General features: G+C 42.0%; 2 protein-coding genes across 2 annotated transcripts; both read left to right on the forward strand.

Moving 5' to 3' along the window:
• The first annotated feature begins 146,719 nt into the window (after positions 1-146,719).
• LOC124776681 (sodium-dependent nutrient amino acid transporter 1-like) lies at positions 146,720-324,764 on the forward strand. The gene is made up of 13 exons (XM_047251784.1): positions 146,720-146,818; positions 232,848-232,940; positions 288,955-289,056; positions 293,308-293,584; positions 297,969-298,191; positions 300,182-300,452; positions 303,177-303,280; positions 307,056-307,245; positions 307,335-307,511; positions 308,822-308,921; positions 312,835-313,011; positions 315,542-315,639; positions 323,814-324,764. The coding sequence occupies exons 2-13, from the start codon at positions 232,890-232,892 to the stop codon at positions 323,979-323,981; spliced, it is 1,938 nt and encodes a 645-aa protein (XP_047107740.1). The 5' UTR covers positions 146,720-146,818; positions 232,848-232,889; the 3' UTR covers positions 323,982-324,764.
• An 11,743-nt stretch (positions 324,765-336,507) lies between these two features.
• LOC124775434 (tubulin gamma-1 chain-like) lies at positions 336,508-422,841 on the forward strand. Its single transcript, XM_047250267.1, has 10 exons — positions 336,508-336,556; positions 344,940-345,052; positions 345,153-345,242; positions 349,703-349,849; positions 355,469-355,605; positions 360,044-360,238; positions 384,311-384,422; positions 392,193-392,324; positions 406,322-406,504; positions 422,563-422,841. Exons 1-10 carry the CDS (start codon positions 336,508-336,510, stop codon positions 422,839-422,841), a joined length of 1,437 nt encoding a protein of 478 aa, XP_047106223.1.
• The last annotated feature ends 73,243 nt before the right edge of the window (positions 422,842-496,084 follow it).

Genomic DNA, 496,084 nt, shown 5'->3' on the forward strand with positions numbered 1-496,084 from the left:
AAAAAGAACGTGATTATGTTCGTATGCCAAAATTGTTGGTTAGGAAGGAGGAGTGAGGATTGTGAGAGGTGGTTCCAAACTTTTCTGTCAAAGTATTTTCAAGTGGAGCATATTCGCCTGGTTTTTACTTCGACAGGGGCGTTTTCCAGCTGGTTTTGTTCTTGTTGACTGTGCCTGTCGAAAGTCGCATTTGTGATTTTCTTAATAGTCATTAAGTTTGGGCGCTAGAAAACGAACAGTGGGTCACGGTTCTCAATTGTCAAAAAAATCCCTCAAGTGCTTCACTACATGCTCGCGCTTTTGAGACTGGGTGGACTTCGGTGGACAATGATCAGAAATCTGGAGTAGTTGAAAATAAATGACATTAGAATTTAACATCTCTTTGATACCGAAGTCATTGAAGCTGTGACCCCAGATGGATAGGAAAGATCAAAGAAAAAAATCAACCTCACATGCAACTACTAAGGTCTGGAGAAACCTTGAAAAACTTCCAAATCTTTATTGTACAAAAAATTTATTCACATATTTCATCCCACTGAGAACACGAACAACAGTTGCAGCGCCGAACTATGGGTAGCATTCCCAGATGACGCCTTTGTGCGGACCGTGGTTTATTAAAAACGGAATCTTGATATAACTGTAGGGTTAAAACCGGTAGCAGTTGGATAAATGAAACACGATTGTGATTTAAGGTTATTAATTTAGCTGTTCCTGAATTTGGCTTCCACTTGTTTAGCATTCGGAACGGTAAGTGTCTTCCCATTGTCAGACAGCTTGCCCCTAAGAGTTGTGAATGATACTGCGTGCAGACACAGCTGAAGCTGTGCTCGGGTCATGAAGCTGGGTCATACTTGGTCATGCATTTGTCGCTATCAGCTCTGAGTTTTGATGTTTGTTGATTCTCTCATCATCAAAGACGTCACTGAAGACGAGGAATTATCAATTTTTTGTAAACTCGAAGACAAGAGCTATTATGATCTACAATGGTTGTTCGAGGAATTTTAGTGACTATCACGTAAGATTTAGTAAGGCAATGGGAACAAAATTATATTGCATCGTCTGACCACAGACGAGATCAGGCTTCACTCAGTTATGACTATATGACCGTACCTGTTAACGAGTAGAACCACCTCGGCTGGTTCAATGTCATCGACGGCAACGATATTTCCGTCTGTATTTGCCATCCACAGATCTAAGAAATAATGTGCGGTCTCTGAGAAGGATGTAAGATACACGAGCCAAGGTCGAGACAAACAGTACACTCATGGTTATTTCTGGAAATGTCTGTGGTTAGACCGTGAGCACCATGTTGCACTACAGCGTTCACATGAGTGATGTGCTCGTAAAAAGGTAGAGGCGCGCAGCACTAATGAACAGTGCATCGCTTGTCGGTCCAAACAGTGGCGTCATACTGCTGCTTTTGTTTGTGAATAGCGCTTCTGTGTGCGCGTACAACAATTAATGATCATTTTCACGTTTCAATAGATATAGTGAGGCAGTTTAGCGTATGTAATGTCACTGTGTACAAGTACAGAATTAAGACATAATAGCGATGATTTTCCGTGTACACAGTGTGCCCAATTCCGTAAGGACTGTTGCTATGGAAAACAAAAGTCATGAATTATGTTCACAGATTCGCTGTATGTATTCAAAATAGTCTCACCCTGATTCAAAACACAGCTGAAATCGTTTTAAAAGTGTTTTGAAACAGTCACTGTAGTTCTTTACTGGAGTTGCATTTAGTACTGCAGTACAGTTTTATTGGATGCACTTAATTGCTCCACAGTGGTGTTATTCAATGGTAGCTTCAAATACTGGGAACGGCCAGAAGTCGACTAGCGCCAAATTCGGTCAATACGGTAGGTGGTCCAGGATTTTGATCCATCTGTCACCAAAAACTCATACGCAATCTTCCCTTTATGGGCTGGGGTGTCTTGATATACGAACAACCGTGAATCTGCTGCTCTGTGTTGAAAATCTGAACGTTGGAGGACTCAAAAAACTTGATGTTGCCCCGTTGCTCCACTGTCATTTTCCTCTGAGTGTCAGACACGTACTGTTACATTCGCGGCCAGGATGCCTGCTCATCAATGCTAGTGCTTTGATTTTCTACACAGCTGTTTCTGAAACTTCAAGGATTGGGACGCTGCAATAGGTCACGAGACAGCATTGCAGTATGGAATTTCCAAGCAGTCTTAAATAGCAGCACACTAACTTTTATCACCAAAAGTACGATTAAATTTGTTATCCAACCAAATTTATGACTAAATTGAGGACGCAGCATGTTACCTTCGATGAAGAGACAGAATACTGGAGAGAAGTAGCTTTTCGTGTGCGGCACAGCAGTGTGTTAGGACCCTTGCTGTTCATATCATGTATTAAAGACCTGTCAGACAACATTAATAGTAACTTATTTATAACGAAGTACGACTGAAAAAAGCTGTACCAGTATCCAGGTAGATACTGATAAGATTTAAAAGTGGTTCAAAGGTTAGCAACTTGTTGGATATTTTCATAAATATAAAACTGTGTACACCACTAAACGCAGAAAGGCAGTATCCTATGACAACAAAATCGATGAGTCACAATTGATTTCAACGCAGTAAGGATACTGCTCAAGTGTGCGACTTCTGAACCAAACAGGACTAACAGCGGATACTGAACATTCAAAAAGACCGACGTCATGAATGGTCAGAGTTTTTCCGAAATGTTTAAATCCTTATTTGGCAGACTCTTGAAGACAGGCGCAAATTTTCCTTCGAAATCATGTGTAGAAGATTTCAAAATCCGGTATCAAACGAAGAATCTAGAAGTATTATTCAGACCCCTAGGGCCGTCAAGACAAGCTTATACTGTTCGTTAAAAAACGTCTTCTATACATGCTGAGCTGCATGTAAAATATTTAATTGCCAGATCGTTATATTCTGGTATGGAACCCATCATCAGTAGCCTGTGATACGGAGGACGAACAAACATTGTATTCGTATCGATATTTACAACATAATAACATTTACTTATATATACATAACAACAAATACATAAATTCACTTACACAGTATGTGCCTCTATATCAAATGACGTGCATGTCAGTTATAAAATCTCTATGATGCTGAAAACGATGATCATCTATAAAATGTAGAACTACATGGATGTTTAAGACCTAGTTTTAACGATGTGTGTGATAGGTTTTAATCTGTCCTACGTCACAGTACACAGGCAGTCGTGTGTGTATTCTGCAGACGCCAAATGTTAAACGGCGATATTTCCTGATCACATTGGCCATTACTATACAGAATGTAAACGTAGAACTGATGGTTAGGCCAAAGTGAATGTATTACAGATGTCTTTCTGTTTCAATTTTGTTGGCTCTTAGAAGAAACCAATACAGCCATTACAACTGCTTCACTTAGTGTCAACAACTAAAATTTAAGTACATAGCTAATTTGTCCTTGTATTAAATTACAAATTCGTTATTTGATACGTCGGAGCTTTGTATTAACTTCTTGCAGATAACATTCCATTAAACTGTTAATTTTGAGGTTAATCTCACTCATTAGTGTTTTAATATTTGTTGGCAAGGGAATCTGCATTTTTTCGAGGTTTTCCCAAGTTAATTTGATGTGGAGCATATTTAGAACATCCAAAATGGTATGGTTAAGATCTACGTCGTCTTCTGGATGTTCGCTGCAAGTGGGAGAGTCTATCACTGTAATGCTGTGGAAGTGTCCAGGGAAATATGCGTACTCCAATCTTATTCCTATAACTGATATGACATACATCCACAGAAGATTTTTCTGGCGGTATCACGGTCCTGTGGGTATAGTGCGCTGGACTGAAGCGAACGAAAAGTCATTTTCCGCTGCGATATTTACCACTGCTGTTCCCACTAACGGAATGTCTCTTTTTCTTGAAACATCGAGAAAGATATAATGTGGAAACGGTGTAAACAGAGGGTCCCCGTCTATGGTGCTGTCTTTTTCAGTACCGCCAACTACTTCATTATGCCGAATACCTGAATGCCTCTTTACCCACATTAAATTAACCCGTTTACTGCGTTTGTTGGCTTTTATTATTAATTCCACCTCATCGTATACATATAGCTGTTATCAGACTTTCACCTTCGATGCTCTAATTGCTTCTAAACACTTCTAGAGTCGATTAGAAATGATGTTTTGTTTCCTTTTCCAGTTTCGAACATAATTGCTTCCTTAACTGCAATTACGTCTGTAGTGTAAATGCCACTTTACAGTGGTAACTGTTATGCCTGAGATAAAATAAAGATAAATCTGTGACATACTCACATAAGTACTAAATACCGTGCTTAAACAATTAGTATACAGGGGTAGAATATATAAAATATGTAAATGTAGCATGCATATAAAGAGATAAAAACAGATGTTGAGTGTTACAAACAATAAAGTGAGTAAGATGAAAATAATGCAAAATTATTACCGCGAGAGCATGCATTCATACATAATGCAAAATCTGTTTCTATCATAAAACGAGGTTTCCAGCTCGGTAATGGAGCACATGGTAAACCAGAATATCACGTCACATTCGTCAATATTCATACATGAAACGGAGGGAGATCTGATCTAAACCTATTCGGTTAAAACATTGTTAGCTTTCTGCATACACATCTTATTTCGCTCGTTAAGGATATTGTGAAGTTTAGATCTTAATTTCTTCTAGGATATTGAATAATCCAACTTTTTCTGCCCTGTGAAGAATTCATACCATGAAATATTGTGTCCTAAAAGTACATCGTCAAATTAAGGCCCGTGTTTAATACCAGTATACTTCTCTTGGCCGGGAGTACCCTCTTTGCCTCTCCTAGTCTGCTTTTTATGTCCTCCGTGCTTCGTCCGTCATGGGTTATTTTGCTTCCAAAGTAGTAGAACTACCTAACTTCATCTACTTTGCGATCATCAATCTTGGTGTTAAGCTTCTTGCTATTCTCGTTTTTACTCCTCCTTGTTACCTTCATCTTCCTTCGGTATGCTCTCATTTCATATTTTGTCTCATTAGACCATTCGATTTAACACGTCGTGTAATTCCTCTTCACTTTCAGTGAGGATAGCAATATCATCAGCGAATCTTGTCACTAATATCCTTTGATTCTGTATTTTAACCCCATTCTTGAACCTTTTTTTTATTTCCTTCATTGCTTTTTCGACGTGTAGATTGAACAATAGGAGCGAGAGACAATATCCCTGTTTTACACTTTTCTCCTGTTTCCAGTCTTATTGTTTCCTCTTGGTTCTTGCACACACTGTAATTATCCACCTTTCTATACAGCTTACCCCTGCTTTTCTAGGAATTTCCAACATATTGCAGCATTTTACATTGTGGGACGCTTTTTCTAGGTTGGCAAAGACTACGAAATTTGTCTTGATTTTTCTGCAGTCTTGTTCCCATTATCAACCATACTTTAAGAACTGCCTATCTGGTGTCTTTTCCTTTCCTAAAGCCAAACTAATCGTCATCCAACAGATGCTTCTTGCTATTCTCGTTTTTACTCCTCCTTGTTACCTTCATCTTCCTTCGGTATGCTCTCATTTCATATTTTGTCTCATTAGACCATTCGATTTAACACGTCGTGTAATTCCTCTTCACTTTCAGTGAGGATAGCAATATCATCAGCGAATCTTGTCACTAATATCCTTTGATTCTGTATTTTAACCCCATTCTTGAACCTTTTTTTTATTTCCTTCATTGCTTTTTCGACGTGTAGATTGAACAATAGGAGCGAGAGACAATATCCCTGTTTTACACTTTTCTCCTGTTTCCAGTCTTGTTTCCTCTTGGTTCTTGCACACACTGTAATTATCCACCTTTCTATACAGCTTACCCCTGCTTTTCTAGGAATTTCCAACATATTGCAGCATTTTACATTGTGGGACGCTTTTTCTAGGTTGGCAAAGACTACGAAATTTGTCTTGATTTTTCTGCAGTCTTGTTCCCATTATCAACCATACTGTAAGAACTGCCTATCTGGTGTCTTTTCCTTTCCTAAAGCCAAACTAATCGTCATCCAACAGATCCATAATTTTCTTTTTAATTCTTCTGTATATTATTCTCGTCAGAAACTTGGATACATGAGTTGTTAAGCTGATTGTGCGATAATTTTCGCACTTGTTGGATCTTGCAATATTGCGGATTGTGTGAATGATGTTTTCCCGGAAGTCTGATGGTACATCGCCAGTCTCATCGATTGTGCTCATCAATTTGAATACTCATTTGGACGCCACTTTCCCCAATGATTTTAGAAATTCCGATGGAATGTTGTCTACTCCCTCTGACCAATTAGATTGTAAGTCTTCTAAAGTTCTTTTATACTTCTAATAAAGGATCCCCTATCTCTTCTCTATCGACTCCTGTTTCTTCTCCTGTCATCTCATCAGACGTCTTCCCGCCCATAGAGGCCTTCAATGTACTCTTTCCACCTATCCGCTCTGTCCTCTGCATTTAACAGTGGAGTTCTCATTGCCCCCTTTATGTTCCCACCCTCGCTTTTAATTTCACCGAAGGTTGTTTTGACTGTTATGTATGCTGAGACTGTCCTCCGGACTAACATCTTCGTTTAGATTTCCTCACATCTCCCTGATGCAATTCCTACCTACACGGTCCAGTCGCATTAATGTGACCCCCTGTCAAGAGCCTCATTAATCTTCTTTTGCAGTGCTGAGGTGCAGGAAGATTGTCAGTCGTAGTCTGGAAGGTACCGACAAGGATGTGGAGCCATGCAGATTCCAGTGCCATCGACAGCTGCGCTAGCCGCGCGGGATTAGCCGAGCGGTCTATTGCGCTGCAGTCATGGACTGTGCGGCTGGTCCCCGCGGAGGTTCGAGTCCTCCCTCGGGCATGGGTGCGTGTGTTTGTCCTTAGGATGATTTAGGTTAAGTAGTGTGTAAGCTTAGGGACTGATGACCTTAGCAGTTAAGTCCGATAAGATTTCACACACATTTGAACATTTTGGCAGCTGCGCTAGGCTTCTGTGCTGAGGATCCATGGCACGAACAGCCCGATCGAGGTAGTCCAACAGATACTTGTCCAGGTTGAAACCCATGGCGTTTGGTGACCAGGGGAATACTGTAAATTCATCATGATTTACCTCAAAGCACTCACGTACACTGCGAGCTGTGTTACATTGCATTGTTCTGCTGGTAGACGCTATCTTGGCCGATAAAAAAACATGATCTAGGGGTGGACGTAGTCTCCTAGGATGCGGCACCTACAGTTTTATTGGATGCACTTAATTGCGCCATAGCGGTGTTATTCAATGCCAGCTTCAATTTTGGGAACAGTCAGAAGTCGACTGGGGCCAAATTCGGTGAATACGGTGGGTGGTCCATGACTGTGAGCCATCTGTCAGCAAAAACTCGTACGCAATCTTCCTTTTATGGGCTGGGGTGTCGTCATATACGAACAACCATGAACCTGCTGCTCGGTATTCGAAATCGGAACGTTGGTGGACTCGAAAAACTCGTTGTTGCCCCACTGCTCCACTGCCATTTTCCGAGGATGTGGCTGTAGTTACATTCTTGTGTTGATCCATTGTGCCTTCCAGGAAATGCCACGAGAAAACATTCACCAGACCGTAACGATCTCTCCTCCAGCCCGTACCCTTCCGACGATCCGACGATCCGACGATTGTGGGGCGGGGGGGGGGGGGGGGGGAGGGGGGGGGAGGCAGTACACTAAAACGGCCAAAAACGGCCAAAAACGGCCATTTATCCGATGGAGCATAAAACGTGATTCTTCTGATTCGACCACCTGCCGCCACTCAGTGGAATTACAGTTTCCGGACTGGCGTGCAAATTCCACCTTTCATCGCCTGTAAACAGCTGTCAACGTAGCAACTTTCGCTGAACGGTCGTTGAGAAGATACAGTTGATAGCCCCTTGGTTCATCTGGGCGGTCAGTTGCTCAACGGCTGCGCGTCTGTTCGCCCGTGCACATCCCCGCAGCCGTCATTCACCTCTGTGAGCTATGGCTCGTGGTGCAGTACATTTGCCTCGGTGTCGGTTTTGGATAGCATCATTTTGCCATGCGCGTTATACTTTAACCACTGCTACACGCGAACAGTTTGCAAACTTAGCGTTTGTGAAACGCTTCCATTCTTCGTCCGAAAGCTATGGATCATGCCCTATTCGACATCAGATAAATCGCTCTGTTTCCGCGTTACGACAATGACTGCACTGTTTTCCGCATCCCCCAACACGCTTTAGATACATCCACTGCTAGTGCTGAGACCTGCCGTCTATGAAAACAGGTGTTGGTCACATTAACGTGACTGGACCGTGCATGCCCTATTCGACATCAGATAAATCGCTCTGTTTCCGCGTTACGACAAGGATTGCACTGTTTTCCGCGTCCCCCAACACGCTTTAGATACATCCACTGCTAGTGCTGAGACCTGCCGTCTATGAAAACAGGTGTTGGTCACATTAATGTGACTGGACCGTGCATAATGGAGTGAAATAAGAAGAGATTAGTTTGATAAGGAAGCATTTCCTTTTAATTCACTAAAGGGTGATGACATCATCCGCAGAATACCGTGTCGTAACGCCCTGTGTCATCACTTCTGCCGGAAATGAAATTGGCATTTTTCGTGGAAACAGATATGGATATTTTTACCTACGAAATTCGCCTTTGTGGCTATTGTCTCAAGGAACAAGTGTTTCCTCAGCCTCGAACGTTTGAAGATTATATTCTTAGACGTTGCATTCAGCATTCTTAGGCAGATTAATCATAAATTCCTTTCTCTCTTGATTCCCTAAGCGGGGGGCTTAAACTCACTATCGGGTTTTCAGTAACGTCTTTGACTCGAAAGTGACAAACTAGGTGCCGATCACGAGCCGATCCAAGACAATTCTGTTCGTTAAATTAGAATCCGTAAAGTTTATTTGGACAGCTTGTTAACTGCAGCACAAAATGAATGTAAGTAGACGGCACTGTCGTTCATAGTTTCAAATCAAAGTGTGACCAAAAATGGTTAATATAGCAACTCAGTCTCGCAGCCAATGCACACAGTGCTTCCCTAATGTCTCCCTATTACTTATTTTGTCGCACCTACTTTAAACTTGGAGTTCGCAATATACTGTGAAATGCTTAGCGAAAACATCTAAATTTCACACTCACTCAGAATGTATGAGTTTCTACTATGCGGCTGTACGTTGCCCAGAAATCATGAAGACAAACTCGTCTGTTCTGTGTCTTCACAAGTAATCCTCACACCACCATCTCCTGGCATCAAAGTCCACTTTTCCAGGATCGAACAATACTGCTGCCGTTGTTACTGCCTTTCTTTCGCCATGTCGTCAGTAATGACGTGTCTTTACACACCATAAAATTCACAGTTTTCTAGCCTATTCGCCGGTTTATATAAATGACTTCATCCGAAGGACGCTAAAAAGCACATTAATTCGATGTTGTACAGTGAATAAATAATCAATTACATCTTATATATGTTAAAGTAATAGTTTAGAACACCACTGAGGTAGTCTACTCGTAAATAGTAATTAAATCACAAGAAATAAGAGACGTATTTTATTACTAATACGAATCGTGTGGTGCCAAACTGTTTTATTTTCCCTTTTTATACTCGAATTTATGTAGCCTAACGACCCTGGAACGCTGCTCTCGTGCGCTTGAATACCTCTAAAGAGAGACAAGTATTTGCAATGCTACCATCAAACCTATTACTATTTCGCTAAAGTAATTCAGCGTTAAACAAATGCTTCTACCTGAGTTATGAGTGGCTAGCTTCTCGTCTTCCCTTGCCTGAGACAGATGACTTAGTTTCACTGGATATATACACACATCAAAACATTTTTGCATCACCCCAGTTCCCAGAACTGTTAACGATAGACGTTGACTGTGGACAGTGTATCACAGACACAGTCCCTTTGACTGTTAAGAGATGTCACTAAACCCGCCCAAATACGTAAACAACCATGCATGAGCAGCGCCTATTAGACGGAGAAGGTCCGACAGCTGATCAGTTCCAGTCATTCCACCAGGAAGGTGGTACACGGTTCGTGTTGACTGTAGTCCAACCATGCCTAGACGGTCAATATCGCGGTTCGATCGCGTCCGCATAATTACTTTGTGCCAGGAAGGACTCTCAACTAGGGAAGTGTCCAGGCGTCACGGAGTGAACCAAAGGTATTTTTTCGGACATGGGCGAGATACAGAGCGACAGGAACAGTCGATGGCATGCCTTGTTGAGGTCGCCCAAGGGCTGCTACTGCAGTAGATGACCGCTACCTAAGGATTATGGCTCGGAGAACCATGACAGAAACTCCACCATGTTGAATAATGCTTTTCTTGCAGCCACAGGACGTCGTGTTACGACCCAAACTGGGCGCGGTAGGCTGCAAAATGAGCAACTTCACTCCCGACGTCCATGGCGAGGTCCAGCTTTGCAACCACGACACAATGCAGCGTGGTGCAGATGGGCCCAACAACATGCCGAATCGACAGCTCAGGATTGGCATCACGTTCTCTTCACCGATGAGTGTCGCATATGCCTTCAACCAGACAATCGCCGGAGACGTGTTTGGAGGCAATCTGGTCAGGCTGAACGCCTTAGACACACTGTCCAGCGTGTGCAGCAAGGTGGAGGTTCCCTGTTGTTTTGGGCTGGCATTATGTGAGGTCGACGAACGCCGCTGGTGGTCATGGAAGGCGCCGTAACGGCTGTACGATACGCGAATGCCATGTTCCGACCGATAGTGCAACCATATCGGCAGCATACTGGCGAGGCATTCGTCTTCATGGACGACAATTCGCGCCCCCATCGTGCAAATATTGTGAATGACTTCCTTCATGATAACGACATCGCTCGACTAGGGTGCCAGCATGTTCCACAGTCATGAATCATATCGAACATGCCTGAGATAGATTGAAAAGGGCTGTTTATAGACGACGCGACCCACGAACCACTCTGAGGGATCTACGCCGAATCGCCTTTGAGGAGTGGGACAATCTGGACCAAAAGTGCCTTGATGAACTCCACGACGAATACAGGCGTGCACCAATGCAAGAGGACCTGCACTATACAGGGTGTCCCACCTATCTGGTCCACCCAAAATATCTCTGGAACAATATCAGCTATTGGAAAAAGACTTTCACCGGTATCAATGTAGGGCTGGGGCCCATGAATGTACATATTTGGAAACATTCTAAAACGAAAGCATATGTGTTCTTTAACACAAACTTATGTTTTTTTTAAATGGACCTCCTCTAATTTTTCTTCAGCAATCCATAGCATGACAAAGCGCATACACAATGGCGTTGATTGCATCGCAATATTCCCATTACATCCCGAGATATTGAGACGCGAAGTTGACGCTTGAAACACCCGACATGCGCTGCTAGCGCACGTCTTGAGGCTCAGGCGTGAACCCCATGCTGCCCGTAATCGCTATGTGATTGACATGTGTAATCACACTTCCATACTTATCAAGAGGTCCGAAACGAATAATACGGTCTGCTGCCATCAACTCTCATAAGCACATAATGGTTTCCCTCTTGCACGTTTTACGTATCTACGTACACAATATGAACCAGTACCGATCGGTGTACACCCGTCAGATTGTCTTATTTATCCTGCACACCCAAAATAAGGTTTATCTAATGCGTTATATGACCCATTGCGCCTGTCGCGCAGGGCTTGGCTCTACCTAGTCAAGTGTTCAACGTAGTTCCCACTACTGCCACAGTTACCACTTCGCCTTGTTTATGATTTGCGACCCATGCAAACTCCTGTACTCCACCACCCTCCGAGCATCCCATTTGTTGTTGCTTTGGCGTGCAGTACACCGCTTGCCAGTGTAGTCGTGCATCAGAATAATTTAGTGACGGCACGGAGGTAGTACACATTGTGAATAAACGTTGTGTTGTGGAACTTATACTGTACAGTATAATGTAAACACATGAAGATATGGTAGAAATGCTGCTGATCTATGGAGAATGTACGTTGACGGGAAATACGTTATGAGATTGCTTGTTTGTTGATAGTACTGTTAGCGAACATTATGATTATTAAGTTAATATGTCTGTTTTCTACCCTATTCTACATACCTGTACTGTACCCTGTTGTAGGTGGACGAAATGCTGTTCAGGCAGAACGACTGTACAGAAGATGATTCCCTGACAAGCCATCGCCTTCGCACCGGATGTTTGGTCGTCTCACATCTCGTCTACGTGAAACGGGAAGCTTAAATCCAAGACCTCGACATCGTCCTAGAACACGCACAGACGAACGTGCTGCAGTTGCTGTGCTCGCTACCATAGCTGTGAATCCTCAAATCAGCACACGTCAAATTGAACGTGAAGTTGGTGTGTCGAAATCAAGTGCACAGCGTATTCTTAAACGTCATAAATTTCATGCTTATAATGTTCATTTACACCAGGATCTTCATGGAAATGACTTCCGCAATAGGGTAACATTTTGTCGGTGGGCTCAGCAAAAACTTCTGACTAATCCAAATTTTTTTGCAGATGTTCTCTTTACCGACGAGGCATCATTCTCCAACAAAGGAATATGCATTATTGGTCCGCAAACAATTCAAAATGGCTCCGTCAGTTAGAGCATCAACGTCCGTGGAAAGTTAATGTTTGGCGTGGGATTATTGGAGATACCATTATCGGACCTTTCTTTATAAATGGCATCCAAAATGGCAGACAATACTCCAGATTTATAGGACACAATCTTCCTGTTCTCTTGGACACCGTACCTCTGAACCGGAGAATGGTCATGTGGTATCAGCATGACGGATGCCCTGCACATAACGCCTTACGAGCACGACGACTTCTGAACCGTAATTTCCCTGGTAAGTGGATTGGACGAGGTGGCCCAGTTAGGTGGCCTGCCCGATCTCCGGACCTTACACCGCTGGATTATTTTCTTTGGGGAGCAGTGAAGGATGCTGTTTACCAACATGAACCAACAACACCAGAGGACATGAAGCAACGCATTATTGATGCTTGTACAGCCATCAAAGAGGAAACAGTAGCACGAAGTAGGGCATCCTTCATCCGCAGAGTGACCCTATGTATGCAAGCCAATGGGCATCACTTTGAGCATGAGATGTGAACGCTATGTTTAGTATGTAGTGCTGGCATCACAGTGGAAGTTTCTACAAAGGGTCATTTTACCCAGTGATGTTAAGAAACATTTGTTTGCAACAATTTGTCATTTAACGCACTAGGTAAACGTAACATTGATAATTATGTGATAATAAAACTAGTTGGTTAAACATGTTTACATTCATCTTCTTTGTCCTACCTGAACCTCTCAAATAAAAACATTTTTACCTAAACAACGGTAAAACTTTTAGTCCACTTGCTCGTTTCACTAAAACCATCAACATGAGTTTTACTATTACGAGTGAATGATTAACTGTCACTTGCGCTAGATCTACAGTAAAATTTTAACGTTGAACGGCATTACCTTTTTAGTAACGGATTAACGATAAGCGAAGTTAACTTTGTGACTAACGTTGCGGTACACAGATATGTTACAGAACCGCATCACCCCTAGCCTATGAGATAAATACCTGCTGGAATGTACGACGTTAATGCAGGATGGTAGCAGACCGTATTATTCGTTTCGGACCTCTTGATAACTATGGAAGTGTGATTACGCATGCCAATCACATAGCGATTACGGGCAGCATGGGGTTCACGCCTGAGCCTCAGGACGTGCGCTAGCAGCGCATGTCGGATGTTTCAAGCGTAAACTTCGCGTCTTAATATCTCGGGATGTAATGGGAATATTGCGATGCAATCAACGCCATTGTGTATGTGCTTTGTTATGCTATGGATTGCTGAAGAAAAAATATAGGAGGTCCATTTAAAAAAACATAAGTTTGTGTTAAAGAACACATATGCTTTCGTTTTAGAATGTTTCCAAATATGTACATTCATGGGCCCCAGCCCTACATTGATACCGGTGAAAGTCGTTTTCCAATAGCTGTTATTGTTCCAGAGATATTTTGGGTGGACAAGACAGCTGGGACACCCTGTATATTAGAGGTGCAGTGTGTACAGAAATCTGGACACCAGCTCTGAAGGTGTCGCTGTTTGGTGGTAAAGTATGCAATGTGTGGTTTTTCATGAGCAATAAAAAGGGCGGAAATGATGTTTATGCTGACCTCTATTCCAATTTTCTGTACAGCTCCTGGAACTCTCTGAACCGAGGTCATGCATAACTTTTTTTGATGTGTGTATATAATTAAAATGGAAAAATTAAAGGATAGTACAGTTGCCTTATTATTAAATGTTCCGCGTGTACGAAATTGTGCTATTGTTCATTCACTTTACCTTGCGTCGTTTCTCTTTTTTCTTTGTGTCCATCACTATATACACTCCTGGAAATGGAAAAAAGAACACATTGACACCGGTGTGTCAGACCCACCATACTTGCTCCGGACACTGCGAGAGGGCTGTACAAGCAATGATCACACGCACGGCACAGCGGACACACCAGGAACCGCGGTGTTGGCCGTCGAATGGCGCTAGCTGCGCAGCATTTGTGCACCGCCGCCGTCAGTGTCAGCCAGTTTGCCGTGGCATACGGAGCTCCATCGCAGTCTTTAACACTGGTAGCATGCCGCGACAGCGTGGACGTGAACCGTATGTGCAGTTGACGGACTTTGAGCGAGGGCGTATAGTGGGCGTGCGGGAGGCCGGGTGGACGTACCGCCGAATTGCTCAACACGTGGGGCGTGAGGTCTCCACAGTACATCGATGTTGTCGCCAGTGGTCGGCGGAAGGTGCACGTGCCCGTCGACCTGGGACCGGACCGCAGCGACGCACGGATGCACGCCAAGACCGTAGGATCCTACGCAGTGCCGTAGGGGACCGCACCGCCACTTCCCAGCAAATTAGGGACACTGTTGCTCCTTGGGTATCGGCGAGGACCATTCGCAACCGTCTCCATGAAGCTGGGCTACGGTCCCGCACACCGTTAGGCCGTCTTCCGCTCACGCCCCAACATCGTGCAGCCCGCCTCCAGTGGTGTCGCGACAGGCGTGAATGGAGGGACGAATGGAGACGTGTCGTCTTCAGCGATGAGAGTCGCTTCTGCCTTGGTGCCAATGATGGTCGTATGCGTGTTTGGCGCCGTGCAGGTGAGCGCCACAATCAGGACTGCATACGACCGAGGCACACAGGGCCAACACCCGGCATCATGGTGTGGGGAGCGATCTCCTACACTGGCCGTACACCACTGGTGATCGTCGAGGGGACACTGAATAGTGCACGGTACATCCAAACCGTCATCGAACCCATCGTTCTACCATTCCTAGACCGGCAAGGGAACTTGCTGTTCCAACAGGACAATGCACGTCCGCATGTATCCCGTGCCACCCAACGTGCTCTAGAAGGTGTAAGTCAACTACCCTGGCCAGCAAGATCTCCGGATCTGTCCCCCACTGAGCATGTTTGGGACTGGATGAAGCGTCGTCTCACGCGGTCTGCACGTCCAGCACGAACGCTGGTCCAACTGAGACGCCAGGTGGAAATGGCATGGCAAGCCGTTCCACAGGACTACATCCAGCATCTCTACGATCGTCTCCATGGGAGAATAGCAGCCTGCATTGCTGCGAAAGGTGGATATACACTGTACTAGTGCCGACATTGTGCATGCTCTGTTGCCTGTGTCTATGTGCCTGTGGTTCTGTCAGTGTGATCATGTGATGTATCTGACCCCAGGAATGTGTCAATAAAGTTTCCCCTTCCTGGGACAATGAATTCACGGTGTTCTTATTTCAATTTCCAGGAGTGTACATTTTAATTACATTTGTCGCCTTCTGAAAGCTTCGCCTTCTTGTTAATCTTGCGAAAGTATGACCGTGGACTTCCTTTCCTACATTTCAATTGCAGATGCAGGCAGTCGACTCCAGGGAACACCAGGGCCTCTCAAGATGATATAAAACATGAAGGAAATTCCTGCCAAATTGTCTCCACTTCCATCAAAATACTTGATACTGTTATTAAGTCTTCAATTATTCAGAACCACATGTAACAGAAAACACTCGTAGCACGTCATACTCCGAGCAATACATCTTAACCATCCTTCTACACGCGGGAGACTGAAACAGAATCATGTAGAAAAGAGTGAAGGATTTTTTTGTTCATTTGTCTTCATTTGATTCTGTCATTATCGCTGTTTCATTTTTTAAATAAATTTTAACTTTACCATACCTACACATTGTCCACCTTTCCTGTGTAAAATTATGGATGCATATGTTGTTATGAATTATTAAGTTCAGGGAGCAATCTGTATCGAAAAGGAATGAAGCATTGTGCTATGATGTTTGACGAGTATTTATACTGATATCGTGGAAAGATAGAATGAGTAAATTCTTCTTTTAACGTTCTTGTTATTAGCATGTCGGAGTGAAGTCTGTTCTGTCGTTTATTGCTGACAAGCTCGGTGAGTCGACTCTGTTGTGGTACTTTGTTTGCAGAGTTATAAATGTCATGATTCGTAGTATTATAGATTGATCTGGGGGAAGTTTGCAGGATTATCCTTTCCGTACTTAAAACTCTTTCTCTCTGATATTTATTTCAGATCCATACCGGTGCACTATATTCAAGGACTGGTGCTATAAACGTTTCATAAGTGAGGATTGGTGTGTTGTTGGGCGCTACTCTTATGCATCCTCTAATTAGCTTTAGAAGGCCTAGATTTCTCCTTACCTTTGTTGCGATATTGTCTAGAAGAGGCTTATCTGTGGTAGAATTTCTTCTCCCCAGGATTTTAATTTTACTTTGTCTGGTGTTTGTGATTTGTTGGTCATGAAATTTCTATTTCTAAACATGAACAGTTGACTTTTCTGAGCATTGGTTTTAATAGGCCAGGCGCTAAGCCATTCTTCCAATTTTGAAATAAATTGGGTATTAGTATGATTCATGTCTTCTCTCGTGACACCAATAAACTGTATCGTCTGCATAAAGGGCCAAGGCCTGGTTCCAGTGGGTATGATTGAAATATCGGGTGTATGTAAGCTATGTAGTAGAGGTGAAAGAATAGCACCCTATGGCACACCAGCTTCTGGAATGAAAGGGCTAGAAAATTTGTCATTGACCGATACATACGTGAGTCTATTGTCAGTGATAGAGCTGAGAAGTGAAACGAATTGAACTCGAACACCAAAAGTAATAAGCTTGTAATATAATACTTGTCTCCACACCCTATCGAACGCTCTTTCCACGTCCAGATAAAAGCTGACGCACAATTTTTAAGATTTTATGCTTTGGTGATGATACTATATATTCTTATGATAGGGTCTATACTTGAATGTTACTTTCTAAAGCCCGCTTTTATATCTGGTATTGGATTTTGTTCTTCTGCAAATTGATGCAGCCGTCTGTTTAATATGTACTTAAAGCACATTCCATTAGTTGATATTAATGTTATGGGTCGATAAGATATCGGATTATTTAATGGTTTTAGTATCACGTTTAGTATCTCTGTCTTCCGTTGTTGCGGTATTTGTTTTAATTTTAGAGTGTTGTTGTAGAGGCAATATGATGTTCGAACTATTTCTTTCCTTGGAGCTCCTCTGAGATGTAATCTACTAATTCTATAAATTCCAAGTGCAGTGTTTTTATCAGTGTTGATTGCTGTTTCTATTTCGTCTTCTGAAATTCCTTGAGTAAGCATTAACTGTCTTCCACTTAGTAAGTTTGAGACTGTTAGAGTCATTCACATCTCGTCTTCTGTATTTTGTTTATGTATGCTATTGTACAGGGGTTCTTTATATATTTTGTGGGTATCTTCTTATACATCCCTGAAGATTTGCGTTTTTGTTTGACTTTCTGTTATTACATTCCCGTTATATTTCACTAGAGTATCTGCGGCCTTACACATTATTTCACTGTCAACTTTAAACTCTGAGAGAATAGATCTGACTACAAGAGAATTATTCAGTTGAATGTGAAGTTCAGTATTTTAGGATTTACCGCTATTATTATTGCTTATAGCTGCCTATATTTATTACTGTTGTCCTTCTCTATTTAATGTTTATATGTCGTATTCTGTTTCGATGTAGAAAGGTACTGATACGACGAGAATAACGGCTCCCCTGAGAAGTACCTTCTGCTGCGGCTGTCAATCACTAGAGCTGCAGAGGATCAGATGTTCGGCGTCCAGGGGAAGCGAGCTATCTTGTAATCGACAAATTAATTTACAAGATTTTATTAATTCCCACTGCTGCTCTGGTCTATTGCCTTGCTAATTTCACTATCGTAACTTCTAATTTTTTCAGCGACCACCCTTTGCTATTATATTCAGTTAAATTCTTGATATAGTCGAAAGGAACATAGTAATTATCTACACCATCACTAAAAGGCTCGTAAATTGGTTCGATATCAATAATTTCCACGGTAGGTATTTGTACCAGTTCTTCATTCTCCAGGATTTCAATGATAAAGGCATCTTCAAATTTCTTGAACAAACCGAAGATAGTGCGTGCAGTGTTTCTTTCCTATTGATGTACTTCACGTGATAAAGATGATAAATCAGTCTGGTGTAAAACCTGTAACACCTTGTTTTCGTCAATTTTCATTGAGCACGGTACAAACACAAATACAAAATGTCCACTTATAGTTCACTCTGTCACTCACACTCAGATACTATAGAATAAGAATGTTCTTTCCTTGCACTGCCAAGGCACTATGCTGTTGCGCACAGGACGTCCAGTAGATCGGTTATACCTACGCACGGAACATAAATTTAACATCGCGAAAGACTTCGCGAAAGTAAGTTGTAAGTAGGTTCCACATGTGAACGTAAACATCATTGGTTGCTCGTAACACACGGGGGCTGAACAAGGAAGTACGCGTGTCGTAGCAAGCAGAGGATTAGCAAATGCTGTTCCAGGGCTTGCAAGGAGGTAAGTGCGGCCAGAGGGAGCTGTTGATATGTACTGATCATAGTAGAAATCACTAAACGATTAACGAACTCTAGTCGTATAAGTAATCTGGGTGTCTGGATAACATAAAAAAAACTCATTTTTAAGTAAAAATTGTTTACGTAAGTATCAAGCAGTGGCCTAAGTACATCGGAAGTGTTAGTAACGGCCGGCCGGTGTGGCCTAGCGGTTCTAGGCGCCTCAGTCTGGAACCGCGCGACCGCTATGGTCGCAGGCTCGAATCCTGCCGCGGGCATGGATGTGTATGATGTCCTTAGGATAGTTAGGTTTAAGTAGTTCTAAGTTCTAGGGGACTGATGACGTCAGATGTTGAGTCCCATAGTGCTCAGAGCCATTTGAACCATTTTGTTAGTAACGTATAAACTATGTACGTCATTGTTTGACAAACTTGAAATGTCCCCTTTTAACAATTATACATGACTGTGTTTAAATTGACATACAATATTTTTTGCGCAACGCAATCTGACTTTCAAAAATCCCTACAAAAGAATGGCCCTGACTAACATTAACCTATATGTTTCACAAGTCACCTACCTCACAAAAATCTTGGTTACTCGAACTACTGCAATACAGCGAGCACCACTACTGCCAGCTAAAGAAAAGATTCAAACTACGGAAGGCACTAACTACTGACAGGGATAGTTAGCAAATGAAAGATATTAATAGAGACAAACAATGTATTTACCTTAATATCATCAAAAGTCGTAATATATATAGGAGTTCATAACATCCATTCTTACAAATATCAAAACTCCGCCATTTCTCTCTCCACATCCATCACTGCTGGCGGCTCACCTCCAACTGCCCAACGCTACGCGCTGTTCACATCCAGCAGCCGCTGCCCAACGCTACAATGGCAGACAACAATGCAAACTAGACACAGACTGCACACAGCACAGCCAGTGATTTTTATACAGAGGTGGCGTTACCAATAAAAAAACCTAAACAGCCAAACAGCCTACTTACAAACTATAATAATAAACAAAATTTTTTGAATAAATGGATTATGTTAAAAGGTATGTTCAATTAAAATCAGTTACATTACATAAATGCCTCACTGGCGTATGAGAACATTAGAAGCGGCGTAACGTATTTATTCGATGTTATCGTTTGTCAAAATATAAATCACATCACCACAATTGTAGAAAATTACAGAAACATGTGAGTGTAAAAATTATCATTGTACCTACAGTAATTTGTCATATAGTAAGAAAATTCTAGAGGCCGTTCGGAAACATTCTGTGGTTTTTACATCAGCGATCAAAGGAACAGCTAGCAGAATAATCTGTACTAAGAAAAACTTTTGTAATCACGAGAAAGTTACTCTTATTTAACAAGAAATAGAGACTGTAGGTAATGCGAGCCACACAGCAATCAGCTAGATACATATGTCTGCACGATAGGATAAAAACGTACTTACGATGAAAAATATTTTTGTACATGATACATCTTAGAATATGAAGAAGTTAGAAGGTATTATATCACAGAGCCATTGCTCAAATAAGTAATAACTAGCCTCATGTTTCTTACATATAGTCTGTGTTAGGGAAAACACCGTATGCAAATCTATAATTAGCAGGGAATAACGCCATTACTGCACAAAGCGGTATGTAACACATCATGTGGCATGTAATATTACTTTATCATATCACTTTGTTAACAGAAGATAGAACTTATGATCTCATCCAAGTGGCCAAGGCAAGGCAGGCAGGCAAGGCAAGCCAAGGCAGAGACGTGCCCACCGGGTTGCCGGTTGGTGGCTGCTATTACTGGGGTATGACGCGCTGCATCCTGGTAGGAGTACGACTGCTGCCGCAGCTGACAGTCAGGCCAGATGACCTGTGGCACCACCCATTCCGGGAGGGGCGTGGTCGAGGACTTAGTGCATTAAGCAGATACCCCGCTGAGGACACGAACCTGTGGCTGCGGCTGGCAGCTCTGTGTCGTCTCCTCGTCTGGCGTAGCCACTGAGTCTTCGTGGTACTGCTGGACTGCGAATGAATCTGCTAGAAAGTCAATGGATGTTTATTCCAGATAGCAGCGTGCTTATTTTGCCAATGCGCTACACCTGTTCACATACTCACCAACACAATCAAAATTCCGATGATGCAGACGTTGCCCTACCTGTGCTGTGTATAACTGTTGCACTGGCGAGTTACGCTGAGCGAGGTTGGTCCATCTCACCATATTTTCATATGTTTTTTGCGTTAACCCAAACGTCGACCTGCCGCACTCACCGGTTACTTGTGATTAATGCAACGTTCCACCTCATCTTCTTACAAATTTCGCTTTTAACCTTGTAGCGGCACTACACTTTATATACCGACTTAGGCATTCAGTATTCTCATAAGATTTTGTATCCATTCATCGTTTGGTTGCGACTATCGTTGTCAACATCGGTCTGCTGTCGAATCTGATCAGAATGACCTTATCACTGTTGACAGTAGTTTACTCTCTGCCCTACTTCCTTATTCATAACGAGTCTTACTACAGTTATACCATTTTCTGCTGTTGTTAATATTACCCTGTATACGTCTAGCCGGCCGGAGTGGCCGAGCAGTTCTAGGCGCTTCAGTCTGGAACCGCGCGACCGCTACGGTGGCAGGTTCGAATCCGCCACGGGCATGGATGTGTGTGCTGTCCTTAGGTTAGTAGGTTTAAGTAGTTCTAAGTTCTAGGGGACTGATGACCTCAGAAGTTAAGTCCCATAGTGCTCAGAGCCATTTGAACCATTTTTTTGTATACGTCTGATCAGGCACCCTTATCTTCCTTCAATTTCACTTCAACGACCCCCACTATATTTAGAGCGAGTCTTTGCATTTCCATTTTCAGATTTTCAAGCACTCGTACTACGTTCAAACTTCTGACACTCCTTGCTCAGACACGTGGAATCCGTTAGTTGGTTATTCCGTCTTTTCCATGTAGTCACCTCCCCCTTGACAGTCTCCTCCCAGAGTGTCGAACGGGTCAATAATCCTACGTCGTTTGCCAGTACTGAGATCACCGTGAAACATACACATTATGCGTCTTTTATGGAGTGGTTTCCATTGCCTTTTGCCTCCTCATGCCGTTGATCACTGCTGATTCTGCAACCTCTTAGAGGCAGTTGTTCACACCAATGGTAAGAGAGTCTCCTCTACATTTGTCCGTCGTCCGCCTTCTTTGACAAGACAGTTGGTAGAACGAGGGTCACGTATTGTGATGGAAATCGTCGGCCACCATTGCTGATAATTTTTACTCAAAATTTAAACACTGGCCGGGTTCGAACGTGCGAACCAGAATGTTCTACATCTACTTCTATATACATACTCCGCAATCCACCATACGGTGCGTGGCGGAGGGTACCTCGTACCACAACTAGCATCTTCTCTCCCTGTTCCACTTCCAAATAGAACGAGGGAAAAATGACTGCCTATATGCCTCCGTACGAGCCCTAATCTCTCTTATCTTATCTTTGTGGTCTTTCCGCGAAATGTCAGTTGGCGGCAGTAAAATTGTACTGCAATCAGCCTCAAATGCTGGTTCTCTAAATTTCCTCAGTAGCGATTCACGAAAAGAACGCCTCCTTTCCTCTAGAGACTCCCACCCGAGTTCCTGAAGCATTTCCGTAACACTCGGGTGATGATCAAACCTACCAGTAACAAATCTAGCAGCCCGCCTCTGAATTGCTTCTAGGTCCTCCTTCAATCCGACCTGATAGGGCTCCCAAACGCTCGAGCAGTACTCAAGAATAGGTCGTATTAGTGTTTTATAAGCGGTCTCCTTTACAGATGAACCACATCTTCCCAAAATTCTACCACTGAACCGAAGACGACTATCCGCCTTCACCACAACTGCCATTACATGCTTGTCCCACCTCATATCGCTCTGCAAAGTTACGCCCAAATATTTAATTGACGTGAATGTGTCAAGCGCTACACTACTAATGGATTATTCAAACATTACAGGATTCTTTTTCCTACTCATCTGCATTAATTTACATTTATCTATATTTAGAGTTTGCTGCCATTCTTTACACCAATCAAGTCATCTTGTATCCTCCTACAGTCACTAAACGACGACACCTTCCCGTACACCACAGCATCATCAGCAAACAGCCGCACATTGCTATCCACTCTATCCAAAAGGTCATTTATGTTGATAGAAAACAACAGCGGACCTACCACACTTCCCTGGGGCACTCCAGATGATACCATCACCTCCGATGAACACTCACCATCGAGGACAACGTACTGGGTTCTATTACTTAGGAAGTCTTCGAGCCACTCACATACTTGGGAACCAATCCCATATGCTCGTACCTTAGTTAGGAGTCTGCAGTGGGGCACCGAGTCAAACGCTTTCCGGAAGTCAAGGAATATGGCATCCGTCTGATACCCTTCATCCATGATTCGCAAGACATCATGTGAAAAAAGGGCGAGTTGCGTTTCGCAAGAGCGATGCTTTCTAAAGCCGTGCTGATGCATAGACAGCAACTTTTCTGTCTCAAGGAAAATCATTATATTCGAACTGAGAATATGTTCGAGAATCCTGCAACAAACCGATGTTAAGGATATTGGTCTGTAATTTTGAGGATCCGTCCTTCTACCCTTCTTACATACAGGCGTCACCTGTGCTTTTTTCCAGTCGCTCGGGACTTTACGTTGGGCAAGAGATTCGCGATGTCTTTTTCCAAAGTTGTTTCACAGAGGAAGATTGCACTGTAGTTCCTTCTCTAGATTGTCGCACAGATGACAAAATGGTAGATATCGAAATAGACGACAGAGGGATAGAGAAACAATTAAAATCGCTCAAAAGAGGAAAGGCCTCTGGACCTGATGGGATACCAGTTCAATTTTACACAGAGTACGCGAAGGAACTTGCCCCCCTTCTTGCAGCGGTGTACCGTAGGTCTCTAGAAGAGCGTAGCGTTCCAAAGGATTGGAAAAGGGCACAGGTCATCCCCGTTTTCAAGAAGGGACGTCGAACAGATGTGCAGAACTATAGACCTATATCTCTAACGTCGATCAGTTGCAGAATTTTGGAACACGTATTGTGTTCGAGTATAATGACTTTTCTGGAGACTAGAAATCTACTCTGTAGGAATCAGCATGGGTTTCGAAAAAGACGGTCATGTGAAACCCAGCTCGCGCTATTCGTCCACGAGACTCAGAGGGCCATAGACACGGGTTCACAGGTAGATGCCGTGTTTCTTGACTTCCGCAAGGCGTTCGATACAGTTCCCCACAGTCGTTTAATGAACAAAGTAAGAGCATATGGACTATCAGACCAATTGTGTGATTGGATTGAGGAGTTCCTAGATAACAGGACGCAGCATGTTATTCTCAATGGAGAGAAGTCTTCCGAAGTAAGAGTGATTTCAGGTGTGCCGCAGGGGAGTGTCATAGGACCGTTGCTATTCACAATATACATAAATGACCTGGTGGATGACATCGGAAGTTCACTGAGGCTTTTTGCAGATGATGCTGTGGTGTACCGAGAGGTTGTAACAATGGAAAATTGTATTGAAATGCAGGAGGATCTGCAGCGAATTGACGCATGGTGCAGGGAATGGCAATTGAATCTCAATGTAGACAAGTGTAATGTGCTGCGAATATACAGAAAGATAGATCCTTTATCATTTAGCTACAAAATAGCAGGTCAGCAACTGGAAGCAGTTAATACCATAAATTATCTGGGAGTACGCATTAGGAGTGATTTAAAATGGAATGATCATATAATGTTGATCGTCGGTAAAGCAGATGCCAGACTGAGATTCATTGGAAGAATCCTAAGGAAATGCAATCCGAAAACAAAGGAAGTAGGTTACAGTACGCTTGTTCGCCCACTGCTTGAATACTGCTCAGCAGTGTGGGATCCGTACCAGATAGGGTTGATAGAAGAGATAGAGAAGATCCAACGGAGAGCAGCGCGTTTCGTTACAGGATCATTTAGTAATCGCGAAAGCGTTACGGAGATGATAGATAAACTCCAGTGGAAGACTCTGCAGGAGAGACGCTCAGTAGCTCGGTACGGGCTTTTATTGAAGTTTCGAGAACATACCTTCACCGAAGAGTCAAGCAGTATATTGCTCCCTCCTACGTATATCTCGCGAAGAGACCATGAGGATAAAACCAGAGAGATTAGAGCCCACACAGAGGCATACCGACAGTCCTTCTTTCCACGAACAATACGAGACTGGAATAGAAGGGAGAACCGATAGAGGTACTGAAGGTACCCTCCGCCACACACCGTCAGGTGGCTTGCGGAGTATGGACGTAGATGTAGATGTAGAAGTGCAAGCTAAGTAAGGAACCAATGCAGTAGAGTACTCTCTGTAAAATCGAATTGGAATCCCATCAGGACCTGGCGATTTATTTATTTTCAACCCATTCAGCTGCTTCACAACCCCAGGGATGTCTATCACTATGTCCTCCATACGGGAATCTGTACGAGACTCAAACGGCGGAACCGCGGGACTGCTACGGTCGCAGGTTCGAATCCTGCCTCGGGCATGGGTGTGTGTGATGTCCTTAGGTTAGTTAGGTTTAAGTAGTTCTAAGTTCTAGGGGACTTATGACCTAAGACGTTGAGTCCCATAGTGCTCAGAGCCATTTGAACCATTTGAATCAAACGGCGGTATGTTTGTACGATCCTCTTGCGTGAAAGATTTCTCAAGTGCTAAATTTAAAATTTCAGCTTTCGTTTTGCTGTCTTCCATTGTCAGGCCAGACTGATCAGTGAGTGACTGGATGGAAGCCTTCGACCCGCTTACCGATTTTACGTAAGACCAGAATTTCCTTGGGTTTTCAGCAAGATCTTTTGCTAAGGTATGACGGTGGTAGTGGTTGAACGCTTCGCGCATCGCTCTTTTTACAGCAGCACGAATCTCTACTAACTTTTGCCTGTCCTCATTCTCCTGATCTTTCTTGTACCGCGAGTGCAACTACCTTTGCTTCCTGAGCATTCTCCGAATTGCGCAGTTAAACCACGGTGGGTCTTTTCTGTCGGTAACCCACTTTTTCGGCACATACTTGTCCAATGCGTGATTTACAATGTGTTTAAAATTTGCCCATAATTCTTCCACGTCCATCGTACCGGAAGTAAATGAAGTCGATTCATTTACTAAGTGGGATGCTAACAACTGCTTATCTGCTCTTTCTAATAAGAACACTCTCCTAGCCTTCTTGACCGACTTTTTAACTTTCGTAACCATAGTCGTAATGACAACATCATGATCACTAATCCCTGTCTCAAGACTGACACCGTCGATGAGGTCTGGTCTGTTCGTGGCTACCAGATCTAAAATATTTCCATTACGCGTTGGCTGTCAATTTAGCTGCTCAAGGCAGTTTTCGGATAATGTGTTCAAAAGTAATTCATACGACGGCTTGTATGTACCACTTGTAATGAATCCATAGATATCTCAGTCTATACTAGTTAGGTTGAAGTCGCCTCCGAGTAATATAGCACGATCCAGGTACTTCTGCGATACAGAATGTAGACTCCCTTTGAATGATTCTAGAACTGTCACGGTGGAACCTGGTGGCAGGTAATAACACCCCACAATTAACTTTATTTCCCCTAGCTCTGTTAAACGTGTCCAGATAACTTCACAATCACACTCTACTTCGACCTCAGTAGACACAATATTTTTGTCAACTGCAATGAAGACACCACCTCCTACGGTGTCTAATCTATCTTTCCGATACACATTCCAACCCTCACTAAATATTTCAGAACTTCCTATCTCAGGGTTCAGACAGGTCTCAGTCCCGAGAGAATAATTTGCGCGCAATACGCTTCCTGGAGGGCAGTAAATTCAGGAACTTTATTCCGAACACTCTGAAAATTTACTGCTGATATCTTGATAGCTGAAGTGTCTTTACACTGAGCGCGTCCTGATTTCCCTGCCTGCACGTCGACTGGTGAGTGTTCATCAGGACACCTCGCACTACTGCCTAGCCTAAAAGACCCCCATGTGCACGCCACAAGCACTCTGCTACCCGAGTAGCTGCTTCCTTTGTGTAGTGCACCCCTGACCTATCTAGGGGCGTCCTACAATTCCCCACCCAATAGCGCAAGTCTAGAAATCTGCAGTTGACGAAGCCTCTGGTTGAGAGCCTCCACTCGGCTCCAAACCAAAGGATTCCGATCCACTCTGGGAACGATGCTGCAAATAGAGAGCCCTGCTTGCACACCGCGTGCGAGGCCAGCGGTATTCACCAAATCCGCCAGCCGCCTGTACGAACTGAGGATCGCCTCAGAACCCAAGCGACAGACATCACTGGTGCCGACGTGAGCAACTACTTGCAGACGACTGCATCCCGTACGCTCGATAGCCGCAGGCAAGGCCGCCTCCACATCTCGGATGAGGTCCCCCGGCAGACAAACCAAGTGCACGTTGGATTTCTTTCCAGCTCTGTACGCTATTTCCTTAAGGGGCTCCATCACCCGGCTAAAGTTGGAGCTCCCAATAACCAGCAAGTCTTTGCCCCCGTGTGCCTACTCAGACCCTGCTGAGGGAGCGGACACCTGCCCACTGACAGGATGAACGGACGGGGCCAGCCGGCCAGCCTCCACATTGGCCCTCCGCCTCGAGCGACGTGAACGCGTTGCAGTCCGCCACTCACCCTGAGGTGAGGACGGCCCCAACGCGCCGGGTACACTAGAAGGTGCCTCGGCGGCTGAGTCAGCGGACGCAGCAAGCGACACCTGGGGTGTCTCAAGCTACGCGCCAGACCCTCCGCCGTCGCTGCACCTCGAAGCAGCAGCCTGAAAGCGGCTGACCGTGGCCAACAGCACGCTCATCTGCTCGCGAACCGCGGCCAGTTCCTCCTGCGCCCGCACACAGCACGCACACACCCTATCCATCCTACAGCTAATATCTAACGACTCCGTGAATTTATACTCTACGGCTATCAATAAGCAATATTACTCCACTCAAATACGAGAATACGCAAGGATTTTATGTAATTAAATATGCAAGCGCACAAACACTCGGAAAGAAATTAAGAAACAAACTACAAAACAAATATGAAAGCTAAATATGCGACTCGCTACTGCACTGCTGCTGCACTGATACTTCACCAGCGGCTGCTCAAGGCTCACTGTTTTGAATATTGGTCGAAGGCCCTACGCCTAGGCGAAGCAGTTCAAATCGGCCTTACTAACCTTGCAGCCAGCATGGGACACGTTGAAGAGCATATACGAGTAATACCGTCTGTGGTGATCGCACACCTTGTTAAGAACCATATCGCACCTTTTATAATGTCCAGGGGATCATGACAAATAGCGGTGACTTCTGTGTAATTGTAATCTTTGAATAAAAATCTCATTTGTGTTCGTCTCATTGCGTTTTTCTTTTACTTATCTTCTGTACTGTACTGTGTTATAGTAGTTATTATAGAAATAACTACGGTCCAGGTTTCATCGACCTATGCTGCTTGTAGGTAACATATCATGTGCTGATTATTTCCGACTCTAAATTATCCCATCAATGTACGCAGAAAAAAATTTATAAGGTACAAGTTACCATGAGTTAAGATTACATATAATTCGTGTTCCTGAAGTATGTGACGTTTGTTGCCAATGCACAATTTCTTCGTTATAATCCCACTGACCATTTATTTCGTCTGTACCTTTTCCTTAACCAAGAATTATGGTTAAACATTTCTGTAATAATTTTGTCCACATCTTATTTTTACTAATCGTAATGAGGTTTCTCATTTTACATCGCATGGCGTGTTTTTCTGTGTTAACCGGAGTATCTTGGCGGAATTTCCATCTCGTTGTTGGTAACTCGGAGTCACAACTTTAGCTCATTATGTAAATCCTCAATAGATGATTGCGTCGGTTCTTCCTCCTCATTTTGGTCGCGCCAGCATACCTGAGGAGCCCTACGCTAAGTATTTTCTGCCTAAGCTCATAACAATAGGCACTTGCTGATAAGTCTCCTGGGATGTATGGCCGTGACCACGGTCATACTGCCCGCAAGACTCATCAGTAGTCATGGCATCCGCTCGTGAAAGCCTTCATTGTACATTAGGCAGTGTTTTGCTGCCCACTGCTGGCTGTTCCTGTTTTCATTCAGACTCCAGTAACTTTTCCTAAGCATTTACTGCATAGAAAGCGTTTTATTCAACATCATAAGCTCCTTCTAGCTGGCTAAGCGTTCACAATTGAGATAAAAATCTGTTTACAACTTCCCCAGCTGAAATTTTACAGGATGCTCAAACGACAACTCAGGTTTTCACTTTGGTAAATTCGCTCACAGGCCAAACTTTCTGAAGGCTACAACATTGTGAAGCACTAAAATTTCAAACTTTGAGAAATTTCCTCTTGTTGTTGTTGTTGTTGTCTTCAGTCCTGAGACTGGTTTGATGCAGCTCTCCATGCTACTCTATCCTGTGCAAGCATCTTCATCTCCCAGTACTTACTGCAACCTACATCCTTCTGAATCTGCTTAGTGTATTCATCTCTTGGTCTCCTTCTACGATTTTTACCCTCCACGCTGCCCTCCAATGCTAAATTTGTGATCCCTTGATGCCTCAGAACATGTCCTACCAACCGGTCCCTTCTTTTTGTCAAGTTGTGCCACGAACTCCTCTTCTCCCCGAGTCTATTCAATACCTTCTCATTAGTTATGTGATCTACCCATCTAATCTTCAGCATTCTTCGGTAGCACCACATTCCGAAAGCTTCTATTCTATTCTTGACCAAACTATTTATCGTCCACGTTTCACTTCCATACATGGCTACACTCCATAAAATACTTTCAGAAACGACTTCCTGACACTTAAATCTATACTCGATGTTACCAAATTTCTCTTCTTCAGAAACGCTTTCCTTGCCATTGCCAGTCTACATTTTATGTCCTCTCTACTTCGACAATCATCAGCTATTTTGCTCCCCAAATAGCAAAACTCCTTTACTACTTTAAGTGTCCCCCAATGAACGATGGACCTTGCCGTTGGTGGGGAGGCTTGCGTGCCTCAGCGATACAGATGGCCGTACCGTAAGTGCAACCACAACTGAGGGGTATCAGTTGAGAGGCCAGACAAACGTGTGGTTCCTGAAGAGAGGCAGCAGCCTTTTCAGTAGTTGTAGGGGTAACAGTCTGGATGATTGACTGATCTGGCCTCGCAACACTAGCCAAAACGGCCTTGCTGTGCTGGTACTGCGAACGGCTGAAAGCAAGGGGAAACTACAGCCGTAATTTTTCCCGAGGGCATGCAGCTTTACTGTATGGTTAATAATGATGGCGTCCTCTTGGGTAAAATATTCCGGAGGTAAAATAGTCCTCCATTCGGATCTCCGGGCGGGGACTACTCAGGAGGACGTCGTTATCAGGAGAATGAAAACTGGCGTTCTGCAGATCTGAGCGTGGAATGTCAGATCCCTTAAGCGCGCAGGTAGGTTAGAAAACTTAAAAAGGGAAATGGATAGGTTAAAGTTAGATATAGTGGGAATTAGTGAAGTTCGGTGGCAGCAGGAACAAGACTTTTGGCCAGGTGAATACAGGGTTATAAATGCAAAATAAAATAGGGGGAATGCAGGAGTAGGTTTAATAATGAATAAAAAAGTAGGAGTGCGGGTCAGCTACTGCAAACAGCATAGTGAACGCATTATTGTGGCCAAGATAGACACGAAGCCCACATCTACTACAATAGTACAAGTTTGTATGCCAACTAGCTCTGCAGATGATGAAGAAATTGATGACATGTATGACGAGATAAAAGAAATTATTCAGGTAGTGAAGGGAGACGAAAATTTAATAGTCATGTGTGACTGGAATTCGAGAGTAGGAAAAGGGAGAGAAGGAAACATTGTAGGTGAATATGGATTGGGGGAAAGAAATGAAAGAGGAAGCCGTGAGGTAGAATTTTGCACAGAGATTACTTAATCATAGCTAGCACTTGGTTCAAGAAACATAAAAGAAGGTTCTACACATGGAAGAATCCTGGCAATACTGGAAGGTATCAGATAGATTATATAATAGTACGGCGGAGATTTAGGAACCAGGTATTAAATTGTAAGACATTTCCAGGGGCAGATGTTGACTCTGACCACAATATATTGGTTACGAGCTGTAGATTAAAACTGAAGAAACTGCAAAAAGGTGGGAATTTCAGGTGACGGGATCTGGACAAACTGATTAAACCAGAGGTTGTAGAGTTTCAGGGAGAGCAGAAGGGAACAATTGACAGGAATGGGGGAAAGAAGTACAGTAGAAGAAGAATGGGTAGCTTTGAGGGATGAAGTAGTGAAGGCAGCAGAGGATCAAGTAGGTAAAAAGACGAGGGCTAGTAGAAATCCTTGGGTAACAGAAGAAATATTGAATTTAATTGACGAAATGGGAAAATATAAAAATGCAGTAAATGAAGCAGGCAAAAAGGAATACAAACGTCTCAAAAATGAGATCGACAGGAAGTGCAAAATGGCTAAGCAGGGATGGCTATAGGACCAATTTAAGGATGTAGAGGCTTATCTCACTAGGGGTAAGATAGATACTGCCTACAGGAAAATTAAAGAGACCTTTGGAGAAAAGAGAGCGACTTTATGAATTTCATGAGCGTTGATGGAAACCCAGTTCTAAGCAAAGAAGGGAAAGCAGAAAGGGGGAAGGAGTACACAGAGGGTTTATACAAGGGCGATGTACTTGAGGACAATATTATGGAAATGGAAGAGGATGTAGATGAAGATGAATTGGGAGATAAGATACTGCGTGAAGAGTTTGACAGAGCACTGAAAGACCTGAGTCGAATCAAGGCCCCGGGAGTAGACAACATTCCATTAGAACTTCTGACAGCCTTGAGAGAGCCAGTCCTGACAAAACTCTACCATCGGGTGAGCGAGATGTATGAGACAGGCGAAATACCCTCAGACTTGAAGAAGAATAAAATAATTCCAATCCCAAAGAAAGCAGGTGTTGACAGATGTGAAAATTACCGAACTATCATTTTAATAAGCCACAGATGCAAAATACTAACGCGAATTCCTTACAGACGAATGGAAAAACTAGTAGAAGCCAACCTTGGGGAAGATTAGTTTGGATTCCGCAGAAATATTGGAACACGCAATACTGACCCTACGACTTATCTTAGAAACTAGATTAAGGAAAGGCAAACCTACATTTCTAGCATTTGTAGACTTAGAGAAAGCTTTTGACAATGTTGACTGGAATACTCTCTTTGAAATTCTAAGGTGGGGGGGGGGGGGGGGGTAAAATACAGGGAGTGAAAGGCTATTTACAATTTGTAAATAGCCTTTCACTCCCTGTATTTTTACAATTTGTAAATAGCCTTTCACTCCCTGTATTTTACCCCCCCCCCCCCACCTTAGAATTTCAAAGAGAGTATTCCAGTCAACATCGTCAAAAGCTTTCTCTAAGTCTACAAATGCTAGAAATGTAGGTTTGCCTTTCCATAATCTATTTTCTAAGATACGTCGTAGGGTCAGTATTGCGTGTTCCAATATTTCTGTGGAATCCAAACTGATCTTCGCCGAGGTCGGTTTCTACCAGTTTTCTCATTCGTCTGTAGAGGATTCGCGTCAGTATTTTGCAGCTGTGACTTATTAAACTGATAGTTCGGTAATTTTCACATCCGTCAACACCTGCTTTCTTTGGGATTGGAATTATTTTATTCTTCTTCAAGTCTGAGGGTATTTCGCCTGTCTCATACATCTAACACACCAGGTGGTAGAGTTTTGTCAGGACTGGCTCTCCCAAGGCCATCAGTAGTTCTAATGGAATGTTGTCTACTCCCGGGGCCTTGTTTCGACTCAGGTCTTTCAGTGCTCTGTCAAACTCTTCACGCAGTATCGTATCTCCCATTTGATCTTCATCTACATCCTCTTTCATTTCCATAATATTGTCTTCAAGTACATCGCCCTTGTATAGACCCTCTATATACTCCTTCCACCTTTCTGATTTCCATTCTTTGCTTAGAACTGGGTTTCCATCTGAGCTCTTGATATTCATACAAGTTACTCTCTTTTCTCCAAAGGAGAGCTACCCATTCCTCTTCTACTGTATTTCTTTCCCCCATTTGTCACAATTGTTCCCTTATGCTCTCCCTGAAACTCTGTACAACCTCTGGTTTAATCAGTTTGTCCAGATCCCATCTCCTTAAATTCCCACCTTTTTGGAATTTCTTCAGTTTTAATCTACAGTTCATAACCAATATATTGTGGTCAGAGTCGACATCTGCCCCTGGAAATGTTTTACAATTTAAAATCTGGTTCCTAAATCTCTGTCTTACCATTATATCATCCGTCTGATACCTTCTAGTATCTCCAGGATTCTTCCAGGTGTACAACCTTCTTTTATGATTCTTGAACCAAGTGTTAGCTATGATTAAGTTATGCTCTGTGCAAAATTCTACCACAAGGCTTCCTCTTTCATTTCTTTCCCCCAATCCATATTCACCCATTATGTTTCCTTCTCTCCCTTTTCCTACTCTCGAATTCCAGTCACACATGACTATTAAATTTTCGTCTCCCTTCACTACCTGAATAATTTCTTTTATCTCGTCATACATGTCATCAATTTCTTCATCATCTGCAGAGCTAGTTGGCATATAAACTTGTACTATTGTAGTAGATGTGGGCTTCGTGTCTATCTTGGCCACAATAATGCGTTCACTATGGTGTTTGTAGTAGCTTACCCGCATTCCTATTTTTTTATTCATTATTAAACCTACTCCTACATTCCCCCTATTTTATTTTGTATTTATAACCCTGTATTCACCTGACCAAAAGTCTTGTTCCTGCTGCCACCGAACTTCACTAATTCCCACTATATCTAACTTCAACCATCCATTTCCCTTTTTAAATTTTCTAACCTACCTGCCCGATTAAGGGATCTGACATTCCACGCTCCGATCCGTAGAACGCCAGTTTCATTCTCCTGATAACGACGTCCTCTTGAGTAGTCCCCGCCCGGAGTTCCGAATGGGGGACTATTTTACCTCCGGAATATTTTACCCAAGAGGACGCCATCATCATTAACCATACAGTAAAGCTGCATGCCCTCGGGAAAAATTACGGCTGTAGTTTCCCCTTGCTTTCAGCCGTTCGCAGTACCAGCACAGCAAGGCCGTTTTGGTTAGTGTTGCGAGGCCAGATCAGTCAATCATCCAGACTGTTACCCCTGCAACCACTGAAAAGGCTGCTGCCTCTCTTCAGGAACCACACGTTTGTCTGGCCTCTCAACAGATACCCCTCCGTTGTGGTTGCACCTACGGTACGGCCATCTGTATCGCTGAGGCACGCAAGCCTCCCCACCAACGGCAAGCTCCATGGTTCATGGGGGCAGGAATTTCCTCTTACTTTGCACAATAGCAGGCACAATACTGTAATGTCATCGTTATTGTTCCAATGAAACGACAGTAGCATTATCAAAGTCTCCACCAGCTCGAAGCAGTCGCAAATGTAGATTACAGCAGATGGTGACTCATGAAATCAAGTCGTCGTTTTGTTTGTAACATGTAGTATAACTCATTTCGAAATGTTTGCTGCGTGCAGTAAAAAGTATCATCCTGTGTATGAACTGAGAGGCTCAAAGCATGTGATGTTTTAGTATGATGGATGGAAATTTTACCTATTTCTTTGTCGTTAACAGTAAGAACTTACTGATATTCATTTTTTTCTTTCTACTCTCTGCCGATATAAGGAATGGTTTGTCAGACCAAATAGTTTAAAGTATTTTGTCGAGATCTACAACCATTAACTACGGGCTAGTGTGACTCCTGTACAGAACAAAGAAAACAAGTGGAAGTATGGTTAAGCCGCCGTGAGGTTCATCCAGATTGTTAATGGAAGGTAACAGAAAAAAACGATAGAGTGAAAGCATTGCGCAACCGAATGTCGACAGCACACGCACTTAAAAATAGAGTATAATAATGAACCGATATTGCTCATTTGATTGTGATACCAGGAGAGCGCCGTTACAATTGGCAGCATTAATGCATCTGAAAGCAACACTTATTTCAAAATTTGCTAGCACCGATTCTCTGAATTTCAAGCTGACAGTCTCCTTACAGACTGTAAATGATAACTTCACATTAGTTCTCATTAGTGTAGTTTGAAAGTAGAAAGTATTCTTCATTAAAGAATAACGTGCTGGTTTCACACATCACTGATATAAATCAGAATTCTCTTGCTCTGTCTCATACAGTCTGTGCCCTCTGCCTCTCAGTGCACCATTGTTTTGACAAGTATGTTCTTCTTTACTCGCTTCTATTTCAAATGGTTCAAATGGCTCTGAGCACTATGGGACTTAACAGCTATGGTCATCAGTCCCCTAGAACTTAGAACTACTTAAACCTAACTAACCTAAGGACAGCACACAACACCCAGCCATCACGAGGCAGAGAAAATCCCTGACCCCGCCGGGAATCGAACCCGGGAACCCGGGCGTGGGAAGCGAGATCGCTACCGCACGACCACGAGATGCGGGCCGCTTCTATTTCCTCGCGTCCTCTTGTTGCGAATCTTTCACTATGGATTACTGCAAGAAAGACCTAAAAGGACTTAATGTATTAGCGTATTATTGACCCAAAGTTTCTGCTTGTACGCTGTGCGCCACGCTAGAAACCATTGCCCCAATTATTCACAACATCCAGATCCGTATTCTTATTTCTGTACAACAAGCTAACACTTGGCAGCGACAGTAGTCAGCCGTCGGCTACCGATACTACCTGCTCGCGTTTAGCTCTCTGTATCCAACAAAGTGCCCCAAGTGGGAGACGGCTTCTCCTTTGGTTCCACGTGATAAATTTTAAACAGAGGGAACAGAACAAGTCCTGGGGTAGGAGACGCGGAATTGCTCGTCTGCATTGTTTTTCAGTTACACAAGTTTCTGCGTCACGGTATGCAGTGACACGTGACTTCCCACTTCCTCAAACGCTTGTTAATAACCACAGTAAGACTTTTCCTTGTATCGGTCGTTTGATAGGTAAGACCGTGGTGTTCCGTTGGTTGCGACATTGATGATCCATACACTTGACATCGGTTGACGTTGCTGTAGATGAGCAGCAGAACCGTGACCTTACAGCATTTTAAGTTCTATGAATTAAATCCAATAGTCTTTTTGATTTATCAGTTTTTCGTCTGACGCTGTTTGCAACGTGCATATACACTGAAACGCCAGAGGAACTGGTATAGGCATGCGCATTCAAATACAGAGATATGTAAACAAGCAGAATACGGCTCTGCTGTCGGCAACGCCTATATAATACAGTGTCTGGCGCAATTGTTAGATCGGTTACTGCTGCTACAATGGTAGGCTACCAAGATTTAAGTGAGCTTGAACGTGGTGTTACAGTCGGCGCACGAGCGATGGGACACAGCGTTTACGAGGTAAAGATGAAGTGGGAATTTTCCCGTACGACTATTTCACTTGTATACTGCGAATATCAGGAAGTCGCTGCGGCCGGAAAAGATCCTGCATGAACGGGACCAACGACGATTGAAGAGAATCGTTCAACGTGACGCAAGCGCAACCATTCCGCAAGTTACTGCAGACTTCAATGCTGTGCCAACAGCAAGCGTCAACGTGGCAACCATTCAAACAGACATCATCCATATGGGCTTTCGGAGCCGAAGGCCGGCTCGGTACCCTTGATGACTGCACGACACAAAACTTTATGCCTCACCCGGGCCCGTCAACGCCGACATTGGTCTGTTGACGACTGGACACGTGTTGCCCGATCGGATAAGCCTCGTTTCAAACTGTGTCGAGCGGATGGACGCGTGCGGGTACGGAGACTACCTCACGAATCCATGGACCCTCAATGGCAGCAGGAGACTGTTCAAGCTGGTGGAGGCCCTGTAATGGTGTGGAGCGTGTGCAGTTGGAGTGATATGGCACCCCTGATACGTCTAGATACGACTCTGACAGGTGATAGGTACGTAAGCACCTGATCACCTGCATCCATTCATGTCCATTGCGCATTCCGACGGACTTGGGCAATTCCAACAGGACAATGCGACACCCCACACGTCCAGAATCGCTACAGAGTCGCTCCAGAAACACTCTTCTGAGTTTAAACACTTCCTCTGGCCGCGAAACTGCCCAGAGATGAACATCACTGAGCATATCTGGGATCACTGGCAACGTGCTGATCAGAGGAGATCTCCACCCCCTCCTACTCTTACTCATATATGGACAGCCCTGCAGGATTCATGGTGTCAGTTTCCTCCAGTGCTACTTCAGTGGAGTCCACGCCACGTCGTGTTGCAGCACTTCTGCGTTCTCACGAGGGCCCTAGACGATATTAGGTGGGTGTACCTAGCTTCTTTGCATTTTAAGTGTATTTATCCTGATTTTAGACAGGGACGCGTATTGACTTTATGTTGCTTATCCATCTTGCAGTTTTCACACCAATTAATAAGTGATGGTGCTGATCCCCCATGGTACACAAAACGGGTCAGATCGCTGTTGCAGAAGCAGTGAGAAAAAGCATGCCAAATTTAAAAGAATGCAAAATCCCCAAGGATGACAAAGTTTTGCAGAAGTTCGAAATATAGCGCGTATTTCAATGCGAGATGCTTTCAACAATTTCCACAACGAAACTCTGTCTCGAAATCTAGCAGAAATCCCAAAGACATTCTGGTCATACACAAAGCACACAAGTGCCAAGAGGCAATCAATACCTTCACTGCGCGATAACAACGGTGAAGTCATTGACGACAAAATCACTAAAGCAGAGTTATTAAACACCATTTTCCTAAACTCCTTCACCAAAGAAGACGAAGTAAATATTCATGGATTCCAATCAAGAACAACTGCCAAAATGCGAAACATAGAAATAGATATCCTAGGTGTCCAAAGTAGCTTAAACCACTTAATAAAGGCAAGGTCTCTGGTCCAGACTGTATACCAGTCAGGTTCCTTTCAGGGCATGCTGATACAATAGCTCCTTATTTAGCAATTATATACAACCGCTCGCTCACAGGAAGATCCGTCCCTACAGACTGGACAATTGCTCAAGTCACACCAATACCCAAAAAGGGTAATGGGAGTAACCCGCTGAATTACAGGCCCACATCACTAACGTCGATTTGCACTAGGGTTTTGGAACATATGCTTATTCGAACATTATGAAGTACCTCAAAGAAAACGATTTATTGACACGTAGTCAGCACGGGTTCAGAAAATATCGTTCTTGCGAAACATAACTAGTTCTTTATACTGATGAAATAATGAGTGCTACCGACAGGGGATGTCAAATTGATTCCATATTCTTAGATTTCCAGAAAGCTTTAGACACCGTTCCTCACAAGCGTCTTCTAACCAAACTGCGTGCCTATGGAAATCACCTCAGTTGTGCACTGGATTCGTGATTTCCTGTCAGAAAGGCTACAGTTCGTAGTAATAGACGGAAAGCCATCGAGTAAAACAGAAATAATAGACGACGTTCCCCAAAGGAAGTGTTATAGTCACTCTATTGTTCCTGATCTATATTAACGACACAGGAGACAATCTCAGAAGCCGTCTTAGATTGTTTACAGAAGATGCTTTTATTTATCGTCTTGTAAAGTCATCAGATGACCAAAACGAATTGCAAAATGATTTAGATAAGATATCTGTATGATGCGAAAAGTGGCAATTGACCCTGAATAAAGAAAAGTTTGAGGTTATTCGTATGAGTACTAAAAGAAATCCGCTAAATTTCGATTACGCGATAAGTCACACAAATCTGAAGGCTGTAAATTCAACTAAATACCTAGGGATTACAATTACAAATATCCTAAACTGGAACGATCGCATAGATAATGTTGTGGGTAGAGACAACCTAAGACTGCGATTCATTGGCAGAACACTTAGAAGGTGCAACAGGTCTACTAAAGAGACTGCTTACACCACGCTTTTCCGCCCTATTCTGGAGTTGCTCTGCGTTGTGGGATCTGCATCAGATGGGACTGATGGATGACATCGAAAAAGTAGAAAGAAGGGCCGCTCGTTTTGTACTATCGCGAAGTAGTGGAGATAGTGCCACAGACATAATACTCGAACTGGAGTGGCAATAATTAAAATAATGGCGTTTTTCCGTTGCGACGGAATCTTCTCATGAAATTTCAATCACCAGTTTTCTCCTCCGATTGCGAAAACATTCTGTCGGCACTCACCTACATAGGGAGAAGTGATCACCAGGATAAAATAAGAGAAATCAGGCCTCGCACAGAAAAATTTAAGTGCTCGTTTTCCCGCACGCCGTTCGAGAGTGCAACGGGAGAGAGACAGCTTGAAGGTGGTCCACTGAACCCCCTGCCAGGCACTTTATTGTGAACAGCAGACTAATCACGTAGATGTAGATGTAGACTATTATCAGGGCAGAGAGTTTCCTATTAGCCTAGTTGGTAGTGTATATGGAGCGAATAAGGAAAACATACGTGTGACATTTGAAAGTATTTTCGACGATTAGACTAATACCGTTACTGGTGTCACGGCACACAATACAGAGGGAGCAGAAATTATAAAAAAAATCATTAAAACTCGTATTCCCTCAGGTAAATTCAAGTCATGTCAGAGAGATAGGTGGAAGCAGGAAGCGAGTCAGTGTGTCGCGAGTCAGGTCGACGACACTGTCTGCCGAGTAAGGAATAAATATTCAGCAGAAAAGAGGGCGGAAAACCAAAGGAAGCGAGACAAGCGTATTCGTTAGCTCGTATGGCAAGTCGCAAGAATCTGTATTTGTGTCATAAGAACACACTGTGAGGATCATAGTATGAAGGCTTTCACGACCGGATGACATATTTTCTGGTAAACCTTCCGGGATGTAAGGTCGTGGTCCATGAAACTCTTCAGCTCCTAACGTTTCGTCCAGAGCTACGCTGGACATCTTCAGAGGGGTGTTTCTCCTCCGGTGAGTCTTGCCGACTCACCGGAGGAGAAACACCCCTCTGAAGATGTCCAGCGTAGCTCTGGACGAAACGTTAGGAGCTGAAGAGTTTCATGGACCACGACCTTTCATCCCGGAAGGTTTACCAGAAAACACTGTGAGGAACCGCCACAGCCTATTAAGTGAATGTAGCGAGATGGGAGGGACGCAATGAATCATTACGAACCGAGCTTTGCATCATAGCCTCACGCTCGCTCCCTTTAAATACTCCAGCTCTCCAGCTCTTGTCATGAGTTGATCATTGGGATCGATGGCATTCACAATAACAGCATTCGATACATGGTTACGATTCTAAGCTCCAGCACAGTCTCTGAATTACTCGAGGATGTACTCAAGGCGATGGCCTTCACCAGATGAACTTCATGCTGCTTGCCGCCTATCATCTACTTACGGAGGAACTGATTGTCTTCCGACGATACCACACAGCAAAGGACTGCCAATGCTGGGCTTCAACGTGGAAGCCAGCAACAGGAATCTCTTGGGGCCCACTTTCTTCTTCAACACTCAGTCGCCTTCAGGTGCTGAAACCTATCAGGGGTAAGGAGGAGATCAACCGACCACACGACTACCGACACCAGGTACATCTCGGATGGGTCATCAAGGGTCATCGTAGAATTCGGAGTGGGACCGGGTACATGTCGCAGCCGGCCCGGGAACCACTTAGCGCTGGGCAGCCGCTGTCCCGCTCGCAGGCGGCAGCCGCCGCGCCTCCAAGGTCGCTGACCACCTACTGGGCGTGCAGACGCTCAGCTGACTCGACGGACGTCAGCTACAATTAGCAACAGTCGAGCCTGCTACAGAAGAACGACGACTTGTAAACGTTGTGAATAAGTAACTGAACTCTAGTAATGATTCTGTCGTTGACACTTCACAGGTTCCCAACAGCTATCCAGACTAAAGACTGAGGTTGCAAGGGCTCCACAAATGTCTCAGTTTAGCCGGTGAGTCCGTAGATGATGGTACAAGGGCTTACAGTATAACTGGCTCGTTTTCCCATCCGAACTTTGCGGTAGTTAAGCCAGTCAGTCCTTGAACAGACTTAGTGATCCGCCGCGTAATGATTCTTTGTTATGTGGAGAAGCTCTAGTAGTTTTGTGTGTCCTTGCAGACCCATTGCAGCGCCGTCTGATTCTGAAAGTGGAACGATATAGTCTATGTTTTACGTAATGAAGTGTGAAGAAGTTTTTTATGCAAATAATTTTACGTGCGATGCCATTATGGTGCGTTTATTTAAGAAACACTACAAAATTAACTTGTTCACACTGATAATAAGCTAATTGTTAACTGAAAGAGAGCATGTTCTACCGCATGACTAGATCGGAAGCCGTCCTATCGGCGACTGCACGCTATTAGTACAAAGGAAGTAAATATTCAAATTATCCATTAGTTATAGGTGGAAACTTTATTCTGGCGTCCATTGACTGGGAAAATTACACGTTTATCACAGGGGGCAGAAGCAAAGGTTCGTGTGATGTTTTTCTAGGAGCGCTCTCAATATACAACCTTGAGTAATTGGTTAGAAAACCAACTCGAGATGGGAACATATTAGATATCTAGGCGACAAACAGACCTCATCTTTTTGAGGAAGATAATCTAGAAGAAGGTGTTAGCGACCATAATGTCGTTGTGGCTTTTATGTCAGTGGAAGTTGCAAAAAAACCAAAGAAACTGCGTAGAGTTTTCTTGTTTGGGAAAGCAAATAAAAGTCTCATTAATGAATATCTTCATAGTCAGCTCCAAGTATTCACCGCGGGACGCGAAGACATTGATTATTTTTGGTCGAAATTTAAAGGTATTGTCCACCACGTGCTTGAGAAGTGTGTGCCTAGTAAAAATATAGGGGGGGGGGGGGGGGGGGGGGAAGGATCCACCTTGATACAACAAAGATATTAGGAAGCTGCTGAGAAAGCAGAGAATTTTGCACAGTCTTTTTAAACGTGATCACTGCCCAGCTGACAAACAGAAATTATGCGAAATGAATGCAGCTGTCAGAAGGACAATGAGAGATTCTTTTAACGAATTTAAAAGCAATATTTTATCTGCAGTTTCTAAAAATATCCCTAAAAAATTTTGGTCGTACGTAAAATCTATGAACGCTACAAATAATTCAATACCTTCTCTTGTTGACAGTACTGGTAATGTAACTGATAGTGATAAACAGAAGTCCGAAATTCTAAACCTAGCATTCAAAAACTAGTTTACGGTAGAGGACTGCAGCACCATTCCCCCTTTCCATTATCGAACAAACGCAAGGATAGCTGACATAGTGTTTAGTGTATCTGGTATTGTAAAATAGTTAAGATCCTTAGACACCAGGAAGGCATCTGGCCCAGACGGTATCCTCGCAAGATTATATGTTGACTATGCTACAAATATAGCACCATTCTTATCCATCATCTAACAGAGATAACTGGAACAGCAGTAAGTTCCACGGGACTAGAAAAACGCCCAGGTCCTAGCAATATATGAAAAGGGTAGAAAATCGGATGCACACAATTACTGGTCAATTTCGCTGACATCGATTTGTTGTAGAATCATGGAACATACACTACTGGCCATTAAAATTGCTGCACCAAGAAGAAATGTAGATGATAAACGGGTATTCATTGGACGAATATAGTAGAACTGACATGTGATTACGTTTTCACGCAGTTTGGGTGCATAGATCCTGAGAAATCAGTACCCAGAACAACCACCTCTGGCCGTAATAACGGCCTTGATACGCCTGGGCATTGAGTCAAACAGAGCTTGGATGGCGTGTACAGGTATAGCTGCCCATGCAGCTTCAACACGATACCACAGTTCATCAAGAGTAGTGACTGGCGTATAGTGACGAGCCAATAGCTCGGCCACCATTGACCAGACGTTTTCAGTTGGTGAGAGATCTGGAGAATGTGCTGACAAGGGCAACAGTCGAACATTTTCTGTATCCAGAAAGGCCCGTACAGGACCTGGAACATGCGGTTCTTCATTATCCTACTGAAATGAAGGGTTTCGCAGGGATCAAATGAAAGGTAGAGCCACGGGTCGTAACACATCCACTGTTGAAAGTGCCGTCAATGCGAACAAGAGGTGACCGAGAAGTGTAACCAATGGCACTCCATACCATCACGCCGGGTGATACGCCAGTATGGCGATGACGAATACACGCTTCCAATGTGCGTTCACCGCAATGTCGCCAAACAAGGATGCGACCATCATGATGCTGTAAACAGAACCGGGATTCATCCGAAAAAATGACATTTTTCCATTCGTCCACTCAAGTTCGTCGTTGAGTATACCATCGCAGGCGATCCTGTCTGTGATGAGCGTCAAGCGTAACCGCAGCTATGATCTCCGAGCTGATAGTCCCTGCTGCTGCAAACGTCGTCGAACTGTTCGTGCAGGTGGTTGTTGTCTTGCAAACGTCCCCATCTGTTGACTCAGGGATCGAAACGTGGCTGCACGATCCGTTACAGCCATGTGGATAAGATGCCTGTCATCTCGACTGCTAGTGATACGAGGCCGTTGGGATCCAGCACGGCGTTCCGTATTACCCTCCTGAACCCACCGATTCCATATTCTGCTAACAGTCATTGGATCTCGACCAACGCGAGCAGCAGTGTCGCGATACGATAAACCGCAATCGCGATAGGCTACAATCCGACCCTTATCAAAGTAGGAAACGTGATGGTACGCATTTCTCCTCCTTACACGAGGCATCACAACAACGTTTCACTAGGCAATGTCGGTGAACTGCTGTTTGTGTATGAGAAATCGGTTGGAAACTTTCCTCATGTGAGCACGTTGTAGGTGTCGCCACTGGCGCCTACCTTGTGTGAATGCTCTGAAAAGCTAATCATTTGCATATCACAGCATCTTCTTCCTTTCGGTTAAATTTCGCGTCTGTAGCACGTCATCTTCGTGGTGTGGAAATTTTAAAGGCCAGTAGTGTATTTAGTGTTCAGACATAATGACCTTTCTAGACTCTGAGAATCTCATCTGCAGAATGCAGCACGGTTTTAAGAAACAGCGGTCATGCGAGAACAGCGGTCATGCGAGACACAGCTGACCCTTTTTGTGCATGATAAGCAACAGGCTCTAGATACCGGCTCCCAGGTTGATGCCATATTTCTCGACTTTCGAAAGGCGTTCGACTCAGTTCCGCACTGTCGCTTTCTGCAAAAAGTGCGAGCTTACGGTCTGTCCGATGACATATGCGGCTGAATAGAAAGTTTTCTAACAGACAGGGAGCAGTATGTCTTCCTGAACGAGGTGATTCAACAGAAACAAGCGTAACTTCAGGTGTGCCCAGGGCAGCGTAATAGGTCCTCTGCTTTTTACAATTTACATAAACGATCTGGTTGATGGTATTGACAGCGGCATTTGACTGTTTGCCGATGATGCTGTAGTCTACAGAAAAGTAGTATCACACGAAAGTTGTGAACAAATCAATGAGGATTTGCAGAAAATAAATGCGTGGTGTAATGACTGGCAGTTATCTCTCAATATTAGCAAGTGTAACATACTGCGTATAACAGGGCGAAAATTCCCATTAATGTAAGAGTACAAAATAAATGCCCAGTCTTTGGAAGTGGTAACATCCGTCAAGTATCTGGGTGTGAGTATTCGAAATGATCTCAAATGGAATGATCAGATTACACAAGTAGCGGGTAAGGTGAACTCTAGATTGCGGTTTATTCGTAGAATCCTGAAGCGATGCAGTCCTTCAACAAAGGAAATAGCTTACAATATGTTAGCTCATCCAGTCTTAGAGTACTGTTCGTCTGTATGGGACCCTCACCAGTTGGGTCTGATTCAAGAGATTGAGAAGGTCCAAAGAAGAGAGGCAAGATTGGTGACTGGTACATTTAGCCATTGCGAGAGCGTTATAAATCTCATAGAAAGTTTGAAGTGGGACACACTTGCAGATATGTTGTTGTTGTGGTCTTCAGTCCTGAGACTGGTTTGATGCAGCTCTCCATGCTAATCTATCCAGTGCAAGCTGCTTCATCTCCCAGTACCTACTGCAACCTACATCCTTCTGAATCTGCTTAGTGTATTCATCTCTTGGTCTCTCTCTACGATTGTTACCCTCCACGCTGCCCTCCGATACTAAATTGGTGATCCCTTGATGCCTCAGGACATGTCCTACCAACCGATCCCTTCTTCTAGTCAAGTTGTGCCACAAACTTCTCTTCTCCCCAATCCTATTCAATACCTCCTCATTAGTTACGTGATCTACCCACCTAACCTTCAACATTCTTCTGTAGCACCACATTTCGAAAGCTTCTATTCTCTTCTTGTCCAAACTATTTATTGTCCATGTTTCACTTCCATACATGGCTACACTCCATACAAATAGTTTCAAAAACGACTTCCTGACATTTAAATCTATACTTGATGTTAACAAATTTCTCTTCTTCAGAAACGCTTTCCTTGCCTTTGCCAGTCTACATTTTATATCCTCTCTACTTCGACCATCATCAGTTATTTTGCTCCCCAAATAGCAAAACTCCTTTACTGCTTTAAGTGTCTCATTTCCTAATCTAATTCCCTCAGCATCACCCGACTTAATTCGACTACATTCCATTATCCTCGTTTTTCCTTTGTTGATGTTCATCTTATACCCTCCTTTCAAGACACTATCCATTCCGTTCAACTGTTCTTCCAAGTCCTTTGCTGTCTCTGACAGAATTACAATGTCATCGGCGAACTTCAAAGTTTTTATTTCTTCTCCATGGATTTTAATACCTACTCCGAATTTTTCTTTTGTTTCTTTTACTGCTGGCTCAATATACAGATTGAATAACATCGGGGACAGGCTACAACCCTGTCTCACCCCCTTCCCAACCACTGCTTCCCTTTCATGCCCCTCGACTCTTATAGCTGCCATCTGGTTTCTGTACAAATTGTAAATAGCCTTTCGCTCCCTGTAGAGTACCCCTGCCACCTTTAGAATTTGAAAGAGAGTATTCCAGTCAACATTGTCAAAAGCTTTCTCTAAGTCTACAAATGCTAGAAACGTAGGTTTGCCTTTCCTTAATCTTTCTTCTAGATAAGTCGTAAGGTCAGTATTGCCTCACGTGTTCCAACATTTCTACGGAATCCAAACTGATCTTCCCCGAGGTCGGCTTCTACCAGTTTTCCTTTCGTCTGTAAATAAGTCGCGTTAGTACTTTGCAGCTGTGACTTATTAAACTGATAGTTCGGTAATTTTCACGTCTGTCACTTGCAGATAGACGGTGCGCAAAACGGAAGGGGCTGCTCACTAACTTCCGAAATCCAATCTTCACCTACGACGTAGAGCATATACACTCCTGGAAATTGAAATAAGTACACCGTGAATTCATTGTCCCAGGAAGGGGAAACTTTATTGACACATTCCTGGGGTCAGATACATCACATGATCACACTGACAGAACCACAGGCACATAGACACAGGCAACAGAGCATGCACAATGTCGGCACTAATACAGTGTATATCCACCTTTCGCACCAATGCAGGCTGCTATTCTCCCATGGAGACGATCGTAGAGATGCTGGATGTAGTCCTGTGGAACGGCTTGCCATGCCATTTCCACCTGGCGCCTCAGTTGGACCAGCGTTCGTGCTGGACGCGCAGACCGCGTGAGACGACGCTTCATCCAGTCCCAAACATGCTCAATGGGGGACAGATCCGGAGATCTTGCTGGCCAGGGTAGTTGACTTACACCTTCTAGAGCACGTTGGGTGGCACGGGATACATGCGGACGTGCATTGTTCTGTTGGAACAGCAAGTTCCCTTGCCGGTCTAGGAATGGTAGAACGATGGGTTCTATGACGGTTTGGATGTACCGTGCACTATTCAGTGTCCCCTCGACGATCACCAGTGGTGTACGGCCAGTGTAGGAGATCGCTCCCCACACCATGATGCCGGGTGTTGGCCCTGTGTGCCTCGGTCGTATGCAATCCTGATTGTGGCGCTCACCTGCACGGCGCCAAAAACGCATACGACCATCATTGGCACCAAGGCAGAAGCGACTCTCATCGCTGAAGACGACACGTCTCCATTCGTCCCTCCATTCACGCCTGTCGCGACACCACTGGAGGCGGGCTGCACGATGTTGGGGCGTGAGCGGAAGACGGCCTAACGGTGTGCGGGACCGTAGCCCAGCTTCATGGAGACGGTTGCGAATGGTCCTCGCCGATACCCCAGGAGCAACAGTGTTCCTAATTTGCTGGGAAGTGGCGGTGCGGTCCCTTACGGCACTGCGTAGGATCCTACGGTCTTGGCGTGCATCCGTGCGTCGCTGCGGTCCGGTCCCAGGTCGACGACCACTGGCGACAACATCGATGTACTGTGGAGCAATTCGGCGGTATGTCCACCCGGCCTCCCGCATGCCCACTATACGCCCTCGCTCAAAGTCCGTCAACTGCACATACGGTTCACGTCAACGTTGTCGCGGCATGCTACCAGTGTTAAAGACTGCGATGGAGTTCCATATGCCACGGCAAACTGGCTGACACTGACGGCGGCGGTGCACAAATGCTGCGCAGCTAGCGCCATTCGACGGCCAACACCGCGGTTCCTGGTGTGTCCGCTGTGCCGTGCGTGTGATCATTGCTTGTACAGCCCTCTCGCAGTGTCCGGAGCAAGTATGGTGGGTCTGACACACCGGTGTCAATGTGTTCTTTTTTCCATTTCCAGGAGTGTATTATTACCACCAACTTTCAAATGCCGCAATGATCACCATTCAAAGATAAGGGAAATTAGAGCTCGTACTCAGGCCTTCAGACAGTCGTTTTTCCCTCACGCGATCCGCGAGTGGAACAGAGGGGGAAAATATGACTTTGGTGCGAATTGTGCCCTCCGCCACACGCCGGTTGGCGGCTAGCGAAGTATACATGTAGATGTAGATGTATGTGCCGCACAGTCTGTAACTTGAGCGTACAATCGGTACAGTTCGTTTAAGATCGTAATTCTTTGGTTATGCTAAAGTTATTTATTTATCTATTAGTATCAACGTTTCCTGGAATTGTAAAATTACTGAAAGGTAGCATTTATGAGCCATAGGCTCCCCCTAACATCTGAATGACAAAAGACAACTTCTACTGGCAAATATTTATTAGTAACAATTACTTGATTCTCTCCTGAATAAATGTACTTTCCCTACGTATCTCTCTGCTGACGTCACGAGTGATTTCTGCATAAGCACCTCATTCCACTGGCTCCGAAAGCACCAGATGGCAATCAGCCTCTGCTAGCCAGCGAGAGAACCTACTACTCGCTCCTTACGCCGTATGAACTGCAGCGCTGATACATTCACTTCGCGTATGCGAAATAGCAAAACTGGAAATGAAGTAAAATTCGCTCTTATCTGCAAATGAAGGATACCTTATAAGGCGTCTGCACCTGGCCCTCAGCACTGGGAAATGCTGAGACACAAAATGACGGAAAATGTAGATTATTTATTTTTTCAGCTCTCCTATTTCGCACCATGCTGTAGCCTGGTCACAGATTGGTATGACGTTGGCACAAGCATGAATAAAACTACAAAGAGTGTGTGTGTGTGTGTGTGTGTGTGTGTGTGTGTGTGTGTGTGTGTGTGTGTGTGTGTTTAGGTACTCGATGTATGACTTTGTCCAACTATGAAGGGCGACGTTGCCACAGAAGTATACAACAGCTTAGAAAGGTGATACCTAAAAAACCCTCTGCCTATATGGATGGGATTTGGACTATAGTGGTACAAATATTCCGCTTTGTAATGTACAACTATCGACACAATAGCATTAATACAATAGATTTGAAACTCTCAGCATCTGAGATTAGCCCTTCAGGATTACTTTGTCTCCCTGTTGGGTGTTCCATCTTTCCGAGAGGTGCCACTACCTTCATCAACTTATTTGCTTTTTAAGAGAAAAATTCTCATCGTGAGAGATACCGCATCATACAGTTATAGAAATACTGATTTTCAGTTGAGTGCCAGTTGCATGTACACTTAATAATTGGCATGAAAGCATCATCGTAGCCTGCACGCAGGTGCCAAGGACTCTCGTCATATGTTCTGTCCGCACAGGTAGGTTTTTAAGATGATTAACAAAGGTGGGCGGTTGGCATCAAGAGTGTTCCCGACTTGAGGGTTATTAAAACAATCCTTTGGCGTTTTATCACGCCCCTCTGTCAATATCACACCCCTCTGAGATCACGCCGTAGGAGGGAGCGAAAAAGGAAATCTGAGAAAACATAAACACGCTTTGCTGCTTCGGATTACGTTCTAATTCCATAGAACGGTCACTAATAGTTCGACGCTGTACAAAAGAGCAAAAACAGCGGCTTCACAGTGCTCCAAAGGGGTGCGATCAATTTCAGTAGGAGTGTTGGACCACAGTGTCCTTTGGCTACATCTCTGTCTTACACCCTTTTCAATCCGAGTACTTCTTTCTTGGTCTGCCATTCTTATTGTCTTCCATTCTTATTCCCTCTTGTCTCTTGTGCGTGATGTATAGTACTCGTCTCTCCCTGTAGCTTACCCCTGTTTTCCTCAGAATTTCGAACATTTTGCACCATTTGACACTGTCAAATCCAATGAACGTGTCTTGATTTTTCTTTAGTCTTGCTTTCATTATCAACGCAACGTCAGAACTGCCTCTCTGGTGCCTTTACCTTTCCTAAAGCCAAACTGATCGTCATCTAACACACCCTACATTTTCTTTTCCTTTCCTCTACATATTATTCTTGTCAACAACTTCGAGGCATGAGCTGTTACGCTGACTGTGCGTTAATTCTCGCAGTTGTCAGCTCCTACAGTCTTCCGAATTGCGTCGATGATATTTTTCCGAAAGTCAGGTGGTATATCGTCAGACTCTTACATTCTACACACGAACGTGAATAGTCGTCTTGTTGCCATTTCCCCAAATACTTTAGAGTTCGCAGCTCGTGGTCGTGCGGTAGCGTTCTCGCTTCCGGCGCCCGGGTTCCCGGGTTCGATTCCCGACGGGGTCAGGGATTTTCTCTGCCACCTGATGACTGGGTGTTATGTGATGTCCTTAGGTTAGTTAGGTTTAAGTAGTTCTAAGTTCTAGGGGACTGATGACAATAGATGTTAAGTCCCATAGTGCTCAGAGCCATTTGAACCATTTTTGAAATATTTTAGAATTTCTGATGGACTGTTGTATGTCCTATCTGCCTTATTTGATCTTACGTCTTCCAAAGCTCTTTTCAATTCTAATTCTTATACTGAATCCCCTATTTCTTCTAAATCTACTCCTGTCTCTTCTTCTATCGCATCAGACAAATCTTCCCCTCAGAGTGGCCTTCAATGTACTGTTTCCACCTATCCGCTCTCTCCTCTGCATTTAACAATGGAATTCACGTTGCACTCTTAATGTTACGCTTGCTTTTAGTTTCACCGAAGGATGTTTTGACTTTAGTATATGTTGATTCAATCTGTCCGACCATCATTTCTTTTCGATTTCTCCACATTTTTCATACAACCACTTCGTCTTAACTTCCTTTTACTTTCTCTCCATTTCATTCCTCTGCGACCTGTATTTCCGTATTCCTGAATTTCCCAGAACATTTTTATGCTTCCTTCTTTCATCTATCAGCTGAAGTATTTCTTCTGATACCCATGGTTTCTTCACAGTTACCTTCTTTGAACCTAGGTTTTTTCTTCTCATGTCTGTGACTGCCCTTTTTAGAGATGTCCATTCGACTTCAGCTATACTGCCTAATGAGCTATTTCTTATTGCTGCATATATAGCCTTACAGAATTTCAAGCGTATCTCTTGATTCCTTAGTATTTCCGTATCCCACTTCTTTCGGAATCGATTCTTCCTGACTAAACTATTAAACTTCAGCCCACTCTTTATCACCATTACATTGTGATCTGAGTCTATATCTGTTCCGGGTACGCCTTACAATCCCGTATCCGATTTCGGAATCTCTGCCTGACCATGATGTAATCTGACTGCCTTTTCCAAATATACTTCCTCTTGTTGTGATTCTTGAACGGAGTATTCGCTGTTACTAGGGGAAATTTATTGCAGAACTCAATTAATCTTACTCCTTTCTCGTTTCTAATACGAAGCCCATGTTCTCCCGTAACCCTTTCTTCTAGTCCTTTCGCGACAATGTCATTCCACTCTCCCATGAGTATTAGCTGTTCATCTCCCTTTATGCACTGAATTACCTGTTCAATACCCTCATACGATTTTTCTAGCTCTTCATCTTCAGCTTGGGATGTCGATATCCATACCTGACCTATCGTTGTCGTGTTGGTTTACTACTGATTCCGATGAAAACAACCCTAAACTGTTCACAGTAACTCACTTTCTGGCCTGCATTGCCGTTAATAACGAATCTGTTTTCTGTCGCTGTTGATATTGCCCTATACTCGTCTGACTAGAAATCATTGTCTTTTTTTCCATTTAACTTCACTGTCCAGCACTATATTTACACTCATGCTCATAAATTAAGGATAATGCTGATGCATGGTGAAACAACGCTCTGGTGGGCGGTTCGCGGGATTTAAATCACCTCGGGGTATGGCCATGCCGTGCATTTGACCTGCGGTCGTCGCACGGTGGCGCTGGCAGCAGTCCACATACGCAGAGGTCTGTTGGTGCATGTCAGAGTATGGTGCAGCGAGTAAGTGTCAGCCTTTTTCAGAAGTTCTAAAGGTCACTGTGTGTTGAAAATGCCTCAAAGAACACATATTGATGATGAAGTTATGAGGGGTAGAATACTAGAGCGACTGGAGGCTGGTCAAACGCAGCAGGTCGTAGCAGGGACCCTCCGCGTGCCACAAAATGTGATCTCAAGATTATGGCAACGATTCCAGCAGACAGGAAACGTATCCAGGCGCTACAGTACGGGACGTCCACACAGTACAACACCACAAGAACACCGATATCTCACCATCAGTGCCCGCAGATGGCCACGGAGTACTGTAGGTAGCCTTGCTCGGGATCTTACCGCAGCCACTGAACAGTTGTCTCCGAACACACGGTCTACAGACCACTGAACAGACATGGTTTATTCACCTGGAGACCTGCAAGGTGCGTTCCATTGACCCCTGGTCACAGGAGAGCCCGTAAAGCCTAGTGTCAAGAACACAGTACATGGTCATGGGAACAGTGGTCCCAGGTTATGTTCACAGACGAGTTCAGGTATAGTCTGAACAGTGATTCTCACCGGGTTTTCATCTGGCGTGACCCAGGAACCAGATACCAACTCCTTGATGTCCTTGAAAGGGACCTGTATAGAGGTCGTGGTGTGATGGTGTGGGGTGGGATTATGATTGGTGCTCGTACACCTCTGCATCTCTTTGACAGAGGAACTGTAACAGGTCAGATGTATCGGGACGTCACTTTGCCTTTTCAGGGGTGCAGTGGGTCCCACCTTCCTGCTGATGGATGATAACGCACTGCCCCACCGAACTGCCATCGTGCATGAGTGCCTTGAAAAAGAGTATATCAGGCGAATGGAGTGGCCTGCCTGTTCTCCAGACCTAAACCCCATCGAGCACGTCTGGGATGCTCTCGGTCGACGTATCGCTGTACGTTCTTCAAACCCCTAGGACACTTCAGGAGCTCCGACAAGCACTGGTGCAAGAATGGGAGGCTATGCCCCAGCAGCTGCTCGACCACCTGATACAGAGTATGCCAAACCGTTCTGCGGCCTGTGTACGTGTACACGGTGGCCATATCCCATACTGATGTTGGAGTACAAGCGCAGGAAACAGTGGCGTTTTGTAGCGCATGTGTTTCGGAACGGTTTTCTCAACTTATCACCAATATGTGGACTTACAGATCTGTGTCGTGTGTGTTCCATATGTACCTATGCTATTAGCACCAGATTTGTGTTGTGCCACGTTGTGTGGCACCACATTCTGCAATTATCCTTAATTTATGAGCACGAGTGTAGACAGAGCTTTTGCATTTCCCTTTTCAGATTTTCTAGCTGTCCTACCACAATCAAACTTCTGACATTCCACGCCCCGACTCGTAGGACGTTATCCTTTCATTCGTTATTCAATCTTTTTCTCATGGTCACTTCCCTTGGCAGTCCCTTCCCGAAGATCCGAATGGTGGACTATTCCAGAATATTTTGCTAATGGAGAGATCATCATGACACGGATGCACATTATATGTCTTTAATTCTGTAGTTTCCGTTGCCTTCTGCATCCTCATGGCGTTGGTCATTGCTGATTCTTCCGCCTTTACGGGTAGTTTCTCATTCCATGGACAAGAGTATGCCCCAAACGTCTGTCCGCTTCTCCGCCCTCTTTGATAAGGGCGCTGGCAGAACGCGTGTGACTTCCTGTGCCGGAAGTCTTCGGCCGCCAATGCTGATTTTTATTCTATATTTAGGTGGTATCAGGGTTTTAATGCGGGACTGAGGGCGTTTTGATTAGCAATAAAAGGCGCTACCACGATCTTGATTGTTTAAACTACGTCCCAGCTTTAACAGTTTCTTGCGGCAGTTCTATATCCCTTCCATCTCCTTCCACTACTAATAACGGAAAATAATAAAGAATAATTAGTACCATACTGCAAAGAAATTCCCATACCTTTGCATCACTGATTCCACCTCTCCAGTATATACGACATATATATTTTAAACGGGGTCGACGACTTACCGCAACCCTACCTAAGTCCTTTCGATGTTTGGAATAGCTCACTAGACTTGCTCACTGCGTACGGTTGGTGGTATATTCTCCAAATTAGGGATGACTGTTGTGCTTCGACGCCTGTATACTCCATTGCTTCCCATGTTGCATTGATGAGAGCCGAATCGTACGCTCTTCCAAAATCCCTAAATATCAGGTGTACGCTCTGACCCTTAGAGTATGCCTTGTCACTTATTCGTCTAAGGCCTAAAGTATGATCGATACAGGATCATCCAACCGTAAAACCTGCATGTTCCTCTCGTGTCTTTCCTACAATCTCATTCTCCAACCTGTTTTTCAGCATACCGCTAAAAAGTCTGCTGATTGATGCCCTAACACTAATTCCCCTATAATTATTTGGTTGCTTTTTGTTTTCTTTTTATAGATAGTAAATACGTATGACACACACCACTCTCTTGATATTTTCTCTCCTTCCACAATCCGGGCGAACAATTTACATATAAGTCCCACCATTTAAGGAGATATATATTTCCACAGTAGAATTCTTTCACGTGGTCTCTCATTTTTTTTGCACCACAAGTTCTTCAAAGAGCTTTTCCCACTGTCAGATCGATATAGGTCGTACTGTGGGTGTGGGATTACATGCCAGTTTCATCCTCCACCTCTCTTCCGATCTCCTATATCAAAGCGATTGCTCTGTTTCCCTGCATGCTTTTTCCCATGCCTGTTCCTAACAGTTTCTTGTTAATTTATGAGCCCTCTTTTTATATTCCTTGTGTCTATCCCAATATTCTTCACTCCCCGATCTTAAACATTGTATTGTATTGTATGTTAACTGGGGACCTAGAAACGACGGAGAGGCTCCGTCCCCGTTTCAGCCGCAGTGGTCCACAACCCTACGACGACTACCGCAGTCCACTCCACCCCTCCGCCGCCCCACACCGAACCCAGGGTTATTGTGCAGTTCAGCCCCCGGTGGACACCAGACGAGTGTAACCCCTATGTCTGTGTGGTAGAGTAATGGTGGTGTACGCGTACGTGGAGAACTTGTTTGCGCAGCAATCGCCAACATGGTGTAACTGAGGCGGAATAAGGGGAACCAGCGCGCATTCGCTGAGGCAGATGGAAAATCGCCTAAAAACCACGCACAGACTGGCCGGTTCTCCAGACCTCGACACAAAACCGCCGGACGTATTCGTGCCGGGGACCAGGCGCTCCTTCCGTCCCGTAAAGCTGTGCGTTAGACCGCATGGCCAACCGGGCAGGCTATCTTAACCACACGTAATATAGTTTCTTGTTTAGTTCGACCGCCTCCAATAACTCCATGGACATCCATTCAGTTCTAACTCTTCTGTCTCCTTCCCATCCTAAAGCCTCCTCCACTGCTTCCTTAATTGCTTGTTTCAAAACCGTACAGCTCACTGGCACTCTAGTCCTCCTCCACTGCACCCAATCTTAGGTTTAATCTTCGGTGATATAAAATTTTTACCTTTCCTTCCTGTAGCAGATGTATTCTATATTTTCAATCATCTAAATTCTATTTTCAGCATAGTCCTCTTTCTCCTCTGGTTTTACTTTGATCTTAACCGGAAAATCAGTTTTTGAAGTAACTAGAAAATGACTGGAGTCACACTATTCCTCTATTTATCCTTACGTAATACATCTTAATTACCCGCTACCTGCGCACTACTACACAGTCTATAATTGATTTTAGGTTCCTTCACGGATTGGTCCAGGTGTACTTATGTATTTCCTTGGGGTGGGATTGGCCATTCACGACGGTACACTTCTGAACCCTAAGTTAATCAAACGCCTTCCATTATCGTCTTATGCATCCATTCCCCACGCTCCTACAACGTCACCATTTAATCTTTTTCAAGTTCGTCAAATTAAATCCCCCATTATTAACAATCCACGTCCATTTGGACATTCATTAGCCACTTCTTGTAAGTCATCGAAGAAGCCCCTCATCTTCTCGTCAGGTGCATCTTCGTTAGGGCGATACACCCCAATCAATTCTAATTTTATTCCATGAATTTTTTAATGTTACACTGATTATCATTTCATTCTCTTCCTTCCAATTAATTAATCCTTGTTTCCATTTTCTTCTTCTAAGGACTGATACTCCTGGTTTTGCCCTTTCAGTATCTTCCACTCCATTCCAAAATAGAATATATTCTCCAATTACTTCTTGCTGACATCCTTTCTTTTTCGTTCTGTCATTATCAGGATATCCATTTTCAGTACTACCATTTCTTTAATTATATTCTCAATTTTTATTGCTAAACCGTTTACATTCCATGTTCCACAAATTAGAGTCCTTGTTCTTAACCGGACTCGCTGTCTTTTGATCCGTTCGGTTTTTTTATTTTGTTTGTAAAAGGGCAGCAAAATCTATTTTTACTGGGGTGGGACGCTAAACTCCCACTGAACACACAGCCTGATGGGCCGGAATTTAACCTCCGTGCTTAATTCCCTAGGGAGGTTGTCTTCACTATGGCTAAGATTCTCACCAGCCTATGTGGTCCCATGTCAAGGAAGGAAAGCCCAGGATCGGATAAAGTAAAAGATGGGACGTTGTGAGACACAGTACGTCTGGCTCCTCTGCAAGAGGCATGTTGAGAGATCCTGCCAGTAGCTTCACTACTGCCGGTGTAGCCCTCTGCTTCATCGAAACACGCAAATCCTCTCGCCCGCACGGACAGCGCTACTTTTAGGGCGATGTCACTAGGAGCTCTTCGTGATGTTAGTTCCTTTGTCCTCTGTTGGACGTAGAACCTGTGTCAATCTGTCAGATGTTTCTAGTTGAGCTATGTAACGGAATTTCTTGCTCTGTTGCTGCTATGGCGTTCGGACTAGTGATCAGCGATAGCGGTATAAAATTCGCCTGAAGTTTTAACAATTGTGTGTCTACATGTTTTCGCGTCACAATCAATAATCCATTAGAGCACTATGGGACTTAACATCTTAGGTCATCAGCCCCCTAGAACTTAGAACTACTTAAACCTAACCAAACTAAGGACATCACACACATCCATGCCCGAGGCAGGATTTGAACCTGAGACCGTAGCAGTCCCGCGGTTCCGGACTGAAGCGCCTAGAACCGAACGGCCAACGCGGCCGGCGTGCAATCTCAGAAACCTTGTTTTTTCCCCTGATGTTTCGGCGGGTACCTTTGTCATCTTCCGAGTGAGCTGACGGATTAAAGCTGCAGCATTCGCACTGAAATCTAATACATGTTTCAGAGATTGTTGACATTTCTGAATTACAGTAGTCTCTAAATCACTACTAGTGGTGAAAAAATTTACAGACTCCAATATACAATCTCCATGCGCTGTAGAATGTCTCTGCTCTTACTGTACCTCACCTGGTGTATAAGGCTGCTGGTAGTTCACAGCGTCATTTCTTAGACACTTACAGATTCTTTACGAGCGGCTAATACACTATCAATATTATCATAGAAAAATAAACAGGCAACAAATCTGCCTTTTGTATTTGCGACATAGAATCAATTTTTAACTGTTGTAATGAAGCTTTGCACAAAGAGAGTAGTTACTGTACGACGAGTAAAAGTGTGATTTACGCTGTTGGTCAGTGTTCCTCTAGGCACAGGGAAAACGATAGTAACTAGGCTGGCTCCGACACTGAAAGGGCGGTGTAAGTCTAGGTTCAAATGGTTCAAATGGCTCTGAGTACTATGGGACTCAACTGCTGAGGTCATAAGTCCCCTAGAACTTAGAACTACTTAAACCTAACTAACCTAAGGACAACACACACATCCATGCCCGAGGCAGGATTTGAACCTGCGACCGTAGCGCTCGCGCGGTTCCAGACTGTAGCGCCTAGAAACGCTCGGCCACCAGCGGCCGGCTGTAAGTCTAGGAGGAAACATCCTCACATCCTGCAGAGTCGCACCGGGAGCCTGCTTGAATAAAGAGGCAGCAGCATTATTTCTCTCACAGTGCGTTCGTTTTGCTTTCGGTATCATTATTTGTGGCGGTGCGAAACAAGGTAAAACTATACAAACTAAAATATAAGCCGATACGTTCATGATTTTAATAATAGTGCTGGCATTTACCTTATTTGCTTTGTGTTCTCGAAGGTTATTGTATCCTTTCTACAGACTTCAGGAGAATTTCAGGAAAAAAAAGATTTACTAAAAAGAATGGGTATGACAGTGGAGCTCAAAATTAATTACAAAATGACTTGCAATAAGTGTGTTGAAGGAAGGCAGTGGAAATTAATACTGATACTATTGCAGTAATGAATGAAGTCATTCAGCTATGATGAAAAGTACGAAATTGTTGGCACTGAAAGGAGTAAACAGTAGAATAAATATAGCTTCGAGTTTATTTGAGAAACTAAATACGTTTTATAAAATGCATTTTTAAATGGATGAACTTAAATCTGAAATATGAACTAAAAACTGTCCTAATCACATATATTTCCACCTGATTAATCAAGTAATCACGAGACCTTAGTTTTCAGTATACGTTGTATTTGCTCCAAGTAGCATATCGCTGCAACTGTCGAAACTGATATGCGATTTGTATTTTTCTTTAACGAAATATTGTTTTAGCATCAAATACTGTATGTTCCACAAATGTCTATGTCTAAAATCATAGCAGTGCGGTCTAAGGCGTCTTGTCACGGTCCGCGCGGCTCCCCCCGTCGGAGGTTCGAGTCTCCTTTGGGCATGGGTGTCTGTGCCGTCCTTTGCGTAAGTTAGTTTAAGTTGGATTGTCCTTTGCGTAAGTTAGTTTAAGTTACATTAAGTAGTGTGTAAGCTTAAGGACCGATGACATTAGCAGTTTGGTCCCATAGGACCTTGCCATAAGTTTCCAGAAATTTTCTAAAATCATTTATTTGTTGATGGTGTTTATTGCTAGTTCTAACCTACGGATTAGAGTCACCTACGTTAAATGTACAGATCATACTAAAACTAATACTTCACATGCAATAGAATGAAGCAGTTTAGGAATGACGATAAGGGAAATGATGGAGAGTAAACTGGACCATTTGTAGAGGCAGTAAATAAATTCATTATTGGAATCACAACGATGTAAGAAGCTTGGAAAATAATGTATTGGACATCTTGGCCATGACAGTAATTAACGTATATATACAGATACGTAAAGAGCAAAATACTGATATGTGGTGAAGTCTATTACAGGCATTGATCTAAGAGAAGAAAAAGAAATGAAATCTAAAAAGAGAAAGAAAGTAATGAAAGTGACGATGACGAGTAGCAACACTTAGCATTCCTGTAAGCGTCATTGTTATCTTAATCACCACCACGGCATAAAGGCTTAACCCTTTAGCACGTTTCAAAGGTAATTCTTCGCCTGTAGAACGTCCCAAAAGGGGAATAATCGTCGAGAAAGGTTCATTAAACTAATTGCTAAAACAACAGAATCCCGTTATATTACTTGTTTGCTAAAGAGCAGTGCTCGTTTCTCAGCGGACCTTGGCAAGCTGCTAGCGGTCGGCCTCGAATGTGAGACCAGACGTGATCAGCGAGGTGCTACCAAAGTCGCAAAAGAACAACTAAGTGCTTCCGTACTGCCAAGGGCTCCAAGACTGCGTCTCGGCGCTGTCAGTATGCTGCGACAGCACGCTGCAAAGCGCAATTACAGAACTAATAACAACTGTAGGAAGGTATATATATATATGTATTGGCATATTATCAGTACTCTGCCATTCACGAATACTTTATTGTGTTAGTGCGTTCTTCATGTGCACTGTGTGTCTAACCAAATTGTCGTATAAGTGAACAATTGTGTCTGAATAATAGTTCAATAAACACAGTCTACTGTCGATCAATCCAGTATCGTCCTTGATTCAATAAAGTTTACATATTTTGGAGCCATATTAGAACTGGGTTCCTCATCATCTATATAAAAGAACGTGACACATCACTAATAACGAGAACAGCATCAGACCAGGTGTTTGAGAAAGTATTGGCTCAACACAATGCATGTTACTTTCTACTGGTATAACATTTCCTATCAAATTCATCTTATACTCGAAGTTCGTACACAGTGTGTGATTTTTGACAGCTAAAACTATAGCTATAGGTGCTATCAATCAAAGATCTATAGTTCCAGCGATAACGTTTTACCTCAATTCTGTGATCATTCTTCTGGTAGAAGATTTTTCTAAAACTGTTAATATCTTAAAAATAGACCAAATTGCTATTTGTTTTAATTTTTGAACAGGTCTCAGCTATGTATCCTCAGACCAGTATCTATGATGAGATGGCAGTGCAGTCAGACCTTATAGTATGCATAATTCACTTGTGAAGAGCAACTAGTCTGCTGCATCACAACACTTGAACAGTTTACAGAAGAGAGACATAAAATTTGAGTGAAATATGGGATTTCAAAATGACCGAAAAATGATCAGAAGACTGGTCTTTCTGTGGTAAACTTTCACACTAGTAAGCAGCAGACAAAGGAACACAAGAACATAGGACACAAAGAGGACACATTTCCCTCTCCGACACGTCGTTTTATCTCGTTTGGCCGAAGGAATGTTATCTATGTTTTCCTGCTTATTTGACCGCAAGTCTTTCAGAACTCTCTTAAACCCTGACTGCTATTGCATCCCCTCCGTCTTCCGTATCAACTCTCAAGTATTCTTCTATCACATGAGACAGTTTCTCTCGATCATAGATGCCTTCAGTGTACTCTTCCACCTATCTCCTGTATTCTCTGCATTTAATAGTAAAATTCCTGTTGCTCTCTTAATTCTGAGGATTTGCTTTTAAATTCACAGAAAAATGTTTTGATTTTTGATATGTTGAATCTCTACTTTCGAAGACCAATCTTTTGTAATTTCTTCTCATTTTTCCTGCAGCCATTCCGCCTTAGCTCTCCTGTACTTTATGCTTATTTTATTCCTTAGTGACGTATTGCTGTGTTCCTGTCTTTTCAGCGAACATTTTTATACTGCTTTCTTTCGACCATCAATATATTCCTTATATTACAACTTTAAACATAGCTGTGTGCAGCAACCGTGATTTTTTTTTTTTTTTTTTTTTTTTTTTTTTTTTTTTTTTTTTTGTAGTAAAGACAGCCCACTGGTTGCATTGGATTTTATAGTCGAATTGACCATGTTTTCGACTTCTAAACTAAGGGAGTCTTCATCAGAATTTATATTACATAAATAAGGGGGATACAAAGTTAGTCAGTAATAAGAAAAATAGAGGACAGTAATAACTAATATTTGTATATAAAGATGTACTTACATACGTAAAACGTTGAGCATTGCAGCTCCCGTCATGCAATTTTAACACCAAAAAGGCCACGTCACATAATAAACATCCTAAGTAAAAGTTTTACTGTCATTTCTAGTTAAAAATTAAAGATTGCCGCTAACGGCTGCTTGTGTATACTGAAACAGGTGGCCTCAGACTGGGTGGCGCGTGCGCCGGCTATACTACGATGTGGACATGAGGTGTCACGCCATCTAGTGAAGAATATTGGTAACATCTGCTTTACGTGATAGAAAGGTTACAGCAATTTAAACATTTTATCGTATGAAGATATATTATAATTTAAAAGCAGTAAGAAATTAAGAAAAATTTTTTTCCAGTAATTTGTTACAGTAAAATACAGTAAGTGATTAAACTGCAGTAAGAGTATGGGGAGGAAAACAACATTTCAGAAAAAAACACGAGGAAAAATTGACGTAGATGAAAAATATCTTTTAAGGATCCTTCAGTAAGGGTTTGAAGCCATTGAAAAAATTCTTGTTACTTAACTGTAACTGTTCGTTAAGAATAAGGTTATCATTGAGAGAGAAGTATTTGAATATTTCCATTTCCTCAAGAACATCAAGTCTACGACCTTATTTCTCTGTGTGCAGAATAATGATTTCATTAATTTCCTTATATTTGTGACCTGTGATCAGCAAATGCTCAGCGAAAGAAGTATTATGAATGTTAGTGCCTTTTTTTCTCCAATAGATGCTCTTTATATGTGACTGAAAAAGCTCGCCCTGTTTGTCGTGTATAATATGAAGGACATGTGTCGCAAATGATTTTATAGACTCCTGAATGTAACAAAGGGGAAACGTACTGATTTTAAATTATGAAGGAGTATGATTTTCAGGTTATTGTTAGTGGAGAATGTAACATTGCAGTTATATCTGTTTTTAAGGAGGCGTTGGATTCTGTAAGAGATGGGCCCTAAAAACAGAATGGAGAAATATTTCTTTTCTTGCTGTTCGGTATTGGAGGAACTGAGAGTAGTTGTTAGTTTTCTGCTTGAAGATATCATCTATTATAGTGGGTTCGTATCCATTATTAACTGCGATAGTTTTAATCAAATATATCTCAGCATTGAGGTTTTCAACAGATAAGGACGTAGAAACAGCTCTGTGTATGGAGGAATGAAAATTGTGAGATTGTGGGTGTGTAGAACTAGCTGGTACGATTTGATCTGTGCAAGTTTCTTTTCGGTAAATGTTGAAAGAAATTTTACTGTCGATTATAGTTAAAGTTAAATCCAAATAATTTAACTGACGGTCTTCATTTTATGGTTCAACTGTAAAACTGATTTTCTCGTGAAGTTCGTTGAAGATCTTAACTATATATTCTTTACCGTTAATAGGCCCTTTGTAAAGAATCAAAATGTCATCGACGTATCGGGAACATGAAAGGATGCCTAAGGTTGCAGCTGAGAAATTTTTAAAAAAACATCTTCAATAACTCCATAGAAGAATCCAAATTGATCTTCCCCGAGGTCGGTTTCTACGAGTTTTTCCATTCTTCTGTAAAGGATTCGTATTAGTATTTTGCAGCCATGACTTATTAAACAGATAGTTCGGTAATTTTCACGTCTTTCACCACCTGCTTTCTTAGCAATTGGGATTTTTATCTTCCTCTTGAAGTCTGAGGGTATTTCGGCTGTCTCATACATCTTGCTCACCAGATGGAAGAGTTTTGTCATGGCTGGCTCTCCTAACGGTATCAGCAGCTCTAACGGAATGTTGTCTACTCCCAGGGCATTGTTTCGACTTACGTCTTTCAGTGCTTTCTCCAATTCTTCACGCAGAATCATATCTCCCTTCTCATCTTCCCCTACACCCTCTTCCATTTCCATAATATTGCCCTCAAGTGCATCTCCATTCTATAGACCCTCTATATGCTTCTTCCACCTTTCTGCTTTCCCTTTTTTGCTTAGGACTGGTTTTCCAGCTGTCCCCTTGATATTCATACACATGGTTCTCTTTTGTCCAAAGGTCTCTTTAATTTTCCTGTAGGCATTATCTATCTTACCGCTAGTGATATACGCTTCTGCGTCCTTACATTTGTCCTCTAGCTATTCCTGCTTAGCCATTTTGCACTTATGGCGAATCTAATTTTTTAGACGTTTGTATTCCCTTTCGCCTGATTTATAAAAATGCTATAGATAAATCAGGCGAAAGGGAATACAAACGTCTAAAAAATTAGATTCGCCATATTTTCCCCTTTCATCGATTGGATTCAATATCTCTTATGTTACCAAGGATTCCTATTAGCCCTCCTCTTTTTACCAACTTGATCCTCTGGTGTCTTCACTATTTCATCTCTCAAAGCTACTCATTCATTTTCTGTTGTATTCCTTTCCCCCGTTCTTGTTAACCGTTCCCAAATGCTCCCTCTGAAACCCTCTTCATCCTCAGTTTATCCCTCTCCCATCTCCCTCTGCCATTTTGCAGTTCCTTTAGTTTTACTCTGTAGTTCATAACCAATAAATAATGGTCAGAGTCCATATCTGCCTCTGGAAACGTCTTACAATTTAACGTTTGGTTCCTAAACCATTATACAGTCAATCTGAAATCTTCCGATGTCTATATGGCCTCTTCCACGTATACAACCTTCTCTTATGATTCTTAAACCGACTTTTAGCTATGATTAAATTATGCTCTGTGCAATATTCTACTAGACAGCTTCCTGTTTCATTCCTTTCCCTCAGTCCATATTCATTTTCCGTGTCTTACTTTTCCTACTGTCGAATTCCAGTCCCCTATGACTATTAAATTTTCGGCTTCCTTAATTATCTGAACAATTTCCTTTATCTATCGTACATTTCCTCAATCTCCTCCTTATCTGCAGAGCTAGTTGGCACATAAACTTGTACTACTGTGGTAGGTGTGCCCTTAGTGTCTATCTTGGTTACAATAATGCGTTCACTATGCTGTTCGTAGTAGCTCACCCGCATTCCACTTTTTTACTCATAATTAAACATACTCCTTTATTGCCCCTATTCGATTTTATGTTTATAACCCTGTATTCACCTGACCAGATGTCCTGTTTCTTCTGCCACCGAACGTCACTTATTCCTACTATACCTAACTATAAGGTTTCCATTTACCTTTTTAAATTTTCTAACCTACCTGACCGATTAAGAGATCTGACCCACGATTCGGTTCGTAGAACGCGTTTTGTTTCTCCTGATTACGACGTCCTCCTGAGTAGTCCCCGCACGGAGATCCGAATGGGTGACTATTTTACCTCAGGAATATTTTGTCAAAGCGGATACCATCATCACTTAACCACACAGTGGAGCTGCATGCCCTCGGGAAAAATTAAGGCTGTAATTTCCCCTTGCTTTCAGCGGTTCACAGTACCAGCACAGCAAGGCTGTTTTGTTTGATATTAGAAGACCAGATCAGTCAATCATCCAGACTGCTGCCCCTGTAACTTCTGAAATGGCTGCTGCCACTCTTCAGGAACCCCAAGTTTGTCTGGTCTCTCAACAGATACCCGTCCGTTGTGGTTGCACCTATGGTACGGCTATCTGTATCGCTGAGGCACGCAAGCCTCCCCACCAACGGCAAGGTCCTTGGTTAACGTAGGGGTTCATTTTTTTCTGTCTCACCATATTCTGCTTGTGAAGTCGGCAATTTTGACACGAATTATTGGTGTTCGCGTTGGCTTGCTGTCGTTTTCCATGAGAACAACTCTATTACGGTCCACAGCAATTCATTCTCTGTCCTACTTTCCAGTTCATGTCGAATCCTGCTTCCGTTGAACCATTTTCATCTGCTGATGATGTTCCCCTGTATTCGTCTGAGCACACATCTTTACCTTCTCTCATTTCACTTTACTGAGCCCCACTATATCTAGACTGAGCCTTTGCATTTACTTTTTCAGATTTTCAAGTTTACCTAGCACATTCAGACTTCTGACATTCCACGCTCCGGCTCATACATTATTACTCTTCGTTTGTTATTCTTTTCGTAACGACCTCCCCCTTGGCAGTCCCCTACCTGGGATCCGAATGGAGACTGCCCTGAAATCTTTTGCCAATGAAGGGATGACCATGACACTTTTTCACTTACAGTCCACATGTTCCGTGGATAAATGGTACGTGTCTGTAATGGAGAGGTTTACACTGGCTTGTGCATCCTCATGCCGTTGATGATTGTGGATTCTTCTGACTTTTAGTGGCAGTTTCCCACCTCAAGGATAAGGAGGTGCCCAGAATATATGCCAGCACTTCGCGCTCCCTGGCCTTTAGAAGAATGTAGATAACTCCTTATACCGGAGGCGTTCGACCCTCATCGGGATGACTTATTTTTTAATTTATGCAGTGGCTGAGATCGAACCCGGGACCTACGCCGTTTTGGTTACTAGTTAAAGACGGTCTCCTTCCTCCCTTTACAGCCCCTCATTATTCTCACCATTTGAGCTTTCATCGCTGCAGGCTAATACTGATTGTGTTAAGGTTTCCTCATGGAGTTAGTCCTACAACCACATCGGATAAATAGGAGAACTATAATACAATCAGCAAGGGCTCATTAATGATGACCAGAATGATGTACCAGTACGTAGAGAGCCTCCAAATGAATAGATGGAACCTGACTGTTGCGCTTAGACAAAGATTAACGGGACTGCTACACTTTACTATTGACAATGGAATGTATTTATCTCTTGACGCATGCCGTAGGATGGTTTTTACGTCACATAACACTACAGTTTTAATAATGCTATTATGAATAATATTAAGATACCTGAAGATTTATTTACCAGCAGCTCTTAGCAGCTGAAACTTGGCGTTTTTCAAAGGAAAGAAATTAAGGAGATGTAAGATGAGGAGTTGGCCGAAGGAAAGCTAAAGGCACCAGAAAGGCATTTATGAAATTTTTATCTTCTGCAAAGGTGACCTCTGAACTGGGCAGAACAGTCTACCACCACGAAAAATGGACTGAGAGGAAACAAAAGGAAGGTGAAATTATAAGCCACATTAATATCAAACATAACATTACATAGTAGACGTGTAGGAATTCCTCTACCTAGGGAGCAAGATAAAGCTTGACAGTAGAAGCGTATAAGAAGCAGGAAGACGTAACCAGAAAGATCATTCCTAGCCCAAATAAGTCTGTTGATATCAAACATGATTTTAGAAAGAGAGTTCTGAGAATGGTCGTCTGCGTTGTGTGGAACAAAATCATGGTGTGTGAGGAAACTGGAAAAAAGAGGGTCCAAGGATGTGGGATGTAGTGCTACAGAAGGATGTTGAAGATTTAAGAGACTGATGAGATAACAAATGAGGTTCTCCACATAACTGAAGAGGAGTTCAGTACGTGTAAAATCGTAAATAAAAGAATGGACAAGATGACGGGACATGTCTTATGACATCAGAGAATAGCTTCTGCGATACTGCAGTGAATTTAGTGGGCAAAAATTGTTGGGAAAGACAGAGGTTAGGTTATGTACAACAAATCACTGACGACGTTTGTGTACGTACAGTTGAAGTTGACACAGCGTACGAAACCGTGGCGTGCTGTGTCAACTCAATCAAAAGACTGGTGAGTACATGTCTGGACGTAAAATCACATTCCTCTACTTACTGCTAAACAATAAAATACAAATCATTTTAGTACATGCGGTCTTTTCTTTTTAGAATCTTACTTTAAATAGCACCGGGGAAGACGTCGCATTTCTGATCATCTCTAGTTATCAGCTGCTAGAGACTCTGGATGCTCATAAACACGAAGACTTATTGAGTGACACTGTAGAGTCTGAAATCTACATTCACTTCTACTTTCATTATGCCAGTGCTAAATTTCAACCACATAACACCTGAAAACATTTCAAAATCAACAAGATTTCCTCGATTCTCAGTTGTTAACGCCTGTTCCTGACACGCTCCTCACTTGACACACAAGTAATTAAGATGTGTGGGAGAGTCATTTGGTAGTTAGGCTCTCAGTTTCACTCTGTTACTAGTATCAGAGAAATGTGGACTTGGTCTAAACGGTTATACTACCCCAAGGACCACTCCAGCCTCTTTGATTCAATATCGAAGACACGACATGGAGTTCATCCTAGTTACGCAGAAATATATTTTTTAGCGGTATGTGTTGATTGTGTTGAACAGCTTCGATTCTCTTTTCAACACTAATAAATACCACATAAATATCACCTTCTTCCTGAGAAATCTTTCCATGTCACCAATATATTGACAATATCATTAGTTTCTCCAGGTACGTAGGTGATACTATTCCGCATATGTATTCAATTAATGAAAAGCCACTTGCGTCGTTAAAAGGCAGTTTATTAAATCCAGGGCCGCTTTCAGCCTCCAGAGTCGTGCCATTTGCAAGTGGATCTGAAATTACCATTGTTAATACTTAGTATGATGGTTATTTAAATGTTTTACGTAACAGGAGTTGAAAAACGAAGTTCAAAGGTGTACAGCATAGGTACATAAAGAGTGTATAACTTAAACTGTGCTTCTGACAAGCAAAGTCGAATGATGAAAATTTAAAACTCAGGCGGCTTTAGAAAGGCATGTGCGAATAATATGAGAAAAAGGGGCGTGTCATACAAAAACTGCACCATTCCATACAGGAAAAGTATTAGCATACATTGGCGTTAAAGGGAGTTATATTCTCACATGGTTGAACTTCCAGATTGTATGTTTGAGCAATAAAAAAGCTAAAAATAAACTTTTAGATACAATAAAAATCTAAAATATCTGTAGTGTGAGTCGAGTGCATAGTTACGTCTTCTAGGCTGTGTGGGCCAAAGGTAAAGCACTTGGAACTCTACAGGGAGGTAGTATGTTCATCATGTAACTTCGATTGCTTACAAGGACATGTTTACGAACGCTAGGTACAGCTACGATCTTGCTGAGTATCCTTCGATAAAAATGACGAACAAACTGATGTGTAGTAGTGTGAAGTGTTCGTTGAGCGTGTCGTCCTTGCGTTCTTTCAGGTGAGTATAAATTTTTATTCCTTCATTTATGTCCATAAAGCATCTCTTCCTCATTGTATGAGGTCTTAAGAACTTGTTGTCGATACTGTGCACCGTTTGACATCTCGTATAAGGTAGCCTGCGAAGCTTACTTTGCTTGCTACGTTATTTTTCTTTTTAATTAGGTGTATTCCTTGTATCGCATTATTAAATTCCATCCAGTTTGACCGATGTAGCTAGTCTTGAAAGCAGAGCAGTAAATTTAGTATATGCCATCATTCTGGTGTAAAGCTTGTATTGTTTTAATATCGTGTAGCATGTAACGGAACTGTTAAGGTTGGGATTTACCAGCGACGTGTAAATTACGTTTTCAAAAAGATTACTGAGTTGCCATGGAAAGGAATCGATACAAACTTCTTTTTGTGTAGTTCCTCGTTTTGTGTCAGTTGATTCAGCAGGGTGACAGCTGAGCTGTTTACCTTACTGCTAGGATGCTACAAGTCTGGTGACATACAGAGAAGGGAAGCTACTCATAACATCAAGCAAATATTACGGAAATGATAATGTAGCATCAACCGGAAACATCTTGTTGAATGATGAGCTACCCACTAAAGCATGAGAATGTGGGTACTACACCATACATGGATATACACTGAAGAGCCAAATAATGTGGTACATCTACCTAATATCGTACAAGGCTCCCGCGAGTACGCAGAAGTGCCGCAACACGAAGTGGCATGGACTCTACTAATCTCTGAAATAATGCTGGAGCGAACTGATATCACGAATTCTGCAGGGCTGTCCTTCTATCCTTAAGAGTACGAGGCTGTGGAGCTCTCTTATGAACAGCACGTTGCAAGGCATCCGAGGTAGGCTCAATAACGTTCATGTCTGGGGAATTTGGTGGCCAGCGGAAGTGTTTAAACTCAGAAAAGTGTCCCTGCAGCCACTATGCAACAATTCTGGACGTGTGGGGTGTCGCATTGTGCTTCTGAAATTGTCCAAGTCCGTCGGAATGCACAATGGACATGAACGGATGCAGGTGATCAAACAGGATGTTTATGTACGTGTCAGAGTGGTATCTAGACGTATCAGGGGTCCCGTATCACTCCAACTGCACACCCCCACACCATTACAGTGCCTCCACCAACTTGAACACCTCCCTGCTGACATGTAGGGTCCAATTTTAAACGAGACTCGTCCGACCAGGCAACACGTTTCCAGTCATCAACAGTCCAATGTCGGCGTTGACGGGTCCAGGCGAGTCGTAAAGCTTTGTGTCGTGCAGTCATCAAGGATACACGAGTCGGCCTTCGGCTCCCCGAAAGCCATGTCGGTCATGTTTCGTTGAATGGTTCGCACGCTGACACTTGCTGATGACCCAGCATTGAAATCTGCAGCAATTTGCGGTAGGGTTACACTTCTATCACGTTCAACGATTCTTTTCAGTCTTCGTTGTTCCCGTTCTTGCAAGATCTTTATCCAGTCGTAGCGATGTCGGAGTTCTGATGTTTTACCGGATCCCTGATACTCGCGGTACTCTCGTGAAATAGTCGTACGGGAAAATCCCCACTTCATCGCTACCTCGGAGATGCTCTGCCCCATCTCTCGTGCACCGACTATAACACCAGGTTCAAACACACATAAATCTTGATAACCTGCCACTGTAGCAGCAGTAACCTTTATATACCTTTGTATTTGAAAACGCTTGACTATACGAGTTTCTTCGGCGCTTCAGCAAATTAATGTGAGGTGGCATCATCTATGGTTAACAGAAACAAGAGGTCACAATAAGAATCGGGTTTATCGCTCTAAAGCGTGAGTAGTTACTCACTGAGATAAGCAAATGAACATTTATTAAATCGAAAAAGGGACTACAATTGTGAAACCTAATCTTGGCACATGTGGGTGAGCACAATAAAAGCATAATTATGGGAATAATTCGCAGACACTGCCAATGACAGTAAGAGCGGTTACTGGACAAAAGAAGGAACACGGAAAAATAAGTATGAACACTAGTAAGACGACCAAAATGCGCGATGGAAGGAACTATCTGAGTGAAAAACGTTAAAGCGACGCAATGAGCTCCTCCTGGGAGATAACTAACATCGCACTCCTACCGAACTGGTGGTTGCAATGCCGGGCATTGTTACCACGCGCCGGCCGGAGTGGCCGTGCGGTTCTAGGCGCTGCAGTCTGGAGCCGGGCGACCGCTGCGGTCGCAGGTTCGAATCCTGCCTCGGGCATGGATGTGTGTGCTGTCCTTAGGTTAGTTAGGTTTAATTAGTTCTAAGTTCTAGGCAACTGATGACCTCAGAAGTTAAGTCGCATAGTGCTCAGAGCCATTTGAACCATTTTTTGTTACCACGCTCATACAGTGAGAAGGTCGTAGTCAGCAGCAATAACAGCTGGAGATTCTGAGTCCAGCTCGACCTCTGTATTCAGTACTTAAATGGACATCGTTCTATAAGGCCCCAAAATCTGTCTCATCCATCTCCCAGCATTAAGTTTTCACTATCTTAGTGCTCTGAAACTTGATTGTTTCTGCGAGAGTAGGAATCACACTCACCAGCCAGTAGCAGCAGACATTGCGAGTTCCGTTCAGTAGTAATTCCGTAACGAGGTTAAACCTCAAATTTTGCTGTTATTAATCCGTGGTGCAGCGGTGTGAGGAGAAAGCCAAGAAACTTCTCCCACTCAATGATAAGATTCTGAAGCTGACAAATAGCACGGCTTGCACATAGATATGCATGGCAAAGCATGCATTCTGAAGTAACAAACACTATAAACCAATCGGAAAGCCTATTACAAACACTTGAAATGAACATCGTTCAGTCACGTGCCAGCAGAGGAAACGGCGGTACTCAGGCTTTTGTCTCTGATAGGCTGCATTGGGTTTGGATACTCTTCCCCATCTCTTGAACAATACTGCTTCTTGGCGGATGGTAGGCCCTCTGTATGCCTGGAGTGCGGGGGACGGCAAAGAAAATTCCAGTTTCGACTACCTGTACTGAAGTCAGCCCTTCGTCCTTCAGTGGCCCTTTTAAGCAATTTTCTATATTGACCCAGCCAGCATGGAAGTTTCCAACTCCGTGGAAAAATAGTAACGCCCTCATAATAATGAAAGAAGGGAAGAGAAAAGCAGTTATCTGGTCAGTCGCTGATAGTACTGAATACTGTCTTCAGTTATGATACAGCATAAGAAATCACCAACATTAACCAAAGGGTTAGCATACAATACCACAAAATGTGCTCTATGTCATAAAGTCATCTCCCAATTGCGAATAAACTGGATAATGATACAGTTGTGTTAAGATTTATCTGTAGCACAAGTTCACAAAGGACATTCTAACTTGGTACAGATACTATTTTTGTTTTTTGTTTTTCGTGCAATGAGTCTTACCGATGGGTGAGATCGTTCAACCTGGAGCCAAGTTATACAAAATGAAAATACCCAAGCACTCTTATTTACGAGCTACCTCATATGCACTGGTGTAACAAGAGATTTATTTAAGGAAACACATAATACAGAAGGAAGAGAAACAGCAGATGTTACAATATTACTCATACTAATTACTCCTACAAAGTTCACGAATGAAAGTAGTGCCTTGATAGACTCACACACACAAATATGGATTTTTGTCAAGATCCACACACACTCATATCAGTGTACAATTAATTAGTTCCTCCATTCACATTTCTTATATTACAACACTAAATCATTCACTCTGTTATAACCATTGTATTGTATGTTAACCGGGGACCTAGAAACGACGGAGAGGCTCCGTCCCCGACGCACCCGCAATGGTCCACAACCCCAAGACGACTACAGCAGTCCACTTCACCCATCCGCCGCCCCACACCGAACCCAGGGTTATTATGCGGTTCGGCCCCCCACGGACCCCCCAGAGAACGTCTCACACCTGATCAGTATAACCCCTATGTTTGCGTGGTAGAGTAATGGTGGTGCACACGTACGTGGAGAACTTGTTTGCGCAGCAATCGCCGACATAGTGTAACTGAAGCGAAATAAGGGGAACCCGCCCGCATTCACCGAGGCGGATGGAAAACCGCCTAAAAACCATCCACAGACTGGCCGGTTCACCGGACCTCGACACAAATCCGCTGGGCGGATTCGTGCCGGGGACCAGGCGCTCCTTCCCGCCCGGAAAGCCGTGCGTTAGACCGCACGGCCAACCGGGCGGGCTTGTTATAACCATAGTGTACTACATAGAATATTAGATCATAAAATAAGAATCACATAGAAGCACCTGTACAGCAAATCATATCAGACACCAATACATAGAATATTGCAATGAACAGTGATAATGATATTTACAAAAAAACATGTACAGTGAATTATACTGAATAGCAAATGAATGGAAATTATAGAACAGCTTGTTCAAGTCAAACAATTCATAAGCAAAACAAAGCATATTTCACTCATGCAACTGTGTGGTTGTGCAGCAGCACAGAACTATAAATTCTCACAGGCATGGATACAGTCTGTTGAAAATACAAAAAACGAAGACAAAATCTATCGACGGCTTCTCATATGCAAACACTTGTACTGTTGTGTAAATAAGGTGATATCCCTATCGTTATATGAGCATTGTAATTTCAACTTCAGTTCAGACAGTAATAAACACTAAATGACAAATATCATAAGTTTTCATCATAAATACTATGCATTCAAAGTGCTTGAAAACTGCGGCACAGTGATGCTATGAAATAGAATTACTAGGTGAGTAGCAAATTGCAGACATCACGCAAAATTGCAAACAAATTAGGAGTACAGCTAATGGTATCCGTAAAAGTTAATGAATAAATGTTAGTCATGCCTACTGACCAGTCTTTATAATATGTCTCCTGAAAGTAGAAAGAATATACTAAACGGAAAACAATAATCACTTTACTGTTCTTGGACTTTTTTTTACAAACGGTTGGACACTCGCGAACACAGGGAAATAAAAGACTTAGTGGTTGTATTTTCACCACTTATAGAATCATGACATGACACACAAGTCCAAATTAGTAGCCTGTCCACGTGATGCACCTTGATCATTATTAATGTGCTGACTTGCACAGAACCATTTTTGTAGCCTGCTCCTTACAACTGTTAGTCCTTTCCCACATTCCAGCATAACAACGTTCGTCAGTTCCTTGCTTAAGGTTTGACCAGTCTTCAGTTAGTTCGTGAGCAACAGTAAAAGTTTTCATGACTAATAAATAATCTTATGATTTGGTGAGTGTCATTTCTCCCACACAGGTAAAGAGGAACTGCTGTACTCTGCATGTATATGAATTCCATGATCATGATTGACGTGGTTAATCAAGGCAAGGATTCATGTCCATTTACAGAGCATTGTATTTACAAGTTCACCATGACCCGGTGGGTGTCTCAATTTTCATGCGAAGCTCCTTACATAGATCTCCCACACAGGTTTATCATTGGTTCATGTTGACTAGTAGCCTGCCTGATAGTTTATGTTGTCAATGTGGGTTACATGATGTCAGCAGCGTCGCCTCATGATCTGGAGGACAGATGGTGTGTCATCTGCAGCAGTGACCCCATGGTACCTCTATTTCTTACATTATGATTTACCCCAGCAAATCAAAGCAGCCATTGGTGGTATTTCTACTGCTGTAAGATCCCTTCAACAAAACAGAATTGACTTCCACTGAACAACAATCGCATCTCCTGCAAGTAGTACACACAAAATTCACAAATACATCCTGCATCATCGGCTGCTTCAACTCACATGCCTTTAAATGACGTGGTATGTTACTAAATTAACCTTCCCTGCCTAAACCAGTGCCTCTCTTCATCCCATTCCTAGTTTTTCTTCAGCTATTACCACCACTCAAAATGTCTCGTTTTGTAGTAATGTACTTCCTTCACTAGTCAAAATAATGCCTAGCATTTCAAAATTCTTTGTAACGAATCGTCCCGATTGCCCTTGAAATTTAATTTGAATTCTTTCCCATGTGAATCCTCTGGAGCATACCCCTGCTTTAAATACAACACCTTGTAAACCTTAAAAAAAGTCGAGGCCAAGAATTAGCATTACAGTCAGATTCCATACAATCATAAAGTTTGCGCTAAGTGTGTGTGACTGACACAAAAAGTCGGTTCTGCCTTGCTCCATAACTTCCGTGCATTTCTCGTGTATTGCGCCGCAACCCTCATCCCTTGCATCAATCATAGGTCACCTGTTTTTCTTATTGCTCCTATCATATACATTCTTTTCCAGTATAGAGACCTCACTGCCTGAATCTGAAATGCATGATAGTTACGTCTCCCTTTTTGCATGCAATACCGGGTATGCGATGTCTTCTGTCCCGCTGCATGACTGGGTGACACCTTCTGTAGTTTTTTTACATCCTCATAATGGACAAGCAAGACTCTTAGTAGTTGAATTATGTCTAGTGGGGAAATTGGTGCCTCAGCCGCTAGTCAATCTCTCCTCATGCCCATTTCTTCTTCATTTCTTCACTGATTCCTCCGTAAATCTGGGCTGTGTACTTCAACAATTTCTGCTCGGTCTCGTCTTTGATCGCCACGGCCTCTATGATCTCGCCAACAGTCTGCTCGATATGGCTGCACTCACGAACCACGATGATTCCCACTGTTCCACTGTTACCGTTTTTATGGGGTGGATGCCTCCGTCATCAATTCCCATTCAGTGGCCCATGCTGTGGCGATCTGTAGTGCGTTTATACAAAGCGCACTGGTTCCCTTAATTTGGTTTCATGACTGTAACCAAGATCGTCCAGCAAGTGCAAGAATGAGCTTCCTTTATACATACCACGAAATTCTAACGTAAAGCCCTTTTGAATTCGGTTAGGCAGTTTAGTTTGGCAAACTCATATGAGTTCCTTTGCTTCAAAGGGTACGCCCACGAACTGGTTTCTCTTGACCATTTCTTTTAAGTATTGTCTCGGACTTCAAAACTGTGAAACCCCTTAAGGCTCCATCATTAAAATGCCTAGACTTACACGTTCCTGTTGTCCCTTCACCCAAAATTCGTGCAGAAACATCTCCTTAAACTCTTTCTCCTTTGGCACTTTGACCCGATCACGCGCATAGTTGCGGCTGTCACTTCTCGTAGATGTGCGCAATTAAAGTTGATTGTGTAACCGGCGCACCAAGATCTCGGAACACTGTTCTGGAAATGTGCAGTCCAAATTTTAGGATGTAAACTGTTTGATCTGTCCGGAAACAGTGCGTAACTTTGAATGGAAAGAAAATTCTTTTTATTTCATTCTCGATACGTCCTGGTAGTTTATTGCTACTGACGCAGCTGACTGCACGTTCAGAGGCGGGGATACGGGGCCATTACGTACACGACAGAGTATACCTGTTAATTCATGTAACAGTCCCTTTTAGACTTCACGATATAATAGTGAAATTATCGATTTCATCTACTGCAATACTGTGAGAGCTTTTTCTACTTCATCAGCATGTAGTGGCATTTTAAGAGGCTGTTTGCTGCAGAAAAAAATGACATTTTATGTACCAAAAAACTAATTTGAAAGCGATATCAGGTAAGCTATAGAAAGTAGCTGCTTTCTCTTCAGCGATTAAAAAGAAAAATGTAGCTATAAAATAGTGAATCCTAGAACACCATCTCTATGTCCACAGATTAAAATCACTAGAACAATACACCTACACCAATAATTACCGTTGCAGATAAATCTAGCTATTTACTTTAGAAGAAAAATGAGGATAACTTCTAAGAAGTCGTTATACCTTTCAAACCAATTACCCCGTCAAAAAACAGATATGAACTTGCGAATGCTATTATACATATCCGGATCCCAGCTAATGAGAAGGTTACTTCTCTAGACACATAAACTAAACGAAAACACTGATTAAAAACAGTTTGCTAACCACAAGACATTTACCCCCCCCCCCCCCCCGCCCACCCCCCTAATGCAGTTATTGAAATTAAAATCAAATGTATGTGAATTCCTAAGGGCCCAAAGTACTCAGGTCATCGGTCCCTAGACATACATACTACTTAAACTAACTTATGCTAAGAACAACACACACGCTCATGCCCGAGGGAGGACTCGAACCTCCGGCGGGAGGGGCCGCGCTTACTGAAATTATCGAGGTACTGGAAACAGTATTAAAGTACAATTGTTTTACTTTTAAAACATACTGTACCTTCAGGAAGATGGATTACCTATGGAATCTCCGTTGGTATGTACACTGGTAGATTTTTCGGTTCATTATTTGGAAAATAAACTCTTCAAAGACCACACTGAAATTAACATATGTGTAGTGTGAAACAAACGTTATATTGACGATGTTCTCGTTGTATTCAGTAGTTCACAACAGGATATGGACCAATTTCGAAATGTCTTAGTAAAATGCATCAGCGAGATAACAGTATTAATTTTTAGATGTTTCCATTGCCACTAATTAAAATAGAATATTCCGACCTCATTATTCCTGCCACATCATAGCATCCTGCCTTCTTTCGTTCTGCAAAAAATAGACTCTTAACCTGCCACTACATGCTGATGGAGTAGAAAAGGCTATCACGCATGGTAGTTAGTGAAATATATAATTTCACGCCCGCATCTCGTGGTCGTGCGGTAGCGTTCTCGCTTCCCACGCCCGGGTTCCCGGGTTCGATTCCCGGCGGGGTCAGGGATTTTCTCTGCCTCGTGATGGCTGGGTGTTGTGTGCTGTCCTTAGGTTAGTTAGGTTTAAGTAGTTCTAAGTTCTAGGGGACTGATGACCATAGATGTTAAGTCCCATAGTGCCCAGAGCCATTTGAACCATTTTTTATAATTTCACTAAGTTTAAAACGGATCAATGGGCACCAAACGTGTAACTACGTAGAAAACAGTATGTATCGATTGCTTTCTTTGGACGGGTCTCATATATATTGAGCAATCTTTAAAAAAAGATCACAATGTACACGTCGCATATACGGGGTGATTCAAAAGTCAATGTACACACTTCATGGGTGCAATGTATGGGTCAAAATAAGAGTAAATTGTTCGGTAAAGTTTTATCTAAAACTACTTTGTTTGCGAGTTATGATGAGTAGTGCCATTTGTGGCAGGCATTACATCAGTGGCCAGTACAGGCTTTGGCGTGACGTGTTCGCCTGTATATCGACTGATGTTGCTTTGTCGGGCGCGGCGGCCGAGCGGTTCTAGGCGCTTCAGTCCGGAACAGCGCGACTCCTACAGTCGCAGGTTCGAATCCTGCCTCGGGTATGGATGTGAGTGATGTCCTTAGGTTAGTTAGGTTTAAGTAGTTCTAAGTTCTAGGGGACTGATGACCTCACATGTTAAGTCCCATAGTGCTCAGAGCCATTCGAACCAATTTGATTTTGCTTTGTCGATGGTGCCCCTGCGCATTTCACCCGGGAGGCAAGAGTGTGTCTCAGTGTTGCTTATCCCGATAAGTGGACAGGCAGCGCAGAACCAGCCGCTTGGTCCTCCAGATCCCCGTCTCTTAACCCCTGCACTTCTATCTTTGGGGCTGTCTCAAGGAACTCGTGTATATTGTTGCAACTGAGAACGTAGCACAACTACAGTAGCGAACTGAAAATGGTTGTGCAGCTGTACAGAATGAAATGAACGGTGCCTGTTACATTTGGAGAGCTGCAATAAATCGAATACGTCACTGTCTTCGCCCACATGGGCATCTTTTTGAACATTTCCTGGGGCAAAAGTACAATACGTAGCTGAGTTGAATTTTAGATCTCTTCGTGTCTATGGTCTCTGAGAAGAATTAATTTTGTGTCGTTTGTGTTGTATTTGTGACCCCTACCCTACTGCATAAGTCTGAAACATAGCAATGGCAGACAAAATTTTATTTAACGTTTTATACTTATTTCGATACATACATTACACCCACGAAGTGTGTACAGTTACTTTTGAATCACCGCGTATAAGTTATCTAAAACTTCAGTGTTACATCCTTTGACATGCGAAATGAACACAAGACTTATACCAAATTGTGGCATATACTAAATTTGGTGCTCTGATTATAAGGGTAGATACAGCGCACAATCGGAACAGAATTATAAAACAAAAACGTGGGAAGTAAAGCAACCTTCCCAGCGTACCTCGTACAAGGCAGTTACGCGGTACACAGTAACGAAAAAAGCTCATAATTATTCATACAATGAAGAAGGGACACTTTATGGATGTATGTCGAGAAACAGAAATTTACGCCCACCGGAATGAATCATAGAAGAGACGCACACTAAGAAACATGACACTAAGAAACTCCAGTTTCTTGTACATCTGACGCCCCGTTCTTGACTACTTCCGTTGAAGATACTCACCAAGTTCTTTTTAATCGACTACAATATTATTGCACTTGGGAATGAGGGCGTTCCGGTCGGCTTATCGTGAGATGTTTCACGAGGACACACTGAACCACTTGGTGGTATATACACAAGTGTCTTAACATCATTCACTGTGCCATGCGTTTTCCTTAGTCACCACTTTGACCGTACTGTAAAATCACCGCGTGGTTCCGACAACGACCGAGTGAGGCCAAGTGCAGTATTATCATGGTGGGGTAGTAGTTGTACGTTGTGTTAGTAAACATATTGTTGTAAGCAGTCCACGTTGCTTCCAAGACACGCTAGCGCTCCCTACAGTTCCCTGTGCTCTAACCTTTATCCGCCCTCGCCAATGGACGTAACTTTACACTCCACTCGGGACAGACGAACCGTCCATTATTTTGGATTTTAAGAACTAAAGCATGTTAATGCTTTTAACGTATTGGATTGCATAGTTTTTATAATTATGACACTCTCATTTTCTCACGATATCGCTGGGCACAGTACTTTTCAAATCCCCTGATTTTTGAGTTCTTTTTGTCATTTTACGTTGCTTCTCAACAGTACAACGCACTTATCCTGTACGTATGTAAGCTCCGTTTTTCATCTCCTGATGTATAAAATATTTATATAACCATTATGTTGTGCATTAACAATGGTAGTTTCGGATCCACTTGAACGTGACATGGATGTGATGCCTGAAACAGATCGTGCTAAAGTGCTTATCAGCAACTGAAGTGACGTTTCAGTAATTTAGGGTAGTTGCACTTACCAGTTACATCGGAAGTATAATGTTCCACTTCTGTCGGCAAACCCGACATCTCGAGCGAGCCACAGTTTAAATGGTGTGAGAGATAGTGGTCAAAGGATTATACGAACAGGAACTCCAAGAATTATTTCTTGTCCGCAGCTAGTGGTCGTGCGGTAGCGTTCTCGCTTCCCGCGCCCGGGTTCCCGGGTTCGATTCCCGGCGGGGTCAGGGATTGTCTCTGCCTCGTGATGACTGGGTGTTGTGTGATGTCCTTAGGTTAGTTAGGTTTAAGTAGTTCTCAGTTCTAGGGGACTGATGACCATAGATGTTAAGTCCCATAGTGCTCAGAGCCATTTTTTTGAATTATTTCTTAGTATATCCAATTATTAAGACACTCCTATTACAGGCGGCTACCAAATAATGGAGATTTCTTTTAAATTCTTCTCGGTGCTGTAGAACATATAGTGAGAGAGACAGTAAACAGCTGACGTGCTTAGAGAGAATTTAGTAAGTACCTAAAGATTGTGGTTAATACCATTACCTCATAGTTGACAAGGGGCACTTACATTTTATTATTGTGCTACATAGTTTTCGTAAACAACGACGCCGTTTCTCACTTCACATATGTGATTCAAAATTCTATTGAAACAAGACCTTATCTGAAATTGACATTGAGTCTAATGTCCTATCAAGTAAAGGACCGTTAATCTACTGGAGTACACAAAAGATTAGAATGTCGTTCGAAATGGCGGATGTTCCACAACAATCTTTCATTACAAAATTAAAAGAAAAGACTTTATTAATCATTCACATACGAGGCAATAATTTGTAGGGAACTCTCATTGTTCATTGTCCCTCGTAACTGGCTACCCACTGAGTTAATGGCTCTCATGCCCGGCTTGCCACAAACAATGAAATGCTTCCACGTAAGTTTCCGCAATTCTCAGTGAACTAAGCAAATCTCCTACGTGTGACCATAATTAGCATAGCTACAACGTTCTCATGCAAACTTTTGTCTTGTACACTTCAGCTTGAGATTTAGCAACTATCGTCAAGGTGACGTCCTTCCTGGGATAAAAGGAAATATAATGATTTAATTTCCCAACGATCCAGTTGCATTATTGCTCCAATAGCAAAATGCTTTCGTTCGTAATCAGTGAGAACAGAAATATGTCTTTTCTGCGGTGTGAAACAGAGTTCAAATGCCGATCCGGGAATTGATTTACTACTCTTCTATTGCCTCAGTCACTTCAAGCTGACTGCTGGATGATTCTTTTAACGACGTTAATTTTGAAGCATTGCGAAAAAAACGCTACAGCTACTTAAGATAAAACGTGTCTTTGTAGAACCAAGTGCTGTTGAGGACACAACTATTACAAAACATTAAAACAGGGTTTCGGGAAAAGTCTCCGCCACTAAAACTAGCGTTGAGAGAAGAAAGTGCTGAAGACTGAAAATAATTTACAAGAAGCGTCTGAACAAAAATTTAAATGAAGACTCAGAGGAAACAAAGAGAAGACAAATTCTAGAACGGTATTACTGTAACAACCATAAGGGAAAACGAAGGGAAAATAGTGAAGCGCCTTGCCACGGTCAGCGAGGCTGCCTCCGTCGGAGGTTCGAGTGTGTGTTGTCCTTAGCGTAAGTTAGTTTAAGTTAGATTAAGTAGTGCGTAAGCGTAGGGACTGATGACCTCAGCAGTTTGGTCCCGTAAGACCTTACCACAAAAAAAGAAAGAAAGATAGTGAATTACAGTCTCATTTTCAAAAGAAAAGAACGTTATTAGAGAGAATCACAAAACACTAATAGCGCTTAGTTTGTTGTGTGAACGACGAATTCGTAATTTTTCAACCGGAAATTCCTATTTTGACGGTAATAGTCTCAGCTCAGTGGGGTGTCGAAGTTTGAGAACGTCGTTGTGTCTGTGTTCGATAGCCTAACTACTTAGAGATTAGCGCGTTTTTTGTGCTTGTAGCATTACATTGAACGCACAGTATACTGCATAGACCGGTTATTCGGTTTTCTAACTTTGTATTCCGTAAAGTTTGTGTAGAGGAACTGTATTTTATCCTTAGTCGTTTGCTTGGACAGAGTCCTATCCCAAGTGCTACGATAATTCCGAGTATCCAATTTTACTGAACTGAAAAGCAGATACCTTCTTTAAGAGAAGTTAATACACTTTGTGGAGTTGTAAAGTACATATTTATTTAGTGAGCGTAAGTTCTGAAATACTCCACGTAATTTTCATAAAAGGATAGTTAAAGATCCGTCAGAGTACAATTACTAAGAGAAGATTTAAAGCACGCTGTTTAAAGATTCTTCTTACTGAAATAACAGTGTTTGTAATTTCATGTCTTATGTAGTTAAAAGTGTTTCTCAAATTATGTTGTGACTAAAGTGTTCAGCCTTGATCTCAGTCTACTGACAGATTAGCTTCTGGGTCACGATGCCAATAGTTGAGCCAGATTTAAATTTCACGTAACAATAACAGTAACTAAGAAGAATAATTTTCACTCTGTAACATCTGCGTGCTATAATAAGCTGCTGAGTACAACTATTCAGACTATAACAGATTCAAGAACCACCTGCCCCATATGAGGCAGTGTATGTTCCTTGAGAATACAAATAATAATCGGTTCACAACATACAATTACTTGATAACTATTTCAAAAAAATAGTTCAAATGGCTCTGAGCACTATGCTTAACTGCTGTGGTCATCAGTCCCCTAGAACTTAGAACTACTTAAACCTAACTAACCTAAGGACATCACACACATCCATGCCCGAGGCAGGATTCGAACCTGCGGTTCCAGACTGTAGCGCCTAGAACCGCTCTGCCACTCCGGCCGGCGATAACTATATCAGTGGTAGCGATTACCAATAATTAAATGACTAAAATACTCCTTGTCAAAGTTAGTGCTGCTCCACCATTAGTAATCATTCACCTATAATGATCATTAGCTTCCGTCCGCTCCGATAACTAGTGGTCAGCGTGACGGATTGCCGTCCTACGGGCCCGTGTTCGATTCCCGAATGGGTCGGGGATTTTCTCCGCTCATGGACTGGGTGTTGTGCTGTCTTCATCATCATTTCATCCCCATCCGGCGCGCAGGTCACCCAGTGTGGCGTCGAATGTAATAAGACCTGCACCATGACGGCCGAACTTACTCCGTAAAGGGCCTCCCGTCCAAAGACGCCAAACGCTCCTTTCCATTTCCATCATTAGCTTCCTACTATAATGTACATATATGTTATCGAGAGCCAGTTGTTGCCTAAACGTATCAATGCTCCTCCTGTGTAGTTCATGTCAAATCAATGGTACATTACTTTCTACATTGCGCTACTGTCTTGCATCTTACCGGAAAAAACAGAGTTTCAGTATCAAGTAAATTCAATCCCAATAGTTCCCCACACTAGTACTTGTTACAAATTTGCCTAATTAAGCAAATTTCCTTTCATGTAATTGCAGTTTACTTGATTACTAACAGAACCTTGGTTCGATTCAAGTTTGTTCTGCTGCTGCTTCATTTCTATAGCACTCGTTAAACAAACAAAAATAGTCCGATACCTTTCCTTTATTCACGATCACCGTCGAGTAAGTATCCTTTCACAGGAGTAACATTAGCGGTATATTGCTAACTTGATCGTAGCTGGTAGTGTTATAAGTAGACTAAATTTCACGAGAACTGTGCGGAAGAATAACTGTGGAATGAAGTCGAAGAGTGAAGTACAGAGGAATGACGCGATGCGTTTGAAGTTTTCTAAGGTTACAGATACTGCGATAATGTGCAGCAGGCAGTTCAGTTGAAGTGGGACGAACGTCTGTTAATAGGGCAACTATAGGAGGTGACAGACAAATGTAGGTTCAGCGAAGGTAACTGTGAATAGAAATTGGGTAACAGAAGAAGTACTTCAATTGATTGACAGAAGAAGTAAGTATAGAATCTTCAGGAAAAGACAAAAATACCGTATTATACCCGTAAGTTACTTGGCAAATAAATAAAGGATAAATGTAAGAAATACAAGGCTACTTGCCCGCAAGAAAAAGGCGAAGAAATCGAAAAAGAAATGGTAATCAAAAGGGTTGAGTCAGCGTACAGAAAAGTCAAAACACCTTCCACGAAATTAAAAGCAAAGACGTGTGCGAGTGCGAGAGAAATTCGATTGTTACATGCAGGGGGGAGAGTTAATACGACCGATATATATTTTTTTCATGATCCGATCTGTCTTGAAATGAAAGGGACAGAGAAAATAAAATATGTTTTATAAGGGGTGCTCAAAAAGAAACGAGTCGGAGACATAATTACAGAAAGAAGTATTGACCCTGGCTGTTGAAACACTTGTCCGACCGTGTCACAAGGCGGTGAATCGCTGTCTCATACAATTCCTGGGGCTGCGATGTGAACCAGTTCCGCATGCACATACAACTAAAAACAACAAGTGCACATATAACATATTGGCCTAGACTTAATCTATATTTTAATGATCAGTTTTAAGACTTACTACGAATTTTAATGAACTTCACGTATTATATCTAATAATTTTAGGCACGACTCATTTTGATAGCTCTCTGCCGTCTTCAGGTGTCGTTATATTATTGTTTCATTATTTTTCTGTAGGGTGTGACAGTTAAGTGGTTAAATAACAAATATAAAAAATAACTGTATCCCATGAGATAGATTATTTAATTTATGCACTATAAAATACTTTATGAATGTGCAAACATATAACCCACTAACAACACACCAGTAAAGAACTAAAAAGGTCCTCTTAACAATGGCTTTTGGAAAAATGTTTGCACGGAATGGAGCATATAAAACAGTTAGATATTCTTTGTCATATTTTTCTTTGTAATGTACGGAGATAATATTATCGTGAAATACGACGTGTGTGAGGAAAGTAATAACGCTGACAACACTGTGAACGATCCGGCAATGCTGTGTTGTTTTACTCGCGCAGACCGGAATGTTCATCCCTTCCATATACTCAGTCCAAGTTTCAGCTCCGTGCAGGCATGACGTGATTTCTGAGAGCGCCACTGGGTTGCGAAAACGGAACAGTAGAATTTAGAGCAATGTTATGCCATCAGGTTTTCTGTTACACTTGGGGAATCCGCGAGTATGACCTTTGAAAAGTTGAAACAGGCCTATGGGGAACATTCCTTGTCAAGAGCATAAGTTTACAGCTGGCACGTATAATTTTTGAAAGGCTGAGAACACGTTGAAAATGAATCTCGCTTAGGGAGATCTTCAACTTCAAAAACCGACGGAAATGTTGAACGCGTGCTTATTCTTGCGAGATCAGGCCGGTGTTTAACAACAAGGATGAATTTAACTTAAACGCTTCCACTGTGCATCAAATTTTGGCGAATTTTGCACGTGCGAAAGGTTTGTCACAAAATGGTGCCGAAAAAACGCACAGCAGAGCAGAAGGACAGTCGAAGAAACGTGTGCGTTGATTTTCTTGAGAGACTTGCCAGTGACCAAGAATGGTTTAGCCGTGTGAGCAAAGGTGATGAACGCTGGATTTCTGAGTACGATCTTGAGACAAAGCGGTAGAGTGGCACACTGAGACATCTCCTCGACCGAAAAAAAGCTCGAATGAGCAAATCAAAGATTGAAGCAATGGTAGCTTTTTTCTGACAGTATAAGTACTATGCATAAAAAATTAGTTCCTCCAGGACAAGCTGTCAACGAAATGTTTCACAAAGATTTCCTTGAGACGCTCAGGAAAAGAATGAATCGAGTGAAACCGGACATTACAGACAAGTAGATACTGCACGGTGGCAAAGCCCTGTACCACACAGTCACATCCATCACGGAATTTTTGACCTCAAAAGATATTTCTGTTGTTCCATAGCCCCCCTTTTCAGCTAATCTGAGTCCCTGTGAAAAATATCTTAAAATGACATCGTTTTGAGACTCTGGAGAACATTCAAAACAATGTGTCCGAAATTTTAAAGGCAGCACCAGATGACACCTTTCAGACTTACTACCAAGATTTAGAACAACGAGTCCGCCGGTGCACAGTTGCCGAAGAGAACCTCTTTGAAGGGAACATTAACGTTTTCTGAAAAAATAAAAACTTTGGTAGATAATAAAAATCAGTCTCATTACTTTTTCATACACCTCGTAGGAGATCAATTTGTCCCTGAATATAGTTCTGAATGTCTGTCACTAATATTATTTGGAACACTGTCTTCTGATTCATCAAACGCACATTGCAGCATAATTTAAAGCTCAGACTGAGTGGTGCCTAGGTTTTCTGCTATCTTTCGCAACCAACCCAAGTCGCCTGAGTGTGGCGTCAGTGCTGCTGCAGTATGATCCTTCGACAGCGTTTTCCTGCCCTTCTCCGTCTCCTGAGACATATACAGGGGTCCGAACATCGGAAGAGTTGCAAATGGTCTTCGAAATCTTGAATAATGGCAAAACAACTCGGGGTGTCGGTTTATTGCTCTTGCACACGCCAAAACTAAAATACAGACATAAAAAAATTTGCATCACTTTGGTTCCCAAAACTCCTGAAGATAGATGTTGACTGTGGATATTGTTTCACAGACACAGTCCCTTTGAGTGTTCAGAGATGTCACTAAACCCGCCCAAAGATGTAAACAACCATGTATGAGCAGAGCCGATTAGACGGAGGGAGTCCGACAGCCGATCAGTTTCAGTCATTCATCCAGGAAGGAGGCACACGGCTCGTGTTGTCTGTAGTTCAACCATGCCTAGAAGTCAGTACCGCGGTTCGATCGCGTCCGCATTGTCACTTCGTGCCAGGTAGGGCTCTCAACAAGGGAAGTGTCCAGGCGTCTCGGAGTGAACCAAAGCGATGTTGTTCGGACATGCAGGAGATATAGAGAGACAGGAACAGTCGATGGCATGCCTCGCTCAGGCCGCCCAAGGGCTACTATTGCAGTTGATGACCACTACCTACGATTTACGGCTCGGAGGAACCCTGACAGTAACGCCACCATGTTGAATAATGCATTTCGTGCAGCCATAGGACGTTGTGCTACGACTCAAACTGTGCGCAACAGGCTGCATGATGCACAACTTCACTCCCGACGTCCATGCCGAGGTCATTCGTTGCAACCACGCGATACAGATAGCCCAAACATCATTCCCAATGGACCGCTCAGGATTGGCTTCACATTCTCTTCATCCGATGAGTGTCGCATATGCCTTCAACCATACAATAAAAAAAAAAAATGGTTCAAATGGCTGTAAGCACTATGGGACTTAAGATCTGAGGTCATCAGTCCCCTGACTTAGAACTACTTAAACCTAACTAACCTAAGGACATCACGCACATCCATGCCCGGGACAGGATTCGAATTTGCGACCGTAGCAGCAACGCGGTTCCGGACTAGAGCGCCTAGAACCTCTCTGCCACAGCGGCTGGCCAACCAGACAATCGTCGGAAGCGTGTTTGGAGGCAACCTGGTCAGGCTGAACGCCTTAGACACACTGTCCAGCGAGTGCACCAAGGTGGGGTTCTCTGCTATTTTGGGGTGGAATTATGTCAGGCCGATGTACGCCGCTGGTGGTCATGGAAGGCGCCGTAACGGCTGTACGATACGTGAATACCATCCTCCGAGCGATAGTGCAACCTTATCCGCAGCATACTGGCGAGGAATTCGTCTTTATGGAAGACAAATCGCGCCCCCATCGTGCACATTTTATCTTCAGGATAACGACATTGCTCGACTAGAGTGGCCAGCATGTTCTCCAGGCATGAACCCTGTCGAACATGCCTAGAGTAGATGGCTGTTTATGGACGACGTGACCCACCAACCACTGTGAGGGATCCACGCAGAATCGCCATTGAGGAGTGGGACAATCTGGACTAACAGTGCCTTGATGAACTTGTGGATGGTATGCCACGACGAATACAGGCAAGCATCAATGGAAGAGGACGTGCTACTGGTTATCAGAGGTAACAGTGTGTAATGTAGTCTGGACCACCACCTCTGAAGGTCTCGCTGTATGCTGGTACAACATGCAATGTATTGTTTCAAAGAGCAATAAAAAAGAGCGGAAATGATGTTTATGTTTATCTTAATTCCAATTTTCTGTACAGGTTCCGGAATTCTCGGAACTGAGGTGATGCAAAAATTTTTTTGATGTGTGTAAATTAACTAGTTAATTACAGTAATGTATCTGTAACTATGCACATAATCAAAAGACCTTCAAGTTTCGGAAAACTAACCTGTACTGCAGCTATACGCAATCCGAATGTCATAAATATAAGGTTGCATTTTACATTACGAAATTTGAAAACTGCTCCCAGAATGTTTCTTTTAAGAGCATCACCTTTGAACGCTGTAGTATCGTGTCCATTAAGTTCTGATAAAAAATCAAAATTAAGAAAACATACACAAAATTTCTGTTCCAAGTGCTGCGGAATTCCTATGCGGAGTTATACTTCATTTACAGAGCAAAATGACGAAGTTGGGGCGTACTTTCTCTTCGTGTGATTTTGCCTTTGCTAGGAAGATATTCGAAGAATAAACATAACACTCGTTATACAATGATATTTCCCTTGACTTTCAATAGTTTCAGTATTACAGAAGGTAATACACCTTGGAATAGCACTCTTCTCTTACTCGGTAACTGCGCACAACCGGGAAAGAGCGTTCGTGCCGCAGTTCCTGCACTTCACGGTTTTGCTGCCCACACGGTCACACTGTGCCACGCAATTACACCGCTGTCAGCGAAAGAATTGTTAATCTTCGGACCCGAATAAACTCTCTGTACCGCTAAATTAGTGAAATAGTTTTTGATTGGAATCGTCAGTCTTTATTATCCCACATGATAAGCTAAATAAATGGCTGACTCAGCTTAGCACAGCCCTTTTGCAGTTGGATTGCACTCAAGATAAATACAGAAGTCCAGTTACTGGACTGGAAACATGCAATGCTAACTATCTCGGTGAAACCTCAGTATCGCTCTTTGGGCTATCGGCCCTGCGGCCACAAAACAACGGACATTCTCGGCGATTCAGCGACATCCATAGCCACCTCAGTGGGATTAAATATCTATATACCATCTGAAAGATGTAAAGTAAAAACAAAACTCTAGATTGAGTTCCACTTAACAAACCTTGACAAGTTTCTTTCTTCTACCAGCATTTCATTAATCTATTACCTGCTTTATCTAACAAAAAACTGCCGCTGAATAACAACAACAGATTCACCTAAATCACAGCACAGGGCACACTGTAAATCATCACAAGTATAATCCTGTAGAAAAGTTTCTGATTTAAAATCACACTGCCCTACAATGGTTAATTCAGGCTAAGTAACTCTTAACTACCGCTAACATTCTGCCTCCTGGCCTCACCCACACCTGTCTGCATCCCTCCATCGTTGTTCACGACCGACTCCCAGATTTCATGATGTCCGAACAACTTCCCACATTTACTAAACATTTACACCTCTTACTTAATAAGGCCTGAGGCTTCAGAATGAAAAGATTGTTTCCCGACACGGGTATTCTCACTGATTCATCTTCCTCTACTGCTAAAAAAAAGTCGTTGCCGAATGTAGCAGAAACACATACGTAATGGAATTTCGTATACGAACGACTGAAAAGTTTTACGTGTCGTCATTTGATTACTCTGTGTAGCGAAAACCATGAAACCTGTGCAGTGACGATACTGTTGAGTACAACATCGTGTTTGGATTTTTGGTCTCTTTCTTTCCCCTTTCAAAATAGTAGTCGTAATAGCAGTATTACTATTAATAATAATAAATCCTACGATTGCCAACGAAGATAGTGATATTCTAGCTCATGCCCAGTCAAGAAGAGCTTTCCTAAATCCAGTCGACTCTCGCCTCATCTCGATTAAGCCAGCCAGCCCCGTCGCTATTAAAACATGTTGTAAGCGGGCTGCTTCTGTGTTGGCAGCGCTGTGTAGCGCTTTGCATTGGATCTCTGACTGCGCTTTCTTTGTAAGAGACTCTGGGGCTGGTTGGACTCATTGTTGGAAGTTAATCGCCAGTAGTGTTGGGCAGTTGGAAGTTAGTCGCCAGCAGTGATGGGAGTACTGTTTGGCAGTTGAAGGTGAACGGCCAGCAGTGATGGATGTTAGATGTGAGAAGTTAGCATTGTTGGAGGGTAAAGGTCTGAAGTGTTAGCGTAGGCTAACGATCTGGAGATTGAAAATTATTCATGATTATATATATTTGTACTGGATGTCAATGACGATTTATATTCGTGTCTGAACTGGATGTCACATTATGAAGGTAAAAAATACATTATTTGGTTTGCAACAAAATCTTTCCTTTGCGAACCACATGCCTATTAGTAGTTAGTGGCTTTAGTAGTTACAATCTTTTATTTAGCTGCCAGTATTGACGCTCGCTGTATTGCAGTAGTTCGCGTAATGAAGGTTTTTGTGAGTTACGTACTTAATGAAATGTATAGGTTATTGTCAAGATTGCTTCTTATTCAGCGCCATTTTTTTGTATTAATCATCTGAAGTCAGGTTGTAATTTTTTTTGAGCAGTCAGTTTACGTTGCGCTAGAATATTGTGGGTCAGTGTTGACATGATAAGAAAAAGTAAAGAGAAAGTAGGCTCAGTATGTTCAGTTTTACTCAGCTGTTTCAGAATCAAATAACGTAGAAGTTTCATCTTCTCAGTCATTCAGCAATTTAAGTACAGACATACACATTTAAATAAAGAAGTTTCATCTGTCGACCCTTAGCCTAGGATGTTTCATCTGTCGACCCTTAGCTGGGGATACCTCACTGGAATCTTCTGATTTTTCTGGTATTTTGAATAATTAGTGCATGATTAGAAGTTATTGTTTCTGCTAGCGCATAATTGTATAGAGAATTTCCTTTGTAGTTGTACTTTTTCATTGTTGTGCAATGTTGTAATGAGCAAAGCAGTTGTGGCATGCATGTGGATTTGTACTAAGTATATAGCAGTCGCATTTGCAATTAATTAGATGTTTACTATTTTTAATGCTATTTGTGCTCTTCAAATTGTGTTTTTCTGTGTTATCGTGTGAAATTCTGTGATAATCATAGCGTGTGAAAAGCGCAACACTAGGCTACAAAGCAAACTGAGAAATGATAGTGACGATGAGCTTAGCGTGTCAACACTACCTTCTAAGGAAATAACAAATGTTCAAAATAATTTGGCAATTGTGCATAGGGAAATGGACCACATAGTAAATGATGGTGTAGACAGTGAAGCAATTAGTGAACTGGGAAGTATTGACGATCGATCTGTCAGCAATAGCTCGCCTCAGGAATGCGAAATGACAGAACAAAATCTTGCAAATACGATAGATTCAGGTTTTGCGTCCTTACCCTTTTCTCAATTAAATCAAGATTCACTCTCTGCATTTCAAAATGCAAATGTTGTCGGTGCAAATGCACTGCCGCAAAGCACAAGGGAACATGTTCCAGTCACTAATATATTGTTATTACAATTAATGCAACAAACAGAACAAAATCAGAAACAATCACAGCAACAAATGAAACAAAATCAGAAACAAATTAAAGAAAAACTTGAACAAACACGTGAAGGTTTAACCTCTGGGTTACTTAAAATCGAATCGAAATGTCCAAAAATTTCTGAACATGTAAAAACACAAATTTGTGAGCATTTTCTTTCCCGACATGAAAACGCGTTACAGAGTCATGAAGCAGCCATAAATGAACTGCAGACTACTGTTCACAAAAATCACGACACCTTGCAGGCTAAAATTGACTCAGATGCGTCTACCGATACGGTCACGCAACTTGTACAAAATCAGGAAAACCTAAAGGACACAGTAGATACGATTCCGACACAAATGGACATTGTGAAACTTGGTTCAGAAAAACACACGGAGGAAATCAGTACGTTATGGGAAAAAATAGTCGAACTTTCAGATCAGCTAACTAATTTATCTAAGAAGGTAGATGATGATCTGAATGACACAAGACCGGTAGCCTTTAATGACACAGAAGAGTACGAGCAAATTAGGGAATTCAAACAAAATATGAAACAAATCAATTCACAGTACAAAAGAGAAATGCGGGAAGAACAAGATCAGTTGGCTCACGTAATACAAGAATTACATATTTCAGAGGGCACTCGCGCTCCGACACAGGAAGAGGGATTCAGAAATAAGGAAAAGTCACAAAGTAACAACACAGGGTATTTTGGAGTTTTTGAAATGAGTTGGCAACGTGCACCGAATCTTGAGACGGAACAGCCGACACGACGTAACAATGACCGATTTGCACCTGCCGACACAATGATTTTCACTATAAGCTCTGCATCACTACATGTAAATTCAGAACATTCAAGAACTCTAGTAATGATATACATCCACAGTCTTGGCTTTGTCAATTTTCTTACTGCTTTCCTCATAACTGGCCATTAAAGTACAGACAAAAAAAAGAGAGATTACTCCACATTTCTAGCGTAAAACCCATTATTCATAAACAATTTACTTTCTGACTTAGTCTTTGCCATTACACTTTTTCAATTTAGGTTACTATTACGCTATGTCACTATTCACATGCAGCGATGTTTTGAAGTTATCTATCTAATTAAGAACCTATGAAACATATTAATACAGTAATTTTACGAGTACACTTGTTGATTGCACGATTACGTAACGACTATAAGGCTTACATACTTGGAGCATACACTGCTATTGAGATTTTACTGCAGTGTATTGGTTTACTTGAAAAGGCATATTTTATTTAAAGTACTTTCTGAGAGATTACAGATGACAGAATACTCGGTTTGTTTGACAGCTACACGATTATACTACGACGCTACTGGTGAGTGACAAAGTTTTTATTATTAGTTTTTCGCTGCATTTGTTTCATGTCTGCACAGTTTTCTGCGTTCTTCTGGAAAGTAAAGCCGGCCGTTGTGGCCGAGCGGTTCTAGGCGCTTCAGTATGGAATCGCGCGACCGCTACGGTCGCAGGTTCGAATCCTGCCTCGGGCATGGATGTGTGTGATGTCCTTAGGTTAGTTAGGTTTAAGTAGCTCTAAGTTCTAGGGGACTGATGACCTCAGATGTTAAGTCCCATACTGCTCAGAGCCATTTGAACCACTTTTTGGAAAGTAAAACATATTTTGGTAATGAGCTTTGTGACATAGCTACAATGAGATAGGTATTTTTCGTAACACAACAATACGTTACAGTACAGTACTTTCTTGGTCACATTGATGTACGTAATAACTACGACATCTATACGCATAGCATTTTTAATTTTGTATATGACATGAGCCATGAACCATGGACCTTGCCGTTGGTGGGGACGCTTGCGTGCCTCAGCGATACAGATAGCCGTACCGTAGGTGCAACCAAAACGGAGGGGTATCTGTTGAGAGGCCAGACAAACGCGTGGTTCCTGAGGAGGGGCAGCAGCCTTTTCAGTAGTTGCAGGGACAACAGTCTGGATGATTGACTGATCTGGCCCTGTAACAATAACCAAAACGGCCGTGCTGTGCTTGTACTGCGAACGGTTGAAAGCAAGGGCAACCTACAGCCGTAATTTTTCCCGAGGGCATTCAGCTTTACTGTATGGTTAATGATGATGACGTCCTCTTGGGGAAAATATTCCGGAGGTAAAATAGTCCCCCATTCGGATCTCCGGGAGGGGACTACTCAAGAGGACATCGTTATCAGGAGAAAGAAAACTGGCGTTCTACGGATCGGAGCGTAGAATGTCAGATCCCTTAATCGGGCAGGTAGGTTAGAAAATTTAAAAAGGGAAATGAATAGGTTAAAGTTAGATATAGTGAGAGTTCGGTGGCAGGAGGAACAAGACTTTTGGTCAGACAAATACAGGGTTATAAATACAAAGTCAAATAGGGGTAATGCAGGACTCGGTTTAATAATGAATAAAATAATAGGAATGCGAGTAAGCTACTACAAACAGCATAGTGAACGCATTATTGTGGCCAAGGTAGATACGAAGCCCACGCCTACTACAGTAGTACAAGTTTATATGCCAGTGACGAAGAAATTGAAGAAATGTATGATGAAATAAAAGAAATTATTCAGATAGTGAAGGGAGACGAAAATTTAATAGTCATGGGTGACTGGAATTCGGTAGTAGGAAAAGGGAGAGAAGGAAACGTAATAGGTGAATATGGATTGGGGCTAAGAAATGAAAGAGGAAGCCGCCTGGTAGAATTTTGCACAGAGCATAACTTAATCATAGATAACACTTGGTTCAAGAATCATAAAAGAAGGTTGTATACATGGAAGAAGCCTGGAGATACTGACAGGTTTCAGATAGATTATATAATGGTAAGACAGAGATTTAGGAACCAGGTTTTAAACTGTAAGACATTTCCAGGGACAGATGTGGACCTTGACCACAATCTATTGCTTATGAACTGTAGATTAAAATTGAAGAAACTGCAAAAAGGTGGGAATTTAAGGAGATGGGACCTGGATAAACTGAAAGAACCAGAGTTTGTACAGAGTTTCAGGGAGAGTATAAGGGAACAATTGACAGCAGTGGAGGAAAGAAGTACAGTAGAAGAAGAATGGGTAGCTCTGAGGGATGAAGTAGTGAAGGCAGCAGAGGATCAAGTAGGTAAAAAGACGAGGGCTAGTAGAAATCCTTGGGTAACAGAAGAAATATTGAATTTAATTGATGAAAGGAGAAAATATAAAAATGCAGTAAATGAAGCAGGCAAAAAGGAATACAAACGTCTCAAAAATGAGATCGAGAGGAAGTGCAAAATGGCTAAGCAGGGATGGCTAGAGGCTTATCTCACTGGGGGTAAGATAGATACTGCCTACAGGAAAATGAAAGAGATCTTTGGAGAAAAGAGAACCACTTGTATGAATATCAAGAGCTCAGATGGAAACCCAGTTCTAAGCAAAGAAGGGAAAGCAGAAAGATGGAAGGAGTATATAGAGGGTCTATACAAGGGCGATGTACTTGAGGACAATATTATGGAAATGGAAGAGGATGTAGATGAAGATGAAATGGGAGATACGATACTGCGTGAAGAATTTGACAGAGCACTGAAAGACCTGAGTCGAAACAAGGCCCCGGGAGTAGACAACATTCTGTTAGAACTACTGACGGCCTTGGGAGAGCCAGTCCTGACAAAACTCTACCATCTGGTGAGCAAGATGTATGAGACAGGCGAAATACCCTCAGACTTCAAGAAGAATATAATAATTCCAATCCCAATGAAAGCAGGTGTTGACAGATGAGAAAATTACCGAACTATCAGTTTAATAAGTCACGGCTGTAAAATACTAACGCGAATTCTTTACAGACGAATGGAAAAACGAGTAGAAGCCGACCATGGCGAAGATCAGTTTGGATTCCGCAGAAATATTGGAACACGTGAAGCAATACTGACTCTACGACTTATCTTAGAAAATAGATTAAGGAAAGGCAAACCTACATTTCTAGCATTTGTAGACTTAGAGAAAGCTTTTGACAATGTTGACTGGAATACTCTATTTCAAATTCTGAAGGTGGCAGCGGTAAAATATAGGGACCGAAAGGCTATTTACAATTTGTATGGAAACCAAATGGCAGTTATAAGAGTTGAGGGGCATGAAAAGGAAACAGTGGTTGAGAAGGGAGTGAGACAGGGTTGTAACCTCTCCCCAATGTTATTCAATCTGTATACGAGCAAGCAGTAAAGGAAACAAAAGAAAGATTCTGAGTAGATGTTAAAATCCATGGAGAAGAAATAAAAACTTTGTGGTTTGCCGATGAGATTGTAATTCTGTCAGAGACAGCAAAGGACTTGGAAGAGCAGTTGAACGGAATGGATAGTGTCTTGAAGGGAGGATATAAGATGAACATCAACAAAAGCAAAACGAGGATAATGGAATGTAGTCGAATTAAGTCTGGTGATGTTGAGGGTATTAGATTAGGAAATGAGACACTTAAAGTAGTAAAGGAGTTTTGAATTTTGGGGAGCAAAATAACTGATGATGGTCGAAGTAGAGAGGATATAAAATGTAGACTGGCAATGGCGAGGAAAGCGTTTCTGAGGAAGAGAAATTTGTTAACATCGAGTATAGATTTAAGTGTCAGGAAGTCGTTTCTGAAAGGATTTGTATGGAGTGTAGCCATGTATGGAAGTGAAACATGGACGACAAATAGTTTAGACAAGAAGAGAATAGAAGCTTTCGAAATGTGGTGCTACAGACGAATGCTGAAGATTAGATGGGTAGATCACATAACTAATGAGGAGGTGTTGAATAGGATCGGGGAGAAGAGAAGTTTGTGGAACAACTTGACTAGAAGAAGGGATCGATTGGTAGGACATGTTCTGAGGCATCAAGGCATCTCCAATTTAGTATTGGAGGTCAGCGTGGAGGGTAAAAATCGTAGAGGGAGACCAAGAGATGAATACACTAAGCAGATTCAGATGGATGTAGGTTGCAGTAGGTACTGGGAGATGAAAAAGCTTGCACAGGATAGAGTAGCATGGAGAGCTGCATCAAACCAGTCTCAGGACTGAAGACCACAACAACAACTATGACAAGGTAAGTACATTGGCTTATGGAGAACTTCGCTTATGAACGACGTTAACTACGACACTTGGCACATTTTTACCGTTAGCCGATGACAAAAGTTATCTTACAGCAAGGCGCACAGTTTAGCGCTACATGACACGCATTTTAGTGATTACCTTTCGCACTTGGAATATTTTTAGAATTATTTTAGAACTGCTATGATACAGAGAAGATTTTCGTCGATACATCTCATTCAGTTGTTGTTATCTGTAACATCTGAGGGTATAATTACATTAAACCTCAGGAGGGGTACATGCTTACTTTATGTACCATGCGTGTGGCAAGTGCAATGAGCCCTAGCTAATAAGGTATTTGCTTTTTTACACATCAGTACCATATTTCTCTAATACATAATTACACAGCTATCTGATCATTTAACTAAGAGAGAGACAATTATTTATTTTACTACGTCAGTGACATATTTATGTAATTACACAGTTAGATTACTTCACACTTATAAAACTATACTTTGTCTGCATTTTGAGAACTTTTCAGATTTACTTTAGGAACCACTGTGACACTACAAGCGATTTGAGTGACGTATCGTGTATGGGATCATAATTTTTGAAGTACCTTCCGATTTCGTTTCTATACACTTCCAACGTAAATTTTCAATCTGTGAATTTTTTTATTTTTATCAAACTCTCTTTGTAGCTCAAACTGCTGTCGTAAATATTTCGGTAAAGTATGTATGCAACTTGAGATAATACTTTGCTGTGCGCAGGTGCGCGCCACCTGCTTTGAAATCGCGGGATTAGCCGAGCGGTCTAGGGCGCTGCAGTCATGAACTGTGCGGCTGGTCCCGGAGGAGGTTCGAGTCCTCCCTCGGGCATGAGTGTGTGTGTTTGTCCTTAGGATAATTTAGGTTAAGTAGTGTGTAAGCTTAGGGACTGATGACATTAGCAGTTAAGTCCCATAAGATTTCACACATATTTGAACATTTTTTTTGCTTTGAAATATACTTACTGTTGTGTGGACTTATAACTTTCCTTGTGCTGCTTTAGCCGCTTTGAAGCTACTCGCACTTTCTCAAGCGCTCGCATGGTTGTAGAAAAGAGAGGCTGTTGACCACGTTATTGACATTTCCTTGCAGAACACATCAGAAACACGACACGCTATTGCTTGGAAACATGTGATTACACTGTGGAGCTCGTGCTTTGTGCTATTTACTGAAATTATGAAGTGATGAGAAATATTTTTACGTCTACACACCTGATTATGACAAGTGTCTTTCTACGAGAAGTGAGAGAACTTTTACTGACTTATGAAACGCTATATGGCTATTGAATGACATTTTCATGTTTTGCCTTGTACATATTTGTTTATTTTATTTGATATCTAGTTTCTAGTTGCGCTGTAGCATTGGTCTTATAAAATAAAATTGAATACATATACTAATGTACACACTTTCTGTCTACAGATCTATTAAATAATAATTTTACGATCTAATTCTTAAAAAAAAGGAGCGGTAGGAAACGAAAGAAGCATAAGAAGGAGGAATGATTGATAGTAGGAACTGTATACATGATTTCCTTTTCAAGGACTTGGTAACTTTTTGGTAGAATAGGTTGTTGTGGTGCATGACTTTAGTGTTAAGATGTGACACAGGCATTAAGACGTAAATAGACAGTCCCTTACCTGCATTCCTATCTTTACTGTAATATTTTTTCTGCTTGTGCTTTGCCATGTTTATGTATAAGTTATTGCATTTGCTGCTGCTCTTTGCCAGGCATTGTCCTACTGAATTCTACTTTGTACTACTCTTATAAGTCAGATTTAAAACTGATTTATTTTTCTTGTTTGCTGCATATTGCCTTATATTAGTTATAATGTTGCATTTGATTTGCAAATTTAGACTTACTGCTCCTTGCTTTGCCAATTTGCATTTTTTTGTCATTGCTGTTTGTGTTAATTGTTTTGTGCTGCTGCGTTGCCGCGTTCTCCAGTTTATGTATCTGAGCTCAGAAGATTTAAGTTAGTTTAAGAGGGGGTATGCTATAAAAGAAAATGAATTGCGATGAATTGCGAAAAAATGTATTGAGAAGCTATAAGAATAAAAAAGTTGGCCAAAAGAGTATTGTACATTGAGGGATAGTTATTTTGAAAGAGGAAATGAAATGATAAGTAGGGTTTAGGGACAACAGGTTTAGATAGGATTTTCTTGGGAACAAATGGTGAGGTAAGATAATGGAAAAAAATGATAAGGTAAGAAATATGTGAAACTAAATACAGAAAGCATGCTTAGATAGGATTTTCCTTTCTAGGAACAAATGTTGAAATAAGAAGGAAAGATCTGTGGGAAAACGAAGTTTTGATTGGAAATGAAGTATCACAAGTACTGTAGTACCAAATGTTACACTGAAAACAAACCCTGTCCTTTCCTTTTGTGTTATTCTGCTAGGTGTTTATGTGTACCCTTGTGTATCTGTGTTCTTCCTGTCTCTGTGTGTTTACCTGATAAGATTAATAGAATTTTTCTCTTCTAGTGTTAGGCTGCATTTACTATGGTGAGGAATACAGTTATCCTCAAATCTAAAATATTCTTTACTTTGGAAAGATGTTTAGACATCTTTTAATGCTCATGTGTCTAGTTAATATTTCAGTGGATATTCTCATTTTTCATTTATTTACTTATGTCCCAATTCCTGGAATGCTCATGTATATGCTTTGTAAAGCCTGTATTACTACAAATGTTATCTATATTATCATGTTCTTTAATGATGTTTTCTGTACCTTTGTACTTGTATTCTTATGCGGTAAAAGTGTAAATTTTATAGACACCAGTTCTTCAAATTAAATAAATAGTAGGGATTCATTTTACTGCACACATTTCTGTTGGTCATACTGTATGTGTAAAGTCTCAGAGGCTAAATGACTGTGTTAGTGTTTGGAAGTGTGTTGATAATTCAGCAAGGGACTGGTTAACAGCGTTGCTGGCTCTAAGGACATTGCAAAGAAAAAAATTGTGAGTGCACAAGTGGTGGTTTATGGACTTGCTTTATTATCCGCAAGACTCTTCATTTGTGACTGTGCACCCACACAGTCGCAATAGATGGCTGCTGGCCATCTGTACAAGGACTACAGTGGGTCTGCACCCTTGGTGGCCCACTACTACCATAATCTCTACGATAAATACTGTGGATCTGCTCTGTGGTGACCTACTAATTCTCCCAATATTCAAGACGTCAAATTACTCTGCTGTGGGTTTGCTCTGTTGCGGCCCATTACCAATATTCATGTCAAGAGTCAGCACTGTGTTTCCCTTGGGAGGGCAAAACTTCTTCAAGACTGCACGGTGATCCACTACTTGCGTGTGCATTTTCTTTTACTGCCCATACTGTAACCACCCCGCAAGAAATTAGAAAGTCAATGATTATAGAAATGTGTGCCAAATGTTGTCTTCCCACAAAAGTGAATAGTAAAAATGAGCCGAGCGTAACCTCCTTGCAAAATTAAAGAATAATAATGGCCCAAATGTAAACTCCCCACAAAATTTACGTTAAGATGATTGATCATCAAACCCACAATAATATTAATTAAATAATGATCTATGAACTGAATTTAACATCTCAACAGCAATAATTAAACATGATAAATTTTATAAGGGCAGCAGCGCTGACCTTCGGCCCTGTGAAATAATTAAACCTGAACACAAAAACCAAAATTCTTACCTCAGTAAACTGCATCTATATCTGCTCTTATTTTTCGGCACAGCTCAGTGCAATGCTGGCGTATATTTAATTTAGATTCTTGGAGGAAATGCATAGGAAATATTCTTTAACTTAAAATGAATCCTTTTCTTTAAAAAGTTTCTTTATAGAAAAATTATAATTGGGGAATTTTTCTGAACAAATTAATCACAATTAACATACGATATTAGCTGAGCGCAATGCTGCTTCATTTACCTTCTACTATAATAATACACATCGTCCACCACAATCCCGACCAGACTCGTGGGCAGAGCACACCGCGGACGCATGCCGACTCGCTGTACACTAGCACTGACTGAATGCAACTATCCAACTGTTCCTGCCGACTCGCTACGCGCAACTGCCGACAGACTATTACTGCAGACAGAGTGCAACTCGCAACTGAACTCTCGCGCGGTCAACCGCAGACTGGCAACAATAAATAACTCTCTGGTCAGAGATTCTGTCATGCCTCGCCATCGCTGGTAGTGAATACATACGAAACGTACGCGTTTCAATACTTTGTGCATAAAACTGTCATAGACTACCACTCTGATAAATGATTAGGACTGTCTTTAGGGACTGTGAGGACAATATTTGCTTTTGACCAACAGTGCATTAATAATTGTGTGCATTTGATCTATCTGATATTTATAATATAAAAAATTTTAACAAATTGATCCTGGCCACTGCCCAAAATAACTAGCAAAATTTTTTTGTGGGGAGTAGGGGGGCTATGTAAGTGGGCTGCTTCTGTTTTGGCAGCGCTGTGTAGCGCTTTGCATTGGATCTCTGACTGCGCTTTCTTTGTAAGAGACTCTGCGGCTGGTTGGACTCGTTGTTGGAAGTTAATTGTCAGTAGTATTGGGCAGTTGGAAGTTAGTCGCCAGCAGTGATGGGAGTACTGTTTGGCAGTTGGAGGTGAACAGCCAGCAGTGATGGATATTAAACGTGAGAAGTTAGCATTGATGGAGGGTAGAGGTCTGAAGTGTTAGCGTAGGCTAACGATCTGGAAGTATCCGTCTTAGAGATTGAAAATTATTCCTGATTATATATCTTTGTACTGGATGTCAATGACGATTTATATTCGTGTTTGAACTAGATGTCACATTATTAAGATAAAAAATACACTATTTGGTTTGCAACAAAATCTTTCCTTTCCTAACCACATCAACAGCAACAGACTACATGTCTCAGGTTATTGTTAATGGCATTTTGAGAGAGGATCGACGAAAAACATGTCAGGAAGTTGTATATGGATTCAGAATGTCGGCCACTTCAATTTGCAGATCCATAACTGGAAAGTTAAATATGAAAAAAGTTGCTGCGAAATGGGTTTCGCAGGATGAGAGTGAAGAGCAGAAATCGGGCCGAAAAAGAAACGCCGAAGAACTGCTTCAACTTTTTCGAACAGAAGGCGAACAGTTTCTGAAAAGGATTGTTGCACTCGACGAAACTTGGATACGAGATTTCGAGCCAGAACTGAAGCCTCAGCCGTCACAGTTTTAAGTTCTGACTCTCCACGCCCGAAAAAATTCCGCCGCCGAGAATCATAGGTGAAACTGATGATCTTTTTTCGTATGACGTAATGGATTCGTAGCTACAAATAGTGCTCTGGATACGTCTATAACAGGCGTGTACTACAAAATGCTTTCGAAAAATGTTTTGCATCCGAGAATTCGTCAAACAAGGCCTGACATCCTCTTAGCTGGTGTTCTCATTTTGCAAGATGACACAAGACCGCATATTGCCATAACAGTGAGAGACGCGCTCGGAAAATATGGATGGAAAATACTTTCCCACCCTCCATACAGTCCTGAATGAGCCCAGCAAAGTTCAGTTTCATTTCCACATTCAAGGAACAACTTCGTGAGAAACGTGTTGATACAACTGATGAAGCTTCCATTGAGATGAGCCGAGTAACCAGGCAGCTCAACAATGAAGGTTCCCTATCCGAAATACAGACACAGTATGCAGAACTTTTGAAATGATCCCCGTATTTGTATTTCTATAGAAACTCTGTATACAGATATTCTCTTCTATGTAAGTTGTTCACCGGCAATATCTCTGAGAAGATCGTTCCAGTCCTCTCAGTGCTGCGCGTCAATGAATTGCACCATCACTTCAAATCTCTTCTCCAAGATCATAGCCCTCGCTTTCCCCTTGCCACCAGCAGAGCCGAGAACACCTGAATACTTCGGAACATTTTGATAAAAAGAAGAAAAGCATTTACCTATAGCTCTGTAACTACTAACAGGCGCTTATGCGCGAAGAAATTTTCATTATCTGAGTTTTTCCGGATTGGTTGCGAACGGGATGAAGTTATAAAGTAATTGGATTAAATATTTGTTTGTATACAGGTACCTTCTAATCCAGGTACATACTGAAATCATCGCGCCACAGTAACGTAGCAAGTCGCCAATAAGTACCCAAAGCAAAATACCACGCTTTTTACCAATCAGATTTGGGCTCTGCAGTTTTGTATATTTATTACCTAATTTTTTTTACCTAAGCTTTTTTTATTAGTTAAAACTTTATGACTACCTCACGTAAAGTTTCCTTGCTAGTGTCATGGATTAAATCCGAAATCTCTCCTCAGTGCCTCGTAAAGTGAAGCCATGTGCCACTGTTTAAGATGATACTCCTCTCAGGTGTGGAGAAGCCAACTGAATGCCATTGGGACAGACTTTCTGTCTCCAGATCCATCTTCAAAACACTCACTATAGTCTACATGCAGCTCCTACGTTAAGAGGTATCAGAGGTGTACTGACACACAACGCCGACTACCTGAAATGGAATGGTGCAGTCGATGTCGTGGAATACACCCTTTCTAGTTAGCCACCTGAATAACCTCTTAGAGTCTCACAGCCAACAAAAACGTACCACGTTCTTTTTCCCATCAGGAACCGCAGCGACGATAAGCACAGTGTATGGTGACTGTGCATCACTACCATTGCAGACAGCGTGAATGTGAAAGATTAACGTATCGCCTTCGGGATTCATAACCTGAGCGACGTGGTTGTCAAACAGCTCTCACGAGGCCCCTTTCATTGCATTAAACAGTGGATAAATTTTTATGACGGGCTTTTTAAGGATTTAGTGGACGATAAGTAACGTAAGATACTTCACGTGTTGCAGGGAATTCTTGCGCGTTCTGGAGGAAAGACGTCGAAGTAATGGATAATCCTGACGCCTCGTGCATTGTCACGCATGCCTGGCTTTCCTTGCGCTAATCTAATCTGAAGGTGTTTTCTTGGAAGTCTTTTGAAGACAAAAGCATGCGTCAGCGTCGAGTTATCATTGCGCAGTTTAATTACAACATACGTCTACAGTCTTCACATGGAAGTTGTAAGAGGCTGAGATTGAATGTTTCGACGCTAGAGACGGTGTTCAAACTACTGTCTAATGTTTTAAATAAGTTTCCGGTTTTCTATGGACTTCTTTGTGTGTGTGTATGTATGTGTGTGAGTGTGTGTGTGTGTGTGTGTGTGTGTGTGTGTGTGTGTGTGTGTGTGTGTGTTGGCGGGAAGGGGAGGGGGGGCGGTGCTGAAGCGTTTGATATTCGAGACGCCGATACACATACACTTCCGAAGAGATGGTCGTCCGTTTGGCTGAAGCTGTAGCCATTATTCGTGAAACATCTGGTTGTGTTGAGTGTGTTAGCCTAGCATTAGCACGCAGGTTCCAATTGTGCTTTAATATAACGAGACGACATTTCCAGGAACAGCTTTAAAATAATATTCATCACACGGACTGGAGACGAGTATCACAACTTCTAAATGACTTTCGATTTAGAGCTCGACAAGAAGTTGTAGCGCGTCTCAACCACTTTCAGAGCGAATATTGTGAGGGGACTGACCACAATTTTTGGGTTTCTGTCTCAGAAAAGGCCACTGATCACAGCATCACGTAGGTCTGCACTTTTAACTTTCACACAACACGGAAACTGGACGGTCTCTGTCTGAAAGAGCGTAGTGTGGCCCGATGAACAGCGATTCCAGCCTTTCAAATGATGCAGAACGCCGATTGTACCGACGGACCAATGACGTGTTTAATGCGCAGTGTGTGGTCGACGCAGAGCTCAGTACGGAAAGGGTTTTGCAATTTTGGGGGAGATTGCGCTACCATGACTTGGGCCCATTCATTCAGTTTTATCATAAACGTGAACCAGGATCCATTCGCACATCAAGTGGCTCCATAAATCACTATCTCAGGCTCCTAGAAAATATCGAGGGCTATTTGAACAGCGTGCGAAACGCAGCAATTAGCATGCGCACAATTTGCTACTCTAAGTATCAATGAGGGGCTTCAGCTGGGTGTGCCATACGCGAACAAACTTGTAGCTCCTCTCCCTCACCTAAGTAAGATCATTATCAAGGATAGATGCTATTTTGTATGGACATTGTCTGTCTGAGCGGCTAAATTTTTGCGCAGTGTGCCATCACAATGAGGATATTTATGTGAAAATTTATAATCTTCGAGAGAAATATACTAACGACATAGAACTAAGTTCTCATTCGCTTCTTTGCGTTGAGTTTTCAAATTCATTTTGACATCTGAAGCGTTGACAAATAAGTCTGCCTGGCGTAGTACTAACATAATACATTTTACGCAGCCGATGACGCACAACATTGAATTAGGTTCATTGTTAGAGGATACAAGATTATCAGAAGTGACGATAAAATTTTCTAGAATGTTAGGACGCGTCATGTTCATTTCCTTCTGCAGTATCGGCGTTTCGACTCCTTTGCTGGGATGGTCTTCGGTATCCTCTGGTGTTCACGTTAGCTCACACTGTTTTAGTCACCTATAAAAGGGAGTTTTCCAGTGCTTATGTTGAAGTGGGGTTATTGCATGAAATTATTCTTGCTACTATTAGTGGGCCATCTTCATTAGATTCAAAACTAAATAGATAGAGCACCATAGGGAACAGGGAGGATGTTTATCAGAATACTATTTTCATGCCTAGAGTTGGCTTCCTGGTTGTTGTTTGTATTCCTCACGCACGGTCTCTGGGTATTTATTTGCTTGGTAGCGGGAAGTCTATACCCATCTTCTCTAATGAGGTTACATTCGTTCTTGGAAATCACAATCGCTTCTCGAGCCGTCTTTCTATAAATGTTGGTTTTCTTGGTGAGCACAGGTACGTTGCCGAAATAAATGACTTGGACGTAGCTCTTATAATGTTCCGCTACTACATGTTTCCAAGTTATTGTTGACACAATACGGAAGGCACGTGAAAGCAGAATGTTGAGTACTGCTTGCTTCTGTGTTGGATGGTTCGAAGTGGCATGTAAATACCTTTTTGCGCTTATATGTTGTTCTAAATACACTACACAGATTCAGAAGGATGTAGGTTGCAGTAGGTACTGGGAGATGAAGAAGCTTGCACAGGATAGAGTAGCATGGAGAGCTGCATCAAACCAGTCTCTGGACTGAAGACCACAACAACAACATGTTGTTCTATACTTCTGCGTCCCGTAGTGTTGTGCAGTCTACTATACACCATACAACCAGGAACAGTAGACCGACCTGACGCTCTTTCTACACAGTGAACTTAATTTCGGGTTGTCTTGTGAATGTTGTAACTGAAAGCTACAACTAATTCAGCCCAAACATTCATGGTAGCAGGAAAGGGTTTCCGTACTATATTTCCTTGAAGGTGGCTGATTTGCACTCTTGCAGTTGAACACTTGTTCGACCGGGTTGGCACTGTAACAGAGATGTGGCAGCACAGTAAGAAATAAGAAGTAATGCTTATTAAGAATATGTTACAAAATGGTAATTAACTTTGGACTATACGTGGCACTTTATGTCCTAAACCTAAGAGAATGACATCTGAATGATTTTTGCTTCTTCTTGGCTGTGAATGATACTGTCATAATAACTGAATATGATGTTGCAGTGGTCCAAGTTCTTCGTAAAGCAGCTGATAATTGGGAAGGTAGTGTGCAGAATATTGTACTCAGCTGGCTACAGGCACTGAAATGAAATGGCTAACTTTTGGTGCGGAACTGAGTGCTCATGGAGCATCGTGTTTTGTTCGTCGGTGGAAGGTATTCCAGGTCTGCCAGAAAACAGAAGCAGTGTATCTGCGGTTGACAACATTCCTTATTTGCTGCTGTCCACTCTATCGGCGGACGTTTACGAAGATTTGGAGGAGATGGCCTGGAAGCAGCAAGAAGTCTGGAGATGTGAATGTCAGCTGGACACGAACTGAGGGGTGCCAGGAGAGTGGTTGTGACCATGTGTTGGTGACCCACACGGTATTTCTTGTGTACTTCTTGCTTGGTACACAACAGGATTAATCTCATTTAAGAAACTGTGAAATCTATGAAGTTCTTCTTTACTGTGGTAACCATTTGAGCCCCTGGAAGCACAAGAAGAGTAACTCACATTATTTTAGTTTTGAGATATTTAATGTTTCATTGGAATTGTTATAGAGAAAACATTTGTGTACTTTTTGTGTTTTTTACCTTATACGCCCTCCATAAACTTAAATGTAACTTAAAATAACATTTTTTTTGAAAATTTCCCAACTTCTTGTCTTTGTACAAGTGTCTAAATGTAGTTACACCACTTCTGTTGTAGCCAGGAAGACATTATTCATAACGAAAACATCCATGGCGGTACGACACACTGTATTGATAACATTACTTTCTACTCATAATCACTGCCTTCATTTGAGGTAGGTAGTAGGCCAAAGTCAACGGAATTCTCACTAGAAACAAGGTTCTCGTTTGTAGTGGCGATGAACTGGTTCAGATGTACAGCATAATGTCTGTCATGTCATTTTCCTTGTCCTTTGTGACGGGTCGCGGACCTGTGTAGAGTTTCTCTTGATCGATGTTACGAACGTTGACAGGTCGCCCTTTTCTAGATCCTGGCATTAAGTTTAACACACAAAAGGGAATTTCTTCTGTAAGAGTGTCCTTGAAAAGGACTGTGAATGGTTCACTCTTCTGATACCGAATCCATTGTATCTTTAACCAGGACACAGGATATTCCTCACTGTCTTTGTTCCTCTTGGTGACTATTTAGGAGCTTTTCAGCAGACAAAAACTCATTGTTGGACATAACAGTGACATGAAAGGATTTTTTTCCTTGAGCTAGAAATGACCTTGTACCAGTCATTAGGAGTGAAAATGTGTTGCATTTTTTATTGAGGCAAAGTCACAGTCATGTGGAAGGGAGGAATGGTCACTTAGCATGAATATTTGGTCAATGACTTCAGTGTTGTTGTCTTCACTTTGAACAAGTCTCATTAATGTCATGGCAGCTTTACAGTTCTCTTTCTGACTGATACACTATGCATCACCACATAGTTTACCGCTGAAGCTCTTGTTTCCATGCGTTTCATCAAATTGGCAGCAATTTCTTGTGAACCTCTAGATCCAGTCTCTTCGTCTCAACAACACATTGACCCTGTCTTTGGTGATAGCTCATGGCAAGCTAAACTGTATACGTAGAAATTACGTTTGTAGTAAGCTAGCTGACATATCAGTTTTGGAAGAGGTCCTCTTTAAGCATCCTTTTTTCTTCTTCATCTGTTGTGTATTTGAGTGCATTGGCAAAAACATTACAATTTACACATCTTTGTGCACAGCAAGGAAGTGCAAGTGCAATTGGTGTTGAAAGCTCTACGACAAATTTGCTCTTGCGTGGGTCGATTTCCATGTTTTACAACATGGTCTTTATAAGACTGTATAGCAGTCGTATCTTTAAATCTTCCGATAAGTACTTTCTGTTTGGATTATGGATTTTGTGCAGTGTGATTGCTAAGAGGGGAACAATGATCAGCGTTCCCTTACTGATACCATTGCCCTTCACGGGTTTTACTTGCAGGAATTTCCTTGCATCGTATGTAGTCAGCTGGGACTTTCTTAGGGGCTCGACTCATTCTAATGTCACATATTTTGTAAGTTTCTCAGAAGTACTTTCTACACACCACTTTTTCCACCAACAGTAAAATAAAATGTATTAGTAATACTTTTTTCCTTTTTGGGCATTAGTTGTTGGTGGACGACATTGTGATGCATCTTGTTTTACCAGGTCATATATCAGTGCCTTTTGAGCAGAATAAGTCCCAGTTTTAAAAAAAAAAAAACTCAAGAACACTTCATTGTGCTTGCTCTGAAATTGTTAAACATATGTTTTTCTCCAGCAACAATCGAGATTACTGAATTCTTTTACCAGCAATAACTTCTTTTCTTGTAAACCAGACTGGACTTAAAATAAACAATTAAACAAATGAAATTCGTTGGTTTCACAAAAAAACGTAACAAATCTACTCAGTGAATCAACGCAACTGGTGCAGTTCCCAATTGCTCCACCTCTACTGCCTGCTAAAAAATGGAGCTGTGACCATAAAGACTTGTGCTGCTACCTGTGCGGGTGGTAGATGAACGACAACTTACAACGTTTACGCAGTTAACAGAACGACTTTTTTCTTTACGTGTTACGTAACGCCTTTTGTTCAGAATGTTGCAGAAAACATCAGATGCTGCTGGTGACGAATGATAGCCCATTGCTACAACTTCAGATTATTCGTTCCCATCAGGGGGCAGACTGGAGGTTCTGTGATTGTTTCGTCCTGCTGTTGGGATCGCCTTCTTCTTGAGACAGGGTCTGAAAGGAATCTGATGGAGCTACTGGCGTTTCTTCCTATGCGTTGGACATCTTTGTTAGTGTATATGGGTCTCAGTGTCTGAAGACACCTGAGGGTCCTGACTGTTTGGAACGTAATCTTTGGCTGGCACAAGAATGGAGGCGACTTCCATCCCTATCCCCTTCGTCACCCCACTGCCTTGGGATGAAGGAGTAGCTGGGGTGGGGGAGCTCACTCGACTCTTCATTCCTTCTGCTTCTGTGTCGTCATGCTGCTGCTCAAGAGGCGATGATGATCCTGGTAAAGATGATGGTATGGTCGGTGGGTATTGGCCGACTTGAGGAACTGGGCATACATCAATGGGAAAGTTGTTGGAGTAGACATCGCCAGTAGTAGGCAAACCGATCCTACGTCACTTTTGAAATCAAACTGATGTGCAAAATAGTTAAATTGTGAAAGCTGATTGATTTATGTCCTTAATATATTGTAATGTTAAGTGGTTTATGAGCTCTGAGGGTTGATTTATGACTCCCTGGTGATAATCAGTCCTTCTGAGAATCCCCCCTGCCCTTCCTTCTATCCCCCTGAGAAAAGGAATGCCGATCCCAGCTCACTTTTGATATCAAATTAATTGAATAATTAATTCGGTTTATCAATTAATTAACCCATATCCCTCAGGGAAATACCTAGCTCATCAGAGAGTCCCACTCTCCTCTCTACACCCCACCCCATTCTGGTGGGAAATTCACAAATCGGCGGGAAATTCAAAATATTGAGGTAAATTTGAATTTTGGTGGTAAATTCAAGTGCTGATTACATTGTATTGAAGAGGTCATAATAACAATTAATAATAATGTCTTCTTTATTTATAGAAATTCCATTTTCATATCAGTGGTGCGGAAAGATGTAGAGTATTCCTTATTTTACCATCTTTGGAATAGTGACATCACAATCTAACATGCCCCACCAAAATACTGGTGTAGTTTATCTCCACTCCTCCTACTGGTGAGGAATTCAAAAATTGATGGGAAAGTACAACTATTTTCTCCTCTGGATTTGAAGCATGGGAGTTGTGGAGGTCTAGTTGCTGTTGACAGTAGCTCTATCCTGTTTCATGAGTAGCTGCTGGATGTGGAGGGAATATTTTCCCTATTAGTCTAGCAATAGAGAGTTGCGCCATTCAGTCTAGCCAGTAGCTCTATTTGGGAAGGATGGTTAATGCAGGGGAGTAGCCTCCTGCCGATTTACAAGTGAACAGCTGCTGGGAAGGACATAAGGACGGGTAACAATACTAGAACAGCTAACCACTGTTCCAGTGTGGCTTTTTTGGTAGGTTTCTATACAGCATTACCAGTGTAGAGCGGTCTAACTGTCTTGATGTCGTAGTAATGTTTTTCAGTCTTACAGTGCCGGCATTGCAATAAGATCATTGTACCACACACTGAAGGTGTGGCAGTGGGATTTGAAGTCCCATACAATTCCCCAACAGTGTAAGTTTAAGGCTGCTGATAAGATGTGATACAACTAGAGAGTTAGTTACACTGGTGGTCGCACCAAGGATAGCACAGAATGAGTGGCTGTATTGAAACATGTATTATTAGTGTCTGTACTATGTCTATCATTAGCCATAGTCTGAATCAGAGTGCTCAAGGATGGTAAGAGGAACAAGGTGGTGGTGCCAGAGCCGAGGAGCTGTGGAGCCACTGTGTTGCAATCTATTAATCGTGTCGCTCAGGGTGTCCACTTTGTTATAGAGACACCTTGCCTTCTCTCGAATGGACGTCTCCAGGGGGATCATAATTATCTCTTTGTGTAGGGTAACAATCCTCATGACGGGAGGGGCGTAAAGGCCTCACCAAAGCACCTTATTCTGCAGGTGCTGGGAGGTCTGCATCTGGGAGGCACTTATTGTGGCCCATGCAGAGGAACCACAGTTGTGGGAAGGACAACCATCTGGTACAGTCAGAGCTCGGTGTCTAAATTCAGTTCCCTGCTGTTGCAGAGTGGATACAATGCTTTTATCAGTTTCTGCCCCTTTTGAGTGATGTATTCTACTTGTCGATGTCAGAGCAGTTCTTTATCCATCCAGACACCTATGTAATTGGTATAAGGGGACCATGGGATATAGACACCTGCAATAGTGATGTTGTGGTGGAGGATAAGGCACCGCTTAGTGAAACAGACTGCTGTAGTTTTGGCAGCTTTGTTGATAACCTTGTTTGAGCGACATCAGGTGACTGCTGCGTCCACCTAACTCTGGAGACAAGCAGTGAGCTGGCCAGTGTTGTGGCCAGCCATATAGAGAGCCGTATCGTCGGTGTATTGCACCATGTGGCAGTGTAGAACGACTGGTATATTGTTAACATAAATGTTAAGAAGGATGGAACACAATACAGAGCCCTGAGGGATACCAATCAACATTTGACGTATGCTCAAGTGTTTTCCTTGCCAACCAAGAAGGTTGTATCATGGGGGAAATCATCCATAATCCTATTATAAATTTCTGGGATGGTCGTCTGCATCAGCTCACGAGATTGTCCTGTCAGTTCCTGTTGTAAAACGTTTTGCAGGTCCAGCATAACCACAGGGATCGACATGATGGGGTTAAAGCACTTGCTGACATGTTCTGTGATCCTAAGAACTTGTAGTTCAGCTGAAAAGTGGGAAGCGAAATCGAACTGTTCTGGACAGATTGTCCCAGTCACTGCTAGAGCTGGGAAATGCTCTGCAGGGTTAAAGATTCTAGGACCTTCACTACGGCATTCAGAAGGCTATTGGGCCTGTTGTTGGTAGGGCACATGGTATCCTTTGAGGTCTTGGGGCTGGCAATCAGTTTGGCCTGATTCCACTGTGTGTGCGTGTGTGTGTGGGGGGGGGGGGGGGGGGGGAAAGCTCTGAACATTGGAAGAATGCTGGTGAATAAGACCAGTAACTTGCATGGGAACCCACTAAGGTGTTAACTTAAGATGGCATTCAAATTGGGAGCTGACTGCTAATGGGTCCACTGGACAATCTGTTGAACTTCTGTCAGGAACATACGCTGAGAGACAATAAGACATGACCTGTTACAGAAAGCAGCAACAGCTGCCAGAACACATCACCCCAGTTCCAAGAACTCCTGAAGATAGAAGTCAGTTATGGATATTGTATCATGGACACAGTCCCTTTGACTGTTCAGAGACGTCACCAAACCCGTCCAAAGATGTAAACAACCATGCATGAACAGCGCCTATTAGACGGAGGGGGTCCGACAGAGGATCAGTTCCAGACATTCCACCAGAAGGAGGTACACGTCTCGTGTTGTCCGTACTCCAGCCATGCCTAGACGGTCAATACCGCGGTTCGATCGTGTCTGCATTGTTACTTTGTGCCAGGAAGTACTCTCAACAAAGGAAATGTCCAGGCGTCTTGGAGTGAACCAAAGCGATGTTGTTCGGACATCAACGAGATACAGAGAGGCAGGAACTGTCGATGACATGCCTCGTTCAGGACCTCCAAGGGCTACTAAAGCGGTGGATGACCGCTACCTACGGACTATGGCTCGGAGAAACCCTGCCAGCAACGCCACCATATTGAATAACGCTCATCGTGCAGCCATAGGACGTCGTGTTGTGACTCAAACTGTGAGCAATAGGCTGCATGATGCGCTACTTCACTCCCTACGTCCGTGGCGAGGTTCATCTTTACAACCACGACACCATGCAGTGCGATACAGATAGGCCCAACAAAAAGCCGAATGGACTTCTGAGGATTGGCTTCACGTTCTCTTACTGATGAGTGTCGCATATGCCTTCAACCTGACAAGTGTTGGAGACGTGTTTGGAGGCAACCCGGTCAGGCCGAACGCCTTAGACAGACTGTCCAGCGAGTGCAGCAAGTAGAGGTTCCGTGCTGTTTTGGGGTGGCATTATGTGGGGACGACATACGCTGCTGGTTGTCATGGAAGGCGCCGTAACGGCTGTATGATGCGTGAATGCCATCCTCCGACCGATAGTGCAACCACATCGGCAGCATATTGGCGAAGTATTCGTCTTCATGGACGACGATTCGCGCCCCCATCGTGCACATCTTATGACTGAATTCCTTCAGCATAACGACATCTCTCGACAAGAGTGGCCAGCATATTCTACAGACCCCTATCGAACATGCCTAGGGTAGATGGCTGATTGTGGACGACGTGATCCACCAACCATTCTGAGGGATCTACGCGGAATCGCCGTTGAGGAGTGGGACAATCGGGACCACAGTGCCTTGATGAACTTGTGGATAGTATGCCATGACGAATACAGGCATGCATCAGTGCGAGAGGATGTGATACTAGGTATTAGAGATACCGGTGTTTACAGCAGTCTGGATCAGCACCTCTGAAGGTCTCGCTATATGGTGGTACAACACGAAATGTGTGGTTTTCATGAGCAATGAATAGGGCAGAAATGATGTTTATGTTGATCTCTATTCCAGTTTTTTGTATAGGTTCCGGAACTCTCGGAGGTGATGCAAACTTTTTATGTGTGTATTAAGAGGTGCGATAATAAAGTAATGAGACTGATTTTCTTTGCAAGATGTGGCAACCCTCCAGGCTTGCGTAGGCACAATATCTTTGACCATGGTCTATAAGCTGCTTCTAGTCCAAGCGGCACATCGTTGCAACTGCTCAGTCGTGAGTTGTGCTGTAATAAGTCAACACATGTTTGTGTCTATTGTCACGGAAATGGATCTGCATGATATTGCGCAACGGTATGCTATTTCTTTTTGCGTTCAATTGGGTCAAAACGCGACAACAACTTACGGTAAGCTTCAGAATGCTTTTGGAGAGGAGCTTATGTCAATGATGCTCAAAGGGCTCACCCAGACCAAAAAAAAGCTCGCATGTCAGTGTCAAAAGTGAATGGATGCTTGCGTGCTTCTTTGATTCCAAGGGAATTGTTCATACAGAGAGGGTGCCTCCTGGACAAACAGTTAATTAATATTACTACAAAGAAATTTCAGGAAGACTTCATAAAAGAGTTCTTCTTGTCCGTGCCAACATTGCTGATGATTGGATTCTGTATCAAGATAATGCGCCATCCCATACAGATCTGTCAGTACAACAATTTTTAACCTCAAAACAAATTTCAGTACTACCGCAGCCACCTTATTTACCAGATATCGCACCGTGCGACTTTTTTCTATTTCCAAGAGTCAAAACGACGGTCAAGGGACACCATTTTAAAACAACACAAGATGTCAAAAAATCTGTGACGAGGGTCTTGGTGGATATTACAGAAAATTAGTTCCAGAAATGTTACCATCAATGGCAGAAGCGCAGTAGAAAGTGTGTGCAACCAGAAGCGACTACTTTGAAGGAGACAACACTAAACTTGACTGAAAGGGTAAGCAACATTTTTTTTCACATCAGTCTCATTACTTTACTGTCGCACCTTCTATGTAAGTTTAGCGCACGAAGACGGCTAAGGTACACAACAGCACCGCTCGTAAACAAGACGTCCGTGCCACTTCCCTGCTGAAGGCAGACTGGCAATTAGGCTAACCGAGCATGACTCACGGGTGGACCCGAACCTCCATATGTCGTCCACCATACGTCTTCAATGTGCACTCGTACATTTATTATGTATATTTCCGTAAATGGGAGACATTTTAATTGAAAATCACTTGCCTAATGTTGCCGGATAAATACGATATTCCAGTGGCTGTATTGTTCATTCGCATATGCACGAGTGTTCGAAGAAACATTGCATCGTATAATATGCTGTCCAGCGTTTTCTGCTACAAACTGAAATCGAGATAAAGCATGTTCGACAAAAGATCAGAGTGTCTCCGGGATCATTTTCAGAATGCGTTGGGCAACGCGTGCCTTCAGTTCAGCAATGTTCGTAATTGGAGCATTGAACACGACATCTTTCAGAGAGCCCTGCAACCAGAAATCACTCGGCTTAAGGTCAGGTGATCTTGCCGGCCAGGCTGTAGGGAAATTACGGCTAATAATTCTAACATTTCCGAAATGCCTCTCCAGCAGCCGCTGCACTGGCCGTGTTATGTGCGGAGAAGTGCCATCTTGCATGAAAGTGATCCTACGCACACATCAAAGCTGTTGAACGGTTGGAATGACGTTGGTGCGCAAAAAACAGTTACACAGGGTGTCCGAAAAGTCTTTCCCTGATTACATAAATTGACAACTCAGGCTAGAAGTAAGATACAAATACGAAACTGGTGTCTAATTGTTTACAAACTATCAAAGTTTCTTCACACATCAGAAAACTTCCACATGAGAACCCTTGGTAGCACGTAGCACATCTAGGCGATATTCAGTTTCCGTCCACACATTAGCCAACATCACTGGAGGGATCGATTCAACGACTGTGGTTATCCGTTGGTGCAGGGTTTCAAGATCTGGTACACGTGTTCGGTAGACCTCGTCCTTGACATAACCCCATAAAAAGAAGTGTAATGGGGTTATGTCAGGAGAGCGTGGAGGCCAAACCGTTGGCCCATCACGACTAATCCATCGTCCAGGAAAGGTCATATCGAGATAGGCACGGACGTCCAAACCCCAATAAGGCGGTGCACCGTCTTGCTGAAACAAGACATCGGGGTGATACTGAAGCAGCTGAAGAACAGCATACAGTTGCAACATGTCCAGATACACTGCAGATGTGATGGCAGCCTCAGCGAAGAAGAATGGCCCGATAATTCGATCGTGCATTAGCGCGCACCAAACATTCACCTTTGGGCTGCCTCTGGTGCACTCCATGACCTCGCCAGGGGGTTGTGAACCCCCAAATGAGCACATTATGGCGATTCACTACTCCACTGACAAAAAAGATCGCTTCGTCGGAAAAGGCAATTCGTCTGAGATAACCATCATCGTCCTCAATACGTGATAGCATTTCGACCGCAAAGTCATATCGACGTGTACCGTCATTGGGCAACAAGGCCTGAACGATTAGCACTTTGTATGCACGAAACAATAAACGTTTGCGTAAAATGTCATGGAGAGAGCTTTTAGGCATCTGTAATTCACGTGAGGCCCTGCGCACCGATTTCGTCGGACTTCGCAGAAAAGACTGCCTTACAGCTTCCACCCTGTCTGCTGAGGTTCTTGGTCGACCAGACCTCGGAAGGTCAGCAAGCGATCCTGTGTTCTTGAACTTCTCATACCAGACTTTAATGCTCTTGACATCAGGTGGATTCCTTCAAAATGTTGTCTGGAAGTGTCTCTGCACTGTGGTTGGTGATCGTGTCTCGTGGTACCACAGGACACACTGTGCCTTCTCCTTATTGGTTAACATGGCTTCTTGGGCACTGCACCTCATCCACTACTTACGTACTGCGAACCTGAAACAGAAAAAACTTTGATAGTTGTAAACAATTTGACACAAGTTTCATATTTGTATCTTTCTTCTAGCCTGAGTTATCAATTTATGTAATCATGGAAAGACTTTTCGGACACCCTGTAGTACTTACCAGTGGGGTGCAGGTAACGCGACCGGCAGGGCTCATCTCCTCGAGAAAATACAGCTCAACGATGAACGATACTGCCAACGCACGCCGTACACCCATCTTTGCAGAATGAAATGGTACCGATTGATGTGAGTGTGGATTTTCCGTTACTCATATTCCGGATTTCTGCTAACTGACATGTAATTGGAGACTAAAATGGGCTTCATCTATCCACAGAACTTTCCATGGCCATTCATTGTCCAGTTCCATGAGAGCAAGAAATTCTAGAGCTAACCTTTTTGTTGGTAGGTCAGTAGGAGGCACTCCTGAACATGAGTGATTTGGTAAGGACAGCAACGCAGGATGTTGCGCAGAATTTCATGCACTGTGCTCTCAGGCATGTCCAACGTTCGGATAGTTTCCCATGCACTTCGTGTTTGCACAATAACGCTCTACCCCTCCTACAGTGCTGTGGCCACATCTTCGAGAGACGTCGGATCAACTGGTTTCCTCCTTTTGCCACACTGCACTTCAAAATAACCTCTCTTTCCAAATTTCGTAATCATTCACTCTATACCCATAGGAGACAAATGCCTTTTTTCATGCCCTTCAGTGATCAGATGATACGCAGAGCTACTGGCACACAGTCACCGTACTTGTAAAAGATCTTTTTCTTCGCGCAGACAGCTATGTAGGACGTCAGTGATGTAAACTGAGGAACAGTCGTGCGTTGCACGTCTGTTGGTGTGCATATTTGGTTTGGTTGTTTTGGGGGAGGAGACCAGACAGCGAGGTCATCGGTCTCATCGGGTTCGGAAAGGACGGGGAATCAAGTCGGCCGTGCCCTTTCGAAGGAACCATCCCGGCATTTGCCTGGAGCGATTTAGGGAAATCACGGAAAACCTAAATCAGGATGGCCGGACACGGAATTGAACCGTCGCTCTCCCGAATGCGCCACCTCGCTCGGTGATGTGCATATTTTGATGCTTACAGCATTATCTAATGGTCAAATTTTCGTTAATTTTTTTTTGTTACACGACGTTTCACCTTGCGTCAATAACATGCTGTTCAGATTTGACGTCAGTGTAAGCAGTGGTTATGTTTGTATTGCGTTTTGAAACTGTAACTTTATACAGACAATGTTTTTCGGCCAGAAAAAAAATAGATCTTCTCCGAAGCAAACGGACGCTCCTGATTGTCTGATTGTTTCAGCCCATCGGGAATCTATGAAATAACTTGTGGCTGTAGCAGAGTGTATACAGGCGGAATGGGAAGGATCGTAAAATGAGGTGTTACAGAATACAGCGCTACACAGGATTGAAACAATCCGTAAAATCTGCGGTAGCAGAAAATCAGGAAAAGTGCAGCCAAGTCAGTGATTACAGCAATGCACTTGTGCCGGCCAAGGCAACCAACACCTCTTGAGGGAAAATACGAGAAGCGGTTGAATGTAACTTCAGTAAAAAAAGACGGGCATAAGCTTCCCGTTGTCAAGGATGTACGAATAAATATGCAGCGACGATGCTTGAGAAATACAGTCAACGGCCAGGTAGCCACCGCTCCTACACGACAATAATATTTTGGTAAACACTCCCCTTCTTGTACTCTGCCCGTTTAACTTTCTATCCAAGGACGATCGCCAACTGAAAGCGACCCTGACCCTTGTAGTGTTGAGGTAACAGTGAAGCTCAGAAGATACTTAACAAGATCCTAGCAGAGGGGCGAAATATCGATCGTGTAGAAGAATTTTAAGAGGAACATGACGAGTCCTAACAGCCTAGAAGACTCTAGCTTAACTTCCACGAAAACCAGCAATCACTTAAGATCAGACGTGGCTGTCATTGTTTTCAAGTAGTGTACTTCATTATATAATCGAAGTCAATAATGAATTGTCGAACATTCCAGTCACATTCAGAAGAATATAAAAGAATGGAGTGAGATAAAAATACTTTTTTTCATATATGCCACTCGCTTTAGTTAGACAATATAGACAACTTGCTACATAACAAGAGCATGCGGTATCTAGTGTGTACCTCTTGTTTCGAGGTATCTGAAACCAACCACACCTGCTTTAAACCGACTACAGCTTTTTATAGCAGAATTTTACTTCGATGTTTCGTCTTTCCGTGAATACGTCACGATTTTAAAAAATATTAGCTACTTCAGCACGCACCAGTGAAGCTGAATACCAAGACGCGCCTTCCATTCAGCCAAGGTTCACTGAATGAGAAAGTTTTAACTGACAACCTAGCAGCAAGTCCATCGTCAAGGCAGATGTTCGCAGATGGGTCTAAACAAAACGACGAAGCAGGAAGTGCATCCATAGATGGCGAGGCTAATCGAGGAGACAAATCCAAGCTCCCGGAAGTTGCGATCACACTCACTGCAAAACTCATAGCGACTGTAGAAGGTCTTAAATAAGCAAGAAGAAACAATCATAATTTTATCAGACACACGCTCACACTGATGCTGTTAATAAGCCACAACGTCGAAAGTACCAAAACGTATCTGGTATACCGCGTTATAGGAGTTGTTCGAGAGCTTTCCCACTTAAATAAGACGACCATCACGTTACAGGTGAAAGCAGACAGCTGAAAAAAGGAACTGAAAAGCTAGATACTCTGCCAAGGAAACTGGTTTACCGAAATACGATAAAGTGCCACGCGACGGTCCATACCGTAAGGAGTATAGAATGGAAACCTACGGAGGTCTTCACCATGCTGCAGTGGTGCCTAATTCCCATTACGCCTTTGTACCAGAATTGCAGATACAGCAAGAACTTTATTGTGACAATGGCACAACTTCGCTTCAGTCACGGTTGATTCCGGCAACGTCTCTAGCGCCCCAACATGGTCACACCCTCTTCATGTGAATGCGGCAGTGAGGAAGACGTTAATAACACATTTCCTTCGGCTGCCACAGAAAATTTCAACAAACTGCGAAATTATTACTGCGCCTAGAATTCTTTGCCTACAAACATTAAAACCATTTTAGCAACAGAAGACACAAAGGTGTATAAGCTCCTATATAAGAATATAGGAGAGAGAACTTTCTTTTTATATTATAATATTCTGTTTTAATAAGTTAATTTACTTAGATCGTTCACTTAAGTTCAGTTTAAGTGAATGTAAGAGATAATTGTTGGCTTTTACGATCTGAGACTGGCTGTTGGGCCGGCCGGGGTGGCCGAGCGGTTCTAGGCGCTACAGTCTGGAACCGCGTGACCGCTACGGTCGCAGGTTCGAATCCTGCCTCGGGCAAGGATGTGTGTGATGTCTTTAGGTTAGTTAAGTTTAAGTAGTTCTAAGTTCTAGGGGACTGATGACCTTAGAAGTTAAGTCCCATAGTGCTCAGAGCCATTTTTGAACTGGCTGTTTGAATGATACCCAAAATCCATTAAAAAACTGCTTTGGTGCTGCCAACTACCTTTTGTTATTCTGTATTAACACGTAATATGCTCTGTAATCTGTTTTACACATTGCAATTTTTAATTGTGCGTACAACTTTTCCACTCTACTTTGCTTTCCAATTTTTCTTGCTGTCTTAATGTGTCCCACTATCGCTTCCTTCCTTTCATGAACAATTTTGCGTTGAAATATTTTCCAGTTTATTCCTTCTAGATTGCTATAATTTACAACATTTCCTGACAGTTTATTTATTTCTTTTTAAGTACTGTATTTTAATTCCTAAAATTTCTTCTTTTTTTGACAATAATCTAAATTCTATTTCCATAGTATACTATACGATCCACATTCGTAGTTTCAAATTATTTGTCACTAGTATAGCTCTCTATTATGTCTTTCTCCGCCTGCCCCAAGCTGCTTCTAAATGCCTCTCTTCATTTAGCTACCTCGTGCAGTCATGCTTCAAAAATAACCGAACACGTTCTGAGGATAATTTATTGTCGGCTTTCTAATCAATAAATCAACTATGTAACGGACTCTATTTGGAAAAGGTACACTACCTTAATCCTTGTAATAATGAATGATGTCAGTAACAAAATTTACACACTTCGATTAAATTAACATTATTTGTAAAAGCACAAAAATATCTTACCTAGACCTTCGGGAATGCGATACACTTTCTAATGTCTGTTAAACGATTCTTACAATATGTTAATGATGATTCAGCTGTGTTGAACAAAAAACTACACTGATAAACTGGGATCCTATAATGTTGATCATTGTTCGTATGGGTTTTAAGAATCTTCAGATTTGTATGTCGTAATAGCAGCTGGCTCGTTGGTGACCATGGAGCGTCACTTTTTCCACAACGAAGAGAGCGTGACATAGCAAACCGTGCATGGCGATTTGTTCGTGTTCTAAAGCGTGTCTGAAGAATACGTACTGAGTGTGCCATACATTGTGTAGCTCTGAAATGTATAAGTGACATCAACATATTAATACACTGTACAGAAAATATTTGCATGTTACTTTACAAAAATGCATCAAAAATGTTAATTGCTCTTAGAGAATATATAGAAACTTTTGATAAGATATCTACATCTGCGTCGAGATGCTACCAACTGTGGAAATAGTAAAGGGTTCGACAATGAATAGGACAAGTTCTCAGAAATTCTGAGACAAATGGTGGTAAAGTGCATAGGTAGACGAGTAATTGAAAAAAAGCAGGTGTTTCAATAAAGTTAAAAGGTAAAAGATGAAGAAAGGCATAATAAGAAGCATGCAAGATAGGTGATAACCTTCGCCACTCTTGTTTAGCTACGATGTCACAGAGGCAAAGAAGAAAAAGAAAATTTCATGAGAGTTATGGAACTAGGGGAAAATGGGGATTAGAGACGAGATGCTAGCGCTGAAATTAGAGCGACGCTATACTTGTCAAAGGAATACCAACTTAGAAAACATATTCAACTCAATATATGTAACACTTATCACATTGTACGACTACAAACAAAGCGAAAAAGGTAGTGAAGCAGAACACACAGTTGGTCTTTAAGATTGTAACAATTAAGAAGGATAGTAGTTAAAGAAATGTCGCTTATTGTGCGTACAGTTTACTGATGAAATCGCACAAAATTTGAAATTTTATGGCACTGTAGACTATAGTAGGAGGAATACATAATTAAATTTGTACGTGATTGGAGGTGCACAGGATGCAAAATTAAAAACACACAGCTACCACCGTTGAAACTTGGAAACAACTGGAGGCATTGAGTCAGAAACACTGACGGTGGGGAGACAGATGTAGATTTCCTACTGCAGCCACGAGTGCTTTAACACTGTTTGCTTTATAATGAGGCACTTTCCTAGTTGTGACAGATACTTATGAATGGAGACAAGGAGCTGTTCGTGGAAGGTTCTAAGCAGCCATCATACTGAGTATATTTTCGCTCTGAAAGAATTAAGTCTTACACTAATTTTACTTGCAGAGTGTTATTTATGCGTGGCTTCATTCATGGAAGGATAGCTTACTTCAAGAGGTACATCGGAGTTTCTAATACGTTCAACTAAGATATGTCCACGCATTCATCGTTCGCTCAAGTAGATCTGTGAACTTTTTATGATCCCATCCACTTCTTTGGGGGTAACATTTGTTTGGAAAATGTGTCGGGAAGATCAAGCACCGTTGTATCACCACAAATAGTCCTACGTGAATGATTTTCGTGGCAGTGGAGACTTTCTAAAGTAGGGTGAAGGGATCTGTTTCGGAAGTAGATTACGTAGTCGGTGTAGGTGAAGAGATGCGAAATGTGCAAATGCAGTACTGTGATAAAGATGCAAATAACTCCCCGAAAGAATACTAGTGGCTACAGAACCTATTTCTAAAAAAGCTGTGGAACAGATGTATGAATAATTCATGCTTTTACACAATTTCTTAGAGTAACTAGTAAGGCCCTCCCAACAAATCGTCTTTACGCACGAGACCGACATAACCGCTGTGCTCGTGCGGACACTGAAAGTCTGTCGTTAGTTGCAGAGGAAATGACGTCACGATTTACAGAATATTAACGCCATTTTATACTGCGCACTTTATTTATTTATTTATTTTGAACGCAACGAAAGCGGTATTTTACTACTATGTTCTACTTTTGTTAATGACATAACGGAACAACAAAGTACGTTTCTCTATGGATTTAGTAATGAATCTATACAACTGTCACGATCTACAATAAACTCTTCCATCGCTCATTGATAGAATATTTGTTATTTCAAAAGGAAGCACACATCTGTGACTCTTCTAATTTTATTCCAGTACCATGAATTACTTCACCAGTTAGAAAGTCACTGGCACATAATGTCGAACGTCATCCAAGGTGTAAAGTAGACATTAATGTAAAATTTCGTAATCAGGTGTGTCTTGTTTCAGAGTGCTTCCAAAAGAATCACCCAATTTTGCAAAACTATATCTTTTACATTAATGAATACAGAATTTCCGTAGAGCACAAAAAATATTTTTGTTTTCAAGGAACCATTCCCTTTTACAAGGATATATCTTTTACCTGCATGTATTTAAAAACCTCTCATACTTTCACAATTACATTAAGGATGAAATTTTCATTTGTCTTTCACATATGTTCACCGTTCCCTCTATCTGATGGCATGTTCGACAGACATCCAGACGATAGTCATAACTTGCCCCATACTTTTTCTAGCATGTTTGCCCATCATACATGTAGGTGCAAGCGCGGTGATGCTAAATCCTGCTAAAATAAAATAGTTGCATGTTACGAAAATAGATTTCAAACATATTCAGCTACAATGATTCCTTTCTGTAACCGAACGAGGGATATAGCTGCGTCACAGAGAACTCTGACGGAAAGGAGATGAACTAGCAAATAGTAGCTGCCACCAATCTACGTTTGATGCGTAAAACTTAAAATTCGTAATAAGTTTCCATCTCGATTCATGTAAAAGATATAGCATTTCACATTTTTATAAATCATTTCCAAACATATTTATTGATTGGTCTTAGAATAATCGTAATTGTTGTCGATGCAATACTTATCTGCACTAAAAAAATTATAGTTTATGAGATACATGTCCTAGACTTGTCTTAGGTAATATTTTCGGCCCTTGTGACTGTACTCTGTCCCAAGAGACTTAAGAAAAGAGTTAGTTGGATCACACTCTAGAACATGAGGAACGAGATTCTAATATGCCAATGGAAGCGCGTAAATGCAAATAATATAATTTAATTAAGTGTCCATAAAGGAATTCTAGAGATTATAGCTTTTTGCCATTGATAGGCATAACTAATTAGACAGTCGTTCATAAACAAATGACACTGTTAACATATTTCTAAGCTCCTTAATTTTTAGCTTGTTCCTCGTTCGTGTTATTTCAAGCATATATTTCAAAACGAGAACAGGTTTATTCCAAAAAAAAATGCCATAATCTAACGCTCTGCTTCAAGTAAATAGGTAGTCGAAGAAACGTTCAGTTGTTATGTTCTCTCTGCATGTCTATAGAAATATGAGTGGCACTAGCTCTGAAACACAAAGGAAATAAGAAAAAATTTTTTGTAGTGTAGTGAGCTTACAGAGCTTTGCTCGAATCTGAAACGCTAACTGAAATCAACAGGTCATATAAATATCCCATAGCACTTACACTACTTACAGAGATATTCACTGAATACAAAGCTGAACCACACAAAGGGTATGAGGTAAATGATCTGTTACAACTGAAGAAATGTGAGCGCACAAGAGATACGAGGTAAATACTCTACTATAACAGAAGAAATGTTAAATGATGTGTAAATGATTGTACAGGATCGTGACAACATACTTGAGAATAGAAATATAAACCCAAAGTAATCTGATGGCGCAAAATGAACAGGTGATTGTTTTCTCTATTATTTTCAAAATTGGTCCCCTTAGGAATCATTCGCCAAATGAAATTTCCATTTTTATAGTAATCTATAAACTTTTATATGTGTATCTAATACAAATAAAAGTCTGTATTAGTTATAAATATAAGGATAAAAGATTACCCTGATAATATTTTGGTTAATTTTCTGTGCCAGCTGTCATATGTAAATATTAAACAATCAAATTTGAATAAGCGGCTTTTGCATTAGTTAAATAACCAAATTCATTGCTTATAAACTTGGTCAAAATGGTTATTACTACCATTTCCATATTTGTTGCACGAAAATGATAAACATCACGAACAACATGTGAACTTTATTGAGAAACAAGATGTTTGTCCACACTGGTACACGAGACTTGTACCACAGAGCCGTATGGTCGGGATGCTACTTAATGTTGTTGAGCTTGACGTGATTTGATCAGCTTATCACAAACAGCTTGCACTCTACCATGTCATTTAGGCATCTACTTGTTTGCAAAACAGCCCGCTGCAGAGATAACAACAGCGGCCTCTTAAGCATAGAGTTGAAAGAACATCTTAGGATACGTAAAATTATGAACAGCTTGGACTCCAGTGTGACGATAATCGCCAGCTGGAAATCTCTGTACACATCTGGGTGACGGCTGTGAGTAAGCTGAAAACCATTGCTAGCAGCTTCGCCTGCTCAGTGATTGCAGAATTAGTGACTGATGGCACGATATCGAAAGTCATACTTTCATCAGCAGGCAAATCAGCTCAGGCAAACACTTCATCAGCTAACAACTGCTATGCGATATACAGGATGATTCCGTCATGATGTTACAAACTTTCAGAGGTAATAGAGAAGGGTAAACGTATCAGTTTGAGGTAAGAGACCTTGATTCGGAAACGAGCGAGTCCATCTCTGACAGCGGAATACTTGTACCGGTACTGTTGTTGCTATGACTGTAGGACAGGCACCTTTTAGCGGTGGTAGTACGGTCCAATACAAGAAAAGCCTCTATAAAATATACTTTAACAGCTACGAGCATTTCTATATCTTCGCTCTTCGCTACTGTGAAACACATCTCTTCTGGACACTGAACAAGTGCTCATCTCTAAAGGTATGGATTTTAGAGCCCATGTTCAATGGAAATTTTTTCCTTATTTTTGTCCATATTATCTCCTCCAAATATACGGAGACCAAAGAGCTTACAGTAGAGGAAATTTGTTTCACAGTATCGAAGATGAAGAAGTGCACATACCTCTCAAGGTATGCATTTTGGAGCCCATATTTACTTGAAATTTTTTTTTCTTGTGTTAGTCCACACTACCATACCGAACTTGCCTATACTAGAACCCTAGCATCAACAGTACCAATACATGTATTCTACTGTCAGGGGTATCAGAGCGTTTTTCGCTTATACGAGGGTTGGAACTTTAATAGTGGCAACTATTAATTTACAGCTCGTACAAAATAGATATGTGCATCAAGTTTTACTGACCTTCAAAGTAGTCACCAGCATTGTGTATAACCCGTGGCCAGCGATGTGGAAGTTGTAGGATTCTCTTAGCAGTGCCAGTTGTGTTGACAGTTCGAGCGGCGCGGTCTATTGCCCGACGAATTTGTAGCTGTTCTGAAGCAAATGTCGTGAAGTGTTTCCCTTAGTTTAGAAACTTTGAACTTACGAAGGATTAAGTCAGGGGAGTGTAGTAGGTGGTATAGCACTTAGCAGCCCCATTAGTCAAACATATCAGTAACAGCTTGCACTGTACTTGATTGAGCATTGTCCTGCAAAATGATGGTCAGGTCCTGCAGAAAGTGTCATCACTTCTGTCTCTATGCTGTTCATTTTTGAAATTCAACCTACTACCAGCTTAGAAGTGATGACACTTTCTGCAGGACCTGACCATCATTTTGCAGGACAATGCTCAATCAAGTACAGTGCAAGCTGTTATTGATTTGTTTGGCTAATGGGGCTGCTAAGTGCTATACCAGCTGCTACACTCCCCTGACTTAAGCCGTCGTTAAGTTCAACTCTGTTTCTAAACTAAACACTTCACGACATTCGCTTCAGAACTGCTACAAAATCGTCGGGTAATAGACCGCGCCGCTCGAACTGTCAACACAGCTGGCACTGCTAAGAGAATCCTTCAAGTTCCACATCGCTGGCCACAGGTTATACACAACGCTGGTGACTACTTTGAAGGTCAGTAAAGATTTGAAACACGTGTCTATTTTGTACGAGCTGTAAACAAATAGTTGCCACTATTAAAGTTCCAACACTCGTAACTTTAGATTTCATCGTTTCCAGCTCATGGTTCCTTGCCTTAAATTGATACATTTACCTACCTTTTGTTCATCACCCCCGAAAGTTAGTAACATTATCACAGAATGGCACTGAATAACCGAAGACAAAAGTAAGCAAGTCAATAAGGCCATTTCTGACGTGTAAATTCCTTTAAAACCTTATATTCCTTTCCTCCAATGCTTGCCTCACACTTTTTTTGCCAGAGTTTACCGGATGCGTGGGTCTCTGGTGTGTTTTCCTCCAATTTCGGAGACGATATTTTTAAGAAGAAAGAACACTAAAGATTATGTATATTGAGAAGCCAATTTCAGAATACCCAGTCTAATGAATAGGGGTCGACCAGAGGTTCGCGGACTTACACCACTTATTGCCAGAACCGCCCATTTCTGAGCCAAAAATACCCCTTGAGAATGGGTAGAGTTGCCGCAAAACATAATATCATACATCAAAAGCAATGAAAACAAACAAATTAGACTACTTTTCGTGTCGAACTAGCATTTGCTTCAGATACTGCCCTACCAGTAAAATGGCAGCATTAAGTCTCTGAACAAGATCCTGGGCATGGGCTTTCCACGACAGTTTATTATCTGTTTGAACACATAGAAATGTGAACGGTTCAGTCTCACTAATCATATGCCCATTCTGTACAATTAAAATGTCAGCTTTTGTTGAAATGTGTGTTAGTAAACGTAAAAACTGAGTCTTACTGGGATTTAGCGTTAGTTTATTTCATAAAGGCCGTGAACTTATGTCTTGAACTGCACTATTAGGAACAGTGCTAGTGTTGCACAGAACATCGTTTACTACCAAGCCAGTGTCATCAGCAGGCAGAAATATTTTAGAGTTGCTCGTAATACTAGAGGGCCTATCAATTACTTGCACATAAATAAGGGACACGAGTGGCCACAGCACTGATCCCTGGGGCACCCCCATTTAACCGTGCCTCACTTGAACCGCACGTTGTAGCCATCGTCAGTACTGTCTGTTCTTAAGGAGGGAGATGAACCAGTTATGAGCTACTCTCCGTAGTCCATAACGGTCCAACTTTTGGAGATATATTTTGTGATCAACAAAATCAAACCACCTTAGTTAAAGCAAAAACGATGTCTATCGTTCGAAACCTTTTGCTTACTCCATCCAGTACATCACATAGAAACGAGAATACATTGTCCACATTATCCCTTTCGCCCTTTTTGTAGTCTTGACTGCTGAGTATTTTAATCATTCAGAAAATGACCATTCCTAAAGGAAAAATTACAAATGTGGCTATGTACAAGACTTTAGTATGCTGCTAGATACTTCAGTGATTTAATTAGTGACTCAATCTGCCCCTTGTCAGAATCGCGGAGAAGTGTTTCAGATATCAGTCCCGGAAAGACATTTTCCAAAGCGTTAAATGATTCCCTGTAGAAATTAGGTTTTTATTTAATTCACCAGCTACGTTCAGAAGGTGGTTGTTAAATACTTAACATATATATTAGGTACTACTGACAGAAACATTACTACTATGTACTGACGCTATGTTCTTGACCTTGTATTGCTGACCAGACACTTCCTTCACGACTGACCATAGGGTTTTAATTTTGTGCTGTGAATTAGCTATTCTGTTTGCGTACCACATACTCGTTGCCTTCCTAATAATATTTCTAAGCATCTTACAGTACTGTTTGTATTTGGCTACTGTAGCTGCACTGTGACTACTACTAACATTTTGATATAATTCCCACTTTACTGTACATAATTTCCGTATCCCACTAATCAGCCACCGAGCTTGCCTTTTGCTATTAGTACCCTGTTTAGAACGTTCTAACGGAAAGCAACTTTCAAAGAGCATGAAAAATATGTTAAGGAAAGCATTTTATTTGCCATCTGTGTTATCGGCGCTATTAACACCCTGCCTCTATTGTTCCTTAATGAGGTTTAAAAAGTGATTCTATTGCTGTTGGATTAGCTTTTCTAACATCTGCTTGAGTACAAATATCTTTTAGTGTCAAAATTTGTGTATCACGGTCTGAGGGGCCATTCACCATTTTACTAACAGAATGCGCATCTAGTAATGAAGAATGAATAACAATACTAGCTGTGGTTGTGCTTCTGTTCCCCTGCACCCTGATCGGGAAAAATAGTCTGCATCAGGTCTTATGAATTTAGGAGTTCTTCAACTGTCTCTGCACAGAATTCAAATACCTGTTCAGTGCAGTACTTTGTCACTTCTACGGACTCAAATTTAGTTTCATTTACTACTTCGATTTTATGTAAGTGAGGGAGTAAAAATTTGTCAGTCTTCTACGTTTCTAAAGGAAATAATAGGAATAAGAAACAGAAAATCGGTTATTTCGAAAACAGGTTAATTTGAGTGGTTTTAATACTCAGTTCAAACTGGCGCTGAAAGCAAACGGTGTAATCGCAAACTGGTTGTTTCACCGATTACCGGCACCCCTAGTGACATTGTGGTTTAGCCACGGGATTCTGTGTTGTGAATACGTCGATTCTGTGACTTTCTACATTTCTCGTAGTAGCCTGCCGAACTGTCAGATAAGGTATTCCAGCTACCTGATAGAGACTTCTGCTATTGCGAAATTCCGGGGTAAGTGGATAGCGAATTTAAGATCTAGATTTGGCTCCCTTTTGTAGGACAGGTGTGTTGTTCACTTTTTCAAATACTGTTGCCGCATACTGCAGGCCTGCACATAGCAACATCTTGTACAGAAAGATTCCAAGATCCGGTGCAGTTGATGTTGTTGGGTGTACCAGCGGGACGAGCTGTCACGGCCTGCTCGTTGTACTGGTCCTCAGTTCATCAACCGTTAGCAAGAAGTTGGGCTCCTGTCATGAGTGACGCTTCGGTACTCGTGCGTCCTTGACGATTTCACTGTTTGCAACATGTTCCATACTCTAAGCCAGCATCCAGTACTCTATTGTCAAATGCCGTTCATTGATACTGTAAACACAAGTGAATAAGTTTCGAATACACATAAATCGTTACAAGTGCTTTCTCTGATCATTCTTGATTAATAAAATTACGAATCATTGCAGATCCTATCAGAAAGATGTGAACAATTTCAGTCACTGAATTAACAGAAATCTTACTGAAACTTCCTGGCAGATTAAAAGTGTGTGCCCGACCGAGACTCGAACTCGGGACCTTTGCCTTTCGCGGGCAAGTGCTACTCGGTCGGGCACGCAGTTTTAATCTGCCAGGAAGTTTCATATCAGCGCACACTCCGCTGCAGAGTGAAAATCTCATTCTAGAAATCTTACTGTTTCACATGTATTTTGAGCGATTTTCCAGCAGATTTATCATGTTGTACTCAGAGTTACGCTACATTTACTGGTTTCAATTAGTTACTCCTTATTGGTTGTACTTAAGTTTTTGTAAAACTCAAACATAGGTGGTTCTTGAATCAAATTAGTCTTTCATTTTAAAGCTTCAAAATTATGACACTTAACTGTCGACCCTGCTGGGTTATAGAATGTTTTAACTTCGCGATAACGGTGCTGATTTCGTAGTATCAATAGTAAATTTATTAATTATGTGCGTGTTTTAAATATGGAGATTCAGTTAATATCACGATGGCCATGTTGATTTCTTAGTATCACTCCTAAGGTTATTAATAATTGGCATTAAAATGAACTGTAATTAATTCTATAGTCATCCGCAGGAGGATGTCCTCCATAGCATAAAGTGGTAGATCACAGTATGTGATAATGTGAAAATGACACAAGATTAACTCTCTTTGAATAAACGTATTATAAAAAATAGATAACCAGTTCCCTGAATACAGTTTCTGTTTCTATTGGCGTGTTCGTAGCGTACACACTATCGAAGCAAGGCTCTAACAAATACAAAATCTAAAGTGGAGGATCAGTGCAGTGCACCAAACCTCAAAGCATGTGGGAATCATTGTTGACACTAAGTCTGTAACAGCAAATGTAGTAGAGGGTGAATGTTACGACAGCAAATACCAAAGAACAAAGCGAAAATCTCCGAAAACATATGAATCCCAATTCCAATGAAGCGTCCAAGTTCAGAAGGTGCCTGTAGTATATGAGGATTAGCATACAGGTGTTCAAGGTTCAAACATCAATCCAACAGCCTGGCCAAATACTTAATGTGTTACCTATAGCGAGGAAATGGCCATCCCCATACGATGTGATTGCCATGAGCCCTTGACTCACAGCCACCCAAAGCAGAAATATGTCTACACCTCTCCATCAGCTACCTCTCCAGGTGTCAGTCTCTATATCGCTAGAGTTACGGTGTTTTAGAACAACATGTTTTCATTTTCCTTTGCAGCTATGTTACTGCTCGTAGTGTTGCATAAAAATATGCGTTTCTAGTGTACCTTATGCTTGGATAGATGTTTCTCACAATACTACACAACATTAGAAACGATAAACTTCTTTGCCAAGCTCGCTAACAACAACTTTTATTCTCGATAACCGGTTTCTGTAATCAGTTATCATATTCAGTTCAGGGAAGTATTTATACTCTGTAACTATATACAAAGCAATTGTAATATACAGTCTCAGGTACAGCATAAAAGAAAAACCAGAAATACAACACAGCTCGACCGGCAGGTTGTTCCACACTCCTTAAAATAGCAGTAGGAGTGCTCTTTATCATGAATTGCCAGGTATGTAACGGACTAGAAGACTGATGAATCGGAATGTCAGAATTAAAACAATTAATACATACAGTTATTAAACACATACATCTGTCTTATGTCACTCACAACAGAGCACATTATTGCAGCCAGGGCGCCGCTAGACTGGCAGTAAAATATAGAAGTTTGCAGCTGGACCGACAGGTATCGCTATTGTAAGGACATTCGTGTGCAGATCTGCATTCGTGTAAGGTCAATGTTAGATGAAGATCAGGAGTTTGTTTCAAATTTAATCACTACTGAAGAAACGTTGCTACACCATTTTCACCAGGAGAGCAAACAGCAAATCTCAGTGTGGAAATCTTCATCACCAACCCCCAAAACAGCGAAGTGGTAGCTTCTTCTGGGATTCCTTTCTTGACGTCCTTGGATTGATTCATTAGCCTATTCTATCTGAATACGTATCAAATATCGCACAAAACTACTGGGACATACTGAAAACTCTGCTATTCCATATCAGCTGCAAAAGAGTGGACATCTCTGCATAGCAATGTGTCACACTGGGAATAGGAGGCCGTCCTTGGTTCAGTTCTAAACCGGTAACAGTTGATTTGAGAATGATTTCGAAAGTTTATGACGTTTATCTAGTCGAATGCTGGTCCTAGGTCACAATTTTTCCCTGGAAACCTCAAAAAAATGTTGATTTTAGAACAAATTTTGTTCAGATTTCGTAATGCCAGTAAACATTAAACAATATAAGGCATGAAATAAAGCCCCTAACAAGTTCCGATATGAAGCCTTATAAGCAAACACAGTGTAATAGATGACCTAATGTTGAGTGATGGTGTATAAAAGAATCTTCACAATTTTTCTGATTTTTCTCTGAGTCAGATATTTCTTTTTTAGTATCAATGTATCTCTTATTGGTATACGAATAAAAATATTTTATTGTGAGTAACCTGTTGGGTTCTCTGGATTTAATGAAAGGAAGGACGTAATTTCAGAACACTGAATGAAAAAGGTGCCTTTCATACTCGTATTAATGGTACAGAATGAAGTACTTTGTACAGACGAATGAAACTAATTGCAGTTTAAGTTTCGACGTAATCTAGATTAAACACATTGAGTAGATATCTGACCAGGTTTTTGAGATACAAGGTGTTTTGTGTAATTCCTAACAAGTTTAGTTCTTAGGACACGATACATTCTCGAACATAACCAATTAGTTACCTCAAAAATGGCAGTTTTAGAATCTTCCCCCTTCTGGCTAAATTTACTGGGACGCCTATGTCCCTTACCCTCTTTTCACGCCGGATTTAGTTCCGTTTCACTTTTGCTATTCCTTAAACTCATGAAACACCTTTGTGGGAGGTGTTTTTTATTATCAGAAGCAACAAAGAAGGTTCTGAAGGTCTCTTTAAAAACTTATTTAAACCGTGCCTTGACAGACTGGCAGAAACGCTGGGAGAAGTGCATCGCACCCAAAAGAGCCTATTTTGAGAAGGACCATCGAAATTATGAGGATGAGTAAAAGTATGATGTCAAAAGAAGTTACGATTATTCATTATTGAACAGACCTCATGGAGTAAGAATATTGACTTTGGGGTTATATGAAAAATAATTTGATGGTATTAGCTATGCCTAAAACTTAGCTCAATTTCAGTGGTGATGACAAGCACGAATTATTTCTTGACTTACGGAGAAGATCAAAATTGAATTGTCATGCACTGCTCTCACCGTGTGCGATTCTTAAAATTATTGGCTTCTGTCTAATAACAGAAAACATAACTTACGAATTTTCACTTGAAATAATTATAAAGTTTCTAGAGTTACGTGATTCTTCAGATTCTCCCGGCGTATATGTTGATCGAACAGTCTGCGGGTTTATTGCCGGCTCGTAGTTTCCAACGGGCGCGTTATTTCGGTTATCAAACATGTCGCCTCGTCAGGTGCGCACCGGCGTCGGCTATCACGGAGACGCTAGCTTCGGCGTCTGTGATGGCGTTAACGTAAGTTCTCGGTCCGCCCTGGTCTCCAGATCCTTTTGTTTGCTGAGAGTCTTCTTAATTAAACTCAGTGCTGGTTCCCAAGCCTTGCTAAGATTATAGCCGCAATCTCGGGTGATGAGATCGTCCCTGGTGAGAATTTCTATGGCCTCTCTAGCGATGTTGTTCCAGTGTTTGGAAGTCTGTGCAAGATCCTGGTACGTTGTCACTCCATAGCGTGATTCTCGGACAAACAGTGCTCTGCGACCGCTGGCTTGATGGGATGCATCAGTGGAGTGTGGCTCTGGTGTTCTCGGAGGCGATCTTCAACGGTGCGCACTTCAGAGCTTTTAAAGCGAGTCAACAGCTGAGATCCAGCTCTGCAGTAAAGAAAGGAACGAACCGTGGGATGGTTACACCGAATAGAACGTGGAATATTTCCATTTCTACCCTAACCCTGTCCGAGCTTCTGCTCCGTCTTTTATGACTTAATCGTCGACAAGACGTGAAAACGTAATTATTAGAGACTTATAAACATAAAGTCAGCGTATCGGTAAGGTACTAAATCCTCATTTTACAGAACGCAGAGTATGTTGTGTTGCTCTCTAAGCAAATAGAGGTGTGTCATTTTGTTAGATCGTCGCATTTCGCCGTATTTTAATATGGTGGGGAGACACGAGTTATTACGCCAAGGATCTGTGAACTGATGTTGTCTGTCGGCTTGAAGAATACCAGAAGCTCATGATATTCATAACTCATAGCTTGCTACAACATACAAACGCATATGGGTTGTGAACAGCGACTGTGTTTTACGGTCCACCCATATATCGACAGACTTCGCCTATAACAGAAACGACTCTCATCACTGAATGCACTATCTTCCGACAGGTAAACTAGTTTTAAACTAGTTTCAAGGGTAAAGTTATATCAGTAGTGCCAGAATCTAGTCCCACTTACTGCAAATAATTGTTTAGTATTATTGTGGACACATAGGGCAAGTGGTTTCTATTTTCTCTGCGTCTTGTTTGTGAAGCCGTAAACGGGAACTTTGTTTACGCGTTGGTAAATATGTTTCGCATTATGACATGTCTATTGTTGGTGGACGAACGGTTTACAGGGTATGGTATGCCTGAAGATTTTTAATTTGTGAAAAAATGGAACAATGAAATTTTAGCAAAAAGACCACAATGGAAGTGTTTAATTTCAGTTTTAGCAACTATATCATGAATGAAACAGCCGCTTACAATTGGCACAGGTTTTGCCTAGAGGACAATGAAAACGGTGAACATAATGAGCGCCCAAGATGCTGGAACACATCGACAACCGATGGCAGTGCGGAAAAGTGAACTACATAAACACTGACAATCTTGGATTTTTTTCGACTTACGTTGCTGGTAATACCAGCGTAGCGCAAGGATCGTGGAAAGCGCATTTTCGGATGTTTTGTGAACGAAACGTGTGGGCCGGCCGGAGTGGCTGAGCGGTTCTACGCGCTACAGTCTCGAACCGCGAGACCGCTACGGTCGCAGGTTCGAATTCTGCCTCGGGCATGGATGTGTTTGATGTCCTTAGGTTGGTTAGGTTTAAGTAGTTATAATTTCTAGGGGACTGATGACCTCAGAAGTTGAGTCCCATAACGCACAGAGCCATTTGAGCCATTTGAAGCGTGTGGCACAGTTGCTACCTTTCGATCAAAAGCACTAACTTTCGATCAAAAGCACTGCGTTTTGAAAGTTGATCAGCAGTTTCGTAACGAAGATCGCGGTGAACCGCTACTGCAATGGTTCGTAACTGTTGGTGAAACACGGGTGCGTTCTTAGACATACCAGAGCCTTCTGAAGATGCAGGAATGATAAAAGATCGTCATGTTACGCGGAACGCCTTATTCAACAGCGTAATGCACCGAGAGTGCTTTTCAGCAGACCCTACGGTCGATTCCAGGAAATTCTACGCTGTTTGCGTGAAGCACGGAACACACTGACCATACGGGGACGCCTCGTGATGACTGGGGGTTGTGTGTGTGATGTCCTTAGGTTAGTTAGGTTTAAGTAGTTCTACGTTATATGGGACTGATGACCATAGAAGTTAAGTCCCATGGTGCTCAGAGCCATTTGAACCATACGGGGACGCCCAGTCGCTCCAGACAATGAGAGAGACGGACTGGCAGGCGCACCTGCCGCCCAGACGCACGTTACATGGGACGGCCGAATCTCAATCCTGAGTCGTGAACGAGACCATAAAAGCCGCTACATTTAGACCACCTAGTGTCACTGTCGGACCATAGCGGAAGGAGACGTGCTCCGTCCGTGTTTAGACTGGCTACAGCCATGCAGACATCAGCACAATAACAAAAGTCTCCCGAAGACAAAGCTGACTAAAGGACGCATCCGCAAGAAGTTCGCAGGTATTGGAGATAACGTATCCTCCATAACTAAGCAATTCCTACAGAGGAAATCTTTCTCATTAAGTGTGTGTGGTTTTCAACATGGAGAACGGGTAGCTTTACGCAGTGTAAAATGAGGTTAAGGGAGTGCAGTAGATGTGAGATAGGTAATGCAATGAGAATTAGAGCAGGAAATGAGACACTGAAAGTTGGAGAAGAGTTTAACTATTTGGTCAGCAACGTCACTTGGCTAAATTGTAATTTCTTATGTAGATTGACAATGGCAAGAAAAGGGTTTCCACAAAAGAGGTATTCGTAACATCAAATATTTTTAGGCAATATTTTCCGAAAGTATTTGTTTGGAATGTACCCCTGTACAAAAGTGAAATGTGGATGATAAACAACATAGACAAGAAGAGATTAAAAACTTGTAATGGTCAGTTTGGCATTTACTAATAATGTTTTAATTTGCAGTTGAGTGCAGTATTTGAATGCCAAGTAAAAATATTTTCAGAGTCATTACCACGTTTTTAATCGTGTTCGCTAAGAGACAAACGGCGCTGGCGGGTGGACTTTGATCGGAGTGAATCATTTACCCAGTGATATTGGGACAGCTTGAGGCGCGACAGAATGGGCTCTGGAGTCGGGTGGCAGCATCCCTCGGTGGCGGCATGGAGGCGGCCGGCGATGTGTGTCCTTCGGTTGTGGCCAGTGATATGGCAGTCAGAAGCCAAGTCTCATGAAGGGCATCATCTATATCTGGAGTTTCCAGTTGGGGTCTCTAACACCGAGTCTCACCGGCATGTCAAGCGCCTCTTCGCGGTCTCGATGTCCGTCCGTGAGCGCGCAACGATCTCCCTCCTCGCGTTTTGCACATTTCTCTCCCTGCGAGGAGCCGTGCACCCGAGTGACCAGCTCGCGTTCTTCTGACGAATAAGATTATTTTCTGGTATCTTCGTTAACTAATTTGCGCTACGCATGCACTGACGGCTCGAGGGGGGGGGGGGCATGAAAAGCTGACTAACGTTGGCAAAAAGGTCACTGATACCGAAGATAAAGCTACTAGTATCAAACACATACTTTAATTTGAACCAGGGTAGCGCAGCGATTAGCACAATGGACACGAATTCGGGAGGACGACGGTTCAAACCCCCGTCCGACCATCCCGATTCAAGTTTTCCGTGATTTCCCTAAATCGTTTAAGACAAATGCTGGAGTGGTTCCTTAGAAAGGGCACGGCCAAATTCCGTCTCCATCCTCCCACAATCAGAGCTTTCGCTCCAATGACTTCATTGATGACGGGGACGTTAAACACTAATCTCCTCCTCCTATAGGCTTTAATTTGAGGAAGAAATTTCTGAGAATGTATGTTTGGCAGGACGGGTGGGAAAATCGGAACGGAAGGTAGTTCAAGCGTTTATGTCGTGGTGCTACCGAATAGTTTCAAAAATTATGTGGACTACAAAGTAGGGAATAAGGAGGTTCTACGCAGACTCGGCGAGGAAAGAAGTATATGGAAAAAACTAACAAGAAGAAGGGATGGAATGAAACTTCCTGACAGATTAAAACTGTGCGCCAGAGATTAGAACTCGGAACATTTAACTTTCGTGGACAAGCGCCCTATTAACTTAGCTACGCTGCATAGTAGTAATTTCCTCCTGGAACGACGCCCAGGCTTTGGCTATGCCATGTCTCCGCAGTAAAATGGTTCAAACGGCTCTAAGCACTATGGGACTTAACATCTGAGGTCATCAGTCCCCTAGACTTAGAACTACTTAAACCTAACTAAGGACATCACACACATCCATGCCCGAGCAGGATTCGAACCTGTGACCGTAGCAGCCGCGTGTTTCCGGATTAAAGCGCCTAGAACCACTCAGCCACAGCAGCCGGCGCTCCGTAGTACCCTTCCTTACAGGAGTGCTAGTCTCACTTTTTTCGCGGGAGAGCTTCTGCGAAGTTTAGGAGGCTGGAGATGAGGTACTGGTGGAAGGAAGACTGTGAGGACGGGTCGTGAGTGGTGCTTCGGTAGCACAATTGGTAGAGCATTTGCCCGTGAAAGGCAAAGTTCCCGAGTTAGAACCTCGGTCCGGCACACACTTCTAATATGCCAAGAAGTTTCATATTAGCGTACACTTCACTGGGGAGTCAAAATTTCACTAAGGAGCGTCTGTTAAGACATCAATGAATAATACATTCCACATCCAACCACCCCCAAAGCCAGAAACTTGCAGCACTAAGACACATGGTACATAGATTAAACAGAATCCCACTCAGCAAGAGAAACTATGAACAAGAAATGAACACGATCATACAAATAGCTAGGAACAACGGGTATGACACACATGTGGTACACAGGCTCAATCAAAAAATAAAAACACAAATAAAAAACAAACACAACATTTCCACAATACAAAAGAACTCACAAGCTGAAAACTTACAAACACACTCAACAAACACACACAATGACAACACCACACAGAAAAGAACCAGATGGTACACCATGACCTACACACACAAACTAACACACAGAGTTGCAAATATCCTAAAGAGACAGGGCTTCAAAATAGCATATAAGCCTGGGCAAACCCTTCAATCACACCTAAGCCAGCAAGCTACCAAGAGGGACAAATTCCAACAATCAGGAATATATAAAATTGAATGTCAAAGTTGTGATGCAGTATACATAGGCATGACATGCAGGAATTTTGAAACAAGATACAAAGAACATATCAGATGTTGGAAGTATGAAACAAACCATTCCACATTTGCAGAGCATTTAAAACACTACAACCATCATCCTACAAACATGGAACAAGAAATGAAAATAATGAGAATAAGCAACCATGACAAACATCTTATACAAATGCAAGAAAACTTCCACATCCAGAAAGCCATAGCAGAAAACAAACATGTGATAAATGAACAAACACACATCAGCACAGGCTCCCTACTACACTTAATAAAGGAAATGATAACATAAAAAAATATATATATAACACCAAAATACAGACAGACAGACACACACAAACACACACATACACAGACCCCTCCCAAAAAAAAAAAAAAAAAAAAAAAAAAATATATATATATATATATATATATATATATATATATATATATATATAACACCAAAATACGGACAGACAGACACACACACAGCACAAAAAATATATATATCACACCAAAACACACACACATACACAGGACAAAAACAAAAATAAATAAATAAATACAATAAAATTAAATTAAATTAATACGACACCAAAACACACACACACACACACACACACACACACACACACACACAAATGCATACACGAACAGACCACAGATACTTCAACAGTTACACTCATAAGTTTGCCAGTAATATTCGATCTTTTTTGCAAAAACATGTGACAGTCGGCAACAGAAACCAAAACATTGCATTAAAACAAGCGTTCAGTGCATAGTGCTGTGGAATGCGGAAAAAACAGCAAATTGGCGCTCATAGGAAGAAGAACAACACCAAAAATGCAACAGGAGCGTAATATGTAAGAAACTGTCTACGCAACCTGTAAGTACAGTTCAAAACATTACTACTTAATAGGAAATACCAACCACCAGAACTGTTTGTAACCTATAGGCACAGTGACAAAAATGTAAATGAAATAGCTAACATATGTACATATTCCAGGCCACTGATGATGCCTTGCTGAAAATAAAGGCGAAACGCGTATGGCACTAAAATTGTGTTTTATTCAGTTGCTATCAGACGGTCCATAAGTGAAAATTATCAATATACCTTAGTATCAATGAATAATTTCCATGGTACTAGGGGGGAGTTGTAGGTGATAGAAACTGTAGAGGGAGACAGTGATTGGAATGCACCCAGCAAATAATTGAGGTCGTGCTACTCTCAGATGAGAAGACAACGGTTTTCGGCCCAGCTTGACAATATCCGTCTGACTCGGTGAACACTCCGATAACTGAAACTCGTGAAGAAGTCCTGAATCGAATCGGTGATCGAAGAACGTCAGGGCATAACTTGACTGAAGGAAGAAATTCACTGATAGGACACATTGCGAGGCATCTGTGGTGGAGAAAGGGTAAAATTCATTCGTGTTGTGTCCAACTTCTTGGACACTGAGGTGGCTAGTAATACTACAGTTAATTAGAACATTCTGAATAAGTAATACTTTATCGATTACAAAGAAATTTATCTTTGCTCACCAAGCTCGGCTGTAGCTGTCAAACTGCACACGAGGACTTGTGGTTCAGAACACACGAAATGAATCACGATTACTGAGTGGCGACTTGATACAAGTTCAAAATGGCCGTAATGTGGCTTTACGAAAGTCAGTAGCAAAAACGACACAGTTCTGATAGCGCTGGCGAGTAGGCACAATTCACAGGAGACGGAAGTCTCTTGACTCCCCGACGGCTGCCACGGGCTGTGTCATGGCGATTAGGCAGCAAAACGACGTTACTCCGGCAGGAACTTGCAGGAAGTGGGCAGGATCCGGCCCCGACCAGAACTACCCTCCTGGCCTCTAGCGACGCTCTTTCAGGGCAGAGGCGCGGCGACAGGCGCCTCGAACCTACAGGACGCACTACTTCTTCCTACGATCTCACTGGCGCCTCGTGACGCCGCTTTGCTGGGCAGTATCTCTGCAGTTGTCGATGTTTATTGCACCGCTCTCGAAACTCGACGACACAGCAAACCGGATGTAGGTTGCAGATACAAAGAGCCTTGTATAGCTGCTACTATAAACCAGTCTTCTACATCTACATCTACATCTACATCTACATTTATACTCCGCAAGCCACCCAACGGTGTGTGGCGGAGGGCACTTTACAAGCCACTGTCATTACCTCCCTTTCCTGTTCCAGTCGCGTATGGTTCGCGGGAAGAACGACTGTCTGAAAGCCTCCGTGCGGGCTCTAATCTCTGTAATTTTACATTCGTGATCTCCTCGGGAGGTATAAGTAGGGGGAAGCAATATGGCTGGCTCTGAGCACTATAGGACTCAACTGCTGAGGTCATTAGTCCCCTAGAACTTAGAACTAGTTAAACCTAACTAACCTAAGGACATCACAAACATCCATGCCCGAGGCAGGATTCGAACCTGCGACCGTAGCGGTCTTGCGGTTCCAGACTGCAGCGCCTTTAACCGCACGGCCACTTCGGCCGGCGGAAGCAATATATTCGATACCTCATCCAGAAACGCACCCTCTCGAAACCTGGCGAGCAAGCTACACCGCGATGCAGAGCGCCTCTCTTGCAGAGTCTGCCACTTGAGTTTATTAAACATCACCGTAACGCTATCACGGTTACCAAATAACCCTGTGACGAAACGCGCCGCTCTTCTGAACAACAACAGTATTACTACTCAGGGCACATATTGGTTGAAAACACTGATGATGGGTGTTAATCAGTTGAAATCGATTTGCAAAAGTGAATAAATGAAACATGATTTTGCGACTGGTTGCTGCTTATTTGGTAATTTGAAGTTAATAGTCACCTTTTACATGCATCTTGAAAACAAAGGATTGTAACACAGTACATAGTATATTCAAATGCCTGTAGCTGGCGGATATAATTGCTTTATTTATTATTAATTTGCAAATGTTACACTTATATACAATTATTTTATGATTACTAAATGTAAGGTTAGCAAAAATTTCCAACTCTACAAGAAATTCAATGAAAACACGCGGATATTTGGTGAATAAAAACGTGGCAATTGTACCTGCCATACTTCACAATTTGTTCATATATTCAGCCCCAAAACCAAACCGAGCGAGGTGGCGCATTGGTTAGCACACTGGACTCGCATTCGGGAGGACGACGGAACCCCGCGTCCGGCCATCCTGATTTGGGTTTTCCGTGGTTTCCCTAAATCGCTACAGGCAAATGCCGGTATTGTGCCTTTCAAAGAGCACGGCCGATTTCCTTCCGCTTCCTTCCCTAATTCGATGAGACCGATGACCTTGCTGTTTGGTCTCTTCCCCCAAACAATCCAATCCATCCCAAAACCACCTCTCTCGTCTCCGAATTTTCCGGTTACGGCCCCCCCCCCCCCTCCCTGACTTCTTTCTACTTCCAGTGTGTAATACTGCCGTGAAACGACAAAAACGTGCGAGTACTGAAGAGGTAAGGACATAACCGCTGTCAAACCTATATGGAATACCAAAAATTACCTCGGCCGATGTGGCCGAATGGTTCTAGGCGCTTCAGTCTGGAACAGCGCGACTGCTACGGTCGCAGGTTCGAATCCTGCCTCGGGCATGGATGTGTGTGATGTCGTTAGGTTAGTTTAAGTAGTTCTACGTTGTAGGGGACTGACGACCTCAGATGTTAAGTCCCATAGTGCTTAGAGCCATTGGAGCCATTTTTACCTCGTTAAGTGCGTATTACATGACGAACGAGCAAGTGAGCCATCACATACGTCACATATGGAGCAGTAAACCTCGTGTTTCATTCATCCGTACCTAAGTAACGATACCAACGCTTACCTGCATTTAGGAAAGCTCTGTAGCTTACTGGGCAAATGACCGATAGTGAATGCACAATTCCGAGCAACTTGCTAACGAGCGGCTAATGAGCTGCCAGGGGAAAAGACTGCCAGGGGAAAAGAGCAATATTTCTCGTCAACGCGTACACATAAGCACGCAACAGTGCTGCCTCTACTTAGCTTGAGCGTCTCAGTATGAGTGCCGGAAAAACCCCCGGCATATGGCTCGCGCCGAGCGGCTCACGAGGATATCGCAAGCAACGCACACACAAATTCTCATGAGCTGTTCGTATCGCCAATGTATACGCATCTTAAAATCCTACTAAAACTCGGTTATTCACTTGCAATGTTGGCGCAAGGTGAGGAGCAGCACCTCCAACAACACGACGCCTATAGTCGAGGCGGTGTGAGAAGATCGCTCATAGCTCGTGCCGCTGTTGTCAGCTTTCAACTGCGAAGCGTTATCGGCTGCAGGAGAAAACAGTGGCCGTCCACAGAGCAGTGACTACACTGAAGCGTTGGCCATAGAGACGCTTACAAAATCGGGGTACGTTGTTGGTTGAGGTGGTCCGCTGAAGCTGCCGCGTGCAGCCCACTGCAACTGTCAGGGATTAACTTTATGCCGAGTCAATTACAGTGACGTTCGAACCAACCTTCCGACTGAGAAGAGTTCTACCTTAGGGAAGTAATGATGATCCATCATGAGTTGTCTATCTGTAAGAAAAAGCAGAAGTACTCACACAGTTTTAATTACCGCCTCGCAATGTGTACATTTAATTTTTTGTTTGTTTGCAGGTACATATGCAAACATATATGCTGGTATACAAAGAAATCTCTGCGTCTCTGTATCGTAACATGCTACTACAGGAGCCAAAAGAAAATGGCTCAGTACACTGACAATTCTGAGTATCGTTCTGTAATTCGTTTTCTGCATTTAACACTGAACAACACTGCAACAGTCCATTCTTGAGTTGATGGAAGTATGCGGCAACGATGCATCATCATACGACACAGTGATTATTTGGCACAGACGCTTCCATTGCTGTTAAACAAGTCTGAATGGTGAAAGAACGAAGTGCCAGACCATCTGTAAATAACGGGAAATCGTAATAGAAAATAAATAGATAAATAAGAGAACTGGAGACCCTGGCGCCTGATGATTCAAATAGTTCAAATGGCTCTAAGCACTATGGGACTTAACATCTGAGGCCATCAGTCCTCTAGACTTAGAACTATTTAAACTTAACTAACCTAAGGACATCACACACATCCATGCCTGAGGCAGGATTCGAACCTGCGACCGTAGCAGCCGCGTGGTTCCGGACTGAAGCGTCTAGAACCGCTCGACCACAGCGGCCGACCGGCGCCTGAAGATAGGCGTATCGTTATTGTGACAGTAATGGAAACAGTGAAAAATCAGTCATGGATCAGTGTGGCAGCATCTTCCACGACATTTTGATTATCACAAAGGTCGCTGTCCCCTAGGTTCCGCAATTACACGCATCCACCAAAAAAAAAAAAAAAGAAAGAAAAGTTCAAATGTGTGTGAAATCTTATGGGACTTAACTGATGAGGTCATCAGTCCCTAAGCTTACACACTACTGAACCTAAATTATTCTAAGGACAAACACACACACCCATGCCCGAGGGAGGAAGTGTGGACTCGAACCTCCGCCGGGACCATCTGCGCAGTCCATGGCTGCAGTGCCCTAGACCACTCGGCTAATCCCGCGCGGCCCACGAAGTTAGCAGCAGAAATTTTTCAGCTGTACAAGCTCAAATGCTCTTTTAGTCGCATTACCACCCTTGGTGCATCCTTGAGATCCCGGGATAAAAGAACAAAGCGATCAATTGGACCACGCGGCTTCACCACCGATGAGGAAAGTGAAGACCCATTTATCACCATGCAGGCGTTTTTTGGGACTGGCTTGATGTACTAACAGATTACGCTTTGTACGGAGCAAACCGTCAAAGGAACATCCTAATGTAAACTTCTGGGGAATTATGGGAAGTATCGAGGGGAAGCTATCCAAGAGGGTGTTCTTGCTCCGCGAGAACGTCTCAGCCCATCCTCCATAGGACACATACAAACTGTTTCTTTTGGCTATCAAATTTTACCTCACCCCTGACATAGTACCCAGTGACTTCTTCTTCTTTCCTCAGATGCAGAAACCATTTTGTGGCTGGCGTTTTGAGAATGACGATATCCTGAGTTTCTTGGTGGAAAGTTTCTTGAACCTGTCGCTTTTCGATACTTTTCATGCGATACTTTTCATGCTATTAGGTTGGTATATAAGTTCATAGCGTTTTTCCATAATTTTAATCAATATAACAGATGCACATAAAAGAGACTTTAGTCATCGATAATATGTTCTCCGCCACTATTTAGATGGCGCAGTGGCTAGGACACTGGTCTCGCATTCAGGAGGACGACGGTTCAATCCCGCGTCCGTGATTTCCCTAAATGGCTCCAGGCAAATGCCGGGATGGTTCCTTTGAAAGGGCACGGCCGACTTCCTTCCCCATCTTTCCCTAATCCGATGAGACCTATGACCTTGCTGTCTGGTCTCCTCCCCCAACTAACCCAGTCCTCACTATTTAGAACAGCCTGCTAACGTTGTGGTAACTTTTCGATTCCGCAACTGTGGAAATCAAGTGGTTTCGAGGCGAAGAATCCGTCGAGCCGTGTTCGGAGTGCATTTTCATCCGGAAAAAGAAGGTCCTTGAAGGTTCTTCGATAAGGAGCGAACAAGTTGAAAATCTGAGCACTGAAGATTGGGTGAATAAGAGGGGTGCGAAGTTACTTCCCAATCCAACTCCTATACTGTATAGCGTTTTTTGTCAGTGTACCAGAAAGCAGCCGTGCGTCATTGTGCAGTAGCATCACTTCAGGCAGCTTTTCTGGTCGTTGTTCTTGGTTTACGTCTGCAAGGCGTCTCAGTTGTTGGTAATAAATGTCAGCGGTGATGGTTACACCTCGGGGAAGCAATTCGCAGTAGACTACACCGTCACTGTTCCACCAGATGCATAAGATTATCTTTTAAGGATTCATTCAAGTCTTTGTACGGGGAGTTACTGCTATGTTTGAGAACTGCTGTATTTGGGATCCACCATTCCTTTCTTTTCCTTAAGTTGTCATAAAGACATCATTTATCGTCACCAGTAACGACAGAGAATAGCAATGGTCGATCTTGTTCACCAGCCAACTGATGAAGGGGAAGATGTTACGAACGTATGGCCACCAGCTGACTTGTGTGATTTTGGGTTAGAGTATGCAGTACCCATAATCATGATTTTTGAACATTCCCCATTACATACAAATGTCGCAAGATGGTGGAATGATTACAGTTCATCACATTTGCCAGTTCTCGAGTACACTGACGTGGATGACTGTGGGTTGATGCGTTTAAAAGATCGTCATAATACCCTGAAGGTCTTCCTGAACGTGGAGAGTCACAAATGTTAAAGCGATCCTCCTTAAAATGAGAAAATTATTTTCTTGCCGAGCGCTGTCTAATAGCTTTATCCGTATACACGACGCAAATGTTTCTGGCTGCTCCTGCTGCTGTGAACCTCTCTATTGAACTTCGACAGAAGAATATGTCGGAAATATTCCAATTTCTCCACTTGGCACTCCATTTACTAGTTTTCACAGCTCCACTCACTATCTCCAAATGACAAAATGACATATCTAAACTCAAACAGTAACAGTGAACCTCAAATAAAACGTGAGAATCGGTAGATAAACCCATAGTAACCGCAACTGCAACATACAATAAAAAATGTTAGTAACACACCAACCTAATATTTTATTTTCCGAAAGTTAGCTGCGAAATTCAGACCTTGGTACACGTAAAAGTATAAACACTTACGCCAAAATGTCTTTTTCGGGAGGGTTGAGGGGGGGGGGGGGGGTGAGGGAGGAGGAGGATTTACGATTCGTACACCTACATCTACGTAGATACTCAGCAAGCACCTGTACGGTGCGTGGCGGAGGTACCCTGTACTAGCAGTTTCCTTTCCTGCTCCACTCGCAAATAGAGCGAGGGAAAAACGGAAAAACGATTGTCCATGTGCCTCCGGCAGAGCCCTACTTTCTCATACCTTATCTTCGTGGTCCTTGAGCGCAATGTATGTTGGCAGCAGTAGAATCGTTCTCCAGTCAGCTTCAACTGCCGGTTCTCTAAATTTGCTCAATAGTGTTTCTCGAAAAGAACTTCGCCTTCCCTCCAAGGATTCCCTCTTGAGTTCCCGAAGCGTCTCCCGAACCGCAAATTGCTTCCCGCTCTGTCCGCCACATCATTAACGTATATGGCGAATAATAGCGGCCCTGTCACACTTCCCTGGAACACTCCTGAGGATACTCTTGCCTCCCTCGCCCTCGAGGACAACATACTGGATTCTGCCACTTAATAAGTCTTCCAGGCACACACTATGAAATTATTCGATATGCTCGTACCTCCGTTAACAGTCGGCAGTGCGGCATAGCGTCAAATACTTTCTGGAAATCTGCATTACTGGCCATTAAAATTGCTACACCAAGAAGAAATGCAGATGATAAACGGGTATTCTTTGGACAAATATATTATACTAGAACTGACATGTAATTACATTTTCACGCAATTTGGGTGCATAGATCCTGAGAAATCCGTACCCACAACAACATCCTCTGGCCGTAATAACGGCCTTGATACGCATGGGCATTGAGTCAAACAGAGCTTCGATGGTGTGTACAGGTACAGCTGCCCATGCAGCTTCAACACGATACCACAGTTCATCAGGAGTAGTGACTGGCGTATTGTGACGAGCCAGTTGCTCAGCCACTATTGACCAGACGTTTTCAGTTGGTGAGAGATCTGGAGAATGTGCTGGCCTGGGCAGCAGTCGAACATTTTCTGTATCCAGAAAGGCCGGTACAGGACCTGCAACATGTGGTCGTGCATTATCCTGCTGAAATTAGGGTTTCTCAGGGATCGAATGAAGGGTAGAGCCACGGGTCGTAACACATCTGAAATGCAACGTCCACTGTTCGAAGTGCCGTCAATGCGAACAAGAGGTGACCGAGACGTGTAAGCAATGGCACCCCATACCATCACGCCGGGCGATACGCTAGTATGCCGATGACGAATACACGCTTCCAATGTGCGTTCACTTCGATGTGGCCAAACACGGACGCGACCATCATGATGCTGTAAACAGAACCAGGATTCATCCGAAAAAATGACGTTTTGCCATTCGTACACCCAGGTTCGTCGTTGAGTACACCATCGCAGGCGCTCCTGTCTGTGATGCAGCGTCAAGGGTTACCGCAGCCATGGTCTCCGAGGTGATAGTCCCTGCTGCTGTAAACGTCGTCGAACTGTTGCTGCAGATGGTTGTTGTCTTGCAAACGTCCCCATCTGTTGACTCAGGGATCGAGACGTGGCTGCATGATCCGTTACACCCACGCGGTTAAGATGCCTGTCATCTCGGCTGCTTGTGATACGAGGCCTTTGGGATCCAGCACGGCGTTCCGTATTACCCTCCTGAACCCACCGATTCCATATTCTGCTAACAGTTATTGGTTGTCGACCAACACGAGCAGCAGTGTCGCGATACGATAAACCGCAATCGCGATGGGCTACAATCCGACCTTTATCAAAGTCTGAAACGTGATGGTACGCATTTCTCCTCCTTACAAGAGGCATCACAACAACGTTTCACCAGGCAATCGGTTGGAAACTTGCCCCATGTCAGCTCGTTGTAGGTGTCGCCACCGGCGCCAACCTTGTGTGAATTCTCTGGAAAGCTAATCATTTGCATATCACAGAATCTTCTTTCTGTCTGTTAAATTTCGCGTCTGTAGCCAGTAGTGTAGGAGTATGGAAGTCGCATCAGCCCTATGCCCCCCAACCAACAACCCCAACGTACGCCACTGGATCCACTCCTGCACAGCTACCCCTCATAGCGTTACTGTTTCTGAATCAAGTGCAGGAGCCAAACGAAGTGGAACGGCCGTCTGTTGCGCCAGGGCCTCGGCGTGCTTGCGGCGAGTGCGCGTGCTTGCAGTTCCGGTGCGCGGCTCGCCCCACCCCGGCGCAGCGCAGACTTTCGCGCCGCCCTTGGTGGCCGGCGGCGTCCGGCGCCGCACTGCGCCGCTCGGGTGGACTCAGTGGAGTGCCGCAGTCGCCCGCCGCCAGCCGCCCGGCCCACCGCTCTGACCAACGCAGCCGCACCGCCGCGGCACAGTACCCACGCAGGGACTGGCGCGCGACGCCGCGCCGCTACCCGGCCACGGTGAGTGCTCGTCCCTCGCGGGGCTCCTCACAGTCGCTGCTGGAGGCGGTAACGACAAAGCGCACTGGCACCCTAAAACACGTAGCGGTACAACATTCTTAGCGAATGTACACCACCTTAAAATGGGAGAAACTGCTTTTAAATAGCCGGCCAGAGTGGCCTAGCGGTTCTAGGCGCTACAGTCTGGATCCGCGCGACTGCTACGGTCGCAGGTTCGAATCCTGCCTCGGGCATGGATGTGTGTGATGTCCTTAGGTTAGTTGGGTTTAAGTAGTTCTCAGTTCTAGGGCACTGATGACCTCAGAAATTAAGTCCCATAGTGCTCAGAGCCATTTTGCTTTTAAATAAACTTCACATACTAGAGAACGCTTCTTTTAAAAAACGTTTGAAATCATCACTCCTGCGAGTATTTGTAAAATCTGGCATCCTCAGTATTTTCGTTTCGTTCATCTCTTTTTACCCATTCCTAATCTCTACACATCAACTGCAGGTAATGCCTTCGATAATCTATTTTGCATATTGTAATCTTTGTCCACTCTTGAATTATTTTATCTCCTCCTTCACGTCCTTTCATAGACTGCTTTAATTCACTATTACTTCCAGTACCTGGTTTCCTCAGGTTCTGAAACTTCCTGGCAGATTAAAACTGTGTGCCGGACTGAGACTGGAACTCGGGACATTTGCCTTTCGACAGCAAGTGCTCTACCAACTGAGCTACCCAAGCGCGACTCACGCCCAATCCTCACAGCCGTACTTCTGCCAGTATCTCGCCTCATACCTTCCAGACTTCACAGAAGCTCTCCTGCGAACCTTGCAGAACTAGCACTTCTGAAAGAAAAGATACTGCGGAGGCATGGCTTAGCCACAGCCTGGGGGATGTTTCCAGAATGAGATTTCCACTCTGCAGCGGAGTGTGCGCTGATATGAAACTCAGGTTCTGGTTCTGCTTTTCGTCGTTTCGAATAGTTAACGCGAAGTAAGTGAAACTTCAGGTTGTTCTAGTGGTAAATCAGCTGATACGGAGATACTCTCTTTTGTGAGAGTTCCCTTAACGTTCCTTTAATTTATGACTGGCTGGCAGAATCAGTGCCATAGTACTTTCACTGTGTAAACAGCACCGTCAGGTTCTGTAGACCTTCGCAGTAACGTTACCGACTTTCCATCAGAGTCTGTAACGAATTTACTGCTAACTTGTGTTAACAGCCATATGTTAAACGTACCTATGCGTTGTAAATGGATATTCTTCTTCTTGTTTTACTTATCTTTAGTACCGTTTTAGTACCGCAGTCTGGCTTACCTGTCTCTCTCTCTCCCTCTCTCTCTCGTAAGCTACTGTGCTATGCGTTACGTTATACGAGCAATTCAATTCGTTGTAGATCGACATGTCATCAACATAACTCATCAATTCATTTGCATAAAGAATTGTTCGTAGGAAAGTGTATGGTGGAATGACGAGAAGGTCGGTACAAGGACTCACTGCAGTAGCATAAACAAATATAAAATGATAGGGGTAGAAAACAACTTTTTGTGCAAACACAATGGTTTATTAGTGATGTTTGGTTTAATGTATGATACGTTGCATTGTACTGTATGGAACTGGGGACCGAGAAGCGACGGAGAGGCTTCGTCCCCGCCGTAGTCCTCACTGGTACACAACCCCACAACAGGCTACAGCACTCCACTCACCGCATCCCCGCCCCACATCGAACCCAAGGTTATTTTTCGGTTCGGTCTCCAGTGGACGTATCACACCAGACCAGTGTATCGCCAACGTTCGCGAGGTAGAGTAATTATGGTGTACGCGTAGAAAGTGTTCGCGCAGCAATCGCCGACACCGTGTAACTGAGGAGGAGTAAGGGGAACCAGCCCGCATTCGCCGAGGCAGATGGAAAAGCGCCTTACACCATCCACAGACGGACCGACACACTGGACCTCGACAGTAATCCGCCGGGCGAATACGTGTTGGGGACCGGCGCGCCTTCCCGCCCGAAAACTGTGTTAGACCGCACGGCTAACCGGGCGGGCTGTTTATACGTTACTTTATGACCAAGGACAAAGCGATAAGGGGAATACGACGGCAGAATTATGGGTTGTTTCCTTCCTGAAACAGTTGAATGTTTGACAGTACTGCAGTAGAAGCTGGCTTCTTAAGAACGTTTGTGAACGATTGCATTGTGATAGTTCTAGCAGTATTGTATTCGAACATGTTGCTCTTCAGTAGTCTGTGACAAAAAATCGTTTATCGTTATTGGAGATACTGTATGTATCGGTATGCCAAAAAAGTTCGATGGATAGGCCTACAACTAAATCATTTTTGACCACATTTCTCGAGGAGAACAGCGTTTTGGCTAAAAATACTTTAAAAATGAACACACACAAAGTCTCGACTGCAGAAACATTTATTTTGATGTTAACCAGTTTTGGTCAGTTTTTGACCATCCTCAGGCCCTCATACCACGATGGTAGACGGTGGCGATGAATGGAGCGGGTGTTGTAACTCCACGAATGTCAGCTGCTAAAGGTTCGTGGAGTTAAAATACCCGCTCCATTCATCGCCACCGTCTACCATCGTGGTATGAGGGTCTGAGGATGGTCAAAAACTGACCAAAACTCATGATATGAGTGTCTGAAAATGCCCAAAAAACGACCGAAACCGGTTACCATCAAAATAAATGTTTTTGCGGTCGAGGCTGTTTGTGTGTCCATTTTTAAAGTACTTTTATTCAAACCGCTGTTCTCCTCGAGAAATGTTGTCAAAAATTATTGTGAACTGCCTTATGTATGGTTTTCCATCTCTTCTAGTTGTACCCGTCGAACGTTTTTGGCGTACCGATACATACAGTATCTCCATTTTTAAAGCAGTTCACAATATTACCTACTTCCGACTGTTGAATGCACGAGGAAAACCTGTTTTGTATGCTTCAGGGTTCTGAAAATGGTCTTCGGCGCGGGAAAACCTAGTGCCTACCGGAAAATTGCTCGAGGACATGCTCAATGTGAACGCGTTAAACTTTCATAACAGAACCACCAACAACCGCCGAAAGGAACGAAGGAAGGCAGTATGGTGTTAATTGTTCCATCTCGATGAGGTCATAAAGTCGGAAAACAGGATAGAAAAGGCAATCGGGGATGGACTCTCGAGGAGACACGATCTGCCATTGTTCTTAGAAGAGTTAGGGTGATTTGAACTTAATTCCATCCGAATTCGAGATCATTTCGCTAACTAGTACGTCGCTCGGACATAAAAGAACCAAATGCGTTGGCTTATGGGAGGCAATGTAAGCGACTCTGTGAGAATTGTTCCTTTTTGTAAGGTGTCGTGGTAGTAAATGACTGACATATCACGTTTCTGCTACCGTACGATGATCTGGACGTAGGATGTGCTTTAGCGCCACTGATGACTTGTTCCCTTGAGTTTTTACAGAAGCTAGGCATTGTGACGATCCTGACCCGGGGTTGTTGGACCACCTGGTGCAGCTCAGTGCGTTTCGCGCCAGAGCGGTGACCTGCGAGTCTGTGATGAAGATGAGATGAAATGAGTTGGCCAACACGAATACCGAAGCCCCAAGGGAAGAAATTCTCCGACGCGCCCGCGAATCGAATTCAGGACCGCGCCATACAAGGGCAGCAACGCTAGCCAACAGAACGTAACCTGTGGACATTAGACGTTGTAAAGCTTGCATGTTGAAGCGTACTCATATTACGTAGTCAGAATTGCCCAAGTGGCGATTATCTAGTCGATATTACAGGCGTCTCTACGTCTGCATCTACTTCACAAGCCATTGTGCATTGGGTGATGGAGTTTTGTCGCACGAATATTACCGATCTTCTGCCCTGTTTCATTCGCATTTGGAACAATGGATAACTGACTATATCTCGACGCACGCCATAATCTCTGTTTTACGATGGAAGCAATGTCGCACAGTACTCTTCGAATACCAATTACCTAAAATTATGCAGTAGGGTTTCATCAAAAAAACGCCGCCTCTTTTTAACGAAAATCCGAATTTTGTTCTGTCACTTTTCTGTTGGCTACATCGAACTATAAATGTACTGTGAGTGTATGAATTCACTTGATGTTTGCTTTCGTGCATCCTTGATGTTGTTGTTGTTGTTGTGGTCTTCAGTCCTGAGACTGGTTTGATGCAGCCCTCCATGCTACTCTATCCTGTGCAAGCTTTTTCATCTCCCAGTACCTACTGCAACCTACATCCTTCTGAATCTGCTTAGTGTATTCATCTCTTGGTCTCCCTCTACGATTTTTACCCTCCACGCTGCACTCCAATACTAAATTGGTGATCCCTTGATGCCTCAGAACATGTCCTACCAACCGATCCCTTCTTCTGGTCAAATTGTGCCACAAACTTCTCTTCTCCCCAATCCTATTCAATACTTCCTCATTAGTTATGTGATCTACCCATCTAATCTTCAGCATTCTTCTGTAGCACCACATTTCAAAAGCTTCTATTCTCTTCTTGTCCAAACTATTTATCGTCCATGTTTCACTTCCATACATGGCTACACTCCATACAAATACTTTCAGAAACGACTTCCTGACGCTTAAATCAATACTGGATGTTAACAAATTTCTCTTCTTCAGAAACGCTTTCCTTGCCATTGCCAGCCTACATTTTATATCCTTTCTACTTCGACCATCATCAGTTATTTTGCTCCCCAAATAGCAAAACTCCTTTACTACTTTAAGTGCCTCATTTCCTAATCTAATTCCCTCAGCATCACCCGACTTAATTAGACTACATTTCATTATCCTTGTTTTGCTTTTGTTGATGTTCATCTTATATCCTCCTTTCAAGACACTGTCCATTCCATTCAACTGCTCTTCCAAGTCCTTTGCTGTCTCTGACAGAATTACAATGTCATCGGCGAACCTCAAAGTTTTTATTTCTTCTCCATGTGGATAAGATCTCTAAACGCTTGAACAATCGTCTAGAATTGGCCACAGTAGCTCCTTGTATACAGTTTTCTGTACAGATGCACTGTGACTAAGTGTTCCATTACTACTACGTACGACTGATTTGGCATGTTTGCGTCATTTGTGTCAGTGTACGTATTTACCACTAATCATATTTATAGACTATTCCTTCGGTACCTGGAGGAACATAGACATATTAAGTACTGAAATACACAGTATTCAAGTTCCACACGCTGGCCACTGTGGCCGAGAGGTTCTAGGCGCTTCAGTGCGGAACCGCGCCTCTGATGCGGTCGCAGGTTTGAATCCTGCTTCGGGCAGGGATGTGTGTGATGTCCTTAGGTTGGCTAGGTTTAAGTGGTTCTAAGTCTAGGGGACTGTATATGGCCTCAGCTGTTAAGTCTCATAGTGCTTAGACCCATCTGAACCATGTTCTACAAAAATATTTATTTTATAGTTCGGCTTTTTAAGGCACCCTCAGACAACTTAATAGTAAACAGATAGTTCACACAAAATAAGCGACATTTTATCCAGTAGTGGAAATCAGTATAAAGGCATGGACCCTGCGAAAGTAATATACAATGTCTGAAGCATACATGTATCGTATTTGTTATGAAAGTAGTAGATACGTATAAGACATCAACAATCACGACGGAATTATATAGCTTCCTTCATAACACGAGTAATAAAATAAGGCGTTTGCATTTCCTGTGTGGAAATTAGTATAAAGGCACTCACTGTCCTGTTGTGTTAGTTCTTTGTCCAACCTCAGTTCTTCCCAATTATGTCAGAAATTCTCTACGGCACTGATTTTCTTATCGTTTGTACTTCTCACAGTAAAATTGTCGCCCATTCTTTCCCTATCATTCTTTTTCAGTTCACATAGGCCTCAAATTGCCTTGCATTGCGGTGCCTTGGAAGTATTCCCCAAAGGTTTTCCGCGGGTTTCAAATCCAGGCTAAGTTCAGACCAGCGCAAGACATTGATATCTTTCGAAAGCACTTTTTTGTTGTTGTGCAGAAACTTGCACGAATGTATTATCTTGTTGGAAAATTATATTGTCGTGCCCTAGGTCTTCATACATTGTAACCCATTCTGTCTCTAGCATCTCAGCGTATATTAAAGTTCGTTCTAGTATTCATCCAAGCAATGCGTGATTTACATTTGGTGCAGAATGTAGCCCAAATCGTAACACTTCCACCACCAAAACATCTGCTCATTCTTGACTGCCGCTCTGTTCTCAAATCATGCCAATCATACTGAAAATCATCCAGACCATCCAAATTAAACTTCTTCTTGTCACTGAGTCTCAATCTAGCCTATTATGTTTGGATGCTAGAGCAGGTTCCTGTAGTCGTTTCTTGAATGCAAAATGCTTTCATTTGACAAAATTTCTCGTACACGTCTGGCAGTTACTGGCGACTGCAAATCAGCAACAGGTTGAGAAGGATAACGTTTTGTAGCCTTTGCTTTGCGCAGAAACGATTTCGATGCCTCAGTTAATTTTCAGCTTTATCCACACTTTCCGTCTGTCTATATCGTGCGCCGAATTTTACGAAATAATAAATCAATGTACATGCAGGTTTCAACTTCTTGGCGTTTTGACGATTTTTGCTTTTTCAACATATGGTAAAAGTTTACCTCGTAGCTGCGTCACAATTGCGGCTTATGTACGCAATACGCACTATCCTACTTGCGGGAAGACTCGTACTCACACACCGCACAGAGCATTTACACCGAGTTCCAAAAAAATGGTTCAAATGGCTCTGAGCACTATGGGACTTAACATCTGAGGTCATCAGTCCCCTAGAACTTAGAACTACTTAAACCTAACTAACCTAAGGACATCACACATCCATGCCCGAGGCAGGATTCGAACGTGCTACCGTAGCGGTCGCGCAGCTCCAGACTGTAGCGCCTAGAACAGCTCGGCCACTCCGTCCGGCATACCGAGTTCCACCCTCTACCACCCGAACAGTTGTGTCTTGTCATATACTGTGCAACTGACTCAAATGCGATACCATTTGATTGCGTTTGTCAATATAGTGGATCTTACATTATTTGATATACACTGTGCGCAATATTCCAACTGGCAATGCTAATTTTCGTTCAAATATCCATGCTTTTATACTAATTTGTACTACTGTAGCTGTTTATAGCTATAGCTGTAGCTGATTAATTCTGCATACTTCATTTTTCAATACATAAAGTTAATCTTGTAATAGGGCATTGTTGATTCTTTCTCTTTGACATTGCATTTACCCACAGTAAAAAAAACCAGCCATTCATTACACCAAGTGAAAATATTTTCTAAGTCGCTCTGCATTTCTTTAGGATCATATTGCTCCGACAGCGTTCTGTGAACAGTGTAATAAAGCTGTTGACCCTGTCTGATAATTCGTTTACATATACTGAGAACATCAGTTACCTTGGGTATTTTCGTTTCTGTTGAATTTTGCTGTCTAGTATAACGTACTTGATGCAATTGTTCACATTTTCTTCGACCTAATATCAAATTGGGAAGTTAGGCGCTCGTTGAACACGACAATGCGGCTTGAATCTGGCCGAACTGATCACATTATTCTGTGCGTTGTTCACACTATAATATTTGAAAACTGACATTCCGCCTTTGCAGCCTTCCTATGCAGGCAATAGCCACGGACTTGTAGTCCTTCATTCAACACGCGATGATAGAAAAAGATCACGCTCGTATTCATAGGTTTTCAGGTACTTCGATTCAAGAAACAGCCATTGGCAATAACTTGTTGATAACAGTGGTTGGCAACGACTGTCCCGGATTGTAATAGCAGATGTCAAATTTCAGTTCAGTAATGAAGATTGATAGCTACCAACACAAAACATCACTTCAACACAAACTGGGCTACCTCCTCTCGCCGCATGTAACGTGGCACAGAGGTTAGCTTGGGTGTATAAACACCTACGTCAGACACACACTTAAGCATGTAAAAAAGGTCACGTCACCTCGTAGTTACGGTAAAATTTCGAACACTCTGAGGCAAGGCACGAGAATGTCGAGAAACACTTGAGCCAATAATCCTCGCTTTATATCACGGCATCGTTCATGCTGATTGTGAAGGTATTCTCTATTTAGGGCAAGGTCACATGCAGTGAAATAGGACCCCTGATATAATAACCACTACATTTCATTCGTGAACGGTACATGTATGTATTATCCAATCATATGACACCTAAACATTTCGCAGGCGACCTGTCCATTCATTTATACAATGAACCAACCTATCAGCACCGAAATGTATCAGAATCGGGAAACATATCACGAATATAAGGGCCCTTGTATTGGGACCTCTGACCCCAGTTCTATTGCGGCCGCCCGGGACACCACTATTGAAATTAGGGCAGCTTATGGCTCTGAGCACCATGGGACATAACAGCTCAGGTCATCAGTCCCCTAGAACTTAGAACTACTTAAACCTAACTAACCTAAGGACATCACATACATCCATGCCTGAGGCATCACACACATCCATGCTCGGTCACTGTGGCCGGATAGGGCAGCTTAGTCCTAGCTTCAAAAAACATCCGTCAGTAGTTGGCAGTTGAGTGGTCAAAGATCAGGATGTTCTCTCCAGCACGCACATGTTTCACGCGGCCCGTATCTTAGTTACGGTGCATAAATACAACGCTCTAATTAAATTTCTCACGAGCGTAGGCTTCATCGTCTAGAGAAGCCTGCAAAGATAAGAAGCAGAACATTATAGCATTCATTTATACGGCTTATTCACAGTAACTGCACTCCCCATTTCGCAGGAATTACTGAATGTTTGCGGATTTCACTGAACGCTCTATCGTTGTAGCGTGACTGTAGCAGTTACGGTGGTTATTCTTAGCGGCATTCCGGCACTTTCCCTCCAGTGCATGGTTCCAGTAGAAATGTGGTACTCCCACGTACACTCTGAAATACACTTTTACTAGTAGCCCATACTCTTGGCGCAACTGTTCCGCTTACTAAGTAAAAACATCGATTTCGCCAATGACTACTTTTCGTCCATCTTGGACATGCGAAAAGTTCATTTTGCCATGAGATCAACATTGGATCTACATGGCACATTCTCGTCTTTATTATTGGTGTGCAGATCTGTATAAAGAGTGCCAGGGTAATGATATATTTCTGGCATCACCGTGTATCACAAACTAAAACATAAAACCTCTAAGACTAATTACAGTTTGCTATTAATTTTAAGAGCTGTCTTTAATTAATTTGTGTGTTCTATAAGTTATAATACTTATTGGTTGATTTTACTAACTCGTAAACGATTTAAATAACGAGAGGAAAAAGTCCTCCCAGTAGATATTTACAGTGTACAAGACGTGGTTGTGTAGTGTCCTCGACAGTTTCGTACGAGATTCGTATTGGGCATTCGAAAGCTTGCCGTAGCTTATGGGGAGTTTCACATGCGGAAGAAGATGGTAGATCAGCGGTAAAAAGCTTAAAAAGGGAAGAAATCTGCTGAATTTAGACGGTGCACCAGATACCCGCTCCACTCAGGTGCAAAAAAAGAGAAATCGAAAGCACGGCAGTGCCGTTTTTCTCAGTCCGGAGGCCGTCCGTAGTGGCATTGTCCTGTAATTACGCAAGTTTCTCTCCACCTCTCCGTACGAAAGCGTCTTGGAAAACCGCAGTGTGTTCGGTGGAAGTTACCATCGAATAAGCAAAAGCCAAATGTTTACTTTAATCGCACTGTTGTCAAAGTAGGCTGCGGAAATCCTGTGGTACTGAATGGTAGAAACCTGACACCTCCTGGTGAAACAGACAGTCGAGTGCTGACTTACATTTCAGTTTAAGTTACAGAAATTTTATTATGCTACGTTGCTTACCCATGTGTAAGGCAATAGGGAATGAGATAATTTCTATTCTTTCGACGTTACTCGCGGTGGACAAATGACGGGGGATTCCTACAAGGAAGATGACAGCCATTTCCTTCGTGTTTCTCCCAGATCATTTGCTGCTTTCGGAAGCACTGCTGAACAAGGAAACGCGAATAGCACATGTTAAAGTGTGTAAACGGTGTAAGCGCCTCGACACAGTTCTCAAGGACTTAGATGCGTTAGCAACTAGACAACGATGCCGTATATATTCTGCTGCAAAGCAGTAGGTGACGAGCCGGGAAAGACATGTGATGTGAGACCAAATGGGACTGTGACCACGTCGAGGTGTCAGAATCGGCAGCGAGTAAACGAATTACGAAAGACCAAACGCACGTGACTAGAATCGCCAACAGCCTCGAAGGAGGCTCAAATCCACACAAGACGAAATGGGTACATATGACGTAGTTTTATTAATACTTCATGAATAATTATACTCTTAGTTTAGTGAGTGTATCGTTTTTTTCTATTTTTTAATGTAGTTGGGTTGGTTTGTTTGGGAGAGGAGATCAGACAGCGAGGTCATCGGTCTCATCGGGTTAGAAAAGGATGGGGAAGAATGTCGGCCGTGCCCTTTCAAAGGAACCATCCTGGCATTTGCCTGCAGCGATTTACGGAAATCACGGAAAACCTAAACCAGGATGGCCGGACGCGGGACTGAACCGTCGTCCTCCCGAATGTTTTAATGTAGTAGCAATATTGTTATTAGAGAGTTATATAAATGCTCGCAACTAGTCATCAAAACTGATGGTCGTTAATGTAAGTATAAACTATAGGTGAGTGTGTGATGACAAAAACCAAGAGCCAATTGAAAAAAAGGAAATCAAACAATTATTTCACTTTAGAAGTATTGCTCATGATTTCTAATGGCAACTTCAGTTATTAAATCTAAATAACTGTATCGGTTCAGTTCTCTCAGACCTCTGTATAAATTTCTGACAGCGTAATAATTTTTAAATACATGAAACGTGCACAATATAATGCAGTCAGTCAGTACTACGTATGACACGAATAGTATACATGAATATTAATTTTTGCGGAATGAAACAATGTTTAATCGTGAGAATGTTATCTTTATTTGTATAAGCACTAACTGAATGTGGATTAGCCGAGCGGTCTAGGGCGCTGCAATCATGGGCTGTGCGGCTGGTCCCGGCGGAGGTTCGAGTTCTCCCTCCGGCATGGGTGTGTGTTTGTCTTTAGGATAATTTAGATTAAGTAATGTGAAGCTTGGGGACTGATGACCTTTGTAGTTAAGTTCCATAAGATTTCACACACATTTGATTTTTTAACTGAATGTTTTTCTTTTTGTCTTCTTAGCTCGATTTTAATTTATTTTATTTCTTAGTCGAAGGTCGTCACTGAGAACATTTCGGCTCGCATTCTTTACCATATGATGACAGTATCCGTTCTTGGCGTCACAGGCATATCACGCGCAACGGTGTGATGCACATAGATCTCTGCACCAGATGCCAGCGATGTTCAGGGTGCGTTCATTTTGCTTGGCTTGAATATATGAATCTTTACTCGACGAATGGAAAATGTTTGAGGGATTTTTCACATCCCATATGGTACACCATTGTAGGAAGTTTCTTCCCAATCCCAGCGAACATGGGGTGGGTCTGTCGAACTTTCATATGTTCTTATTTACGAAGGGGGGTTGGTTGGGTTGTTTGGGGAAAGATACCGAACAGCTAGGTCATCGGTCTCATTGGATTGGGGGAAGGACGGGGTAGGAAGTCGGCCGAGCCCTTTCAAAGGAACCATCCCAGCATTTACCTGGAGCGATTTAGGGAAATCAGGGAAAACCTAAATCAGGATGGCCGGACGCGGGATTGAACCGTCGTCCTCCCGATGGCTGATGGCTCTGAGCACTATGGGACGTAACTTCTTAGGTCATCAGTCCCCTAGAACTTAGAACTACTTGAACCTAACTAACCTAAGGACATCACACACATCCATGCCCGAGGCAGGATTCGAACCTGCGACCGTAGCAGCCCCGCGGTTCCGGACTGCAGCGCCTAGAACCGCACGGCCACCGCGGCCGGCCGTCCTCCCAAATCCGAGTCCAGCGTGCTAACCACTGCGCCACCTCGCTCGTTACATTTACGAAGGAATTACCGTTTTAGGTACTTATATTACAACTAAGGCAGTCTCCTGAAGAACTGGGTCTGCATAGGCGAAGTGGACCGATTTTGAATTTTTGTAACAATAGTGCCTACAGAGAAAAATAATCGAGGCTGGTTTGATAACCAGTCAGCTTTTAGTCCCCGATTCAATCCAGAATTTCCTTAACTTTTGACAATGATTTACAATGTGAAAAAACGTCAAATTTCACCGTGGCACGGAGTCATTGTCAACTGTACGCTGTACAACTCTTTTTGCGAGACAGTTCACAATTTCTAAGATGCTAAAGGTTGCCACCTAATGAGTGCATGGCTCATGTCGCTGGTGCAGTATCAGGATGCTAAGGAGCGAAATTTTCCCATCTAGGGTGCGATTGTAATAATATGATTTTAGATTTAAATTTTCGAGTAATCATAAATAAACATCACAAAATACAACTTCTTTGGTGTTAAGAGTACATTTACGTCAGTTAATAGAGTAAATTCGTTCCATGACCTCTAGCGAAGATTAATGACAATTCTTCGTTTAATATAACAGAACAGCGACTTACAACACGTACGACTAGCTCTTACTGCTTTTGAAAAGCAGTGATTCAAGGCAGTGGATACGACTTGTTTTTTTCGTCTACAGTTTCACAGCAAGTGTTAAACGACGTCGATAATTTCTGGAGGTATTTATAGCCGTGAATGTCGTTTTCCTACACGTGTTCCTTCCCTTTAGAATTCCAGTACATCATTAGTCAAATGCTGCTTGGCAAGGCAGAGTGCTGTTTTCTTGAGTATGAGCTGTTGGGCAGTCCCCTTTTCCTGTTAGAGCCACGATCAGAATTCTTATCCAAAAGTTTGCAAAGTTTTCGTGAAACAGCGTAAATCAAAATGCTGATGGACACCTTCCGAACACTTTTATTTTGATGGAATAAAAAGTTCACTGCAGTTGCCAGTAATTTCTTAATTTATTGCACGACCGGTTTCGAAGCATGCAGGTGCCGCCAAATAATTATAGGAATGTAAACGTGCGACGGTCGGACTAGTCAGTCATGGGAGGTCACACTCATGGGGGTCACACCCACGTCAAACGCCGGCCGCTGTGGTCGAGCGGTTCTAGGCGCTTCAGTCTGGGACCGCACGACCGCTACGGTCGCAGGTTCGAATTCTGCCTAGGACATGGATGTGTGTGATGTCCTTAGGTTAGTTAGGTTTAAGTAATTCTAAGTTCTAGGGGACTGATGACCACAGCTGTCAAGTCCCATAGTGCTCAGAGCGACGTCAAACACAGTCGTGCTCTCCAAGCCGGCGCTGTGGCTGTCAGTCCTTTGTTTGATGTGGATATCACCCCCACTGACTGATTTGCCCGACAGCCAGACATTTCTGTTCTGATAATTACTTGATGCCACCTGAAGATGAAGCTTTATGCTTCGAAACCGGTCGTGCAATAAATTAAAAAATTACTAGCAACTGGCGCGGACTTTTTAGTCTATAAATATGTTTCTCAGTTGCGGATGTTCAAGTGATGAAATACTGTTAATTTTGCATGGAGTTCGATGCTGAGAACATAGCGAAATATTTTGGAATTTTTCATGTTTGCAAAAAAAAAAAAAAAAAAAAGATTGGCCATTGCAGTAAGTACACTGACTTCTGCAACTGCATCTACTACATCTCCGTAAGTCACCTTACGGTGTGTGGCGGAGGGCATTTCTGATACCACCGCCTTTTCCCCCTTCCCTATTCCTTTTACGGATGACGCGATGGAAGAACAGGTTTTTCACTTCAGTTACTGTCTGCAGTGATTTGTGCCTAGTAGTGTAGTCGAGCAATAGTGGATCTCTTCGCCTGCTTTCTGCAATAGTTTACATGTGTTTACGTTCAGGGTCATCTGTTAGTCAATCCAACAATCATCGATCCTCTGCAGCTCCTGCTGCAATTCGCTTAGGTCTCCTGACGTTGCGACATTCCTATAGAGAACAGCATCGTCTGCGAGCAGCGTCACGGTGTTTCCAACGTAATCCACTGGGTCAGTGGTCGTCAATCTGCGGCTCGTAGTTCTTAGCCGTGTTTTATAAACATGTGCATCTGGGCACTAACAGCCGAGTCCAAAAACGTCAACTAACTGTAAGAGATTCATAAGAGTGAAGTTTTCCTGATCAGAAACAAACAAAAGTACTCACAGAGAAATCAGTATTTTAAGATGTGCCTAATATTAATTTACTTTGCTCCATCCCGACATGAGCTAAGCGAAGATGGACGCTTACCACATGGGCAGAAGTTTAAGTAGCGTCGCTAGTGCAGGGTCAGAGGGTGTGAAAGGGGAATGTTTTTTTGTTTGTGTTCCGAGGCTGACAACTGATTGGCATATGTGTCTCGTACCAATCGGCTGCTTCAGACGGAAGTAACATGGATTCCTGCATGCGCATTGTAGAGACGACCGTCTTTAAATACGGCACATAATTGTAGCAAGGAATATGAAATGAAATTAAGACTGTTTTAACACTACGCAAGAAAAATGACATTCAAAATATTTAATAAACATTTTTGAAGTGTCTTACATAATGCACTTAAATATAAGTGCAATTACTGTAATGCACATACTGCCCGCAATTACCATCACTTGCAAGGCCGTGAAAATTTCGGTAGACTGCCGATTCCGACACATGTACATTTTCTCCAGTGTCTGGATACGAAACCACGTATTTGCACGGGGTCAATCGGGTTTCGTTACGTTACGAGGGACATGCAGTGTAACGGTAACACCGACCACTTTAAACGGCAATCGATGCTAACGTTATACCTCTGCGAGCAATTTTTGAGAAGTTGTGACCGTGGTATAACCTAATGGAAACAGAGCAATCAAACTGGAATTCTTTTCCGAAACACTCCAACAGAGTATAACTAACAGTAAACAAGTGGATCAGGGAACAGATGTTCTCCAAGCACAAAAGCAAGTTGTAACATCACATATTAGTATCGGTCGTCAGCCTGATTAAGGCATTGTCAAGCATTATAATAAATCAGAAGGCAGTGCTGGGGCTACCCTAACCTTCCTCGACACACACCCTAAACTCTTTCTTTATATCTGTTCACACTACGACACAGTGACCTAACCTTGCAGATAAATGTACTGCTAACTTGGAAGTCAGACAAACAAATAGCCAATGAGGTAGCAAACAGTAACATATGCCTCTCAACAACACATACCTCAAATTAACTAGATGCAGCAGTTTACAGAACCAACACACTTGAAACTAGAAGCAATACTAAACAGGAAAGAGCATGAAATGATTCTGATTTAAATCAGGCAGTCTGTTAATGATCATCCTCTATAACTCCTTTGCTTACTGCAGGGTCTCCCAGCCTGTGCCTTAACCAACTTGCATTAGAATAGCTAACACGATATATTTCTTTCTTATCTCGGTTTAAAGCAATTAAACAGAATGAAAATCTAACTACACTGGCTCTGAAAGAGCTTTTGCATTGCTTCATTAACTAACTTGCCTAGTGTATGAGGACCCTTAAAATTTCATGGTTTGAAGAACCATGCTCATCAACAATACTACAACAGTATGTATGAGAAATCGTAAGTATTCTTATCATTAATACTTAATTAAGTAAAGCTCAACAAACTATAACTCTTTAAATAACAAATGTGCTTTGATTAGCAATCTTTTAACCTAGGAAAAGTATATTTGGCTGTGCAAATGCCAACACAACATTAAATTCAAGTTCAACCACTTTCTTATGAAATGAACACTGATACAACTTCGTAATTCTGATCAAAATGCATAAATGAAACAATTAATAATCTTTTTCATTTCAGATTAACTTTAGCATTTTGAGGCAGTTTTTCAAATACGGCACATTATTTACGGAAATGACTGCAGGTTGGTCTATGCGCTGGATGTGGAGTATTTCTTAAACTATAGAACTAAACTTTAAACACTATACTCCACACATTAGAAAGCAATCATAACTATTTTCACAGCTGCCGAATAAGTCTTTCCATAATAAATTAGAACACTCGGGATTAAATTCACTAGGATAGGACTCCTGTCCAGGTTAGTGATATGGGGCAACGGCCTTGGCGTAGTGGATACGTCAGATCCCGTGAGATCACCAAAGTTAAGCGCTGTCGGGCGTGGTCGGCACTTGGATGAGTGACCATCCCGGCCGCCGTGCGCTGTTGCCATTTTTGGGAGTGCACTCAGCCTCGTGATGCCAATTGAGGAGCTACTCAACCGAATAGTAGCGGCTTCAGTCAATAATGCCACCGTATCGGCCGGGAGAGCGGTGTGGTGACCCCACGCCCCTCCTCTTCGCATCCTCCTCTGAGGATGTCACGGCGGTCGGATGGTCCCGGTATGCCACTCCTGGCCTGAAGACGGAGTGCTTTTTGTGATATGGAATAGTGACAGGTGTAAGACAGAGTTTTATTATTAAAATCAACCAAATTTCACAAATACCTGGTCCATTTACAGAGCACCAAATATAAACAATTTAGTGGAAGTCTGCTGTCACTGGGTGCGTAATTTGCAGCTTGGCGGCGATTCAGTCATGTCAATACTGTTGGCCTCGCCCTATTTCTGATCTTCTTGGCGTCGGAATTATATTTTTATAGGGCCAAAAATCATGCAATGATAATATTATCACCTAATACAACATCCGAGGTCCATGAAAACTGCTCTCAAGCTCTTCTAGTCTCAAAATACCAAGAATATGAGCCACAATGATCCGCTACTGCTAGCATGATGTTAACCATGGCGCTGATCAACCCAGACTCCTGGTCACTTGCACGCCAACCACATCTTTTCCACTCCGCCAGCCTACTTCCGTAGATGGTTTCTTCAACTTTTCTTTTATTTATTATAGACAAAAAGGAATGGCTATAAGAGAAGACACTACACACCCCGGTAGCCAGTGCAAAGTAGCAATGTCCGAAAAGCTTTCTTTCAAACGGTATCACACAAAAAATTACGCTGTGTGAAAACAAATGTAACAATACATAAATGTAATCCAGAAGACGAAATGTGAGGTCTTCATAAAATGTGCATGGGGGCTTATTTTAATATATATAATTGAAAATGATTTTAGTAGCTGTCTGTCCGATTACGTAAGTCTCGTAATCGGTTGGCCCTGACTAGTATTATTACGCTATCTGACTGCAACAAACAATGTAAGAAAATTTTCGTAAACACAGTTAATTAATTAAGTCCCCAGCAACTAAAAAACCTACAAAATCCAAGCACAAATGTAACTGTTCTGTATGTGGGAGTGTGACTCAACGTATGCATCTGGCACGGTTCTTTTCCAACAAGACAAGAATTTTTAAATACCAACTATACAGACGTGACAAAAGAAAATTAGAAAACTATAATTACGCAAGAAAACCAGAATTCCACTCTAATCCAAGAACACAAGCCAGATGCTTTGTTGACTGAACCTGTAGTGACACATTATTTCAGATAGACAATTAATAAAAAAAAAAACATTATAAATTTTACCTTCATATATATTGACGAAATGCACTCATTACAATAACATCTGCTATCTCTCCCATCAAATAACTGCATAAAACAAGGAACAACACTCTTTACTACAACATCTTACTCCGACTTCACGACAATCACGAGCTCTTAACACACACTGTGCTCTCTACTAGCACTGACTGCCACGAACTCTCAACAACCACTGACACTATGAACTCTAACACGCACTGTGGAGGCGGCTTAATAGTACTCTTTGGCGCACTCTCTGGCGCAGTGGCACAGTGTAGCCACCTTTCATATGCCCCTCCTCCACAGGCCAGAATTTGATGGTATTTTTGCCAGCATTGGTGGTGAAAATACCACCAAATTCGTCCAGAAAAATACAGACAAAATAAAAGATAATATTAATACCTAAATATAACATAATTAGTTAAAATTTTTTGGCTTTGCACTGACCTTTTACTAACCTAATATATGAAATACAGTAAGCAATACAACTTCTTTTCATGCATGTGACTTTACATAATAGTTTACACAATATACAAAAAATCAGTTTATACAAAAGTTCACATAAAATGTTTTCAATGATTAGTTTGTACAAAAAAAAGACACTAACAGGTGACATCTTTTCAGTAGAAGCAGTCCATCAGTTGCACCCAGTAAAGTTTAGCAGGTACACCCAGCAACAAGTAACATTAGTTCAGTAGAAGCAGTTCATCAGAAGCACCCAGCAATGTTGAGTAGGTGCAGACAGCAACAAGTGACTTCATTTCAGTAGAAACAGTTCATCAGTTGCACCCAGCAATGTTGAGTTGGTGCAGACAGCAAGAAGTGACATCATTTCAGTAGAAACAGTTCATCAATTGCACCCAGCAATGTTGAGAGCAGGTGCAGACACCAACAAGTGACGTCATTCAGTAGAAGCAGTTCCATCTGTGGCACCCAGTAATATTGAGTAGGTGCAGACAGCAACAAGTGACTTCATTTCAGTAAAAACAGTTCATCAGTTGCACCCAGCAATGTTGAGCAGGTGCAGACAGCAACAAGTGACTTCATTTCAGTAAAAACAGTTCATCAGTTGCACCCAGCAATGTTGAGTAGGCGCAGACAGCAACGAGTGACTTCATTTCAGTAAAAACAGTTCATCAGTTGCACCCAGCAATGTTGAGTAGGTGCAGACAGCAAGAAGTGACATCATTTCAGTAGAAACGGTTCATCAATTGCACCCAGCAATGTTGAGAGCAGGTGCAGACACCAACAAGTGACGTCATTCAGTAGAAGCAGTTCCATCTGTGGCACCCAGTAATATTGAGTAGGTGCAGACAGCAACAAGTGACTTCATTTCAGTAAAAACAGTTCATCAGTTGCACCCAGCAATGTTGAGCAGGTGCAGACAGCAACAAGTGACTTCATTTCAGTAAAAACAGTTCATCAGTTGCACCCAGCAATGTTGAGTAGGCGCAGACAGCAACGAGTGACTTCATTTCAGTAAAAACAGTTCATCAGTTGCACCCAGCAATGTTGAGTAGGTGCAGACAGCAACGAGTGACATTATTTCAGTAGAAGCAGTCCATTAGTGGCATCAGCAATGTTGATCAGATGCAGACAGCAACCAGTGACACCATTTCAGTAGGAGTAGTCCATCATTTGCACCCAGCAATGTTGAGCAGGTGCCGACAGCAACAAGTGACATTATTTCAGTAGAAGCAGTCCATCATTAGCACCCAGCAATGTTGAGCAGGTGCAGATAGCAAAAAGTCACATCTCTCAGCAGAAGCAATTCCATCAAATTCACTAGCACTGATCACTCTGTTCATCAGCAGAAATTAAACACGACCAAATGTCACACATCATGTTGAAAAGTGCAGGTAACAGTTCAGAATATTTATCTTCACTAATCAGACAGTTCAGGCATGAACAATAGTTTGAATGCACATACAAATGCTTTTACAGTAAGATACAAATCATAACAAACACACAAATGATGTCAGATAATTGTCCTATTAACTATTACAATACACAAATACCAGTAAACCTATAATATTCATGGGTGTCAGTGCAAGCCACTACCAACAAATAAAATAATATTTAGGAGATAGGTGGGTAGGATTAGGAAAGGAAAACACACAAAACACACTCACTCATCTCTCATCCACATTAGTGCTACTGTGTAACTGAATAGTGTTAATTGTGTAAATGTAATTCTGTCAAAATCTGATGTTCATCATGTGTATCAACTAGTACTGGCAGCAATGTATAACAGTCAATAATAGTTAGTCAACGTCATAGTCATCATGTCAAGACCAATGTTTGCCAAGCCAGATCAAATGTACTGTTGCTGAACAACTGTCAGTGAGCCACGATATGCAATTACTTCCTCTCTCCAAAAAAAAGTATATACTGCTTATTGATTTAACAAAGTGTGTATAGACAATCTTCCTTCTATTTTAGTGTTCTAGTCTGCTATCTTCATCCTCCTTGTTCCATAAGACCAACAAAAAAAAAATATGCTCCTCACTTACTTTACCTCTTATACACCAAAACTCCAATAATCATACCTCAATAATACCTCTTCAATACGTCTTATCATTAATATCATTTACCTTACCTCTTGTCCACAAAAACTCCAATAATCATACCTCAATAATACGTCGATAAATATAAACCTCAGCACCAATATCATTTCACTTCCATAACAACTCAACTTCATATAATCTCTATACCTCAATAATACGTCGATAAATATAAACCTCAGCACCAATATCATCTCACTTCCATCACAACTCTTTCCTCTAGTCAGTCTCCTCGAACAAGTACAGATAAAATCCTAATGCAACTTCAAGTCAGCATCCCATACAATCCGAAGACACATTGTCAACACACAACCGCTGTGTAATCCATCTGACCCAAATTTTCTACTCATTATAAATTATAAGATACATTTTGGTTCCTTGTCCATCATTAAATAAAAGAAATGCATACCTGACCTCTAACAGACTTAGTTCGAATAACTCTCAGTAATTAAGTACGATTACGGAGTGTGAATGATCATAATATTTCACAGTGTGTACACCACTTCAAGAATCATGGCAAACAGAAGCAAACATGTGGAGTATTTTTTGTGTCAAGTGTCACTTCCTATTTCAATTGCTCACGAAAATGCAGTGTAATAACTGTTAATGGTCTAAACCTAGTTTTGGTCTGTCATGTCGTTAGCCTCCTTCCTATTAGCATAAATTTATACAGCTTCCATAAAACCTCCAGCTCATGTGACTTCTATGACTTTCTTGTACTAATGTCGTTCGTCGAATTATAGCAGTTAATTTTCTTATCTTAAAAATATATGGCACTGAGCGTAAGCAAAACTTGCAATAGCGAGTAAATATACCAGTAGAGAACAAAATGTCAACAAGTGGATGCAGCACAATTCCTACAACGAGGCTCTGCCAACCGAACAATCTATAATTAATACCACAGTGTAACCTAAACTCTATGTTTATACACAGTATATCAGCATTTCTATATACCAAATTAAAGAGCAGTTATGGCAACAAAACAGAAATGTGTGAATATGTAATCCATGCAAAAAGCAGCAAACATATATCTTACGTAATAAACAAGTCATTAGCATCATATCAGCATAAGCAACAAGTGGATGCAGCACAATTCCTACAACGAGGCTCTGCCAAGCGAACAATCTATAATTAATACAGTAGTGTGACCTAAACTCTATGTTTATACACAGTATATCAGCATTTCTATACACCAAATTAAAGAGCAGTTATGGCAACAAAACAGAAATGTGTAAATATGTAATCCATACGCATAGCAGTAAACATATATCTTACGTAATAAACAAGTCATTAGCATCATATCAGCATAAGCAAATAAATGTTCATATGTCATCCTAATAAATAAACATGAAGGCGCAAGCAGATAAATCACAAAGTATAACTTACATACCTAAACACATCAGCACAATAAATCAGGTTACAATTATAATTCAAATAAATAAGCACAGCAGGCACATAATTAAAAAAAAAATGACATCAGTGAAAAAGCAGTGTAGCCAAGCGATGTATAATATATACAAGTCACAACCCAGTTCATTAATAATCATTGTCAAAATCAGTTAACGTACGCAAGCACGTCGCTTCACAAGTAAATCCATAGAACATGAAATTAGCACAAAGTATGAATCACGTAATCGCGAGCAGCAAATTACGTCTAAAGTACGTACCAGCAACTAAAAAACCTACAAAATCCAAGCACAAATGTAACTGTTCTGTATGTGGGAGTGTGACTCAACGTATGCATCTGGCACGGTTCTTTTCCAACAAGACAAGAATTTTTAAATACCAACTATACAGACGTGACAAAAGAAAATTAGAAAACTATAATTACGCAAGAAAACCAGAATTCCACTCTAATCCAAGAACACAAGCCAGATGCTTTGTTGACTGAACCTGTAGTGACACATTATTTCAGATAGACAATTAATAAAAAAAAAAACATTATAAATTTTACCTTCATATATATTGACGAAATGCACTCATTACAATAACATCTGCTATCTCTCCCATCAAATAACTGCATAAAACAAGGAACAACACTCTTTACTACAACATCTTACTCCGACTTCACGACAATCACGAGCTCTTAACACACACTGTGCTCTCTACTAGCACTGACTGCCACGAACTCTCAACAACCACTGACACTATGAACTCTAACACGCACTGTGGAGGCGGCTTAATAGTACTCTTTGGCGCACTCTCTGGCGCAGTGGCACAGTGTAGCCACCTTTCAAATGATAGTATTGCAGTTGAGTGTTGGCCAGTGTTGTTAATAAAAAGAAATAGTCAAAAACCATAAAAACGGAACGGAAAGGTTTATGTGGCTATCATCCGGTCACAAAGACAATGCAAACAACACATCACCGAGGGTAGCAGCAATCTGAAACTGAGATCGACACGAAGTGTTCCGAATGGAGCCAGCTTTTAACGATCAGTACGTGGGGACTGGCGGCCCATTTAATATTAGCTAGTCTGCTGGGGACTTATAACATACTAATGTATGTAGGTTACCAATCAACAGTAAAATCAATACATATGCAGCCCAAGGTACCATTCCAAGATGTCAGCATTGACGTTTGCGCAAAAACGTTTGACGTCCACTGCATTAGATCATTAATATAAATTATAAATACTAGCGTCACTGTAATACTCCCTTGGAATACTCCCGAAATTACCTTTACATCTGTCGATTTTGATCAGCTAAAACGGATGTATTGAGTTCCATCTGCAAGGAAGTCCCATAACCAATGACAAATCTTGTCACACACTCGGTGAGCGCGGGACGGTATGAAGAGGCTTCCTAAAGTCAAGGAACACGGCATCAGCCTGAGCGTCTGTGTTACGGCGTTCTAGATCTTACGGACCAACACAGCCAGCTGAGTTTTGCTACATATCTCTTTTTCTGACTCCATGTTGACTTTTATAAGATAAGATTTTAGTTTTCCAAAATGTGTGAGTACAAGATATGTCCTATGATTCTATAAAACATTCTACAGCGATGCTGTGACCATGCGCGTCTGCGCGATGACACTTCTAAAAACAAGAATGACCTACTTTATTTCCTAATCGTTAAGTACCCTTCGTTGATCCAGTGGCTTACGATAAACGACTTGGGAAGAGAATGTCCGTGTTTAACGATCGTTCCGAACCTGTTTGGAATTTGAAAAAAGCGTCATATTACCTACCTGAGCTGTTGGTAAATTTCTTTATTTACAACCTAGTTTCAGTCGTCTGACAATCATCAGGTTCATAAAAGTGTTCACAGCATCATTCAGGTGAAGTATAAAATCATTAACGCCAGGTGATAAAACCACGAATTACACACATCATTTCGTAATATAAATCACATTCTCAATCTATAAAAACTGTGTTAGGTAGTGTACTTATTCATGTTAAAATCATCATCGGCGTTAAACACTGTGAACAGATTCATATAAAACATAGGCGACTGAGTGCATATATTACCTAGCACAGTTTTTGTAGATTGGCGATGTAATTTAAATTAAGAGATGATAACAGTCGATAACGAATTGTTTCTTCACTTGGCGTTAATTGTTTTATACTTCACTTAACCTGAAGCTGTGAATACTTTTATGAACCTGATGATGGTCAGACGACTGAAACTTGTTATGTAAACAAAGGAATTTACCAGCAGCTCAAGGCGGTAATATGAGGTTTTTTAAATATATAAGAACTGTGAAGCGCCACCTCCTGAAAATGTTTGGAATCATTTGGGGGAAACCCAGATAAATGTAAATCAGAACGACCAGGTCGGCATCAAACCTTACTCTCCGGGACACGACTCTATTATCGAACCACCGCGCCACCCCACAAGGAAACATTTTCGTCAAGAGTCTGACACTAAGATGTTGCACAAAATCAGAACAGTGTGGCCACTGTCACACAAAACAGTTTCAGTCAGAGGTACAATAATGTCGTGTAGGCAGTGTTAACTAGGAAGTGTCAGAATTATTAATGGTGGTTCAATTTCGACTGATAAAACTACATTAATGCAGACGCAGATGCATTGGAAATAAACATGCAAGGATCTAAGCACATATCCCTGAACAGAAGAGGATGTACAGTGCACCGAAGAGCGTTGTTCAAATCTCTGACCGGCCATCGTATTCAAGAGTTTCCGTAGTTTCCCTACAGAACAAAATTGTCATTATGATAGCTTAAACAACACCACGGTCGATTTTTTGTCGCATCCTTGTCCAGTCCGATTTTGACGGTCATATCATATGACCTCTCCGTTGTGGGAACTCTATACGTGCTTTCTTAGCAACCTTAGTGAAGTCAGAGACACACCTTCTTGCTTTATTTGCGACACGGAGCTGCTGTTTCCGCATTGCGGCCTTGTATTGCAGCCGGTGCAGACCGCTCGTGCCACGATGTCCTTGTCCTGAGAGAGAAGGTGTTACGCTAATGATACCTTTGTCAAAGGAGAACATTTTAACAACACTGTGCTCACTCTCTTTCCTCCTTGGATCGATGCTTCGATGGATCTGGAACTAATCGGAAAATAAAATGACCTCGGTATCTGCCTTACCATCCTTTCCCTTCCACTAGCTAGGCAGTTATTTATACTGCATTTTTTTCTGACGCTATAAATTTTTCTGTTTCTCTGTGGTCACTAATGCCTAAATTACGAGTTAAATTCTAGATTTTAAAAATGCTTTGTTGACAGTATATGTACGTTATCCTTGGTACTTCTAGATACAATTGGCCATTAAAGTACTTCCTCCCTTCATGTTTTTCGGTGATCGTTCTTGTGACTGGTTTGATGCGAACCAGTACGGCGGCTTATCCTCTGCCAACCTTCTTTTCTAGTGTTCCTATAGTCCATGATTCACTTTCTACAATGCTGTGCTGTAAACACACATTCTCAATTGGAAATTTGTGGTAAGTTCCATGGGACCAAACTGCTAAGGTCATCGGTCCCTAGGCTGACACACTACTTAATCTAACTTAAACTAACTTACACTAAGGACAACACTCACACCCATGCCCAAGCGAGGACTCGAACCTCCGACGGGGGCAGCTGACACATTTTCAGAAATTTCTCCCTTAAGCTAAGGCCTTTATAATACTTGTAGACTTATTTTGCCGAAGAACGCTGTCATTCTACGTGCTAGTAATTTTGCTCCAGAGGGATAAGAATTCCTTCACTATGCCAATGTCCTGGTCCCCAGTTTTAATGTTAAGGTTATCGCTAATCTCGTTTCTGCTACTCCTTGTTACTGCCATGTTCGGTTTACTCGGAAACCATATTCTGTGCTCATTAGACTATTCATTCCAGTCATGGTTCCTGTAATCCTTTCTCACTTCCACTTGGGATGATAATGTCATTCATAAATCTTTTCACTGATATCCTCTTACTCTGAATTATGATCCCACGCTTGAACCTTTCTCTTATTTCCGTCACTGCTTCTCCGCTGTACTGCTTCAACACAGGCAGAGAAAGACTGCCTCGCTGTGTCACACCTTTTTTAATCCGAGAGTTTTACGTTTGGTCTTCCTTTCTCATTGTTTCCTCTTGGTCCAGTGGTATATTGCATATTACCCATTTTTCTCTATAATTTATTCTTTTTTCTCCAAGCACTTTAAACACTTTCTAATATTTTTACGTTGTCAAACGCTTTTCCTACTGTGATAAATACTATTAAGGTGTTGACTTTTTGAAGTCTTGTTCTCACTGTGAAGCGTTCCTTGCATATTATATAAAAATACTCTAAAAAGCACTTTGAATTATTAAGATAAAATCTGTTATTTAACAGACTGTGTATGAAATTAATCTTATCTTTTGGTTCATTAATGTCTCGGTTATTTTAAAAAAAATTTACCATTGGCCTGCTTTAACCCTGTTCATCTTATCGAGAATATGCAATAATCCGTTATCAAGGACGCAACGCGCATCTGGAAATTTCATGGGTCTCTTTATTGTAAACTTTACGTCTTTGTTTCAGGATTCAGATTTTATCAGTTACTTTGAAAAGTCCGGGTTGTTTGTCCGGTGCTCCTTGTTTCTGCCAGTTGTCATATCTAGAAACTGTATAAAAAAGAACTATCGACTGCTTACGTATTCCATTAATTAAATCACCTTTATTTGCATCGCAGTCCCAAAAAAATTTTTAAATGAAAGTATAACTATGTTGTTGTTGTTGTTGTTGTGGTCTTCAGTCCTGAGACTGGTTCGATGCAGCTCTCCATACTAATCTATCCTGTGCAAGCTCCTTTATCTCCCGGTACCTACTGCAACCTACATCCTTCTGAATCTGCTTAGTGTATTCATCTCTTGGTCTCCCTCTACGATTTTTACCCTCCACGCTGCCCTCCAATGCTAAATTTGTGATCCCTTGATGCCTCACGACATGTCCTACCAACCGATCCCTTCTTCTAGTCAAGTTGTGCCACGAACTTCTCTTCTCCCCAATCCTATTCAATACCTCCTCATTAGTTACATGATCTACCCACCTAATCTTCAACATTCTTCTGTAGCACCACATTTCGAAAGCTTCTATTCTCTTCTTGTCCAAACTATTTATTGTCCATGTTTCACTTCCATACATGGCTACACTCCATACAAATATTTTTAGAAACGACTTCCTGACACTTAAATCTATACTCTATGTTAACAAATTTCTCTTCTTCAGAAACGCTTTCCTTGCCATTGCCAGTCTACATTTTATATCTTCTCTACTTCGACCATCATCATTTATTTTGCTCCCCAAATAGCAAAACTCCTTTACTGCTTTAAGTGTCTCATTTCCTTTTCTAATTCCCTCAACATCACCCGACTTAATTCGACTACATTCCATTATCCTCGTATTGCTTTTGTTGATGTTCATCTTATACCCTCCTTTCAAGACACTGTACATTCCGTTTAACTGCTCTTCCAAGTCCTTTGCTGTCTCTGACAGAATTACAATGTCATCGGCGAACCTCAAAGTTTTTATTTCTTCTCCCTGGATTTTAATACCTATTCCAAATTTTTCTTTTGTTTCCTTTACTGCTTGCTCAATATACAGATTGAATAACATCGGCCGGCCGAAGTGGCCGTGCGGTTCTAGGCGCTACAGTCTGGAACCGGGCGACCGCTACGGTCGCAGGTTCGAATCCTGCGTCGGGCATGGATGTGTGTGATGTCCTTAGGTTAGTTCGGTTTAATTAGTTCTAGGCGACTGATGACCTCAGAAGTTAAGTCGCATAGTGCTCAGAGCCATTTTAATAACATCGGGGAGAGGCAACAACCCTGTCTCACTTCCTTCCAAACCACTGCTTCCCTTTCATGCCTCTCGACTCTGCCATCTGGTTTCTGTACAAATTGTAAATAGCCTTTCGCTCCCTGTATTTTACCCATGCCACCTTCAGAATTTGAAAGAGAGTATTCCAGTCAACATTGTCAAAAGCTTTCTCTAAGTCTACAAATGCTAGAAACGTAGGTTTGCCTTTCCTTAATCTTTGTTCTAAGATAAGTCGTAAGGTCAGTATTGCCTCACGTGTTCCAACATTTCTACGGAATCTACACTGATCTTCCCCGAGGTCGGCTTCTACCAGTTTTCCATTCGTCTGTAAATAATTCGCGTTAGTACTTTGCAGCTGTGACTTATTAAACTGATAGTTCGGTAATTTTCACATCTGTTAACACCTGCTTTCTTTGGGGTTGGAAATATTATATTCTTCTTGAAGTCTGAGGGTATTTCGCCTGTCTCATACATCTTGCTCACCGGATGGTAGAGTTTTGTCAGGACTGGCTCTCCGAAGGCCGTCAGTAGTTCTAATGGAATGTTGTCTACTCCCGGGGCCTTGTTTCGACTCAGGTCTTTCAGTGCTCTGTCAAACTCTTCACGCAGTATCGTATCTCCCATTTCATCTTCATCTACATCCTCTTCTATTTCCATAATATTGTCCTCAAGTACATCGCCCTTGTATAGACCCTCTATATACTCCTTCCACCTTTCTGATTTCCCCTCTTTGCTTAGAACTGGGTTTCCATCTGAGCTCTTGATATTCATACAAGTGGCTCTCTAATCTCCAAAGATCTCTTTAATTTTCCTGTAGGCTGTATCTATCTTACCCCTAGTGAGATAAGCCTCTATATCCTTACACTTGTCCTCTAGCCATGCCTGCTTAGTCATTTTGCACATCCTGTCGATCTCATTTTTGAGACGTTTGTGTTCCTTTTTCCCCTGCTTCGTTTACTGCATTTTTATCTTTTCTCCTTTCATCAATTAAATTCAATATTTCTTCTGTTACCCAAGGATTTCTACTAGCCCTCGTCTTTTTACCTACTTGATCCTCTGCTGCCTTCACTACTTCATCCCTCAGAGCTACCCATTCTTCTTATACTGTATTTCTTTCCCCCATTCCGGTCAATTGTTCCTTTATGCTGTCCCTGAAACTCTGTACAACCTCTGGTTCTTTCAGTTTATCCAGGTCCCATCTCCTTAAATTCCCACCTTTTTGCAATTTCTTCAGTTTTAATCTACAGTATAACTATAACAGAAGGAAAAAAGCAAATTGTGTTCGCTTTTGGTAGGCTCTCTGTCGGAATCAGGAAACTTATTTATGGCCTTTCCTCGTGTGTGCTCCCAGACGTACTGTGTGGCGATAAACATTTCCCGTTCCAGGGTATTGATAATGTTTTTAATGTATAAAAATTAGTCTTTTTCTAGCAAAATTTTACGTTGTGGAAATTCTGAGCTGGCTTAATGTCTTCCCTCAGACGACAGTCGGCATTTCTCAACAGTACTTTCTAATGAATTACTTAGTTTTTTACCATGAAATAAAAAAATTATTTGTCTCCAGTTTTTAATGTTCTTGAATTTATGAGAATGTTTCAGCAGATTCACCTTGGGACCTCGTTCTATCCAGAAATCGAATGATTGTCGTAACCATGTTTTGCATGTTTTGACCTTCATTTAGAATGATCGGACATTTAGGTTATTACTATTTTTCATTTGAATTTAATACATCTCATCGTCTTTCTTGCATTAATGCACGGTTCCATTTTATTTTTCACTTTGCAATAAGGTGAATGTTCGGACAGTGGTAGTTTTGTGTGTTGCCTTGGTTTTGCTTTCTGTTCATTCGCAAGAAGTGGCGTTCCATCTGAAGCAGGAATTCATGAATGCAGCGCATCACTAATAAAGTATTGACGAAAACAAACAGTATGACGATAGGGGAACCATGATTTTGACGATGTTTGTTAGAGATGTGTGTGTGTGTGTGTGTGTTTCGATTGTTAGCTAATGTGACGCTTTCCTAATCGTAGTCTGTGCAGTGTCTGCTAGCTCACCAAGAAGTTTTTCGAAGACAGAGATATGCGAAGAAGTTAGGCGCCTTAACGGCAGAAATTATTGAATACATAGAGCATAAAAGACGTTACTTACGACTGAAAAGAGGAATCTCTGCTCGGACAAAACCCTAGCGATAGAAGTACGTCAATATTAACCCGTCCGGCTAGCCGCGCGGTCCAACGCGCTGCTTCCCTAGCGGGAAGGAGTGCCCCAGCGGATTAGTGTCGAGGTGCGGTGTGTCGGCCAGCCTGTAGATGATTTTTAAGGCGGTTTTCCATCTACCTCGGCGAATGCGGGCTGGTTGCCCTTATTCCGCCTCAGTCACACTATGTCGGCGATTGCTGCGTAAACACTGTCTCCACGTACGCGTACACCATAATTACTCTACCACGCCAACATTTGGGGTTACTCTCGCCTGGTATGAGACGTTCCTGGGAGGAGGGGGGGGGGGGGGGGGAGAGGTCTAGTGGGGGCCCGAACGGCACATTAACCCTGGGTTCGGTGTGGGGCGGCGGTGGGATGGGTGGACTGCTGTGGCCTGTTGTGAACCACTGAGGGCTATGGCGCGACGAAGTCTCTCCGTCGTTTCTAGGCCCCCAGTTTAATACACGATACACACACATCAATACGTAACTAATTTTCTAAACTGCTATGGCAACCATTGTGCTTGAACAGCACGACTTTGTTCCCTGGCTATGCTTTCAGATGAAAAAAGTAGGGAAACAACTGAATACATTTGAATAGGAAGTGAACTAAATGAAAAATAAGAATGAAGTTAAAAATTAATAATAATAATTGGGATAACCGTCAGCTGTCCCTATCAACACACTCTTGAACCGAGCTGTGGTGTGTAGCATTACGCAAAATGTTTCCCATTCTGACGACTGGTTACAGCAAAACAAAGACCATGACGGAAAAAGTAAATGTAGGCGGAAACTGCTTAACAGGAAGTTATGGTCGTTGTGTGACAACCGACCATTAAGCCTTTACCTGACGGACAAATTATGTGTTTCTGATGCCCTTCAGGATAAACAGACGCACGTGATTTTCTGACTCAGATAGTTTCTGTATACAATGTCACGGTGACGGCCAGCACACGGGAGAGAAACTAAATCTTTAGTAAACGCTGTTGAATCCAGTCACTTCACTCCTCCAAATAATTTTAATGTGGAAGATATTGATTCTGATTCCTGGAAATGAAACAAGGACGGCTGCTGCTATGTCTGTTACAAATGCTCGAGTCTTTTCAGCCCGTGGTATAATTGCTTAGGTACAGTCTCGTTAGAACAATAGTAAGAGGAGCCGTGTGCTATTGAATAGTAACGTGTCTTTGCTATACACTGTATTTACACAGAATTCTTTTCCCATGTCGCGCGATTTTATCTGTTTACTAATAACAACAGAAGTTCTGCAAGTAGACGGACAAAATATTTGAATGCCATAATCACTGGGGTAGAGTGAAGCGAATATCACAACTGAATAACGCTAGTATAGATAAACCAGTACTTCAGTTACAATTTTGTTCTTTTCCATTCGTGATAGGAATGACGGATCAAAACAGTACGGAAATCAGTCAATACATTTTGATGCTTCTGTTACATATTAAAGTAACAGATAAGATTTCAAATTACGACTAGAACGTTGCTGTACTTAATAATGGACGTATCCTGAAACTAGCAGTGTAATACTGAAATGACTGTCACTGACTGACACTGAACGATCATGATAAAATGATTATCTAGATACAGTCACGAATAAGGACACTCCAATGTGGATGTTAATAAACTGGTCTCCCACACGGGTGAGCACGTAGTACGCTAGCTCAAGAGATAGAGCGCTGAGCCAAATCACGATCCTATCCAAGCGCGACGTTATCTCACTAGGTAAATTATATTACTAGGCAAATACCGGGCTGGTTCCCCGTACTCTTCTAAGAAATGCAACACACAGTCAATTAAGACATGGAAAAAGAGTTTACAGCATTCACAAATGTATGACTCACATGGCTTTCCTCAGGTTAACTGACATTTGTAGGGTCACGACATTAATTCTCTCACAGAACTGAGTAAAAAATGGTTGTCAGATCATAGACTGACGACTTTCCGTCATTAGCGGAACCTATCACAGAAAGAGCTAACGCTGGAAAGGAAGAAGCTCACTCATATTATAATTTTTTCTTCGCGAAGTATTTGTATTGGATTTAAAATGTAATGTTGCATGTAAATGCGTACGGCGGTGAGTGCGTATAAAATGTAAAGTCCAGTTCGCGTTGTTAGTGACGATGAGATGGCAGAAGGTGAACCCATCTGCTGGCGCGTAGTTTACTACTCTCTCAAAGGCCAAAGATATCATTTGGTTAACACCACCATCCGAGATTTGGAATTATCCCAGATCATTTGCGTACAATACGATAATCATTTCTGCTTTCCTTGCTGTCCAAACTCTGTAATGACACAATACCAGAATATCAATCAAGTACCCCTGAATCGGACGAGACCGCATCATCAGGAGGCTGTAAGCATGACATCTTGCCTGGTTCTTAACACGGTTATTAATTGAAAATGTAGCTGTTCCCACACATTATAAAACTGACATAGAAGCACGGAGTTCACTTCTGCATCTCAGAACATCCTCCTACGTAGCACATGTATGTCTTTCGGAATGTGACTGCGTCTTGCGGAGTTTACCTACTGCAGTCACCGGTTGGAAAGTTCTGAGTGCAAGTTCAAGGTCAACCGGCGGGCGACTGTTGCGTCACTGTGGCTAGTAGACTGAGTAACACCGTGTGGATGTATATCCACATTTGCCGGTTTATATGTGCCGACGATCATACCAGTGCCTTTTCTTTTCTGACTAAGGTATCACAATTTCATTCATCCATTCCGCAGATGCTTCTGAGCTCTTCAGGGAAACAAGAACGGAATTTACTGTACGATATCGGCCTGCTGAAGAATAACAGCCATATAGGAAGTAATCAGTATTTGTTTATTTACTTCCCAGTGAGTGACCGAAAAATTCAGTACTTTATTGATTTCCATCTAGTATTCCGTAGAAGCATAGAGTAAGAACATGGCACCGCCGTTTGACAGACTGTGTTGCGACAAACTATACAGCAGTAGATGATTTGTTCTCAACACTTTTTGTCAAATGATGCAACCACGCTCCTTATTTATGTTTTATGGTTAGTGGACTTGAAAACAACAAGCATGATTCTGTCACAGGATAGTACCTGTCCGCCCCCCCCCCCCCCCCTCCCACCGATGTTCCCAAGGTTGTTTCAATGTAGCTGCAGACGTTTCGCTGGGAAGCCCTTATACATCTTCCATTCAGTTCCGATATTTCCCCATGTTACTTACATATTTTTGGAGCCTGAAAAAAGACGTTCTTGGCCATCGATTCCCTTCGGAAGAAAAGATGCCCACCTGGGTACAATCATGGTTCCGAGGCAATCGCTAACAATTTTCCATGAAGGCATTGGCCACCTTCTCTCGGAGTGGGATAAATGTATTACGAGCTATGGCGATTACTTTTGAAATAATTAACAATTTACTGTACTTTTTTCCGATCTATTTCGTTTTCATTTTACTTCCCTTTATAGTAGTTTCACATCCGGTAAGAAAAAAGAAATGTAATAGTTCTACTTGTAAACAGCCATGTATTCGAATAAATAACTAACAAAGAACATATCGTGTAAGTACTGTGCATCACTCTCAGTTAAAGACAGATCAAAACAGGCAAAGGTATAAGAGTAAAGCCGCATGGAAGAACAGTCCAGACTCACATCTCCCACGAGTACCGCCGTTTCAGGCTGTATAAATGCCGAGCTCTAGAATGCCTCCATTCACCGTCTGCCACTGTGTGAATACCCGTGAAGGTCGGCCTTGTTCTGTGGCCTCTGCAGATTTTACTGCGGTGCCACCTAGCTCATACTTTCATCTCAAGTAGTGCTACGCGGCAGTCCCACTGTGGCCCGTCCAGTGTTTGTGGTAAAATGCTACTTAAGTCAGTATTCCATTCACTGAAATCTCGCTATGTCAAATGGTTCAAATGGCTCTGAGCACTATGGGACTTAACTTCTGAGGTCATCAGTCCCCTAGAACTTAGAACTACTTAAAACTAACTAACCTAAGGACATCACACACAGCCATGCCCGAGGCAGGATTCGAACCTGCGACGGTAGCGGTCACGCGGTTCCAGACTGTATCGCCTAGAACCGCTCGGCCATACCGGCCGGTCTCGCTATGTCATACTTAGTTAGTCGGTCCAGTAAAGATCGTTTCATTTGACATCGTGACAAATCTTCAGGATCTGATGTTATAAAAGTTAGTTTACGGAGTACAAGATGATGTGATATTGAAAATGCTTAACTTACATTGATGTCATGTTCATAACTACATGGCACATGGGAGCGAGGCTCTGCATCATTTGGTCACATTACTAGTACGGCACATGATGCCAAGTTCACAACTGAGCTGGAGAAGAAAGAAAAACTACCCTGTTATCTTTTTGGATGATTGCAAATGGAATGCGAGCTTCAATCATTAATTTACAGGATATTTACTCATCTCAATGTACAGACGTTTTACCAGGCGCTTTTCGATACTGGAATAATAGAGAATTAGTGTGAATATGGTTCGATGAGCCTTCCACCAAGCACTTAAGTGTGACTTGCACAGTAGCAATATTGATGTAAATGAACTGATGTGGGTTGGGCTTATTAACCACATTGCCAAAAGCCTTGTACAAACATAAAATCGCACATATAAGGAAATCATAGTAGAAACAATTTTAACAAAAATTTAAAATTATTTGACGGTCTCAACATGGGTGCAATATTATAGATAAGCAAATTTGTCGTGTCATCTGGTAAGCCTACCTCTTCTTTAAAAACTATACCTTTTGTTTTCATTTAAGAATATGAACCGGTTTGCGCCTTGAAATACACTATTGGCCATTAAAAATGCTACACCACGAAGATGACGTGCTACAGATGCGAAATTTAACCGACAGGAAGAAGATGCTGGGATATGCAATGATTAGCTTTTCAGAGCATTCACATAAGGTTGGTAGCCGCAACATTGCTGCTCGCGTTGGTCGAGATCCAATGACTGTTAGCAGAATATGGAATCGGTGGGTTCAGGAGGGTAATACGGAACGCCGTGCTGGATCCCAACGGCCTCGTATCACAAGCAGCCGAGATGACAGGCATGTTAACCGCATGGGTGTAACGGATCGTGCAGCCATGTCTCGATCCCTGAGTCAACAGATGGGCAACAACCATCTGCACGAACAGTTGGACGACGTTTACAGCAGGATGGACTACCGGCTCGGAGGCCATGACTGCTGTTACCCTTGACGCTGCATCGCAGACAGCAGCGACTGCGATGGTGTACTCAACGACTAACTTGGGTGCTCCAATGGCAAAACGTCATTTTTTTCGGATAAATCCAAGTTCTGTTTACAGCATGATGATGGTCGCATACGTGTTTGGTGACATCGCGGTGAACGCACATTGGAAGCGTGTATTCGTCATCGCCATACTGGCGTATCACCCGGCGTGATGGTATGGGGTGCCATTGCTTACACGTCTCGGTCACCTCTTGCTAGCATTGACGGCACTTTGAACAGTGGACATTACATTTCAGATGTGTTACGACCCGTGGCTCTACCATTCATTCAATCCCTGAGAAACCTTACATTTCAGCAGGATAATGCACGACGCATGTTGCAGGTCCTGTACGGGCCTTTCTGGATACAGAAAATGTTCGACTGCTGCCCTTGCCAGCTCATTCTCCAGATCTCTCACCAATTGAAAACGTCTGGTCAATGGTGGCCGAGCAACTGGCTCGTCACAATACGCCAGTCACTACACTTGATGAACTGTGGTATCGTGTTGAAGCTGCATGGGCAGCTGTACCTGTACACGCCATCGAAGCTCTGTTTGACTCAATGCCCATGCGTATCAAGGCCGTTATTATGGCCAGAGGATGTTGTTCTGGGTATTGATTTCTCAGGATCAAGGCACTCAAATTGCGTGAAAATGTAATCACATGTCAGTTCTAGTATAATATATTTGTCTAATTAATACCCATTTATCATCTGCATTTCTTCTTGATGTAGCAATTTTAAGGCCAGTAGTGTAAATCTCCTGAGACTGAATACATCCCACTAACAATGCTATCTGACTTCGAAAATTTACCTCGAAGATGGCAAAGCTAACGCAAAGCGCAACGAAAGACTGAGTATTGAACTACAATATTAACAGCAAACTTCATTCTATGCAGCCTCAAAGAGTAGTAAATCATGTTTTGCATGCTCGATCTGTGTATGAACAAATGTTTTGTTGTCTGTTGTCTACACTATCTAATAACCAGAAAACAATGAGCTTGTGGTGGAAGCAATAATTTATTATTACGCCGTCTCTGTCGCCTTACGACTGAAGGAACTGCAGTTCCGATGTCCTACCTGTGTTGCTGAAAGGTTGTTCCCCTGTGTCTGTATTAGGATATAGAGAAATCGAAAACCCCATGTGGCGATGCATCTCGCTTTCAAAATCTTCGTGGTACAAGGAATCGTATTTTAGTGTAAGGAATGTTTACATGGAATGTAATGGGCTCCTGATACGACTGTTACCAGCTCTCACAGGTAGCGACTCAAGAGACTACTGTTCGGACATGTGAACATGTTTGTTATCCTACAGAATCCCGTAGACGATATTTACGTTCAGCAAGACAAAGCTCTATCTCGAACGGCGTTAGAATGGCTTCAGGAAGATCCCCCCACCCTCTCCGCAACCCCCAGCCTATCTGATCTCAATGCTGCTGATGATAATTAAGGAGCCATCAAGAAAGATTAGCGGAACTTGGACGCAGATACCGCTAATCCCCGGAAGCCGTGGGTAGTGGTTGAGAAATCTTGAAACACATTCACAATACGATGTTTGCCGTCATCGCAATGGCGCAAGAAGTCGCCATACGCCGCTAGATACGCGTGTCATTTGCTAATGAGTCTACCTAATTACTTAAGCTTAATCTATTCATATCAACAATCACCTTCAAAACAGTATTAGACAGCAGTAAATGGCGGTTTCAGAAACGGTAATAGTAAACGAGACATAAACAGCATTCACCGTAAGCGCAAAGGTATTTCTCTACAGAAATAATTCCTGAACATTTAACACTAGTGACCAGAACAGCTCTGCACGAGTGAGCACTAAGTATGTACGACGAGACGACTTGTCCGGATATGGAGGAAAACTGTATCAAAATCTCAAGAGCAATTCCTGAAATTAGCCTTCAGCTTCAGAGAGAAAACGCTGTGGGAGACTTCATTTCGTCATCAGTAAACCTGTGTGAAATATTTATACGTTATTTACAAAAATATTCATCCTGATCAGTCTGTCTATTAGTGAAAATCGATGCAAAATTCCAAGGTTAGTTCCTTGGATTAGGCTTCATATACAGTCAGAAAAACGCTGCAGAGGACTTTAATTTATAAAATGTATAGATTATAGTCAAAGTCTTCAGTAGATGAGGGTTATCATGTTTTCCAACCATCCAAGAGGATTAGGATTTAGGCAGGTACACAACCGTCCAAGAAGATTAAGATTTAGGCTGATATAGCTGCAGATGGTCTCATGTTATAATTATGCTGTTATTGGATTTTAATTGTTTCACATGTTGTGTGTGTGATTTTTATCATCCCACAATTTCATGACATTGGTTTCAATAGCTAAATATAATGAGTGGTACGAGAAACTAGCACTCTAGCAACGTACATAATGAAATGAAAAATCTTCAGTATTATTTCTCCACTTGGGGTGGTTGTTCACCTTATATAAGTACATTCGTATCTGTCTACAAGCTCAAAGTCTTTTTATAACTACTTCAAGATTTTAAACGTGTCTGAAACAGCAGCTGTTGAAATTCTTCATGGTAAGTGATAACAGCCAAACAGTTGCAGGATAAAGATTTATTAAAGTCCTTGACCACGGTTTCGGTATATCTAAATATACTTTCATCAGAAGTAAAATACACTAAAATCACATCCTGCAGTGGAGATACATAAAACAATCGTTCCAAAGGCGTCGTCAGTAGTTAAAACATAATCTCCATTTATACAACATAATTATGGACGGAGGGTCGATGCAAACACAACATAGCATCAGTCCTTCGGAATTTGTTTTATGTATCTCCACTGCAGGATGTGATTTTAGTGTATTTTACTTCTGATGAAGGTATATTTAGATATACCAAAATCGTGGTCAAGGATTTTAATAAATCTTTATCCTGCAACTGTTTGGCTGTTATCAATTACCGTGAAAAATTTTTATAACTACATAGTATTTGTACGAGTTAATTATGGTATTTAAATGCATTCACCCCTATGTGTTTTAAATGTACTTATACAGTTGTTATAATAACTCAATTGGATAATTGTCACTATCTAGCAAAATAATAATTGCAGTGTGTCTCCTGAGATGCTTTATGCAAATGATAGAGCAATGTGACGTCCTGTACTTGTTGTTACTCAGAATGTATCGATGGCAAAACCCTTTGAAATATCAAGAGCCTGTAACATAAGGTCTTTGAGCAGTTATAGCATTATCCAAGGCACTAGGGTTGTTCGATTGTGTTGATAGCTTATGTTGGGACAAAAAAACATTACTGTAATACCATGAGATATACTAAACCAGAGCACTTGAAGAATTCGATCAGTTGTTGGAATTGTGATACACACAGTTAAATAAACGTTCTGTAGGTATATCCTTTGTATAATCAAGTGACACATAATGCAAGCATGCTCGATGTAACATGTGTTATCATTCGATGATGGTCAGAGAGTGAACAAAATCGATTGTCATAATAAAAGCAAGTACAGCTATATAATGCATGATGAAGTTCCTAACCTTTATAAAAGCTGTTGAAGACCACCTATACAAAATAATTGGAATTATACAACTTCATATCGTCTCTGAAGAATCATGAAAGAAGGTTGTATACATGGAAGAACCCTGGAGATACTAAAAGGTATCAGATAGATTATATAATGGTAAGACAGAGATTTAGGAACCAGGTTTTAAATTGTAAGACATTTCCAGGGGCAGATGTGGACTCTGACCACAATCTATTGGTTATGACCTGTAGATTAAAACTGAAGAAACTGCAAAAAGGTGGGAATTTAAGGAGATGGGACGTGGATAAACTAAAAGAACCAGAGGTTGTACAGAGATTCAGGGAGAGCATAAGGGAGCAATTGACAGGAATGGGGGAAATAAATACAGTAGAAGAAGAATGGGTAGCTTTGAGGGATGAAGTAGTGAAGGCAGCAGAGGATCAAGTAGGTAAAAAGACGAGGGCTAGTAGAAATCCTTGGGTAACAGAAGAAATATTGAATTTAATTGATGAAAGGAGAAATTATAAAAATGCAGTAAGTGAAACAGGCAAAAAGGAATACAAACGTCTCAAAAATGAGATCGACAGGAAGTGCAAAATGGCTAAGCAGGGATGGCTAGAGGACAAATGTAAGGATGTAGAGGCCTATCTCACTAGGGGTAAGATAGATACCGCCTACAGGAAAATTAAAGAGACCTTTGGAGATAAGAGAACGACTTGTATGAATATCAAGAGCTCAGATGGAAACCCAGTTCTAAGCAAAGAAGGGAAAGCAGAAAGGTGGAAGGAGTATATAGAGGGTCTATACAAGGGCGATGTACTTGAGGACAATATTATGGAAATGGAAGAGGAGGTAGATGAAGATGAAAGGGGAGATATGATACTGCGTGAAGAGTTTGACAGAGCACTGAAAGACCTGAGTCGAAACAAGGCCCCCAGAGTAGACAATATTCCATTGGAACTACTGACGGCCGTGGGAGAGCCAGTCCTGACAAAACTCTACCATCTGGTGAGCAAGATGTATGAAACAGGCGAAATACCCTCAGACTTCAAGAAGAATATAATAATTCCAATCCCAAAGAAAGCAGGTGTTGACAGATGTGAAAATTACCGAACTATCAGCTTAATAAGTCACAGCTGCAAAATACTAACACGAATTCTTCACAGACGAATGGAAAAACTAGTAGAAGCCAACCTCGGGGAAAATCAGTTTGGATTCCGTAGAAACACTGGAACACGTGAGGCAATACTGACCTTACGACTTATCTTAGAAGAAAGATTAAGGAAAGGCAAACCTACGTTTCTAGCATTTGTAGACTTAGAGAAAGCTTTTGACAATGTTGACTGGAATACTCTCTTTCAAATTCTAAAGGTGGCATGGGTAAAATACAGGGAGCGAAAGGCTATTTACAATTTGTACAGAAACCAGATGGCAGTTATAAGAGTCGAGGGACATGAAAGGGAAGCAGTGGTTGGGAAGGGAGTAAGACAGGGTTGTAGCCTCTCCCCGATGTTGTTCAATCTGTATATTGAGCAAGCAGTAAAGGAAACAAAAGAAAAGTTCGGAGTAGGTATTAAAATCCATGGAGAAGAAATAAAAACTTTGAGGTTCGCCGATGACATTGTAATTCTGTCAGAGACAGCAAAGGACTTTGAAGAGCAGTTGAATGGATTGGACAGTGTCTTGACAGGAGGATATAAGATGAACATCAACAAAAGCAAAACAAGGATAATGGAATGTAGTCGAATTAAGTCGGGTGATGCTGAGGGAATTAGATTAGGAAATGAGGCACTTAAAGTAGTAAAGGAGTTTTGCTATTTGGGGAGCAAAATAACTGATGATGGTCGAAGTAGAGAGGATATAAAATGTAGGCTGGCAATGGCAAGGAAAGCGTTTCTGAAGAAGAGAAATTTGTTAACATCCAGTATTGATTTAAGTGTCAGGAAGTCATTTCTGAAAGTATTCGTATGGAGTGTAGCCATGTATGGAAGTGAAACATGGACAATAAATAGTTTGGACAAGAAGAGAATAGAAGCTTTCGAAATGTGGTGCTACAGAAGAATGCTGAAGATTAGATGGGTAGATCACATAACTAATGAGGAAGTATTGAATAGGATTGGGGAGAAGAGAAGTTTGTGGCACAACTTGACCAGAAGAAGGGATCGGTTGGTAGGACATGTTCTGAGGCATCAAGGGATCACCAGTTTAGTATTGGAGGGCAGCGTGGAGGGTAAAAATCGTAGAGGGAGACCAAGAGATGAATACACTAAGCAGATTCAGAAGGAGGTAGGTTGCAGTAGGTACTGGGAGATGAAAAAGCTTGCACAGGATAGAGTAGCATGGAGAGTTGCATCAAACCAGTCTCAGGACTGAAGACCACAACAACAACATCGTCTCTGAAGTCAGCCTCCGTAGCTGAGCAGTAGGAGTACCTGACTTAAATGAAGGGCACCCCGGTCAGTTCTGGCTACTGTCAGGGATTTTTCCTTGGGAGGAGTGCTGGAACTGAGTGCACCCAGCCTTGTGATGCCAGCTGAGGAGCAACTTGAGAGAGAGGTAGAGGCCGCAAGGTGTCTGAAGTTGAAAACGTCCGGGAGAGCCTCGTGCTGAACCGACACCATTCGAATGACGCTATTAGCAGAGGACGACACGGCGGTCACTCGGAATGCGAAGCTGGTACAAGATCCATGAGTATGAGAATTCTGTATGATAAGAAGTAACCACGTACTACAAACAGCCTATAAACGTCATATCCTATCAGAGCCGTTTCATATCTGTGTATGGTATCCATAGATGGTTCACACTAGCAGCTGTCACTTTTGGACCATATTATAATATATTTATTTTATTGTTGATGTTTTTCTCCAAGAACATTTGAATATAAAAAATGTACATAACTTTATGCAAAGCGTACATGAGTACGTTGTAGGTGTATTCTGAAGGTTTTCTGGCCTGCAAATGTTTCTTAGCCAACTGTTACTGACATTACACTTAGATCGTCTGCATGACAAAGCGTCGGTATATTCATTTGAATGAACTACATATATTTGCATTATCACCATTAACAAGATAATTTTTCTGCATTTATAAACAAACTAGAAATGTAGCACTGTACGATCTAAGTGTTTTGGTGATTCAGGTTTGAACCGACAGTTTTTGCCCTATGCTGGGACATCATTTAAATGCTTGCGGCTGTTTTCGAACAGACCGTTAGATGAGTTTTCTATGTATAATAACCATTCCTATGACACTGCATATAGCGATTAAAACCTTGTATTTGAAAGAACATTTAATAATCGATGTAATGGCTCATTTACGCTACCTGTTGATCAAGCGCGTAGCCGCCCATCGACACTTCCGCTGCGCGCCCGCTCAGTCTTCCCGTTGCTATAACGGTTCCACTGACGAACTCTCCTCCACTCGGGGGGGGGGGGGGGCACACTGTTGACGCTATAGATTTTTTATTTACTTTGTTTTATGTGTTTGCAAGCCATTGTGGCTCTCGTTATGTTTGTGCGATTCATGCACAGTAACATTATTTCCAGCATCTGTATGAAAGATATTATGATATCTAGTTTTTTTTTTAATTTCCTACGTGTATACTGGTTGTACGGTTTGTACGGTTGTGTGGATCGTCATAGTAACGTTTTTCCTGGATCCGAAGATTCTAGCTAGACTCTGTCGAAACCGGACGTTGTGGAAATAACAGCAAGCTATCTTGGCTGCCAAATATCATTAATTAGGTACCATTGGGCCTTCAAGGCCTCTTCGGGCGGAGTTTAGTTTGATCAAGAATGATAGTTGGGAACATGACATACATGTTGCTGACAAGCCGTATTCCAGCCATGTGTGTTGGGCGACGTGGAAAGCTAATTTCCAGTTCTAGTGATTCCCCTCTGCCCTGATCCCATCTACCAGTCTTGTATTTTTCTCATCATATACAGGGTGTTACAAAAAGGTACGGCCAAACTTTCAGGAAACATTCCTCACACACAAATAAAGAAAATATGTTATGTGGACATGTGTCCGGAAACGCTTAATTTCCATGTTAGAGCTCATTTTAGTTTCGTCAGTATGTACTGTACTTCCTCGATTCACCGCCAGTTGGCCCAATTGAAGGAAAGGTAATGTCGACTTCGATGCTTGTGTTGACATGCGACTCATTGCTCTACAGTACTAGCATCAAGCACACCAGTACGTATTATCAACAGGTTAGTGTTCATCACGGACGTGGTTTTGCAGTTAGCGCAATGTTTACAAATGCGGAGTTGGCAGATGCCCATTTGATGTATGGATTAGCACAGGGCAATAGCCGTGGCGCGGTACGTTTGTATCGAGACAGATTTCCAGAACGAAGGTGTCCCGACAGGAAGACGTTCGAAGCAATTGATCGGCGTCTTAGGGAGCACGGAACATTCCAGCGAATGACTCGCGACTGGGGACGACCTAGAACGACGAGGACACCTGCAATGGACGAGGCAATTCTTCGTGCAGTTGACGATAACCCTAATGTCAGCGTCAGAGAAGTTGCTGCTGTACAAGGTAACGTTGACCACGTCACTGTATGGAGAGTGCTACGAGAGAACCAGTTGTTTCCGTACCATGTACAGCGTGTGCAGGCATCATCAGCAGCTGATTGGCCTCCACGGGTACACTTCTGCGAATGGTTCATCCAACAATGTGTCAATCCTCATTTCACTGCAAATGTTCTCTTTACGGATGAAGCTTCATTCCAAAGTGATCAAATTGTAAATTTTCACAATCAACATGTGTGGGCTGACGAGAATCCGCACGCAATTGTGCAATCACGTCATCAACACAGATTTTCTGTGAACGTTTGGGCAGGAATTGTTGGTGATGTCTTGATTGGGCCCCATGTTCTTCCACCTACGCTCAATGGAGCTGCAACAGCGCATCAGGGATTCCATGCGACGCAGGGTGGATGCATGTATCCTCGCTAACATTTCCGATAACAAAGCTAGTACGTTCTGTTGCTGTGTTTTTCCATTCCATGATTAATGTGATTTGAAAGGAAGTAATAAAATGAGCTCTAACATGGAAAGTAAGCGTTTCCGGACACATGTCCACATAACATATTTTCTTTCTTTGTGTGTGAGGAATGTTTCCTGAAAGTTTGGCAGTACCTTTTTGCAACACCCTCTATAGACAGGCATTGTCCTACGTAAATATAGCTTGCTTAGTCTCCTGAAAGGAGAACAGCATCTTCGGTTTGAAAGCATTCGTATTGTAGCGTTTTCTGTTCAGAGCGTTCTCAGTAGGAGCTCAAATCGCTGGTTGTTTCCACTGGCACCTCAAATCAAGCCTGTCCTTTGTCCAGTATGCTCCTCTTCGAAGAAAGCTGTCTGATTGCAGCCCTTACGGTAGCGTGCAACAAGTATCAGACTATCATTGACCCTCTGGTTTCAGCTCTCCCATACAAGCGACGGCATTCTTGTGCCCATACCTATTTACACCATTTGGGACTTCTATACAGTTTAATCCGACGCAGTGGTGTGCACATTATCGGAGAAACTAGCAGGTGTCGACGTAAAAATATTGGCGCTTAGAGGGTCACACCAGTTGTCGCACTCCATCATCGAGGCGACGCGTTGGACGAAGCTGTACGATCCGTTACGGCCATTTGGGTAAGAGGGCTGCGAAATCGCGTTCTGGTTGCATTACGTAGCTCACTACTACTACCGAGCCACGATATTATTGCACGTACCTTGCCGTGGCCGTAATCGGAAACACGCCGTGACATTACAATAAACAACTACAGCGGTAACTAAGGGAAACGTATAGCACTGCGAATGATTTCAAGACACATGTACAAATAATATCAAGTGGTTCAGCGTAACTTTACGAAATATCACGATGAAAATTCACGATAAGCTGACTCGAAGCGCCCACAGTCCCAGGTGCAACAATACTACGGTCGACTAATGCCCTCTCGGCGCTGTATACGTCCCTTTGCAGCACACTGGGTCCGCAAGTGCACCAATGGCGAGCAGCATGTTACATAAGAGTCATAATGCCACGGTATCGCGAACACATTTCCCGCAAACTAATAATTATATCGTATTCGAACCTAACACATACCAATATTACATCGTTGAATGGCGACTAATTATGCTGTCAATTGCTTTCATGTTCCAGTGATCATGGCTCTTCATTAGGTGATCTTGATGCAATACTGCAATCTTCTGTCACACAAGAGAAAAAAGAAGCATCTTGTTGATCACTTAGAAAAGCCAAAGACTGGACAATTAAGGCGCAAGATGGTCGTTCTGTAAGAACACATCGTTTAAGCGATTATCGAACCCACGTAAAGCCGAAATCTGCATGACCGGAAAAAGGGTTTCTGAGAAATGGTAAAAGCAAATGACAGGTACAGCGTTCCACACTTCCTCCGAGTTATCCCATTTGCACCAGGCTATATAAGTGTTGTAACAGCCACATAATTTATTGTTTTGTACTGCAGACATGAGCAAACTACCGGCACCAGATTATACGTTTCCATTTCTTTCCTTCCATACCTTTTCATTACAGGCAAGCTCTCACCAGAGTCATTTACATTAGTCAGATGTACCTGTGACGGGATAGAAACGATAGTTGACCTGCATAGTAATCTTGCAAGAAAGGTGTGCCATTTTCTTATACTGTCTTGAAGCTTAAGAACGAGAATAGAACTATTATATTATTACACATCTCTGTCGCTATATTCAGCGGAAAACACTCACGGATTTGAGGAGCAAATGTGCAAACTTAAGCGCTTAAATAGTACGGACCTTCCTAAAGAGAGCATGTACAAACATATACTGTATTCTCAACCGTTTTCGAGATACACGCAATGAAAGTGTAACCCATTCTTGAGTACTACTCGAATGTTTGTGATCCTCAGAGGGTCGGATTAAAGGAAGACATAGAAGCAATGTAGAAGCGTGCTTCTACGCTCGTTACCGACAGGTTCGATTAATACGCTAGTAATACGGAGAAGCTTTGTCAATCCACACGCGATTCCTTGAAGGGAAGACGACGTTCTTTTCGTGAAACACTACTGAAAAAATTTAGAGAACCGGCATTTGAATTTGAGTGTAGAACGTTTCTGCTGTGTAAATTTTACAGAAAGACCACGAAGGTAGAATAAGAGAAATTAGGGTCTATACGAAAGCAAATAAACAAGCTTTTTTTCTTTTTCCGGAAAGGAAGTGACTAGTAGTGGTAGAAGGTACCCTCCGCCGTGCTCCATACGGTGGCTTGCGGGAGATGTATGTAGATGTATATTTAAAGTAGGCGTAGTTGTAGGTATTCATCAATGACTTCAAGTATTCCTATCTTTCACAGCCAAGTTTGGGATACGAAAACTACATGTGGTTTGCATCAGCTTCTGACACACAACCACACAGACACACACGAGGACCGTAAATGTTAATTCTGCATAGACTTTTAGGAAAAGAGGTATAGCTGAAGTGAAATCGAATGATAGTGGAAATGGTTGATCGGTCCAAATGACTCCTCGTAAACGACAGAGCTGTATTGTAGGTTGAAATGCCGCGTGGTATCCATCTTTCATTTGCTGGGACACGTTCCATATCTCTTCCACCAATGTTTTCTTGGGTCTTGACATCAAGTAAGTAATCTGTATACGGAAATTTAAAACCCAGGATGATTCCTATAGATGCAGCTTGTTTCGCTAATACGCCTGCTTCCTCGTCATAGCGGATGCTAACTTTGTAATGCATCCACAGAAGATGGATTGTCTGCCATTCGGAATTTACTTGTGGCAAAATCAACTACAGTGACAATATTTTCTGAAGGTTTGGGGGAAATTTCACCATCATTGTGAGCAGTAATTTCGCTTTAAATTTCTCAGTTAAAATGTGGAGCAATATTAGCGATAACCGACTCACTGATCCAGTCATTGATGAAAATATTTTTAATGGAACACAGTACCAGTTACCGTTGTTAGAAAACCTGCGGGATGTTTCTTTGGCCACAAGGGCCCTTCATATGTACGTGCAATAGGACGCAATCGCTCTACTTTCTGGGCCATTGGTGTTGAAGTACAGGAACGAGACTGTCCTAAGCGATGGATCGATCACCGTATGTTCCTTCGTGGACACCAGGATTACCAGATCTATACTGACTATACTACCGTAAGATTGGTTAATAATAGATCTGAGCAGGAAAACATTTGAAAGCTACGGTTATTTACACTCGTTCAGAGGAATACGAGCCATGATTTTTCCTCCCTCACACCATTCATGAATGGTATGGAACTGGTAGTGCGTATAAAATCGCAATCACATGTACAGTGGTTTTCTAGTACATATATTACACAAAGATTTCGGTTCCTATCTTCAGAAAGGAGAAGAGAAACATAACGATCAAAGCAACATAGTGTTAATTGCTAAATTATTGTCTCTTCAAATGTTAAGCGCTGAGACGGTATGTTTGGGTTCTGGTTTGTGCCCATAATGTGTCACTATGAAGCATAAATGTAAATTTTATGACTAAATTTACCCACAATATTGACGCCTTTTCCTTTCGTCTTTAATTACTCAGAGTTTTGGTGACAAACTTCCACGAGTCAAGCCAAGCTGTGAGTTTGCGGCGTGTCCTTCGTTATGTGCGTCTAATCTGTTGCAGTACATACCGAACGCATCTCAAATAAATCAAGAGTACCACGCAGAATGGATTTCGTAGAAGAAATGGTGTTTCTCAGTACTTTAGGACGTTAGTTAGGTGAGCCATTTATTTGTACCGCGACTGATCATATGTAACGGTTGTAGTTAATGTCCCTCAAAGTCTACGACAATTCACAGGCTGTAACGTGCACAACCGTAAATTTTATTCATAGCTTTCTCATCAGAAACTTGACACTGTAGAAAGCTGTCACTGCATGTACGTGCCTGACTACTTAACACGCTTTTCCAGAGGTGCGGAGCTGTGAATATGCTATTTAAACAAGCTTAAGCTTCAGGCAGTCTGCGTGTAGGTGTTTCTCGTTAGAAGAGAAAGGCTTAGGTCAGTCCTTTTTTTTTTTTTTTTTTTTTCGGTCATCAGTCTACTGACTGGTTTGATGCGGCCCGCCACGAATTCCTTTCCTGTGCTAACCTCTTCATCTCAGAGTAGCACTTGCAACCTACGTCCTCAATTATTTGCTTGACGTATTCCAATCTCTGTCTTCCTTTACAGTTTTTGCCCTCTACAGCTCCCTCTAGTACCATGGAAGCCATTCCCTCATGTCTTAGCAGATGTCCTATCATCCTGTCCCTTCTCCTTATCAGTGTTTTCCATATATTCCTTTCCGATTATGCGTAGAACCTCATCATTCCTTACCTTATCAGTCCACCTAATTTTCAACATTTGTCTATGGCACGACATCTCAAATGCTTCGATTCTCTTCTGTTCCGGTTTTCCCACACTCCATGTTTCACTACCATACAATGCTGTACTCCAGACGTACATCCTCAGAAATTTCTTCCTCAAATTAAGGCCGGTATTTGATATTAGTAGACTTCTCTTGGCCAGAAATGCCTTTTTTGCCATAGCGAGTCTGCTTTTGATGTCCTCCTTGCTCCGTCCGTCATTGGTTATTTTACTGCCTAGGTAGCAAAATTCCTTAACTTCATTGACTTCGTGACCATCAATCCCGATATTAAGTTTCTCGCTGTTCTCATTTCTACTACTTGATATCCTTTCACCTTGTATTTTAATTCCACTCCTGAACCTTTCTTTTATTTCCATCATTGCTTCCTCGATGTACAGATTGAAGAGTAGGGGCGAAAGGCTACAGCCTTGTTTTACAACCTTCTTAATACGAGAACTTCGTTCCTGATCTTCCACTCTTATTATTCCCTCTAGGTTGTTGTACATATTGTATATGACCCGTCTCTCCCTATAACTTACCCCCACTTTTTTCAGAATCTCGAACAGCTTGCACAATTTTATATTGTCGAACGCTTTTTCCAGGTCGACAAATCCTATGAAAGTGTCTTGATTTTTCTTTAGCCTTGCTTCCATTATTAGCCGTAACATCAGAATTGCCTCTTTCGTCCCTTTACTTTTCCTAAAGCCAAACTGATCGTCACCTAGCACATTCTCAAAATTCTTTTCCATTCTTCTGTATATTATTCTTGTAAGCGGCTTCGATGCATGAGCTGTTAAGCTGATTGTGCGATAATTCTCGCACTTGTCAGCTCTTGCCGTCTTCGGAATTGTGTGGATGATTATTTTCCGAAAGTCAGATGGTATGTCGCCAGACTCATATATTCTACACACCAACGTGAATAGTCGTTTTGTTGCCACTTCCCCCAATGATTTTAGAAATTCTGATGGAATGTTATATATCCATTCTGCCTTATTTGACCGTAAGTCCTCCAAAGCTCTTTTAAATTCCGATTCTAATACTGGATCCCCTATCTCTTCTAAATCGACTCCTGTTTCTTCTTCTATCACATCAGACAAATCTTCACCCTCATAGAGGCTTTCAATGTATTCTTTCCACCTATCTGCTCTCTCCTCTGCATTTAACAGTGGAATTCCCGTTGCACTCTTAATGTTATCACCGTTGCTTTTAATGTCACCAAAGGTTGTTTTGACTTTCCTGTATGCTGAGTCTGTCCTTCCGACATTCATATATTTTTCGATGTCTTCACATTTTTCTTGCAGCCATGTTGTCTTAGCTTCCCTGCACTTCCTATTTATTTCATTCCGCAGCGACTTGTATTTCTGTATTCCTGATTTTCCCGGAACATGTTTGTACCTCCTCCTTTCATCAATCAACTGAAGTATTTCTTCTGTTACCCATGGTTTCTTCGCAGCTACCTTCTTTGTACCTATGTTTTCCTTCCCAACTTCTGTGATGGCCCTTTTTAGAGATGTCCATTCCTCTTCAACTGTACTGCCTACTGCGCTATTCCTTATTGCTGTATCTATAGCTTTAGAGAACTTCAAACGTATCTCGTCATTCCTTAGTACTTCCGTATCCCACTTCTTTGCGTATTGATTCTTCCTGACCAATGTCTTGAACTTCAGCCTACTCTTCATCACTACTATATTGTGATCTGAGTCTATATCTGCTCCTGGGTACGCCTTACAATCCAGTATCTGATTTCGGAATCTCTGTCTGACCATGATGTAATCTAATTGAAATCTTCCCGTATCTCCCGGCCTTTTCCAAGTATACCTCCTCCTCTTGTGATTCTTGAACAGGGTATTCGCTATTACTAGCTGAAACTTGTTACAGAACTCAATTAGTCTTTCTCCTCTTTCATTCCTGGTCCCAAGCCCGTAGTCTCCTGTAACCTTTTCTTCTACTCCTTTCCCTACAACTGCATTCCAGTCGCCCATGACTATTAGATTTTCGTCCCCCTTTACATACTGCATTACCCTTTCAATATCCTCATACACTTTCTCTATCTGTTCATCTTCAGCTTGCGATGTCGGCATGTATACCTGAACTATCGTTGTCGGTGTTGGTCTGCTGTCGGTTCTGATTAGAACAACCCGGTCACTGAACTGTTCACAGTAATACATCCTCTGCCCTACCTTCCTATTCATAACTAATCCTACACTTGTTATACCATTTTCTGCTGCTGTTGATATTACCCGATACCCATCTGACCAGAAATCCTTGTCTTCCTTCCACTTCACTTCACTGACCCCTACTATATCTAGATTGAGCCTTTGCATTTTTCCCTTTTCAGATTTTCTAGTTTCCCTGCCACGTTCAAGCTTCTGACATTCCACGCCCCGACTCGTAGAACGTTATCCTTTCGTTGATTATTCAACCTTTTTCTCATGGTAACCTCCCCCTTGGCAGTCCCCTCCCGGAGATCCGAATGGGGGACTATTCCGGAATCTTTTGCCAATGGAGAGATCATCATGACACTTCTTCAAATACAGGCCATATGTCCTGCGGATACACGTTACGTGTCTTTAATGCAGTGGTTTCCATTGCCTTCTGCATTTTCATGTCGTTGATCATTGCTGATTCTTCCGCCTTTAGGGGCAATTTCCCACCCCTAAGACAAGAGAGTGCCCTGAACCTCTATCCGCTCCTCCGCCCTCTTTGACATGGCCGTTGGCAGAATGAGGCCGACTTCTTATGCCGGAAGTCTTCGGCCGCCAATGCTGATTATTTATCAAAATTTAGGCAGTGGAAGGGATTGAACCCGGGACCGAAGACGTTTTGATTATAAATCGAAGACACTACCCCTAGACCACGGGTACCAATAGGTCAGTCCTCATAAGTAGAAAAAAACAGTGATTTGGATTTCTTTTATACCAATGTTAAGTCGGGATAAATTTCATACTCCATTTTCTTCACTGGTTTCATGTCCAAACACCATATCTGTGCTAGATCTTCAGAAGTGCCTTCAAAATTTTCATCCGTAATTTCCAAATAACTGTAAACTTCTTATGTTACCGTGTATTATGCTTTCTTTCTACTTCACTCACGGGTAATACCCGTGTGTAAGCTTTTATCAGCCTCATTATAACTGCGATGACCTACGTTTGCGTTAAACAGGTAGCTGACAAGGATGCTTTTTATTTTTATTTCTTGGTTTCAGGCATGGCCCATTGGCCCATCTCACCGGAAGCAATTACGTCACATCGTGAAAGAAACTGAACACATGTCTGACTTCATTACAAAAATAAAACAGAAATGTATTAGATAACCAAATTGTATAAATGTAAGCGAAGAACTGTGCAAGATCACTAGTGCTCAATCCGACGTCATATTTAGAATAAAAATTTTTAATTTAAACTTTAATTTTATATGCACATAGAATGTCCCAGGAGGAATGAACACTATTCAGGAATGTGACAGCAACGATTGTTCGAAGCAGAAAACTGTAATAAGCTTGCGGCTCTGCGATATATAGCTTAAGAGCTATAAGCATTTTTCCATCTTCGCCACTGTCAAACACTTCTTCTAATGAACAAGTGCTCATTGCTCTTAAGGAGGAATGTAACGGAAAATGTAAACATTTATTTGAAAAAATCATTACAGCCATATTTATTAATGTACAAATCTAAAATTTTGTATGTGTGAAGCAAAAGAGTTGTGTGTCAACGGAAAAATATAACAATATATGCAGGATTAATATTTTGCCAGAAATTTGAATTTTTAATTTTTTGTACCGGTCGCGCGGTTCCAGACTGTAGCGCCTAGAACCGCTCGGCCACCTCGGCCGGCGACACTTGTGAACCTTTGGTTGAATTGTCTGGCTGATGGCAAGTTTTAGAAATTGTGTGAACCATAAAAAGTTAATACAACATATAATAACAGTAATAATAATATCGGGAGCTAAATTAAAGACCCATAAATGACTTAGGCCACACACTTGCGATTTGTTTAGAATAATGTTTATTCTAATGGCCAGATAAAGAAGGTTTCTAATTTCAAATATTTAGGGGAAATCATCCAGCCCAATGCTTCAGATAAAGAAGGAAATAAAACAAGTACAAGAAAAATGGAAATGGCATTCCAGCTAACAAAGAATGTGTACAACAAGAAGTCAGTATCAATTAACGCAAAAATAAGTCACTACAACACTGTGATTAAGCCAGAGTGTCTGTATGCATCTGAATGTTTAGCAATGAACACTAACAAGGAAATGGAAGCTATAGCAAAAAAGGAGCGAAAAATCATTAGAAGAGTACTTGGGCCGAGGTTTGAGAATGGGACTTGGAAGCTTAGAAGTAATAGAGAAGTGTATGACAAGATCGAGAAAGTGGGAGATACTATGAGGAGGAGAAGAGTAAGCTTTTACGCCCATTTGAAAAGAATGAATGATGAAAGGCTGACAAAGAAAATATTCATGTTTTTTGACAAGAACCCCAGAACCCAAATTACCTGGTTCAAAGAAGTCAAAGCAGACTTAGAGGAGATGGGTATAGGAGAAGATGATATAACCAACAGAGACTTAATGAGAGACAAAATTCAACATTTTGAAGAATTTGAAGTGAAGAAGAGAAGAACTGGAGGAACAGTGTGGACAGAAGACCGAAGGGAGCAGCACAGAGAGAGGATGAAGACATATTGCCAGAAGAGAAAAGAGGAGGAGCGCAATAGGAGAAATGTACATTGAAAAATAGTTGTTTAACGCGGTCCCTAGACGGCCAAAATCGGAATAAAAAAATAAAAAAAAATGTTTATTCACAAAGCAAAATAATAGCGAAAGTGGTCGTATTTAGAGTTACTGTTACACTCGAGCGCATATCCATTTGACGCAGTTCGATCACTCACAATCTCATTGCGAAATACAAGTCCAATACTCCACCTCGCTGTCTACGTGAAAAGTTAGATTTCACACCAGGCGCGAGGCTGCTCACCGCTCAGAGACTAAGTCCCGCGATACCACACAACGCGAAATTTTCTAAGTCGTTTCACTTCCTAGCTACCTAAAGACCGACTGTCCACATTCGTGTCTCAATTCGAACTGTCCCTTTGGTGTCTAGGCCAGAACCGTCTCTCTGCCCGTCTTCGGTCGCGTCTCCCGCGTGCCGAAGATCGTCGCTTGACTAACTAGTGCAGTTCCCTTCCCTAAAGCCGTCCATCTGATGGGCTACAACTTATTCTACATTATTTTACATTTTAACATATTAAAATATCAAAGCATGACCACGTACACGTTCTAAAGAAAGTAACGAAAATATCCATTACATAATAAACATTAAATTCTTTTACATAAAACCAATACAGTTTCCTTATTAACTGTGAATGTGTTTTCTGATAAATAAATAAAGAACAAAAATAACTATTATCCACTAAACTTCACAACAAATATTCTATTACTTAACGAATCAATAAGGTGTCATGCTGTCATTATATAATGCGTTTTGTGTGGAGGAAATGATGATCTGTTGCTTAACTGAAAATGCTGATAATTTAAATTTACTATATCTTTTAAACAAATAAAGTTACAGAGTTGACATTTGCCACATTTGTCATTTTAATGATGCGCTTTTATATGAAATGTCGATCGTTAAGATCGACTAAAGCGTTCAGATTTTAGCATTCAGGTCTTTGTTACAAAACTTGTTAATTTCACTTTAACAGTAAGTCCTAAACTGTTATAGGTATGATCAGTATTCAAGTTTTATTGAGATCACCATGAAAATTTAAGAAAGATGGTAGATCAAAATTACTGTGGCTTTTTTCCCTGAATTACTACGGAATTAAATAGTTTTCATAAATGTTTCCCTTTATGGCCGATCTTCGGTCCGCCATATTTAACACTGCTACTCCTCCCTAGGCACAAACAGTTCCTAAGGGGGTTTCCCTATGACGTAGGTTCTCGTCTGTCTGATTTGCACCCTGCAGCTATTAGGCCTGATCAGCCCGGCCTCATTCAGCACAATAGAAGCCTCTGAATTTCCCCATCTCGTGGCGAATCTGCGCTCTTTGTGGCACACGGTCCTGGACGACAAGATATTTCCTGGAAGGCTGTCTCTTTCGGCTATATACTTAAATGTGAGCGAAATGCTCGTTAACTCACAATTCAATCTTTTGATTTGTCGAGAAGCTTCTAATACGTGCACTATTCGCTGCAAATTGAAAGTTGCGTCGTCTGTTACTTCCTCACACATGACGAGCCAGTATTAGCAGGTTGGTTTTCTACAGCTACTTTAGTATAAGTAATTCTTAACATTGCTCTTATGTGCTTTAAAGATTTATGTCCGTGTTTGTTTCAAGCAGTCAGGTTTACTAAATGATCCATATTATTGAAGTTCATGAGGTGTATATTTTTACTTGCCTTTGCATCGTATTTAATATCATTTGGGCTTATAACCTTAATTAGAATCAAATTTGTCAAATAACATGTAGCAACGGAAATGGGAAATAAAAAATCAGTAACACAGAAGACACAGACACCGCAGTGCTACATGCCATCTTGTAGAAGGCACACTCGAAGATATGAGGGACACTGAAGAGTTACACAGGCTGCAGGAATGTATTCCCACACGTGGCTTTTACATACTAAACCCCCTTATTGGGGCATGAACTCTTGCATTTGCAGTCTCTCACCACCAGTGACACCCACATTGAGTGAATCGCGTACTGTGAAGGGAAGGATCGCCTTTGTGGCTCTAGCGCGTCCGATTCCCGTCCTTTCATAGCTGTTCGCTGGTTGCCTCTGTCTACTGTTCCGGGGACTGTTCACGTGTAAACTGCGGAATGTGCGCTTTTATCTTTTGTTGACGTCATGCAGTTTTCGTTATCACTCAAACGTCAGACAACTGGAGCGCGAAGGACGGCTACAAATGTGTGAAACACAAAGGTAACAAAATGACTTACATTGTTAGTTACGTCTGTCAGAGCCCAGTAATGTGGTACTTATCTGGCAGCGGGAATGGCGCTCCATTACACTTTCGTACCACCATTTCACGCATTCCCATACAAATTTTGCTAATAATTACATAGTAAGTGTAATTAAGCTTTGCCGCATTTCACAACTGTTTTTTGGAACTTTCAAATTCTGTTGGAAAAAATACATTGATCCGCAAAGAAACTATGATGTTTTAGTATCACATTCAACAGAAACGTAATGATTATTATCTATGCAAAAAATTACTTTGGCATGTTGCTATGGTTCGTTTACTATAATGAAAGAGTTTATGCGAAAATACTTAAATCTTCAGTTCCCGAACGTATCGTAAAAATTAAAAGCTTATCCTAGGTGAACTAGCAGTACTAATGAGCTGATATAAATATTCCCTGAAAAATAGTAGTATTCGAGTATTCTTCACTGGAGCCCTAAAATATGGATTTGACTTAATAATGGAAGGTTCAACTCACTGCGACAATCAAGTTCAGCCACTCCGGGCTTCTCTCATAAACGAGTATCGCAGCTTCACTCGCTGGAATTAAAAAACTGTGTGGGGTAAACTGATTCGAATTAGGACAAGCAAATTTGCGATACAATAAAAGAAAGAAATATCTGAAAAAAAGTCAAGGTGCTTAAAAAAGTTATTAGGAAGGCAAAAAGTATGTGGTATGCAGATAGAATAGCTAAGTCTCAGGATAAAATTAAAACCATATGGTCAGTCGTAAAGGAAGTGGCTGGTCTGCAGAGACAGGTCGAGAATATAGAATCAGTGCGTAGTGGGGATGTCCGTGTTACTGATAAGTCGCATATATGTACAGTACTTAATAATCACTTTCTGAATATAGCAGGTGAACTAAATAGAAACCTAGTCCCAACAGGGAATCATATAGCGCTCTTAGAAAAAAGTGTTCCGAGACTGTTACCTGAAATGCTCCTCCATGATACTGACAAGAGGGAGATTGAGTTAATAATTAAATCTCTAAAGACCAAGAATTCTCATGGATATGACGGGGTATCTAGCAGAATACTGAAGTATTGTTCCACGTATGTTAGCTCAGTACTTAGCCATATCTGTAACTTTTCCTTTAGGAGTGGTCGGTTTCCTGACCGATTATAGTACTCGGTAGTGAAGCCACTTCATAAAAAGGGAGACAGGGATAATGTTGACAATTATAGACCTATTTCTATGCCATCGGTGTTTGCTAAAGTTATCGAGAGGGTTGTATATACAAGGTTACTGCAGCATTTAAATTCACATAATTTGCTGTCAAATGTACAGTTTGGTTTTAGAAATGGCTTAACAACTGAAAATGCTATAGTCTCTTTTCTCTGTGAGGTTTTGGACGGATTAAATAAAAGGTTGCGAACGTTAGGTGTTTTCTTTGATTTAACGAAGGCTTTTGACTGTGTTGACCACAAAATATTACTGCAGAAGTTGGAACATTATGGAGTAAGGGGAGTAGCTTACAATTGGTTCGCCTCCTACTTTAAGAACTGAAAGCAGAAGGTAATCCTCCGCAATATTGAGAGTGGTAATGATGTTCAGTCCCAATGGGGCACTGTTAAATGGGGCGTTCCCCAAGGGTCGGTGCTGGGGCCACTGCTGTTTCTTATTTATGTAAATGATATGCCTTCTAGTATTACAGGTGATTCAAAAATATTTCTGTTTGCTGATGACACCAGCTTGGTAGTGAAGGATCTTGTGTGTAATATTGAAACATTATCAAATAATGTAGTTCATGATATAAGTTCGTGGCTTGTGGAAAATAATTTGATGCTAAATCACAGTAAGACTCAGTTTTTACAGTTTCTAACCCACAATTCAACAAGAACTGACATTTTAATCAGACAGAATGGGCATGTTATAAGCGAGACGGAACAGTTCAAGTTCCTAGGCGTACGGATAGATAGTAAGCTGTTGTGGAAAGCCCATGTTCAGGATCTTGTTCAGAAACTAAATGCCGCTTTATTTACCATTAGAACAGTATCTGAAATAAGTGACATTTCAACACGAAAAGTAGTATACTTCGCATATTTTCATACGCTTATGTCATATGGTATTATTTTTTGGGGTAATTCTTCTGATTCAAAAAGGGTATTTTTGGCTCAAAAACGGGCTGTTCGAGCTATGTATGGTGTAAGTTCGAAAACCTCTTGTCGACCCCTATTCAATAGTCTGGGAATTTTGACATTGCCCTCACAGTATGTATTTTCTTTAATGTCGTTTGTTGTTAGCAATATTAGCTTATTCCCAAGAGTTAGCAGCTTTCACTCAGTTAATACTAGGCAGAAATAAAATCTGCATGTGGAATGCACTTCCTTGACTCTTGTGCAGAAAGGAGTGCAGTATTCTGCTGCATCCATTTTCAATAAGCTACCACAAGAACTCAAAAATCTTAGCAGTAGCCCAAACACTTTTAAGTCTAAACTGCAGAATTTCCTCATGGCTCACTCCTTCTATTCTGTCGAGGAGCTCCTGGAAGAGCTAAAAAATTAAGCAAATTCCAGTGTTACATTCTTGATTTTCTTTATTTAAACTAACGACTTGTCGCCTGAATATGTTTCTTATATTTCATTTTATCTGTTTCTACAATCGTGTTATAATTTCATGTATTGACTCGCTCCATGACCACGGAGACTTCTCCTAAATGTGGTCCCACGTGAACAATAAATAAATAAATAAATAAAAAAAAGTCAACTACATTCTTGCTAAAACTTATGGGCAGCAGACCTTGTATGAGTAAATTCCTGACTGACTATTGGTAGAATAGACCAACAGACGAAATCTGGTGCAGTGATAATCCGATCACTCCAGAAACACAAAAAAACAGCCACTGCCAGAAGAATTTTTTTACCAGTCTTCATGTTTTGATCTCATAACAGCGAGTTGTAGACTTCGTGCTGTTGGGCCCAATGTTTCACGTCTCCACCGCTTTCGCTACTTCATCCGGGAACTTCTTTCCCCTGAGCTCGAAGCTGGATGGCGGCTTGGAGACTGTTAATAGATGAGAATATAAAAAGATTTTCATAAAATCCGTAAAAATTTGATGTATACATATGTGTATACGTGTGTATGAATATTTCATATATTTTCCTAAGCCAACGAACCGATTTCAATCAAATCTGGTACACATGTAGAACAGTACAGCAAAAGGATCATGTGTGTGTGAATATTTCACATCTTCTTCTAAATCAGTGGACCGATTTCAATCAAACTTGGTACACACATAGAACAGAACAGCAAAAGGATCAGTTGTGTATAAATATTTCACATCTGCTCTTAAACCAATGGACCGAAAAACAGGCAAACTTGGTACACGTATAGAACAGAACAGTATAAGGATCACATGAAGCACGACGTTGTAATTTATTACTTCTTTACTACTAACAGTATTCGCAACCAATTTTGCAGACAGTTGCACATATAGCACGGAACGTAACTGCAAAATAATGTCATTGTACGACACATAGTTCAGAAGATAAGGCGTCATAAACAATGAGATGTGTCTAAAACTGCCGCATTATGCATGATATTTAAATTTGTTAGTTCGCTGCTGCTAACTATGTTTGCAACAACTTTTGCAGACCGTATCCACATATTTCGCTGAATGTACCTACAAATTACAACGTCATTGTACGACACGCAGTTCAGTAGACATGTCTGTCTAAACAGCGAGAGGCATGAAACAACTGCCGCATCGTGCATAACTTTTAAGTTATTACTTCGTTGCTATAGCTAGATTCGCAGCACTTTTTTCAGACGCTATACACGTTACCGAATGTACCTACAAAACTATATCACCGGTTCATAAACATTAAGCACAAGGCCAGACGGTGCGTGGTACTGTAGTGGACAAACAGCCGTAAATAAATACCTGGGCAACGCCGGTTTTCTCTGCTAGAGATTAATAAAGATTTTCTTCCCACTTGCCGCTCTTTTCCCATCACTTAGCAAACATTTGTAACTCGTTATCCCGCCATACATTTAGAATTAATACGTAATTGGGGAATAAAGTAAACGGATGTAGCTGAACCGTCAGTAGCATCTCTTGTCAAATATCACGTTCCTGACCTGTTAAACTGTGTACCACATTTTACTTTCATTCACTATTATTAATTTTTCAGTGGAATGAATTCATCTGAGATTTCCTGTATTTTGTCTTTTTCCATAATCTTGCATTTCGAACGCTGCATACTCCTACGTCTTCAATTTTGTTATCTACATATATTTGCTTTCCCTCTCTACATGTTCCTCCTCTCATGCCAGATAAATTATTCCTGGACGTCCTCGCACTAACCCTTGCACTAATATAATCCTTTCTTCTAGTTACGAGATTTCCTTCTTTCATGGGCAATGAGGAGTTCAAACGTTGTTCATATGCTGACTAAAAGTGGAAACTTTGTCTCTTCTTGGATAGCTTGTGATGTATACATATAAACAGTTCTTGAGAGGGATATGTTTACTGATGGCACATTCGAGCAATTACAGGAGCGACGTTGCGCAGGTATTAAATTGTGAAATACCCTACCTTTCCCATCACACTCTGCTACATAGCTCTCCAGGTATGTAGACGTATTGCTGGAGTTTTATTTCCCGAAATTTGTCAACAAATGTTCTGTGTAAAACATTTCATATTGACAGCTCCAGTGATCAGCTAACATCTAAAAAAATGGTTTAAATGGCTCTGAGCACTATGGGACTTAACTGCTGAGGTCATCAGCTCCCTAGAACTTAGAGCTACTTAAACCTAACTAACCTAAGGACATCACACACATTCATGCCCAAGGCAGGAGCTAACATCTAACTTCGTGCAACGGAGTAGTTGGTACCCGAAGCAACAAAGGTATCTTTCGCGTATCAGCTGCTGAATCGTTAAGGCACATCCCTGCCGACAATGTCACATGACATTTAATTATAACATTTATTACTGTTTCAGCTAGACTGGTCTACGCTGAAACAGAATGCATCCAGCAAATAAATGAGGACGTTGAATGTAAGTGCTACACTGTGATGAAGAGGTTGACGCAGAAGAATAATTCGTGGCGGGATGCAGCAATTAATAGTAAATACACTGTGAAGTTTGGAAGGTAGGAGACGAGATACTGGCAGAATTGAAGCTGTGATTCATTGGGAGAGTCCTTAGAAAATGTAGTTCATCAGCAAAGGAGGTGGCTTACAAAACACTCGTTCGACCTATACTTGGCCGGCCGAAGTGGCCGTGCGGTTAAAGGCGCTGCAGTCTGGAACCGCAAGACCGCTACGGTCGCAGGTTCGAATCCTGCCTCGGGCATGGATGTTTGTGATGTCCTTAGGTTAGTTAGGTTTAACTAGTTCTAAGTTCTAGGGGACTAATGACCTCAGCAGTTGAGTCCCATAGTGCTCAGAGCCATTCGACCTATACTTGAGTATTGCTCATCAGTGTGGGATCCGTACCAGATCGGGTTGACGGAGGAGATAGAGAAGATCCAAAGAAGAGCGGCGCGTTTCGTCACAGGGTTATTTGGTAACCGTGATAGCGTTACGGGGATGTTTAACAAACTCAAGTGGCAGACTCTGCAAGAGAGGCGCTCTGCATCGCGGTGTAGCTTGCTCGCCAGGTTTCGTGAGGGTGCGTTTCTGGATGAGGTATCGAATATATTGCTTCCCCCTACTTATACCTCCTGAGGAGATCACGAATGTAAAATTAGAGAGATTAGAGCGCGCACGGAGGCTTTCAGACAGTCGTTCTTCCCGCGAACCATACGCGACTGGAACAGGAAAGGGAGGTAATGACAGCGGCACGTAAAGTGCCCTCCGCCACACACCGTTGGGTGGCTTGCGGAGTATAAATGTAGATGTAGATGTAGATGTGAGGACAGGTCGTGAGTCGTGCTTGGGTAGCTCAGATGGTAGAGCACTTGCCCGCGAAAGGCGAAGGCCCCGGGTTAGAGTCTCGGTCCGACACACAGTTTTAACCTGACAGGTAGTTTCAGCAAATACACTGTTCAAACACCACAAGAGGAGGGGCTATTCTTGTAATGGCCCAGAATACACAGGAGACCTGCTGGATTACATAATGATGAGACAGAGACACAGAAATCAAATTTGATATTGAAGCATTTACTAGTGCGGATTAGATGTAAATCATAATTTAATAATGAGTAGGTTGAAATTTAAGAGAATATCCACTAAGAAGCAAAAAACAGGGAAGTGGAATAGCAAAGTATTGGTGAATGATATAGGTTTTACGGTGTCTCGCCATAAGATACACAATAATAAGTAGCACAATAGAGGAAACGGATATTTTTAAAAATGGTGACCACGGACATTGAACAAATCAAAGTATAAAAAAAGTAACTGTGATTAAATCGTCTAACAAAAAATACCGCAGTTGATCGACGAAAGAAGCAAATGAAAAAAAAGTTTAGGACAGGAAAAGTGTACAACAATATATCACTTGAGAAGGAAATGCAAGTAAACTAATGTGAAATGACTGCAGTAAGAGTGTGAAGAACACGCAAAGCAAAGGTATTTGGATAGATTTAGAGTGCAGATAAGCCACAATAAATTACGGAGAATTTAAAATTAAATATGTCAACATTAAAATTTCGAAAGAAATTCAGGTGTTGAAGGCAGAAGAGGTGCCAGATGAGGGGTAGAGAACAATGACAGCCTCTAGCCCCTACAAGGCAAAGGAAGTGTCTGCTGAAATGGTAGGATAATAAATGATGAAGTTGTGGAGGACATAGGGGATGCAGATTTAACATCAAAGTTTTTTGAAGTTGCGACAATACGAGGCTCAGTAGAACACGCGTGAGTTACAGTAGAAAAGATGAACAAGTGCCCATATCTCTTAGGGGATGCACTTTCGAGCCCATGGTTAGTGGACGTTCTTTTCTTCTTATGGTTCATACTACCTCCTCTCAAAATATAGAAAGCAAAATGCCTGCCATAGAAGAAATTTCGTTTCACACTATCGAAGATGAAGAAATGCTAGTAGCTATCAAGACGTGGATTTTAGAGATAAATTTTTTTGCTTCGAATGATTGTTACTGTCATATCCCTCAATACTGACCATTCCTCCTGGGACGCCGTGCAAGAATGGAGATGAAAGCTGAGGATTTGTTAGACGATGTTTGGCGGGGCAGGCTTTAGGAACAGCCTCGCATCAGAGAGGCAGTTTTGAAATTCTGCATTGTAACCGAAGGAAGACTCGAGAGAAATCAAGACACTTTCACAGTATTTCCCTAAATCGCTTAACAAATATCAGGGAGGTTCCTCCGATAGGGCACGGCGGCTTTCCTTCTCCATCCTTCCTTAATCTGAGCTTGTGCTCGGCATCTAATGACCTCGTTGTCGACGGTACGTTAACACTAATCCCACCACTTTCGCAATAATAATAAAAGAAATAAGCTACATTCCAATCAGCTGTCTTCATTACGATGTTCATATTTTATTACGTTATCGATTTAGGAGTTACCTATACAGGGTGGTCCATTGATCATGACCGGACCAAATATCTCACGAAATAAGCGTCAAACGAAAAAACTTCGAAGAACGGAACTGGTATAGCTTGAAGGGGGAAACCAGATGGCGCCATGGTTGGCCCGCTAGATGGCGCTGCCATACGTCTAACTCATATCAACTGCGTTTTTTTAAATAGGAACACCCATTTTTTATTACATATTCGTGTACTACGTAAAAAATGTGAATGTTTTAGTTGGACGACTTTTTTCGCTTTTGTGATAGATGGCGCTGTAATAGTTACAAACATATGACTCACAATTTTAGGTGAACAGTAGGTAACAGTTAGGTTTTTTAAATTAAAATACAGAACGTAGGTACGTTTTAACATTATATTTCGGTTGTTCCAATGTGATACATGTACCTTTGTGAACTTATCATTTCTGAGAACGCATGCTGTTACAGCGTGATTACCTGTAAATACCACATTAATGCAATAAATGCTCAAAATGATGTCCGTCAACCTCAATGCATTTGGCAATACGTGTAACGACATTCCTCCCAACAGTGAGTAGTTCGCCTTCCGTAGTGTTCGCACATGCATTGACAATGCGCTGACGCACGTTGTCAGGCGTTGTCGGTGGATCACGATAGCAAATATCCTTCAACATTCCCCACAGAAAGAAATCCGGAGACGTCAGATCCGGTGAACGTGCGGGCCATGGTATGGTGCTTCGACGACCAATCCACCTGTCATGAAATATGCTATTCAATACCGCTTCAACGTTACGCGAGCTATGTGCCGAACATCCATCATGTTGGAAGTACATCGCCATTCTGTTATGAAGTGAAACATCTTGTAGTAACATCGGTAGAACATTACGTAGGAAATCAGCATACATTGCACCATTTAGATTGCCATTTATAAAATGGGGACCAATTATCCTTCCTCCCATAATGCCGCACCCTACGTTAACCCGCCAAGGTCGCTGATTTCTCTTGTGCTCAGTGGCAGAACTGTATACGACGTTCAACGTCGTCGCCATGCAATTCCTGCTGCACAGAAATATGGTACGGGTGCAACCGAAGTTGATGTAGCTTACTCAACACCGACGTTTTTGAGATTCCCGATTCTCGCGCAGTTTGTCTGCTACTGATGTGCGGATTAGCCGCGACAGCAACTGAAACACCTACTTGGGCATCATCATTTGTTGCAGGTCGTAGTTGACGTTTCACATGTGGCTGAACACTTCCTGTTTCCTTAAATAACTTAACTATCCGGCGAACGGTCCGGAGTCTTGGACGATGTCGTCGAGGGTGCCGAGCAGCATACATAGCACACGCCCGTTGGGCATTTTGATCACAATAGCCATACATCAAAACGATATCAACCTTTTCTGTAATTGGTAAACGGTCCATTTTAACATGGGTAATGTATCACAAAGCAAATACCGTCCGCACTGGCGGAATGTTACGTGATACCGCGTAATTATACGTTTGTGACTATTACAGCGCCATCTATCACAAAGCGAAAAAATTGGTCCAACTAAAACATTCATTTTTCTTTATGTACTACACGAATATGTAATCAAAATGAGGGTTCCTATTTTAAAAAACGCAGTTGATATTCGTTTGACCTATGGCAGCGCCATCTAGCAGGCCAACCATGCCGCCATCTAGTTTCCCCTTTCAAGCTAGACAAGTTTCGGCTTTGTAGTTTTTTCGTTTGACCCTTTTTTCTTGATATATTTGGCCCGGTCACTATCAATGGACCACCCTGTATAATTCCATCCTGGTACGTCTATATATCTGTCCGTATTAAATGACTGCGGTTTTCATTTGTGTAGTGGCCTATTTACGAACAGCGAAAGCAGCTTGTCTGAAGCGGCAATCCGTCTTCAGTTTGCTTGTCTCTTTAGTTCTTAACCAGGACGACGAGCAACTTACTTGAACCGATGCAGACACTTCGTGTCCAGTTTGCTGGGCAGTTCTTCGGAAGGGCATCTTCCTGCCGGTCCATAGTGCAAAATCTGTGAAACTGAATTAACTGTACGAACGTTGCGTGTAAGCCGTGTTTACAGATTGGGACTACGCTCAAAAGACTGCACTACTCTTCGAACAAAGAAAGCGAAGCAATCAGCTACTAATGTACCTGTCGTTATGCGAGTTTTGGCCTAGAATGATATACGCAGGTCTATTGATTACATTCTATGCGACTCGAATTATCGGTAGAACAACACCAGCTCTCCGCAGATATCAAATATGCACTTCAGGCTTGAAAAGGAATCACTTACCTGTTTCCATTTGGTGAAAAGCAGGACCTCTTTATCGCCTACCAGACAGACAGGAAACGAATTTCTCTGGAAGTGCGTTGGGATGCCTTAGATGACGTCAATGGTTTCCGTGGGTATGTGACGGCGTAGGTCTGTAGAGATTAAAAACTTTATGCTCATTACGTCATTACGGCAAGTGCAATAAGGATTCCATAGTACGCTCGACATCAAAAGGTTCGAGCTGTGGACTAATATCTTCAACAGTATCCAGTTCAACGCTTGAAATAAGTCCTCTACTCCAGAGGGTATTTTTAATGATTTCCGAAAGCGTTTTACAGTCGTCGTGTCTTGTTCATTGCCACGCTGAGGTGAACAATCCAAGAAAAATATTCATTGTTGTGGAGGGCATCATGTTGTATTTCTTTAAGTAGTGTACCAAAGGATCACACTTGTTGCTAAAATATAATCGGATATAACTTCTTCATCTGAAAAAAATGTTTTCCTGTGTTGTCAGTGACGTGTCATGTTTCTTCACAGCTAAATTTAAAGACATTAGCCATACATTGTATGCATTTGAGAATTTTTCTTGCATTAATTTTTTTTATCAGAGTAAGGAATATGGGCTAATTTGATGAATGCCCTCGTTTATTTAACATTGTGAATACACAGGCCTCCAGTCATATATTTCTATCAGACTACTGGACTGCTCAATCAGGTTCGAGTCCCGGTTGGCTAGATAGTTTTAATCTGTCACGGCGTTTCGTGTTTGTCTTTCCAGTAATATGTAACAGATGGCTGTGTGATACGTTCGTGAAGTATGTAACCTAAGAAGCCATTTGTATTGTAACAAGTGCATAGTAAATTAGACTGGAAATTTTCCACAATCTGACATTTTATACGTTGAAAATGGTCTGAATCGCTTACTAGCATCTTGGTCAACTAGACAAAATATTGTATGAGGAAACGGTAAGGCACAATGCGATCACTGGTAGTAAAAAAAAGGGAGCGGAACCTGGACACATCATTTGAGGGTAATGTGACGATTAATACTGGATCTATACCACGCCTGAAATAAATAACTTTTCTATTCTCGAGTCTGGCACAATTTTTTTTTTTTTGAGTCACCAGTACTCTGCCTGGTTTGAAACGGCCCGCCACGAATTCGTTCGTGTACCAAACATAGTAGGATTTGCAACCTACATCCACAATTATATGCTGGACATATTTCGTTCTCTGTTTTTTCCTGCAGTTTTTACCCTGTACGGCTCTTTCTAGTACCTCTGAAGTTATTCCGTGATGTCCTAAAAGATGTCCTACTATCGTGTCCATTTTTCTGTCAATGTTTTCCGCACACTGCTTTCTTCGCCGATTTTGTGGTGAACCTCCTCTCTCCTTACCATGTCAGGCACCTAATTTTCAACTTTCTTTTGTAGCACCACATCTCAAGTGCTTTGATTCTCTTCTGTTCCGGTTTTAAAACAGTCTATGTTTCACTACCATACAATTCTGTGCTCCAAAAAGTGTTTTATCGTTTGTTATCAGTGAGCTTATGAAAGCGAGCAGACCTTCAGATTGCTGTCAGCCCTCATGCCGAAGATTACTGTTAAAAAATGAAGACGTAAAGCCAAATTACTTACGATTTATATCGTCACGTATGTATCTTATCTACATTCTTACCATCAAGTCACAACTTGAAAGCAGTCACGATAACATAAATATGCTTCTCTCGTTATAGAGTATTTATAGACAACAATCAAATATTGTAGCCGTTTAGCTTCTGCCTATGTCCTGCTGCTCAAGTTCGTTAATAAAGAACAGTAGTCTGTCCATTACTTGACAATAGTTCTATTTCACATCTACCGGACGCCCTTTCTGTGGCTTCATGAGAGTCGAGAACGTAACATGTTTCGTGATTCGTGTTAACTTTGCATTTTAGCTTTAAAAGACGTTTCTTCTTTTTTTTCTCTCAGACTGAGAAATGTGTTCAGGTTTTTCTCTTCGTTTCTTACCACCAGGTTTCCTCATACAATGTTATGTTTTGTATATTACGCTTACATCGTGATATACACTACAGGGAATAGGATATTTGATGAAACAGTGCAATAGTTAGTGGTTAATGTTCTTTGAGTCATTGTGTCCTCGTTCTACAGAAATAAGGTTCTTTGTGTCATTATGCTACCCTCGTTCTAAAAAGATGATAGCTTAATGGTAGCATTGCATTCATTTATGTACACATGTATACTGTATGTAGACTACTCCTTCTTAGCTGTGGGTGGTACTTCCGGAAATTTAGGTGTGCTATACAGCTGTATGCCTGCGACCATGATTTTATAGATATCATGTGTGAAAAGCGCAAGTTGCGATTCATATAAGTAGGATTCTTGAGTATGTGGTGATTTTGATTAGGAGCTATGCTTCCTTAAGGTAAGTCAGTAGTATATCGAGTGAAATTACTGACACATATCACTAAGCGATATTAGTTCAATTTGTCGCCATTTCGTGTTTAATTTTTTTAGAGCGTACTGATCACATTTACTGGGAGGAAACTTTTGCGCTTTACACTCTGAGAAATGGTTCTTCCTGTGTCTTCGGTGGGCCCTCTTTGTAGGCAGGAGGCAGTCAGTAAATCTCATTAGGTAGGGTGAAGGTCCCCTGGGAGCTGGATGGTTTTCGAAGAAGTAAGTACTGTTATAGGCAGAGCCGGTACCTCTCCTAGCCCTGAGCATAAGGCATCATGCTGTCACTGCCATCCCCAGAGACTAAAATTTGGCAGGACGTGTCGTCTGTCGTGCTTGGGTAGCTCAGTTGGACAGTTTGGCTTCGGCGGTCTCCCGGAGAGGACGTGACGTACTTCCGGCTGTGGAGCGTGCAAGCTTGAGTTTGTTTACATTGCGACTTAGCTTGCACGCGGACTTTGCGAAATGCGATAATGGCAAATAAGTTCGGAAAATCAACATTACGTTCCAACATTCGTCCAGAATATGCACTACCGAAAGTCTTCGCTGTGGATTTTCTCCGCGAGGAGTCTGAGATTCCGCCATCGGAACTTCAAGGTATACCTCTCTTGATTCTCAGTAACATCCTTACGTTAGAATTATCAGACACTGGGTGCGAGCGCGTAAAAAACGTGATCAGGGACTCCGTTTGCACCACGCTGGCGGTAACATAGGCGTGGTCAAAGCCGAACATTTGGGACTGAACTTCTGATCGAGTACCTGCAGAGGACATCACAGGGGCCTTTCGGCCATACGGTCCTTCACATGATCGTAAGACAAAACGGAGGGTGCAGTTTCGCACATACCCTGTTTTAAAGGGATGAGTCAGATTCCAACTGATCTGCGCAGCCATGTTTCGTCTTATCTGACCATCAGCTGATGTTGGGGCGTAATCATGTACGACGGACAGAAGCGTACTTGTTCTGGATGTACAAAACAGAGCCTCACCAGGTATGAATGACTGCAGCGACTCGTAACGCTGTTATCGAATGGAGGAGTGATAATTCACCCGTCGTTTACAATGCTTGCGATCACACATGCGACGTCACTGAAGTCGCCACCCGCCGGAATCACATGAGCAGCTGATAGAATGTGGGATCCGGTTGTGGACAAGCTGCCTGACGATGTGACTTCAGCCATGTCCTCAGTTCCGGTGGTTGCTCCGGCTGCTCTCGTGGCCAATGTTGATGTCGAACGTGACTCCTCGGTCGACCCTCTCGTTTCCTGACGGCGGTCTTTCTGCCTGACTGGAGCGACTTCCTCCCGCTTTCCGACACGGAAGGACGATTGTACAAACAACGCCCACCTAAAAGACGCAAAAAGATGTTCCATACGACGTCAGGACTTTTCTACCTGTCTGACGATCACCACCTGTTGGGCAAACCAACGTTTCAGCGACTGAGTCAGTGGACGACAGCGTCGTCAGTTGGTCTGTGGAACGGCGGCCCTCAGTGATTCTCGCATCGACGGAACGGAATGTTCGTGCCTCTGAAGTCCCTACCGAAGAAGGAACGATGCCAGCCACTCTGTCGGTGTTGACAGGCGTTGAACATATGGATACCACCGCGACGGAGTCACCTTTGGCTTGGAGCGAGGATTCTGAAGGAACAACAAATCACGACACAATGTCACGCCCCCCCCCCCCCCCCCCGGTCAAGATCCATCTCCTGAAATAACTGATATCGACTTTCAAACTAGACATTGCACTGTTACAGGAGCGTTAACACAGATAGCAGGATACAAATTCTATGCCTCTCATGGCGATCACCTTAGCCGAAAGTGGCGGCATATGTGCGCGAAGGCATCCTGATTGACGAATCACTTATTTTCCGTCTGCCAGGAGTATGGCGCTTACGTTTCACTCTATGTCTGTCCTTAATGTCTATGCGCATTCTGATATCGGGTGTCGGAGCCGCGCGGGATTAGCCGAGCGGTCTCAGGCGCTGCAGTCATGGACTGTGCGGCTGGCCCCGGTGGAGGTTCGAGTCCTCCCTCGGGCATGGGTGTGTGTGTGTTTCTCCTTAGGATAATTTAGGTTAAGTAGTGTGTAAGCTGATGACCTTAGCAGTTAAGTCCCATAAGATTTCATACACACACACACACACACACACACACACACACACACACATACACACACACACACACCGGACGCTGGAGTGAAAGGGCGCGATTTTATGTGGATGAGATTGCCCATTGATCTTACGTCAACATGAATATCATCTCTTTGGAGGGGAGTCTGTGTACTCGGCCAGAAAGATCAATACCCGACTTCTACAACGTGACAGAAACTGTATCTCATTGTTCGCGATCCGGCCCAACGAAATAACTGGGAGGTACGGACCGCAAAAGATCCACCATTTACGTTTCACACGAGCCATTTGGCGAGTCTGTCGGACCTCATTTACATCTCCCGTGGGTTCGTTGATGCGATGCTCGATATAGAGCGCTGGTCTTTGGTGTTCTCTGATCACTGCGCGCACATGCGTACACTTCTCCTTCACCTGCAGAAAGAGCCGGGCACCATGGAAGTCAGCACTGAACACTTAGCATCTGCAGGTTCCTGATTGTTGCTAAAGTATCACTGAGACGTGGACATGTTGCGAAAGGCGTGTCTGATCCTATGCATCAGTGGTGGACTTGTGGTTAGAACGTGCCAAACCGATACTCCGTCTCCTGTTCCTCATTTAAGTTGGGAGGTGACCGCTTGATATAACTACACTAGAGACTTCATCTTCAACGCAGTCCGCAGCCTTCATGGCCAGCCGCCTTCCCCGGAAGTGCAAACTGAATATACTGTGGTTCATGACAAGCTGCTAGCGATTACTAGCTGGGAACTAAAGGGGGCTGTGGTGAGTGCCCGCATAAATGGTGGGAGAATCCCTCCATGCATCATACTGTGCACGATCGCAGACACCACAAGCAAATCTTAGTCACTGAACTCGTCTATCATCGTACGCACCTGTCACCTGCCGAGCAGACATAGTCGATAGCTTCGTCGAACATTGCCGGCCGCGGTGGTCTAGGGGTTCTGGCTCTGCAGTCCGGAACCGCGGGACTGCTACGGTCGCAGGTTCGAATCCTGCCTCGGGCATGGGTGTGTGTGATGTCCTTAGGTTAGTTTAAATAGTTCTAAGTTCTAGGGGACTTATGACCTAAGATGTTGAGTCCCATAGTGCTCAGAGCCATTTGAACCATTCGTCGAACATTATCGCTGAGTCTACCGTGCCGATGATGAGACCATCCGGAACGTACCACGCGCCCTCGCGGTTGAGGAGTTGATTAATGGAACCTTTCACGTCCGAGAAGGTTACTGCTGCTATCTTCATGTGTGTGCTGTGCAAGTCGCCAGTCATCGATGGAATTTTATCGTCCGTTTTGTGGTCTCATGTCTACACGATGGAAGGAGATGTATAATGAACTGATCAAATTTGCAGCTACGATTTCGCAAGCTTTTATCGCGGGCATTATTGCTCCCGTCCATAAACCGACACCTGCAAATAGACGGCCCATTACCGCATTATCACCATATTAACTACTGACTATAAGATTTTTGATCGGATAGTGGTGGATCGCTGCAGATTCCAACGGTCGATCTGCCAAGGCTGCTCCCTTTCAATGCACCTTCATGAGGTGGCGCTGGAGCCGCTCATATGCCTGCTGACGGCACACTTGTCTGGAGTCTCCTTACGTGGTTACAGATTTCGATGTAGCGCATGCGCAGAAGACCTCCTGCTGCTGGTTCGTTCTCGGGAGTGGGTCGCACAGATTCTCGATACCATTGCGGCTCATGGCAGAGCGCCTGGAAGTGCGATGAATGTGCGCAAATTCTCGGCGCCGTCTATTGGTCGCGAACTACCCCCTGGAAGATCTGGCGCACCAGCCCTGCATCCTGCGTCTCAGCTATCCTGGGATCACCTTTATGTCGTCAACGCGCCGTACAGCGGCGGTCAACTTCCGTCAGGTTTTGAGAATCACCCGTATGATGATCAGTCACATCTTCTTCAGCCGGATAGATCCTTTGCAACATGTCATCAACCTGAATGCCTATGTCGCATCCAGAATGGCTCATATTGCGCAGTTTCTACCGCTGCCGATTACTGTAGGAAGTTGTTTTCAGGCGACATTCGGATATTTTCTGACCACCGGGTCCATCTGCAAAATCCCCTGTGACACAATCGTCCCCCGCTTGCTGGAGGACTTTGTCTTACGCGCGTACGCTGCCTTTCGGCGGCACTTTACATGTTGACGATGTATAAGCAATGGCGCGGTGAGAAGGTCTCCACTGCGCGCCATTTACGTGCCGTTCCTGTGCCGCTAGCCGCTGGTCGGTAGCATCGTGCCGGTGTTATCACACGTCGCGTCGGTCATTGTGGAAGTCTGTTACACTCGCATCGAACTCCCACGAATGCGCCGGCCGCTGGCAAAGGACTAATACGTTCTTTACCTCCGTAGCGTCGCCTGTAAAATAGTAGAATGGTGATTTGTACCATGATTTGGCGGCACATCCATCACAGTTTCCTTCTGACTCATGTCAGATCGACTTGTTACTATGCGTCCTGTGGATAGTATCCAACTTATCAGCGGTTCCCTCCCGTAAGGACTGGTGGACTCTTCTCTCTTCGCTGTCTGACGTAGTGTCAACGATGATCACCACGGCTGCAACTGTGTCTGGTTGATGTCTGGTTGTCTGGTTGTCTGTTGTCTGATGTCTGGTTGTTAGGGCGGCAACTGGTCGCTTGTTTTCCGCGAGTGCCGCCGCATTTTATTGACCCAGAGTCCTTTCTTTATCCAGCAGTGCATTATTTTCCTGCCACAAAGTCTCGGGAGGTCCTCTGGATAAAGGGTAGGACCGTAGCATATCTTAAGGAGATGCTCATCAGTCGCGCTTCGATTTTTGATAGCACTTGCAGACTGCACGTGCGAAGATTGCGCGCTGTTCCTATTATCGCACTATGTTGCCAATTATCTTAATACTGTTTTTACGACGCGCCAACTAAGTTTGTATGTTCAACGCGTGGTAGGCGCCTCCCCTTATTCGGAACGAAACATTACGCTCCTACCTCTTGGACTCTCTCCACCTGCCATTATTTATCGCTTTGCGAGGTTTTCAGGGTTCCGGGTGTTTCCCCAATGTATATATGTGAAAAAAAAGGAAAGGAGCCGTGTGAGGATGCAGCTCAGTAACGGGAAGGGAGAGCCATCATGGCCAGGTCCCGGGTTTTGACCGATCAAAAAGTTAAAAAGGCAGATGCTTTACTTGTTTCAAAGCAGTGAGAAATTTTAAATAGTTTCTCACTTGAAGAACTCTATCAGACAAATAAAAAAAAGTAACACACATTCGCCTAGGCAACAAATTAAGATCACTGTACTTTAAAAGTTATAGTGACTCCATATGAAGATATTAATTTTATCTTGCAGTACAAAAGCTTTATCATCTCCCTATCGTAATGATAAATCTTGCTGCAACACACCGTGGAAACTGCTGGCAGGACTAAATATTTTCCGGAATTTTATCCATCACAGTTTTTCTGAGAACTTTGTACAATTTACTAGCACTTGCTGTGGGGTGTCAGCTACTAGTTGTGTCAGCTACTTGGGGGAGAGGTCACTACTGAGGCCGGCCGATGTAGCCTTGCGGTTCTTTTTTTTTTGGTCATCAGTCTACTGACTGGTTTGATGCGGCCCGCCACGAATTCCTATCCTGTGCTAACCTCTTCATCTCAGAGTAGTACTTGCAACCTACGTCCTCAATTATTTGCTTGACGTATTCCAATCTCTGTCTTCCTTTACAATTTTTGCCCTCTACAGCTCCCTCTAGTACCATGGAAGTCATACCCTCATGTCTTAGCAGATGTCCCTCCTCCTTATCAGTGTTTTCCACATATTCCTTTCTGATTCTGCGTAGAACCTCCTCATTCCTTACCTTATCAGTCCACCTAATTTTCAACATTCGTCTATAGCACCACATCTCAAATGCTTCGATTCTCTTCTGTTCCGGTTTTCCCACAGTCCATGTTTCACCACCATACAATGCTGTACTCCAGACGTACATCCTCAGACATTTCTTCCTCAAATTAAGGCCGGTATTTGATATTAGTAGACTTCTCTTGGCCAAAAATGCCTTTTTTGCCATAGCGAGTCTGCTTTTGATGTCCTCCTCTGCTCCGTCCGTCATTGGTTATTTTACTGCCTAGGTAGCAAAATTCCTTAACTTCATTGACTTCGTGACCATCAATCCTGATGTTAAGTTTCTCGCTGTTCGCATTTCTACTACTTCTCATTACCTTTGTCTTTCTCCGGTTTACTCTCAAACCATACTGTGTACTCATTAGACTGTTCATTCCGTTCAGCAGATCATTTAATTCTTCTTCACTTTCACTCAGGATAACAATGTCATCAGCGAATCGTATCATTGATATCCTTTCACCTTGCATTTTAATTCCACTCCTGAACCTTTCTTTTATTTCCATCATTGCTTCCTCGATGTACAGATTGAAGAGTAGGGGCGAAAGGCTACAGCCTTGTCTTACAACCTTCTTAACACGAGCACTTCGTTCTTGATCGTCCACTCTTATTATTCCCTCTTGGTTGTTGTACATATTGTATATGACCCGTCTCTCCCTATAACTTACCCCTACTTTTTTCAGAATCTCGAACAGCTTGCACCATTTTATATTGTCGAACGCTTTTTCCAGGTCGACAAATCCTATGAAAGTGTTTTGATTTTTCTTTAGCCTTGCTTCCATTATTAGCCGTAACATCAGAATTGCCTCTCTTGTCCCTTTACTTTTCCTAAAGCCAAACTGTTCGTCACCTAGCGTATTCTCAATTTTCTTTTCCATTCTTCTGTATACTATTCTTGTAAGCAGCTTCGATGCATGAGCTGTTAAGCTGATTGTGCGATAATTGTCGCACTTGTCAGCTCTTGCCGTCTTCGGAATTGTGTGGATGATGCTTTTCCGAAAGTCAGATGGTATATCGCCAGTCTCATATATTCTACACACGAACGTGAATAGTCGTTTTGTTGCCACTTCCCCCAATGATTTTAGAAATTCTGATGGAATGTTATCTATCCCTTCTGCCTTATTTGACCGTAAGTCCCCCAAAGCTCTTTTAAATTCCGATTCTAATACTGGACTCCCTATCTCTTCTAAATCGACTCCTGTTTCTTCTTCTATCACATCAGACAAATCATCACCCTCATAGAGGCTTTCAATGTATTCATTCCGCCTATCTGCTCTCTCCTCTGCATTTAACAATGGAATTCCCGTTGCATCCTTAATGCTACCACCGTTGCTTTTAATGTCACCAAAGGTTGTTTTGACTTCCCTGTATGCTGAGTCTGTTCTTCCGACATTCATATCTTTTTCGATGTCTTCACATTTTTCCTGCAGCCATTTCGTCTTAGCTTCCCTGCACTTCCTATTTATTTCATTCCTCAGCGACTTGTATTTCTGTATTCCTGATTTTCCCGGAATATGTTTGTACCTCCTCCTTTCATCAATCAACTGAAGTATTTCTTCTGTTACCCATGGTTTCTTCGCAGCTACCTTCTTTGTACCTATGTTTTCCTTCCCAACTTCTGTGATGGCCCTTTTTAGAGATGTTCATTCCTCTTCAACTGTACTGCCTACTGCGCTATTCCTTATTGCTGTATCTATAGCGTTAGAGAACTTCAAACGTATCTCGTCATTCCTTAGTACTTCCGTATCCCACTTCTTTGCGTATTGATTCTTCCTGACTAATGTCTTGAACTTCAGCCTACTCTTCATCACTACTATATTGTGATCTGAGTCTATATCTGCTCCTGGGTACACCTTACAATCCAGTATCTGATTTCGGAATCTCTGTCTGACCATGATGTAATCTAATTGAAATCTTCCCGTATCTCCCGGCCTTTTCCAAGTATACCTCCTCCTCTTGTGATTCTTGAACAGGGTATTCGCTATTACTAGCTGAAACTTGTTACAGAACTCAATTAGTCTTTCTCCTCTTTCATTCCTTGTCCCAAGCCCGTATTCTCCTGTAACCTTTTCTTCTACTCCTTTCCCTACAACTGCATTCCAGTCGCCCATGACTATTAGATTTTCGTCCCCCTTTACATACTGCATTACCCTTTCAATATCCTCATACACTTTCTCTATCTGTTCATCTTCAGCTTGCGACGTCGGCATGTATACCTGAGCTATCGTCATCATCGCTGATCATTGCTGATTCTTCCGCCTTTAGGGGCAATTTCCCACCCCTAAGACAAGAGAGTGCCCTGAACCTCTATCCGCTCCTCCGCCCTCTTTGACAAGGCCGTTAGCAGAATGAGGCTGACTTCTTATGCCGGAAGTCTTCGGCCGCCAATGCTGATTATTTATCAAAATTTAGGCAGTGGCAGGGATCGAACCCGGGACCGAAGACGTTTTGATTATGAATCAAAGACGCTACCCCTAGACCACGGGTCTAGGCGCTTCAATCTGGAACCGCGTGACCGCTACGGTCGCGGGTTCGAATCCTGCCTCGAGCATGGATGTGTGTCATGTCCTTAGGATAGTTAGGTTTAAGTAGTTTTAAGTTCTAGGGGACTGATGACCTCAGATGTTAAATCCTATAGTGTTCAGAGCCATTTGAACCATTTTGAACCAATAGACAGAACACTCCAAGCACGTGACCGAGCGGTTCTAGGCGCTACAGTCCGGAACCGCGCGACCACTACGGTCGCAGGTTATAATCCTGCCTCGGGCATGGCTGTGTGTGATGTTTTTAGGTTAGTTTAGGTTTAGGTAGTTCTAAGTTCTAGGGGCCTGATGACCTCAGAAGTTAAGTCCCATAGTGCTCAGAACCATTTGTACCAACTCCAAGCACGTGCTTGATTGTGTGGTGTTCTCGAGGCTACGGCGTGAGACAGAGAGAGAGAGAGAGAGAGAGAGAGAGCATGAATACGCTTTGCATGGTTTGGTGGAAGTTGCCGAAGGTTACCGAAGCTGCTTCGTCTAATGACAGCCGAGTGAGCACTCGTAAACAGTCACGAGGGTGGCGCAGCCACGTGAGCTCTTGGTCACGGCCGCTCGGAGCTCACATGCTTGCGTTCACTTGCTCATAGGCTGTGAATTTGCAGGGTGCGCATGCGTGATGCAAAGTCAAGTGTGTTTTCACAATCGTTTACTATTCGCGTGGGCCCATGAACTAACTGCTCGAAATAATTGCGTTTAGCACCATTTCGGATGATATTTTATGCGTACCTCCGGAATTAAACATATATTTTTGTCAGCACATCGAGGATAAAGTAAAGTCACCACCAGCTATTATCGTATGAGTCGGGTACGTGTTTGAAATCAAGCTCAAGTTTTCTTTGAACCTTTCAGAAACTGTATCATCTGAATTGGGAGGTCGGTAAAAGGATCCAATTATCATTTTATTCCGGTTGCCAACAATAACCTCTGCCCATACTAACTTACAGGAAGTATCTACTTCAATTTCGCGACATGTTAAACTGCTTCTGACAGCAACAAACTTGCCACCCCCAACCATGTTTAGCCTAACCTTTCGGAACACCATTACGTTCTTCGCAAAAATTTCGACTGAGCTTATTTCCTGCTTTAGCGAGCTTTCAGTGCCTACAACGATTTGAGCATCAGTGCTTTGTATTAGGGCTTGGAGCTTTGGTAGTTTCCCAACACAACTGCGACAATTTATAACTGTTATACCAATGGTTCCTGTATCTACGTTTTTCCTGTGTTCAGCCTGCATCCTTTGTGACTGAAGCCCTTCTTATGTTTTACCGAGACCGTCTACCTTAAAAAACCGCCCAGTCCACGCCACACGGCCCCTGATACCCGTGGAGCCACCTCCTGCATATAGTGGACACCTGACCTATTCAGCAAAGCCCGAAACCCAACCACCCTTTGGTTCAAGTCTATGAATCTGCAGCCTACTCGGTCGCAGAACCGTTTGAGCCTCTGATTCAGACCCTCCACTCGGCTCTGTACCAGAGGTCCGCAATCAGTCCTGTCGACTGTGCTGCAAATGGTCAGCTCTGCTTTCATCTTGCAAGACTGGCAACCTTTACGACTTAGCCGCTCGAAACCAGAGAGAATCTCTTCTGATCCAAAGTGACACACATCATTGGTACCGACGTGAGCCACCACCTGCAGTTAGCTGCACCCTGTGCTCTTCATGGCATCCGGGAGGACCCTTTCCACTTCTGGAATGACTCTACCCAGTATTCACACGGAGTGCACACTGGATTTCTTACCCTTCTTGTCAGCCAAGTCCCTAAGGGGCACCATAACGCGCCTAACGTTGGAGCTCCCAACTACCAATAATCCCAGCTTCTGCGATTGCCCAGATCTTGCAAGCTGAGTGGTTTCCTCTGAAACAGGACAGGAGACAGCATCTGGCTCAGCGACAGTGTCAGCCACAGACAACACGCGGAACCTATTTGTCAGACAAACCGGGGAGGCCTTACGTGCGGCCGCCTGGGAAGTCTTTCGACGCCTGCTTCACCCTGGGGCGACCTCCAACTCGACCACAGGTTTGGAGTCAGCCTCAGTGCGAGCAGTAACTGGGTTGGCGACCGGTGAGGACCGATCGGGGGACTCTGACGTGCTGGACGTCCGTTGGATCCCCACGTCCGGCCCACAACAGTGGTGCCCTTCCACTGCAGCCTCAAGCTGTGTAACCGAAGCCACCACAACTTGAAGCTGAGAGTGAAGTGTCAGCCACTTGGCTCACATCTGCACACGACAATCGCAGTCCGTGTCCATACTAAAGACCGTGGAAAACTAAACTGTGCAGATAAACGGAGTATCGGCACGTGTTGCGTATCTCTACTGTAGAACCTGTCGAAAAACCACAAACTCTGTCTATTAATACGCTGATATTCAAAAACCTAACTACCTTCAAAAGTGAAATAATGTCTCTAATGACATTTTTGTATGATTTCTTGAAGCCATCAGCTGCCATTGGCAAGAAGAATTGTTCTGAAGACCAATTTAACAGCAAAAAAGAAAAAAAAACCATGCATACGTTTAAAAAATGACAAAAAATTGAAACAATAAGTGTCATTCTATTCCCCATATATTTATTATTCGTAACATTTTTTGTTCAGTGATGAAAAAATGTTTTATTCATGTATGTGAATACTGTTTCGGATAATATACATTATTCACAAATAACGAATTATAATTTTTATCTGTATTTATCTTTCACCCAGTTCTGGTAGCAAACGAAGTGCATCGCGCATGCACACATTGCAATTCGCAGCCTATGTGCAAGTGAAAGCAAGCGTGTGACATACGTGGCCGTGAACAGGCGCTCATGTGGCTGCGCCATCCTCGTGGCAGTGTACAAGTGCTCGCTCGCCTGTCATTAAGGGAATCAGCATCGGTAATCTTCGGCAACTTCCGCCTAGGTATGCAAACTGTCCCGCACACCGCAGCCGCGTGAACGCCACATGGATCAGGCGTATGTTTGCAAACCGTCGAACGTGTGCGTTTTTGTGGGATCGAATTGACGTTTAACAATAAGGATGAGGAGTGATCTGTTAAGCTCTTTCGCCATACATCAAATTTTGACCAAGGATTTGCACCTGCTAAAAGGTTGTTCCAAAATGGTGCTGAAACACTACTCAACTGAGCAGAAGGACAACCGAGGAAACGTATGCGTTGATCTTATTGAGAGAATTGCCAATGGCCACGATTTGGTCAGTCGTGTGATCACAGGTAGCGAATTCTGGATTTTTGAATACCATTCTGAGACAAAGCGGGGAAATGAGGAGTGGCACTCTGCGACATCCCTTTGACCGGAGGAAGTTCGAATGAGCAAACCATAGATGAAAACAATGCTGATTGCTTTTTTGACAGTAGAAAGGTCGTGTGCAGAGAATTGGTTTCTCCAGGACAAACTGTCAACCAATAGTTTTACAAATATATCCTTGAAAGACTCAGGAAGGCTGAATCGAGTGGGACATGATATTGCAGACAAATGGATGCTACATCATTACAGGGCCACCATATCACACGGCCACTTCCGTCACGGAATTTTGGCTCTCAAAAGGCGTTCCTGCTGTTCCACAGCCCATCTGTTCACCTAATCTGAGTCCTTGCGACTTTTCTCATTTCCTGAAGTTGAAAAATTTCTTAACAGGGCGTCGTTTTGGGACTCTGAAGAACATTCAAAAGAATGTGACTTACATGTTAAAGGCTCTACCAGTTGAAGCCATTCAGCACTGCTACCAAGACTAGGAATAACGACTCCGCTGGTGTACGCCTCAATATTTTTATCAACACTTCGGAAATATTGTCTACCAAAATTACAAGAACGAAATGTGTGAATAATGTTGTAAACGACTGGGAGGCAAGAAGTATTGTAAACTGAGCAAATCACTGCTAGGTGACGTTCGAGGAAACTTATACTTGCTGGAGTAGAGTAGGAGACATTTACAGAGATCATGAACCTGTAGGTATTAATACTGGACTGAAACAGCCAAGAATTAAGATAAAGGTATATTCTTTCAGCTAGGATATGCAGTGTTAGTAGTAAGGACAAAATTAGACTATAATAATACACAAAGCAAAAAAAGTATGTTGTCCACTACAGCAACAATTATTGATAGAAGACTGGGAAAGCACTAATGCCTTTTAGCTCCATTCGAACAGCCCTCGGAAAGCCAGGCGGCACCGGCCGACCGCCGTGTCATCCTCATCGACTAACGTGATAAGATGCGGATACGGAGGGATATAGGGTCATCTCACTCCTCGCCCGGATGTTGTCAGTTTTTTAACTTGGAGCCGCTGTTACTCAGTCAAGTAGCTGCTCACTTGTCATCATGAGGATGAGTTCACCGCGGCAGGTAACAATCCATGGTGGCCCGGAAGGTAACCTATCGAAGGGCTAACCACGCCTGACGTTGTTTAACTTCGCTGATTTGATAGGAGCCGGTGTACCTACCGCGGCAAGGCCGTTGATGCTTATTATCTCTGACGGCAAAAATGCGTGAATGCTATAAAAAATAAAACAGTCTCGATTACCGCAGACTAATGCACGTGGGTCCACGAAGACATACATCACCAGTCACCACCACTTCACACACAACAGTACCTCACACCACCCATGCCCCAGCCAATACCTATTGCTCCACTATCCATTACTCCACTACACTCACGTTCCACGTTCTCTCTACATCTACTCACTGTGGGTGAACAAAAATATAGAAACACGAGAAACACGACAACTTACTGTACCTAATACGGTGCAGGAAAACAGTGAAATTCAAAACAGCTTCTAGTCGTCCCAGAGTTTACAAATATGGATTCTGTATGGTTTGCAAGGAAATATTATACCCCTCATCCTGTGAAACTGTCCAATCACGTAACGCTAAGGAAGGCGGACTATTATCACGCACCCTTCTCTCCAAAGCAGACCACAACGGCTCAATAATTATGAGATCTGGTGACTGGGGTCCAGGGGAGATGCTACAACTCATCTTCATGATCACAAAACCAGTCCTGGATGATGTAAGCTATTCAGCAGGGTTCTGTCGTCTTGGAACATAGCATCGCCATTGGGGAACAAATGTTGTATCATGGGATGGGCCTAATCAGCCAAAATGGTTACATATTTCTTGGCAGTAATACGACCTCGCAGAGTAACCATGGGGGTAATGGAATACCACGGTATGGCTGTCCAAGTGATCACCGAAATCCCTTCACATTTTTCTCTTGGGACTTAAACTCGTCCAGAAGTTGGAAACAGTGTGAAGCAACACATTCTTTCATTGCTGCGTAGTCCAGGCTTTATGGCTTCGGCATCATTGATGAGTGGCTTTGCAATTCCATTACCCTGCAACTCCCTGCTTATGGAGCTGCCTTACTGTTGTTTTAGTGCTGATAGTGTTCGTGAGTGCAACATCCAGTTCTGCAGCGTGCTCTGAAGGTGTCGTCCTCTTCAGTCCTCTTCAGTGACAGTCTGTCACGATGCATCAGTGCACAACATCGTCCATGATCTGGCTTAGTGGATGTTTTCTCAGTATGCGATATAAATCAGCGAACAGTCTGACACTGCTGTTGATGCTGTTAAACTTTTTATGTAAATTGAGAACATCATAGCGTCCTTTACGCTTTCTAGGACCACGTCCTATAAGGTGTCTCTTGAAACTTTAAATGCTTCGGCTGCATTCGTTGCGGAAGCATGTACCGTATGAGAACCAAGAATTATACTACGTTCCGCTTCACTTAGCTTCAACGTAATGCACTCACAACGTCGCAGGACACTGTTACAACCACGACTGATACTTGCTATTTATTGAGGACATCGTACACGTGTCGTTCGTGGTGAAATACAACAGCGCTTCTGCTTTTATGGACAAGTGCACATTTCTCGCAGTGTTTCCGTATTTTTGTTCAACCCCTGTATACGAGACGCAAGCCGCTGTACATTTCAAGGTACCATATTAGCTATTTTCTGTTCTGTTCGCTCTGTTCCATGCACATAACGAGAGATGAAAACATGACTGCCTGTCTCCCTCTGTACGTACCCTTATCTCTCTTATCTTATTCTATTGATCCGTATGCGAGATAAGCGATGCTAGTAGGAGAATGGTCGCACATTCTTCATCGAATAACAGTTCCCTAAAATACTCAAAGGGGTTTCACAAGAACTTTTCGATATTATTCTGGATGTATAACCACCTAAGGATATGGACTACAAAATCTTCAGCGAACAGTCTGACAGTGCTGTTGATGCTGTTAAACCTTTTATGTAAATTGAGAACGTACGAGGCTCCTTTACGCTTTCTAGGACCACGTCCTATATTGCTTTCGTTTCTCTTGAACACTAGCCTTCGACTGTGCAGTTTGCATTAGATAAAGATTAATCGGGTATCTGCAGTTGTATTCTTTGTGATCATGTCTAGCTTTCTAGTGGATTATGTGGACCGGCCTTGAGGGCCTATCGGAAATGCAATAAAGTGGAATCTCCCTTTGGAAGATGTCGTGTATAGATAAAGCGACCTGTATTTTGTACCAGTGGGGTTTCTTGAATCGGTGCTGGAATTTGGAAACAAATTTACTTTCTTCAGGAACGTTATAATTTTTGAGTGTAGCATATGTTCTAGGATCCAGCAACAGCGTTATTGCGCTGTGATTCTGTGCATCCGTTCTTTTACCGTTTTTGTAAACAGAGGTGATTCGCATGCTTTTCCAGACAGGTGGTACTATTCGCTGTTGGCCGGCCGTTGTGGCCGAGCGGTTCTAGGCGCTGCACACTGGAACCACGCGACCGCTACGGTCGCAGGTTCGAATCCTGCCTCGGGCATGGATGTGTGTGATGTCCTTAGGTTAGTTAGGTTTAAGTAGTTCTAAGTTCTAGGGGACTGATGACCTAAGATGTTGAGTCCCATAGCGCTCAGAGCCATTTGAACTATATTCGCTGGTCAAGAGATTCTCGGTAAATATGACCTAGGAAGTAGGATAATTCGGCAGCGTATTTAATGTAAAACATAATTGGAACTCCGTCAACATTTATTACTTTATTCGCTTTTATTTTTTCTGGTTGTTCATAATAACAGGCGTGCTAATATTGATATCTCCCATTTGGCAGGTTTTGCGACCGAATTAAATGTTTCTTTTTTCTAGTTCTTGTCTTCAGTTTTACCATCAGAGTGTTCCACAAGATCAGCTGATTTCTCATTCGATCGAATCGTGTTCATCCAAAGGCATTATTCCCACAAGGTGATAAGCAAGCCCTCATACATCTTTACAGGATGATTCCGTGATGATGTTACAAAATTTCAGGGGTGGTGGAGAAGGGTAAATGTATGTCTGAACTAAGGAACTCTACTCCGAATAGAAAGGTATAAGCGAAAATCTATCAAGTTCCACCTTAGCCTCTCGCATTGATCCAATTAAAGGCCCCGCCTTCGGAACCCTGATCATGCTGTACAGGATTCCCGCTGAATATTACCCAATACACTCAGATCATTTACCCTATCGACCGACGAGTAACGGCACACGCAGCTTAATGTCAGCGAGTGAAAAATTTCAAGTCTACGGTATATTAATAATGAAGTTCATTCACATGTACAAGCTTAACAAGCTGCTACATTTACTACAATTCTTCAAAAAGGTATCGCCCAGCGTCACTATAGGCATGGTACCGTCTTGCCCGTTCTGATATCCCAAGTGTCATTTAAACAGTGTGGCAGACAGCGAGAATTCTTCCCAGGAGATTCTTTTCAGTCTCGACTGGCGTCTCGTACACAAGAGTTTTCACATGGCTCCACATGAAGAAGTCAAGAGGAGTGAGATTAGGTGAACGTGCTGACCACGAAATAGAACCTTCTCTGCCTAACCACTTTTCAGGAAATGTCGCAGCCAGTTGTTCTCGAATCCATAGTTCAAAGTGAGGTGGGTCTCCATCATGTTGGAACCGCATCCGCTGACGAATAACAAGTGAGGTACGTTCCAGGAACCTGGGTAGTACGTCTCAGATAAACGATTTCTACACTGGCAGATTTAAGCTTGGAGGAAGTGCAAACGGGACTAGTAGATAATGACTGACTATACCTGTCCACACGTAGACTGACAGCACTTGTGATGGCTTTTGACAACAGTAGCGTGGGGTTCTCATCGGCCCAAACATGACAGCTGCCACTGCTTAGCATTCAGTCTCCTTTGAAACAGGCTTCATCCATCATATGTACGCACGAAACTGAGGATCGACTGTAAGACAGTGAAAGAACCAGTTTACGAAAACGGCATGAGCTCCAAAGTCAACAGGAGTCAAAACACTCCCTTTCTGAGGACGAGAGGAGTGTAGCTGCGTTTCCAGTAACCTTCCATACAGTAGTCTCCTAAACATTCATTTTACGTACAACTGATCGAATGCTGATTGCAGGCGCCTCATTCGCACGGTCATGCACTGCATATGCTAAGTAGGGAGTCACTGTAGTTCGTCGTCTTCCTCTGTCGTTGTACTGTGGTACCAATTGCCCCGTTCCGCTTAATTGTTGGAACAATCTTCGGAACGTGGTGTAAGACGGACGCCTTCCACGCGGATATCTGCGTCTGTAAAAACTTTCCGCTTCCCCGATGCTTCCATCTGCCTGTCCACACACGAAAATCATGTCTGCAAGTTCCATCGCCGGGCACTATTCCATTTATTTAGGACTGATCGACGTTAACAGTTCAAGTTGTAAAGACAGTCTACTACAGTTCAGATATTGAACGCGAGGATTAATCACGTCAGTACACAGTAAGTCACCAGCAATGGATTGCTAGAGCTATTACTGCAACCTCTACACATAGGTCCTTGTCGGTATTGCCTATACTACAATCTTTGCAGTAACAGTACCGATACATTCATTTCATTGTCAGAGGTATCAGAACGATTTTCATGTATAACTTTCGACAAGGGTCCCTTATTTCAAATTAATACATTTACTCTTCACCATCATCCCTGAAAGTTTTTAGTATCATCACGGAATCATACTGTGTATGTACAGTGGCCCAATGGTTCTCTTCTTCGACCCAATAAAGACATTGTGAGGATAGCTCAAAACAGTTGAGTTGCGAATCTAACAGTCCTGGAGCAGACCAATGATGATGGCCAGATGTTCAGGACTGATGGAATGCGAAATCTGGAACATTCTGTCATCGTGATTTGACTTGCGGAGGCAGCTACAGAGTAGTGCACGTGACACTGACGATGGTCATAATGGATGACAGTGAAAAATAAGCCCTTGAAGGACTGGTCATCACCGACAATGACAGCCATCTACGCCGGATGGCCGGCGCGCACACCGTGACAAATGTCAGCCTGCCAGTGCAGCGGCCCTGCGTGTTTTGCGCATAAACATATTCGCCAGTGGGCTCACCAGTAGTCTGCTGAAAACGGGTTGCGAGACCTCTGAGCTTTTATCCAACGAAACTTTCAACTCCTGTGTCCGCCGTGAGGGAGGCAGCTTTTAAAATATGTCTTATGAACTTGGATGTTCCCAGATACCATTTGAAGCCCTGTCTTCTATAAAGAGTTCTTCCACCACTCAGCCATATGCCACCAACGTTCGAAATACGAGGATCGTTCACTAACTAAGACAACACATTTTTTCTCTCGGCCAATTTCAGTTGGAAACGTATGAGATTTGTTGTGGGACGTCTTAGAGTATTCCCGCATCAGACCCTATAGATCACAAAGTTACGATAGATGGTTGCGTTATTAAGTAGTTTTCAAAGAAACGTCTGTAACTGGGGTTTGTTCCAAGCGAAGAGCTGGCACTGAGTTTCTTTTGGCGGAAAACCAGAGCATCGCAGATACTCACAGGCGCTTGCAGAATGTCTATAGAGACCCAACCGGAGCATCTTACGACTTCCATCTGTTTGGCCCAATGAAGAATGCACTCCGTGAGAGCAGTACGTGAATGATGGGGAGGTTACTTATGCAGCAAGACGGTGGCTCCGACGTCGGCCATTAGAGTGATACCATATGGGCGTAAAGGCCCTCCCAGTAAGGTTGTTGAAGGCTGAGACATTGAATGGAGATTATGTAGAAAAATATGGTTTTTAGCCAGAAGACTGTGGAATAATATGGTGTATCGTAATCCTGAAGAAAACCAACCCGCTTTCAGAAAAAAAGTGTTGTTTTACTTATCGAACGCCCCTCGCAGATCTCTTACCCTGAAATGAAAGATGAAATACCTCAGTAATTTTGTAACTTAATACACGAAACTATGTTACGTAAACATGGACCCTTATTCTTTTCTTTCTAAGAGCCACGTTAAACTGAGATATTTTTGTAAATGTGTGAAACCAAGGTGCCCTGCTTGTGAGTTGCGCTGTCAGCATGCTCCTGCACTGGACTACAGGAGGGCAACATCGGTTTCTGTCCTTCGTAAGACATCCAGCAGTGTTCCACGATCGTCCTTTTCGGTTCTTCTGCCTTGAGAATATTTGGCAGCAGAAGCTGACAAATGCAGAGCACATTAATTGGGTAATGGAATGGGAAATGCTACAGCAACCCGTTAGGAAACGATAGCAGATCGAGATGCTCATCAGTAAATATAGTGGTTCAGGAATGCGTAAAAAGATAGGAAATTGCATTACGTAGGAATTTAAGGACTGCATCAGAGCCTGAAAAATACGGTTTACATAAATGCAATAGAGTGACCGTTTTATAATCGCGCTGTCTTTAGAGGAAATAGCTGTTTAATGTAACACCTAATTCTCGTAAATTATTTAGCACCATGACATGCCGCTGACAGATTCACTATTCCAGGTTGGTGAAGCACACACATCTCGAAAGAAGACTAAGACGAGAATGAGGGTCCCCACGAAGGGCTCAGATCTTGGACACCGTTCCGCTGACTTGGTGAGTCGAGATGTTCTTCGTCTTTCAGCTCCAAACAAACTGCTGTTTATGCTCACACGAAACACTATATATATCAACCTACTCTTTCTGATTCTAATAATATTAAATCTTCCCCTTTTTGTAAATGACACAGGGTAATAATATGATAACTCTATTTATTTTTAAAGTTGTGAGAAAATTCATTTTCACTACAACAGACATATTTAAATTAATCACAAATCTCTTACTATTTTCATTTCTCCAAATTCCACAAAATATTCACTGGGGTGTGATTCGTGGCAAGAATAAGTTTATTATTCAGCACACGCAAACGTTCCACACATTCCTAAGCGAAAATCAAAAACGAACGCCGTTATTTGCACTCACATCCAGACTGAAAAACTAAAATAAAAGTAGTTTCATTAATCAACTGAACTGAGATTGTCTAGATACTCATCACAACCAATCAGAAGACTTAACAGAAATCGTGTACTAAGGATTGTCACATCAGTGTCGCCAAATGGACAGGAATCTAGGTTGGCCTTATTAACAACGCACTAACTCTAAAACTACGAACTACATGGAAGGAAGGTCAGTGGGGCAGTGTTTAGCATTTCTTTGACAAGGAGGTAATTAGGTAGAGTGAGAGCACTAGCTCAAACTGGATAAGAATTTAGAGAGGAGTAGTATAAATGATCCATACCTGCATTCGCATGAGATGTAAATATGGACATATAAATGCGTTTCCTCCCAAACATGAATGCAGTGTCCACAATTGTGCCACTTCACCTGGTAATGAATAACTGTAATACGTATCAAATAATCCAAATGACAAATGAAAGTTCTTCACCTCTGTGTGACTGCCATTATCAATAGTGAAGACAAATTCTATTTTAAATCAGCTAGCAGCGTCGAATCATTTGGAGCAAGCTACAGCATTCTGTGGAGATAACAAATGTCAGCAGAGGAGATTACGAAGTATGACTCAGCACATTGCATTAAAATTATGAAGGATCGCAAAACAGATTTCGATACCAAACTCTCAACTTTCAATGATTCAAGTTAGTTTCTTAAGGAGGCCGACTATAAACTCATATCGTAGTTTACTAGCAATGACAGTTATTTTGTATCTCTAACAGGAAACGGCCAGAAAAAATTAATAGAGCTGTGAAACAAACACAATTAAATGAAGAGTTTGTTTATCACAGCATTCGATTTAATGGTGAGTAAAATTAATAAACGATTATTGAGAATTAGCAGTTTAATAACTATCTGCCACACATCAAAACCGGTAAGGATCAAGTGTTAGACCGAGGCAATTGATAACATAATTATGATTATAACACTGCATAGTAACTAATTTTTTCACAGAATATTTCGTTAGACTTGACAGAACATAGGCATATTACAAACCTAAACACACAGTATTTGTTTTATAGTTCGTTGTAAACCGGCTTTCTGCTTACTAGGCCATCCTCAGACAACTTAATACTAAACAGATAGTCCACACACCGCCAGCAAGAATTTATTGCTCTACAAAGATTGTTTTCCAAAGATATGTGACCTTTGAAGACTATATTTCTAAGAAGGGAGCAAAGGAAGACTGTGGGAGTGTGGAACAGCTGTACTATTTGCACGAAGCACATTATCTTATGGTGAGAAATATTTTAACTGACTGATGCTACTTTAACAAGAGTGCATAATGGACCTGTATTTGATCATTAAGGATTAGGTCAGGATTCCGTGAACAGTGTTTATTGATAGCCAGAATTTCAAGTACCATTAGTTTCTGCCTTTATTTGCTCTATGGGAGACATCACACGTAATATTATAAGAATGGCATTCATCGAAGCTTGTTCAGTAAAGACGGAACATTTCGTTTCGATTCGCTAACTCCTTTCATGTTCAATTTGTGTATGTAGTTACAGCCCTGTCTGACTAAATTACATTCACAGTCGCCACGCAAATTGCAAGGAGTTCTATAAATTCCATTCTATTCTTCTTTTCGTTCTCCTTCTTCTTTACTTCATGGATTAGGCATTCTTGCCTATTCGGCTTTGCAGTTGTCTCCAGCTTGTCTTCGATCATGTTCTTTCCCCTGGTATGTAATCAATCCAACGCTGCTTTCACAAGTCAGGTATTTTCCATTCTTTGTTTAGATTTTATTATGTGTGGATTCTGTATTTAATTCTTTCCTGATATATTCACTTGCTATCCTGTTCATCCTAGTGCATCCTTTAACATCCCTTAAAAAATCTCATATCTGCCAATTTTATTTTACTCAGCTACTTTTGAGGAGTCAACTCATGCTTTGCTGCCATAATGCAATGAGAGGTAATGCCATTACTTTATAAAGTTTCATTTTCCTTTCTTTACTAACTTAATTTTGAGTTCTTTGAATGGATCCACATAAAGCTTCACATTTTGTAACTTCTTGCTCAATTTCGTTATAAAAAGACTTACGTCACAATCAAGATATTCAAAATTCTATACTTGCTCTAAAAAGTTGTAACCTAGTACGATTTTCGATATGGCTGTATCATGTCCTCTTGCAGAAATAATTTTCATGTTCTTAAATAAAACTAAATTTAGGGTAGATTAGAATGTCAGTGGTGTTTATTGCAGGATTCAAGTGTGAATCGTATACGAGATACAGTATTTTGAAAAGTTTCCACAGACTCTCATCTGTGCCATTCACTCTGGGTAGTAGCTTGTGTGTTCCTTGAGTGCATTGCAACTTGCTAGTCAGTTAGTGTGTGACAGTCCAAGCAGTAGGTCGTAAGTGGACGATGCGAGTTATCAATTTAGGAAAAGCCGACAACCTCGTGGAGTGTGGAGGATGTAGGAAGAATGTATTTCGTTCTTGTGCAATGCCTGTGGTAGCACAAAATAATGAAGAACACAAGTGCATACACTAGTTACGTGAATTCTGACCAGTAACGAGACAGATGATCATCACAGGATCACAGGTTGTGTTCAAAATGACCACAGGCGCCGCGCGGAGTCGCCGCGCGGTTAGAGGCCCCATGTCACGGATTGCGCGGCCCCTCCCGCCGAAGGCTCGAGTCCTCCCTCGGGCATGGGTGTGTGTGTGTGTTCTTCTTAGCATAAGTTAGCTTAAGTCTAGGGACCAATGCAGTTTGGTCCCTTTATTTATTTTATTTTATTTATTTATTTATTTTTTACCAACGTCAGTGGTAATACAGGCTTCCAGTCTGCTAATAGAAAGACTGCCGCACACGTGCTAGCATTTCAGCGGAGATTTCCGAGCAGGTTGCGGTAATACGTCATTGGATATAATCGGGTGTAGTTGGTGTGTCCGTGTAGACAGCGCCTTTCAACTTCCCCCACAGAAAAAAATCTACAGGCGTCAAATCCGGGCAACGGGCCATCCAGTGTACAGGTGCTCTGCATACAATCCACTTCTTGCACTATTGGCTGGACAGCCACCACGCTGATTCGTTGGCTTGCAGCGGATATGAACGGGTTCAATTGCAAGACATAGAGGAAAATTTTGCTAAATGGGGACAAATTGCAGGAAAATAGCTTCAGAGCGCAAAGAGAAAAAAGCCGAGTGGACATGTGGTCAGAAATGCATTCCAGGGGAGGCACACCCACTTGTTGGTGCGGATAAAAGATCTTTCACAACGAGCTCCGTACCAGCACCACACAGATGGCCCGCCAATATGGGATAAGCCAGACAACTGTGTGAACAAAAACTGAAAATTCTCCAAACCAATTGCCACTATCTGTGTGCACGCCTTATTACCTACGGACTGGCCTCTGTGCTAGCAGTTTTTACTCTGGTTTGTCGCACAGGCCACCACGGTGTTGAAATGTCTGTCATCCATTGTATTCATAGACGAGGCAAGCTTTATGAGGAGCGGTATCAACAACTTTCACAGCACTCAGCTGTGGGCTGTGGCGAATCTCCATCGTATGATGGCAGCAAACAATCAGCATCAGTTTAAATTCACTGTGTGGGTGCCGATAATTGGAGATCACCCTGTGGGACCAGTCATTTCACACATGAGGCGTATCTGCATTTCCTGAGGGTGACTCTGTGTTGGAAGGTAATTGGCATTCTGACCATTCCTCGGACTGCCTCAGGAGGAATCTAGAAACACCATACCTACCTACCTGTGACTCAGAAGCCTTGTCCATCAGTTACCTACTACGTATGAAGCCACACGCACCTTGTCTATAACATCATAAAGCAAGGTGGTGCTAAAACATGCCCTCTCTCCTCCAATCACAATGTTGTATTTCACCTTGAAACAGCCACTCACAGTGCAGTAATTTTCCAGTTATTGAAATGAAACAGGTCAAGCAGTATGTAGTCACCATGTTCAGATTTATATGGTAATTCCACATAAAAAGACACAATCTTTACCTAAGTTGTGAATAATGTGAAAAAGCTACAAAAGTTTCACATGAATTCCGTAATGAATTAAGCAAAAAGTAAAGGTAGCAGTTTTCCACAACTACAGTACATCAGTAATTCATGTGTCTGCAAACACACATACACATACACACACACACACACACACACACACACACACACACACACACACACACACAGGCAGACAGATTGTTTACTGTAATACACAAGTACAGCAATGGATCTCTCAACATGAACAATAACTCGAATTTTGCACCAAATAGAAATTATCTTCTAAATGAATATATGTTAGATATCAAGTACAAAACGCATACAGCACTGCCATAATAACTGTGTTCTAAAATTAAAAAAATAAAAATAAAAATTGATAAGCCTTGTATATTGGCAAAACTAATAAAACTACTAGAACGATCGGTGATTATGAACGTCTACAGTTTGATTGTTGTACAATATTTGGCTGGTACAACGGACCTTTATATTAAATATTTCCACATTTAAATAGTTGGTATTACTAATAAAAAGACTTGTGTTTTGCTTATTAGCACTACTGGAATAAATTGGAGACTAGATGACAATCATAATCTGCTCTTCGTACCATGCATGAAATTCATTAAAACATATAAAAATTTATTCTATAAATTGCGAAATATAGTGGTGATGTACTGATGATCTAACTTAAATCATAAAGTGCAGTTGTCGACCAGGCGTACGAAAGTAAACAATGTTATTTCCATGATGTTGGCACTCACAACAGCTAGTTCACCACTCACGTGCGCATCCTCCCATCCTTGGAATGCATTTAGCGTAGCAATATGGTGAGCTTGCTTAAACCAGCAAATGCATTTTGTTGATCCACACCAGTGACAAAGCCTCTGTAAGGGTGGAGCTATTGAAACTTTTTCCCCAAATAGTATAGGATACCAAACAACAGTAATATACATTCGATTAGATAAAAATCGAGGACTGCTGTACTCATCAGGACAGTTACCTCATGCTAGGGTATTAACTTCGTATTACAATATAAAACGTTTGTCATCTTCTGCTGATAATACTAAATTATGCTGTTATACAGCGGTAACTACATGACATTTTGACAAAAAAGCATACTGAACACATGTGTGTCTACCATTACCCCAATCATGTTGACTACCATTATCCCTAATGCACGTAGCATACTGCTGGGTTTAATAAGGGTCAGCTGACATGGTGACTGCCATTACCTCAGTCATGTCGACTAACATTTCCCTAACCACATGATGGCAGTGTATGTGCCATCACCTCACAGAAGGTGTCAGCTCTTGGATCTCCACTAGTCTTCCAACACCAGAAACTGACAGTGCATGCAGTATAGCCTGACAGCAAGTTCTGAATAGTTCTAACTAGTTACAACAAGTCACATCGTTAAGTTACACCAAAAGTGTATCAAACTGACCTACATTACAGCTAAACTGTACGAAATTGCCCTCCTATGTAAATATTTTCTAGTGTAACCGTTTTCCAAAGTAACAGTTTTACAGTGTAGCTGACTTCTGGTGTAGCCGTTCTCCAGTGCATTACTGTTTCAGTGTGATCACGGATACTACTGGGTGGGGCAATAATGGTCAGTTGACATGTGGACCGTCATCACGTAGCATGTGCATTTATCTTGACTTGTCGAAATATGATATGTCTGCAGGTTTGTCAATGTTCATACGCAGAGGTCAATTGAGCTAGTTGAGATTTGTTCCGGAAAGCTGCTACCGTTTCCAAGAAGAAAAAATGAATAGTCTGCAAATTTAGAATACCTGACGCCAACAAGTGAAAAGATTGTCCCAACAACTAAAATACTTACAGTCATGAGATCAAGCGCATAGGGTAGGAGCCTATGATGTCGTACCCACACTTCCTCAGTATGACATCTTCATTATATCACATACAGGTTATTGACATTAACCGCATAACGTCACAACCCAAGATGGTAGAATCCATGGTACTGTGGTGGTGTTTCTCTTAAAGGTCATTAAGATACTAAACTGTGGTTGAATGTTTAGTCTTCATGACCAGTAGAACACGAAGTCTCACTTGCTGACTATTTATTTTTGTTTGTTGGGCCAAGTTTTAGCTTGCTGGCACAAGTATCAGCTTGCTTACTGAACGTCATGATTAGCCTTTCTGACTCTGATAAATGCAGAAGTGCTGCTAGGTATACTCTTTACATGATTTACTGCAAAATTCAAGTGAAACATACATAATTTTTATAACATTGCCCCATTTTACGCAATTCAAGTGAAGATTACATATTTTTTCAATAAGGGAATGATGCATATCTTTGAAGTTGGTGGCTATATTCTTCTTGACCCGTTTTATTTTAGTTGGTAGTAAATTACTGCAATGGAACCGGTTGTTTTGTTAAATTACTACTATATATCTGGAGTGGAGGATCGTGGGTTACTGCCATCTTGGTTTAAGACGTCATTCGTAAGGGGGGTGTAGCTTGTCACATGATCGATAAGGGGGGGGGGGCGTTGCATTTGACATCATGAGGACTATTGCTAAGAGGATTCTGGCCTCCTCCTGTCACAATCCAAGGAACGACCAGCGTGCATATTTGCTCCTGGATGCATATTGCCTTCCGAACACCCTTCCTACTCTGCTGGAAGACCTGCCTTTGATGATAAGATATGGAAATGACCATGTGGTATTATTGTCTGGGTGAAGCTGTCTGGTGTTGACTCGCTGTATCCTTGTATTTGATGCCACTTTGGGAACTTGTGGGTTTTTGAGATGAAGATGGGATGAAAATGATTAGGACTACACAAACGTCCAGTCACTGCACGAAGAAAATGGAATCGAACCCTGGACCCTTTGATTTGAGGTAGTGACGCTAATCCCTAGACTATGAGCTGTGGACCAAAGTGGTGGAATGGAGGGTGATGTGGCTACTACCTAATGGTGCTCCAGCTCACCGCCCTCTTGCGTGTGTAGCTGAAACGGTAGTAGACACAGATCATTATCACTTGCCTGGTGTGTCCTTACCTGTGCTTTCAATCGCTGAAATCTTAACTGTCATCTTTTGTCTCTACCATCAAGTGCGTGTATGTACCTTAGATAACATTTCTGGCCATATGTCCATATGATCTTTTCTACTCCTTATCTTCTAATTGTTCGTTCCTCTCAGTCGGTGGGTCTCCTTTAGCAAAATCATCGTTCATACAAGATAAGTATGAATGTATTATATCTGTACTTAGTTTACAGAACGCCCTTTCACACTGATAAAAACTACAAGCTTACGCATTAGTACACACAAGTTACGTCAAAACAGAGGCCTCAAATAGGGTGTAGCATTGTGATCTTTTATTGCCAGTAACAATTAACACCAAAAATTTCCGAGTCGGACTGTATGTTTATCCCGCTAACCTTGGGAATAAGAGTCTGACACATGAAGAGATAATGTTCGGCTCATTGAATCTTAAGCTCTCCACTCACGTTTCTGACAAATTACACAAAGTCCACATGTGTCGGTCTTTGTTTTTGACGTTCTAGTCAACTGCTGAAATCTTGCCACAAGGTCACGTACAACTTATATCTTGCAGGTATTCGTTTCAGGTGGATAGCATAAGATATGGTACCAGTGTTCTTTCCTTTGTAAATAATTGATGCTACTCTTTGTAATCACCAGAAAGTATTGTTAAAGACAATAGACAGTTTAAATTCTTTATGACCTGAACAATCACAACAGTTGGAAATATTTGCATAGAACACAACAAGAAAATTACCATTTAAATATTAGGTTTTAAAACCGTATATTTACTAGGAAATGTAATGTGTTTTTCAGTGCTGTAACAATTTGTAATCAAATACCTGCTGAAACTGAAATGAAATTACTAAACAGATAAAAAAATATGAAATCTCATTTTCTCAACAAATTTATCTATTGTAAGATTGTGAACACTGATATTAGTATGAGATTTTCTAAAAATTACGTGAAATCATTGACAGCAGAAAGTCCACGAGCTCAGAAACATGTCTGTCAAGGTGTGTAATTTCTTTACCTTAATTTGGCGCCATGGTAAGCTTAATTTATAGCACGTCTCCAAATTATTTCCAGTGATGCACCACTAGAAAGCCACAATATATCAGAGGCATGTATGTGTATCCAGTGATGCACCACTAGAAAGCCACAATATATCAGAGGCATATGTGTGTATCATGTTTCTAAAACGTACTGGAAGTTCTCTTACGTTGTCCTACCTTGAACGAAATAGTCTTCTTGCTGACAGCGATCAAGAATACATTTTAGCCGTACACAATATTCTAAAAGCCAAGGCTGCATCCATCAAGAAGAACTTGCGTATTTTGAATGTCGAGGCAGTCGTCATCAATATTTACTAATTTAAATAGCTTTCATTCAGATGAAATGTGTAACTCTTCTTGTGACTAGAATTATGTGCAAACATGAGCACACAAAGATACACCTTCAGCTACCATGGTGATATGTTAATGACTTGTATAATATTACATATTTTAGTTTACAGTATCTGTGTTTTACAACGCCTGTTTGTTATTATACAATGTCCTCCTGATATGCACGTTCATAGGATGATCATTGTAGACCACAGGCATAATAAACTAAAATGTGTATTACATGCTTCGACGGCTGAAAACGACGATAACAACATCGACTCTTCCTATTGCGGGAATCACATACCGTGTGAGCATTAGGGGATTTGGTGAGTGTGGCAGTGTCGATCAGTCCAGGGATCGTGCCAGTTAGCCCAAGTGTCTAAGGCGACAAGTGGGAAACCGGTTTCGAGTTCCGGTCCGATACGAATTTTCATGTGTCGCTAATAAACTGATTTCTCAGTTCGCGAATCAATCATGTGGCATGGTATAATATTAGTTGTTATCTAGTCCTTACAGCAAAAGATGCTGTTTTCGATAGAGAGTCACTCGAAGATAACGTCCACTTGAGTTTGTTACCTAGCTCTAAATGTCCAGGAAGGCTGTACTCAGTTGGTAAATATGGCCAGTGAATCAATAATACCAAATACTGTTTGACAGGTCTACTCCTCTCGTAAAGGTGGGCGTTTACAGCCGCCGCTGAACGTTACATGATTTAACGGCTAAGGCTACGTTTGGCTACTGGATGTTTTACCATATTGTGACGTTAAATGTCAAACCGTCTTTTCAGTGTAGGGGGCTTGGATATCAGTCTCTACTTTTGTTTCTTCGCACAGCCGCTAAAAGCCGCAAACGGCACAGTTCAGTGCCGACAAGAGTCTATTTTAGACTGTCCGCAACACAGCCGCTCGACTAGAAGAATTCTAAAAAGTCATTTTTTTTGTCTTCGGTGTAAGGTGTGGTGGGAGACGCTTAAAACTCTGTGTATTTCTACGGGGTGTTCAAAAACTCTCTTCGCAGTGCCGTATGATTGTTAGGCGCGCGTGCCGTATGCCGCAGAGAATACACAGAAATGAAACTCAGTGAAATACAAGTTATTAATTTATTGAATATTCATTTTTACTTATAAATTTTCACATTAAATGATAAAAGTGTCCCCTCTGTCGTTGAATACACAATTCAATTGGTCTAATCATGTTTCCAAACACAAGCTGTAGTATTTCTTCTGTAACAGAAGCAGTGAAAGTGGATACTGCAGTTTTCAATTCGTCGATGGGTTTTGCACGGTTTTTATAGACAGTTGCTTTCGCTGCACCCCATAAGAAAAAAGTCAGGTGGTGTTAGGTCAGGCGATTGTGGATGCCAAAGTCCCTGTGAAATTGTGCGATCACCAAAAACATTGAAACGCGAGCTGTATGCGCGATTGCACCATCTTGTTGAAAATAACCGTTCAGTATTTCACTTAACACAAGTTCTCCTATGAATGGGTACAGAATATCACTGGAGTGTCGTTGTGCGTTTATTGTTTCGTTGAAAAATCCAGGCAGGCGAACAATCGTACGGCACGTGCGGCTGACAGTCATACGGCACTGCGAAGAGACTTTTTGAACACTCCGTATAAGATTTTGAGGCGCAGTTTCTGGAAAATAGATTTAAACGTAGATAAATGAGAAAGGTGTTGTGTATCTTCTAAGCACACTAACGTATGTGACCAGCTAATACGTTAACGACGACGCAAGGAGTCAGTTACATTACACAAATCCAATTAAGGATGATAAAAGGTATATAAACTGTATTTCCTACACAAATACAATCGCTGATAAAACAGGTATAATATGGTCAGACATCGAAAGACTGCTCTTTATCGGCTGAATGATTTGTTCGTAATAGTACTTAACAGGTCTGGTTTACTTCTCCTCAGATTGTGAGAAGAACGCTAAGTGCAGAAATGGGAAGAACGCTGTTGTCACTGCAGCAAACACACACACACACATATCCACACTCACACAAACACAGACACACACACACACACACACACACACACACACACACACACACACACACATACAGACACACACACACACACACACACACACACACACACACACACACTTAGCGCTGAAAGCGCGTCAGAAATTAATCGGTGTACGTATGAATACAGGAACTACGGTTAAACTATGCATACACACAACATTACATATCGAGAATTTTATAATCAGTTTAATAATATGGCAGCAACCTGTCTTTAATGCTATTGAGCAAAATATCAACCTGAAGCTACAGCTGTGGACCGTCTTTTTTCCCGACATTGGTACTCCTTCATAATATTACGTCACCTACATCGCCAGCTATATCTGAAATAAGTCACTACTCGTTTGCTTCAGGTAAGTGCAAGAAGATCTACAGTGAAGAGCCAAAAAAATTGGTACACCTGCGTAATATCGTGTGGGACCACTACGAGCACGCAGAAGTTACCGCAACATGACGTGACACAGACTCGACTAAAGGTTGAAGTAGTGCTAGAGGGAATTGACACCAAGAAATCCTGCAGGGCTGTCCATAAATCCGTAAGAGCACAACGAGACGAAGATCTCTTCTCAACAGCACGTTGCCGGTCATCCAAGATATGCTCAATAATGTTCGTGTCTGGGGAGTTTGGTGGCCAGCGGAAGTGTTTAAACAGAAAAGAGTGTTCTTGGAGTCACTCTGTAGCAATTCTGGACGTGTGGGGTGTTGCATTGTCCTGCTGGAATTGCACAAGTCCGTCGAAATGCACAATGGACATGAATGGTGCAGGTGGTCAGACAGGATGCTTACGTACGTGTCACCTGTCACAGTCGTATCTAAACATATCAGGGGTCTCATATTACTCCAACTGCACACGCCCCTCATCATTACAGAACCTCCACGAGTTTGAACAGTCCCCTGCGGACATGCAGGGTCCATGGATTCATGAGGTTGTCCCCATACCGGTACAAGTCCATCCGCTCGATACAATTTGAAACGCGACTCGTCCGACCAGGCAACATGTTTCCATTCATCAACAGTCCAACGTCGGTGTTGACGGGCCAAGGCGAGGCGTAAAGCTTTGTGTCGTGCAGTCATCAAGGGGACACAAGTGGGCCTACGGCTCCGAAATCCCATATCAGTGAGGTTGCGTTGAATGCTCCACAAGCTGATACTTGTTGATGGCCTAGCACTGATATCTGCAGCAATTTGCGGAAGGGTTGCACTTCTGTTACGTTCAACGATTCTCTTCAGTCGTCGTTGGTCCCGTTCTTGCAGGAACTTTTTCCGGCCGTAGTGACGTCAGAGAGATTTAATGTCTTACCGGATTCCCGAGATTCACTGTGCACTCGTGAAGTGGTCACACGGTGAAATTCCCACTTCATTGATACCTCGGAGATGCTGCGTCCCATCGCTCCTATGCCGACTATAACACCACGTTCAAACTCACTTAACCTGCCATTGTAGCAATAGTAACCGATCTAACAACTGCGCCAGACACTTGTTGCCTTACGTAAGCGTTGCCGACCGCAGTGCCGTCTTCTGCCTGTTTATATCTCTCTGTATTTGAATACACATGTCTTTACTAGTTTCTTTGGCGCTTCAGTGTATAACGAGGCGTCTCAAAGTTCATCTAGAACTCATTGTTTCCTCTGATATTTTAATTATCCCAAATAGCCGGACGGGAATTTCAGCAGCTGCATTCCCGAAGACCAGTCTAGTTTCTTTTTTTAATTATTGTTCCAACTTATGTAGGAAATTAAATAATATAAATCTATCTTACAAGTTTCTGTTGAGTTACAAATGTTTCCTCTTGCGAATAGTAATCGCGTTCTGATGAATACAAATTTTACTGTTTCAGACTATGATCCTTGATGGCACAAAACATGTAAACGACGGTAATAATCCCATGGCAAGACTGACACTCTTCAGTAATCCCGTGCCGTGGATGAGTATGAAGCATGTGTTGCGGTCTCGGATTGCTTCCCGAAAGGACTCCACGTTGCGTGCGGTTGCTTCTCACTAACACAATTTCGTTTTGTTCTAGGCTGTCCTTTATCACTTGTCCCACCAGTAGCTTCGAGCATGATGGGGTCTTAACGTCTAAAATTTACACTATTGAGAGTAACCGCTGGCGATGTACTTCCGAACAGGCGTTTGACTTCCTCGCCCGCTACGGTCGCAGGTTCGAATCCTGCCTCGGGCATGGATGTTTGCGAAGTCCTTAGGTTAGTTAGGTTTAACTAGTTCTAAGTTCTAGGGGACTAATGACCTCAGAAGTTGAGTTCCATAGTGCTCAGAGCCATTTGACTTCCTCGCTATGCAGCATGTTCTGTATATTCTGCAAAAGTAGAGTTCGATTGTATGGATTCCTCGTCGCCTAGGCCTTCCAGTTATCTTTGTCTCACAGTCACAGGTCTCTGCTCGAATAATCATAATTCATTCGAAGTTGACTATGTATCAGCTTTTGATTAGGCTGTCAGTAAGAGTCAAAGCCTTTCTTCTGAGAGGCGAATACCTGTTTCCTTAAGCAGACGACTCAATGATCATTGACTCCAGAAGGATTAATTCATTTGTCACTTCCACTTCTTTCCCAGCTGTTGATTGCAACCTGACGCGGCATCTAGAAAGTACTGACCCTCCAAGAATTCGGTTTGAGATAGATTCTGCACTATCATGCACCTCATCTTCATGTAAGTAATAAGCGAAAATCATGTAACTCACCCATCTGCAAGCAACTGAATGAGATACCTAGTAGCACGTAGAGCCTTCTTCTGTCCTGGTCTACGTAGCATAAACTCCACGAGATACTGAAGGAGCTGGAGAGTCAATCTGATCCTTGAATTATCAGCAGTTGTTCATAACTCCAGAACTCGTTTGGAGCTGCATTCGAGCTAAACTTACAGCGATTAATGGAATTCCAAATATGTTCAGCTGGGATGAATTTATGTGACCTGAGTAGCCTCATGAACACCCAGATAAGCTCGTAGTCAACAGCTGGGAAAGAAGTGGAAGCGATAACTGAGTTAATTCTTCTGGACTTAGTGATCACTGCGGCATCAATAGCAGTTGCATCATGTACCAAAATGTTATGTACAGTGGGAGATAAAGGATTCCACTGATATAAATCACGATCCTGTGACGAAATGCGCCGCTCTTCGTTAGATCTTCCCTATCTCTTCTGTCAGTCCTACCTGGTAAGAATCCCAGACAGATGTACAATACTCAAGAAACGGTCGAACAAACGCCTTATAAGCCACTTCCTTCGTGGATGAGTTATATTCTTCTTATGAGTCTGAGTCTGGAATCTGCTTTTCCTACTATTTGTTTTATGTGGTTCACTAAAGGTCTCTCTGGATAGTTTCTCTTCTGTGTCCTACGGTAGATACTGTGTCCACCGGCAGCTATACAGTAGTGAATCTCTTTTCTTATGTATGCCCAATGTGTTACATTTACTTACGTTCAGGGTCAACTGCCAGAGCCTACACCATTCATCAATTCTCTGGAGGTCCAGTCGCAAATCTGCTCCGAAGTCGATAAGCTCGTATTTTTTTTCATTAACCATCAATGCTGGGCGGTGTCATATGCCTTCCAAAAGTCAAGGAACACGGCATCAAGCTGAGCGCCATTGTCTATGGGACATTGGATCTCATGGCGGAAAAGAGCGAGCTGAGTTCAGCAGGATCTCTGTTTGCGAAATCCATGTTGATTTTTATAGAGGAGATTTTCCTTCTCCAAGAACGTCGTAATTCTTGAGCACGAAACATGTTCCATAATTATACAACAGATTGACGTCAACGATATAGGTCTATAACTGTGTGCATCTGTCCTACAGCCTTTCTTGAAAGCGGGAATGACCTGTGCTTTCTTCCAGTCACTATATACGCTTCGTTACTCATGCGATCTACGATAAATTAGTGCTATAAGGGGAGCAAGTTATTTCGCATAATATTTGTAGAATTTTGTAAGTACACTCCTGGAAATTGAAATAAGAACACCGTGAATTCATTGTCCCAGGAAGGGGAAACTTTATTGACACATTCCTGGGGTCAGATACATCACATGATCACACTGACAGAACCACAGGCACATAGACACAGGCAACAGAGCATGCACAATGTCGGCACTAGTACAGTGTATATCCACCTTTCGCAGCAATGCTGGCTGCCATTCTCCCATGGAGACGATCGTAGAGATGCTGGATGTAGTCCTGTGGAACGGCTTGCCATGCCATTTCCACCTGGCGCCTCAGTTGGACCAGCGTTCGTGCTGGACGTGCAGACCGCGTGAGACGACGCTTCATCCAGTCCCAAACATGCTCAATGGGGGACAGATCCGGAGATCTTGCTGGCCAGGGTAGTTGACTTACACCTTCTAGAGCACATTGGGTGGCACGGGATACATGCGGACGTGCATTGTCCTGTTGGAACAGCAAGTTCCCTTGCCGGTCTAGGAATGGTAGAACGATGGGTTCGATGACGGTTTGGATGTACCGTGCACTATTCAGTGTCCCCTCGACGATCACCAGTGGTGTACGGCCAGTGTAGGAGATCGCTCCCCACACCATGATGCCGGGTGTTGGCCCTGTGTACCTCGGTCGTATGCAGTCCTGATTGTGGCGCTCACCTGCACGGCGCCAAACACGCATACGACCATCATTGGCACCAAGGCAGAAGCGACTCTCATCGCTGAAGACGACACGTCTCCATTCGTCCCTCCATTCACGCCTGTCGCGACACCACTGGAGGCGGGCTGCACGATATTGGGGCGTGAGCGGAAGACGGCCTAACGGTGTGCGGGACCGTAGCCCAGCTTCATGGAGACGGTTGCGAATGGTCCTCGCCGATACCCCAGGAGCAACAGTGTCCCTAATTTGCTGGGAAGTGGCGGTGCGGTCCCCTACGGCACTGCGTAGGATCCTAGGGTCTTGGCGTGCATCCGTGCGTCGCTGCGGTCCGGTCCCAGGTCGACGGGCACGTGCACCTTCCGCCGAACACTGGCGACAACATCGATGTACTGTCGAGACCTCACGCCCCACGTGTTGAGCAATTCGGCGGTACGTCCACCCGGCCTCCCGCATGCCCACTATACGCCCTCGCTCAAAGTCCGTCAACTGCACATACGGTTCACGTCCACGCTGTCGCGGCATGCTACCAGTGTTAAAGACTGCGTTGGAGCTCCGTATGCCACGGCAAGCTGGCTGACACTGACGGCGGCGGTGCACAAATGCTGCGCAACTAGCGCCATTCGACGGCCAACACCGCGGTTCCTGGTGTGTCCGCTGTGCCGTGCGTGTGATCATTGCTTGTACAGCCCTCTCGCAGTGTCCGGAGCAAGTATGGTGGGTCTGACACACCGTTGTCAATGTGTTCTTTTTTCCATTTCCAGGAGTGTATATCCTGACGACTTTCCACCACTAAGCGATTGTAGTTTTTCTATTTCGCAATCGGTTATCTTAACGTTTGCCATTTCGACGTTCGTACGACGATTGAAAGGAAGGACCATCTTACAATCTTCCGCGGTGAAACAATTTCGGAAGGCCATATTCAGTATTTCGGCTTCTCTCTGTTATCTTCTGTTTCGGTGCCAGTATGGTCACTGTGTGAATGAATAGACCCAAAGAAAAAATAATCAGGGACCTGAAAGATCAGGCGGTCTCGACGGCGATGGCATATCACCGAACCGTGAGAGTAATCTACGTGGAAAGTGGCGTCTCGCTGTACTAATTGAATTACGGACAGTACTGTCTGTAGCCTCTCTCTCCCCCCCCCCCCCCCCCCCATACTAAGTGCATATTGTGTTTAGACAGTGATGTTCCTGCAGCAGTGGGAATAAGAAAATCTTTATTTTATGGTCGCATACCCTTAAGAACTGATACTACCGCCTGACCGTTGTCTTGGAAAGAATAAATAAATACGGACCAAGTATTCCAATGGGCTGCCCAGTAGCAAACGACGAACTTTGGCAACCGTGAGACTTTTCAGGAGTGAGCTGTGAGATTGCGTCCGAATAACATCTAACGTTTTGTTTGTTGTCAAAACCATTCAGATAAAAGTTTGCGTCATCAGACATCACAAGACTGTCAGAAGTATGTCATCCAGGTCAATTCTGTCCAGTAATGTGCAGATATCGTGCCTACTCATTTTCTCTCCCGGATGTAACTGCTGCGTGATTTGCAATTTGTGAGCAAACTTTAAATCCCTCTGCAAAGAAGTGTAAGGGATTTGTAATGTTGTGAAATAGCGACAGACACATCACTGTTGGTTGCCTTGAATAGCTGCATCAGCTCGTCGAATATTTTCTGCTGTTCAGATTTCATTTCAGTTCCCTTATATTTCACACTGGTTACGGAACATGTCTCACTCATTGTTTCGCCCACCTGGATATTGCCTTTCTGCCTAGAAACGGAAATGGCGGCCACGGAGTATTGTGGACAGCCGCAACGCTGTACACACGAGAAAACTCCTCCGCTGCCTCACTACGCAGCTGCGTTGTACAACGTTCCATACTGAACTAAATGACTTACTACGTGCGTTCGATTACAAGCGATAGATGGCGTATTAGTTTACTGCGTGCGACCGGACATACGTCGTTTTCCACTTGGTGTTGTGGTGCATTTTCTGCTCCCGGTAGTATACACGAAGATCAATGAGTGTTTCTCGGGTTGAACTGTACAATAGTCATATGTGGAATGTTGGCTTGTGTTGCTACTCACTAATATTTAAAGGAATTCAACACAGTAACTTTCAGCACATACATTTATTCACAGCGTCCATCGCAGTCTCCGTTACAATTACATACACGCTCTACGGAGGGTAGCAGAGTCTGCAATTTTCTATACAGTACTAACCTCTATTCCCCAAAACCTTGCTCTGATACAAAAATTTCAGTGCACGCGTTCCCAGTGACTCGATAATACATAGCTTGGAAAAGGTATTTCACAAGACTGGGACAAAAAGAAGTTTAGAAAGTCAAGTGTTTCAACCGAGAATAAGCTGGACAAATTATGCGCGGTCTTAGAAAGAACTCCGAGAAAATAGTTGAGCAATTTAGCACTTCAAGCGGATTTGTCAGTAAAATCTAACAGAGCACACAAAGAAAAACTGAAACTTTTGAAAATACTGGTCAGTTGAGATGTAGTTGGTCGACATTAGTACTGCAACTCGCTATTGTAGTCCATGCTTGATGGAGAGTCTGATCTTAAAATGCTTCTTTTTCCTCATGACTGCATGACAGCTTCCTGGCCCCGCGAGGCGTGCACATGTGGGTTTTTCAGGATAGAGAAATCCCTCCACAGGCCTGATAAGATCCCTTCTGAGTCCAGACAGAGTGATGTTCGTCACAGAAGATCGGAGAAAGAAAATATTAATACAGTATTAGTTAACTGCAAGCGAATCTATGGAAAGGTCCCGGAACTAATCTTCCTTATAAACGGTTCCAATAACAACAGAGTTATAGACAGAAAACAGATCCTAAATTTCGAATAAAATGTGTATCAAAAAGAAAGGGTGAACGCTGAAGCTAGAGGCGTCTTTTCAGCCATAACAAATACGATTTCGTCTAATGAGATAAGTAAAGATTCTGAATACGAAATAATTTGGGTGAGCACGAGAGTTAAAAGTGCATCAAACGTGCTCATCAGATGCTTTGATAGATCCTCTGCCTCAGCAGCAGCAGCAGCAGCAGCAGCAGTGGCGCATCAGTTGAGGGCAAACTTGAAGAGTATTACGCGTAAATTTCCTGGGCATCTTATAACTATAAGCAGAGATTTTAACTTACCAGCTATAGGCTGGAAGACTAATGTGTTTAAGACGGGTGGTAGGGATAACTAATCATGTGAAACTGTTGAGCAGTTAATCAGAGAACCGAATGTTGAAGATAACATCTTATACCTGCTAGTGACAAACAGACCCTAACTTTTCGACTCAGTTCGTGTAGAACATGAAATCAGTGCTCACAAGGCCGTTACAGCATCAATGAATACGGCTTTGAAGATTAATGCAAAGAAAGGTAGGAAGGTCTTTCTGCTAAGTAAGAGTGACAAAAAACAAATGTCAGATTACCTGAGAGGTCAACACGAAAATTTCATCTCCAGCACTAACAACATTGCATATGAATGGAGAAAGTTCAAGTGCACTGGACGATATGATTTAGATAGGTACATGCCTAGCCAAAATTAGCGTAAGGACAGCCATGCTCAAGCGTTCAGCGAATTCGAAAGTAAAACACTGTCAACCGACTTGACAGAAAATCGTAAGAAGTTTTGGTTTATGTTAAATCAGTAAATGGATCGAAGCCAACTATGCACACCCTCGGGGACCATAACGACAGTGAATCGAAGAATGACCCAGAAAAGGCCGAAATACTAAACGTCTTTTTTCGAACTGTTTCACAGAGAAAGAGGGCACTGTAGTGCTTCTTTTAAATCGTCGCACAAACAACAAAATGGCTGATATCGAAATAAGTGACCACGGAATAGAAAAGCAATTGAAACCGCACAACAAAGGGAAGGCCACTGGACCCGACGGGATACCAATACGATTCTACATAGAGTATGCGAAAGAACTTGCCCCTTTTCTAGTACCAACGTACTGTAGGTCTTGGGTGGAGCGTAATGATCTTGATGATCGGAAAGAAAGCAAAGGTCGATCCCGTTTTCAAGACAGGTCTCCGGACAGACGCAGAAGACCCTTAACTCTGACGTCGGTCAGTTGTTGAATTTTGGAACGTATTTTATGCTCCCGTATTATGATATTTCTGGAGGCCGAAAATATCCTCTGTAGGAACCAACAAGCGTTCCGAAAACAACGATCTTGTGAAACCCAGCTCGCCCTGTTCTCTCACGAGACCCACAAAGCAGTGGATATACACGCTCAAGTAGACGCGTGTTCTTTGACATTCGGAAGGCATTCGATATAGTTCCGCAGTCTCTCTTAACGAACAAAATACAACTGTGTGATTGGATTGAAGACTTTCTAACAAACAGAACACAACACGTCATTCTTCTGCAGACGTAAAAATAACTTCGGGTGTTCCATAGGCGAGTGTCATAGGACTATTACTTTTCAGGATATATATTAACGACATTCCATAAAATACGTATGATTATGCGTGAGAAGCGATTTGAAATGGAACGACCACATAAAATTAATCACGAGTAAGGCAGATGCCAGACAGAGATTCACGGGAAGAATCCTGAGGAAATGTTGTCCATCAACAAAGAAAGTGGCTTACAAAACACCAAAACACTTGTGCCACCAATGCTTGAATATTCCTCGTCAGTCTGGGATCCGTACCAGATATCACTGACAGAGGAATGAGAGAAGATCCAAAGAAGAGCGGCGCGTTTCGTTACTGGTTCACATTTAGTAGGCACGACAACGTCACAGAGATGATCTATCAACTCCAGTGGTAGACGCTGCAGTAGTGGCGTTGTGCATCATGATGTAGATTATTGTTAAAGTTCCGAGAGCGTACGATCCTACATGTATCTCGCGAAGGGGCCACGAAAATAAAATTACAGAGATTAGAGCTCATGCGGAAGCTTTCCAACGAACTATTCGCAACTGGAACAGGAAACGGGGTTCGGCAGTGGTACACAAAGTACTCTCCGCTACACACCATAAGTTGGCTTGCGAGGTATAGATGTAGATGTAGATTTATCGGGTTACATCAGCCTGCACAACAGTCCACGTTAAAATTTTCAAAGTCCTTATCATTTACATCAAGAAGGTTTGCATGATGTGGAAAACTAAGGAGTGCGGTGTTCAATTGGCGCAACTCTACTTATTCGACCGATCTTCGAAACTATCATTTCTCGTATTTATATGAACCATATATTGCAACCTTTTACCAACAGCGAGGGGACCCACGGTTGTTTTATGCAGGACACTAAGCGCATACACCACCTACGTACAGCCGCGCTGGGTAGCCGCGCGGTCTGCGGCGTCTTGTCAGGGTCCGCGCGGCTGCCCCCGTCGGAGGTTCGAGTCCTCCCTCGGGCATGGGTGTGTGTGTTGTCCATAGCGTAAGTTAGTTTAAGTTAGATTAAGTAGTGTGTAACCTCAGGGACCGATGACCTCAGCAATTCGGCCCCACAACATCTTACCACAAATTTACAATTTACCACCACCTACGTACGTACGACAGTATTCCGTGGAGCTGTTGATGATACGACAATGGACTGGCCCCTTCCTTCCACAAATCTAAATCCATATGATTCCTATAATAAAGCAATGTAAAACAACTTTAGCAGTTAGGAGGTAGGATTCGGCTTGTGACTCCAAGCATTTCGGCAGCTGAAATTCGACGATGGTTTGACAGTGTGCCTGGACGCTTTGCGATAGTGAGGCATCATTTAGAGAACACGTGCTGTATATGAAGATAAAATTAACTGAGTCACAATGCGTTTTGTTTACATAGCATTGTGTATTGCGGCAGCTGCCGAAAAACCAGCCGGTGCACATCCAGTACCACCTGCGGGCATGTGCTAGTGTCGTACCTACTTGAAAACACCCTGTATTTGTCCATTGTTACGAGGAGGGGTCAAGACATAAAGTTTCTAATAACTAGATTTGCGCTAATGTCCTGCATCAAGTTTCAAACCTCTCCACATGGTGTAAGACCCAAGACTGTTGATGGTCACATTTCATCCTTATACAACAAATTAACTGACACCATGTCATACCCTTATCCATTCTTGTCATCCTCACACAACAGGCACACTTGAGACGCAATTCCACACTCTGCGATGAAGGAAACTTCCGAATTAGACAGCTGCACCTACTGCTCGGTGTGTCCTAGCCAACAACGCCATACAATTTCTTCTGTTTTGTTCACTGTATCGCCGTGTAATATCATGACATATGCCTCTTGCCTCAGCCAGCTGCAATTTTCTCCCAAGGCACTCTTCTCTTGCACTGCACGCTTCCTTTTAGTCTCGTTTAAAAACAATCCGCACTGCTGCTCTCATCCACCATTCTTTCTTTTAATTTCGTTTTCTTCCGCCAAAAAGTTAATACAAATAAAAGAAACTGTCGTAACAGATGAATATATCTTTATACAGACATATGCAAACTTATGGTATTTCTATGTCCTACGTTAACCTGTATTTGCTCCTGTTATATCATTCGTTGAACCATTCCCAGATAGGAAGGAGGCTGCACAACAACGCCTCCAACAAACTTACACCAGAATACAGAAATGTAGCGTTTGAACGGGGGCAGTTTATCGTGATTCTTTTTACTTTAAAGGCGTCGCTAAAGTCCCGTTTGAAATCTAGTGACAATGAAAATTCTTGTATGTCTTTAACATCAATAATAAATCTAATGAATTCTGGGGCTGTTTGTTTAAGAACTACAAATACTAACACATTTACAATTGAAAATGTAGGTGAGTCTTTAATCCAAAGAAACTGCACGCTGTCACCGGCACGAACAGTATAAGGTCTGCAAAGTATCGCTTTCCTACGCCACAGTTCACAGCAGCACTGTTCCCGTTTAATCTCTCACTTCATCAGAGCACGCAGCACTGCGGCAGCAGAGGTTGAGAAGGTCATTGACCTCGGTTTCGTGTTTCTCTATCGAGTCAGCGGCCCTAAGAGATCTGTAATGTTTTCTTCTGTCCCCATGCGCCATGTGCCGTACTGTATACTCCTTCTCATAACACTGTGCAGCATACATCAAAATTTCCAAACCGTTGTCTGATCCTACGAATACCCTAAAAATCTGGCCTCTGTTGCTTCTGAAGTGTTGCTCTGCACTAGGAAGGCTGAAACAAACGTCAATTTTTTGCTCACATTGAATCTAGGATATCAATTTACACAGTATTAACAGGCTTGTAAATTCGCAATCCTGGCTTGGCTGTTACTTTTCAATTAGCATTAGCTAATTGTTTCTTCTTTCATTTTATTCGGTCATCCAGAAACCACTTTTCTTTCAGAGTCAACCATCTGATCTTAATTTAGAGTCGCATTAAAGATCACCATTCGCCTATAGACGACTACATCTGTTTTTTCATTATGTTTGATAAAAAATGACAAACTTCCCTGCTACCTACTACTAGTCACCAATCTTAAAAAGTACAAGAGGAAATTCAGCGTATTTCTGCATGTTTCTTTTATGTTTTCATCCGATATCAAGTTTTTGTCTTATGACAAACGATGACATGGCTGGAACAGTACACTGATCAAGAATATTCCGGTGTTTTATTGCTGCTTTAGTCCTCACATAAAATTTATGGGCTATAATATTGCATTATTAGTCACTGTAGCGTGAGATAACGTTTATCACAGAACGCTTCGTGCGGATCCATCGTAACTGCGGGGCCAGCTTCAGGGAAATGCACGAAAGGGAAAGTTGTTTACTGATACCATGGCATGCATCCACAGAAAAATCCAAAACATAAAAGTCTTGCTCGGTAGTAACGCACCCTGCCTACGTCTAAAGACGGCAATTTATCTTGTCTGAATAACATACTGCGAGCACTCATATTATGAAATTAGTGACCAGCTTTAGCATTCAAAGCAGGCTGTATTCTTTTGAAGACGTGTATAAATCCTATAAATCCATAATGACGTCCGATCGAAGTTCATAGGATTCTTCGGAAAGAAACTCTTTCAACGTTGTGAGAGAAGATGTAGGACGCCCAGTTCATTTTTTTGTCGCTTCTGTATAAGGTACAAAGGCTCGCTTATTTTTGATTGTATTAATATCTGGTGCACGTTAATTAAAGGTCTTGTACGTTTCCTATCCTGTGATGTGGTTCAGTACCATCATTTTCTGATGTGTAGTTTTCTGGTGGGAACACGACTACGTGACGGAATAAATATTTTCTCTTTGTAGCTGTACTACAGTCTGGACATGGCTAATTAGCTCTCTGGCAGTTGTACATCAACTGCAGTACCTGACATTTTTGGGAAAGTCAGATTAATCTCGTAATTCTGCTGATACGCACTAATGCACAAAAAAAAAAAATGGGATATACTCATTTGACGACACTGAACGCTTGGCAGTTGCTTCATCCTCACACTGCGTACTAGGGAAATGACAATGATAAGGAAATTAATAATATTAAACTCATAACAATTATTATTTAATAATTGTTATTTACTTTACAATAACTCACATTTACAAATGTGTTAACCTCAAAACTTCCCAAAACCTAATTTTACTTAAGGCCTAATATGATATTTGGGAAAGCATGCCATACAGAGCGTGGAGTTACACTTCCCACGATATTTCTACGCTTTCCCAAACTGGCACCTCCTTACTTTTCACATATCTGAATGACGTGCGGTTTCTGGTCATATCATATGTCTGGTACATTAGTCATGGGAGATAGTTTTGGTTGCCTTTCGTTAGTTGACCTGATTTCAAGACCTTTCTTCACGTATGTTCTGGCAATCCGTCTTGTGAATTCTTCCACTGAAACAGAAATGTCTGCATGGCACCTCTTGAAAACCAGATATGCATTTGCAACAGCCGTGTCTACCATCCTTGTAAAAAGGCACCAGTACCACTTTTTACCACCTACAGCAATTGAACGTTTCTCTATTAGACAATCGTGAAGATCGCCGCCTCCCATGAAATTCTTGAATGTCTCCAGTAAGTGTGGTTCCGGAGTTTCCTTTCTGGCATGAATTCCAACTTTGGGTTTTGGTGGTAGGCAGCACTGTATCAAAATTAGTTGCTAGTGCAAGAAGCTTGTTATCTTACCATACTGTAACAAAAATTTTTTTGTCTTTATCAAATGTGAACTCAGACTATCAACTTCTTTTCTTTTTCATTACATTATCTCCTGATGCGGGGCACTTTCTTGTTCTCTTTTCTCCTATGGTTCCACTTGCACGGAATCCTAGCTCTTACAGTCGGGCGAGCAGGTCACGAGTAGTAAATTAGTGCTTTTAAATGCTTTGCAACTATTCGGCTAATCAATAATGGACATCATTTTCAAAACTTCTTTGGAACCCAGTAGCAGATTCGCATTGTCACCCTCCTGGTCCTTCGCACAATATAGTAAGAAGTTTTAAAAGTAGTCATCAGTACCACATAAGGTTGCAGATTATATCCAAAGCTGATGGGCTTGATCTGGTAAACTACTTTATATAATGATGTCCGTAGTATGCACAATCATTTCATCAACTGCTAGATATCCCTGAAATTCTCCCCATCTTTGATAATGTTGTATCAGAGCCTGTGTTAATGGTTTTATTTTGAAAGGTTTGTCAATTTTTTTGATTGGGCTTTCTGTTATCATTGAAATGTAGGCAAATGCAGATTTCATTTCCAAATAACTGTTATGACTCATTGAATCTATCACTATTTGGACATCGAGATGGTCATCCTTTGACCAATAATCTCTTTCACTGGACAATTTATGATAAGTAGTAAAGATCAAGAGCTCAACAAATAAACGAATTTTATCAGGTACAGCTGAAAATGTATTTTATTTTTACGCTTCCATGCATACCTTTCAGAAATCTGGAAAGACTGAAAAACATAGCATTTACCACGGAAGTGGCCAGTGTCCTCTAATGAAGACAGGAACACAAAATGCAATAAAGTATTTGACCTTCACTAATATCAAACTTACTACAGTATTACATTATGCAGCAGCCAGAAAATGACAGTGAACTTACCTTAGACACAGCCATAGTAATAAAAATGAAAAAAAAAACCATCAATGTCTGCAAAAATATTCAACTATTCTTAAAATTCTTGAAGTGAATAACTGCAGCAGAGAGATAACAACAATACCCATTGTTGAAGTAAACCTCACTTTATCACAACAAAAGCCCGTTGCTGTTTGAAGCAGCTTACATTGTAATAATAAACGAACAACCGACCAACCTCAATCGACGACAATGGGCGCTAACGGGTTAAGTATGAAATTCTATAAAGGCGCTCAATTACAGTCTCTTTCAAGTAGTTAATTATTTTCTGTATGCATTCAAGTTGGCTGGCGTTGCGTCCTTGGAGGTTCTGTTCGCTGTTAACATTGCCCCATTCGCCCAGAGCAGATTCCTCACCTATGTTTATCTCAATTGCTTACAAAAATCTTCACGTCACTATAGCGAGATATTAGCTCCGAACTCGTTGACTACCTTCACACAGGTATCAATAAACTGCTTCACACTAGTTGGAGATACATGTGGTTCAGTAATGAGTTGTGCTTTCACACATGATATCACCAGCTATTTCATAAGGGATGGGCCTCTGTCCAGTAGTATACATCAAATCGTAAACGTCAACTTCATCCACTGACCATGGCGGTCCGATCAATCGTCGTGTCATGCTCCGTCAATGGCGTCATTGGATGCGGCATGGAGCAACGTGGGGTCAGCACTTCTCTCTCACGCCCGAATTTTTACGTGATCTCTAGCCGCTGCCATCGGTCAAGAAGCTCCTCAGTGAGCATGAAGGGGCTGAGTGCCAGTCCTTCCACCAAGGTAAAAACCTGTCATTACCGGGAATCGAAACCAGCTCCTCCAAATGGCAGACAGCCGCACTGACCACTCGGTTACAGAAGTGGTCATAGACTACATCACTGGCCATTAAAATTGCAACAATCGTGAAAGTGTCCGAAAACAAGCGTCAAATTGGCGTGACGTGTACTGTACGCTTGGATATGCAAATGACAAATCTTTCAGCACAACCACACCAAGACAAAACGCTGTCTACGTGCTGCATATGGGAAAGTATTAGGCGGCAGGCTTTATGTTTATTAAAGCATTTCAATGGTGATGTTTTGAGGGAAAATTGTTTTATGCCTCATACATGGAGGAGAAACATCTGCCAGCATGGACCGGATATCGACAGCGGCTCGAGGCGTATCGAGACGGTGATTTATCAATCTGCACTATCGTTGCTGGCGTTGGACGGAATCACACGACTGTCGTGCGGATATGGAATCGACTTGCTCAGGAGCGTCACCTTAAGAGCCAAGCAGGATCGCTCTGACAGGACGCAACTAGCACACGAGAAAAGAGACATACTGTTTGCTCGGCTGTGCGGAACGGAACAGCCATGTCACGTACTGTTAGTCTGGAATTAGGTTTGTTTGCAGCAAGGCAAGTCTCCACAGGGACGGCTGGAGCACAACGTTGAACATTTTTGCAGCTTCCCTTGACATAGCAGTAACGTGAGGTGCGCGGTACAGTGCAGCGACCAACGATAACCGTGTTCTAAAAGAGGGCATTACGCTGTCGTCTGACATCACAGTAATGTGTGTATTAAAACTGTATAAATAACACATTCTAGATATGCAGTATATCACGTACAGTGTATGTATCGGCCAGTGAAATAAAATAAATAAAATAAATTGTATGCGAATGTACCCGCTTATCTAAAAGCCTCAGAAACTGTCTGCTTTTGATCACCAGTACTGCAGTACTGAATGATTATCTAATGCGAAAATGTCCAAAGTGGCGCCTGCGTCGCTGAAAACGTTAAATGCAAAGCCACGTACATACTGAAACGAACTTATTTGTCCCACGCACGTACATTATACTATGGAGAATAAGATAAACTTATTTCAAAATGTAAAAAGTCTTGTACTTGGGATGAGGTGTTGTGTCGTCAATGATTTTCAAATTAGTAAACACTTACTCCCAGAAAAGATTTCAAACTCATATAATCAAGAAAACAGTGCATCAATAACTTGATGATGGATGCAAGAGGGGACTGGCGCAGTGTTGGTTATGTCGGCAGCGTGGACGCATCTATTGGCGTCTGTCCCGTCCATGTATGCACCACGACGCATAGCATGCATGAACACCGCAGCAAACTAGACACTCTTTAGGTAAAGATACATCGTCAGTCGGTATTTCACTGCTATCAATAACTGCTATATTAAGTGAATAAAAAATTACAGAAATTATGATGTAGACTATGTTATTTACGCAAAATCGTTGGACCCACGAGTAGCTCCTCGTTATCTTTTCAGATGAATCCCGAATCTGTGTACAGTATGGCGATGGTCGTCCCCTGTGTGGAGGCAACGAAGAGAATGAACGTTGCGAGAACGCATTTGTAATAGTCTTGCAGGTCCATCACCCATCTTGATCGCATGGCGTGCCATTGGGTACGAAACACCTTCAACTATGATTCCGATAGCCGGTAATTTGGAGAGCAGACGTTACATTTCTCAAGTGCTTAGGCCAATGACGACAGTCTCTTTGTCGTTATCTTCCATCAATATAACAGAAGACCGTATTTGGCCCTGCCGTCCTGACCTACCTCGATGCAGAGGGCGTGCGACTGCTAATCTGTCGAGTATGTTGTAGCTCAGAAATTTTTCGGAGACGTTTATAGCATCCTTGTCCCCTTACAAGGACACAGTTTCGACTGCTTATGCAATTACGACTTCAATAGTAGGGGGCTACTAAATCAGTGAATTAAAAAGCCAATCAATTTAATCTGATTATTTATACAATAAAAGTAATTTTTCCCTGGCAATTGAAATCACCGATAGCTTACCTAAGCAGTGGACTATCAAACGGTGGGGGCAGAGGAATTTTCATGATCACCTATCATTTAATTCATAAAATACACAAGATGGCGAAAATCTGCAGAAGTTCCAGGGGCCGTTACTTTCAAATTCTATCCAAAGCAACTGGGGTGCGTAGAAATGCTGACTTCTGACGCGACCATAGGGCCACTAACGCGCTTGCTGCGGAGGCCGTACTGCGATAGTAACCATCTGCAATGTCACCCCCAGTCATGTTTGCTACAGGAACCTTTTTGTATCGGAGAAAGCACACAGAAGTTCCGCATCCGAGGAAACAAAACTACTGAGAGAAACTCTCTCAGCCCCAGTTCGTTGCATTCTTGGCATGGAACACTCCCTGTCTAACAGCAATTCGGCAGTTGTCGCCTATTGGTTTCCACCACACAGGAAGTAACCCTGCACTGCGACATACAGCTTTTCTCAAGGGATTCGCGATAGAATACTAGTAACAAAACCATCTTTGCTTAAGGTGCAAATAGGCAAACTGAATCGCGAGAAATCAGCATTACAGAACCATCAATGTCGTAGAGGTAACCTTTTCGCACTGTCCCGCCTGCATGCTAAATTACTCCTGGCTCATTACTTTCGTTCATGATTCTAAATTTCTGAGATTCATCTTCGGTTTCGCGGTCATATTCTGTCTAGCGACTTGAAAAGTTATCATTATTTCTCATTTTCTTCTATGTCTTTACATGTATGCTTGGCTTCACTCGTAGCACGACTGTCTCGCCTTACAGACCAAATTTGTGGACTGGATGTTTCCCACTTTTTGAAACGAGAATGTCTCATATACAGGGTGGTCCATTGATCGTGACCGGGCCAAATATCTTACGAAATAAGCGTCAAACGAAACAACTACAAAGAACGAAACTTGTCCAGCTTGAAAGGGAAAACCAGATGGCGCTATGGTTGCCCCGCTAGATGGCGCTGCCATAGGTCAGACGGATATCAACTGCGTTTTTTTAAATAGGAACCCGCATTTTTTATTACATATTCATGTAGTACGTAAAGAAATATGAATGTTTTAGTTGGACCACTTTTTTCGCTTTGGCGCTGTAATAGTCACAAACATATGGCTCACAATTTTAGACGAACAGTTACTAACAGGTAGGTTTTTTAAATTAAGATACAGAACGTAGGTACGTTTAAACATTTTATTTCGGTTGTTCCAATGTGATACATGTACCTTTGAGAACTTATCATTTCTGAGAACGCATGCTGATACAGCGTGATTACCTGCAAATACCACATTAATGCAATAAAATGCATTTGGCAAGACGTGTAACGACATTCCTCCAACAGCGAGTAGTTCGCCTCTACATCTACATCTACATCCATACTCCGCAAGCCACCTGACGGTGTGTGGCGGAGAGTACCCTGAGTACCTCTATCGGTTCTCCCTTCTATTCCAGTCTCGTATTGTTCGTGGAAAGAAGGATTGTCGGTATGCTTCTGTGTAGGCTCTAATCTCTCTGATTTTATCCTCATGGTCTCTTCGCGAGATATACGTAGGAGGGAGCAATATACTGCTTGACTCTTCGGTGAAGGTATGTTCTCGAAACTTTAACAGAAGCCCGTACCAAGCTACTGAGCGTCTCTCCTGCAGAGTCTTCCACTGGAGTTTATCTATCATCTCCGTAACGCTTTCGCGATTACTAAATGATCCTGTAACGAAGCGCGCTGCTCTCCGTTGGATCCTCTCTATCAACCTTATCTGGTACGGATCCCACACTGCTGAGCAGTATTCAAGCAGTGGGCGAACAAGCGTACTGTAACCTACTTCCTTTGTTTTCGGATTGCATTTCCTTAGGATTCTTCCAATGAATCTCAGTCTGGCATCTGCTTTACCGACGATCAACTTTATATGATCATTCCATTTTAAATCACTCCTAATGCGTACTCCCAGATAATTTATGGAATTAACTGCTTCCAGTTGCTGACCTGCTATTTTATAGCTAAATGATAAGGGATCTATCTATCTATGTATTCGCAGCACATTACACTTTTCTACATTGAGATTGAATTGCCATTCCCTGCACCATGCGTCAATTCGCTGCAGATCCTCCTGCATTTCAGTACAATTTTCCATTGTTACAACCTCTCGATACACCACAGCATCATCTGCAAAAAGCCTCAGTGAACTTCCGATGTCATCCACAAGGTCATTTACGTATATTGTGAATAGCAACGGTCCTATGACACTCCCCTGCGGCACACCTGAAATCACTCTTACTTCGGAATGACATGCTGCGTTCTGTTTTCTAGGAACTCTTCAATCCAATCACACAATTGGTCTGATAGTCCATATGCTCTTAGTTCGTTCATCAAACGACTGTGGGGAACTGTATCGAACGCCTTGCGGAAGTCAATAAACACGGCATCTACCTGTGAACCCGTGTCTATGGCCCTCTGAGTCTCGTGGACGAATAGCGCGAGCTGGGTTTCACACGACCGTCTTTTTCGAAACCCATGCTGATTTCTACAGAGTAGATTCCTAGTCTCCAGAAAAGTCATTATACTCAAACATAATACGTGTTCCAAAATTCTACAACTGATCGACGTTAGAGATATAGGTCTATAGTTCTGCACATCCGTTCGACTTCCCTTCTTGAAAACGGGGATGCCCTGTGCCCTTTTCCAATCCTTTGGAACGCTACGCTCTTCTAGAGACCTACGGTACACCGCTGCAAGAAGGGGGGCAAGTTCCTTCGCGTGCTCTGTGTAAAATCGAACTGGTATCCCATCAGGTCCAGCGGCCTTTCCTCTTTTGAGCGATTTTAATTGTTTCTCTATCCCTCTGTCGTCTATTTCGATATCTTCCATTTTGTCATCTGTACGACAATCTAGAGAAAGAACTACAGCGCAGTCTTCCTCTGTGAAACAGCTTTGGAAAAAGACATTTAGTATTTCGGCCTTTAGTCTGCCATCCTCTGTTTCAGTACCATTTTGGTCACAGAGTGTCTGGACATTTTGTTTTGGTCCCCCTACCGCTTTGACATAAGACCTTCCGTAATGTTCGCACATGCATGGACAATGCGCTGACAAATGTTGTCAGGCGTTGTCGGTGGATCACGATAGCATAAATCTTTTCCCACAGAAAGAAATCCGGGGACGTCAGATCCGGTGAACGTGCGGGCCATGGTATGGTGCTTCGACGACCAATCCACCTGTCATGAAATATGCTATTCAATACCGTTTCAACCTTACGCGAACTATGTGTCGGACATCCATCATGTTGGAAGTACATCGTGATTCTGTCATGCCGTGAAACATCTTGTAGTAACATCGGTAGAACATTACGTAGAAATTAGCATACATTGCACCATTTAGATTGCCATCGATAATATGGGAGCCAATTATCCTTCCTCCCATAATGCCGCACCATACATTAAACCGCCAAGGTCGCTGATGTTCCACATGTCGCAGCCATCGTGGATTTTCCGTTGCCTAATAGTGCATATTATGCCGGTTTACGTTGCCCCTGTTGGTGAATGACGCTTCGTCGCTAAATAGAACGCGTGCAAAAAATCTGTCATCGTCCCGTAATTTCTCTTGACCCCAGTGGCAGAACTGCACACGACGTTCAAAGTCGTCGACATACAATTCCTGATGCATATAAATACGGTACGGGTGCAATCGATGTTGATGTAGAATTCTCAACACTGACGTTTTTGAGATTCACTATTCTCGGGCAATTTTCTGCTACTAATGAGCGGATTAGCCGCGACAGCAGCTAAAACACCTACTTGGGCATCACCATTTGTTGCAGGTCGTGGCTGACGTTTCACATGTGGCTGAACGCTTCCTGTTTCCTTAAATAACCTAACTATCCGGCGAACGGTCCGGACACTTGGATCATGTTGTCCAGGATACCGAGCAGCATACATAGCACACGCCCGTTGGGCATTTTGATCACAATAGCCATACATCAACATGATATCGACCTTTTCCGCAATTGGTAAATGGTCAATTTTAACACGGGTAATGTATCACGAAGCAAATACCGTCCGCACTGGTGGGATGTTACGTGATAACACGTACTTATACGTTTGTGTTCATTACAGCGCCATCTATCACAAAGCGAAAAAAGTGGTCCAACTACAACATTCGTATTTCTTTACGTACTACACGAATATGTAATAAAATGGGGGTTCCTATTTAAAAAAAAAGGCAGTTGATATTCGTTTGACCTATGGCAGCGCCATCTAGCGGGTAAACCATAGCGCCATCTGATTTCCCCCTTCAAGCTAGACGAGTTTCGTTCTTTGTAGTTTTTTCGTTTGATGCTTATTTCGTGAGATATTTGGCCCGATCACTATCAATGGACCACCCTGTATAACTGAATTTTTTCAATAATATAACTGTCTGTTACTGGTCTGTAATCTCTCATTGTTACCTTCATTAATCAAGTTATTTATCTCAACAATCGAATTCCCTGCTGTACCAGAGGTTGTCTGGAGTCTCTTACAGTCCAGGGAGCAGAAGCTTCGCAGGTGAGGTATTTTAATACGACGGTAGAGAAAACGGTGACAGGCTGAGCTACTCTGCTCTGTCACTCGCCAGACACTACTACAGATGAATGCTGTCACAGAGTTGAAGGAGCATGGAATGACGTACCCGCATCTGCCATTCTAGTTCGGTTCGACTCGATTTCCAGCCACGTTTGAGCCGTTGTTGCTGACACAGATTGTAGACCTATGTTCCAAATTTCACACCCTCTATATCGAGGTTGTATGGGAGGTAGGCAGAAATTAGAGCAAAAACTCTCAGGGAAGTTAATCCAAAACTGTCAATAGTTAAAAAAATTTAAAACACTCATGAAAATTTAAAAAAATAATGAAGGCTTTAAAATGAAGAAGAAGGCACTGGAATTTCAATATACAGTAAATAATATATAAGAAAAAAACAGTACCGTTACTCTAAAAGGCAACTTCAATTAGTGACAGAAGCTGACTTACGGTGTGAAAGAACAGTGTTATGCATACAAGTACAGAAAAGTAAATCTCCCGTAAGTTTTAAAAGGAATCTTAGCATAAGTACCAAGTTGCAACAGGCTGCCCATAAAATGCCTTAACTAAGTAAGGACGAATAGGAAGAAAGTTGTGTCTTTAATCCATCTTCAGCAATTGTATTCGTATTTATTGAAACAATCGGCAACCAGCTGCAGAAAAAAAAATTGTTTCCTTATCAGGTTTCAAGCACCTAGTTGCCTTCCTCAGAAGATTATAACTGTCGCATTACTTGCGAATGTCAAAAACAAGACGCATGTAGCATATTGCTGTGGCTATGTGGTTCATTGTTATATTTGTTTATAGTTTCACATATACATTGAAATTTGCTGGTTTTCTTGTCTATGTATTTCTCTGTGATCAGACCTACTTTACTACTTAAATAACTGAAACTGGAAAGTTGTTCAAGTACCTTGCTTTCGATAACAATTTTAATCATCTAGGAATTTTCCTGCGTGGGCCACAACTCTGTTTTCGTAGCAGACATTTTTAGATGATAATTTTTCTTCCCAACTCTTTTATGCAGAGCATTTTAAGTCTACTTCTACCTTTTGTAATACATCATCTGCATGCAGCATAACATTTAGATTGTAATTACGTTTCAGATGTATGCTTTCATGAACTTACTTCTTCCAATTTCTTATGAGGTATTCTATATAAATACTAAAATGAGTCGGTGACATGCTTCATCCCTGTCCGACACCTTCGTCTATTACTATCTTACCTGGTTTAGATGTTCCTGTTTTTATAAAAGCTTTGTTCTATAAAACGAATGAGAGGCTGGAAACCAGAAGAGATGGATGACCTTCAGCTTCCTATTTTAACTAAAACTGCCGTGAGGAAGAAGAAGAAGAATGTGACGATGATGATGATGAGGAATGATGATGATGATGATGATGATGATAATGATGATGACGAATAGAACGTAGTCTAAAAACCTCACGAGGTTTATCTAGAGGCATCATTCGTATCACCTCGCAGCTGGATGTAAAGGACAGGCAACATGCAGAAATTGCGTATTGGCAACCACGCGCCAGAGGAACTACACGCACATTACGTTAAGCCTGTGATAATTGCTCGTGTAAACACTCACTTCGGAGCAGGAAATTGCGCGTCTTCCAGGAAAAAACTGAAAATCCAACAGCTTAAGGTGGCTACGCGTATATCACACGCCAAGGCGAAAAATATCAACACATCTCTCCAGTCTTCTATAATTGCATCTTTTGTAATCGCACTCAGGAAAAGGCTCACAAGCGACACAAAATATTGCCTCCATCCAGTCAGAGGTTGAAAACTAGATTGAAACTGCGATGAGACATCAAGAAATCAAAACATACAAGTCAGGAGACAGCTATTAAAGACACTATCATGTCTGTTGATGCCTGCTAAAATGACTCTCCTTGCAGTTCCTTCGATTTGGATTCTCCTATTTTTAGAAAGAAAGGGGAGAATACAAAATTCTTATTAATCAATGGCTCATGCGTTACCGTGGGACGTGAATTGGTTGCTCAACAACGAACTTAATATAAAAGATGTAGAAATGGCCAATAAAACGAAATTGAGGGACTAACAGAAAGATTAAAGATAACAAATAGGATGTAATGCATGAAAACAGAAGATAGAAAACAAGAAACTCGCCAGAATCATAAACAGCATAAGCATACACATTGCAAACAATTATAAGAGTCAACTGTATAATTTCCATGACAGAATCATCAACCTAACTAACGTAAATCTATGATTTTATCTTGTAACTCTTCCATTTGGTCCGTGTTTGCATAGAAAACAGTAATATCAGAAAAATTGAGTCCACCTTAATACAAAACACCTTGTTATTCATTTATTTCTTTATTGTCTCAAACTAATTTCGGCCACAAATATCACCATCATCAGTGGTTTTTTTTTAAAATCTAAAACATGCAGAAAATAGCATGGTTATACAAACACAGTAGCACGTTATTACTTTTCTACTATTCGTTTTTTAAGATATAGTTTTATATGGACACTTTTATACTACCTTATTTATTGTATTTTGTTTCTGTTGCCGTTTTTTACTTAATGAACATCATGCCATCTGCAAACATGTGAGCGGCTGTTAGTAAACAAAATACTAAAAGGTGAACTTCGTATGTCAGCAATATATACTTGGGGTTGTGGCAGTGTTGTGGAAAACGAGTTATTTGGTGTGTGCTGAGCTGTTACTTGGCTATTCGTGTACTCACGTTCGTTGGATGGTATGTGGCTGCTTTTTTACACAGAAAAACCAAACTTTTGCACTCTGTTTCTGATCTAGAACATTACGCCATCTTTCTGTTCGCGAGTGTCGCAAGAGGTGTATCGCATGTGGCGAGAAAGGCTATGAAAAACTGTAGCGCGAATTACGACGACTTCTGTTCATTGTTTATGTCTCTGTGTGTGATGAGGAAGTGGAAAAAAGAGAGAGATGGTACACACTAACATACAATAACAAAATATCGCATAGAATAGGAAACATCTTGAAAAAGCAAGGGATCCCAATAACAATTAGAACAAACAATACAGTTCAGAAAAGACTAAGACCAATCAGAAAAACATCAGACAAATTCAGCAATGCTGGAATATATCAACTAACTTGTAACTCCTGTCAGGCCCAATACATAGGACAAACAAGCAGAAATTTCCGAACGAGGTACACAGAGCACATGAGAGCTCTAAAGAGTGACAGCACACATTCAACTTTTGCAGAAGATCTAATGAACAAAAACCATAACCCGTCTAATATCGAAAACGATCTACACATTCTGAGAAACAGCAACAGCCTATACCGACAACTAATAATAGAAGGGAAAAATGTAATAAAAGAAAACACGACACTTTGTGACAACACACTCTTTACTGCTGTGAGAGAACTGACCAACGACACAGAACAGAAAGTAAACACACACAAAAGAACGACTTCCTCATCACACACAGAGACATAAACAATGAACAGAAGTTGTCGTAATTCGCGCTCCAGTGTTTCATTGCCTTTCTCGCCACATGCGATACACCTCTCGTAACACTCGCGAACAGCAAGATGGCGTAATGTTCTGGATCAGAAACAGAGTGCGAAAGTTTGGTTTTCCTGTGTAAAAAAGCAGCCAAATACCATCCAACGAACGTGAGTACACGAATAGCCAAGTAACAGCTCAGTACACACCAAGTAACTCGTTTTCCACAAGACTACCACAACCCCAAGTACATATAGCTGACATACGAAGTTCACCTTTTAGTATTTTGTTTACTAACAGCCGATCACATGTTTGCAGATGGCATTTTGTTCATTAAGTAAAAAACGGCAACCGAAACAAAAAGCGCACAGGAAATATGTCGCAGACAACGACAATAATTTCTTAAAACGTGCTGTAACATACAATAAATAAGGTGGTATAAAAGTGTCCATAGAAAACTATATTTTAAAAAACGAATAGTAAAAATGTAATAACGTGCTACTGTGTTTGTATAACCATGCTATTTTCTGCATGTTTTAGATTAAAACAAACCCACTGATGATGGTGATATTTGTCGCCGAAACTAGTTTGGGAGAATAAAGAAATAAGCGAATAACAAGGTGTTTTGCATTAAGGCGGACTCTATTTTCTGATATTACTGTTAACGTAAATCTCATCAACAAGGAAACTGTCTAAAGCACAACATTAACACACATATCACAGAGAACAATAGAAGACCTCATAAAAGAAAGAAGAAATACTCAGCACAACAAATTTTAATGAAAATCTGACAAGAGAATTAGAAAGTGCAGAAATAACACAAAATCCACAATAACCTCAAATAGCAGAACATCTGAGGAAATCACGGCTAATAGCTGCAACAGAAGCCAAAACAATACAATCCCATAATACCGAAGGCAGACAAAGGCAGCATAATGGCTGTGATGAATGATAAGGAGTACATAGACTAGACCAAATTCGCCTGACGTAAATCCTATGGTACCCATCTGGGTAGCTATGGGGCGGCGTCACCGCGTACGCAAATCAGGGGCCTGTTATTTACGCGATTTATATGACCTGTACGTAGACATCTAATGCCACACACCTCCACAAAACTAGCAACAAACTGTCGGATCCCTGATACGCAGGGGGAATGGGGATGTATTTCATTCCGAGAACGGACAAACAGCTTGTTAAACTGGTTGTTATAATGTTTTTGCTCATCAGCGTACTTGCTACTTTTGTCAGTCAGTATACGAAGGAAAACATGCACGAAGTTTAAAACAAGATGTTCAGAACGCCTCAAAGCTCTAAAAAGTAGCATCTCAATAACATATTTGCTGGCCATAGTCCACAACCGTCACTCAACTAATTTAGGAAAAGATTTGATAATTCTATAATCCAGCAACGATAAGCTATATGCTTAAACTAGAAGAAGAATTCTATACAGAGAAAGCATCAAGAAAAAACAGATTATAAACGAGTACACTATGAATGGGAGACTATTTGACACATTAAAGGAGTTGGACAGAAAAGGCGACAAAGAAAATGCACACAGAACAATGAGATACGCACACAGAGGAAGAGCGAAAGAGCGAAAGTAAATGAAGTTAAAATTGGGGGGGGGGGGGGGGGGGCAAACTGATGTTAAAAAAGCAGTCAACATCAACTGTAACTGGTCACAGAGCTGCAAAGTAACTGAGTTTGCTTAAGTGATGAAGTTTAGCTTACGAATGCATTTTCGCCGTACCACGTATCGTGTTTGTGTGTGATTTTCATAACAGACGAGAAGGGTTACTTCAGAAATGTAATTGATAGGAAAATATAATCACGAAACATTTTCACGGAACAAAATTACGTTTTATATGAGTAGATATAGTGAGCTGCTACCTGGTCAACCATTTAGTTGCGCATGACAAACTAGCACAGTACAGTAATGAAAGGCAGGGTCTGCAGAACCCAACAACGCAGAAAAATGTTAAGGAAATGACAACAAAGTACAAGAGCTGTTTTAGCCCTAGGTTCTATAGAATAATTATTACTTAAAAGTGTTTATATTTTACAGATCTAAATAGTAGTACCCACTGTTGATGTCACGAAGATACTGGCGTGTATTCAGGCAGTTATGAACAACAATTGTTTGCACAATAGAAGTGAAATCCAGTAAAATATGGAAAAACTTTAATCAAAATATCCGAACGGGAATCTGAAGTCTGCTTGTCCCGGAGAAGTGTCCACTGTGACATCAACTATTCTTCCTCACTTGATAATATACCAAATCCCAGTGAGAACAATTCAGTGTGAAAGTAAATAACGATTTCGTCAAACAAGTAGGAAGCTAACACCAGTAGTATACGCATTTAAGCTCATCGGACGAAATTTCATTCCCGCAGTAAAAAACATACTTTAATCAAAATATCCGAACGGGAATCTGAATGCTTGTCCCGGAGAAGTGTCCACTGTGACATCAACTATTCTTCCTCACTTGATAATATACCAAATCCCAGTGAGAACAATTCAGTGTGAAAGTAAATAACAATTTCGTCAAACAAGTAGGAAGCTAACACCAGTAGTATGCGCATTTAAGCTCATCGGACGAAATTTGATTCCCGCAGTAAAAAACATACACACACTGATCGTCGAAGCTCTGTGGCTGGTGAAGAACAGGTACCAGACGTTCATGTTAACTCTTCATCGCCAACATACGTCATGGAAGTGAAGTGGTGTGTAAGTACCAGTGTATGTATTGTACGGAATCATCACAGGAAGACAGATCGACGTGGGGATGCGACAAATGGGATCTCTCATGATTGGATATTCCCATGATCATAAAGTGAATGAAGTTGCCCGAATTGTTTGCATATGAACGCAGGCTGTCCAGTGTGTCTACAAGGAATGGTGTACCACTCGCAGTTACATAACAGCCGTAAGAATAGTGGTCGAAAAATATCCTAGCTAACAGCAAGCAGAGACGAGTAATACGAGCTTGTCAAAAACCCGACGGCAATCGCTGTTGTCGGTGAATACAAAAGTATCCCTCTAGCTCCTGAGCGAACAAAAACGCCGAACCAAGACCAATACCGAGGCTAGAGGTGGTTACGAGGTATTATCATGATGTCTCCGGAGGTGTCTAATTCTTGATCTGATGTGTCTATTGTTGGTTTAGTGTAACTCTTTGAACGGGACCGCTGGGAGTGAAGGAACAGGTAGAACTCCTTACAGTCGCTCCCAGCAGGCCCCGCACCAAATGGCAAGCTGCATTGGGCTTATAGCTGTCAGGACTGATAGCACAAGGTCGCCCCCCATCCAGCTTTGCATCTTCCGCCACGGGCGTCAGTCGGCTCGCACTTTGAGACGCAGTCACCTGCCGCATGGACGGCACGATAAGGCGCCGCATAAAAGGCTTTCATCCGCGGATTAGGCTTCGTGAGTTGCCTGCCTTCCACCATGTCTCAAGCCAAAGACCAGGTAAGGTGGCCAACTCTGCTCTAGCCACACTTCGCACAAAACCTTTCCATCTGTGGTCACCGTACACTTGGGCGTATTTGAGAGTAGTTTGTTTACTCCACAACTAGTTAGGTTTTTAAATGTTACAGATAAATCTGTCAATAAAACTTAAGGAAAATTACTACTGTTGATTCTATCAGGTCTCTGAAGAAATCCTGAAAGCGATTTTTTTTGGTTGACGCTTCTAGTGCTGAGAAATTAGATGGAGTGATCTGTTTTACTTGGTAAAAACTTTCTAAAGCCATATTCGGATAAATATTTCTTTATTTACAAACAATCGGTTTCTACAGACTTTGCTGTCATCTTCAGGTCTTCAAAAATTTATGTTGTAAAATGTGTTCATTTTGAGTTGGACCTCACGTCAAGCTGTCATGTAGATAAATGTAGCTCAAAATATAAAGGTTCGTCGTAAATAAAACATTTAAAATCAAGAAATGTTTTAATTATGTCAAATCTTTATATTATGTGCTACATATAATCTAAATGATAACTTCGTGTGAGGTCAACAGAAAAGAATGACAGCAAAGTCTGTCGAAACCGGTTGTATGTAAATAAAGAAATATTTACGCGATCTTGGCTTTAGAAAGTTTTCACCAAGGCCGTTTAGTGCTTTTTCTCTTCCACTTCCTTCACATTTGTAATCACTAATACTCTTTTTGTAGAATCAATGAAGTTGATATTCATAGATTGAGCTAATTCAAGGCTGCAGTTGTATATTTGACTAATCGAATGGATTCACCATTCATCAGGAAGCCGACCAAGTACCCTCTTCGGCAAGTCCTGATTTCCCTTGTACTGTATTTACTACTAAAAATTTTCTAGTGATTCGCGACAGTTCAAGCTTCCCCAAAAGTTTTCGTTACTTCATCATTATATTTGTTTGTGCCTTCTCAATGTACAACAAGTTCCTTTTTGTCGTTACTTGTCACGCCCAATGGCACTCTTAACACATTCGGCTAGTCAGCCTTATTGCCTTGTTTGTTGGAGTCGGCTCTTCTCTTTCAACGGCAGTTGTCACCGTCAACGTAACGCTGAGGTCATACATCCCTGGAACCATTCAACCTGAAGTTTTTCTTGTCACTTTATTCAACATAATAATCAGTTTTCTTAGTGTGTGTTCCAGCTTCAGTGTCCGAAAGCTTTTCTGCCATTATTATTTTCTGTGGCCCGTTACAACTGTTTAAACATTGCTTGAATTTTGTCATGTATCGTGCACCACAAACTTTTGAAAGGCGTTAAAAATGTTCCATTCAGACCCTCGATGGTTAAAGATTCTTTATATATACTGAAAACAGCATCTATTGCTCGAAATGTCGCACTGCCGGCGAACATAGTTCAAAAACGCTACTAACACCTATTCGGGTAGAGATTTCAAGAAATGGTGAATTACATGCGTCATTCCTTTTCCGTGCTATGTGGACAAAAGACGGGAATTAAGAAATTTGTAGAAAACTTCACCTCATCGTGACGTTACTGCGTTACTGCAGTCTGCAAAAACTAATTGTTGAGTTCTTCACTGGTCGTATTTAGCACCGACAATCCAGTTACAGTGACTCTTTGCTCACGAGACTCCATTATAATTATTGCAGTTCTATCGATCATATGATGACACTGTTGGTTGTGAAACGTCCCCTTAGAAAAATTATACATGACTGTGCTTAAACTGACACACAATATTTTTAGCGCAACGCAGTCTGACTTTCAAAAATCCCTACAAAAGAATGGCCCTGACTAACATTAACCTATACGTTTCACAAATCACTTACCTCACAAAAATCTTGGTTACTCGAACTACTGCAAGACAGCGAGCACCACTACTGCCAGCTAAATAAAAGATTCAAACTACGGAAGGCACTAACTACTGATAGGCATAGCAAATGAAAGATTTTAATAGAGAACAAACCTTAATAGTCATCAAAAGTCATAATATATATAGCAGTTCATGACATCCAGTCTTACAAATTTCAAAATTCTGCCATTTCTCTCCCCACATCCACCACTGCTGGCGGCTCACCTCCAACTGCGCAACGCTACGCGCTGTTAACAGCCAACTGCCCAACAGTACAATGGCCAACAACAATGCAAACCAGCCACAGACTGCACACAGCACAGCCAGTGATTTTCATACAGAGCGCTACGTGGTGTTACCAATATAAAAACCTAAATAGCCTACTTACAGCTACCGATAATAAGTATTTCATCTCCTTCACATTTCCAGCTCACAGGTAACCTAAATAGGTTCAATGACGGTCACCGGTGATGGAAATTAAAGCATTTTGTGAAAGCAACTCAGGTAGTGTTTTACATGTATCTTAAAATATTAACGTCTGCAGCACAATGTAGAACATGCATACAATTCTTTTGCAGAGTTACGATTAGAAACAGCAGAGACTACTACATCGGTTCGGTCTTCAGAATGGCCAATAGTAAGAAGAAACGAAACATATAGACCTGGCCAATAGCTGCTACAGATTTATTTGTTCTATGGAACTAAAGTGCTGACTGGTGCAGAAATCATTGTGGTGATACTACCTACTACGAAATGTGCTAGCAGGAATCAGCCGTAATAGAAATTTCGTGTTCTTGTTATACAGGCTGAGGTGCGCAACTTTTTCGTCTAATATAACTTCTGAGTCTTTAAAGAGATTGCAAATCTCTCATCAATTAGACGATTACTGACCATAGGTTAATAAGAGATCAACACGTTTTCGCACCTTAATCACACACATACCGGCCTCAACATATACAGGCATTAAGTGGAACTACGTCTTTTTTTGCACCACAAGGATAGAGCCGTTCATAGGTTTACCTCTTTTTTTTGGGGTATGTGAATACTACCGACACCAGAAGACAGTTTTGACCCGTGACGTAATATTGTGTTGTGTGACGTCATACTCCGCCAACAGAGATACAACAGAACACTGACAAAATTTATTTTCTATATACAGGGTGTCCCAAAATAATGCTTACACTCTTCGAGACTGAACATCTCTTTCATGAAAGGGGCTAGAAATACAATTTTAGTGGTGCTAGGTGACTCATGGTCCGACTTAAGGTGTCAAATGTTCAAACTGGTGTCCGTCCATCACAATACACCGTCGACAACAACTTATGACTGAGAGACATACCAACTTTATTGTTTCCAACGGAACAGCATCACAGGCTTGCTCAATTCGCTCTCTAAGATCATCCAGTGTGTGCGGTCTTGCAGCGAAAATTATGTTCTTGAGAGGACCACACAGAAAGAAGTCTAGAGGAGTTAAATATGGAGATCGAGCGGGATACTCCACACTCCCTCCTCGTATTATCCATCTGGCAGGGAAAGTACGATTGAGAAATGCCATCAAATCCAGGTGAAAGCGAGGTGTTGAAATTAATAATCTTCATTTACAAACACAACGCTAAGACCAAGAGTTATCACTTCCGACATTTCCAAGGACGAGTCGCCCATGACAGCGTTGTCAAAGAACTACGGCCCGATTAACTCTCTAGAAGACAGATCGCACCAGTCTGTTACTCCTGGTGGATTAACATGTCTTTGTTCGGTTACTTATGGATTCTCCCTGGCCCAGTACACGCAATTAATTGTTCCATCAAGTTTAAACGTCGCTTCATCTGACCAAAGAATCCGATCTTGGAAACGTTGCTCTTCTTCACATCTGTTAATGAACCACTCACAAAATTCGCTTGGCCTATAAGGATTATCCTCGTTCAGAGCATGGATAAGTCTTGGAATGTAAGGCTTAAAATTCTGAGATCGCAAAATCCTACGAACACTACTTTTGCAGATCCCAGTCTCACGAGAGCATTGCCTCACAGATTTCTTAGGGGATCGTGTGTATGCCTGGATTACTGCATCAACACTCTCATTGTCTGTTGAACTTCTCTTTCGTCCGCTATATCCCTTCTTCATATCGCGCACCTTTCCTTCGACTTCAAATTTATCTCTGATTCTTGTAATTGTTACTCTTGTTGGTGGTGGTGTTCCAAATTCAACTATCCAACGTCGGCGTACCGCACTCACATTCTATGTTTTCCAGTAACACTTTAGCACCCATTTCCGTTGCTCAAACGATAACGCCACGTTCGCTGACAATCCTGAAACAAAATATTGTTTTTTTTTTCACCGCCTTCTAAATTAGTACCCACAAAAATTATATTTCTGTCTCCTTTAATTAAAGAGATATCCTGTTTCAAAGAGTGTATACATTATTTTGGGACACCGTGTATATTACTTTTTGGATTGTAGGTGGCGGTGAAGCGTAGCCCGAGCTATAGGTTGGATTGAAAGGTGACAGTTTGGGTCGAGTGTTGGTGAAAACAAAGAATACGAATACGAAATGTTGGCTGTACAGTAGTTCCAATTCTTTGTACGAAACTCCGTATTTATATCTTTATTACCAAAAATAATGAAGAATGTTTCAATGCCTACGTTTCTGCTTGGTGTTAGCAAGAAAAATATTATTTACAGCTGTTTTTGTATAATACTGGCCACTCAATTTCAGTATCAGGAGGCACACAAGCAACGAAATTATACTTAATTTGTTCCTGAAATTTAGTAGGCAGAATCCATAATTGAGTTTATAGGTGATTTCGAAGTATATAGAACGGAAAATTTTAGTACGCAGACCTGTCACTCCCGGTAGCAGCAACGGTTCTACCCCGGCTGGGCGTCAAGTCGAGTTGACCTTGGATGACAGATACGAGTGCGTCGTTCCATGCTGTTGCATCTCCAAGGCGGAGATTAACAGTTGTAGTGGATGGCCAGATGTCTTCAGTGGGTGAGAGAGCTGGAGGACGTGGTGGATTGGTCAACAATCGAACAGACCTGTGCATCCATTTACACTGATTATATCCAAAACATTAGTATCAACCACTTAATAACGTGTGGGGCACCTGTGGAACCTAATACAGCACCCGCTGTACATGACATGGAGTCTAAAAGTCCTCGATAGGCTTTCGGGGTATTTGGCACCAGATATCTCCACGTAGGTTTCCGTGAATTACTGGCTGGCAAATTTTTGCCACGCGAGTGGTTCCTGGCAGCGTCCCAGATGTGTTACTTGTACAATGGGTTCACAACAGTCAAGTTTGGTGGCCAAGACATCAACATCAGTTGACTCCCAAGCTCCTCAAAAAGCTATAGCACGGTCCTAGTCTTGTGTCGCACACAGTTGTCGTGCTGAAAGATGCCATCGTCGTCGAGGGAGACATCAAGCATAAAATGCAGGTGATCCGCAACAACGTTTACGTAGTCCATTGTTGACACGGTGCTTTCAGTTCTACCATGAATCCCAGATGAACGTCCTCCGTATCATATCTCCGTCCCCGCCAGGTTACGCCAGCGGCGCCGTGCATGTTTCGAGAAGCCGTTGGCTTGGATGACGGGGTGGGATACCCACGACCATCGGTTTAATATAACTAGAAACATGACTATCCAGATAGGCGACCCAACTGATTCACTGTCCAATCTCTATGATCCCCTACTCACCGCAGTCGTCACTGACTAACTCGTTGCGCTCAACATAGGAAGAGGTCCTCTGCAGCGTAGCCCCATGTTTATGAGCATTGAACGGTGTACCTGCAAGCCCTTTTGCCTCCACCAGCATTGTATTCTGTCGTCAGATCAGCAACAGGTCACCATGTAGACGTCCAACATTATATCACATTCTCGAGGTTTCAGAGTTACTCAACCGCATTCCACAGATGCTCTCTACAATGTCACGCTAACACCCGCGCATGCTTCGCTCTTTCCGTTATGCATGTCCCTAGGCGATGAACCATAACAATATGCTCTTTGTCAAAGCCTTTTATGTTATTTCCCTATTCGTGGCATTATAATGGATAGAATGATTCTCCATTCGTCTCTGCTACGCTCATATACTCTGCCTGATGAACAAGTTGAAGCACACAGAAGACATGGTCCGATGTCAATGCAATTTCGTACACACCGTCGGCTGTATGTAAATGATTACAGTTGAAATTCTCTGTTACAGGCAGAACGGCCAGCAGAGTGAATTAGTGTTGTTCGTGTTAACTTTCGTTGCCAGAACTAGTAAGGTGTATAGCGGGCGTACACAAAGCTTGATACTGAGTGATCACTTTTAGAGAAGCGTTCGTGTAAGACAGTGTGATCAGTAACTGATAGTTTGAAAGGAGTCTCTTTGTTTGTCTCCATTTGGCTGGCTGCTCGAATCGTGCAATATCCAGGTTTGTGGGGCACTCGGATGTGACAGTAGCGCGACAGTGGACTGCATGAGAACGTGAGGGCAAGGCTACTCGTCTTCAAGGTTTCGGTGAACGACTTGTGACCACCACAAGGTACCATATAGTGCACCATGCATATCGTAATACCTTCACATCTGCGTCTACCATCTGAGAACAAGCTCTGTGTCACCTCGCACCACTGGTCGGAGACTATCAGCAGCGCCGGCCGGGGTGGCCGAGCGGTTCTAGGCGCTACAGTCTGGAACCGCGCGACCAATACGATCGCAGGTTCGAATCCTTCCTCGGGCATGGATGTGTGTGATGTCCTTAGGTTAGTTAGGTTTAAGTAGTTCTAAGTTCTAGGGGACTGATGACCTCAGAAGTTAAGTCCCATAGTCCTCAGAACGATTTGAACTATCAGCAGCCAGACTAGTGAATTATCTTCCCATGAGCACGCTGCCGTTAACACCACAACAAAAACCGCTGCATTTGGAGTGGTGCTTGAGCGGGAAGCATGGAATGCTGTCAAATGGATTCAAAATGTCTTCAGCGATGAATCGTGATTCAGCACTACCCTGGACGACCATCATCGTCTAGTAGGGGGGTGACGTGGGGACAGGTCGTATTCTTTCAACGTGTGGAGAGGCACAGCGGTGTTATCTGGCGCCGTGGTATGTGTTATGACTTCAGGTCACTCCTGGTGGTGACTGAGGGAACCCTGACGACAAACGTCACGTGACGCACATCCTGCGTCTTCATGTGTTACCTATTACGCGACAGTACGGTGGTGCCTTTTTTCAACAGGAGAATGCTCGTCCAGATATGGTAGTTATGAACTATTTCAGATCTTTCTCCGATACTGCACACGTGGACCAGCTTGGACGTTAACTCCATCCCAAAGGCAGTATCAAAAAATGGCTCTGAGTGCTATGGGACTTAACTTCTGAGACCGCCAGTCCCCTAGAACTTAGAACTACTTAAACCTAACAATCCTAAGGACATTACACACATCCAATCCCGAGGCAGGATTCGAACCTGCGACCGTAGCGGTCGCTTGGTTCCAGACCGTAGCGCCTAGAACCGCTCGGCCACCCCGGCCGGCAAAGGCAGTATCCACCATATCAAGACAACAGTTGTGGGCCAGCGTGCCACAGGAGAGGCTACAATGACTATGTAATCGTTCCGAACCAAATCAGTGCACTTATCCAGAGCGGAGAGGGTGCAATCTCACACAGATAATTGATCCTATACTGCCTAGTTCTTTGTAAATTTATTTCGATTTTGTAATCAGTGAATTAACATCGTATAGCCTCTCTTCATTCCCTCTTTCCTTTACGTGTGCTCCATGTTGTTTTTCGGGCAGTGTACATCCCTTCCGCGTCGCATTTCCGCAACAGTATCAGACAAGATTCAGCCTCCGGTAGCCAGCGGTCAAAATGTTCTGGCTGCTCAGTGTAGGCCAGGACGAAAGGTGAAACCTTCGGGCTTGCGATACGTTAATGAAAGATAACGTCACGGAGGTTTCGAAGATGGCTACCTGCATTAACACTTGAGAAATGTAACGACTACTGTCCAAATTATCGGCTATGCGAACCAGAGATGATCGTATTGTCAGATGCTGGGCCTGTGTGGCGATGGTGGGTGCAATCTTGCAACGTTCGTTCTCCTGAGAGCCTACGCACACGTAGTGTTGTACGCAGGAACGGAACTCGTCTGAAAGGGCGACGTGGAGCCATTACAGTGTCGAAAACAACTGTTGTTGGGCCCAAAACTTTCGGCAAGCCTCTCTCTGCTGCTGTGTCAAGCGAAGCCGCAGCAATGCTCACCAAGCTGACTGTCCATAGTTGTCCAGATGTCGTCGCAACAAGCAGCCTTCCTTATGGCCCCCATAAACGTTCAAACATTTTATCAAACGGAACCATGCTTGGCAAACATTTGACCGTGTACGGAGCTGTTTTGACGTATTTGTCAAATATAGATCGTCTTTGACGTGTTTGCGAGCAATTTTGATCGACGGGAAGTTAGACAAGATGGCGGACATTGTTTTTATCGGTGTGTCGCCACGTATGTTTAGCGAAAAAGTATTTTATCAGAATTTATCTCACTGTATCGTGAGTTTCCACTACTACGAAAACTACCATCAAGTATAAAAAAATAGCGTTGACAATTACTGAAATGATACAGGTATCACATCTTTCCCAGCCATATATTACGCCTAGAGAGGTTATGAACAAAATCAATATTTTACATATACAGTAAGATACAAGCAGACTGGAATGAAATAAAAAACGATCGAAGTTCTCCGGTTTATCCACGGATGATACGACTATATGTTGCCATGTAGTGGTATTTTAACGCACTGTCATTAGAGAACCAAGTGGACGAGAATAAGTTTTCGCGTACTTTTGTCTCCTTTTTCTATGTGTGTAACCTGAACAAGTTATTAAACGTTTCACTGTCCATCTGCAGAAAGTCACGCAATCATCAGGTTCTGTGTGTAACATTTACATTAACGGGTTTTCATTTGTATGTTGCTCATTTTAAGCCGTTTCCTGGATCAATATCTTGTCTTCTTTTTCTTTCAACACAACGCCAATGGCAACGTTAGAAACGCTTTATCTTGCATTTTAGCTATTTCCACTATTGCCTAAATACAGCACACACGAAAATCGTCTGCTTCAAGAGAAAGGTTAAATTGACGAGCTTTCTTGGTACGTGTACGGGCTTGTTTGACACATCCGTGTGACTAGATATGAGCGAACTTGACAGGCAAATTTGCTCTTTTACGAGGGCCTTAACAAGTTTTAAAATGTTTTATTGCCCATTTGCAGAACGTTGTAATCTCCAGGTTCTGAGAGTAATATTTCCTTCAGCAGATTTTCTTGGTTAAATCTGTCATTTTAAGCTATTTCCTCGACCACTGTCGTGTTTTCTTCTTCTTCTTCTTCTTAAAGCACAGTAACAAAGTTAATGCTAGGACTGCTTTGTCTGCATTTGTGGCCGTTCTCACTACTGTCAAAATGCACACGAACACTAGCAGCGTCTGCTTCAAGGGGAGGTTAAGCTGACAAACATTGTTTGAACGTGTACGCGTTTGGTTGGCAAACCCGCAGCTAAATAAGAGCAATTTTGTCAAAAATGTTTGATCGTTTACAAGGGCATTTTCTCAAGGTACAGGACGTGGCTGTAAGGACCTGCACGCCGAGTAAACAATGTGTTTGTCCACTATGGCGCTAGTTGCGTGGGGCTGCTGAGGTGCTGCATGGTATCGAGTATGGCCCTCCTGAACTCGCCGATCCCATATTTGGAAATCGGTTGTGGGATCCTGACCAATGTCAACAGAAACATCGCTGCCTTGACACGGCATGAATCGCCTGGGTATTGAATTTTTCCAGTTTTCTATTAGAAACTAAAACAAAAAATGAACTCTGTAGCGGATTATCGAAAAAAAACTCATGTCCACTGAAATATTGAAGTAATTGTACAAATAAATATGCATAATGCACAGATGTGTAAGTACAGTAAGCAAATTAAGAAACATGATACCGTACGGTTTCTGTACGCTGGCAGCAGTTGTTTCACGTGTCTACGAGACGATTTTGTAAACGTCTCTGTGGCAACGCCTCTTCATAGCTTTATGACACCTTTATATACGGCTATCGCTTTAGCGTACTGCCGTTTGCGCTTCGCAGTTGAAAGCTGTCAATAGCACTGCCAAAAGTCATGGATTTACTTAAGCAGAGTCGACTGTAGGACTGTTTTAGTAGTAAAGGATAAATGTATTAAAATTTGATGTGTAATGAAACGTTGTTGACGTAGCTCAATGTTATGACGCGATACCTCTTGAACTATGTGTCGCACAATGTCGCACAATGATATATGAAGAGACCATGAGGATAAAATCAGAGAGATTACAGCCCACACAGAAGCATACGGACAATCTTTCTTTCCACGAACAATACGAGACTGGAATAGAAGGGAGAACCGATAGAGGTACTCAGGGTACCCTCCGCCACTCACCGTCAGGTGGCTTGCGCAGTATGGATGTAGATGTAGATGTAAATATTTGTCTAGGTACATTCAGCAGCATTGTGGATACTGGCAGCGATATATGTTGCTAATGGAGTTTGTAGCAAAGAAGCAATAAATTCAAATATCAAGCATGATGCGGCAGTTTTTCGCGCATCTCACTAATCTTGACGCGTATCTCCTCATATATGTCATACAATGATAATTAAAGTGGATACATTCAGCGACGTATGTGGACATTGCCTGCTAAATGTGTTGCGGATAGAATTAGTAGAACATTAGTCGGGGACAATGTAGCTTTTTCTCACTCCTTACTTTTATGGCACCATCTCCTGAATTGTGATAGGCTGGTGGTTGTTACCCCCATTGCAGTCGTTGCCTGACAGTAATGAAAATGTATACCAAGTTTGGTTGAAATCGCTCCAGTGGTTTAGCACAAGATGCGTAACACACAAACACAAACATAAATGCATCCATGTTTATAATAATATGGATGCAGGTCATTCCGCATTCACATTGTAATCTTTATTCCCGTAAAAGGTACATCTGTTCAGCGTTACTGAAACATATATCTGAAGATGAATCACCCTCCGTAAATGGTTACAGACACGTAAATATAGACCCTTACTGTTTTAATACTTTGTGACACTTCATAGTTGGTTCAGCATAATCGTGGACGATAGGTTTCTTGAATATCGTACATGAGGCAATGCGACAGTGCTCTACCTAAAATGAAGACGATTGATGGACATTTTTTCAGTTTAGAAGTATTAAATGTGGGGAAATCTGCGAGGATATCTAGTCATATGTTATAACGGGGAATGTAAATATTCTTATTTGTTACATTGTATTTCTTATAACACGAAAAAACATGTTTTACCACACAAGAGCTGCCCAAAATCGAGTGATCTGTGTAGGTTGAACGTGTATAGGCTGAAGTGCACTGGTTACAACCCAATCACTTCTCCTCGTGCTTCTCAAGAGCGCGGAACAATGTTCTTTTCTCTTCCTGCCACACGTAGAGTTAGAAAATAATGTAGTAGAACCTGCATTTGTACTTGCTATGGGGCACTGACAATGGTAAAAAATATCGCACAAAGCTCACGAACATTTACAAGTGTCACGCAAAGTAAAGTGGTATTGCTACGAAGTGATAGACGACCATAGCAGCACATATTGTTGCGTTTCAACAATTTTCACTTTGACACACACCTGGTAACAGCAGAGACAAAAAACCAAAAGGAAACAGAACACTTATTGTACTTAAAAGATTTCATTCGCTACTGTTATTTATTCTTCTCCCTTCTTTTTTTTATTTATTTATTGTTCCGTGGGACCAAATTAAGGAAAAGTCTCCATGGTCATGGAACGAGTCAATACATGAAATTATAACACGATAGTAGAAACAGATAAAATGAAATACAAGAAACGTATTCAGGTGACAATTCGAAAGTTTAAATAAAGAAAATCATCAATGTAACACTGGAATTTGCTTAATATTTCAGCTCTTCCAGGAGCTCCTCGACAGAATAGAAGGAGTGAGTGATGAGGAAACTCTTCAGTTTAGACTTAAAAGCGTTTGGGCTACTGATAAGATTTTTGAGTTCTTGTGGTAGCTTATTGAAAACGGATGCAGCAGAATAGTGCACTCCTTTCTGCACAAGAGTCAAGGAAGTGCATTCCACGTGCATATTTGATTTCTGCCTAGTATTGACTGAGTGAAAGCTGCTAACTCTTGGGAATAAGCTAATATTGCTAACAACAAACGACATTAAAGAAAATATATACTGTGAGGGCAATGTCAGAATTCCCAGACTATTGAATAGGGGTCGACAAGAAGTTCTCGAACTTACACCACATATAGCTCGAACAGCCCGTTTCTGAGCCAAAAATACCCTTTTTGAATCAGAAGAATTACCCCAAAAAATAATACCATATGACATAAGTGTATGAAAATATGCGAAGTAGACTACTTTTCGTGTTGAACTGTCACTTATTTCAGATACTGTTCTAATGGTAAATAAAGCAACATTTAGTTTCTGAACAAGATCCTGAACATGGGCTTTGCACAACAGCTTACTATCTATCCGAATGCCTAGGAACATGAACTGTTCCGTCTCGCTTATAATATGCCCATTCTGTCTGATCAAAATATCAGTTCTTGTTGAATTGTGAGTTAGAAACTGTAAAAACTCAGTCTTACTGTGATTTAGCATCAAATTAGGCATTTCATTTATATAAATAAGAAATAGCAGTGGCCCCAGCACCGACCCTTCGGGAACACCCCACTTAACAGTGCCCCATTGGGACCGAACATCACCACCGCTCTCAATATTGCGGAGGATTACCTTCTGCTTTCTGTTCTTAAAGTAAGAGGCGAACCAATTGTAGGCTACTCCCCTTACTCCATAATGGTCCAACTTCTGCAGTAATATTTTGTGGTCAACTAGTCAAAAGCCTTCGTTAAATCAGAGAAAACACCTAGCGTTCGCAACCTTTTATTTAATTCGTCCAAAACCTCACAGAGAAAAGAGAATATAGCATTTTCAGTTGTTAAACCATTTCTAAAACCAAACTGTACATTTGACAACAAATTATGTGAATTTAAATGCTCCAGTAACCTTGTATATACAACCTTCTCGATGACTTTAGCAAACACCGATGGTATAGAAATAGGTCTATAATTGTCCACATTGTCCCTGTCTCCCTTTTTATAAAGTGGCTTCACTACTGAGTACTTTAATCGGTCAGGAATCTGACCACTCCTAAAGGAAAAGTTACAGATATGGCTAAGTACTGGGCTAACATACATAGAACAATACTTCAGTATTTTGCTAGATAACCCGTCATATCCATGAGAGTTCTTGGTCTTTAGTGATTTGATTATTAACTCAATCTCCCTCTTGTCAGTATCATGGAGGAGCATTTCAGGTAACAGTCTCGGAACACTTTTTTCAACGAGCGCTATATGATTCCCTGTTGGGACTAGGTTTCTATTTAGTTCACCTGCTATATTCATAAAGTGATTATTAATTACTGTACGTTTATGCGACTTATCAGTAACACGGAGTCCGCAGCTCGTGGTCGTGTGGTAGCGTTCTCGCTTCCCGGGTTCGATTCCCGGCGGGGTCAGGGATTTTCTCTGCCTCGTGATGACTGGGTGTTGTGTGATGTCCTTAGGTTAGTTAGGTTTAAGTTGTTCTAAGTTCTAGGGGACTGATGACCATGGCTGTTAAGTCCCATAGAACTCAGAGAGAGAGTAACACGGACATTCCCACTACGCAATGATTCTATATCCTCGACCTGTATCTGCAGACCAGCCACTTCCTTTACGACTGACCATATGGTTTTAATTTTATCCTGAGACTTAGCTATTCTATCTGCATACCACGTACTTTTTGCCTTCCTAGGAACTTTTTTAAGCACCTTACAATACCGCTTGTAATGGGCTGCTGCATTTAGAATTTGACTGTTTCTAACGTTTTGATATAATTGCCACTTTGTTCTACAGGATATTCTTATCCCTCTAGTCAGCCACCCGGGCTGCCTGTTTGTGCTAGTACCCTGTTTTGAACGTTCTAACCGAAAGCAACTTTCAAAGAGCACGAGAAAAGTCTTGAGGAAAGCATTATATTTATCGTCTACTGTATCAGCACTATAAACATTTTGCCACACTTGTTCCTTGATAAGGTTTACAAAGGTCTCTACAGCAACTGGATCAGCTTTCATAAAAAATTGATAACTACATTTAACATGTGTTGCACCACAAAAATCTTTTAGAGTTAAAACATGTGCATCATGATCTGAAAGGCCATTCACTTTTTTGCTAACAGAATGCCCTTCTAGTAATGAGGAATGAATAAAAATGTTGTCTATGGTTGTTCTACTGTTCCCTTGCACTCTCGTTGGAAAGAATACGGTTTGCATAAGATTATATGAATTAAGGAGGTCTACCAGCATCCTTTTCCTTGCACAATCACTTATACAATTAATATTGAAGTCACCACATACAACTAACTTTTTGTATTTCCTATAAAGTGAACCAAGAACCTCCTCTAACTTTAGCAAAAATGTTGTGAAATCGGAGTCTGGGGATCTATAAATAACAACAGTTAGAAGTTTAACTCTACTAAATTTAACCACACCTGCACAACATTCAAATACCTTTTCAGTGCAGTACTTTGGAACATCAATTGACTCAAATGGGATACTGTTTTTCACATACATGGCTACTCCCCCACACCGCAAAGAGCTCCTAGAAAAGCTGTCAGCCAACCTGTATCCTGGTAAAGAAATCCTCTGAATTATCTCCTTATTTAAGAGGGGTTCAGATATACCAATAATTTCAGAGTCAACATCTATAAGCAGTTCACTAACTTTATCTCTAATACCTTGTATATTTTGATGAAATATACTGATTCCCTCATTACTCGGGTACCTAAGCTTTGTCGAAAGTGGTTTCTTTGTTAGAGAGACTTCCCTTAAGCAGGAATACCTATCAGCTGACTTCAATCTAAAAAAGGTGGAGCTCTAACACCCACTAGTACAGGAATTTTCCCATGAGTGATCCCACCACCCCCACTTAAGCTGTCACCTATAAGCTTTGCCAACCTTCCCTTTCCATACCTGTTCAGGTGTAGGCCATGTCTAGTCCATGTCCTCGTCCTCGTATCTCTCTGGTTCTACATCTACATCTGCAACCATACTCCGCAAGTCACCTGACGGTGTGTGGCGTTACATATACCGCTATGAAATACAAAGTCAAGATCCTTGGCCCTCCGTCGTTCCGTTTCTACTGCCTAGTCAACGTTTTTGTAGTATTTACAGTCCACTTGACCCACATTAATAAATAAGGAATTCATGTTCTAAATTCAGGTTATTGTGAAAATGTATTCGCCACATGAAAACAATGACACATCATATTCCATAGCATTTGCCAATGAAACAGCACGATTTTGTTTTATTGCATGTTCGATTATGCTGTTATACCAAGTCAAAACGAAAGACGTCTTGTTTCTTTTTAACGTTTCTAATATTTCTGCTTTACTTGCTTGTTAACATACGACTGTTGCAGAGTTAATTCTTTATCATGGTTTGGATAAATATTAATTTTTCTTCTTCGGAAGGGAATGAACCAATTGACCAAATTATTACAACATAGCTTCAAATGTTGACCAGAAAAGGAAACGTAATCGGTAAACAATAAATTATAATTTTCTTTTTTAGAAGAAAACCACTTATCGACAAAAACTGATGTTGGAACCAAACGGCTCTTGTCTACTACAGTGTGCATGTCAGTCACAAATATCAACAATTAAAATGCATAAGTGATGGTAGTAGCTCAATGCTGTAGGGCTTTGTCGCACGAAGCCATAGTAAATGTCAGTTGGATCCAATGGCACTTGTGTTTTATTTTAAAAGTTTTACGACAGAGCCCAACGCCATTGAGCTACTACCTTCAGTTAAGCGTTTTAGCTCTTTATATTTATGGTTGATATGCATGCTGTACTAGACAAGACCATTTTGGCTCTAACATTGTGATTCTACTAATAAGCATGCCCTTCCAAAAAGAAAATAATTGTAATTTGTTGTTTACCGACTATGGTTCCTTTTCCGGTTGACATTTGCACCTATGTTTTAATAGTTTGTTCAATGGTCCTTTCCCTTCTGAAGATAAATATATGCTTGTCGAAACCATGGTAAAGGGTTGGTAAACTTTTAATTCTGCTAGTGGTTGGCTGTTGTTTTCGAATGCTATCAAAAATCCTCTGATTCCATGACGGAAGTATACTTTCCTTTGTATCAAGATTTCCTTCACAAGAGTACAATTTTAGTGTAATGCATTACCTGGTAATTGTCGCAGATTTTTCGAATTGTTGTGATTTTACACCTTTCGGAGTGCTGTGCTCTCTGGATACGAATTTATACTAAATAGAACTTCGTCCTGTCCATACTATTAGTGCCGTTCATGCATTCACGCTACATTTTTTGTTAAATGTTTATTTTTAATTTTACAGGAACTTGGAACTTTAAACAAGGCGTACGTCATCGACGCCACAGATCCCGTTAACGAGAGTCCCAAATTGTCCGCAAGCTTATCGAATGGAAAAGATGCAAAGGTAAGAGGAACTCATATCACTATGTGGTTACGTGTATGGGCCATATTATACCACTGTGGCTTCTTGGTTTTTCCCAATAGATTTATGGTAACAAAATGCTTACATTTATTATTTTCGGGGAGTGATACCGATTGCTCTATGAACATGGTGTAAATAGGAGCAAAAGAACAAATTTCATAACTATATTGTCTAACGAAGTAATAAACAACCAGTTGCATAAAAGAAATTTAATTTCTTTATCGGTTCGCACACTTAGTGCCCTTCTTCAGAAGGTTTTACCTATGGCATAGTTTGCGAGTGTCAACAATAAGATGCATACAGCAAAATTTACTGGTCATGTGGTGCGTAGTGTCTGTACAAAATTAGTATAAAGAAGCGGAACAACAAATGCAGACATCATGCCAGAATAGGAAGTAATCAGCTAATGCAACAGGTTGCTTACTATTTCGTTACATACGATTGCATTGCTGAGGATGGATAAAGTACTATAACTGTGTAGTTTAACTTGATGACCAATGCTGGTGCTATGAAGATAAGAGTTTTTCAGTACGGCACTTTGATCTCGAAGAAATGTTGCAGAGAACGTGATAATCTTTCATGACGTGAGTGTCAGCAACCGGGTGAGTAACAGAAGCAAATCTGTAACATATTGAAATCATAATGAGGTATGTTGTACATATTGCTTAAGTATATTGTTCTGTGGAAGTGATACAGGGGGGTCTTTGGAAACAGTTCAAACATGAGCAGTAGAGCAACTCAGACAACTATATTGTTTAACTTGATGCTCGATAATGGTCATGAAAATAAGAGTTTGTCATAGGATCACTTTAACTTCCAAGAAAAACAATAGAGAACATGAGACTTTTTTCTGAGGCGAGAGTTGGCTACAAGGTGAATAACAAAAGTAAATTCGTTACATATAGAATTTATAGTGAGATATAATATATGAAAGGAACCATATAAACAAAATTTCCCATTTTTGCCTTCCATTCTAACATTAATCAATCCTTCGCAATCAAAAGGAGGAATTCCGTTGAGGTAAACAAATTCTCCGAAGGATACACGTATAATCCTGCCCTTATTTGCATGAATCCCTTTCGAATTAATGTTGTCACGAGTTAATTAATAATTTTATTTTCAATATTCAGACGGCTGATGAGCACCGAAAGTATTGTTTGTCACTGGTTGCAACGAATAATCAGTATCACTGTACAAAAAGGCCACAGATATTCCAGTCCTCCGTAAGTGAAAGCATGTGAGACGATATTTTGCCATCCCATCACTTCCCCAGTTTTCACTTCTTTATCACCGTAATTTGAGAAAAGTTATCAGATTTATTGAAACAGATTATGATGAAGTCAACTACTTCTTATTTCATAGGAGCATCGTATGATAATATAACTATGACATGTTGTTAAAACGCTACTGGTCAGAAACAACTCTGAAATTTACTTGTAAATCAAGCGATGATTTTCAGACTTGGTGTTTCATCTTCAGTAACAAAGTCTTTACGCAGTATAGTGTCCGGGAGTGTACTGATTTGTACAAGAGTGAAAGGGAAGGACGATATCTTTGTTTTATTATTTGGTAGTTTTTGTACATCTTAGACCTATAAAATTACAAACAAACGTTAAGATCAATCTTCGCTAACCAAACTATAGAACGCTCGCTTTTGTTTGCAAATGATTTAGTAGATAGCACAAGCGACTGCCTAAGATATTGTCAGTTCTCTAGTAAATATTTAATGCGAGAAATGCTGCATTACTCAGTAACCATTTCCGGTGATTAGTGCTTCGAGCGCCGGGTGAAAAAATTCTCTAAAGATACTGCAGACTAAATTCCTCTACACTGTTTCAGCCTGTCTTCAGCAGTGAATCAGTAACATGCCTTCAACGTCTCGATGAGACAATCCAGCACGACATAAAATTTGAATAGGTCTAAATCACAACCTTAATGAAAGGCCGAAATATGTAGAGCAGAAACTTCTCTTCGAAGGCAGTTCGCTACAAGAAGTTTAACGTCAGGGAGTGGATCAGGCAGGACAAATAATTATGGTTCTAATTTCCCTTGTACACTGACGCTAACCGGCCCTTCACAATTACAATAACTGCGACGATTTCGATTTTGAGTATCGTAGTCGAAAATGAACGCAACATTACAGTAACGATATGGCATATTACTGGCTTGCAAACTTGAAACTATTTATACGTTGTTAACGCGCTGAAAGTATGTAAAAGAAGAGTGGAGACGAGCCACTGATAGTTGATGATGTGGGATTTGGGCTCCAAACGTAGTTATCAGCCCTATTTCTCTTATACGTAACTGGTGTAACACAACGGGGTGAAGAAAAAAAGCTTTAATCAAAGGGAAGACATTGATAGAGGAAAAGGGAAAACGTAAATACATCGCACGCTTCCGTACACTCGTCGTTGATTAGTTGCCGTTCTATGGAGTCAGGACTAAGGTTATTTACAGATTTTTCTCGACTGGCATCATCAATTGTGTTATGCCTTAATATTAAACTTTATCGTCATTGTATACATACAACGAAAAACCAAAGTAAGAGGTATCTAGATACAGTTCTTGAAAATGGAATTAGGGTGGACATATGACCAAGACAGATCACAGCAAAGTGGAAAGCAAGACAAGTTGCTGTGTAGTCAGAAGTGCCTACGAGAGTGCTCTACGTTCTCGACCTCGTCATCAGCCACAAAACTACGTGCGGGATTTTTGTTTCCAGAAGTTGGTACTTTCAAGAGGCTCCGTGTGAAACTGGAAGTCAATTCGGCCGGGAAATGTCCAAACAAGCACAGTGTGTGAATTCTCGAAAATAGAGGGGCCGAAATTGTGCAGTGACAAAGTTTTTAGTAAAAGAATATTTGACGTCAACTGAAATTCATTCGGATTTTTAAAAATGTGTAGTGACTCTTTTCCGGTTTACGTAATGAGGAAACGGGCTGCCGAATTTAAACTAGGACGTGAAAGTATCCAAAATGATCCAAGTGAGGGACAGCTGAAAAGTGTAGCAACACAAGAAATGGGCCATTAAGTGCACGATATGATCCTGGAGACCTGCATACGAAAATGCGTGAAGTTGCCAAAACTGTAAGGATTTCAAAAGAGCGTGTTTTTTCATTTTGCTCGAAAAGCTGCACATAAGAAAAATTTGTGAAAGATGGGTCTACTCGCGACCGATCACAAACGAACTCACTCGACAATTTTCTAACAGTGTTTCTGGCGTTTTCGTAAAATCAAAAGTGCTTTTAACTTCCGTGTGTGACCACGGACTATACATTGATTCCCCGCATAAACAAAACAAACAGTCGAAACCGTGAACAGAAGGCGCTTCTTCAGCTCCAAAGAAGGCGAAGGCGATGTCATCAGTGGGAAAAATTGTTGTATTGGTGGTTTGGGATGCGAAGGGTATTCTGTTAATTGATTGTCTTCAAAAAGGTAAATCTGTAAGAGAGGAATATTATTCTAATATTCTAATGGATGCAAACCTCAAAAATTTGACAAAAGGTAGCTGGTTTGCAGAAGGAAAAATCACCTATCACGAAGACATGTCCGCCCGCGGTAGCTGAGTGGTCAACGCGACTGAATGTCACTCCTAAGGGCCCGTGTTTGATTCCCGGCTGGGTCAGAGATTTTCTCCGCTCAGTGACTGGGTGTTGTGTTGTCCTAATCATTATCATTTCATCCCCGTCGCCGCGCAAGTCGCCGAAGTGGCGACAAATCGAAAGACTTGGCAACCGGCGAACGGTCTACCCGACGGGAGGCCCTAGTTACACGACATTTTTTTTATCAAGACAATCCAACTGCTGACGAAAGTCTCTCACAGTGGGAAAATCGAAGAATGCACGCTATTGTCCAAAGTTGGCTCCATCAGACTTCTGCCTCTTCCTACTACGCACTTTTTCTTGCTGCTCAGCCTTTTTCGTCCAACCAGGGAGTGACTACAGCTGTAGATGAAAATACACTGTCATAGGAACACTACAGAGATGGAATAATGTGAATGGCACATTGCTGGATAAAACGTATTAATGTCAAAGGAGATAATTTTGAAAAAATTGAAGGTTTTCTAATTTGATTTTTAGGTAACTCCTGTAAGCCTGTGGTGGGGGAGGCGGTGAATGGAGTCTGCGACAGAAGTTACTAGGCGATCTTGTGAGTTGCTATTAGGCTGTGAAACTGCGCAGCCGTGACGCAGCCTTTGAAGTGGAAGGAGACCAAAATTTCTTTGTACTGCAGGTGGCAGCCGAAGCCGAAGCGGATGGCGCGCCGCAGCGCGCGCAGTGGGGGAACCAGCTGGAGTTCCTCATGTCGTGCATCGCCATGTCCGTCGGCCTGGGCAACGTGTGGCGCTTCCCGTTCACCGCCTATGAGAACGGCGGCGGCGCCTTCCTCATCCCCTACATCATCGTGCTGTTCGTCATCGGCAAACCGCTCTACTACATGGAGATGGCGCTCGGCCAGTTCACCAGCTACGGGCCCATCAAGGTCTGGTACATGGTGCCCGCGCTTAAGGGTGAGTCAAGCGGCGGTGTCCCACAGGGGAAACGCTCTGTCGTTGATTGTTTTTTTTTTTACTTTCTTTTTGTGTCATCAGTCTTCTGACTGCTTTGATGCGGCCCCCATGTGCCCTGATGTGCCAACGTCTTCATCTCAGAGTAGCACTTACATCCTCCATCCTCAATTATTTGCTGAATGTATTCCAACCTCTGACTTTTTCTACACCTTTTAACCTCTAGAGGTCCCTCTCGTACTATGCAAGTTACTCGTGATGTCTTAACTGATGTGTTACATCCTTTTTCCTTCTTGTTGGATGTGAGGTCCACCAGTTTTGCAAAACACCGTTTTTTCTTAGTACCCAAACATGTTTCGGCACCACTGTGCCATCATCAGTGGGTTTTCGTTTTTATTTATTCTGTAATGTGAACATTTTTGTTAAATGATTATAAAATTATGTGGGTGTTTAGTTCAAACAAAAAGAAACGATCTGTTATTTGAACTAAACATCCACATAATTTTGTAATCATTTAACAAAAATGTTCACATTACAGAATAAATAAAAACGAAAACCCACTGATGATGGAACAGTGGTGCCGAAACATGTTTGAGTACTGAGAAAAAACGGTGTTTTGCATAACTGGCGGACCTCACATCCAACAATTTTAACTGCAAACACGGCCCACACAAGGAGCTGCAAATCAAAATGATGAATACTTTTCCCTCCTTCTTGTCAGTATTTTTCATATATTCCTTCCCTCGCCGATTCTATGAAGAACCTCCTCGTTCCTTACCTCATCAGTCCACCTAATATTCAACGTTCTCCTTTAACATCACATCTCAAATGCTCAAATGATTCGATTCTCTTCTGTTCCGTTTTTCCCCAGTCAATGTTTCGCTACCATACAATGCTGTGCTTTAGAAGTGCATTCTCAGGAATTTCTTCCCTAAATTAAGGCCTGTGTTCGATATTAGTAGACTTCTATTCGCGAATCTGCTTTTTATGTTCTCCTTCCTCCGTCCGTCATGGGTCATGTTGCTGCCTTGTTAGCTGAATTTCTTAACTTCGTCTACTTCGTGATCACCAGTACAGATGTTAAGTTTCTCGCTGCTCTCATTTCTGATACTTCTCGTTATTTTCGTCTTTCTTCGATTTACTTTCAGTCCATGTTCCGTACTCAATCCATCCAAAAGATCCTGTAACTCTTCTTCACTATCTCTGAGATTAGCAATGTCATCAGCGAATCTTATCATTAACATCCTTTCATCTAGAACATTTCTTCTACTTCCCTCATGGTTTCTTCGACGTATAGAATGAACAGTAGTGCGAAGGACTACATCGCTGTCTCACACCCTTTTAAATTCTGGGTCCACAATGAGTGATTATTTCTTCATTAGTTCCTGTTTTTACATATGACCCGCACTTTAGAAGCAACTGCGGGCTGTATTTCCATAGAACATTTGTAAAATTGTATCTTTGTGTTGCAGTCCACTAGGCCACAATTGGAAAAAGGCAGAGCACTTTATTGAGGAGGAACAAAATTAATAGATTTTACATTTATGAAGAGCAAAACTGCCCAAATATTTTGTCTCCTTAGAGTTATCCAGTAGAGAGCCATCTTAATTTATCCTTTATTCCTCTTATTTGAAAATAGCAATCCTAAGACTCTTCAAAGTGAAATTACTTTCTTAAGAAAAATGCTGAAGAGTATATTCCTGCCATACCGATCATGATACTAAAATTCACAGTTTATCACCTAAAATTCGGCTCTTTATACCAACTTTAAGATACTACTCTCCCCTTTGATATTTCAATTGCATTTTCCTTACGTGAACTAATAAGTACCTGCCCTTTTCTAGATTGATTCATGAGGTACAAGTATGCGTAGCAAAACAGAGGAGAAAATGTTTAAGATTACAAAGAATACTACCTGAGTCCTCAGAAATACCAGACAACACCAGCTATCACACCTGAAATAGCTCAGTATCAGAGGCTGGAAGTAACAATAACTTCTAGAAGCAAAATATCTCGACCATAATTCAACACCAGTCAGATGACGCAATGGCCACGACAAGGGACCATATTACAGCGTTATTAATAAAAAGCTTAACACAAGTGAGCATCAGATCGTTCTGTAAACAGTTATAACACCCATTTCACAATTTCCTTTGGCACAACACTTAGTTAAGCAGTCAGCTTAGTCTCTAAGTAAAAGGCTGCACAGTCAGCAGAAACAATTCTTAACCACGAAGTTCGGCAGTATGATATCGACGCATCATGCGGTGACATTCCAGCAAAATGATGGCAATATAACATTTCCGAGTGATAGTACCTGTTGCAGACCTTCCCATCAAAACAACGGCTACATGTACATTTCGCATATGTGGCCTCCTGAAACATGACATGTTATATGCACCATCGTCTACTTAGATTCTTTTATTTATTGTTACTTCAGCCCCCAAGCCCCATATGGACAGGCGGTGGGTGGGCTGTCAGCGGTACAATACACTTCTCTTCAGCCAAGAGCATTTTTAAAAGTAAAATAGAGTTCATAGAAAACACATGAGGACTGATTTTCTTTTTAATTAAAAAAATTAAATACGGACAGCTAAAACGACGAAATAGCCAAAATTTTAAAACACAGATGTGATGAGGTGATATTCTTCTACGAAGAAAGCACTGTAACACTGCACTTTCACTTAACATCTGAAGGACCTGCACTGGGTGAGAAGTATGAAGTAGTATGGAAAGAGAGAATATCTTCCACAGAGGCTGCAGGGTGTGGGTAAACAGATGGGAGCCCGATGGGTGGGTAACGATGGAGATGGTAGTTAGGAGGGGAAGCGGATAGAGGGAAAACAGAGGATGAGGGTACGGAATGGCGTGTGGGGAGGGTAGTTCCACAAGAGGAAAAGGGGAGGGGTGGGTGGAGAAGAAAGAGAAGCCCTGATGTGGAGTTGGATAAGTGAGGAAGATTAAAGTTGACTGGTCTACTTCGAGTCGTCATGCCTCTTATATACTCCGAGCAAGAAGCTAACCGTTCTCCCAGCGTCCTAGCCGTGACTAGATAAAGAGCAGCGCTCTATCGTGGCGCCCTGCTTTCCACGACCAGGGTACGGTTCCTCCTGTCTCCATCCGTCGGCACCGACCCTCTTTGTCAACATACAACGCCGATTTCTTTATTTCTCCTAATCACGCGCGTCCAAGAGAAAAGCTACCTCCTCCCCAGAGGTGTTACAAATACCATGGATAGGGAAGTACCGCCAACCTAGGCCCTCGTGCCGTACACGGCACACTTGTTTTATAAATAGTTATCTGTACAGTTCCAAAACCTAACACCACACTACACTACTAAACTAAGTAAAAAGAAAAAAAAGAAAAAATGGAAAGAAAGTGATGCAGAAATGAGGAAAGATGGAAAGATAGAGGGGATGGAGATAAGGAAACTGAGAGTAACTAGTTAGTATCCAGTTACAAACAAACTTTAAAAATAATGACAAGAGAATAGCGGTAGTGATAAGAATAACCGTAATGAATTTCGTAAGATAATAGTCGTAATTCTCACAAGGCTATTATTGTTTTATACGCACTTGATGAAGGGCAATCCACCAACCGCAGTCCATGACCCCGCATCCGGAGCGCTGGAGCACCCGCGGCACGGCGTCAGACTCGGGAAACGTGACCTCCTCCATTCTTGCACGTGGTCGTCGTTTCCTGGCGTGTGAAGTGTCGTCCATCGGATGTGATTGATGTTCTTTCTTCGACTGATACTGTAGGCCACCTCTGCTGGAGTTCGCACCGCTGGTTTCGTGAGGAACTCGAGATTTGAGACTCTTGGTACACCCTTTAAACATTATTCGCCCAATGCCAAATTCTGACTTCAGTCATCTTTCATTTTCACTGCCTCCTCTGAAGCTGGGTCTACAGTGAGAGCTGCTAGAAATCCCAGAGTTTTTAATTCTCATCCTCTTTGAAGATTAAGATACTTTTGTAGCAATGTTTTGGACAGGATGTCTGACAGTATCTTCAGAAAAACACAGACCTCTCTGTCACATTTAATGTCCAACAAACTTCGACCTCTTAAGACTTCTGACTCTGATTTTCGTGAGGGCCTTTGGTCGAGGCACTCTACAAGTTCCCGTTTCTCCAGAATTACATCTATCATTGCTTCTTGTACTGAATATATGAAGATTATTTGGATAAGGTCAGAATATCAACAAGAAATTAAGTACACTTTGCTAAGTGTTGGCTTATTATCGCTCTTGTAACACCACTCTAAACAATTATGCGCCAGTGACGTAAAATTGTTTACACTCCTTTTGCAAGTGAGAAATGTAACTCGATTAGGTCTTTGTGGTGGCTTGACATTGCTACTAACATCCTACCTTTTTCTCTGTTGCAGGTATCGGATACGGACAAGCATTGGCAACTATTGCTACGCTAACTTACTACTGTTCGTTGATGGCTATCACGTCCTTGTACTTTGTATTGTCATTTAGTTCTGAACTTCCCTGGGCCAAATGCCTCCCTGAATGGGAAGGGTACTGCATTGACTCCACTGGCAGTGGAGGTAACTTTACAGCTAACAACACGGACCTGCAGAGTTCGTCCGAGCTGTTCTTCCTGTACGTACCATGCAAAACATGAGTTTAGTTTTCTTAGTTCTATTTTATTTATCTAATATCTTACTGTAAGTCATGATAACTAATTAAACTGACATGCCTACTTCAGGAAACCAGTTAAGTCATGCACGAATCTTGAGGCATTACGTAACATATACAGGGGTTGTCAGAATCAGGCTGAAAAGCTTGTAACATAGTTGCAGGGTAAGTTGTGGTGAAAAATAATTGTTAAGAAAAAATTCGTTACTTTGCGCCGTTTCCGATTTCATTAGTACTAAAGGTACCCAGTCAGGTCGGCGAGCGCGCAAATTCAAGCAGCCTGCCACAGTCAGTGTCGTCAAATGCATTCTTCGTTTGGTTTGCTCAAACCAAACAAACGTAGCGTTTGCTCACCTAGCTTAAATTTATCACTTCCGAAAAAGACACATTTTAACTGGTAATGAACATTTGAACAAGTGGTAACTCACGGACCCACAGATGTCTGTGCATTACCGCATTCTAGGGCGCGTAAATACTGGAATATGCACGCGCAACGACCTGACTTGGTAACTCCCATTCTAATTAAATCATAAAAGGTGCAACGCATCGAACTTAACAATCATTCCTTAGCGCAACCTACTCTGCAACACTCTCACTAGCTTTTCGGACTGTTTCTGGCCACTACGTGCTTTTTGGTTTACATTCATCTTTAGACGTATTCTTTATTAGATATGCAATGACTATTAACGTCGGATATGTTTATTCACGTCTTTGCTCGTTCTACCAGCTCAATTGCATTAGCTATCTCGGCTTCACAGGCGATCAGTGCTTTATTGTAACTGTAGTGTAATCGTTCTTAGTTTTGCCATAGTTCTGTCCTACATTTAGCGTCTTCCTATAGGTAAAACTAGGCCAACGGCCTTCCCTCAGCAGTAACAATGGTTATCATCCGCTCACCGAAGAAAGAACTCCCGGGCATGTTTAGCAATTGGATGGGTGACCGTCCAGGGCAGCCGAGCGCTGTTGGCAAGGGAGGTACATCCACTCAGTCCTTGCGAGGCCAATTGAGGAGCTACTGGACGGAGAAGTAGCGGCTTTGATCACGAAAACTCACAATGGCGGGGAAAGAGGCGGGTGCTAACCGCATGTCCCTTCATGTTCGCATCCAGTGATGCCTATCGGATGAGGATGACACGGCAGTCGGTCGGTACCTTTGGGCCTTCCAAGGGCTGTTCAGACGGAGCAACGGATAAAATTATTCTGTGAATATATCAGTGTGTCTATCCGCCATGTCGTAAAATGGATTTTGTGAAGAACCTGTTTGAGCCAGTGGTTTATCAACGAATCTTCCGAAAGTAAAGCATCGAGCCACTGACACAGTGGATAAATGCATTATTAAAAACATAACAGTCCGTATGACCGCAACCCACCATTCACTTAGGAATACAGCAACAACATATATTTCACAACGAGTTCGTAAAAAGTTACTTGTTTTTCCAAGAAAAGTGACTTACATGTAATTTCAAGTGGTCAGTTCAATTGTAAAAAAATAGCAACTGAAGGTAATATTATTGAAACATACTGTGAAATAAGTAACTGCTACATTTATAAGTGACTGGGTTTAGTCTTCCGCACCGTTACAGTCCATGTAAAGTTTAATAAGCTAAGTCAACGTTATGATTTATCCAGTATTTCTTTTTCTGATCCTCCTTGTCTCTAACTAATGTTATTTTGGATCCCTCTTCACCGTATAATTTTGTCTCCTCATTTTGCAATGCCTTGAATTTGTTCATTGTTTAGACTATATTAATTTACTTTTCTGAGACAGTAACGTCTATCTTTTATTTTTCCAAAGGATTAACAAATTTTCTTGTTAGCTTTCGACCCTAGTATCAAGATTTTCCCCCTATTTCATCCGTAATTTTCTGTACGTATTTAAGAGCTACGTTTTTGAATAGTTTCGGATAATACTCTTGTTACGTTGCGATACCTAATATTAAATTTTTGCATCCAGGAAATACGTGCTGAATGAGGTTGCCGATATTGCTGAGGGCATTGGAGTTCCAGACTGGCGCCTCACTATAGGTCTGGCAGTTACGTGGATTACCATCTTCTTTGTGGTTTGGAAAGGCGTGAAGAGCTCAGGAAAGGCATCCTACTTCTTGGCGCTGTTTCCCTACGTCATCATGATCGTGATCCTCATACGCGGCGCTACTCTCCCTGGGGCTGGGGACGGTATACTGTTCTTCATCACGCCGCAGTGGGATCGGCTCTTAACGATTGAGGTAAGTGTCATTTTACTACCGTTATCCCTTGGCGAATTCGCTACTAAAATCATAGAGGCGATTACTTTTTGTGGATTCCGCTCGGAACATAAGTACATTTGATCAATATAAACAAGACAGTGATACAATAGAGAACGTATTTCGATCGGTTTCGACAAAATTTATAGGGTGTGCAAGAAATTGAAACGTTATTTTGACTAAAAATAAAAATTAATGCCTCTTTAACTATGAATACGTATTTCAAATTGAGAAAATTTTGTTATCACTTAAATTCGGCAAGTGCAAATGAATAAGTAGCGTACCTTATATGTCGAAGTCCTTGCACGAAGAATAAGTATCTTCGTACGAATGCATGGTTTCACGGCATTATACACTGATACAATTCTTACAAGTCTGGTGCCGCAAAAAGTGGTTAGAAACATGTGCTCTAAAGGTGCTTTGACGTCATTGTTGTGAATTTTTTAAGCTCACACTGACATCACACTGTTTTTTATATGTTAGAGAATATTTTAAGTGCGTGGACGGCGTCGCGTTGGGAAACCTATTAACTTGCGTTATATCCAGCCTATTTGTGGTGCACTTTAAGGGCATCGCCCTGAATACTTTGCTCCAGCAAAGCCTAGTTGCTATTAGCGCTGCATTGTCTGTCCTCTTGGACGTGGAAAGCTGGAAGAGTTCTTGGACTACATCAACAACTTCGAAGACCACATCAGGTTCACGGTGGAAGTTGAGACGGCCTGTGCCTTGCGATTACGTGACTTTCTTTCTCGTCCCGGAAAGCAAATGAGTATCTCAGCCCTATTGCTTACCGACAACATACCCAAACGAGCGGTTATCTGTACGCTACTAGCTATCACCACCCAACACAGAAACGTTCTTTTCTGTGGACCTTGGTGCATCAAGCGGTAACCGTTATAGACACTGAAAATCTGCCGAAGGAGCAGACCTCGCAAACCATATAACTGAAGACTCGTAAGCAGGAAACCCTCAAGGAAAACACGAAAAAGCTTCCGTTTTTGCCCTCTGTGGCTCAGTAACAGGAAAGATTAGCCAGCTCCTGAAGAGGTGTTAAATCAGTTCTGTCGTCAGGTCTTCTGCAAAAATTCTACAACTCCTGAGGCCGGTGAAAGATGACGTAGGCCTCAAAACGCCAGGAATATACAAAATGCAGTGTAGATGTAGACGGTTTTATGTCGGACACACAGCGCACTACTTGACAGCGCTATACAGAAAATTAAAAGTTTTCCCGCCTACGGTGCCCCCGAGAAATCAGTTAGCGGAACATGCCCTGGAAAATGGACATCGATTTGCGTTCGTCGAAACATCTATTTTTAAAAGGATTAATGGTTTCTGCAATAGGGTTATAAAAGAAGCAACAGAGACAAAAATTTCTGAAAATGCGTGGAATAAACACGGTGCTCTGCAATTTAGCACAACTTGGGACACAGCTATTGGAAAGTCGAAGTGGGCGCCGTGGTCTTGTTACCTTATTTGGCGCTGGACTTGGCATCAGCATAAGGACTGCACCAGCAACCACACAACAGTCCCCACTCGGTCGAAAGCTGATGGAAGCCCAAGAAAATTTGATCAGTAAGTACCTATAGTGGTCTGTATCTTCAGACTTTAAACTGAAAATAGATTTTCTAATCCATATCTTCTACATATCAGTGTTAGAAAATTCTACTCTCACTGATTACGTTTGCCTGAGACTAAATTGCGACAGAAAGAAGAATCGTAATGCATGGACATATACAACGTGTTAATGGTGGTACCCTTCCCGCTAAACATAAAAAAGAAAGCTCTAAACTGAATAAAGGTTTTTCTCCTTAAGACACCTTTTTAAAAATCAAGAAACGAATTTTTTTGCTATACTCATCCTCTTATCGAAACTAAATCCTTTCTTCATAAGTTCTCAAGGACTTGAGGCTGGACCCGGCGGAGGTTCGAGTCCTCCCTCGGGCATGGATGTGTCCGTTTGTCCTTAGGATAATTTAGGTTAAGTTGTTTGTAAGCTTAGGAACTGATGACCGTAGCAGTTAAGTCCCATAAGATTTCACACACACAAGTTCTCAAGGACTTGTGAATAGCAGATGTGGACGCAAATTGACAAAATATTGAAAATGGAAGCTTTTCTATTTAATTTGCATCCCCCAAGAAACTCGAAAGACGCTTTTGCAGCTAAGATGTATTTGGAACGGTACCAGTTCTTGAGACGACTTCTATTAACATTTGTTGAACTTCTATTTTGAATTAAGTCTTAAGAAGAAAAAAGTTACCCGTCTCCTCCTCCCTTTCTCCAATTTTTAACGGCTGCAGAATCTGCAACTACTGAACATAAATAGTTTTTTGACAGGTAAATTAGAGAACACAATTTTTTTGATGTTTCGGTTTTCTCAAAAGTAAACTTTGGTTGAGGAGTTCTTTTATTACTGTGCTGAATGTGTGGCTTTCTGTTTCGGTACCACTGTACAGGTCGTCATGCAATATGAGGTTTCCTCGGCAATCTGTGAGGTAAACAGGTAAAACACTTGCACATCAACCAGTTGGACGATTTGTATCGTTATATGTAAGAGACGTTCCATTTATTTTTGTCTCACAGACAGTTCTTTGATTAGTCCTTGTTCACGAACTTTATCTAAATGTTCTTGAGTTTTGTAGCACAACCCAAATATTACCTTCGAATAATTGTGATTGACTTACGAACTTCAGTACTTTATTTTGCAGGTTTGGTATGCTGCCATTACACAATCGTTCTTCTCACTTACCGTCTGTTTTGGGCCACTTATTATGTACTCATCATACAACGACTTCAATCACAATGTTCACAGGTATGAATATATATTTTTCAATTGCATCAAACACAACAGCTGAAACATTCGTTAGACATATCATATTCCACACAAATTGCAACAATTTAACATTGTAATGAACTCTGACGTAGAGTGTGCTCACACCCAAACGATGAAAAACAGGTCTTCACTTTCATAATGACCATATCTCATTATACGTTATACGAGGGGCGTTCAGAAAGTAAGCTCCGATCGGTCGCGAAATGGAAACGACTATGAAAGTCCGATAAAGCTTTGCACAGATGTGTTGGGTAGTGTCTCTAGTATAACCCCAGTTAGCATCACGTCGCTCTTCTCATTTCTGAGCTCGCAGTGAGTGCGTAAAGGTGTCTAGAAAATAGTGTCTGCCGCCAAGTACGAGGGCCTGGTGAGAAACTTCGCCTGAAGCTATGCAGCTAACATTACGTAACTGTCGTGCTGTTTCTTCTTCAAGACAATTCTCAGCCGCATTCTGCAGGGGCAATGAAGATGCTCCTGCATCGTTTTCAAATGGAAATGTGAGATTACCCACAATACAGTCCGCAATTGTCTCCCCCTGAGTTTCATCTCTGGTCACATGAACCGCTGTCTTTGAAGACAACATTTTGACACAGACAACGAGGTGTAGGCCAGCGTGGAGAATTGGCGGAAAGCACTGGCGGCTGCCTTCTATGATGAGGCTATTGAAAAGTTGGTACAACGCTATGACAAAAGTCTAAGTCAGAACGGCGACTACGTAGAGAAGTAGCTGAAAGGTGTAGCTAATTGTTACAAGTAAAACATTTCTGATGTTCACTGTGGTTTCAATTTGGCAACCAATCGGAGCTTACTTTCTGAACAGGCCTCGTATATTAGCAGTATTTGTGTGTTTTGAATAGTACAGAATCACGGCAATTAGTAATTCGTACACTATAAAGACGGCAAACGTATGATTCTGTTATAACTATAATTTGTATCGAAAAACAACAAAAAAAGGACTTGGTTGAGGGTTCTTTTATTTTGCTTGACAATGTCATAAAGTCATAACGTTACGTTCCATGCGAAACACGAGGTAGCCATTGCTTCTAAAACATTTCTCAAACTAAACACAGTGGTCTAGTATAGCGCTCGCGGAGTAACTTGACGGATAGCTGCATAATCAGTAGGGCACACGTGGAGAGGGCAGTAGTGGTGTCGGCTGTGGGCAGACGCTCTAGGGGAAATAGCGAGCGTTGGAGGGGACGTGCCGTTCTAAACTGCAGCCTGCGCTCATATTATGTTGTAAATATTAAGTGGACCCCTATATTAAGTGGAGCCCCTCCACACCCACTCTTGCGTGGTGGCCATTCAAACGGATGTATTGCCACCTCTGCTTTAGTTACTATGTAAAAGGAATTCCGCTGAAAATGCGAAGACGCAGCGATTTATTTTCGCCTGAGTTTGTAGCTTCTATGGGGGTGTCATGAGCGGCGAGACTCTGCTCTTTGTGTGCTATCATTTGTTAAAATCTCATGTCGATATTGCAAACCGTTTATGAAATATGAGAAATATTGTGGATACTTCACTGTGGCTTTAGTGCTGGCACGTGCGGTCGCAAATGAATGATTTATATCAGGTTAAATTTCTCGAGATTAGCGACATATAGGGGTCTTCACCCAAGTCTAAAGAAAAATTCCGTATGTTGGATAAATTTGATACGCAGCAACACCAAACGCTAATTCATAGCGACAACTTTCTTTTACATTGCAAACTTTCTCTAATTTCGCGCAGTGTCTTACTGCCATTCAAGTATCACAATATCTAAGACCATGAACGAAATGATTGGTACATAATCACGAAGCTGATATATAAAGCTATACGTAAGGCAAAAATGAAATGTTTTTACCCAATAGTTCCTATAAGATCGTTTGAGAAAGATCGCAGGGCTTGGGCCTGGATTCTGTCAACACCGACTGGCGGAAAGGGGCAAACATTGTCAGCTTTGCCTTCCGAAAAAACGAATGAACTAGCCCGCGCTTTGGACGAAATTTGCTCACTGCGCCTCGGCCACCGTTTCCTGGGCGGACTCTATACCTCACAGCAAAATTTTTCTATCATACTGAAGCACTTACTAGTTTTAGGAATTATATTTACTATACGTTATTTGCTCTGATGGAGCAAACATCTCGCACATTCGAAGTATATGAATGTGATGTATCTACATCTACATTTATACTCCGCAAGCCACGCAACGGTGTGTAGCGGAGGGCACTTTACGTGCCACTGTCATTACCTCCCTTTCCTGTTCAAGTCGCGTATGGTTCGCGGGAAGAACGACTGCCGGAAAGCCTCCGTGCGCGCTCGAATCTCTCTAATTTTACACTCGTGATCTCCTCGGGAGGTATAAGTAGGGGGAAGCAATATATTCGATACTTTATCCAGAAACGCACCCTCTCGAAACCTGGACAGCAAGCTACACCGCGATGCAGAGCGCCTCTCTTGCAGAGTCTGCCACTTGACTTTGCTAAACATCTCCGTAACGCTATCACGGTTACCAAATAACCCTGTGACGAAACGCGCCGCTCTTCTTTGGATCTTCTCTATCTCCTCTGTCAACCCGACCTGATACGGATCCCACACTGGTGAGCAATACCCAAGTATAGGCCGAATGAGTGTTTTGTAAGCCACCTCCTTTGTTGATGGACTATATTTCCTAAGGACTCTCCCAATGAATCTCAACCTGGTACCCGCCTTCCCAACAATTAATTCTATATGATCATTCCACTTCAAATCGTTCCGTAAGCATGCTCCCAGATATTTTACAGAAGTAACTGCTACCAGTGTTTGTTCCGCTATTATATAATCATAGAATAAAGGATTCTTCTTTCTATGTTTTCGCAATACATTACATTTGTCTATTTTAAGTGTCAGTTGCCACTCCCTGCACCAAGTGCCTATCCACTGCAGATCTTCCTGCATTTCGCTGCAATTTTCTAATACTGCAACTTCTCTGTATACTACAGCATCATCCGCGAAAAGCCGCGTGGAACTTCCGGCACTATTTACTAGGTCATTTATATATATTGTGAAAATCAGTGGTCCCATAACACTCCCCTGTTGCACGTCAGAGGTTACTTTAGCATCTGTAGACGTCTCTCCATTGAGAACATCATGCTGTGTTCAGTTTACTAAAAACTCTTCAATCCAGCCACACAGCTGGTCTGATATTCCGTAGGCTCTTACTTTCTTTATCAGGCGACAGTGCGGAACTGAATCGAACGCCTTCCGGAAGACAAGGAAAATGGCATCTACTTGGGAGCCTGTATCTAATATATTCTGGGTCTCATGAACAAATAAAGCGAGTTGGGTCTCACACGATCGCTGTTTCCGGAATCCATGTTGATTCCTACAGAGTAGATTGTAGGTTTCCAGAAATGACATTTTACGCGAGCAAAAAACATACTCTAAAATTCTACAACAGATCGATGTCAGAGATATATGTCCATAGTTTTGCGCATCTGCTCGACGACCCTTCTTGAAAACTGGGACTACCTGTGCTCATTTCCAATCATTTGGAACCTTCCGTTCCTCTAGAGACTTGCGGTACATGGCTGTTAGAAGGGGGGCAAGTTCCTTCGCGTACTCTGTGTAGAATCGAATTGGTATCCCGTGAGGCCCAGTGGACTTTCCTCTGTTGAGTGAAGTACTGACGGAGTACTGCACAGGTTATAAACCACTGATACACGTCGAAAGCTGGTTAACTTCTAATATTGTTGCTACTTATTGTTACCATTCTGAAGTTTCTCATTTTTTTCAGAGACGCGCTGATTGTGACTACGTTGGACACATGTACAAGTATCTTAGCAGGCTGCACTATATTCTCCATCCTTGGAAACCTCGCCTATGAAATGGGAGTAGACGACATTTCTGCAGTAGTTAATAGTGGGACTGGACTAGCTTTTATCTCGTACCCTGATGCCATCGCGAAGTTCGAATTCGTACCGCAGGTGAGAGAAAAAAATATGTTGAGGAACTAGAGCCTGCATAAATGTTGAGATGACCGGCGCATCAGGACCTGTTTCCCTCCTATTTTCAGTTGTTCGCGGTGCTCTTCTTCTTCATGCTCTTCGTGCTGGGCGTCGGCAGTGCCGTGGCTCTAGACAGCGCCGTCAATACTATTATCCGCGACGACTTTCCCAGCATCAAGCAGTGGATGGTCGCTGCCTTGACGTGCGTAGGAGGGTTCCTCACAGGACTGGTCTACATCACACCGGTGAGAAAAGCCACACTTTTCCCCACTAACCATGTGCAGGCGCCTATTATACCTCACACTGAATTGTAAGATATCAGCTATTCGATAGTACTGCTGAGAACATGGTAATAGCACTGACGAATTTTAGTCGTTAATTACTGACAAGGGAACCTCCCCATCGCACCCCCCCCCCCCCTCAGATTTAGTCATAAGTGTGCACAGTGCATGGGCCTTGAAAATCTCAACACAGATCAATCGAGAAAACTGGAAGAAGTTATGTGGAACTATGAAAAAAATACGCAAAATATGCAAACTGAGTGGTCCATGCGCAAGATAGGCAACATCGAGGGTAGTGTAACCTCAGGAGCGCCATGGTCCCGTGGTTAGCGTGAGCAGCTGTGGAAGGAGAGGTCGTTGGTTTAAGTCTTCCCTCGAGTGAAAAGTTTACTTTCTTTATTTTCGCAAAGTTATGATCTGTCCGTTAGTTCATTGACGTCTCTGTTCACTGTAATAAGTTTAGTGTCTGTGTTTTGCGACCGCACCGCAAACCGTGCGATTGGTAGACGAAAGGACGTGCCTCTCCAATGGGAACCGAAAACATTTGATCGCAAGGTCATAGGTCAACCGATTCCTCCACAGGAAAACACGTCTGATATATTCTATACGACACTGGTGACGGCATGTGCGTCAAATGACAAGAATATGTTGTTGACCCACCTAACTTGTACCCTTGGGTAAAAAGGTTCTTCTACCTCGCCCGATTTAGGTTTTCTTGTGGATGTGATAATCACTCCCAAAAAAGTGATGAAAACATAAGAGTTTGTCACATAACCTGAAAATAAAAAATTAAACTTTTCGCTCGAGGGTACACTTGAACCAAGGACCTCTCTTTCCGCAGCTGCTCACGCTAACCACGAGACCACGGCGCTCCTGAACTAATAATAACCTTGACGTTGCATATCTTACGCATGGACTACTCAGTTTGTATATTTTGCTTACTTTTTTCATAGTTCCACACAACTTCTTCCAGTTTTCTCGACTGATCTGTGTTCAGTTTTTCAAGGCCTATCCCCTGTGCCAACTTATAACTAAATCTGAGGGGGGTGCGATGGGGAGGTTCCCTTGTGAGTAGCACCATTTAATTTAAATATTCCTTAATCAGAATAAATTTTATTTGCAACAGTGTAAACTGAGAGCACCGATCAATCGAAAAGGCAATTAACTCTTCTAGTGCTTCTGTCTGATATAGTATCGTATGATTTGGTCCTTTTCCGTCTAGTAAAAATGCATATGTCCTTTGCACTTATCTATTTTTTTTTTCCTTTTTTTAGGCTGGTCAGTGGATATTAAATCTCGTCGACTATTACAATGTAACTTTGACATGCTTTGTGCTGGCTTCAATTGAAATGGCAGCTGTGGCGTGGATATACGGTAAATACTACATCATTTCATTTTTTCATATTAGTTACATGAATATAAATTACATATTCTAGCCACAGTCTACATAGCTTCTGTGAATTTTGAACCAAAGACTTCGGGAAAGACTACGTCGTAATATTAATAAGCCTACGTATCACGAAACATAGTCACAATGCTATTTTTAACTAGTCATAAATATATAAAAATCGTAAGGACAACAAATTGTGCAATCCAAACTGTTACTAAAATAAGTATTTGATAATTACTTGACTATTTTACAAATACCATTACAGTTATGATGATTTACGTTACAGCCGGCCGGAGGGGCCGAGCGGTTCTAGGCCCTACAGTCTGGAACCGCGCGACCGCTACGGTCGCACGTTTCGAATCCTGCCTCGGGCATGGATGTATGTGATGTCCTTAGGTTAGTTAGGTTTAAGTAGTTCTAAGTTCTAGGGGACTTATGATCTCAGCAGTTGAGTCCCATAGTGCTCAAAGTTATTTACGTAACAATTAACGTAATTTCCTTTTTAGTCTTGAAACTGTAGTCACTGTTACACATCATTGGATTCGTCTCGATAGCTGCTATCAGAAAATAAGTACCATAAGTACCAAATTATAGCATTCCATTAAAAAAAAAAGTAGGCCTTCATATCTCTGAAGCGGCCCCACCTAGCAACAAAAAACCAACGTCATATTATGTCCCCCACTGTCCCATGCAACATTTGTCCCACAAACTTCTCAGCTGCTGTCATACTTTCGGAGTTATTATTGGCGACAATAGTTAGTGACTCACACTGTAAGCGCGCTAAGGAACGTTTGTTCGTGGATGCAGCAGGAACGTGCGATGTTTATAGATTCCTTTCGTGTAGTGTATCTGCATCTGGTAAAGTATATCAGACGTACTTGACTAAACTAACACATGGGGTGTTCCGACGCCACAGCGTTTGTTAACCACTTATAATTACAATTCGAATTTTGTAGTTCATCGTACGGCCATGACTCGAAGCACTTCATGCACCACGGCCTACAATATGAAAGTAAATTATATATTTCTGTTTCAATTTGTCAATTCACGGTGGGCACTAATCAGTTTATGCTGTTCACACTGGATACCGTACGCTCACTAATCACGCGACTTGACGATTTGCACATCGTATTTCCAAGATTATTGTTTGAAATGTCAGTGGTCAGTACACGATGAGAAACACATTCAGTTAGTAGCTTACTTGTCTGCGGTAAGTACCGAAAACATACGCACAACACCAAATAAAACAATTTCGTAACAGCGGCCACGAACACAGCGCTTTCCTGCTCGCTCTGTGGACTCCTTCTATAGTTTTCATCTGTCGATCTCTAGATAAAATCCTCAGGCTCATCTTCCCCAGCACTACACGGAGTGCAATGTTTTACTATTTCACATGAAACCGCATTGTTATATCATCATTTTCGTGTAAATAAAAATGAATTAAGTATTAATTCAACACATGTGCAAACACAGAACATCATAAATGTGTAAAATAACAATTTCACAAATAGCTACCACGTAACATATATAGAAACAAACTTACAAAATCTATACCGTAATAAATCTCTCAAATGTGTGAAGAAAATACAAAGAAAGGAAAGAAGAGAAAAAAGGAAAAAAAGAAATAAAAGAAAATAAATTATATCGTATTGTAGTGGCACCTTCATACGGGCATGTAACTGTGGCTAGGTCTGATTTGTTGTTTCACAATAAACATCTCCGAAAACAATGTAAATCGGGAAGGACCAGGAAGAACAGTTGAAAGGAGTGGATGGCGTCTTGAAAAGATATTATAAGATTATCAATAAAAGTAAAAGAAGAGTAATGGAAAGTAGTCGAAGTAAATCAGGCGATGCTGAAGGAATTAGAGCAGGAAACGAGACGCTAAAAGTAGTTGATGAGTATTCCTAAATGGGCAGTGAAGTAGGGGAGATATAAAATATAAACCGGCAATAACAAGAGAATAATTTCTGAAAATTAATAATTAGTGAACATTTGATTTAAATTTAATCGTTGGGAAGTCTTTTCTGAAGGCATTTGTCAGGAGCGGAGGTTTGTATGGAAGAGAAACGTGGAAGATAGGCAATTCAGACAAGATAATGCAGATGAGTGGATGGGTAAATCGAACAACAAGTGAGGAGGCAGTGAATCTAACTGGGAAAAGAGAATTTTTTGGCGCAAATATACCATAAGAAGGGATCGGATGATGACACACAACTTGAGGCGTGAAGGAATCGTTAATCTACTAATAGGAAGAGGCGTATTTATGCGGGGTGGAGGGGGTGTAACGAGTAACAATTGTAGAGCGAGACCAAGGCTTTAATACAGTAAGTAGATTAAAATAGACGCAGGTTGCGGTATTTACGCAGATATAAAGAGGCTTTCTGAATATAGTCTAGTATGGAGAACTGCATCAAACTAGTCTTCAGACTGAAGTCACAACAACAATAACGGAAACCCACAGTTCTCAGACCTCTACGAACCGATAACGTCATAAATAAAGGAAAACACGGTCTTCTCTAATGACTGCATCAGTTAGTAACGACGAGTGCGTGATATTGCTTGGTATGACTTTTTTCCTACACGTACCGCCCTTTTTTTATCTGGGTCAATTGTTTTTAATATGAAAAATATTATGTGACACCATGGTTTGGTGACCAAGTCGAATTTTAGCCCCCCTCCACTCGGATAACTGAGTGGTTATGTCACTTGAAAGGTTGGAAGACGGACAGGCCGTATCGCCTTAGCAATGTCATGACCTGAGTGTCACTGCAGTGTTCAAACCAACTTTCGGGTTGTTCAGGCTTTCCCAGGAGGAGTAGTCGGTATTCAGGTATACGACAGGAACGATCATTTAAAGCAGAAACTTCATATAGACATATGCCCTATGGTATCCGAGATAGAACTTATTTGATTTAAAGTGTTATTTATGTTCTATATTATTCACTATATTGTCAGTTTTACTCATGTGCAGCAGTTAGTAAACGTTACAGCATGCGTTTTACAAAGTATCAATTGGACAATATGTACGTTTAACACTTTCGCGTCAAGAATTCGACGTACCGGAAAGCGCCGACAGTATTCTTCGACAGCAGTAAGGGTACTACCACCGAAGAAGCTGGAAACGTAAGCCATATCTGCATATTCTTCATTAGTGTAGATGTGTGGCATTTTAGCAAGTGCGTTTATAACACAGTTAACGGATGCTTGTCTCTAATACACACACAATCCCTGGCACTACTTCGCTCACAACACACCATCGACAACTGCGCACTTAAGGCAAGGTTCAACGGGCTAGTTTAATGGAAAGAGATTGAGAGTCACGGGGTAGTTTGGGCTAGAATAAAACATGAAAGAGGCGTGGTGGGGAAGACAGTTACTTGCACTCCACTAACCCAAAAACAAATGTGTGTTACATGTGTTCTATCTCGGAAACAATTCGGAATACGGCAGATGTCTACATGGAGATTTTTCCATCAAATGAGCATTTCGGTCATCCCTAAATATTGACCATTCCTGCTGAGACACACTGTATGCGTTTTAAAATCAGAATACCCAATGAGCCACCCTTTGGCTCTTAGTATTAACCCTTTAGATCCTTGTATACGGCTGGTTCATGGCTCTTCCTGCGTCACCACGAGCAGGTGAATTTCCATCCGTTTAAGACCTTATTCTTACAGAAATTGTACAGTAGTACATAGCTCCATCATGGTGCAATAGCACAAAGGAGTACCCATGTCTATTACTCTGTTCTTATCAGAGGTCCCCGATATAGTAGATATCTACTTCTTAGAAACCGTCAGTTGGTTGTGCCCAGTTTGTAATGAAAACTTATCTCCAACTTTTGATTTTTTTCAATGTTTACTAAGTAGACTAAAATATGATGTACTTTTCCAGGAATGGATAACTTCTGCCAGGATGTAGAATTCATGCTGGGACACAGAGTGGGAATGTACTGGAGGATCTGTTGGGGTTTCATTACGCCTGTCGTGCTCATATTGGTTTTGATATACTCTCTCGTTACATCTACTCCACTGACGTATACTGGAAAATACTACGACGACGCGTCATACGGTAAGTGATTTGCATTAAAATGAATATTTGTGTTCTTATTAAAATAACTGCACACTAAAGCAGGAACGCCGGCCGGGGGCCGAGCGGTTCTAGGCGCTACAGTCTGGAACCGCGCGACCACTACGGTCGCAGGTTCTAATCCTGCCTTGGACATGGATGTGTGTCCTGTCCTTAGGTTAGTTAGGTTTAAGTAGTTCTAAGTTCTAGGGGACTGATGAACTTTGAAGTTAAGTCCCATAGTGCTCTGAGTCATTTCAACCATTTTGAACTAAAGCAGTTTTAAGCACAAAGAACGAAGCGGACCGATGGTAATTGCTGTATGGAAGGTAAAAATATCTCAGGAAATTATGTATTACGTAAAAAAATTACTTCGTGGAAAAAAGGAGAAGAAGTTGTTGTTTAAACTCTGATTAGATATATGGTCGTATGGTACTAGATCTCGGGTGGTTGGAATGAAATATCAATGACACATACAGATAGCTAAAATCATACTCTAAAATCCGTTAACAGGTCGTTAACAACATACAAAATAATAAATAAATACTTTTAGTGTGAATTATAGTATTCATATCACAAATCACACAAACTACAAGAGAAAAATGAAAAAAAACGCATAAAAATGTGTGTATGATTATCAAAGTTTGTAAGTATAGAACGACTAAAAAGATACGGATACGAATTAGTTAAAATACCCAGTGTTTGAGATTATCAAATAACATATGTGCTACACGGACACTATAAAACGTATGCGTAACAGTATGTAGGCCTAATTGTGAAGTGACTGGTAATAAAGTATTCCGATAAAGGCGTGTTTTACACAACAGTATGTGCAAGACAAATTTGCTGTGTCCTTGCCCATAAATATCGTTCCCATCTCCATCGACACTGAAAACATGTACATAAGCAAAAGGATGATGATTTCTCCTCTTCGCTGTCATAATGTAGAGACTTCCTCATAAAACGGAGCGTTCATAAAACTTTAATCTGATCATAAAATTTATTTATATTTGTCCAAATCACGACAGAGAGATGAAACCAGCCTAAAAATGTTGTATATTTAAATATGTTTAACGAAGATCAAGAAGGTGCATAAATCTTCCTCGTCGTCTACAGCCTTGGTGTCAGTACATTTAGCAGGTATTCAGTTGAAAGATATGTATTGGACATTTCGTGATAGATTGTAACAATGATTGGAAATATTTTTCCAGTACTGGATCTACAATTTCTACAGATAGCACCGAAGAAAAATATGTAATGGGCTTATGTGAAGAGCGTGTGGCAACAAGTTCTAGGACCGCAGGTAACTGATCCATCGCCCAGGAAGAATCAAGTCAAGACAGACGCAGACGTCCTCCAACTAAACGGACCGTGCACTGTCTTAGTATACTCAAACAACTGAAGAATTCTGAACACCGAATAAGCGTTTCTTGCATGTTCCCTTCATCATTGATATAAAAAGACGCTGCTTGACATAAAGCAAATAGTCTGAAATGACTGTTATCATCCTAAAAATTGTGTAGCTTTAGCAACAGATTTTTTGTGGGGAAAATAACGCCTAAATCACTATTAGAATGTTGTTTCGTTGTAACACCGTTTCGGCTACTGCCACCATAAGAAATCAAACAGCTTTTAAGTTACAGAACCAGATTCAGTGTCGGTATTAGTCGGTATTAAAAGCAATGCCTAGCCTCCTCGAGGCGATTTGGCGTAGGTTTCAATACTGACATCGACTCTACTTCTGCAGTTTCTAAGTTTTTTGATATCTGATGATGCCAATAGTCGAAACGGCGTAATAAGTGAAAGAAAATTTTAATGGCAGTTTAGACTATATTATTAACCAAATGTTCACAATGTACGCAAACTGATTCATTTCCTTAATAAATTCAGCAACTATTGCTGAACAGTTTGCACTGCATACTCACGAACCTATACACGTTTGTGTAAGGTTCACTTACCAAACATTTTGGTATTATAATTTATGTGCGGTCGTACAAAGTGACTTCTTCAGATGTTTCGCGAAACTTTGGTTTAATGTCCTTCAGACGGCAAGATCAGGAAAGACGGCGCACATGCCAGGGTTAGGGAAAGATGGGGAATGGCGAAGAAAATCGGCCGTTTCCTTTTCAAACGAGACACCCAGGTATGTAACTTAAATGATTTGGGAGACCATGGAAAACGTACATCTAGATGGTCAGACTGGGATCTGAAACCCTGTCCTCCCAAAGGCGAGTCCACCCACTGCCTTAATCACTGCGTGGCCCCACTCAGAGCTAGGCATTGTAGCAGCTGACATCTACACCGCATATCGTGTTAGAAGATACCAAAACTTACGCAGAGGCACCATGTGAAATTATATAGATTTCTGGCTACTTCCTAAAATCTTTAAATACTCTAGAATGTGCAATTACTATGAGATTGCTTCCTCCAGGTTTTATTTCTTCTCACACTACTTCCTCTATTGCTTAAGTAAAACCTTCAGTTCACGTTGTAGCGCTTTTCCAGACAAACTAAATTGCTTTTTTGTTTGCAGTGGCGGCCTGGACTGTGTTTGGATTTTCTGTTCTGCAGTGTCCGTTGTGGATACTATATATTCTTGCGAAGAACAGATCTGGTCGCACTTGGAAAGAGGTAAATCTTTATATTCATTACATTGTTTCTTTAATTTATATTACATACTTTCAAATTGAACGAAATTATTCAGTTCACAGTGGTGTAATTACACTGTAAGGGTTATAGAAATCATACAATGCAAGCTTACTAGACTGGTATTTATTGTCTTTGGTGGCAAATGATGTTGAGATTTAGGTCGAGAGTAAGGGCAAATTTTCTATCACACTATCCACCATAGGCTAAATAGATACGTTGTTACATTATCTACGTTTACACCCTTCATAACAAATACTTTATGTTGTGTCTAGACAAGACAGCCTAGACACAATGAGAGGAAGCCGAAAGGCACGCGCTTAAACTCACGCAGGCTGGCGTAAGGTCTGAAACAGGATACGTAATGAATGTTATAAAGAAAAGTACGTAGCTTCTGGAATACTTAACTTTAATCCACATTTGTAGAACATCGCTCTTGATGATACATTAATAGAATCTCAATATCAATTGAATACGGCGCCTTGCTAGGTCGTAGCAAATGTAGCTGAAGGCTATGCTAACTATTGTCTCGGCAAATGAGAGCGTAGTTGTCAGTGAACTGTCCCTATGAACGTCGGCTGTACAACTGGGGCGAGTGCTAGTAAGTCTCTCTAGACCTGCCGTGTGGTGGCGCTCGGTCTGCGATCACTGACAGTGGCGACACGCGGGTCCGACGTATACTACCGGACCGCGGCCGATTTAAAAGCTACCACCTAGCAAGTGTGGTGTCTGGCGGTGACACCACACTTTAAATCTTTGAACATTATCTGCTAATGTCAGCAGAAGTGTACAGAAACCCTTGCATATGCGTTTATGATTGCACGAGACTTGGCTCAGTAAGGATATCAACAAATTTCGTCCGAACAGTAAAGTAAATCGACTTGCGCTGGGATCAGCGTAATACTCAATACAATTCTTCAGAACTAAAATATTATCTACATCTCATCGTATTTTGAATATAGGCAGAGATGGTACAGAAAATTAAAAAAAATTATGAGAAGATAGCAGGTGTACTTCTGCAACTGTTTCGTGTAGGTAATTTTGTTGATTACGTCCATAACCCAGGACGTTGGAGAGAACGTGGCGACCACGAATTTTATGCACTTCTCTTTCGCTTTGGCCAAAATGCTATCTAGATTTGAATCGGAAACATCTGATTCGACCATCACTGTACACAAAAACGACCTCAGCTACGAGGCGTATTATCTTAGTAAGGCGCTCGACACGTACACATCTTGTCCAAACTATGGCGGAAGAAATTTTCACCGCAACTATTGACCGGTAAGCCAGTTATGTTCCTTAGACTCCTCTTACAGCCCTTTTCTTCTCCACCCAGCATTAAAGTTTATGCAACCGGTGTCGCTCGTAGTAAGATTATCGAGCAGCGGGTGCCAATATATTGGAACGCACATATTGTTACATACTCTACCAGCTGGAGCTACTAAATCATAGTTTCGAATCTAGAAAGTAGCCTGATAATTTACTTCGTCTATCAGTTGTTCGTCACAGCCATTGTAACTCATTTTTACTTTATTTGCAATTAAATGATCATGTTCTGAATTAAAAGCTCTTCTTGAACTACACTACCTGACAAAAAAGTGAAGCACCCGGAGAAGACAGGGTCGAGTGTTAATTTAACTTCGTACACTTACACACTGTGGGAGGTTATGTAAATGAGCGGAGATTCAGTTCTCTGTGACAGATACACTGAAGAGCCAAAGAAACTGGTACACCTGCGTAATATCGGTAGGGCGTCCAAGAGGACGCAGAAGTGCAGCAACACGACGTGGCATGGACTCGAATAATGTCTGAAGCAGTGCTGGAGGGAACTGACACCATGAATCATGCAGGGCTGTCTATAAATCCGTAAGAGTACAAGGGGGTGGAGATATCTTCTGAACAGCACGTTGCAAGGCATCCCAGATGTACTCAATGTTCATGTCTGTGGAGTCTGGTAGCCATCGGAAGTGTTTAAAGTCTGATGAGTGTTCCTGGAGCCACTCTGTAGCAAATCTGGATGTGTGGGGCATCGCATTGCCCTGTTGGAATAGCCCAAGTCCGTCAGAATGCACAATGGACATGAACGGATGCAGGTGACCAGACAGGATGCTTACGGACGTGTCACCTGTCAGAGTTGTATCTAGTCGTATCAGGGGTCCCGTATCACTCCAACTGCACACGCCCCTCACCGTTGCAGAGCGTACACCAGCTTGAAGAGTCCCCTGCTGATATGCCGGGTCCACGGCAGGAGGTTGCGTTCATACCTGTACACGTCCAACCGCTCGATACAATTGGAAACGAGACTCGTCGGGCTAGACATGTTTCCAGTCATCAATAGTCCAATGTCGGTGTTGGCGGGCCCAGGCGAGGCGTAAAGGTTTGTGTCATGCAGTCATAAAGGTTACATAAGTGGGCCTTCGGCTCCGAAAGCCCATAGCGATGATGTTTCGTTGAATGGTTCACACGCTGACACTTGTTGATGGGCCAACACTGAAAGTTTGCAGTAATTTGCGGAAGGGTTCCACTTCTGTCGCTTTGAACGTATCTCTTCAGTCGTCGTTGGGCCCGTTCTTGCAGGATCCTTTGCCGGCCGCAGCGATGTCAGAGATTTGATGTTTTACCGGATTCCTGATATTCGCGATACATTCTTGAAGAGGTCGTGTAGGAAAATCCCCACTTCATCGCTTCATCGGAGATGTTCCGACTGTAGTACCAGTTTCAAACTAACTCAAATCTTGATAACCTGGCATTGTAGCAGCAGTACCCGATCTAACAATTGCGCCAGACAGTTATTGTCTTATATAGGCGTTGCAGTTCGCAGCGCCGTATTCTACCTGTTTACAAGTCTCTGTATTTGAATACGCATTCCTGTACCAGTTTCTTAGGCGCTTCAGTGTAGAAAGGCCGCCATTAATGATGTTCGTGTTTCATGTTGTTGTAGGGTAGATATAGGGGAGAACAATGTCAGATCTACGTAATCACTGTGAAGAAAGCATAGATGCCGCGTATTCGTGTGAGACAGCATTATCAACACCTGACAGAGTCAGGAAGGGGCATCGCTGTGGGTCACCACTGGTCGACCAATCGAATCACACTATATGCAGATTTGTGGAACATTCGCACGTGCCTGTGGCCTATTGTTCCGGTCGACAACGTTTGACCACTATAAGAGAGAATTTTCGTATTGTGCACCAATCACGCTGCAGCCCATTCAGATATGGCCCTCCATCTATGAACGAATTATATACGACGGTCACTCCAAAAGAAATGCAAACTATTTTTTTAAAATCCATCTTTTATTCTACATGTTTGAAAGTTTCACAGTGTGCATATACATCCTTTAGGAACAATATTTTCATTTATGCACATAATTTCCATCCCTCTCAACTGCCTTACTCTAACTTGGAACCAACGCCTGTATATCCGCACGGTAAAATTCTGGACCGACCTGTTGGAGCCACTGTTTGGCAGCGTGCACAAGGGAGTCATCATCTTCAAACCTTGTTCCACGAAGAGAGTCTTTCATTTTCCCAAAGAAATGATAGTCACGTGGAGCCAGGTCAGGACTGTAAGGCGGGTGTCTCAGTGTTGTCCATCCGCGTTTTGTGATCGCTTGCATGGTTTTTTTGTCTGACATGTGGTCGTGCATTGTCGTGCAACAGCAAATCATCCTGCTTATGCCGATGTGGTCGAACACGACGCAACCGAGCTTGAAGTTTCTTCAGTGACGTCACGTACGCATCAAAATTTATGGTGGTCCCACTTGGCATGATGTCCACAAGCAAGAGTCCTTCGGAATTGAAAAACACCGTAGCCATAACTTTTCCAGCAGAAGGTGTGGTTTTGAATTTTTTGTCCTTGGGTGAATTTGCATGATGCCACTCCATTGATTGCCTCTTCGTCTCTGGTGAAAAATGATGGATCCATGTTTCATCACCTGTCACAATTCTGCCAAGAAATTCATCTCCACCATTCTCGTACTGTTCCAGAAGTTCGCTGCATACCGTTTTTCTTGTTTCTTGATGAGCCACTGTCAACATCCTGGGAACCCACCTGGCACAAACTCTTTTTAACGCCAACACTTTCAGCATTCTGTAAACACTTCCTTCCCCTATGCCAACGCAGCGTGACAATTCGTTCACTGTGATGCATCTGTCAGCAGTCACCAATCCGTTATCACTCTGTACATCGTCTGGAGTGTGTGCAGTACGAGGCCTGCCGCTGCGAGGACAATTCTCAATATTGCCGTGCCCGCTTTCATCACGTAACTTCATAACTGTACCGACTAACTGTACTGCGATCGACAGCAGCATCTCCATACTCCTTTTTCAACCTCTTGTGGATGTTTCCCACTGTCTCGTTTTCGCAGCACAGGAATTCTATGACAGCACGTTGCTTCTGACGAACGTCAAGTGTAGCAGCCATCTTGAAGACATGGTGTGAAGGCGCCACTCGCGGGAACAGGTTGAACTAAATTTGAAAACAAGCGGGAAGGATTTATCTACACACTGTAAAACTTTAACACATGCAGAACGAAAACTGTATTTTTACAAAAATAGTGTGCATTTCATTTGGAGTGACCCTCGTAGTTTCTGTAAAATTGGTCGGAGACTAGCAGCAGCCGCACTACCGAATTAACGTCCGATGCCCGTTAGCAGCACAACACAAACGGCTGCGTTTGGAATGGGGCCGTGGCCGGAAAACACGGATTGCTGATGAATGGAGTCACACTGCGTTCAGCGTTGAATCCCGGTTCTGCACTACATCGATGACAATCGTTGCCGAGTATGGCGGCGATCTGGGAAGAGGTCCCATTCATCCAAAGTTTTAGGGAGGGTCAAAGCTGTTACTCCTGGCGTCATAGCGTTGGGAGACATCAGGTGTGACTTCAGATAACGGCTTGAAGTGACTGAGGGAGCTTGACGGCACAACAGTACGACACGAACAACCTGCGTCCCCTTATGCTACCTTTCACGCAATGGTATACTAGTGTCATTTTTCAACACGACAATGCTCATCCACACGCATCGTGTTGCTCTGTGAAACGGCTGCGTGAGGCTGAGGTACTCCCGTGGCCAGCAAGATTCCGAGATCTTTCGCTGACAGAACAGGTACGAGACCATCCCAGACGTCAAATCCGTCCCATTTCCGGTATCCAGGATATCAAAAGACCAGATACCACAGATGCGGGTCAACTTGCCTAAGAAGAGAACACAAGAGCTTTAAGACTACCTTTCCGACGGAAACTGTGCATGCACCCAGGCCACGGGGTTGCAATATCATATTGTGAAATGGGCTCATACCACCAAGTTCTTTGCAGATGTGGCTCGGTTTTGTAATTACTGCTATAACAACCCTGTCTTTCAGTAGGACCAAATACTATTTTGTCATAGTATTGTTACGAGTTTCCTTATAACAAGTCTTTTTACCTTTGGTACACAGCAATCTGAGGAGAAAAAAAGTACGTTTTATAAATTATAGAGCACAGCAATCAGTCGTCTTTGTTTTTGCAGGTTTTATTTGGCAAATTCGGATTTCGGCTAATCCCCAGCCATTATCAGTGCACTATTTTCTAGTCTCAGTGAATGTCAGTTCCCCGTTGTTCGGGCGTCAGTCACAGTTGTTTGAATGCTGATTATTCAAAGAACTGTGGCTGACGCCCGACATTATCATCCCTAAAAATGAAGTCTCTTGAAAAACGCACACGGGGAAGGAGTCCCTGTGACAGTTACACTGATGGGTGATTGTAACGTGTTAAAAGATCTGGAAGTCAATTCGCCCGTGCAACATTATGCCTTCCCGATACCATAACACCTGTACCACCAAAACGACCTTGTTCAACAATGCTGAACGTCCTACGTATGGTGAGGAATGAGAACGCGCAGTGCACCCACGGACGTTTCCGACCATGTTGGTATTGATGCTCAGGGTGTTACGGTCTGGAGAGGCCTAATACTGCATGGGGTACTGACCTCCAGATCTCTGAACACATTACACTCACAGGATAACGTTACTGTGACACTGTACTTCTTCCCCATATTTGTCTTTTCAAGGTGCATTCGACCCTGATTACATTTTTGCGGTTGATAAGGCGCGATCACGTCGAATAGCGCAGGTGGAGGAGCTCTTGGAACTAGAGGATGTTCGGCGAGCAGACCGGTCTGCCCATTGCTCCGACATGCATCCAGTCGAGCACGTGTGGGAGTCACGGGGAGAAGTACTACACCGTGCCCACCTCCACTAACTACCGTCCAGCAGGTGTCAACCGCGCTGGTGGAGAAAGGGAACGCCCTGCCGCATGAACTCTTTACCAACCTTGCGGCCACCATCGGAGCATTTTCTAGAGCATGTATTGCTGTCCGTGGTGATTACACATCCTGTTAAGAACCGTACCCGTCGTCTGTAATGTCCAGGGGAACATTACGGAAATGGAAATGAGCGTTTGGCGTCATTGGCCGGGAGGCCCCTTACGGGGCAGGTCCGGCCGCCTTGGTACTACATTCGACGCCACAATGGGCGACCTGCGCGCCGGATGGGGATGACATGATGAAGACAACACAACACCCAGTCCCTGAGCGGAGAAAATCCCCGACCCAGCCGGGAATCGAACCCGGGCCCGTAGGACGGCAAACCGTCACACTGACCACCTTTTTTTTTTCGTTGTGTTTGGTCGTTGCGGACGTCACATGACATCCGTTCAAGTTCATTTGTTGCTCCTTCCACTCAGTTTTTTTATTACTGAGGCCAACTGGCTCTCTGACCGATCACGCTGAGCTGACGTGCCGGCGTGCAACAAAATGCCTTTCCTTATCCACTCAGTTATCAGGGCGGACAGGGGAACACTATGAGTCGCAGTAACTTCAATGTAATGTCTTTTCAGAAAAGTTTCAGGACTATTCTCCTCTCCGCGTACTTGTTTGTTTACCTTCTGTACTATTCTGTAGCAATTCTCTCTATGTGTGGTCCAAGTTTTATCGACGTAATCATGTTATTTGGCAGTGACAAATCACGCGAAATTGCGTTCTTCATTAAGTTACGCACGTCAGTGCGCTCTTGACGAAACTGGAGAGGACTCATGAAATTTAGCCTTTTTCACTGGTCGAAGCTGGACTCATTCGTTGAAAATGAATGTTTGCTAATCGTGTTGTGAACTCCCTGACAGGTAGCAAAAGGAAGACGAATCTCATGCATCTCTTGCCCGCCACACCATCCTTCGCCAGGACTGACTGAAGTAACCAAGGATATCCCTCCAATTAAATATCTTGAACAAAAAAGGAACTAAAATACTCACTAAAATCTATGGATGGAATGCGAATATCCTTACAATTTTACAGTAGTACAGAACAAGTAAGAGGACCAATACCGTTAGCGACTTAATTGCAATATCTTTTCTTCTTTTTCGCATTCATTTTATCTTGCCCATCATAATTTTAAGTGTTTATTGAAATGAGCGCTGGAATTACGAAACTTCCTGGTGTTTAATTATTTCTCCCTAGTAGACTGCTCGTATGATTCTAATTTTAAGATTTATTTTTTAACTTTCATTTTTTAAATATTTGTCTTAGTTATATTACTTTTATTGAGGTGCACTCAGCCCTATTGAGGCCATTTGCGGAGCTACTTGACTGAGCAGTAGTGACACCGGTCACGAAACCTGATAACGGCCGGGAGAGCGGTGTGCTGACCACATGCCCCTCTGTACGCGCATCTGGTGACGCCTAAGGGCTGAGGATGACACGTCCGCCGTTCAGTACCGTTGGGCCTTCAAGGCTTCTTCGGGTGGTGTTTGTTTTATATTATTTTTGTACCTAATTAGCTTATAATTAGTACTTCCAATTCTTTATTATAAATAGGCGGATTATTGTCTACTGTGTCAACTGCTCAGTCTGCTTATAGAATAGAAACTGTTCGAAATCTGTTTCTGTCTCGAAAAGATTTACTTCCATAACGACACATTGTTTTCTGTAGCTTATGTCGCATAAAATCTTATTTTCGTGCTATTTACATTTCGGATTACCATTTCTCTAATAAACGCTAACCTAACACCTAGAGTATTTGGCGTATGGTCTGTCAAAGGTATGATGTACGGAAATGTTTGGCAATGCTGTCATTATGATTTTTCATTGAGCTAATTGGAATTTTTTTTTATCTTGTTGCAGGCATTCCGACTGTCGTTCACGCCGTCTGCAAAGTGGGGTCCTAAAAACGATAAACGAAGAGGTGAATGGCTAGAATTCAAAGCCAATAAAAAAAGAGAAATTCAGCTTAAAGATCACGGAGTATTTAAAACACTTATATTTCGATATTTAGGCTGCGGGAGACCTTGAAAAGACACTGGGAGAATTTATGTGTGTACAAATGATCCACAGTCCACGAGTTGCGGTGCACTGGCTTTCTTTGACATAAAAAAAGTTCAACTTGATATAATAAAGTATTCCACTGACATAAATGGTGAAGAATGAAAATATGTCGAATCCTCTATACACTGGACTAACAATGCCGTATTACTTCCAAGCACGTTCCTTAGTTTGGACTGGCCACAGCAAAACAGTGCTTAAGAACAGCTGACGTTGTTGAAAAATAAATGGAAGAGCTTTGTAACTGCCCATGACGAAATTCATATGCAAATTCATGCCACGTTACTTTACTCCAGTTGAAAAGCATTCCAGGGAACGTATCTGGGGTATACCATGCTCATTGTCAGACTAATATTAACGCAGTTTGAGAATGACAGAATTGTGGATGAGTTCACTGTTTTAATATCTCTCTGTCTGTCGCAAGTTCTGCAATACTCAGGAGTAGACAAGCTGGCTGTGATGTGAATCCACTTGCTGTGTTAAGAATACACATGCGAAAGCTTACCTCTATTTCGTAAGGCTTAATTGTGATATTAGTGTAAGTGTAAAGAATGTACAAATTCTTTATTATGTATGTTTCAATTTGATCTGTACCGTGTACACTGATCACCTATTATACAGAGAGAATTTTTGACTGTGACATTACAGCAGAGACTCTACCAAATAAAAATAAGTTTTATGATATTACTGTTATCAGACTATCGGGCCTTAAATATTTTGTCATAAGAAATATCACTACAGTAGTTTATATAAAGCTGCGATGATATATATTTCTAAATATTTTTAGTGAATTGTTTAAAAATTATTGCTTTGTTAGTTTATTGCGTTGACAATAAATAATTTTCGTAAAAATGGTAGCTTTTTATTTGTGACTGGCATTAATGTTGTATAACCTGTTGATTATTTTTCTTCCTTACTTCGGTTAACATATGCGAGGCATAGTCTGAAAACATCAAGAAGAAACGTAAAATTTGATAGAGCATGTGAATTTACTTTCTAAGTTCTCAATATTCAGACCACTGTGCAAAAGGGAAGTGATAAAAGACAGTTATTTTGTTTACCATAGTACAAGAAGTACACTTCTGTGTTTGGTAGTAGAAGAGGCTTCATAGCTTAGATGTTGAGGTTTAGTTAGAAAGTGTGACAATCTCGTTTTATTCTTTCCAGAACCTATGCGGCCCTATATTTTCATGTACTTTAAGGTTTAATTATTTTCTGTGTAATGGACTTATGACATGCATTTTGTAACTATTACAGAAAAAAAGGAATGAAAACTTCTAAGCAGCAATATTAAATATTATGGCTCTTAACCTAAAATACAAAATAATCATTCTTCACATATCCGTGTAAATACACTTTCTCTTGTTTAGAATCAGTAGCAATGCACCTTAATTACAGATACGATGAACAATGAATTAACCTTAACGAAGTCTCGAAGTGGGAAGAAACAGAAAAAAAAACAAATATATTATCATACAGTACAGGCTTTCACGGTCAGTACTGACTTCATTTGGAACTTCTGGGCTGGTAGGCCATAGTCAAGGTATAAAACTTTCTCCTAGCTTTTCATCTCCAACTGCTGGAGACATCCTCAATGGTAAAGTGGCGAACTGCAATCAGAACCAGAGAGAGCGCCGAATATATAGACAGTGTAGAGGGCACCACAGTCCACCATATGACGTTGACTACGGAACTATCTCTGGTAATGCCAACATTCTCAATTGAAAGTAAGAGCTTGTCATTCTTATGGTGAAACGTTGACATCCAGATTTTATCTGATTTAACTCTTCGTTCTTTTCTGTTAAAATTATTACGGTGTTTACAAATCTCAACAGCCACTCTATAAATGCGCGAATGATAATGCGATGTTTCCGATGTGACGGACGTCTCACTGAATGTTATTTCATGATCGCCCTCTTGGTAATCACGTTCCGCTTTGCCCCTTTTATCCTTGTGTCTCAGGCGGCAGTGCCTCCTGTGTTCAAGCAGACGGGTGAGAACACGTCTTTTCGTGGTACCAGTATAAACCAATCCACAACTATAACGAATGTTATATACTCACGGTGTAGCCAAACGTAGTTTATCTTTTGCCGATCTTAAACATTATCTTCTTAGTGTGTCTCAGTTCCCACGCCATACAAAGAGATTTGAAATCTTACTAATGAACGAAAGGAAAACTTTCCCTTTGGGCGGCTGTTGTTCCTCATTAACCCTGATTCTCTCCATAGGGCGAAGTGCCCTATTGATCTGCTTCCCTCAGTGTCAACCATAGATGTTCGACGTCGTCTTGTAAATAACTCAGTTCACAAATTTTGTACCTTTCATCTACCAATGTTTTAATCACATCTCATTTTTCTCTGGGGTGATGATTAGAATCTTTATGAAGGTAATGCTCAGTATGCGTGGCTTTTTATATTCCCTATGTGTCATCGTCCCGTCCTCTCGTTTGATAACAGACTCATCAAAAAAATTCAGTTGGTCATTATTCTCCATTCCATAGTAAACTGGATTTTCCAAAAGATGTTGTTGATATGTATCAAGAAGGCATCCAACTCTTCTCCACCGTGTGTTCATACTACGAAAATGTCATCGATAAAGTCGTACCACATGGCTGGCCTTATACTAGCAGTCCGCAACGCCTGTTATTCAAAGGTCTCTATAAACAAACCGGCCACAGCCGAACTAAGAGGACTGCCAACAACCATCCCGTTAATCTGTTCATAAAAACCACTATTGTATTGAAAATGGGTTGTCGTGAGACAGTGTCTGAATAACTCCTCTCTAACTGCTGTAAAAATATACGTTATGTGTGAGATAACTACGTTCGCCGGTATCATGGTAAATAACGATACATCAGAACTAAGAAGAATATTACCTGGGACCACATGCATTTCCTTTAACGCGTCAGTGAAATGACACGAATTTTCAATAGGACTGTCAGTTCCACCAACATAACGTTGCAGCAATGAGGGAAGGTGTATAGCTAAATGGCAAGTGGATGACATTTTAGCTATCACAATGGGCCTCAAAGGGTGCTGTGGTGTTTGCACTGTGGATGACCCACAGAGCCTAGGTGAGAACGTTTCTATTTTGCAGAGCAGCTTCTTATCGCAATAAGAGAAAGAAGACTCTTTCAGCAATCGATTGTTAACTTTCAAAATCTTCGTAGGCGGATCCTTCTGGCGTTTTTTTTAATAATTGGTGGGATCCAAAATATTAGATCTTTTCATAATAGACCTCACTTTCATCAGGACCGTGGCATTAGCCTTGTCTGCGGTACGAACAATGTTATTATCTGCGTTGATATCCCTCAGCGCCTTCCTTTGTGCTTGGGACAAATTACTGCTAGGTGCTTGCATGTACGTAAAATACCCAGTTGTTCTATCCTGATTACGTAAGTGGACTGCTGTACAAGCTGTCAGATCCCTACCTCATTATTTCCTATAATTTACTCTATGGGTACTTTTCGAGTCGTCATAGCAAATTTGCCTCCTCTGGTTATTACAGAAATTTCAGCTTCTGTCAGAACCTGTAACAGGCAGGTTGATAATAGTAGGAAAATTATCCTCGATTGAAGCCAGTGACATGTTCTTCCGGAAACTAGCGAAATTCTCCTTCTGTCTATTGACTGATATCTGTGCGCTGATTTCCATAGTCCTGAACGTTAAATGGTCAATCTTATTCCAGTCACAACTCTGCATAGTATTACTAAAAAATAAGTGAGTTTTAATAGGTTACTGCTGATTTCCGTCAATCTTCGCGACGTCTGGTGAATCCTTTCTCGTAATACTGCTGATTACATTCGGTTTTAAATACGGCCAGGTTCGGCGAGCGAAACGTCCCCTTCACCTTCAAAAATTTCGAAACCGTCGCTGTGTCCCTGCAGCGTAACGGGAAGCTGAGCATGAACATTTGTTCTGCTTTCTTCTTGCGTACTCCTCACATCGCCGAACCGATGCTGACATATTCTCCCCGCAGAGGCGTTTAAGCATACAATGTAGGCTCCTTCGCTGTGGGATTCCGGGTTAGACCCCCATTTGGATCTCCGGGAGGGGAGACGTGAGGAAAAGATCGAATAACTAACGAAAGGGAAACATACTATGAATCAGAGAAAGGAATGTCAGCAGTTTGGACGCTGTAGGGAGACTAGAAAAACTTAAAAAGGAAATCCAAAGTTTCAGTCTAGATATAATGGGTGTCAGTGAATTGAAATGGAAAGAAGATAAAGACTTCTGGTCAGACGAGTGTAGGGTAATATCAAAAGCAGCAGTAACTGGTATAACGAGAATAGGAGTACTTCTGAATAGGAAGACAGACAGTGAGTTAATGAACAGTTGTTCTCTTTAAAATGGACAGCAAACCAAAACCAACAACAGTAGTTCAGGTATACGTACCAACATCACATACAGAGGATGAAGAGACAGAGAAAGTATATGAAGATAATTGAACGACTGACTCAATATGTAAAGGGGCCTGATAAATGCAATCTTAGAAGACTGCAATGCGGTTGTAGGGGAAGGAGCAGACGGAAGAGCTAGTGAAGAATATGGGGTTAGTAGTAGGAGTGAGAGAGAAGAAAGAATAATCGAGTTCTGATATAAATTTCAGCTAGTAATAGCGAATACTCTTTTCAAGAACCGGAAGAGGAGGCGGTATACTCGGAAGAGGCCAGGAAACACGGGAAGATTAGACGTGGATTACATCATAGTCAGACAGAGACCCTTAAATCAGATACTGGGTTCTAAAGAATACTGAGGAACAAATGTGAACTCAGGTAACAGTTTGGTAACGACGAAGAGTACGCAGAAGTGTAAGAAACTCGTCAGGAAGAATCAGTGAGCAATGCAGTGGATTACAGAAGTATCAAGGAATAAATAGGTTCGAAGTTCTCTAAGTCTATAGATATTGCGATAATGAATAGCTCGGTAGGCAGTCCAGTTGAAAATGGACGTCTCTAAAACGGGCAATCACAAAGCTGGAAAGAAAAACATAGATACAAAGAAGGTAGCTGCGAAGAAACCATGGGTAACACAAGAAACATTTTAACTGATCGACGAAAGAAGCAAGTACAGAAATGTTAAGGGAAATTCAGGAATATCAAAATACAAATCACTCAGGAATGAAATAAGTAGGAAACGCGAGGAAGATAAGGCGAACTAGACGCAAGAAAAATGTGAAGAAATCGAAAGGACTGACTCAGCATGTAGAAAAGTGAAAACAACCTTCGGTGAAATTAAAAGAAGGACGGCGGCATTAAGAGAGCAATGGGAATTCCACTGTTAAATGCAGAGGAGAGAGCGGATAGGTGGAAAGAGTGCATTGAAGGCCTATATCAGGGGAAAGAGTTGTATGATGCTATAGAAAAGAAACAGGACTCGATGTAGAAGAGATAGGGGATCCAGTATTAGAATCAGGATTTATAAGAGCCTTAAATGCCTTAAGATCAAATAAGGCAGAATGGATACATAGCATTCCATCGAAATTTCGAAAATCATTGGGGGAAATGGCTACCAAACAAATACTCATGATGGTCTTCAAGAATCTATTGGACTGGCGACATACCGTCAGACTTTCGGAAAAATATCATCCACACAATTTAGAAGAAAGCAAGGACACGTAAATGCAACAACTAGTGCACAATAATCTTAAGTGCTCATGCATCCAAGTTACTGACAAGAATAAGAAATAGATGAATGGAAAATAAATTGAGGATACGGTAGATGACGATCAATTTGGATTTAGGAAAAGGTGAAAGCACCAGAGAGGCAGTCCTGACGTTGCGCTTGATATTCGAAGGAAAATCAAGACGTATTCGTAAGATTTGTCAACATGCAAAAAGCGTTCGACAATGTAAAATAGTGCAAGATGTTCGAAATACTGAGAAAAATAGAGGTATGCTGTGAGTAAAGACGGGTGAAATACAGTATGTATAAGAACCAAGAGGGAACAAAAAGATTGGAAGTCCAAGAACGAAATGCTCGAATTAAAAAGAGTGTAAGATTGGGATGCAGTATTTCACTCGTACTAATCCATCTATATATCGAAGAAATAATGACTGAATTAAAAGAAAGGTTCAGGATTGGGATTAAAATTCATGGTGAAAGAATACCAGTGATAAGATTCTCTGACGACCTTGCTGTCATCAATGAACCTGAATAAGAATTATACGATATGTTGAGTGGAATGAACAGTTTAATCAGTACATAATAAGGACTGAGAGTAAATCAAAGAAAGAGGAAAGTAATGAGAAGTATCAGAAAAGAGAATTGTGAGAAACTTAACATCAGAACTGGTGATCAAAGTAGATGAGATTAAGGAATTCTGCTACCTTGGAAGCAAAATAACCCATGTCGGCAGAAGCAAGAACATCAAAAGCAGACAAGCAAAGGCAAAGGGGGCACTGCTGGACAAGAGGAGACTATTAGTGTCAAACATAGGCGTTAATTTGGGGAAGATATTTCTGGTAATGTACGTTTGGGGCACAGCACTGGATGATAGTGAAACACGGACTACGGGAAAACCGGAGAAGGAGAGAATCATTGCATTTGAGATGTTGTGCTACAGAAGAATGTTGAAAATTACGTGGACGGGTATGGTAAGGAATGAGAAGGTTCTCTGGAGAATAGGCGAGGAAAGGAATGCATGGAAAACACTGACATGAAGAAGTGATAACGCATGGTGTTAAGACACCAGGAAATAATTTTGATGGTACTAGATGGAGCTGTAGAGGTTGAAAACTTTGAAAACTGTAGAGGAAGACATAGATGAATGTTGTTGTTTTGATCTTCAGGTGGAAGACTAGTTTGATGCAGTTCCCCATGCTATCCTATCCTGTGTGAGCCTCTTCATCTTCGAATAACTGTTACAACCCCTATCCTTCTGAATCTGTTTACTTATCCGACTATGAGTCTCCCTCTACGATTTTAGCCCCCATCCTTCCGCTCAATACTAAATTGGTGATCCCTTGATGTCTCAGAATGTGTTCTACCAACCGATCCCTTCTTTTGGTCAAGTTGTGCCACAAATTTCTTGTCCTCCTCATTAACGACATGATCTACTCATTTAATCTCCAACTTCTTCAATAGCACCACATTTCGAAGGCTTCTAGTTCTCTACTTGTCCAGACTGTTCATCGTCCACGTTTCACCTCCATATATGGATACACTCGAAACAAATACCTTCAGAAAAAAATTTCCTAGCACTTAAATCTATATTGGATGCTAACAAATTTCTCTTCTTCAGAAAAGATTTCCTTGCTGTTCCAAGTCTACATTTTATATCCTCTCGGCTTTGGCCATCATCAGTTGTTTTGCTACCCAAATAGAAAAATTAATCTACTACTTTTAGTGCCTCGATTCCTAATCTAATTCCCTCTGCATCATCTGATTTAATTCGTCCACATCCCATTACCGTTGTATTGCTTTTTTGATACTGATCTTATATCCTCCTTTCAAGTCATGATCCATTCCGTTCAACTGCTCTTCCAAGTTCTTTGTCACTCTGCTAAGGGCAAAACTCTGAGTGACTAGGCTGAAAGCAGGGTCGAAAGAGTGAAGAGCGCATCTGTTCTGCGAACGTTTCCTACGTCTCAAGCAGCAACTGCCCATCAGGGAAGTAAGTTACTTTTAGCATCCCACCAATGAAAACATTAAGCTGACGCTACTATACTCCACCAATGCAGGGAAAATGCGGCCATCCCAGTCAAGTGTAGTGATGTCCCACTTCGGAAAGTCGTGTCTAAGAAGTTTTGCGTCACGAATCTTCAGACTGTTTGGTTATCTTACTTTAGGTGCCTTTGGTGCGCTTTTTTCTGGCGTAGGAACGTAAAAAGAAGTAAACATTTTTGGCTAGGCGCCGAACTAGTGTCCGAACTGAATAACCATTCTTTCCAGGGACCTCTTGTGTCTTGTAGAAAGCTTTCGAGATTCGTATCGCCCCTAGAAAGTACCTCGTAGGAATGGCTCAAAAACTGCCCACGCTGTTTAAAATCCTCCTTCCACCAGGGAAATATTTTGTGTACATGCATACCAATAAAAATTTAGGCAGAGGGCACCTCATGGACAATGACTCTCCAGTCAGAGGGCTCGCAAAAAGCATCTATCCCCCCTAGAAAGTTCCTCTTAAGAACGGTTCAGAAAATTATCCATCCTGTTTAAGAATCTTCCTTCCAGCAGAGAAACATTTTGCGGACGACCACAATAGTAAACTTTTAGCAGAGGTTGCCTGACTGACAACGACTCTCTAGGAAGCCGGCGTCACACAACAAGCTTCTGGTGGTCCAACGCTAGTCCTTCATACCTGAGATCCAGCACCTGATACATGGCACTTTCCCTACCTTCTAAGACAGTGGGGGCTTAGGACGGTTCTTCAGTTAGAATTCCCTCTCTTCCCTGAGGATGACGCAGCTCACCGAAATCATCTTAACCCATACCTAGTACATATGCAACGTATATCTACAAGTGCAGAGATGAAAGAAATCACCTACGCAATCGCCAATATTGTGTTGCAATTGGAAACAAACATGCATTTCCGCAATCACCCTGGTTTCGATGGGATTTGATCGGAACGTAAGTAATTTGCATATCGAACTGTCTCTAATTTGCAAAGAGCGTACCACCGAATGAAAAGAGATGATGCGTAATGCTTTGACATTTGTCATCGCCTCTCGTTTGTATTGAAAAAAAAGTGCGGTCAGTGATACATTTTGTAAAACCTAGTTTCTTATCGACAAGACTTTTTTTGTTTTTAGTTGGTAATTACCTTGGTTGGCGGAACCGCTCACTTTACAAAGAGCTGAAAAATTGTAATAGGGAGGAAAGGTGCAACTTGCCAACTTATAGAGTACGAAACATAAAATAAACTACATCCTAACACGTTCATATCACTGGGCGCCACTATCCCACTCTTTTGTAACAGATCATTCTGCAGAAGGTGGTTGATCTTGTATTTAACATACAGAATTATTAATTAATGTCAAATACCTTCAAAAGTGAAAGAGAACAAAACCGAAATTCAGTTCACCTAGGCAAACCGAAAGATATATTCATATTTAAACTAAGGTAAGAGGACATATTTACATACAATTATTTGCTAACCACTCTTCCCGGAAATCATGGTGGCTCCCTTCATAAGTAGTTTATAGCAAAGCAAAAAATAAAATCGATGACAGATCTACACATAAATGTACCATCTATATCAGAGCACACGCTGTTCGCAGTTCTCTGATTTTTCTGTTCACGAGAAAAGGAAAAATGTGGAAAGCTTAGTATCTACCGAGAAATAAGTTTTGGAGCATTTAAAATCTCCAGTGAATTTATAAATGCATGGATGCATATCAGTACATGATCATGAGATTATATAATACATTCTCTGTACAGAAGAGAAAACATAATATTTATTTTAATGAAATCAAACAAAACATTTACAATAAACATAAGTAAACAGCCAGCAATAACTTACCATTAATCAGATCTAAAGTGAGGAAAAAATAAATAAATAAATAAAATATAGCAAAATTCCGTATAGACCACAGTCTCTAGTAATTTACATGTGTGATTTGAGTGTATCTGTTTGCGATGTACACAGTGTATAGACAATAAAAAATCGACTCATTTAGTTAAAATGTGATGCCTGTACGGGTTCTTTTATGTTGTTCATGATCGCAGTGTCGGCGAACATACAAATAAGTAGCACATTAAACAAACAGGATGATAAACATAATGAGAGAACGAATGTCTTGCTGAAATAAAGTAATATTAGAAATTATCGTAATAAAAGTTTCCCTAACGGTAAGAAATCCAAGTTTGCTTCACACATTAAACGTGATTTTTACAGCTGAAACGCACAAAAAATTTTATATGCACATTTTTTTGCCAGAGTTCGGAGAAATAGGCATGTGATTCAGTACATGTGGGCAAAGGTACACTGTTATTCATCGGCTGCAGTAGTAGATGGGCTGGGACATCGCTATGTGGTTTAAGCTGGTACGTGATTCATTGTTGCCGAGAGGTGTTCATATATGGAGTGACGCACACTGTTCTTCTTGCATTCGAGTTCTACTCCATATTATCCTCAGCCAGATAAATTTCTGGCCTGTTGGTCCTACTAAATGGGGTGGCTTTTGAAGCTACGTATGGTTCCATCGAAATATTGCTACTCAATGTGCTGTTATTGGTGGTACGGGAAGAGCGTTTACCCGAAGTTTCCATTCCGCCATGTTTCCTGGAAAGTGTCACGAGGCGTGGCGGTGCAAGGACAGGTAAGTGATGACGCGTCACTCGATTCCGCCTTCATGGTGTAGCATGAAAGGTGTGGAAAGGAAAAATGTGACTAGTGTTCTGGATTAACTTTCTGTGCAGCTTAGCATGTGGCGCAACCTGCCCATATTGTCTCCTTCAGACCAGGTTCTGTATCAACTCTCGTTTTTGTTGGGTCCTTCAGTTCTTGCGTGCAGAGTCCCAAAAAGAAAAGTCCCTTCTCTGCCATGACAGGGTGTACGCACACCCGTGTCGCGCCGTCTTTGCTGTGGCGCGTGGCAGTCCTCGAGGTCAAGGTGACAGAGACATCCCGCCGGTTCGACTTCGTCCGTGTCACACAGTGCGGCCTGTATAGCAACGTGACCCCTGCTCACAAATCCCACTGAGACACTGCTGTTGTCGTCTGGCTCTGCGGCATTTTGCCGCCGCTCCTGTCAATGGTGATCGTAACTCAGGTCATCAGTCCCACCAGTTTCGCCTTTCTTGCCATGAACTAGCGTCCCCTTTTCGTTGCCGTCCACTACCTGCTGCTGCTCGCTCGTCCGTCCGTTTCCGCAACTAACTTGACAGTGGGCATAAATCCCACTTAACGGGATTTAGTTTTAACACATGAGAGTCTTGTCTTTTGCGTCAACGTACGGGGATTCCGTTATAAAAGAGGCGGCTGTCGTTAGAATGGACAGCAACAATTTTAACAGAGAGCAGGAGCACACACTCAGCATGATGTGGGAACGGGCTTTGGATGTCGAAAGGAGGCAACGACGAATGCTTGACGCTTGTAGGGAGGCGGGAGCGGCAGTTTCAAACGCGGCGCCGTCCCCTCACGTCACCTGACGTCACTCGGTCCAGCGGTGGGCCGGAGGTGCTATGGGCTGCCCGATCGCCTCTTGTACAGACATGTCGCCGCGAAAGACTCCGAGGACACACAACAGAAGGGGCATTGACTGATAATGGTACAGGGTATCTTCCACCATGCAGAGTGTGTTGGCTTGCAGAATGTATATTTTGACGCAGAATTAGATGTTATCTTGACGATCCCAGCGCTTAAAAATTGGTTCAAATGGCTCTGAGCACTATGGGACTTAACTGCTGAGGTCATCAGTCCCTTAGAACTTAGAACTACTTAAACCTAACTAACCTAAGGACAGCACACACATCCATGCCCGAGGCAGGATTCGAACCTGCGACCGTAGTGTAGCGTCTAGAACCGCTCGGTCACACCGGCCGGCTCTCAGCGCTTAGTGCAAGTACTCTGGGTAATGGAACACATCCACGTACTGACGTTGATAGAGGACAAATGTAAACAGATGTAGATTGCACACCCGTCATTGTGATGATGTTGCGTTCGCTTTACTTACATTTTTCATGGAATGGATGAATGCGTGGGAGTAGGTATGAGATTAGGGGCTGCGAATGACATACACTAAGAACTGAATAAAAATTATCAGCACCATTCTATTAATTGTTACACTTAGCGCATTTGAGAATGAAAAGTTGATGATCGCTGAAAGAAATATCCATGAAAATAAAGGTGTGACATATGTAATTTAAATGCACATAGACCTACTATTGAAAAACCGAGAGTTCAGCAATGTGTAAAAGAAAGAAACAATGGGAACAATGAGAAGGTATAGGCAGATGAATAAATGGGCAGACAAGAAAGGACGAGTATGATGTGCTGTCGACTGTTAGGATTTTTAAATGAAGAAGGTGTCCCGTACATTCTCGCCAACAGCAAGAGGATAGAATAACGATGTGCTCTGTTTGTTTTTTCTTAATAAAAAATATTGAACCGTCGACCTAATAACCGGGTGATGGCACCAAGAAAGACGAAGTGTATTACACGTATATGATAACATTATAACAATATATTATTAGTCTAGTTTTTTGTAAAGCTACCTTCCTCGTTAAATTTGGGATAGTAATATTAGGAATATACGTGCTTAGAATCATCGCCACATCAGCCTAGATTTCTAAGGATTGGAAATATTTATTTAATGTCGCAAAAATGTGGAGTAACAAGGAATAAACGAACTGCATTCGCTGTGGAAAATCGTTATGTTTACTCCATGGACAGAGATTGCATCAGTTGCAGTGTTTATGTTGTTAATGTGGCCGGTGGTGGTCATGTCAGACACCTGAACAAAAGGAGGACGTCTTACGATCTGCACGTATGTGCAGGACACTCACTGATCCAACGCCACTTAGATTTTCCGGAAAGTTCGCTGCTGCAGTAGAAAATGCCAGGAGAAATGATAACTCTCCAGCTCGGACAGTGCGGAAATCAAGGTAACATTCAAATGCACCCTGACAGCTTCTCTTTAGTGTACAAAAATAATCGCGACTAAAGCATTTTCTTAATTACGTAGAATAGTTATCATTACGTACTATTATTCATAGTATATGCAGTGTGGCAACAGAGTTAGGTACGAAGTATATCTCTCGTTTTCTGTGAATATTTGAGATCCATTTTTACACTGAAAAGATAAAATTAAAGTGACACTCAGAGGTTACTTATGTTTATCCAAGAAGTTAGTTTGCAACACAGATGAGCAGATTTGTTTCAGACTGGTTCCTATATCGCATATGTTATTGTAAAGCTTGGTGATAATACTCGTTAATGAGATAGAGCAGAAACATGTAGCAAACATCATTCATCGGTAGTATGATTTCTCCCATTTACATTCTTTCCAGTGAAGTGGAATCGTGAAAGCAAAGTCTTAACTGATGTCTAAACCACCTACATGTCAATAAAATACTTAGTCGTGTTTTTCCGTCACGGTGAAGCAAATATCTATCTCAATTCACGTCGTAAATCAAATGTTATTACCGACGCAAAATGCTAAGGCAATATATAGTGCTGGGGGGAGGGGGAGAAGTGACTGCTTGCCTGTAGATGAACAGAGTTAGTAGGTTCTTTTTGCTTACACATTCGTTTCAAACTGTAGTGCTGACGAGAATTGTAGGTGTGTAATGAGTCTTCGGTAGAACTGCATCAAGCAAGTGCAGCCCCTCTCTCACGAATGTCATGTAAGTGAAACATGTTGGCTATATCAGGTGTGATGACGTTCTTTTGCTGAAATGCTATTCGTATATACGACCATAGACGACATACAAATTATTAAAATTCGAAGTTTCTTTCTTTGCATCTAATGTTATTGATAAACCCGAGTATTTTCCCCGTATTAGTATTCTGATGTATCTATCTTTAATGACTAATGTTCATTCAGTTTCAGTGTAATTCCAGTATTCTTCTGCTTAGATGCACGTTATTGAAAGACAGTATCTGAGTCCCAGTGTTTACTGCAAAGTAAGCGTTTAACAATGTAAATAGCTTCCGATTACTTCAAAGGAGCATTAACTTTTTCTCCTCAAGATAGGAGTTTAATGGAGACTGTCGCTGAAACGAAGTGTTATCTGTTGGCAAGATAAACGTTATGTCTTTTATGACGTTTCAGAGCGTTCCATTGTCTTCAAGTGCAACAATATGCAGAAATTTGTCTCTATCCCTCTGTAGTCATGTGCATTTCTACTTCCCGTGGAGATCAATTGCATGTAATGAAACCCGATTAACAGCTACCAGAGATAGCGGGAAATGATTTGATTAATAATGTGAGCAGAGATTGAGGATAATGCTTGTTCAAATGACTTTCTGATGAGCTATGGAAAGGACAGGGTATCACGGAAATGGCGATATCTGTCCAATTTTCGTGTACCGACGGCTTCAGTAACTGCACCCGTTAGTAGGAGAGGTTGATTTTATATTTGCGTAAATATCAAAATAAAAGAAGGTGAGAGGGTCTGTTCTTTCGCCGGTCGGAGTGGCCGTGCGGTTCTAGGCGCTACAGTCTGGAGCCGAGCGACCGCCACGGTCGCAGGTTCGAATCCTGCCTCGGGCATGGATGTATGTGATATCCTTAGGTTAGTTAGGTTTAATTAGTTCTAAGTTCTAGACGACTGAAGACCTCAGAAGTTAAGTCGCATAGTGCTCAGAGCCATTTGGTCCGTTCTTTCAAAAAGCTCCCAAAAAGCATCATTTAACGACCTCTATTCATGGATGGATCATTACCGACTGTCTATGCGTGAGGCATTGTGGAGTTGTTCGACACAGAATTTTATGGTATAGTGAAGTGATCGGGGGTTTCCTTCCCGGCGAAATTCTGGTGATGAATTTAAAACACTTGAGGCTCATCGCCTTCATATACGTTGTATTATTTTTACGTGAAATAGCCGATGGCATCATCCTTCCGGACCCTGAAGCAAAGCCAGACCGCAATTGGTGTGAGGTCCACAGTGCAAGCGAAACTTAGCGTAGCTTCATTGAATGTGATGGTGTCTGCAGCACCACTTTTGTGTCAGCACACACAGTTTTCGTGTCCTTTCTTTCTGCTCTATGGATGCATTACGATCTTTCTTTAAGTTTGGATCCCAAAGTACCGAAACGTTATATTTGAGCCGAGCAGAGTAGCTATAGTCACTCAGGACTCTTTTGATACATTAAGACAATAGGTGTCATCATAGAACCTTGACAGAAACATTAAGCCACTTGGATATTTATTTATATTCGACCATGTTGCATGGAATTGGTTCAGATTTGCGACTGTATTACGGAATTTGTTGGAACGGTGGTCTGATCATTTAATATTAAAAGACTACGACCAAGGTGTGGACGGGGCCAAGGAATTGACATATCAGACGTGATTTAACACATAAATAATTTATTCATGACATACAATATATAACACCAACTACGTAAATCCTGCTTCGATGCTTACAATTGCCCAAAATGGGAGGGCCACCACTTACGAATTGGAAAGGATTTAATTTAAGAAACTAAAACGCCTATTATAATTTTTTAAAATAATAATAACACAACACGTAAGTAAGCGCTAAGTGAACGCACTCTTAAATCTTTAATTATTAATCACAAAGCGTGGGTTTACCACATTTAAATTCTCATTGCAATATAAAACATAAATAAATGACTTCACAACACAGCATGGCTTCAAAATTTCTACCTGGACAACCCATGGTCCTAAAACTTACGTATTACATTCCAGCCAATCACATTAATAACTTATAAACACGGTAGGTAAAATACAAACGTTTGCACTATAATCAATTTTAATAATCCACAATCACTCAAAAAACAACATCAGAAGTTCGATACGGAGCATGTAAGCCTGTTTATACAATCTTTCGGACCAAAATAGGCACGAGGGCCACCATAACAGAAGCGCGCTAGTTGCTTTTAGCATAGATGCTCCCATTAGCTTAATCACTGGGCAGGTATTTACTTAAGCGACAGGTAAGATAGTTAATGCAAATAGAAGGTATTTCTAAAGTCTTTTTCTTCCTCCCTTTTAACAAGGGGGTTTTAGTAAGGTGGAAATTACACTTTAGGAGACGCAATAGCAATCTAGCGGGCACGCCTTCACGAGGACGCCATGCCACTACACACGTACTAAACTAGCCGCGTATCCGCTGTTCAAGCAAAACATTAACAACACAGTTCCTGACACCCATATAGTCGGGATCAAAACAAAACCAAAAATCCCAAGAGCGCAAGATCCAGCATAGCTTCAGAACAGATATTACTTCATGCGGTTGCCTTAACAAATACAGGTATCGAAATGAAAACAAGAAGGTGTAACAACATTCCCTAATCAGCACAATGTTCTTCTTTAGGTCCCGGTAGCACTAGACAACGCTGACATGCCAATGTTAACAAACCTCTAAGGCAACACCCTCCAACTGACAAGCCGAAAGCAATATGACCCCTTATCAGCTCCGTGACAGGACTCGAACCCCCAACTACTGTCAGTGCAACTCACTTAGAATAAATACAGCGCAAATAGTATGGCGGACACATATAACCAGGGATTAACAGAACACTAGACTGAACTAGAATTAACTTAATAATACAGCACTAGATCTTCGGAGACAAGGAACTAATTCCCTATCCGAAATCCAATATTACAAATTTACTCTTTCTGATGGACACACGTCCAGATCATCCGCTCTCAAAGCTCCGCCATCTCACTCCCCACATCCACCACTGCTGGCGGCTCACCTCCAACTGCGCAACGCTATGCGCTGTTCATATCCAACTGCCCAACACTACAATAGCGACTATTCAACAATGCCAACCAGCCACAGACTTCACACAGCACAGTCAGTGATTTTCATATAGAGCGTTACGTGGCGTTACCAACATAAAAATCTAAACAGCCTACTTACAATAGTATAGGCCAAAGAGTCTACCGCAGTAAACACGTGGGTCGGTCGTGTTACCAACCTATGGTTTCTAAGTACACCAAAGACAGAACTCGCAGTCGATAGTGGGTACACTACGGGCGGGAGTTCAAACGAAAGAGCTTCTTAAAGAGCAACCCTGAACAACCGCGAAAAAAACGAAATAGAAGCGAAGCAATAAAAGACAGCAACGAGATGCTAGAGCCCGATCGCGCCCAAACACTGTCGAATACCAAAAGATGGAAGTACACACGGCCCATTTGTAAAACAAACTTTTTCAGTATTAGTCATGTTTATTTTCCGACCTTATTGGCACGACGCGTTTCAGCGGCTTGCTGCAGTCATCGGTTGCTTAAGTATTGTTTCACATATAGATTCCCATAAAGAGCGAAAAGACATTTTGTTGAGTGTATTAGTGAGACCATCTTTCGAAATATTGTTGTCCCTGAACGTAAAGGTTTTTGTTGTTGTTGTCTTCATTCCAGAGACTGGTTCCATTCAGCTCTCCATGCTACTCTATCCTGTGCAAGCTTCTTCATCTCCCAGTACCTACTGCAACCAACCTCCTTCTGAATCTGCTTAGTGTATTCATCCCTTGATCTCCCTCTACGATTTTTACCCTCCGCGCTGCCCTCCAATACTAAATTGGTGATCCCTTGATGCCTCAGAATATGTCCTACCAACCGATCCCTTCTTCTAGTCAAGTTGTGCCACAAATTTCTCTTCTTCCCAGTTCTATTCGATACCTCCTCATTAGTTATGTGATTTACCCATCTAATCTTCAGCATTCTTCTGTAGCACCATATTTCGAAAGCTTCTATTCACTTCATGTCTAAACTATTTATCGTCCACGTTTCACTTTCATACATGGCTACACTCCATACAAATATTTTCAGAAACGACTTTCTGACACTGAAATCTATACTCGATATTAACAAATTTCTCTTCTTCAGAAACGCTTTCCTTACCATTGCCAGTCTACATTTTATATCCTCTCTACTTCGACTATCATCAGTTATTTTGCTCCCCAAATAGCAAAACTCATTTACATCTTTAAGTGTCTCATTTCCTAATCTAATTCCCTCAGCATCACCCGATTTAGTTCGCCACATTCCATTATCCTCGTTTTGCTTTTGTTGATGTTCATCTTATATCCTCCTTTCAGGACACTGTCCATTCCGTTCAGCTGCTCTTCCAGGTCCTTTGCTGTCTCTGAGAGAATTACAATGTCATCGGCGAACTTTAAAGTTTTTATTTCTTCTCCATGGATTTTAATTCCTACTCCGAATTTTTCTTTTGTTTCCTTTACTGCTTGCTCAATATACGGATTGAATAACATCTGGGATAGGCTAAAATCCTGTCTCACTCCCTTCCCAACCACTGCTTCCTTTTCATGCCCCTCGACTCTTATAACTGCCATCTGGTTTCTGTGCAAATTGTAAATAGCCTTTCGCTTCCCATATTTTACCCCTGCCACCTTCAGAATTTGAAGGAAAGGAACCAGTCAACATTGTCAAAAGCTCTCTCTAAGTCTACAAATGCTAGAAACGTAAGTTTGCCTTTCCTTATTCTTTCTTCTAAGATAAGTCGTAGGGTCAGTATTACCTCACGTGTTCCAACATTTCTACGAAATCCAAACTGATCATCCCCGAGGTCGGCTTCTACCAGTTTTTGCATTCGTGTGTAAAGAATTGGTGTTAGTATTTTGCAGCCGTGGCTTGTTAAACTGATAGTTCGGTAACTTTCTTTCCCCTGACAACCAAGTCCTCTTTAGTAGCCCCCGCCCGGAGATTCGAATGGGGGACTATTTTATCTCAGGAATATATTTACCCAAGAGGACGCCATCATAATTTAACCATAAGTAAAGCTGCATACCCTGGGGAAAAATTACGGCTGTAGTTTCCCCTTGCTGTCAGCCGTTCGTAGTACCAGCACAGAAAGGCCGCTTTGGTTAGTGTTACAAGGCCATATCAGTCACTCATCCAGACTGTTGCCCCTGCAGCTACTGAGAAGGCTGCTGCCCCTCTTCAGAAACCACACGTTAGTCTGGCCTCTGAACAGATACCCCTCCATTTTGGTTGCACCTACGGCACGGCTATTTGTATCGCTGAGGTACGCAAGCCTCCCCACCAACAGCAAGGTCCATGGTTCATGGGGGGGACGTAAAGGTTAAAGTATGTTAATATGCAATAGTCTGCGTTGTTTATTTAAATAATCTCAAGGATATTTAAATATACAACACACAGAATTTTCACACTAAGATAAATTAATATTTCTGAATAGGGGCAGCTATTTCAGAACAAAGCCTCAATGGTACACGGAGAAAAAAAAAAGTTTTTTTGGCACTTCGTAGGAATCTGTAATTAACAACTCAACTAATTTAGAAGTAGCAGTTAGGCCCCGGTAACAGCAGTTTGCTGCCGAAATGCGTCATACCAATAAAAACTGGAAAATAAAAGTGACTGAAGCTGCAAAACTGTTGTTTCACTACAGGTGCTTATTATTTCAACGAAGACTTCAGCTTGTTTAACAATGTTAGATACTTCACTTGAAAGTATTATCAAACTTATGGAACTATTCTGATTATCACTGAATTAGTATGTGCACATGTATGTCATTTAGATGGGTCTGTCAATGTGTGACACTGCAGCATCTTTGTCGCTATATCCAGTAAGAAGTGGATGCATGTAAATGTTAACTGCTTTCTCGAAATCACTCGTACTAACGTCCTCTTGCATTTTTCGAACATTTCCCCCATTCTTGTCCCCTGCTCACCGTTCCAGTGCGACAAGAGCCGCACCATAGACTTTTTATATGTTAGATCTGGATGTTCTTAGCAGCATGGGAACGAAAAATTAGATCTTTCAATTATAGTTGATGTAACTAACTCGTAGAAAATGTATTATACACTCATGTTGAGAAAGAAAAAAAACAGAACACCTTGAACGACTAGAGACAGGATGTTTCTATTCACAGGACATGCACAATAGTATGTACTGCAGAAATGATTAGCATTTGAACCATGTCGGCCCGCGGGTTCAAGATCAACATCGATATCGCGGCTCAACACCACCTACGAGTAAAATATACCTGAGGCTCTCGTTGTCGCTTTCAACCGAAGGTAATTAATGGATCAGCGTGACTTGAGGACGCGTGGATGCCTTGCAGATGTATGCGGGAACCGTGTTGTCAAATCAGTGAGATTGAAAGACGGCTCATTACTGGTATGAAAGAATGTGATGCATCCACCTGGGAAATTGCGCTGGTGTGGGACGAAGTGTTTCGGCAGTGCAACGTGTGTGTGCTGAACGGTTCACGGAAGACCACAGAAAACGACGAGATGGGTCACGACGCACCGCCCAGACCACCCCCGAGAAGACGGATTTGCATTGCAGGACAGATCTGTGTCCCCTCGGCTCTGGCCCAACAGTGGAACACTTCGTACACTTTCTGGGGTGACAGTCCGTCGCAGTTTATTACGGCATGGATAACGGGCGTATCGTCCACTTCTCCGTCTACCTTTGACGAATGTGCAGAAATATGCTAGGCGGCAATTGTGTATGGGACGACGCCACTGGGGACTGGAATGACATAAGATAGTACTTTCACAAGGAATCAAGGTACTGTTTGTTTGAAAAAGATGGGAGCATTTTGGTTTGTCGCAGACAGGGGGAGCGGCATCATAGACTGCATTCGCACAAGACATACAGCGCTAACTTACGGCCTTATGGTGTCTGGGTGCTATTGGGTAAAACCACAGATCACAGTTGGTGCGTGTCAAGGGCACTGTGACCTGTGTGACCTACCTGAATGACATCCTGCGCAACATCCCAGACGTCATTTTTCAGCAAGACAATGCACGACCACATGCTGCTGCACGAACACTTGCCTTCTTTGTGTCACAGGATGTCAACCTTTCGCCCTGGCCCGCCAGATCACGAGACTTGTCGCCAACCGAAAATATGTGGGATACGGTGAAACGGCGGGTGCAGCGCTGTGACCCAATGCCAACCACCACAGATGAACTTTGGAACCAGGTGAATGCACCATGGACGGCTACCCCACAGGACGCCACTCGCGCGTTATACGCGTCGATGCCATCTCGCAAGGAACAAGTTATCAGATCCCATGGCTGACCCTTTGCCTACTAGGTAACAGTACATATGCTGTACCGACACGACTGCAATGCTAATCGTTTCTGCAGAACAAACTAATGTAATGTACATGTCCTGTGAATATGAACGTCCTGTCTATAGTCGTCCAACGTGTTCTGTTTTTTCTGAACATGAATGTATATGCATTTAGTCTTCTTTCGTTTATTTCTTCTGTATAAATTAACACAGGTATTGCTAACATGACTTATATATATAGTACTTATATTAATGATTGTGATTTAATTCTTTGCGAATTCTTTCAGTTGGTTTCGAGTTCTGGAAACGTTTATGTGCAGAACATGCTATTGGACCTGACGGTGTTCTCGAGTCGTTTGCCATGGATGGAACTGATCGGAAGGATGTATTCTTTTATCAGGTTAGCTTTGAGACTTAAGATACTCAAGAGAAGTAACTGTTTACATACGCAAGTACGTAATTAACGACTTGTTGTAGCCATTGTCTACCTTTTCGTTCAGGCCGACGACGAGCATTATATTCCACGAGCAATTCTCATGGACCTCGAGCCCCGTGTCATCCACGGCATTATGACTTCCAAGTACAACAAGGTAATAGTCAAAAGCGATGCAACGAAACTATAGGTTTTACGAGAAGAGTAAATGTGGTAAATATGTTGAGTAGCATCACTCTCTTCACATTCCATTAATAATTATTTTAATGGGTGAAGAAAGGAAATTTCTAAATTATTTGTAATATAATCGGGCTTATGAAGATTTTATAACTGTTCTTCTATGGATCCTTTGTTGGTAAGATAAAACATCTATGCTTCAAGGTAAACTAAATTAAATTGTACGAAAATGAGCACAGCTTTGTTGTATGGGAGAGAAAGCTGGGTGGATTCAGGTTACCTCATCAATAAGGTTGAGGTTACGGATATGAAAGTAGCTAGGATGATTGCAGGTACTAGTAGATGGGAACAATGGCAGGATGTGTCCACAATGAGGAAATCAAAGAAAAACTGGGAATGAACTCTATAGATGTAGCAGTCAGGGCGAACAGGCTTAGATGGTGGGGTCATGTTACACGCATGGGAGAAGCAAGGTTAGCCAAGAGACTCATGGGTTCATCACTAGAGGTTAGGAGGAGTCGGGGTAGACCAAGGAGAAGGTACCTGGATTCTGTTAAGAATGATTTTGAAGTAATAGGCTTATCATCGGAAGAGGCACCAATGTTAGCACTGAATAGGGGATCATGGAGGAATTTTATAAGGGGGACTATGCTCCAGACTGAACGCTGAAAGGCATAATCAGTCTTAAATGTTGTTGTTGTTGATGATGATGATGATGAAAATGATCACTGGTACAAGTATTTGAGAACTGCTGAAGGCCAGCAGCCTTTTGCCTGTGAGGTATAATTAAAGACATAGCAGTACATGTCCCGACATAATATATCCAACCGAGAATTCAGTCTCCACGACTTATCTTATAAGTGATAATCAGATTTCCTCTAATGACATTTCCGGCAGAAATAATTACTTCGAAGTTTATTTTGTTGAGAAATACCAAGAGTATTGAGCATAATAGTGAGTACAGAAAGAACAATTCGTTACTCTGTGAGCACTATCCAAGTCTTATCCAACAACGGCAGTTACAGACCGTCCCTAACTGTGAAATTGTTCTTCTTGTATACTCTGACCAACCTCAACTCAACCGTTCTTTTAAAATAAAAGTATAAAGCAGAGTAACTGGATTAACAAGAGAATACTTATCTTTGAAAGAAACTCACCAAAAAAAATCAGTAATAATAAATAGAAAATAAATTAAGAGGAAGAGAAATTAAAGGTTATTACCAAATACGTTGAGCAAGCGACAATCTAGATTAGCGGTCGTCAAACTGCGGCCCGCGGCCCGCGGACCGCATGCGGTCCGGATCAAGTATTTCCGCTGCCCACTTTTACGTCTTATTTTATGGTAATGCAGGTATGCACCTAGCAACTAACAGTCGATCTCCAAATCGCCAATTGGAGTTAAGAGCTTCTTAAGAGCGTAGTTTTCCCCGTTAGTAACAACCAAATAAATTTTCAAGTATATTTTAAGACGGTGTTGAAATTGGCCGTGGGATAAGTAAGCTGCTCGCTTGCCTACCTTGAAATGTGAAGTAGCATGGCCACTGGGGCGCTTTGAGGATAAGAGGGGGGGGGGGGGGTTATTGTCTACGTGCTCTTTGTACATCCAAATCACCTAAAAATTTAATTATACAGTATTCTTGCCATAGCAGAGTACTGGGGGAGTGGACATGGGTTTGTTTGAAGCTAGGCGGTAGTTTGAGGTATTCTGATGAACACTCGCCAGACGACACGCAGACAGTGAAGTCAGACGGCTTTAAGAGTAAAGACAGTTCGACTGTCAAAATTTTATCAGTAAACTATCGAAGTATTCGTAGCAAAGTTGCCACTTTACTGCCCTCCAGGAAATTTCTCATGCTCAGACTATTCTTGGAACCGAGAGCAGGCTGAAACCCGAAGTAGAGAGCTCTGAGATAGTTAGTGATTCACTGAACGTACATCGAGAAGACAGATTAGACGCTGTAGGAGGTGGAGTGTTCGTTATCTCTATTGAGGTCGTGTTCGAGTGTGACAGTCAAAATATCTCAATGACCATAACAGGTCTAGGTGCAATCAAGATCAGTTTTTCATGTTTTTATCGGCCACCCGAATTCGCTGTGATAGTTTTAGGGTCATTTACTGAAAGTCTACGGTCGGTAGCGTGGAAATACCCAGATCTTGAGATATTAATTGGAGGCGACTTTAACCTACCGAGAATAGACTGGGACGTCTTTATATTCATTACAGGGGTACAGATGGACAGTCTTGCGAAGTACTTTTGAGCGAGTTTTCCAAAAACTCTCTTGAGCAGCTAGTTAGGCAGCCCGCACGTATTGGAAATATTTTAGACCTTGCAGCTACAAACAGGCCTCACGTTAACCACGGCGTCAGTACAGAGACAGGGATTAGCGACCATAATGTCAGCAGACGCCTATTGCTACTAAGGTTAATAGATCAATGAAGAAGGCTAGGAGAGTATTTGTGGTATAAAGGCAAATAGACACTTATTTGCATCGCACTTAGACAATGAACTGGCATCATTTATCTCCATTACTATGGAAGTAGAGGAATTATGGGCATAGTTTAAAAGGATTGCCTATCGCGCTTTGAAGTAATATGTGTCGACTAAGTGTATTAACGACGGAAAAGACCACATGCAGGACACGTGGATGACTCATTCTCGTGTACTCCTCGTGTGTTTAGGATCCGCACCAGGTCGAATTATATTATGATGATGTTTGGTTTGTGGGGCGCTCAATTGCGCGGTTATCAGCGCCCATACAAATTCCAAAACTTTGCTCAGCCCAGTCTCGCCACTTTCATGACCGAAGATGAAATGATGAGTAAAACACAAACACGCGGTCATCTGAAGGCAGGCGAAAATCCCTGACTCCGCCGGGAATCGAACCCGTGACCCCGTGCTCGGGAAAAAGAGAACGCGACCGCGAGACCACGAGCTGCATACGTCGAATTAGAGGAAGACATTGAAGCAGTTCAGGGGCGCCTGCTGGAGTCGTTACCGGTAGCTTCGAACAACATGCAAGTATTGCGAAGATGCTTCGGGAAGTCAAATCGGAATCCCTGGAGGGAAGGTGACGCTCTTTTCGAGAAACACTATTGAGAAAATTTGAAGCGGACTGCAGAACGATTCTACTGCCGCCAAGATATACTACGCTTAAGGACCATGAAGATAAGAGAAATTAGGGCTCATACGGAGGCATATAAAGGGAGTTTCCGTAAGAGAGTGCAACAATCAAACCGTACATAGAGAATGCTTCACTAAACAATTTCAGATAGGGAACCTGAGGTCGGAAAAGCCAGCTTAAGGAGATACGGAAGTAAACAAGTCTACCACTCTGTCTAACATTACTGTTTCTTAGCTTATTTATAACGAACGTGCGTACAAGGTTGCGACTGCTGTGCTGTTTATTTGCACGTACATCCTTTATTTTCCGCCAGGAAACAAGGAGGACGAGCATGATTACTAGGAAGTCATGATGCAGGTTCTTTTTTTTACTTTATTTGTCCATAAGGTGGCTCCGTTGTATCGAATTCACTTTGTCCCATAACAGAACGTGCTGTAAATCAACGACAGACCCACTCATTACTCAGTGGTTGTCGGGGACGTACAGTACAATACGATGGAGCAATATCGGAACAGAATTTCCTGGTCGCTGGATTGGAAGGGGGTGTCGTACCCCATGGCGTGCGAGGTCACCTCACCTGAATCCCCTTGATTACTTTCTATGGTGATATCTAAAGTTACTTGTGTCTGAGACCCCAGTGGATACGGAGATGAAATTAATTACCAGAACTGTAGCTGCCTGTAATGTCATTCGAAACACACTGGCGATGTTAGTCAGGGCTTATCAAAATCTTGTTCACCGATGTTATGCTTGCATTGACGTATGTGACCATCAGCTTCAGCACATTGTGAAACATGCAGCACCATTTGTACGTTCGTTGTGTCAATGATGATATTTGCAGTTAACTAATGCAAATAAAAAAGTACACAGTAATGTGATTTCGTTCCTGTTATCTCCTTCTCCGACCCCGGGTTCCCTACCTCAATGGAGAATTCTCTGCATCCTGTTAAATTTTTGCATGCTCTTACGGAAACACTCAGTAGACAATCATTTTTTCCTGCGTCTCTTTGAGAGTGGAGGAGGAAAGGAAGTGGCTAGTAATTGTGCAGGGTACCCTCCGCCATGTACCATATACTTGCTTACGGAGTATGTATGTAGATGTGAATGCACAGTATACTCACAGCAAGTAGACTTCCGTTATTTGGTATCCTTCCTGCCACTGGAACTTCAACGCTCAGCATTGTAGAAGTAAGATTTAAAATAAATGTAACTGGGTAGCAGTAGTGAAGGTTTCACGTCATTTGTAGTGACTTCCTTATATTTGTTTGCATCCTTAAAAACACGGCAGTTTGTACTGTCCACACTGTGTACTCCACAGCTGTACAACTCGGAGAACATCTTCCTGTCGAAGAGGGGCGGCGGCGCGGGCAACAACTGGGCCTCCGGCTACAGCCAGGGGGAGCTGCTGCTCGACGACATCTTCGACATCGTCGACAGGGAGGCCGACGGCGCCGACCGCCTCGAGGTGACTCCCCCTCCTCTAGTGCTCCCACTCTGCGTGCTAAGTGGCAGGTCGCAGCTGTGATGGTTCCTGCCAGTAGCGTCACTAGATAGTGTTTGGTGCCAATGATGGCACCAGACATATCTTTACGTGCCTCTTCATTAGCTATCACCCAGTGACTCGCTCAGCTTAGCGTATTGGCTCTAGGTTACACCTGCAGTGATATGAAATGCTAGGTTAACACACTGCTTTTCTTCCAATAGCAGGTACAACGTTTCTCGCCTCAACCATTCGAGTACTCGCTAGCAAGGCTGTTACTACATGGTGGCGTGAAATAGGAGTTAGAAAGTTTTTGCCCACTACGACATAACATGTGGTGACAGATTCTTGTTACCCTATTTATGATACAGCACACAACCAGAAATTTAACGCTGAAGGTTTTCAAAGTCCTTTCTTGCTGCGGCAATAAGTCTGTAGACCCTTGAACTGAAATGCGCGATGAATTTCTCAAGAATATAATTTTAGATTGCACGAATCTCCCTGGAAATTGCGATACCAACATCATGGAGTGTTTCAGGTGCATCGTTGAAGACTCTGTCCGCCAGATAACCTCTTAAGAAATAATCACACGTGTTGAGAGTGGAAGTATAAGGGAGCCATTCCACACCATGTCCAGAGAATGCTAAGGCGTTCAGGGCAGTGATCTGATTCTGAACGTCTTCCGAAAGGAGTCGAAGACACCTGCCCGTTCTCCATCCTGGGTGAACCAGTAGTTCCAGAGCATTCGGCCACATTGTGCAGCCGGTATAAATTAATGTTCTAGCAGTCTCCATTTGTCCGCTGTGACAGATTCCTCAAGAACGGACCCTACATTTCACTGCGTACTGCTTGCGCACCCAACAATGGTTTTTTGGTAGTGTGGTGCAGCGGCAGGTTGAACGTGCGGATTCTCAGTGGACCAGTGGCGCCACTTCTGTTTGTTGACGTACTCATGGAGATGGAAGTCTGTCTCATCAATAAGCCAGATGTAATGTTCCATTTTCAAAGCCCTCAGTCATCCCATTTTCCAAAGAATATTGTCGTTCCACATCTCTATTCGTCAAAGGTTAGCACAGCTGGATCTTGTTAGGGAAAATGTTAAGTTTCTCTTTCATTGTTACCTGGAGAGACCGTCGTCGTGACATCCTGAGTTGCTGTACTGCATGTCTTCTTGATGTAGTGGACTCCTCATTCAGTACGGTTCCCGCTCGTTCCACATTCGCTAGCATCCTAAGAGAGGCTGGTCGTCCTGGCTGGCCCTTCCTATTACCATGTAAGGATCTTGTTTTTTCAGAACAATACATCATCATGTCAAAAACAGGGAAACAATCACAAAAAATCTGTATGAGAGGATGCTTAAATTTTATCATCGCAATCTGACTTCAGTTCGTACCGTAATGTCTCCGAGAAATGGTCATTCCGGATGGGACTGTTCTTGGACGAAACGTGCTGTTGAATGTACATCTCATCCTTAAGATTCAACCGCAATTGGTGTATTTACGATCAACAAACGCTGTTCCATTGTTAGTACATCCATTCTGAAATGTGAACTGAGACATTGGTGAGTGAGCTACCGAATTTTCGGAGCTACAGTACAACAGGGTCACAAGGAGAACGAGCTACAATTAAACTACAGTTGGCAAATTTTATCTAACACCTGCTTTGTGCCACTCTCTATTAATGATGTGTACACGTGATCTTAGGGAATCAGAACCCCCTGTAGCTGTCCAGAGTTTCTGAATGCTACCGACTCTCAGTATAAATAATTGCAGTCCAAAGCGTTCAAGTGAATGGAAAGACGCGATGCAGTTTGATTACATCGACGTTGAGCGACAACTAGAGTAAGACACAGTCGTCTAATATCTGCAGGTTTCGAGCCACAGCTTTTTATAACAGTAGAACCGTATCAGTTTAGTTTATGGAACATTAACGTACAGTCAAACGTCTTTTCTTTTATGTGTCATTGTTAATGTATAGCTATCGCTACAAGTTCTCAATTTCTTCATTAAATAAGACGTGACTAAGCGCTTTGGCGAGATTCGAGCATTTTTAGACATTTACCGCCGAAATAAGTACTCACTGTAATCTTCTTAAAATACAAATTTTTCTCTATAAAATTTCCATGGTCTCAACTTCTATGCTTATGACCGCGAGAATAGTCTTCAATACAGAAAACAAAAGTTGCAGTGGCAATATAGTGATATGAAAAAAATTACATTTCTGTGAAATATTTATATTTGCTATAGAAATTACCATCACCACAAACATTCACAGTCAATTCACCCCAAGTACAAGAATGACTGACGCTGATTTGGTTCCGAATAGCAGCGAATCTGATAGGAGGTCAACGTTCACGGGAATGCTAAGTAAGATAGCAACTATCAGTCTGTATCCTTTGCCAAACATCCAGCAAAGCATCTGTTTGCATTCTTAATTTGCTACAAAATGTCACAATTACTTTCCTTTGTATCAAAATAAGTTAAATGAAGATATTATCCTACGCTAAAGACTACACAGTTTCAATATGAAATCCGAGACAACACGATTGGGTTTTGGATCGTAGGTTAACCCAGTTTGATATTTGTCAGAGCTTAGAAAATGAATGCATTCTGATATTACAATTACGGTATATCACATTCCTCTACGTAATGCGAGTATCACCATGCTAAATTGTAATGTAATGTTACCATTTACATATTAAATCTTGTACGTTATTTCACTACAGAGATATCGCACAGGACTATCACTTAATATTTTTATCTTCACATTTATTTTCTTTCGTTGACGAATTGTAATTAGGGTCACTTGACAAAAGAAATTGTCTCCCCATGTGTTGACGTAAAACACTACTTTCGTTTTTATAACAGAAAATTTGTTACGAGTTTTTATTAGTTTGATTTATTTTGCACACGAGGTATCTTGCGAAATAATTCTCACTGCCAGACGCATTTCTTTTGCTTCTTCATAGCATCTGACGGCTTCAAAGGGATTCTCACGTGAGCCGCTGCAACAATTTGAAACAGCTCTAGGTAATTCAGTGAGCCACCATCAAGTATAATTCGCAATTTATTTGCCAAAAAAAAGCGAGAGAGAAAAAAACACACTTGACAATGGAAACTAATTCCTGGAACGCGCCGTGTGCAAATTAAATGAAACAAATTAAAAATATACATTGACAGTAGAAATGATTTCTAATAAAATCTACATCAGTGTTTTACAATCGTACGCTTCCGTAATTATTTTGTAATTGAGAAAATAAAATGTACAACACGTACACAAACTTTGAAACTTCCTGAGTATCCCCGTAGCAAGGATGTACGAGGTGCATTCAAGTTCTAAGGCCTCCGATTTTTTTTCTAATTAACTACTCACCTGAAATCGATGAAACTGGCGTTACTTCTCGACGTAATCGCACTGCAGACGTACACATTTTTCACAACGCTGACGCCATGATTCCATGGCAGCGGCGAAGGCTTCTTTAGGAGTATGTTTTGACCACTGGAAAATCGCTGAGGCAATAGCAGCATGGCTGGTGAATGTGTGGCCACGGAGAGTGTCTTTCATTGTCGGAAAAAGTCAAAAGTCACTAGGAGCAAAGTCAGGTGAGTAGGAAGCATGAGAAATCACTTCAAAGTTGTTATCACGAAGAAACTGTTGCGTAACGTTAGCTCGATGTGCGGGTGCGTTGTCTCGGTGAAACAGCACACGCGCAGCCCTTCCCGGACGTTTTTGTTGCAGTGCAGGAAGGAATTTATTCTTCAAAACATTTTCGTAGGATGCACCTGATACCGTAGTGCCCTTTGGAACGCAATGGGTAAGGATTACGCCCTCGCTGTCCCAGAACATGGATACCATCATTTTTTCAGCACTGGCGGTTACCCGAAATTTTTTTGGTCGCGGTGGATCTGTGTGCTTCCATTGAGCTGACTGGCGCTTTGTTTCTGGATTGAAAAATGGCATCCACGTCTCATCCATTGTCACAACCGACGAAAAGAAAGTCCCATTCATGCTGTCGTTGCGCGTCAACATTGCTTGGCAACATGCCACACGGGCAGCCATGTGGTCGTCCGTCAGCATTCGTGGCACCCACCTGGATGACACTTTTCGCATTTTCAGGTCGTCATGCGGGATTGTATGCACAGAACCCACAGAAATGCCAACTCTGGAGGCGATCTGTTCAACAGTCATTCGGCGATCCCCCAAAACAATTCTCTCCACTTTCTCGATCATGTCGTCAGACCGGCTTGTGCGAGCCCGAGGTTGTTTCGGTTTGTTGTCACACGATGTTCTGCCTTCATTAAACTGTCGCACCCACGAACGCACTTTCGACACATCCATAACTCCATCACCACATGTCTCCTTCAACTTTCGATGAATTTCAATTGGTTTCACACCACGCAAATTCAGAAAACGAATGATTGCACGCTGTTCAAGAAAGGAAAACGGCGCCATTTTAAGTATTTAAAACAGTTCTCATTCTGACCGCTGGCGGTAAAATTCCATCTGCCGTACGGTGCTGCCATCTCTGGGACGTATTGACAATGAACGCGGCCTCATTTTAAAACAATGCGCATGTTTCTATCTCTTTCCAGTCCGGAGAAAAAAAATTGGAGGCCTTAGAACTTGAATGCACCTCGTACAAGGTTCTGGTTATAGGAATGCACACGGTAATATCATTTCTGTGACACAAGGTTGTGAAAGTCGACCACATACTGTGGATGAGACCACTGATGTGTCTCAGCACTGCAGTCAAGATGTGTGATACCTTTTACACGTTCCTCATGTCGCACAGTCAGAATGTGAGCCTGTCGAATTTTAAAACTTAGGACAAGTCTTCTTACCGCCTTGATTATGATGACCAGAAACCGACAAAACTTTGTTGCCCAGCAGTTCGTTGTAGCTGTTCTAATTCAAAAGTACAAATCATTTCAGTCATACAATGCGTTTTTTCATAATTAAAGAAACCGTGGTATTTGTCGTTTAACTTTCGCTCACAGTTCACGCACAGGATGGCAAGTATCCAGGTAGCACGTTTCAGTTCCTAAACCACCCACTACTGTGACCTCTTCGCCAACTGTAATTAGACAACTTTGTTGGCATTAATAAGCGCGGATCCGTTACTTGGAGCTTTGCTGCAAATTTCTATGTGACATAGTTCCCTTCGCAGTCTTCATTCGAAAACGGACCGTAAGGGACTAGCGTTGTCATCTTTCGACAGTTTCTAGCACTTAGGGTAGGGAATCATTGGCAGTAGCAATTACGCACGCCAATTGCGATGCCCTTCACCGACGACGGTATGCAGCGGTACACCAACGAAATGAGGCAATTACTTCACTGGATAACTTCTGAAAAGCCCACAGTATTTACGACCATGTCACAGGCCACTTAGAAGGAAGGCAGACATTGTGCTGTATAAAATCAGTGAACACTTTAATATTAGTCTACATTATTCATAAATCTGATCCACTTCAACTGACACATCAAGTGACTAATTACGTGTAATGATCTTGAGTTAAATAAATATTTGGTCCTCTGGAGTCACATTGTCCAATTAAGTAACAATATTGTGTTTGTGAGTGAAGTGAAGCATAATTCTCTCGTCAGGGTTTCATGGTGGTCCACGCCATTGCTGGCGGCACTGGGTCCGGCGTGGGATCTCTCATCATGGAACGCCTCTCTGATCGCTACCCCAAAAACATCGTCAACTCTTACAGCGTGTTCCCCAACCAGGATGAACTAAGGTACGTAGTCATTCGTAGCCGTTTTCGTTAAGTCTGAAGTGTATCCACAGAAGCGCCTTGTAGTAGTTCTGTAGCTTAAAAAAAAGTAGAGTGGTAAACCTTCCACTAAGAGCACTAGTTTCTGCTTGTAAGTCGACTGATCTGTAAGTAATTATGGATCTACTTTGCTCGTGTAACATGGTGCTTGACCATGTTGCAGCACATGGTCAAATCGACTTACGACACTAAGTTACCTATTTACATATCCCGTAAATGATTTGTTCATTATGTCCTAATGCCGTCGAACGAGTCAGTTATTCACTTTTATATCTAAATAGTTGCTACGTGGTTACAAGTAAGTATTTATAGCGACAATAGCAGTTTAATTACAGTGACAAGTAAGTTAGTCCTCCAAAATGGAGTTCCTGTAGGTCTCCAAATATAATTTTGCTACGTGAATACAAATATCTGACAATAAGTGAGCGTTTACATAGGCGGCAACGAAGACGTCTATTCTTGCATGCAAACGATCATAAAACGGTCGAATGATACTTTGCGATAGAGCGCCCCAAGAATTTTTTTTATTTATTTTTATTTACACGTCAAGTTTCGTAGAACCAAATTGAGGAGCAAATCTCCAAGGTCATGGAACGTGTCAGTACATGAGATTACAACATAAAAGTAATAACAGATAAAAATAAATGTTTATGAACCCGAAAAAAGTCACTCCATAAGTAAACGCAATCAACAATGCAATAAGAATCAGCTTAATTTTTCAAGGAACTCCTCGACAGAACAGAAGGAGTGACCCATGAGGAAATTTTTCAGTTTAGATTTGAAAGCGCGTGGATTACTGCAAAGATTTTTGAATTCGAGTGGTAGCTTATTGAAAATGAATGCAGCAGTATACTGCACGCCTTTTTACACAAGAGTTTAGGAATTTCTTGATGCAATAATTTACCAACAACCGTATGTATTGTAGAAATTTATTTTATTTTATGAACTTCTGGTAGCACATAGAAGTTCATAAAATAAAATAAATCTCTACAATACATACGGCTGTTGGTAAATTATTACATCAAGAAGTTCATGCCAGCCGTCGTCCCACGATCCATAATGGATCAACGAAGAAGAGAGTTAAGGAAGTCCGATCCAAATGCAGGTTTGATTTCTGCCGAGTATTAACCGAGTAAAAGCTGCTTATTCTTGGGAATACGCGAATATTGTTAACGAGAAATGACAGCAAAGAATATATATATATATATATATATATATATATATATATATATATATATATATATATATATATATTGAGAGGACATTGTCAAAACAGGCAGACTCGTAAACAAGGGTCGACAACAGGTTCGTGAACTTAACCACTTATTGCTCGAACCGCCCGATTCTGAGCCAAAAATATCCTTTTAGAATGGGAAGAATTACCCCAAAATATAAAACCATATGACATAAGAGAAAGAAAATAAGCAAAGTAGACTAATTTTCGTGTCGAACGATCACTCACTTCTGATACCGTTCGAATAGTAAAACCGTCGATTACCGTGAGAAATGAATCAGGGATAGTAAAAATCTTCCAACTTTTGTAAAAATTCAGATATTGTACTTGCAGGCTCTCACTTCCCTGCCGCAAAAATCGCACAAGCACAGGAATCAACAGGCACTAGTTAGTTTACACTAAAGTAAGACCAAATATGTCTGCGAGTTGTAACTGATGGCCTCCTGTCTCATGAAGCCTGGGGTGGGACCGGGATGTCATGGGCGAAGGCACTCTGGAATAGACTGACCCCCAGGTCTACGTCGTAGACATGTACGTACATTATTCGCATAGAGACAGAACCTGCCCTCATCACCGAAGACAACAGCGCGAGATTCCAGTCTCCAGTCTACTCTTCCAAGGCACCAAAGTAGCTGTGGTTGGCGGTGTCGTGGTGTCAGTGGTAGCCTGGCCAGACGCACATGTGATCATAGTCTTGCTGCAAGCAGGCGACTGCCAGTGCCGCTCGGTAGCACAGCAGATGCAACATCTGCTGGGATTTCTTCATTGGACCGTGTTCGCTAGGTTACCGCTGCCGGCACGATGCGTCGACTTTGATGTGCGTCTGTACTACGCTGATGTCCAGAACATAGTCTACGGGTGTGGGAATGTTCCACAGTCCACTGCCGAAAGAACTCCACTCCACCGATACATTGTGCCAAACGTGTGCAGCAGTCCGTCGATATGTCCATTCAGCAACACAAAGGGAACCCGTTCAAATAGCTACACCTGTTCAACAAGATCACGTACTCATCAATAGGTCATGGTTGTACCCTAGAATGAATGTTGCAAACTCTGTTCACCTCTCAGCACAGTTAATGCCTACAGGGTCGAAACAGAGGGCACACCTACAGGTCTCCTGAGCCGCCATCTGATCGTCGATTACTGTGACAAATGAATCACGAACATCACAAATCCTCAGTATGCACATATTTCATCGTGGTGCCACTGAATACCGTTCTGGATGGTACTGAATTTCTTTTTAGTTATTGCTGAAGACATCTGCCATGAACTAAAGTTTACGGTAGAGAACAAAAGCGGCCGTTACTGAGGTAGCATTAAACGTCGCTTTATTCAGAGCAAGCAAAGAAATTACGAAGTAAATGGGAACTGAAAAGTTGCAAAGGCCGATATCACAAGCGCTTTGTCAACACTGAAGCCATTCTGATACGAAGGAAAGAAATGCCAGTTTTTATTTTGTGAGGTGTAGTTGCAAGGGAGGCGATAAACTGGTTGATAAACCCAAAATTATTTTGTCGAATACTCTGTTGCTAAGTCGAACTTTCTGCTGGGTACAGTTTTCAAATAATTTCATGTTGCAGGTTAGGCATTAGTTTAATGTGTTTCCAAAGTTTTCGTCATAACTGTTAATGCATTTTCCCCATGTTGACAAGGCAGTCAATGTCTTCATGGTACAATGGTTGCGGCTGTATACGGAGCCATGCTTTCACGGAGGCGTGCACCCCTCCGCCCGAAGCAAATCGACCGCCACGAATCTCTTCCTTGAGGGCTCCAAAAATATGGAAATCGCACGGGGAGAGATCAAGATTGTATCCAGGATGTGTAACAGCTTCAGATCGAAACTTCTTCAGCGTAGTGAAAACAAATGTGGCAGCATGTGGGCGGGCATTTTGTTTGCAAGTTGTTTCTATGTCGCTGCCGAAGTTTCGCTGGGAAGCTCTCCCCATGCCATTTCCATATTTTTGGAGGCGCCTGTTTGCTTCGGCACGATAATGGTTCCGTAGGGAACCGCAAACATTTTTCCACGAATGCACTGAGCGTCCTGCCTCACAATGGAATGAATGTATTAACACTTATGTCGATTACTTTCGAAAAAATGAACAGCGTACTTACCTTTTACTCCATCGATCTTGTTTTCGTTTGATTCTCCTTATAGAAATAATATGTTGCTTTTTTTAACTGTTCAGAAACATTTCGTCATTACGCGTTACATAGTAAATGACATAGTACAATTAATTTTTGCAATATGTTTTCTTTTAATTTTTAAGGTGTACATTGGGAAGAATGTGAACAGCTTATTAACGAGCATAACGAATTTTCAGTTTCTTAAAGACGAAATGAATGGAAACAGCAGAGTTGGTTAATGAGTGAAACAGATTTTTATATGTACTACTTGTGACACTAAACTTCAAATTTACCATTAAAAATCTAATTTGTACATTAAAATCAGACAAACAGAGACGTCGGAAACTATTTTCAAGATCGCAGTTTAGAGAGAATAAATACAATCCGTACAGCGCATAATACAGTACTCAACCTCAATAAAATTGAGGTAAGACATGTGTCCCAGTGCGGTTTTCTTATCCAAGTATATACGGAAATAAGCATCGTAATTTATGAATGGACTGGATTTTCCAAATTTGCTTTCGGGTTTGTAATTTGCTCTTCAGAAAATCTTTAAACTCTGTGTGCTACATGATTTAATGTTTTTTTTTTCTAATCAGTTTTACAGTTATGTTATAATTTAATTCTACCTATGAATTCAGATTTAGGTTTAGTGACCTTCTGAAATCAACATTGCTGGACTGAAACATCTTTTTTCATATCATAGCAAGATGGTACAATTGTGTCGTGATATGGGTTATGTACTTACAGTATCACTGTTTTGTGTTCGCCCAGAACATCTCTACCTATAATTTTTGCCTCGTGGCTTCAAATAAAACAAAATAAACGTAACGGTTTCGTACAACACAGACTGTATTTTTACGCCCGCTCCTCATAAATTAACAAATGTTTATGTCAATCTGTCTGTTATAGAATATTCCATCGCCTAGGTCGGCCTCAACACTTGCCCACGAAGACGCTGTCGAAGTACCATAACGCTTTCCGGCAGTCTGTATACGTGTTTTATCTCCCCGGCGGATGTTTCAGGACGCAGGTGTGCTGCAGCGACGTGGTGGTGCAGCCGTACAACTCCCTGCTGACGCTGAAGCGGCTGGTGCGCAACGCGGACTGCGTCGTCGTTTTGGACAACACGGCTCTCAACAGGATCGCGTGCGATCACCTGCAGATCGCAAACCCGTCCTTTGAGGACATCAACAGCCTCGTCTCTACTGTGATGTCTGCTGGAACCAGCACGCTCAGGTGAGTAGCCGGCGTCTCGTAGTACAAGTAATTTAATTCAAAAGTAGCTTAGAAAATCTTTCTCGTACCATAACATCAGTAATGTGACTGAAGGCAGTATTTTAATCCAAACAAGCTTATTTCTTTGCGAAAGGCAGTGGCATGTAGGGCACATTTATAATAAGAAGTAAGTAACTTATTAGAATCCCCACAGTTTCATCGAGCTAAGCAATTTGTTTTCAAATTATCTTAACATTTGTGGCATTATATTCAAGTTTTGTCAGGCGGTTAGTTGCATCGTTTTTCATCTTCTATGCTGTGAAACAAATCCCTTCTGTGGCAGACTCTGCTTTCCATATTCTGCGAGGTGTAGTATGGGCCAAAACAAGAACAATGTGTCCATCAGACACGAGCTCTAAATTGTGTACCTTAAGAATACGAACACTTGCTCTTCTTCGCTATTGTAAAAAGCATGTCTCTTCTACTGAAAAAGTGTTCATGGCTCTTAAGGTACGCACTTTAAAGCTCATTTTTACTGGACATTGTTTTCTTTGTTTTGGTCCATACTAGCACCTCTGTAAACATGGAAAGCAGAGAGCTTGCAGAACAAGAGATTTTTTCACATTATCGAAGATGAAGTAGTACTCATAGCTGTTAAGGAATGCAGTTCAGAGCTAATGTTTACTAGATCTCTTTGCTTCGAATGACCGCTAGTATCACATCCATGATTACTGACCATTCGTCGTGGACACAATGCATGAAAATTGCCAAATCCATAAGTTTTCTGGAAGAGGAAACCAAAAGACAAAATCAGAAAACGATTCAAACCGGTATTTCGAGGTGAATGTACGAACACTGCTCTCAGCTTTGTCAAGGTCCTAAAGGTTGTCGTTTGCTGTTGCCAGCCTTAGTTCTGTCAGTGGATATCTGTATTGTATAGATACTGTGACGAGTACTTACGGGGAGAAGTGTAGTGCCTTTGTCGTTAATATGTGAGTGGCGTTATAAGACCGCAGAGAGCAGTATCTGGCAATCACATAGCCTTCTCCTGTCGGAAAATACCAAGAAGGCCACAGAGCTTATCACCACTCGACTGATGCTTCACCATCCACAACGTCACATGCCGCATCACTATATTCCAAGACATTGACTGACATATTGGTGATCGTGTGCAGTTACAAGCTATTACTTTTGTCGTTAAAATTCATGGACTAGAAATTTCTTCTAAAACTGTCATGAAAAACTGTTACTACTGAATCGAGCCTTACTTGAGTTAATGACTTTGGCTGCGGAGATACGAAGGTGGTGAGCAGCACATACTAACATCTCTTTGATTTTTCTTTGTAAATCTAAATAACATATGTATCTTTCGGAAATTCAACGGACCTGGTTTTGTGATACGAGATACCATATTTACATCTGGTTTTGATTATAAGGTGCATTAGATATTTGCTCTTCAAAATGATGTATAGGAAAAAATCTATAATCGTCACTGACGTAGCCCACATCCTGCCCACCACCACAAAGACAGACGTATCATTTCACTATCAGTTCGAAGAAAGCCAGGACCTATAATGGATATTAACCTGTAGCAACTGCACCCAGAGGCATTTCTCTCTTTTAGCAATTGAAGATATCAGGTCGCTCTGGGTTCTAAAAGCTTGCAGAAGCTTTGTACCTTCGATGATGAGTTGCCCCGTGTTATTAGCCAATGTCAAAACTTCTAATCTTTAAATATAGAAAGTATTCGCATGTATATTAAGGTCACCTTTCTGACAGCTAGATATTCATCTCTGACGAACTATGCTGTCAGTAATTACCTAGTAAGTAATAGATACATATTATAGAGTGGTAGGAATAGCACCAACTGATTATAATTACACGTATCTGCTCACAGTGTGCGATGTAGTTATCATACGGATGCGTAAGTTGGTAGATATGCTAACGCATTAATGCGGAACTGATTTAGGCTGAAAAAAGATAGAGTTGCTATCTCAGAGCCTATGTTTACCAGACCTTTTTGCTTCCAATGATAGTTCCTATCCCTGAATACTGATCGTTCTTTCTGGTGCACCCTGGCCGACCGCTGTGGGCAAGCGGATCTAGGCGCTTCAGTCCGGATCCACGCAGCTGCTACGGTCGCAGGTTCGAATCCTGCCTCGGGCATGGATGTGTGTGATGTCCTTAGGTTATTTAGGTTTAAGTAGTTCTAAGTTCTAGGAGACTGATGACCTCAGATGGTAAGTCCCGTAGTGCTTAGATCCATTTGAACCAGGTACAACCTGTACACATTACTATGCTACTCCGACTTTCGCGTTTTCTTCCTGAAAGCGTGAGTGAAACAGTCATCATGTAATGGTGTGCTCCGAACTTTATGATTGTCATCTTCATGTCCAGCGATTATCCTAACTACCTGTTCCGTTGTCAAAGATTATTGTTGAGCCCATCTCATTTTGAGCCTACCGAGGATTCTTCTTCCTCTCGAGCTGTATCTCAACCGTTGTTTCGCCACATCTTTCCTCAGGAATTCTTCTCACATGCTCTTTCCATCTGTTTCTTCATTTCTCTATTGTCTTATTTACCCCTTCAAGACTCAGTTCTTCTCTAATTTCTCCGTTCCTAATCCGGTAGGCCTATTGGATTGTACAACCTTTCACTGTTCTTAGAAATCTCATTTTAGCTGTTGTATTTTCCTTTTATTTCCATTTGTGAGCACCCATATTTCACTCGCGTGCAGCAGACATGTCACGGCTATAGTTTTATAAAATGTCATCTTTGTTTCCTTTCCTACTTCGTTCTTTAAGATTGTATTAATTGCGCCACATATAAACCGAACTCCGGCTTTGTAGTGGAATGATCAGCGCTACTGACTGTCCTGTGGAATACCAGATTTGATTCCTAGTATTGCCAAGGATTTTTCCTTGTTGGGAGGACTGGAACGTAATGTCAGTTGAAGAGCTACTTTATCGAATGTTAGAGGCACCATGTCTGCTACCTTGACAACTGCTGGGAGTGTGGTGTGTTGATCCCCACCCCAGCATTTCGCATCCCCATGACGGCGTTGTCTGATGGATGACTTGGTCGCTCAGGACCGATCGGTCCCTCTGTGGTCAGAAAAGGTTCAAAAGGCTCTGAGCACTATGGGACTTAACTTCTGAGGTCATCAGTCCACTAGAACTTAGAACTACTTAAACCTAACTAACCTAAGGACATCACAAACATCCATGCCCGAGGCAGGATTCGAACCTGCGACGGTAGCGGTCGCGCGGTCCCAGACTGTAGCGCCTGGTACCGCTCGACCCCCCCGGCCGGCTGCGGTCAGAAAGGCGGTGCTTGTTGTTATACGAGTATATGCTGAAACTGATGAAGCTTTTTGTCTATATCTCTATCATTCTCATGACCTATTTCATTTCCTGAGTTGTTAAACCTGTTACCTTGTTCAGTTATGGTGTTATTGACAACAATTTGTGTCGGATTGGCCCAGGCCCTTTAAATGACACTGCATTCGTGTTATTAACTGACATTTCAGTACTGTATTATTTGCCCAGCAGGTTCAACTTGTTAATGGCATATTGTAATTTATATTCATCATCAAACACAATAAACTTATCGCCTTCAAAAAGACAGGTATTTGTGATTCCATGCTGTGATATCTGTAACCCACGACATACTTCTTCTTTCCATCTTCTTAAAATTACATCATAGTGTATATTTTATAATGTCGGAATAAACTGCTCTCATGCCTAACATCCTGAATCACAGGCATCATATATGAAATTCTTGCACCTGTTTTAATGATTATTTTAGTGTGTGTGTGTGTGTGTGTGTGTGTGTGTACACATTTTGAGACTCTTTATGATGTGTTTAGGATGACCTTCTTCCTCTTGTATGCTTCATAGTATTTGTCTACATATACGATTGAAGGTTTTATGTAATGTATAGAGACTATATTCTTTTCCACATTAAAGTCTCACTTTTTCTTTATTAATTGTTTTGTAGTGAATAAACTATCCGCGTACGATCTTCCCTTCCTCAAACATTCTATTTTTCTAAACGGACTGTTTCACTTATATGTTCCGCACTTTAAATCCAAAATACTTTGGTCTGTAAATACAGCCGGTGTTGTGAGTGAAAGTTCTCTTTAATCGTCGGTAACTGCGAGATAATTCGTATAACCAACACAAAGAACCCAATGAATCATATTAAACTATTAGCTATACACAGCTGGAGTCGTGTACGTACCTAGCGGTAACTCTACGAGGCGATTTGAAATGGAATGAGGATGCGAAATCAATGACTGGCGAAATGTATAGGGAAAAAAGGTTTTTGGGAAGTTTTTTGGAAGTGCCGTGCATTTTTTTAAGATAGAAGCTTACAAAACTGTTGTTAACCGATTACAGAGTATTGTTTTAGAGTTTGAGATGGTTGTTAGTCTTATATGAAAGAGTAAAAGTGGTGTTCACGAAACGTAAATCAGAATCGTTCGAAATAATTGCACAAATTAGCTATCATGAAACCCTAAAGTAAACTGATAGAAACAGAATTCCAAGTAGGCAAGAATACAAATTTAATACTTATATCGTACATCTCCATTAAGAATCATGAAGAGCGCATATAGCTGTGTGCATTCTTTTTTTTTCTAATTTCATTTACGACTTGAACAGGGATGTAAAAAGGTATTATTGGTTCAAAGTGCCCTCCAAGAATCATTATGCACTGAACTGCGAAGTATGTATATGTATAGATGTAAGTAGAATTCAGAACATCGTTCTGTTAGTATAACTCACATTAGCAAAATAACGAATATCACTCTTGGTATGAAGATGAGAAATTTATTTCATTACTCAAGAGAAGCTGACTAGTTTCTGTACGCGGTGGATTAGTGTTTCCTAAGATACACCTCGATTCCCTTGCACCACAGATATTACATGCGTGTCTTGATAGTTGTTAAATTATTTATTAAGATTTTTATAGCCTTATGCGTTTAACCAGAAACTTCGACAAAGATAGGTAAACATCATTCATGAAGAAAGAGAATGTCGTCAGCAAATCGAAGCAGAAGGGTTTGTTCATTTATTGTGATATAATAGTGTGTCCTGAAGATTCTCTCTATAATCAACTGCAATACTCGGATTCTGAAAGCTGTCCAGATAATCTGGCTAAGAAGTAAAATCACATCGTCGAAAAAGCGAATCGCGTCATGTAGCAGCGAGCGGGTGTAAGCCAGAAAGATATTACAGGATAATGGATCACGCTCAGACCACACACGTAGATAAGGATGTAAGTGCTGAACACGCCTTTGCTTTTGCTATGTTATTAAGCGAGCAGTCCGTCAGCACACGAGGGAAACCTACACGTGGAGCTGATACTCTAAACTACTACCAGGTGGGCAATGACTTGCAGCTTGAAATGTCACCAAACTAAACTTCGAGTGACGTGATACGATGTTGTCGTTTTCATATACGAATTTAGGTTCTGATACGTAGTGCTGATGCAAGAATTACGATAGTCACATGCACCATCAAAGGACAGTTAAGTCTCGACAGACGTTTAATTTAACAAGCACTTTCATCTGGTGAGTATAACTAAAGCACGAACGTACGGTGTATCAAACGAAAACCGTGCCTGGACTAAGGATTGCTTAGAAGTAAGTTGGCGGCATGTTAACTTGGACAGTGAGTCATCAACAGATGAGGGAGTTATCTACACTGCTAACCGCTGAAATTGCAACACCGTGAAGATGACATGCAACGAACGTCAAGCTGACACGAAGCGTAATTCAAATAGGTTATGCAAATAGTTAGCATTTCAGTGGTGTGTGTGCACGAGGTAGGAACTAGTAGCGCTATGCACGCTCTGTATGTGAGGGAAGATCGTGCAGCATATTTCTCACCCAAAAATAGTACTTCATTGTTGTTTGGTTGTGATAATATCGTGCTATACCTCGTGTAAGGAAGAGGTAGCTGTACAGGCCCGTATCGGATTCGAAAGCAGCAGCATCGTGGCCAATATAGATAGCGGTTTAACATCGTTTCATAAGATTGGGGCTCACGTGGATCTGAACCTCAGTCTTGTCAAGTGTATAGTCAATCGATAGGTTCAGAAATTCTGCGTCACGCAAGGTCTCAGCAGCCCTGCGTGATTTTATAGCGTACAAGAGAACAGACATATTATTCTCTCGGCCACACAGGATCATACGTCCACGTCAGGTACCGGATGGTTATAATTAAACTGAGGGTTGCCCAACTGCTGCAGTACGGACTGTATGTATTGCGGGACGCTGAAAAATTGTAAGTACGTTCATTAAAAAAATGCGCTCTACCTCTACATTTATACTCCGCAAGCCACCCAACGGTGTGTGGCGGAGGGCACTTTACGTGCCACTGTCATTACCTCCCTTCCCTGTTCCAGTTCCGTATGGTTCGCGGGAAGAACGACTGCCGGAAAGCCCTCGTGCGCGCTCGAATCTCTCTAATTTTACATTCATGATCTCCTCGGGAGGTATAAGTAGGGGGAAGCAATATATTCGATACCTCATCCAGACACGCACCCTCTCGAAACCTGGACAGCAAGCTACACCGCGATGCAGAGCGCCTTTCTTGCAGAGTCTGCCACTTGAGTTTGATAAACATCTCCGTAACGCTATCACGCTTACCAAATAACCCTGTGACGAAACGCGCCGCTCTTCTTTGGATCTCGTCTATCTCCTCCGTCAACCCGACCTGGTACGGATCCCACACTGATGAGCAATACTCAAGTATAGGTCGAACAAGTGTTTTGTAAGCCACCTCCTTTGTTGATGGACCACATTTTCTAAGGACTCTCCCTATGAATCTCAACCTGGTACCCACCTTACCAACAATTAATTTTATTTATTTTTTATTTATTTATTTATTTATTGTTCCGTGGGACCAAATTAAGGAGAAGTCTCCATGGTCATGGAACGAGTCAGTACATGAAATTATAACACGATATTAGAAACAGATAAAATGAAATATAAAAAAACATATTCAGGTGACAAGTCGTAAGTTTAAATGAAGAAAATCAACAATGTAACATTGGAATTTGCTTAATTTTTTAGCTCTTCCAGGAGCTCCTCGATAGAATAGGAGGAGTGAGCCATGAGGAAACTCTTCAGTTTAGACTTAAAAGAGTTTGGGCTACTGCTAAGATTTTTGAGTTCTTGTGGTAGCTTATTGAAAATGGATGCAGCAGAATACTGCACTCCTTTCTGCACAAGAGTCAAGTGAGTGCATTCTACATGCAGATTTGATTTCTGCCTAGTATTAACTGAGTGAAAGCTGCTAACTCTTGGGAATAGGCTAATATTGCTAACAACAAACGACATTAACGAAAATATATACTGTGAGGACAATGTCAGAATTCCGAGATTTTTGAATAGGGGTCGACAAGACGTTCTCGAACTTACACCACATATAGCTCGAACAGCCCGTTTTTGAGCCAAAAATACCCTTTTTGAATCAGAAGAATTACCCCAAAAAATAATACCATACGACATAAGCGTATTAAAATATGCGAAGTAGACTACTTTTCGTGTTAAAGTGTCACTTATTTCAGATACTGTTCTAATGGTAAATAAAGCAGCATGTAGCTTCTGAACAAGATCCTGGACATCGGCTTTCCACAACATCTTACTATCTATCCGAACGCCTAGGAACTTGAACTGTTCCGTCTCGCTTATAATATGCCTTTTCTGTCTGATCAAAATATCAGTTCTTGTTGAATTGTGAGTTAGAAACTGTAAAAACTGAGTCTTACTGTGATTTAGCATCAAATTATTTTCCGCAAGCCACGAACTTATTTCATGAACTACATTATTTGTTACTGTTTCAATATTACACACAAGATCCTTCACTATCAAGCTGGTGTCATCAGCAAACAGAAATATTTTTGAATCAACTGTAATACTAGAAGACATATCATTTATATAAATAAGAAACAGCAGTGGCCCCAGCACCGACCCTTGGGGAACGCCCCACTTAACAGTGCCCCATTGGGACTGAACATCACTACCACTCTCAATATTGCGGAGAATTACCCTCTGCTTTCTGTTCTTAAAGTAAGAGGCGAACCAATTGTAAGCTACTCCCCTTACTCCATAATGGTCCAACTTCTGCAGTAATATTTTGTGGTCAACACAGTCAAAAGCCTTCGTTAAATCAAAGAAAACACCTAGCGTTCGCAACCTTTTATTTAATCCGTCCAAAACCTCACAGAGGAAAGAGAATATAGCGTTTTCAGTTGTTAAACCATTTCTAAAACCAAACTGTACATTTGACAGCAAATTATGTGAATATAAATGCTCCAGTATCCTTGTATATACAGCCCTCTCGATAACTTTAGCAAACACCGATGGCATAGAAATAAGTCTAAAATTGTCAACATTATCAATGACTGCCTTTTTATAAAGTGGCTTCACTACCGAGTACTTTAATCGGTCAGGAAACCGACCACTCCTAAAGGAAAAGTTACAGATATGGCTGAGAACTGGGCTAACATACATAGAACAATACTTCAGTATTCTGCTAGATACCCCGTCATATCCATGAGAGTTCTTGGTTTTTGGTGATTTAATTATTAACTCAATCTCCCTCTTGTCAGTATCATGGAGGAGCATTTCAGGTAACAGTCTCGGAACACCTTTTCTAAGAGCGCTATATGATTCCCTGTTGGGACTAGGTTTCTATTTAATTCACCTGCTATATTCAGAAAGTGATTATTAAGTACTGTACATATATGCGACTTATCAGTAACACGGACATTCCCACTACGCACTGGTTCTATATCCTCGACCTGTCTCTGCAGACCAACAACTTCCCTTACGACTGACCATATGGTTTTAATTTTATCCTGAGACTTAGCTATTCTATCTGCATACTACATACTTTTTGCCTTCCTAATAACATTTTGAAGCACCTTACAATACTGTTTGTAATGGGCTGCTGCATTTAGATTTTGACTGTTTCCAATGTTTTGATATAATTGCCACTTTGTTCTACAAGATATTCTTATCCCTCTAGTCAGCCACCCAGGCTGCCTGTTTGTGCTAGTACCCTGTTTTAAACGTTCTAACAGAAAGCAACTTTCAAAGAGCATGAGAAAAGTCTTGAGAAAAGCATTATATTTATCGTCTACTGTATCAGCGCTATAAACATCTTGCCACTCTTGTTCCTTTATAAGGTTTACAAAGGTCTCTATAGCAACTGGATCAGCTTTCCTGAACAGCTGATGACTATATTTAACACGTGTTGCAGCACAAAAATCTTTTAAAGTAATCGTTTGTGCATCATGATCTGAAAGGCCATTCACCATTTTGCTAACAGAATGCCCTTCCAGTAATGAGGAATGAACAAAAATGTTGTCTATGGTTGTTCTACTGTTCCCTTTGTAATGGATCTGGGAGATGTTATTTTTTTTACCGTATTTGTCGATACCGAATTGTAAATGTTTTCTTATATTTTTGTCAGAATTTATTATAATTTGTCTTATAATATGTTAATTTACTTCTGTTTTTGAGAGTAAAAGCATATTGATTACTATTAGAAAATGTATCAAAGAATAGCAAAGAAACTGATTGTGTAAAATATCTTTGACATTGTAGTAGTCTTTGACTATAGTCAGTCCGAGTCGGAAGCTAACTCTTGGTGTGTGTTGATGGAAGAACAATGTGAAGGTCGAAGTCATAAACAATTATGAATTATGTTAGTATTATTTTTGTATTAACTAAAAATGAAGAAACTACATTTGGAGAAACTGTATTTGAAACACCAAAATGAGAGAAACACGCTGAACCACGTCATTTTCTGCAGCTGACAACGATGCATTGTGGAATCATACTTAGACAACTGAAGCCAAGACTTATATTTGCTTGCAAACGTCTAATGGAAAAGGTACTGTCACGAAATATGGCAAATTTAAGTTTATAAAAAATAGTGACCATATTTTCAACTTGTGTAATAGCCGGGATGCCATATTTCAACCGGGGGCTGTAGCCGGGATATTGTGTTCACGAGATCTTCAACAGTGCTACGAGGAAGAAAATTTTTGTGTGTTAATACCAGTTCCTTCAGAATGTGTGTTACAGTGTTTGCGTTCATTGGGAAGTAAAAGTTTTGGAGAAGAAATGTTTCGGCAAAAAATATAATTTTCGACAGAAGAAAATACTTCAAGAATTTTGGTCAACAATCACATGGATGGAAAACGTGGTTTTGCAACAGTAGAAGAGTGTTCCAGATAAGTCACGAAACCCTTGTATTTTGTTAAAACAATATTTTATCTTGTTTTGTATTGTTGTGTATAAATTTTTGTTCTTCACAATGACTTATGAGATTTTCGAGAGTATTGTGCCTAAAGTAGAAAGTAGTAATTTAATAGACTTCGAACAGGACAGGTCAAATGAAACACAAAGAATCGATCAATTTGATTTAAAAAGTTTTCTTGTAAATTTCACGAAAGAAATTAAACAATCAGTTGACGACAATAAGACATAATGGGATGAAAAAATTGATAACATTTTGTTGCAAGTCCAAGCAGTCAATACCCAAGTGGGTGAGCTTTCGAACAGAGTTGGCAGTGTTGAGGAAAAAATTGAATCTGTGGAAGCAAAAGTAAATGAAATTGATGCTAAATTGAGCGGTGAAATTAATACTGTAAAAATGAGTTACTGGTAGATAGGGAAAGAAATTTAATTGATTTTAATGAGATAAAAGGGGAAATTAAAAATTTGGATGAGAATACAATAGTTTTAGTTAAAAATGTACAACAAGAAACTGACAATCGTTTGGTTACTCTAGAAGAAAAAGTAGAATGCAATGATTTGGAAAACAAAAAATCTGTCAAAGAACTTATCGAAAAAATTGAAAGTTTTGACATTGAATTTCAAAGCAAAAATTACAATGTCAACACGTGTAATCTTATATCTAATATTCCAGTGAAGCACTTTTCAGTAGATGGACCCTTACATCCCATTGATTTTATGCAGTATTGTAAGGATTGTTTTTTACCTCATTCACCAGATGAAATAAAAATTAAATTTGTGAAAAAATTCTTGGAAGGGGAAGCTTTGACTTGGGCAAACCAGATTGTAACTTTGGGGATGACCTTTTCAGAATTTGAATCAAAATTTTTGGAAAAATTTTGGGATGATCTTAAACAAACTAGAATCAAAAGTGAATTTTTGAATGGGCGAAACTATAGGGAATCAGATGGGAACATGAAACAATTTTGCAAAAGTGAACTTCAAAAACTTATTCATTTAACAAAACCTTTGGATGACTTGATCAAAATTGATACCCTAAAGAGAAGATTGCCATCAGCAATGCAGTTGAGTTTAGTTCATTGTCCTGATAGTAATGTAGAGCAGCTTCTCAATTATATTGAAAAGTTGGATAGGGTAACAACAAGAACACTCAGTGGGTTTACTCAGAAAGGTAATGGTCAAAATTGGGGAAATGACAACTTTCAAAAAAGGGAACAAAACAATTATCATGGTGTCAGTCAAAATTCAGGGGGATATAGCAATTTTGAAAAGAAGGACCATAATTTTTATCCAGAACAAGAACAACATTTTCGCGTTAATAATCAACAAAATAGAGAACACTTTAGGGATCAAAATCACAGAAATTTTGATAGAGGTCAGTACAATAGATACTACCAACAATCAGGTAATGTTTGGCATAGGAATGGGATCAGAAATGTTGATCAGAGACATTGGCAGAACCATAATCAGCAGTTCAAACAGGAACCGGAAATAAAAAGCGAGTAGACGCCCCCTTGAAGGTCCGCAAGGTTGAGGCAGAAGGTGAGCATGATGAAAGGACCAATTGATGTGACTATCATAAACCCAAACAGGTCAGTTCCAAACCTAAGCTATCACATGAGGTCATTAGTTGTTACTTATTGAAGAAATTTCAAAAGGAAAATAATAATGATAAAGATAACATTTTCAATACACAAGAACATACAGTAGATAAAAGTAATTGTGATTCATTTAATTTAACAGAGTTTTACACTTGGGCAGAAAAGAAAAACACTTTGTCGGATGATGTAATTTGCAGTAGTTCAGAGATGTGTGTGAATGAAAGAGAGAATGCATGCTGTGAGAATGAAAATGTTGGTGAAAGGGATCTGGTAACTTTAGAAAGGGGAAATAATACTTTGGGGGATAATTTGAATGTGTATGACCTGAATATGTGTAATGATAATGATGTTGTTGATAAAGTTGATAATGATGGTAATGGTATTGATGATGATGTTGAGGAAAGGTATTTTATTAGTTTAAATAGGGAGTTGGGTATACACATGGTTGAAAATGGATTAAATAGTGAGAATATTATAGAAATTCCCAGGGATGTTACCAGGATGAATAATACTCGCAATCTGGGTGTATGTAAAAGTGTGAATTTAGATGTTGCTGGTAAAGAATCTGACTACACAAATAACGATGACACATGTATAACTTCTTACCTAAGTGAAACTTTTATAGATACTAATGATACACACACATTTCTTATGAATATATGGCTGAACAGTGAAACTATTTCTTTTGACAAGAACTTTAGAAAGATGCTTATTAATGTATGTGAAACTGTATGTCCTGAGTGGTGGAAAAAGATGAGATATTTTATTTTTGAAAAGCTGAAGGATAAGTACTTCAATAGTATACAATGTGATTTGGATGAAAATTCTTGGCTATTTGAGTTAATAGAGAGTACTAATGACAATTTTGTATCTTGTGCAAATTTTATAACTGTGACAAATAATACATATAATGGTATACCATATGATTCTGATAAGTATAGGTTTGGGGAAATTGAAAGTGATTTATTACATGAGGATACAGGTTCTGAGAAAAGTGATCAATTTTGCAGTCCTTATATAAAAGTTCAAATTGGGTCATGGATTGGTAAATGTTTAATCAATACAGGAAGTGAGATCTCGGGAATATCTGAAAGGTTAAGCAAGAAATTGAAAGTGGGGAAAGATTATGTTGAACTGCCAGTTGTTGGGGTAAAGATAAAAGGTGTTACTGGGAAGAGCAGTAAATTGGTAAAAAGCCAGGCTTTAGTGACATTTTTAATTGAAGGCAAGTTGTTCACACATGGATGTTTTGTAATTCAGGAATTTAATGAGGATTTTCTTTTGGGTATGAATTGGATAGTAAAAGTAAATACAGCATTTGATTGGGTTGGAAGAAAACTTTTGATAGAAACTAGCGAAAGGGAATACATTCAGACAAATTTTGTGAACACATTTGGTGATCAGAGTAATGGAAAGTTTGACAGTATTAATTTACTAAAAGAAAATAGATTGGAGAAAATTGAAATTCATAGATTTGATACTGATGAAGTTGAATTTGGGAATTTTGTAAATTTGAAAATTTCAGAAACACAAAATTTATCTGGGGAGCAAAAACAACAGTTAGAAAATCTGCTGTGGGAATACAGTGATGTTTTTAGTGACATACCTGGTAGGGTAAAGGGTTACCAGTGTGAGCTTCAGGTAAAACCTCATGAAGCATTTTTCATAAAACCATACACTATTGCAATATCAAAAAGACCTGCTTTTGAGAAAGAGCTGAAAAAGATGGAAGGATGTAATATAATAGAAAGGAGTATCAGTGAATATAATAATCCTCTAGTAGTAGTTTCGAAAAAAGATGGTGGAGTGAGATTGGTTTTGGACTCTAGACACTTAAACAAAATTTTGTTCAGACAGACAGACCATCCTGAAAATATTGATGAGTTACTCTATAAATTTACAGATATAAAATATATATGTCAAGTTTGGATCTAACTTCAGGTTTTCATCAAGTACCACTTTCGGTCAATTCTAGAAAATATACTGCTTTCTTGTACAATGGTAAGAGTTACCAATATTGTGTTGTGCCATTTGGGTTAAATTCATCTGTTTCCGAATTTATAAGAGCTTTGGATCATGTACTGGGGCAAGAACTTGCGTCTAAACTGATAATCTATGTAGATGACATTTTGGTTAGAGGGAAAAATTGGGAGGAACATTTTTTGATTTTGAAGTCAGTTTGTGAAAGAAAAGGGGGGATGACATTGAAATTAGAGAAATGTAAATTTGCAGTTTCTGAATTAAAATTTTTGGGTCATGTTGTCACAGACAAGGGAATTTTGGCAGATCCAGAAAAAATTAAAGCAATTTCAGAAATTCCTATTCCTAAGACTAAAAAACAATTAAAGTCGTTCTTTGGGTTATGCGGTTATTACCGAAAACATATAAGTGATCAGAGTCTGAATGCACCATGTTTAAGTCAGTTACTTAAGAAAAACACTGTTTGGGTTTGGGATAAAAGTTGTCAGGAAGAGTTTGATAAAATTAAGCAAGAGTTGAGGAAGCAACACTTATTACACAGACCTGATTTTAATTTACCATTTTGTTTGAACACTGATAGCAGTAATTATGGGCTTGGAGCAGAGTTATTTCAAGAAAGAGTAGAGAATGGAGTTAAGATACATTGTACCATAGCATTTGCAAGCAGAATGTTGCTCAAGCATGAGAAAAATTATACAGTCACAGAGAAGGAACTTTTGACAATTCATTGGGCTTTTACAAAATTTAGAATTTACCTTATTGGACATAAAACCATAGTATTTTCGGATCACAAAGCTTTGAGTTACTTACAAGAGTGCAAATTATACCACAGTAGATTGACCAGATGGGCAATTTTTCTGCAACAGTTTGACTTTGAAATCAAACACATAAAAGGTTCTGAGAATGTAATAGCTGATTCACTTTCAAGTTTACCAATTGGGGGAGGAAAGGAGATTTTTGAACAAGAGGAGGAAAAGCAATTTAAAATTAGATACTTGAAAGGGGTGGAAAATGAGAAAACAATTAGAGCTATGTGTAACAAAATTAGAAAAAATCAAAATTTGGATCAGAGTTGGAAATTAATCAAAGAATGTTTAGGCAAGAAGGGGTATGAGAAACTTGATAAATTTTACAAATTACATAAGGGGATTTTATTTCGGAGAACAGATGTAGATTCTGATAATTGGAAACTGTGTTGGCCAGAGGCAGATGCTGAAAAGCTGATCATTTACATACATGCAAGTTTTGGTCATTGTGGGATACAGAAGTGCATTCAAAAGATACAAGAAAATGTTTATTTTTACAATATTGGAAAGAAGGTAAGAAAAGAATTGGCAACCTGTGACAAATGTCAGAGAGTTAAAGTGAGCAATCAAAGACGTGGTGGAGAGATGCAAAACATTATTCCGGAAAAACCTTTAGATCTTATCGCAGTGGACTTATATGGAATGTTACCAAAGAGTAAAGGTGGTCACTGTTACAAATTTGTTATGGTAGATGTATTTTCAAAATTAATTAAACTATATCCAGTGAAAAAAGCTACTAGCCATGAAATTATAATAAAAATTGAAAGAGATTATTTCGCACAGGTGGGTAAACCAAAAGCTATATTATCAGATAATGGTTCACAGTTCACCTCAAAAATTTGGAAAAAGTTTATTGAAAAATCAAAATTGAAGCATATACTTATATCTGTTTATTCTCCGTCGACCAATCCTGCGGAAGATATATGAGGGAAATTGGGAGACTTTGTAGAACCTATTGTAGCCATAAACATCCAACTTGGTTTGAGCACATTCGAAATTTTGAAGATATTATGAATAGCCTACAACATAGTTCCACAGGATTTTCACCATATGAGATTATGTTTAATATTAGACCTCCAAATCTTATATCAGAACTTATTGAATTACCTAAATGTACACCTTTAACTATGCAAGAGAGAGAAGATATTGTCAGGGAAACTATGAGGAAACAAGGGGAAAAGAGGAATAAAAGACATAACAATAGGGTAAGATTAACCACTTTTAAAATTGGGGATCTTGTTCTGGTCAAATCTCATGAAAAATCAAAAATGTTAGCTTCAGAAATTAAAAAATTCTTTGATATATATATTGGGCCTTTTGAAGTCGTAGAAAATCCACACCCTAATGCTTATCGTTTGGTGTATCCTAAGTCAAAGAAATTATTTGGTCTTAGGAATGTTGTCTCTTTAAAACTGTATAAACAGAAATCATAATTTCAAAAATTTAAATAATCTATTATCATCTAAAACAAAAGTCCTCCACTGGAATATGCTTGTTAGAACAAAACTACCAGTACAACCAAGTATGTATATTTGCATGTATAAATTAATAATTTGAAGTCACATGTTAATTGAAACTGATAAAAAAACACTGATGTAACAAAGAATGAGAGAAAGATTTATATTTTACTTTTTTACAAAAAAAAGTCTCCCTAGTGAGCATTTCTGAATTTTTCTAATTTTGGAAGCTAAGTCTTCCCTGTGGGTGAAGGCATGCATGTGAGGACATGCATGCAAAGGTATAAGTTTCAAAACCAATTTTAGATAAAGCCTCATGATATATGAGCAGTTTATTGTTGTTCTGACTGGCAGTCTTCACCAAATCAGATAGCCGCCGGAAGCCAGAGAGGATTTCCTCCGATCCATAGCGACACACATCATTGGTGCCGACATGAGCGACCACCTGCAGATGGGTGCACCCTGTACCCTTCATGGCATCCGGAAGGACCCTTTCCACATCAGGAATGACTCCCCCCGGTATGCAGACAGAGTGCACATTGATTTTCTTCCCCTCTCTTGCTGCCATATCCCTAAGGGGCCCCACTACGCCCCTGACGTTGGAGCTCCCAACTACCAGTAAGCCCACCCTCTGCGACCGCCCAGATCTTTCAGATTGAGGGGCAACCTCTGGAACAGGAGAAGCAGCCATGTCCGGCCGAAGATCAGTATCATGGAATATGCTGAAAAAAAAGTAGTTCCACTTTCTACCACCAGCTGAAAATATGGCAATGAGAGCAGTCAGAATATGGCGTAGATGCTAGAAAATGGAGAAGCGATCAAAACATGATAACGGTAGTTTTGGCATGTTTATTAGGTACAACATGTGTTCAGTATGGTCTGCCTAATCAGCAGCAAGCTGCACGCGTAATACGGCATGGCCGACAGTTGCTTGCAGTCTATCGGTGTCATCAGAGCGATATGTGGTCTATGCTACCCCTCAAATCGGGAAGAGTCCGGATACATCCCTGATAGATACGATCCTTCAGATATTACCACTTCCAGAAGTCATATGGATTTAGAGGGAGGATTTAGAAGGCAACACATCTTGAAATCGCGTAGATATGGGCCGGCCGAGGTAGCCGAGCAGTTCTAGGCCCTTCAGTCTGGAACCGCGCGACCGTTACGGTGTCAGGTTCGAATCCTGCCTCGGTCATGGATGTGTGTGATGTCCTCAGGTTAGTTGGGTTTAAGTAGTTCTAAGTTCTAGGGGACTGATGACCTCAGAAGTTAAGTCCCATAGTGCTCGGAGCCATTTGAACCAGTTGAACCAGCCTAGATATGATGAGGTCGTTAACAAAGGTTTCTCGATGCAAAATTTTCACATGGCAAGTGACATGCGGTGTCACCCCATCTTGCGTGAAAATGGTGGTGTGGAAACAGTTGCACATCTGGAATCATTTGTTGCACAAGGCAAAGAATATTCTCCGATATGTTATGCCTTTCCATGCGTGCCAAAGGATCTTGGGGGTTGATTTGGTGCCCTTTCTGAATCTTGTAGGGATAGCAGTGCAAATTGTTGTCCAAGGGAGAGACAATTCTCGTGACACAGCTCGAGCACTGGCTGCAGCATTTGAGACAGGTGATGCGTGGTCGACTGTAATTTCAGCAGTTTCAACTGCCTTGGAAATGGGACGCCTCCTTCTCATTGCTGAACCATCTAATTGATCTGTTTCTTCAGATTTATTGATCATATTCTTTAGCCCATTTATTGACATGGAGCTTCTTCGCAGCTGTTTCTGTCGGCGATATTCTCGGAATGCAGCGCTGCTGTTGCTGCCGTTCTAGTAAAATAACTTTATCAGAAGTGCACTGCCTTTCTTCTCAGTAACCACTGCATTTCGTACGAAAAACGTCAACCTTCTTGACGCTTTATACCAACAGTCACTCCCCTGAAAGAAAACAACTTGCATCACCAAGTGGGTAAACAGCTCACTGACATCAAAATAGGAAACATATCACATTCAGACTTCTTACAGCGTCATATTTTTACCAGGTGGCAGGAAACATGTCACTTTCAGACTTCTTACAGCGTCATATTTTTACCAGGTGGCAGAAAGTGGAACTGTTATTTATTTCAGGCTACTGCGCGAGCGCACTGATTAATGAACATGTGTACGGTGTTTCAGTATCCTGGGACGTTTATAACCCGCACTGCTGTACTCGGAACGCCGTCAGTTTAACTGTAACCACGCGGCACCTTGAGTCATAAAATGAGCTTGTTTACAACAAGACGAATACCCTCACGGACAGTAGGACGAGACCTGAAGTGCCACAGACTCTCAGCTTGGCGACCGTTGTTGCTGCTTCTGTTGACGCACCAGCAGGGAAAACATCACCGACAGTATTGCGCACAACAACTCTGGACACAGGAGTGCCACCAAGCCGACATTTCAGACAAATCCTAGTTCTACGTACAGCACCACAGTAGTGCAGAGGCCCCTGGGAGAACTAATGTTGCAGCTGGCCTGATTGTATCGGATGCCATTGGGTACACAACGCGATCACCTCTGATTTCTACAGTCGGTAGTTTGGGCAGCAACCGTTGCTGTTTTGACGTATTAATGCTGGTGGCTGTGCCGTATCTTCAGCATCTTCGTGACGTTGTCTTTCAATAAGGTAATGCCAGACCACACGCTGCACATTCTGTGTGACCGAACTCAGCAGAGGATGTTCGAGTGTTGCTCATGCCAACGTGTTCTCCACATCCACCATTCACTGAAAACATCTCGTCACGAGTTACTGAGAGACTGGCGTGGCACCGCTCGCCATTCACTGTGACTAATGATCTGTGGCATGCAGTTGAAGCATCTTGGAATAACATATCCTTACCTATCTATGCGTATATTGACCGATGGCCAGTCAGTTTAGAGCCAATACTGATGCAGCGGATGTGGTAGCTATTTGTAGTCTATTTAGATCCTGCATATCTGGAAATCACCCAAAATTTATTTACGTATTCTTCATGCAATACCGAATACAAGCAGAAAGTGAAATTTCATAAAACGCAAACTTTCCCGTTGTTACAATTTTAGTGGCCTACAGTACATAATAATTACTGCATAAGAAGAACTTCACAAATATTCAGTCGGAGTTTCACAATATGTCAAAGTGGTGCAAACATTAGCAGCTAATTTTAAGTCTAAGGTCCGACTCTGTAGCTCAGTGGTCAATGTTTATGACTCCCATGTGGAGGACCTGGGTTTGATTCCCTGTACTGCCAGAGATTTTTTTTTTCCTTGGTGGGAGGACTGGACCGGGCTTTACTCAGCTTCGTGACGCAACTGAGGAGCTACTTCACTGAGAACAAATGGCTCTAATGGGAAACCGACAACAGGTGGGAGAACATAGCATTGACCCCATGCCTCTCCACACCGCACCCGAATGACGCCATTGGCAGAGGGTGCACGGCGGCCAATCGATACTGAATGGCTAGTGAGGCTCGGTATTGGTTTAAATGCACAGTAATATAAAACAGTGCATTTCACTAAACAAAAAAAGTTATATCCTACGGCTGCACTATCAATGAGTGGTAAGTGGATGTGATGAAGATGATGATGATAATGATATTTGATCTGGGGCCCTCAACAGCGCGGTCATCAGCGGTATTATTGGTTTTGATCATGCGAAACTCGGTATCTCGGTATGAGGATTGGGGGGGAGGGGGCGGGGAGGAGGTGATACGATTTTTGTCCCCACAGACCAAGTTGATTATAATGTATTAAAATCCTATCAACTATAAAAACCACTTTTATGGTACACTAAACTATACTACGTAAAATAGATGAATTAAAAAACTGAAGTGCATAGCTGAACTATTCTCTCACAGCTCGTTGAACTCCTCTGACAGTTATCGGTCAACTTATATAAATACCTGACTGTAACAGTAATTATAAGACTTCGTTGTTATGTGATCTCTTACGGTAATCAGACGTACAGTAGTAGGCGATAGACTTTCATTCATGGTAAGATATTGGGAAAATGCAAGAAATCAGTGCTCTATAGGAGGCTGCCTGCAACAGCACTTGTCCAACACATCATAGAATATTACTTAACTGTGCTTAACATATGCGGAAAGAACCAATAGGACATTTGGAATACACAGATTTGCTTGAGCCACGGGACATCGTCACGCAATTGCTGAAATAAATGGAATGTCAAACGTATCGAGATGGATACCAGGTATCCTTTGAAAGCCTAGTTACAAAATTTCAAGAAGCAGTGTCAAGAGAAGAATCTAATAATGTACTAAAACCGCACATGTGTCGCTGACACACGGACCGCTAGGTTTAGAGTATTAACTTTTTGTTGCCTACACTATAAAAAACACATTAATTTCCTGGTGTTTCATGAATAACAGCAGTAAATGGTAACAAAACAACAGCGAACTTTTTGAGAAAAAAATGGTTCAAATGGCTCTGAGCACTATGGGACTTAACATCTATGGTCATCAGTCCCCTAGAACTTAGAACTACTTAAACCTAACTAACCTAAGGACATCACACAACACCCAGGAACTTTTCGAGAATTTTAATTTTATTCTTTTTACCCTTTTACGAAGGTGGTACTTTTGTGTAACGTCTGACCTTCCAGTGGCTTACCGACCAACGGGTCTCAGTACAGCACTTTTCGTAAGTAAAGAATCCAAATGTGTTATGCAGAAAAGCTACAAATCAGTGAATTAGGAAGGTAATTACACAGTTACCAAACTGATTTCAGCAAAAATATTTTTATTTTTGTTGCAGCAGACAAATACTCCAAGAAATAACCATTTTGAGTTTGGTCCATATTGAACCTTTCTTTCAGTACATTTACCTAATTTGACATCCTTTGGGACGAATTTCTTCCTTTTGATGCATTTGTAGCCTTGTATCAAAACATGACTTGCAGCTCTGGGATTGATATGCTTTGAATTCATTTGTCCCAACAGTCCCTGAGCAACATTTTTCACAAACTCCAGAAGTGAAATCTTTTTATACATCTCACAGTACAATTCATAAGCAGTTACAAACACTTTCAGGGTCTTCTCCCCAGCGCATAAGCAGATATAAGACTGTCAGTAAGGTTCAGAAATACTATATTACAACTGTAGTCTTTACAGCAGAAGAGCACTGAATGTTGATTTTATTGCCATCCTCCTGCTTTCTGGAGACAAATATCACTTCTGTTTCACGATAATTTTAAGCCAGATACACAGTTTTGTTGTCTTTCAACAAAGTGCCCTAATTCCAGAGGATGTCGTCCTCTAATGAAAGTCACTTCTTTTCATTTCCTCGGATGGTGAAAAGCCTGATGGAAAACTTACCCTATTTATCCTCATTACGTCACAAACGCCTTCAGCTTTCTAGCCATAAAACAGTACGTAAAAGGTTATCAAAGCTCATCCTGCTGTTTTTGCCCTAAAAATTCTTTTGAAAACTTAAACTACCCTAATGCACAGTTTTCCAGTTTCCAGTCCAAACGTTCATTTCTCCCTTGATAAAAATCAAAGACAAGACTGTATCTTTTCACGTCTGCAATGCGCCACAGCTTTATACGGGTTTCACAAGGGTTGTACGATTCACCGAGTTTGTTCCTTTGAAAAAAGTTATTCAGTTATAATAGAGTTATCTACGTTTTCTCCATCTTCTGTCAATTTTAGTCTCAGTCACCTTTCTACTTTTGAGAGGGTTTTCATATAAGCAATCATTTATCCCTTGTTTTTCACATTTGTTTTCAATTTCAGGTAAACTAATTTCGAACTCCACTGGTACACATTAAATCAAGAGTCTTTCAAAAACTGCATGGAAACCTAAAGCTTTTTCAAAAATCTCGTGAACCCGCAGGATAGAAGCATCATTTGCATCAATATCATTGTTTTTATCATCCCCTACTCTGGAACAACATCATAGTCTGGCAAATCTTTTAGAAGTGCTGTAAGAATTCCGTCGTTAGTTAGTATTGCCAGTGCCCAAAAAGCTGTGCTTCTCAGCGAATTAATATTTACCATAACGAGAATCGTTTAATACTAAAAGAAGCCTTATCCTTATGCAACTAGATCGGCAAAACTAGTAAAATACAGCGAAAAATCTCAGAGAAAGCGACAAACCACGCTTGTGTTGCAGCTCACGAAAAATGCGCATACGGCCAGACTGTACTCAAAAGTACATGTGGTTTTTAGCTTATTTTGTAAACACAAACTACAGATTTCACAAAGGAGTTGCAAAAATATAGCTCTGAACACTATAAGACTCAACAGCTGAGGTCATCAGTCCCCTAGAACTTAGAACTACTTAAACCTAACTAACCTAAAGACATCACACACATCCATGCCTGAGGCAAGATTCGAACCTGCGACCGTAGCGGTCGCACGGTTCCAGACTAAAGCGCCTAGAACCGCTCGGCCACTCTGGCCGGCAAAGGAGTTGCACAAGAAGAAAATAGAAACCAAGCTCCATTGTATTTATGCTAGTAAACACAAAAACAGCTAATAGTTGTGTGACAGTAAACAAAACAAATACGATCTCTCCAAAGAAAACCTCCAGCTGTCACTAAAGCCTATACGCACATAATGTTTGACTAGTAAACGAGATCTGAAAGGCGGTGAGGTATTTCAAACTCAACATAAACATGCTCTTATGTGTCAACAGCCCAACACACCCCAACAAACATTAACACATGGCGCAATGAACAGTATCCTCTACTATATATCTGACTGTCGTTTGCAGAGTGTAGATGTAAATTTACACGTAGATGCTTATATAGGTCATCAAGTCGGCTGTGAAATACAGACTTACTGTGTTCTGTGGAAGTATTGCACAAGATAAAGTTTTAAAATTCATTTTCAGATATAGTAAACACACGTATCTCGCACTGGCCGGAATGTTTTGCGAAGCATGAATGTCGTTTCTTGAATCAATTGATTTTCTGATTTATGACGTGATAGCTAGTACACATCTACCTTTACGTACATAATGCAGTAAACCGGCATAGTTAAATCAATGTGACTCTGTCTTACATTTAACCAGATATTCATCCTAAATCTTGTATTAAATATGAAAATAAAGATTTTTTAACACAGCTGACAAATATTGCAACTAGACTAAATATCATATTAATAATGCTACAAAACTGTTAGCAACAAAGGCAAAAGAAATCAACAACAATATTTTATTATTTGAGAGAACATGTGTTTATGCCGACGAATAGCGGTAATAACAGAGTAGTAAATAATGTTTTTCACGCTCTCAAATATACCATTAAACATTGATTTATTCATTATTTTTCTGTATATCAGATCACAAGGGAGAACATCCAGAGTGTAGAACAAATGAAAGTTTATATGAGAAAAAAATAAGAAAATAAATCGGTACACATATGAAGAATGAGGAAACAGCAGATAAAACAGAATACAAGAATATACAACTGATGACATTAGATGGAATACTTTAAAGTAATAGACAGAAAGCGGAAAATGGAGGGGGAACAAAAAAATAACACCAATGAGACAGCAGAAAATTCATCCTTCGGTATTATAGTGAAGGATTTTCCTTCATTATAATATAAATTGCTTCTATGATTTCACTCTTAAGTGTAGCATATCACTATATCACTTTTACTGACTTGGAATGATATTATATAATCCACAACAGCTAAGGATAATACTCGATAGACTTTACATTCTTACCAAATACAATGACACATTGTATCGCAAGTAACGGTGTCCCACTACTAATCGATACCAAGCCTGTTTGACTGGCGACATTTTCAGTATACCTGAAAAATTAAATCATTTATTCAAACCGTGCCTGCAAATCGATCAGTATTTTTAGGTAGTTTTTGGAGTAAAAATCATGTGCAGGTATTTTTAATTTGTTCTGTCAGCATTGCACTATCATGTCACGCGATGTTTGTGGTACAGTTGTCAATAAGAGAACGATCACTGTGTCCAGGTACCCGTCTTACGCAAAGAACAACTTGGTGAGCATCGTTGCACCGCTGATTCCCACTCCAATCCTGCACTTCCTGATGACAGGCTACACTCCTCTAACTCCACCATCAGAGGTAAGTCATATTTGTGTCAAACTGAATTCTTCGTACTGTAAATCAGAGAAGTAATAAGTAACAGACAAAAAGAAACTTCATTTACCCAGCTTAATTCAATTTCCCAACTCACGTGGTGTAAACATTTGTGGTGTATCTGTCCATCTTCTCCAGTTACTGCTGTACTTTGATAGTGGTAGAATTCCTTATAGGTCTTCGTATATTTCTTCAAATTTTACTTAACTACAAGATGAAAATTTGTAGTAGACAGAATTTCATAGTTCTTTGGAGTTATAGATGAGATCTGCATTGAAATTTTCTGGCTGATCAAAGCTGGTTGCCGATTCAGGACTCGAACCTGAGGACTTCTACCTTTCGCGGGCAAGTGCTCCAGCGGCAGAGCTATCCAGATACTCACAGCTCTACTTCCGCCATATGCGCAAGTCCTACCTTCCGAAGTGGCTCGCGATAGGCAAAGGTCCCGTGGTTCAAGTTCTGGGCCGGTACGCAATTTTAATCTTCCAGGCTGTTCCATATCAGCACACACTCTGCTGTAGAGTGAAACATTTATTCTGGAAATTTGTACTGACTGACCCGCTAGAGTAATGGAAAATGGAAATGAGCTTTCGGCTTCATTGGCCGGGAGGCCTCTTGCGGGGCAGGTCCGGCCGCCTTGGTGCAGATCTTATTACATTTGGCGCCACATTGGGCGACCTGCGCGCCGGATGGGGATGAAATGATTATGAAGACAGCACGGCATCCAGTCTCTGAACGAAGAAAATCCATGACCCAGCCGGGAATCGAACCCTGGCCCGTAGGACGGCAATCCGTCATGCTGACCACTTTTTTTGTTTGTTTGGTCGTTGCGGACGTCACATGACATCCGTTCAAGTTCATTTGTTGACCCTTCCACTCAGTTTTTTTTATTGCAGAGGCCAACCAGCTCCCTGACCGAACACGCTGAACTACCGTGCCGGCGTCTGTTTTCACTCAGACGAAAATTTTACTACGGACCGTATAGAAAGCCTTGACAGCGAAGGCAATCAAATGGAAAATGAAAATTGTGATAATGTGGAAGACACTCACTATTAAGAAACAGAGGTATTCCACATATATCTGCTAAGCTCGTTTTGAGTAAAGTCTGGAGCTCGCTAAAAAGATATAACAATCTTGTTCAACTCCACAGCACGGCAGTAAGTCGTTCTTGTTTATATATATATATATATATTTTTTATGAGGGGAACTCCTACTTGAGTTTTACACTACACTCTCCGCGAACGCACGAACGACAATGAAAACATTTACTCAACTTTACTTGCTCTTTGGAATATCTGAGCTGAGATAGTTGTTTCTTTCGACATATTAAGTATCAGCTGCAACGTGACAGAAACCTTATCACTATTGGCTCCCTTTGATATTTCATTACGAAGACGGATTTTCACTCTAGGTACTCGATATTTTTACGATTATTTTTGCGACGGTGAGTAACCCGTCGATTTCTCGGCAATGGTTAAGATTATAGATTTGACTGTACAATACAAAGTGTGATAGCAAGGACATTGTGGAACAGGAACCAATGTAAAAGTTCAGTCTGACATGATTTGTAGTTTGCGTGGTTTCCCTAAATCATCCTGGAAATATGCAAATCCTTCTGTCACACGACTTCATTTAAATTTGTGTTAATTAGCTGCTGTTCCACTATTAATATGCTGTATTCATTGTCTGGAAGCAGCTCAGTGTTTGGAATACGTAAGCTGAATAGTAGTGAGCGCAGCTGAACTGTCAGACTTTGTATCCTCCGACATGTAAAAGCTAGCCTTGAGCACCGTATACCATTTTCAAAAATGGGTGTCCGAATATTCTTTCCTTCGGGTTCATGATATATTCTGGTAGCTATTCGAAAGTGTATATGCCACGCAATGATTTATACATTAATATTTTAGCAACTTTTGTACTGAAGAACATTACCCATTTTACTGGCCATCGGACGTCGTGTTACCATACGTTTTTACTGTGTGGTAAGTTATCCTAGCTCAAGAAAACAACAATTACGGAAACATAATTTCCTTGCGTCAAATTTTTGTCAAAACAACGCGATTTTAATTATTTTTGAGTAGTGATTCTTGTTCTTAGTTTCGGTTACTGAAATTTGATGGATAGTGAAAGATGAAATTAAGCATTTACGCATAGCGTTTCCTCTTTCGTATTTAAGACGCTGACATACTTGATATTGAGACATCTGACTTGAATAAACCAGCGTAACGTTTACTAGCAATAGTGATATATATTTTATCGAAACTGATAACACTATCGGCTGTTCCGCCCAAAATATATTTTCTCACTAGGTAAAAGCTGTGCACTGTCCTTGGAATCACATGTTCTGCCATAACCAAAGCAAATATTTTGTCACCTACTTAGAAGGCAATATAGTGTCGTTGATGGAAAATATTTTTAAAAATTTTGTGACACTCATTCGCAGAGCCTCGGTTATAATGATCTCGAGCTCACCGGGGCGTTAACCTGTAACCTTACCTCTTTTTCCTCCTTTCCCCCTTGTATTTCACAGGAATAGTGAAACAGTCATTTGGAAAATAACTTGTTGTGTCTCCTCCTTAGTTGAGTGGTACCATGTGTAAGTGATGACGCAAATGCCGTTTCCATAGGGTTTTGTCAACGCAGTGATGCGACTACTCCACGGCGCCTCCTCCAAAGTGCTCAACAATGGTCGCATGAGGGGCCCATCACCATCTCGCGATCTATCAGACAAGGGTGCGCACTGTTGATGACACTTCAACGCCCTAGCTCTCGAGCCACTGCTCTGCGGGCTCCGGAATCGACTCCAAGGAATGACGATAAGGCACCATAAGTTTATCTGCAGAAATACGCGGATGTCCTAGTGTTTTTAGCACTGTCGGGCGACGAGACAAGAAAGTTTTGCATTCGAGTAATTTGTATGGTATGGCTACGAGAAGGCGCACGAACATAGCGAAGTCGGGGGCTCTTGAGGCACCATTACAGCTGACAGACAAGATGATATACTTGGGAATTATCTTCACTACCGACTTTCGACGTACAGCCGCAGTAAGCTACAGACATCCTTTGCAAACCATTCGTACGAGTGTTCGAAGTCAGGGGTTTAAGGGCAGTAGAGATGATACAACGGATCACTTTTGCCAACACTTATCTAGCTTCTCGCATCCCTTAACTGGACCAAGGTCCTCCAATGCCGGTGGTGTTTTCGTGTCGAATCCTCGCGGTATTAGGATATTTTTTGATCACAGGCTGCTTTTTAAAGTCGAGTATGAAACGCTCACCATCCCTAACGGTCGTGGAGTAATTGGGCTTGTGGCGATTTACGTAAGTACGACGATCAAGATGTGAACACGACAACAAAGTCGTATGACGGCCACCTGGAAGGAAGAACTGGCATCATCTTCTCGTCTGGCATAGGTGGCGGTGGCTCACATCCCATCACCACTTACCCACATACGAATCCTTTTCGTGCAACACAGTTACGTACATATGGAACTACCGACTACCAGGACGGCAACAGCACTTGATACAAATCGTATCTTGACTCGTGGACGGTAAGTAATGGCGTAGAGAGGCGGCACCCAACAGTGACATGGTCAGTGGCGAGGGGTAAGTGAACCACGTACACCCTCATACAACGACGCGCGCACCGTGGTATCAGGTTATAAATGGGAAATATGTGACACGTTCCAAGTTACATTCAGTTCACGTGACGGATACGTCGCTGTTGAAATGGCTCTGAGCACTATGGGACTTAACTTCTGAGCTCATCAGTCCCCTAGAACTTAGAACTACTTACACCTAACTAACCTAAGGACATCACTCACATCCATGCCCGAGGCAGGATTCGAACCTGCGACCGTAGCGGTCGCGCGGTTCCAGACTGAAGCGCCTAGAACCGCTCGGCCACCACGGCCGGCTACGTCGCTGTGTCCACAGTAGAATGTTATAGATAAAGATGAACATCGCCTGATAGGCGGACCTTCAGCGGCAGCGTGGTATTTGTTTCAAAAAATGGTCACCTTCTTTCTCCGGATGGTGACGCAAGCAATAGAACCACAGCTACTACTTCTCCCATGTAAGACATATTTACCCCAAAGGAAGACCATCGCAGTTACTTGGATTCGGGATCTAACTGTGCTTTTACCTCTTCCGGGAAGGCACTAAGAATGTGCTAGACTTTTGGGACTTACTACAAGAACGTCACTCACTGATTTTGCAAAATCCGATACATCGAACATATTACGCAATTTTTTAGAGATTGCTGCGTTTGATCCCCCACTCAGTTGGGGTGTACCGAGTAGCAGAATGTAATTACTACATGTGACTATTCCGAACAAGAAAGGACCAGGACACTGGAGGCGATTCATCTTCATACGTGAAGACTTACCGGGCGCCAAGACGAGGTGCAACGGGATCGTCGAGGAACGCACCCATGATGAGGAACGTCGTCTGTTATTGTTTTGTACTGAAAGAAGCAGTTTATGTTTGTCTGTTACACCATTTATGTGAAACAAAAAGTTGAAATAGTACACCTATTTGCGGTTTCCAAAAATATTTTCTTTTATAAACATCGTCTTATTTTCAAACAATAGCAATTTCTATTTCCTTTATCATTTTACCAGCAAAATTTTACTCATGTATGTGGCATTTACTGTTGTAATTATTATTTTTTTGTTCTCTGCAAGGAAGACTTTATTTCAAGAAGAGACCAATAAAAAGGAGGCAAAAAAGAAAAAGAAAAAGAAAACAGAAAAATGGTAAGATGAGCGCTAGCGACAAGCGGAAAAAAGTGGTCAGCGCGACAAACTACCATGCACCGGGTCCGGGTTCAATTCCCGGGCGGGTCGGGATTTTGTCCGATCGGGCACTAGGTGTTGTGTTGTCCTCATAACTGTTTCGTCATCTTCATCAACAAGCAAGTCGCCCAATGTGGCGTCAAGTGAAAAACAGTTGCAACTCGACGACCGAACTTCCCCAGTTGGGGACTCCCGGCCGTCAATGTCAGACAATTGTTTTTTCGGTGAAATGAGTTGATCAGACTCCAGCGTGATTTGATAACAACACGTAGTTCGCAGTTCACAACTTCGACACTACTAATTGGATTCAGAGAAATTTCAAGATCCAACCACTACAGTGAGAGCATTCAGAACTAATGTAACGAGGAATATACTTTGATTAAAAAGAACTTTGTGATTAACTTTTCGGCTAGTTGAGTGGTACGGACCAGTCGCCATCCAACTGTAGATCTTTCTCGACCGCCACGTGCTCGATGCGTTGCCTGTTCTGTAGGTACGTGCAGCGACCTGTTAAGCGTGGCTGGCTGCGCACTGCCAACACTGCCCCCCCCCCCCCCCCCCACCCCCGCCACTGCAGTCTGTCAGTGACAAAGTTATTTTATTCAACTTATAGTCAAATTAAAACTTACAACCGAAGTCGCGACTCGGTAAAGGACCTTCACAGAACGCCACTATATCGTGGGACGGCGATATGCTACTAAAACTCTGAAATAAAAAGCACTCCGTCTTCAGGCCACGAGTGGCCTACCGGAACCATCCGACCGCCGTGTCATCCTCAGTGGAGGATGCGGATAGGAGGGACGTGGGATCGGCACACCGCTCTCCCGGCCGTTATGATGGTATTCTTGACCGAAGCCGCTACTGTTCGGTCGAGTAGCTCCTCAATTGACATCACGAGGCTGAGTGCACCCCGAAAACTGGCAACAGCGCATGGCGGCCCGGATGGCCACCCATCTACATCTTCATCTACATCTACATTGATACTCCGCAAGCCACCCAACGGTGTGTAGCGGAGGGCACTTTACGTGCCACTGTCATTACCTCCCTTTCCTGTTCCAGTCGCGTATGGTTCGCGGGAAGAACGACTGTCTGAAAGCCTCCGTGCGCGCTCTAATCTCTCTAATTTTACATTCGTGATCTCCTCGGGAGGTATAAGTAGGGGGAAGCAATATATTCGATACTTTATCCAGAAACGCACCCTCTCGAAACCTGGCGATCAAGCTACACCGCGATGCAGAGCGCCTCTCTTGCAGAGTCTGCCACTTGAGTTTATTAAACATCTCCGTAACGCTATCACGGTTACCAAATAACCCTGTGACGAAACGCGCCGCTCTTCTTTGGATCTTCTCTATCTCCTCCGTCAGACCGATCTGGTACGGATCCCACACTGATGAGCAATACTCAAGTATAGGTCGAACGAGTGTTTTGTAAGCCACCTCCTTTGTTGATGGACTACATTTTCTAAGCACTCTCCCAATGAATCTCAACCTGGTACCCGCCTTACCAACAATTAATTTTATATGATCATTCCACTTCAAATCGTTCCGCACGCATACTCCCAGATATTTTACAGAAGTAACTGCTACCAGTGTTTGTTCCGCTATCATATAATCATACAATAAAGGATCCTTCTTTCTATGTATTCGCAATACATTACATTTGTCTATGTTAAGGGTCAGTTGCCAATCCCTGCACCAAGTGCCTATCCGCTGCAGATCTTCCTGCATTTCGCTACAATTTTCTAATGCTGCAACTTCTCTGTATACTACAGCATCATCCGCGAAAAGCCGCATGGAACTTCCGACACTATCTACTAGGTCATTTATATATATTGTGAAAAGCAATGGTCCCATAACACTCCCCTGTGGCACGCCAGAGGTTACTTTAACGTCTGTAGACGTCTCTCCATTGATAACAACATGCTGTGTTCTGTTTGCTAAAAACTCTTCAATCCAGCCACACAGCTGGTCTGATATTCCGTAGGCTCTTACTTTGTTTATCAGGCGACAGTGCGGAACTGTATCGAACGCCTTCCGGAAGTCAAGAAAAATAGCATCTACCTGGGAGCCTGTATCTAATATTTTCTGGGTCTCATGAACAAATAAAGAGAGTTGGGTCTCACACGATCGCTGTTTCCGGAATCCATGTTGATTCCTACATAGTAGATTCTGGGTTTCCAGAAATGACATGATACGCGAGAAAAAAACATGTTCTAAAATTCTACAAGAGATCGACGTCACAGATATAGGTCTATAGTTTTGCGCATCTGCTCGACGACCCTTCTTGAAGACTGGGACTACCTGTGCTCTTTTCCAATCATTTGGAACCCTCCGTTCCTCTAGAGACTTGCGGTACACGGCTGTTAGAAGGGGGGCAAGTTCTTTCGCGTACTCTGTGTAGAATCGAATTGGTATCCCATCAGGTCCAGTGGACTTTCCTCTATTGAGTGATTCCAGTTGCTTTTCTATTCCTTGGACACTTATTTCGATGTCAGCCATTTTTTCGTTTGTGCGAGGATTTAGAGTGCCGACCACGCCCGACATCGCTTAACTTCGGTGATCTCACGGGAAAAACTCTGAAATACCGAACACAAATTTGTCTGTTAGCCTATCGAATAGAAACTTCCACAACTTATTATCTTATAACTAGAGCGGTTTGACAACAAGTCAGACAGCAGCTATATTTCTTTTAATGAAAAATTGAGCTCGGCATGATACGATCGGTATAAATTGCTCAAAACCTCATTACTTGGATCACACCCGGTACAAACAAAAACTTTGATGTTATTTCTCTAAACGTTTCTAGCACCATCCTCCTTATGAACCAAGAGGTATTCGATGAAATCCCTTCAGTATCTCATATTTCTAGAACTTCCTAAGAAAAGACCACCAACTGAAATATTTTTATAACTCTATGTGGGATGAGCCTTATGAATTTTATCGCTGTATCTTCCTTCCAGACCTATTCGACGCGCAGGACATCTGTAATGGACGTGATGCGGTGTCTCTTGCAGCCAAAAAACGCAATGGTGTCGACGCAACAGGACAGAACGCTGCCACACTGCTACATCTCTCTTCTCAACATTATTCAAGTACGTTGATTACGTAAGTACCGACATTGTCTTGGCATACGGCTTGTCAAGACAGTCTCGTAACACATTTTGCTGAAATCTATTTCGCCTTATTAGCGAACCGAAAAGACATGCACACGAACGGTGTTACTGTATATACAGCCCATCGTGATTTTTAATCGTTGTACGCAACGAAACACCACGTCTTCTGACCAAATTTGCAACTCATTAACACTAAAATTAGACAAATGAGCAACATCCAGAAGCAATAAAATGAGTGTTACAACTAGGATAAGCTACATAATAATAAACAAGTTTATTAACATTCCAGAACTGAGTAAGTTGCATACGCATTCGAAGAAATTTTCTGTTGTTATCTATAGGAATGACGTATGACGTATTAGCCATAGCCATGTTTGTTCTGATTACAAAGTAGCTCGTCAATTAAGAGCTAAACTACCTCAACGTGTCAAAATGAATTTTGATTTGACATGTGGAAGCCTTTTACTTCCTAACTCAAGAATTTCTCTGTAATCATTTGTTGTTGTTGTCGTCTTCAGTCCAGAGACTGGTTTGATGCAGCTCTCCATGCTACTCTATCCTGTGTAAGGTTCTTCATCTCCCAATACCTACTGCAACCTGCATCCTTCTGAATCTGTTTAGTGTATTCATCTCTTGGTCTCCCTCTGCGATTTTTACCCTCCACGCTGCCCTCCAGTACCAAATTGGTGATCCCTTGATGCCTCAGAACATGTCCTACCAACCGATCCCTTCTTCTAGGCAAGTTGTATCACAAACTCCTCTTCTCCCCAATTCTGTTCAGTACCTCCTCATTAGTTATGTGATCTACCCATCTAATATTCAGCATTCTTCTGTAGCACCACATTTCGAAAGCTTCTATTCTCTTCTTGTCTACACTATTTATCGTCCATGTTTCACTTCCATACATGGCTACACTCCATACAAATATTTTCAGAAACGACTTCCTGACACTAAAATCTATCCTCGATGTTAATAAATTTTACTTCTTCAGAAATGCTTTCCTTGCCATTGCCAGTATACATTTTATATCCTCTTTACTTCGACCATCATCTGTTATTTTGCTCCCCAAATAGCAAAACTCCTTTACTACTTTAAGTGTCTCATTTCGTAATCTAAATCCCTCAGCATCACCCGATTTAATTCGACTACATTCCATTATCCTCGTTTTGCTTTTGTTGATGTTCGTCTTATATCCTCCTTTCAAGACCATGTCCATTCCGTTCAGCTGCTTTTCCAGGTCCCTTGCTGTCTCTGACAGAATTACAATGTCATCGGCGAACCTCAAAGTTTTTATTTCTTCTCCATGGATTTTAATTCCTACTCCAAATTTGTCTTTTGATTCCTCTACTGCTTGCTCAGTATACAGATTGAATAACATCGGGGAGAGGCTACAACCCTGTCTCACTCCCTTCCTAATCACTGGTTCCCTTTCATATCCCTCGACTTTTATAACTGCCACCTGGTTTCTGTACAAATTGTAAATAGCCTTTCGCTCCCTGTATTTTACCCCTGCCACCTTCAGAATTTGAAAGAGAGTATTCCAGTCAACATTGTCAAAAGCTTTCTCCAAGCCTACAAATGCTAGAAATGTAGGTTTGCCTTTCCTTAATCTATTTTCTAAGGTAAGTCGTAGTGTCAATATTGCCTGACGTGTTCCAACATTTCTACGGAATCCAAACTGATCTTCCCCGAGATCGGCTTTCTAACAGTTTTCGTCTGTAAAGAATTCGTGTTAGTATTTTGCATCAGTGGCTTATTAAACTGATAGTTCGGTAATTTTCACATCTGTCAACACCTGCTTTCTTTGGGATTGGAATTATTATTGAAGTCTGAGGGTATTTCGCCTGTCACATACATCTCGCTCACCAGATGGTAGAGTTTTGTCAGGACTGGCTCTCTCAAGGCTGTCAGTAGTTTTAATGGAATGTTGTCTACTCCCGGGGCCTTGTTTCGACTCAGGTCTTTCAGTACTCTGTCAAACTCTTCACGCAGTATCCTATCTCCCATTTCATCTTCATCTACATTCTCTTCCATTTCTATAATATTGCCCTCAAGAACATCGCCCTTGTAATCATAATAAACCTGAATTTTCATCGTGGGTGGATTCGAAACCGGTAGTTTCTGTAACGCTTATGGTGTGAGACAGTTAAGAAAACTGTTACTAACATGAAGTGGTATCGGTTCTCCTTTGACATGAGATGTATACAACTTCTGTCGGCCACTGTGCTAAAGATGACATCGCCTCCTTTATCTGTGAGGAATAACAGGTGCTTGCTGGAAATCACTGAGAGAAAAATTCTGATATATTGCAACCATGCTCTGCAAGAATGATAGCGCAATACGCCACGGCTAATTTATGGTCCGTGGCCGTTAACATGTCGACCCCGCGCTGCGCTTGTAAACTCATGTGAGATTAGATAAGCAGTTTATACAGTGCAGCGGATTAAGAAGGGGGAGGACGAGAACGGTATTTTGCATCTATGGATTGTGTAGAGGAAAGGATAAAAGAATGGAAAACACTGTAAAACGGTACCGCTTTGATCGATAGTTCTTTAGTGTATAGTTTAGCAGTAGCGTAAAAGTGTCTTCATTGCAGAAAGGCTGCAGTGAGATGGAATTAAAGGGATTAAAAAAACTTAATATGCGTTGCAACAATATATAGAGAGACGAGTCTGATATACAAGAGCTAATAGTCTCACCCGGAAACTTCTTCTTTCTATATACAAAATAGCCTGATGGTCAGTGTTTATAAATAGTAAATGGTGGTCCGTGGAGTGTTAAACTATTCCACTTACAGGAACGAACCAGTTTATATCAGAGATTCTCGAAGATGATAACGTTCCATTAATTTTGTTCCCAATACAGAACTAAACGGTTCGCTTCATGTCCAACGCTAGCGGATGCCATGGAAGATATGATAGCTCACGTTCATGTAAATTACCCCAGTCTTGCATCCTTGCAGCATTGTCCGTTGAGGAATCATCTTTGAAAACGAAATTTCATGATGCAATTCACAATTGCGCCGTTGAATTAACGTGCTCAGTAAAATAGTTTCACATGCAGATTTAACCTGTTATTTTTACTTCATGTGAAATTATAGGATTCACTAAGCAGCATGGTATAAATGACAACCCATTGCACAATGTCCACCACGCTTCCCAATTGAAGAAATACGTTCTAAACTGAATATTCACTTCTGTTATGTCAACAGTTGAGTGAGACTACGAAATTTTGAATATAGCAGATAAGTACTGGCAGAGGTGGAGCTGTAAATAGGCCGTGAGTGGTGCCTGAACCGATCAGAGGGAGCACTGTCCAAGAAGGGCAAGAAAGTTCCGAGTTCTAAATCTGGTCCAGCTCACGGTTTTATTACGTCAGAAAATTTCCATGTTCCATTGACACTGCAGAAGGACACGGGCTTTCTGAAATCTTCGGGAAATACTGGTATCAGAAGAACGAGCGCGAAGAGGAATGCAAGGGATACGGCAGACCAAAGAATAAGTAACGAGGTCTGAAATTCAAGGTACCAGAGGCTCATTTATGGAGTGAACTTAGACCAAAACCTTGAGGAGATTCACAGAAGACGAGCATTCGGCCGAAACAGATGAGTCGACACAGGTTGGAGATGAACTAAATTGCTGGCTTGATAAGTTGCTTGTTGACTTGTACTGGCACCACACTTACTAGACTGCTGATGGAGTTGACATGAACCCACTCTCCGAACTGATTTGTCTGTTGATGTATGCTGAAAATCGGAAGTTGCATGTGGTGCGAATCAGGTACTAATTCTGCGCTCAGCGAGCAAAGGGAGCTGCTGACTATCGTTAGCAACTGCTCCACATCCATCAAATAGATGTACGTCGAGGAGGCCAGGTAAGATTTCCGCCACACTGCAGTGCGAGTGACCCCGTTTTACCCGCCGTAATCTGCCCGCGCTACTCGGACGCTACTAGGCCGCGGTCGTTTATCACCACGCCGGAGGTGCTGACGACCCACGCGAACAACGTGATGAGATGCATGCATGTCGTTAGGTGCTAAGTAAATCGCTTCGCTACACGCACTGCCAAGATAATCAGCACCCCACTGAATCGATTATGGAGTATGAACAAACAACTTGTCTCTTACATATTCGATTTATTGTTTAGTTGTCCTCCTGGGATTAAGGTGGTATTGCATTTGCTTATTCTTACATATTACATTCACGCAAGAAACTGCTGATTCAAAATTAGTCGTAGAATTTTTGCATACAACACCTGGCGTACACAACTGAATAATAAAATTGAGCAATGCGTTGTACTTGCCGCCCAACATAATGCCAGTGTATTACATTCAATAGGTTCAGTACCTTTCCGTGCTACAGCCGTGTGAAAACGTGTTTGCTAGGTAGGTATGCAAGAGGGTGGTCATGGTTGGCTGGTACTTACGTCGGATCGTCCTACCACTCTTGACACGGTTCAAATTTCATTCACGTGTCTATGAGTGTTAGAGCAACATGGCTGAGTACACGTTTGTAGAGTACTCCGACATGATCCTTCTGGATGACGAAGCTCACAATCATGGAAAGAGCTGCTCGTCGCCGTATTCATCATCGTTATCCACAACGTCCGACTCTATCGCATCCCCTTTTCACAACAGTTACGCAACGTCTTCGAGAAAGGGGTAACTTCGTCGTCAGCAGGCGTGACTGTTTTGCTTCGAAGAGACGTGATACACCCGAATTCGAAGAAGTCGCACTGTAAACAGTAGTGTTTGTGAAAACTGATTAAGTTTCCTTTTTGTTTCTTCGGTTATTAATGAGTGGAACCGTAGAACAAGTGATGTACTGGGTCACATCCAATAAGTTTCCTGTAAAATTGGTCACGTTATCAACATGGTTTCAAATGGTTGTGACGTTTTTGGATATGGGTTCCAGTTCAAAATATTATCTACTCAGTCCCCTTTACAAGTCCTAAAAGTCTGTAACGGTTTATGCTGTTTCTCCTATTTCTAGATATAATCTCATTTTTAATTTGTTGCTAAAAATAACTTTTAAATTTCACCAAATAAATATTATTATTATCTCTTCTGCATGAGATTCATTCTTGAATCGAAAATAATGTCTTTCCTTTATAGAGAGCGATTTTTCTTTTAGATGATGCACAACATACGTAGTCCATCCAGGAGAGAAGTATAAAGCTTGTCATACAATCCTAAATGTAGAATTGCTGTCCTGATTAAATAAGCTGAAAATACAAAAATTCTGACGTTACTAATCTGATTCCCTTATGCAAATGTGTTTAACTGAGAAAAACTTTGCCGGCCGTTGTGGCCAAGCGGTTCTAGGCGCTTCAGTCCGGAACCGCGCAACCGCAACGGTCGCAGGTTCGAATCCTGCCTCGGGCATGGATGCGTGTGATGTCCTTAGATTAGTTAGGTTTAAGTAGTTCTAAGTTCTAGGGGACTGATGACCTCAGTTGTTAAGTCCCATAGTGCTCAGAGCCATTTGAACCATTTTTTGAGAAAAACTTTCGAATTCTCCAAACAAGAGTCTCTGTTCCTATGTAAGTTTGCCAAAAATCTATCTGTACTGATTTCAATCAATCAACTGAAGAAAGAAAACTAATTTGAAAAGATAATATTCTCGTCCACTGCAGTGCTGGAAGAGAACACGTTTAAATTACTTCACTCCAATTTGCGCGTTTTTCGCGCAGTTGAAATACTTTCAAATGTCCCGCGTAATGGCAGCGGCTGCAGCTAGCCAGCGGTGTTTCTTCTGATGCTGTCAGAGAGAGAATATGTAGAGAGGCTGTGGCACGTTATTCAGCGTTCCTTTCAGTACTAATAGCCATCATGTTTCGGGAAGTCATTCTGTGGTTGTTTTGATGTTTTGAAAGTCACAGTATTCGTGTATGATTATGTAAGCTACGCTGTTGCTGAGTTTCTTTTCGGAATCGCGCCTGGCATGTGCTCAGAGTATAAATGCAAGCACTTATCTCGAAAAAAGATTGAATACTGTTGTAAATATTTTTAAATACTTTCTGTAACTGTACTTTGTTTTCTGTACAGGGACGTATTTGTTAGCTTGTGTAAGAAAGCTTGTGTCGTTCAAGTTCTCCATGGCAGGTACCTTACACCATACCATATTCCAAGAATATTCAAAGATTTTTGTGACTGTAGAGAAGCCTAACATACAGTTGCATCTTTCTTTTTACATTTACGAGATGTCAGGATCAACAATTGTTTTTATTGCTTTCTGAAAACTTTCAATGAAGGGCGCTTTCCTATCAGAAAGTACAGATTACAGACAAATAGGTCTGTTCCCTAATTTCCTGTTAGCAGACAGTTACCTGTTTCCAATAATGACATCAAACTGTAATAGGCACCCTTTATTTGCAAAGTAGAGAGGGCAAATAATTCTGTGAAACAATGTTGGTATGCTTTTATTCATAGACAATCATTTTCCAAATTTTAGATGTGCAACAGTTGGTTACATATTTTAAATTATAGCTTCAGACAGTCTCTCATGAATAAAGTAAAATTTACAGAGTGTAAATAACTCTGTTACTGAATCCCTTAAATCAAAGTGTAGATGGGTAGTCATATGGCTAAAGTGTGATACTGGACTCCGCCCCTGAAATCTCTGTTGTGGTGTCAGACTGACCCGTAGCACAGCCTAATGTTAACATCTCCTCCTTATTTAACTCCATTTTTCCGTATCTAACGCACATTTCGTCATAAAAACTATAACTGTAAGGTAAATTCCAGGAATGTATATTAGATAATGAGCAAGTCGCCAGGTGTTTTGGTACATATTATTTACATATATCGTAAATAAACTACCAAAAATGCAAGGAGGCCACTAACTAACTTTGCTCAAATTGGCTCTGTATATAAGCAGAGTAACTTGATTTATGAGAAAGACAAGGCAACGTAATGACTTGTATTGCAGTGTATTGGCTCGTATTTGAATAAACTTAAGATCAGACAAAAATTTCATTGCATATTCGATTGTGTGAGTAGCTTAGATGGTGATATACCTGTTGTGTGGTGTGGTATTGCGCTGCTCAGTGTAATAATACAGTTTCTGCTTTTAATGTGAAATGAGTGTTACATACAATCGAAATTAACGTAACCTTTCAGCAGAACATTCGTCTGTGAAATCTTTGTCATTTCTGTAGAAAAGGGTATACTAAAACACACCAAGATGGATCCTAAACTAAATTTTACGGTCTGTATCTTTTATTTGTAAACACTCTAATACTGACTGTAGTTAGAGTACTCAAATTAAAACTTGACCCTGTCAAGAGTGGACGTACATATGAGTGTTAGTGCGCTATACTCAGTTGTAATATTGTTTCTAGCTATAACTGCCAAACACTAACAGCTACAATTTCGTAATTTCCTTACATACTGTCACGTTCCACGCCCCTGCAGTATGCTTCATTCTAGCCACGGCGTTGTCCCTGTTGTGGTACTACCCAGTAGTTTAGGTAAAAGTATCAAATCTTTAGTGTAAGTGACTGAAAACAGCATTGAGGCCACCGCAGAATATTGCAGTAACAGCCCTTCAATGTTCGGTTTTCTGCATACAGCATACTTTTGTTCATTAAGTACAATAATTCTTATTACGGTGTATTGATAATTTTTACCTATGGACCGTCTGACAGCAACTGAATAAAACACAATTTTAGTGCCATACGCGTTTCGCCTTTATTTTCTACAAGGCTTCATCAGTGGCAGGTTGCGTGGACAATTTCTTACATATTACGCTCCTGTTGCATTTTTGGTGTTGTTCTTCTTCTTATGAACGCCAATTTGCGGTTTTTTCCATATTCCACAGCACTATGCACTGAACGCTTGTTTTAATGCAATGTTTTGGTTTTAACACCTCTCATGGGATACATGTGAGAGAAACATTATGTCACAGTTAATACTGAAATATGTATATACATAAACAAATATAAAATTATAAATTACATAACTTTCATGAAAAACAGTTATTCGCGCCCCACGCTATTGGGCGACATTTTATACCTCCTCTCCTGTTTCTGGATGTAACTTAATTTTTAATTTATTGTTTGAAAAATAATCTTCAAACTTGAATACATTAAATATTACTATTATTTCTTCTGCATACGAGTCATTCTTGAAATGAAAATAATGTCTTTCATTTATAAAGAGAGATTTGCTTTTACGTCATGCACAATATACGTATGTTGGACAGAACTACAAAGTCTGTCACATAATCGTGAATGAAGAATTGTTACCCAGGTTAAATAAACTGAAAATACTAGAAATGCTGATGTTATTGATTAATGTGAGTTCCTTACGTAAATGTCTTTAACTGAGAAAAATTCTAGAAATCTCCAAACAAGATTCTATGTTCCTGCGTAAGTTCAGGCCAAAGTCTATCTGTGCAATTTTTTTTCAGTCAACCGAAAAAAATCTGAAAAGATAATATTCTCGCCGCTGCAGTGCCGGAAGAGCAAATATTTAAATTACTTCACTACAAGTACCGCGTCGTTTGCGCAGTTGAAATAATTCCAAATATCCCGCGTAATGGCGGCGACTGCAGCTAGCCAGCGATGTTCCTGTTGTTGCAGTAAAGAGGCCTAAATCACAGTCTAACATAATAGTGGCGACACTCCGTCTGGTTTCTGTTAACGACAGCGACGGCAGCGCCCCAAGCGATCAGCAAACGACACTTCTGAATACAATATCGAATGAATATGAATACTATCGTTTATACTGGTTTGTAACATAGTTTTTACGATAATGAGTCTATGCAGTGCCATAAAAATTGACAATAACTATAAAATGACACCACATTTGTAATTATTTAGTTTCCTAAGTGCTCTGGAAGGTATGCAGCGGTACATTACGGGACCGTTCATTCTCTAGTAACGAACAGATATTCAACGAATAATGGCGTTTTTCTTTCATAGTAAAAATTGTTAGTAAACGCCGAAAGAGCTAACTTTTTACATAAAGACATTGCATGTGTACTCAACAAAGTGGAGTTTTGTTCGATAAAATTTCAGCCAAATCAATGATTTTGGAACGTAAGAAACGTATATAAAACGTAATACCTAAATTATTTGGTGCACGAAATAAGCCACCATAGCTGTAGCTTAGGAGAAAACGACATAGAATTGATAATAAATTGTCAAAAGGAATAAAATTGTTTCCCAACACAGAAGAAACCAGTTCCACAACTGTTGCTCAATTTGAGCCGCAAACGGCAAGAATCTTCAACATATTCGCTTTTGAAGGCAAAGTAATTATATTTATAAAGTTATTCATGTATTAGAACGCAGAGAGAAGTGTAAGAATGGGCGAATAATTAGACATCATAAAAAAATATGGACGTGTCAAGGAGAGTGTCTATGGTAATAACAACAGAAATATAGGCTTTGCATGCATGAAATTCATGTTGGTATTCTCTTGATTTCGGTGGAGTAAGCTGCAGATATACGCATATTCGAAAGTATTTCTTCATTAACAAGTTGTAACTTATGTCACTTAATCAGTGTGAGTCGCCTGGTTTTACACGTATTTCACGATAATTCATGTCTTTTGGTAATTTACTAACGCGTGGAATGCACAATTATAACAACTATTTGTTAAGTAAGTAGAAAGTAATTAAACACGAACATTACGCATACAGTGCACGTGATAGTCTGCTTTCTCACCGCTTGGAGTGCTAGTGTCACACCAGTTGTCAAACAGTAACAACTTTCACACCAAAGAGTATCGTGGCTGTATCCATTAGATTGTGGTTAAATTCTGGAAAGGGGTGGATTAGTCGACATGGAGTGTTACCAATATACATTAAATAATTTCAAAACGTATTTTAATATGTATATTAAAATATTTGTAACTTTTCCACATCTTTTGTTCTACAGGAGTCTTTACTAACTATAAATTCGTCCGATCACAAACGCAAAAAGAGAGCGAAATTTTTTAATGCCGCTCTTAACAATATGAACAGCATGAAGATCTCACACTATAACCTATTGTTCTTTCTGCGATTAACATTGCGGCAGCACATGTTTTATTCTCTGGTACGTCATACAGTTATGATAATTATTATTTTGGTGTTGTTGTTGTGGTGGTTGTTGGATGTTTAAGGGGGACTAAATTATTTTGGTACAAAAGCTTCTCTCATATTACAAATGTCACGTAATTTACATCATACACGAGTCGTAATGATTGTTGTTGATGGTTGTTTGTCCAATTTCACATGTCCTTTCGTGTGGGGACGCTACAAGTGTTAGAACAACATAGCTGAGTACACGTTTGCAGAGTACACCGACATGATCCTTCTGAATGGTGAAGCTCACAATCATGGAAGAGATGCTCGTCGTTATCCACAACGTCCGACTCCATCACATGCCCATTTCGCCACAGCTTTGAAAAAGGGATAACTTCATCGTCGCAGGCGTGACTGTTTTGTTCTGAAGAGACGTGCTACACCTGAATTGGAAGAACCCGTATTGTAAACAACACTGTTTGTGGAAACTGATTAAGTTTCCTTTTTGTTTCTTTGGTTATGAATGAGTGGAATTGTTGAACAAGTTTTGTACTGTGTCACGCCTGGTAAATTACTTGCAAAAGTGGTCGCGTTACCAATTTGTTTTGAGATTTGTAGCACGAAATGATACGTTTCCAATTCAAAATTTTATCCACTCAGTCCTCTCTACAAGTCCTATAAGTTTGTAACGGGAATTTCGGAATAACCTGTATGCTCAGTTGCAGATAAAGCATTCGTTGGTTGGACACTGGGATAGTACAGTTTGTCTATGGAAGAAGATGCTTTCATTACATTGGCACTGATCATATTGCAATTTGATCATGTGTATGGGATGCTTGTCAAGTTACTTTAATAGATGACATCCGTTATGTGCTAAGGATAAATTGTTACAGACTTGGTCAACGACGAGTGTAATAGTAATGCTAAACACGTTGAACCGGCACTTGGTGCAATATTTTGTCTGTCTCGCGGAAGTTAGCGTAGAAAATCGAGCACAAACTTTATATTCTCCAGTCTTCTACATACCGATCGTGTAGTGACCGTGAACATAAAAGTTAGACGCTTTTAGTGATCTGCAAAGTAAATGTAGGAAACTGGCTTCGAAAGTGAGGTAATTATAACAGTTTGCGCATAAATAATTTGTCTAGTCTCTGTATTACTTACCCAGAAAAGAGAACGAACTCATGTCCTAGATGGCAACACCGTCATGTTTATGTTCGGGAACCGGCGAGGGAAAGTAAGTAACAGCGGACACCCCAATGTTCTTACAAGTAAAGTGCTGTCACACGGCGCACGACTACAAGAGAATGCCCCACATAGCACATCAATTAACGACTGACCAACACTTATCTCTGAGAACAGTCCTCGTATATCCTCGCTGTGACAGCATTTGTTTATTCTTGCGGAAAAAAATTCTTCCCGCAGTCCCACAGTGCGACAGCGTTTAAATGGCAGAAGCTATTCAATAGGAGTCGGTGGGGCATGGTTGTACACTACAGTGAATGTTGTTAATACTGTTCATTTCTAATCTTGGCACAGCTACTGCCAGCAGGGTCAACATAAACGGTGAACAGACAAACGTCCTAAGCGCCATCTGATCGTCGATGATCGCGACAAACGAATCACCTTCACTACAAACTGTCATCTGCATGTTTTATACCCTGGTGCCACTGGATACATGCAAGAGAAAATTTAAATGGCCATACATGGCCTAACTATGGGGCGATAATATGTACGGCAATAATATTCTTGAGTAGTATTAGTGACTAAAGTCATAAGTGATAATGAATGGAGCTATTAATTTCCTTATTATAAAAGTTTAGAGGGATGCTGCAGCAGTCTTATGGTAAATTGTCAGAAAGTTCAAAGAAGTATATTTTGTCAGAAAGTTCAAAGAAGTATATTTGCCCACAATCAAACAGTTCATTCAACAACGATATTGGTTTATTTTTAAAATGTGCGTAACTTCCCATCTACTAAAGGGAGGTTTACTAGTACTCCCTTAGCTGTGTCATGAAGAATTCTCTAACTATCGCCAATGAAATCATCTGAATGCTTGTTCTGCGTCAGATGTTGAGCGAAAAGTGATTTTCTGGGAGACACACCTAATGTATTTTCCTTAAACCGCAAAGCAAAGTTGCTTCCTGTCTGTCCCACATATTGCTTGTCACAGTCTTGGTACGATAGGCCGCACGGGGTAGCCGTGCGGTCTCAGGCGTCTTGTCACCAATCGCGTGGCTTCCCCCGTAGGAAGTTCGATTCCTCCCTCGGGCATGAGTGTGTGTGTAGTCCTTAGCGCAAGTTAGTTTAAGTTAGGTTAAGTAGTATGTAAGCCTAGGGACTGATGATCTCAGAGTTTGGTCCCAGAGTCCTTACCACAAATTTCCAATTTCTTGGTACGATATTTTATATACACCTGAATTTAAACACCCATCATTGCACTTGCCAATCGTGCCCCTCAGTTTAGTTTGTAGTAGACTGTTATTAGTGAACGCAATGGTCATTTGAATGTTTTTTAAATAATGTATTTATTCTGTCTGAAATAGTTCCCATATAAGTCATGTTAGTAAATTGTCTATTACGGAAATGGTCGTGGTGTACCTTCTTTCTCTGACAACAGTGCCTTCTGATTTGAAGCCGACTGTCACTGAACAAGGCCTGACACTCGTCCCCGGTCTCTGCCAGTCAGTCTTTTTACGATCAATGATCTCTCACCGTGTTGCGTGACTGCGAGTAGTACACCACTCCTTAAGAACGCGTCGGACAGTGCTCGTCGATACACCAGTAGGTCGGTCCACACCATTAAAAGTGCAGTCACGAGTAATTCGAAACACGATAGGTTCTTTTCACTATTATGTCATGCCTCTACTAGGACACATCTTAAGTCCGTGATTGAATATAACCGAGTGGGACATACACGTACATACTTGGTGGTTATCACTGAAGTACGACTACTCACAAAGGTTCAATGTAAACTGTAACTATCGTACGGCACCAAAACTTGGTATATATTCTAATGCGATAAAACGGAACCGATTTAGGCTGCAAAAAAATCATCGAGGCCACCTGTTGCAAATCTGGTGCTGCGAATGCAAGGAAGACATATAGAAATGTTTCCATATGTAATGGATTATTAATGATACATAGGGAGGAAATATCGCACAAATGAGAAGGGCTAATGTTGATATTATTAACCGATGCTTATACAATTTATTCAAATGACCACCGGAATCTACGAGATACTGTACAGCGCCAGATTTGCACCTAGTGGCCAAAAGTGGAACTAATTTTTCTCCAGTGTAAATCATTTTTGAACTAACGCATCAGAATATCTACCACGGCCATATAACCCGGAAGAATTATCAACAACAGTACCATCCGGTCGTGAAAGCCTTCATTGTATGAATATCTACTAAACTTTGATACCATATGGTGATTACAGCACAGTCCACCCCCAGTAGCTGAGTGGTTAGCGCGACAGACTGGCAATCCTAAGGGCCCGGGTTCGATTCCCGGCTGGGTCGGAGATTTTCTCCGCTCAGGGACTGGGTCTTGTGTTGTCCTAATCATCATCATTTCATCCCCATCGACGAGCAAGTCGCCGAAGTGGCGTCAAATCGAAAGACTTGCACCAGGCGAGCGGTCTACCCGACGGGAGGCCCTAGTTCCACGCCATTATTATTATTATAGAACACACTGGACGCCTGAGTAGCTGCACTTTGATTATAACCACCCGGTCCAACTTCACTGCCATTTGTTATATCTGTGCCGGATTCTGCTCCATCTACAGCTATCAATACCAATTAGTGTGCTCTCTTAAGGTTGTAACTGGTGTTTTGTATGATGAGCTTAGGCCACTCACTCAGTTTGAATGTTGTTAACACCTCTGGGGCCGCACCTCCTGTTAAATGAGACGATTGGCGCTGGTATTACCACACTGCGACATGCCACTTTGCTCTGGCAGGGGGCGGACAACCCCAGCGAGGTGGAGCGATCGCTGTCGCGCATCCGCGAGCGGCGGCTGGCGCGCTTCATCCCGTGGGGCCCCGCCAGCATCCAGGTGGTGCTGGCCAGGCGCTCCCCCTACCTGCCGCCGGCGTCGCGCGTCAGTGGGCTCATGCTCGCCAACCACACCAGCATCGCCAGCGTACGTATCCCTCCCTCTCTCACGCTCTCTCTCTCTCTCTCTCTTTCAGCTCTGCAACTTGATGTGGGCGACCTCTCGTAAAGGGCGCGCTTCATCTGGATGCTATCGAGACACGTTCTCATCACTGCGTTCAGAAACTCTGCCATTGATCTGTTTCACCGCGATTGTTGTTGATCCATTCTAAATTACAAATCGACTTGATGAAGTTGCAAAACAGGTTTCATGCTCTCAACCGTAATCTGATGTAGCAGTCTTTCCAGGTTGTGGACTACACAGGGTGTAAAAAATCTGCATATACAAATTTGTAGAGTTATTAGAAGAGATAAACGCTTCAGCTACGTCACTCAAATACAACAGGTGCACCGTTTCCCCGCTAGGGCTCCTTGAAACGTTTAACGCTGGTAATCCCTTAGGCCAAAGTTCACAGTTTCTTTTTTTTTCTTTTTTTTTACTGCCTCGTTAGTTACTTACTTAGTTATATGTTCCATAGATCATTTCAACGATTGTTTTATCGAAATGATGTGGAACGATTCAGTTGACACTCATGTATATCAGTTCAGTAATGAACATATTACTTTTTAGTCCTAATCATGCAGTTACACTTAAAAACTAGTATTTTTTACAGGCTGCCAATTTTTGAATAAATATTCGTCCATGGAATAAAAGCAGTTGTCCAGGATAAAAGTTTTAAGTTGAATTTAACACTTGGCTCACTACCTATCAAACTTTTATGGTAATGACCAAATGATCAAATATTTTGTTTCTGCTTAGTGAACTCCTTTCTGAGTCGCTGACAGCTTCAATAACAAGCAAGGAAGCTCATTTCATCCTCTAGTGATGTAGGTATCAACATTATTATTCTTCTCAAATTGTGATGGTCTTTTTATATCGAATTTTATTAGTGAATATCTGTATCGTGACGGCGCAGTTAGAATGCCTAACTTCTTGAAGAGATACCTACATATTGTTCTTACTGCTCGCTTCTGTGCAAACATATTTTCTTCCTGAAAGGTGAGTTACCCCAGAAAATTATTCCATGAGACATTATTCAGTGGTCATAAGCGAAGTATATCAGGAAACTGATTCGTTTGTTCCCAAGACTAGCAATTATATGAAATGTGACACTAGCCGAAGTTACTTGTTTGAAAAGCTTAATAATACGCTCCTTAATGTTTAAACTTTTATCAATATCTATACCAAAATATCAGGAGCATTCTACCCTTTTTATTAAGTCCTGTTCATGTGCAGCATCAGTAATTGGTATGCTTCTATTTGTTATATAAAACTGAATATAGTGCGTTTTCTCGTAACGTCATCAGGGGGAGTTCATTTTTTAAGAGACGCTTAATAACCCTTTGGAAAACATCATTAACAGTCCCTTCTGTTGCTTTCTGTCCACAGTGTTTTATTATAACGCTAGTATCATCTGCAAGACGTACCAGATCTGTGTGATAAATGTTAATATAAGGTTATTCACATATATAAGGAATAGAGTGTACCCAAAATTAAACCTTAAGTCACTCCGTTCGCGATATCTCCCCAGTCGCTAAAATTATCTCTTCTTTCAACATTTTTTGAATTACACAGCACAATCCCTTGCATTCTGATTGTGCGTATATCATCAGCTCCTTAACATAATGTACAGAAACAAACGCCTTGGAAACACACAAAACACACCAACTGGCGAGATTTTGTTATTAAAAGCTTGTGATATCTGGTGAGTGAATTTATAAATAACATTCTCAGTCGAGAAACTCTTCTGGAATCCAAACTGTGATAAGTAAATTGTTTCTATTTAAATGTGAAGCTGTTCTTGAGTACATTACCGTTTTGAATATTTTGTAAAAAGTGATCAGTAAGAAAACTGGACTATAATTATTTAAGTCTCTCTTCTTACTTTTCTTATAAAGACCTTTAACAATTGCATATTTCAATTTGTTTTGGAAAATTCCTTCTGCTACTGCTGCGTTACATTCATCGCTAAGGAAACGACTTACTAAGTTTGAGCAAATTTTTCAGAATTGTGTTTGACATTTCACTAACATCAAATGTGCCTTTTTAAAGAATTTTGTAATTCTATTAATTCTCAATAAATTCTCTTGCTTCTTCAACTGAGCCATATGTTTCTATTTCTGCTTCTATGTTTAGAAAGCGACTGTTAAAAATACTTGCAACTAGTGGATTACCAGTCACAACATTGTCATTTAGTTTAATTGTTACTGTACCTTCTACGCTGACTGGACTGATTGTCTTGTCTCTTGTTTCACAATATTCCATATAATTTTACTCCTATTATCTGCATTACTAGCTTCTGATCGGACATCCATATTTCTCGATATTTTAAAGACTTCCCCTGAAATATTTCCATATTCTTTGTAGAATACAAGTCACGTCGGATCTACACGTTTCCTGGCCTCTATAGGACTTCCTCTTCCCCTCTTACAAGAAAGTTTCGTCTCATTGGTTATCCATGGCTTACTTATTTCTTAATAGATTTCCTTTATAACTTTCTGGGAAAGTTACTTTCAAGTATTGACACAGATTTACTGTGGAATATACAGAATTTCACATTAGATCATCTTTATATGTATACCTCACCTGTTACTATCTCTTTTAACTTATTTTTTAAAAATTATACTTCGTTCTCTTTAATAAATGTCGCTGCTTTGTATGAATGTGAATCAGAGCTGTAGGATTCTACATCGTTTATTTCCATTTTTTGTGATTGGTGATCAGGGAGTCCATTAACAATTGGATACACATTCAGCCTGAGCACAGCCTATAAAAATGTTATCAATCAGTGCCCTGTTCTCGTGCTGCACGTAAGTTGGGAAAGGTAGCATTTACAACAGACTGAAACAGCCAATTAATGATTCCAGTTCATTTTTCCTGCCTGTATCTTTTAAGAAATTCACGTTTAGATTTCCATAAACTACTACCTGTTTCTTCTTGTCTCTTAGGTAGCTCAATAATGTACCCACGTTTGTCATAAATCGCTCAAAGTTTCCTGAAGGGGATCTGTAGACTGTTACAATTACAAGAGAAGGATTCTGGAGTAACAACTCGCAAGCATATGTTTCTAGGTTCTGATTTGAATAAAAATTGTTTAAATATTTCTGATTTTGTGCCGTACTTTTATATATGTTGCAACACCTCCGTTTCCCATGTTAATTCTGCACTAAAAGAATGAGATACAGAATGCCTACCACTTGAGGGTTTTCCACATCTGCAAGTCAAACAAGAACATCATCTACCTTATTTTTGAGCCCGCTAATGTTGTGATGAATCGAAATAATTTTACTTCTCCAAAAACTGTTAAATATATTACGGTCCCATTGTGTTCTAATTTCTCTCAATACTGTCTGTCTTTAGCCTGACTCTCACTTAAAAACACGTGCCACTCTGACTCCAGCAATGAAGGGGGTTTTGCCTTATGTGCTTCTGTCCCTCTTACACTTCCTGCAAGATTATTCTGAAAATGTAGGTTGTAAGGTGCTACATTGTTTATTTCCATGAACTTTATACCGGTCTAATCTGTCATTCGCCCTCCTATTCCTATTCAGATGCAGAGCATGATTTGTGTACCCCCACCCCCCCCATCTCCTAATTGCAGCAACAGATATAACATGGATATAAGGTTTTGTTTCAATCAAAAGCAGTGGAATCAACGCTTTGTTAACACAGTTGACGGCTATGTTAACCCAGGGCTGGCGATGGCGCTGCAAAAATTTCCACGAACCTTACACGAGTGTGTGCTGTTGTTGCGCCTTTTTTCTTCAAGTCATCTTTTACGCTCTTAAGTCGCTAGCCAGGATGTTTCCTACTCCTCCTACCAAATTAGCAACGCATTGAAACTGGAATATGCAACACAATTACATCTTTCTGATAGGAAGGATAAGTTTTCCTTACTGCTAGCAATGTCCACGTTCCTGGATAAACAATTACGTTATTATCATTTATATTACGTTGTGTTTACATGAAAGTTTCTACTGATCTTTATACACTCTTAATGGCCGATTAACACCCTAGCCGATTTAGCTGACGTGCATATCTTTTATGACGAGTAGCAAGGCGCCTGTGTGCGTTACTGTGTGCGTATCATGCCACATTTAAAACATTTGATGAGCGTGATTGTGAAGTACGATCCATTAGAGCAGAGCCGGCCGGAGTGGCCGAGCGGTTCTAGGCGCTACAGTCTGGAACCCCGCGACCGCTACGGTCGCAGATTCGAATCCTGCCTGGGACATGGATGTGTGTGATGTCCTTAGGTTAGTTAGGTTTAAGTAGTTCTAAGTTCTACGGGACTGATGACCACTACAGTTAAGTCCCATAGTGCTCAGAGCCGTTTGAACCATTAGAGCAGACCGACGGGAAATTGGAAGACCGAACGGCGTGCGAACTGTTCAGTTTCAGGAATATTTGTTACAGCCAACTGAGAACCACCCCAGCACCAGCACACGATCCACAGCCAAGGAACTTAGTACCTCCAACGCCAATTCATGCAAGTCCTATACGAGGCGGCCATGTATCTATTCGAGTATTAGAAGGAACGAGATCTGTCAGCTGATGACTTTTATCAGCGTGTGCAATTCTACCAATTCTACCAATGGTATCTACATCAAACTGTAAATGTTCCTGACTTCCAAACGTGAGTTTTGTTTGCTGATGAGATTGCCTTCACAAGAGAAGAAATATTCAACAGGCTTTATAACCGTGTTTCGTAGTTGGCGATTCGTGTACCCTACCACCAGCAACTATTTGCCATAGATGTGTGGGTTGGTACTGTTGACGCCCATGTGATGGGGTCGTGTCTTCTGTCTGACACACTTGGTGGAGGAAATTGCTGTGTTTCTCCTTGAAGTACTACTGGAAATAGAGAATGTCTCACCAGAAGGCAGGCAAAAGATTATGGCTCCAGCACGACGGGGCCCTGCCAAACTTTTCCGTTGATGTCAGAGAACATTTAGACGATGTTTTCCTCTGTTCTTCGTTTGGGAGCGGTGTTTCAGTATCGTGGCCACCACTATCTGGCGACCTCACTCCTATGGATTTCCTTTTATTGGGGAAATGAAGCGTTTTCCGTACAAGGCACCAACAGACACTTCAGAAGACCTGGTTACCCGTTTGACTAAGGCTACAGCCACTCTTCGTGAAGCATCTGGTTGTTTTGAGCGTGTTAGACAACAATTAGCTCGCAAATGCCAGTTGTGTGTTAGTGTAACCGTACTACATTTTCAGCGACATCTCTAAAACAATATTCATTACACTGGAGTTGAACAGCGTCTCTGAACATTATTTGTGTCAAAATCTTCTTGGAGACCTAGCGAGTGCCAAACGACGCCTCGCTTGGTGTAAGGAGCGTAAACATTGGACGACTGAACAGTGGAAAAATTTCATGTGGAGTGTCGAATCACGGTACACTGTGTGGCGGTCCGACGGCAGGGTGTGGGTACAGCGAATGCCCGGTGAACGTCATCTGCCAACGTGTGTAGTGCCAACAGTAAAATTTGTAAGCGGTGGTGTTATGGTGTGGTCGTGTTTTCAATGGAGGGGGCTTTTACCCCTTGTTGTTTTGCGTGACACTATCACAGCATAGGCCTATATTGATGTTTTAAGCACCTTCTTGCTTCCCACTGTTGAAGAGCAATTCAGGAATGGTGATTGCATCTTTCAACACGATCGAGCACCTGTTCATAATGCACGGCCTGTGGCAGAGTGGTTACACAACAATAACATCCCTGTAATGGACTGGCCTGCACAGAGTCCTGACCTGCACCCCATAGAACACTTTTGGGATGTTTTGGAACGCCGCCTTCGTGCCAGGCCTCACCGACCGACACCCATACATCTCCTCAGTGCAGCACTCCGTGAAGAATGGGCTGCCATTCCCCAAGAAACCTTCCAGCAACTGGCTGAACGTATGCCTCCGAGAGTGGAAGCTGTCATCAGAGCTAAGGGTGCGCCAACATCATACAGAATTCCAGCATTACCGATGGAGGGCACCAAGAACTTGTAAGTCATTTTCAGCCACGTGTCCGGATACTTTTGATCACATAGTGCAGTTGTCAATAATTCCACTACCCAAACATTATCAACAACATCCATCCTCATTTCGCAATGCATGTCCTACCAACACAGAGTCTCCACTAAGAATATCACGTCCGTACACTTCCCTATCCACTCGCTCGGTGCTAGTCCATCCAACCAATCTGTCGTCGAGGGTGAATAGCGCTGTCAGCGATATTGACACAGTCTATAGCGCTGCCAACATACAAACAGGCTACCTACATAGTGACTAAAATGTTGTTTCATTTTGGGCGAAGGTATTTTGAGAAGCTCTGAGCGTTCTCTGCATCATGTTCCCGATCCCCCAGTATCCGATGATCGGGAGCAACTTGACATGCGCCCGTGGCTTAGGGTAGTTGCGTTTTTAGTATTTGTTCCATCATTCCAATTTTACAAGCTGAATTATAAGAGGGGGTGGTCTTTAGTATACGATCACAAAATTAAAATTCGATTGTTGAGATCGAGAGGTGCCTCTAGATGTTCTTCGGTTAAGTTCTGTTTGGTCAGCAAGAGATGATGTCCTTTTTTTCGCTCAAGTACACCGGTAAGCCGATGACGACTCCTCTAACTCCCTATCCGCCACCTGGGGTACACAATGTTGAAATCTTATCTCTTTGCCTGCTGTGACAGCATAACAGGTTTGTCACTTTTTTTCGAAGGGAATACATAATTTTCTTAATTTCAGTGGGACACGTCAGTCATACCTAAATATGATGTAACTTTACGAGAGTTGCTTTTTCTTTATATTTCTGTGTTTTTTTCTCTTGGACTGTTTGTTCCTATCTTTTCTGCTGTATTTAAGAAATTATTATTAAACGCATCTGCCACCTGTGACTCATCATTTTGTACCCTTCCATTTAAATCAATAGCAATTTTATCCAGTTCTTTGGCCGGCTGTCCTGTCTCTCGTTTCACTACATTTCATATTGCCTTAAGTCGGAATGACTGATTTCTGACATAGCTTTAGGTAGCAATAAACTGACAATAAATACGAACAAGACAAAAAATAATGGTGATAGATAAATCGAAGAGACAAGTAAGGGCTAACATTAAGATAAGAAATACAGCACTAGTGCAGTTACTTACTTTACTTGGAAAGTAACATAGCTGATGACAGCAAATGTATAATGGATAGTAAATGAATAATTACAATAACCAAACAAATCCTAAGAAACAAGGGTAATTTATTAATAATCAGCCACCTTAATATAGGAACAAGAAAGACGTTCATCGAGGTATATGTCTGGAGCATTTTAAGTTACCGTTGTGAGGAATTGATTCTGGGCGAACGTGAAAAGAAACAATTAGAGGATGTGGAGAAGAGCAGAAATACATCCTGGAGTCAAAGAAAATACCAAAAACAAATACTGAAAGAAACTGAAGACAAAAGAGCATGAATATGAACCAGAGAAGAAATCTAAATTAGCTGGATATCTAATTCGACATAACAATTTGATAAAAGTCTTAGGAGGAACATCTTGGAAGTAAAATGCTGGAGGAAAAAAAATCACAAAAGTAGACCAAGAACATGTACTATTATAATAAAGAAGGATTATCATAGCAGTGAACTACGGTAACGACAACCATCTAGCAAAGATGACGACAAACAAAGGACAGGCACATTAACAAGACATTGGCATTAGTGTCTGATAATGAATCGTCATTTTGTCTTAGAAGGAAGGTCAGAAGTTTTTTATTCGTTTATTTCGATGATGCAAAATATTGTAGAGAGAGGTTATTTTCTTCGACTCTTGTTGAAGCTTTCTGGAATATCCAGAGACAGATTCAATCCTTTAGATTAGATATTGGTCTGATGATAGATAGTATTAGGGCCAGGATTGTAATGACAAGTCAGTTTCTTTTTCCTGAACTTTAAGGAGAACTTTACAGCAGTCATGAATCCAGGTATTTTAGCTCAGAAAAATGTATTTTTATTATGCACTTAATGTCATATTTGCATCGTTTCTTCGTAAAAGGTTGTGAATTTCACTTCAACTATCTTTTAATGTTTTAAACATAGATTAAATATACTTATAATCTATTTTAATATTAATAAGTAGCCCCAAGCAGATCACAAAGTAATGGATATCATGTTTCCATGACATTGTTATCAACTGATAACCAGTAATCAAATTTGTGTTTCTAATAGAACGAAGCTACATTTTTACTGCAGAGTAGAACTGACCCAATAAAACTCTTTCGCAGCTCTGAAGCTGTGAACACACTGACGGCTTGTGGAACCTTGCCAGCTATTCGTCAAAGCCAATATCATGATGAATTAAAAGATATTTGTTGCAAGAAGTTTCACTTGCTCACTCTGTACAGTTATAAGAATGGAAAGATAGTAGGTAAACTACTGCACTGTTTCATACATCAAAGATAACTGATCTGTTCAATTGAGTCCAGCTGCTCATCGGTGAACATACATTGTATTACAGGAGTCCCCTGGAACACAACAGTACTGGCGATTTATTTTCAACTGACTTTTTAAACTTTTTTTTAGAAGTGTCATCCGTGCCTCGGTAGGTGTGGGGTCAGCTCGGTGGATTTCTAAATGAAGAGGCCCAGGTTCGATTCCCGGTCAGGTTGGAGACTTTCTCTACTCGTTGTCTGGGTGTTGTGTTCCCCTTGTAGCGTCTCCTAAGACGATCGTGCCAACCGGCGAAGTTGTGTATGGTGATGCAATGTCGTGTGTGTGGTCTGTGTTATCAAATGAGTCGCAGATGTCAAACAGCTTCCACGCCAACCACCAGGAGCGCTGTTTTTAAACACTTTTTACGCTGTTCTGTATTGTTTATTCGACGACGTATGAAAGTTTATATGATGCTGTTTATTTCATTCATTTTATATTCCTTGGGTAACAGACTCTTAGGGATACAGTGTCTGTTTGGCCTCTTACTGAGTTACACGCACGGCCAGAACATTTCACCTGCGAATTGAACGTTCGGATTCTTACTCAGAGAGTAACCGCTTGCCCAATCTGTTCAATCCCGACACCTTTACCAAAATAATTTTTTTTCTTGAAACCTCCAGACTCGGTTTTGTTTACCCCAAGCAACGGTCGGTTTGCTTAAGCAGTGCTAATCACGACAAGTGGCGACACCGAGATGAGCTGGGCTGAAGAAGGAGACTGCGTAACTGCTACAGAAATTAAATATCATGCAGAGACAGACGCGTTAACTAGTGAACCATTCACCTTCGTTTTGGCGGAACAACCAGACCATACGATTTTCTCAAATTCAAAAAAGGTTCAAATGGCTCTGAGCATTATGGGACTTAATATCTGACGTCATCAATCCCCTAGAACTTAGAACTACTTAAACCTAACTAACCTAAGGACATCACACACATCCATGCCCGAGGCAGGATTGGAACCTGTGATCGTAGCGGTCGTGCGGTTCCAGACTGAAGCGCCTAGAACCGCTCGGCCACGCTGGCCGGCTTTCCTCAAGTCGAAGCCCGTTTAACTACAAAGTAATTACGGCCGACCGTTGCTATGCTGCAGAGGTACAAGACGTGGTCACTTTGCCACCGCACAAAAATTCATACGAAAAGCTCCGATCGGAATTAATCCTGAGAGCCGCTGTGCCGCAAGAAATGCGGATCAGACAGATGCTGACGCAGGAAGATATCGGTGATCGTAAGCCGTCACAAAATCTGCGTCATCTGCGGAGCTGAGTCGATACAATTACCTTTGCTGACAACTTGCTACGCACATTGTAGAGCAGCCGATTACCTACGCACGGAAATGTCGTTAGACGCGTTGGCGGGGATGGCAGATCAGATTCAAGATGCCATCGCATCCGCACAAGTTAGTGCACTGATAGTGCGATGCAGTAGAGCGACAGCAGCACCAACAGTCGAGCGCGCGGAATTCGACTCGCTGGGGGCAAAAGTAGACAAGCTGTGTACACAGATCGGCGCGCTACTGTCTCCGTGCGGTGCCTGGAATGGTAGAAGACGTAATCGCTGGAGATCTAGAAGACTCTCATCAACCAATGTTGCGTCTTCGAACACGGAACTCCGTTTATGCTAGTACCACCGCAGCTTCGACGAACCGAACGAAGTGGCGCAGTCGTTAGCACACCGGACTCATAATCGAGAGGATGACGGTTCAAACTCGCCTCCAGTAATCCAGATTCAGGAGAGCTTCTGTTAAGTTTGGAAGGTAGGAGGCGAGGTACTGGCAGAAGTAAAGCTGTGAGTCGTGCTTGGGTAGCTCAGTTGGTAGAGTACTTGCCCGCGAAAGGCAAAGGTCCCGAGTTCGAGTCTCGGAGTTTTAATCTGCCAGTAAGTTTCATATCAGCGCACACTCCGCTGCTGAGTGAAAATCTCATTCTCAGATTCAGGTTTTCCGTGATTACCCTAAATCGCTCCAGGCCAATGCCGGGATGGTTCCTCTGAAAGGGAACGGGTGATTTCCCTCCACATTCTTGACATAATCCGAGCTTGTGCTCCGTCTCTAATGACCTCGAGGTCGACGGGACGTTGAACCGGATATGCCTTCCTTCCTTCTTAGGGTCGGTGAATATGTGCGGAAATGTACAGCACCATGTTTGCATCCAAATACCAGCGGCAGCCGGTAACAGGCGCAACCGACCGCCCAACAAAGTCGAGGCGCTTTTTTGTTAGCGCAAAGACATCCGGTCAGAAGCATTTAATAGACATTGACCCAGACTTAAGCATCCTTCCAAGGACTTCAATCCACCACTGTAGACCGCCGACTGCATTCCGTTTGTATGAAGCGAGCAACTCATTCATCTCTACGTATGGAACTTAGTGGATACAGTTAGATAGAGTTAAAGTTGCTGCTATGGCGCCCGTTTACATGGTATTTTACCGTTGCCGCCTTTGCGGGGTCTATTATAGGGGCTAATCTTGTGGCCCAGTACTATCTTTTATCAACTGGTAGGCAGCGTTACCGGGCTGACTGCAGCGGGATTTCACCACGACACATCGGTGCATAGTGCCAGGCTAATACCGATATTTGACGAGGACTACGCTGCACTACTGGCGGGATATCCGATCTTGACTAAGCCACCAGGCGCAGCTACGCACTTGGCGCACAACATGGCATACCATATAGAAACTACAGATGGCCCACTGGAATTTTGTAGACCCAGGAGACTGGCACCTGATCGTATGGCCATCGCTTAGGCGGAATTCCATGTGATGTTTAATGAGGGCATAATCTGGTCATCAAGTAATTTGTAGTCGTCTACGCTGCACCTTGTTACGAGGAGCTTAACGCCCGTGCGGCGACTATCACGCACTCAACGCAAGAACCGCGCGTGATCGATACCCCGCGCCTTTTTTGCGTGTACGTCGCAAAAATATTCAGTGTTCAGGACTGATCTAAGGCATATCGATAGATACGTGTGGCACAAGAGGACATTCTCAAGGCAGCGATAATCAATCTGTTTGTACCCTTTGAGAACGAACTTGTAACGTTTGGGTTACGAAATGCTGCACAAACCTAGCACAGGTTTATTCACTTTGTTCTACGAAGACTGCCGTTTTGCTTCGCATACCTGGGCGACATACTCGTGTTTTCTGCCACGAGGGAGCAACATCACCACCATCTACAAGAAGTGCGGAAGTGTCTAGAGCAATCTGGCGTGGTGTTGAATGCGGCCAAGTGTGTGTTTAGACGGCCTGAGGCGACGTCGCTATGCCAAGGCATTTCATCTACAGGCTCCATACCACCAACTGAGAAGGTCGAACCAATCTTTCAGGTACCACCACCGATGACAATCAAGGAGTTACGCCGGTTTTTAGGCACGCTAAACTGTTACCGCTGACACTTAACCCGCTCGGCGGAACTGCAAGAGCCTTTGAATGCAGCACTTTCCGACCCCTGGGTTCGAGGCCGCACTCCAGTGCAGTGAACGGAAACAGTGTGCTCCTCTTTCGATGATGCGAAAAACAGCATAGCAAACGGAACACTGCTCGCGCATTCTAAGCTGGACGCACCTTTGGCGGTACTGGAAGTCGCGAGTGAAACGGGTGTCGGTGCGGTACTGCAACAATGGTCAGAAGATTCGTGGCATACTTTTGCCGTAAACTGTCGTCGCCTCGGTGTAAGTGAAGTGCACACGACCTGTAACTCCTGTCCATGTATGAGGCTGTTAAATACTTCCGTACACAAACAAAAGCGAGGACGTACACGATACACACGGATCACAAACCACTGATCTACGAATTCAAAAGGAACAGAATCAGCTGCTCTCCTCGCCAGTTCAACCATCTAGAGTTTACTTTGATAATATAGTAGCTGCCCACGCTAATTAAACAAACTTATACTAAGGACAACACACACACCAATGTCCGAGGTAGGACTCGAACCTCCGGCGGGAGGGGCCACACAATCAGCTGACTGTCCCTCAGACGTCACCAATCTAGTGAGGCCTATTGACTTTTCGGAAGTGGTGCGTGCTCAAAAGGACGACCAAGAGCTCCAAAGGTTCGTCGACGATGCAACGTCCGCATTGGAGCTACAACTCGTCGACGTTCCCGGGAAAGATGCCGGACTATAATGTAACGTCTCCCGAGGGAGACCTCGCCCTTTTCTCTCGTCCGCTTTCGGAAGAGAAGCCTTCGTCAGTGTCCACACTAAGTCCCCCTGGAGCCCGCCCCACCTTCCGGCTCGTGTCACAGCGCTTCGTTAGGCCAGATATGGTGGGCGACTACCGAGTGTGGACGCGGCCATGCCTTCAGTTCCATGCGTTGCAACGTGTCCCGCCACATGTACGCGCCAGTGGGTGATTTTCTAGACGCAACTTCTCGTTTCGCCCATGTACATCTTGCCGATTTGGGTCCGCTTTCTCCGTCGAACGGCCAGCGACATGTCCTTACAGCGCTAGCCGTGGACAACACCTGTGGACAACATTACTGCAGAAACCGTAGCCTCTGCCTTTACGTCAACTTGGCTAGCTAGGTTTGGCTGACGGCGCCACATAACTACCGATCGAGGCAGGCAATTTAAGTGGGAACTGTTCTCCCAGCTGGATAGATGCCGCAGATATGCAGATCATAAAAGCACTAGCTACCAGTCCGGTGGTAACGGAATGTTTTGTGGCGGCTTTCGTAGCGACAAACAATTCGCTGTAGAAACGGCTTACGAAGTCACCGCCACACTTTTAATAGCGGGCCGACCGGTCCGCTGGAACAGTGAACAGAAAGATGAAAACCCAAACACTCTGATTAAATAAAAGTCGGTACTTATCTTTATTAACGAAGATACAGAAACACAGTAGTGAACTCCGTGTCTACAGAAATCTGTCTAGTTCGAGTCGGAGCGGCTAGGTCAGCGTCGGCTGACGACAAACAACAACTCTGCTGCGATGAACACACAACTGACTAGCAAGTACACAATTCGGTGGCGAGTATACAACTGAGCGGCGAATACAGAACTGTCCTAGCGCTCGCGACTCCAGCGCTTAAGAAACCAGAAGCCAGCGGTGGCGCGCGCAGACTTGCGGCGATTTCCTGTCTCGCTGGCGCTGCTTATGCGGACGGCGTCCGGACTTTGATGATGCCAACCTTTTGGCAGCGGGCTCGGGTGGCATTACTGGCTAGGGTATAACAGAATGGTCGCGAGATGGTACCGTTCCCAGAAGGCTGTGCTCAAATGCCAATGGCACATACTGATCTTCCGCCCTTCCGATCGTTCTCCCGGGCCTAAGAACGACATATAAGCAAGATTTTGATACCTCAACTGCGGACTACGGTCAATCAATCACTGCGTCTTCATACTACCTCCCTCCTCCCCCCCCCCCCTCCAGCCTCCAGACATGGTTCGCCAACCACTTACGTGCCCAGCGACTAGGAATGCTGCACGCATATAATGTTTCGAACGGACTATGTTAACCCACCGCTGCAACCGCCGTACACGAGGACTTATCATACCCTACGACGTACCACTTAGACATTGAATATTTTGATAACCAGAAGACCTATGACTGTTGCTAAAAACGTGTTACGCCTGCATGCGTTTCCAGTGACTAGCCGCTGCGTCTACCACTAAGACTAACCTACACGCACGATCAGCACGTTTCACCTGCGAGTTAAACGTTTGGATTCGTGCTCAATTTAGAGAGTAACCGCTTGTTCAATCTGTTCAGCAGACACTGATACCGAAATAGATAATTTTGTTCCGTGAGACCTGCAGACTAGGTATTTTGCTCAGGCCCAGCAAAGATCGACTAGCTCAAATCGTACTAATCCCGATATCCTTATCGTCACTGACGCCTAAGTTGCCTAAATATCGTCGCATAAAAGGACTCGCACGCCTGCAGTGGAATCACCACACTACAGAGAAACAGTACTTCTGCTGTGTGAAGTTTGTAAATTACACACATTAAAAAAAGTTTTGCATCACCCCGGTTCCCAGAACTCCTGAAGATAGACGTTGACTGTGCGTGTTGTATCACAGGCACAGTCACTTTTACTGTTCAGAGACGTCACTAAAACCGCCCAAAGATTTAAACAACCATGCATGAGCAGCGCGTATTAGACGGAGGGGGTCTGATAGCAGATCAGTTCCAGCCATTCCATCAGTAAGAAGTTACACGGTTTCTGCTCTCTGTAGTTCAACCATGCCGAGACGGTCAGTACCGTGGTTAGATCGCGTGCGCATTGTTAGTTTGTGCCAGGAAGGGCTCCCAACAAGGGAAGTGGCCAGGCGTCTCGGAGTGAACCAAAGCTGTGTTGTTCGAACATGGAGGAGATACAGAGAGATAGGAACTGTCGATGACATGCCTCGCTAAGGCCTCCCAAGGGCTACTACTGCAGTGGATAACCGCTACCTACTGATTATGGCTCGGAGGAACCCTGACACCAACGCCACCATGTTGAATAATGCTTTTCGTGCAGCCACAGGACGTCGTGTTACGACTCGAACTTTGCGCAATAGGCTGCATGATGAGGAACTTCACTTCCGACGCCCATGACGAGGTCCATCTTTGCAAACATGACACCATGCAGCGCGGTACAGATGGGCCCAACAACATGCCGAATGGACCGCTCAGGATTGGCATCACGTTCCTTTCACCGATGAGTATCGCGTATGCCTTCAACCAGACAGTCGTCGGAGACGTGTTTGGAGGCAATCCCGCCAGGCTGAATGCATTAGGCACACTGTCCATCGAGTGCAGCAAGGTGGAGATTCCCTGCTGTTTTGGGTTGGTATTATGCGGGGCCGACATATGCCGCTGGTGTTCATGGAAGGCGCCGTAACAGCTGTACAATAGTGCAACCATACCGACAGCATGCAAGCGAGACATTCGTCTTCATGGACGACAATTCGTGCCCCCATCGTGCACATCTTGTAAATGTCTTCCTTCAGGATAACGACATTGCTCGACTAGAGTGGCCAGCATGTCCTCCAGACATGAACCCTATCGAACATGCCTGGGGTAGATTGAGAAGGGCTGTTTATGGACGACATGTCCCACCAACCACTCTGTGGGATCTACGCCCGAATCGCCGTTGAGCAGTGGGACAATCTGAACCAACAGTGCCTTGATGACCTTGTGGATAGTATGCCACGACGAATACAGGCATGCATCAATGCAAGAGGACATGCTAGTGGGTATTAGAGGTACCGGTGTGTACAACAATGTGGACCACCACCTCTGAAGGTCCCGCTGCATGGTGGTACTACATGCAATGTGCCGTTTTCATGAGCAATAAAAATTTCGGAAATGATGTTTATGTTGATCTCTATTCGAATTTTCTGTACAGGTTCCGGTGCTCCCGGAACCGAGTTGATGCAAAATTTTTCTTGATGTGTGTATTTACTTGAAATAAATTGATTTCTTCGCAGATTGAGAGGAACAGAGGCTGAAACTTTTCCGATAAAGAAATTCTTCAATTCAACCTTATATATGTCTCATTTGACTAACCTTTTATTGCGTATTTATTATTGTATATAATTTTTATTATTGTATACGTATTTATTATTTAGTTATGATGTTCTCCGTTCCTTGCAGCTATTCGAAAGGACAATTGACCAGTACAACAAGCTACGGAAGCGGAAGGCTTTCCTGGACCAGTTCCGCAAGGAGAAGATCTTCAAAGAGAACCTGGACGAGCTGGACGACGCGCGTGCGGTGGTGGAGGACCTGGCCGCCGACTACCAGCAGGCGACGGCGGCCGGCTACCCCACGTGGCGGCAGCAGCGGGAGCTGAACCGGCGCGCCGAGGCGGATGCGCAGCAGGCGCAGCAGGCGCAGCGGAGCGCCGACGACGGTGCCGAGGCGTTCGAGTAGGCGAGACTGCCGCTCCTTCTGAGAGCGCGCGAAGAAATCGCAGCAGTCAGATGTTCAGACAAAATTCCTGTCCTAGCAGTGTTTGATTCGCTTTCGTGTAGTGTCGTATGCAGAACATCAGGGAGAGCAGATATGTGAATGTGTTAAATATGTGTTCAAAATTCTCAAGCTAGCCCAATTCAATTGGTTACACTCTGGTGTGCGGTTTCAGTCTTATGACCATAATTCTGGATATGCTCTACTACAAATTACTAGCTTTCGTTATTAGTCAACAGAACATAAATAAGTGCCATCCGGAAAAAAATCGTACGGGAGACTTTCGCTCGCTTACGCAGCTTCAGACGACTGAAAAAAGTCACCGTATTCGAAATGCAACTTTTTTTCTGCCAGCATTGAGATTAGAAATTTTTGTGTGATACAAAGTATTTATGAGTGTTATACTCAACATGACTTTTTTACGCACACGTTAACATTAAATATTTTACACGCTTCACATTACCTAAATGAACAGATATGCATAGTGATTTTATTTTTCGGAATTACCATTCATTACGTTTGTTTTGTTCACAGAGTTCACATACCAGTTAGGTAAAGTATTTCAAGTATCTTGCTTCGACTAGCATACTCTAACAGTTTGATACGGTATTTTTGTGGCGCTTTAGACACGAGGAAATAGTTTTTTATACTTATTTATTCCTTGTGTATCTCGCTCGACCAACTAAAGTGAATTCCTGCTGAGACAAAACTATATTTCCGAAATAAATTTTCGTCCAACGAGGTATAAAGCGAATATGTTGTATTGTCCCAGTCAGTCACAGCTCGGCGCACCAACCAGGACCAAGCAGGAAGCTAAAATATTGAAAAAGTTCCGTTTATTCTTACTGTGTACGTATCTTTCATCAGTCAACTACTTTCCATAGTTTGCGGAAATCCATAGACGCTATTCGTCCTGAAACCTCTTTCACCGCAACGTTAACACGGTGCACTGCTGCCTTCTTCGGGACGATCACACTTCGCTTGGTCAAGCAAGACATACTTTTCTTTCTATGTATGATATACATTTCTTTCTTTCTCTGTATGACGATAAGTAGCAGAATATAATAACATAATAACAGCAACACTAGACTGCTGTTCTATTGAAAGAGCAAACTATGCGGCAATGGTTAACTACATTAGACATGATTCAGTGTGTGTGTGTGTGTGTGTGTGTGTGTGTGTGTGTGTGTGTGTATTCTTCATCTGAGGCACAGGGTACCTGCAACTGTTATTAGCAGTGTTATTACCAGCTCCTGTCACATGAAACACATTTTCTATGTCATGACCAACTTCGACAGCTGCGTCATGTTAAACTGACAAGGAATTATTCAATCCATTATCTATCTTGCTGCGAATAATTTGAATGCTCTGGACGCACTGTTTCACTGTGTCCAGTGCGCATCCCACGAAAACTAACTGACGATTCCCGGAAGGCAAAAGCACGCATCAGTAGCAAGAGGCGCTGTAACTCCTTACTGATGGAATGGCTGGAACTGATCGGCTGTCGGACCCCCTCCGTCTGATACGCGCTGCTCATGCATGGTTGTTTAAATCTTTGGGCGGTTTTAGTGACGTCTCTGAACAGTAAAAGTGACTGTGCCTGTGATACAATACCCACAGTTAACTGAGTATGCAGTCGAATACATAATTAATTTCGCACAGGACTAATAAACATCAGAACAACGAGAAGGTGACGATTAACTGTACTACATATGTCATCAACTATTACCTAAAATTTTCAACTAGTGTCACTAGCAAGTGATGCAACGAAAATCGCTCACCAAAGACGGAATAAGTCAGCGTCTGCGATGTGAAATAAATTCTCTTGGTAACCATTTGGTTGATTTTAAAAAATCAAAACATAAATTCTTGGGTTCTAAGGGCAGTTTGAGGGAACGAAGGAATGTCCTCAGATACTAAAGTTTGAACTCCAGTATAAAATGTGGAATTCTGCGAGTTCAATATACGTCAAAATAGGTCTTGATATAAATAAAAATGACATTCAGCCTTACTTACAGATGCGAAAATTATGTTCATACTGGAATGGCAGTGAGAAAAAAGGGAATAGGTGAACGAAATTTGAGCGTCACCTCGTGACCAAACCGAGTATAAAATATTGTTCAAAAAGATCAGTATCAATCATCTCACTAACACATTATTTTTTGTTTTAATAAAACTCCTAAAAACGTGCGAGTTGCATTTATTTTAACTTTAATTAATGCTTGCCATTTTAAAAATAAGATTGCCCTAGATTGAAAACTAAAATATGAAATTAAAGTTCAGTAAACGCTAAACTTTGTTCCGTTTTTTAGCCAATATCTGATACCGTTCAGGGGTAATGATCTCAGAAAATTGATAAACTGTTGGATTAATCGATATCTTATGTAGTATCTCGATAAGAAAATCGTGTCCAACTCCATCTAAATCAACTACTACACAGCGCCTACAAATAGGAACTACTAATCAAATAATATCATTTAAAGTGTCGCACATATCGGGATAAAGGATTTAGTTTACAAGACTTTCGTGTATGAAATGTTTTAATGAGTGAGGTAGTGTAATGCTAAGACACTGGACTCACATTCGGTTATACGGAGATTCAAATCCTGGCATTCCAGATCTAGGTTTTCTGTGATTTTCCTAAATCGGTTAAGGCAAATTCTGGGATGGTTCCTTTAAAAATGGCTCTGCCAGTTTCCTTCCCTAAAGCAAACTTGCTCTCAGTGTCTAATGTCGGTCTCGTCAGGATATTATATCCTATATTTCTTTTATTCTTCTATAAAATATTGCATGCTGTCTTCTTTTGGCGACTGCATGTAGTTGTGTAAGTGCCCATATTAAAATGCAAAAAGGTTGTAACAAGTCTGGGGAAAAAAGAAAAAAAAACAGATGTGGATAGATCTTCAATAATCGAGCAAGCAAAAATACATTACTCTTGTGTCACGTGTGGACGATAGTGGTTAATATTCATGGCGACCTCATTTACGGTATGGAGCTACATTATATTTCGGATATAAAATTATAAAATGCTTGCAAGGATTATTATGAAGTTATAATGCAAAGGAGTTCTTATTCAAGTCACAAAAATATCCATGAATAACATTTTACCTATCAGCGACCAAATAATTTAGGATAATCAACTTCGGACCTATTGACTTTATCTAACGGACTTCAAAGAGGATATAACTGTCCACGTGATATTCGGAGAGTCTACACATAACAAGAGAAATATTGCACCAAAAATTGTAATGAATAATTATTCTACTTCTGATGTCGGTGTTGATTAAAGCTTCACATTTACATATTCATTTAGTGACAAGTTTAGGATAGGAAATTAGTTTAAAAAAATATTTTGCATTCATGATTATTCTTTTATATATAAAATTGTCAATGAGAATACAAATTAAATAATTTTCGTGAGAATTGCTTGAGAGCATTAGCTTTACTGTTCACACTCTCCATATTCCAATTGCCCATCAGCTTATCACGTTCTTTTCGTGTTCTGTCCCTTGGAATCCACTTCTTAGAGGGTTTTAACGATTTCAGTTAATGCTGAGCGATGTCCGATAACATTAAGACTCATGGCAAATCATAACCAATTCAGTAGATTTAATATATTATTAATTATACTTTTCTGAATGAAATATTTACTCTCCTGAAAATTCTTAGTTCCATCCGCAAGGGAAACTGGACAACATCAAACGCAAATACCAAACATCTACAGCAAAATAAATATATTAGAATAAAATTTGACTTAAGTAAATACATTTATAAATTTACATGAGACGGTTTACAGGAGAGTGAATTGCACTGTGCACTTAGTACATTACCACTCCCCTTTTCCAGTTAACAAGTATGTTTGAATCAATTCCAGGGACTTAACATAGTATGATACCAACGTAAAAGCGACCACGAATATAAAGAAGTCATTATGTCACTTTTCTCTCCGGAGAATGTGGAAAGCTGTCGATTACGACAAAATGCAGATTATGATGGTGTAATGCCTGCCATAGTAACTAATCGTACTATAGTAACATAGGGACTCTTAAGATATTCTCAAATTGTTGTCAACAGGATCTGCAGCTTTGGGATGAATGAAGGTGAAACAGGTAACCAGCTACAATACATTGGATAACCAAATCTTAGTCAAACATATGTGTCACTTGTTTTCTAATTGTGTAATACACGATCGGTAGGCATCCTCTGTACAAGGAAAAAGCGAAGTGCATTGTTGGAGGAAGTATCAGTATTCCAGAGCAAATAATCCAGCCTGCATGTGGTCTTGTTAACCAACTAATGTCTATAGTTATGGCCGTGTTGGACACGTGATGCCAGTCATTGGACAAAGGAACAATGGAAAGAAAGTGGCTTGTAGTATGAATCATCTTTCTGTTCTGCATGGTGGATGGGTCCCATATCTACCTGGGGCACGTTCTTCGGGAGACGGAAATTCTTTACGTGTTGTAATGCTGATTTTACAGATTGTATAATTAAAATTTCATATTTAATTATATACGTAACAACATATGTGTTACTGTGTAATTTCCCTTTCTTTGAAGTTCTTAGTTACTTTTGTTGTGTTCATGTTGCCAGGAATAACGTGTTGTTGATTCTAGACGCTGACTAAAGCTTCAGCAGCATACTTGTTAAGTATTTTAACTTATGATATGTAGCAGATATGCGTGGTTCTGATAAATATTTATTTGATGATAACTGAGACGTGTAATTAAGTGAAGTGTTCTAAGAGACGAGGAATTCAAGCAAACAGCTTGTAACATTGTACCACATTATTGTGGATAGCTTATGAAGTCATACAATGTCTTTGCAAGTTTGAAAAAGATACAGAAAAGAAAAAGGACTGCAACTGACACGAGTGGAGTAGAAGAGAATCACGACTGAAGAAAAACTACAAACTGAAGACATCTGGGCAACCTGGCGTTTTCTCATGAAGGTCACTTTGGAACGTGAGACAGTGCATGATATGGTAAGCGATATTTTAATCAACCCAGAGGCAAAAGCTGAAGGTTATTTTTCAAAATTAGCTACTAGGACGGAAGCAAATCCCAAAGCGAAAAAACCTCTTGTTTTGTCACTAGATACAAAACTGTTACTTCCAGTTGCCACATGTGAACCTGCACAAGATGTATGAGGGATGTCGCACCATGTTAATGACATAGAATCTACAAAAAATATCGTCTTCTTATGACGAAGTATTCGTAATATCTAATGCGAATGGTCAGGTGGTATGCAAAGTCATTAAGCAAAATTTGATGAAGTTCAAAGAAAGATATCCATTGCAAGTAGTCCAACGGATAAAGCTGATTTGTGTGCACATTTACTTCACAAACAGCCAAAAAGAATCTGATCACAATACTGTAACTCGGCTTGATCATGCATAAGTAAACAAAACAGACATGAAATGCAGAAAAGATGTCTGTGTTATGAGTTGCAAATAAAGGAAGAAACGAAACAAATTTGGCAGGTGCTGTGTTCTTAAAATCTAAGGGAATTATATGAACTCGACCACAAAATAAAATAGCTAGTGCGTAACAATGACAAAATTCAAGCAAAAAGATGCAAAGAAGTGTTTTTGCTATGGTGAAAATGAACACATTTCAAAAGGCTGCAAAACAGGTTTAGTGCAAAGGTTTAAATGCAAAGATAAAGGTCCTAGTTATGGTGGTTCCACAGTGTTATCAACTATGAAAATGGCATCAGAAGTAGGTCCAAGAAAGATATTATCAAAGATATCTGATTCTTGTGCAAATGTAGATACATCCGTGTGATGAATGGTACACCAATAGTCGTACTATACATCATGTAACAAACCGTCGTACAATCCTTTTGATAGCACGAAGAAAATGGACAGCACTAAGAATAACGCGCACATAGAAGCATTTGGAAGTGATCGTACTGGTGTTGAAAAGTTTGGTGGAAGAAGGTGGATTAGACGATATTTTGAAGATGTGTGATATATCCAGACGGTACTTTTGATTTACCCTGTTATAAAGGCTGGAGAAAAGTATTAGTCAAAGTAACAAAAACGATGGAAGAATCTGGTTATTTTACAGAGAAAACATACCAATTACTATTGCCCTATCTGAAAGCAAGAATGAACTTTACCATACCATGAATCCTTTCACAGTCGGTACTCAATCCACAGTTTCTTCCGCCATCTCTCCTCACATGTAAACATACCCCGTTCCGCCATCTTTGCTCCCACGTCCTTGAAATTCTTTTAACGTGATATAATTCTTCAACCTCTATTAAAACTATAAAAATATAACACAGACAATGAAGTATGTCTGTCTTATATCTTTCTGTCTGACACACAGCCCCTGTTTTGTCATCATCAACATTCTCAGTCCCACATATTCCATCCATTCGCAGGAGTGTACCAAGGATTGTTGTTTTCCCCTCTAGTCTTTTTCCTCTATACAGCAGATATGCTCCAGCCACCCGCTACTCCACTCCCTCCCCCCCCCCCCCCCATTCCAAAATTAAAGTCCATGTGCTCCAGTATGGCGACAACATGGCCTTCCTTGTCCTCCACTCCACATTGCAAGCTTCTCATAGTTTCCTCCAGATCCACCTCAGTGACTGCACCTGTTGTGCACATAGTTCCGCGTAGTCAGCGCGTACACAACCTTCCCACTAGAGCGCGCCCCGCTAAGCACAACAGCGCAGGCGCAGCGCTCGTCCATCTCCGCACTACGAGATGGCACTGCCATAGAGACGGACCAAATTCTGCTTCCGCCGATCCGTGTATTAATATGTAACGCAGCCAATGAGATTGCTGCTAACGTAGAACCTTTTCTCCTCACGGATCACACTCGCACAGTGGTACCTGAATGCATGAGGTATTATAACGAGTGTACAGACCTCCGATTAGCCAGTCTGCATTTGTCTGCATCAGTCTGCATTAGTTGGCATTTGTCTGTGCCAGTCTATAGTCAAGTTTCAGTCTGCGCCTAATAAGATTACCATATTCCTGTACATAGCCATGAAGATAAATGTATAGACACTTTTGTCAAGTATCAGAGATATATGTGAGAATAGGATTAACGTACCAATACCAAAGGAACTTCAGGTTGTCAATTGTAAATAGCATCCAGAACCAAGTTAAGTAATTTTTATGCTTGTTATTATTTTAATAAATGTGTGTGAAAATTAATCAAGTACTGTTTAAAGTTGGTCACCGTCAATCAGCTACTCTAATCGTGCAAGTGGCATTTCTATCGTCTGACCTAACAGCGGAAGATAAACACGCCACGATAAGATCACGAGACATATTGCTGACAATCGCCTACTTCGTTAGAGCGACAAGTCAAATAATCTGATGGTGTGTGTACTGAAGGTCTTACAGTACGCACACCACAGCACCTCCTGGTGTAGCCACTAGTATCTCAAAGTCAACCGCATCAAAACCCAGGCAATAGTCACAGGATGTACTTTCTGTCGCTTCCTTGACTTCCAAATTGCTATTCACAACCGTACCATTCATCTTATTGCAATAGTGCAATTCCTCCGACTAACGCTCGATTGCAAGTTAATACAGCACACCCATTTACTACCTACCTCATAAAAAGCCTACAATAGGGTAAAATTACTAACAGACCGTCTTCTACACCTACAAGAAGCCATACCCGACCGATCGCCATCTTCTCCAACGGAGCCTAGATCTCTGGCTCCAAAAATTTCACCAGTCCTTTCAAGATCTAAAACGCCATTCGCTCTACTTCGACATCCGTATATGTATTTCCACTCCTACTTGTATTCCCTATCAGTCGATAAATTTCCCAACCCCCTCTCATCAAATTCTTCGATATTTTTGAAAATTCTCCACATCCCGTAAATTCGAAGACTTATCTCCATTGTCCCCCAACCCTCTCCAGTCCTGCACTGCCTCCACAATTTATGTCGCACCTTCCCTCCTCCTCCTCACCTTTCATATCCTATCCCAAGGAAACGTACAGGCTCCCTTCCCCTGGCCTATGTTCCTAGCTACAGCCCTAGTTCCCACATCCTTTCCTTAGGTCAATACTACAATGCCTCTACCAGTCTCGTAAGTCACCCTCACTCCCTCGTGTTGTAGCTTCTCAATTATGGAACCCACTTCTGAACCCTGTGTGATTCCCCGGCTCCCAGGCAAAGCGATCCATTTGTCTATATTGTCCTATTGACTCTCATCCCTCCATACTTCTTTCCTAACGACGAATTCTTTACTAGGGCCTTATCTACCGTGTCTGTATTATGGCCATGATCAAAAGAAACTATTGTTATTACCAAAAATTTCCCCTTCCACCGTGGCAGGCTGCAACCGGTTCAAAAGTGTTTTGGAACAAAGATATTCTCGGTTGCGAAATTATTTGATGTCAATGACGTGTTTCGCAGTTTTGGGGCATCTTCAGATTGTGTAAGAGTAGCTGGATACGTGACCATTCAGTCATAAAACCACATGTAATGTAAAATGTAGAAATAGCTGATAATTGACCCATCAGTCATAAAACCACGTATAGTGTAAAATAACCATCAGCTACCTTTACTCAATCTGATGATGCCCCAAAAGAGTGAAACGTGTCATTGACATTAAATAATTTCTCAACCGAGCCTGTTTTTGTTCTGAAAAATATTCTTATTACATCTTACCCTATGATTTCAATTATTTTTAACTGATGAAAGCTACATACAGACTGAACAGAAATAATAGAGTAAGCTTGTAAGGGTGTTGCAGGTTAGGTTGTGCTGAGAAATAATTGTTAAGAAAAAAATTCGTTGCGCATTGCCGTTTCCGAGTTAATTAGCATTGAAGTTAGCCGATCAGGGCACTGCGCACGCATAATCAAGCGGCCCGCCAGATACAAATAGTCAGTCGTTCTTACAGCGTGGATGATAGCGCACGAGACTGCTCAGCCCTAGGCTCGGCTTCGACCCTTAGCGCCGTCCTATGTCCAGTTTTCGTATCACTCTCTTATTCGGTTTTAGGGAACCAAACGGAGAATACTTTTGGTAACACCATCTCTGGCAGGTTGCTTCAATTTGCGCACGTAACGGCCTGACAGTGTAACTTCAATCCTAATTAACTTGTAAACAGTGCAACACATCGAACTTTTTGTTAACAACTATTTCCCAACTCAGTCTACACTACAGCACCCTTACAAACATTTTAGACTGTTCCTGACCATCCTATAAATATATTTTAGTATTATTCCGCTGAAGAGTAGCAAAATGACTGCTGCCAGCCTCCATTCCACAGGTTTGGGGCCAAAGAGATATCCAGTACAGAACAGGCCTGGCAGTACCTGCCGCACAACTGCAAGGGATGTCAGCAAGGCTATATTGAATACTGGAACCGCCAGGATAACCAAAGGGGACGACAAATAAAGAAAATAATATTGAAGTGCAGTTATTCTAAATTATCTGGTAAGATAATACAAGGCCCCATGTTGTGTTACCGTGACGACGGCCCAGGCCATTCCTCACTATTAAAAAAGAAAGGTAAAAAGGAAATACCAACAAAATGGTAACATTCACTTTCAGAACTAGTCTGAAATTATTATAACACACGTTTTTGTAAACGTTTGTGAAGCAGGTGGAAACTGTAAGCGAAAACTTCTTTTTAAATCGTTTCTCGCCTACCTTCGCATGTCTGTCTAAATGTGAGGAAACGACTTTTTCGTTTGTCTATCCTACTCTGGTTTGAAGCGTTAGTATAAGATCTCATTTCTTGTGACATTTTCCTCCATAAAAGGTGGATCTCTGTCAAATGTGTTATTCGGATCTCTGGCTGCATTCAGATCTACGGTCTTTTGCTTATCAGCCAGTTTCTGGGACACAAATTTGAAACAGATCCACCACTCAGCCTAATCTTTGTAAATTGTTTCCTTTATCTTTCTTATGTTAAATTTGTCTGATTTCAGCAGAAGCAGCTATCGTCAAGTTGGCTGTCTTTTTTATTTTATTAAGGAGCCATAAAATATGTATCTGAAAGTGTAGCCAAGGGTTAGTTAATTTCTATCCAATATGGCAACAGAGAACCCAGCAGCGTGTCTCTGCTACACTCATAGCATGGGAGGTAGCAGTTCACGAAGTGTGCCGAGTTCTTTCACCCTTTGCTAATGGATTGAGAAAACATTTGCAGTTATGAGACAGCGAGGTTTGAAGTAGTACAAATCGACAACCTACGCATACCACGTGAAGCCACAGGCGGTGCCTGTTGGCAAGGTACCGTACGTGTGAGTGCTTCTAACCTACAAACGAGCAGCAGGAGAGAAATCTTTGCAATAAGGTAATGTGACAAAGAAAATTCTTTCATTGTGAGCTCAGATGTTGCACTGCACTGGTGTATGTTTTCAGAAAAACGACATTTAAATGACGATATTCGGATATTGGCTTCTTAAGTTTGAAAAAGATGACAGCGTTTCTAATACGATTTACGTTCCGGAGCTTCTGTAACAGCTATATATTGATAACGAGAGAAAAAGTATAGTTTCCATCCCTCTTAAATCCTTTATTGATGTGGAGAAAGTCTTAAAAAAGGATCGACGATAGCATAAAAATGCATAGCTTTGGGTCTCAGAAGGTGATGTGAAGTTGGGAAGTGCCTTCACTTACAGAGAAACAGTAAGCGGGCTCTTTGACTGGTATTAGGTTCCAGGAATTCAGTGATAAGTACTCTGATTAAAGTGACGTCCTAGTCACTGGTGACGAGGCGTCGGTATACAGTGTGTCTGAAAATTGCCCGAATCGTCATCGGAAGGCTTCCTTAACAGTTTTGCACAATTCTTCATCGGTCTTGTTCCGACACTGAGCCGTGTAAGACTTCACTACTCCTCACATTGAATAGTCTGACGTGGTAAGGTCCGGGCAGGTGTCATAATGACAACTTGGGCCATAGAATAACATGCGGCAGGTTCCTTTCAAGTCGAGAATGTAATGGGAACTTGTCTGAGAACAGGAAACCACATTATTTCGTGTGAGCTTCGATGTGTAAAACATTAATCATAAAAGAAAACAACGCTCTTGGGCGAGACGCGTGTTTGGAAATAGTGTCAACACGGCAGCTTTGGCTCGCTGCTCCATCTCGTAGTCACGTAATCCATTCACAAATACCGGTCTAGGGCCAACATTTCTGAAAGCTTCTCTCATGTGATCGTGCATAGTTGATTACGACATTTCAAGTTCAGCTGCTCTTTTCGAACGTATTTTATTGGAAATTGCTCAATCGGCTGAACAAATGGGACACGCTATAACATTACAGGTCGGGATGGATCTATGAGGTCTTGAATATCTTAATTATATCTGTCAGTTGGTATGGAGAAATTGAGATTTGGGGTATTTCTTTATATAGTTTTGCGTGATTAAGTTCCGACGCTATGCAAAGCTGTCATTTAGTTACGTGCGAATTGCGATCTGTTATGTGTTAGTTTCCGATAATAAATCGTAATTTTTTTCTGATTACCATTAAAATACAATGACGATAAATGTTTGAGATCATTTGGAATAATATTTTAATAACTATGTAGATGACGTGACGTCATTCGTTTACTGTTAGAAAAAAAAAGAGTGTTGATTGTGCTTTTATGGACGGTCAGTGTCGGGATCAGTGATTACGATTCCGGAAATAATTGATTTGACGAAGTTCAATTGCACATAATCGTGTAGGGCGACTTATGACCTTGAAATTGGTTGTAGATGTATGCAGGTCAATTTCGTGACACGCTAGTAAGCGTCGCGAGTGTGTCGCGGTATCAAGACCGCTTTCGCGGCGTCGATGGTTTGCTTTAAACTCGCAAAAATACAATTTACGCGAATTCTTAATTATCCCGAGAGGGTAGAATAATTGATGAGCCATTGCGGAGGACGTAAGTTTGGATAGAAAGATCACTTTCAAAATCCAATATAAATCCTGTTGATCAAAGTGGCCTAGCAACCCAAAAGCTCATACGTGGTTATCAGCAGAAACGGTGTACTATGCACACGTTTACACTCTACATCGAGGTGTGGATGATTTGCGGGCGCGAAATAAACGTTTTAAAGCATTTGATTAAATAAAAGGAAAAATATAAAGAAGTTTAGTCGTATATTTTGTTATTTCATGAACAGTGATATTTTCTTATAGTGGTGTAGAGCCTTACGTATTATTAATATTGTGACAGACTGATCGTAAGTGCTGTCGTTACAAGTCGAGCTTTGGGCCTGGTTATTAAAGTCTCAAGGGTTAAGTGAAGAATAATATCACACTTAAATAACGTTGCATCGAAACCCACTATCTTTATACTATATTAAACTAGCTATTCCGGAATCAGGTGATACTGTGGCCGTGTAGTTTTGTGTTGTCGACAGCAAATAGTTAAACACAAACAAACGTTTCTCATGCTCTGTAACGACGAGGGAAAGAAGAGACGACATCGACGACATACACGTATATATATAGAAATGGTATACGTGGCGCCTTACAATATAACAACACAACGGACGTCACGGTATAACGCGTTTCCTTTCGTATCTTCTTGAGGGGTACGGAGAATTGTTCGACACGCTACAACGACAGTGAATACAAAAGCACATGACAATACATTGAACAAGAACTGCTGATGGCAAGACAGTGGTTGCCTCGATGCGAAACGAAGCGACGCTGAGCTACGCTTGTGACACTCAAAAGTATACGGACACCTATTAAGACGCGCGGAGTGGCCGCACGGTTTGAGACGCGATGTCACGGATTGCGCGGCCTCTCCCGCCGGAGGTTCCAGTTCTTCCTCTAGCATGGGTGTCTATTTATTGTTCTTAGCATAAATTAGTTTACGTTAGTTTAAGTAGTGTGTAAGTCTAGGGACCGATGACCTCAGCAGTTTGGTCCCATAGGAATTTGAACACTCATTAATGTGGGGTGCGTCCACCCTTCGCCTACATAACGGCTTGAACTCTACTGGGGACAACTTTAGTGAGCTGTCTTAATGTCTGTGTAGGAAAGGGCAGACCGCTCTTGGCCAAGAGTCGAAACTAAAGAAGCTGGTGATGATGGACGCTGGGATGTGGACTGAAGTCGACCTAGTAACTCATCTCAAGAGCGTACCACTGGGTTCAGGTCGGGACTCTGGGCAGGCCAGCCCATTTCAGAAATGTTGTTGTTCACAAACCACTGCCTCACAGATGCAGGGTGCACCGTCATGCAGATGCAAGCAATCATCGGCTCCGAATAGTTCCTCTCCTGCACACAGTACACAATACTGTGAAATGTGTTAATATCTTTTCTCATTTTGCGTTTTCTTAAGCGCATTAAGGGGACCACACCCCAACCACGAAAAACACCCCTCCATACTGTAACACCATCTCCTCTGTACTTTACTGTTGGCACTAGACGTGATGGCAAATAACGTTCTCCAGAAATTTGCTAACCAAAACCCTTACATCGGTTTGACTGAGACTATAGCTCGATTTATTCCTCCAAACCATTCCAGTCATCCGCTGTCCAATGGCGTCTCTCTTTAAATCACTTCAATCGTCGCTTAACACTGACTACAGAAATGTGTGGCGTATGAGGAGCTTCTTGACTACTGTACCCTATTTTACTTAACGCCCTAGACGTCGTGGCTGGACTACTGATAGCTACTTGGAATTCCCGAAGGATTTCTTCCGCTGATTTCATACGAATGTTTAACAGCCGTCCTCCAAAATGCACGACGGTTCCTGTCCGTAACTACATGAGCTATACGCGGTCTTAGTTTAGCTGTAATTGTTCTTTCGCCTTTCTGCTTCACAATCACAGCACTAACGGTGGACTTGGGCAGCTTTAGAAGAAGTAACATGTTCCTGGTGGATTTGTTACTCACATACACTATTGGCCATTAAAATTGCTACACCACGAAGAAATGCAGATGATAAACGGGTATTCATTGGACAAATATATTATACTAGAACTGACATGTGATTACATTTGCACGCAATTAGGATGCATACATCCTGAGAAATCAGTACCCAGAACAACCACCTCTGGCCGTAATAACGGCCTTGATACGCCTGCGCATTGAGTCAAACAGAGCTTGGATGGCGTGTACAGGTACAGCTGCCCATGCAGCTTCAACACGATACCGCAGTTCATCAAGACCACCATTGACCATACGTTTTCAATTGCTGAGAGATCTGGAGAATGTGCTAGCCAGGGCAGCAGTCGAACATTTTCTGTATCCAGAAAGTCCCGTAAAAGACCTGGAACATGCGGTCATGTATTATCCTGCTGATTTGTAGAGTTTCGCTGGGATCGAATGAAGGGTAGAGCCACAGGTCGTAACACATCTGAATTGTAACGTCCACTGTTCAAAGTGCCGTCAATGCGAACAAGAGGTGACCGAGACGTGTTACCAATGGCACTCCATACCATCACGCCGGGTGATACGCCAATATGGCGATGACGAATACACGCTTTCAAAGTGCGTTCACCGCGATGTCGCCAAACATGGATGCGACCATCATGATGCTGTAAACAGAACCTGGATTCATCCGAAAAAATGACGTTTTGCCATTCGTGCACCCAGGTTCGTCGTTGAGTACACCATCGCAGGCGCTCCTGTCTGTGATGCGGCGTTAAGGGTAACCGTAGCCATGGTCTCCGAGCTGATAGTCTATGCTGCTCCAAACGTCGTCGAACTGTTCGTGCAGATGGTTGTTGTCTTGCAAACGTCCCCATCAGTTGACTCACGGATCGAGACGTGGCTGCACGATCCGTTACAGCCATGCGGATAAGATGCCTGTCATCTCGACTGCTAGTGATACGAGGCCGTTGGGATCCAGCACGGCGTTCCGTATTACCCTCCTGAACCCACAGATTCCATATTCTGCTAACAGTCATTGGATCTCGACCAACGCGAGCAGCATTGTCGCGATACGATAAACCGCAATCGGGACAGGCTACAATCCGGCCTTTATCAAAGTCGGAAACGTGATGGTACGCATTTCTCCTCCTTACACGAGGCGTCACAACAACGTTTCACCAGGCAACGCCGGTCAACTCCTGTTTGTGTATGAGAAATCGGTTGGAAACGTTCCTCATGTCAGCACGTTGTAGGTGGCGCCACCGGCGCCACCCTTGTGTGAATGGGCTGAAAAGCGAATCATTTGCATATCACAGCATCTTCTTCCTGTCGGTTAAATTTCGCGTCTGTAGCACGTCATCTTCGTGGTGTAGCAGTTTTAATGGACAGTAGTGTAATATCCAATAACTAGTCCATGTTCGAAGTCATTGCGATCTCCTACACCGACTCTTTCTGATTTACTGCTTCTTTACTGATAACACAATAGTCCCTGCCTCTTTTTTATACTGGAGGGTACACCTCTCCTGAAACCTAGTGGCCAGAGGATGCTTTTCATCAGGTAGTGTAAACATAAAGTCTACATAAGTAATGTTCAGATCCGTGTCCAGGTGCAGAATTTCCGTGATTTCTCTACATTGCTTCAGATTAATGCCTGGATGATTCTTTCAGCAAGATCATAGCCGATTTACATCTTCTGTCCTCGTACAATGACAGTTAGTGCTCTATCTCTTGAAGATCACAACATCTAACAGATGTTAAACTCTTAAACCAGTTTCCTCCATGAATATCGGTTATGTGACTGCTATATTTGTGGGTAGTAAATTAATGAGGCTATTGAATCTAATATGACACGCTGATTGCCTCTTCGAATGTAAAACGTCCTAAATATAAAAATAAAGACGTTTCCTCTCCTTTTGCACCATGGCAAGCACTTTTGTTCTGTCAGTAATAGTTGTTCGAGCATTACGACGAGCGAACACGGGTCACCAGCACTGTTGTGTCAATAGATGTCGATCATTGTGGGCATATGCAGAATGTCGTTGTGCACCCACTCTAATCTGTATGAGTGATTCGTTATGGACGGTTACCCATTGTATTTGTATGAGAGATTCGTTGAAAATGCTGTCCGAAAATATAATGATGACATCTTTTCTAACGGCACGAGTACGGTGCAAAATACCTTCGCTCATATCCTCTTTGAATTTTTCCCGCACATCGTTTGGTTTGGTTGGCGAACATACGGTGAAAATGATAGCGGATAATGTTCGCGTTTGAAGCGGATGTCAGCTGACAGAGGCGTCCATCAGTGTACGAGAGGCATTCAATAGGCAATGCAACACAATTTCAGGACGCCCAAACACCATATTATTCTCCACTGCTAATTTTTCAACATAATCGCCGTTTAGTGCGACGGCCTTACGCCACCTTACTGGGAGGGCCTTTATGCCTGTATGGTTCTGTATGCCTGCAATCTACTGGTCGACGTCGAAGCCAACGTCTTGCTGCATCAATAACCTCCCCATCAACCATGTACTGCTTCCCGCCGGCTGCATCCTTTATTGAGCCAAACAGATGGAAGTCACGAGGTACGAGATCCGTGCTGTAGGGTGGATCCCAGCGGGCATACACCTTTCAGTACCACAATTGCTGGATTAGTGTGTCAGCACTACCAACAGAGATTTTCAGTTGAGCAGCGAGGTGTTTCATCATGATCTGTCGATCGCCTCGAATGAGATATCCGCACGTTCCAACACTGCGCTGGTCGCAGCGGTTCCGTCAATGACAAACGGCTCGCTCAACGACTCACCTTGCTTTTGATCACTGCCAAATCTCCGTAGACATTCTCCAAGAGCCTATGAACATCTGCGATGCTCTGGTTTTTCGCCAAAGTAAACTCAATGACAGCTCTCTGCCTGGAACGCACCTCCCTTACAGACGCCATTTATAAGGCTGCATATCGTGTCTCCACCTATCACAACGTCATGAAATTATAGGGACTCAAGATGGATTACTCCACGATGTCCCACAACAAATTCTGAAGTTTTAAAGCGAAATTGGCCGAGAAAAAAAGTGTTGGATTACTTATTAAACGCCCCTCATAATTTCTCAGTGTTCTACATCTACATCTACGTGATTCCTCTGCTATTCACAGCCGGCCGGTGTGGCCGCGCGGTTCTAAGCGCGTCAGTTTGGAACCGCGTGGCCGCTACGGTCACAGGTTCGAATCCTGCCTCGGGCATGGATGTGTGTGATGTCCTTAGGTTAGTTGGGTTTAAGTAATTCTAAGTTCTAGGGGACCGATGACCTCAGTAGTTAAGTCCCATAGTGCTCAGAGCCATTTTTTTGCTATTCACAATAAAGTGCCTGGCAGAGGGGTCAATGAACCACCTTCATGCTGTCTCTCTATCGTTCCACTCTCGAACGGCACGCGGGAAAAACGAGCACTTAAATTTTTCCTTGCGAGCCCTGATTTCTCTTATTTTATCGTGATGATCATTTCTCCCAATGTAGGTGGGTGTCAAAGGAATGTTTTCGCAATCGGAGGAGAGAACTGGTGATTGAAATTTCATGAGAAGATCCCGTCGCAACCAAAAACGCGTTTGTTTTAATGATTGCCACTCCAATTCACGTATCATGTCTATGACAATGTCTCCCCTATTTCACGATAATACAAAACGAGCTGCCCTTCGTTGTACTTTCACGTTCATCGCTTTGGAAACAATTAAGTTCTTCGAAAGCTTCGCCGCATGTCTGACATTGCATGTCGTCGATCTCACATTTCCCAATACAGATGGTTCACATTAATCAGCAGCACTCTCAAATAGTAGCTTGTAATATGGAAATACACGGTCCAGCGCGTTATATATATATATATATATATATATATATATATATATATATATATATATATATATATATATATATATATATATATATATTTCGACAGCCTTCAACATTGTCGAAATTTTTTCGACGTAGTGTACCATGTGTAATACTTCGGTACCTCTGCGTACATTCTTTTGGCAAATCCATCATCTTGGCACAACGCAAAAAGTGTTGCCGGAGTTGTGTGCTCTGGTGCTGCAGCAAAATTTTGTGCATTCTCTGCCGTGAATTATATTCTTTGTGCGTTTTCAAGGTGAAGACTAACAAGGGGAGGCCGCCAATTGTGAAATTCAGATTCGATTCATACTGCGCATAATAAAAGCTCATGGCCAGAGGTGTAATGTGGCAAAGCACCAAGATGCACTTCTCAGCCGTAGTCGAGAAAATCGACAGTTAAAAAGAAACCGTTGCTGTGAAATACTCTCTACGGTTATTAAGTTTCTACAGCGTCGTGGCGCAGCGGTAAGCGCTCGGGTTCGTAATCCGAAGGTCGCTGGATCAAATCTCGCGGGATGCAACTTTTTTTTTGTCATTCAAATATATATATATATATATATATATATATATATATATATATATATATATATATATATGTGAATTACAAAAAACTAATAATAAAAAAAAGTTGCATGCCGCGAATTAATGAATTGCTTATGCATGTTGGTGAAGGCGGATCGCTCTCCAATTGTACCGCCTCCATTTTTCCGTTTGTTTAACAGGGTGTACCAAAGCTCTCACGCCCGCACTGATTTTGGACGATGTTATAAGGGACCGCATCTACCTTCTTTCGAAGTTAGCAGGCAACTACGCTGTTATGCGGCGGCTCGTTTCGGCCCATTCAACATCTGTCCATGAAGTGTAACGAGCGAGTAACGGAGTTTATAATTCATACCTGCCACAGCAAATTTGTGTTCGTGGGGTCTCTATTCTAATTCGAACGTTTGACTTACGCTATACGTATTCATTTCGGAATATCGTTTCTACGTCTTCCGTTAACTATACGTGGTAAACATTATGAAGACAATTAATGACATTTGTGAAATACAACTTTGTTTGCGGAAAATATAATGATGTTCGAAGTCGCCAGTTTTTCCACGACAAACGACTTTCAACAACTTATTATATGCATAATTGTTGCAACTGATTGCCGGGAATTATATATATATGTGTGTGTGTGTATATACACATTTGAATTACAAAAAACAAATACTAAAAAAAAAAAAAAGTTGCATGGCGCGAGATTCGATCCGGCATCTTTCGGATTACAAACCCGAGCGTCTACCGCTGCGCCACAACGCTGTAGGAAATTGTATATCATAGAGAGTATTTCACCGCAACTGTTTCTTTTTAACTGTCGGTTCTCTCGACAACGGCTGAGAAGTGCATCTTGGTGCTTTGCCACATTACACCTCTGGCCATGAGCTTTTATTATGCGCAGTATGAATCGAATCTGAATTTCACAATTGGCGGCCTCCTCTTGTAAGATGAACAACGTGGGGGTGCCGACTGTGAATTAGTAAACTCTAAATTCGTCACATTACCTAGTTGCAGCTGATTTATCGACCAATTTGAATTGTATAATTTCATCTGTGTGCTCGTCGGCTTTATCTTGATTGTACCATATCGTTGCCATGGTTCACGAACTTGCATATGTACTTTATTGATTTAACTGAATTTCAATATTTCACTTTTATATGGCTTTAAATATTTTTGATAACATTGTGGAATATGGTACAATACAAGTGTTGTCTATTTCAGTATCGGAATTTCTCATTTTGACTGTAGGTGTGCGACCGCCACCAGTTACCTCGCGGCGCCGGTATTGAGCATAGCCGTTATCACCATTGCGAATTTCATGATTCAGTTCTCTTGGATATTTTTTCGTTCCTCTGTTATCTGCCGCGCGGCTGATTGTGGATTCATATGACATAGTCCATGCACCAATCTTTGGTGACAATATTGAACATCAATAGATCGTGTCCACGATCTGGTATTTCTACAGAAATAGTATAATCAATTTGAGCTGTATTTATTTTCATTTTGAGCCGTATGAGAATGTGTGCATGAGGAAAACGTGTCTTTTGCCACTCCACGGAATATATCCAGCACTTTCACCATAAACGTGAGTCTTTACAGTTAACTCCATCAAAATAGTGATATTTTGTTTGAAAACGCGTGCAGTCAATCATGTCGATCAGATGAAGTTTGACCAGGCAAACAGACATTCTTTTGTCTTGTAAATATGATGGCGTCTTCCGCAAATTCATGCGTACGACGCGGAGTGCCAGTGAACTTCGATGCAAGTATCACCACTTTTACAATGCCTCTGATGCTTCCACCTTTTGCAGTCGCATCTTGTAAATGAATTTACCACTCTGAACACAGTGACTTTTTGATTTAATCGAATGAAGAGAAGACGTTGAGATTCAGTTTTCGCTCACATATCTACCATGTATTGATGAAACAGTTGACAGAACTGCAGAATCATTTATTCGTTTTGGTGTATCATTATGCGGTGTGAATATAGTTCGACTCAAATTACTTGATAGGTGACACTTCAGACGTTGGAGCTGGTCTCCTCCAATCAGAGCGCTCAACGCCAAGCCCGAATCGTTCGACGTTGCCACACTGTCTCAACAGTTGGTCAGTTCTGTTCCAGTTCCTTATCCGGCTTTCTTTCTTGACGTATTCGGATCCAGAATCCTGGGTGTGGCCCTTTTATTTCACTAAAAACAACACACACAAACACACACACACGCGATTGAGCGTCACATATATCGTTATTTCAATCACAGAGTCGGCTTCGAACAGATAAGCTTCGCACAACACTTTTGAAGCTGAATTTTTGTAGGCTGCTGTTTATAGTTTCGACTGGGCCAACGACTGGGTCATATTACCGCAGGGTACTGGAGGAGCGCAGTGGTTAGTACTCGTATATAAACCTCCTGCATAGAAGGCCATATGTTCGAATCTCGCCAAAGGTGCCCAAATGTCTAGGTATATATTTAAAAGGCTTTCATTATCATTTTTGTTCAGTTAATTGTTTTGCATGTAATTTTTTTCTGTCTAATACTTCGCCACCTCTTTTTGATCATCGTACCGACCTTTTTATTTGTTCTTAATTTTGTCCTGTCATTATGTTTTATTTGTTTGGAGTCTGCCTGTGTGGCCTGCAATCTGCAACCAAGTACCAGCCAGGACTGCTCAACTCCTGCTGAAGCCGCAGCTCGTGTAGCCAGCGTGAGGATTCTTTCAGGTGACCAATGATAGCCACAAATTACAGTTTGCTTTCAGTGATGAAACTGAATTTTTTTTTATCTTGGCTTAACTCATATGGATTAGTTTTCATCGCCGTGAACAAAGTAATCGTGATTTTAGTTCTGCCTCATTCTGCTGATCGCCGTTTTCTCGGATACACTGCAGATCACGAGGTTATGGTTAGGTTAGGACATGAGTTTAAATTCAGGGCAACAAAATGCGTCGTCTGCCGCATTTCAGTCACTGGTCACTTAAAATGAGCTGCCGACAGAGAGTCTCGCATTTCCGTTGCACCTCGCGTCGGCGTTTCAAATGGCTCTGAGCACTATGCGACTCAACTGCTGAGGTCATCAGTCGCCTAGAACTTAGAACTAATTAAACCTAACTAACCTAAGGACAGCACACAACACCCAGACATCACGAGGCAGAGAAAATCCCCGACCCCGCCGGGAATCGAACCCGGGAACCCGGGCGTGGGAAGCGAGAACGCTACCGCACGACCACGAGATGCGGGCGTCGGCGCTTCCATCATTGCTGTGCGTTACACATTAAAAGCATTTGTAGAGTGACCCGCCGTGTTTGTATGTCGCCTAACCAGTGATTGTTTATTTATTTATTTTTATTTACATGTCAAGTTCCGTAGGACCAAATTGAGGAGCAAATCTCCAAGGCCATGGAACGTGTCAGTACATGAACTTACAACATAAAAGTAATAACAGATAAAAATAAATGTTCATGAACCTGAAAGAAAATCAGTCGGCAAACCATCTGGGCAATACTGTGGCGGCTAGTGACAGACCTCAACTGTCAAGTTATTTTGAATGGGCTGTGGTAATTCGTTGCTGATACTTTTTTATTTAGTTCGTCACCTGTAAAAAGAACAAGAGAACAGAAGCGACTAGAAAAATGGAAATCAGATGTGCGAAATTAAGAAACGAAATTTTCTTGTTTTATATCATGATACGCGGGCAAGTAATAATCAAACTACATACCTCGGTCATTTTGAATAATATGGAAGTGACACCTGCCCTCCCCATCCCAAAAAATTGTGGGATACTGCGAGGCATCATAATATCGATGTTTTAGCGACACATACGATTGTGTTATAACGTCGCTGTAGAATTACGTCACCTGTATCGCAATCTTCTCCATTTATAACAATCGTTGCTTCATTGGTGGTCTGTGCGTTGCAAGCTCCTAGCATGCCGTGTAATTGGTGTTTTGTCAGCTGTTATATAGATTGTATGATTATCTGCTGACCTAAGTTCAGTTGCTGTTTTGAACAATTTTATTAGGACGTGGTGTTGGTGGAAAAAAGTTTTCAAAGTAGATAATATGATGTTTGGTGCCTCGAGTCGAATAGGATCACTGATCAACTTGCGTAACATAGTCGTCCACGAAGCAGATTTGTAGAAATTTATGCCCAGCGCCGGGAAACGGAAGAAGTGATCCTATGCGATGATGTATTTCGCCGTGAATTTAAAATTTGTCCTTCATTGGACTTTGAATACTCAATGGGCTCCAAACGATGTCGTACCAAATGCCGAACTGTATCTGGGAATATGTTGCAGAAAGTGCCTGTAATTGGCAGAGTCGCCTGAGCGAAATGACAACAGAGGTTCAGATGGTGTGCGAAAAGCCGGAAGTTCAACTTTGCCTTTTGCGCAGCACATTTCTGGTGTTTCAGTGTCGAACTTTTGTGTACAATAATGCTCACATACTTTATCTACGTGGCCGATGTCTACACTTGCAAACAAGTGAACAATGTTTCAACTCAGATGGATGAACTAATAATGATTTTGCTTCGTTATGAAAATTATTGTATAGGCTGCTCACGTTTGTTAAATAAACTGTAGCAGTAATTTACGCTTTATTTCAATGCAAAAAGTGTGTGAAATCTTATGGGACTTAACTGCTACGGTCATGAGTCCCTAAGCTTACACACTACTTAACCTAAATTATCCTAAGGACAAACACACACACCCTTGCCCTAGGACCAGCCGCACAATCCATGAGTGCAGCGTCTCAGACCGTTCGGCTAATCCCGCACGGCATTTCAATGCAACAAGAGTTAGACAACATGCACTGTCCGTCGAGATCCAGTAGCACAGAAATGTTCTGCGTATACTCTGGCCGTTCGTTGACGTGCTGTTTCCAACGCACGCTACATAGCGCCTCGTAAATGGCCAGCTAAATTTCTTGATGCGTTTTGCCCTTTTGTTTCCAAAGCATGCGATTGAGCAGCACTTGTAAACTATTAGATAAATTTCTTGTTCTGCGTCTTCCGAGTCTGATGCTCGTACTGAGCAACCCGTATGTGATCTGATACTCGCTTCCTTGAGAAGAACGTAATCATTTTCTTTTCCGTGCCTGGCTGGTGGATCTACCAACTGATGCATGTTTAGGAGGCATGACTCTTTTCACGGAGAAAGCAACAAGTGAACAATATTTCAACCCAGTTGGATGAACTAACGATTTTGCTTACGTATAAAAATTACTGTATACGCTACTCACTTTTGTTACACAAACTGTTACGCAGCACTACAACATATGGGAGCTTAGAGAAATCGCACCGTATAGGAGGACTACCCAGAAAGTAGATTACGTTTTGGCATTTAAAAAAAATGTACGGGTTAGAAAAGAAATGATGTCTTATTCATTTGAAAGTGGGATTTTTTTTAAATTTAGACTCCACAAAACTTAAGCACTTATAATAGCGGCGAACAAGCTTTGAAATTCCATTTTCATGAAATTCTGCCGAATAAAGCTCAAACGATGTAGTTACGTCCTTCCGCAATTCCGCATCGTAGTCAAAGCGTTGCGTAGGAAACAGATAGTAGTCACTTGGTACAAGATCTGAACCGTACTGCGGATGAGGAAACGCCTTACACTTCAAAGCATCGAATACTTCTCGAGAGCGAGTTGCCGTCTATGGTCGAGCGTTGACATGCAAGAACAAAATTAAGTTCAACTTACATCTACGGTTATTCTCTTCTTAACTTTTCAAAAGTCTGACAATACCTCGAAAGAATTGTTACTGATCCACGCTCAGCAAAATCGACAAGCAAGACGGCTTTTCCGCCCCAAAAGCAGCCACCATAGACTTTCATGCAGGCAAGGTTTGAAAGCACTTCTTTTTGGTTTGCCCCACTCTGTAGGTTGCAATTTGGTCTCACAGTTCATATGTTTGACCCACGACTCGTCTCCAGTTACGGTTCGATCAAATAATGAGTCACCATCTTTAGGCCTTCTGTCAAGATCTTTGGGACCCATCTTGACAAAAGTCGAGGTAGCCTAGCTTCTGTGCAATGATCTGATGCAACAAATTTCATAAAATTTGTAAAAAACTAAACAGTGGCGCCGTCATTGCGAATCGGCTGTTTCCTTTAATCTTCTCATCGACTTTTGCGATCAGTTCATCAGTCGTTATGCTTGGTCGTCCGCCTCGCTCTTCAAAGTGAACATTAGTTCGACCACTTTTAAAATTAATCCATCACTGATGCACTGCACCTTCAGTGATTGTTTCCGCTCACTTCGCCACTTCACACAGTTGCCGATAAGTTTCAATCTTTGTTTTTCCACGCTGTCATGGCTAGATACCGACTGACTGGAAAAACGCTCAGACAACGACATGACCGCGCTATCCCCGGCCATTGTTGCTGCAGGCGAAAACGTGAACTTGTTTCTGCATAGCCCTCGTAGAAGACGAAAAGTGTAGAATATTGCGTCGTCTTTCTAGCAGTCGGTTTTAACGGAAAACCGGTACATTGTTACTGGAAAAGTTATGTAGGTAAGTATTTTCCAGAAAATGCCTACTATTTTGTGTAAAACCGCTCGGAAATAGAACCATTACATTTTGAGATCATATGTTCTGTAAACCCTCACATCTTCACACCTGTTCTCTTTAAGCATTCACTGATAATTTGCTTGATAACTTTTAGTAGCACCACTGTAACGTACCATATTATGTTTTACGTGTAGCGAGGAGAGTGGTACCGTTATCCGTTCTTGTCTACTACTGCTTTTTACACATTATTTCTTCCCAAAGGGTGTCAGTGTCTGAAAGCGGGAGAAGGGAGTTCTGAACAGTGAATATTTGGGAGGAGACTTAATAACAGTTTGGATGTCGTAGTCGAAAACTGGAACTGAACGTATTTCATTTCGTTGTTAGCACTGCACTAGGCCAAACAAAAACATAGTGGTGTAGTACAGGTTTGTAGTTGTGTGTCCACTGAGTTTCTCTCCATATACTCCAATGTATGATTCGACAAGCTTCACCCCGCTGAAAGTAGGGACGCACTGTGAGATGAATGCACAGTACGTGGAGCCTTCATTTTCAGATGCTGCTTAGTTGGAAAAAGACTATCACACGGACAATACTGGCTCTCTACAGACTTCGCTTCGGAAGTCGCTATTTGCGTTGAATCACAATATTTGTTGGCTCATTACCAGCCCACATGTGGTCTGCAATCGTATCAATCAAACAAGCTACTCAAGTTTCTGCAGGATTCTCGCAATAAAGCATTTATACATATCTGGAGTAAGAATTGGACTACATATCTACTGCATAAGCGTATTAAGCCACGCCAGCAATTTTTATTTATTTATTTATTTATTTTTTACGCGTTGTAAGTTCAAAATGTGTGTGAAATCTTATGGGACTTAATTGCTAAGGTCATCAGTCCCTAAGCTTACACACTACTTAAACTAAATTATCCTAAGTATTAACCCTAGAAACACCAAGAACGGGCAAAAATTGCCCGTATATTTTTATTTTTTAAAAATTTCATGGCAAATATCCTTCTATGTTTTTGGGTCTTTTTCTATTTGTCTGTTACCTTATAATACACTATGCCCTACGTTTCTATGGTTAAAGTTTTATAATTGCAAGTAAAAAATAGGAATTTTACGCCCAAGGGCACATATTGCCCTGGGTTGGTACTCCATGCGACCATAATTCTTATTATCTTCCCTACAACTACCAAGCATGGGCAAAATTTGCCCATACGTTTTTCTTTCTTTTATTCAGTTGGCAACCGTGAACATGAGTTTTACAGTGTTTTGTTGAGTGTCTAATTGTTGAGTTTCACTTTCATTGTTGATTTTAGACTTTCCATTATTACTGTTAGCAGTTTGTCACAGTAGAGCGACGCCTTTATTATAAAGTAGATTTTGTAAGATGAGTTATAGAGGCTTGAACGATGCGGAAGTTCTTGCAGAACTATTACTCGACGACGAATTATCAGATTTAAATGATTTTGAGTCAGATCATACAGAAGTAGAAAAGGATTCCATTGAAGAAGTGGAGTACAATGAAGAAGAAACAAACCATGCAGGTAACGCCCCAAATAAATATGTTACAAGTTCTGGCAGAGTGTATCTTGCAGAAGCTCAGAGGCATAGTGAAAGGGATTTTGGTAACATAGTCCGTGAACGTCTAGGAATAACCAGTGCTGGGAAAGTAACAAGCATATGTGAATCATTTTAAAAAAAATTTCACTCCTGAATTAGTAAGGAAAATACTTGACCATACAAAGGAAGAAGCTGAAAGAGAAAATGTACCTCCCATTAGCGATTCGGAAATACATGCCTTGATGGGAATTTAATTCTAATGGGAGTTTACCAGGGCACCAATATTTCTTTATCTGATTTATGGTCAAATTTATTGGGAAGAGCGATGTATAGAGGAGCTATGGGTAAGACAAGAGCACATCAGCTATTGAAAATTCTTCGCTTTTATGATAAAGGCACGAGGTCAGATAGACGCGTACGTGACAAATTTGCGGCGCTGCGTGAAGTATTGAATGGAATATTCCCACGTTACTTCAGAAGTGGACCTGACAATACAATTGATGAAATGTTGTGTCTTTTCAGAGGTCGTCGTCCTTTCAAAGTTTTCCTCAAAGACAAACCTGGAAAATATGGAATATTAGTCAGAATGCTTTGTAGTGCAACTGTACGATACATAATAAAAATGGAAGAGTATGCTCGAAAAGACAGTAGACCTGCCAGTGAACATGGTCCTCTTGAGATTGTGAAGAAACTGGTGGAGCCAATAAAGAATACAGGCTACAATGTCACAACTGACCGCTTCTACACTTCTGTGGAGTTGGCAGACATTCTCTATCAACACTACAAACTTAACATTGGTTGGGACACTCAAATCAAACAGAAAAAATGTACAGCAGGATTCTTAAGACGACAGTAGGCAGAGAGCTGTATTCCTCCAAATTCGCATTCAAAGACCTATCTTCTAAGAAGCCGCCAGTAACAATTGTCTCTTACATCACAAAGGAAAAACCAAAGAAAAATCGGTTGATGTTGTCTACACAACATCATAACGCAGGAGTAGAAGTTGATACATCAAAAAAGAAAACACACACAAACCTGTACTATAATTCCACTAAGAGAGGAGTGGATGCCGTAGATAAAATGGTTACGACATACTCTACAAAAAGGGGTACGAGAAGATCGCCACTGTCAATGTTCTACAACCTACTTGATATAGCTGCAGTTAACTCGTACACACTGTTCAAGATGAATGCGCCTAAATGGAATGAAGGGAAACCAAATGCCAGAAAACTGTATCTCCATGAATTAGGCCACGAACTTTTGAAACAATATGTAGAAGAGCGAGCCATGGATTTGAAAGGACTACAGTTGCCTATTATTTGCGCGATGGGAGAGATCCTAGGAAAGAAACTAGAGGTAAAAAAACTGCTGCAAATGAAGAACCAACTAGGAAAGCAAGGTGCTACTTATGCTTGAAGAATGCAAGTAACCAGAGAGCAAGAGACAACAACCAAGTTAACATGTGGAAGCTGTGGGCGCCATCTGTGTAAGACTCATTCAGAATCAACCATTTTGTGTGCAGGAGTTAAATGTCATCTGTAAGTGAAACTATACTCTCGAAGTGAAAAGTGTTTACCGAGAGTTTTCAATGTACAATAACATGTATTTTAGCAAGTGTTTTCATTTCTGTTTTTGAAACTTTCTCTCAATGACAAAGCTGTATTATTCAGTTAATAGATCAAAGAGTGCATAGAAACTTTAGACAGCCTTTGTATTCAATTACAAACCTTCTTATCTTGTTTACACAAACTTTCATTGACTAAGATTCGACCATTCTTGGTTGTTACATTCACCCTATGAATGTTAAAAAATTAAGCTTTCAATTGTGTTGTCACTATTTCCTGTTAAACTAATATCTCAATGGAAACAGAATTACATAAAATAAATACATATTACAACAAATTACAAGATTTACAACTTATTGTAACACAGGCAAAATTTGCCCTTGGTCGGTGCTCCATGTAACCTAAAATACCTTGGTGTTTCTAGGGTTTACGCACACACCCATGCCCGAGGGAGGACTCGAACTTCCGCCTTGAGGCCATATGTGATATCCCATAAGGTGATCGAAAAACGGTGCCCTACGACTTCACTTTAGTTTTATAGCTATAAGCTATAAAAAGTGAAGCAAAGGTTGAAGTTTTTCTGTACTGGTAAGCAATCACTGGCTCCGAAATAAAATACACGATTGCAGGATATTGGCCCCATTTTGCGATTAAATTATTGGCTTAACGACAAACAGAGCACTAGGCGTGATTCTTTATTTCACGAAGCGAGGCACATAAGCAGTGCCGCTGATGAAAATGCTATGTGACAGTTAGTGCTCGCTAGACGTAAAGCATCTACTTGATAAGCAGTTTAACGTACCGAAATCATGTTTTTGGCAAAACAATGTTTAAGTATATAATTCAGGCTCATAACATTTTTACCTGATGTATTTGAGACGCCATCATATTTTTAAATAGAACAATACACTTTTTTCAAACGAATTTCAGAGATCGTACAAAGAGGAATAAAATGATACAGCGAATCTCATGCTCACAGTGATTTATTTCACAAAAAGTGCGTGAAAAAAAGCATTGGCTACAAAATTTGTAGGAAAGCTAGTGCCCCTAAGCGTTTCGCTGATTGGTTTACTTAGATGAAATACACACGTTTTGTAATACCCTGTTCTCTAAATTAGTCAGAAAACCATACGAACTTGGAACGGCGCAACGTTGTACGAAAATCATGTAAACGTTATCTGTGACTTTTCGAATGTGACCTAATGTCCGTTGAAACAAATGATTCTAGTTTCTTTAGCGGGGGATCTTGTCTCCCTCACTCTCTTTTCTGACTTTGCTTCCGATGTAGACGCACGTTTTGATAGAAGACGTGGCATTTTTAATGTCTACGTATTTTATGTTAATATATCACTTAAACTCTGAAATATTCTTATTTAAAGTGAATTGCTGCATATGCCTTGACCGCCATTTCAGCAGCCTATTTGCAGATTTGCGTGATCAGTTACGGAAACCGTCTTCATTATCTTGTCATGAGTTACGAAGTCCGAGTGCAGTTTGTTGTGCGACGTTTTGTTGCTGATATATGGTATACCAACACTCTATTAATGACTAACCACGAAAACCAGCTACTTCGATTTTAATTAAAACTTTTATTCTTTTCGTTTTCCTGATCAGTTAGTAAATATTTTTAACTCTGAAGCGGAACAGAAATATTACAGTATGAAATTCATGATGTCGGATAAGCACGTATGGAATTCATGGAATAAAATAAACATTTAATAAGCACATAAAAAATACATGTTGCTATTCGTTTCGTGGACTACGTTAGTACTTCACTGACTTGGAACCTCCGTATCTTTGAGGTAAGGACAGTCAGATTATGTTTACAGACCTTGCGGATGTCATCTGTCTCATATGCTAAATTCTCTGAAAACGGCAATACTTAGTGGAACTAGAATGAAAAGGAAGTAAGGTAATAAAGTATCTTGTCAATATTTAGCATATGAGACATATAGATCAGGCCCAGTTGGAAAGCATTTGGAGGAAGGAATAGGCAGTGGTTTCATGAAAGCAACCATCCAGCACACATCCGAAATGATTCAGGCAAATCGCAGAAAGCATAAATATGTACAACTAGCCGAAGATTCGAGCAGCTTCTCAATGTAAACAGGTAACCGCTGCCCCACCTCATTCCGAGAAATGAACAGCGATGAGAGGTGTCAGGACAGTTGCGGAACTAGAAACTAACATCAGTGTCGTAACTTATTCATTTCTAATTATCTCAGTCATTAGCTTGAATCGTTTGGACAAGTATTGAGTGACTAGCAATCTATCATCTGCTCTTTTTCACGCACTTTGAGAACCTCCGCCTGGACATTATGAAATGTGCACGCCTTACAAAGAAAGAGCATCAAAAGGAACTTAGAATGTCTTCGGTTACAATGGGAACACTATTATTGATCCATTACAGCAAAAGGCAACCTACTGAGCCATAACTTATTGTCTGCACAAAAAATTATATCCCTTTGGCATAGCAGTCCACCGCTGCACGAGTCGAATATTGAAACTCATAGCAAAATCTGAACGCTGACAACCTCTTGATGTTTGTTCCTGTCGTGATTACAAGCCTTATGGTTGCCCTGGCTGTAACACTGCTTCGAAGCACAACCTACTTCCAAGGAAAATTGCACGACAGACTGGTTATCAGGTTCCATGGTACACGAAACAGATTGTTCTACTAGAGGGTACCACGTCGTTTTTCTGTCTTAAAGACCTTAGACTGGAAAGAACGGAATCTACACCTATGCCTCATCATCCTGGTTCAGTTAAATCAACTATAATAAAACTACACTGATTCTCTAAAAATACATTTTCTGATCTTCTCTCACTCAAGACATTCACCATTAATCTTTCTGCAGCAAACATTTTTAATTACTTTGGCGTTTCCTTATTCGCTTATTGCTCCTGGTGCAAATTACAGGTATATTTGTAGCAATTTCCGATTTTTAGTGGTAATCACTTTATGTAGTTTCTTAGAAGACCTCTTTCTCCGCACCCAGTGCAGTTCCTTGCCATGAATTTTCCCTGTAGAAGATAACTCAATAATACTTGGTACACTGTAGAGCTGCAACATAGTAACAGATCTACTAAGGAGACTGCCTACACTACGCTTATCCGTCCTCTTTAAGGATACTGCTGCGCGGTGTGGGGTCCTTACCAGATAAGACTGACAGAGTACATCGAAAAAGTTCAAAGAAGGGCAGCACGTTTTATATTATCGTGAAATATTGGAGAGAGTGTTACTGATATGATGTAGGATTTAGACTGGACATCATTTTTTTTAAAAAAAAAGGCGTTTTTCGTTACGGCGGAATCTTCTCACGAAATTTCAATCAACTTTTTCCTCCGAATGCGAAAATATTTTGTTCACACCCACCTACATAGGGAGAAACGATCACCATAATAAAATAAGGGAAATCAGAGGTCGTACGGAAATATATAGGTGTTCGTTCTTTGCGCGCGCTATACGAGATTGGAATAATAGAGAATTGTGAAGGTGGTTCGATGAACCCTCTGTCAAGCAGTTAATTGCGATTTGCAGAGTATCCATGCAGATACAGATGTAGATTGTTAGTGTCAATATTCAGGTAAATTAATAATAGCTGATACATTGTTAGTTTCAATATTTATACTGATACTACTTACTGAATGGTTATCATTATACTTTCATGTAGTGACCTCACAGTCACATAGTTTTCTTGTAAGTTACCAGAGACATATCATTTTTTAGTGAGGAAAACGGTTTTTAAATAGCAGACTACGCCGGATAATACCTACTTCTCACACAGTATATTTGGCATCGTGCAAAATGAAGTACAGTTCATTGTGCGATGATTTAGATGGGACGCATGCCGCAGCTATTTCGCAGACCTACTTCTCACACAGTATATTTGGCATCGTGAAAAATGAAGTACACTTTATTGTGCGATGATTTAGATGGGACGCATGCCGCAGCTATTTCGCAGACCTTGAACTCGGCTTTGTGAGCTGGCACGCAGCAGTGTGTTCAACGTCGGTGATAAGCTGGGCCCCTATCCCCCTTAATCCCGGCAGGATTATCTCGGGCGACTGGCGGATGGATCTTTGTCGGTCTGACAAGGTGAAGTCGCGTTGACTGCTAACCGTACTGTAGCTGTGACGTCATCAGTACCTGCTGCATCATGAGATGTCTAGCGTAGCCTGTCGGTGGCCGCCGGCTGTCACCTGCCTCCTCATGAGTACACTGCACATTGTACTCATTTCTGTACGTTCCTAGCCAATGATCTACGCATTCCTTTCCAATATACATGAGTTTCTCTAGAGACCAAACGAATAAGTGCAGTGGTTAGGGCAAGGGGAAGAGAGGCAAAATGAGAGTGCATGCCGCAGCTATTTCGCAGATCTTGAACTCGGCTTTGTGAGTTGGCACGCAGCAGTGTGTTCAACGTCGGTGATAAGCTGGGCCCCTATCCCCCTTATCTTCTACAGGGAAAATTCATGGCAAGGAACTGCACTGGGTGCGGAGAAAGAGGTCTTCTAAGAAACTACATAAAGTGATTACCACTAAAAATCGGAAATTGCTACAAATATACCTGTAATTTGCACCAGGAGCAAGCAAAATTGTGGGGTTTGTTGATTGTTTGTTTGTAACGATTTCTACATCTAAAGATTCGGAATTCGATACTTGGTTGACACCAGAATTTTCACGGAGGTTGATGAGCATCGTCAGTTCTTTGACTTCCTCCAATGTGATCTGATAGCACAGCTTCCATTAATTTCTTGCCGGACGCCCCCTCTCACTCATATTCTAACGTTCATCATCCCCTGTTGATGTTGCTCTACTTTTCTGATCTTGAATAATGTGCATAAAGATCATACGTCTGTTCTTTTTCGGTATGCTTGCACTTTCTTCACTGAACATTTATTCCTATGTGACATTTTGCACTGTAGATAGACATGTATCTATAGTTTTTATGGTAACTGCTTGTCATCGTCTGTGAACGGTTAACCTGGCGTTTCCTTACTATTTCCACAACCTCTGGATTGATATGCTACAACAAATAATTGGGTGATTAAACACTTTTTTTCATATTCACACGGTGTTTCGCACACGCCATTTGTAATGGAGCGACGGCCGTTAGTGAACTGAGTTATTTTTGCACGCAACTATGTTTTGTAAATTGACAATGTAGTTGACATTCATGTTTATGCTAATTCAGACAAACCTCTAGGTAATAAATTGAAAAAGATGTACACTGCATGTGAAACATTTAATCAGGTAAGTGTATTACTCGTGTGTCATACCTGCACAAGTTATGAAAGCATTTTAGCAGACTAAGAAGTGAGCAGTTCTATTTGGTGATTTATGGTTAATGTTACAATTTCAGCTAGTATCGTTTCACTTGGTCTGTTTTGTGTTTTTTGTTAAATAATCTTGTAATTGTAGTTAGGTGGTTGTAAGCATAAGGACTAGGCAGTAATCGTCACGATGTAACTATAGGCTGTGTTCCAAATGCTCCGGAACCTCTCATGTGCAGTGCTGCCATGGGAGACCATACACACTCTGAAATGCACTGCGAATTTTCGCGAGAGTACCAACTTTAATTACTCTTGAAATGAAAATTAAAACACCTGCAGCCGTTACTTTTACATTAAATTTACTTACGCAACCATTTTCCGTGTTCCATTGCACGATCTTAAGGTCCCCTGACCAATGAAAAATGGGAGGAATCCAATCTCGTGTGCAGTCATAACAGGAGCCAATATTCCACAACCGGTGTCCGCAGATCTCTGATTTACACGAAATTATCCCTTCGTTCAACGACTGACGACCGTGAGGTATGAGTACGAATATGTACGTGCTGTATTGTCGACGGTACTTGTACCAAATTGTCACATCCACTCCACTTCTAAGTTCTGACATTAATTCTTTGTTGGGATCTGTGTCTTGTATTTTTATTTATAATACATTACATATTCCACGCATGATATTTAGAAATCAATGTAACTGAATCTAAAGAGTGATGGCTGGTTACCTTGAAGAGTTAAAGAAACCAACGATTGGGGAATTATCGACAGTACTCAAAACCTGCAAATTGCTGAAGCAGGTTTATAACATATTAAGGAAAGGCAATTTCGGTTTCCAATACATATTAGAAATGTGTTATTGTAAAAACATCTTTGACTTGCAACTGAGAAAGTGCTAAACGAACCACCGACCTTCAGAAATTCTTTCTACAAGTCGTAACGTTGTTCTATACAATCGTAAACTGATACCGTTTCTTACAAAATACGTGGGTGCAATTTTATTTGCCGTCCCCCTTACGGACGTTACTCAGAACTGGTGAAGCTTCGTAGACATGGCTGATGCAAGAGTGAACAGATATTGCAGTACAGTACAACAGCCTTTAGAATACGGATGACGCAATCATACTCTGTTCCGTCATTTGAAATAAAACTGTATCTAATCGCATACATTCTTTGTAGTCACTGATGCACGTACAGCCAGATTGGTTCATTTCTAACCTGATATTATATTTTTGATAGAGTACTGTATTTACATATTAATTTCGTGTATGGAATATATATTCACTTTTATACGTGTCCAATGGATTTTTCCTGGTTCCAGTTCCTCCATGACGGCCTCAGGTCCACTCAGCCTGCTATCAAGTGAGTTCTGGCGGTATTTCTCATGGGTAGAAGGCGATCAGAACGATGGCTCCGCTGTCCTCCCCCTCCTCGTGCCGAGGCGAAGAAAGGCTGCACTCCACCTGCAGCCAGGCCAATAGCCTGGGCACGGGCTTGTGACATAGTCTTTAACTTTTTCGTCATGTCCACCACTTACGTTTATACATGTTTAGACGCATAACACCTGCTGTGTCGACGTTTGTACGTAATCCACTGTGTCGGCGATATTCGTTCCACAGTGGTATCATTTTCACTTTTAGAACAAGTTAAAGCAATTAAAATTAGCAAAATAAACCGTTTAGAAGAGCAATGACAGAGCACTCTTGAGTCATTCTCCATAATAGTTTAATTAGGAAATGTTTTATACTGCACCACGAGGGACAGCACATAACGAAAATTAAATTAAAATTTGCAGGTGATCTGCGGTATCCACTGTGGAAAGTTTATTACACAGCGCTGCCAGCTCTGGCACAAACAACGTTGCTAACTGGCTAGGAATCGAGTCTGATACTGGATGACAGATACAGGTATGTACTCCATGCTGCCTTCAGTTCTGTGCCAAAGTTCACAAGTGGTAGCGGCAGATGAGCGGTGAAGTGCAGTTTGTCGGCAAGAACACATGTATTCAGCAGGTCAAAGATCAGGGTAATTTGCTGTCTAGTGCATGAGTCGAACAGCCCCTCTACTGAGAGAGGTCAGGACAAAAGGGACATTATTTGGTCTTAAGTTATCTTGTTGAAAGATAACGATATGGGCATCCTCAAGATAGGGGACAACAATCAGTCTTAAAAAGTCAGCAGAGTAACACCTGTTGTCCAAATTAGCTGTTGTGTGAACCAGAGGTAATTATTTTCTGCACGCAGTGCCAGTCCATATCAGGTAAGTTTCCAGATCTGTATGATGATGATGAATCCAATCTGGTAACGTTCGTTCCCACTGTTGCCGGAGCTCTTGAAGCACCTGCTGCTAAATTTCTATCCCGTCTAGTGGAGAACATCGAAAACATCCAGAAGCTTATCAACAGACGTTCTTTCCACGTACCATTTGTGACTAGAACTGGAGAGGGAGGTGTGACAGTGGTATACAGAATACCCTCTACCATATACATAATGTGGCTCGTGAAGGGTAGATGTAGAGGTAGATGTATTCTTCAGAAAAAACTGATCATCATTAAGGAACCATGATTTTAGTGCCAGACCATGGAACTCTTAGATAAGAATCTGCACAATGGCACCGTTTTACAGTGTTAACAGTCTTCCACAGGGTTAAAAAACACCTTTTTATTCCCTGCAGAATACTATTGTTAAGACATTTAGTCATGTACTACACAGTTATGTATCATCTATTAACAAGTGGTTTGAAATATAAGAATAGTATACGATTCAGAATCCAATTAAAGCCTCTCAGAAAGAGTCATCTTGTACACTCCGTTCACTCGGTCGCAAATCGAGGCAGCAGCAGGATGTGTAACAAGGAAATGATCGGACTATAATACCACTGTAAGAGGTCCATAACTAAGGAATTTTTTGCTAGCGCACTCGAGCAGATGTAATTTCGATGGACTGCTCACGCGCTGCCTGCGATATGTAAGCTATAAGGGAATCTCAGACCAAAGAGCAGTGTTGGCTGCAGTAGGAACTGTGTGGCAGTAGGAGTAAGTAGTTGCTAGCAGTCTCGTGTATCCAGTTGGCTGGGCCGGTCGTGGGGAGCGATGGCGGTGCCTGAGCGATGTAGTATAAGGTAAAAGCAGCCTCGGGCATATGTACTATTGTTATATCAAGTCCCATGTAAACGTTTTTTTAAATATCTTAATAATAATCTTTCGTATAAAAATTAACTTTTGACAATAATTCATCTCAATTTAAAGAATTTACTAATTTCTCCAATACATGGTCATCCCGTTTATTGTAAAGATAAATCAGTTGTTTCTTTTTATACATGACAAATCTATCGGCCAGCATTGAACTGGGCTGTGCCAGAAAAATTTCTTATAGGAGCAGATATATATGCGTTATCCGGCGACCTTATTGAGGTACGAATTTTCAATTTATTCAGTATGATCTTTCAGGGCCATGATGCAGCACTGCTGACTTCCAAAATTTACTAGTTTAAATTCATAGTCAATTATTGAAAGGTTATAAGTGAGCCACAATTTTATTGAGAAATTAGTCACATTTTTATTATTGGTAGGTTACGGAATTTATCTGTTGGTACGTTATACTGAATGTGAATGATAATTATATTTTTTACTGTTGGGAGGTTACACTACACAACTATAATTTGTTGCCTACACCATATTCCAGAGCATTTGCCGGCCGGTGTGGCCGAGCAGTTCTAGGCGCTTCAGTCTGGAACCGCAATACCGCTACGGTCGCAGGTTCGAATCCTGCCTCGGGCATGGATGTGTGTGATGTCCTTAGGTTAGTTAGGTTTAACTAGTTCTAAGTTCTAGGAGACTGATGATCTCAGATGGAAAGAAATTGAACACCTTTGGCAAGATAGGAACAATATTTCCATTAGAAACCATTATACTGTACTCAACAACTTCTGTTTCGCCGCTCTCACCCTGACAGCGACAACTGGTTATTATGTGTTCCTGACGAACTTGTTAACAAATTAATTTGGTATAATCATTTAAGTTACGCACATTATTGAGCCAGAAAATGGTTTCTTATACTGAGACAGAACTGTTATTTTGCCAAATGGAGAAACGTATTCGACGAGTTTTAGCGTCATGTAAAATCTGCCAAAAAGCTAAATCAGACACGACTTCACATATTCCTCCGTTACATCCCATTGTACCGATTAAACCGAGACATATGGCCGCTGTAGACATTTTTGGTCCGATTCCCAGAACTAATAGAGGTTTTTGTTACATCTTTGTCGCTGTTGAACTCACTTTGAAATTTGTTACATTCACTCCATTACGCAAAGCTACAGCTAAAACTATTTCGAATGCATTTGTAAAACATTTTTTATTCCATGTAGGACTTGTATTGAAATTAATTTCTGACAATGGACCACAATTTCGATCTGTAATATGGAAACGTATGTTACGAGCTAGAAACATTTCTCCGATCTATATATCCAGGTATCACGCTTCTTCGAACCCTTCTGAACGACTGATGAAAGAAATTGGGAAACCATGTAGAATATACTGCCATAAAAGACATATTGATTGGGATACACACCTACTCTCATTCCAGGATCTAATTCATACCAAATGAATCTACTATGCTATCTCCGACTGTTATATCGAAAAATGTTGAACCACCCAACAAAATTAAAGAATTAGTATCTTTGGCTACATCTCGTCGACTACGCCACCATGATATAATTGACATTGCGCTCAACAACATCAAACGTGCCCTCAGAGCGCCGGAGAAGACACCAAAAACAGGTTTGTACACGTCGTGACTTTCACATTGGACAGAAGATATTAATACGCAAACATTATTTATCCAACAGAGGAAAGAGTAGATGCAGTAAATTTGACCTTCTATACGCAGGTCATATAGAGTTCGCAGCATTCCTCACCCCAATGTAGTACACGTCGAAACTTTGAGAACCAGAAAAAGCAAGTGCAATCACCATATTTCCAATATTAAACCCTTTATTCAATGAACATACTTTATGATTTATCACACTGTAATGCCATTTCCAGATATTTATATGACTATATGGGAGCCTTTATATTTTATGAAGTAACAGCTTTTTCGTGAGATGAGAAAAAATTTTATTTTCCAAGCACAGATCAAAAACTAACAAGAATAAACAACTCGTACCCAAGCCGACTACGGCAAAGATAAATATCTGTCAGCTGCAGCTTTCACCCGCTGTTTTTGGCGCAGTGGATAAATGACGTCGCCACATCAGCCCCCCTCCTTTTGAAACCGGGTGCACCAGGTATGTGGGGAAACTTGCACTTGATTTTTCTACCAGTTCTCGTGAAAACATCTGGTGCAGGCAATGGCTGCTCCTGTTCTGCACTTGCTGCTTCGTTGTCCTCTTCTGAAACCGAGGGCTCGGCGAGACTCTCTGCTGTTTCTTTGGCCTCCACGTTTGAGGGTGATTTTGCGGACCGAGGAAGGAGTGTACCCTCTTCAGTGTAAGCAGGTTTAAGCCGCTCAATTGAGACTGTCTCTTCTTTACCATCCTTATCGATTTTGAAGCTGTGGCTTCCTCTTGTGATTACCCTGTATGGTCCAGAGTAAGGCGAAACAAGCGGCGGGCGCACCGTATCATCCCTAAGCCACACGTGGGACGTTGCTTGCAGGTCTTTATGTACAAACACTCTCCGGTCTCCATGTCTGACAGGGTTAGTGGGTTTGATGTTTCTCATTCTAACGCTGAGTTGCCCCGCGAATTGCGTGCATAGCTCAGGGGCGAACGGCTGTGTAGATGCTGGAACGATAAATTCTCCAGGAACCCTTAATTGCTCGCCATAAACCAATTCTGCGGAAGAGCATTGTAAGTCCTCCTTCACGGCCGTTCTCAATCCGAGTAGGACCAGCGGTAGTGCTTCAGGCCATGAAGTGGAACTACACACTAATGCAGCTTTGAGCGTGCGGTGTAGTCGTTCCACCATTCCATTACTAGATGGATGATAGCTTGTGGTGCGTAGGTGGTTGCACCCGCACAGTAGTAAAAGTTCATTGAAAAGTTGGCTTTCAAACTGCCTTCCGCGATCTGTTGTTATGTTTTGCGGAAAGCCAAACCTGGAGAACCATGAATGCAACAGTGCTTTTGCAACCGACTCCGTAGAAATGTCTTGTATTACAACTACTTCTGGCCACCTGGTAAAACGATCAATGATTGTGAGCAAATAGCGTTGTTCTGAAGAGCATGATAGCGGGCCCACAATGTCCACATGTATATGTGAAAATCTTGCAGATGGCGTCGGGAAGTCAGCAATAGGTGCAAAGACATGTCTGCTGATTTTATTACGCTGGCATGTTAGGCATGCACGCGCCCATGCACGACAATCTTTTTGTATTCCAGGCCACACTACTTTGGAGGAAACTAACTTGGCTGTAGCTCGTACTCCTGGATGTGATAGGTTATGTAGTGCACTATAAATCTCGCGACGATATTGTTCTGGTGTGTAAGGTCGCTCCTTTCCTTTTGCTACATCACACCAAATTCCGTCTGGAACATTTGGACAGACACACGTCTGAGCTGCAGCGCAGTTCTCTGTTCCTCTATTAGACGGCGCAAGAAAGGATCTTCTCGTTGTTTAGACGGTAACTCGGTCCAACGAATTGAATTTAAACTGGCACAATTCCTAGATAGGCAATCTGCGACCAGGTTGTCTCTTCCTGAAATGTGACGCACGTCAGTTGTGAACTGTGCAATGTACTCGACTTGCCTGCACTGACGTGGTGAATTGAGCTCTGTGTCTCGTTGAAATATAGCTACTAACGGCTTGTGATCGGTAAAAATTGCAAAGTGCCTCCCTTCGACAGACGTGCGAAAATGATTTATGGCTATGTAAATAGCAAGCAACTCACGGTCAATAGCACTCCATTTTTGCTGCTGTCGAGTCAGGTTTTTAAAAGAAAAATGCGAGCGGCTGCCATCTGCCATCAACTTCTTGCTGTAGCGCTGCATCCACTGCTGTTTGGCTCGCATCAACCATGAGCGCTAAAGGAGCGCTCATTCTTGGATGTCCCAGTAGTGTTGCCCGAGAAAGACATTTCTTTAAGTCACGGAAAGCTGCTTCAGCATCTGGACTCCATGGAATTTTACGATTTCCTGTTGTATTTTTACCTGCAAGTAACGTTGTGAGTGGCTCTTGGGCGCAGCTAATTTAGGTAAGTCACGTCTGTAATAGTTGAGCGTGCCTAAAAATCTCCGAAGTCCTTTGTAAGTTGTGGGAAGGGGCATCTGTTGTACTTCTTCAATCCGCTCAGGCAAAGGTGACAGGCCTGCAGCTGAAACCAAATATCCCAGGAACTTCACCTCGCGTTTTCCAAACGTGCACTTTGTTTCGTTAATAATTATGCCATACTCTGTCAGACGGCGGAAAAGCTGCCGCAGATATTCGACATGCTGATATACAGAACCAGAGAATACTAAAATGTCGTCCATATAACAAAACACGAATGGTAATTCTCGAAGCACCTCATGCATGAATCTTTTTCCATGTTTGGGCAGCGTTTCTGAGGCCAAATGGCATAAAATTGTACTCAAACAAACCGAATGGTATGATAACTGCTGTTTTTTTTAATGTCAGATGGAGCCATGGGAATCTGGGAAAACGCTTTGGCGCAATCAATTACACTAAATATTTTGGCATTCCTAATCGTACTGTTAAAATCAGTCACATTGGGTACTGGGTAGCGGTCGGGAATTGTGCGGGCATTGAGCGCCCTGTAGTCTCCATGAATTGTCTTTTTTACGGACCATGTGAATTGGAGATGTCCATGAACTATCAGACCTACTTACAATACCTGTTTTTAGAAGTCTGTCGAACTCAGCTCGCGCCGCGAGCAGCTTCTCTGGAGGCAGACGCCGCGGGCGGAAGGCAACGGGTTGACCTTGTGTCGTGCTGATGTGGTGTTGAGTATTGTGTCTGCATTTCCTGGTTGCGTTGACGGGTTCGGTAAGTGCTGGAAAGTCTTGAAGCAGTTTACGAAAAATTTATTCCTCCGACAGTGCTCTGATATTGCCTACAGTATACGAATCGTTACGACTGGCGGGTGTCTTCTTGCGTGACGCACACGTGTGCGCCCCGCTTAGTTGCGGGTACGAAATCGTATCACAATATCCCGACGCGGATGACGCGGTAGAGGAGCCGGAAATCTTCGTGCGGAAAGACACGGGCACATCGCACTGCACTTGAACCGACGCGGAAGACGCAGTAGGCAATATCCCTTCTGTGGGAATTGTCACCAAACGACGGTTAACAAGGTCGGGCATAAGTCGGTAGTTCCGTAAAAAGTCCGCTCCAATTATAGGACTCGGCACATCAGCAACCACAAAAGTCCATTTTGGATGGAAGTTGGAATTCAGATGTAGTGCCAACTGTTTCTCACGATAGGTAGATATTCTGGAATTGTTTGCCGCAGTCAGCACATGTTGCGTTGTTGTCGTGAGTATATCACCTCTCTTTCTTGGATAAACACTGACTTCTGAACCTGTGTCAATCAGAAACTTCTCACCTGAAGAGAGGTCCAACACGAACAATCGTTGTGATTGGTTGACTGCAGATACCGTGGCGTTTTCACCTCTTTGAATCACGCTATGACTCGGGCGCCTATGTTGTTGTTGACGAACGTTAGCGCCCTTTAACGCCCGCCTTTTAAGTTTGGGTAGCTGCAGGGTTGAATACATTGGCGGGCAGTGTTACCGAAGCGTCTGTGGTACCAGCACCATTGATCTGTCAAATCCTATTGGATAGCATTTCTTCGTCTTTTCCAACTGCGACTTCGTAGTCGCTGGTGGTGTGAAGTTACTTGCACATTGAGTTTTGCCACTTGTGCTGCCAGTTGCTGTATGGTGGGTTCAGTCGATGAGCATTGCTGTTGGGAAGTACTATTGCATGTTCCTGGCTCACTGACGTCAGATTCCATCACACTACACGTTCTTGAGCCTCTATCCTGGCTGTAGTTGAATTCGGAACACGCAGAAACTTCGGTTAAGGTGTTTGCGATGCTGTCCGCCTTCTTTGCTAAGACATGCAGTGGTAAGTCTGTTTCTGCTGCAATGACGGCACGGATGTTGGCAGGAAGTTTACGAAGCCATATTAGACGTAAAGACTCTTCAGGTAGGATTTCCGGGCCGGCTAATGTACGTAAGGCTTTGAGTACTTGTGACGGAGTCTTGTCGCCCAAATCTTCGTATGCGAAAATTTTTTGTAGTCGCACATCTGGTGACAACGTATAATGCTGTATGAGAGCTTCCTTTAGCACAAAGTAATTCTGTTGCGACAAGGTTTCTTCTACTTGCTCTATCACTTCTAAATTTAGATGTGAAACCACTATATTAAATTTGTCAATGCTGTTATACACCCCCCGATGCCGAAATATGCATTCAGCCTGCGTAAACCAAAGCTGGGGGCGCGTCGGCCAGAACGCGGAAAGCTTAACATTTCCGTGTCGCGCGTAGGTACTTCCATCTTTTGCGTTAACATCTGTCGTTCCGTTTTGTGGCGAATCAAAGGGCGTGGACCGCGATCCTTGGTCGAACAGACTGTAGTCGTCAATCTTGATTCCACTGCCCCATGCTTTTGTCTCTGAATTCATTATTCTCGTCGGTATATATATTTTCTTTATGCTTCTGCTACGATTTTTCGGGGTCACCACTATGGGAGCCTTTATATTTTATGAAGTAACAGCTTTTTCATGAGATGAGAAAACATTTTATTTTCCAAGCACAGATCAAAAACTAACAAGAATAAACAACTCGTAACCAAGCCGACTACGGCAAAGATAAATATCTATCAGCTGCAGCTTTCACCCGCTGTTTTTGGCACAGTGGATAAATGACGTCGCCACAACTACTTACTGATGATGATTATATTTCTTCTTGGCAAGTGCCCGGCAAGTTAAGGTTAGCAGTTCGCTTTTCTTGTCGTTATATATCATACCGTGCACATTTTCCCTTTTTATGTATATATGATGATTTTCCTATCGAAAGAAGAATTTTTCTCTGTATGAACTATGAAATCTTTAAGATATAACAAACACCAGTTGACTTTAACATTTTTGCCTTATGGTATCTCAATATATTCACTATTCTACATTTTTGGTACTACATTATGATATCGTGTGTACACTTTTGCACTTGAAAACTGTCTATGTTTTTGACCTAATACGTTTTCTGTGATTCTATGCTGTATGCTTAGTTATATCACTAGAAACAAGTTTTCATTTAATGGGTATATGATTTAAATGCAAAATATTAATCCTTATTCATCATTTTCAGAAAGCAATACCGTGTAAAAGATATAAATTAAACAGCCACAGTGGTTTACTATGAAATGGAAATTTCACCATCGGAATGAACGAAAGAAAGTGCAACACCTTGTCATGAAGAGTAAATGGACCAAAATTAACAAGCATTAACAAGAATATACTATACACATCTTATGATAGCAGTCTTGACTAATTATTTTTCTTTCAGAATACGAGGCGATTATTGCAGGCTGTCAGACAGAACTACACATGTTAATTTTAGTGATGAAATATGCTAGAAGTAAGAAACTCTGTAATATACGAAATAATGAATGATAATGAATAGTTGTATGAGGAGAATGGTAATATGAATATGAATAATGAAATGTCTATTTTTTGCAGATGATAATAAACGATGATGAATTGTTATATGAAGAATATGGTAATATGAATAATGAAGTTTTCCTTTGCAGATGATGACAGTGATGAAGTTTAAATATTTTCTATTAGTTAAGAAATGCTATGTAGTTATTTAAGTATTTGTTGTAGTTCCTTTTGACAGTATGTCTTATGTCGCATAGTATAATGACTGAATTTTTAGGGAAAGACAGCTAGAGTACATACATATTAAGTACACGTTTTATTACTTGTTAATTTGAAGTTTACTACTTTTAAGTATAATATACATTTTTTTCTTTCAGATCAATAATCCTTTTTGTATTTTTTTCAGGAGAAGCTTTTCATGATATTAGTATGCTATAAGCACTTAGTTATGAAACCTGTTCTTATATTTGCATTTTTTACCCAGCTGTGTGTAGCATTCATGATTGTGATCACATATGCTCTACTTGTTTCATAACCTTGCTACAGCTGACTCATGACGAATGACGTTATTAATCCTTATTTCCAGCAATAAGTCAAAAGCAAATATTTTCATGCCCCAGCAATTAATTATCGATCCCAACGCAATGCATTGCTAGCACAAAAAAATAAAAATAAAAATTATTACCAGTCCCAGCTATTACCAGTATACAACTAATTAATGCTACCAGTATAAGATATATTTCTGGTCTTAAATATAATGCAAATTTCTCTAATGTATTGATTCCATTATGTCTATGTATTGTTGGACAAAACACCTTGAATACTAGTTCCAATGTCTTACATTTTAAACATGTCTTATGTCACTTGCATAATGTAATATATAAACGCTAGCAGCTTGATGCTACACCCAATAACTTCCGTTTTGAATGATGGCTTATGAGTAATACTGAATGATGTTTTATAATACTGCATTAATGCTATGCCAATAATTACTGTAATGAGCTGACTTATGAATGATGTTTTTTAACACTGCATAAATACTATGCCAATAATTACTGTAATGAGATGACTTATGAATAAAGTTTTGTATTACTACAATGGCCAATGAGTACCAATAATTACTGCAATGACGTGACTTCTTAATTATGTTTTGTTATACTCCATAAATGCTATGCCAATGTTTACTGTAATGAGATTACTTATGCATAAATGTTATGCCAATAATTACTGTAGCTGGCCGCGATGACCGAGCGGTTCTAGGCGCTTCAGCCCGGAACCGCGCGACTACTACGGTCGCAGGTTCGAATCCTGCCTCGGGCATGGATGTGTGTGATGTCCTTAGGCTGGTTAGGTTTAAGTAGTTCTAAGTTCTAGGAGACTGATGACCTCAGATGTTAAGTCCCATAGTGCTCAGAGGCATTTGAACCATTTTGAAACCAGAGCCTTTTACAAGTCCCATGTTAGTAACATTACACTGATTTATAGATATACTATGAAAAAGTGGTACACAGAGAAACTGCTTGAGATTTGTCACTGAAGCTGTTGGACTTTAATATAAACACTACATATAAGAGAGAGATGATGCCATTTGTGTTTACTTTAATACAGGGCAGATAAAACATTTCAAGCTGTACATCAAGTTACATATTGCATGGATTGAGCAAATGATGTAAACACCAACTGTCAAATGAGAATGCGCTACAGTATACGAGGGGGCGTGACACCACAACACGAAAACTTTCGTCCTCTTGTGGATAAACAAGAGAAACTAAAAATTTCCATGCGAGTTCAGATTTCTCTTATTTTATTAAAATGTCCATTTCTCCGTATGTTTTAGGACATGACTAAATATTTTCGCGTTGTTTTTCTGAGTATCCTCCCATGACACACTCTCCCCATACGTAGAGGTGCCATTTATACATGAGCAGGCTGTTTATCATAATACACGAGTACGATTACAGCTCTCTGACCATGAACGAAGAATTCATTAGCTCTGATGCGAAAGTAAACATTGTTATTTCTACATCAAAATTTGACCGAGAATGGCGCCAGTCGGGAATGGGACAGGATCTGGGGTTAAATGCTAGAGGTACCAGAAGGTCCGTCTTCGGAACAAATTGTAAGTTATAGGTTTCTTTATGAACTAACTTCTTTTCCGCTGCCATCATGACTCTCTTAGTAAAACAGAGACTACATAGCAATAGTAAATGCATGACCTACTTTTTAGATACATCAGTGTTACCCTCGTTTCTATTTTTAACAAATAGAATTATATCTGTTTTCATAAGTAGAGTAATCAGTGGCTGGTTGACGATGTTCCATGAGTAATAAAGTAGAAGTGGTTTGGTTTTTACTTCTGGATATGAAAAGGAATTCCGTAGCACATGTTTTGAAAGGTAAAACTCAGTCGGAAACACGGATCTGTGACACAAAATTTGACACAGCAGACGTTTTGTGACGATTGCTCTGCCCAGAGGCATTTTTCCAGCCAGTCAATGATTCCTGTATATGAGACACACGTATGAGTGACAATGGAACCCAATGCATGCGCCACTCCCATAACCGTTTAATTTTTAACTTTTGCGATGTGTGTGTTTTAGTAATCCTCACATGGTTTTAATATTACTATATCAGCACTAATTACACCTGAGTCATAAACACTATCCTATTACATTTATTAGATTTGGTTTTGTTCAGCATTATCCGTCATTCTCTATGTATAGGCGTTCGTTTAGCCTTTTTCCCATCACTCTCCCCACAGTGTGTACTTCAGGTTTGTGGCGCTACGGTAGCGAATCTCATATGGCTGAGAATTGTGTATGTAGTTTTAGTGTTTTGTTTTTTCACAAAATGACGCTCTACACAGCCAGGGGCAGGGCAGGGTCGAGATGGCTTTCTTTCCAATGGAATGGTACTGTCGTATCGTGACAGATTCCAGGAGAAACACTGAGAATATTACACTATACTTCCTCGACAACAAAATGCTTAAAATGCACATAACGCTCTTTGTTATGCGGATGAGAAACCAGCCCGGGAATGACATATGTGGATGTCAGAAAGCACTCAAAACATTGCTCTCAGGCTAATCTGCGTACCAGAAAAAGAGCTGCAAATCCCGTGTGAGTGAACAATGGATTTATTTCTAAAATAACTATTTTTCTAATGCCACTCACGATTTTCTTTTCAAATACTGTATGCGTTTCGACGATAGACACACCACATATGAATGTCCACTAGTAGTGACCAGATACTATTGACCAGACAGTTTATGCACAACGTACATCACACAGAATACTATGCACAACTAACAGGGCAGCACTTCTGTGCATGCCCACAGCCCAAGTGGCAGGAGGCATATGCTGTACCTAGCCAAAAACCGATATCAAAATCATTGTGTCGACCATTCCATTCTCAAATAGCACATGGAAAAATGTATAATGAGTATATTAAACACCTAAATCTTACCATGCTTTTGAAGTAGCTCTGCATTGTGTGCTGTTACCTTGTGGGATAATGCTATTGTACAAAGTAATGCTTGCCTGTGGATGTGGTACTAAGCAATGTACAGTTATTACTAACTTAATTTACTAGACAATCTACTATTGACGGGAGGATGTACCCGTAATGGAAGCAAATACATTTGTGTTGAGCATCTGATTGTATCTGATACCTCACTTCCGGTGCTGGCCAGTGGTTTCAATAAAATTATAATTTTATTACAGTTGAAACTGTCTGTGTTTGTGCATAAAAAATGAGGTGAGACTGATGGCATGCGACCATCATTTGTAATATTTAAGCTTGTACGGCAACTGCTGTAGATCAAGCTGTGTTTAAACAAACTGCAGGTATTTTACCCGTTCTCTGTGCAAGCGTGCTGTAGTATTAAAATGAGACTTGCAGAACAGCACAGTGCGACTGTCAGGAGCTGCTCCCTCCATACAATGAACGAGTCAGGACGCTGCCCAAAGCTGACAGCATGATGGCTCATGAACAGTAGCTGTTTGTGCATGTTTTACACACTCCATACGCTCAATATATGATCTAGCAGCACTCCAAACGTGAAGTGAGCCCCGAGCCTTAACGACTAATCGTAAAATTGAATTTTTAGAAACATTTTCTGAGTGAGAGAAACTCTATGATATTCTGTGTTTCTCTATGGCATGTGGGATACTGTCATTACATGTGGAGGCAAAAAATGCACCCCCTAGCATCGTACGTTGGGTGGGGTGAGGAGATAAGACAGGCCTGGCACTGACACGCAAATGCATGGTGCTGCAAGGTGCGATCAGGAGCACTGCGAAGGATGGTCTGGCCGTCACCTCCATAAGTGTGGTGTGAATGGTGAGTCGCATACTTCATGCCGTTATTCAGGTGCGATGCCGGCGTGCAAGGACTGCACAGGCTCAAAGAGGGTAGGTAACACCTTGGTTGTATGCAAGAGTGGCGATGAGCAGAATTACATGGCACACGCCGCAATAGGCCCCTCAGCAACGCGTTTCTTGCATATATGCTTATGCATTGGCGTGGCATATTTTTTGAGAGTGCATTTAGTGATTGGAAACTTTAAATAAAGCATCTGTATAACTCTACTAGTGCTGATAATATTGTCTGGTGTGCGCATGGGCGGTCTGTGAGTTTCTTACAGTGGCTAAGTTTTTGATGTGCATAAGAAGGTTCTATTTATGTTTAAATAACGCAATGATACGTCATTAATTCTTTTTAACAAGTAAACTATCTTGTTGCTTGTCTTCAATAATAATGGCTGCATTCCAAGTCTGATCTATGCACCACACTTTGCTCAAGACAAAACAGACAGAAAAGCAAAAAAGGCGGCTAGGAGTCCCTTGGTCACGTAGTCAATGTTCCCAGTAGTGGCAGCAGAGTCACCAGAGCTGCATCGTGCTCCTGCGTGATCTCGACGCCTGCTGCATCGCATCTGAGATGCCGCCAGCCAGTGGTCACCAGCAGCAACTTAACTAAAGTCCCCCCTCCCCCCCCACGCATTCATGACGGTAGTAAGCTTACAGAGGGTGTAACCATAGTACGACTTGTCGCTATTGCCTATGAGCTAGCATGCATGAGGGATGAAGACATGCGTACTGGATCTCGTAGATACACAGTCTTAAACGCACTCTTTCTTCACCTCTTAACCGTTGAGGATTTTTCCAGAAATAAGACGTCATTGGCAATCAATCGCACTGACACTGTTTTCCGTAGCAAGGCATAAACAGTAACCATTTTTACGTCGGCTGTAACTTTGTTGACAGACCGATCGTGAACCACACAGTGTAAGTAATCGATTCTCCTGTCCACATGAAGAGGATGTTCACACAATTTTTAGTCACGGTAGGGTCTATAGCACTTGATGCACACGCTATTACAACTAGCACAACCACATCATTTTTTAATGCGCATATGCATAAAGATTTTTTTCGGCTGTAATAGGATTTTGTATTTTCTCAAAATGCTTCCCAGAGTTCCTATCATTGTCACATGGTCCCCTCAAATAAAAGAGATGGTACTTTCACAACAACGTCGTGTTTCACAAAGACGAACTCCGACATCCATCTCGCTACTTCAGAGCGGCGTCATGCAAAAGAGAAATGTAGATGAACGTACATAGGAGACTTCCTAGGAATTTGAGAGGATAGTGAATAAGAACATACGAAGCAACGGATAATTGTAATTACGGCAGATGTCGCACCAATAACAGAAGTATAAAGGGCTTTCAAAAAGTTTTGCACAGTCGTCAATAATTTTTTGTGAACATACTTGGAACATTTAGCTATAAGTTGCTACATGAAAGTATTTTCTTTTATTTAGAGGTGAGCAATAATGGACCGTGAAGTAGATGCCAGGTTGCGACAACGGTCGGTGATGGAGTTCAAGACCAGCGATGACTCTGCCACATCGATTCGCAGGAAGTTGCTCCCTGTTTATGGAGACGACACAGTGGATCGCAGCAGTATCCAGCGGTGGTCGCAGAGGTTTAAAGAAGGTGATTTCTCTCTACTGGACAATCCACGTTCCGCTAGACCATCGACGGCTGTGAGAGATGTGAATAAGGAGACCATTGATCAGATCATCCAAAATCACAGATGTGTGTCGACACGACAGCTTGCTGAAATGACTCGTTTGTCATTGGATAGTATGGTATCACTGGTACAGTCACTAGGGTACAGAAAAATCTGTGCACGTTGGGTGCCTAGATTATTGACAAGAGAAATGAAAGCGATGAGGAATAATGTGAGTGAGGGACTCATGAAGACCTTTACTGAAGAGTGGAAACAGTGTTTTGACGGCGTCATTACCTAGGATGAAACATGGTTGTTTTTCTCCGAACCTGCGACCAAAACCCAGTCCATGGAGTGGCGTCATCCGGGTTCCCCTCGGAAGAAGAAAACAAGACTTTCACGAACAGCAGGTCGAAAGGTGATGTCCTCCTTCTTCTGGGATCAGTGTGCTGTCATTTTCATTTACTTTTTGGAACCTGGTTCCATAATTAAATGGGACCGATACTGTTTGTCATTGCAAAAGCTGCAACGTGCAATCAAGACCCACAGACCACAGCTTCAGGGTCAGCTAATCAGACTACATCATTACAATTCCAAACCCCATACAGCCCTTATGACGCAAGTGAAAATCAGGATAATGGGTTGGAAAATTGTTTCTCATCCTCCCTACAGTCCGGACTTGGCTCCGTCTGATTTTTACCTCTTTGGTCGTCTGAAGGCCCACGTGCGCGGTAAAACATTTGATAGTGATCAAGCAATGGTGTAAAAGTCAATCCCTAAGAATTTTACCAAAGTGCATTTACATCATGGAAAGAACGTTGGGCCAGATGCGTGACAGCTGATGGAGGCTACATTGAGTAGGCTCAATATACAGCTAAATGTTCCAAGTACGTTCACAAAAAATTTCATTCTGCTCCTACAAAAAATAAAAAAATATAGGGAGGGCTGTGCAATACTTTTTGAACGCCCTTTGTATGTTTCAAGTCTGACATACGTGAAACTATATATCGATGAAGACAAATTCCGATTACTCCCACAGTAGAATGCGTTCCCTTGTTTACGTTTCACTATGACAGCGATCAGAGAAACAGTCTTGGTCATTCTACAGAGTGGTTTCAAATTAGTTTAACTCGATATCGTTTACTCTAAATGTATTAACAGAGACGTTAAAACTCATAGAACATGTACAGGATACATTTTTGACGATTATCAAATTGTGATCCAACAGTTACAGAAATAAAAGCAAATCACATTTTAGATCAGGAAGACGAAATGTGTTGTATATCTAGAAGACAATTTTTCAGCACGCAGATTAACAGTTCTTCAAAGTTATGATGAAATACACCCTGCTGCTAAAACTTGATTTATACTGTGCTTAGTATAGTATTCGCATGATACTGGATTTCGACTAGAGCAGAACATGTCTCATCCCATAAGGAAGCCGCATGTACACGAACTCGCCCTTCTTTAGTTACCTGATAGTACAGTGTGTGCTCTGCATTATGCATATGTTATATGATCAAAAGTATCTAGGCATCTCCTAGTGGACATTAATATTGGGTGTGTCTTACAGTCGAAACAAAGACAGTATTAAAAAAAGAAAATAGCGACGGACAAGACTGAGACGTGCTTCCAGGATTTGCGACTGTTTCGGAGTTTAGCCTGATAGTTTTCCGGCCACACACATGTGGAATCCCTGGACAGATTTTTCATTTACAGAGTAATTGGAATTCCACGGATAAACGACAAAGTAGTTCTCACGAAACACTGCTCGGTAATTTTACGGAACATATGGTCGCGGTAGGCTGAGCGATAAATTTATCTCTACCAATATATATCTCACGTAGACGCTATAGGAATAAGATGATAGAGATTAGAGTTTGTGAACACAATCACTATTTCACTGCTCAGTATATGTGTAGGGTACGAAAACCTCTAAAATCTGTGGTCAGCATCCTCGGACATGAAATGGAACTCATTCCCGCAAAAGAATCGTTCCCTTCCTACAACAGTTTCAGTTCAGATGATGAACTCATCCACTTCTGCATGAGGAATTGAATTAGGCATAATGCAGTATAAGTATTAGGTAACAGTTCGAAAGCAAACATACCGAAACATCCATTTATCATTTAAGCAAATTTGTTTGTACTAACATTTAAACGTTACGTGTTTACAATATTCCAAATCCAAAACGAACTCAGCATACTGTACGTACAGAACAGCACTGGTGCGTTACAACAGAGGCTAGATATCAACGTTGTCACAGACACTGTACTTACGAAGCATGTTCTGGTACACACTGCCCATCCCACCTGGTGTCTCTTCAGTTTCTAGTGCAACGGCCAGAACTCGTCTCTACAGGAGTCTCGCAAATGAAACTTTTCTTACGACCCGACAAGAAGTCATCGATAGGAGAACATACAGTGTGACAGTTATTGAAGTATATGAAATAAAATCGTCATAACTTCTGAACGGTTTACGTTATAACGTTCACATTGCACAATTTGACGCGGGGCATGATGGGCATTAGTATGTGCATGTATGATTTGGTTTAGCGACAGAGCTCACTTTCTTTTGGATGGGTTCGTCAATAAGCAAACCTGGAGCATTTTGGGGACTGAGAATCCTCATTTAGCTATCGAGAAGTCTTTTCTCCCTCAACGGATGACTTTGTTGTATGCCGTTTCCAGTCACGGAATAATCGGTGCGATATTTCTTGATGCCACGGTGACTTCCGAACGGTACTTGAAGGTTTTGGAAGATGATTCCATCCCCATTATTCAAACTGATCATTATTTCGACAAAATGTGGTTCATGCACGACGGAGCTAGACTCCATCGAAGCAAGAGAGTGATGTTCTGGAGGAACACTTAGGGGATCACTTTCTGGCCGTGAGGTACCCAGAGGCCACCGGCACGGCCGCCATCTTCTCCGGATCTGAACACATGCGACTCCTTTCTGTGGGGCAATGTTAAAGACAGCAATAACCCAAAAACCACTGCTGAACTGAAAACAGAAATTCAGGAGATCATCCACAGTATCAATGTTCCGACACTTCAGCGGGTCATGCAGAATTTCGCTACTCGTCTGCGCCACATCATCGCCAATTTAGCAGACATATCGAACATGTCACGACCTAAATCCGAATATCTGTAGCGACATTTATATGTGTGCACGCCGTAGTTTGTAACTAATTTACTTCTTTTTTTCATATAGTTCAGTAATTGTCACCCTGTACAAGGACAAGAAAGGCTGAGATTCTCCTTTTTTCCTCTGCAGACGTGGATGCTTTACACATCTGAAAGAAAAAGTCCTACATTCGTTCCTTTTAACGTGTGTCAGGGCGCTGATGACCTCGATGTTGAGCGCCCATAAGCCCCAACACACCACCACCACCATCCTAAAACGCTTACGGTACCTTTCCAGACGTGGGTAGGTTTCTATTCAAAATATTGTATACTCACTCCCCTCTACAAGTCCTAGAAGTTTGTAACGGAGATTTCCGAACACCCTGTAAATGGCACGAAAAGTGGATTTAATACTGCGAGCTCTGCTTCGGTTAACAATGTTACAGACAGAACAATGAGATATGTAAAGATTTAGGGGTGGGAATAGCTCTCCAAAGGAATGTACAAGCCACTATCTTGTAACAAGTCAATGGTGTATTGGGGTGTATTGCATGGAAAATATCATTCCGTCACCACACTAACTATCAGCAACATACGAGGGCAGTTCAATAAGTAATGCAACACATTTTTTTTCTCGGCCAATTTCGGTTGAAAAAACCGGAAATTTCTTGTGGAATATTTTCAAACATTCCCGCTTCGTCTCGTATAGTTTCATTGACTTCCGACAGGTGGTAGCGCTGTACGGAGCTGTTAAAATGGCGTCTGTAACGGATGTGCGTTGCAAACAACGGGCAGTGATCGAGTTTCTTTTGGTGGAAAACCAGGGCATCTCAGATATTCATAGGCGCTTGCAGAATGTCTACGGTGATCTGGCAGTGGACAAAAGCACGGTGAGTCATTGGACAAAGCGTGTGTCATCATCGCCGCAAGGCCAAGCAAGACTGTCTGATCTCCCGCGTGCGGGCCAGCCGTGCACAGCTGTGACTCCTGCAATGGCGGAGCGTGCGAACACACTCGTTCGAGATGATCGACGGATCACCATCAAACAACTCAGTGCTCAACTTGACATCTCTGTTGGTAGTGCTGTCACAATTGTTCACCAGTTGGGATATTCAAAGGTTTGTTCCCGCTGGGTCCCTCGTTGTCTAACCGAACACCATAAGAGCAAAGGAGAACCATCTGTGCAGAATTGCTTGCTCGTCATGTGGCTGAGGGTGACAATTTCTTGTCAAAGATTGTTACAGGCGATGAAACATGGTTTCATCACTTCGAACCTGAAACAAAACGGCAGTCAATGGAGTGGCGCCACACCCACTCCCCTACCAAGAAAAAGTTTAAAGCCATACCCTCAGCCGGTAAAGTCATGGTTACAGTCTTCTGGGATGCTGAAGGGGTTATTCTGTTCGATGTCCTTCCCCATGGTCAAACGATCAACTCTGAAGTGTATTGTGCTACTCTTCAGAAATTGAAGAAACGACTTCAGCGTGTTCATAGGCACAAAAATCTGAACGAACTTCTCCTTCATGACAACGCAAGACCTCACACAAGTCTTCGCACCCGAGAGGAGCTCACAAAACTTCAGTGGACTGTTCTTTCTCATGCACCCTACAGCCCCGATCTCGCACCGTCGGATTTCCATATGTTTGGCCCAATGAAGGACGCAATCCGTGGGAGGCACTACGCGGATGATGAAGAAGTTATTGATGCAGTACGACGTTGGCTCCGACATCGACCAGTGGAATGGTACCGTGCAGGCATACAGGCCCTCATTTCAAGGTGACGTAAGGCTGTAGCATTGAATGGAGATTACGTTGAAAAATAGTGTTGTGTAGCTAAAAGATTGGGGAATAACCTGGTGTATTTCAATGCTGAATAAAACAACCCCTGTTTCAGAAAAAAAAATGTGTTGCATTACTTATTGAACTGCCCTCGTATTAATCATAATCCGTTACTTAAGCCAATATGTCATATTACTTAAATAATATTTCACCAATTTCATGGATACATTTAGGAAACGTTATTACACAGTGAAAGTAATCGTAATTTCTGGTATATGCCGGGAGCACTTGATACAGGAGATGGGTGAAGCCACATGTGTGTTAATAGAAGGAAGACTGAAAATTCTAGAGACATGATGTCAAGACGAAGCTACCGTTTCTGCTACATAGAAGCAATACTGAGGAAGCAAGAGGTACATAGCAAAAAATTTGCGAGGGTGTATTCGAGACCATTTTGAGGAAATATACGTTCAAGCTACGATTTATAATTATGGAGTCGACTGTTCGTGTTTGACCCTGTGGAGAACTGTGTGAATGCATTATTAAATGCTAACGATACGGAAGTGTTATTTTAAAGCAGGTGAAACGCATTTTTTCTCAATCCAGGACATTGTTCGCCGCTAGACCATAAAATACAGACATATTAACAAACTATGACTGGTTCGTGCAAACCATGTTATGCCAAAGGTCATAAGCAAAAGAACCGCTGAGTTAAACAGATTTAAACCAATCCCAGTTAAGAATTATCAAACACTGAAGTAGAATTTTCGAACAATTTCATTACGAATATGGCTTCCGCTCCGCTGTGGAATGTGCGCTGCAGTGGAATTTCCTGATATACGTCAAATAGGGATTCTATTTCGATCTTCAGGCTGTCACGAGCGACGTTCTTACCCTGTGGCTCATGCGAGCGCATCCCAGAAGCTCATTCAAAGCTTCAATCCTGCCAGTATTTCTCTCATAATTTCCATCTCTGTGCTCCCACTTACTTTAATGAAATAACACTTTCGAGTAAGGACGTATGGAATGAATTAATCTTTGACAGTGAGAGTATTCCAGAACAATCATTCGCTACGCAAGGGAATTTACGTTGCACGTTGTACAGCAACGTCCTGGTAGCTGAAAATTGTGTGACAGATTTAGACTTCCAGAATGAGATTTTCACTCTGCAGCGGAGTGTACGCTGATATGAAACTTCCTGGTAGATTAAAACTGCGTGCCGGACCGAGACTCGAGCTCGGGACCTTTGCCTTTCGCGGGCAAGTGCTCTACCATCTGAGCTACCCAAGCACGACTCACGCCCCGTCCTCACAGCTTTACTTCTGCCAGTACCTCGTCTCCTACCTTTCAAACTTTACAGAAGCTCTCCTGTGAACCTTGCAGAACTAGCACTCCTGAAAGAAAGTATATTTCGGAGGGCCGTGAGTCGTGCTTGGGTAGCTCAGATGGTAGAGCACTTTCCCGCGAAAGGCAAAGGTCCCGAGTTCGAGTCTCAGTCCGGCACACAGTTTCAATCTGCCAGGCAGTTTCAGATTTGGACTTAAAACGGAGCCTTCATATTTTATTTACACCTGGCGATTTCTTGTGCATGGGTTGGTCCAACAGAAGTACAAACACTTGGCTGCACAAGTGTTGCTCCACTTGTCCATAGGCGTAGCACATTCACAACCACTGAAACTGAGAAGAACTTTCCAAATTCAGTTTCGCCCTCAGCTGTCCAAGTGCTCTGGAAGACCGTTTTCATTTGATAGTAACGTTTAAAGCATCATACCCTTAATCTAAAAAGTAAGAATTCGATTAAGATTTAAGCCTTCGAGTATGAGCAGTTGGTGAATATTCATTTTTATCGGCCAGTCATGTTGTTTATGCTTATCTGTAATAGTTGAATGCATTTACTTTCCAAACTTTAATGTCTGAATGCCTCATATTCCATATTTGTACATCACAATTTCATCAGCTTTAATTCAGGATTGAATGTACTCTGTATCATACAGTACTTCAACTGGCTCGTAGTAGATAGTATGACTCGCAGATAAATGACTCAATTGAACCCTTTAGTATTAAATATCACATTAAAAACGCATTATCCTTAAGTTCAAGCTTCGATGTCCATTTTATTAAATCATAATACTTTTCTGCGTAAAGAGACAACACGATATAAGAATATTCCTTCTTCCTGCACTGAAAATATTAAACAATATATCAACTAAGGTGTCGCTGAAGGAATTGTATTAGAATTTGCACTTATTAGTCTGGACAAACTGCAGAAATCGTGAAACAGCATAGCTGAATGTAGAGTTGGACGTTTTGCCTCATGAACATTGTTTCCAAATATTTTCATGAAATGCATATTCTGCTGATGTGAGGAAATAAAATAACTTCTGAAGTATTTTTAGACATGACCGATGAGACGTCAGTGAGTCGCACTAGTATAGCTGGAAGTTATAATAGCTTTCTTATCCAATTAACTCAGGAATCTTAAAAGAGAAGGCAAATTTTCAGCAATTTTTTTTTCTGCAATGGTATTCAACAGCGTTTTTTTAAAACTGCGTTAAAAAGGGTACAGTGATGAAAAGTAACTACTATTTTACTTCCAGTTCCTTTCAAACGAGGGTCTGTGCGATGTGGTCCTTACAGATGCAGGACGATGAAGCATGTAGCAAGGTGGTGAGGCCCTCTCGGGCGCCTGGGAGCTAATGAGGCAGCACCAGCAAATTAAACATTTATTGACGTTGGTTTTGCAATAGAATCACCTTCTTCGTGGCAGCAGCGAGGAGGGTGGCGGACGCAGTATGCGGAGTGCAACACGCTGACACATCCAGCTCAGCAGTCTCTCGAGGCTGGCGGCGAGGTCACGTCAGCTAACACAGCAAGAAAGGCGCTGTGCAGGGTAGCCGGCCAAGGTGGCGGCAGGCGTTGGTCGTCCGGCGATGGTGCCGAGTTATTTCCTGGCCTTTCCAACAGGGGAAAGCCATGGATGGCAGTGTTGGCTCACAGATGCAAGTAAGGGGGTGTCAGCAGCTAGCGCGCCTCCCCAGTACAGCGACAGTGTGACAGTGCACCAAGCACTATCAGTTTGGCCCCCAGTGAGCCAGTGATAGAAGTCTCCAATACTTCACATCAACAGAAGAGAAGTTGGCAGCTCCTAATGGATAAGTCTATCAGATCAGGCTGGCTGTAGTCTCGAATGTAGTTGTCGTCCGGCAAACAATAGTCAGCATATCACATGTCCTTACCTAAAACCAGCTCACTGCAAAAGGAATATGCGCACATCAAAAATAGTTTCGCATCACCCCAGTTCCCAGAACTCCTGAAGATAGACGTTCACTGTGGATATTGTATCACAAGGCACAGTCCCTTTGACTGTTCAGAGATGTCATTAAACCCACCCAAAGATGTAAACAACCATGCATGAGCAGTGCCTATTAGACGGAGGGAGTCCGGCAGCCGATCAGTTCCAGTCACTCCACCAGAAATGTGGTACACGGCTCTTGTTGTCTGTAGTTCAACCTCGCCCAGAGGTCAATACCGAGGTTCAATCGCGTCCGCGTTGTTACTTTGTGCCAGGAAGGGATCTCAGCAAGGGAAGTTTCCAGGCGTCTCGAAGTGAACCAAAGCGACGTTGTTCGGACTTGGAGGAGATACGCAGAGGCAGGAACTGTCTATGACATGCCTCGCTCAGACCGCCGAAGGGCTACTACTGGAGTGGATGACCGCTACCTACTGATTATGGCTCGGAGGAACCCTGACATCAACGACACCATGTTGAATAATGCTTTTCGTGCAGCCACAGGACGTCGTTTTACAACTCAAACTCTACGCAATAGGCTGTACGATGCGCAACTTCACTCCCGACGTCCATGGCGAGGTCCATCTTTGCAACGACGACACCATCCAGCGCTGTACAGATGGGCCCAACAACATGCCGAATGGACCGCTCAGGATTCGCATCACGTTCTCTTCACCGATGAGTGTCGCATATGCCTTCAACCAGACAATCGTCGGAGACTTGTTTGGAAGCAACCCGGTCAGGCTGAACGCGTTAGACACATTGTCCAGCGAGTGCACCAAGGTGGAGGTTCCCTGCTGTTTTGGGGTGGCACTATGTGGGGCCGACGTCCGCCACTGTTGTTCATGGAAGGCGTCGTAACGGCTGTAAGATACGTGAATGCCATCCACCGACCGATAGTGCAACCATATCGGCAGCATATTGGTGAGGCTTTCTTCTTCACGGACGATGATTCGCGCCCCCATCATGCACATCTTGCGAATGACTTCATCTACATCTACATCTACATCTATACTCCGCGAGCCACCTTACGGTGTGTGGCGGAGGGTACTTATTGTACCACTATCTGATCCCTCCTTCCCTGTTCCATTCACGAATTGTGCGTGAGAAGAACGACTGCTTGTAAGTCTCCGTATTTGCTCTAATTTCTCGGATCTTTTCGTTGTGATCATTACGCGAGATATATGTGGGCGGTAGTAATATGTTGCCCATCTCTTCCCGGAATGTGCTCTCTCGTAATTTCGATAATAAACCTCTCCGTATTGCGTAACGCCTTTCTTGAAGTGTCCGCCACTGGAGCTTGTTCAGCATCTCCGTAACGCTCTCGCGCTGACTAAATGTCCCCATGACGAATCGCGCTGCTTTTCGTTGGATCATGTCTATCTCTTCTATTAATCCAACCTGGTAAGGGTCCCATACTGATGAGCAATACTCAAGAATCGGACGAACAAGCGTTTTGTAAGCTACTTCTTTCGTCGATGAGTCACATTTTCTTAGAATTCTTCCTATGAATCTCAACCTGGCGCCTGCTTTTCCCACTATTTGTTTTATGTGATCATTCCACTTCAGATCGCTCCGGATAGTAACACCTAAGTATTTTACGGTCGTTACCGCTTCCAATGATTTACCACCTATGGCATAATCGTACTGGAATGGATTTCTGCCCCTATGTATGCGCATTATATTACATTTATCTACGTTTAGGGAAAGCTGCCAGCTGTCGCACCATGCATTAATCCTCTGCAGGTCCTCCTGGAGTACGTACGAGTCTTCTGATGTTGCTACTTTCTTGTAGACAACCGTGTCATCTGCAAATAGCCTCACGGAGCTACCAATGTTGTCAACTAAGTCATTTATGTATATTGTAAATAATAAACGTCCTATCACGCTTCCCTGCGGTACTCCCGAAATTACCTCTACATCTGCAGATTTTGAACCGTTAAGAATGACATGTTGTGTTCTTTCTTCTAGGAAATCCTGAATCCAATCACAAACCTGGTCCGATATTCCGTAAGCTCGTATTTTTTTCACTAAACGTAAGTGCGGAACCGTATCAAATGCCTTCCTGAAGTCCAGGAATACGGCATCAATCTGCTCGCCAGTGTCTAAGGCACTGTGAATTTCTTGGGCAAATAGGGCGAGCTGAGTTTCACATGATCTCTGTTTGCGGAATCCATGTTGGTTATGATGAAGGAGATTTGTATTATCTAAGAACGTCATAATACGAGAACACAAAACATGTTCCATTATTCTACAACAGATTGACGTAAGCGAAATAGGCTTATAATTATTCGCATCTGATTTATGACCCTTCTTGAAAATGGGAACGACCTGCGCTTTCTTCCAGTCGCTAGGTACTTTACGTTCTTCCAGCGATCTATGATAAATTGCTGATAGAAAGGGGGCAAGTTCTTTAGCATAATCACTGTAGAATCTTAAGGGTATCTCGTCTGGTCCGGATGCTTTTCCGCTACTAAGTGATAGCAGTTGTTTTTCAATTCCGATATCGTTTATTTCAATATTTTCCATTTTGGCGTCCGTGCGACGGCTGAAGTCAGGGACCGTGTTACGATTTTTCGCAGTGAAACAGTTTCGGAACACTGAATTCAGTATTTCTGCTTTTCTTCGGACGTCCTCTGTTTCGGTGCCATCGTGGTCAACGATTTTACATATGACCAAAACTTTTTAGGGTTCTTGTTTAGATTGTTTGCCAATGTTTTATGTTCGAATTCGTTGAATGCTTCTCTCATTGCTCTCTTTACGCTCTTTTTCGCTTCGTTCAGCTTTTCCTTATCAGCTATGATTCGACTACTCTTAAACCTATGATGAAGCTTTCTTTGTTTCCGTAGTACCTTTCGTACATGATTGTTATACCACGGTGGATCTTTCCCCTCGCTTTGGACCTTAGTCGGTACGAACTTATCTAAGGCGTACTGGACGATGTTTCTGAATTTTCTCCATTTTTGTTCCACATCCTCTTCCTCAGAAATGAACGTTTGATGGTGGTCACTCAGATATTCTGCGATTTGTGCCCTATCACTCTTGTTAAGCAAATATATTTTCCTTCCTTTCTTGGCATTTCTTATTACACTTATAGTCATTGATGCAACCACTGACTTATGATCACTGATACCCTCTTCTACATTCACGGAGTCGAAAAGTTCCGGTCTATTTGTTGCTATGAGGTCTAAAACGTTAGTTTCACGAGTTGGTTCTCTAACTATCTGCTCGAAGTAATTCTCGGACAAGGCAGTCAGGATAATGTCACAAGAGTCTCTGTCCCTGGCTCCAGTTCTGATTGTGTGACTATCCCATTCTATACCTGGTAGATTGAAGTCTCCCCCTATTACAATAGTATGATCACGAAACTTCTTCACGACGTTCTGCAGGTTCTCTCTGAGGCGCTCAACTACTACGGTTGCTGATGCAGGTGGTCTATAGAAGCATCCGACTATCATATCTGACCCACCTTTAATACTTAGCTTAACCCAGATTATTTCACATTCGCATTCGCTAATAACTTCACTGGATATTATTGAATTCTTTACTGCTATAAATACTCCTCCACCATTGGCGTTTATCCTATCCTTGCGGTATATATTCCATTCTGTGTCTAGGATTTCGTTACTGTTCACTTCCGGTTTTAACCAACTTTCCGTTCCTAATACTATATGCGCACTATTTCCTTCAATAAGAGATACTAATTCAGGAACCTTGCCCTGGATACCCCTGCAGTTTACCAATATTACGTTAACTTTTCCTGTTTTTGGTCTCTGAGGACGGACGTTCTTTATCAACGATGATAATGTCCTCTCTGGTAAGCCGTCAGGTATTTTATCGTTTCGCCCAAGGGGGGGTCCCTCTAACCTAAAAAACCCCCGTGTGCACGCCACACGTACTCTGCTACCCTAGTAGCTGCTTCCGGTGTGTAGTGCACGCCTAACCTGTCTAGGGGGGCCCTACAGTTCTCCACCCAATAACGGAGGTCGATGAATTTGCAACCATTATAGTCGCAGAGTCGTCTGAGCCTCTGGTTTAGACCCTCCACACGGCTGCAAACCAGAGGACCGCGATCGACTCTGGGCACTATGCTGCAGATATTAAGCTCAGCTTGCACTCCGCGTGCGATGCTGGTTGTCTTCACCAAATCAGCCAGCCGCCGGAAGGAACCAAGGATGGCCTCAGAACCCAAGCGGCAGGTGTCATTCGTTCCGACATGTGCTACTATCTGCAGCCGGTCACACCCAGTGCGTTCAATAGCTGCCGGAAGGGCCTCCTCCACATTACGGACGAGACCCCCCGGCAAGCACACCGAGTGCACACTGGCATTCTTCCCCGACCTACCCGCTATTTTCCTGAGGGGCTCCATAACCCGCCTAACGTTGGAGCTCCCTATAACTAATAGGCCCGCCCTCTGTGACTGTCGGGACCTTGCCGGAGAATCGGCCACTGGCCCAACAGGCGAGGCATCCTGTGATGGCTCGGAAACGATGTCATCACCACTAGGAAGCACCCCGTACCTGTTGGAAAGGGGTAAGGCAGCTGCCACGCGGCCAGATCCCACCTTCGCCTTTCGGCCAGGCACGCGCGAGCCCACCACTGTCCGCCATTCACCCTGGAGTGATGGCTGACCGGTAAGATGCTCACTGCCGGAAGACGCAGCGACATCAGGGGTTCCATGTGATTCCAAGGCCACCGAAGTAGGCATAGGTCTCACCACAGTTGCCCCAACGCCACTACGAGCCGACGCCTGCGCCTCGAGCTCGATGAGCCTATCAGACAAAGCCTCCACCTGCCCCCGAAGAGTGGCCAATTCTCCTTGCGTCCGCTCACAACAACCACAGTCCCTACACATGACTATGTTTACCCTACTCTATACGGTGACAAATTCCCAAGATAATCTTCTGATGAGCTACTCTGATAATCAAGAAACACTCACTGAAATACGAGACGCGAAAACTACGCTAGGTTTTCCCAGAAAAACTATTTAAAAGCTAAGCGCAGCAAATAAGTACAAAAACGCTTTATACAAACAGTACTCGCTCTGGCTGTCACAAGACAACTGCTGATTCAAGTGACTAGTGGCTAACGGCCGCGAAACAAACAAAAGACGGTTTTAGGGCGCTTTCTGTTCTAAACGATCAGGAAAACACTAAGAAATCTAACACGAAAACTACGTAAAGTTTTATCAAGAACTGTTAGTTACTACGCAGAGCAGATAAACACAAATAGAATCCCTTCCTTAGTGAAAGGTCGTAAACAAAATGCAAAATAAACGCTTTATACAAACAGTACTCGCTGCTGCTGGTGCTCTCGCTCTGGCTGTCACAAGACAACTGCTGATTCAAGTGACTAGTGGCTAACGGCCGCGAAACAAACAAAAGACGGTTTTAGGGCGCTTTCTGTTCTAAACGATCAAGAAAACACTAAGAAATCTAACACTTCCTTCAGGATAACGACATCGCTCGACTAGAGTGGCTAGCATGTTCTCCAGGCATGAACCCTGTCGAATATGCATGGGATAGATTGAAAAGGGCTGTTTATGGACTACGTGACGCACCAACTACTCTGTGGAATCTACGTCGCATCGCCGTTGAGGTGTGGGACAACCTGGACCAACAGTGCTAGTGGATAGTATGCCACGACGAATACAGGCATTCATCAATGCAAAGGACGTGCTACTGGGTATTAGAGGTACCGGTGTGAACAGCAATCTGGACCACCACCTCTGAAGGTCTCGCTGTATGGTGGTACAACATGTAACGTGCGGTTTTCATGAGCATTAAAAAGGGTGGAAATTATGTTTATTTTGATCTCTATTCCAATTTTCTGTACAGGTTTCGGAGTTCCGGAAGCGAGGTGACGCAAAACTTTTTTTGATGTGTGTAGAAGAGCTCGGGAACCTGAGTATTTATGTCTGTTGGCGGTAATGGGTTATGTCATGGCGATGATGACCGAATGTGACCTTGTTTTCTGGGTTTATCAGTGGTTATCACTCTATCTCAATGTCTCAGCTGTGACTTTCAGCTCTTCAGCGTGGCGCTTTCTGCAAATTAGCGGGCTGAAAGATATTATTGTGTAAGATTTACATGTTATTATGGCCTCTCACAGATCTGTCAGAATGATTCCATTTACACTGAGGTCACACTGCCAAACTTGCGATTCAGGCATCTCTCTCGAGTGATGTGTGGCATTGACCTCGGTTATGTGCCACAATATTTGCAGTATCCTCTCTCCTGTCTGTTTGTCATTCCATTTGTGAGACTGCAGCCGAGCCTGTCTTGGTTTGGTTACACGCTGGCTGGGAAAAACATTTAAAAAATTTTATATTCGTCCAGTATATCTTTCTGTAGCACAACAGAATAACTCTGAGAGTTTTTAAGGTAATAGACATCAATTAACCTTACTTACAATGTGTAAAGCTTGTACTTCTTTTTAGTGAATGAAAACTGTTTTCCTGTCAGTTTGAGAGGACCAGTGAAACAAACTTCTCCAATAAACAAAACTTTTGATTCAATTGTATATATGTCTCATTTAACTACTACTCCTTAAGATGTTCTCTGTTTGTTCCTGCTACTGAAAAGGACAATTGACCAGTACAACAAGCTATGTAAGTGGAAGGCTTTTCTTCAAAGAGAACCTGGATAAACTATACGACCTGCAAGCAGTGGTGGAGGACCTGGCTGATGACTGCCAACAGGCCATGACGATAGGTTACACCTTTTAGTGCAAACAGGAGCATGGGAAGCACAACAGGCGCAGCAGGCCAACGAAAACGCGGAAGCGTTGAGCGCGATGTATGCACCACGAGTGGACAAAATTTTTCTTTCTTTTAAAAGAGTTTGCAGAAAAAAGTAGTTGTAGTTATACTTCAGTACAAAATTACCGTTCTATCGACGTTTCTTTCGTTTTGGTGAACTGTTGTATACTGAAGTCAGGAAGCGTGCTTAGACAAGACATGTGACTGTGTTCAGTCTGTCTCACCATAGCGTTCCATGCCACAGTACTGCCCTCCTCACGTGGCACACACTTAACTAGGTCAAGCACGACTTGTTTGTGTGTCTATAAGATACACTTTTTTCTTTCTGTATATAATGATAAATAGCAGAATGTAATGACATAACAATAGCATCAGTAGGCTGCTGCAGTGCTGTCTGGGTAAACTTTGTAGAAGTGTGTGTGTGTGTGTGTGTGTGTGTGTGTGTGTGTGTGTGTGTGCGTGTGTGTGTTTGATTACTATCTGTTCTTCATCTTGGGCATAGGATACGCGCAGCTTTGGTTAATAATTTAAATTAATAACAGCTCCTGTTGCATAAAAACGTATTTTCCGTCACGACCAAATTCGACAACTAAGTCCTCTCAAAGTAACTAGGAATTATTTAATGCAACACCCGTCTTACTGTGAATGAACGAGTGCTCTGGACACACTGTGCACGGATATCACTGAAAACTAATGCATGATGCCCGCCATGGAACTGCAAATATCAACAGCAAGAAGCACGATAATTACTGACAAGGAGAGGTCGCCAGGGGTGGCACCGACTTTACAAAGCCACCTGTATGGTGTCTAGGTTATGGTCCAAAGTATCACACCCTGCAGAAATTCACCCTGGTGTGCCCCCGTCTGCGAGTCATCGACGAAAAAAATAACTGGAATTTCGGGTAATATTTTAGAGCATGAAATATCACCAGAGACATGGATGCTTTCAAGAAATCGACTCCACGCTGGAGACTTGTCCCTGTGAGTAAGCACTCCAATATATAGCTAAATTTGCATAAGACAGATAAACATCAAAACAACAATGAAGAGACAATTGTAACAGAGATGTTAATATGCGAGTCTAGCATTGGACTGCAAAATGGAATTTTGTAGGGTAATAACAAAAAGGGTTAGAAATTATTTATAAAGTCATGATCTTTATTACTACTATTTCGCTAGATTCTAATATTAATTTGATGAGTAATCAATTATCACCTGAAATTTTGAAATACGATCAGCGGTACATGATGCAACAAAAACCATAGATTCACAGAAGAAATAAATCTTCAGTTGCCACCAGAAATTAATTCTATTGGTAAATGTTTTCCTTATATTGAAAATCGAAAAATAAATGCCTTGGTTTTGTGACCAATTTGAGTGAACGAACCATAGTGCAACTACTATTATTCTGCGAAGACAACATAACATAGTTCTTGATACAAACAAAAATAGCATTCACTTATCCTTGCTGGTGTGAGAATGATTTTTTGACTACAGTGGCAGTGGAAAAAAACGATTAGGATCACGCCAAACTGAATATAAAGAATTGTTGAAAATCATCAGTACCAGTCGCCTCATTAACACAGTCTTTCTTCCTTTAATAAAACACTTCTAAAACATATGAGTTTCATATATTTAAAGGTTATTTAACTCTCACCTTTTTAATGATAGAACTGTTCAGAAATTAAAACTAAAATATTCATTTGTAGTTCAGTTAGATGCTAAACTTCATTGGGTTTTTTGGCTATTTGCTGATACTGTTTATGTGTAACAATCTCAGAAAATTTGTTACCTACTGCAGCAAATGATATCTCATTTAGAATTTGATCAGAAAATCGTCTCTAAACATCTCCAACTACATAAAAGAGCTCCTCGCCAGGGCGGGAAGGTGCAAGGGATGTCTACTCGCTGCCGTGTCATCCTCTGCCTAACATCATCACGTGGACGCGGTATGGAGGGGCATGCGGCGAACACACCCTCCTGACCGTTTGAAGACTTTCCAGACGTTGGAGCCGCTACTATTCCGTCAAGTAGCTCCTTAGTTGTCATACAGAGTCCTTCTCGTGGCACCCATCTACACAGGCCACTCAGCTACAGGGGTTGACTCTCCAACTGCTACCCAACGCCCAAGGACAGGTGTGGATAAACATGGAAAACGCCAAAAACACAACTCACTATCATGCCTAATACGGTGTAGGAAAAGCGTTGGCTTTCAAAATTTCTTCCAGTTGCCTTTAAACGGATAAACACAGGTCCCGTATGGTTTTCAGGGGAATCTTACATCATTCTTCCTGCAAAAAAGGTTCGATCAGATAATGATGATGGAGGTGTATAGCGATCACGCACACTCTTCTTCAAAGTAGACCTAGTTACAATGGCAGCCTGTGGAGATGCGCAATTCATTCTCGTGCTCACAAAACCAGTCCTGGACGAAGCAAGCTGTGTGATCAGGGACCATAATGTCTCGTAACTCAGCATCACCACCACTGGGGAACAAAAATTGTACCATGGGATGGACCTGACCAGACAAAATGTTCACATAATTCTTGGCAGTTATACGACCTTGCAGAATAAGCATGAGGCCCATGGAACACCAGATACGTCTGCCCGAATTAATCCCGAACCCCCATCATGTTTCAATCTTGGGATATAAACTCTGCTAGAAGTTGGAAACAGTGTGAAACAAAGCTCATCCGCCAAAATGACTTTCTGCCAGTGCTCCATAATCCACGTTTTATGACTTTGGCATCACAGTTTCCTGTTACAGGCATGTGCATCACCAATGAGATGTTTTGGCGTTCCAGTTGGCCCTGCAATTCCCTGATTCTGAAGCTCCGTAAGTTACAGCAAAGCAGAAAACTCGGAGAATATCCTACAGTTGTTGAAATGAACAACACTCTCAACTACAGCAGAGAAGTTGTGTGAAGTTGTGACCTGACGATGCATCTAGACCACAATAAAGTTATAGAAGAATGCCAAATCGAAGGCGTGATCGAGATGAGAAATGTGTTGCAATGTATGAATTGCGAATTAGAAAAAACACCTACCTTGATACGCACCTTTAATTGTCCTTCGATACCTGAATATAAAAGGGCTGGTTTCTTAACCTTCGTCTGTATGTCCTCAATCCTATGCGTTGATTTCAATGCGAGGGGCTTGAGCACACAGTCCCAGCGTGCAAAGGCAAGTCTACCTGCGAAAGATATGGCTTAGACGCTCATGATTCATGTTCACCGTGCACCCGGCCACCTTTTTGTGTTAACTGCAGTGGCGCACATTCACGGTGGTCAAAGGAATAAGCTCTCCAGGTACTGGAACGGAAGATTCAGGGGCTTTGGATCGTCAGGCTATGCCGCACATGGAGGTAAAAAAGATTTTCAAGACGGGTGCAAGCTCATTCTCTACCAACTTTAAGCAACCTGATTCTAAGTCTGATTCCTCAGCTGAAACCGCCAATGCCGAGGCTCACATTCACCTGCGGCAGCCAAGGCACTGTTGGCGTTATTAGCTTGCCATACCCTCCAGTGTAGTTCCAAGTAAACGCAGGAGACATCAACTCCAACTTCTTTATCTTCCTCTCAAAAAGGAAAGCCACAGGATGTGCAGCTCAAGCCTTAAAAGCTCCATCTCCCCACGTAGTATCCTTTATGTACATCCCACCGAAGAAACCTATTGATGGCACGACACTTAAGATATCTCATGTGGCACTCCCTTGGCCATTCCTGTTACTTGATGACATATGCTCTGGGTCTCTTCGATCATTTTCCCCAGGGGTTGGACAGTTGAGAGGCTGTTAGTATCAAAGGACATCCGCACACTTAATACTGGGGAAATGACGCACATCTGCATGGCTAATGAGGTATTCTCCATCTCCCTATACCCTCCTCCTAATATCCTCCTCCTATCGTAGATACCGTAGTGCCCAACGATTTACGCTCAAGTGCCAACTTTACCGTGTGGTTTCACCTAGCTGCGACTACAACGCCTGAGCGGCACCCTTAGGTGGTTGTTCGAAGAGGCGACTGGCTGTATTCCAACTCCATGAGAGCATCCAGAAGTTGGTGGACCACATCACGAAAATGATGCACGATGCTACTGATTCCTTCATTTCTACACGTTCTAGGCAACATAGAAGAAAAGGCATCCTCCAGTGGAACGAGGAATGTCGGTTAGCAATTGCGGAAAGGCGTGCTTCGTTACATCGATTTAGGAACAGACTCAGTGGAGAAAATCTTGCAGGCCTTCGGCAGGCGAGGGCTAAAGCTAAACTAATCATAGTGAAGGGAAATAGAAGTGCCCAGAGAGACTTTTTAACAACCAGTAACCATTCCACTCCATCAGCGAAAGTGTGGTAGTCAATTCGGAAGATATAAAGAAATAAAGATCCATGTCGAATATCTGTCGTATTAAACGATGGTGTGCTCCAAACAGCACCTAGTTAAACAGCGCAGACGCTGTCCAAGAAACTCTTTTGTGGTTTGTCCTTCACCAATTACACGACACCTCGATTTTGCTAACACACGGAACATACGGAGAAACAGTGACAAGACATTCCATCTGACAACTCGGACCCATAGGAAAGCTCATCCTCCTTGTGGGAACTACAGTCCACACTAATGGTTGGGCATGACTCTGCTCCAGAACCTGATAGGATTCAACATGGCATGTTAAAGTACCCAAGGATGGATGCGAAAGAAGTCCTTCTGTGCGTCTACTATCAAATTTGGACTGAAGGCTGTTATCCGGATTTGTGTAAGGAGGCGATTCTAATACCACTTCTCAAGTCAGGGAAGCACAAGTTATCTCCAGATAGCTACGGAAGTGCATCGATCACTAGCGTTGTAGGAAAAACCCCTCAGCGGCCGTCAGACCGATGCCTAATGTGGACTATTGAAAGCAAGGAATAGCTCCTCCGTTTCTGATCCGGTTTTCGGAAATACCAGTCCACCTTTGACAATTTCCTCCAATCAGAGGGTGAGATACAAGAGTCATTCCTATGAAAACAGCAGTTTATTCGTATCTTTTTCGATCTGGAGAAAGCTTATGCTACCACCTGGAGACATAACATTTTTCATCAGGTGCGCAAATGGGGTTTCATGGTCGTCCTCCATCTGGCTGTAGTCCTACCTCGTCGAAAGCTATTCCTGTTATCGAGTCGGTGCTGCACATTCCGATCCATTCCCTCAACGAAATGGAATTCCTCAGAGTTCTGAGCTTCGCCCTCTTTTTATTACAGTGGTCAATAGTATCTCTACCATAGTAAGGAATCCAGTCACTTATTCCTTGTTTATGGAGGACTTTGCAGTATTCTACTGCTCCACCAGTTTCATGAATACTACACAACTACAGCTGACCCTCAAGAGGCTGGAAGATTGGGCTGATACCAATAGTTTTAAATTCTCCACGGGAATAAACTATATGTGTGTATTTTAATCTTTCTAGTTGAGGAGCATCATCTTAGATTTTAAGACCGCATTGAAGTTCTTGGGCCTCAACTTTTATCAGAGGTTAACACGTCTACCACATCTCCACGACCTGAAATGTAGATGTCTAAAGGCACTAAACATCTTAAAATGTGTTAGCGTTAAGAATAGGGAGCAGACTGATCCAGTCTGGTCATGTTCTACTGACGCCTTGACTATGACAGCACACTCTATGGGTCATCTAAGCCTTCTTATTTAAATATGTTGGACGCTGTCCACCATGCAGGCATTTGGCTGGCCGTAGGAGCCTACTGAACCAGACCCATTCCTAGCCTCTGCGACTTGTGTACAAAGTGCAGCCCATCTCCGACCATCCTGTTGCCTGTGTTTGAGTTGAACAAACCATACAACGCAGATTTGTCTGTAGCTGGCCTCCTAACATTTTTCTGACCGTGTGAAGGAATATCTGGGGCAACATAGTCTAGCAGACATACAAATTGTTGAACGGGGATGGAGCAAATACCCTCCTTGAATGATTAAGAGGTCCATTCTTAACTTGAAAATGACGGATTACAACAAGCACACAACTCCGCCTTTAGTTTTTAAACGGGGTTTTAGCAGCATTTTATCGGAGTACCCAAAGCATACTTTGTTTTTACTGACGAATCGAAGTAAGGAAAGAACGCTGAGTGTTCTGTTATCTTCCCGCAAGTTGTCATTAAACGTCGCCGACCTACTCACTTCTCAGTGTACTATGCTGAGCAAGAAAGCATTGGAGCACATGAGACTTCTTGGCGGAGGGAACTTCCTGGTCTACACTGAGTATCTCAGTGCTCTGAAGGATCTTCGGCAGATGTTCAGAGAGACCAGCACACTATCCACCTCCCGCACAGGCAGAAGAAACAGGTAGCCTTCTGCAGGGTCCAATTCTGATAGATGCATGGGAATCGAGGGGAGTGAGGAAACCGATAGAGCAGCGAAGGCAGTTTTCTGGGAAAATATCACACCTTAACTTCACGTCCCCTTACAGGCTGCCGTAGGCGAAAAGCAAGTATTAGCTGTGTGGGTACCAATGAACGGTAAAACAAACTATTTAGCCATGGCGCAGTTCCTTGCGAACTGCATGACGGGACGAAGTGGTCCTCACTCGCCCTCGTATCGGCCATTGCCCAATGACGCATGATTTTCTCTCTCTCGTCAAGAATGGCTCCGAAATGTAGTGTTTGCGTCGTGACACTCAAGGATCATCTTGTTTCAACATACTGTTTGTTGGATGCCCTTAGGAGGGAAGCCTGTGAGCTACCAGGGCACTTACCATCCGTTTTAGGCTATGACGAAACAATGGCACTGTAGTTTCTGACATTTTGTGTGGCGTCAGTACTACCATACAGTTCATTGGACGGAGGTTTTAATGTGATTTTTAGTGGCTGGCTCATCCATGTAGTTCTGCGATCAACCAGCCTTCTTACTGACTGATTCCCACTGCTTTATTAGTTCTTACGACATGTGACAACGGTACGACTACATCTGCTGAAACTTGTATGTGACATTTTCTGTTGGTGTGGTTATCGTTATACACTCCTGGAAATTGAAATAAGAACACCGTGAATTCATTGTCCCAGGAAGGGGAAACTTTATTGACACATTCCTGGGGTCAGATACATCACATGATCACACTGACAGAACCACAGGCACATAGACACAGGCAACAGAACATGCACAATGTCGGCACTAGTACAGTGTATATCCACCTTTCGCAGCAATGCAGGCTGCTATTCTCCCATGGAGGCGATCGTAGAGGTGCTGGATGTAGTCCTGTGGAACGGCTTGCCATGCCATTTCCACCTGGCGCCTCAGTTGGACCAGCGTTCGTGCTGGACGTGCAGACCGCGTGAGACAACGCTTCATCCAGTCCCAAACATGCTCAATGGGGGACAGATCCGGAGATCTTGCTGGCCAGGGTAGTTGACTTACACCTTCTAGAGCACGTTGGGTGGCACGGGATACATGCGGACGTGCATTGTCCTGTTGGAACAGCAAGTTCCCTTGCCGGTCTAGGAATGGTAGAACGATGGGTTCGATGACGGTTTGGATGTACCGTGTACTATTCAGTGTCCCCTCGACGATCACCAGTGGTGTACGGCCAGTGTAGGAGATCGCTCCCCACACCATGATGCCGGGTGTTGGCCCTGTGTGCCTCGGTCGTATGCAGTCCTGATTGTGGCGCTCACCTGCACGGCGCCAAACACGCATACGACCATCATTGGCACCAAGGCAGAAGCGACTCTCATCGCTGAAGACGACACGTCTCCATTCGTCCCTCCATTCACGCCTGTCGCGACACCACTGGAGGCGGGCTGCACGATGTTGGGGCGTGAGCGGAAGACGGCCTAACGGTGTGCGGGACCGTAGCCCAGCTTCATGGAGACGGTTGCGAATGGTCCTCGCCGATACCCCAGGAGCAACAGTGTCCCTAATTTGCTGGGAAGTGGCGGTGCGGTCCCCTACGGCACTGCGTAGGATCCTACGGTCTTGGCGTGCATCCGTGCGTCGCTGCGGTCCGGTCCCAGGTCGACGGGCACGTGCACCTTCCGCCGACCACTGGCGACAACATCGATGTACTGTGGAGACCTCACGCCCCATGTGTTGAGCAGTTCGGCGGTACGTCCACCCGGCCTCCCGCATGCCCACTATACGCCCTCGCTCAAAGTCTGTCAGCTGCACATATGGTTCACGTCCACGCTGTGGCGGCATGCTACCAGTGTTAAAGACTGCGATGGAGCTCCGTATGCCACGGCAAAGTGGCTGACACTGACGGCGGCGGTGCACAAATGCTGCGCAGCTAGCGCCATTCGACGGCCAACACCGCGGTACCTGGTGTGTCCGCTGTGCCGTGCGTGTGATCATTGCTTGTACAGCCTTCTCGCAGTGTCCGGAGCAAGTATGGTGGGTCTGACACACCGGTGTCAATGTGTTCTTTTTTCCATTTCCAGGAGTGTATATGGCTATCGTTGCATGACCTTTGTTTTTCGGTTTAACAAGGTTATTCCTCAT

The sequence above is a fragment of the Schistocerca piceifrons genome, chromosome 2, assembly GCF_021461385.2.
Source record: "Schistocerca piceifrons isolate TAMUIC-IGC-003096 chromosome 2, iqSchPice1.1, whole genome shotgun sequence".
NCBI classification, from domain to species: Eukaryota; Metazoa; Arthropoda; class Insecta; order Orthoptera; family Acrididae; genus Schistocerca; species Schistocerca piceifrons.

Coding starts and splice junctions, on each gene's coding strand:
- LOC124776681 (XM_047251784.1), top strand. CDS start 232,890: ATGAGGGTCCCCACGAAGGGCTCAGATCTTGGACACCGTTCCGCTGAC. Junction 307,246..307,334: donor AGTTCGAATTCGTACCGCAG/GTGAGAGAAAAA, acceptor TCCTATTTTCAG/TTGTTCGCGGTGCTCTTCTT. Junction 313,012..315,541: donor CTACGACGACGCGTCATACG/GTAAGTGATTTG, acceptor TTTTGTTTGCAG/TGGCGGCCTGGACTGTGTTT.
- LOC124775434 (XM_047250267.1), top strand. CDS start 336,508: ATGCCAGGAGAAATGATAACTCTCCAGCTCGGACAGTGCGGAAATCAA. Junction 336,557..344,939: donor CGGACAGTGCGGAAATCAAG/GTAACATTCAAA, acceptor GAATTCTTTCAG/TTGGTTTCGAGTTCTGGAAA. Junction 355,606..360,043: donor CCCAACCAGGATGAACTAAG/GTACGTAGTCAT, acceptor GGTGTGCTGCAG/CGACGTGGTGGTGCAGCCGT.